A 562,583-nucleotide genomic window follows, 5' to 3' on the forward strand; every position below is an offset into this window, starting at 1 on the left:
TCCCCACGCTCCCCTCCAGGTCCGGCCTCCCGGCTCCACGTGGTCCCCAGCGGCGAACTCGCGCTGCCCAGGCCTTAGGTAGCCCAGTGCCTCTACTGCTTCCTTGGCTTCGGAGCGTCCCCAGAGGCTCAGAGTTCGGAATGGGGCTGTCACTCAAACTGGAGGGCGGGGGGTGGGGTGGGGTGGGGGACAGGCTGGGGTGGGGTGGAGACACCCGGCGCAGATGCCCCGCCCCGCGCCCTCTCCCTCCCTTCCCCCTCCACGGGGCAGTTAAGCGACCAACTTTTAGCGGGCATGGCGCTGGGGGCGGGCGGGTGGCGACCCTGGCACTAACTTTGTTTCAGGAACTGGGCGAGGCCACTGGACGCCGGAGGCCCGGGCAGAGTTAGGGGCGTGCACGGTTTCTCCTCCGAGAAGAGCACGGTCCATGGAGCAGAGCTGAGGGAAGGCACCGGGAGAGGCGCGGTGTGGGAAGAGAAACGCCACCCAGCCCAGAGCAGGCGTCCGGGGTCCGGCGGGCAGGAGCTGCGGGCTCCCTCCAGCCGCCAAGATGAATGGCCTGTCCTTCGATGAGACGGCCTTGGATCCCTCCCTGGCCCTGGGCGACTCCAGTGACATCGACTCGGCTCTGCTCAGTGACATCGAAGGTGGGTGCCGGGGAGGGAGGAGTGGGGTTGCCGGGGAGCTGGACCTGGGCGCGTGGGAGCCCGGCCGGGAGAGGATGCATGGCCGGGGGTGTGGTGAGGAGGGGGACGGGGCTGTCTGCATACCCCTTTCCCCCGCTGGGACTAGAGGCAGCCCTCCCGGATCCTCAGCCTGTCTTGACCGTTCCCGGCGTCGAGGGTGTGTGTGTATTCGTGCTTCTGCGCGTGTCTGTGGCTTGGGACTCCGTGTTTGGCTGTGGACTGTGTTTACGTGTACTTGTGCAGGTCCGCGGGCACCGAGACCCCGGGATGCGCGCACAGCTGGGGACTCGCCGTCTGGGGGTACATTTGGAGACTCACACTCTCCCCGACTCCCCCCCTCCGCCGACCCCTTTCCGAGCAGCAGTGCAGACCCGGGGACTCTTCACTTCCCCGAGAAGCGGTCACGCCTCTTCGGGCAGCTGGGGCGCAAGGGGCTACTAAATTGTGCAGCCCCAAGCCCCGCCCCCTCGAGCGCCCTGGCGCTCGTGACGTCAGCGTCAGCAAGGGAGGTTACTATAGGTCATTCCCTCGGCCCGCCGGAGTTCGCAGAGCTCTGCTGGCAGCCTGCTGCCGGGATGGGGGAGGAAGGGGGAAGGTGGGGGAAGGAGGGCGAGAAGAGAGGAGGAGACGGGACCGGAGGGGTGTGGGTTGAAGGCTTAAGACTGTGCACAGACGCCTTACAGTTCTGCCCTTAGGAAACCGCCCAAGAAACATCCCAGAGTCTAGATTGGGGTTTTCTTAGCAAAAGCTAACCCAGGCACCCTGGCCCATCCACGTGGGACTTATAATAAGCTTGTGGCCGGGAGAAGGAATTGGCCTTGAATTACAGATGCACGTAGCCCTTTTAAACTTTGCAAAGCACATTACTTAAACTTTCTTGTTTGAGCCAGTGAGGTTGGTACTACAGGTATTGTGCTCAAATGGAGAAACTGAGGCTTCAAGAGTGACCAGGACCACGGTAGTGAATGTAGCAAGTGGGAATCCCAAACTCAGGCCTCCTAACTCCAAGTTCAGGGCTCTTACTCTATATCAACATGCTTGTTTTACAAAGTAGACAGTTTTTCTGTGGGCAGTAGGAAGTCCATCTTTCTGCCAGCCCCTTGCTGTGAGGGAGGAGTATTTGTCCCTAGAACCTTTATTGACAGAAACTGCACCTTTTTCCTCCCTCTCGGGGCCAGATTATTTTTCTTTCATAAATTTGGAGACTGAGGCACTGGCACTGATTAGTGCCTCAGTGGCACTATCACAGTGATAGTAAAATGGGAATGGCATAGATTAGGGTATGGTATATTAGTGAGAGATAGCTTTCTTTTCTAGAAGATTTATTCATTCAGCAATAAACTTTTTATTTAAGGCCTACTGCTTGTTGAGTAATATTGTGTACAGAGGATTCTACTAGTGGTAGTAGGTAGGGGATGGAGAGAGATAGAGTTTAGATAAACATTAAACATTAATAGCTGAGTTCAGGAAGACCTGAGTTCAGATCTGGCCTCAGACACATATTAGCTGGCAAGTCACTTAACTCTGTTTGCCTCAGCTTCCTCGTCTGTAAAATGAACTGGAGAAGGAATGGCAAACTACTCCAGTATCTTTGCCAAGAAAACCCATGAAGAGTAGGACACAGCTGAACATTTATATAGGCGTTAAGGTTTGCAAAGTTGTTTACAAATATCTCATTTTATCATAATAACCCAGGGAGATAGGTGCTATTATTGTCATTTTACAAATGAGGAAACTGAGGCAAAGAGGTTTAATGGCTTGCCTATGGTTACCCAGATGATAAGTGTTTGAGGCTGGATTTAAATTCAGGCCTTTCCGACTTGGGTCGAGCAATCTATCCACTATACCCCACCTAGCTGCCTCTTAATTAGATTAGAGTGGACCCCATTCTCTTGGAGTTTATAGCCAAGAAAGGGAATATACTTAGAACAGATACTGACATCCTGTGCCTCCACATTCTGTTATAATAATAATAATAATAATAATAATAATAATAATAACAATAGTGAGTATTTATATAGCACCTCCTATGTACCAGGCACTGTTCAAAGTGCTTTTTACTAATATCTCATTGGATCCTCACAGCAAGCCTTCCAGGGATTTTTATTATACTTATTTTACAGGTGGGGAAACTGAGGCAAACAGGTCAAATGACTTGCCCAAGCTCACACTGTTAAGTGTCTGTGGCTGAATTTGAACTCAGTTCTTCCTGATTCCAGGCTCAGAATTCTATCCATTGTACCACTGAGGTGCCTGTAGTTGTATCCACCTGAAAACTTCTCAGTGGGTCCACCCATCATACTAGAGATCTTCTTGACATTGCATTGATACCAGTGGAACAAGCAGGCTGCCCTTTGGTTATTCAAATAATAATATCCAGTGTTACAATCTAAATAACTTTCCCCAATCCAGTCTATACTCCACACAGCTGCCAAGGTGATGTTCCCAAAGCCTGGGTCTGACTATGTCACTGCTCTATTCTTTAAATCTCAGGGACTCCCTGTTACCTCTAGGATCAAATAAAAACGTTGTCATTTAAAGCTCTTCTCAACCTGGTCCCTCTCTGCCTTTCCAATATTTTTCACATGTTACTCCCCTCCACAAGCTGTATTTTCCAGCTTCCTCACCCATGATCCTGCATCCACCACCTCAGTGCTTTGATTCTGTCTGACCTCCACACCTGGAATGCCCTTCCTTTCTCCCCTTCACCTCTTAGCATCCATTAAGACTTGGCTCAGACATCACCCCAGCCCCTCCCCTAGTGACCTTCCCTCTAAGCCTTCATCTACTCTATGTGTATCTTGGCTCACCATATTTATATACATATTGTTTCCTGCATTCGAATGTGCAAAAGAACAGTCTAGATAAAGTGTCCTTGAAGGACAGTCAGGGGCTCACTTTCACTTCCGAGGAGGGAGTCATCAAAGATTGCTTAGAAGAGTTGGGTTGAACTTTAAAGGAAGAGAGAGGTATTTAAGTCGACAGTTTGGGGTTGGAGAAAAACTGTTCCATGCATGGGGAATAGCTTGAGAGAAGGGGATTTGAGGGTAGGTCGAGAAAGAAGGAAACCAGCACTTACTAAGCGCCTATTATGTGTCTAGCCTTGTGCTAAGCGCTTTACAAATACAAATAGTATCTCGTTTAATCCTCACAACAACTCTGGGAGGTAGGTGTTATTTTTATTAATGAGGAAACTTGAGGCAGACAGATTAAGTGACTTGCCCAGGGTCATACATCTAGTAAGTGTCAGAAGCCACATTTGAACTCAGGTCTTCTTGACTCTAGGCTCAATGCTCTGGACCCACTGTGCCATAGAAAATATCTAGGCTTTTTAAGAACCTAGAGCACGTTAATAGGAATTATATGAGTTGAGGCTGGAAAAGATAGGTTGGATCCAGACTGTCTAGGGCCTTCTATGTCAGGGTCGAGAGTTTAGGCTTCGGGGAGGCAGTGAAGATTTTTGAGTAGAGGTGTAATATAATTATGGTGGGGCAGTGTCGTGTCCAACTCTTCCTGATGTCATTTGGGGTTTTCTTGACAAAGATCCTGCAATGTTTGCCATTTTCTTCTCCAGCTCATTTTACAGATAAGTCAGCTGAGGCAAACAGGATTAAATGACTTGCTGTGCTCACATGCCTAGTAAGTGTCTGAAGCTGGATTTGAAGTAGGGAAGATGAGTCTTCCTGATTCCGAGTCCAGTGCTTTATCCACTGTGCCACCTAGGTGCCCCGAGAATATGAGGGCACTGGTGTGAAGGATAGCTTGGAGAGGGCATAGGCTGAAAACAGGAGTAATTAAGAGGCTGTTACAGTAATCTAGGTGAGAAGAGGTGACAGCTTGGCCTGGGGTGGTGGTTGTGGTATTGAAGAGGTGGAGACAGATGGTGAGAGAGATTTCTAGAAGGCAAAATGGACCAGGCTTGGCAACTGGATCTTAGGAATCTGAGTGATCAGTTGGCCAAGCCCATATTTTACAGAGGAGGAAACTGAGGTCTAGAGGCCTCATGACTTGCCCGAGGTCACACTTTTAGTAAGTTAGCAGAGCCAGGATTTCAACCCAATATTCTTGACTCCAAATACGGTGCTTTTCCTGCTACCCCGAAAGGTTGTAGAGTGAGGGAAAGAGAAGAGTCAATATGACTCTGAAGTTAGGAGCCCAGGTGTCAGGAGGGTGATGCCATCCACAGAACTAGAACGGCTGGGGGAGGAGGAGCTGGTTGGAAGAGAAGGATGAGTTCAGTTTGAGACATGTGGAGGCTCAGGTAATCATGCTAGAAGGTCAGTGACACAGCAAATGTGTAATATTTTTGTACTACTTGCTTACTTGATTGATGTGAGAGTCATCTGCATAGAGTTTAAAGTTGAAACCATGGAGTGTCTGAAAGCATCTAGGGGGACAATCTGGAGAGGGAAGGGCTGAGGGTGGAGGACATTTAAGGAGGAGCTGGCAAAAGGTTCTAAGGAATGGTTAGGGAGGTTTGTTTGGGAAGAACCCGCAGAACCCAGCTTCTCTGGAATCCGAGTGGGAGGAGAGGACATTTAAAAGTAAGGAGTGATCTACCCTGGTCTAGGATTGATAAGGAGGGGGGTAAATACCTTTGGATTTATGGATAAGGAGGATGTTGGATAACCTTGGAGGGAGTAGCTTCAGCAGAATGGTGGGAATGAATCCAGATTGCCCAGGGGCTGAAGTATGAGTGGGTGGAGAGGAAGAGAGGCTAGAGTACAGATAACTCCTTTAGAAGCTTGGTTTTGGAGAATATGGGAACAGAAAAGCCTGAGGCAGTGACACATTTCCAGAAAGGGCCCACTTTCTAGGCCCAGGGTGAACAGAATGGAGGAGAGGTGGGTGTGACTTGGAAATGGGCTCCTAGAAATTGGATGGGTGATGTCATTTCACTGACTAGATAAGATATAAATGGAGCTTTTATAAATCAGACTTTCTTAAATGTACAGAGGACACTTGATATTTGAAGGAGTCGTGGGTGAGAGAGTTTGATACAAGAAAATGAGGAGAAAAGGAAAAAAAAAAAGCGAAGAGCCTAGAGTTCTAGAGGTTCTCTACACCAAGGTTTCTCAGTGACCTCAACTCCCATGGCTTCCATTGCCCCCATACTGGTGACTCCCAATCCCTATATCCAGGCCTAGTCTCTGGTGAGCTCCAGTCCTACATCACTTATGGGACATTTCCCTTTGGATATTCTGGAGACATGTCAGTTCAGCCTGTCCAAAGCAACTCGTTATCTTTCTCCCCCAAATTCCCTATTTCTGTCAAAGCTATCACCATTCTTCTAATCCCCCAGGTTCACAACTGTAGTATTATCATCAATGTCTCAATCTCATTCACCCCACATATCCTAGCAGTTGCTGGATCTTGACTTTTCTACCTCTATGACATATCTCAGATAGACCCTAGTCATGCAGCCAATATCTTATTTCAGGCCCCCGTCCAGTGCTGTGCAAGAGCCAGCTCTGATGGCTGGTGAGAGCTGACTGGTAAGTTTTCAGTGTGAGCATTTACATGTTAGGATGCTATAAATAAATAAGTAAATGCTATAAATAGAATAATAAATATAAGTAAATCCTATAAATATAATAAATTATATATATAAGTAAATTCTATAAACACAATAAACAGTATGCATAGAAATATAACAAATATAAATAAATTATATAAACATAATAAATGAAAAAACCAGGGCATTCTTCCTATTGTACAAAAAATAAGTATAATAATAACATACATTTAAATATAATAAATATAAGTAAATGCTATAAATCAGGGCATGATTGTTTTGACAACTGTCTAAACTGAAGAAAGTGATGGAAAAACATTAATAATGCAGATTAAATTTAAAAATGTGTCATGCATAACATTTATCAGCATATCCCTGATTTCCTGGGCTATTGGAATGACCCCCCTAATGGGTGTCCTAGACAGAGGACCTGGACCTGGACCTGGATTCAGGAAGACCTGAGTTTAGATTACTAGCTGTGTGACACTGGACAAGTCACTTAAACTCTCCTGCCTCCCTTACAATAGGGATAATAATAGCACCTTCCTCCCAAGGTTCTGGTGTGGATTAAATAAGTTAATATTTGTTAAGCATTTTGCAAACTTTAAAGTGCTGTATAAATGCTAGCTATTATTAAAATTAAGTCTCTTCCCTCTCCCCACACAGCTGTCAAAGTGATTGTCCCTCCCCATGTCATTCCTCTACTCAGTAAACTCCAGGGGCTCCCCACTACCTTGAGGATATAATGTGAATAACTCCTTTTGGCTTTTAAAAGCTTTTACAGGCTGGCTCCAGCTTGTCTTTACTGTCCATCACTTCCTTCCTACTCTCTGTGGTCCTGCCGAGCTAGCCTTCTTTCTCTTGCTCACATGGCACTCCATCCCCTGAGCCTTTTCACTGGCCATCCTCTATTCTTGAAATGTCCTCCACTTGTTGGAATTCCTTTCTTTCTTCAAGATATGCCTCAGGTACCATCTTCTAAATGAAGACTTGCCTTCCTTTAATTACCTTGTTGTTTTTTTTTTTCAAATTCTTTTTCTGGGGGTGTGGCACAGTGGATAGAACACCAGCCCTGGAATCAGGAAGACTCATCTTCCTAAATTCAAATCTGGCCTCAGATACTTACTAGCTCTATGATCCTGGGCAAGTCATTTAACCTTGTTTGCCTTATTTTCCTCATCTATAATATGAGCTGGAGAAGGAAATGGCAAATCAGTATTTTTGCCAAGAAAACTCCACAGTAGTCAGTGACTATAGTAATCTACTGTTTGATAAACCCAAAGACCCCAGCTTCTGGGATAAGAACTCGTTATTTGACAAAAATTCCTGGGGAAAATGGAAAAGAGTATGGCAGAAATTAGGCATAGACCAAAATCTTATACCGTATACCAAAATAAAGTCAAAATGAGTACATGATTTAGATGTAAAGGCTGATACTATAAGCAAAATGGGAGAGCAAGGAATAGTTTACCTGTCAGATTTATGAATTATGAAAAGAAGAATTTATGACCAAACAAAAGTTAGAGAACATTATGAAATGCAAAATGGATGATTACATTAAATTGAAAAGTTTTTGCACAAACAAAGCCAATGCAACCAAAATTAGGAGGGAAGCAGAAAACTGGGAAAGAACTTTTACAACCAATGTCTCTGATAAGGGCTTCATTTCTAAAATATATAGAGAACTAAATCAAATTTATGAGAATACAAGTCATTCCCTAATTGATAAATGGTCAAAGGATACGAATAGGCATTTTTAGGATGAAGAAATGAAAGCTATCTGTAATCATATGAAAAAATGCTCTAAATCACTATTGATTAGAGAAATGCAAATCAAAACAACTCTGAGGTACCACATCATACTTATCAGATTGGCTAACATGACAAAACAAGAAAATGATAAATGTTGGAGAAGATGTGGGAAACTTGAAACACTAATGCATTGTTGGTGGAATTGTGAATTGTTCCAACCATTTTGGAGAGCAATTTGGAACTATGCCCAAAGGGCTATAAAAATGTGCACACCCTTTGACCCAGCAGTAGCATTTCTAAGGCTGTATCCCAAAGAGATCATGCAAATGGGAAAAGGACCCACATGTACAAGAATATTTATAGCAGCTCTTTTTGTGGTGGCCAAGAATTGGAAATTGAGGGGATGCCCATCAATTGGGGAATGGCTGAACAAGTTGTCGCATATGAATGTAATGGAATACTGCTGTGCTATAAGAAATGATGAGCAAACGGACTTCAGAAAAACCTGGAAAGACAGATATGGACTGATGCTGAGTGAAGTGAGCAGAACCAGGGGACCAAGTTATACAGTAACAGCCATGTTGTGTGATGACTAACTTTGATGGACAGCTCTTCTCAGCAATTCAAGGATCTAAGATATCTCTAAAAGTCTCATGATGGAAAATGCTGTCCACATCCAGAGAAAGAACTATGGGGTTTGAATGCAGATCAAAGCATATTACTTGCTTTTTTTTTTCTTCTGTTTTGATTTGTTTCTTCTTTCTTATAGTTCCTCCTATTGGTTCTAATTCTTCTTTACAACATGACCAATGTGAAAATATCTTTAATAGGAATGTATATGTAGAGCTATATCAGATTGCATGCCATCTTGGGGGGAGGGGGAGGAAATTTAAAACTCAAAAGCTTATGGAAGTTGATTGTTGAAAACTAAAAATAAATTAATTTTAAAAAAAGAAAAAGAAAGAAACCTCCAAATGGGGTCACAAAGAGTTGGACACAACTGAAAATAACTGAACAACAAATTTTCTTCTTTGTATATTTATATACATACATATTGTTACTCTCACATAAATGCTGGTTGGTTGATTGATAGTTTGATCCCTTGAAAGGACGACCTTAAAGTAAGTCACTGTCCTTCTCTGGGTCTTTTTCATCATATTTGCAGTGAGAGGGGTAGATTAGAAGATCTCTCAGGTCCTTCTAGATCTAACATCGTGTGATTTTAGGAATCCACTGATAAGAAGAATAATTTGATAGATTCAGTCCAACTCTTCATGACCCCATTTGGGGGTTTCTTGGCAGAGATCCTAGAGTGGTTTGCCATTTCCTTCTCCAGCTCATTTTACAGATGAGGAAATGGAGGTAAACAGGGTTAAGTGACTTACCCTGGGTCACACAGCTGGTAAGTGTCTGAGACTGCATTTGAACTCAGGAAGATGAGTCTTCCTAACTCCAGTCTTGGCCCTCTATCTACTGTGCCATCAACTTGCCCCATGAGATTATTATCGCTCTCTAATTTATATTCTTATAAACATATCTAGATTTCAACTGGGTTTACAGAAAACAAGGGACAATTGCAATAGGAGTTTGAAAATTGAGGTTATTACCTGCCTGTGTGCAGAACTTGTGGGATTTGAGCTAGAGAGAAGCAGTGGTGACCTTGAACTATTTCCAATATGAGTCTGAGACACAGAGCTCAGCAACCACCAGAATAAAGAATTGTCCCATTCATACCTGAGTGGGTAGTGAGTGTAATGAGGTGGAGAGAAGGTCTGGCATTAACCTGTTCACCTATTGACAGATTTTGTTTTGTCTTCAATTGCTTGGCTTGGCTGGAACCCGCTGTGGGCAAACAACCCCACAGGTTGACCCAAGGTGAGGGGGAGAATCAATAGCACTTGGAAAGGAATCTAATCTCAGGGTCAGTGATATGGGTGCCCCTGCTGCAGAAGCCTTGCCATCCCACCAGGCCAAAGGGCCATCTGACTGCTGAGAGGTTTTTTTCAGGTCAAAGGATCTTTATATAGTCTCAGGGCAGTCCGGGAAGTTATCTCTTGCCCCTCCCTTTAGCTTTTCTTGGCACTTTCTGGGGTTCAGAGGAGCCTTTGATCATCTCTCTTACCTTTGCTCTCAAGTCAACTGGGTCATCGAGGTCAGGATACTTCCACGTTGTAATCCTGAAGTAACTGCATGGCCACATCAAGGGGCAATGAGGAACTTGGAACTCCTCAGTTGTGCAAACTGGGCTTCCCCCTTGCTCATCACGTGGGTGAGGCTGAGATGATTTTACCATTTATTATACTATATTCAATTGTTAGTCAGAAAACAATCCTGTTGAAGTCTAAGTTATGGCCTCCATCTCTTCTTATAGCCTCAGACTGAGTCCTTGAGCTTGCCTGAGCCATCTGTCTCACAAAAGCAGTCCATGCACCACATACTAGTCACTAAAATATTTTGGTGCTATGACAGTTCCAAAAGACCCATGTAAAAAATGCTATCTACTTCCAGAGAGAGAACTAGTGAATGCAGTTCTCTCTGAATGCAGATCAAAGCATTTTTTCCACTTTATTTTGACTGCCTTTTTTTTTGCAACATAGCTAAATGTGGAGATATGTTTTGCATGAATTCATATGTGTAATGGTTATTATATGTCTTGCCTTCCAAATAGGTGGGAGAGGAAGTGGAGAGAGGGAGAGAATTTGGAACTGAAAATGAAAATAATAAAGTTAAATTAGATTATTTGGTGCTAAACCCAAAAGTAGATCAGTGGGACAAACTAGAGAAGCAACCAAAAGAAGCAGTTGAAAATGGTGATCCAGTGTTTGATAAATCCAAGAATGTAAACTTCGTCTTTAACAAGAACTGCTAGGGGAAACCAGTGTCTTACACCATATACCACAATAAGCTCAAAATGGATACCCAACCTGAATATGAAAGGTTAAGCTATAAAAAAAGTTAATGAGAACAAGATCAGGTCTCTTTCACAACTGTGATATATGGTGAGGTAGTGAGAAGGTTTGGCTGTAATCTTTTACCCGAACAAGGGATAGATGAGATCATAAAAGGTATAAATCATAATCATAAAAGATAAAATTTTGGCTCCATATAGTTAATAAGCTTTTGTATAAATAAAACCAATGAAGATGTAACAAAACAAAAAAAAACAGGGTAGGGAAAATACTTGCATAAAATATCACTAATGAAAGTCTGCTGTCTGGTATATATAGGCTATTGACATACCAAGAGAGCTATTTCCCAACAGAAAACTAATCAAAGGATGTGAACAGTTTTTCTAAAGATTTGCAAACTATAAATGACCGCATGAAAACATGTTCTGAGTTACTAAATAGTAATATAAGAAGTAATTTAAACAAGTATGAAGCCTTGTCTTAACTCCATGCAAGTTGATAGAGATAAAATTTGGGAAAAGTCAATGTTGGAAGGAGCATAAAAAATTGCTACGTGGATGCACTGTTGGAGTTGTGAAGTGATTCAGTCATTCTGTATTTCAGTATGGAATTTCCCAAGAAAAGTGACTAAACTGTTCATATCCTTGGGCTTATCAATCCCACTGTTGAACATGCACCCCTAGGAAGCCAAAGACACAAATAAAGGTCTGGTATATGCCAAAATATCCACAGCAACAGTCTGGAAACAAAGTGAGTATCCATCGACTTGGAAATGTCAGGAAAAACTGATAGGAATGCAGTGGAATATTATTGTGCAGCAAGAATGAGCAAATCAGAGAAATGTGGGAAGATCTGTAAGAACTGATGCGGAATGAAATGAGCAGACCCAAGAGATCGTTGGCTACCCAGTGTACGTGAAAGTTGAAGTTGAAATCTGAGTAATGGAAAAACCAGTGGAGATTCCAGAGATAAGAGAATGAAGCATACTTTTTTCCTTCATGGTAGAGAAGTAGAGAGTGCACTGAATATTCTGTACCTTCTTAGTCACGCTCTCTGGACTTGATGTTTTCATGTCATTGTTTTTCTCTGTTACAAGGGAGAGTTCAGGCTGGGGTGGGGAAAGCCTGTGATGTAAAGACAGAAGGCACCCAGTGCCAGCAAATGTAGTTTATGTTTATGAGGGTAACAAAGTATAGATGGCTAAGGGAAAACCCACCCCTGAGACATGGAAACAGAACTCAAGGCAGAAAGGTATTCTCCAAATAATTTCTCCCCCATTCCTTCCCTAGGCCTTGGAATCAGTTGGGGAAAATGCATTGTGGCCTTGGACCCTTTCCCCCTCTCAGAAACAGTGCTTTAATATGGGAACTCTTCCTGATTATGGACTTGCTTCTTGACGTGTTATTGCTTTATATTAAAGTTTAACTTTTCAAGGCCTGTGTCCAATGAAATAGTAAATTCCTTCTTCATCATTTCTTCCCTATCATATTCCTTTCCCCTTCCTTTTTTTTTAACTCTTAAATAAATCAGCACACAACTGCACCAAGGCCCTAACTTTGTCTTTCTTTGCTCTCTCTTTGACTCTTGAAAACAGTGGGATTTTGAAGGGACAGTGGTCTCTTTCCTTCTGGTCAGACAGAATCTCTTATCATCATTTAGCCCCCTTCAGATCACTCGAATAGTTACTCTTCTAGGCTCCCTTGACTCCTGTGGTTGTTTCAAAGATTCCACCCAGCCCTTATTTTCTCAATAGGAATGCTTTTTTCTACTGAAAATCCATAATTTCCCCCCGTATAGAATTATACACAATTCAGCAACTTAGCTGTTCTGGTGCTTCTCCCAACAATGGTCCTTCTGGACCTGTTCATTTCAGTCAGTCAATAAACCTTTATTTATTTATTTATTTTTAGGCAGTTGGGGTTAAGTGACTTGCCCAGGGTCACACAGCCAGTAAGTGACAAATATTTGGTCTGAGGTCAGATTTGAACTCAGGTCCTCCTGATTTCAGAGCCAGTGCTCTATCCACTACACCACCTAGGTGCCCCTCAATAAACATTTATTAAGCACCTACTATATGCCAAGCACTGTACTTGGGGATACAAGGAAAGGCAAAAAAAACAGTTTCCACTGTTGAGGAGCTCACAGCCTAATTGGGGTAAAGCTACTGATAATATAAATTGAAAATAATCAACAGATGGAAGGCACTAGCATTAAGGGGATCAGGAAAATCTTCTTGTAAAAGATGAGATTTGTGCTTATTAGATGTTTATGGCTACAGTTCTTGGTCCTGGTGTGGCTTGACTTTGGAACATGTTGCTTTCAGGGCATCTATAGGTCTGCAGGTATGCTGAGCTCTGCTTGTTTCCTTGTGCTATCACCTGCCGAGAGGTCCAAACTTCAGGCTTCAACCCCTGATGTCACTGCCTTCTGTCTGGTGTGTCTCCAGATATCTTTGATATGCTGGCCTTGGCCTGGTTTCCATGCTCTCATCCAGCAGGAAGCCTCAGCCTTAAAACTGGCCTTTGCTTTAGGTCCGAGCTCCTTGTGCTGTTCTTTAGGAGATGGGGAAGCTCAGAGCTCTTTTCCTCTGTTTTTTCTCATGGCCTTCTTTTTCAGTGCTAATAGGTGCTCCTCAGGGGGGCTGTGTTTGCCTAGAAGTTTTCATATAACCATTTTAACTGGTAGTCTTCCATTCCCTTTTCTGTTCCTCCCTTCCTACCCATATAGCAGTCCTTGCTCCTGAAATAGCTCAGCTCATACGGAAACTGGGAGGCTATCCTGGCCAGCCACGGCAGAGCTGGGAGTCTGAGGGAAGAAGGAAGTTGGAGTAATGATCTAGCAAAAAGACACAAGGAAGCAAATCAGATCCAATCTTTAGCATCCCACTCTGGAGAAAGCTACTTCTTAGCGCATACTTAGAACTATATAATGATCCAGAAAGGGGTGGGACTTCGGAGAACTATGTAGTCCCATCCTTTCATTTTACAGAGGACACTATGGCCCAGAGAGAAGAAGTATTTTGCCCAGAATGGCACAGTAAGTTGTTTGCAAAGCCAGGATCTGTTCTGCTGGATCTGTGGTTGCCATTTTGGCCACCAGTCCTGGCTGCCTGTAAGCTACACCATACTGGCTCGTAAACTACAGCTGATAGAAGGAAAAGAGACCATGTAGGAAGTCAAATAAAGAGGACAGGAAAAGTAAACAGTGAGCAAAGCTCAGGATGTCAGGCCTGGGGTAGGGACGGTCAGGTTAAAGGTCTCACTTCACAGAGTGGGGTCTTCAGAGAACATTTCTGTCTTTACTGGCATAAGACTTGCAATTCTGGGACCTCCTACTCCAGAATAAGGGTGGGTGCCTTAAGGTATAGTAATAATTCACTTTAAAAATGATTTTTCCTTTCTTCACTACAACTCTGCAGAAATAGGCTCAGAGAGATTAAGCAACTTAGTCAGTCACATTAGGAAGTGTCAAAACCAGGACTCAAATCTATCCCTGTTTTTTTCTTAAAAAAATTTTTTTTTTGCTGCTACTCTTTGTTTTTAACACCACTGTCATTTCCTAATTAATATTCCATGACCCAATAAAAATCTCCCTAATACTGAATGATTATAAGTCAAGCAAAAAAAAAATCCAGCACACTGACCCCATCTGAAAATGTCCACCTGGGGTCCATACCTATTGTCTGTCACCTCCCTGCTTCCCTTGGGTTCTTTCCACTGTGTTACCTGTGGGACATAACTTGGCTTTCTCCCAAAGATAGATAACAGAGAGAGAACAAATTCCTACCAGGCCACAGTCAGCGACTCGATTGAAGAAAAGGGAATGACTGCACGTTTGAGCTCCTTTGCACTGCTGGAAACAGACAGCAGGATGTTCGCCAGAATTTGATGACCACTAAGACCTGGCCAGAAGGGACAGAGAGCCTCAGACTTTACAGATGACTGGGCAGCAAAAAAAGGAAGGCTAAAGCATTCCGTTGTAGCAAAAGAAGGAGGGGCGATTCATTTTTTAAAGATAGGGCATAACTTTGTTAGGCGATGGAACCTTATTAGTTGTTGTCCAAGTTTGTGAGCTTAGAATCATAGGATTTGTGGGTTATAACAGGAAGGGTTAGTGAATTAACTTCTCTGAACCTCAGTTTCCTCAACTGAAAATGGGAATAATAATATTGTAAAACCTACCGTGCTTTACCCAGAAGCTTGTTGTGAACACTTTGCCAGTGGCAAAGTAAATATAAGCTATGACTTTAACGATTTCCTCACATTTGTATCACACCTTGTTCTTTTCCAAGTGTTTTTGCATCTTCCATCTATGTGGTTATAGGGGCAGAGAGCCATAGACTTGGAGCTGAAGTCCCTTAACTCAGTTTCTTTGGTGACAGTGATACTTGACTACTCAAGTATATTGTGAAGATACAAAGACAAAATGTATTTAAAATGTCTCATAACTAAAAAGGGCCATATAAGTGTTTAGTCCTTTAACAGATGGATGAGCATTTTGTTGGGGGTGGGGTAGGGCCGTGCATTCCTTCCTATTTTATTAGACAGTCACAACATCCCTGTACAGAAAGCAGGCCGGAGATGACTGTACCCTTTTGACAGATGACAACACTGAGGCCTAGAGACCTACTCAGTAGTGCCTGTTTTCTGCCACTTGGTGTCTTGAGATATTTTTCATTGTCTTACAGAAGGAGGGAAGAGGGCAGTGTTTCTCAAATGGAGAACATGGAGTTTTACTTTCAGAGAGATATTTTTAAAGCTTTTGTTTTAATAAAGGAGGGGGAAGAGCATCTTCTAGAAAAGGAGGAAGTGGTTTTGCCAATAAAAAAGCCCAAGACTCAGAAGAGTGGGAGGTGGGGGTTGGATAGAAGATGTCTTGTATCAAGATCAAGGACCTAAGGGACGAGGTAAATTCAGCCAAGCCAGAAAGGGCTTCCAAGCCCCTTCCCTAGGGTGCCTACGTAACTTCCAAGATTCCCTTCTAGGCCTGAAATTTAACAATGTTATGAAAGTAAGACTTGGAAAGATATTGGACATTTTAGGAATAGAAAAATAAAATCAATACCTTTTTGCAACTGGTCCCCCATGGGTGGAATATATTCCCTCCTCTCTTGCCAGAGCCCATCAAAGCCTGGCTCAGATGCCACCTCCTACTGGAGCCCTTCCTTGATTGATTTGGTCAGTTATTCTCTCACTTTCTTGAAATTACTTTGTATAACTATTTATATATTTTCTAACTTGCATACACATTCCAGCCACTCATTGGCTACAAATGTAGGTGCCTTTAGGCAGGACTGTTTCATTTTGTCTTTGTATCTCTAGCGCTAAAGTTGGTGACTTTGCACTCAGATTTTTCTGATTACAGGCCTGGCACTCTATCCATTGTGCCACCTAGCAGCCTAGATTAGTAATTGTATGTTGAACCGAATTAAACAATTATATAAACAAGATGAGAGCCACATTGCCCCATCCAGAAACCAAATCAGTAGAAGGCTTAAATTTTTCATGATCCTGGGCAATGCATAAGTGATACTCAGTATGATGAAATTTAAACCCTTTAAGAAACACTTTCTGATGCATCAAAACACTGGTGTCCATCCAAAAACTGTTACATTTCTTAGTTTGTAAGGACCAAAGAGGAGGCGTCAGGAAGGAAGGTTTTGTAAGAAAGGGAATATTTTAGAAACATGGTATTCAGTAACAGCGATACTTTGAATGAATTGGCAGTAAGGACCAAATATTGAATTGAAACCATTCAGGAACAAGAGAAGTGAACTTTCAACTAGAGAAAATGAAAATTAGAAAAACAAAACAAAAAAACATAATACTATATGGTTACAAATCATGAAATACCATGATCTCATTTGAATAAAATATTACTTATGATTTACATACAAGAAATTATGTGAATGACAGCATCACAGATACATATGACCAAAAAAGGAATTGGGGCAGGAAAATTCATCTTCACAGTTTTTAGGTTATGGTGCCACTATAAACTGCATTGTTTTAAAAAAACAAAAACAAAACCAGAAGATAATCCTTTAAAACAGAATAATATTACTGGAAGAAAAATTACAGTTATCCCTTCCACATTTAGGAGGTTAAGGTTGTAGCACTTCCATGATCTGGAAAATCCAAGTAAAATTTTTTGGTTGAAGAGCCCCTGTTATACTTTGTAAATGAGTAGCTGTGTGATTTCAGAGGTCTTGGGATGGCTTCCCTGATTCTCCCAGAGCCCCTTTCCTTTTGCTGATGCTAGATATTTCACTATTAGAAATCTCTACCTTTATCTCAAAATTGCTTCTGTTTTAGGTGAGGTGAAAAGACCGCAGGACTTGGGGTCTTTAAAGAGACTTCAAAGTCATGTGTCTGTGGCCAAGTCACTTTTACCTACTTCTCTTAGTTTCTTTATCCTCGGAAAGGACATGATGATGATGATGATGTCTGTATGCCCTCTGTCAACAGAGTTGTGAAGTTCAGATGAGATAATTGAGAAGGAAGCTTTTTCATTATAAAAAAAGATGATATAGTGTTAATTTTGGGGGGGTCCAGACTTATTTTATTGATATACAGAACTCCTACTGTAGACTCCCTCTCCCAATGCAGATTTTCTCCAGTTTAGTTTTTTTAAATGTCTTTTTAGGCAGTTGGGTTAAATGACTTGTCCAGGGTCACACAGCTAGTAAGTGTCAAGTGTTTGGTCTGAGGCTAGATTTGAACTCAGGTCCTCCTGACTTTAGGGCCGGTGCTCTATCCACTGCGCGACCTAGCTGCCCCTAAAGACATTATTCTAAGAAAAGGTCCACTGACTTCACCAAAGTGCTACTACCCCCCCCCCCACATTTTAAGAAACCCTGGTCTAGATTATCTCTTGAGGTTTATTCCAATGCCCACATTCTGTGATTCTGTGATTGTCGCCCTGATACTGAGGAAAGGAATTTAGTTCCCTGATCAGCCTGAAGATGAGATCTTGGGCTGGGGATATGGGGCAATCTCAACTTAGATCCAGGAAAAGAGTAAGAGCTTCATTTCCAGCAAGGCACAGTAGGAAGAGTTCTGGATTTGAGTCAGGGGACCCAGACCCTGGGTGACTCACACAGGTGACATCCGTAAAATGAAGCGCAATGGACCAGGTGACCTCAGGTCCCTGACAGCTCTAAATCTATAATCCTATTATTCCTTTAATTAACACCATTCCAACCACTCCCCTTTAATCCAGTACTGGTCCTGAAAAACCACACAGACCAGCCACCCTTCTGAACATAGGGAAAACTGCCCAGAAGTCCAAGGGGATGAAAACTTGTTTTTCCTGGAATCTCTTCTGCCATCTGTCGAGTTTCCATGTGGAAAAAGGGGAAGGGCCGGGGGCAGCTAGGTGGTGCAGTGGATAGAGCACTGGCCCTGAAGTCAGGAGGACCTGAGTTCAAATCTAGCCTCAGACCAAACACTTGACACTTACTAGCTGTGTGACCCTGGACGAGTCACTTAACCCCAATTGCCTTAAAAATAAAAAGGATAATGTTTTTAAATAATTCAGGGAAATGCTAGCTGCCAAAGGTTAGTGAAAATAAAAATAGTTTCTACTCAATTCAAGTTGAAGGACCCACTGAAATCTATGGATTTCATGGACCATTTGAGGCTCTGTGCATCCCTCAGGAAGGAAATAAGCATTTTTTTAAATATGTATGCTCTCTAGCTGCCCCTTGGAATAAGCATTTATTAAGTGCCTACTACATGCCAGGCACTGTGCTTAAGTGCTTTACAGATATCTCATTTGATACTCAGAACAGCTCTGTGAGGTAGGTGCCATTTTAAAGTTGAGGAAACCAAGGTAGACAGAGGTTAAGTGACTTGCCCAGCTTTACACAGCTGAAGCTAGATTTGAACCCAGATCTTCCTGACTCTAGGTCCAGGGCTCTCTCTATCCACTGCACCACCATCTGTCTCTAGGCTTCCGCCAGTAACCCCTGGTCTATATCAATCCCTTCATTTTACAAAAAAAGGAAACGGAGTCTCCCAAACTGTCACTCCCCTGCTCAGGCAGCTTCAGTGCCTTCCTTTGGACGTTCAAGTAAATCAGCAACCTCTTCGTTCAGGATTTGAAGCCCTTCCCACGCTGGCCCCAGCCTTTCTGACCAGGTTGATTACACATCACACCCCATCTCAACAACAGTCTACATTCCAGCCAGACTTCTCTACCACTCGACATGCCAGCTCCTAACTTGCAGAATTAGTGCCTTCAAAGCCTTTGAGAAGGCTTCCCCTTCTTTCCCCATGCCAGGAATATTCTCCCTTCTCACTTCCACCTCTCCAAGGCTCAGTCAGATGAGGAGCTAGCTACCTCTTACAAAAGGCCTCTTCTAATTCCTCTGGATCCCACCTCACCCCCAACCCCAAGTTTGGTATTTTTTACTTTTCAACTGCATGAAGCTGTCCCCCCAGTAGAATGTAAATAGCTAGCATTTATATAGTGATTTAAAAGTTTACAAAGGTTTTTACTTATGTTGTCTCAGTTTATCCTCACCACAACCCTGTGTGATAGGTGCTTTAATTATCCCCATTTTACTGTTGGGGAAATGGGGGAGGGGAGAGGGTGGAGTTGAGGAGGGAGTGACTTATCCTGGGGCACTTAATTGGTAAGTGCCTAAAGGCAGGATTCAGATTCTAATCTTCCCAAATTCAACACTCTATCCACTGTGCCACCTAGCTGACCAAATGAAAGTTCCTGGACATCAAGGACTGTTTATTTTTGAGTCTCCAGCACCCAGCACATAGAAAGCCTTAATAAATGCTGCTTGGATTGAAATGCATCGAGGACAGTGACTTGCCCAACGTCTCACACAACTAGGAAGAGCAAAGATTCCTGACCCCCAAAACCTGTGTCCTTGCCCCTGGTAGACACTTAGACTATTTTCTTATAGAATGAGGTGTGAAAGAATGGGGTGAGAGTGGGTGGGTGGGGTAAGGAACTGGTACTGAGGAATGGCCAGCTCCAAAAACATTTCCGACTCTCCCTCCGTGCCCTCAACGTGCTTTCTGATAACTGAAATTCTAACATTATTAGAGCCTTATTCCTTCAGTTTAAACATTTGCTCTCTTGTGGCTGGCCTCTTCTAAAATGTAGACAGTCTCTGGAGACACAAATTCACTGGGAGCCCCTAGCCTTTATTTCATACGTTAATTATCATAGATGTGGAAACCCCTTCCAATTGTACAATTCAATTCAGTTCAGTTCAACAAACATACATGATAGGGCTTATACAAAAACACACAGGCCCTACCCTTAAAAGGCTAACATGCTGGGGTGCTAGGGGGGAGATGTAGTAGATACATATATGTGATATCATAGATGGTATGTACATAGATTAAAAGGTAACTTATGGAAAAGTATTAACCGGAGGGGGCAGGGAGGAATCAAGGAGTCCTTGGAGGAAGAAGTACCTTGAGCTGAATCTTGAAGGACTGTTTGTCCTTCCTTCTGGAAGAGGACCAATCTTGAAAGAGCTGGAAGGGTTCTAAAGGCAGCTAAATAGGCAGTAGTTAAGAGCATGGGGCCTAGAGTCAGGAAGCCTCAGTTTTCTAGCTGTAAAATGGGGATCACAAAAGCACTTATTTGGGAGAATCTAGCACATAGTAAATACTTAATAAATACTTGTTTTCTACCTTCCTGAAAAGCGGAGATGAGAAGAAACATATCCCTAGGGATGGATGAGGGCTTGCCCAGAGGCAGGAGATGGTCAAAAGGTTAGGCAACCCTAAGCATTTATTTGTTTTTTAAATTCTAAAGTTAAAAATCAAGAAAAGAACATTTCCACACAATGTAGCATCACACAAAAAAGAGGATTCTATAGGAAACTGAATTTCCATTTCACTCCACTTGCTTTTTAGGAGTATATAATAAATTCTATTCCTTATTTTAAAAACTGCCCTTCTTGTCTCTGCTTCCTTCTAGGGAAAAGCTAATATTCCACTTTTGCTGGAATATAGGCAATGGTGGGGAATAAAGACTGGGAGAGGTCTGTTGGAGGGATTTAAATGCTAGACTGAAGAATTTAGAGGATAAGGAGCTGGCTAATGAAGGTTTTGGGGAGAAATCATAACGCACCCATCCTTTTAATCCTGTGCAATTCTTGAAAGCATGTGAATGTCCTCCCCTGACCATCTACCCAGCATGCTCGAGGCCATAAGGTCTTTTGACAGTCAGTGGGTATCACTGTAGCCCTCAGTCTGTCGCTTTCCCTTACGATTGCTTCATGATTGGCTCACTTCCTTTCCCATTTTAGTTTTCCTGGATGATGCAATTCATGGGCAATACCATCATTTGAGAGTTTGAATCCTTAAAATAGGTCTTTAAAGGAAACCAACCTTGTCTCCGGTCTCTACCTTCTCTTTGTGCCTTAGTTTACACAGTTGGAAAAGGGGAGAGACTACCACAGAACTTTTTTTTTTAACCTACCTGGTAGTGAGGGTGTTAAGTGCCCAAGTAACCTTGTAAGGTTTGCAAAGCACTTTGCATGCAGTATTTCATTTGAATTCCTAGAAGCAATTCTAAAACGTTAGGCACCTTGGGTGGTGTTTTCCTGGTTTTACCTGTTACAGACACTAGTGGAGGAGGTGGGATTTGAACTCAGATCAGCATTCCTTCCACTATTCTGTGGTACTCCTCCAATTCATTTCAACAATATTTTATTATGTACTTATTCTGGACAAGACACCGTAATGTAGATAACTGTATGTAAAGCTCGTTAAAGCTAAGTATAAATCCCTGCTTTATTATTACCTTAGCTGGTGTGGGAAATTCGAATGAGTAAGTGCCACCTTCTGAGTACCTGGATGTAATCAATCAACATTTATTAAGTGCCTACTATTTGCCAAGCAGTCTGCTAAGTGAAGGGGATACAAAAAGAGGCAAACGATCTCTGTCCTCAAAGAGCTTACAATCCAATGGAGGAAACCAACAGGCAAATAACAACTTACTAAGCAAGCTTCATACTAGATACAGTTACTAAATATAAACAATCAAATAAATATCAACAGGAGATAATTAACAGAGGGAAGGCAGTAGAAGGAAGAGGGGGTTGGAGAAGGTTTTTGGTAGAAGGTGGGCTTTTAGTCAGGACACCAAGGAAGCCAGGGAGGTCAATAGTCAGAGCCGAGGAGGGGGACTGGTCCAGGCGAGGGATGCAGCCGAGAAGATGCCTGGGAGCTGAACTCTGCAGTTCCCACCTGTGTGACTTCAGCTCCCTTGGCCTCATAAACTCCCTTTGGGCTAGTAGGCCCTCATGGAAGAGTTTATTCCCTCCCTCCCAGTAAATGAGTCTTTATTTCTTCATCACCCTAGCGTTCCCTGACACCCGTGATACGCCTGAGAGGCTCTTACATCCCAGACCTCACTTTTCCTCATCTTTAAAATGAAAGAGGTTGAACTGGGTGACCAGTCAGGTCCCTGCCACCTTCAGACCGTGGTGGAGTGGACAGCGTGTTGGACTTGAAGTCTGGAAGATGATGGTTTTAAAAACCGACCCCCCCCATGCACTGCTAGACCCTAGGCCATTCTCTTAAGCTCGTCGAGCCTCAGTTTCCTTATCTGCAAAATGGGGATGTTCCCTGCCCCCGATATCGTATGTAAGGCACTTTGCAGACTTAAAAGAGCTCTCTACGTCAATAATAATAGCGTGTGGTTGTTATTATTCCTCCGGGGGCTCTGCGCTGCGTTGGGCATACAATAAGCAGCTAAGCAGGCATTCAGCACGTGGGAGCGCGGGGCGCTGTCCGCCAGTGACCGAGAGTAACCCGGCCCGCCCCCTCCCGCCTGGGCGGAGGGCGAAGACTGAACGCCCGCGAGTAACCCCGGCCCATTCACCTTTGCCGAGGAAGTAGGGGGGGGAGCTGCGTGGCCGCGGGGCGGGGCGGGGCGGGGCTGGTAGCCAGGAGGACGGTGCGGCCGCTGATTGGCCGAGGAGAATCACCTCATGTTCCAGTCGTGATTCACAATTCCAGGGTTCACTTCCTCCCGGAGGGAGCTAGAGAGCCAGGAGGGGAGGGGGGAGGGGGAGATGAGACGAGGGGCGTGGCCATGCCCCGGGGCGGGGCCGCGGGAGGGGACAGGATGGAGGAGGAGGGGGAAAGTGCCTTAAAAAAACCCGACCCAGATGACAGCTCTACTTTGTGTCCTATGTTTTGGGGGGGGGTGTGCGTGCGCGCGCTCAGCCGGAGCGGGGGACACCGCGGGCGCGCAGCGGGGTGCCGGGGACCCTGCGAGGGACCCGGGGCAGGCGGGAGGCGCGCAGTGTGCGCGCCGGGGTGGGGGGCGCCGTGATGGACTGCACTTTTGAAGGTATCTCTTCTCTCCCTACCTCTCCTCCCTCCCTCCACCCGCTCCCCTCTGCTTGCAAGGGACCGGGCTCTGCATCCTGGGAGCAGGGGACCCCGTGCCCCGTGGAATCCCCATTTTCTCAGGACTTCGTCTTCGCAAGCAGAGGCAGGAAAGGAGGGGGGTAACGGAGCATGCACCTCCTTCACCCACCCATCATTCCCCCCTCCAGTAAAATAAAGCTGGGGATGAGGAGTAGCTGCCCCTTCCTCCCTCCTCCTCTTCCCAAGGAGCAGTTATTTGGGGATAGTGGTCGGTTAAATCACTCTGGAAAGGGCGGTGGTTGGTGATGGGGATCTCATGGCAGGGTCCCCGGGGGCCCCAGGGAGACGGGATTTCCAGGATGGAGTTTGCTTTGCAGATGGAGTCCCCCATTTTTCCTCTGCACCCTGTCTTCTTACCCTTATCACTTCTGTCCTTCAGCTCCATGCAAGTGGGTCTTTTTGGTTATTCCTCTCCTTCCCCCAAGGGAGCACTGCTTTTGGATCCCTTTGGAGTAAGCAGCCACGGGGTGCAAGGGCTGTCCTAAGGAATGCTGCTCTATTCAGTCTTGAGGTTCCCTGTTGAGGAGATGGGGCGGCAGGGCTTCGTTTTCCCAAGGGCACGTCTGCCTCGTGTGTTTTGGGAATTGGGGAACTTGCAGGAGTTATTTCCACTAGTTTTGCAGATGAGGTCCATGAGGAGAGGTGAAGAAAATGGAATCTCTCACCCGTCATGGGGGTGGGGCATCGTTTTGGTGAAACCTTAGGGTTTGCTCCCTGGAATTTCACTCAACACCAGGAGGTGCCTAGAGAGGCCACTGCCCTCCAGAACTGGTCAAGCAAGGGTACCAAGAAGCATTCCCAGGCTTCAGGACTTCTTAACCAACCCTTTCCCCTTACCCCATCTGGGCCGGACTAGGATAAAAAAAAAATCCTTCCTAGCCTCAAGTAAATAAATATTCTATTCAACAGCATTCATTAAATGTCTGTCTCCAAGGCACTGGTGTTTCAGATTGACCTGGGGTGGTGGTATGGGGTGAGCTCTGGGGAGTCAGGATGGGTTGCAGGGAAGAACTGGGTCTGTGTTCTGGGGACATGCAAGTACTTTTTGCCTAGTAAGAGGCTTCTCCGTGGAGAATTAGGGTAGAGCCTTGGCCCAGCTGGCAGAAGCTTGGGCTTCAGACTCAGAGTAGGTAATAGTTTTGCCACAGGCTCCCTGTTGCACAAATAAAGAAGTGCTGTCAGCCAGCTGGGGAGATGTCCTTTCCTTCATCCTAGTCATATACAGGGAGAAAGGAAAAGTAGAGTGGCAAGCAGGCAGTTGGGTCTTGAAGCAGCTAGGGGAAAGAAAGAGCAAATATCATGTTAGGGGAAGGAATAAAGGGGATTTAGGTCTCTCCCAGTTCCTGAGCTGTAAATGCCCTTCAGAAGAACTCTAAGATGCTCCCTAGTGTTAACATTATTTCCTTTTGAGCTGAGAGCCAGAAGACCTGGATTCTAATTATGACACTCATTGATTCTGTGATCTGGAGCAAGTCACTCATCAGTGTCTCAGTTTCCTCATTTGTAAAATGGCAAGAACCATCTCAGGCCCACTTTTCTCACAGAGCTGTTGTGAAATCAGATGAGAATAATGAATGCAAAAATGCATTGGAAAGGATAAGATACAATATAGCTAGCAAAGTGTTATTTGTTTTGAATTTAACTCAAGCTGAAAAGGCTTCCAGATCAGGCTGCAGCTAGAAGACCAGCATAGCTAAGTGTAGAGATGTCCATACCTAGTAGGTTGGTCACCAATTGGGCCTTTAGACATGGCAGCCCATTTGCCATCATGAAAGCTGTAACAGGGTTGGCCCTTCTCTGCCTGACTTAACATTCCCCTTCCTGTTTCGTGTTGGTGTTACTGGACTCTGTTCCCAAAAGAAGCTGTCCTTGGCCTGGGCTGAAAGCTTCAACTGGAAAGACAGGATGTATAAATTTGTTGAGGAAAGAGAAGATGTTGAGGAAGGCCCACAATTGGAGAACAGGGAGCAAATGTGGAGTGACATAGCTTTCTCAGTCTCAGAGGCTATCTCCCTCTTCCCCTCCACCACCCCCAAGTCCTTTGAATAATAAAAATAATACCTTACTCTATGCAGGCTTTGGAAACTAAAGGTGCTTTTACAAACATTTTATCCTTCTTGAAGCAGTTGGAAATTGGTAGGGAAAATACAGCTTTCCCCATTTTATACATGAGGCAGATAAGGATCAGAGAGGTTAAGCATTGTGCCTAAGATCACACAGCAAGGAAATGGCCCAGCTGGGATTTGAAGACCTTCAGTTTTACTACCCACCACACAGAAACAGGGTTGTGATGTTTATTCCCTACTTCTGGGTGTTCTTTGTAACACCCATGGGGGAGGGGTTGAACGACTTGCATCCTAACTGCAGATCCCTGGTCTTTAAGGTTAAGCACAGTGCTTCATGTCTGCAGAGCTTTAGATTAAGTAGTAACTAGGGAAAGACACCCAAGAATCAGAGGATATGTCCTTTCCCCGGGTAGAAGCTGTGTCTGCCCCAGGGAGGCAGCACATATTTATTAAAAGACTCGGAGGCTATTTCAGAGAGATATCCTAGGTAAGGTCAGAATCTCTTCAATGTTGAGGCACATAGAGGCATAGAACCTTGAGACCCCAATAACCTCTGTCTGCACCTGGTGGCCTGAGAGACAAGTTTTCAGCTGGGCCTTTTAGGGGCAGGAGTGAACCCAGATTGAAATCCAGGGAAAGTGTGTTATATACTAAGCAAGCTTTTTTTTTTCTTTTTTTGGCTAGGCAGTGGGGTTAAATGACTTGCCCAGGGTCACACAGCTAGTAAGTGTTATGTGTCTGAGGCCGGATTTGAACTCAGATCCTCCTGACTCCAGGGCTGGTGCTCTACTTTACCACCTTGCTTCTCCCTAAGCAAGCATTTAAAAGCAAGGTCTAAGCTGCACTGCCAAAGGGCATTCAGAGTTACCCAACTGGTTTCTGGGTTGACAATATTCAAATGATTAGAGCATTAAAGGGAGTCGGCAGGAACTTAACTCACTGGATCTCATCCTTGCTCTGCCACCAAGTAAACTATGTAGTCTTGGACAGGCCACCTCATCTCTCTGTGCCTCGGATTTGTCTCCTGTAAAATTGACCTCTTATTCTATGATTCTAAGAGTAAAGGCATGCATGAATCTATACCAGGTATGGGGGGAACAGAAGATAACATTTCTAGAATGGGGAAGACTATCGTTAACCTCTCACCAAAAATGATAGTTACAGGGGTGGAGTTGGAGGATGTTAGAGCTTGGGAGAGAACAAGCACCTACTGTGTGCCAGACAGTGTGTAAATATTATGTCCTTGGATCCTTATAACATCCCTGGGAGACAGGTGCTATTAAGATTTCCCTTGTTACAGTGGGGGAAACTGAGGCAGACAGTAGTCAAGTGACTTGGTCATTATCACACAGCTAGTAAATGAGGCAGGATTTGAACCCAGATCTTCCTGGTTCCAGGCCCAGTGCTACCCAGTTGCCTTGGAGGGGAGGGGGAAAGAGAGAGACTTATGGGGAAATCCTGATGAAGAAATTGTAAATCTTCATTGTGCTCTTCCATTGAAGAGTTGTCTTGGTCATTGAGGGGTTAGTGCGTTGATATCAGTCCTGGGTCACAGAGCCAGCTGTGCCAGAAGTGGAACTTCAACTCAGACCTTCCTGACTCTGAGACCAGCTCTCTGTCCATTATTAAAGACTATCTCTCCCATTAATTAGAAGACCTCAAGAGAAAATATCCATTAGTGCTGTAACAGTTAAAAATTTATGTAGGATCTTAATCAACAAAGTTTCCAGGGGGCAGAGCTTGCAAAGAAAATCTATGCAAATAATGATGTTCATCCAGATAGAGGTTGTTTGTGGGGAATATTGTTCTCAAATTTTCCCTGCAGCTAGGTCACCAGTTGAAACAATGAAGAATATGTTGTCCTTACACAGAAATACCAGGAAACTGTGCTATGTCAGTGAGAAAGAAAGGCTCCCTCATTTCTGGGGAAGGAATAACTTTAGAAAAATACTGAAGTGGCAGAGTTTACTTGGTGCAATTAAGGATTAAACCTGTCAATTTTAACATGACATTGCTGTTACATCTGAAATAAACTTAAGTGATGTTTAAAAAAAAAGACTTTCTGAGGGATGTAAATAGAGTGACTTAAATTGACTTAAAATGAATCCCTGTGTGATGCAGCAGCATACTTATGGCTTGAAGGAGAGAAAAAAGGCTGTCCACGAGATTAGGGTTTGGCTTTGAAGGCGGTGAGATTCAGGCCTGCTTTAGATAAAGGAAGGGCCAGGAGGTGGGGGATCCTTGAAGTGATGGGTCAAGTAGGCCTTGAGTGGGGAGGGGCATGAGAAATGGAGGTTGGTGAGAGCAGGAGTTGTAGTTTTGACCAGAGTCCGTGGGGCTCTCCCTGGGTTCTTTCTCCCCCTGCGAGGTGGAAGAGAAAGTATCCGAATTTTCCTGGGCTCTGCCAGTTGGCAGAACCCGCGAGAGAGCGCCCCACCCCTTTATCTTTCCCTGAGGGAGAAGGAAGCTTATTTAGTACCTCCTAAGGGAGGCAATTGAAGGGAAACAAAATAAAACCTTGAAGGAGAATGGGAAGCCTCAGCTTCTAGTCTCAGTGCTGCCCCTGAGCTTGGCGATTTTGGTCAAGCCAGTCTGGCTCTGTGGGCCTCTCTTAACTCATCTGTAAAATAGGTGGATTGGGCCTGAGTAATTTCTAAGGTCCCTTTTAGACTTTCTCAAATTGTGTTTAGGTTTAGGCAACCACAAAGTGTCTTGGCTCTTTTAACGTTTATCTAGTGGCTTCTCACATACTCTGTAGACCTGTTTATGTTTCTTCTCTTCTTTCTTCTTCCCTTTACTCTGTCTCTCCCCCTCTCAAGTCTCTCTTTCCTCCCCTTGATCTCTCTGTCTCTCTCTTCTCTCTAATTCTGTCCTCAGTCTCCTTTTCTGTCTGTGTCTTTACCTCTCCCTCCCTCTCTCTCTAAATGCCAGCGCTTTGTCTCATTCTGTCTCTCTTTCTTTCTCTGCATATCTATCATTTCTGTCTCTATTTTCTCTCTTCCTCTCTGTTTCTCTCCTGTCTCTTCCTCCCTCTCTCCCTGTATCATTCTCTCCTTTTTTCCCCCTCCCTCCCCTCCCTCTTTCTCTCCCCCTCCCTCCCTCTCTATCTCTCCCTCTCTCCCTCTCTCTTCCTCTTCTATCTTAATTTGTAATAGAAAGTAAGGAGACTTGAGGCCTGTCTCCAGCTCTGTGACAAACTCTATTTGTGACCTTGTTCAAATTACTTCCCCTGTTTCCTCATCAGTCCAAAGGAGAGATTCAGCCAAATCCTTTGTATTGTTTCTTCCTCCTGTGTTTCCCTCAGAGAAAGCCCATCCCTTTCTCTGTCCTGCCTTCCTCTTTCCTTTCTCTCTCACTCTCTCTATCCTTTCCTTCACCCTCTCCATCCTCTTCTCCTCTTTCCCCCATCTACCTCTCTTTTTTTTTCTATTTTGCTTTTCTCTCATTTTCTTTCTTTCCTTTCAAGGCTAACCAGTATCCACTGTAAATGCTGCTTTTCTTGCTGGTAATGCTCCAAGCTGTTGGCTCTTGACCAATTTAGAGCTCTTTCCTTCTCACTTAAGGTCAGTGTTTGAAAAGTGGGCTTTTTGAAGCCTAAATGTTCCTGAAATTGGTCTCATCCTTTCCACTTCTTCCCTCTCCTCCTTGGGAGCCTCACTCCATCCCTGCTCTAGGGACTCTGAGGCTGAGATGAGGGGCACTTTATGAAATATTTATTGCTAGCCAGGTTGCAGAATAAACTGTCTAGGCCAGGCTGCCATGGGAGCTAGGGTCCTGGAAGGCCAGAACAGAACTGACCCAGATGTTTGATGGCCTAAATAGATATAGATTCAGGTGATCTGAATTGCATGTGTGTGTTCATGTGGTTCATTGAATCATCACCTATCTACTAATGCCTTGTTATAAATTAATATCCATTAATCAGATGTCCTCTGTGGTAGGTGTTGCAGGGGTTAGAACTAAGTACAGGGTGTCCAAAAAGTTTAAATTTTAATAGCTTAAAACATCTTGAAGACTTTTAGAACACACCCCATATATGACATTTTCTCTGCCCACAGAAATCTTAGAGTCTAGTTGGTGGATAAGAAAACTTCTAACTCACTTTCTAACTTAAAGTAGAATGTCAAAGTATAATGTAGGGGCAGCTAGGTGGTGTAGTGGATAGAGCACCAGCCCTGGAGTCGGAAGGACCTGAATTCAAATTTGGTCTTAGACCAAACACTTGACACTTACTAGCTGTGTGACCCTGGGCAAGTCACTTAACCCTGATTGCTTCACCAAAAAGGAAAAAAAAATAATGTACATTCAGAGGGAGAAATCCTGTCTTTTTTTCCATTGTGAGTCTTTTGGAGTTGTCTTAGATCAAGCAATTTAAGTTTTACAAAGCACTTTGCAAATATTATGTCATTTTATTCTCACAAACAACCTGGGGAGGTAGGTGCTATTATTATCTGCTTTTTTACAGATGAGGAAACTGAAGGAGATAGGTTAAGTGACTTGCCCAAGGTCACATAGCTAGTCTGAGGCAGGATTAGAACTCAGATCTTCCTAACTCCAGGTCCAGTGCTCTATCCTTTGCACCACTTGGTTGCCTCAAAAGGTCAGTCAACACTAAGGGGGTGGCAGTAGAAGAGGAAGGAAAGGAAAGGTTTGGTTCTCAAAAGAGGCCAGAAGTACTGGTTGTATGTGCAGGGTGTTGAAGAAGGAGTCAAAGGTGATGCGGAAGTTTTGGCTCTGGGGGACTGCAGGATGGGAGGGCCATCAACAGAAATTGGGAAGTCAGGAAGAGGGAGAAGGTTTTTCTGGGGAGAGGATACATCGGGTTGCAGTCATGCCGTCTTTGAGGTGCCCAAGGGCTATCCAGGTGGAGATGTCTAACGAATAAATCCAAACATATGTTGGCTACGTTCTGGCTAGAGATACGTGGTGGTGTGTAACAGTTGTATTTGTATGTTTACACACTTAGGTTGGTACGTGCCAGTACGTATGTATGTGTGAGCATGCCCATGACTGTGTACATGTGTGTGCTTCATGATAATACCTTCTCATGGAAAGTATGGCGGCAGGTGGTTAGATCCCGTTGTTTTTTTTTCCTCCTTTATTCCAGTACAATGTTTCTGAGTGGAGAGGGAGGTGGAAGGGTGGAAATTGGCACTATCTGTGCCTCATCTTTGGCCTTCTCTTTGCTTCCAGATATGCTTCAGCTGATCAACAACCAGGACAGTGACTTCCCTAGTCTCTTTGACTCTAGCTATGGCAGGGCTGCACCCACGTTCCAGGATGTTGGCTCTTCTGGGGGCCTGTCCCCACCCCCCAGCTCTCTCAGCTCCACCCTCGACAACTTCTTGGGGAGCACCAAGGTGCCCACCCACGTAAAGATGTACCAGTCACCACCTCCTCCCCCTCCTGCAATGACCAGCTTCCAGCCCCCACAGCTGATAGCAGGGCCTGACCTGAGCCAGGCCTCGCCGGGCATCAAGGAGGAGTCCATGCAGCTTTCCATCCTGCAGCCTTCTCTTCCTCAGCTGCTCTCCCAGCCTGTGCTGCCAGCTCCGCTGGTACCACCACCACCTCCCCCATCCCAGCCCCAGCTGCAGTCTCAGCTGCCATCCCAGCCCCAGCCCCAGTCCCAGCCCCAGCCCCAGCCTCAGCCTCAGCCTCAGCCTCAGCCTCAGCCCCAATCTCAACTACAGCCACCACAGCCACAGCCACAGCCACAGGAGTTACAGCCACCAGGAGTCATGGTGCCCCAGAGTTTTGCTCCTCCTTCCCAGCCTCAGTTTACCTCTCCAACTCTACTGGACTACCAGGGCCAGGGCAGTTTCCCAGCAGGTGAGTAGGGGGCTGGGAGGGTTTGGGGGCAGGGGTGGGGTGGATCAAAGGGTGGTGTGTGGTCAGTTTACCCCACAATGGAAGTAAAGGAACTCAGGAGTGAGTATAGGGGCATTCTTGATTATGGGAATTTATTTGGGGAGGGGAGCTTGGTTGATGGAGGGTAAGGAAAAAGAAAGGTCGATTGGAAAGGAGGCAGCCCTAACACATAGGCAGAACAGTAGGTGGTCACACTTAGCTGCCCAGAGTATTGGTATGAGTTACTCCTGAGAAGACTCCCCCTTCAGAAATATCTCCTTCACCAGTGTCTAAAATTTCACCATTAGCTCTTCATTCCTTCAGACTAAGCACTGACCTTTCCTGCTCTTCCAGAGTATAAATGCAGCCTGGGGGAGGAATAATGCCTCAGTGAGAATGAGGTCATTAGGTCCTCTCCCCTCAGGGAGAGGTCCTTGAAAAGAAGGGGGTGGATACAGAAGCAAGAAATCGGAGGGGTGGGGGGGTGAGGTATGGGGAGGGGACAGGTAAGTGAGTTACAGTGAGTTAATGTCTGTGATGTTCACAGTTTCCTCTGTCTCCCCATTTCAGCTGCTCCTTCTGGTAATGTCCAGCAGCCCTTGTCCAACCAGCCCCTGTCTCCTCAAGGGTCATTGCCAGTTACCATCCAAGCCCAGGTTCAGAATATCTGCCCACAGCAGTTGCTGACAGCACCTGCCCAGGTTGTGTCCTCCCAGATTCAGCAGGTCCCAGTAAGTTCAGCCCTCTGACTGGGAAGAAGCTGCCCTTATTTCTGCCTGTGGGGGGAAACGAATTTCCTTGAAATGGGAGCTGGGATTCAGGGGAATCAGAACCAAAGATAAACCAGCCGGGCCTGAGGCTAAGGCAGCACTTGGGAACAGTTATTTGAGGAATGAGAAGGGGTTGCTGTGGTCCTGTGCCAGGAAAGCTAGGAGAAACTGACTCTTCTGCTCTTCCAAAATATACTCCTTTGGTCATCTACCTCCTCCTCCTCCTCCTCCTCCTCCTCTGCTGTGAAGCTGCCCCAACCCCTTCCTCTGCCCCTCCCTCTCAACGCTGGCTCTCCCCACCCCTCAATAAATCTGAGAGTGAGAAAGAGTTTAAATGATCATTGTCTTGAGGCCAATATTTAGAATTAGCCCAGAGACTCTCTGAAGGTCACATAAATAGTACCAGGCACTGGGCTAAGGCACGTAGTAGTTGGATTGCTGGATGTGGTTCAAGTTGTGCCTCAGATACTTATTAGCTATATGACCCTTGGCAAGTCACTTCCTGTTCTTGAGCCTCAGTTTCCTTATCGGTAAAATGGGTGTAATAGAGGCTCAAATGAGATTATATAAAGAGCTTTGAAAGCTTAAAGAGCTATAGAAATGTCCGCTATTATTAATACATAGGTGAAGATATGAATTGCTGAATGAGGGCAGTCTCATGTGTGGTCTGTTCACCTGGCAATCTTCTTACAGAAGCACAGAGCTCACAGCTAGCCTTTCTGTTATTATTTCCATTCCCTAAGTTGTCACTGGCTTCCAAAAATCCATAGACCCTTAAGGTTGTCGAGGGCAGAGCTGAGAGAGCTGGGGGTTGGGGACAGGCCCCTTAGAGACTTCATTCAACCAACCCCTTAATTTTACAAAGTAGGAACTGAAATTACATTTCATCTTATTTATCTGCAGATTACTTCTTTTGAATTTCAAGGGGGAGCCTCTTTTAGTGTCTGTTATCATAAGCATCAGCATCATCATTATTATAATAGATATATATATATTTTTTTTACTGAGGTTGTGCCTTTATTTCCCCCTCCAGCAGCATTTTATAGACTAGTGCTAAGGCCTGTCTCATGAAGGTCTTTCTGAACCAAGGCCATTACCCCACTAGGTGTTTGGGGAGTATTGCCTCAAGTTCCCAGCCTTGATTTCATCTGCCCTAGATGGTTAGGGTGTGTTTAGGGAAATGATGAATAGGCTCAGGATTTGGGAGTGTCCTCTGTCATGGGGCCCTTTCCCCTAAGCAGCATGCTTGTGTCACTGTTTTTATCTTCAGACTCCTGCCTGGGACTTTCTTTTGATCCAGAATCCACAGTTCCCCTCCAAAGTGCCCACATCCCCAGTAGGCTGCCTTAGCCATCCATCAACCTCAGGCTAGGCAGGAAAGTAATAAAACAACCAATGATTTGTCACTTGTGGGGCTGATGTGGATTGACAAAGCACAGGCAGTTGATGACATTGATGGGCAAGGGATGGATGGCACCCTTCCCCTCTATTTGGACTCCTCCCTTCCAGATCCAACTCCATGAGTCATCCCTGCCCTTCACTCCCTCTGAGTGCTAATAATCTCTTTCACCACAGCCGAAGACTCCGAGGAGTGAGAGTATCTCCTGCCCGTCATACTGCCGATGCTACCTATCCGCATCTTGTGCCTTCTAATTATTTCCAGGACCCCATTAGTACCAACTATCTATAGACAGTCCTGTTTCAAACTGAGGAGGCCTCCATGTTTTCGTTTGACCCTATATAAACGACTCTTCCATCCACTGTATCGTTTTTTTCACTGAGTCACCTTTCTCTAGGCCCTCTCTAGTTCTTCCCTGGCAGGCAGAGATCCCAGTCACTCAGCAGACATCCATTCAGCTTCCCCAGCCAACAGAGGGAATGTTGAAGCCCAGAACCTAAGAAGTCCTGCATTCTTGTTGTGGGAGAGGAAGGTGCTTATAGGACAAGGTCTTTGCCCTCAGGTGGCACAGCCTAGGATACAGGAGGGTGTTTCTCTTTGAGAGGTGAACAGCATCATTTCTCTGGTCAGTTAGGAAAGATGCCAGGAGCAGATTGCTACCCTTTATCCACATCACTCCCAGGGAGTTTCTTTTCTTTTTGTAAAATTCCAAACTTAAACCAAACCAAAACAAAAAATAACCCCGATGAGAATTTCTATATACACAAAAGAGAATTACACATAGTGAATCTTTCTTTCACACCACCTTCCCTTTTTTAAATGTATTATAATAAATTCCAGTGAGCTTTCTCTCCATAACGTTGGGCTTAGTATAGTGGTTGGCAGGGAGAGGAAGGGAACGAGCATTTATTAAGTACCTGCTGTGTGCTAGGCGCTATACTAAGAGATTTACAATTATTATCTCATTTAATCCTAACAACAATCTTGAGAGGTAGATGCAATTATGATCCCCATTCTACAGCTGAGGAAACTGAGGGAGACCAAAGTTTAAGTGCCTTGCCTAGGGGCACACAGCTAGTAAGTGACTGAAGTTGGATTTGAACCCAGGTTTTCCTGACTTCATGCTTAGCACTATATTCATGTTACCACTTAACTGTTTTCTAGGGATTTGGAATGATAATTTCTTGAGTTCTTTTCAATGCTAACCTTGTGTAAATATTCACTATGACAGAGAAGCCAGATGTGTGAAGACTGAGCAAGAGAGGCTGTTGAGGGAAAAAATATCTCAGAGGCCCCTAGCTGAGGCTTTTCCATGGATGTGTCTAACATCTTTGCCTGGCACTTACCATGAAGAAAAAGAACTTTTCAGGATCCATGGAGCTTGTTTAAACCCTCTTGGAGCAGAAAGTACCTACCTCAGGGACATGGTTTTGGTTCATTGGAGTATTCTAGCTCATTTGGGTTGGATGGTTAACAGTGACAAATATTTTTAAAAATTAAATTTTTTTCAGTTAACAAAAATCTATTTTCTCTCCCTCCACCTCCTCACCATTTAAAAGTAGAAAAACAAAAACAAAATCCTTGACCCAGCAAAACAAATTCCTGTATTGGCCATGCCCAAAAAATGACTCACTCTGTTCTCTGCCTCCGTCACCTCTCTGGCAGGAGGTGGATGGCATGTTTCATCATCCGTCCTCTGGAATTGTGATTTGTCCTTGCATTGATCAGACTTCTTAAGGCTTTCAAAGTTGTTTGTTTTAACAGTGTTGAACAACAAGCATTTATTAAGCACTTTTGGTGTGCCAGGCACTATGGTAAAGGCTGGGGAAACAAAGAGAGGAAAAACAGATGATTTAGAAAATAGGGCTGGGGGAAAAAAAAATCAAAAAGGGGCAGCTAGGTGGCTTAGTGGATAGAGCACCAGCCTGAAGTCAGGAGGGCCTGAGTTCAAAGACCAAACACTTGACACATACTAGCTGTGTGACCCTGGGCAAGTCACTTAACCCCAATAGCCTAAAAAAACAAACAAACAAAAAGAAAATAGGGCTGGGAAGGGAGGGGAAAGGCTTCAGAATGACTTGGGGGACACTGACGCTTCTCCCATCCCTCCTGCTAAGGTCCTACTCCAGCCTCACTTCATCAAGGCTGATTCACTGGTCCTGACAGCTGTGAAGACTGATGTGGGCACGGGAGTGAAGACCTCAGGGGTCAATACGTTGGCCACCACCACAGCGGTGCAGTCCACCCCCCTGCAGGTCCCGGTATGATGGATGGTATAGGTGGGACTCGTGAGGGCAGGATGAGATGAGACTTTGGATGGGGTGGTTGAGTCCCTGGGGGAAGGCCAAGGTTGATCTGTGATCATTTCCTCCCAAACTGTGGAATTCCCACTTATTTCTAATGCAGTGGGTACTTATGTGAATATGTGTGTGTAGATAGATGGATGGATGGGTGGATAGATAGGTATTTCTAATACAACAGGTACCTATGTGAATGTGTGTAGATAGAAAGATGGATAGATATTTCTAATACAACGGGTACCTGTGCAAATATGTGTATGTGTTTCTATCTATCTAAATCCTGGGTGGAAACAACCCTTAAATCTTGGTTTACCTCTCCCCACAAACCATCTGGGCTCCATGATTGCCTTCTTCCCACTCCATTTGGCCTCTCTTAGTCACTTTTCTTTGAATCTTCCCTTCTTTCCACTCTTCCCCAGCTCTGAGATGCTCTGTTCCTCTCCCCCTAACACACTCTGCCCTGGCTGTGAGTTAATTACATGTTGTCTTCCCCTGAACAGACCCTGGTGAGTGGAGGCACCATTTTAGCCACCGTGCCCCTGGTGGTAGATGCTGACAAGCTGCCCATCAATCGCCTTGCCGCCACGGCCAAGACCCCCAGCTCCCAGAGCAAAGGGGAGAAGAGAACAGCTCACAATGCTATTGAGAAACGTTATCGATCCTCTATCAATGACAAGATTGTGGAACTCAAAGACCTGGTGGTGGGGACTGAGGCCAAGGTATGGGATAGAGAAGGGAAGGAGAGGAATAAAGTGGGGCAGAAATCAGAGAGGGAGACTAAGACAGGTGGAGAGGGGAACCCTTTCAGAAATCCAGGGAAGGTGTAAGAGAGCAGGCAAGAGCCAGGAGGGAAGAAGTGTCTTAGACTAGAGCTAGAGATGACCTCAGAGGTCATTTGGTCCAATCTCCAAAGAAGATTAAAACAGTCAAGAGATGAGAGCTCACCTTTCCTCACTTAAGAATCTCAAAGGGGTTCTTAACCTTGTTGTATGTTCTGGACTCCTGGAAGTCTGGTGAAGTCTATACAACCTTTCTTAGAGTAATATTTTTAAGCGCATAAAGTATGTAGGAGTACAAAGGAAAACAGTTATACTGAAGTAGAATTAACAGAGTATTTAAAAGAAAGGAAAAAAAACAAGTTTGTGGGCCCAGGTTAGCAACTCCTGAGCTGCATGTACAATGTTCCGTATTTTCCGTCACCCTCCCTTCACCTGAGGGACAGATCTGGGATTTAACATCTAGAGCCAGCTCCAGGAATCCTTTAGCCCATACTGGTGGAGGATGCTGGAGAGGGGGGTGGTAAGAGCGGCTGGGCCCCAGAATGACAAGGGCCTCCATCATTCCATTCCAGCTGAACAAATCAGCCATCCTGAGAAAGGCCATTGACTACATCCGATTCCTGCAGCAGACCAATCAGAAGCTAAAGCAAGAGAACTTAACTCTCAGGATGGCCATGCAGAAGAACAGTGAGTCTTTCCTAAGGGTCCCTATGCCTATTCTTCAGCCACTGGGACTTGGGGGCAATGTCAAGGGTGGAGAGGAAGCCAAGTTGGCTTATGGTCTCAACTGGGCAATCTATGCTTGTCCCTTCCTTACAAACTTTGACAGCCAAGGTGGGGGATGAAGGAGTCCAAGGCCCAAGGAGCCCAGCAGCCTTGCTATTACTACTATCTCTAAAGGGCTTCTTCCCATCTCCTGCCTTTGGTGCGAGTCCCATAACCAGCCTGAGAGTTGGGTGAGAGGGAGATCCCCAGATTGAGTCGTCAAGCCCTTAATACGTACCAAGCACTATGCTAAGTGCTGGGGATATAAATACAAGCAGAAAAAAAAAGTAGTCTCTCCTTTAGGGAACTTAACATTCTAATGGGGAAAGATAACACAAAAGGAGCTCAAAAGCAAGGGTGGGGGTGGGTAGGGATGGGACATGGTGGCAAAGTCTAGAGTCGGGATGAAAGCCAAGAGAGGAGTGAAGGATGACTTTCCCGGGCTCTTCCTCAAAATGGAGCTCACCAATGGGAGAAGGGGGACCATTGGGGCAGAGGGATATTTCTGGGTAAGAAGTCAGCTGAAGCATGATAGAGAATGCTTCATTTAGGATGGCTGGCCTGGGGCCCTTCTTGTACCCAAGTAGGAACTATTCACCCTTCCCTAACTCTGATCTATGCCTTCTCTCTGTACTCTGCACCAAATCCCAGAGTCCCTGAAAGACCTGGTATCCTCATCATGCAATAGTGGGAGCATGGACATACCAATGGAGATCATCAAGCCAGAGATGGTGGATGCGCTGACCCCGCCACCCTCCGATGCTGGCTCCCCCTCCCACAGCAGCCCTCTGTCCTTGGGTGGTGGGGGCAGTGGCAACAGCAGTGACTCAGAGCCTGACAGCCCCATCTTTGAAGACCGCAAGGTGCCTGATTGGGGCGGGAGAACATGGCTTTGGGGGTCATCTGGGGAACTTCTTTCATTGTCCAACTCCATCACCTCCCCCATGAAGTCTCTCTTCCACTGTCTTACCTAAAGGTGTCAGAATAGGCGCTAGGGTCTCTGACGAAGCACCAAGGTATGCTTTGTGGGAGGTCAGGTCATGGACAAATTACTTCCCTGCCAAAGCTTGAGTATTCTCCTCTGTAGAATGAGTGTGTGGGAATGGATGGTCTTTATGCTCCCTGCTTTCTCTAGTACTCTAAATTTTTGTGATTTTGTGATGTGGACCTCAAAGTTTCAAGGCTTCCCTCCAAATTTTCCTTAGTATTTTAGGGTTTATCTTCTCATCATTTTGAACCCTGTTTGAATCAATATTTCTAGCATGGGGTTCATAGGATCATTGATTTAATGATACGACCTAGCATTTTTATAGCATTTTAAGTCTTGAAAGGCACTTTATATATGTTGTCATTTAATCCTCAAAGATGAGGAAACTGAAGCACAGAGAAGTTAAATGACTTACCCAGAGTCACCCAGCTATCTAGCATCTGAGGCAGGATTCAAATTCAGCTCTTCTTGATTTCAAGTCCTAACACTTACCCACTGGACCACTTGACTGGAGGGGACTTTGGAAACCCTGTAGTCCAGGGCACTTCTCTTATTTTATTTTTCCTTGAAAATTTTAATCTATTGTTTCCAATTAAATATAAAAACAATTTTTAACATTTTTTAAAAAAAATTTTTGAGTTCCAAATTCTTTCCCTCTCCTCTTCTTGAGAAAGCAAGCAATTTTATATAGGTTATGCATGTGCAGTTAGGCAAAACATATTTCTACATTAACAAAAGAAAACACAGACTAAAAAAAAATGAACAAGAAAAATAAAGTTTAAAAAAAAGTATGTTTCGATCTGCATTCAGACTCCAACAGTTCTTTCTCTGGAGGCAGATAATATTTTTCAGCAAAATCCTTCAGAATTGTCTTGGTATTCAGAATTATATTGCTGAGAATAGTTAAGTCATTTACAGTTGATCATCATACAGTATTGCTGTCACTGTGTACAGTTCTACTGGTTCTGCTCATTTCACTTTGTAACTTTTGATCTAAGTCTTCCCAGGGTTTTCCTGAAACCATTCTACTTATCATTTCTTACAGCACAGTCATATACCACAGCTTGTTCAGTCATTCCCCAATTGATGGGTATCCCCTCAATTTTCCAATTCTTTGCTATTGTTAAAAAAGCTGCTATAAATATTTTTATGCAAATAGATCCTTTCCCTTCTTCTTTTTTAAAAAATCTCTTTGGGATACCGATCTAGCAATGGTATTGCTGGATCAAAGGGTATGCACATTTTTATAGCTCTTTGGGCATAGTTCCAAATTGCTCTCCGGAGTAGTTGGATCAGTTCACAACTCCACCAACAGTGCATTAGTGTCCAGGGCCCATATTTTGCAGATGAGAATGAATTCTGTAAAATTAAATTCCATGTGAAGTCATAGCTTTTTATTTGTCCTAAAACTTCCACCTTCCACCTCTTAAGGCTTCTTAGTCCTAATGTCTGGAATTGAGTGATCAGATCCAGCTTCTCCCTTCCTATCCAGTTTGTAAATTTATAGATCTCAGTCATAAAACCCCTTGTGATACCTTATCTTTTAAATAATAGGTTCACAGTGTTGAAGGGACCTTTGAGACCATTCAGTCAACTCCATTTTACAGATGAAGAGATTGAGGCACCAGATTGGAAAGCTGTTTTCCCAAAGGTCACGAAGGGAGAGTTAGTAACTGAGCTGACACTAGAATCTAGGGCTCCAAACTCCCACTCCTATTGATCTTCTCAGTTTATTTGAACACCTGCTTTCTTTTAGGCAACTTCCCCTAGACTTAAGTAAGTCCAACTCCTGGGCCTGGCATATGTGAGGTCATTAAGGAGGTCATTAAGAGCTGTTAGGCTAAGGGCTGATTCCCCAGCCTATGTGTCCTGCTTCCTTCATTGTCCCTTGTCTCCTAGCTATCAGTTTAGAACTGTGTTAAGAAAAATAAAAAATATTCCTTCTGAAAATAAAGAAAGGTTAGATAGAGGTCATTGGTCCAACACCTTCAATTTTTAAAAATTTAATTTAAAAATTTTAAATGTAAAAAATTTTAAAAAAAATTTAAAAATCCTGGCAAGGTTTATTTTTTCTTCTTCCTCCCTCCTTCCCATTGGGGGAAAAAACAGAAAAAACCCTCATTACAAATGTTCATGTTTAAGCAAAATAAATTCCCGTATTGGCCATGTCCAAAAATATGTGTTTCCTTCTGCGTGTCTAGTTCATTGTCCTTGTCAGGAGGTGGGCAACATGTTTCATCACGAGGCTTCTGGAATCAACATTGGTCATTGCATTAATCAGAATGCTTAAGTCTTTCAAGCTAACGCCTTCATTTGACAGAGGAGGAGCCTGAAATCTGGAGATTCCAGTAGGTTACTTATGCAGTAAATGGTAGACCTGGAATTTCCATAACTTCTCCTCCCTAAGTCTGCTCCCCCACATTCATTCCTGAACATTGTATGCAGTCTTCTCTCCTACCTAGAAAGAAGCTGGGGCTTCATCAGGGATTTTCTTGTGTTCCAGGTGAAACAGGAACAGCTCCCCTCCCCCAGCAGCCTGGGCATGCTGGACCGATCACGGTTGGCCCTGTGTGCCTTTGTCTTCCTCTGCCTTTCTTGCAACCCATTGGCCTCCCTTCTGGGCAGAAACAGTGGCCAGAGCCAGGCTGACACCACCACCATCTACCACATGCCCGGACGCAGCATGCTAGGCACGGAGGGCAAAGGTGAGGATTGCTGAGCATGCAAATAGATCTGAATGTGCAGGTCACTCAGGTGGGGGGGATCAGGAAGCTACCCCAGGCTGGTCTGAAAGTCTGTGACGGATCTCAGTTGGTGTTTGGCAGGTGCCAGCAAAAGCTGCGTCAGTTTTCAAAAGCTTAGACCTGTTTTTCAGGACAGCTGGGGAGCAGGATAGATTTATTTAAATTTGACAAATATTCATTGAACTCCTTTGTGCAGACACTGAAGGGTAGACAGTTTAAAAAAGGTACTGTTCTTACCCTCATGGAGCTTAAGGGCATGCCAAGTACAGGCATAAACACAATCTGTAATTAAATAAAAGAGGTGCAGACTGTAAGAATGGCAGCTAGCATTTATAAACCTCTTTAAGGTTTACAAAGTGCTTTACATGTGTTACTTCATTTGATTCTCAAAAAACCTTTGGAGGTGCACACCACTGTTATCCTAATTTTACAGATGAGGAAACAAGGTTGAAAGAGATTTTATGCCTTTCCCAGGGTCACACAGCTAGTAAATGTCTGGGGCATGATTAGAACCCAGGGTTCCTGATTCCAGGTATAACATTATACCTACTGTCTTCCCCCAGTCACTTAGCTAAACAATGTCTAAAAGGAGAAAGGCCTTATTGACTGAGTAGAGCAGGGCAGGCTTCGTGGAGGAGGTGCATTTTAGGGTCACAGACTTAGAGCCAGATAGAACACACAGCCCAATCTCTTGATTTTACAGATGAGGACAGTGAGGTCCTAGAGAGAAGGGTTAAGGGTTTTGCCCAGGATCACCTGGGTAGTGAATAGCATAATTGAGACTTGAACCTAGGTTCTCTGGTTCTAAATCTTTCCATTGCAGCATCATTTGAGTTGTGTTTTAAAGGATGGGTAGGAATCCAGTAGGTTGTGGGGCAAGGTGCCATTCTAGGCCTAGGATGGTGAGAAAATTCAGAGAGAGAGAGAGAGAGAGAGAGAGAGAGAGAGAATGTGTGTGTGTGTGTGTGTGTGTGTGTGTAAAACAGTGAGTGGTACAATTTGGAGATAGGGTACAGTATTAAATCTTAGGTTCATAGATTCAGAGCTTAAAAGAGATTTAGACATCATCTAGTCTGACCCCTTCATTTTACAGATGAGGAAACTGAGACCCAAAGGGGCTAAGTAAGTTGTCCAAGGCCACACAGGTAATTAGTGGTAGCTCACCATCATCTGACTTCAAGGTTAGGTGGTGCCAGTGGGAGAAGAGCCTTGAATGCCCAACAAAAAATAGACTCATGAGGTAATTGGAATCCACTGAAGGGTTTTGAACTGAGAGGGATGGTTTGGAGTGGAGTAGAGGCAGGAAATAGGAGACCACTGCAGTGCTCTGGACACAAGGCCTGTGATAGGATGGGGACAATGGGAAGAGGGAAGAGGGGATGATTGAAAGAAATGTTTTGGTTATAGCACTGACAGGATCCAGCGAGTATGGGCAGAAAGGGTCAGGCCAGAGATACAACCTAAGATTTCAAACGTGAGAGACGAAGCAAGTGATAGTGTCCTAAGGGGAGAAATAATGAAGCCAGAAAGAGGAGCAGGTTTTTGTGGGAAAGGGGACCAGTCTTGTGTACCCACCTATCTTTACATCCTCTTTGACATCAGGGGATGTGTTGGGGGAGGAGTCTATCCTGTGGAGCCATGACCTAGCCCCCCAGCCCCCCAGAAGTTGGCATGTGAGGGCCAGTCTTACGTAGGTGGAGTGGTATGATTTAAGGGAGCTGGAAAGATCTTTCCCATCCTCCAAATTCACTTAACAGGAATAGAACTTTTCACTCCACTGTCAGAGATGAGGATTAAAATGCCCATCTTTCTGAGAGAAGAAGGGCTGTGATGTTTTAAATTCACACTAAAGTGGAAACAACTGATAACAGTTTTCTGAGGGCAGGGAAGGGTGGAGGAGAGGAGAACCATGAAATTGTGGGCATCTCTGGGGCTGGCTGGACCAGGAGTCCGGAACATCTTATTGGCCCCCAACCTTGTCCAACCTTCTCCCCTCACCAGGTAGTCCCAGCTGGTCTCAGTGGCTGCTGCCCACTTTGTTTTTCTGGATGCTTAATCTGTTGGTGATCCTGGCGGCCTTCATCCGCCTTTTCATCTATGGCGAGCCCATCACCAGACCCCCACTCAGGACCCTCGGTCTTGTTTTGGAGACACCGCAAGCAGGCTGATTTGGATCTGGCCCGGGTAAGGGGGTGGGCCAGGGGGAGGTGGGGAAGGAGAAGCAGGAGGGGGGAGGGAAGCATTAGCCTGGGAGGTTGGAGAGTGGCTAGAGATTAAGTTAGCCTTGGTTGACATTCCTCGAACCCCTGACCTCCAATTGGAGGTGTGTGTGTGGAGGGAGAGTGGTCAACTGGGGTTGGGAGGATGATCATCCAGAACCTTAAACCGTCTTTTTCCCGTGGTCTTTTGTAAGTCTTCTTGCTTCTTGACCTGTCTGAGCACTTGGCCCTGGTGACTACTTTCTTCTGAGTATTCTCTTCTCCCTCGGTTTCCTTGACGTTATTTTCTCCTAGTCCTCTCCCTCTCTGTTGGACCGCTCTTTCTCAGACTCCTCATGGTCACTCAGCAAGCTTTTATTAAGCATTTACTAGGAGTCAGAAACTGCTAAGCACTGGAGGATCAAAGAAATAAAACAAGCCAACCATGGTCCCTGCCCGGGGCAGCTCTCCTTCTAATGGGGAAACAAACATGCAGACAGCTAGATGCATACTGCATATAGTTATCCCTTCCACATTGCAGGGGTTAGGGGCGTGGCGCCTCTGTGATCTGGGAAATCTGAGTAAAATTTTTTGGTTCTCCCTTCATACCACAGAAGAAGTCCGAATTTTATTCTTTCATGGGGGTGTTTACAGTACCTTACTGCAAAATTTGGGTTGCTATTATATAATACTATACATATTTTTTGTGCATTTATGAATTTCTAAACTTTTTCTGTGTTTGCAGCTTCTGCAAAACTCCCCCCAAGTTCCCATTTAATTTCTTATGGCAGCCTGTGATATGTTGAAACCACAATAGGAAAAGTTGAGATGTGGAAGGGATAACCATCCAAGTCAATGAAGGGATGAAGGGAGGGCAGTGGGGGCAGGCTGGGAAAGGCCCCATGCAGAAGGTGAGACTTGAGAAGAGGCTGGAGATGGAATGTCATGTGTACAAGGACAGTGTGTTGCTACACTGTAGAGAGAATGTATAGGTGGAAATAAATAAATTATGAAAAGACTAGAAAGGTAGGCAAAGGAGAGGGTAGGGGTGACAGGGAGTCATTGTAGTTTAATAAGTAGGAGTCAGAATGATCAGACTTGGACTTTAGGAAATTGACTTTGGCAGCGGAGTGGAGGATGGTTTGAAGTGAGAAGAGATATGAAGGAAGGAGACCACTTAATTCATGTGGGAGGAGATGAGGTCCCAGAGAGGAAGGAGCTGGAGACGAGGGGTGTTGTCTAGATGGGATAGATGGCGTTGAGAAGCTGAAGATGACATTGAGGTTGCAAACCTTGGAGACTGGGAAGATGGTGCCCTCAACAGTAATAGGAAAGGACTTAGGAGTTCAGGACAGAAACTAGAGCTGGGTCTGCGAGTCATAACTACAGAGATGATCATTGAGCGCATGGAAGCTGATGAGATTAGCCAGTGAGAACTATGGACTCTATATTTTAAAATTGTATTTAAAAATGTAAAAACCATTCTTAACTTGGGGACTGTACAAAAACAGGTGGAGGGTCAGATGTGGCCCTTGGGCCATGGTTTGCTGATGTCTGGTACAGATGAAGAAGAGAATCGAGTCCAGGACTGACACTTGGGGGAAACGCAGGCTCCTGTCCTCCATGTTTCTTCCCCAAGTGCCCCAGAACACTATTCTGCATGTTCTCTCCATCTCTCTCTGTCGCTCCTTCCTCTTTCTGTTTCCCCTCTCTCTTCTCTAATCTCCCCCAGATTCAGCTGTCAATCTCTCTGAAAATGGCTATCAGATCTACATAAGCAATTCTTATCTGGACAGCTAGGTGGCACAGTGAATAGAGTGTTGGGTTTGGAGTCAGGAAAGGTCTGAATTCAAATGCCATTTAAGACCATTATTAGCTGTGTGACGCTAGCCAAGTCTAAAGTCTCTTCCGGTTCTAGATCTGCGGTTCTGTGATCTGTACCTTGAGCCCTAATCTCTCTTTTCCAGTGAGCTACTGGACAGCTTGACCTGCATCCCAATATCAGCTTGTTAATATCTTTCCCCTAAACCTACCCTACCTTCTAAATTGCCGCCATTATTCTGGTCCCTCACATTCATAACCTAGGAGCATCCTCAATTCTTCACTTTCTCATATTCCCCATTGGTAATAGACTGCCAGATCTTGTCAGCTGTCCCATCTGAATATCTTTCCCCTCTCTCCATTTCACTTACACCCCCACCCCATGTTGCAGGCCCTCTTGCCTGGACTATTGTAATGCCTCTTAGGTGGAATCCCGGTGCAGTCTGCAGGGCTGACACATTTCTGAAGCACAGATCAGACTAAGTCTGGTTATGTGTCGCTCTCTGACCCAGCTCAGCTGCCCTGCTTACTCTTTCCAACATAAAACACTTCAATCTCCAGCTTCCATGCCTTTGCACATGCTGTATCCCTTGCCTAGAATGCTAATCCCTTACCTCTGCCCTTTTCCTACGCCCAGCTTCCCTCAAGACTCAGCTCAAATGCTGCCTCTTTAAAGAGGTGTTTCCTGATTCCCCTGTCCTCTCTTTCCCTGACATGAGCTCCTCAACCAAATCATTTTATATATATTTGGTATGCAACCTATTTTTACTAATCTTGAATATTTAGAACATGAGGTCCTTGAAGACAGTTTTTCCTTCATGTCCTTAACACCTAGCTCAGTACTTGGCACATATGTAGGCCTTCCTTTAGTTAATAATATAATAACTAGCATTTACATAGTTCTTTGCATTCTGTACCTCTTCTCATCTCTCCTCTTTCCCTCCTCTCTCTGTATATTTCATTTGATCTTCACAACAGCCTTGAGATAGGTAGTTATTATCCCCATTTTACAGATGAGGAGAGGAAACTTAGGATGAGAGGTTAAGTGAGTCCAGGGTCACATAACTAAGTGTCTTAGGCAGAATTTGAACTCGGCTCTTCCTGACTTCCCTCTGCCTCCTAGCTGCCATCGATTGATTGACTGACTGCTGCAGGTTGTGTGGAAAAAAGGAAATGGAGGCAGATAGTGGGCTTTCCGTAGCTGGTGTGCTGTTTGGAGCGCATGGGCCAGCTGTGGCCAAGGTCACCTTTGACCTCTGAGCACTGATCCCTTTTCTCCTCCCCTCTCAGGGGGACTTTGCACAGGCCTCGCAGAACCTGTGGCTGGCCCTCCGAGCCCTAGGCCGGCCTCTGCCCACCTCCCATTTGGACCTGGCCTGCAGTCTCCTCTGGAATCTCATCCGCCACTTCCTTCAGCGTCTCTGGGTGGGACGCTGGCTGGCCGACCGGGCCGGGGGCCTCCTGCGTGATCGGGAGCTGCAGGCTGATGTCAGAGCTAGCTCCAGGGACGCAGCCCTTGTCTACCATAAGTTACACCAGCTGCATATGACAGGTGGGCCCGATGGGAAGGCCAGGGGAGGGGCAGTGGCTGTCCCTTTCTGTGAGAGCTCTGACCTTTAAGTCCAGCACTGCTCCAGCTCTGCTTGCCCAGCCCTTATCCCCTGGCCCATCCCATCTGACTCAGACACCGGGTCCCCTCAAATGCAGGCGGTGGGCTTGGGGAGGAGGGTGGGTCTGCCTGAGTCAAGGCAAGGACCACTGGTTTCACCTGGCTCCTGTCCATCTGATTCCCACCACCCTCTGGCACAATAGGGAAGTACACCAGCGGTCACTTTGCTGCCATCAACCTGGCATTGAATGCCCTCAACTTGGCTGAATGTGCAGGCAGTTCCATCTCCGTGGCAACCTTAGCCGAGATCTATGTGGCTGTCGCACTCCGGGTCAAGACGAGTTTTCCTCGGGCCCTCCATTTCCTGACGGTAAGGGGGCAGTGCCAGGCAGCAGGGGCTGGTTCCCATCCCCCTCCCCTACCCCTGGCCTGGCCCAGACCCCCAGATGGATTTCAGGACTGGGGAAGTGAGTTAGGGCTCCGTCTGTGAGCCTGGCCTTCCTTGGCTGTATTATCTTCTTACTTCGATAACGCTGACCAGCGTGGGCTGGGCTTTTACAGACCTCTTTTTCAGCTGCTCTTTCACAAATCAGAAAGGGCTTCCTTTGGGGTCAGAACTGGGAGGGTCCCCGCCACTAGTGGGGCCCAGGCCAGTGATCTGACCAACTTCTGTCACTGCTCTCTCCTCCTTGCCCATAGCGCTTCTTCCTGAGTAGTGCCCGCCAGGTGTGCCTTGCCCAGAGTGGCACCATGCCCTCTGCCATGCAGTGGCTTTGCCATCCTGTGGGGCATCGCTTCTTTGTGGACGGGGACTGGGCAGTGAGGAGCACCCCCAGGGAGAGTCTCTACAGCTCCCCCGGGAACTCAGGTAACTCCTCCCCTCTTCTTCCCTCCCAGTTGTCCTGATCTTCTTTCCTCCTCTCCTTTTTTTCATCATCTTTCTCCTCCCCTACTTCCTCTCCTTTCTCATTCTTTCCTTCTTCCCTTCATCTTTCCCCTTTCCCTTCCCTCTTTTTTCTGTTAGCTTAACAATCAACAAACACAAACATTTCAGTAATATAATAACAGCGAGCATTTACAGAGTGCTGTAAAGTTTGCAATGTACAAAGAAAAAGAAATAGAATGTATAAGAAACTGCACTTCTGTTATGTACACATTTTAATTTAATAGTCAATCAATAAACATTTATTAAGCACCTACCATGTCCCAGGCACTAGGGATACAAAAAGAGGCAAGTTAAACAAAATTAAGCAAATTACCCTGTTTGTTTTAAACATCTTTTTTCATATGCATTTTTAAAAAATAATGTTTATGATGCTTTTTTTTGTATTTTTTGTATCTCTGTCATCATCTGTTAACTTCTCCTTCCCTTCCCTGTTCCCAACTCTCTTTGTAACAAATAATTATGATTGAGCAAAACCAGTCAACACACTGGCCATGCTGCAAATGGTGGCCTTCTTATCCCCTCTCTGCCAGGGAGGTGGGCATGGGTGTATGTAGGGATAGATGTGGGCAAGGTGACCTCTTTCCCATTTCTTCCTCAATCACAGAGACCTGGAACCTACTCATGTCCCCAAACCTGAGGCCACAGAGTTCAGACATTTTGTAAAGTTGCTTTTTTTTTTTTAACATTGTGATTATCTTATAAAATGGTCTCTTGATTCTGCTCAGTTCACTCTGTATCTGTTCATACAAACCTCCCCCCCAAGTTTCTCTGAATCTGTCATATTTTTCTTTTCTTACAAAGCAGTAATATTCTATTATATCTACATATCACATTTCCCAGCTGATGGGCACCATTTTGATTTAGCTTTTTGCTACAACAAAGAGGGTTAGGATAAGTATTTTTGTAGATGAGGTCTTTTCCTTCTGTCTGTGACTTCCTTGTGGTATATGCCTACCAGGGGCACCATCGGGTCAAAGGGTACCCATGGTTTAGTGCCTTTTTTGTGGTATAGTTACAAGTTGTTTTCCAGAATGGTTGGACCAGTTCACAGCTCTACAACAGTGCATCAGTTTGCCTGTCTTTCCAAAGCCCCTCCAGCAACTTTCCTCTTTTGTCATCTTTGTCAATCTGATGAATAGGAGATAGAATCTCCAAGTTGCTTTCATTTGTTTAATTTTAAATCTTAATTTAATTTTTTTAATCTTAATTTTAGATGTGCATTCTGAGGTAGACCCACTGCTTTAATTTTTGTTTCTCTCATTAGTGATTCCCTCCTCCCCCTTATTCTTCCTTATCCTTCAGTTCCTTCCCCCCTTTCTCTTAAATTTCTCAAGTTTGTGAAACCTTGGCTTTTCCACCCTACTGTCATCCCAAAGTCCAAAGGATGGGCGGGATAACTGCAGCACCACCCTGCTATGGGTCCTTCCACCTGTCCTCTGTAGGCATGTATTTTCCTCCCTACCCTACTCCTCTCCACCCTGGAGCAGCAGAATTGTCTAAAGGGGATCCTCGCCTTCTCCTGGGGGTGGTTCTTCTGAGCTCTGATGCCTGTTTGGGGTGGGAGGTGGCTCATGCCTCTCTCTTTCTGGAACAGTGGATCCCCTGGCCCAGGTGACACAGCTGTTTCGGGAGCATCTGTTGGAGAAAGCCCTGGGCTGTGTGGCCAAGCCTGAACAGACCCTGGCTTCAGCAGATGGGGACAGGTGAGAGTATAAGCCAAAGGGAGCCTCACCTCTAGCCTTTCACCTATCTGGCTTCCCCATGTTACCTAATCACTCAGCCCCACCCTCCGTTGCTCCAGCCTCCCTATCCCTTCAGGCTCTTTATTCTTCTCCAGCTTTGCCATCCTTCTAGCATGCTCCCCTCCGGTCTCAGCCAACTCCCCCAACCTTTCTATCCACCATCCCTCTCATGCTTCCCCTACCCCGGGCGGAGCCAGTCCATTAATTCTGAGGACTTTCTCAACCTGCCATAGCTTCATTGAGTCTCTACTGTGCAAAGTGCTTCTGGTATTAACAGAAGTATAACAGAAATAATTACATTTGTGTTTCCTACTTTTCAAAGCATATTCCTATCTCAGATGGGGAGGCAGATAGGGCCAGAGTGGTCACAGCCTGACCAAGGGGGAAGAAGTATCTTGGCCCAGATTGCACAGTGAGTTAGTTACAGAACCAACTCTGGGTTCCGGGGAGGAGCGGGGGTGTCTTTTGGTGTTTCCCACTGGGTATACTTCTCCCATTGACATGCAGCTACACTCCTTCATGGGCCTCCCTCCCCTGCTCTACAGGGAGTTCTCTGATGCCCTCGAGTACCTGCAGCTGCTGAATGGCTGCTCTGATGCTGCCGGGGCCCCTGCCCTCAACTTCTCCATCAGTTCAAGCATGGCCACTACCACCGGTAAGCCCTTTGCTCCCCTCCTTATGGCTGAGGTGGAGAATGGGTGCATGGGTCTTTGGGAGCCACATTTTTCTTTTGGTTAAGACAGACCATAAGTTACCTGCACCCAGAGAAAGTCCTCTTCCATATCCTCACATTTCATATTCCATCCTCAGCTGGGAAAGGGAGAGGAGTCACTGAGGACAGTGGAGAACAATGTCTCTCCTCTTCTCTCCTATAGGTACTGACCTTGTGGCCAAGTGGTGGGCGTCCCTCATTACGGTGGTAATTCACTGGCTCCAGCGGGATGATGAGGGGGCAGAGTCTCTCTACCCAATGGTGGAATACATGCCCAAAGTCCTACAGGCTTCTGAGTGAGTGCCCTGGGGCCTTTTATGGGAGAAAGGGGAAAGATGGTTTGCCCTGGGTCAGAGTTTCCATTACATGCTACATGTGAGAATGCAGTGAAGATTTCACCTTCCATAATGGACAGAATTTCTGGGAGTCAGGGATGGGACAACCTTTCCAAGCCAGACTATAAAGCAGGGTGCCCAGAACCCAGGGTGATACAGTCTCCCCAGGGTACCTGAACAAATACTTGGGGGCCTAAGGCATGAAGTGGTGTTCAGAGGCTGACAGGTTCAAGGCCAGAGGCTCAGGGCACAACTTCTATTTCCCCTCCAGGAAGGTTACCCTTGCCCAGGCTGTAGTGCACTCTCCTATCTAGGTCTTTAGATGTAGATCCATTGTCCCCTTATGGGATTCTGCTCCAAGAAGCCTCCCTAGCTTTGAAGTGGGAGGGAGCTCTGTCTGGTAGTATTAAGGGAGTTATTGGAAGGGCTGAGCCCAGCAGGTCGGGAGGCTTGGGCTGCAAGTGACCTTGGAAACCCACACACAGGAAGCCCCTGCCTCGGGCAGCCCTGCACTCCTTCAAGGCAGCAAGGACACTTCTGGGGAGACAGAAGCAGGAGCTTGGTCAGGCCAGCCTGAGTCAATGCGAGAAGGCCAGCAGCTATCTGCGGGACAGCCTGACCACGGGGCCCTCTGCAGCCACTGCTGGCACTTCTATTGACAAGGTAAAGGCACCACCCCCCTCTGCCTCTGATGGGGAACAAGAGAAGGGTGAGATACAGGGGACAGAGCACGGGACCGTGGGAACCAGGAGACCTGACATCTAGACCTGCTTCTGCTCCTGAATGGGGGTCGTGGAGTACATGGTCCCTGAAGAGCTTCTGCCAGCTCTGGTGTTCTCTGGTTCTCCCAGAGGTTGGGAGGCAGGCATGAGAAGCCCCAGCTACTAGGTCTGGGGTGGATTTTGGCTTCTAGGTTTGACCCACTAACAGGTTGGTCAGTGGCCAGGTCCAGCTGGCCCTGCCTGCAGCTCTCTCCTAAGGCCCGAAGGGCACAGGGTTTCTGGGTCTGGCGGCCTGGAGATGAGTGGAGGCTGCCCCTGTGGTGCATTGCAGCTGCATTGTGTGGCTCTGTCTGGTGCAGTGCCCCAGAGCCGGGCCCCTGGCACTGAGGGCACCAGGCCCTGAGGTGTGGGGGGGAAGGGGAGAGAGACACAGAAAGGGAAGCGACCGTGGCCCACTCACCTGGACCCCGTCTGCCACGCAGGCCATCCAGCTCCTCCTGTGTGATCTTCTCCTGGTGACGCGCACTAGTCTGTGGCAGCAGCAGGTGGGCGCTGCTCAGCCCTCCAGCTGTGGCTACCAGGCCTCAGCCCTGGAACTTAGAGGTTTCCAGCAGGACCTCAGCAGTCTTCGGCGTTTGGCACAGTCCTTCCGGCCTGCCATGAGAAGGGTGAGTTGCCCCAGCCCCAGCCCTCCAGCTAAACTCTACAGCGGGCTCCCAAGGACCAGCTTTTCTTCCCGTTCCATCCTCAGCCAAATGAAAATGGGTGACCCGCTCTCTCCATTAAGTTCTGTCTAATCAGTCTGTGACTCCTGTTTGCCTGGCACAGCCAAGCAGAGGAGAGAAGTCATAGGCACTGCCTTTAGGGAATTCAGTCTAGAATGGAAACCTAGCACTCACCCATATGAAAGCGAGTTATACAAGTGGCTTATGATTCCATGATGTATGATACTATCGGCATTAAGTGTAGGGGGAGGTCAGAGAAGGAAGAGGTCAGCAAGGGCAGGAGTATCCCAAGAGGTTCAGAGGAGGAAGAGGCCAGTGTGTGCAGGAGTATCCCAAGAGGGTCAGAGGAGGAAAGAAGGAAACAAGCATTTATTAAGCACCTACAGTATACAACGCTCTGTGCTAAACACTTCACAAATATATCTTTTGATCCTCACAACATCCTAGGAGGTAGGTGCTATTATGATCCCCATTTTACAGTTGAGGAAACTGAGGCAGACAGCGGTGAAGTGCCTTGCCCAGGGTCACACAGCTAGTAAGTGTCTGAGGCTAGATTTGAACCACAGGTCTTCCTGACTTCCAGCCACCTTGGCCGCCTTCGAGGGAGGTCAGTGAGAGCATGAGTATCCCAGGCAGGTCAGAGGAGGCCTTCACGGAGGAGCCTGGGCTAGAGCTGGTTCTGAAGGAGTGAGGGGTGGAGGAAGTGAGTCAACTATTGGTTACCTGGCCCTGGGTACTATAGGGAAGGAGAGGGGAGATAACAGAACTAGGGAACAAGAAGGATCCCTGTCTTCAGGGAATTTATAGTCTTCCTGGGGAGACAGAACATGGCAAAGGCGGAGGAGTGCTTTCAGTGAGTGCTGGGTACCAGCTTTCCAAGTGGGTATGTAAGCGCTAAGTGACTAAGAAAGGCTTTGGGGAAGAGGGGGTGGTACCAAGCATTAGGAAATAACTCATTGTCCTGATAGAAGACTTTCAGGGAGACTGTCCCTCCTCACAGTGCCTTGCTGGCTATTGAGGTTATGTGAGCTATGTGAGCTGTCATGCGCTCACAAGGGCACTGTGGGTATGGGCAGGGGGACCCCTTTCAAGAGCCCCGACTTCTGCTTTTTTTTAGGTCTTCTTGCACGAAGCTACGGCCCGGCTGATGGCTGGAGCCAGCCCCACTCGGACTCACCAACTCCTGGACCGAAGCCTGAGGAGAAGGGCGGCCCCGAGCAACAAAGGATGTGAGTGTGGGAACAGGACTGGACAGAGAACTAGGCCAGGAACCGAGGCCCGAGGTCCCTTCTTTGCCCTGGGGAATAAGCTGTAGTCTTCTAGAAAAGGTGGCTAGATGGCTCAGTGGATAGAGCACTGGGCCTGGAGTCAGGAGACCTGAATTCAAATCCAGCCACGGACATTTGCTAGCTGTGTGGCCCTGGGCAAGTTATGTAACTTCTGTCTGCCTCAGCTTCCTTATCTAAAATGAGGATGACAAAAGCAGCTATTTCCCAAGGTTGTTGTGAGGCTCAAATTGAGATCATATTTGTAGAAGAACATGGCACAGTGCCTGACACATGGTGGGCATTGAATCAATGCTTTTTTTCCTTTCCTATACCCATGTCCTAACTTGGGAATCTCACCTAAACATCCCTTAACACTCTTCTAGTAAAAGTTACCATTCGTGAGACCAGGGTGGCATTGTGGGAATGTTATTTGTTATTGTGGTTGAGCTGTTTCAGTTGTATCTGACTCTGTGATCCCATGTGGGGTCTTCTCGGCAAAGATACTGGAGTGGTTTGCCATTTCCTTCTCCAGCTCATTTTCCAGATGAGGAAACTGAGGCAAACAGGGTGAAGTGACTTGCCCAGGGTCACAGAGTTAGTAAATATCTGAGACCAGATTTGAACTCAGCAATATTATATTTTGTCAGTATTCAGGTCCCATACTCTTTGTGTACAATATGTTTAAAGTACACTGTGAAGCTGAATATGGGAAAACTAGGTTTACATCCGTGGAGGGGGAGGGGGATGTACTCTGCTGGTGACAGGGTAGGATGTTGCATCCTGTGTGCATGTCTGCTGTCTGCCTATCCCTGATCCCCATTCCCAAGCCCTGGCGTCACTGTGGTCCCTCCTCCTTTCACTGCAGCAGGTGAGCTGGAGACGCGGCCCACTCAGAGGGAACATGCAGAGGCCCTGCTGCTTGCCTGCTGCTATCTGCCCCCGACCTTCCTGTCAGCGCCGGGCCAACGAGTGGGAATGCTGGCCGAGGCTGCCCGAACCCTGGAGAAGCTGGGAGACAAGAGGATGCTGCATGACTGCCAGCAGATGATCATCAGGCTGGGCAGCGGGACCACCGTTACCTCCGGGTAGCCTCTCCAGAACCCCAGCCAGATGACTGTCCCAGACCACCCAGTCTCCCTGAAGCTTTCAGCCATCTAGGACCACCCTGGGATCTCTCTGCTTGCTTGGGTCCTAGTCAGGGACTAGGGCTTAGAACCTTGTCATCATGGCAACGTCACCAAGGCCTCCTGGTAACTAGGGTTCCAGAGATACAGCAGGACATGGATGGAGGTGGACAAGGTGACCTCTTTCCCTTCTCTTCCTCAGTCACAGACCTGGAAGCCTCCCCCCCCCCATCCACCAGCCTGATACCAATAGGAGCCAGCATGACACTAGACCCTTTTTCATTCAAAACCGCCTTTCCCCACCCCTGACCTTGAGAAGCCATGGAGTATAATGGGGGAAAAAACCGGATTTAGAGTCAGGATCAAGGTTCAAATCCCAACTCTGACCCTCTGAGCCCCAGTTTTCTTATCTGTAAAATGAAGGGGTTGAACTAGATATAGATAACCTTTCCAATTCTATGCTCCTATCAAAGAAAACAGGTCCTGCACACTTCCCAATGGGGCTTCTTGAGGGGGGCATAGTGTGTGAATTCTGTTCGGGTGATTTACTCCCCCCTCGATGGAAGAGGCTGTAAGCAATATCCTCCCCCCCCCCCATCCAATCACTGGGTAATTTGATGCCTGTGATTTATTGTGTTTAATGGGCCAAGGTTAATGAGAACTTTGCCTTTTCCTTGGTAATCAACCCTCAGATAGGGAGTAAGGACGGGGTGCAGGTGAAAGGCTGGGGAAAGAGAGGAGGTGGTGGTGGTGGTGGTGGTGGTTTTCCCAAAGGACTTACCGGCCTGCCCTCCATCCTATCATGGTAGTCGGCAAGATTGCTGGATGAGATGCTACTGACCTCTGGTGGTCCCTTGGGAGATTGCAAGGGCTATGTAGCTACCCTCTCAGGCAAGGCCCATATTCAGCCCCCCCATTCAAAGTGGAGACAGCACTGGTCTCAAAGCCAGGAAGATTTAGGTTCAAGTCCCACCTTTGATAGATACTGGCTCATTGCTCTAGGCAGTTCTCCACAGCCTCTGGAAGTTTCCTATATCGATGAAATCACAGGTGCCACTCCAAATGGCTGCTTAATCTCCATGGAACCAAATACTGTATTCTTTCCCACACCTTTCCCTTTCTGAATTGACCTTTTAGGGGAGGGGAAATCAGTCGTCCTGGGGCAGATGACCTTGACTCTCAAGAGCAGAGGGATGCTTGAAGAAAAGGCCCTTCATATAGAAGAGCTCCTACTGTCCATAGGTCTATTTGCCCTCTCCAGTGTTCTCTGGGTGTCCTCTCACATGCCAAAATAATGATAGGGCTGGTGGCCCTCTCAGACTCTGACTCTTTCTTCCCACTCCATTCTCTCCATCCCAGGAGCTTACCCCTGTACCCCCTTACAACCAGGGGTTGGGGTTGCCCCATGGGCCACAGGGGGCCTTTACTTCCAGATTTCTCTGGCCTTCTGAGGAGGGCAGGTGGGTCCCTGCTCTCAGGCCACTGTGGGCTCTAGTCAGTGGCCCCCTGAGGGTCACACTACTGGAAGAAGAAGAGGGAGCAGGTCGGAGGCTGTGTGGCTGACCCTGTAGATATGTATATATTGTCACTACATCTCCTTGCCACTGCACTAGCCTCCCTAAAGTCTTGGGAGACACCCGTACTACTTTTTTCCTTCGCAAACTTTTATTTTCATAGTGTGAGAAGAGTTTTGTACAGAAAATTAAAAGGAGAAATTATTTATAATTTGGGTTCAATTTTTGAATAAGACTGTGCCCTGTAGTGGAAAGGGCCCTAGGATGGCAGTCATTAGACCTAACGGGTTCCGTCACTCACTGGCTACACCAGTCTTGGACGTATCACCGTGGGCCTCTGCTTCCTCCTTTGTAACGTGAAGGGGCTGGACTAGGTCATCTCAGTGATCCCTTCTGGTCCTATCATTTTTGGACTCATCTTGACTCCTGTAAGTGGATTAATGTGAGTCAGAGAAGACTCCTGCATCTATTCAACCTTCCCCAGTACTTCAAAGAAACATCCAGACCCCAAGGAAGAGGGATGCATCCCAGGGGACTGCTGAACTTAAGCGTCCTCGGGGTATCTTTATAGGGCAGCCAGGAATCCAACAGCACGGTGCAGAACAGAGGAAGGGAGGGAATAAGCCCGAGGCCTGGGTGAGTGGGAAACTGGGGAATCAGCAGCTTGGTGTCCCCTTCCCTGAGACCCCTACCCCAGCAGTGTGGACTACAGATCCCCTCCTCTACAAAAGGCTAAACCGGCATGGACCTGGAAAGCTAGACTTTTGCCCCTAAACCCTCCCAGTTTCTTCTCTGGTCAGGCAGCAAGAGAACTTCACTGTGTGAGGGAAACTAAGAAAACCTTGGTGGTGGGCTGGGTCTTATCAGAAGCGCTTCCTGTGGTCCATCAATACTGGATGGTAGGAATGGTTCTGGCCTTGAGTGACCAAAGGTTGCTGGGGCTGTGGAGGAAACCCAGGGCAGGGTTGGGGTGGGAGATCACTCTCCTGTCTTAGCACTGGACCCCACACCAGGATGCCAGAAATCTTCCTTGTGCCTGGATGGGTAGGTTTTAGGGGGTAGGGCCTCCAAACCCTGCCAGCTACGCAGGACTTCTTGGGGGGGGGAAGGGTGTCTCTCCATTTCCAAGTACTAGATCTTGATCAACTTCTACCCTCTTCTGGTTCTTTGGGTGAGGGTGAGGCTAGACTTTGTGAACTCTGACTCCATGCCTCCCATGATGGGTACCACATGTTCAGTGGCTACAGAAGCCAGAAGGGACTTGGGATCACAGTGCGACAATATCACACTGGGACAATGGGCCCCCATTAGCTCTACCATGGATACCTTCTAGAAATGGGGAAGAAGAGGCAATGTGGGAGAAGAGCCAGCTCCCACTGCCTTTCTCCCCTACTGCCTGCCAATTGCTTGACATGTAATATCCTTGGTTCTCAACATGCCAGTACTCCTGGTCTCGGCCTTATCAACTGGAAATAACTTTAACCTCCGTTGCCCCTCCCACCCTTCCCCCAACCCTTCCACCATCTTTCTATCAGGAAGAAGGGAGGAGAGAGGTTAGAGGCCACAACTCCATGCCCGAAGACTTCCAAAACAATTGTTGTATCTTTATTGACGGTTTTTTTTAATGCAATGACCTGTTTTTTTTCTTTTTTTTAACTCTTAAGGAAAATAAACATCTTTTAGAAACAGCTCGTTAACACACAATCTTCAGTGTGAAGCAATATACTAATAAGAACACTAGTCTTAACATTTACAGTCTTCATATATATTATATATATATGTATATGTATACATATATATACACTATATAATGAGGCAATATATAATACACACGGTTTACCATTTTACAGTCATATGTACATGATGCCACTAAGACAGTTGGGAGCTAAGTGAGGCGCCCCCCAGTGGCCCTGGAAGGCCATCTCCAGAGTCCAAAGTGAGCTTGTCAGCCAGGTTACCTGGGCAGGCAGGGACCTGACCTAGCTAAGCGGAGGTGATAAACGGAGCAGAGGACCACAGACAGACAGACAGACAGATGCAATAGGCAGGGACTTGCTTGTCTGGGCTTCCTGACTGGGCTATTTTTTTTGGGGGGGTCTCCATTACACTATGCCAGCTTCCCCTTTAAAGGCCCAGCTCCTGTTCGGGGGAGGGCATCCTAGGGAGAGGATTTGGGGGGTGGGGGGTGTTGGACAGGAGACCTAAGGACTGAGGTTGCTGCTTGCAGTGGAACCAATGTGGTGAAACAAAAGCGAGCACGTTTCAAACATATATACATTATATATAACATATATATATAGAACAGTACATATATATTTTATACACATGATATATCTGTTTTTCGGCTGCGTGGTTCGTAGCTGTCTGCCGTCCCACTGGCTCTCCTGAGAATGAGTCCCCATCACACACAGACTCCAGATATACGTTGTCTAGCCAAACACACACACATGCGTATATAGCACTATGAAGGTGAACAGCTATATATAAATGTGTGTTGCATTATCACTAGTGTGTGTGTACATATATATATATACATGTGTATATATATACACAGAAACCCCACCCCACCCCCAGCCTTATTCTGATCAAGCTATTCCAAATAGACCAGCTTCTCTTTGCAGATTCTGCCCACCATCCTTTGGGGGTCTGGGGTGGGGCTGGACCCGGGGTTGATTCTGCCAGCGGAAAGGGTACAACACACAGGAGCAAGGCGGAGAGCTGAGTCAAATAAGCAGAAGACGGGGGATCCATGAAAACCAGATAGCTCAGCATCAAGGGAGCTAAAACGGGGAACAGGCACCTTGGGGAGGGGTCACTAGGACAGCCAACATAGGATAAGCAGCTACACAGGCTCTGCCTGGGCCCGGCCATGTCTCCTGACCCTGGAGTCACTGACTGATGCCATCAGAAGGAGGCAGATGAGTGACAGATTCCGTGGGGAGGGTGGAGGGCCAAAGAATCACAGGGGACTGAGCTGGGAGGGACCTTAGAAAAATCACTTAGCCCAACCCCATCATTTTATAGATGAGGAAACTGAGTCAAAGAGAGGGACTTGCTCAGAGTCACACAGTCAGGGAGCGAGAAGGGTCTCTGATCCAGCCTCACTAGGGAAGACTGACTTAAAAACAGATTCTCTTCCCTAGCTGAAGACCTGGGGATGCTGGGATCCTCCTTCATCAAGCCAGGCTCTGTAGAGACCTGGAAACCAGCCTGCTAGAAACAAGCTGTTCCAGAGGCTTCAATTCATTAATGTCAAAGCTTCAGGCTGCATCTCCAGCTAAAGGTCACCCACCCCTCCAAGCTGAAGGCTAGAGGATTCTCCTCTGCAACAGGTCCTTCCAGTGGCTCCTCACTCCACCTGCTGCCAGGCACGTGTCCCTAGCTAGGGCTCTGCCCCTGGGTTATATTTGGGAGCCCAGGGATTTCCAATGACTTTACATTTCTTCAACTAAACTAACATAACCAGGGTTTGCACTGGGCATGCAAAAAGTTGCCTTCTTCCAACCCTGCTTACACTAAAACACCTTCCTCCAAATAGGAGCAGGCACCTGGGTGGACCAGATCCATTCTACTGTTACCCAAAAAGAATATACTGGGCAGGAAAGGGGAAGTACCATGTGGACAGAATTGATGGGGGACCCCCCCCACCCCTCTGGGATTTAGAAATTACATGTGTCCTAGTCCAACTCACATCAGCCTTGTTTTACTTCCCCTCCTCTTCATCTGCCAGTTGGATGAGGTGACCGAGGGAAAAGCGGACAGTCCCTTTAGGCCACTAGCTCCAAATTCTGCACTGTCCCTCTGGTCACCCCCTCGGCTGGCAATGGTCTTTACTTCTCTAGGACTGAACGTGGATGCAGCTTACCAGGAAAGAAGTGTCCAGGGCTATTTCTCCATCGAGGGCCTGTGGGACCCATACTCAGCAGGGGCTGCAGAGCAGTTGGGCAGAGAGCATGGGCAAAGTCAGACCTGGCCTCTTAGGTATCCAAGTATCAGGCCATACCCATTAGATGCTGGGAGGGTCAGGAGCAGGCAAGAGAGAGTTGGGAAAAGAATCTAAGTTTGACACAAAGTATCCTCACTGCTTCATTCCTAGGCCCTGTCCCCACCTCCCCGTTCCATCACCTGTCCCTGTGCAACCTACACTGTTAACCTGGTAAGAGAGGTCTAAGAATGCTTCCCTACCAAGGTAGGGATAAGGTATAGGGACTGTCTTGTCTGATGGATCCCAAATCCACAAATCCAGGGCCTGGATCCTACTGGTCAGCAAACCTGGGTCAGCTCTGAGGAGCGGTTCTTTGCAGGGAGAAGACCCAAGAGTTGGACGGGACGCTAGCCATAAGCAGATGAGAACATTCAGAAGGAAAGGACCTCTGGTTAGGTCAGCAGATCAAGGGGGAGGAAGGGTCCTGTTCCTCTTTTCCTTGCCGATCTGGGTGTCCTGGTCACAGCTCCAGGTGAGAATTGGGCCCAAGGCTTGGCAGCATCTCCTGTCCAGATGGAGGAGGTAAGACCCAGGAGGGTGGATTACAACAGCTGCCTCTGGAAGAAAAGCCCCACACAGGGTCACAACCAACATCAGCAAGAGCACCAGAGGGGGCTTCCAAAGGGGAATCCCTTCCCCCCTCACTACCACCCTGGACCCAACAATTTGCCTGGCTTGAGAGCTACCTCCCTGAGGGGCTGCCAGCCCCTCCCCAATCCAAGAGCCCCCTTGAATTCTCATATCCTGCTGGGGTCTCCCTCCCTCCCAATCCTATTTCTTGATGAAGTACTCCCTATATTCCATCCTGTCTGACCTTCCACTGGGTTCTTGCAGACAGTTACACATAGCAATCACCCTGTCTTCCTCCCCAGTGCCTGGCGTCCTCCCACTAAGAAGGCCCAGCCCCCCTCCTGCTCTCCAGCCCTTTCTCTTCTGACTCCTTCCCCTTCGATTCGCCTGATTTACAAGGAAATACTCATGATCATCATATGTCAGCCTGCCCTGATCTCTCTGATTAATTGCAAATAATAAGATGTGCACACTGTTGGTGGCTGCAGCAGGGAGATGAGACAGGCAGAGACATCTTTGAGCAATGGTTAAATTAACAGGTCCCCAGGATGAGGTCCTGGACAGGCCTGAGCTGGGAGACAAAGCTGACTTGTGATGGGCTGGGACTCCTTGGGAGGTAGGAACAGGCTCCCCCCAGACAAGGGACACCCCCCTCCCCGACTGCACAAGCGTTGTTGGAGGATTCGAGGACCTGGGAGTGAACAGGAAATTCAAGCAGGATTTTTTCTTTTCTTTCCTTTTTCTAAAGGGTAATAAGCATACGGGATAAGTCGCCAGGGGTGAAGGCCCCTGAGGAAGAGTACAAATAGGGAGGTCAGGATGTATTTCTGAAGCAGGAAGATAAATCTGAGGTCATTTGGGACCAGCTAGCTGGGCTTCCTGGGAACCAGCTCTGGTCCCAGCCAGTGAAACCCTAAGGAGGTCCCCCTGATCTCTAGCCCGGGGGAGCAGTATACCCTCGTCCTCACCCACCCACTTGACAGGGTTCTGGCTGGGAAGGGGCTCGCCAAATGAGGCCCATCTGTCATCGGCAGGAGAGCCCCAGGGAGGGGGAAATAATTTAGAGTGTGTATGAGAGGCAGGAGGGCATGTCCACTGATAAAACTGGGGGTGCTGTGTTCCCTCATCTCCAAGGGGGTGAGAATCAAAAGGAGGAAGCCATTTCACATACCTTATGTTTAGGACATTTCAAAGAAAAGTTCTCTTCAACTAGAATGCAACCTAAGAGCAAAGAGAAGTGTCTATTGTAAGAACAGGGATAGAGAGGGGGGTGGGGTGGAGGGAGAGGGAGAGGGGAGAGGACGGGGCGTCTCTCAGAGCCTTCCAAGTCCATTTGCCATGAACATACTAGCTGGGGGAGCCGGGGCAGAAGGGAAGCTTCAAAACACTGTCAGGAGTCCTCGAGGTTCCTCTAACGCTCGCCAAAAGGAGACCTCCCTAGTGGTGGAAATGGAAGGGGAGCTCAGCAGCTAGGGAACCTCCTCACCCCATCAGAGAGCTAATTGTTAAACCAGGACTGCAAATGACTTCACCATGGGGAGGAAGTCAGGGTTTCCCAGATATAATATTTCCAGTTTCTACCCCTGGATTTTCTCCTATTTCCTATTCATTTAATGTATGGTGTGTGTGTGTGTGTGTGTGTGTGTGTAAATCATCAGAGTGTTTCAGTCTTGTGGTCCAGCTGGATGAGAAGGCACTCATATCTCTCCTCTCCACCCCTACATCCCATCCTCCACTGCCGGCAGATCCTGGGAGAGGAAGTTATGGCTGCTTTCCTTCTTTTTTCTTTCCCCACCAGACAACAGAAGTGGGATCTGGAGACTGGAAACATTAAGTCTCTCTTGCATCAGTGAAGAGCACTAACCACTGGGAAGCCCAGTGGGCCATCTGTTTACAGTCTGTACATGAATTCCAAGCTCACAAAAGACACCCAGCACTTACAGTCAGCCGAGCATGAATCGGGCAAGAATCTAGCTGTACGGCAGGTCCTGCCGTGGGGCCCGACCACTCACAGCTTAACCTCCCCTGGGCCAGGCCTGCCCAGCATGATTCAGGCCAGATGGGGCCTTTTGACTTGTGTGTAGATCAGGATCCAGGAAAGGACCACGCTGAGACTGACTCACTGTCTGGGGGAGGAAGGGACCCCCGGTGGGAAATGGATTTTGGAAAAACCCAGTGGCTTATACCGGCCCCCGCCCACCCTCTGCCTCTTCCAGATTCATACCTGCCTCAACCGACTTTTCCCCTGACTTGAACCAGGGGAGGTCTGCCTGCTGCAGGCTCTCTGCTGCTTGGATAAGAGCTCTGCAGCTATTCCAGGCCTCTCCCGCTCAGAGGGGAGGTTACAAATAGCATTCGCTCTGGAGGTTCACTGGATGGGAACACAGGCTAGAGGGGAGGGGAGGAGGAGGTTACTGGGGTTGCCAGCTCCCTCTGGGATGAGACAAGGAGAAACACCAAAGAGAACGGAAGGTGGAGGAGAATGGAGCACTGGACAATCCTCCTTTCTTCTCTTCCCTGCACCACTGACACACTCTGTGCACGCACCAGTCCCCTGATAAAGTGGCATTAGCATAAGGTTCTTAACCAGTTGTGTGTCATGGACCCCTTTGGCCGTCTGGGGAAGCATCTGGACCCCTTCTCAGAAGAATGTTTTTAAATGGAAAAAAAATACATGAAATCATAGGGGAAAGCAATCATATTGAAAGAGCTATAAATTATTTTTAAAAGCAATTTTATAGACCATCTGAAATCTAAATTCAGGTTCAGAACCTCGGCACTAGAGGTTTTTTCTTTCTTTCTTTTTTTTTTTAGAGGTTTTTTCTTATTTCTCTAAGGGAAGGGTTGTTCTTTTGTACCTTTTACTATGAAGTAGACTGAGGCAGGGCCCAACAAGGAAGGTGCTACCCTTTTCTCTATAAGAAGCCTTCATCCTTGTTGAAGGCACCATACGAACCCTACTTACTCCTTTCCCATCACTAGTTTCTACTCCCCTCTTCCAAGCTTAGCTGGAAGTCCTCCTCTGCCCTGACCATATGTACTCCGGCGTGAAGGCTGGCTGAGTATAAAGGACAGAAAAGCCAAACACACACACACACACACACACACACACACACACACACACACACACACACACACACACACATACACACATTCTCTCTCTCACTCTCTCTCATGAATACACCAGGGCAAGGAGAAACACTGAGGCTGAACTTCTCCCCACACTAGCTCCACCACATTAAGCATTCTTCAAGTCTCCTATTTCACTGCTCAGCTAGTACCACAGTGAGCCACTTTCAGTAGAGAGGAAATGTTTACCAGGATAAATCTGCCACTTGACTATGCTGTCCCCCCAAAGAACCTGCCTTTAATTTCCTGGCTTTTTTTAAAAAGGAAGGAAAAATCCCATTACCCCACTTCTGACACCAACCATTCCACAGAACTGTTTATGATGTTCTTGAGTCCCACAGTGTCAAAGGCAGGGCAGCAAATCAAAAACTGGCTTGCAACTGGCAGTAAGAATGTGCTAAGAGATGATGCAGAAGTCACTTGTGGTCTTATTATTATAATTATTTTTATTTTTACTTCTTTCCCTGCAGCTTTTAGCAGGGTACTATTTGTATTGGATTGTGGTTGGCTCTGAGTTCTGCAAAAACCCAAAAATCTCTCCTCCACCATGATGGAAAGCAAGAAACAGCATTAGGATGGACTTCAAAAGTTTATAGGCCCAATTCTCTGTGTCTCTCCATCTCTCTCTCTCTCTCTCTTTAGTACACATGTACACACACTTATATATACACACATGCTCACAAACACAAGTGCTCCCACTTACACAAATATAGAGAGTATGATATGGTCAGATATAGAAGACTTTGGCTGGCCTTCAGTGATACTCAACCAAAGGGGTTTGATTGACCCGTATCACTTTAGTACTCTAAAACAGGGGGTTCTTAACCTTCAGCCATGTAAACTTACTTTTAAAAATATTTTAATTAACTGTATTTCAATATTATTCAATTTATTTTATGCATTTCACAACAGTCTTCCGAGAAGGGGTCCAAAGCATCATTAGACAGCCAGAGTCCATGACACAGCCAAGGCTAAGAAACCTCATTCAGATGACAAGCCCGAGAGCCAACAGGAAACAGGACAGAGAGAGCAAGTGTGGTAGAATGGAATCCTAAGCCCTAGCTACAGGTACATAACCAGAGCCATAACTAAAGAAAGGGGACTAGGAGTTGGCCTCAAGGCAGGAACGTTTTAGGGTGCCCAAAGTATTATTCTGGGGGCATTACCTCTTCTGCTCCCTCTGGTCTGAGTTACTGTCTCAGGACCCATCACCTCTTGCACCTACTTCCTCACCCCTCCCCCATCCCGGTCCCCCCAGGTGTGAACTCAGGCATGTCACTGGGCTTCTCAGACTCCCAGGTCTTCATCTGTAAAATATCTTGCACTACCTCCTTCACACAGGAATATTGTGAGGAAATATGCTGGGAGCTATAAAACATCATATAAATAGACTATCTCCTCCCAATGAACCAGGGCTAGGCCAGACTGTTTTCTAGATTTGTGATGGTGAAATCTTTGTGGGTCAGGTCCTTTTTGCTCTTCTCAATTTTTTTTCTGTTTCATGAATCTCTGGTTAATTTTATTCATTCAAGGCAAGGTGGGGGTGGGGGTGGCATGTTTTGTCAGAGAAAAAGGTATTTTGCAGGCTCAAGATCATAAAGGTAATCAGTTAGTCCCCTGGTTCACTTATCATCAGGATACCAGAATCCTGCTAACACCTTTGGAATTCCCTCATTGAAACCTTTCCGAAACCCTCCATCAAAGACTTGGCTGGGAAGGCACACACAGGTACAAAGCACTTCCCACAGGAGTTGGGCATATACATACAACAACTGAAAAAAAATCTTCGTTTCAGAGAAACCTGGGAAGACTTGGATGAACTGATGGAGAACAAAATGAGCACAGCCGGGAGAACAACTTATACAAGGCCATCAATAGTGTAAAGACAAACAATTCTGAAAGACTTAGGAACCTTGTACGATCCCATGACCAGCTATAATTCCAGAGGACTCATGATCAAACATGCTACTGACTTCCAGAGAGGAAAGGAAAGAGCTTGGAGTACGGACTGAGTTTTTTTTTTGGGGGGGGTTTGGACACAGACAATGCAGGAATTTGTTTTGCTTGACTGTACATGTATGTAACAAGTGTTTTGTTTTTCTTTCTTACTCAAGAGCAGCTGGGAGGGGCAAAGGGAAGGGGTGTTGATTGGGAGGGAGATAAGGTGGGGTTTTTAATTAAAATTTTTAATTTGAAAAAAGAAAGAGGAAAAAACAAGACACCTTCCTTTTATGTTTGTTTTGTTTTTGTTTTTTTTTTGGCTAGGCAATGGGGTTAAGTGACTTGTCCAGGGTCACACAGCTAGCAAATGTTATGTGTCTGAGGTCAAATTTGAACTCAGGTCCTTCTGAATCCAGGGCCAGTGATCTATCCACTGCGCCATCTAGCTGCCCCAACAAGACACTTTCAACTCCACTGGGTCAATGATTATTTCACCTTTTTAGAATCTGTTTTCTAGATGATGGCTGGCCAATGTTGCTCTGGGGGAAAGAGGGAGTAAGTTCTTTAGGCTGTGGTTCCTAGAAGCTTTCCAAGGAAAGTGTTCTACCCTTTGGAGTCTGGAGGGGGGCACTATGGTATGTGGGTACAACTGTTTCTTTGAATGAATCAAATTAAAATTAACTAGGGACTGATGTAAGTAACCCTGCTTTTGGAGCATCAGTCATGAAGTCAGTTTCAGCAGTTTTCTCTCCTGTCACCTAGACTTCATCCTTAGGGTGAAACAGGGTGATAATGATGCTGGGGAGACCTGAGCCTCTGGGCAGTGATTTAGGGAAGCAGCTGGTAGAGGAAGGAGAGGGAAGAGTCTCCCATTTGTTACTAAAGTGCACCCTGAGGTTTATATAGACGTTCAATTCACACCTCCCACTACCAAGGCAATGCTTAGGGATTGCCCCATACCCTCTTCTATATACACCCATTTCAGGATTCACTTTTGTGACCTCTTTCAAGCCTATCCCTGATGATCAGTGGAAACTCACTTTACTTTGTTTGTATTTTAAAAGTTTGCATGGTGGGGTACAGTGTGCATGTGATGATTTTCTAGCTCATACCCCTCAATCTCCAAAGGATATCCCCTTGCACACACCCTGAAAGACAACCCCATGCTCAGGAACCTAATTCACTCAGTAAGCACTAACATCCAGGGAATGTGCCAGCAAAATGTCAACACTCAAAGCCAGGATCACCAAGGGGAGCTTGTGGGCTGGAAGCCAGTCCAGGACAAAGTAGGAAGAAAGAGAAGAGGCTCTTTCCTGAAGACGGCCAAAACATCCCCAATTGAGCGTACTGCTGACAGTACCCAGAGGCGAATGCCAGATAGAAGAGCCACCCATGAGCTGCCATCAGGGGCTCTCTAGAAGAAGGCCATCTGCGGTTGCCTTGACAGGCCATCAATGGGAAGGTTTCCTCACAGCCAGTGACCACACTGGAACAATGCATATCCATCCAGACAGGCATACTAGATACTTAATAAATGTTGAATTGAATTAACCTTCCTTGTTAATTCACATAGCCCCAAACCAACAGTGCCCTTCCAGAAGGGTGTATGTGTAAGACAGAAACCTAAGTAAGCCACCGGCTGGCTTTACTTGTTACATGGACATTTGGGGGTACTGGACCTTCTACTCTGTGGCCACATCTGGAGCCACTCGCATCAAATCCCTCCCATAATCCCTTAGTAAGAACCTGAAGGTGAGAAGTCTCTGCTGACTTGAGGCCCCAACATTCTATAATAGGAAAGCAATTTCTTGCTACTCTCTGAAGATCCCGCACCTGAGAAGGAATGGAGTTGGAAGTGTGTCAACCTATTTCCTTGTCGACAGATGAATTCCTCATCTGGCAGACTCCAGCAGCGAGGGAGGGGAGAGCCCTGAGGATGGGGGCTGCATACTGACCACTGTGTAAGGATTCCTAGGCTACCGACTGCCAAGATTCAGTAGCTTATGACTCAGGTAATCCCAGACAGGATGTTGTCCAGGATGTAGCAGTCATTGACCCTCTGACATAGTCATAACTCTCTGGTTCTTTGGTGTGTTCTCAGTCTAAGACCTCGAGCAGCTCACAGCCACAGAATAAGGCTTTTCTCAGAGACACAAAACACAAGGGAACACATCACAACAAAGCTGCCCATGTAACTAGGCTATCCAGAGCTGCACTCCTCTGTTACAAAGAGGTTTAACCTGCTTCTCTCTTGGCTCTCCCTTCTTGACTGGTGACCAACTGCTCTGCTTTTTTATTTTATGAGGTAATAAAGAAGACAGGTGCCCCATTGCTGCTGGACTATGGCAGCCTGGAATTGGAATTCTGCTTTTGATTTCTGGTGGCTTTTACTGAGGTTTATATGCTTCATATGGTAGAAAGGGGTAACCTTACATGTAGGCAGAGCAGATTAAAAACATCTATGCTGCTGATGCCTACATTCTACCATTAGCATTCCTTTGGGTAAAATTCTCTTCCCTCTTCAGTCCTAGTCCTTTTAAAATGAAAATTACTGGGGAAGGACTGATGAATTTATCAGATCTACTGTTTTTCCAGGTGACCAGAATGATTATTCAGGATATGATGGGAGCACTGATGGATGCTAAAAGGAGGGAAGATTAACTTTATCTACTCCATGATTTTGCTGAGGCACAACTCTACAGTTGAGGAGCAGCTTCTAATCCCATCAGACAATGGGAGAGGAAGTTGTGGGACTGGGCTAAAGAATGATAAGGATTAGGGTTCTGTTTGGGTTGAACTGAATGGGCTCTGAAGTCCCTTCCAGCTTAGGGGTTCTCTGATTGAAGGCAAGAGGGTCCAGGGAAAGAACAAGGACTACAAGTTGTTTGTGGCGAGGAGCAAGGTCTTGGACATTAAAACAGAAAAAGACATTAAAAAAAATAGGGAAGGAGGCAGGGAAACCAAAGAGTCAAAATAGCTTTGTTAATAGTTCTGAGGGTCTAGGATCAAAACAAGTAAATGTCTGGAAGGAGAGGAAAGCCAATGTGGTATTATAGGGTTAAAGAGGTCAGGGTGGCCCGAGAAGCCACCTGAAATGGTGCCCATTTACCCTTCTCCCTCTCCTCCCACCACACACACACACACACACACACACACACACACACACACACACACACACACTCCCATGGTTCCCAGAGTGCTATGAAGAAGGCCAACAAGAAGTCCTGGCCCCATGGTCCATTACCTGTGTCACTGGCACATGCGTAGTGGTAGGTCTGGGGGCATCCTTTGTGGCAGCAGCCAAGGGTGGCACCTACTTGCTGGCAGCTGGAACATCTCTTTACATCCAAGAAAAAGGGGAAGCAGTAGAGAGGAAAAAAGATAAGCAATTCAGTGGCACTCAGAAATCCAAATTTCCTGGTGGGTCAATCAGCTGTCTATAGTTTGAATCAACCAAACAGACTGCCCTTCTGGATAAGCCATTAGTTTTCCTGGAATATTTTCTTTCTCCAAAATAAACAGAGTGAAACCTGCATTCAAACCCTTCCTCTGACACTTACCCAGATGTATGGCCATCGACAATCTCTTAACTTCTCTGAGCCTCAGTTTCCTCATCTATAAAATGGGAATAATAATGCTTGTGGGCAGCTCCCTCACAGGGTGCTTGTGAAGTTCGAATGAGATAATGAAGGTAAAATACTTTGCAATCGTTAAAGCACCATGTAAATGCCCATTATAATTTTAATAAGCAAACGTGGATAACTCTGGGAGATAACCCTTTCCAAATTATTCAAAAGTTCAGGAGACTAGGCCTCAGGATAAGGTCTCCAAGTGGCTGAGGTCCTTGCTGCTTCCCCTCACCCCTCAGAAGTTCCACCAGTACAAGGCCCTTTGTAGTCAGCCACCAGGCAGCTGTCCTTGGGGAACGGATGGTACTCTCTATGGCCACTGCCTCAGGCCCTATATTGGGCCCAAATCATCAGAGCCTAGGTTTTTGTTTTGTTTTTTTCCCCCATGCCTCACTCCTGAATAAGAGACTTTCTTCTCTGGCCTCTATGCATTTTTCAAAATTGTCCTGGAAGATTCCTAGGAAGGAACCAATTCATCTTAAATCTAACCCATCCTCCAGGACTGTATGGAGAAGCTAGCCCTTCCTTCTCACCCTGAAAATGAACGGGGCCCAGAGCCCTCAGAACAAACCACAGCAAGTCTCAGATGTTTACTGCTGGAATAAGAATGCCTCCCTGAAGGAGCCTTTAGTTATCAAGAGACAGAGAGCTCTTGTGGGTGTCCAGAGGAAGGACAAAGGCCATTTGCCCCCACTCCCTCGTCCCATTCCCTCCCAGGAGAAAGAGCTGGCTAATTGCCAGGGAAGCATCTCCCTATCCTGGGGCTGCTTACTCATACATCTGGATGGCTGTCCACCTGACGTATGTCTCTGGGGCATTAATCTCTCTTGCTTCCCTCTGTGTGCCTTCTCCCATCTCCTGACACTGTCTGGAACACAGCCTGCGTCATTGGGAAGGCATAGGGTATCTAATTGGGAATTAGCTAGAGAGCAGCCACAATCAGTTTTGTTGCCTAGATGGAGCTCTTGTCTGGATTCTGTCTCCTCCTTTGTGATAATGGCCCCAAATCTGAGTGGGCTGATTTCCCCAAGCTGGCCAGACCCATATTCAAGAGGCCAGGCCAGAACGCATCATTCCCAAGGGTCTAAAGCCACTGTTCTTGTATCCAGTGGCAAAATGCCCCCTCTCTAAAAAATGATTTTGAATTAAGGGCTGATTGTGAAGACAAAATGTCTCTGTTAACACTGCAAATATGATGTGTGTGAGGGTTGCCCAGGGCCAACTGAAAGGTGCCTTTATGCCTTTAACATTCAAATGTATACTGGGGGGGGGAATCTCTGAATGAAGACAATGTAATGGGATAAGGTGTACTCTATCCAAGTGAGTGTGTTCGTGGGGAGGGAAAATGACATAGGAACAAGAATAGACCAGACATCCAGGATTCACTATTGCAAAGTACAGTGGACAGGGCCTTACTGTAAAGTACCAGCTGGTGAAGGCGGATGGAAAAACACATATTCATCCATGCGTATATGAGATGGGGTGGTGCCAGTGGGGTACCAACAGACCCTACTGAGGCAAGGGGGCTGACTGTTGGGGCAGCAGTTTGGACCAGAACCCAATGGGGGTAAACCCAGGGCCCAATCATGAAAGGACCTCACTCCCCTATAGACCAAAAGGGGCTGGGGGGAAGAAGGGTGAATCCACCAAGAACTGTAACCTCATTTGTCAGAGCCCAATAGCCTAAAAGATCTTAGGGCTGGATGGGGTTGTCTTTAGTGCTTTACACTTCTGCAAAGGGTAGAGTATCAACGTGAAGCTGCATTTTAGATGGAATTCAACTAGAGACAGTGAAATGTGGAATGGTGGGGAAAGTGCTTGATTGAGAAGTCAGGGATGTGGGTTCTAATCCTAGCTCAGCCACTAATTCACTCTGTGACTCTGGCCAAGTCACTTTACTTCATGTGTCCAGTGAGGGGCTGGGTGGGCCAGTGGAATGAGGGCCAGATCTGGAATGAGTTCAAATCCTGCTTTGCCACTTAGCTACCTGTGTGACCTCAGGCCACTCACTTAATGTCTCTGGGCCTGTCTCTTCATTTTTAAAATGGAAGAGAAGGGCTGGACTAGATCTCTAAGGGTCTTTCCAGCTTAAAATCTACAAACTTGAAATATTCTCCAGTTCTAATACTCTGCAATTCTATTACTACATGTAGAATGAACTTCAAGATTGCCCCCACTTGTGGTAGCAAAACTGCTGTGCACTTGAACTGCTGAGTGCTGGATTGTGGGAAGAGATGCCATCCTGGGGGCATGGGCTTTGACTGAGACCACTCTGGGTTGGTGACGGCCTGTTGTTCATCTGAACTCTACCAGTCACTGGGAAAAAGATGACAATGCCCTATTTTGTGACGTCTTCCTCCTCAGAAAAGCACATAAAAGGCAGAGCGAGCCCCAGGCTGCAAAGCAGATGCCTACCTGCTCAACAGAGTCAGCAAACTTTTCTGGGAACCAATCTTTCAGGCATTTCTAAAAGGCAGATGGTATGCTACTGTCCTTGCATATGTCCCAGGACATGAGAAAGCAAGGGCAGAATTGAGTCCTTTAGCATGGGACAGGCTTGTTCCCAGCTCCTCCTTTCCAAAGAGGAGAAGGGGGAAAGGCAGTGGGTTCAGGATAGTCACTGAAAGGAGCTCCTTGGGAAAGATAATTCATGGAATGAAAATGATGCTGAGGCAAAAACTGGAACTGGGGTATATTCTGCAAACCATTGCCTGCCCATGTTTCTGTCAGCTCTTTCCCCAGGGCATCACCCAGGGAACCCAGCTGAGACTGAACCAGGCTTTGCTGCTCGGCAGGCTCCTTAGATCCTGCCCAAGCCACCTGGAGTGATGACACTGGTTTAGTGGGGGGAGAGCTGGTTCACAGGTAAGCATCCTCTTGGCATCTTAACACAAAAAGTTCCTGCTGAGATGCTGTTCTTAACCTGCTCACTCCCTCCTCCCCGTGCCACCCCAGCTCAGAGTGGGCACCAGGTCTTTCTTTTGGGGGATGAGGGCAAGCCAGAAAATGAGAAGGAAAAGTGCTCATTTGCACCTGTTCTTGACTCCCAGCTCAGCTGGAGTGACAGAAGAGGGGGCAGCATCTGACATTGGGTAGGAAAGCAGCCCAGCTCTGGAACTATGGGGAGACGGGAAAGTCCTCTCATCTTAATTTCCACAGAGGGAAGAAACCAAAGGCAAGATCAAATATGAAAAAGATAGTGGGCAGGAGGCGTAGAAGTAGAAATGAACAGACAAATAAGAAGTGAGGAACACGAGAAGAGGATGAGTTGGGGGACTATCCCTTAAATATGCCTTTGGCTCGCCCACCACCATGCCTCTGCCCATGCCTTCTTTCCCTAATTAGACTGCAAACTCCTTGAAGAGAAAGGCTGAGCCTCATTCAATTTCATATATCTCATAGCTCCTAGAATAGAAATGCACATGGCAGGCATTTGACAAAAATTTTTTTTTCCAAACTGAATAATTGACAAGAGAAGGGAAGGACTGGGTTGGCTACATAAGAATCCAATCACCTCTTTCTTTCTCTCATCATGATTAAGGCAGGGAATGTTTCTTAACTCTATTTGGCCTGAAAACCAAGTTCCTCCCTTCTGCTAACTCGCAGACATGCCCATGCCACCTACAGACCAAAATACAATGGAGACAGTCACGTCAGCCTCTTCCACAAATACACGAGTGCCTGTCCTTCAGCTAAGCAGCTGGCCCAACATTCTCAGGGCACCTCGGGAGGATGTCGGGGTGCTGGATGCTGATCCTGAGAGGTCTCAGTTATACGGAGCAGGACATGTTGCAACAAAACCAAGGTGACTCATATTTTCCCTTTGACCTCATCTTTGGTGCCATGACAGCATTAATTTTGACTGGCCCTTTAAGGGCTATTACAATAAAAGAGTATGACCTCATTTATAAGACGTCCTGTTATATCAATATCTCCGTTGTCTGGATCACGATGGGTAAGAAGGGTTCTCAGACATCACTGTGGCCTACCTAGATTTTCTTATACTCGGTGCTTGATTCCTATCATTTCAGATATAGAAGATTTCCTCAAAGCTACTGGGATGTTGAGTAGAGGTAGGGTGGGGTGGGGGATTAGGGAGTGCAATCTGGTTGTTTTTATTTTAAAGGTGAGGGAAACCAAGGAAGGAGAAAGTATGTGATGTTGCAAGAAGAAAGAAAACTGGGAGAACATAAAGCAACGTGGATTGAACTAGCTGTGTGACGTTGGGCAAGCCATTTCCCTACTTTGAGCCTTGATTTCTTTCTTTGTAAAATGAAGAGATTGGGCTGTACGAGCTACTTCCCTCTAGTTCTAATTAGTCTTTGGTTCTAAGTGAACTGGGATAAGGAAACGCCCAACACAGGTTGAGTCAAAGGCAGAAGAAAAACCCATGGTCTGTGAATGACTCAGTCCCAGGCTCCCACAACAAGGCTGCACCCCAAGTCTGGGCAAAGGGTGTAGTGATGGGAATGGGAGCAGGCTTCCCCCAGCAAGAGAAATGCTTGGGGAATTCTCTTTCAGAGGCCAATGTCACAGTCTGGGTAGGAAATGCTAAGACTCTCTGGAGATGCTTGGAGGGATATGTCCTGAATCTGGTGGGCCTGGACCTACCCTCATACCTCCACTACTCTCAAGGTCTGGCTTCCTTCAGATGCTAACGTCAGATCCTCTTCACTTTCTTCCCTCCCCTTAACAGACATAATTCCCCTATTCCCCAACCCATGTTAAGGAACTAGTTAACCTTGGGTGTTAGGTTTGGTCAGGAGAACAAATGCCCTTTACAGTTTGCCAGGAGAATTTTCTAGTGGTATTTCAGGGCTTCCCAAGGCATCCTTCTGAGTACTAGGGAGGTATCTTCCTATCTTCAAGTGAGATAATATTTGTTCGGTGCCTAGCGGGTAGTAGGTGCTTAAGAAATGTGTATTCCTTCCATTCCCTTCATCCCCGGGCTTCCTATACGTAAGGCAGGTGAGGCACTGAACCAGGGGAAGTGTTTGCTCAGTTGGGTCAGGACCTAAGCTCCCAGCACCCAGTCCCCACAGCTCCTGTCACGATCCATCCCAGGGAGGTGGTCTTACCACATCTGCAGCCGTCTTCATCGCCTCCTGCAGACCAAACAGCTTCCCGGCCACCAGGTAAACGCCAGCAGTCCATATGGCACAACCTTCGTGCACCCAGTGCTCCTGCGTGTCTCCATTCAGCTCGGGCGGCGGCGGCGGAGGCGGCGGCGCCTCGCTCTTGCTGCATTCGTGCTTCCTTGGCTTGTCCGCCGCAGTGGTGGCCATAGAGGCGGCCTCCTCGTCTTCCGTCCTCTGCTCGTCACAGCAGTAGCAGCTCTGGAGCTTCCTGTAGAGGCCTCGGGAGCTTGACCTCAGAGTGCTCTGCTTCGTTGAGTCAGCAGCGACATCCAGCCTGGGTGGCTTCCCAGGGCCGGTGGCAGCCAAGCAGTGGCTCTCCAGGCTTCTGAGTGTTCTCTCCAGGGGGGGTGCCGCCTCCTCCCCTGGCCCCTCTGCCCTAACTTTCTCCTTGAGCCTGGACTTCTTTTTGGGCAGGCAGTCCTCAGGGTAGTAGGGCCCACAGAGGTCCCCTAGGTCTTTGTAGTTGGCAGGGTTTTGGCAGAGACAGCAGACCAGGCAGGCCGCACTCAGGGTTTTGGAAACCACGGGCCCCAGGTGCATTGTGGATGAGAGGGGCAGCACAGCCCGGGCCTGCAGGGAGGCCCCCCCTGGGAGGGTGGTTAGGGCAGAGGAGGAGGTGGTAGGAGAGGCAGCAGAGGAAGAGGAAGAGGAGGAGGAAGAAGAGGAGGAGGAAGAGGAGGAGGAGGAAGAGGAGGACGAGGAAGGCTTCTCCTTTCGGGGCTTGGGCTCTTCCCCAGGGGAGTTGACCACAGTACAGGTGGTAGTGAACTCATCCTTCTTCTCCACCCTCACATAGGGGGAGAAGGGTGGGGCTCTGCTATCAGTCCGAAGCCTTTTGCAGGAAATATACTTGAGTCGGATCTCAGGCTCAGCGGGGTCCAAGGGGGGAGCATGCTGCTGCTGTCTTCGCCTTTTGGCCCGGCTCTTGCACTGGGAAGCCACGTTCTTGGCCTTGCCTCGAGTGAGCCGCTTGCGCTGCCGCTTGGAGTAGCCGCCGTTGTAGCTGGCCTGGCCCGCGGGCTGCTTCTGGGCCCTCGTCTGGGGCTGCGAGGCCCTGCCCTCGGGGGGCTCTGAGCTCAGGCCTTTGTCCTCCAAGCTGGGCTTCTTGCCTCCTCCCCCTTCCCCGTCCTCCCCGCCCTCGGCCAGGGCACCCCCCACAGCCGCCCTCTCCCTGGAGGCCAAGAGCAGGCCTGGCGCCAGATGCGCCCGCTTCTCCAGGGGGAGCTTGGCCAGGCCCAGGGCTGCTGCCTTCCCCTTTCGGCTCCTCTTCTTGGTCACCAGGCCGAGACTTTTCGCAGCGTCCACGCCGCCGCCGCCGCCGCCGTGCTGCTGCTGCTCCTCTTGCTGCTGCGGTGTCTCTGGAGATGAACAGGCCTCACCCTTGAAACAGTCAGAGGACAGTTTCTTACTGTTCATTAGTTTTCCTTTTAAGGATCTGTTGTTGGAATTTCTGCATAATTGCTCTGCTCCGGGGGCCGCGGGAGGCTTTTGAGCCATGCCCGGGTTTAAGGGCCTTGCTTCTCCCCCGGCTGGGCTGGCACCGGCCTTCTTGAGGGCCCTCTCCTTCTCGGGGAGGGAAGGGCTCAGAGGATTACTGTGGGTTGGAGCCACCACCGCTGCGGCGGCCGCCGCTGCCGCTGCCGCTGCCGCTGCCGCCGCCGCTGCCGCCGTGGCTGTTTTGCATGCAAACTTCTTCAGGCTGGGAGAGGTGATCTTCTGCACGATGGCTTCCAACTTTAGGCCTCTGCCCTTGCGGGGAGGCAGGACCTTGGTCTTCATAGCTCCCTGGAAGGCAGCTCGAGAAGTGATTTTGATACAGACGTTGGGGGTCTCCGGAGGAGTGGCTTTCAGGGCGGACTCACAGGTACCCTTGGTGGACTTGGCTTTTTTGGGGCTGGAGATCCTCTTGAAGAGGCTGGGGGAAGTCTCGGCCTTCTCCTCCTTGATGTTCCCAGGGCTACCTCCACTTCGGAGAATCAGATTCCTCTTCTTTGCTGGAATTGGGGACATGAAGGTGGACTTCCTCTTCAGCGAGTGCAGCTGGCGCTCGGGCAGCTTACCTCCCACGGTCGATGCAGGTTTGGGGAGTTTCACCCTCCGGTTTGCTTTCCCCTCTTTCTGGGCACTGCCAGGCATCTTGAAGCTGGGTGGTAGGTGGTTATTAGACATGAGCTTCTTGGCAGTTTTGCAGTTTGGCAGCCTCCCTTCCGTAGGCCTCCTCCGCTTGGGGTGAAAGAGCTCCTGGGCTTTGGTCCGAGACCGGAGGATCATGGACCTCTGGTCCTTTGCTGGGGTATCTGGGGACTCAGTTTCCTTCATCTTGGGCCCCATGGAGCTATTCTCTTGGGCTAGGCTGGGCACTGGCAAAGCTGCAGGGTCACTGGGGCTGGAAGCCACCTTAGGGGACAGTTTTCCCGCTCTCTTCCCAGACTTGAAACTGGCTCTCTGTTTTGTCCCCAGCTTCTCAGGTTGGGAGGATGCCCCGGTTAGGCTCGGTGGGTGGGAGCCAGGGGTTCGGGGCTCATTGAGGGCGGTGAAAGAGCGGGTACACATTCTGGGCAGCCCTTCGGTCACGACCCTCCCGGCAGGACCCAGCTGGCCAGGGGCGCCGGCTCCTTCGGTGTGCCCTTGGGGCTGTCCCGTGCAGGGCTCTGGCAGTGAAAGGTCCTTGGGCAGATCTGGGGCTTTGCAGCCAGACTCCTCTCCCTCTGGTAGCCCTCTCTGCACCCGCCGGCTCCTCAGGCTCTTCCCTCGAGGCAGCGGCCCTTTCTTGGCCAAAGTGTTTTCAGGTAATGCTGGCTTGTTCAGCTTCCCAGGCAGAGGGGCACTGGGGGTTATATTCTCCGGAGGCATGGTCTCATTCTCGGTTGTCCCTTCCTCCGGCTTCATGTGAGACAGAGATGACTCAAACCAGCTCTTCACCTTGGACTCTGTACCCACAGCTGGGCCCAGCAGGATGACTGACTCCCCGGAGAGGCGGCAGGGTGAAACCCAGTTGGCCTTTGGGCTGAGAGACCCGTCGGGCTCCTCCTTGGTGCAGATCAGTGGGGTCTTTGGGGGAGATGGATCCTGCAGAACAGGTCTTTGCTCCGGGCTGGCCAGGAGCTCACAGAGGGAGGAGTACTCTTCTGCCTCCAGGTCTTTCCTCTCTGCGGAGGGCAGCAAGGAGATATCACTGAAGTCACCAGCCGGGCAGCAGTGCCTACTGTCCTCCAGCCATCGATCAGCTTTGCTGGCCTCCTGGCAGCCCAGGATATCGTCCTCCTCCTTCACTTCTCTGACCTCCTCCTGCTTGAAATCTCTTGCCTCCTCCTTCTCGCTTGCTGGCTCTCCCTCGGGGAAGCCCATACAAACTGTATCATTTGTTTTCTCTTTGCCAGTTCCCTCGGGAGGCTTCCCTCGGCCCAGTCCCTTAGGAAGTTCTGTGGGGTGTAGACCCCACCTGGGACAGGCATCCCCCAAGTTCTCCTCTGGCCAAGCAAAGGGGTTTGCGTTGTCACCAGAACCCACGGAGTCAGCGGTCGTATCAGGAAAGCAGCCAAAAGCAGCCGTCCCAGAGTTAGACGGGGCATCTGGGAGATTCGGTTTGGGACCATATGGAAGAGAACAGGGTAATTTCTTGGTTTCAGGCATGGTGAACCCCACAGGGGGATCCTCAAACAGCTCCTCGCTAAAGTCCTTGGTACTGTTGCCTTTATTGATGTGGAGGGGATCAGGTAGGGTTTCTGCCTCGTCTGGGTGGGACCAGGTGTTCTTGCCCACAGGGTCTAGGCAGGTGTTGTGGTTGTCTAAAGAGAAGGAGGACTTGCTGGGGTCCTTAGTCAGGACAGGAGACTCACTCCAGCCTTTATCAGCCTTTTCACTGATGGCCTCCTGTAACACGATGATCTCCGAAGCCAGCTCTTCCTGGGACAGGGCACTGAGCAGCAGGCGGGGACATTCCCGGTCGCTGGCCACAAACTTGGTAAAGGTGTCAAGGGGCAGACTGCTATGGAGGCTCTGGAAGGAGTCGTCAGACTTGGTGGACATATCATCGGGGGAGGTAACCGAGCAGGTGGAGACTGACTCAGGCTTGGCCTTGGAGTTGCTGTTGACCCTGGCAGGGCTATTTCGGGTCTGGTTACAATACAGGAAGGTCCTTTCCAAGTGATCTTCTGACCCGCTCAGGTAGTCTGCCTCCTGGGCTTCTGCATGAATGGACTGCGGGGTGCTGCTGAGAGGCTCCGACAGAGGGGTGCCCACAGGTTCCGCAGAGTAGCTGCCACTCTCTGGACTGCAATGCTGACCTTTGAGCTGCTCCGGGGTCCTGGGAACCAGGTTCTTAATGCCTTTCTTCTGGGGAACAGTAGATTTGGACATCAGAAGTTGCTGCACAGTATTGGAAATATTCTCCACTTGCGAGGTGAGAGCAGTCAGGCTCTGCAAGCTGAGGTCTGAGAGCAGGTTCTCGGGGATTTTCTCCTTCTGTAAATTCTTGCAATTCACCGCCTGGGCGTCCACTGAGCTTGTCCCGTCTGTTGGGGAAGGGTTCAGGAGGGGCATGAAGTGGCTGTGATCTGTGATGCTGGCAGGGAAGGCTCCCGTGCTGAGTGTCTGCTGGCTGTATTGGAAGTTCTCCAGGTTGGGCATCAGTGGGGACGGAGTCGAGCTGTAAGAGGGAGACCGGCCCATGGACCGTGCCGGGGAATGACTGGAGCTAGGACTGAAGGTCTGGTAGTACTGCTCAGGGGTCCTCACTGGGGTATCTGGCTGGCAGTAGCTCTGCCCTTGCTGATTGTAATGTTGGTATTTGGCTATGTTCTGATAATGCAGCGTTTCTTGGGCATGGTGTCTGCCCTGGAGAGCCTGCTGCTGCTGCTGCTGCTGCTGCTGCTGCTGCTGTTGCTGCTGCTGCTGGTCGTAGCTGATCCTGCCTGACTGGTAGCTGTGCAGGCTTTGTACCCTCTGCCCTGGAGTCAGGTTGGCATTGCTAGCCAGGGACCTCTCGTGGGGCTGGCTGGATGGGGCAGTGCAACTCTTAAAGGAGTGAGCTCCTTGATTTCCCCCCTGGACGGCCGAAGAATAGGTGGAGGAGGTAGGGAAGGACTGGGAATGCTGGGGGAAGTGAGAGCCCTGGGGAAAGGACATAGGGGCGATGTCATTTTGGATCTTCTGCCTTTGGAGCTTGGGGTATGTCAGGGGGTTCTGCTGCTGCTGCAGCTGCTGCAGCTGCTGTTGCTGCTGCTGCTGCTGCTGCAGCTGCTGCTGCTGCTGCTGTTGCTGCTGCTGCTGCTGCTGTTGCTGCTGTTGCTGCTGCTGCTGCTGCTGCTGCTGCTGGAGGTGCAGAGAGTGAGTCCGGAAGGGCAGCTGAGTACTCTGCTCCTGGTACTGGCGGCTACCAGAGGGCACGGCTGTCTTTTTCATCAAGTTCTCTTCATACTTGGCTACCCCTCCTGCGAGGGCCTGCTGCTGGGCTCCCCATGTCTGCAGGCTCTCCTCTCCCGAGTACCGAGCTGGGTAGGGACTGTTCTCCTGGACGTTGTAACTGGAAAAGGTCGGTCTCCCCTGGAGTGGCTGCTGGACAGGAATGGGCTTATTCCCTCGGTGGTATTTATCGGCGGCCGCGGAGGCGGTGCTGTCATAAGCCGGGTAAGGCTGCTGACTGTAGTACTCTTTGGCCAGCAGCCTCTGCCTCTCGCAGCTCAGCCCTGCCTGGCTCTGATGCCTGTAATTCTCCAGGCGTGATGAATCTTGTGAAGTCTGCTGGTAGTTCTGCTGCTTGCCATGGAAACCACACCTTTCTCGAAAAGACTGCATGGCTCAGACTGGTTATCTGTGAAAAGAAAAAGAGAGAGAAAGATGGTGGGGGGGGAGGGGGGAAGAGAGAGAGGGAGAGACAAGAAACAGAGAGGATTCAAATGGACCGTGTTCTTTTCCCTCTGAAAGCCGTGCCAGTGTTTGGCGTGTTTAGCTGCTGCTGTTCTCGTGATAAAAGCCCTTTGCTCGCAGAGCAGAAGCGGCAAGCACCCTGGGTCCCCACCTATTTCCCATCCTTTCTATCCCCCTCCTCCACCTTCTAAAATATTCTTTCCCCTTTGCCTTTGATTCCTCACCAGTTGTGCACATATTGGCATTTTCTGTGTCAGTAATGTTGAGCTTGTAACTCCAGCCGGATCATCCCTTCCAGCTCAGCTTTGCCAAGGACCAGGCAACCAATGCAGGTGTCTGAACTGGCTGACTTGTATTATTAGGTCTCTCAATAGCTCACTCTCCTGCTTTTTCCCTTCCTCCCTGCCCTTTTGCCATCTGCCCTCCCTCCTCACTTGTCCCCCAACACTCCCCGCCCTGCGCCCCTCCCCATCATCACTCCCCGTTTTTCCTCTGACAGATCAAAATCCCACAGTAGTGTGATTCCCACTCCTGCTTTCCCTTGGGATTTCTGGATCCTGTAATCTAGTCGCAGCATTTGAAATTTCCAGTTTGACCTAACCGTGCTGGGCACTGAAACCAGCTCATTCAACTGGCAGGTGAAAAGTCATTTTGACTCCCTGCTAATGCATCTCCTCCCCCTACTGAGCACGCGCTGGAGCACAACACACACACACACACACACACACACACACACACACACACACACCCACCAATAACCTCCTCTGTCGATGCGATACCATCTGGAATCTGTCTGTTCCTTAAAGCAGACGTCTATTAGAGCATCAGTGAGCCACAGTAGGCATGAAATGTCCCTTTTTCCTATTCCCAATTGTGTTAGGGATGGGACAGCCGCACCTGCCTCATGTTTTAGATATTATAGGTAGATAAACAGATTATGTGCCCACGAGTGAGGGAGTGAATACTAATGAAGGATAAAAGAGCAGTAGCGCTGGACGCTGAAGAATTCTCTTTATCCACTAGTGAAAATGCTGCAGGCATGTCCCCAGCATGTGTCTAAGGCAGTCAGGCATAAACCTCCCCTTCAAGCTCTCTAAACTTCGAGGTGTGGGGCACACACAGATGTGCCCTTTACCTATCCTGAGCTGGGCTCCCTAACTCCTCTTCAATAGGAGTCTAGGGACAGGTCAAAGTCATGGCAATATACTGTAGACCTATCTGACTTACAAGCTAGTGCTGGGGGGCCTGACCAGCAGCAAGTTCTTTTACCCTTGGAATGAGACCCTTAAATAAGATAAAGTCCCAGGATAGGGAATTAATTTGGGAAGAAGACTTGAATGCCTTTACATTAAGGCTGACCAGAGGTGCCTTTTCTTGAAAAGTGTACTGCCACTCAAACAAGAAGCTCTAAGATAGAGGCCAAAACATTTTTTTTAAATAGCATAACCTGGGAGGTATCTTGGTACATAGAAAGAATTCTGGGTCTTGAGTCAAAGAATCCCTGTTCAAATTCCAGGTCTACCACTTACTACTTATGAGACTGAGCTAGTTACTCAACCTGTCTGGATCTTGTTTTCCTCCTGCAAAATGAGGAGATCATGGTCTCTAACAGGTCCCTTTAGGCTCTAAATCTGCGATCCTCTGATCCATACCAAAACGAAGTGTTTAGTCACTCTAGGCTAGAGGTGGCTGGCTGGAGTGGGAATGGAGGAGAGGAAAGAAGGGTTACAACTGGCCATAGACATGCTTTTAGCATATGTTTCCTCATGGATCACAGGAATGCCTTTTGGCTCTGGAGAAATTGAGTCAAGGTTTTGTCTCCTCCCTTTGGCACTCTGCTCTGATCCTGGGAGATGATCTTTCCCACAGAGCTATGTTCCTTGCCTGGACAACTTCACGTGCCAGCAGACAGGAAAGATTCAGCCTAGATTAACCAAAACCAATCCTAAGGAAGGTACTTTCCCTCTTTCTCATACTCAAATCTAGAAAAGAGGGACACAATGCTTGTTCCTAGAGCTCTTCATGGGAGCACGAGGGCAAAATGTTGAAAAATTGAGAGTGAAGCCATGAGAAGGGGAGTTTTACTGTTCTTCAAATGGACGCTCTTCTCCCATGGAATCACCCTCTTTTACAAACCCATTTTCCAGTTCAGTCATCCATACATTTCCAGAGCATATCCCACTGCAGTGACTAACATGGAGAAAGGAAAAGCAGAGGGTGTGGGAGGTAGCTAGGTTAACCTGAATAGCAAACAGAGAAAACGGATTGCTCTCCAGGACACTCCAGGAACAAGCTTGAAAGAATCCATATGTTCTCTCTAGGTAAACTGAAGTCATTGTCTGCTAGTACCCTGAAGCCAGGACTCTATTGGAGCTGGAGGGAATAGCTTGTTCCTTCTTCACTGATGAAAAGACATCATGCTCTGTGAAGCCAAGGCATGGGTGGAGAGAAAGGGAGGGAGGGAGATAGAGTATGAGCTACCTGGAGATCCCAGAAATTTTTGTGACTGCAAGGACAATCTCTCCAACTAGCCTGTCTCTCCTGTTTTGCCACAAACCCACACACTTTCAAATCATCTCTCATCCGGGCTCTGAATATTAATATTCAACCAGGGGAAGTCCCTTCCCTTTTTCTCTCTCTCTCTCCTCTCACTGAATTTATTACAAAACATTACTCTAACAAGGAAAAGAAGAGCCTTTCGCCCTATTTCCCTACTTCAATTCCATCCCTAGGTGGCTCATATAAAATATTACACAAGGTGTCCACTGAGAAGTGTCAAACCAAAGTTACGCAGAACAGGATTTTGATCTTTCTCTGTCTCCTTACCACACATGAAGCAAAGTCTAAGTTCCATCTAATGTCTCCCCCAGAAAAAAAAAGTTTCTAGTTTGATTTTCTTTAAAAGAAAGAAAATTCAAAACACTGTTCTTTTCAAGAAATTCTTGATTTTCAGGGGAAGAAAGCAGACACATTCTCATACACTGAAATGAACCAAGTACTGCAGCCTAATTTGACTTTCAGGCCCAGTCTCCCTGGACAGCTTGAAATGTCACAATCAATCAATCATTAAATATTTATTAAGCACTTACTGTGTGCCAGGTATTGTGCTTGGTGCTAAAGATACAAAGAAAAAGCAAAAACAGCCCCTGCCCTTGAGGAGCTTACATCCTAACAGGGGAGACAACACATACTTTGATAGGCACATGCATGAAACCTATAGATTGGTCCAAGTATTCTGGAGAGCATTTTGGAATTATGAAAACAGAGAGACCCTTTGACCGAAAGAGTCCCCAAGGAGACTGATGACAAAAAAAGAAGGTTCCATGTCATCAATATATTTATACCAGCATTTTTTGTGGTAGGAAAGAACTAGAAATAAAATAGATATATGTAATCTGTGAAATGGCTCAGCAAACTGTGATGCATAAATGCGATGATATATTACTGTGCTGGTAAGAAATGATGAATATGATAAATACAAAGAAGCATGGGAAAACTTATGTGAACTGATGTAAAAGGAAAAGAGGAGGGCCAGGAAAATCAATATACGCAGTAACACTAGGAAGAACAACTAAAACTGAATGCTTTGAAGTCCTAATGACCAAGCAGCGGCCTAAGGAATTATGAGAAGATACCAGCCCTTCTTTGAGGAGATGGGAACCTCAGACCTTTCTGACATAGGCTCATGGATCTCCAGTTGGAGAAAACCTCAGAAACCATTTAGTTTGGGGGCAGCGAGGTGCCAGCCCTGAAGTCAGGAGGACCTGAGTTCAAATCCGGTCTCAGACCAAACACTTGACACTTACTAGCTGTGTGACCCTGGGCAAGTCACTTAACCCCAATTGCCTTTAAAAAAAAAAAAAGAGAGAAGAAAAGAAAAAAGAAAAAAGAAACCTATTTAGTCCAACCCCATGTTCTATGGATAGGGAAAGCAAGGCCCTGGAAAGTTAAGTGACTTGTCCAAGTAAACAGAGGCAGGATTTAAATACAAACCCTCTGAATCCAGAGCCAAGGTGTTTCCACTGAGCAATACTGCCTTTGGCTAGTTTTGTTGAACTTTTTCCCCTTCTTTTTAAATTCTTTATGATGAGAGATGTCTCTCTGAAAGGGGAAAGGGGAGGAGTGTGTGTGATACAGGGGAAACAGGCAATTACAAAAGTAAATATATCAATGTAATACAACAAAAATTAATTTTTTTAAAGAAACATTCAGATGAGTGGAAGGAAACTAGGGGAAGGCACTAGCATATGGGGGGAACTGGACCCAGGATGATTCTCATTCTTCCCAGAGACAGAGCTACCACTTTCTGTTCACATATCTCACTAACAAGATTCACCCTCCCACACACTTAATTTTTGTCTTTGTGCTTTGGGTCATAAGGGGGCCTTTTTAGTCAGGTAAATCTCCTGCTCTAGGGGACAAAGGTGGTTAGTTTTCCCCAGGTGGGGTGGTAGTGTCTGCCCAGCTTGACTTGGGAAGGTTGGACTGCTCTCATTCTGCTGTATACAGCATATTTTATGAGCCCAGAATGTGTGAAACTCTGGGCTGTTCCAAATGAAACTGCCTGCACCTTTTCCTTTGCCTCGTATATCTGCGCAAATTACATTTCGGTTTTTATTAGTCCCAGATTGCTCTCATTTCCTGCTGAGTGTCCTGTGGATATCATTAACATTTCCACAGCTTTTTTTTTCACATTCTCCAAAATACATTACCAGAAACATTTTTTTTAAGGGTGGGGAAGGGGTGGCAATATTGATCATCTCTCCCCCTCCAAACCTTTCCCCTCCCAGTCCATACTTTCCCCTCCCCGATTCAATCACCGTAGTTACTGCAATGCTGGCTTCTTTTAATTTAGCTCCTCTGTATTATAGTCAGATTTCCCAATACACACAAGCAGCTGGATGCGGTTAAAGCATATATCTCTGAGAAAAGACAGTTCAATTAAAATATGGTAAGCCCAGTGCTTGGTCCCCTGATGAAGAAAGCAGGCAAAACACTTCCCCAACCACCCTCATGCCTTCCGTCTGCCCCCAAAGAAAGGGAGAGAGGAAGAGAGAGGGAGAGAGGGAGGGAGGAGGGGAAGGGGGGAAGGAGAAAGGGAGAGGGAGGGAGAAGAAAAATAGAAATCAAGGAACAAAGGGACAAAACCAAAGAACAGCTTCTGGAAACAAGAAAGGGAAAAAAGGTCCTTCAAAGCTTGCTGAGGAAGTGGGCTTGAGCTTGGGAAAATGCTACCCTGCCCCTTTAAGGGCTGCTTATCGGCTCTGTTGTTATTACTTATTATTATTATGATTACTTTTCAAGACAGCTTGGTTGCTGGGAAAGGACAATGAGGGAGGGAAAGAAAAAAAAAGGGAGGAAGCAGGGAAGGGAAGAAGGGGGGGTGGGGGTGGAGGGGAATTGCTGAAAGGAGGACAAGGCCAGAAAGAGGACACCCTGTGGAAAAATCATGGTTCTTGGGCTGAGGAATGAGGGGGTAGAGCTTGGGGTGTTAGAGTCTTATTTCAGCCCTGTTCAATTTTCCCTTCTTTGACAGAGGAAGCCATAGGGTGTGTCAGAGACCGGGACAACAGCTTTCATCTCCCCTCCTCAGAATGGCCCCTTTCTCTGCCCTCCTCCTATACAGTTAATATAAAACTGAAGAGAACAGAATACATATGAATGTGTATCCAACACAGAGGTACCGTGTGCGTCGTGTGCGTCGTAGGGTGGGCCTAGAGCAGCTGGGAACTGATTACCTGTGAGCTCTAGGTGAAGGGGAAAAGGATGATTACCCTAATGCTGGCAGCTACCTTCTCATAAAAATCCCCTTTTAAATTGCTTTCCTTCCTCTCATTCCCCACCCCCACACCCCCCAACCTGCAAGTGGCCAATGACCTCCTTTGCTTCCCCACTGAGTACCAGGAGCTGTTGTCTGAGTCCTCAGAGCTGTGGGGTGGTTTTCGTGTCAGTCCACATCCATGGCAAATAAGTCCTCCGTTTGATGAGACTGTTTCAACCCCACCTCACCCATGATGCCTGCCTTCCCATATTGTGAATGTTGGCACTTGACCCTAAAAAGGAGCTGTTCTATCTTTCTGAAGTGGATTTGGGTGGGACCAAAGGAAGGGATAGTTTACCCCCTATTTGGTGGAGATGGAGTATAGGAGATAGGAAAGGTAAACTTTTCCAGTTTGTTTTGGCTGCCACAAGGCAAAGTCTCAAGCAAAATCTCCATTGATGGCTGTTGTTCAATGAAAGGGACAGCAGTCTCAGGCTACTGCTGGCCGTGACATCAATATCTGAGGACTGGCAAATCTATAACTGGATGATGAAGAGGCCACAGCAACACTCTGCCTCAAGCACCTTTGGTTTGTAAAATAGCCCAGGGGATGAGACCAGAAACAAACTGGACTTTCTGAGTCAGTCTCTCTCTCATTCTCTCTCTCTCTCTCTCTCTCTCTCTCTCTCTCTCTCTCTCTCTCTCTCTCTCTCTCTCTCTCTCTCTCTCTTTTCTTTCCCTGCTTATCCATTGCCTGGGAGGAGGGAGAATAAGGCCAGTTCCAGGGAAAGTCCCTAGCAAAACTAAAGGCACAGAAGGCAAGGAACCAAGTGCCTTTCTCAATAATTACACATGATACTGACAGATTCTTTACTTTCCCTTTAAATTTTGTGGAGCCAATTTCATGCTTTATATATAGGTGATGGTCCCCAACTCACATTCCTGGGTACTTAGTTTGCCCTTTTCACCCCTCTCACCCCTGTCCTAGAACCCCTGGGCTTCTACCTATGGCTCAATCACCTCTCTCCACCCTTTACTGCATCTTTCAGTCCCAGAGATCTCTGTCACCTCTTCCACCCACCCATCACAAGTTGAAACTGGATTTCCTTTGGAGGGAAAGCATTTCAGATGACCTGCTCAACTCCTTAGAAAGATGCCTCGGCTGAGAAAAAGTCAGTTCTCGTGGGTTTATTTGGAGCCAGGGAGTTGGGAGTCACCCACTGTAGGAGCCTTCCTGCAGGCATTGGGAGTGTCTTGTAGTAATGCTTGAATCTGGGAGTGACTGCACACATGCTGCTAGCGGGGCCTAGCCCAGCCGAACAAAACCTCCTGCTTATCCCCTCCTCCCATCTTTCGGCAGTCAGACATCCCATCTTCCCTCCTAACCCCTCTTCTCTTCCTGTTTTGCTTAGGTAGGGTTGAGGGCAATACTGAAGTGGGGAAATGAGTCTAGAGGAGCCCTGAGGGCTTCCAAAGGCTTTCAGGAAAAGTTGGGCAAGACCACAGAAGAAGGAAAAGAGAAAAAAAGAGACAGTCTTCACAGCCCCCAAGGGCCTTAGATCTTCTCAGCCCATGAGGAATATCTGCCCATAACATTCCTTTTATTTTCTCCCCCCCCAATCCTTCTCCTATGCCCCCCCTTTCCTGACAAGCCTCCTAGGCAGAGAGATCAGCTGCTCCTCAGTGATGTGCAAGGCAGGGAGGAAAAGAGGGAGGGGGGAGGGAGGTAAGGAGAGAGGAAGGCCTTGGCCTGGCTTGCTGTTACCACAGCAACGACCCCTTATCTGTCCAGCGCCAGGAAGAAGGGAAGCATAGCCAGGGACGTGGCTTGTCAAATGCTTAGGTTTCCCTCTACTCGCCCTTCTTCCCACAGTTTAGGGTTGAGGATAATGGCCTGTGAGGGGCTGGGGCCTCCCCAAGTGGGCCAGAGGGGAAGGCAGCTGCTGTGTAAAAATGAGGAGGGGGGTGGGAAGCAAACAATACAGTGTGAGAGGCCAGTAGGAATGTGGTGAAGCTTTCTGTACCGAAAAGGAAGGGCCCGTGAAGGGGATCTCCTCCTCAAAAAGTGGTCATTTCAGAGCTGAGTGGTTGCTGGGTTTAAGGGTGCAATGGGGTTTTGAGGGTGGGAGGTGGTGGAAAGGGTTTTTTTTTTGCTGTCTCTCAGACTAATTTGAAGCGTGAAAGCATTCTCACCCACTTCCTAAAGTGTTTTATGACCATTTCTTGCTTTGGTGGGGAAAAAAAGAAGAAAAAAAATCAACCCACCCTAGACCTGAGGAAAGGGCAGGAGTTCTTTCAGAATACACAAGGAAGGAGAAAGACTTGAGGTCCAGAGGGGACCAAAGGGTCTATTCCTGCCACCTTAGGGCAAGGAAAGTGCTCCTCTCTGGAGGCAAGAAAAAGAAGAGAACCCTAATTGCCTTAAAAAAAAAAAGGAGAGGGCCAAGAGGAGGGATGAAGCTATTATGGGGGCTCCCCCTAATGTTACTGGCAATGAATAATAAATAAATGATTAAAACCTCAATTAAAATGATAAACCATTAGTCACATTTAATTGTTGCCATGTGGGGTCTCATTTAAATTTGAATGAGTTAGGCCAATAAATGATAATGGCAGAGATTATGAGCTGGGGTCCCTATGACCACTTGGGGCCCAGAATATGGCACCCTTCCTCCAGGTCATGCTCCCCCATTCCCCCCTTTAAAAATTTATTTTTTTCAATAAATATCTTTTTTCCCCTTGACTTCCTTCCCCTTATTTGAAAAGAAAAACAAAACTTTTGTAACACATAAGCACAGTCAAGCAAAACCAATTCTAGCATCAGTCATGTCCAAAAAAAAAATCAGTCTCATTCTGTGTCTTAAATCTACCATTTCTCTGTCAAGAGGACCCCCCTCCCCCACGTTTTTAAGCTGGGCATTAAAAGAAGTAATTGGTTTAGTGAGGCCTGGGGAGACCGCAAGGTATGGTGGAAAAGATCACTAAATTTTCACTTAGAGACCTGGCTTGGATGGCCACCTCTGCTGTTTCTCTGATTCCTGGGTTATCTTAGACAAGTTAACTTCTCTGGGCCACAGTTTCTTCATTTATAAAATAAAGTGCCTTTATTTGTCCCTCCTAGTATAAATACCAGAAGCCTAGGATTGTGGGAAGAGTGTGTTGGGAATTTCTTACTTCTACTCTGAGGCTAGTTAAAGTAAATGGTTTGTTGAGGGCAGAAGAAGCAGCACAGATCTCCACGGCTCTGTGGTCAGGTCCTTAGCTTATACATACACACTTCAGTGAAGCCTTTTGGAGTCAGAAATATTAAAGGGGTGACCCTATCTAAGAAGCCCTGGAGGAGAGACTGTCCTTGCTGTATCTGAGAGGAGCAAGAAAAATGAACCAACTATTTTGCCATTATTCTACTCCAAAAAAACAATCCCTAGTGCAGAAACCTGCATTCCCTGAATCCTCACCTTTTTATCCCTCTGCCTCCCTACCTCAAATAGTCACACAGAGGTCTCCACTGAGCTCCATTCTGTATAGACCAGGCTGAACCCTGCAGAAGGGTGCAGCTGCCAGTCCGGGCTGGATGGAGGGCCCTGGGGGGGCTAGGAGTCCAGTCTGGTGCACATGAATATTAAGAGGCAGGCATACAGGCAAGGCCAGCATGACAAGCAGGGAAGGATTCATACATCCTTTCTAAATGTTACTGACCTAGCAAGGAGATTGATTGCACGTGTGTTGGGAGGAGAAAGGGGGGGGGGAGGGGGGAGGGGTTTGACACTCCACTCCCTGGGAGTGGTATGAAGTATTTGGCCAGGTTACTTCAGTACTAAGTAGTGAGGATGATTGGGCTTTTTATTTATTTATATTTTGGGGAAGGGGCAGAATCTTGAGAAGTAGCCGCTTAATAATAGTTAGCATATAATACAGTGCTTTAAAATGTACAAAGCGCATTAATAAATACTATTTTACTTTATTCTCACAACACCCCAGGAGGTAAGTGCTAAAATTTATCAATCAATAAACATTTGTTAAGCATCTACTATGCAGCCAGGCAGTGTGCTAAGTGCCACAGATACAAAAGGGGGCAAAAGATAGTCCCTGCCCTCAAGGAGCTCACAATCTAATACTATCCCCTACTGAGGCAGACAGAAGTGATAACTTGAGAGGGTCACCCAGCTAGAAGGGTCTGAAGCTGGATATGAACTCAGATTTTCCAACTCCAGGTCAAGCAGTCTGTCCATGTGCCGCTTAGCTGCCTAGAGAAGGGGGGCTGTGCCCTTGAGTCTCCCAGATGTACCCCTCCAGCAGATCAAGTTGCTTTCCATCTCCTCAACAAATGTAGGAAATAAGCATTTATTAAGTTTCTTCTGTGTGCTAGGCACTGCTCTAAGTGCTTTACAAATATTATCTCCTTCAGATTCACAACAACCCAGAAAGGTATATGCAATGCTGTCTCCACCCCCATCCCTTTCAGCCAGAGACCAAGAAAGATGGACAACAGCCCCATCATGACAACCAAAGAAGCCTTCATATATGTTTTGCATGATTTCACATGTATAATTGATATCATATTGCTTGCCTTCTCAATGGACAGGGGAAAGACTGAAGGGAGGGAGAGAATTCGGAACTCAAAAATTTTCTTGAAAGAATGTTAAAAATAAATTAAATAATAAATTTATTAAAAACAAAAACAAAACAAAGAAACCTTCATACCAGGGTTCTAGGCCTACCTGCTCCACTCAGCCACTCAAGTCAATACACCTAATCCTTGCTAGACAGTCAGAAAGAGTCTGTTACAAAGAGCTGGGGTTGCAGCACCTGGCTGAAGGCAAACCCATACACACCAGCTCAACTGGAAACACTGTGTGGGGTGGGGAAGAAACCATTTTCCAAGTTCTGTGAGGTCTCAGCTGGAGGGAGGCTGGGGGAGGGGGCTGGGGGCAGAGGTAAGAAGCATGTTAGGATTAAAGATTAGTCTTCTGCAGTGTTAGTGAAGGAGGGAAAGAAAATGTTCACAGCATATATTATCATCTCAGTGCTAATCAGTCTCTCATGTACAATAATTTTTTAAAAATTAATTTTATTCAATGCCAAACCTAAAGCATTCCCCCATTCCCCCCCAAAAAAAAGAAAGAAAAGAAAAGGAAATTGCTGAGATGCAGAGAGATAAACCATAGGGTGCTCAGGAGAGAAAGGCTCACTCTGATAGCCCTCAGTGTGCATGCCTTATTCTCCACCTCTCCCAATAGGTATTTATGGGAGACATTTATGTAGCTAGTAGGCTGACAGATTTCAATGTGTGCTTTTCTCCAGCAGTAGGGCTGAGCCTAGATGGGACGGCCTTCTCACACCAGGTGCATGCAGGCTTTGACACAGCTCCATTCCCCTTACCTCTACCCCTCCTAGCTCTTGGCCTCTGCCTGTGGCCTTGCTGGCTGAGGTAACTTAACAGATGCTCCAGCCCAGGAGCCCAAGTGAAGGCTTGTTTCCCCAGGAATGCTGTAGCAGATTCAAGTGAAGCTGTCTACAGAAGCAAGGCTAACATGCTGTTTTCAGAGGCAGAGAGTGGCCGGGGGGGGGGGGGGGGGCTGGGGCTGGATCCTAGGGGCAAGCCAAATCTAGGGGTTTGGGGATCCCTGCTTGAATTCTCCTTGGGCTGCTGTGTTCTCCAGAATCAGAGCTTTCAGTTTTAAAAAAATGGCCTAGAGAAGTTTCTAGCCTTAGAGATAGCTGTCATAATGGAAATCAATACGCTGCTGCTGCTGTCTTAGTGAGTCTGCAGCCAGCCAGACTGAAACAATGGCAGGGAAAGAAAGGGAGGAGAGAGAGGAGAGGTGAAGGGAGGGAAGGAGAGAAGGGAGGACAGGAGAGGGGAGGAGGGAAGAAGGGAGTAGAGGAGAGGAGAAGAGAAGAGAGGACAGCACAGGACAGGAGAAGGGAGGAGAGGAGAGGAGAAGGAAGGAGAAGAAAGAAGAAGGGAGGGGAGTAGGGGAGGAGAGAAGAATGAAGAGATGAGAGGGGAGGAGAAGAGAAGGGAGAAGGGAAGAGGAGAGAAGAAGGGAGGAAAGGAGAGGAGAGGAGAAGAGAGGAGAGAGAAGGGAATTGGGGGGGAGAGAATTTTTAACTTTCCTCCTTCCTTCCCATTTGCATTCATTCCAACCTTGAAAATGAAGTGGAGACCATTAAAAACAGAAATCCAAGCATGGCCATTTTCAGATACTCTTCCTATTTTCCCTCCTTCTCAAGCAAAAGTTGAGAAATAACCTTGGAACAATAGGAGTTCTTTCCTAGCTCTGGACTATTTTACCCAACAGGAGTTAGGCAGAAGTAAAGCAGTCAACCTGTCAGGGCTGGGGTTGGGGGAGAGGAGGGAGGAGATCACCAGGCATGATCCTGGTGAGAGATGCTGGATGCTGGTTAGACCACGAGGAGGTCTGCTGACTAGATAATGTGAAGACAGTGACCACTCCAAATACTGTTGTTCAAGCCAGAAACAACACAATCTGAAAGGATCCATCTTGGCTTCAATTAAATAGCAGCTTAGGTAAAAGACCCACATATGGTTAAATTAAATCCTCTTCCATTATATCCCGAGAAAAAGCCCATTCAGTGGGTTCCAAAGATCCAGACACGAGTAGATGGGGGAGCACAGGAGTCCTCAAACTGATGGACATCCAAAAAAGTCTAGAGGTAAGCACCCCTGAAGAAAAATTTCTTCAATTTCTCTGTCTTTCTGGGACTCAGAAGATTCACTTTCCCCCTTATGCTAGTCTCTTACAGTCTCTCAATGAATTTGAAGTAAAACTCTTAGGGCCAGGGTATGGGATAATAATCATAGTAGTAGTAGTAGCAGCAGCAGCTAACATTTATATAGCACCTACTATGTGGCAGGCACTGTGGCAAGAGCTTGACAATTATTATGAGAATCTCGTTGATCCTCACAACAATTCTGGGAGATGGGTGCTATTCTTATCCCTATTTTATAAATGAGAAACTGAGACAAACAGAAGTTAAGCAACTTGCCCAGGGTCATAAATCTAGCATAAGTGTTTGAGTCTGGATTTGAATTCAGGTCTTCCTGACTCCAGGCCTAGGCCCTTAGATTAGCAGGGAGTACTGACCACAGTCAGATGGGACCCTCCCCTCCCTCTGTCCCTTCATTCTCTCTCCTTCCTTCCTTCCTTCCTTCCTTCCTTCCTTCCTTCCTTCCTTCCTTCCTTCCTTCCTTCCTTCCTTCCTTCTTTCCTTCCTTCCTTCTCTCTTTCTCTCTCCATTCTTCCTTCTTTCCATCCTTATACTGTACAGGGTACTGAATGCTGAGAAGAAAAGGAGGAGTATGGTTCCTGCCCTACAGCAGCCTCCAGTGTGGTTGGGGAAATAAAATGAGCACACAAAACAGACCAGTAATAGAGCAAGGCCAAAATGAAGAGTACAGTCAGTGCTACAGGGATCTAAATGAGGAAGAGCTCGGTGGGGGTTGGAAGGCTGGGAAAGGCTGAACTGATTGGAGAAGGTAAGATGTGAGCTGGGCATTGAAGGATGGGTAAGATTTGGATGGTTAGAGGACATTTTAAGAAGGGGTGCAGAGGTGCAGAGGCAAGGGATGAAGGAGCTATATTGAGAGAACAGGAAAGAGAGCAGTCTGACTGGGGAGAGGCTTCTGGCTGGGGAGTTGTTTGATATAAGATTTGATATGAAGGATGGTACCAGACTGTAGAGGTCTTAGAGCTCCTGGCTCAGGATTTTGGACCTTATCCTTTCAGCATCATACCAAGTAGGTCCCTTCCAAGAAACCAAGTTACCAACCAGCTATGTTCAGAGGTGGGGAAGTAGGGAAAGATAAAAGGCAGGCAGATGACTGACAGAGCTGCTGCAATACTTTAGAGGAAAGGTGATGAGAAGCTGGATAGTGATAGTCATGGGAACAGAAAAAAAGGGATGAACATGAGGGAGAATTTTGGAAGGAAAAATCAAAAGGACTAGAAGAGGCAAAGCTGAGGAAGGAGTCAACGTTTTTTCCGCTCATTAAGGGTGATGCCTTTTCTGATCATAGGCCAGATTGGGTCAGCCTCTGACAGGGGAAGAAAGCAGTCACTCATAAGATAATTTGGGCAAGTGAGTGTTGATTTTGTAATTTAGGTGAAGGAGAAGGGAAAAAAAAAGCCTGACTTACAAAAATCAAAATAAATGTATCAGAGGTCTAGGGAAGATGGTGAACATAATTTTCAGGCTAATAGGCATTCTGTGCTTCCTGAGACAGATATGACCTTTTCATGAATGGCTCCTTTGGGGTCATCTAGAAGGCTCCCATGGGCCAAATGGATGTTCCCTTGGCAGAGGCTTAAGTTTATATTCCAGCTCTCAAACAATGCTTTGCAGAAGGCCCCTGCAAACCCACTATTTTCAGAGACATCTTTACCATGGACCCCATGATACACGGAGGGGACCTCTCCTGGGGCCCCCAAATTGCAGCTGTTTCAATAATAATTATGCCAATGTCCTGAGGCTTCTCTCATGCTCTTCCTTTCCTTTCCTGCCAATATCCATAATCTTTCAGTCCTTTGCTATGGTTTTTATTACTTCATTCTTTCACCCAATCCCCAGATGACCACTCTTCTTACAGCATCAAATACAGAAGTTACTGCAAACTCAACTCTAATATATGCATTGCTAGTATATAAGAACTGGCTGTGTCTCATCATTTATCTCCTTACTCCAGGCCAGGGCTGCTCTGGGCCTTTCCCAGTACTGCCTCCTGAAGACCATGAAATGGTATCTTCACTCATGGATAGACTCTGAAGTCCAAGAAGTACTGCTCATCCCTCACAGTAGGAAAAAGAAGAGATTGTATGGTATCTATAGACTGTTTGCAACCTCCTTGCTAGAGTAAAGGATCAACTTCATAGGCAAGGCCTCCCTCCTAGATTGATATCCTTTTCTGAAGAACCACATTCATTGTCTGGGCAGGGGTCATACCTTCCTCACATCTTCCTATTTGGACACCCAGTCTTTATCTAGGTCCTCATTTTCCAAGGGTGACATGTCTCCTTTTTCACTGGGGAAAGCAAGATGTCACTATTCATGCCTTCTGATGCTTCTGAATCTGGGGACTGGAGCGACTGGGAGGGAAGAGAGCTCCACAATCCTCCTCCACACCTCCTCCTCCCCCACAACCCCAAGGGAAGGAAGCAGCCTGTCAGTCCCGCCAGTGTGTCAAACCCGCATGCTGCCTAATTGTGAGCCAGCAGAGTTTAAAGAAATGTTTTCTGGCCCAGAGCCACACCGCAAACTGCTTGGTATAATTTTATTATTAAGGGGGGTGATAGAGAAAGAGAGATCGGGAGAGGGGAAAAGAGGCAGAGGGAGGGAAAGCAGGTGAGGGGGAGAGAGAGAGAGAGAGAGGGAGGGAGGGAGGGAGGGAGGGAGGGAGAGAGAGAGAGAGAGAGAGAGAGAGAGAGAGAGAGAGAGAGAGAGAGAGAGAGAGAGAGAGAGAATTGCTTAGTCCAAGTCAGCTGGTGGAATATTTTGCTAAATGTTAGAAATGGGAAGGTTTTTCAGTTGGCAGTATGACTTCCTTAATTGCAAATTCACCCTCTGCTTATCGTAATTAAAGCTGAACCCCAGTTCTGACAATTAGGGTTGTGACTGAGCGATTAACCCTTTCCTTAACCTGTGGGCATACAGGGACAAACAGCCTCCACCAATTATTGCATGGGGGTTGGTCAATTAGGAGTCCCCAAAGAGATCTGGTTAGAGATGGACTGATAGACAGCCGCCTAGATTCTCAGTAACAGTCGCCTAGACACTCTTTGACAGGAGGTGGTAGTGGGTAGGGAGTGGAGAAGAAAAAGACTATGGCAAGTCTATCATCCCAGCATTTTGAGGGTTAAAACAGCACCACGAGTTTCCCAGTCCTGGTTCTTGCCAAACTGACGGGGGGGGGGGGGAGAGTCGGGGGAAGACTGTGTAGGGAGAGAGAGGGGAGAATGGATAATGTGGGAAGGAGATGCTGTTTGCAGAAACATTGCTCCCTTGCAACAGATGTTTTATCCGTGTCAGACAAAAGCAAAGAGAAGAGCCTCGAATTTCTGAGAGAAAATCAACCAGACTGGTAGGATCATACATTTAGAAGAACTGAAAGGGACCTTTGAGATCATCCAGTTCAACTTCATTTACAAATGAGGAAACTGAGGCGCAGTGAAGTTACCCTTGGGGGCAGAAAAAATTTCACCTTTTTATTTATATTCCCCTCATCCTCTCCTCCTCCTCATCCTCCCGGCTTATTTTCTTTTCCCTGCACCAATCCCGGTCTGGGTGATGTGGAGGAGGACGGAATGCAACAAAAGAGCCGTTTCTCCTCCCGCAGCCCAGCCCGATGACCCGAGCAAGGTCACCCCGACCTCACCGGTTCCGCAGCCAGCCAGCCAGCCAGCCCGCCCGGGGGGAGGAAGCCGCGGAGAGGGCTGGTGGTGACACGCTTCCCCAAAGGCCCTCTTCCCCCCTCCTTTCTTCCTTTACTCGCGAGGCTGCGTCCCTTCAGATCGCTGCTAATTAGAGACTCGGGGAGAAAAGATTCCGGAGCTGCGATCGCCACGAAGCAGCGACGGCAGCCCCGGGCGCTCCCCTCCCCACCTCACTAGGGGGACCCCAGAGGGCTGGGTTTAAAGCTCTTCCCCCTTCCCCAACCCCCGCGTGGGGAAAGGAGGAGGAGGCAGAGAGACAGCCGCTCCCCCAGCCCTCATCATTCATTTCTCTGATTCCCTGCTGTACCCTCCCTCGGAAGTCAGCCGAGTGAGGCAGCTGTTCCTTGCACACTTCACTTGACCACAGATGATGATAAATGAGGCTGGGGCTGTGCCGCGGCTGGGAAGAAGAGGGGTGGGGACGGGGCGGGGACCTCCAAGCGGCTGGTTGCCACCCCTTCCCCTCCGCTCTTAGTCCCCTCAGCCGGATTCCGGCCCCAAGTGTGTAGAAAGCCGAGATATCACCGTTTCCACGCAGCCCGTGCCAGTCCCCAGGACAATGTCATTGATGAGGATGAAGATGATGATTGGAGATGAATAGTAATAATCAAATAAGCGAATCCACCACTCCCTTCTCCCCCGCCAGCTTGGGGTACCATTTTCCCCATTCCCACCTCCTGCTTTCTCCCACTCCCAACGAAAAGGAGGTACCATATCCGAGAGCCTGTGAGATCCCTCCCGATTAAAGCCCCCGAGTCCGTATATTGCGCGCACTTGGAAGGAGCGGGACCCCGCGCTCGGTGCCTCCAGCGCGTCGGTAGCTGCTGGCTGAGAACACCGCGGCGGCTCCTCGCCTCCGCCTCCACGAAGCCTCCTTCCCCGCCTCCAGACGGGCTCCGCCTCCCGAGCCTTCCCCCTCCCCCGCCCCTCCCCCCGACAAAAGATGTGGATCCCACCCCCACCCCCTCCCACCCCGAATTGCAAATGCCTCGGTTCCCGCTGAGCCCTTCCTCCCTCCGCTGTGCTTGCCCCCAGCCTATTAAAGATCGTAAATAATGGATCTCTTCCCTCGTAGCCGTGGGGGCCGGGGGGCAGGCGCAGGAGTGGGCGGGCGGCGGTGGCGGCTGCCAGATGCACTAGGCACTCCGCCGGGGCTGGGGCTTAGGCGGGAGGGCCCCCGGGAACCCTTCCGCATTCAGGTATGGCGAAAGGCAAGCCAAGGTGTGTATGTGCATCTAGATGTATAAACACACACACACACACACACACACAGATATAGATCACAATATGAAATCTATATTCCATACATAATGTTGTGATTTATACAAAGGAGGAGAGACGAAGGGAAATCCCGCTCTGCCCGCCTCCCCCAGCGCTCCCTCCTCTGACAGCGAACGCTACGAGAACTTCCCAGCCAGAGAATGTTATTTTTAACCTGCCCCCCTTCTCTATTTTCCTGTGGTTTGCACGATCGCCTGCTCTAGATTTGAGGACGCGGCGCTCCTCACCTCGCTCTACAGCTCCCGGGGCTTTTGTGCGGCACCCCTCCTCCCTCCTCCCAGGCTCGGGAATCTCACAGATAAATCACTGGCTGGGAAGAAGCGATTATGAACAAACGTTTCTTTCTGCAAAATATTGAAACCGTGTGGTCTAAGGAGAGGAGCAGGGGGGCGGGGAACGCGGAGACAAGATCCGCTTTCTTCTTTGCTCCCCCCCCCCTTTCTAAGAGGATCTCGCAGACACGGCTGTGCAGTTTTCTCCTCCCTCTCCTGTCCTTTTCAGGAGCAAAGCAGAGATTGTGGGTTTCAGGCTCCTGGCTGAGACGCTGGAGAAATGGCCTGCGTGTTTTACAATCCCCGCGCTCTCCCTCCCCATTCCCCTCGTCCTCCTTTTGAATTCCTGATTTTTTCTCAAGCTCCCCCTCTCTCCTGGCCCCCCGACACACACAAAGTTTAGCCCTCAGAGAGGTCACGGGTCAAAAGGACAAAGGTCCTCGCTTCCCAAGCTGCCAACAAGAAACCAGGTGCCTCCTGGAATCTGCCTGGGAGCTCCTTTCCTCCCCTGAGTTTTCTTCTGATCCTCCCACAACTCCACTCCATTTCCTGAACATCACCCTTCACCCATCCTCCACTGCTTATCTATCTCCTTTCCTCCAGCTCGCCCTTCTTTATCTCTCCTCTCCTGATCTTCCTCATTCTCCAACCTCTTCCCCTCCATCCCTCTTTCCTTACCCCCTCTTCCATTTCTCTCTTTCTGCTCCTTAACTCCCCACCCCGACTTCTGCTCTATCCTTGTCTCCAAACTCAGGCAGAAGGTGGTCTGTACCCCTGGATGCTTAGCTCTACTGCAAAAGGAAAGTCACTTGACTCACACATGTCCTGTGACATACCAACCTAGCCTAGTGAAAAGAAGGGGGGCGGGGAAGAAAGCCCAGAACCTTCCTGGAAACCAGCTGCTACTCTAGCCAAGGAAAAAAAGCAGAAGAAGGATGCTAGGGGCCTGGTGCAGCTAAGCTTCTGGGGGTTCATTTCTACCCTGTCTCTCCTATTCTGCTTTCTCCTCCATTCACCAAAACAAAAACATCACCTATATCAACAACAATAAAAACCAGCCACACAAACAAACCACCCCAATCCAAACACTGCCATCTTGGGATGGTATGATAGCCATACTCTTATTACTGGGTGTGACTAATGCCATCATGAGGGCGGGGGAAGGGAGAGGGGCTTAGCAGCAAAGCTGTACTGATGAAAAATGCCACCCCTTCCCCAGATCTAATGAACCTCAGGCTAGTCTAAGAGATGGGGAGGATTTTAGGAACACCTGGGTCTCCCTCTAACCCCCCTTCATTTTTGTTCCTCTTTCTCTACCCTCCCTCCCCCTTCCCTCCCACCTTATGGAATGAAAAGCAAGCCTGAACTTTCCGGCCTAGGCCCAGCTCCAAAGCTTAACAATTCTCACAAGTTGGAGGAAAGCTGAGGGGATTATTGAGATAATTGGAGGGGACAGATTCCACTCTGGATTCCAAGCTATGTAAAGTACTGCCCAAGTCTTACATTTTGCCCCTCCCAGGGCTCAGATGAGGAAAGACTCTCTTTCCTTACCATCCTCTTCCAGACACTGTAGTCCAGCTGGAGCTCCTGTCCTGGGTTTACCAAAGGCCATGTGGAATGAAAAGCTGATGATTCTATCCTTCATTCATCTCACTCAGGCTCAAGGATTGCAGCAGAGAGAGGTGAGAAGCTTGGCACTCAGGGTGCTCAGAGCTGCCCCTGGCACACAAGGATGCATGAAGAATACAGATTGGGAGAGCTGTTTTCTACACTGCAGATTAGTGTGCTGATAGGATTCTATACAGCAGCACCTGTCTGTCTGCTTGTCTCAAGAAACCCCTCAGGCCTTGAATAGCTGGGAACAGTGACCAGGAAAAAAACCACTGATTGTTCAACCTTGATTTGGAGGTGGGAGGTGGGAGTGGGGTACAGACAGATGTGAAAAGACTGGAGGCATTGCACATTGTGGGGGAGGTAGAAGTGGGGGGAGGGGACACAGAGAAAGGAGAGAAGAAAGGAGAAAAGAGAGAAAGAGAGAGGAGAGAGAGAGGAGAGACAGAAGAGAGAGGAGAGAGGAGATAGAGGAGAGACAGAGGAGAGAGAGAGAGGAGAGAGAGAAAAAGGAGAGAGAGCAGAGAGAAAAAGGAGAGAAAGAGGAGAGAGAGAGGAGGAGAGAGGAAAGAGAAGAGAGAGAGAGGAGGGAGAGAGGAGATAGAGGAGAGAGAGAAGAGAGAGAAAGAGGAGAGAGAGGAGAGAGAAAAAGGAGAGAAAGAGGAGAGAGAGAGAGAAAGAGAGGGGAAAGAGAAGAGAGAGAGAGAAGGAGAGAGAGAGAGGAGAGAGGAGAGAAGAGAGAGAGAGAGGAGACAGAGAAGAGAGAAGAGAGAGAGAGAGAGAAGAGAGAGGAGAGAGAGAGAGAGAACATCTTAGCTTGTGTTCTTTTCCATCCTTCTGGGATGATATTGCTGGAACATATGGAGTCTACACTGTCCTAAGAATTACAATTACTGAATATTTCTCATATGAGGACTCAGGTCTTACATTTCTCTAGCACTCCTTGCCAGAGACGTCCTCAGAACTAGGTGATGAAGACTCCAAAGAGGTACAGTGCGAAAGGAAACTAGGACTAGTCAGGAGACTTGGATTCTAGTCCTGACTCTGCTTCCATCGGCAGACGACCACCCAAGGTTTGGAGCAGATGACGTCTAAGGTTTTGACACTCTATACATTTGTCTTCCCCATACTATACCTCCCCTTTCTGGGGCAACTGAACCTGATAAAGCATCCCATTATTAGTCTGTAAAATCACTGAATTAGCTTGTAGAAGACCTGGATTCAAATCCAGCACTGAAGCTTACAGCTTTGTGATGGGGGGGGGATCACTCCAGGGCTCTAAGCCTCAGCTTTCTTCTCTGTAAAATGGGGACAATATTTGTACCATTTTTCCCACAGGGTTGTTGTGAGGAAAACACTTTGTAAGCTATAAAGGTTTGTAAAGATATGAATTATTTATTATCATTATTTTTCCTGATCCATTCCCTCTTAGAGGTATTTGCATTTTTAACAGAGTGAGGGGAAACAATACTTAAACAAAAAATTAAACCTATGGTATTAGAATTTCAGGCAATATGGAACTGTGGGGAGGGGGCGGGAGTCTTGGACTTTTTATTGCTCCAATTCTACCACATAGGAAACCACCTACTCAGCTTATTTATAAGAATGAGACTACCTTTTATCAAAGACACCTCAAAGCACTTTACCCGAGTTGGACAGTGAGAACCTACTGGGGTAAATGGTATTACTCCTAGGGATTGAGCTAGTCAGACACAGAAAGGGCAGGAGGGGATGGAGGGTGGAAAGGAGTGAGGAAAGAAGAGTAAGCCTAACTAGGAGGCCTCCTTCTCTAACCATCTGATAACACTTGCTCCTTTGTTCCAGATCTGATTGGCTTCTTAGAGTTTCAAGTAGAAGGCTGCTTTGTTATCTCCCTGTGCCTTTCAGTGAAAAATCCTTCCCTTATACTCTCCCTCCAAATGAAAACCCTGCAGCTCCCTCCCTGCACCCCATCTACCATATATCGTATTACTCACACATCTAAGGATGAATCTCAGCTTGATGTAGTTCAAGGCCCTCCACAAGCTGGCTCCAGCTTTTTTTTTTTTTAGGTTTTACTGATGCCTTTTTCATTCTTCTATTACTTGCCCTTTCCAATAATGAAGCATACCTCCTCCCTCTCCCAACCAAGAATTACAGCTAAGCAAAACAAACCAACACTTTGGCCATATATGACAATGTAGACATCATTTCACAGCTATAGGCCACCACCTCTTTGCCAAGAAAAGGGAGCTTCATTTCACCAGTAAGTCCTCTGGAGTCTAGATTGATCACTGTTTTGCTCAGACAGTCCATGTGTGTCCTCACAGTTTTCCTTTCATTACTGTTCCAAGTATACCTTTCTATCCTCACCTTCCACTAAAAGCCTGGATAAAACCCTGCAAAAACATTCTATACCTTTTGCCCGTACCCACCCCTCTCCACTGAAAGATGAAGAGAGTTCCCTATAAGGTCTGTTTTCCTTCATTGTTCCATCCCCACTACAGTAAGTTACTGTATATGAGAGGTTTTGAGGCTTCCTTGTAATACATGACTGGACTCATCACAAAATAAATAAATGAATACCATAGTGAATAGAATTTTCTAACTTTAAAAAAATTTTCATTTATAAAAAGTGATATATTTCAAATCCCCTTACATGGCTGTCCACTTTGCTTACCCCAGTCCTGACTGTTCCCCTACAAACCCTGGGCTATAGCCAAACTAAACATGTCTTGTCCTTGCCTATCCCTGCGCAATTTCTCAGGCCACTGACAGGATCATGACATCACAGGATTTGGAACTGAAGCAACCTTAGAGGTCATTTGGTTCAACTTCTTCATTTTACAAATGAGGTAAGTCCTACTTCAATCTCTGGGCCTCCGTTTCCACATTTATAAAGCAACTGACCGAGAATTGGGGATTCTTAACCTGGGGCTCGTGACCTTGTTTTTTTTTTTTTTAAATAATTTTACAACTATATTTCAATATAATTGGTTTCTTCTGTATTTTATTTTATATATTTAAAAACATCATTCTGGGAAAGGACCTATAGGTTTCACCAGACTGCCAAAGAAGTCCATGGCACCAAAAATGTTAAGACATTCTGGATCAGATGACCTCAAAGATCTCTTATAGTTGCAAGATTCTCCTCTGAGTTTACAGAATGTTCTCCTTTCTCTCCACCTATCAAAATGTATCCATCAGTCAAGGACCAGCTCAAGCACCACGTCCTCCATGGAGCTTTCCCTGATCACTGAAGCTGGAAGTGCTCTCTTCCTGTAACTAAGCTCTTGTGGTACTTAATTGTCTGTGCTACATGAAAGGAAATGGTTTATTTTTGTGAATTTGGGGAGGGTGGTGTGACCTGCAAATTGGTGGAAATATTACAATTTTTCAATGAAGGGGCTGTCCTATTGGAAAAGCCAAACAAATTGTGGGCCAAGAATACAATGCAAGAGAAGTTAGTTAGTGAAGTGATTGTGTAGTAATATGGGTGGAACTTACCACAACAATAAAAAGTTTCCTGCTTGGCTAAACATGGGATTGAAAAGGTATAGCAATAAACTCAAAGACCTAGTGGGTGAATTACAAAATTAGTGTGGAGGTGAGGGTGCTCTGGGAACAAAAGATACCATTTTCATCTGGGGTCAGGAGAAAGATGGATGGCCTGGTAAGCATCATGAAGGGCGAAGGTGGGCCCAGGGAGCTTTAGGAAGATAGTCTACTTTAGGTCACTACTTTAGGACCACCCAGAATGGGACATTTATTTTAATCACACATCAAATGACCCCATTCCATTATATTATTTTTGGATAATTCTCATTTATTTTGTAAATATAAGCCATAGAAAAGGCTCCTGTAGTCTGGAGTTCGTGGAAGCAGAAGATAAAAGAAAAAGAGGGAAGTGGATGCTACTAGGCAACAAGTCCAAGTGAATTGAACACTGGGCCAGAAGTCTGAAAGACTGAAGTTCAAATGCCCACCTCAGACACTCAGTAGCTGTGTGACCTTGCACAAAATCACAAACACCATCTGCCTCAGTTTCCTCAACTGCAAAATGGGGATAATAACAGCACCTACTTTCTGGAGTTGTTGTGAGGATCAGATGAGATAGTATTTGTAAAACACTTGCCTGGAACATACTAGTCACAATATAAATGATAGCCATTATTATTATTTTTATTATTAGCTACAATTAGGCATCCAGATGTGGTGATAATCAGAAGGGGATCAGGTAAGTAAGGTTTGGGTGCTGCAGTTCTCTGAACTCAGAGCGGAACCAGTTCAGGGACCAGGGAAATCCAGGAGGCACGTTGCCTCAAACAGAAGTTCAGGCATCAGGCAAGTGTAGAAAACAGTGTAAGGTTCACAAACCATGTCTAAGGGGAGAACACACATGGAATAGGGTCAATCACCAAAGAGAAAATAGACAATTTTTATTACATAAAATTTAAAAGCTTTTGCCAAAACAAAACCAATGCAGCTAAAATAAGAATAAAAACTGCTGGGTGGGGAAAAAAATCTTTGCATCAATTATCTCTGATAAGAATTTGTTATTTCAAATGTATAGGGAATTAGCACAAATGTTAGAGACATTCTCCCAAATATGTGTTCAAAGAATGTGAACTCAAAGAACTGCAAATTATTTACAACAATATGAATGATTGTTCCAAATCACTACTAACAAAAGAAACACAAATCAAAATAACTCTAAGGTTTCTCCTTACAACAGCAAATGTACAAAGATGACAAAATATGGGAAGAGTCAAAGTTGGAAGGGCTTTGGAAAGATAGGCACACACTGTTGATGGAGCTGTGAATTAGTCCAGTCACACTGGAAAATAATTTGGAATTATGCTTTTAAAAAAGTGACTAAAATGTCCATACCCTTTGATCCAGAGATGCTAGCTATAGGAATATACCTAAGTAGGTCAAATACAGCAGGCTTTCATCTACACAGTAGCACTTTTTGTGGTACCAAAGAAGTGGAAACAAAATAGACACCCATCCATCGGGGGATGGATAAACGAATTGTGATTTATGAATGTAATGCTACTTCACTTTGAGGAACAATGAACATGAAGAATCCAGAGAAGCAGGGGCAGACTTATATGGATTGATGCAAAGTGAAATATGAAGAACTAGAAAAGAACAATATATACTATGATTACAACAGTGTAAATAGGAAGAAAAACAACAACAAACCCCACTAAACTGAACTCTCTGTGTAATTATATTAACCAATATTGACCCTGGAAAAGTCCAGAAAAATGAACCTTTCCACTTCACACATCATATTGGCAAAGATGACAAAAAGTGAGACAGCAGTTGTTGGAGGGGCTGGGGGAAATCATGACCCACTATTGGTGGAGCTATGAATCTGTCCAGCCATTCTGAAAAGCAATTTGGAGCTAGCTTCAAAAGTCATTAAATGGTGAATACCCTTTGATGACCCAGCAATACCACTACTAGGCCCATACCTTAAATAGATCAAAGAAAGGAAAAGGTCCCATAGGTAAAAAATATTTATAGCAGCTCTTTTTATAGTAGCAAAAAACTGGAAACCAACAGTGTACCTATCAACTGGAGAATGGCTGAACACGTTATTTCCATGTGATGAAATATTATTGCAACTTACGAAATGATGAAAAGGATGTTTCTGGAGAAATTTGTGAAGACATTTATGAACTGATACAGAATGAAGTGAGCAGAACCAGGGGAACAACTTTTACCATAATGATAATATTGTAAAGAAAACCAACTTTTGAAACAGCTACAAACTTTAATCAATGAAATGAAATCTTTAACTCCAGAAGATAGATGACAAAGCATGCTACCCACTTCCTGAAAGTGAGGTAAAGGATTCAAGACGAAGAATGAGATCTACATTTCTGGATATGACCCATGTGGGAATTTGTTTGGCCTGACTATAATTATTTTTATAAGGTTTTTGTTTTTGTTTTGTCTTGTCTTTCAATTGGGAGGTGAGAAGGTGGGAGGGAAAATATGGTTAAAGATAGGGACCTACCTCCAAAAAGAGAAGAGAACAAAAAGTAGGTCAGAAGGACTTACAGACAAGCAGGACAGCTTTGAAAGTCACATGCTGTATTTATTATATGCTTTTTAAAAAAGCAAGTTCTACATAATTGAGATTTGCAATTTCATGTATAATGTTCATTTCATTTGGTGTTTTTAAGGTTCTGAATAAAAATTAAATTAAAAAAAATGTACCTCCTTCCCTTCTTTGAAGAGATGGGGGACTATGCATATAATCCAACGTAGAATACTACATATGCTATCAGACACAGTTGATATATTGCTTAGTTGTGCTGAGCAGGATTTTGTAATTAATTAATTAAATTTTTTTGGTGAGGCAATCAGAGTTAAGGGACTTGCCCAGGGTCACACAGCTAGTTAAGTGTCAAGTGTTTGAGGCCAAATTTGAACTCAGATCCTTCTGACTCCAAGGTGGGGTGGGGGGGGGCCCACGAGGCCTGTGCCACCTACCTGCCCATGAAGATTTTTTTAAAATGGAGAAGAAAGGAATAATGAAAGGTGAAAGCTCCAAGGACAAAGGTGAAGCTTCCTGGAAGAGGAGCTTGTGGTCCAGAGAAGCTCATTATTTAGGCTTAAGGCCCAGAGTAGAATCTTTTACACTGGTTCATTTAGCACTTAACATGTTTTTCTTTATTTTGCAGCTAGTTTTTCATACGTATCAATCCTATTTTCTCTTCCCTAGACTGTAAGCTCCTGAAGAGCAGAGAATTATCAATGCCTTAGTACAGAAGTCTTAATGAGCTGTGTGAAGCAGAGGCTTGGCCAGGCTCACACAGCTAACAAATGTTAGAAGCACTTTTGAACCTGGTTCTTCTTGACTTCTAGCCCTAGATACCACATGCCTTTAGATTGTGCCTTATATTTCTTTATTTTTCCTAACATCTTACATAGTATCTTAAAGACTCATTAAAGCACAGAATCCTAGAATGTCAGAGCTGGAGGAATCTTTATAGATCCTCTAGTTCAATTTCAATCTCAGGGGCAGCTAGGTGGTACAATAGATAAAGTGGTGGGTCTCGAGTCAGGTCTTGAGTTCAAATGTGGCCTTAGACACTTACTACCTGTGTGATCCTGGACAAGTCACTTAATCCTATTTGCCTCAGTTTCCTCAAACCCCGAATGAGATCACGGAGAATCCAATACTACTGAAACAACTGAACAAAGTCCAATCTACTTTTTTGACATGGTAGTAGCTGAGACTCAAAAAGACCTGCCTAAAGTTACAAAATAATCAGTAATGAGCTGCTCTTTTAGAAATCTTTAAGAATTTTCTCTTGGAGGAGGGAGAGAAAAAACAGAGAATTATAAATGATGGTATATGCAATAAACTCATTTACAAGAATTACACAACAGATTTAGGATCTGGATAGCCTGATTTAGTTTTGTTTTCTTTTCCATTGAGGAAGGAGATTCAAACTGTCCAACAACTGTCCCAACTACTAACTTCTGTCTTTCCTCTCTAGCTTTACCACCATTCAGCAAGACTTTGCTCCATATGAGGCTTCAATGGACCTTTGGAGGGAAAGAGAATCCTCATCAGCCCCCTAAAAACATCTTCAGGAGGAGCACAGATCCCAAACTGAAGATGACCCTTTGGGGAAAGATGATTATTCCTCTCTGGAAGGTCAGGTCAGGGTGATCTGTTCATGTTTTGGTAGAAGGAGAAAATATTTACACTTGGTTTGTTGGTTCTTTGCTGTGATGAACAACTGTTCAATTTTTCCTTTCTCTGAAACAGCCATGAAGTTTTTCTTTAAGTGGAAAAGGAGGCATGGGAATCTTGCTTACTCTAAAAACAATGCACGCATACCTCACTCCCATTTTGAATGACGTTCATTTTCTATAGTGGCTGACTGTTTTCTGGTTCAGAATGATTTGTGTGTTATGGGTTGCTTTCCCCAGCCAAGAGGTAAAGGGATATTCTCTTCTTTCTCACCCCTTAAGTTTTACCTTGAACTGTGTTGAAGTTCATGTTTCTTCCAGAACATTCCACTCTCTCTAACTAGTTTTCAACTGCCTCATCACGTGAGAGGAGAAAGTGCTTTTTCTAAAGCAAAGTCATCTGACTTGGTCTGACCCCAAAGATGACTGTTTGGGAAAGTCTAAGGAAAAGACCATATGCCTCACTGTTTCTGAGGCATGACTGCACAAAGAATTATGAGCCTTTTTTTTTTCCTGCTCTGGACAGAAAAGTGAATTTTGAAACAGTCAAGAGCACAACAAAATAAACTAAAAGGACCTAACTTTTAACACAAGATCTGGGAGATGGGCTCAATATGTATAGGGGTGTGGTGGGTTGGGTGGTGGGAAGGTAGGAAAACAGGTTCTATTTACAGCCCTGACATTAGATTGCAAACTCCATATAGAAAAGAATGATGTCTGGGAGAATGGTCTCAGGTTCAGAGGATAAGTGACTTGCCTATGAACTAGTAAAGGTCACAGGAGTCTTCTTGACTTTAGCCTAGCATTGTATTCACTATACTGCACTGCTCTCTGGCACATAAAAGTGCTCAATAATTTGTATAAACATCCTACTGATCCAGAGATTTAACAGAGTAACAATCTGATTGGCTTCCTGGTCTCTGTGTTATTGTTCAGTTATTTCAGTCACGTCTGACTCTTGGTGACCCTGTCTGGGGTTTTCTTGACAAAGGTTCTGGAGTGGTTTGCCATTTCCTTCTCCAGCTCATTTTACAGATGAGGAAACTGTGGCAAACAGGGTCAAGTGACTTGCCCAGGGTCACACAGCTAGTGACTGTCTGAGGCTAGATTTGAACTCAGGGAGATTTGAGTCCCTTACTCCAGGTCTGGCATTCTATCTACCGGGCCACCTTGCTGCCCTATAGATGTACCTTGCTTCTACATCCCTCTAACCTTTGTGCTTACACAGGCTTACACACTGAACCCCCTACTCGCAGGTTCAGTACTACCCCAGACTCTGAAACTAAACCTGGCCGTTCCAGAGGGAGCCGGAAGCTTAAGTCGGCCTTTCAGCCATACCTGTTTCTGTAATTAAGACGTTGTCTTGTCCCTCTGGGTCACAGTCTCTGACATGGTTCCCTGTTCCAGTCTACACTCCATGATTATAACCCTGCTCTCCCCTTCAACCTTCCCTGGGACTGGAGTCCTGGAACTGAACATGAGTTCTCCGTGCTTGGGCCCAGCTCCCTGAAGAGAGGTCCCACCTCTTTTCCCCAACCTGGGCCTTAGCCTATTGCATACTATATGAAACTGACTGCACCATCTGACGAGGCCTCCTCCATTGCCTGCTCTGTCATCTGGCCTCAGTCATCTCCCAGCAGGCCCATCCTACTGTTTACAAGAATCTCAGTTATGACAGTTGGTCAGTCTTGGGAACCATTTTCAATTTTTTCCCGGGGGAAAAAAAATCTTTCCAATTCCTTTGGCATTAGCAGCACAGTGACACTGACCTGGGAGCAGGATCCCTGCCACTGCCATTTACTAGCTATATGACTTTGGGCAAGTTATTTAATCTCTATGAGCCTCAGTTTTCTCATCCATAAAATGGGGAGTTAAAAAAATACTTTCATTGCCTAACTCAGGATGGTCTAGAGAATCAAATGAGTTAATGTAGAAGAACTATATGACTATGAAGGAGGAGCATCAGAATGATAATTGACAGCTAACATTTACGTAGACAGTATTTGGTGTTTTTTGTTTGTTTGTTTGCTTGCTTGTTTTTTCTAGGCAATGGAGTTAAGTGACTTGCCCAGGGTCACTTTCAAGCATCTCGTCTGAGACCAGATTTGAACTCTGGTCCTCCTGACTCCAGGGCCTGTGTTCTATCCCACTTTGTCACCTAGATGTCCCCTCAGTATTTGTAGAGTGCTTAGCACGATGCCTGGCACATAGCAGGTACTTAACAAATGCTTATTCCCTCCCATTCCCCCCCCCCCGCCCCAGAAAAGGGGATAATAATGCCCGTAGTAGTTAAATTACAAAATTGTTGCGAGGTACCAATGTAATGTGGTATGTAAAATGCTATGTAAATGTCAACTTTATTATAATTTTTACATATGTCATTTTACAAATGAGGAAACTGAGGTTCACAGACAGGAAGTTACTTGCTCAGGTCACACAACTGTGAAGTGGTGACATAGGGGCGTGAGTCCAAACTTCCTGGGTCCAAGTTCATCAATTAATCAATGAGCACTTATTAAGCACCTACAATGTATCAGGTAGTGTGCTAGCCAATGAGGTCAACCTGGAAGCCATGTGGACACCATCCTCGGCACAAAACAGTCAGTATACCTCTACGAAGTGAATCTTTGGCATTTGAAGACAGTCTGCACTTGTGAGACATATGAAAGACAAAGTTTAAACATAGAATTTAGAGTTAAAAATTAAAGGTGGCTAGGCAGCACAGTGGTGGAGTGCTGGACTTGAAATCTGGAAGACCCGAGTTCAAGTCCACCCTTGGACTAAGAGACCAAGCTGTGTTACTCCGGCACGTCACTTAACCTCTGCCAGCTTTAGTTCCTCATCTCTAAAATGGGGATCACAACAGCACCTAATTCCTAGGGTCCTTGTCAGGATCAAATGAGATAATATCTGTAAAGTACTTTTTAAACCTTTTAAGGCTATATTTATTCTAGCTCTTAGAAAGGAATTTAGAGATCACATACGTCTTCAGATAAGGAAACTGAGACCTGGAGAAGTGATATAATTTGCTTGGAGTCACATATCAGTAGTGGGAGAGCCCATGTCTCTTGACTTCCTCTCTCAGTGTTCTTTTTGCTCTATCATGCTACTTCCCACAGCAGGAAGTTAGTGTCCTTGGGAATAACACAAAATCCTCATATTGGCAAGGACAGTCTTCTGTAATAGTACTACATCAGTAGAGTTCCTCACCATCTCTGATCATATCACTTCCTTTTGTATACTATTTCAATCCAACTGGCCCGCTAGCTATTCTTCATAATGACATTCCATCTCCTACCTCAGTATCTTTGCCCCAGGCTGTGCCCCATGTCTGGAATGCCTTCCTGATCCCTCCAGTTGTTACTACTGTAACTGTTTATTGAAATTACTTTATATTTGTTTATCTGCTTCCCTGATGCAGCATAGCAAACCTCAAAGCCAGGAAGAGATGGGTTTAAGTCCTGCCTCTGACAATTACTGGTTGCGTGACCCTGGGCAAGTCATTTCACTTCTCAGTGCTCTAGGCCACTCTCTATGGCTATAAGTTGCAGAGAAGGTGCTGACCTGCATTAGTAAAGGGTGTTTCCTGATTTGAGAGTTTGCTACACCCATGAAATCACAGATCTATTCCTTATCTCTGTACACAAGTAGATAGAGACACTTTTCCCCAGACATTCCTGTTTGCAGATGACATCATGTTTGCTGATTGTATCTTGCAAAATCTCTTAAATGAGATTCATAATCCCTCAGAAGAGTTTGCCCAAACTGTCCACATTTAAAAAAAAAAGTAGATGAAAAATGTCTGTCATCTAGACCATGATATACAGTTGGATAACCTATAAAGCTCATTCATCAGTGTGTATATACATACATATAAATGTAAGCATATATTTGACAGCCAATGCAAATGGACAGTGAACTAGGGAAGGGATCTATTAAGCACCTACTGTGACAGGCACTGTGCTAATATATGTGCTTTATAATTAACTCATTTAATCATCTATACCACCTAGTTGCCTCTTTTAAATAATAATAGCTAGCATTCATATAGTACTTAAAGGTTTGCAAAGTACTTTATGAATATTCAAATATCAAATTTTATCCTCACAACAACCCCAAGAGGTAGGTGATATTCCTACTTCCATTTTACACATGAGGAAACTGGGACAAACAGATAGCTTAAGTGATTTGTCCAAGGCCATACAGCTAGTAAGTACCTGAGGATGGATTTGAACTCGAGTCTTCCTGACTCTAAATTCACTACTCTATTCACAATGCCAATTTGTCTTGGAGAAATTGCAAGGCTTTTTTTTTTTTTTATGACTCTGAGCTTTAGCCTGAAACAAAGGCCTATCTTTTTCAGATGACTGCCGAATGGTTTTTGAGTCATGGAATGCTATAATCTCTGAAAAGAGGAAGCTGACACTGACCCAGAAAATAATGAGAAGGAATGGTATGTATGCACAGACTGCAACTTTTGAGTGAAAAAGAAGATGGTTTGGTCATTTGGTAAGAGTGAAGGATAACCCAGAGAGAGTTCTCTGGCTAGTGTCTTCCTGCTGTCCAGAGAAGGTGAAGAAGGCCTCTAACGCACCAAATGAACCCCTTATGGTAAATAGGAGGAAATGGGCAGGAGGCTCACAGGATGGGCAGGCATCAGCAGGCACGGACCGGCTCTGGTCTCTATATTGTTAAAACGGAAGCTCTTTTTGGGTGGGGTTTGTTTCATTTATTGAATTTGTGCCTGGCATTTCGTAGCTATTTAATAAACGCTCATTGATTGACTACTGGGGAAAACACCGACATCAGTGTGATTATAGTCCTGTTGGAGCTTGGGACATTTTAAAGGGGCTAGAACATACTCAAGTTCTGGACAAATGCTCCTCTTAGGTTGCCAGTGCGGAGACAGGAAAAGCAGGAAATGCCGAAGTCAGGGCTCTCATGGCAACAGCAGCCTCCACATACGTTGTGGTCCTGATTACCAAGTAGCCCATCAAAGCCTGGGTCACCATACTGTACTGTATATGTGTAGATACACACGTCATGGAGATAGATTAATGTAAACCAACTTGAATCTCTACATTTCCTGGCTGGCTGCAGGCCTGCTTTTAGCATTTCAGGCTGGGAACATAGTTGGCAAGACTCATCCTGTGGGCTGGCCCCTTTTGCTCCACAAACATTCAGGTATGTGACCTTGAAACGTTCCTGTCTCTTACATTGGTCAAGGGGTTTTTTACTGAAACTGTATGAACAAGGCGTAATTGAGAGAGGGCTGAGATAGGGAAAGTCCCAAACTCACCCTCTAAAGGAAAGCCTGTTTTAGTTGGACCTGAAGCTTTTTTTTTTTAATAAAGTAAACTGGAGGGGATATGGGAAAGGAATAAAAGCAAATCAACTTTTTGGGAAATAAAAAGAGATTAAACTGGGATCTGCTTAGGAATTCCTGCTTTTTTCAACTGCTTCCTTTTGCTTGGACCTAACTGGTATTGAGGGGAGGGCTGTGGACTGTAGGAGAAGGGATTTGTGGTTGGAGGGGGAAGGCTTTCAAGAGGGAGAAAGATCTCTGAGCCTATTTGCTACCCTCCTAGGTGCAGTTAAAGGAACCACACTTGGGAGTGAAGAGCAAATCTGAAGGCTGTTGACCAAAGAGAAGAAAGGTTACACTAAACTTAAATACCTTGGCAAGCTCTGACTTTGTTGCTTCCCTGCCCCAAAGAAAGAACAGTCTCTCTCTCTCTCTCTCTCTCTCTCTCTCTCTCTCTCTCTCTCTCTCTCATTTAAAACTTACTCCCCCAAACAAAAACAACATTTTCACACCTATTTTCTCATTTTTACCTTCAAAATTTCCAAGTCAGTTAAACAAATAATTACCTTTATTCCCTTTGGGCAGATGAAGAAACTGAAGGCCAAAGAAGGACCCTGACTTAGGTCACCCAGCTGTCTAGTGGAAAAATCAGAACAAGGACCCAGATGCTAGGTCTTGTGACTCTAGCAGACCATAGTGACTCTGCTTGAAGATAGAGTCCAAGGAGGTGGAGGTCTCCCCAAACCAATGTGTGTGTGTGTGTGTGTTGTGTGTTGTGTGTCTGTGTGTGTAGGGGGGTTTCATGGGGCATCTACTTATTTCCATTATCCCCTAGCTTCCCACACAGACTCAACCTCCTTGTGCTTTCCCACACATGGTGGTGCTGGCCTAAGTTTCACCTCAGCCTGTGCCCCAGATGTATTCAACAGTTTTTTTTCTTTTGGAAACAGTGATATCTGAAGCCTGTGTTGGCCTTCCTCACAGTGACCTCTCCACCCTGCGGTCTGGTTTCTGGCAGGATTGCAGGCCTCCAGCACAATAGCAGGAGGAGAGGGAGTAGGAAGGGGATTTGGCGAGGAAGGAAATCCACATAGGGAACTTCCCCCCCCCCCACCTCCATGCACCAGACATCTAGAGAAGGACATGGTTTTTATTACGAGGGTTGGTTTTAGAATACCAGTAGACAAAAGCTCCAAGTCCTTCAGCTGCCTTCGAATGAAACAAAGAGGGCATGGGAGAAATGTGGGAATGTCAGAAACAAGGAAAGCCAAAAACAAAATGGCAGAGCAATAGTATCAGTTCCTGCCTCTGTATTCGTTCCACAGCTAAATTAGTCTTCACTGGCAGTAGAAGCTTAGACCCACTGCCTCAATCAAATCTCCACCTCCTGTGGCTCAGCCCCTGTGGGAAGGCCTCTTCATCTCTGCTCCCCTGAACTCGTCCCCTCCCCAACAATAGAGCCACCCCAGGAATTCTTCAATCCTTTGGGGACCCTTGAGCACTGAGCCCCTTATAACTGCACCCCTCCTCTTCCTAGAAGGACTGTTCTCTTAATGCAGAGGAAACCCAATGGTTTTCTCCAGAGAAAATTTTGACAGCAGGAATGGTTTAAGGGAGAAACTTTAAAACCATTAGTGCTGTTAACAGCACCGGTAGTACCTACTGAAATTAAGATTCCAGGACCTATTATCTCTCATACATTGTGAGTATGTGCCCAGGTTGCCTTTTTCCTCATTCCTCAGGCTGCCCTTTCTCATTTGTCTTATCCCAGGCCCAGCTCAGACCTTCCTCTATCCTTTATTTGGCAACCTTTTCATTTATCAATACACCCATTAGAAGGCAAGTGAAGGCACCCAGCCATTCGGCAGAGCAGAAGGAGGACTTTCTTTTCCCTGTTACTGTTCAAAAAAGGTCTCAGCTAGGCATCTTTAGGACCTCAGAGGTCCTCGGTAGAGGGAGTAGTTGAGTGGAAGGAGGGGCATCTCTGGCAGCACAGCCAGATGTGTGGTTGCCTAGGAAGCAAGGACAAAAGCAGAGCTCGCTCCCAGGTGGTGGCATTAGGGTCGTGGATTCTCTCCATCCCTTTGATAACTTCTGTCTTCTTTATACCCCAAGCAGCATTCCCAGGGCAGCCCCCAGCATCTCTTCTTTGGAGCCAAGGTATTTCCCTCTAGCTAATAACTGACAGTCCTGTTTATGTCTCCCCATAATTCTTTGGTTTTATACTCCTCCCCCCCAGGGCCATTAAACTCTGTGCCAAAGGCTGTGAGACTCTCCTCCCCTTCCTCCACCTTTTCTTTGATGTCCTCTAGGCCCCATGGACCCTGCAAGTAGCTTCTTGCCTCTATAGAGACAGGCTCTGAGCTCTCTCTCCCGTCTTTTAGCTGGGAGATCAACTTGCTCAGCCCTAGACACTTTGCCTCCTTCTCTGCTAGTGCTCTCCTCCACAGAGAGGCAGACACCATCCAATCTGCCTTGTCCTCTAGTCCACTCGGCCTCTGCCTTCACTGCTACCCCTAGTGCCCTATGGATATTCCCATAGGGAGCTCTGATCCCACATCTTCACTGACAGCAACGGCATTCCCACTGGTTCCTTAATCCTTTCCAGGGCTGGCCTTCTGAACAGGCTGAGGAGTTGACTCTCCACATGGAATAATTCAAAGGGTGCCCCAAGGGCTTCCTTCCACTGCTCCACAGCACCTCCCCATTGCCTGCTGGGGGAGGAGGAGAGCGGAAATTATTCCCTGGGTTTTAAGGCATTTAAACTTTTCCTAGTAGGGATAGGTAATAGATTACTCATAGAGTTTGAACTGGGAAAGATCTCAGAAGTCAACCTCATTTACAAAGGAGATACATGAGTTCCAGAGAAAGGAAGTCACTTGCCCAAAACCTAGTACAGTGGAAGCAGCATTTGATTTGGAGTTACAGGACCTGAGTTCAAATGCTATTTCTGGTACTACTATTTATGTGACACTAGACTAGTCAACTTCTCTGGGACTTGGTTTCCTTGTGTATAAAATGAGGAGATTGGGCAAGATTATCTCTTATGGCCCCTTCCCATTTTAAATCTATGGCCCTAAGCCCTATGATCCAATGAACCTAGCTCTCCTGACTTGGTGTTCCTTCCCAATAAAGCACTGGACCCGAGGAAGACCTGAGTTCAAATTTAACCTCAAATCCTCTTTAGCTGTATGACCCTGAACAAGTGACTTAACCTCTGTCTGCCTCTGTTCCTCATATGAAAAACGGGCATAGTAATAGCACCTACCTTCCAGGGTTGTTGTGCAGATCAAAGGAGGTGATATTTCTAAGACACTATACACCTGTTAGACATTACCACTAAAGAGCAGGGGATTAGAGAAAGGATAAGTAGGTTTTGGCATCATGGTATAGCGTAAAGAGTGCTGACCTTGAAGTCACAGGATGTGAGTTCAAATCCCAGTTCTGTCATTTATTACCTAAGAAACCTTGGACAGGTCACTAAATCACTCTCTGGATTTCCTCACCTATAAAAAAAATTAAGGATTTGGTTTAGACGGTCTTTAAGGTCCCTTCCATCTGTAAATCTACGATCCTATGTAGAAAAGGTACTACCAGAAGAGTAGGTCTGGGAATACATGAATATTTGGTTGTCTTTACTTTTTTTTTTTTTGGGGGGGGGATTATCAACAGATGCTTTGGGACAAAGGAGTAGAGTTAGCTGGGAGCATAATGGGGATGAGACAGAGACAGCCAAACGAGATATAAGAGGGAAACAGCTCTTCAAGGTGGGTGCTATTAATATCCCAATTTTACAGATGAAGAAACCGAGCCTAAGAGAGGTTACTGCTCCAGTGTCACACAGTTAGCAAGTTTCAGAGGTGGATCTGAACACTGCTTTTCCTAACTACAAGTCCAAGACACTAGTACTCCATGATGTCACTTCTGAAGATAAAATATTCGCATTTCATGAATTTGCCAAGGGCTAGGTCATTTATTTATATTCCACCCTCTGGGCTTCATCTTCCCAGGGTGAGATGGTAGCTTTCCCCAGATCCTCAAGACGATCCATCTATTTCTGTCCTTTGGTTACTCCCCCTAGGATTTCTCCCTTTAACCAACCAGGCAGGAAGAAAGAACAGTGACTTGCTGGGTGATCCTGGGTCAGTCACATCCTCATTCTGGCCCTCAGTTTCCTCTTTTGTAAAATGAGGGGAGTTCAATTAGACGATCTCAAAGTCCTCTTTCAGTTCTACCACTTGATATCAGATGTTGTGACTCTATGGAAAATTCTGGGTTCAGCACCACGACTTCAAGAGATTTAATTCAATATACGTTTTAACTTCTATAAGGCCCTATCTATATAAGATACCAACATAAGTTAAGGTGGGGTTCCTTGCCTGGTACAAAGAGCTAGGTAGAGGCTGGAGGGGGCGGGGTCTGGGAATGGAGAGAGCACAACCAATCAGAAGGCTTGGTCATCGAGGTTTCATGAAGGGAGGTTTCTTTTGAGATGGGCCATGGAAAATGGGGAGGATTTGAATAGGTAGAGACAGAGGAATGTGATGGCCTTCCAGGTGTAGGGAACAGCATGAACAACAGTGAGGAGCAAGTCAGTGTGGGGTATGGTTGCCACGTATCATGGCAAAGTTGCCCCATTTCCATGGAAAGCAGGGTTTCTAATGAAGAGCTGGAAAGGGAGGCTGGGTGGATGCTGAATGAAGGGATCAGGATAAGAGAAGGTACCCAAGGTTTGGGTAGCTAGTCCCATATTCTCCTTTTACAGATGAAAAGGACAGGAGCGGGCCTAGGGGAATAGGGTGTGGTGTGGGAATGTGACCTGCAGGTTACACAGATGGACAGTTAGTAGCAGAGATAGAACTCAAACTGGGGTCCTTTCCCTCCATACTGCAGAGGACAAATTTCAGATCTGATAGGAGAGGCAAAAAGGTGGCATTAAGGGTTTCTGAGCAGGGCAAGGGAGTGCCAGGATCAAAGCTGTGCTTTGGGAAGGATTTGTCTCAAGCAAATCCTCTCACCCAACCCAGTCCCCTTGGGGCATAGTCCTCACTGGCAAACAGACATCTAATGCCCCTGGGGCTATAGAGAAAAAAAAATCTGTTTCCTGGACTTGAGAAAGGAACCTCTGAAGAAAGACTTCCTTCCACTTTCCTTTTCTTCCATTGTCTCTAAATTATTCCTGTTTACCTGGTTGAAGCTGATGCCCTCAGAACATAGCTCACTGCTTCCCTCGCTCCGCCCCTCAACCCCCAAAACACACTTTCCCTGCTTTCGATTCTCATGCAGGATTCAAGGACAACACTGGACAACACGTTTTTCCAGCACTAGGCCCTTGATTCTGGATCACCTATCAGAGTGTGAGTTGTATTCTCCTTTGATATTTCTCCCTCCATCCCCTGGGAAATCTGTCTCTCTCTTGCTGCCATCCATCTTCGACTTCTCTTTTGTGAACACAGAGGCCAAGAATTCAATCCTTTCTGCCCGCCCCCCCATATCTGCCTTCCTTTGTCAGACAGTCCTGTCCCCCCCTCCCCCCCTTCCCTGTCCTGGACACCCCTCCCCAGCCCTGTCTCTACTGCAGACCCCATGTTCTTTATGCAATGGCAAAACATTGTACTATTTATCTTGAGCTTTAGTGCTGGCTGCTTGCTCCCTTACACTGACACCTCTGCTCGCCTTATCATTATTTTTACCCCTTTAATTTCCTCCTGTAATCTTGCCTGGTCTCCCTGGTACCTGGTGATCGCACACATGTCTGACACTTGATTGCTTTCTTGCCCTGCCTGCCTGCCTAGTGCACACCGGGTTGTTTTTTTTCTTTTCCTTTTGAGTGTTTTTACTTCTTTCCTTCTAGCTTTCTCCTCCCCCCTTCTCTCTCTCTCTCTCTCTCTCTCTCTCTCTCTCTCTCTCTCCTCCTCCTCCTCCTTCCCTCTCTCTACCTTTTTCTCTCTCTCCCCTTCAAACTCTTCTGAGGTTTATTTTCCCATTGTCGTGTGGCAGATTTAGGTCCACAATTCCTAATCGAGTTATTAGGAGTTGCGCACATCCACCCCCATGTATCAGAGAACTGACCACCCCTGAGGATATTTATTGCTGACGTTACACCATAACCCTTTGGGCATAAATCCACTTATCTTTGAACACTTTCCATTTCCCCTTGGTGTCCTCTCTCTCTCACTTTATTTCAATCAATTTCAGCTTGAGTCTTCCTGCTTTCTTCCAAAATGGGCCCTGCTGCACTCCAATGGCTTTATTCTCCTTGTCTTCTCCCCTCCTCCTCCCCTCTTTGACATCAAGGTACTTCCCCCTTCTGCCCATCTTCTGTATAGATTTCATCACCCTCAGGCAGCCAGGCCTTACAAGCCAGAACTGTTAAAAGACTTAGATTCTAGAATCCTCGCACTGGAAAGGACCACAGAGCTTTCGGGTCCAACCTACTGGTTCTTCTCTTTCGAGCTCATCTGTCAAATGAGAGCTATAGTGTCCTCATAATACCCTAATGTTCACTCTTTTCTTCCTCACCCCCTACCCTGCCTGCCCCCTCTACCCCCTCCCAATTTCTGAGGCACAACTGCTCACTGGAACAATTGCTTCATTGTGAGGGGAACAAGAAGAGAGACCTCCTCCACCTCATCCCTGACCCTGGAAGCCTCAGAAAACTCAATGCTGACTAGCCTGCCCCTTCTAGCCTGGTGAACCATTCTGAATTGTCCCTGTGGGGTGAAGCTGCCATCTTCTCCTCCTCCTCCTGCTCCACCTCCCCTGTGGCCATGCAAATGATTCTTCAAATTGGTATTATACCTAACTCCCACTTATCTAGAAAACAGAGGAGAAATGAGGAATATAAATACTGGCTAATCGAATATTCTGGTTAATAGAGAAAAGATGATTACCAATTCTCAAAGAATTCTAATACAGTAAGATACATTTCACACTAAAATTAATTTCACCATGACTGCATCTTTCACTGAGGATGCAGAAGGCACCGCAGAATATCTTATATGGTCTCTTGGCTTGCAAAAACAAAACACTACCTCAAGAAAAATACTGCTTATTTGAGCATCTGGATTGTCTGAATTCTGGACAAATGTACATTTTCTGTCTTGTCTTAGTGTTTAAGCTTCTGATTTTCCTACGAAAATAAAGGCGACTCTTTTCTTTCCCTCTCTCCATCCCTCCCCCTCCCCCAGCCTTTTGCCTATCTCCCTGAGTGGTGGTGTCTGCCAGCAGACAGCTCTGGTCTGCCCAAGCTGGGCTCAGCCGTACTGCTGCCAAGACAGACCTCTAAGTCATTTCCCTGAGAGAGGCAGACAGCTCAGTAATGAAGCGCAATGCTGTGACGCTCTCAGGAATGACATTGGCCAGCACCAGCTGAGATGTAGCAGCATATCAAAGCCTCATTTTTCTTTTTCCTGTTAGGCAAAAAAAAAAAAATTAACATGAATCCCCTCTAGAGCCCCTATCTTCTGTTTTATGTGACAATGAAGTGATTCTTTGAATAGGGTTCCCACTTCTACTCTCATCTGAATGTCAGTCCTGCCTGCCTAGAGGCCCTAGCTACTAGGGGCCTCCTTCACCTTGGGTCCAAGGAGCCCCCGATGGAAGGGGAGGGAGGGTCAAGGGATAAATCGAGGTGGGGAAAAGAGAGAAAGGGAATGAAAGGAGATACTCAGTGCTCCTATCTCCGTGGAGCAGGTCGAGATAAGCTTTTAATGATAAAAAGAGAATAGTGGAGCTATCAGCATCTTCCTCTGAGGGGGCCAAAATGAGAATTTCTGGCAGCTTCTCCTCAAGCCCTGAACAATAAACACATTCCAGATGTGAGGTCTTGTGAACATACCGGTGGCTACCAACATGGTATGATTTAAGGGGCAACAGCAAGGCTTCTTGTCCTCACCCCCAACCCCCACAAATATTTCACCCTCACCACTACTCATGTCTAAAATTCCACCATTAGCAATTAATTTCTCTGAGGGAATCGCTGCTCTCCCCAGGCTCTTCTTTCAAATAAATGCAAACTTCCCTTTGGGAATCAAGAGCCCTTATTCAGTCCCTAAAATCTCACTCAGTACCAAGGATTAATTTATTAGAATCTTCCTCATAACTGGAGGGATCCTGATTGACCTGGGGCCCTGGGGTCCTTCAGGGTGGGGGATGGGGTGGGGCAATCCAGGGGAAAGATCTAGAAAGAAGAGACAGACAGAAGGCCACTGAAGAAACTTCAGTTCACAACTATAGATAAAAAGGTGACACAGAAAAATCAAAAGCATAAGAGACCTCACTTAGAGGTCCCAAAGAAGCTTTAAGGGACTTCCTTTCTGGGCCTCAGTTTCCTTCATTTGGAAACTCAAGGGGTTGGCCTGGATGGTCTATGAGGTCCCTTTCAGCTCCAACAGCCTATGAGTCCGTAGCAGGGATTAACCAGTTGGAGGCAAAAGGCTAATTCAGTGAAGTCTTGAGGGTAGGAACTGGAGCAGACTTCCCTCTTCCTCCCAGCCCAGACCCCACACATCCACACTTCCACCTGGGATCCCTGTGAAAAGTCCTAGGAACCTGAGGCTCCAGCTCCCCCTCCCCATGGCCACTGAAGGGGGTGGGGGAGAGGAAGGAAGGAGAGCAGCAATTCAGTTTCTTTATAAGATCAATAGGTTTCTGTCCAACTCTAAAATACTATGATTTCATCAAGGCCTGTGCTGGCCCTTTTGCAAATGTCTTTTATTTTTTAATGGATTGAAAAAAAGCAACCCAACCTACATCTATCTTTCTCTAAGCAGCGCCATCTCCCTGCCCCTCTCCCACGCCTACCCCACCTCTATGATTTTCCCCTTACTCAAGGACCCTCTCCCTGCTTCTCGGAGTAAAAACAAGAAGAGAAAGCTGAGAGCTTCATCTGAGAGCTCAGGGGAAATGTTACCACAAGAGTAACTTAAAAAAAAAAACCAGGACACTGAGCCAGAATCTCAGCGGAAAAAAATAAAATATCTGTTTGATGTTGTATGATAAATGATTTTAGTATTATACATTCTACCTTGGAATCCCAAAGATAAATACTGCTGTATATGAAATCTAAAAGCAGATTTTCAGAAAGGCATCTGACTATGTCAATCTTCCCTGGCTGAGAGCCTAAGCTTTCCCTCCCAGTAATACCTTGGCTGTTCCTTGCCTTTTAGCAGAGGAAAAAAGGGAGGTGGGGGAGGAGGGCAATTTGGAGCAGCGAACTTCCAAAGGGAATGATTAAGGAGTAAATCTGCCTCAGAAAGAAAGAGCATTTATAGTCACTGGTGCTTTTCTGGCCAGCTTTGAGTCCAAGGTGTCTGGAAGGCACTTGAACTGACCCAGTCCATCCCCCTCTGCTGCCAACACACAGGATATCAGAACCGGGAGAGGACCTCAAGAAATCATTTCATTCAACTCCCTAGTTGTCTGGCTGAGGAGTCAGCCGCCCAGAGAAGTGAACGCACATGTCCAGGGTTACACAGCTAGCATAGGAGCAGAACCTGAACCTCTCCAGATTCTTAGGTCCATTCTCTTTCCACCACACCACAGCTGCTTTGCTGTCTGATTTCATTCCTGATCAATTTACTCATCACCTCCTGAGCTTCTTTAGAGAGAAAAGATTACAGCTTCTACCAGAGCAGGGGAGGAGGGAGAGATGATGAATTAAGAGGAACCCTGTGAGGAGAGGAGGGGCACTGCTACGGCTGAGATCCTCATTCTTTGGGGAATGGAAGAATTGGTATTTAAGATTTGAATATGAAAGACCAGCGGGATAGGCAGGGAGAACTCTCCACAAGGCTGAGCCAAATGAGGCCAAGGGTTCATCCCCCATTCCCAGAGACTAACCATTCTGAAGGTCAGACTGAGTGGTTTACCCTTATTTCTTCCCACATCGTGTCTAGGCACACAAGATGTGCTCGCCTTCCTTCTTCTGTCTAGCCAGGTGATCTCCAGTCTAAGAAGGGCAGATAAGGCCCAGGAAGAAAGTGGGAAAGGCTGAGGAGGGAAGAGGGAGATATCAAGGTGTGGGGAATGGGAGCTTCCCAGTATCCTATGAATAACAACTCCCTGAGCCCCAGCCAAGTGTGGAATCCTTGGGTCAGTTAGAGAGAAAACTGAGGCCTGGTGGTTTAATTTTGTCTGCTGTTGGGCAGGGAGCACGGATATTTCATCTTATCAACTCCTTGTGAAAAATGAATTCAATCTAAGAGAGAAGGGGAAAAGCTGCCTCCTTTCATCCCACCTCCTCGCCTCAGTCTGCAGTCTCTGGGGGGCTTTCTTTTGCTGGGTCCTACTCCCAACTCTCCAAGTTCAGCTCAGCAGGACCAATGGGAAAGGTGGGAATGTGGTACAAAACAAGGAGCCTGCTGTGTGTCGTCCTAGGGAAAATCATCAACCCTCTGGGTCTTAAGATTCCTCACCAGCCAAATGAGAACAATAATGTTATTCCTCACCAACTCGGGGGATGCCAAGAATATTGAAAGAAATGCTGGAGGTGAATATGATGTGAGAAATTACTTATGAAATTAAAGGTCAATGACACCAACCAGCAGACCTTCCTTTACTCTTCTCCACCTCCACGATGGTGAAGAAACTGGTTAGTGAATTGGGCAAGGACTAGAGTTTCCCTTCTGGCACTGTAACCATGGGATACACCCTTCAGGTATGCCCAGGAAACTGAAGGAGGTAGAGGCAGATGTGTTATAGTGTACCCCAGAGATAATTCTGGGAGTTTCAGTCATCCCCGAAGAGTCTAAGATAAATCCTTTGGAAGCCTCCCAGGCTGGAAGCTTGTTAGGTGAATGGTAGATGCCCTTATGGTGGCTGTAATAGCCAACAGGTAATAGTAATAATAATGATAGCTAACATTTATATAGTGCTTACTATGTGACAGGCACTGTGCTAAGCATCTGACAATTATTATCTTATTTGATCCTCACAACAACCCCGGGAGGAGGTGGGGGGGATTATTATTATCATTCCCACTTTACAGATGAAAAAAATGAGGCAAACAGGGTTATGTGACTTGCTCAGGGTCACTCACCTAATAAACATATGAAGACGAATCTGACCTCAGAACTTCCTGACTCCAAACTTGCATTCTATCTACTTCACCATCTAACTGTCCCAGGTTTCCCTATCTTCTACCTGCAGTGGAGATCTGTATAATCTAGGACCCAGCAGATATCTGGAGCATTACAGGCTGGACAGGGCAGGAGAGTCTCCTATTGCTACTCCAAGGAGTTTCATGAATGCTGTCATCATGTTGCAGGAAGCATCAAATAGTTCACAGGACCCACTTTGTGTGGCAGGGAGAGAAAGGGCTAGGGTACCCAGTAGTCACACCTGGACTACCAGCAATTCTTTGGGACAGGTTTGGGGTGACAGGGACTACTGATCCCCCAGACTGGCCTAAGAGGCCATTCTGCTCTAGGTCAAGCAGATTATAGATTTAGACCTGGAAGGGCCTCATCCAGTCTAATCCCCTCATTTTACAGATTATGAAACTGAGGCCCAGAAAAATGAAGCATCGAAGTCACACTAGCATTTGAACCTAAGTCCTCTGACTCCCAATCCCAAAACTCCTTCCAACTCCCTGGATCGCAGGTTGCATTTGACTCCATCATATTTGGGAAGGTAAGGCCTCGGTAACCCTGCCACCCACTGCTGAGGTCATTCTTGCCATGAAAACAGAACATTTTTCTGTTCTATAAATTCTTCCCTGATTCTACTTCATCCAATGACATCAGAGCATGCTGATCTATCATCCCTAATGACATCAGTGCATGTTGATCTCCTGTTTCTGACTGCCCAAAGAACATAGATGGGCTCTACCCTACATTTCAACACCAGATTCTATTTAATTTAACCCTTTATCATGGATCAGAGGATTATCAGCTAGGAAGAGGAGGGATGGTTATCAGATGCCATCTTGTCCAACCCCCTCATTTTACAGGTGAGGAAAATGAGGCCCAGAGAGGGGGAGTACCTTGCCCCAGGCCCCAAATGTAGAAGTAGCAGACGTTTCAAATTGGAGGTGCTGGCAGATATTTCAAATTCAACATATACAAAACAGCTCGTTATCTTTTCTTCTCAAATCTGCCCCTCTTCCCAAAATCCAGTCACTGAGGCTAGAAAACACAAGGTCCTCTACCCTTCCTCCTCCTCCCACATAGAACAACAGCTAGCATATATATATATATATATATATATATATATATATATATATATATAAAATCTCACATATAACAACAACAGCTAGCATATATACATATACATATATATGTATATAGCACTTTAAGGTTTGCAAAGCACTTTACACACATTATCTCATTTGATCCTCACAACAAACATTTGACAGATGAGAAAACTGGAATGAACAGGTGTTAAGTGACCCTCTGAGGGTAACATAGCTGGTAATGTCTAAGGCCAGAGCTCTATCCACTCCAGCACCCCTAGCTGCCTCGAATCCATTTAATTGCCACTCTTGTTGCTAATACCTTCCTTCACAACATCTCTCTGGTCCTGTCCAGACCATTCTTTTCATTCCCAGGATCACTGTCCAAGTACTGGTCCTCATCACCTCTTACCTGGACTATTGTAATGGTTTACTAATTGGTCTTCCCAGCTCAAGCCTCTGCCAGCACCAATTCAGCCTCCATACAGGTGTCAAACTGATTTTTCTTAAAGCACAAGTCTGACCTCTTCCTGTATTTCAATGTATTTCAGTGGCTCCCTATTACCTTGATCAAATACAAATGATTTTGTTTGCCATTTAAAGCCCTTTACAACTTGGCTCCAACCTGGCTCTCCAGGCTTATTATATGGAAGGGAAGGAGCTCTCCGCTCCACCTCACTTGACAAAAGGTCCACAATGGAATCACAAAGTAAAAAGGAGGTGTTAAGGAGCTTTCCTACAACCTCACAACAATGTATGAGTAAGTTCCTTAATCAACTTGAGGGGCTTGGTCACTGGATGAAGAAATCTGACACTGTCAGAAAAACCTTGTGACTGGTTAAGACAACCACTCCTCTTGGGTCTATATATATAAAAGAAATAATTCATTCATGGTACAGGCTCTAGTGGGTTTTGGGGAGATATTCTTGTGGTGGGATACCTCTGGGGTGGGATATGATGGGGTGGATCTCTCTTCTCCTTCTCCCATCATCAAAGCTACTGGACCAGTAAGAGACAATGAATCCGGTTAGGAGCAGAGACACATACTCAAGGACAGACATAGATAAGGACAGAGAGTGACCCAATGGCAAAGGTCACAAAGTGAAGAGCCAGATAGGGACTTGAGAAAGGAGAAGAGTGTGAGAGCCCATCTGAGTGGCCCATCCAACAGAGACACCGAACCTAAGCCGTGTAATGTAAGGATTATTCAAGGAGAAAAAAGACTCCCAGGACATGAAATACCATGAGGTATACCCCACATGTACCCTACCTGTGTGACTCATTATCACTGTCCTTTTAAGCTCCAGCCCACTCTTCCCATGGATTAGAATGGAAAGTTAGACCTAAAGTAGAGAGACTAGCCAGTGCCTATCTGTAGAAGAGGGTGCCCCACTTTTTTATGGGGGAAATGTTTTGTACCAACTGGTGTTTAACCAGATGATAGAGTTAAATATCTTGTTAAGAGTTAACTGACTCTACTGGCTGATTGGTAATGACAAGCACACTGGTGGGAGCTATATTGTTAGAAGGGCAGATTCATAGGGTTAGTCCTAGAACCTGAGGTAGCAATCACCCTCTGGGTAACCAACTAGATCATAATAACAACAACAACAATAACAACAACAACAACTAGCCCTTCCAAGCACTTCATGGTTCACAAAGCACTTTACAAATACTATCTCATTTGATCCTCACAACAGTCTTTTGAGGTAGTTGCTATTCTTTTCCTCATTTTATATATGAAGAAACTGAAGCACATGAAGGTTAAGTGAGTTGCCCAGCATCACACAGCTAGTAAGTGTCTGAGGCTGGATTTGAACTCAGGTCTTCCTGACTTCAAGTCTACTGCTCCATCCACTGAGTCGCCAGCTGCCAAGACAAATCTAAGTTGGAATGGTGGCTCATTATCCCTCAGTCTGTATACACACAGACACAGACATGGACACACACACACACACACACACACACACACACACACATTTATTTATTTATTGCCTCCCTTTGTGTACTCTTCAGTCCAGCCAAACTGACCTTCTCGCTGCTGACACTCCATGTTTTCTCTCCATGCCTTTGGCCTGATGCCTGGAGGGCATTCCCTTCTCACTCCCACCTCCTTAAAATCTCTTGTTTCCTTCAAAATTCACCTTCTACACGAAGGCTTTTTTTTTCTTTGCTTTTTGGTGAGGCAATTAGGGTTAAGTGACTTGCCCAGGGTCACACAGCTAGTAAGTGTCATGTGTTTGAGACTGGATTTGAACTCATATCCTCCTGACTCCAAGGCTGGTGCTCTATCCACTGTGCCACCCAGCTGCCCCCCATGAAGCCTTTCTTGATCTCTCCAGATGCTTGTGTCTCTCCCCCACCCCTGTCCACACACAGATAAATCATACTGTGTTTCTTTTGTACGTACTTGTATATGTCCATGTTAATCCCCCCCATTAGAATATACCTACTCCCAGTGCTGTTGTAACGATAAAATGAGATAGTGTTTGTACAGCATTTTGTGAAACCTTAAAGCACTATGTAAATGCTCACTGTTAGTATTATTAGCTGCTAGCTATTATTGTAAAATGTTAGTCTGGGTGCGGAGAGAAGATCTACACACATAAAATAATTGTAGGACAGCGTGTAATGTCAGACCACATCTGGGGTGCTGCTCCCAGCTCTGGGTATCGCTTGGATGCCGACAAGCTGGACTACAATAATATATTCCTTCAGAATATAAACTCTTTGAGGGCAGAGACCATTTCATTGTTCTTTCTATATTCTCAGTACCTGGAACAGTAACAACACGGTTGTTGATTGATTAATTCATCTAGGATTCAGACCTAGGTCTTCTGACTACAAAACCTGTATTGTCCTCAACACCACAAAAATTCTGCCGTCGTATGACCGAGTCATAGCACCTCACAGTGAGAAGAAGCTTTAAAGATGATTTGATCCAACTTCCCTCCCACTGCAGGAATGAATCCAAAGAAGATTCTACAGATTTCCCTTCTATGGGCATCCTTGACGGATAGTCATCCAGCCTTTGCTTGAACATGTCCTGTGATGGGGAGTTCACTACCTTGTGATGCTAAACAGTTTCACTGTTGGATAGTTCTAATTGTTAGAAAACTCCTCCATCTGTTGATCTGAAATCTGCCTCCCTCTAACTCATTAATAATAGCTCACACTTACATAGAGCTTTAAGGGTTATCAAATGCTTTTCCAAAAACAACCCTCTCTGCCAGCCAGGTAGTGCTTATTCTGGCCATTTCATGATGGGGGAAAACTGAGACTCAGAGCAAGGAAATGATTTACTCACCATCACAGTGAAGACAGGATGTCAACTTCAGTTTCCTGACTCCTGGTCAATGGTGCTTTCAATTATACCAGGATGCCTCTCTAATTTTAGGCCACCCAGGGGTTCTACTTCTGTTCTTTGGGGCCCAACAGGACAAGGCTAGCCCCTCTATTGCATTAAAGCCCTTCGGATATTCAATAACAGTGACTGTATCCCCTCTAAGTCTTCCCCTTTCCAGTCCCTCATCACTTTTCTCTGAACACACTCCAGCTTGTCGGCATGCCAGTGGCACCCAGAGCTGAGAGCTGCACCCCAGATGTGGTCTGGCATTACACCCTGTCCTACAATTATTTTATGTGTGTAGATCTTCTCTCCTCAGCTAGACTAGCACTTTGCAATAGCTTTCGTTGACGTTCAGTCATTTTTCAGTTATGTCCAGCTCTTTGTGACCCTATTTGAGATTTTCTTGGCAAAGATACAGGAGTGGTTTGCCATTTCCTTCTCCAACTCTTTTTCCAGATGAGGAAACTGAGGCAAACAAGGTTAATTGACTTGCCTAAGGTCACACAGCTAGTAAGTGTCTGAGGCCAGATTTGAACTCAGGCAGAGTAGTCTTCCTGACTCGAGGCCCTGGACTCTATCCATTGCACCACCTAGTTATCCAAACTAATAGCAAGTATCTAATAGTACTGAACATTTACATAGTGCTTTATGGTTTTGCAAAGCCCTTTACAAACACGTTCTCATTTGATCCTCATAACAATCCTGGGAAAAGGTAGAGGCTGCTATTATCCTCTTTGACAGATGAGGAAACTGAGGCACATAGCGGTTAAGTGACTTGCCCAGGGTCACACAGCTAGTAAGTACATATGCATATAATGATTTAAAGTTTTACAATGTACTTTATATTTTATTTCATTTTATTCTCACAACAGGCCTATGAGGTAGGTATTATTTTTCATGTTTTATAGATAAGGACACCGGGGCAGGCAGAGGTTAAATGACTTGCTTAGAGTCACACAACTAGTGTCTGAAGCAGGATTCAGACCCAGGTCTTCCAGACTCCAAGTTCAATACAATATCGGTTGTGCCACCCATCTGTAAAGTACTTTAGAGAGTAATTTCCTCACAATAACTTTGGGAGGGTAGAAGTACAAGCAGGACTTTTCCCATCTAAAATTAAGGATGGTGAGTCTCATGCACTTTACCCTGTCACAAAGCTGGGATTTGAACCCAGGTCTTCCGATACCTGGTCTATGGCTCTTTCCCCTGGACCACACTGCCTCCTTGAGCTCAGAGACCACATTCTGTACACTCCTGTTGTCTCTCTCACAGTGCTTACCGTGAGGCAGAGGCACAAATTAGAAGATATGTTCAAGAAAGATTTGTTGAATTGTAGTGAATACCACAGACATAACAGGTCCTCCTGGCTCAGAATCCTTTCCTGAGTTCTCATGGGGTGCACGGGGTGAGAAGAGCACCCCTTAGGCAAGGACATCTGAGTTTTTAGCAAAGGGTACACAGTGATCAGAAATCCCTATATGTGTGGCCACACAGAATTATGGAACGGTTTACATTCAGTTTCAATTGTAATTATTAATAGATACAAGATACTAATACATACAATAGATACTAATAGATACAAGCTTGCTAGTATGATACCTATCGCAGTGGGAGACATCATAAGGTTTTATTAAGCTGGGAGTTAGAGAAGGCCTGTTTCAAATCCTAACTTGGAGATGGTCACCAGATTTCCATAGGCAAATCACTTCACCACTCTGAACCTCAGTTTCTTTCTCTGTGAAATAGGTCTATTATCTGAAGTACCTACCTCACAAGGTTGTTGTGGGGATCAACCTGGTCTTCATACAGTCCCTATCTCTCTTTAAGATGCAGCTCAGACACCATCTTCTACACACACACACACACGTACACCCATAGACATACATATGTATGTATGTATATATGTATGTATGTATGTATGTATGTTTATAGGTATATGTAATGTTTTTCTGCTAAAGATCATAGGAAGGCTTTGACTCAAGCTGCTCCTGGTCTGTGGGTCACATGGCTGGATGACAGACTACTGGGCAGAGTCCTGGACTGGAAAAGAATCTGGTTTTGATTCTAACCTTACACACTTACCAACTCTATGAACTTGAGTGAGTTATTTACCTGCTCTGAGCCTCAGTTGTCTCATCTATAAAATGGGAATAATAGTAACGAGTGCCTTTGTTATTGTTCAGTCAGGTCTGACTCTTTGTGACCCCATTTGGGGTTTTCTTGACAGAGATGGAGTGGTTTGCCATTTCCTTCTCTGGCTCATTTTACAGATGAGGAAACTGAGGTAAACAGAGTGAAGTGACTTGCCCAGAGTCTCGTAGCTAGTAAGTGTCTGAGGCCTGATTTGAATTTAGACAGAGTAGTCTCTCTGACTCCAGATCCGGGGCTCTATCCCCTGTGCCACCTCGTTGCCCAAACTAGTTCCTACCTCACAGGTTTGTTTGGGGAACTAAACAAGGTAATTAATGTATGCAAAGGGCTCTGCAAACTTTAAAGTATTGCATAGACATCTGTTGTCGTTGTTATGATGACGATAATGATGACGTTGCTTTCCAGGCCCCTATGTGAATGGAGTGAAATGCAATGTAACAGGAAGGAAATGGGGCCTATTTTCAGGGCTTTCTAGATTCCATTCCTGATTCTACTAGGTTCCACTTAGGTGACTTAGTGTCCTCTCCCGTCCTATGGTAAGGCTTGCAGCCAGAGCAGGAGACAGAGGGAGGATGATGACATCTGTCATGAGCCTCCAGAAAGCCTTGGCAATGTGGCCTTGGTACCCCAGCACTGACTTTCATCTTAGAACATCACTGTTTCCCTTTGCCAAGGCCGAGTGGCCTGAGTAGGTGGAATGAGGCCTTCAGCTCCTGCGGAGTTCAGCCCCACCTCCTGACATCTTTCCTATAGATAATTCATTGGTGCTTCCAAAGAAGGGAGGCTGGGAGCCCATGTGGGGGCCATTTACCCAAGCTTTGATTAGTTCAAGGGATTGGAAAACAATCAACTGAAAATGTTCTGATAATGCCAGCGTGATCGAGGCCACATCCGCCTAGTCATCATCCTTCACTGCTGAAATACAAGGCTGTGATTTAAAGTTGTTGGAACATCAGCTTAAGATGCCGAGTGTCTTGGTAACAGTTGCTATGTAAAACACTCTGAGGTGGGATTTACTGTCACAGTTAATAATAGATGAAGGTTTTAGAATTTCTGACACTTTAAATTTTAAGCTGTTTGATTTATAATGTCTCTAGGAAGGCGTGGGGGGAGGGACAGTGGTAGAGGGGATTGGGGGGAAAGGAAGGAAGAAAATGAGAAATGGAAACTAGAGCAATAAACAAGGGCCTGGGGTACTCGGGGAGGGTCTATTTTGAATTCAGTCACAGAACATGCCAGCTTTAGAAGGAATCTTAGATGTCATCTAGTCTTCATTTTACAGATGGGGAAACTGAGTCACTGACTATCTCATCTGCCCAATAAGGATGCTATGGGGGAACTGACACTGTCATGGAGAAGAGTGAGAGACGTATTGCTATTTCCATGGTCATTTTTGGTTCTCTTTCCAGTCAATCAAGGGAATTTATTAAGTGCTCACTACGTGTCAGGCACCGTACGAGGCAGTGGGGATAAAAGGACTACAAAATGAAATAGTCTCTGTTCTCACAGAGCTGATCTGGGGAGGGGGGAGACAGTATGTGCATACACAACTATCTATGGTATAAATATGAAATAAATGTAAGGAAGTTAGGAAAAGGGGACAATGAGAGTTGTGGGGGAGGGGCCAGGAAGGACTTGGTTGAGAAGGTGAGGTGATGCTTGGGCTGCTTCTTGAAAGAATGAGAGATTCTATCCATAGGTGATGAGGTAGAGGGCACTCCAGACCTGGGGAATATTTGGGGTGAGGGACAATGAGGAGTCAGGGATAACATTAAGGTTCCAAACCTGGGAGACTGGAAAAATGGTGGTGCCTTGGTAGATAGAAATTTGGGAAAAGGGTGGGTTTTTTGGGGAAAGACAATGACGTTTGTTTTGAACATGTTGAGTTACAGCTCTCTCCAGGACATCTGGTTTGAAATGTCCAATAGGCAGCTGGTGATGTGAGATAGAAGCTCAGGGGAGACAGACTGGGGCTAAGTATATCTAGATCTGAGTCACCTTCCCAGAGATAAATAAACTGTTGGGAGCTGATGAGGTTGAGAAGACAGAAAGTAGAGAGAGAATAGACAGGACTACCCAGGACAAAGCCTTGGGGTACTCCGACAGTTAGGGGATAAGATATGGATGATGAACCAGCAAAGGAATCTGGGAAGGAACAGTTAGATAGGAGAACCAGGGGAGAGTAGTGTCATGTAAACTCAGAGAGAAGGGAAGGGGGGAAAGGAATAAGCATTCATTAAGCATCTATTATGTACCAGGCACTGTGCTAAGCATCTTACAACTGTAATCTCATTTGATAACAGAGAAGAGAGTATCCAGGAGAGAAAGGTTGAGAGTATCAAAGGCAACATAGAGGTCAAGATGGATGAGGACTAAGGAATAACACATCTGGCAGTTAAGAGAGGGGGGGTTTTTGGTTAGTTTTGTTTTTGAGGCAATTGGGGTTAAGTGGCTTGCCCAGGGTCACACAGCTAGTAAGTGTCAAGTGTTTGGTCTGAGGCCGGATTTGAACTCAGTTCCTCCTGACTCCAGGGCCAGTGCTCTATCCACTGCGCCACCTAGCTGCCCCTAGTTAAGAAAGTTTTAATAATTTTGGTGAGATCAGTTTGAGCTGAGTGTTGAGACTGGTAGCTAGATTGCAAAGAGTTGGGAATGAGAGGAGATTAAGTGGAGATAGTGAGTGGAGACACCATTTCCCAAGAGTTTGGTTGAGAAGGGGATGAGAGATATATGTTCATCGCCTGAAGGGAAAGAAGAGCTTAAAGTTTGTTTCTTTTTTTAAGATGGGGGAGATCTGGGCATTGAATGCAACTGGGAAGCAACCATTAGATAAAGAGACTGAGACTGGAGAGGTTGGGGATGATTGAGGGGACAATATGCTAGAGAAGATGAAAGGGGATTGGATCAAGGAGACATCTAGAGAGGCTGGCCTTGGCAACGAGAAGGACCACCTCATTATCAGAATCTAGAGGAGAAGAGTGAAGGATGATGTCAAGGGGCTTTGAGATGAAGAGAAGGGGAGAAAAGGGAGCTCATGGTAAATGGCTTCAATTTTCTCAGTAAAAGAGGTCCTTAGCTATGAAAGAGGGAGAATGGGAAAGTGTGGGAGGCTTGAAGAGAGAAGAAAACGTTTGGAATATTTTCATGGGGAGTGGGATAGGGAATCAATTAAAGAGGAGTAAAAGGATTGCCTGTGCAACTTGCCTGTAGCCTGTGCAAGTGTATTTCAAGTAGTATCCTGAAATAGAATTGATCGAGGTACCCGGGGGATGGGGGCAGGGCAGCTGGGTTGCACCGATTAGAAGTGCTTGTACAGAAATAAAATATGAATTCGGACTTCCCTTTGGAGTTCCTACAAGTAGTGGTTGTTAGTAACATGGAAAAAAATCCTCTGGTGCCTCCATGGAGAACATAGGGTCAAAAGTGATCAAGAAGCAGTTGTTTACTTTGGTTTCTGCCTCTTTCCTTGTTCAGATAGGATCCTAACATGGGATTTATTTTATAGGCTTTCTACCCAAAATCTCCCCAAAGTCATAAAGGCCAGGGCTTGTTCTCCCGGTAGTATAATCCATGCATTCTGTCAAAATGGCTGGAAAAAAGGAACTGGAAGTATAATTCCCTTTGTTGTCTCCACTTCAATGAGTAAAAATACTGGGAGACAAAGTTTCCAGACATTAAAAATCAATTCATTAAGCTACACCAATACCACAGACATAATTCCATATATCACAGTACCCCTCTCACACCTTAGTCATTGGAGTCTCTAAAATAACCATCATCCACTTCCAAAAACCCGAGTTACTACTTCCTAACAATGCCACCTCAAAACCAACCAAAATTGAAACCGCTGCCCTTTACTCCTGTGTCATAACATCCCCTCCAACATCAGCTATCACTGCTCCCCACCCCAAATACCACAGCCATCCCTAATCCTGAATGAAATCATAACCTCTCAAATATCTTGGTCATTGTCTATACAACCCCACAACCACTGCCCACACAGAGATATAATGGCAACAGCCACTCCTTGAACACCACAACTCTCATCCCCCCAATATGGTAGAAAGCCCAAAAACATGGCCATCTCCAACTCAACTCATGTTGCCCATCCCTTCCCCCAAAACATACACAATAGCCATCATGCCACCCCTTAGTACCATGACCAACATCCCCCAACACGATGGCAGTTATACCTCCAATGTCAGTCCAGTACTGTGTTAATACTGCACCATTTTGTGGGAATGTTAACTAAGCCCAGGCCAATCCTAAATAGAGACTGTAACAATACAGCTTATTTTGAAGAGGTGTGGAATGTCCTATCTGCAGCCCACACTTACATACTCCCCAGTATTTCCCTTACCAGTCCACCACAGCGCCTGAAATTTCCACCATTAGTCACTCCTTTGTGCTAAGGCAATGAAGGCTTAAAATGCACAAAGGTTACCTGGGCTAGTGGGGGTGTAGGGAGGAACAGTAGTCCATTAGCAGCCATTAGCACCTTAACATGAATTCTCTAACAGAGACCAAGGCTCTGGGAGGGAGGAACATAAACTGGGTAATTAATCAATCAACCAATAAAACTCAGTATGGTGAACAGAGCAGCATTTGCAGTCAGAATCTAACCTGTGTTAGAATCCTGACTCCGACACTTTTCTCACCTATAAAATGGGGAAGGAGAACAGTTTACAGGGTTGCTTTGTAAAACCTTAAAGTGTCATAAGCATTTATTGAGGGTCTACTATTTGCCCAGCACTGTGCTAGGCACTGGGGATACAAAGATAGATATACATGAAAACAGTCTGATTTCAAGGAGCTGGGATCTATAGGAAGAAACATTCACATGTGTAAATACATATACACATAAATTCAAAATACACATACAAAATAAAAACAAATTAGTTTTGGAGATTAGACACAAGCATCTGTAGATACCAGGAAAGGCTTCCTGTAGGAAGCAGTACTTGAGCTAAGTCTTGAAGGGAACCAAGAATCCTACAAGGCAAAGGTGAAGAGAGAGTGCATTCCAGGTATAGGGGCCAGCCCTATGCACGTATATTGAGACCAGAGATAGAATGTCATATGAGGAACACCAACGAGGCCTCTCTGGCTGGACTGTAGAGTGCATGAAGGGAGAAATGTTTATTATATACTGTATTGTAAGTATTACATATTGAGTGCCTACTTTGTGCGAGGTCCTCTAAGCACAGTGCCCGGCACACAGTACATACATAATAAATGCTAGTTGACTGATTCTAGGGGACACAGAGACATTTTTACATAAGACAGTTTCTGCCCTGGAAGAATTCAAAATCTAGTTTAAGAAACAAAATAAACATTTGTATGCAATACATGACAGAGAGTATATAAGAAATCCCAAATGAGGAGCACAGACTATAAACACAAGCAGTGGTTCAAAGCAGGGAGAGATGAGTACAGCCCAGGGAGGTAACCTCAGTCAGCTTCTCCCAAAGTCTGGGATCTCAAAGAGGACGTGTGCTCCCCGGTCCCCAGAGACAGCTCTCTCACCATGATGCCTTAGCCTCAGATAAGCAACTGGCTCTGTGCCATTTAATAATAATGATAAATAACCTCACATATGTATAAGCTCTGTAGCTTCTCAAAGCATTTTCCCATCTGGTGGCTCATTTGTGCCTCACTACAACCTGGCCAGACAGGCTAGATTTAACCATCCTCATATGGGGAATGAGGGAAATTGAGGCTCAAGGGAGACAAATCAAGCCAGCTGTGGATGACAGGTAACTTTCCCTATGACCTCAAGGTCTTGTAACCAGTATAATTTTAATAACAACAACAATAATATTTAATAATAATTTATATAGCATTCTGGGCATGTAGGTGGCACATTGAATAGAGTACTAGGTGTGGGGTCAGGAAGATTCATTCATCTTCCTGAGTTCAAATCTGGCCTCAGACATATATTAACTGGGTGACCCTGGGGAAGTCACTTCAGCCTGTTTGCCTCAATTTCCTCATCTGTAAAATGAGCTGGAGAAGGAAATGGCAAACCACACCAGTATCTTTGCCAAAAAAACCCCAAATGGGGTCACAAAGAGTCAAAGAGCTGGACAAGACTGAAAACAACTGAACAATAACATCTAGCATTTTAAAGGTTTATAAAGCACTTCATATTATCTCATTTGACCTTTCTGCTTCAATTGAATTTGGAGTCAGAGGTCCTGGGTATGAGGGTTTGAACCCTGCTATTTAATTTAATTTAATAAGTGTAAATTAATAACTGTAACTTGTAACTTCAACAAGTTACTAAGCTTTTCTAGGCTTCATCCATACCAGGAAATGAAGGGGCTGGACTTCTATAGGTCCTTCTAGATCTTTGATCCTATGACCTCCATTTTACCAGTGTGGAAGCTGAGGTTCAGAGACTAAATACAGCCACTGCTAGTAAATATAGGAAGCAGAATTCTAATTCAGATCTCTCAATCAATCAATAAACGTTTATTAAGTGCCTGCCACATGCCAGGTACTCTGCTAAGCACTGGATTCTCCTGACTTTAAATATTTAGTGACTTTCCATTATGAGACTCTCTCCATTTTGTCATGCTGTCTCTCAACAGAAGTCAAATGGTCATAACTCTTTTTCTGCCTTCCCCAAGAGCCCAGCTTCCTCTTGAGGGTCTTGACTCTCTCTGGATTCTGGGGGTTGAGGTTAGAAGGGGTGATAAGTTGCCATTTCATCTTTCCTGGTCTATGATATCCCACCTTATGAGCACACACAGAGTATTCCAGTGGGACCCAAATGAAATGGCAGGCCCTTGTTACTATTACTTAATTGCAATATTCTTAACTCCCCTGTGCCCCCAGTCAAAAATAAGGCCTGTGACATCTCACTTATGGAGGGTGGTACAGAATGCATATGATGTCAGGATTACATACACAGACTATTTGGGGCATAGCGCCGTCTCCCCATAAAGCATCTTTGACAGACAAGCTATACTGCCTTAATGAGGAGAATGTGGCACCCAGATCCTGCCTAATGGGCTTCAGTACTGATAGGAAGTGGGAGAATGATGCCTACCGCAAACTATCTGCCCTGACCAACCTGATTACTGCTCTATTCCACCAACCTCTTGATTTCAATTAAGGATGTTGGCACCTTCCCCACTCCATCTTTCATCTTTCACCCTTTGTGGCTGGAGCGGCTTGATGCCTGAGGCACTGGGGGCTGTGCCACCCTCTTTTCCCTCAGCTGGTTGGCCTGCCTTTTCTTTGTCCAAACTGATGACACAGTCATCGCCCTATCCTTTCTGAGTCCAATATCTAAACCTCAGAATTTCACCTTTTACCTTCTCTGTTTCTTGTTCACATGTCAAAGTTCAAAACCTCTTCTTTTCCACCCTCTCCCCTCCTATTCTCTGCTGTTCCCAACATCACCACCATGACACACACGACTTTTGTACTAGCTACTGGACCAGTGAAATTCAGTGTGGTGTAGTGGACAGAGAGCTGTCCTCTGAGCCAAGATGACCTGAGCTAATGTCCCACCTCCAACACATACTAGCTATGTGACCCTCAGCAACTTACTTAACCCCTTACTGTCGTGGGAAGCTCTAGAACAGAAGCTGCAGAGAAAATGTCAAACTGCATTAATAGAGATGGTCTTCTTCATCTAAAAGTTCCCTGTATTACTTATATCACAGGTCCAGTTCCTATCCTTTTGGGATACATAAGAAACTGGTGTTCAAGCTTCTAATGCCTCAGGACAGAGATGGCTCAGAATATAACCCACATTTTCCTTGTTTCTTTCTGTTTGTGGTCAAAACCTACCTGGATACCATGTTGATTTCCCTGGTTCCTTTAAGCTGTGAAATATTGGCTACAGCCCCAAGGACAAGTTTATTTTACTCCAAAGACAGGAGATATTTTGGGTTAAGAGAAGAAACCTGACAGACTTCAGAAAAACCTGGAAAGACTCATATGAACTGAGGCTGAGTGAAATGAGCAGAACCAGGAGAACATTGTTCACAGTAACAGCTACATTGTGCGATGACTGACTTTGACAGACTTGGCTCTTCTCAGCAATGCAAGGATCTAAGACAACTCCAAAAGACTCATGATGGAAAATGCTATCCACATCCAGACAAAAAACTCTGGAGTCTGAATACAGATGGAAGCATACTATTTGCTCTCCTTTTCTTTTGTTGCTTTGTTTTATTGCTTCATTCTTGTGATTCCTCCCATTAGTTCTAATTCTGCTTTACATCATGACTAATGGGAAAATATGCTTAATATGAATATATAAGTAGAGCCTACATCAGATTGCACACCATCTTGGGGAGGGGGAAGGAAAGGGAGAAAATTTAAAACTCAAAATCTTTCAGAAGTGAATGTTGAAAACCAAAAATAAATAAATTAATTATTAAAAAAAAAAAAGAAGGAACCTGAGTAGGATCATTGGCCCTTAGAATTCAGAGTTCAAAGGGCCTTTGAGATCTAGTCCAACTTGGTCAATTCAGTTCAAAGCAACAAACATGTACTAATTGCCTACAGTGTGCTAGGCATTGTGCTATGTCCTGGAGATATAAACATAAAAGTAAGGTATGTGCCAAGGAGATGATATTTTACCATTACTTTAGAGGTATGGAAAATGAGGCCTAGAGCAGGTAAGTGGCAAAATTGGAACTTCAACTCAGATCCTCTGATGTCGGCCCAGCTCAAGGGCCTCCCTTTCCAAGCACCTTCCTCTGATCCCTAGAGCCAGGAATCATCTCTCTTTCTCCTGAACTCTCTTTATTAATCATCACCCATTGCCTTTTTGGGGAGGAAGAGAAAAGTGATTTATACTCATGATTTCATTGGTGTAAGGCTCTCTTGGTGTGCAGTCTTGGAGAATGCCCAGAGTGCTAAGAGGTTCCAACTTGTTCTTAGTTACAAAGTCCATAGGGGTCCAAGAGGGCATTGGATATAGGTCTTCCTGTCACCAAAGCTGCCCCCCCCCATCTGCTATGTTGCCTTGCCACTTCTTTTGACTCGTACTAGGTTATTTGCTTCATCTCTGGAAAGTCACCATGGCAAATCAGGAAGGGCGTTGGATTTCTGAAGAGCTGGCTTCAATTCCTCCTTCTGACAAGCAGCTATTTGACACTGCATCTCAGTGTTTGTCATCTATAAGAGGGAGACACCATCAAATGTAGCCTCTGGATCATTATTCTTAGAAGGGACCTTCAAGATTGGCTAGTCCCACTCTCCCATTTCAGAGATGGGGAAACGGAGGCCCATAGTGGGAAAGTGACTGTTGCAAGTCACACAGCAAGTCAATGGCTGATCCCAGTCCAGCCTGGTCCTCTCCACCACAACTGCCTCTACTGCTTACACAGCCCTCCCTACAGAGTTGTTATGATAATGTACATAAAAGCTAGATATTATGTCATTTTCCTCTACTAGATTGTAACCTCCTTGAGGGCAGGTCTTTCCTTTTCCCCTTCATTCTTTCTTCTTCTCCCTTTCCTTCCTTCTTTCTTTCTCTCCTTCCTTCTTCCTTTCCTTTCTCTCCATCCCCCTAGAACACAGAGACCTGCACGTAATAGTGGCCAATAAATGCTTGTTTAATGAATCAACAAATCAGGATGTGGATCTTGGCCACTGTCCCTGCCTTCCTCTGTACCTCCAGGATGCAGTTTCTCATCAGAACTTTTTGGTCCCTTTCTGGGCTGCAGATGGAGGTGATAGGCAGGTGCTGTTGCCATCAGACTCCACTGAACTTGCTTCCCCTTTCAGATATTTTCGAGGGTATGGCTGCAGAGTATCTCTGTAGAGGAGAAGCCTGGATTCACATCCCACACACTCACTGTGTAATCCTATAAGTCACTTAACTTCCGTAGGCCCTAAGCAATTGCTTTGGGCTTCTCTATCGGTTCACATCCTGACTGGGACTTCTAGTGGTGGAGGAAATTACTGACGCTGGGGAAATCACAGTTCCACAGAGTTGCCTATCAGGCCAAGATGGCTTAGGTTATTCAGAAAACCTTTCTGAGCTAGAGAGCAAGGACACTTAGAGGGTAGATTTGGAGCTGGAAGCCACTTTGCAAGTTATCTACGTGAGGGGTTCTTAAGCTTTTTTGTGTGTGGCGGACCCCTTCAGCAATCTGGTGAAACCTATGGATCCCTTCTCAGAATAATATTTTTCAATAATTAAAAGAAATACTAAATTTCAGTTGGAGGTTGGTGAAAATTATATGAGTCTGTGTATGTGTATATATACACACAGAGACACACACATATATTCACATCCAAGTTCATGGACCCCCTTGAAATCTATTCACAGGTGTCTTGAGGGAGATCCAGTGACCACAGATTGAGAATCCTTGGTCTAAAATCCTTTTATTTACAAAGAAAGAAACTGAGACCTACAGAGTATAAGTGACTTGTCCAAGTAACAAGTGGCAAAGTTGGATTTCAATCCAGGTCCCCAGGTTCCCAAACACTCTTTCCTCTATACCACACTTCTCTATCCTCAGGGCCCCTGGTATAGGACAGCCCCTTGGGTATGCGGTCCCACCTTGGAGGTAGCTTATACATGTATGCTTTGGGGGCAGGGGAGGAACACACACAAATATTCCTGAGTGTTTTCCAGGTGCACCCTGAGGGTCTTCCAGGCACCTGCAGGGGATGGGACAGGTGGAGAAAGAAAAGGGCTGGCTATCAGCTGATGAAAGGCAATTACAAAGCTGAGTGGTTCTATCTCAGCATCCAGAGAAAGATGTTTTTCGTACCAAATGCTGAACTATAACCAGGTCACCAATGCTTCTTTTATCCTCTTGCCTACTGCTGCTGCTGCTGCTGCCCTCCTGAGGTTCCTAACAAGGAGAGGCTGAGCTGGAGCAATCATGAGGCCATCACGGTGGGTGAAGCTGGGTCACAGAGAAGCACTCCAGGTGACAGATGGAGGGGAAGGAGAAAGGGAAACGGGCAGAAATGCTGCCTGCAGCAAGGTTTATTCCTAGGAAATTGCTGTTTCTTCTACAGATGACAAGCCCTTAGCTTCCTAAAAAAAGTCTGTGACCTCTTCCTGTGTCCCTATCCTTCTCCTCCTCATTAATTAAAGGTTCGTAACTCTTTTTTGGTGGCTTGGACCCCTTTGGCAGTCTGGTGAAATCTATGGACCTCCTTTCTCCAAATGTTTTTAAATTCATAAAATGAATACATAGCATTACAAAGGAAACCGATCATATTGAATATTATGGTTATCAAAACATTAAAAATTCCAAGATCCATCCATGGACCTGTTGGGGGTTTGTGGACCTCACATTATGAACCTCTGTCTTACATGGTCAGATGCTTCCTCTCATTTCAGGAATTCTGCCATATGCTCCATAATTCACATAAGAAGATTGCATTCTTGACCTCCACTTACCAGGACTTGCATTCTTAGCAATCAGAATGTATTGCACTGAGCCACCCATAATCTCTCCATTGTGCTCAATGGGTACCCTTGAAAGGCATCTGGCTGGAGTTAGGGGTACAGTCTGTGGTTAGGATTAAAGCCCAGGTCTGGAAGTCAGAACAAAACTAATGGGCCCACATGAGGAGTAAGCCCAAGATCATAGGCCAGGGCTCTTACTAATTGACTCATTGAACCAGTCAGAGACACTACTTCCTACCAACCTCCTACCTTTCTCTGTCTGACTCTTTTTCTGTCTGTCCTCAAGACGCCTAGAGCCCCTCAACTTTTGTGGTTACAGTCACAGCTCTTTCTTCCTCTCCTCTCCCCATCCCCCAGAAGGCAGTCTGTCTGAGACCACAGCTTAAAGAGAAACCAAAGTAGGTACCTCTCATGTTGTAGAGGAAAGAGTACCAGGCAGGAAATGAGGATTCCTGGGGCTGGGAGACTCATCCACTCTTCCACTAATACCTAACCCTTGTAGATAGCGCTATAAGGTTTGCTTCACAAACATGATCACATTTTATCCTCACAACAACCCTGTGAGGTACAATAGGCATTATCTCCACTTTATAGAGGAGGAAACCAAGGCTCATAGTAGTCAAATGGTCTGCCAAATGATGCAGTCAGTAAGTGATGGAGTCAAGATTCAAACTCATAGTTTCCCTGACATTAGGTCCAATGTGTTCCTTCTACAACAGACAGCCTTCCACCCATGTGATCTTAGTTGAGTCATATTCTTTAGGGCTCTGGCTCCTTACCGGCCCAAACTACCATGAATGTTAGAAGTTCTAACACAAGGATGGAAAGCCCTCTCTCATTGGTGCTACTGAGAAGTGGTGGGATAAAACCCATGACTAGAATATGGCTCTGGATAGGTAAGGCTTATTCAAAAGAAACAAGATGGGTGTGAGTGTGGGACAATGGCATTAGGAGTAACTACATTAAGAAAGTGTACTGAGCTGATGAAATCTAAACCTGAATATGGAAGCTTTTGGGTGAACATCAAAGGAGGGAGAAAAAAACAGAAGGGACGTCATCAGTGACATATACTACAAACCACCTGAGCAAAAAGAAGATGCAGAAGAATTTGGAAAGCAGATCATGAGCCCAGCACAGAGGAGGCATGCTATAGTAGTGATATGGAACTTCAATTACCCAGCCATCTGCTGGAACTCTCTCTTTGCCAAAAGCAGAGTGGCTAATAATTTTTTAAGTTGTCTTAATGATAATTTCATCTTTCAAAAGAGGAAGGAAACAACAAGGAAATTTTCCATTGGCTCTGGATTTTTACTAACAGAGAGGAAGAACTGATTGCTGGGGTGTGGAGGTTGGGAATCTTGGGGGAAAGTGACCACTCCCTCCTAGACTTTGTAAATAAAAAGGAAGCTTGGATTCAACTTTTCTTAAGAAGCCTTTCTCAATCCAATGTACTCATAGTATATCTTCCTGCTGCTGATTATCCCATTTTATCCTGTACATATCTTATTTGTACATAGTAGTTTGCAAGTCATTATTATCCTTATTAGATTGTGAGCTTCCTGATAAAGAGGTACCATCTTAAGCTGTTTTTTTTTTTTTTATCCCCAGTGCCTAGCAAAATGCCTGGCATATAGCAGGCTCTTAATAAACATCTATTGACTGGCTCAAACCCTAGATTTTTGGAAAGCAAATTTCAAAAGATTTAGAGGAAGAATAGGCAGAATCTCATTGATGAAAATTCCACCGAAGTAAGAATGAAATGCTGAAGAAACAAAAGGAAAACCAGGAATTGTCTGAAGAGACCTACTATGTGGATGCACCGGGAACTCACCAATCAACTTAGTTTTGTTTTGTTTTTTTAATACATACACAAAATGGAAGCAAGAACAAGTAATGCAACAAAAGGATAAGAGTGTATCACTGTGCTGTGAAAACAGTGACACGTTCTAAAGTTCAAAATGAGTTGCGGCTGGCAAGGACAGCTACGGACAACTAAAAAGGGGTTGTTGGGTTGATGGCTTTTTTGCTATATTAAGGAAAAGAGGAAATTCAGAGAAGAGGCAGGACTACTGCACGAGGGGAAAGAAAAGGAAAGGAGCATGCATTTATACAGTGTCTCCTATGTGCCAGGCACTATGCTAACAGCTTGACAAATACTCTCATCTGATCCTCACAAGAACCCTGCAAGGTGGGTGCTGTTATTACATCCATTTTACAGTTCAGAAAACTGAGGCAGGCTGAGGTTAAGTGATTTGCCCAGAGTTACACAGCTAGTAAGTGTCTGAGGATGGATTCGAACTCAGGTCTTTCTGACTCCAGGTTCAGAGGTGGATCAGAAGATAACAGACAACAGAAAGAAAATAGGGTTGTTCAAATCTGATTTTCCTTCTGTTTACTCTGCCAAGGAAGATGACCTTTGCACTGGAAATAGAACAAAAATAGCTAAGTGAGAGCTGGTAATCCCAAAGAAATAAGGAGATAGGAAGAGTGCACATGGTTGCCCTTGGTGAATTCGAGTCCTCTGGCAGAGATGAGCCAATAGTCTTAGATACTGAAGGAACTGCTAGAAGTCATCAGCATCCACAGGTTAAATTATGATCTCTGTGCAGGTGATTCCCATGTTTATATATCCAGCTCTCATTTTTCTCCTGAGCTCCAGTTCTGCGTTACCAAAAATCTACTTGGCATTACAAACTGGATGTCCTGTAGGTATCCCAAATTCAACATGGACAGAAGAGAATTCATCTTTATAGTCCAAATCCAACTCTCTTCTGAACTTTCCTCTTCCTATTAAGGGCACTGCACTCTCATTCTTCCAGTCACCTTAGTAATAACCTCAGAGTCATCCTCAACTCATCACTCTCCCTCTCCAGACATATCCAACCAGTTGCCAAGTCTTGCCTCCACAACATCTCCCATATCCACTGACTCCTCTCCACTCATTTGGACATCATCCTAGCACCTCTAGTACCCCTCCCCTAGACCTTTGCAATAGCCTTCTCACTGGTTTCCCTTCCTCTAGTCTCTCCCCTCTCCTACCCAACCCCCAACCACAGAGGTGGCAGTGACAGTCTGAATGTGTAAGTCTGATCCCACCATTCCCCAGCTCAAAAAAATCCAGTGGCTCCCTGATACCCCTAGGATGAAATAGAGCTCTCTGCCATTTAAAGCCCTTCATAATCTGGCTCCAGCTTCTCTTTCCAGGCTAATGCATGTTATCCCTGCTCATGTATTCTACCCCCAGCCAAACTAGCCCTACTTCCTATTTCCTGCATATGACATTTCATTTTCTATCACCACACTTTTGCAAAGGCATGGTTCCCCCATGCCTAGAATGTACTCTTTCCTTACCTCTACCTCTTAGAATTCCTAGTTTCCCTCAAAATCATCTCAAATGTCACTAACCCTTTTGTGAGCTCCATGGCTGCCCCACCAAAATAACTTATATCTCTTATATATATGCTATATATACTTGTATATGTACATGTTATCTGCTCCATAGAATATAAACTCCTTGAAGGCAAGGACTGTTTCATTTATCTTTGAATCTCCAGTGACTGGTACACAATAGGTGTTTAATACTGCTCATTGCTTGACTGATGGAATTACTAGCCACAGTCAGGGATGCTTTAAAGATAACAGAAACAAGGGAGAGGTACTGCTAGACTAGGAAAGAGCAAATGTGACAATTTCCAAAAAGATAAAAGAACTGAGTCTATGAACTATATACATTAATAAGCTTGAATTCAATCCCTGGTAAAATTCTAGGTCAGATAATTTCAAAATGGCCACAAAAGGAAGTGGTCATTACAAAAAGTCAGCACGTCTTCATGAAGACCAGTTCAAACCTGTCTAACCGTCTTTCACTTTTTGACAGGCTTATACTAAACTAACATATCAGGACATTGTGATAGACATAGTTTACCTAGATTTTAGCAAGGCTCTAGAGAAAGTATTTCATATTGTGGAAAAGAAGTAGTGGTGTGGATTAGATGATAATACAATTAGATGGATTTAGAACTGGCTGAACAGCCAGACTTAGACGGTAGTCATTAACGGCTCAACGATGACTTGGTGGGTCTTTCCAGTCAGTACTCCAGGGATCTGTGCTTAGCTATTTAACATTTTTACCCCCAGTGACTTGTCTGATGGCACAGAAAGCACACTCATCAAGTTTACAGATGGCATAGAATTTAGAAGGATAGCTAACACACTATCTGACGAAGTAAGGATCTCCAAAGATCTTGATCTGTTGGACCCTGAATCTAATAAGATGAAATTCAATAATGACAAATGTCAAGTCTGACATGGGCTCAAAAAATCAAAACCTCACAAAGACAAGACTAGGCAGGATTAGTTAAAATGGAATTTGTCTGAAAAAGATCTGTAGGTCTTAGTGGGCTGCAAGCATAACATGAATGAGCAGTGTCATGTGGCAGACAAAACAGCTAACATGATCTTGGGATGCATTAAGAGAGGCCAAGCTTCTACATGTAGGGAGGTGACAGTCCTACACTTAGCTCTGTCAGAGAGTCTGTGGAATATCGTGTGCTGCAGCTTAAGGATTAGTTGAAGAATATCCAGCTTGGTTGTCCTCAACCAACATGACGACGGCCTTAAGTTCATGTCACATAAGGATTAGTTGAAGAGGGGCAGCTAGGTGGTACAGTGGATAGAGGACCAGCCCTGAAATCAGGAGGACCTGAGTTCAAATCTGGCCTCAGACCAAACACTTGACTCTTACTAACTGTGTGACCCTGGGCAAATCACTTAACCCCAATTACGAAAAAAAAAAAGGATTAGTTGAAGGAACTGAGGATGATAAGCCTAGAAAAGAATGGGTAAAAGGCTGGAATAAAGAATAGGGATTACACTTGCTCTGTTGGTCCTCAAAGGGAAGAACCAAGAGCAGCGAGTGGGAGTGGTAAAGAGATAAATTCAGGCTTGATCTCAGGGGGAAAAAAATGACAACTTTCTAATCATTAAAGCCATCCCAAAGGGACAGAGGTGACTCAGCCGGGGGTGGGTTATCTCTCTTCACACTGAGGCTGGATGACCACCAGTTGGGTATGTTTTAGTGAGAATTCCTCGTGGGTATGGGTTGGAAGAGATGGTTGCTGAGCTCCTTCCCACTCTGAAAACCTTTGATTCTATAGTACTTTCTATAGCTTCGGGGATGGAAAGAGCCCTAGACCAGGCAAAGATTCATGAACTACAACTCTGCCACAGCTAGGAGGACTTGGATGAATCACTTTCTCTTTTCTGAGATTCAGTGTCCTCCTCTGTAATATAGGGATCAGAAAGTTTGCCTTGATGGCTATTTACAAGGATCTTTTGAGTTGGTAAATGTGAAATGCTTTGAAATGCATATAAAAAGCATTGGCTGGTGTGAGAGATTGTTCAGCAATGAAACAAATAGCATTTTCTGGCTGGATGAAGGGAAGAATTCCTGCAACCTGCTTTAGACTTGTGAGGTAATGTGGCAAATAAAACAATTCACATTAAAGTTTATAAAACACTTTCCTCACCACCCCCCTCAAAAAAAAATGTTAGGTAGGTTGTGTAGACCAATGGAAAGAATTTGGGCCAGAAAACTGCTTTCAAAATCTCAGCTCCTCTACTTACTATGTTACCTCACGCAAGTTTCTCAACCTATCTGAGTCTGTTTCCTCACCTGTAAAATAAGGAAAATAGTAGCTGCAATGCTAACTTACAGGGCTGTTGTGAGGCTCAAATAAGATAATGTACAGAAAATATTTTGCTAGCTTTAAAGCAAATATTTTTATATAAAAATGTCCTAAAACAGGGGTGGGGAACCGTCAGCCTTGAGGCCACACGGGGTCCTCTAGGTCCTCCAGTGCTGCCCTTTGAATCCAAACTGCACAGAATTTGTTTAGATTCAGTCAAAGGGCTACACTTGAGGACCTAGAGGACCACACGTGGCCACAGGTTCCCCACCCCTGTCCTAGGATGTCTAGGCATTTGGGGGAGGGGCACTGAGGAAATACAGCCCCTGCCCTCAATTGGTCCACAGTCTAATTGAGAAGACATGGATCATATAGCAAACAATTAGGAGACAATAAAAGGCATTATAAAATTGGTGTTAGATTGAATATAATCAGGGATCAAAATGTGGGGCAAAATAAAAATCCACATTTCTATAGCACTTTAAGGTTTATAGAGGCTTTAATCACAACAACCCTATAAATTACACAAAGCAGGAATTATGATCCTCATCTTACAGTGAAGCTCAAGGAGGGAAAAGACTTATCTGAGGGTATACAGGAGTCTCTTGACTCTGGTTACGCCGTTCTTTCCTCTATATCACACGATCTGTCTCTAGCAGTTCAGACCAGAGGGACTGGGGCAATGGGTTGGAATGTTCAGAGCCAGTTTCATAGATGACCTCATCCCAGAAGGGTAGGCAGAGGGAGGATGTGTGGGGAGGAGCAGGCAGGACATACCAGTCTGGGGAAGAAGACGGGGATGGGGAGAGCAGGGAGGGGAGGATGTGTAATAAACAGGGAGGAAAGTGGCTTGTGGAGGGGCCCTACTGGGAAGAAAGGGAGGTAAGGTGACCTTTGCCTCATCCCCATCTGCTGAGTTGACAGCTGGCTGGGGTATTCCCTCCTGTGAACTCTCACATCCACCAGTTTTGGGATTGCCAGGGATCTCTAAGTCTGGAAACAGGGTAGCTCTCTGGAAAGATCTCTGTCCTTGGAGAGTGGGGTCAATGAACAGAGGGTTCTAGACCATACCGACTGTCTTACTCATTGTCAGCTTCAGGTATCTAAGATTGTCATCAATTCCATTTGGGGAGGGATCCTATCTTAATTTTCTTTATGTCTCCCTTAGTGTCTAACAAAGTTGTCCACAGAGTAGGTGCTTCATAAATGATCAATGTATTGTACTGTATTTAATTGCATGTGTATAACCTATATCAGATTGCTTATAGTCTCAGGGAGGGATAGATTTGGAACTCAAAACTTTTTTGAAAAGTTAAAATTGCTTTAACATGTAATTGGGGAAAAAAATAAAATGCTATTTTAAAAGATGATCAGTGAATTGAATGTATGCTTTGTAAAGTCCAGAAAGTCCCTATACCTTCCTGTGCAGGGAGAAACTGGGGTGATATTGAAGAGACAAGGACAGACTCAGCCCAGCTGGAAAGGGTTTCCACTCTGGGGAAACCCCTTAAGAAAGCCAGAAAATTCTGTTGCTACAAATAGAATTCTTTTCTGGCCTCAAACTCAGAAAAGTCAAGAACTGTTGGCACTTTCAAACTAGGGCTGCCTAACCTTCATTCAAGGCCTTCCCCATACCCAATCAGCCAGGTTCTCAACTTGGGGAATGTGAATTTGTTTTTAAAAATATTTTGATAATTATTTCAACTAATCCTATGTATTTTAATTCAACATAGTAATCCTACATATTTTAATTTTATGCATTTAAAAACATTATTCTGAGGAAGGGTCCATCAAACAAAGGGGTCATGACACAAAAGAAGGTTAAGGACCCCTGAGCTGGAAGGAACTTCATCCCATACTTCTCTCTATTACTGAAATATCACCATATCTCAGATGGAAAGGGGCAATCACCCAAAGGACAGTGTCCTTTGACAGCAGGGATGGGGGTAGGACAGGAAAGGGAGGTTGCTCTGGATCTTGGCTCATGAAGCTCTCTCTTCCTGGAGTATCCTCTCTTTTCTTCTCAGCCAATCTTCTGAGTTTGGCTCAAGTCTCACCTCCTGCAGGAAGGCTTCCTTGATTTATTGAAGCTAATTCTGACTTCCCATAACCCTTTGATACCTTCATCTCTCCACCCACTCAGCACTTTGCCAGGCCATCACCAGGGCTTTGGCTACACTCTCATCTCTTTCCAATCTCCACATCCTTAGGGGACCAGTTCAATTCTAGACCATCTTCTCTCTACTCTCCATTTCTTTACTCTCTGATTTTATTTTCCTCACTCCTTGACAAACCTCAATATGGATTACTGTCACGTCTTCCCCCCTTGCTCTTACTTACATGCTGCTGAACAGAGCTTGAAGAGGTATCCTAACCACGCTGACTGGTTCTATATAGATTTATGCACTCTAGTCTCACATGGGCCCTTTTACTCCCCATTAATTAATTTTCTATCCCATCCCCCAGAAACTGGTCCAAACCCCCTTTTCTTTCCTCAAGAATCCAACAGCACTCTCTCCCTCTTAGATGAGCCCCAGGCCTCATTCTTCAGTAAAACAGAGGCTATTTATCTCCTTATCTGACAATTTCTCCTTCTCATCTTAGCCCCTTAAAACCATCCTCCACCATTTCCTGTTCTGCTCCCTATCAAAGCTAACACTTCCACTTATACCCTTGATACCATCCTATCCCATTTTCTCCAGAAGACTGACCCTACCATCATCAACTTTCTTTCTAATCTTCAGTCCCTTCCCTGCCTACTGGCTCCTTCTCTACTGCCTACAAAAACACCCAACTGTCCCGAACTTTAAAAAAAAAAAAAAAAACCTCGCTAGATCCCACTATCCCTACTATCATCTCATGTCTTTCTTTTTCTCCACCAAATTCTGAAAAAGCCATCTATGTTGGGTACCTCTACTAGCTTTCTCTAAATCTCATAAACTCTCTGCTATCTAGCTTCCGACCTCATCATTCAGCTGACGCTGTTTACTCCAAAATCACGAATCATCTTTTAATTCCCAAAGCCAATGGCCTCTTCTCTATCCTCAATGTCCTTGACCCTTCTCTGTAACTTTTGATACTGCTGACCACTCTCTCCTCCTGGATACTTTTTTCTCTTTGAGTTTTCATGATCCTGCTTGCTCTCTTCTGTTTTCCTCCTACCTGACTATTCCTTTTTAGTTTCCTTTGGTAATTCACCATCCATATCATGCTACCAAACTGTGGGGCCATCTCCAGTTGCTTGCCAGATGTCTCTGGGGAGAAAGTGAGGCTGGTTGACTTTACACAACCTCCCTCACTTAAATCCAAATTCACTTGCATGTCATGGCATCACCTCCCTGACGTCATGGTCTTCTTCCAGAATGAAGGACAAACAACAACAGCCACCTAACTGTGGAGATGTCCCACAGCTTCATCTTGGGCTCTCCTTTCTTTTCTCTTTTACATTCTCATTTGGTGACCTCATTATAGTTCCAATAGGTTCAATCACCATTTCTAGGCAAATGACTTCAGATCTATAACAGAATGTTCTCAAAATCTTGGTGCTGTATTCAGCCTTAATAGCTTAATAATAAGCTTTAACAGCATTTGGAACACCTTGGATATCCAGTTCCAGTCTCTCTCCTGAGCTCTAGTATCATATCATAACAGCCTAGTAGATATTTCAGACTGGATGTCCTGTGGGCATCTCAAACTTAGCATGTGCAAACAGAACTCATTATCTTTTCCCCAAAACTCACCCTTCTTTTGAATTTCCGTTATCATCAAGAGCACCACACTGGACACCCCAATACCATTCTTGACTCTCACACACATTCTCACACACCCCACATATTCAATCAGGTGCCAAACCTTGATGCTTCTATATCAACAACATTTCTCTAGTATGTCCCCTCCTTTCCACTCACACTCTACCTTGGTTCTGGTGCTCATCCACATCTCTCATGGACTATGGAAATAGTTTCCTGCTTGGCCTCCCTGCCACAAGCCTCTCTTCACTCCCCATTCCCCCTCCCTACAGCTGCCAGAGTGGAAACCTCTCTAAAGTGCAGGCCTGACCAGGTCAACAAACTGAAGATGCTCCCCAACGCCTTGAGGCTCGAATGTAAACTCTGGTATTTAAGTTCTTCACAACCTGACCCTTCCTACTTTCCAGTCTTTCATACATTACTCTCCCTGGATTTTGTGATCCAGCCAAACTAGACAAGTTGGTGTTCCAACGCAAGACACTCCCACCTCCATGCCATTGCACCCCATCCCTAGAATTGTCTGCTGCTCTCTACCTCTTAGAATCTCCGATTTCCTTTTTTAAATTAATTTTTTATTTTTCTCTTGATTTCCTTTAAGACTCAGCTCAAGTGCCTCCTCTTAGACTCTTCCTTAGAAACCTTTTCTGATCCTTCTCTCATGCTAATCTCTCTGTCCCATAACTCCCTTTTATTTATTTTTAATGCATTATGTATATACTTTTATGTATACATGCTATCTCCTCCTCCTCAAAGGAACAGTTTGACTTTTTTCCTTGTATCTCCAGAGCCTCGAATACAATAAGCAATTAATAAATACAGACTGACCAAGTAACTTACTGAAACGTTTTTGTCCTCTATTGCTCTCTTAGAGATGTAAGTCCTACCCTTAATTCATGGAACAACTTATAAAGGCCCACCTCCTCCATGAAGCCTTCCTTTCCTCTCCAGCCACACCATAGAATCCTGACAGAAAAGGGCTGGGTCTTGGGCTGCTCCTCATCCCCCACAGCATGGTCTAAACCAGTTGCACAAAGCTGGCACTCAATATACTCACTGATTGGAAGCAAAGAACCAAACATGCCCTTTCAGTGAGAGTAAACAGAAGGCATCCTGAGACAGGAACTGAATGTGAGTGCAAGGCTTTTGGAGAGCTGGTGTATGTATGCATATATGCATGTGTACAATTATGTGTGTGGGTTTATAGTCTTGTGTGTGTGGTACATGTATGCCATGGAGGCACATGTATGCATGGTACATGTATGCTACTGGGGGACAGGCATGTATGCTACTGAGGTACATGTATATGTGGTATGTGTATGCTACGGAGGTATGTGTGTGTATGGCACATGTATGTATGGTATGTAAGTATGACAGCCAGACACTGCTAGAAGGCTGGGGAACGCATTCTCTCATTGGTGGTCCAGAGACTTGCCCCTGTGCTTTTCTGCTGGTCCCCACCCCATGCAAGGATTAGAGGGGGAATGGCAGGCCCCAAAAGGCAGCAAGGGAGCAGGGCAGCCATCTGGCAGAGACCAGAAGAGGATGGCTGTCCCCTGGGCTGAGCCACACCCCACTAAACAGTTTTTGTCCCAGGGAAAAATATTCCTAGTGGTGCTTCTGATATGGTAGGAAGGTAGATAATAAGCAGAAACCCTGCATTCGGGCTTCCTCATCACGTGGTGCTGAGAGCCATAGAGAATGTCTCAGCCGGGAGAGGTGGGGAAATGATGGCCAGAGGCCCCTCCAAAATAGCCACCCCCACCCCTGCCCCGCTCCGCTGAGAACTCCCAAATACTGCCATTCCCCCTCCCTTCCCCTGCTCCCTCTTCCCCCCTGATAACGTGTCATTAGGGCCTCCACAGCTCCCAGGGCAGTAGCAATGAATGCAGGAACATACCTCCTCGCCTCAGATGGGCGTTTGCTCTTCCCCTCCTCGGCTGTGATTGATTAAAGGATCAGGGACATCTGAGAGCCTGGCCGTGGCGGGAGCCGCCACTGCGACTCCCTTTGGACTTGAAGAGCTTCCTTGCCTGCTGCTTGCTGCTGCCGTGGGCTGTCAGGCAGCTTTTAATCAAGGTTTGCTTATATCTGCAAAGGCCTTTCCCACAGGGAGGGAGAGAGGGGGAAAAAAAAGGTGGGGGAGGGAGAGGGGAGGAAGGAGGAGGAAAGGAGGAGAGGGGGAGAACGCATTAATATTTCAACTACCCTCTGTGCTTATCTCTTCCCCTCCTCCCTCCCTGCTGCCCAACCCTGCTCCTTTATTAGGGAGAGGGTCACCACCCGGGAGCGACGGGATGAAGGGCAGATCGCTGGGTCAACAGGCCTCCCAACCCCCACCATGCCCGTGCCCATCCTCCAAGTTTCCAGCTGGGAAGGCAAAGGGGAGATTATCCAGCCGGGACAGTGAACAGATGGCAGCTAATTCATTTCAGGAAGCATTTATTAAGTACCTACTAAATGCCAGATCCTGTGCTAGCCCTGTCCTCTAGGAGAGCACATTCTACTGAGTCACCATCAAAACAGTGACGGATCTGTCAACAAGAACCACGAGGGAGGGGCAGAGAGGGCTACAGGAAGGAGGAAGAGGGTGATTTGGTGTTGCTTGTTTCTGGAGCGGGGGAAACCATGGGGAAAAAAATAGCGTGGTCAGTGGGGAGAGAACTGAGATTCTGAGGGAAGAATGGGTGAAGGAAGTACCAGTGTTCATCTTTTCCTCAAAATTAGCTTCAGCAACTGCAGCCCTACATGCCACGCACCTCCCATGGGGCTGGCCCCCTGGAATGAGAAGGTGAAGGCAGAGGTGGAAGGAATACATCTAATTCAGGGTCATAGGAGGACTGAGAAAAATAGAGAATGGGCATACAGAGGACAGGTTTAGAAGAAACAGGGGTGTCAGGAGATAGCCTGAAGATTAAATAATCCGGTTTATGGAAAGTGAGAACACTAGCGAGACAGCCTGATCCCCCCTTCTCCCCACTTGGGCCCTCTCTGCTCCAGCAGGCCCATCCCTTTAGCGTCCTCCCTACACTCCAGAGGTGATGTGGCATCGAATGGTGGACTTGGAGCCGAGAACAGTTAAGTCTGAACCTAGTTTAGAACCTCAACAGCAGTGTGATCCCCGACAAGTCATTTAACTTCCCTGAACCTCAATTTCTCATCTGTAAGACAGGAATAATAAAACTACCTCTCTCACATGTTTGTGAGAATCGAATGAGATAATATGTGTAAGCACTTTGTAAACCTTCAGAGCCCTATATAAATGTAAGCTGTTATTATTGTGCCATACTTATTTTCCCACCTCCACACCTTTGCTCCCTCCTGAATGCCCTTCCCTTCAATCTATGCTGCAAATCCAAATCTTTCCCATCATTCGGGGTTTGGCTTCAGCCCCGCTTCTTGTGTGCAGCCTTCCCAATGCACTCTAGCCCACAGAGATCTTTTCCTCCTCTGACTGTATGGACCTGTCCTGCATTGTTCTGAAATTGCTCTATGTCCTTCAGTCTTGTCTCTCTGACCAGGATGAATCCTTCTAAGATCAAGGGCTGTATCTAAGCCAAAAGCTCCTTCAGCTTTCCCTCATTTTTGCTGAGGGTCCCACTATTCTTCCAGTCCCAGAGATGCACAATATAGGAGTCATTCTCCACTCTTCCCTCATTCACCCTCTAAATCCCATCAATCACTTGCAGATTCTTGTCTATGCTACCTCCTCAACATCTCTCATGTCTGTCCTCTTATCTCTGCTTGGATCACAACCACTCCAGTTCAGGCCCTAATCATCTCTTGCCTAGACTATCTAAATCCTGTCCTAATTGGTCTCCCCTACCTCACTTCCTCTCTCCCCTTTCCAAACTAAACTCCCCAAAGCTACCAAACTGACTGTTCTAAGATGAAAGTCTGACCATGCTTCTCCCTTGCTCAAGTTTCAGTAGTTCCCCATGGCCATTAGGATAAAATTCAAATTCCTTGGGTATTTAAAACCCTTCACAATCTGGCTCCAGATTATCTTTCCAAGTTTACTTGCCCATCATTCCTCCTTGAGAGCTCTACTCTGCAGACAAACTGGCTGACTTACTGCTTCCCATACCTGACATTTGATCTCCTAATTCCCCTCTTCATGCTCAGGCTCAGAATGCTCTTCCTCCTTATCTCCTTCTCTTGGAACCCTGTGTCTGCCTTCAAGGCTCAAGTGACACCTTCTTCAAAAGGTCTTTCCTGACTTCCCCAGTTTTTAGTGCCCTGAAATGAGATCACTTTGTATATATTTTGTACACAATCTTTATTTTCTTAGCTGTAAATGCGGTGTTCCCCTCCCACCTCAATAGAATGTTTGCTTTTTGACAGCAGGAACTGGTCAAGCTTTTGAATTTGTGTCCTAGTGGCTAGCACAGTGCTTGGCCCAAAGTAGCAGCTCAATACAGAGACCCTCAATACAGATGCTGCACTAAATTCATTCATTCATCCAAGCCTATGACAGAGTACCACCCTGGGTGCTATGAGAGATACAGAGAAGACATTGGACTCCTCTTAAGGAGTTTATAATCTAACTAACCAATGTAATATAAAGTAGTATACTATAACTGCCAGAGACCTAATGCAAACCTAGGTCTGGGGGCATTCAAAGAAGGGAGATAGCACATCTACTTGAGGAAAACAATAGGAATCACAGATCGAGGAAGGTATTGGGAGGAGGGAGCATTTGAGCTGATAGAAAAGAAATCCAAGAAATTTAATCAGGGTAGGATCTCCAACAGGAAGTGCTAGGGGATTTTCAGTCCCTTCCCCTTGAAGGAGACCAAAGTAAGGACACAAGCAAAGGTGTGCCTAAATGTATGGGGACAAAGCCTGGTGCCATTTCCCCCTTCTTTTTCAAAATATACAAGTAGTAGACTGAATTTGGAAGCAGAATACCGAGGTTTTAAGCCTTGCTCTTCCACCTACTACTGACTAGTCCAGGTATGGGTAGTAACCTGAGGCCTCAAGGCCCTGTGGACTGGGCCAAAGCAAATTCATCTATAAAATCATGGAGATAGACAAGATGACTTTTAAGGTTCTTCCAAATGTAATCTGTAACTTCCATGGCAACATGTATGTGCCCTGTCACCCACATGAGGAGAGGGAGAACTGAGGGTAGAAAAGGGAATAAGCATTTATAAAGCATCAACTGTGTGACAGGCACTGTGCTGAGTGCTTTTTTTTTTTTTAAAACAAATCTTTTTTCATTTAAACCTCAACACAACCCTACAAAATAGGTGCTATCATTATCCACATTTAACATTGAAGGAAACTGAGGCAGAGGATAAGTGACTTGCCCAGGGTCACACAGCTAGGAAGTGTCTGGAGCTGGATTTGAATTTGGGTCCCAACTCCAGGTCCAGTGCTCTATCCACTGAGCTACCAGGTACCTCAAGGGAGGGGAGGGGGTCAAGGGGGTGTTATTTTCCTGGGATTCTGCAGTTTTTGCTAGGGATCTGTCCAAGTCTTGCCTCACACAGCAGAACCATTTTTAATCACCCTAATGCATTTCAGCCTTCGGACAAATCATGGGGCAGGAGTAAGGAGCCTTGGCATGTTGTCAGCTTCCTTTCAGCATCCCACAAGTTTTCCTGCACACTATACCCTCCCCCACCCTCAACCTCTTACACACACACACACACACACACACACAACACACACACACACACACATCCAGGTGCTAAGTGCCCTCAAGTGGTCCAGGGATTTTACAAAGGTCCACCCTGGAGTAATGGCCCCTTCTCCCTATCTTTTTTTATTTCCCTTCTCTGCAAAAAACAAAACACAAATAATCTCTCTATCCTGAGTTCCATGTTTTCAAAGATGCTGCACTTGGCTAGGGCTAATTTGATGAGCTAAGAAAGGCGGAGTTGGGGTTAGGAACCTTAGATTCTACCATTACATCTCGGCCACTAATATACTGTTAAGACAATGGGGTGAATTCTCCTTTTTCTGGATGAACCTCAGAGTTCCCTTTATAAAACAAAAGGGTTAAACTAGATATTTCTAAAGTCTCTATCAGATCTGAAATTCTGTGGTTCTAATTCAAGTAAAGGGTCAACTAGCGACAAAAGGCATGCTAGCAAACATTTCTGTTTTAACAGGGGCCTTCAATGCCCTAACCCAAAGAAGCATCTCTAATGGCAGAATTTCAGGAACTATGTCAGACTGGTACAGTAGCTATCTTTGACTAGGGGGCTTTCATTATCATGCAGGTGGCCAGTAACTACACTGTACTTAATGCTAGCTCTCCCTGGCCACATGTAAAAAGTCCATCCAGAACAGTCTATGTAGTAGGTGACAGCAGAAACTTGGGCCTCTGGGCCCAAGATACCTTATTATTGCCACTGACATCTATTCTTTCATTTCTAAACAGTTGGGCAGGGTAATACTCTGGCACCCAAGCTAACACTTCTCTTCCTCTCCCCTTGCCTGAATTAAGAATCAGTGATCCTGGGTTCTAATCCTTGCTCTGCTACTTACTCTTGGGAGGCAGTTTCCTCATCTGTAAAATGACTGGGCTGGAGTAGATGGCCATTAAGATCCCTTCCAACTCTCATCTATGAGCCTTTGAAATGAATTTGGTTAATAAGGGTTTGCTTTTGGTGTTTCCCAACAGCCCTGGAGATAACTCCAGATGCTCTAGGGTATTGATTAACCAAGACTGTAGGTCAATCATAGTTGGACATCTGCTCTCTTAGGATGGTGACTGTATTCAGCCAGTTCTGTGCCAAACAGGCTATGGGCACCCACTCATTTATTCATTCATTCATTCAACAAACATTTGCTAAACACCTACTACCTACCGGACCTATGAAGAACTCTGTGTTTGGCACTGTGGGGTAGATAGATAAGATAACAAATATACATTACAAAAACCTGTAATACTCAGTCAATAGAGCACAAACTAAGTGGAACTGACTTGTCCAAATGGAGTAAGCAGCAAACACTATTTGGATAAAGCAGGGGATTCAGTTCAACAATTCAATTCAAGAAACATTTATTTAATATCTATGGTATAAATAGGCAAAGAGCTTACAGTCGAATATGATACAGTGAACTATAATATACAGTATTGATATTTTACATGGTAAGAGTATTCGAAAGGTATAAAACAAGGTGCTCTGTGAAGTATGGGGAGGGAATGGGGGAGTGAATCAGGGAAGGCTTCTTGGAGGAAGTGGCATTTGAGTTGGCCTTTAAATGACAGGTAGGAATTCACAGGCATAGGAAATTCGAGTGAAGCCAGGAAAGCTCAGGTCACGTTGAAGAGACAGAGTATAGACCAGGGAAGGTACCTGAGCTGAGCCTTGAAGGAGTAAGGTTTTGACAGGTAGACATGCTGGAGGAACACTTCACAGGCAGAGTCAGTAAAGCATTAGGTAGGTGTAGGGGATGGCTTCTGGCCTGCTTAGTACCCATGAATAGAAATGTGAGATAACGGCTAGCAAGGTAAGAAGGAACTAGACTGAAGTAACAATAGCTACCATTTATGATTTGCAAAGTGTTTTACATCTCCCTTGGTCTTCGCAGCAACCCTGTGAGGTGGGTGCTATTATTATCCTCATTTTACACCTGAAGAAACTGAGGCTGAGAGAAATGGAATGACTTGTTTAGGATCACTCAACTAGTAAGAGTCTGAAGTAGGTTTTGAACTCTGCTCTCCCTGACTCCAAGTCTAGTGCTCTACGTGCTAAAACAGCTAGCTGTGATGGGTCTTAAATGCCAAGACTAAGGAGTCTGGATTATATCTAGTAGGTGGTGGGTGGGGAAGGAATTGCTTTGAAAAAACCTGGAAAGGTTTTGTTGTATTTTATTTTATTTTATTTTATTTTTTGGGGGGGAACACAGCCGCAGGAGGGTGATATTGTCAACTCTTTTCAGTAAGGAAGATTAATCTGGCAGCGGTGTGAGGGATGGTTTAGAGACCAGGAGAGAAGTTAGGCAGTTATTATAGCAGTCAGGTGGAAGGGGATAAATGCCTTGAACCAAGGTATTGCCAGAAGACTGGCTAGAAGGGGATAGATTTGAGAAACGTAAGGGAGGTGGGATCAATCATCGTCAGCCCACAATGATGACTGCACCCCAAATTCAGACCCAGTGGGGAACAAAGGGACGCATAAGATCCTGGGGCCGCCTCCTTCTCCTTCTCCTTCTCCTCCTCCTCCTCCTCCTCTTCTTCTTCTTCTTCTTCTTCTTCTTCTTCTTCTTCTTCTTCTTCTTCTTCTTCTTCTTCTCTCTCTCTCTCTCTCTCTCTCTCTCTCTCTCTCTCTCTCTCTCTCTCTCTCTCTCTCTCTCTCTTTCTCTCTCCCCCCAACCCCAAAGAAGGCTACATTCCTTACTTCCTTCATATAACAAGTTTTTAATAACCATCTACCTTGTTTGAGATACTGCACTAGGTAATGGGGATGCAAGTACAAAAAAGAAACATTTCCTGCCCTCAAGGAGCTTACATTCTATTGGGTAGGAAAGAACACATACACAGAGAAGTAAATACAAAAGAAAGGATAGAGATAGGGATAGGGACTCCTGGGCCTGTGATTTTACTGGTATAGAGAATTCTTGTATGAGGAACATCCCTCTACCAACATAGGCTGGAACTTTAGAGTTTTAGAATTGCTTTCAGCACTAAGGGGATGTTAAGTGCCTTGCCTAGGGTCATAGAGCCAGTATGTGTTAAGGTCAGGACTTGTACCAAGGCCTTTTTAGGCAGCCAACTGGCCCAGAAGATACAGCACTTGACCTGGAGGAAGAAAGACTCCAGTTCATAATCCTTTGTGAGACACGAGTTCTTACCCAGGGCAAGTCATTTAACTTTTGTCTGCCTCAGTTTCCTCACCTGTAAAAATGGGATTGATCATAGCACCTACCTCCTAAGGTTGGCTTGAGGATAAAATAAGACATTTTTAAAGTGCTTTCCAAATCTTAAAGTACTATATAAATAAATGCTAGCTATTATTATCATTTCCTGGTTCTAAGAACAGCTCTCTATCTATCTCCATCTATGAAATAAAAGCAAAATGCTTTTTTTTTGAGGGACACTCAAGAAACACCCCTTGTAAAAAGTGGCAGTTGAGCTGGACTGCAGACATATATTTAGCCACTTAGGCCTGTGGAGATCTGGTGGTGATGGAGGTGGGGAAGAGAGGAAGGATATCGAGGAGGGGAGGGGAAGGATTCTAGGCAACAGGGCCCTGGGATTCTCTGTGGTCCAGATGAGATAGTTTCTGGTTGACTAGTCTCCAGGTCCATTGGGACTGATCTAAATACAATGGTAAATCACCTGGGGAATGGCTGAACTCATTGTGGTGTACGATTAAAATGGAACACTATTGTGCTATAAGAAATGACGTAGGATGGTTTCAAAAAAACCTGGGAAGACTTATATAAATTGATGCAAAATGAAGTGAGCAGAATGAGGAGAACACCGCACATAGTAACAGCAATACTGTACAATGATCAACTGTGAATGACTTAGCTATTCTCAGCAATACAATGATTCAAGACAATTCCAAAGGACTTAGGATGAAAAATGCTATCCATCTCCAGAGAGAGAACTGATGGTGTCTGAGCTCAGATTGAAACATAATTTTTTCACTTACTCTCCCCCCCCCTTTTTCAACATGGCTAATGTGGAAATAAACACATATACAAAAATAAAATAAATACGGTGGTAACTGGTTCCACCTTGAAAGCACAAACCTCCAAATATGAGCCTCATGGACAAGGGGATGTCTAAGGAGGAATAGTGCCTACCGTGAAATATGGTTGGAGAAAGCCTTTCAGCTTTGCAGCCAAAAATTCTGCAATCACTGGCCTGCCTTGGGCCACAGGCCATCAAATTCCACAGTTAGAGAGGCATTCCTCTGAGTTAAAGTTAAACGTCCCTATTAAAATGCAGGGATCCTATCTTAAGTCATTATGAGTCATTAACACCTTAGAGGGGATTAGTTAACAAAAATCTGCCCTAGACAGTGCGTGAGGGGTGGGGATGGGATGAGCAAATCTGCATAGTGAAGAAGAAAGAGGGAAAGGCCTGGAATGTAAGAAGGGACTATAAAGTCTTTATCTCGGGGCCAAAGATGTGGGAAAGTAAAAAAGATAGGTGTTAGGCACCTTCTTTGTGACTTAAAGCATTAGGGAGTTGCTTAGAATCCTCAGAGGTTAAGGGACTTGCCCGAGGTAACACAGCCAATAGTCGTCTAGACCTTAGACTAAGATTTCCCTGACTCTAAGCCAACTGTCTATAACCAATTTCTCAAAGTGTGCTCCAGGAGCTGCAGGGTCTGAGGTTAAAACTATTTTCATAATATTATACAGATGTTTTCATTTCTGATTCAGAAAATATCAATAGATGTAGCTCATATAAGTTCTTTGAGGGTCCTCAATAATTTTTAAGAATACAGAAGAGTTGGGGCAGCTAGGTGGTGCAGTGGATAGAGCACTATCTCTGGAGTCAGGAGGGCCTGAGTTCAAATCCAGCTTCAGACACTTGACACTTACTAGCTGTGTGACCTTGGGCTAGTCACTTAACCCCAACTGCCTCACCAAAAGAAGAAGAAGAAGATAGAAAGGTCCTAAGACCAAAAATGTTTGAGAACCACTGGAATTACACCATTCTTTTTCACCATAAGCTTCCTTACAGAAGGGACTATGTCTCTTCCTGCACACCTTCCTCCTTCCCCCAAACACCTGGCCTGGGACCGAGCACACATTAGGGAAGAGAAGGCCCAGAATGTGGCGGAGGATTCTGGGGTCTCTTTCTGCCTGAGGGCATGAGGTAGGGAAAGTGAAAAGAGCAAGCTAGACTATATTGAAGAGGCATCACCCCAGAATGGAAGGCCTCAGGGAACTTTTCCTAATGTCTTAGGTGCTTCAAGTGAAGCAGATCCATCCCCATCAGGGCTTCCCTCTCTGATTTCTCTCCCTGGCTTTTGCCAGGGTTAGCCAGGAAGTTGACACCAACCTTTCTCCAGCGCTAAAAAAGGACTCCAGTAAGTGTCTTATGGAATGATTCCTTTGCTTGTTCTTAAGCAAATCCCTGGGACAAAGCATTTGTAAGTCTCAGATTAAGTCCTGTTCCTGTGTGTTCAACTGAGATTTTAGGCCTTCACTGTATCTCATGCAAGTTGATTTAGCACAAAATAAATACTTCTCTGCTATGGAGAACAGAATTTTCTGGCATTAAAAACACATGCAATTATAGAAAACCACATGAAAAATTATCCTTTGTTGTGTCCCGCTCCTCTGCCCTAAAGTTCTGGGACCTAGGCAGTTTCTCAGGAGGGAAGCTTATCATCTTCTAAATATCATACCACTAGTCTCACCAGATTATTCAAACTTTAGGCATCTCAGACTCTGGCTCCTACCTAGGTTGAACTCTTAAGAAGACTGTATCTCTTTTCCTGCTCTGCCTTCACCCACTGCCAGGACATTTCCTAGACTGAGCCTTGAGAGAGAACCTATAGTGGTTCCCCATTGCTCACCACAAGGGCTGGCCAAATATGGTCTGCAAGAGATGGTACATGAGCTGGTTACTATACCACCATGAATGAATGGCTGGGTCCCTTTCTCACTTCTCACTTGCCAAAAGGAAAAAAAAAAACAATAATAGCAATAATGATGATAACAATAACAATAACTGATGTGTGTGGAACTTAAAGGTTTATAAAGTGTTTTACATATATTAGCTCCTTTGTTCCTTACAAGAACTCTGTGAGGCAGGTGCTTGAAGTATTATTATCCACATTTTACAGATGAGACTTGGGGAAGAAAAGCCCATGGTTATACAGCTAATAAATATCAGAGACAGGCTTTCAACACAGGCCTTTCAACTAAAAGAAAGTCCAGCACTTCTTTCACTACTAGACGCTCTGGTCCTATGATTTTTAAAACGTTCCTAACCTTGGGCCTAATAGATTAAGGCTAAAGGTTTCTACCTAGTTTGCAAGGTTGTCTATCAATTGCCCCACTGGACTTACCCAGCCTTATTTCCCTCCCCCTTTTCCCTAATACCTACCTACACCATTCTAGTCAAGCTATCCCCTGTGATACTGTCCTCATTCCTTTCTTCTTTACCTTTACTCCTACTGTTTCCCACCCCCTAAAAGGCCCCTGAGTCCTTCAGGGCCTACCTGAAGCCTCAGATTTTGCATGAAGCCCTCCTAGACTAGCCCAGACCAGCCCACAAGGACCTCTCCCTTCTCTGAACTCCCATAGTACCTTTTGCCTTTACCAGACAATCTCACATTTAGAAATCACCTTACAAGAATGGTAGAGCTGTATGGACCTTAGAGATCATCCAATATAAAAGCCACAGAAACATTATGAGACTTGCCATCACCACACAGATAGTTAGTAGCAAGATCTTAATTCCTTTGATGGCTCTTTCTATAGACATGGGCAGCTTCCCTTTGATTATTAACATCCTATAGTTGTTGTTGTTGGTGTGTGTGGTGTGTGTGTGTGTGTGTGTGTGTGTGTGTGTGTGTGTGTGTGTGTGTGTTTGTCTTGTCTCCCCAAACCAGACTAGAAGCTTCTTGAAGGGAAGGGCTGTATCTCCTCTTCTTGTGCAGCATTCTCCCCAGCCCAGTACCTGGCCTGGATCTGAGCACACATTAAGTGCTGCCAGATTGAATGGATGATCCTTTATCGGGCCCAATCTCCCTCCCAGTGGTGTGTGGGATCCGGAGAACTGACCAGGTTGGTCAGCTCCTGAGACCGTGGCTCATTCTGTATTCTACCCACTTGCCCATGGCCCATAACCATCCCTAGAAGTGCTGCTGTGAGTATTATCAGTATTAGCCAAACAATTATCTTTTTAATAGCTGGCCTCAAGAAGACAAGCTCCAGAGTATATATGGCTACTAACCACCCTTCCTAGGCCTCCATTTCCTCCTCTGTAATATGAAGGAGTGGATTCCCTGGCTGTAAATAGTTGGGAGATGGAAGTGAAGTCAAGAGGGCATGCTTGGCCACCCCAGAAACCGAGGAAGTGATTTTTTTTTTTCCTTGAGAGAGGAGCTAGAAGAGGTACAGGGACTGAGTAGCTTTAGCTGAGCAGTCAAAGTATGCACAGTAGCCACTTTAGGAGAGACTGGAAATTCAAGCCCTCGCCTTACCGGATGCTCTTAGACAGCTCCAAGCCGCACACTGAACTCCACTTTCTAAATGGGGGAGGACAGTGCTGAGGCAATGTAGTAGAATGGAAAAAGCACCAGGCTTCCAGTCCTGACTCTGCTACTTACTACCGGTGTGACCTGGTCTAAAGCCCTCTGTTTCTCTGGACCTCAGTTTCCTCATCTATTAAACAAGGGAGTCGAACGAGATGGCCTCCGAGGGCCCTTCCAGATTCACATGCCTATCTCCCCAGGGCTTAGTGACTGACGCGAAGTTAATGACAATGTCGGCAGGGCCTTCTGCAGATTGGAAATGCCACCTCATAAACAACCATCAGCCTTCCAGCTTTCAATGCTGCAAACTCCCAGATGGACATCTCCACACTCCCTGCCTGCTGTGGCTTTCATTCCAGATGAAGCCTCTGGTCCCCATAAGTGCCCCAAATGTTCATGCCCTCCAGTTTTTTGCTCAAAAGCAAGCCCCTCCAGCCTAACCCTCCTGCCACTGTGACAGCCTTCTTGCCTTCTCTGGTCCTTGCATTATCAGCTTCCTCCATTGTGCCTGATGGTGACAGCTGGCAAATCCCTGGACTCAGGTAGCTGGATGCCTGAGAACAAGGAGGCACCACGGTGCTGTCATGGCCAGAGAAAAATATGTCAACATCTATGAAGCTCTCTCTGGCACTCCCTTTCCTGGTCTCTTCCTGCTGGCCCAGCACCTACCTCCTCCAGCAGGGCACACCCACAAGAGACCCAACTCTACTGTGCCTCCTGGGCTAAAGGGAGAAAACTGTAAGAATAGGAGGGCCCAACAGTCCCTCCCATGCTTCCCCTCCCTGCCTCCCTGATCCCTAAGAAACTTAACCCTTTGCTTTTACAGAACAAAGCTGACTCAGAGAGTTCTAGACAGGGAGACTTCCTGTTTTGAATGCTCTGGGATGGTCCAATTAATCAGCATACCTGTATCAAGTACCTAGCATATTTTCAGCCCTGAGGTAGCTACTGAGGCATCTACAAAGCCTATTAGCCTTGTCTCACACTTGTCTACCATTCTTTCCCTATGCATAACCTTTGGTCCAGGCAAACTGGTCTTCCCACTATTCCCAGCATCTAACTCATGCTTTTCCAGCTCATATGTGCTCAGCCTTTTCTCACACTGTTCTTCTCATACCTAGAATGCCTCTTCCCCCTCCCCTTGACAATCCAACTCCTCCTCCTCCTCTGCGGCCTACTTCAAGCCTCACCTCCCTGACCACTCCAGCCCACCTATTTTCTTGCTCTGCAGCCTACAGTATCACCATCAGTACCCACTCACTTGTCCCCTCTTCCTTGCAAAACAAGGAAAACACCATTGTCCTGCCTATGCCTCCTGGAGCTGTCCAACCTGCTACCCCTCATTCCCTTCCCCACCCTTTCATTCTCATCACTATTCTTTTCCCCCCGGCCTCTCTCCCCAGTCTCAAATCATTCACCCCTCCCTTAGGGATGCCTCCTAAGCCGGTGGCCCCAGTCTGACGATGACCCTTGCGCTCAGGTGCTTTGGGTTTTTTTGTTCACTGACAATTTTGCCTGATTTTCTCCAGAATTCTTTCTGGCTCAGCTACTAGCCACTAAGAGCCTAGAGCACACAGAGCTCTTGGTAGCCAACCATTAATTGGTTAGGAGTGAGGAGGTCATGCTTTATGGCTTTAATAACAGAGTTACGAAAGGTCTCATAACTTCATTAATGCCAGCAAAAGCTACAACGGGCAACCGATGTTGAGAAAATGATGGGCTGCTCTTTAGGGGTGTGGAAGGAAGTGGTGGGGTGGTGAGGCTGGTTTATTCACCTCCCCCCAAAAAAAACTGCATCTGGCCTGAAGACAAAATGTTAACCTCTCCAGTGGACATTCCAGGCTTTCCACAGTCTAGCACCAATCTATTTTTTCCACCTCAATTCAATTTAAAGTTTTCATTAATCTCTTACTAGACCGCCAAGCACTTATTCAAAGACCTGGGAATGAAAAGACAAAAAAAACCAAAACAAAACCCCAAAACAATCCCTGACTTCAAGCATCCCACTTTCTATTAGGGAACTAGGGTAGAGGTGGGGAGGACAACACAGACAGTGAAATAAATACAAAATAACTACAAAAATTGAATTCAAAGTAATGGATGGTGAGGAAGGAACACTAATGACTGGAAGAGAGGGGAAGAAAAGAAGGTGAAGAGGGAGATTATGGGCATGGAGGCATGCAAAAGCCCTGAGGTGGGCAAAAGGATGTTGTACAGGGGAACACCAAGTGGCCCAGAATAACTGGCAAAGGGGCAGTTGGGTGTTGTAGTGGATAGAGCATCGACCCTGGAGTCAGGAGGACCTGAGTTCAAATCCGACCTCAGACACATAACACTTACTAGCTGTGTGACCTTGGGCAAGTCACTTAACCCCAACTGCCTCATTAAAAAACAAACAAACAAACCAGAATAACTGGCAAAGAGAGTGTTTATGGGGAGTAATACACAGTCAGCCTGGAGACAGGTGAGAGCCAGACTGTGTGAAAGGTTTTAAAAGTCAAATAGAGGCCCTTACATTTTATCCTAGAGTCCATGGGGAGCTAGTAAAGTTGACTGAGGAGGGGAGTGGATATGGTCAGGGTACACTACTCCCCTCCTTAAATCCTGTACTTTTGGCCACTTTTCTCAGGGTCAAACTTGAAGGCCATGCTTAATCCCATATCTCCATACCTTTTACTCAAGCTTCCCCCAAACATCCTTCCCTTCTTCAATATTCTCACCCTCTTCTTTACCTATCCAAACCCCATCCCCCATACTATAAGGCCCAGAACAAAACCCACCTCCTCATGAAACCTTCCCAATCACTCCAACCAGAAGTGAGTGCTTCCTCCTCCTCTGAGATCTTAAGGATACTTAGTACGAAGAATACTCATTTTAATTGTATACATATACATTACTGCCTGATACTGTTACTGAATTGTTTCCCTCCTGTACTTCTTTCTTCCTCTGCTTGACTTTCAGGGCAGGGCTTGATTATTCTAGAAACATGGAGCCATGGCATGTCTAAGCTGGAAGGGACATCAGCAAATATCTTCTTGAAACCTTTCCTTTTACAGGAAAGGAAAATGAAGCCCAGAAAGGCAGGGGTGACTTACTCAAAGACACACAAGTAGTGGCAAAGGCCAGACAAGATTTCTTGAAACCTAGATGTGTGCCCCTACAGCACAAATCTATTTTAAACAACTATTTTGACCATAGCAATAACAGATTTAGAGGTGGGAGGGACCATCTCCAATCTCCTTTATTTTACAGATGAGGAAAGTGAGACCCAGATAGGTTAAATGACTTGTCCTAGGTCACAAAACTAGTCAGTGACAGAAGCAGGGTTGGATAGGAACTGATTTAAATATTTCCACACACTTCTCTTGTCTCCTCCACAGATTCCAGGCACAGATCTGGGCACACAGCACAAAAAGAGGTGCAACACAAACTTGAGGAAAGAACAGAATCTTCTTTTCTATCTCCCTCCCCCTCCTAATTACTGTGACTGAGGATGTTAGGCATGGATGAGGCCTCTGTCAAATCACAGTGCTGGAATTAGGCCTTTCTGACAACAAACTCCACTTCCTAAACATCCTCCCTCCCTTCCAAATCACCTGGAATAGAGAGGAAGAAATGGTATCTTTAGCACAGCTCTGGCTCAAAACTGGTACTGATGGTTAACACCCCAGGTCCCGAGAGGATTTTCTTGTGATTCGTAGTCTTTTTTTTTTTTTTAGGTAGGGGTGGGGAAGAGGTTGAGGGTATCCGGGAGAGCAGTCAAGTTGTGGATTTGAGGTATTTATCTCTATCTCTTGCCTTAGTGGGTGGGAGTAGGGGAGAGGAAAGGAAGGTAGGGGGTAGGCTGGTATACTCCGGTCCTTCTGGACCAGACTGTTTTCCCGTTTTTTGTTTTTGTTTTTTTTAATTTAGAAACTGTGTCAGACCCTTTCCCTGGCACACCTGAGAGAGTGATAGCCAGCTCTGGGTGCAATCAGCAAACTGGAAATTAGAAGAGCTTTTCAATGGTCCCTGGTCCCTACAAGTCCCTATACAGTCCACATGTATATCCAAGTGCCACCATTGTGCAAGCTCGCTTCCGCTGGGTAGGTATAAACAAGGTCATCTGCAAGTCTAAACCCACCCGCGGTGAGGACCCCTCCTCCCTCCCCCCGTCCCGCAGCCCTCACCCCTGAGCTGAGGCAGGGTGCTCTCGTCTATCCCCCCCGCATAATTCTGCAAATTGTTTTCCCGCGAGCAGAGCCAAGCCAACATGTCCGCTTCCCCGCGTTACACTGCAATCAGCGTTCCGAGCTGCTTAGCGAGCTGTCACTCCCGCGCGGCTGACTGGCACCGCTCTGCCCTCGCTGTGCCGCACACGCGGGGACGCCCGAGCCGCTAACAGATTGGGGCTGGAGGGGCAGGTGCGGCACCCAGGGTGGCCAGGCTCAATCAGGCCCCCGATGCAATGCTCTAAGTGCTAGCTGTCTGACACGGGGCCGCCCCCGCCCTTTGCCCACTACCCCCCCCTTCTCCCCCACCTCCCCGGCTCCTTGTGCGTACAAATGTGCGTATTTATTTTGCAATTAAGCCTCGCAGCAGAAAGTGGAATGAGAAATCCTTTGTTCGGGGGGCCGGGTTTGGAAGAGGAGTGAGGTACACTCGGCGTGGAGTGCGGCCCCTCCCCCTCTTCCTCCCGGAACATTCTCTGAGTCTCCCCCTCCCCCGCACCCCTCCACCTTTCACCAGAGCGGCAGCTTTTTTGCCCACGTCCCGCGCGCTGCTCCTGCGGCACGAACCCCTTGATTGCCCATCAATCAGGGGCAGAGAGACCGCGCTCCGCCCCGAGCCTCCCCCTCCCCACCTCCCCTCTCCCCGTATCTCCAATCCTCGCACCCGGTTCCCAGGGCTCCTGCAAAAGCCAACGAGCCGTGGCATGCTGTGTGCCGCACGACGCTTTCAGCTCCCCCTTCCAGCCCCAGGCTCCTGCCGCCTCTGCTGGTCTAGGGATTGGGGGGGAAAGGGCGAGCCGCAGATACACACAGATATCCCGGCCATTAGGCAGAGGTGGCGGCGGCGGCCTGGGACCGCGTTCCGCGCTGGATTGGCCCGGCTGCCCGACTTGTGCGCCGCCTGGGCGGCTGCTGGAGGATAAGTTCCACCCGTTTCCCTCCCCACCCACTTCCCAGCTCAGGTCATGCAGTGGGGCCACAGGGCATAAGGGAGAGCGAGGGGTGAGCTCCGCCACCCCGCCTGGCTCCTCTCCCTCTCAGCTCCCGGGACTGCCCGGGGCATCAGTTCAGAGCAGTCCCACCCACCCACCCACCTACCCGGGAGCGCGGTACCTGGGTCCCTGGAGCAGTCCCCGCCGCGCTCCTCTTTCCTTTCCCCGGAACTGATGTGAGGGTTGGTGGAGAACATGAGGGGTATGTTCTTACAGGGAGGGGGAGCAAGAGGACTGGGCTCCTGGGGCCTCCCAGGGGGCGCAGAGAAATCTGCCTCGATCCGGGTGGCTTTTCATGTCCCGTGGGCAAATCTGATGACCTTCCTCCCTCCTCAGGGCCCCTCCCACCTTCCCCTGGGCTCTTTCTCTCTCCCCCGTACGAGTCCCCTTCAGTTCCTCCACCCTGCCTCTCTCACCCACACCGTCTTCCTCCCGCTCTTTTGTCCGCCTCCCCGAACCCTGACCCCCTTGGTCTCTGGGTCCCACGCTTGTCCAGTCCTGGGCGCTCGCCTGCACGCCCCTGGCGTTCCTGCTTGTTTGGTCGATCCCTTTCGCGCGGCCCCGAAGTGTGAATGCCAATTAGGGGGCAGGAGGATGTGTATCTGAGATGTGCAAACACAAAAGGCAGGAAATAAAAGTCATCTCCCACCGAAGAGGAGAGGTAACCATGGCTACCTGGGACCTCATTTAAAACGGTGCCGGCCGCGGGCGAAAAGGCACCACTTCCCATTGTCAGAGACGCTTACGCGAGGCTTTGAAAATGCTAAGCCCCTTGGAAACCGTCTGGGGAGTCGGAAAACGAAAATGAGGAAGGGGAAAAATAGAAATGATATTTATTTCTGTTTGTGTGTGAGTCTGGAGAGCCTCCTCCTCTTCCCCCTGATCACCACCCCCCCACCTTTTCCCCCGTCTTCTTCCTCCTTTATTCCCCCCCTCCTCATCCTCCTCTTCCCAGCTATTTCCACTCCATGCAAAGGAAGAAAATATCACCAAATGAAAACAAAAATTGGGAGGGAGGGAGGGAGGAGGTATCAAGAAGTGGCCTGATGGGTTCCAGTTGACCAGACAGACAGAAGGACCACTAGACACAAGGTCAGGTGTCTGGGGAAACCAGCCAGGAAGGGCTGTGGTTGGGTGAGGACTGAGTGGGGGCCATGAGGAGGGGAAGGCTGCAGGAGGAAATGTAGAGGGCAGTAGCTACAAAATCTAGGGATGGAGGCTTTCCCCAAACAGATGCCTTCCCCCTGGAGGGCAATTCTCAAGGGCAAGAAATAGATTCCCTGAACTTGTGCACTTAACCAAACTGGTGAGTGATGAGGTAGGAAAGTGGTGGTGGTGGTGGTGAGTTTTTAGGGCACTGCTTAAGCCCCTTTTTGTCTTTCAACCTAAAATAATAACTGACATTTAGAAAGCAAAGCATTGTACATACATTGTCTCTGAGCCTCATGACAACCCTGTGAGAAACCACAGGAATTGTTTTAAAATGAGGAAACTGAGGCAGAGAGAAGTTACTTGTCTTGCCCACGTTCCCCAACTAGCAAATACCAGAGGCGACATTGAAACCCAGGTCTTTCTGACTTCGAAGCTCATATGCTAGTCACTAAGTCATACTGTTTTTGCAAAATAAGAGCTGTAATCTATTAATACAATATCTTTCTCTTCCCTTCTTCATGGTAAACCAATTTCCTCCAAAAAGTCTCTAACTGAACAGGCCCATTATAGCTCACTCACCAGCTCTCACATTAGGTATACAGCCTTTGTTTATTAACTGCTTATGGACACCACTCTATGTACTTTAATTAACAAGCAACTTTGTATCTCGGTGTGTTTACTTAGTACCTTGCTTCTTTCTCTAGGTTAGAGGTTCCCCAGTGGGTGGGGGTCTTCTTCACTCCCAGCAAGCTTACCAAGCACTACCTGAACTAAGCTATCATACAGGGAGTGCTCAAAAGGCATTAAATGATGATGGAGTGGCTGATCTTCATTACAACTTCATTACTTCATTTTGAGAAATTGAGGTACAAAGAGAATGAAGTGGCTTGGGTACTAAAATGTGAGTTAGAGAGCCAGAGTTATGCCAGATGATTGTCTTATAGCAGTTGGAAAATGTAAAGTCCCAGGGAATTGTTCAGGACAGAATCTGAGACTGAGTTGGGAGAGGTAGGAAAGGGAAAGGGGGAAGAGAAGAGAAAGACTGGGGGGGGTGCTATTTAAGTGCCTGAAACATCCAAAGAGCTGGTTCCCCAGGGAAGCAGTAGGAGACCAATCCCTAGCTAAAGCTAGATGATGTTGAGTGATAATGTATACTGCAGAGATAGGAGTGTTTTTCTCCTAGAAAGTACTAGCATACAATATCAACCTCACTCTAGGCCTGGACACTTGCAGGTGATGGGAAGTAGTTTGGAGGGGGATAGCTCTTGAGTTTAACATTTCATTTCAAGAGAGAAAAAATCCAGGTTGCCTGGAAAGAGCCTTACTCCTGGCTCCAGTGTCTGACCTTAGGGATATGTGAGGTAGGCAGCTTCCTGTGGCAATCTTTCCATTCAGAGAATAAATAATACTTCTAAATTTGGAGAAAGGAAGAGGCAGGGTCCATGAATACATTGGTATATGGGACTCGAATACCTCTACCATTGCGCATGAGCATCATATCATCTTGGACAGCTTCCTGGGACACAGAAATGTTAAGTGACTTGTCTTGGGTCACTGTCAGTATGTGTCAAAGGCATGATTTGAATCCAGACATTTCCAATTTCCAGGCTCCCTCTTTTCATAAATGTGCATCATTTTAGTTCCAGAAACTCCATCCTCCTTGGCTCAGGTGTTAATTTTATGATAGGTCCCTGAATGTTACAATAGAGAATGAGAGCCCCCCAGTAAAACACACAGAGATACTTTGCCTACAATTCACAAATGCCTTGTCCCAGCTGCTCCTGCCTCCCTGGGTTGCTAAAGTCTTTAGCCAGGTAGAATTTGGGTGGAGAGTTGTGTGGCAAATTTTCTTGAATCTGTTAATGTTCTACCATATCCTTTGCCCCAAAACTGTTCCCATCCTTGGTCTTTCAGAGTCACAAGGAAGAAGAAAAAATACCTGTTACTTGAGATCATCAGGCCCTGCCTAGATGGGACAATTGTCCAAACTCCCTCTTACGCTTCTCTCTCTTTTCCTCTTCCTGTTCCATAGACACTGCCAGGAGAAGATGCCATAGTTCATAAGAAACAGAAGTACTCTTTTTTCCCAAGGGCAATCAAGTAGCCTGGGTTTTAGTTGCAACTCAAACACCAATTTTTGTGAGCCTTAGGTGAGTCCATAGGATCGGAGATCTTGCTGGAAGGGATGATTGTTGCCAACTAGTCCCATCTCCTTCTTTTACATCTCAGGTAACTGAGGCCTAGGAAGGTTGTGAATTACCCAAAGTCCCATAGGTGCGTCAGGCCCTTAAACTTAAGAGCTGGTACTCTTTCTCACAGCACTGTGGGCCTAAGTATTCTCATATTTCATAGCAAATCATGTTCTCCGACAGATTTCTCTATATTTGTTCAGGTATCCTAACCTCAGGGTCATCCTTTAACTCTTGTCTCTTCCTGCCCACTGTTGAACATATCCAATCATGTATCCAGGGCAAATCTTGATGATTCTATCTCCACGTTTCTCAAATCTGTGACTGTCCACTTATCACGGCCACCACCCTATTTAGAACACCATCACTTCTTGCCTAGACTACTGTAATAAGGAGACTCCTTATTTCCATATTCTCCTATCTTCCAAACAACTGACAAAATAGTCTTCCTGAGGCACAATTCTGACCTTAGGGTTTTTTAAAATTTTATTTTTAATAGTATTTTATTTTTTCCCAATTACATGTCAAGGCAATTTTTAGCATTAATTTTTACAAGGTTTTGAGTTCCAAATTTTTCTCCCTCCCTTCCCATCCTCTGATAATGGTAGACAATTTGATATAGGCTATACATGTGCTATCATGTAAAACATATTTCCATATTACAGTTGTGAAAGAAGAAACAGATCAAAAGGAAACAACACACAAAAAAGAATAAAGTAAGTGAAAACTGTATGTTTCGATCTGCATTCAGAATCCATCAGTTCTTTATCTGGATGGCATTTTCCTTCACGAGTCCTTTGTACTTGTCTTGGATCATTGTGTTGCTGAGAAGAGCTGAGTCATTCATAGTTGGTCATCACTCTGACCTTATTATATCTCTCTACTTAAACATTTTCAGTGGTTCCCTATTGTCAATAGGATCAAATACCAACTCCTTAGCTTGGGATTTAAGGTCCTCCACAACCTGTCTCTAACCGATCTTTCCAGGTTGATTTCACATTATTTCCTTTCATGAAAATTCTAGCCAACCCGAAATGGCTTTTCTTTAAGCTCTGTATTTCATCTCCTGCCCAGTGGGTCTGCCTTGCCTGGAATTCACTCCCTCTTTGTCTCTCTTTTAGAATACATATCTTTCTTCCTAGGTAAGTTCACATGCCATCTTATTCCATATAGGCTTCCTGAAAACTCACTCCCTTCCTCCCTCTTCTAATTATCTTCTTATTTATAGTGATGCTATGTCTTCCCCCTCCTTCCCATAGGGGAGGGGACTTTGTTGCTTTTGACTTTGTATCTGCAGTGCTTAGTCTAAGTTCTTGAACATAGTGGGTACTTACTAATATATTAAAAATTGACTTGAATCTGATGTAGATGAACAAGTTAGAAATGGGAAAATATTATATAAATGTAATCTGCTACCATCACTCTGTCAACTGGACCGTTGTCATCTTCCTTAAATCCAGCTATGGGGTGAGGTTGGACTCTAAACTCCAGGTTCTTTGCTTTATAGCTGCCATGCCCAATGGAGACCACTACTTCTTCCCTTCCTGCAAGTAAGGAAGATTGGATTTGGCACCTTCCTGTGAATACTCCTTCCTTTATTTACCAGAAGCCATTAATTAGATCACCTCTACAGTAAGAGCCTACTGGGTGGCCAGCCAGGTGCCAGGTGATGGTGGGGCATCATAAGAGCAATGTAAACATGGTCATTATCCTTAAGGAACTCTCAATATTAATTCAGTAGATGTATATTGAATACCTACTATGTGCTTGGCTCTGGGGACAGAGAGAGGGAAATAAGATTAGCTCACAGAAAACAATTAGAAAAAAGTAAGTGATAATTTCAATCTAGCCACACTGGCCTACTTGCTGGACACCATGTCGTATCTCTGTGTCATTGAATAGACTATCCTCTGTGTCTGGAATGCTCTGACTCTTTTACTGTGCCTGGAAGTTTCCCTAGATTCCTTCAAGACATGACCTCCTTCTATAAAAGGCTTTCCACCCATCCCCGGGCCCACTCCTTTGAAATTACCTTATATCAGCTCTGTGTATAACATAGATAGTTATTGTCACATTTGTCTGTTCCATTAGAATGTGAACCCCTTAAGGTAAGGGGGTTTTGTTCTGGTTTTTGTTTTTAACTTTCTTAGTATCCTCCAGTGCTTGACACAATGCTTGGCACATAGTAAGTTCATAATAAATGCTTGTTGACTGACTGGCTAGTGCTTTAGGAATTCACAGGAGGGAAAAACTGTTTTGGACTAAAACAGTCTGTGAAGGCGAATGAAGGCAACAGACCTTAAGTTAGGCTTTTAAGGAAGGAAGAGCTAAGAGGGAGGAGGGAGAGGCCATTTCAGTCAGGAGAACAACAATGTCAAGGCCATAGGGGAATGTTGCATGGAGGAAAGGGAGCTAAAAGATAGGAAAGGGCCAAATTGTGGAGGCTCTTGAAAGGCATCTTGGTTTGTTTGTTTTTTTTTTTTGGTCTGATTTCTTCAAAGTACAGGGGAATATCTTGGCCTTATTTCCTGAACAGCCTTCAGCCATCCCTAGGGTGGGGGTGGGACACAGAGATGTTGGGATATGTATATAGCCCCTTCCCAGTGTACCGGGGTAGCCAAACTGTTCACCTCTTGTTAAAAGCTTTGGCCCCCTTCAGAGAGGAGAGAAACGAACAGATGTTTCCATGAATCAGGAAAACAGTGTTGGCTCCCAGATGGGCTCATCTAGAAAGCCTTGTCTCTTTCTTTCTCTCTGAAGCCTCTTATAACAAGGTCTTTCTTTTTGGAGAGCAGCTGATCTGCAGTTTGCAAGGCGAGCAGAGCTTTGCTGTTCTGGGGGCATCTGTCAAGCCCCCCCACCCATCCGGTTTCCCTGAAAGTCTTTTCATAGCAGGACCTGAAATGGTAACTTGTCATTCCTGGTGACCAAAGCCATTTGATAGCTATAGCCTGATCAGGGGACTCTTCCTAGCTGAGAGAAGGACAGAATCATGTGCCTGGGAAGGAATCTTGACTATGGGTCCTATCTTTCTCTCTATTTTTTTTTAAATATCAACTTGCATTTGTATGGAGAATGTGAGTTCCTTGAGGGCCAGGACTGTTTTTTTTTTATCTCTATCTCTATCACCCAGCACATATTAGGTATTTTATAAATATGTATTTAATTGAGTTAAAAAAATATTTTCCGAAGGGAAATACAGGTACCTCATTTGATAGCAAGGATCTTTCTTAAGGTACCTAGAGATCATTTAATCTTAGGATTTGCCACTAAAGGCTAGAAAACTAAGGATTCCTTGGATCCCAAATCTAAGTACAAAAACTAACCCACTGGAGATATCCTAGAGAGAAAAAACAGGCAATTTATCCATTCAAATAGGAGCTTGGCTGAGAACCATGAGCCATAAATGAATGCTGGAATAGGTAAACAAGGGGTGAGAGAAGGGTTTGGATTTGGGAAAGGTGTCTGGTATAAAGGGAAGTACCCTAAGTCAGAGTGCTTTGGGAGGGACTGGTAAGCAGAGGGTGACTGTGATACCCTGCCTGCCTGCCTCAGGCTCAGGAAGACAGGAACCTGTTTTTTTTTTTCCTCCAGACTGTTAAGATAGAAAATTCCCAGAGAACACATTTCTAGCAAGATGAGTGACCTGATACCCTGTAATTTCCTGGCTCACAAAGACAAAAGGAGGCTTGACTTTGTGCTCTTCATGTCTCACTCCTCTGCAAGTCTGAAACAGTTGGGCGGCACTCCTTAGGTTTCTCTGTGGAAGTCACCTTCTGCCCTTCAGAGGTGGGCAGGCCCCTCTTGGGTATAAGGGAGGTGAGCTGTAAACAGACTTCTTTGTGAGGGTGTATGGTTGGAAGTCCAAATGGGATGTCTCCTCACTTCTAGTTAGTTCCAGAACTGAACATCCACAAAAGCCTTTAAGGGAGTGGTATCAAGCTGCCTGGCTTCCTTCCAAGAGGCATGGAAGCCTCCCCCATCTCATCTGGAGTGATTTGGGGGCCAACCTGGTCAGATGCAAGAAGATGCACCTAAGGGTTGATTATGCTCCTAGAGACAGGGGATTTGGGAATTTTAGATCATGGCGAGACTTCTCCCTTGAACCCATGCTATACTTGTGGTTGTGGCATGTTAGGTACAAATGAACTCTCTGTTCCCTGAAAATACACAGTGATTTAGGGGATCCTGAGAAGGTTTGCAGCAAGAGTGTGTGTGGGTGTGTGTGTGTGTGTGTGTGTGTGTGTGTGTGTGTGTGTTACAAATTTTATAGCAAAGGAGAGAACAAGGGTTGGGAATAGTGATGGCGTCTTAATGAGGATTGGAGTCTGCTCTGCTAGATTTCCTTTTCCCTCCTCCCCACAACCTGTCCCCTTGCCTTTCTGGCTTCTAATACAGGCTTCACCTGGGACCACACAATTTAGTTCCCTCCCATGCAGGCAGGCACCCAAGACAGGAATTATGGTCCCTGCAAAAGACAATGACAGTGAATCTGGTTACTGCCTTTTCAGCAAACGTAATTCCTTTTTATTAGAAAATTAAAGGGTATGAAGAGCTTTCCAAAAGCCAAAGAGCTGAAATGTGCTTTCATAAGATATGCAGGGTCTGATAAAATGGATTTACTTGTCTACCTCCTCCTCTCCTCCCCTGCTTCTCCTCTACTCCACCTTCCTCTCAATCCCCTTCCCACTCTCCCCCAGCTTTAATGATTACTCTAATAAAAAGGCGATGCATTGGCTCAAACATCAATGCTGGCATTTGCCTGGCCAAGGCCGCAGTGTTCCACCCAGGGGAACATGCCCAAGGTTCAGAAAACTAGAGCCTTGAGGAGCATTCTTTTGTTTCTTTGTGGCAGGCTAAATTTGGGGCTCTCAACAGCACAGGCTCCATAATTTCACACTTTCAGAATAACTGCAGGGATCCCCTTTTCTTCCTGCCTGGGCGAGATTGTGAAAGATGGCTCTTAGCCTCAGCTAATCTGAGGGTTTAGGGTTAAAGAAAAAAAAAAGTCAGCCAGCTTGTTCCCACAAAACACCGCCCTCCACCTAGCAACAAATATGCTAGCAATTACAGACAGAAAGACAGGTAAAGAGAAGCAATTATAGGCGGAGAGATATAGATTACCCCCTAGCCGTTCCTCAGAAAGCAACTATTAAAAGCCACCTAGGGAGTCTGTTCCTACTGAGAACTCCTTGATCCCTCCTGTTCTTCGGTAGAATTCATGAACAAGGGTCTCTGTCTTAGAAATAAGGTAATGGAGAGACCTCTGGAGGATCTATATATACCAAAGGTGACTAGGATCCTAAAGCTGAAGTCATTATAGACTGGGTAACTAAGGTAACCAAAATAATCTAATTTCCTTTTCCTTAAAGTGTCTTTTTCCCCCTAATGGTCAGATGCTGCCTTCCTCATTTAGAGGGTACTTGGGAGGTGCGGATTTGGGCATGGAATCTGAGAGGTGATTTTCATAACCTCTCACAAATAACAAAACCATGACAACCGAAATTTCCTGCTGCCCAGAGAAGAAGGGGATGTCCATAGCTCAGAAATGTCCTCTTCCAAGGTGTCACTCCTTTCTCCTCTCTCCTTTCTCCCCTCCCCACTGTTCAGCCTCCCTGTTCAAGGACAATCCATTCCCTTCTCTCCTTCCTTGAGCAACAAAAGCGAAAACTGGGTTTGGTTTACCTTGCTCACAATACAGAGCCTGCTTTTAGCTCTTGCTTTTGCTTTATTCCCAGAGAAAATGCTCACAGGAAGAGTCAAACCTCTTGCCTTGGAGAGCCTGGGAAACTGACGTGTTGGTTGAGGGGTATTCTAGGTGAAAACCAAAGAGGCCCTGAGCCACTTTTAGACCAGGGTTGACCCTATCTAGGCCTTTCCATCTCTGCCTCAGCATCCTGTATCCCAAATTCACTCTTCCCAAGGCTGTGACCCTTTTAATACCCTTAGGTAGTTGTATTCTAGAAATAAAAGCCATCCTAACACTGGAATAATGCTTCAGGATGAGCTCAGATGTTAGAGACTTCCTCAGACAAGAGGGTTTTCCCTCCTCAAAATCAGTTTTCTTATCTGTAAAATGGTGTTGAGGGGTGAGATGGTGCTAGATTAAGATCCTTTCCAACTCTCTCTCACATTGAGTCTATGTCAGAGTTCTCAAAACGAGGAGAGATGTTGACTGAGTCATAAGAAACACAAATTACCAAGGAGATTTACTGGTATGGCCTGAAAGACCATTGAGTCTGGGAATCGGGAGGCCTGGGTTCTGGGAGTAGCTCTGTCATTAGCTAGCTGTATGACCTTTAGCTTCTGTCATTTAGAAGAGGGGAACAAAGCATATAAGCATTTATTAAGCACCCACTACATGCCAGATTGGGGGCAGCTAACTGTGAAGTAGATTGAGAGCCCTGGATAGGGCCTGGAGTCAGGAAGAACTGAGTTCAAATCCAGCCAAAGACATTTACTAGCTCTGTAACCCTGAGCAAGTCACTACACCTTGTTTGCCTCAGTTACCTCATCTGTAAAATGAACTGGAGAAGGAAATGGCAAACCACTCCAGTACCTTTGCCAAGAAAACCCAAAATGGGGTCACAGGGAGTCAGACATGACTGAAATATCTGAGCAAAACATACTAGGCACTGTCCTAAGTACTTTACAAACATTCCATTTGGTCCTCACAACCACCCTATGAAGTAAATGTAATTATTATCCCTATTTTACAGTTGAAGAAACTGAGGCAGAGATGAACTGATCTCAGGCCCAGAGCTCTATCTAACCTTATGTGACCTTGGGCAAATCACAACCTCTCTTGGTCTCAGCTTCCTATAAAATGAGGGAAAGCTTGGACCAGATGGCTTCTAAGGTCCCTTCCAACTCTAAATCTGTAATGCTAGACTGGTTCGTTTCTCTACACCTTAGTTTCCTCATCTGTAAAAATAAGGGGGTTGAACCTGATGAGCTGTAAAATCCCTTCCAGCCCTAAACTTCTATGAATATGGATTTCTGGATTCCAAGTTTTTCTGTTTATGGAGAGAGGCACACTTTGAAAAGGTGTTCACTTCAGCCTGTAATGAGGCTTAGGTGTGCAGAGGATAGAAATCTAAATTGTGTTCCTTCCCATTCTTGCTCCTCTTCTCCAAGGGTCTGACTACATCAGTGAGTCATGTCCTCTAGTCAGATGTGACTTGTATGTGAAAGGGGCTGGGTTGGGAGTGCTTGCTGGGGAGCTGCATGTCCTTCTGTCTGGGCTGAAGGTGAGGAGGTCAGCCTAGACGGCTGGCTGGCTGGCAGTGGCGCCGGTGCAGCCTGAGGAGTGCCTGGGGCTGAGGCTTCCCAAAGATAGTCTCTAGGTCACTGGGAGCTAGTGACAAGCTCACTTGATGCTGACAGGAAATTTTTGTGAATGAACCCCTGGTCTTAGGCTGTAGTATTTACTAGTCACTACCTACCACCTCCCTGCCCCAGGCAAAGCCAGGGCCCTAGGGTATATTGTGGGGGGCATCGGCATGAAGCAAGGACAAAGCTGGGATGAATAACAGAAGTGGTCAGAAGGAGCAGAGAGGTTGTGTGCAGAGGTGGGGGGATGAGGACAAGAGACTAGAGGACAGGAAATAGCAGGCCTTGGGGATATCTGCCTCACTCCAGCCAGGAGAATGCAGAAAGGTGGAAGCACAGGACCAGTACAATAGGCCTAGAATAGTTATTTGTATTTGCTGGAGCAAATTGTCGGTGGAACAGCCTCTGTAGTTGGGGGGGGGGGAAGGAGATTGGGGGGTGTATTTTCCAGGTAAGCATCTATTAGAGGCAGGGAGAGACAGGTTCAACGTCAGTCCCTAAACCCAGAAAAATTCTCTCTTTTCACGAACCTCCCCTTATACTCTCTGTATCCTGTGTATCCTGGGCTACTAAGCAAATGTACTGCAAATGAGATATTGGATTTTCATTTACACCCAACATTCATTTCCCCAGCCCTTCTAGAGCTGACCTGTCCTGTCCTGCCATCTCAGCCTCCCCCCCACCCCTTTTCTCCCTTCTCTTTCCTATTCAATTGCCAGGCAGGAGAGAAACTGCCTTTTTCCTTCTCACTAGAAGAGCCTTGATGCTGGAGCCAGCCACGGTGATCAACCCTGCTACAAATCAGGGGTCAGGCAGCGCTGCTGTTAGACAGAGTCCCACTGCACGTGCTCGGGGTCTTAATGGCTTTTTACAGTGAACAGAGGAGGGGGACCAAGGAAGGGAGCTGGTGGGCGATCGAGGCCTTCAGCTCATTCCAGCTGTTAATCCAGGGGTGATTGCCCTCACTGCTGCCTCTGCGGCCACCATTCCAGACCCGACCCACAGCTTCTCCTGCCGGGAACTGGGCCTTGCCTCTGGGCGGCCGGGCCTTGGCAGAAGATGAAAGGAGGGAGGTCTGGCTGGGAAGGCTGTGTCCACACGCCCCGCTCCCTCTCCGCCCCCCTTTCCCTCCGGCTCTGAGAAGCAGGCGGACGTTTCTTTTGCCCACTGACTTTACCCTAACATCTGCAAATGTGGCAAAAAAAAGTTGGCTGGTCCTATTTTTAGCGCCTCACACCGCGTGCCATCTCTCCGCCCACCACCCGGGAAGAAATGCCGAGAGGTGCTGGGGTTGGGGGTAGGTTAACTCTGCTCCTCCCCTCTGGAGCCGCGCCCCCCCCCCCCGCCGCAGGAATTCGGGCTGCTCACTCTCCGGCGCCCTTTCTCCCAGCCCCTTCCCTCTGGTCCCCTCCTGTGACCTCCCTGCCTCTCCCCAGCCACCCGCCCACTGCCCATCAAGTTTCCAGAAACCCTGCTGAGCTTGCGTGGCGGTTCCTCCAGGCCAGCTCGGGTCCCGCAGACCCTAGGGATCCTCGCCTTCACGCGGCCCCTCCACGCCCCGAGGATCCCTCCAGCTGCCCGGAGGCAGGAAGGGCGGGGACTACCCAATCGCGCACGGGCCCTGCCTGCCCCCGCGGTTTCTCCGAGGGCCAGCCTAGCATAAACTGGAGCTGGGGGCTGGAGCTGGGGACCGGCTGGGGCGGGACACCCAGACCGTGGCCTGGTTGGGAGCCCAGTGAGGGAGGATGGAGGACGCTGGGAAAAGAGGGGAGGCTGGGACAGGGACAGGGCAAGGGAGGGGGGCGGTGTGTATGTGGTGGTGGCGGGGAGAATAAAGGTGGGGGTGGATGAAATTGCACACATACCCTTCTACCAATGGCCATGACCTCAGACACTTGGTAACCACCCCGGGGCTACAAGCCCAACCCAGTCAGCTGTTTTGGGGGTGGAAAACAGATGGCCCTCGAGCTGGGTAGCTGGTCCCTTCCCTAGCTCTGTCGCTGGCCAAAGCTGAAGTCCTGTTAGCAGGAACTGGGGGCCTGGCCTCCACGCCCACACTCCAGCTATTGACTCATACAGCTAGCTTCATGCGGCGCTCGCTGTCTCTCTCTCTCTCTCTCTCTCTCTCTCTCTCTCTCTCTCTCTCTCTCTCTCTCTCTCTCTCTCTCCCTCTCCCTCTCTCCGTCTCTCTCCTCTCTCTCTCTCTCTCTCCCTCTCTCTCTCTCTCTCTCTCTCTCTCTCTCTCTCTCTCTCTCTCTCTCTCTCTCTCCCTCCCTCCCTCCCTCCCTCCCTCCCTCCCTTTCTTTCTCTTTCCTCCCACCTCTCTCCCTCCCTCAGAAGTGAATACAGGATGGCCTTGGGGGCTGTGGTGGAGTGGTCACTGCAAAAAGGACCTTGTATATAATTCATGTATTTTTATTTTAACCCTAAAGCTCACAGACAATTCCCCAGGCTTGTCTCACTCATAATAGGCTTGAGTCTGTTGCCTGCCCCCTGGACTTTTTGGCTAAATCGTAGCTCCCCTTTCCCTCAATGGGGAGAGCTTGACAGGGGAGACTGGTTTAGGTCTTTAAATTGCAGTTTTCTATAATTGGCTCAAACCCAAAAACACTTCTTCCTCTCTTTCTGTCATGGCTTTCCCCTAAGGTCTAACTCACCCACCCCTCATACACTCCCTACACTTTGGAAAGGTTGGGGGGAATCGCCATGGGAGAGCAGTGCAGAAATGATCCTGCATTGAGGTCTCTCCTCTGAATGATAAACTCCCTGTCCCTGTGCTCCCCCCCCTCCCCCAGTTCCTGTTCATTCCCTTCCACCCCCTCACACCCCCTTCTTTTCCTCACAGGTCTGAACATTTCATGGGGGCTGATCCTGCTCAGAGGGGTGATGGTAGGAAGGAGGGGAGGCAGTTATCTCAGGGGTTGCATTGGGACTGGGGATTCATAAAATCCTGTCACCTCTGAGAGCTAGATCCTGAAAGGAATAGTACACCTGTCCCCAGCCCCAAGAAAAGAGAGCTTTCTTCCCTTCCACCCTCCTGTCCCCTTTTCTGTCTCCCATTGCTCCCCTACTTTTCCTTTCTGCCATCAGCCTTCTGGCCTTCCTGTTTCATCTACTGACACTCTATCAGCTCCCTCAGGGTTCCCATCCTCCTGGCTGAAATGAAGCCAAAAATTCCTCTTTCTCCTGGCTTTTTTATTCCTAATTTTTGCACGGCAAAGCGGGTTAATGGGAGAGAAAGATGATGCTGAGAGAAGGGACTGGGAAAATACAGCCTCATCTGGCTTTAACAATATTAAGTTGAATTAAGTTTAACCATTAAAATCCTGACTCATCCACCTCATCCACCCTTAGACTTCTGATGAACATTTATTATTGCCTATTCTGTGCACAGCACTCTGCTAGGCACAGATACTGTGAGACATCCAAATCATCATGAGACTCCTGGCTTCTGCCCTTGAAAAACTTGCATTTTGCTGTAGAAAGGTTTCAGAGGGCTTCCTTTTAGAAGGAAAGATACATTAAAATACTGTGCAGAGATGTCATCTTAATAAATGTTTGTGGAATTGACAATTCAGATATATCCCAGTTCTAGAAATGTTGAATCCAGAAATGCCCATTTCTAGAAATTTCCATCTCCTGCTCTTCTTCACTGCTGCTGCATAGAGATGTTCTTTTAATGAGATTTTGGGGTCAGGGAAAGAACAAGTGACTATCTAATAGTCTCTTCCTAATATTCAATTATTCCCCATCATTCAAACCCACTGAGACATTTGGACTCTTGCAGCCTGCTTCTGCTCTAATCCATGGAAATTAGGATACAGACAGCAGAGAACTAAAGCTGATGGGTCCTGGGGACCAGGAGCTGGAGTCCCAGGGGGTCTGTTGGGCTAACCAAGAGAGCACTATTAGGCTGGCCTCAATAGGGAAGGTCTTTCAGAGTGGGCCTGAGAGGTGATGGCAAGCAGAATAATACAGGAGTGGGAAGGGATACTGTTGGAATCACAGAGCTGTTATGAAGAAGGGCCTAGTAAATATTAGTTCTTATTCTTACCCTTCACTTACTGTTAGTTATGAAAGGCAGCATAATACAGTGAAAATCACACTGTACTTGGACTCAGAGAGACTCCTGGCTCTGTCACTTATTATCCTTGTTTTTATAGTTATTACTATTAATAATAGCTAGCATTTCTATATTGCTTTAAAGTTTGCAAAGTGCTTTACAAATATTATTTTATTTGATTCTCATAACAACTCTGGGAGGTAAGTAAAATTATTATCCCCATTTTATGGATGAGGAAACTGAGGTAGAGGTTAAGTGACTTGCCAAGGGTCATACAGCGAATAAGTTTCTGTGGGTGGGTTTGAGCTCAGGTCTTCCTAACTCCAGGCCCAGTGCTCTACCCCCTGCCCTACATAGAGATCCTGGGCAAATAATTTCCCCCCTCATCTGTAAAATGGGAGGTAAAAAGAATAGTATGGAGCTATGATGTAGCCCAGACAAATGTAGATTATTATTGAAAAAGAGAAGTGGGGGTTGAAACATAGTTCGAGGGTGGAGATAGGTTATTGTTTTAGTCTTAATTGTTCAAAGTCCTTGGATTTTATGAGCAGGATTCCATAGCACTCATTAAAATAAAGGAAATCATGCTGGATTTGAAGTTTCAAGGACCTGGGTTCAAATACACATTGTCACAACTTCTTTAGTTTGGGGACAATCCTATCACTCCTCTTCCCTTATTTATAATATAAGAGGGTAGTGCAGATAACCTTTGAAGTCTCCCTTTCAACTCTGAATCTGTGATTCTATGATAGACACACACACACACACACACACACACAGATAACACATCTCATCATTAACAACATTTATTGAATACTACCTGCTGGTGCCTGGCATTGGAGCATCAGGCAAGAGGTCTCAAGAGGTTCAATCAATCAATAAACACTTATTAAGAGCCTACTATGTGCCAGGCACTATGCTAAGCACTAGGGGAAAAAAAAGAAGCAAAAGACAGCCCTTGCCCCCAAGGAGCTGCCAATCTAAGCTTCACAATGGATAGTGGAGCAAAATTGTGTTCGTTCTGGTAGAAACCCTTAGAGTTCATTCTAATACATTTCTTCATTTTACAGACAAGGAAACTGAGGCCCAGTTTTTTGGGTAAAATGACTTGCCTAGGGTCACAGCAAGTCAACAGGAGAGCCAGGATGGCTGCTTTTCTAGCTGAGGAGGCAGGGACACACACACACACACACACACACACACACACACACACACACACACTTTTTTTCTTCCAAAAGAAGGATGATGTATTCTTTGGACAACATTGCAGGGCCTCCTACCCTGGAGCTGCCAAAGAATAGAGCTGAGTAGCCACTTGTGAAGCTGAGGCAGGGGAGAAACTGATGGGAAGCTCTCCTAAGGTCTTCTAGAGGCAGCAAAACCTGGCCAACTGGAGCAGGAAGAGCTTCAGATGCTACTTATCCCTTCTTTGATCCCAACCTCTTTTGCCCTTGCCACAGAGACGGAAGATTGGGCTTGCAAAGCAAAGTAGTATAAGTCTTAGGGGTGGATGGACAGACAGCGCAAGTGCCCTCCTGAGGCACTTTAGGGCTTCCTGATCATCAGGGGAAGAGATTTGAAGCCAAAAAGCTCACTACCCGTCTCTGAAACTAAAACCTTCCTGGACGTCACATTGATGGCTCAGCTTCCCTGCTCCAGCATCCTCTCTTGCACACTTGAGTGCTTTGAAGTCTCTGTGCTGATGTGTGTCTGCGTACAAAATGCCCTAAGAGGCAACACAGTGTAGTAGAAGAAGCACTGAACTTGGAAACAGGAGATGGCCATTCTAGTTCCAGCTCTTTTCCTAACTACCTTTGTGGCCTTGGGCAAGTCAATAAACTTCCGAGGGCCTCAGCTTCCACTATGAAATGGAAATAATAATAATACCTGGCCTAGAATCACAGAATTTCAGAGCAAGAACCTCAAGGGCTCACCAGTCCAATATTCCTACCTGAACAAGAACTCCTCCCGCTACAACAAGGATAGCAAGCAGGTGACTGACCATACAGTCTCTGCCTGAATAACTCAAAGGATGGGGAATTCTCTGTCTCCCAAGGCAACCTGTTTCAACTTTGAACAGCAAGAATTGTTGGGTAATTTCAAAGAGCCTATCTCAGAGTGGTCTTAGGAGGATCGAATTAAAAAATGGATGTAAAAGTGTCTTTGCAAAGTAGATAGCACCGGCCAAATGTCAGGAGATGCTTCTTAGGCTTCTCCAAAAGACCAATTGGTTCTCAGTAAAGAAAACAACAGATCATAAAGTATCTAACAGGAGGGAAGAAAACAGTTACAGAAGGAGAGGAAAGATTTTTAGTTCAGCAGGATCTGGGTGGCCAGAAGAGAGAGCAGATTGGCACTCAAAAAACCAGACTTCTTGGGCAGCCAGGAGAAGAAAATTCGGCTTTGACTAGATGGAAAAAGAAAGAGGCACTGTGGTCCAATCTAATGGGGGAGGGGGCACCATGTAAATAACTAGGTCCATACAAAATATATACAGAGTAGATGGAAGAAAATCTGTGAGGGGTATGTCCTAGCATCCAGGGGAACAGAAAGAAAGACCTCCTGCAGAAGGCAGTAATCAGCTAAGTCTTGAAAGAAAACAGGGAAACTGGGAGGCATAATAGGGGACAAGGCAGAGCATTCCTGGTGTGAGGGACAGCCATTGCCAGAGCACAGAGATGGGAGACAGAGTGGTGTCATGGCTGAGGACCTGAAAGCAGGGCACTTTGGCAGGATTGTAGATGATGTGGAGCAGATTAAAGTATAAGAAGACTAGAAAGGTAGGAAGGAGACTGGTTAGAATTGATCCCATAGCTGATAGGTACCCACTGGGGCTCACTGAGCTGGGGGGGTGGTGACATAGCCAGAATGACACTTTAGAAAAATCACCCTGAGTGGAAATGGATTGGAATTGGGAAAAAAACTTGAGGCAAAGAGACTAGTTAGAAGGCTAGGGTAACAGTCCGAGTGAGAGGTAATGAGGGCCCAGGCCCAGCAGTTATGGATGTCTGAGTAGAGAGAACAGGACATATAGGAGAGATGTTGTGAAGATAGAAATGACAAAATTTGGCAATAGAGTGAGATGTGGGGTCAGTCTAAGGTGACACTAACGTTTTGAGCTTGGATGACTGGGAGGATGGCGGTGCCTTCGATTAGTAGAGAGAGTGCTGGACCTGGAATTAGCAAAACCTGACTTAAAATCCAGCCTTAGACGCTAGCTGTGTGACCCTGGGCAAGTCACTTAACCTTTGTTTGCCTCAATTTTCTCAACTGTAGAATGAGGATAACAATAGTATCTACTTCCCAGGTTGAGGATTAAATGAGATATGAAAAATGCCACATAAAAGTGTTTAATATATACTTGTTTCCTTCTTTCCTTACTCCATAGTAAGAGAAAAGTTGGGAAGAGGATAGGGTTTGGGAAGAAAGATCAGTTCTGGGTTTAGATGGTTTTATATAAAAATACACAATTAAAGAGGTAAGGGGAAAAACCACTAATCAAAAAAGACAAGCACAATGATTCAAATCTCAGAATCTCCAAAGTAGATAGAGGGATTAGGGGAGTCCAGGGTGTAGCTTTGGGGTTATGGGTATATTTGGCTTAAAGTCAGCTCAGTGTATCTCAGGGTAAAGATCACCCAATAATGGAGATGAGAATAGGAGCTCTTGGTTCAAATAAGAAAGGGTATCCTCTCAAGGTTATGATCACAGCATCCAGAAGGAGGTTTCTTCTTGGCATGAACATCTTTTTTTATATCTTCAAGCTTTTTGACCAAGTTGGAAATTTCATAGTTCACAGCTGTCTCAAGTTTGTGATGCCCACAGATCATCCAATTTGAGATGTCCAGGAGGCAGTTGGGGGATTCAAGACTGTAGCTCAGGAGGATGATTAGGGTTGGATATATAGATCTGGGAATCATCTGCATAGACATGGGAGCTGATGAGATCACCAGTTGAAACAATATAGGTATAAAAAAGGAAGAGAGTCTAAGACAGAGCTGTGGAGGGACAACAATGTTTAGTCAGCTGGTTAAGCTCTCTGGACTTCAGTTTCCCATTTAGAAAATGAGACAGTTGGACTACCTGGTCTCAGAGCTTCCTTCCATCTTTAAATCTGTGATCCTGTGATTATAGACTTCTTGGAGATCAGACCAAAGGAACTCTGGGGCTGCTAAAGGGATGAACTTGGGTGGTTGGTTAGAGGAGAGGATCAGACTAAGGGACCTCACAATAACTTGTCCCCCAAGATGGACTCAGCTCTTTATGTGTCTGAGACTGGCAGATCATATGAAATTTGCCTACTGAATAGTAAAGTAGGTCTCATTGCATTAAAGATGATTGGTGGAAGGGTGAACTATATGTAGTCCCTTTGTTGTTGATGTTGTTATTTCAGTTGTGTCCAACTCTTTGTGATCCCACTTGGGGTTTTCTTGACAAAGTGGTTTGCCATTTCCTTCTCCAGCTTATTTGATGAGAAAACTGAGGTAAACAGGGGTAAGTGACTTGCCCAGCCCTATCCAGGGCTCTCCACCGTGCCACCTAGCTGCCCTAGGATCATTTATCTCCATCGCTGCTGAAAATAGTCCTATGAAAAAAGAAAAAGATGGGGGGCTGTGTTGATTGGAACTGACTCCCACATCTAGCAGAGTACTAAGCAGAGGCACTCTTCTTGGGGAAAACTCAAGGCCATGTTTCTGTTTCAGGGGATGGTCTGGACATTTTCCCATCTGAGTTGTCCCAGCTCCCTCCTATTATTCGCCTATAACCCAGCTGTCACTGGAGGGTCCACTACAACTGTGGCCACAACTGAAGGTGAAAGTCAATGTGTGCGTGATGCCAGATAAGTGTGGGTAGGTCAGCAGACCTGCCCATCAGAAGCTAATTCATTACACATGAGCACAGTTAAGTCTTACAGAAATTGATCCACCAAGGCTAAGGCATTAGATGCCAAATGGCTCCTTCTCAGTCTCTTTTGCTGGATCCTTATCAGAGCCTCCACCTTCCCCCAAGAAGGCACTGCCTTTCTGCCCTGGGGTTCCCCAAACACCAGTACATGCCTATGAAAGAACTGTCTGACTCCCCAAAGAAATGGTTTGTGGCTGACAAGAGCCCAACCACTTGTTATATCACAAGCGCCGCAGAATTGTTGTAACAATCAATATAGTTAGACCTCTGAGGAATTGGCTGCCTTTTGGTTCGTGTAGAGGGTGGAGTCAGGGACCCAACCCCCACCAGTGCCCCAAGCTACCAAGACTTTTTGCCTGGGTGGTTCCCAACCTACTGGAAGTTAGTTGATCAGTAATCTCTGCCCCAGAAGGACTCCCCTACTGACCACACCAAGATGGCCTCTGTAGAATCTTCTTTAGTGGGATATTTCCTGGGCCAACCTCTACCTCACTGAAATAGACCCCTACTGGTCAAAGAAGAGAGGTTTACATTGTCAGTTCCTGCAAGGCCAAGAGAACATGGTAGAAAATACCAACCTCTTCTAGAACAGGGGTTCTAATGTAGACCATAGATTTCAGGGGGATCCATGAACTTAGATGGGAAAAAATACATCTTTATTTTCATTAACCTTGTGGTTTCCTTTCTAATTCTACATATTTTAATTTTATGTGTTTAAAAACATTCTGAATAGAGATCCAAGCGCTTCATCAGATGGTCAGAGGGGTCCATGACACACAAAAAAGTAAACTCCTGTTCTAGCTTGTCAGTCAGGAGGCTCTGAATCAGGAGCAAAACAAGAATAAATCTGGATGTTAGCAGAGGTTTTCACCCAGGTTTCTTTGGAGCACCAAAACCTAAGAATCTGGGATCCGCAGAAAGACTAGTTACAGGAACAGAGATTCAGGTTGCAGAACGTCAGCATCAAATCAGGAAGCAATGTTAATGGGGATATAAAAGTTGACCATGAGTGTGATCAATCAGCCTTCTCAAAGCTTGAGTCCTCTAATAAGTGTGCTAACATCTTAACTCTGCTAGTGTACAGGCATGGTTCTGGGTCAGATCCGCCTTGTTTCTCTTTGTCTCAACTGTGTTGGTAATGCCATGAACTCAGAAGTGACGTGTGGTAGAATATGCAAATAAATACCATGTAGCACCCTCAGAACAACACTCAATTCATAATACACCTCTGGGTTATCACAAAACCCCCAGGTTACCTTGGGGGTATTCTGACTCTTGAAGAAGCCGGTCTTTTATTGAGGTGATACATGACAAGATATACCTTGCTTAGGGAGAATCATGATGGACCAAACTAGGCCTGTAGCTAGACAAAATAGCTTAGAAAACTTAGGGTAGGTACCCTTATTTAATACCTTACCCTGGTACATCGTTTCTGAATGTGTCTACCTCTCCTTCTCTTGTAGCAGATGGAGTTGTGAATTTGGGGCCAGAAGGAATGGGGTTCAAATCCCACTTCAGACACTGATTAGCTGATGAGACCTGAGGCAAGTCCTCAGTTTCCTCGTTTGTAAATGAGGTTTGACCTGGTGACCTCTAAGATCCCTCCCAGTTCTCAATCTATGATCCCTGGAGTTAGGAGAGAGCCATCTCTGGTTCTGTGTCATTGGCCGAAAAACCCAGGTAGGACCATGGGCTAAGTCATTGCCCCACCTCTCAGCTCAGTTTCCTCATCAGTAAAATGGGGATTTCTTCACAGTGCTGTGGACAAAATGAGATGATGTTCCTAATGTCCTTCTTGGATCTGCAAATACATAATCCTAGACTACATATTCTTGTGATCTGGAATGTATGGAGACGGGGATGGAAGGGGAAGAAAGGAAGTGGATGTTGGAAATAGGCACTAAGATACATGGACTGAGGATCTGAATGGAAGCAGCTCTGAACTTGGGATCCAGTGACTCATGGTGGAGAGGAAGGTCTGAAGGCTCCATGGCTCAAGCAGAGGCTCTGGGATGAGAGAAGGTTTGGAAAATAGTGAAAAACAAAAGATGTGGGGCTGAATTCAGAAGTCCCTTGGACAGGTTTCAAGGAGAGGAGCTGCTACCCTGGGAAGCTAATCAAACTCACAGAGGCCAAATACCTAGAACTGGATTTTTCTAATGATCTCCTCTACCCTATCCTCCCTAGTCCCACCAGGAGATATTTTGAAGAAAAACCCTGCTTTGATATGAGGAATGTCATAGAAAGAGCTCTAAAGCAGAAGTCAGAACATGGGCTCTAATCTTAGACCTTCCCCTTACTAGCTGTGTGACTGTGGGCAAGTCACTTAATCTCTCTGGGTCTGTTTCCTCACTGTCACATGGAGATAATAACATTTGCTTTGCTTCTCTCAATATGGTTTGGGGTTTTGGTGTGTTTTTGTTGTTTTGTTTGTTTGGATACCAGATTGGTCACAAATATAGAGTTCTCCTAAGGAAAAAATTCCCTCCACCAATGTGTATCAGAATCTGCTCCTCAGTTTAAGGTCTTAGAGAACCACTGAGAAGTTTATTGACTTGCCCAAGGTCATACAGCCAGTGTGTGTTAAGGCAGAACTTGAATCCAATTCTTTATCCATTATTCCAAGCTGCATCTCATAAAGTTGTTTCAAAGGCCAAATAAAATCATAGATAGGAAAGTATTGTGAAAACCTCATAATACAGTAGAAATACAACAAATATGATTAATAGCAAACATTTACTAAGCACCTGTCTGGTGCAGGGCATTGTGTTAGGTGCTGAGCAAAATCCAAAGTTCATTCATGGAGCCGCAGCTTTTTTAGGAGAATGAGACAGAAACAGATAGCTAAAATGTACACTATTACATAAGTATATCAAAGACAAGCAAAACAATGTTCTAAGTGAAATGCAAGGAGGAAAACTGTTGCTGATGGGGTTAGGAATGTGGATTAGAGAAGACTCCTCAGGGAGTTGGGATTTAAAAGCTGATGAGAGATTCAACCACTGGAGAAGGGGAGAGAAGGTATTCCGGTGACAGGGAACGACACGAGGAAAGGTAAGGAGGCATGGGAGTGCAATGCCTGTTAGGAGGCAGAGAATGGTGCGATTTGAAAGAAGACATTGCATATGAGGACTGTCAGATAGGATCTGAGTATAGTAAATATGAGATGGGGCTAAAAAGATAGGGCAGTGCTGGGCTGTGGATGGCCTAAAATGCCAATCAGAGGGGTTTGATTTTGACTCTGGAGGCACTGTGGAGCACAGGACAGATGACTCAATTCTGGCATGAGAAGATATTTTGGAAGGGGTAGAAAGGGCAGAATGGATGGAGAAGGGAGTAAGGGTGAGAAAACCAGCTAGTAGATGTACAGTAATGAAGGTCCATATGAAGGTGATGGCTGTGGAACTAGAGAGGAAGAGAAATATTGCAGAGGTGGAATCAGTAGGATTCGGCTTGCTAATTGGCATAGTGGACAGAGAACTGGACTTGGAATCAGGAAGACCTAAATTCTATGCCTGCCTCAGACACTTATTAGCTGTGCAATTTTTGGAAAGTCACTTAACCTCTCTCAGTCTCAGTTTTCTCATCTGTAAAATGGGAATAAAGTAACACCAACTTCACAAGGTTGTTGTGAGGCTTAAAATTATATACATATATATATGATATATATATGTGTGTGTGTGTGTATGTAAGCATGTATGTAAAGGGCCTTGTAAACCATAAGGAGCCATATAAATGTTAACTATAATTAGAAACTGATTACATAAGGAAGGTGATTACATATGGAAGAGTAGATTCAGTGACAACCCTAAGGTTACAAACATGGGACATCTGATTGAATTGTGGTGAAACAGATAGAAACAGTGAAGTCAGAAGGAACAGGATTAATGGGAAATATTGGTATTATTATTACTATCTATAATAGATGCAAATCAATTAAAACATTTACTAAGCAGCTACTATGTATACGATCTGTCTGAAGTACCATCATAAGGTCATTATTTTCCTGGAAGCAGACACATCATTCCAGCATCTCTTAGTAGCCCAATCATCTTGGAAATAGCAACTTGCTTTCCTCCCTAAACAAGATAGATGATTATGTTTATTTACTTCCCTCCATAACTCCTCCCTTTGGGCAGGTAGGTGGCGCAGTGGATAGAGCTCTGGCCTTGTAGTCAGGAGGACATGCGTTCAAATCCATTCTCAGACACATGACACTTACTAGCTGTGTGACCCTGGGCAAGTCACTTAACCCTGATTGCCTCACCAAAAAGCAAAATAAAACAAAAAAATACCCCAATATAACTCCTCCCTTCTCTTCATCATTATTAGCATTGACAAAGTTTATTGGATGGTTACTATGTACAGAGCCCTGTGCTAGGAATACAAAGAAGTAGGAGTTAAAGTCTGCCTTCAAAGAGCATTTAGTCTAGAAGAAAAGACTATATATATATATATATATATATGCAGATTAAGAAAAAACCCCACCAACAACCAATAATGAGGCAGGACGCTCTAAGTGCTCAGTAAATGATACAGACCCAGAATACTTCCAGAGTTCAGAGGAAGGCATGATCTCTGTGAAGTGGGCCTGGCAGTACCTATAGTGACAGTCACATGGTAGGCACTTAATAAATGTTTATTGATTGACTGAGCTGGGGGTGCTCATGAGAGGACACAGAGAAGGCAGTAAGATGAAAGCTGGGTTCTGAAGGATAGATAAAATCCAGATAAGTACAGAAGAGATGGGAGGGCAGTCCATCCAGGGGAATAGCCAGGGCCAGAGTGTACATGTTGTGCTCATGGGAGAAAATGTCTCCTTGACTTAATATCTATAATTTAGTTTTGGCAGCTTCTTATAGGGTTGGCAACCCCTACCCTAGCTGACTCTAATGACTACAAATTCTCTATAAGAGCAGCATAGGGAATGCAAAGATGAGCAGAGATACATTAGACACAAGCCTACCCATCCTACAAGGACCCAACTCAAGTCCTATCTACCTCCCTGATACTTTCCTAGATTATTTGATGATTACTGTTTACATTCTTTGCCACTACTTCCCCTCCTTTTATTCTATCCTAAGGTTGCTAACTTCTGATCTCATCATTCAACTGAAATGGTTCTCTCCAAGTTTACCAACAGTCTCTCAATCGACAAATCTAATGACCTCTTCTCAGGCCTCATCTTTCTTGACCAATCTGCCACATCTAACACTGTTAACCATCCTGTCCTCCAGGATATTTTCTTTTCTCTCAGCTTTCTTGATGTTGTTCTCTTGGTTTTCCTCCTCTGTATCTCACCATTCCTCAGTTTCTTTGCCAGGCCATGTTTCACGTCACATCCACTAACTGTGGACATATCCCAAGACTCCATCCTGGACCCTCTTCTCTTTTCTCTCTCAATTCTCTCATTTAGTGACTTCATCAGTTAGGTTCCATTATCATAGGTAAATGTAAATGGCTCCCAGATCTAGCATTAGTTTCTCTCTTGAGCTCCATTCCCATATCACAAACTGCTTTTGGATAGGCATCTTAAACCCAAACTCAAATATTCAAAACAGAACTCATTACCTTCCCCTCCAAGAAAACATCCCTCTTTTGAGATTCTCTATTACTACTATGTGCCCCATTATCCTTCTAGTCACCCAAATTAACAACCTCGATGCCATCTCTGACTCTTCACTCTCCCTCAACCTACATATCCGATCAGTTGTCAAATCCTGTCATTTCTATCTCTATATCTCTTGTATAGCTCCCCTTCTGTGACTCACAGCCACTTCCTTAGGTCAGGCTCCCGTCATTTTTTACTTTTGCAGCAGCCTAATCTTTGGTCTCCCTAAGTATCCCTCCATTTCCAACTCATCCTCTACACAGTTGCTGAAGGGATTTTCCTAAAGCATAGGTCTGATTATCTCTTCCTCTCTACTCAATAAGCTCAGTGGCTCCCTATTACCTTGAAAGTAAAAATGTAAACTCCATTGTTTGGCTTTTATACCTCTTTTCAACTTGGCCCCATCCTACCTTTCCAGCTTTTTCACCTGTTACTTCCCTCCATATAGTCTCTACCTAGGGGCCAATGCCTTCCACTTCGAGGTTATTTTGTATATGCTTTAAAAGTGTTGTGTATATATTGATACCTATATGTATGTTTCCCATTACAATGTAAGTACCATGAGGGCAGGGACATGAAGTCTTCTTATCCCTAGCACCCAGCACAGTTTCTGATACAGAGAAGGTTCGTAGTAAGTGTTTGACTGATGGATGGTTTTTTTCACAATGCCTCTAGAGAGGTAGGTTAATGCGGGCATTATTATCTTTTACAAATAAAGAAAATGGCTGAACAAGCTGCGGTATATGATTATGATGGAATATTATTATGTTATAAAAATGATAAGTAGGATGATTTCAGAAAAACTTGGAAAGACCCCGAGTGAATTGATGCAAAGTGAAGTGAGCAGAACCGGGAGAACATTGTACACAGTAACAGCAACATTGTAGGATGAAGAATTGTGAATGACTTAGCTATTCTGAACAATGCAATGATCCAAGACAAACCCAAAGGATTTATAATGAGGCATGTTATCTGCCTCCAGAGAAAGAACTGATATTGTCTTAATACAGGCTGAAGCATGTTGTTTTTCTCTTTCTCTTCCTTCTTTTCATTTTTTTTTTTACACAAGCCTTCTTGTACACAATTATTATGGAAATGTTTTACATGATTGCACATGTATAACCTATATAAGATTGCTAACTGGGGAGGGGGGGAAGGGGAGGGAGTGATGGAATTTGGAACTCAAAACACTGAAAAAACCCCAAATGTTAAAAATTGTTTTTAACGTGTAATTGGAGAAAAAATTAAAATATTAATTTTTTTTGGCTTTTTGGGGAGGCGATTTGAGGAGGTTAAGTGACTTGCCTAGGGTCACACAGCTAGTTAAGTGTTAAGTATCTGAGACTGGATTTGACCTCCTGACTCCAAGACCAGAGCTCTATTCACTGCAGCTTCCTAGCTGCCCCCTAAAATATTATTTTAAAAAAGATAAAATGAAACTCGGAGAGAAGAGGTAGAATAACATGTCTATGGTCATGGAGTATTGACTTTAACTTAGATCTCCTAACTAAAAGTCCAAGACCCTTTCCTCTGCTAAATTTTAGTTCTACCTTGTTTGAAAAGCATTTGTAGTCTTGCCCCTAAAAATTTAGCAATGAATTATGCTGTCCTGTCTTGTGTCTCTAGTATGCAAACTCTTTGGAGGCAGAGGCTTTACTTTCTTCTAAAGGATAGGGTAAATAGGTGGAGCAGTGGCTAGAATGTGGAGCCTGGAGTCAGGAAGACTCATCTTCCTGAGTTCAAATCTGGCTTCAAATCCAGCTGTGTGGCTCTGGACAAGTCTCTTAACCTTGTTCAGATCAGTTTCCTCAGCTGTAAAAGCAGGTGGAGAAGGAAATGGTAAACCATTCCAGTATCTTTGCCAAAAAACTCCCAGATGAAGTGAAGAAGAGCCCTACATGACTGAACAATGACAAAAAGGATAGTATAATATAATCTAAGAGTTGGAGGGAATCTTATTGATCTAATCTAGTCCAACCCTCTTATTTTACATATGGGGGAAACCAAGGCCCAAGGAGGTGAAGGGACTTATCCAAGACCAAGCCGTTAGTGGCAGAACCAAGCTAGAAACCTAGGTCTCCTGATTCTCAGACTATTTCATCACCTCCTACCGACTTCATGGCAAAGGCTTCATAAAAGCCATGGGTTAGGGGAATCTAGAAAGATCTTTCTCTCCTGTTGAGTTGGAGATCTGAGTCCTTTTATTTAGGATTTAGGTAGGGGGTTTCTTTGGCTAAATAGGTGTCGCCGAAGGCCCCCAAGTCTATGTGCAGCGTCCCCGGAGGGCCCGGGATTAACAAAAAAGGGAGCAAAGAAAAAGATGCAGGGCTAGCTCCCCCAGTTCCCGCAGCCGCGCCCCACTGCAGCTCCGTGCTGCAGTCTTTGGAGGGGGGGGGGATAGAGAAACGACTCAGAATTCTCCCTCCGCCCCCATCCCTTTCCCCAGATATGCCCGCTCTGTGCTTATGATCTGTGATTACGCTTGATTTCCCGCCACCCGCCCATCCCCCGTTCTCAATCACCCACGATCAATAGGAGACTCAGAATCCTTTTAAAGCGCTCTGTCCTCCTTTAAAGCTGCTGGGGGAGAGCTCTAGCTCAGCTCCCGGCGTGGGATGACAGGTGCGGGGCCCTGCGGCCGGCTGGGGGCTGGAAGCTGCACTCAAAAGCCACTGTTCCCCAGCCCGCCCCCTCCGCCCCTGCGTGTTCTCGGCCGGCCAGCACTGGCCAGCACCAGCCTGGGCACCTGGGGATCAATCTCGATCTCTCTTCCACTTACAGCAACGTACTACTTTCCTTCCTTCCTTCCCTCCCTGCGTGGAAGGGCCGGTCACCCAGCGCCAGAACAACGTTCCCCTCCCATGGAAAGGAGAGAAAGAAAATCAGCAGGGCTGAACAGCTGGACTGAGATCTGGAGGAATAGGGGACTGGGGATGGGGGCAGGAGGAGGTCTGTTGGTAGGTTTCTTCTTGTCCTAGGCCCCGGGGCGGGGCTGTTGGAGAGGCCTGCCTATCTCCCTGCTCAAGCTACTGGTTTCAGAAAAGAGCTTACTTTAAGCCCATCAAACTGAACTGCAGCCCGTCTACTGGGAAGATATTGACTCTCTCTGTCCTTTGAATCCCAAATTACAAAGTCTGTATCTCCTGGGATCAGCAAAAGGTTACATGAACATTTAAATTCCTCCCACATACATACTGAGGAAAACTGTCTTAGAAAATAAATGAGACAAATACTTTCATTTAGGCATGCATAGTCTGTATAAACACAAAAACACCACACACACTCCACACTAACATCATACATACATTCTTTACTAAACCCCTACTTGGAGGCCTCACTGTGGTATGCTAGGTTATCTGAGGCTATACCACCTGAAGGTAAGGTCTAGCAGGTCCTACCAAGCTGGAAATGCTTCCAGTTCTGGTCAGCAATGGTCAGTAGGCCAAGGACCTATGTAGCCAAGTTTGGAGAAGCTCATCACACTAGAAGATAGGCCACCAGTTGCTGAGATTTGGGGGCACAGGAACTCTTTAAAACTGCATACATTGTAGTCTGTGTGGGTGGAGGGAGTACCCATATGGATGAAATCTTGGATCTAAGTACTATGTTTAAGCAATATATAGGATATGTTTAACATAAATAATTTATATAATATAGTATTTAATATAAACATTTATATGTACATATGCATACACACTATATATATATATTCATACAGATATACATTATACATACACACATATATGTATATATAGTAGGAAAGTGGGGGGAAGAAAGACCCAGACCCAGACTAGGAGTCAGGAGGCACCAGTCATAATCCTAAATATACCTTTGGGCAAGCTACCTTACTTCTCTGGGCCTGTTTCCTCATCTATAAAATACGGGTAAAAATACCTACTTCTCACAACTTTTACGTGACTCTCAGGACATGATGGATGCATGTGGTTGGTGGAAAGTGTGTTAGATTTGAAGTTAGGAGGCGTGGGTTTGAATCTTGCCTTTCCCACTTGTCACTGTCTGTTGACAGCATCTTTGGACAACTCATATTACCTCTACCTAGAGATTCAATTTTCTTATCTTTCAAATGAAGGGATTGGACTAGATGATCTCCAAGATCCTTTCCAGCTAGAAATCCAATGAAAGAGCCTTGGAAAGCATAACCCCTTACCTAAATATAAGGGTTTCTTATCTTTGTTGAATAGTATAAGGCTTCTCTGAATCTAATAAGCATGGTGAATCAGTGAATGGGGAACTTGTATAGTCAAAGTCAAATGTCTGGGGAATTCTGGCTTTATCCCAATTTGTGCTGCTGATTTTTTTTTAAATATACCTATTTTTCTCCAAGAGAGGCAGGTGGTTTAGTGGATGGAGATCTGGCCTTAATGTCAAGAAAATCTGGCTTCAAGTGTTCCTCTGACAATCCTGGATCTATGACTCTGGGCAAATCACTTCTCAGTACCTTAGACAACTCTCCAAGTTACATATGTCATTGAGAAGGTGCCAGGCTGCATTAGTAATGGGAGCTTATCTGAGAGTGCCCTGTACCCATGAAATTACGGGTCTAATCCCTATCCCAACCTATCTGTTGCCAAAATGTTTTTGCACCTCCTCACTCCATCACATGTCTCTGAGCAGCAGTTTCTGTTAGATCCAAAAAGTGCCAACAAGGTACTTATTGGAAAATTCTTCTCTTCCTGTCTATGAACCTATGAACCCAGAATAGAATGATACCTATTGGTCCAGCTGGGTTTGTCCTTACATAGTATAGTCAGTGAGATAGAGCACTCAGAGCTGAAGCCTGTGTTGCAAGAGATGGCCAATAATTAAAATTCCATCTATTTACTCACCACCCTTCACCTTCCTCATCTGGGAATGGGCTTGAGTGTACATGGCAAACGTTTGAATTGAATCACATAAAAGCCTAGAATGCTAGAGGGGGAGGAGGCTTGAAGATAACCTAGTCCAAAGCCTCCATTTTATAGATAAGGGGCTGAGGCCCAGAGAAGGCCTAATGTGCCCACAGAGTGGCAGATTCGGGAATCAGGTCTTCTGACTACAGGTCCAATGCTTCCCAGACACTGCCTCCCCAAAAGACTCAGTCAGCTTAGGTGTGACAGAAGTGCAAAAGCTATCCTGGCAGTCACCAGTGTCAGAATTAGGTGGGCTTTTTTTTTTCAACATTGGGTGCTAAAATTTAGAGGACAGGGACAGTTCTTTCAGAGAGACCCAAGTGAATTAGCAAGAATAATTAGTTAATATTGTTGTTTGTCCCTCATTCTTGAAGAGGACCATAACATCAAGAAGGAAATGTCATGACTTGCAGGTGAATTGGATTTGAGTGAGGGAGGGCTGTGCAAAGTCACCAGCCTCACTTTGTCCTCCAGAGCCATCTGCATCCAGTGGCAAGATATAGATCAGGACGATCGGAGATGGCTGGCCCTCATAATATAGGAAGCTACCAGCTTGAGGGGTGGAGGATGAGGTTGAATGGAGCCTTTCCCACCCCGTGGATTAGATGAAATAATGCATATAAAAGTGTTTTGGAAAGAATGAAACATAAACATGCCAAATAATAATTTCTTTCTTCCTAGTTTTACTCCCCATTCACCCCCCTAACTACAGAATGTCAGAGATATAAGGGACCTTAGAAATCATCTAGGCAAAGTCCCTCATGTTTGTACAAGTTGAGGCCTACCACAAGGAAATGACTTGTCTAAGAACACAGGACTAACAGCAAAGCCAGAAACAAAGACTGTGTGGGTGAAGGAACACCCACATAGATGAAATCATGGATCTTTTAAATGCTGTATTTAAGCAATATATAGGATATGTTTAACATAAATATATTTATATAATATAGCATTTAGCAAAATCTTTATATAGGTGTGTATATATATATATATATATATATATATACACACATATATATATATATATTCATATATATGTGTGTGTGGATAGATGGATAGATAGACAGAAGAACAGTAGGATAGTGGGGAAAAAAGGCCCAGACTAGGCGTCAGGAGGCACCAGTTATAATCCTAACTAGTTATATGTCTTTGGGCAAGCCACTTTACCTCTCTGGCCTCAATTTCCTCACCCGCAAAATGGAGACAAAAATATCTACCTCTCACAGCTTTTATGAGAATCCCATGACATGATGGATGGATGTGGTAGAATGGAAAGTGTGTTAGATGTGGTCTCTCTTGACTACTTGCCGAGTGGTCATCTTCACTATCTCATGCTTAATCCTGGTGTATCTCACAATTCTCTTTCCACTGCAATATCCTTTCCTTCAGATGAATGTCTATACTTTCCTACACTAAATCCTATTGGATCCTTCCTTTCCACTCATTTTTGGAAGCCCCCTAGACAAATTTTTAGGATTTCTCCATGCTTACAGGGAGGAGACAGCAGCCTATCTCAAGTTAGCGTTGCAGTCACATTTCATTAAAGGGGCATTTACTCCCTCCACAGATCATTAGTAAGAATTCTAAAATAAGACCTAAGAACCAGGGGCGTCAGTGAGACCTCAGCAGACACCAGGGCAGGGAATCTAAGGTCATTCATCACTCAGGGTTCGTTGGGCATATTCAGTGAAGTAATCTCTGGGACCACTTAGAGTAGACTCAACCTACTAGGTATGATGCAAAGAAACAGTCCAGGGGAAAAGGGAAGGGGCTTTTCTTAGCCCCTTCAGTCTTCAGATGTAATCCTAGCTTGGTTATTCACTGCTGGATGTTCCCTTAAGCTGTAAGAGTGATAGCCCCTTCTGTCCTCCCATTTGCTGCTACTACAAGTAAAAGAAAACCCCGGATGGGATTGGATTGGAGTATAGCAGCAAGAACTGGACCCATTTCTACCTAGGATTATTTCTTTAAAAAGGTGCTAGGTATTCATATGGTATATGAATGTAATGGAATGCTATTGTACCATAACAAATGATGAAAGGAGTGGTTTCAGAGAAAGCTAAGAAGACTTGTTTGAAATGGTGCAGACTAGAATGAACAGAACCAGGAGAACAATTTATACAATAACAACATTATAGAGAAAAAACAAATTTGAGAGACTTAAGAACTCTGATCACTATAGTGACTAACCATGATTCCATAGAATGGATAAGGAAGCATGCTACTGATCTCTGGATGGAAAGGCAATGGACTCAAGATGTCGAATGAGATGATGTGGCCAATGAGGGCATTTGTTTTTCTTGACTATGCATATTTCTTACAAGGTTTTTTTTTAATGCTAATTGAAAAACAACACAACACAACACAAAACATCATCTTCTTTCAAGTCCCTTGTCCTTTCAGTCTGTCACCAGTTTTGCTCAGACAAAACTCAGCTTTGGATTACTCTCACCATCTTCAACCTTTGCTCCTACTCACCTACTGCTGAATGAAGCTGGAGAAAATCAGGAAACCATGTTGTGTCCACTACAAATTTATTTTATAATCTCATCTGGGCCTTCACTATAGCAAGACAATCCTTTTACATCTCCCTAACAGAGTCACCATCTCAATCATCCTAGTGACTTTTCCCAAAAATTTTAATCCCTCCTCAAACTTTCCTTGTTTTCTCCTACCCCCACCCTCCCATCTAAGAATCTTGACTTGTATTTACTAAAAAAAAAAAAATGAAGCCAACAGCTCCTTCTTCTCCCTCTTCATCTCACATCACTTAGAAGCCTTCTTCAATTAGCTCCTCCTTCACCTCTTCATATGAAGAGTTGTCCTTTCTTCCTTACCAAGGCTAATTCCTCTACATGTACAAGTGATCCCATTCCATCTCATCTTCTTTAGCAGATTGCCCCTTCTGTCATCCCCACTCTCTCACTAATCTTTAATCTTGCCTTGTCTACTGGATGTTTCCCTCCAAACACATCCACATCTCCTTAAAAAAACCTCACCTCATTTATCCATTCCCTTTAGCAGCTAAAATCCTTGAGAAGGCTGTCAATAATTGGTTGTCTCCATTTCCTTTCCTTACACTCTCTTCTTGATTATCTGCAGCTTGGCTTCCATCTTTAATCATTCAATTGAAATTCCTCTCTCCAAAGTTATTAGTGTTTTATTTTCTCAGTCCTTATCCTTCTTGACCACTCTGTAGCTTTTGACACTGTCAATCACCCTCTTCTCCTTGATACTATTTTCCCTTTATATTTCTGTTATCCTACTCTATCCTCATTCTCTTCCTCATCCTGTCTGATTGCTCCTTCTTAGTCTCCTTTGCTTGGATCTCTATCCATGTCACACCTACAAACTGTGGGGGTCCTTAAGACTCTGCCCTGGGCTCTCTTTTCTTCTTCCTCTACACTATTTCACTAAGTGAATAGATATTTACTATATTTACTTTATTCGGCATATGTAATATACTATTTCATCAACTCTTATGGATCCAATTATCTCTATAATGATTCTCAGATCTACTTATTTAGCCCTAATTTTTTTCCTGATCTCCAGTCTCCTGTTTCCATCTGCCTATTGGACATCTCAACCTGGATAACCTGTAGGCACCTTGAATCCTACGAGTCTGAAATGGAACTCATTGTCTCCTCCCCGCAAAAAACCTTCCCCTCTTCCTACATTTCTTATCACTGTTAAGGGGATAACCATCCTCACAGTTACGCAGGATCATAACTCAGGTGTCATCCTCAATTCCTCACTTTTACCCTGCTCCACTCTGTATCCAATCTGTTGCCAAGTCCTGTTGATTTTGTCTTAATAGCATCTCCAGTATATGTTCTCTGACACTACCACCACACCAATGCAGACTCTCATTACTTCATACCTGAGCTATTGTAATAGCCAGCTGATAGGTCCCCCTACCTCAAGTCTCTCCCCATTCCAGTCCATTTCTCCATTCAGCTGTGAAATAAATCTCCTTAAATCACAGGTCTGACCTTATCACCCCCTATTCAATAAATTCGAGTGTCTCCCTATCACCCTAACTTCCTCATAACCTGCCCCCTCACACCTTTTCAATCTTCTTACACCTGACTCACCCCCACTTTCAGTGGGATCCAGTGATAATTGGTCTCTTTGTTGTTCCTGGCACAAGACACTCCATCTCCATTTTCAGTGGCTATCCCCCATACCTGGAATTTCTCTTCTCTCATCTCTATCTCCTGACTTCCCTGGCTTCCTTCAAGTGTCAGATAAAATATTACCTTCTACAAGAAACCTTTACTAGTCCCAAAGAATGCTTCCCTCTGTTGAATATCTTTAATTTATCTTGTCTGTGTCTTATTTGTACCTATTACTTGTTTGCATGCTGTCTCCTCCATTAGACTGTGAGCTCCTTGAGAGGAGGGACTGTCTTTTGCCTTCTTGATATCCCTATCCCTTAGCATAGTGCCGGACAATATAGTAGATGCTTAATAAATACTTGTTGACTAACTGGCTGACTTGTGGTTGCAAGATGTGGTCCCATTTCTGTCTATGATATTTCTTTAAAAAATGTGCTAGGGAACGGCTGAACTAGGAATGTAATGGAATACTACTCAGCCAATAAGAAATGATAGAAGAGATGCTTTAAGAGAAAATTAAGAAGACTTGTATGACTTGGTGCAAAGCAGAGTGAGCAGAACCAGGAGAACTATTTATATAATAAAAACATTGAAAGACAACACAGCTTTGAAATATGTAAGACCTCTGATCAATGCTATGACCAACCATGGCTCCAGAGTATGGATGAGGAAGCATGCTACTTATCTCCTGTAAGAGGTATGATGGACTCAAGATGAAGAATGAGACATACATTTTGGATGGGGTCAATGAGGGATTTTTTCTTAACTATGAATATTTTTACAAGGGCTTGGTTTTTTTTTTCTTTTTTATGGGGAAGAGATGGGAGGGAAAGAAAATAATGTGCTTGTTAATTGAAAAAAATAAAATAAAAGTTAAATTTAAAAGGCACTAGGAAAGCTCCTTGGGGCAGGTAGGTGGTACAGTGAATAGAGTGCCAGGTCTCAAGTCAGGAAGACCCATCTTCCTATGTTCAAATCTGGCCTCAGATACTTACTAGCTGTGTGACCCTGGGCAAGTCACTTAACCCTATTTGCCTCAATTCCTCATTTGTAAAATGAGCTGGAGAAGGAAATGGCACATCACTCTAGTTAGTATCTTTGCCAAGAAATGGGGTCACAAAATTGGATATAACTGAAATGATTGAACAACAACAAGGAAAGCACCCCTCCCCAGATCCCAAATATTGCCTGGAGGCAATAGGGAGCCACTGAAGTTTATTGAGTAGGAGGGTGTCATGGTTGGACCTGCACATTAGGAAAATCATTTATGCGGCTGAATGGAGGATGAATTGGAGTGAGGAGAGAGTTGAGGCAGGCAGACCCATCTGATGAGGGCCTGTACCAGAGTGGTGGCAGTGTCAGAAAAGAGAATGGAGAGTATTCTAGAGATGTTGAAAAGGTGAAATCGACAACCTTGGCAAGAGCTTAGATATGGTGAGTGAGGAAGCCAGGATGACTCCTTGTTTGTGAGCCTGAGGGACTGGGAGGATGGTGCTGCCCTTTGCAGTAATAGTAAAGTTTGGAGTGGGGGGATGTTTTAGGGGGAAAGATAATGAGTTCTGCTTTAGACATATCAAGTTTAAGATGTCTACTGGACATCTGGTTCAACATGTCTGAAAAATAACTGGAGATGTAAGATTGGAGGTCAGCAGAGAGATTGGGGCAAGAAAGATAGATTGGAGATCCATCAACATAGAAATGGTAATTAAATTCATGGGAGCTGATGAAATCACTAAATGAAGCCATTTAGAGGGAGAAGAAAAGAGAGCCCAGGCCACAACCTATGGTTAGAGAACAGGAGGGTCCAGCAAGAAAGAAGCAGTCAGGAAAACTAGGAGAGAGTGGTGTCCTTAAAATCTAGAGAGAAGAAAGTCTCAAGGAGGGAGAGAGTGATTAGTTGTGTCAGAGAGGTCAAGTAGAATAAGGATTGAGAAAAGGCCATTGGATTTGGAAACTAAGAGATCATTAGTAATTTTGGAGAGAGCAGTTTCGGTAGAAATATACGTTCAGAAGCCAGATTGTAAGGGGTTAAGAAGAGAGTGAGGGGAAGAAAGGGGAGGCAAGTATTGTAGATGGCCTTTTTTAAGGAATTTAGCTACAAATGGCAGAAGAACTGCAGGATGAGAGCAGGGATGGAAGGATCAAGTGAGTGTTTTTTCAGGCTAGAGAAAACATGAGCATATTTGCAGGTAATAGGAAATGAACCAGCAGGGATTGAAAATAAGTGAAAGAGTGGACAGAACAGAGAGGGCAGTATGTTGGAGGAAATGAGAGGGAATGAGATTGCTCTGACAGGTAGAGGGGTTAGCCCTGTTAAGGAGGAAGGCTGTTTTTCATGTGAAACAGGGATGAAGGGAGAGAAAGTGGCAGGAGGCACCTGAGTGATAGGAGATGAGGAAGAGGGGAGAAGAGGGAGCTCACAGTAAATGGCCTATGTAGTCCTCAGGACTTCTATATGAATCAAATCATCAGGTAAGTTTCTCCTGGCAGGAGGGATAAGGGGCTACATTCTAAGGAGCCTGGGGAAGTGGGCTCCAAAAGACAAATTTCACAGACTTTACTGCTTCAGATTGCTCAAGGACTATTCCCAGGCTCATATCCTGGCCCAGATCAATACCCATTGATCGAACCAGGGAATCTGAGTGCTACAACTCTTGTCCCAGTATCTCTACTATCATTTCCTCAATGCTCCTAAGGTTTTTAAGGCTCTGCAGCTACTACGTGCTGAAATCACAGGTCCCTAGCCTTGGGGCCATTTGTCCTTTATCTACCGCCAGGGTTACTGGTCTCTTTGAAACCTTGTAGGTTTTCTTTCACATTCATATCCCTTACCAAGGAAACTTCTCCAGACAACTCCAGAAAAGATGGAGATCCCTATGGATTGCAGTCCAGCCTGATCATATATCCACAGCCCTTCAGCATTTTTATAACCCATGGAAACATTTCTTTTGGCAGAATAAAAAGACAAGACATGGTCAGCCCCTGGGGCTGCTGTCACTTCCTAGATTTCTAAGCACTGTTAGTAAAATTTTAATTAAGCTCACTTCCTAATGTCCTTTGCTAATTCTGGTGGTGAAAGAAAATCTGAAAACCCCTACTAATCATTTCAGCTTGGCTTGGGAATGGACATTCTGCCATTTTCTTCTTGGCATTGGGCTTGTCCTCACATTGATATGAACCTTTATTAATATCAGTTGTTATTATAGCATATACTAGGTAGGTATGTGGGCCCAGAAATTTAAAGGGAAAAGGCAACCTGAAATGGAAAAAAGAAAACCAGACCAAACCATGAGGAATTCATGAAATGGATAAGCCACAAGCAGGTAACTGAGAGTTTGTTGTGCTTTCTTCACAAAAACATAGACTAGTAGAGTTGGAAGGGACCCTAGGAGTCACTTAGTTCAAGCTCCTTATTTGGAAAGAGAAGGAAGAAGGCCCAGAGATTAAATGATTTGCCCTGTGTAACACAGCTAGGTAGAGTCTGAGATGGAACTAAAGTTCAGATATCCTGACTCCACCACACTGTTCATTCTTTCTTTTCCTTTCTTTTTTTTTTTTTTGAAAGACTCACAACCTCCCAAACTCTAAAAGCATAGTTTTTGTTGTTGTTGTTGTGGTTGTTGTTTTCTTCCATAGCCTAGCTCAGCCTTCTGGCTGTTGCACAACCCCCATCCTGCCTCCCCTCCTTTCTAATACTTACTCAGTCCCCTCTAGGGACCGCCAGTCATACATCTATCTTCCCTTCTTCACCTGCTAACCTTTCCTCTTCATTCCCTTTTCCTGCACATACCTTTCTGTCACTTGATCTCCAGTCTCTCATATAGCTTCTCTCTCTGCTTCTTGATCTTTGCACTGGGCTTTTGGGGAGGAAATGTAATCTGCTGGGCTTTAATTATGGCTTCCCTAAGGAACCCACAGCCTCCTTCCACACTCAGAGATTTTAATAATTCTCCCCAAGGCTCAGTACTGCCTAGATTTCTTAATTCTCTAACTTGGAAGGCTTGGAGCAGAATTCTTTAGTGCTTTGGGCCCTGGGAACCCACTTCATCTGCGCTGAGTACATGAAATCCATCAGAATTGATGCTGATTCTCAGCTTCCCCACCTTTCTTATAGCCTTATAGTCAATCAAGAAGGGAAGAGCTCCGTGTTAGTCCCTGAGGGGGGAAATACAAAGGAAATATGCTAATATGCTTGGGGAATTTATAATCTGAATGAGGATATAGGATAGACATTCAATTTAAGAATAGTAATATAAAATAAGAAGACTAAGGTAAACATTGAAAAGCTCTTGCATAAACAAAATCAATGCAGCTATAGTCAAATTAGAAGAGCAGGAATATGGTATAGTGGAAAGGGTATGGCTCTAGAATCAGGAGACCTGAGTTCAAAGCCAGCTTCTGGTACTTTCTGCCTATGTGATTTAAGGTCATGTAGCCACCCTGAGACTCAGTTTTCTCATCTGTAAAATGGGGAGAGGGGATTTGTATTAGATAGCCCATGAGTTTCTGTCCAGCTCTACATCTATGATTCCTTATTTATTTAATTGGGATAAGAGCCTGATATCCAAGACAGAAAAAGAATTGATGCAGATAAGTACAAATAAGAGTCATTCCTCAATAAGTAAGGAGATGAACAGGCAGTTCTCAAACATAGAAATGCAAGTTATCTACGACCATATGAAAGAATACAACAGGCCAAAAATACTAATAAGAGAAATGCAAATTAAAAACAACTTCGAGATTTCACTCATTGTATTGGCAAAGATGACAAAAACAAAACCATGGGAATTAGGTAATGGGAAAGAGGGCACACTAATATACTGTTGTAGCAGCTGTGAATTGGTTCAACCATTCTGGAAAACAATTTTTAATTATATGAAAAAATTCACTAAACTACATATACCCTTTGACCTGTGATACCACTAGTAGGCCTAGAAACCCAGGAGAACAAAGAGGAAAAGATTCATATATACAAAAATATTTATAGCAATACTTTCTGCAATACCAAAGAGCTATAATAATAATAACAATGAGCATTTATATAGTGCTTTTAAGTTTGACAAAGTGATTTACAAATACTCTCTCATTTTATCCTCACAATGAACCTGGGAGGTAGGTGCTATTATTATCCTCATTTTGCAGTTGAGGAGACTAAAGTAGTCAGAAGTTAAGCAACTTGCCCAGGGTCACACAGATAGTTACTGTCTGAAGTAACATTTGAACTCAGGTCTTCCTGACTTTAGGTTCAGTGCTTTATCTATTGAGTCACCTAGCTGCCACTGTCTCGAAGAAAAATGGGTATCCATCAACCAAAGAAGTACGGAACAAATTGTAATATATGAATGTAATGGAGTATGATTGCTCTCTATAAAACTATGAACATGAAAAAAATCAGAAAAATTTGAGAATCAATCCACAAGCATTTATTAGGCTCCAACTATGTGCCAGTCACCATGTTAGGGAGACCAACACAAAGAATGAAACGATCTCTATTTTCAGGGAGCTTATGTTCCAGAATATTGAACTGATGCAGAGCAACATAAGCAAAACCAGGAGAACAATTTCTACTATGACCACAGTAATACAAAGGAAAATGACCTTGAAAGACTTTGGCATTCTGATTGAAGCAGTGATCAATCATGACTTCAGAGCATTGATGGTGAAGTATCATTTCTGCCTCTCTGCAGAGTCGTTCAACTATAGGTGTGGAAGGAGACTTGATTTTTCAGACATGGACAATATATTGATTTGTTTATATTTATTTGTTGCAAGGGAGATGTATGGGAGTGGGGGGGAACTCATCAGAAAATGACTGATATAGCAAAAGAGCATCAGAATATAATAAGAAGATGGACATTCATGTGATATACATGGAAGGCATCTAAAAACTCCTCTGTCTGGTTTTCAAGGCCCTTCCTAATCTGGTGCTTCCCTGTTTCCAGTGATGGAGCTCCCTGTTCTCCCCAATATCTAGTTCTGCTGTTTCAGTCAGGCTCTTCTCTTTAATATTGCCATAATCATCAATCTCCATCCTGCCTCTGAGCCTTAATGGTTCCCTCTCCCTCAAAAAAACAAAAAACAAACAAAACCCCCAAACAAACCCCCTGAAATGTTTTTTCTATTCTTCTTTCATAAATGCCATATTTCAGGGCGCACCTCCTCCATGAGGCTTTCCATGACCACCCAAGCCCATAACAGGCATCATGTTGCCCCTTCATGTCTCAGCTTTAGGAAAAGCCAAGTGGATGTGTGTGATGAGATGATGTGTGGGAAAGGAGTCCAGATCTTTCAGATCCTTCCAACTTTGTGATTCTTTACGTAATGACTTTTGGAGAAGAGGGGGCATTGAAATATCAGGTCATTTTTTTTATTATGCCATATATTGGCTTTAGATTGTAATTTGATTGCAGTCCATTGGATTGTATGCTCCTTGAGGACAGGGACTTTTGGCCTCTTTTTGTATCCCCAGCACTTAGTACAATGCTTGGCACATTGTAGATGCTATAATGAATGTTTATGGATTGATTGATTCATAATAGCAAAGATATTAGAGCTGGAAAGGACACTGTGGATTACAGTGGAGGACTAGATAGGTTAAACGACTTGCTTGGAATCACAGTAAATCAGCATCAGAGCTGAGACTAGAGCTCAGGTCTCCTGACTCCCCTTTTTGTGCTGTAAAACCTCACTGATCTGCAATTTTGTCTCCTCTGAAGTAGATACTGCCGTGAATAAACTCATCTCAGCAGACCAAGGTTTGAAGCATTTACCTTTCTTGGTTCCCAATGATACAGACCTATCTCTTGGCCCATATCATGTCATGAGTAGGCAGGATCATTCTGGGACAATATTGTGAAGTGTCTCTCCAGCCTTCTTTTCTCCAGGTCCTCTTCTCTTGTGGTAATCCCTGACTCATATGCCTAAGGTGCTTCTATGGGTTTGCCTTCCTCAGGGAGCACCACTGCTGCAGACCTTTCCCTATCTCCCTTGTCTGGACACTAGACATTCATTAATGCAGCCTACAATCATGTTGGCCTTTGGGGCAGCCATGTCATATTGCTGGCTCAAACTGAGCTTGTGTTCAACTAAAACCTCAGGCCTTTTTCACGTTAACTGCTGTGGGTTTCTACTACAGTTATAATATGGGTAAGATCCCTGCCCCTAGGAAGCACAGAGCCAGTATGTCTCTTAATATAACATAGGAGATTAATAACAAATTATATTTTTTCCTGTCAACAATGCATTGTATATATAATATTGTATTATTGTATTATATAATACAAATAATATATCATGCTCGTTGTCATTCAGATACTTTTGTTCATCCTTCACCAGGAATGATCTCCCTTCTGACCTTTATAAATCAACTCCTATCTATTCTTTAAGATCCAGTGCAAGTTCTAATAATATCTTATACTTCTGCTGTAACTGCCACAATGTCTAGCACAGAACTTGGGCCCATAGCAAGTGGTCAATAGAGACCTAGTGATTGATTAAATTCATCCGGTAAAGTGTTACCAGATGCTAATGATGCCATTAGCATTTTCTTTCAAGACAACATATTTGCATTTTAACTGGAGCCTTTTGGAAATGAATATTAAGAACTCTTTGCATAGGAGAAGGAAAGCTTTTCTTATTTTTCCCCTGCAGAGCCCCAGATCAGACAGGAAAACCATGTGTCCAAGGGACTGAATCATAAACGGAGACCAGCAGTGTATACTGAGGCCATGGTGTAGAATCAGAGAATAGGCTTCTTCAGTTGTTCACATGTCAGCCTTGAGGACCACAGCCACATCTAGCCATAGTAATAGCTTTAAGAAGTTTCATCTTTTAATATAAGAAGCATAGCCACACATAGATATAATGTCCAGACTGGTAAATGTCAAGATTAATTGACTTTATGTCATACTTTTTGGCTAATGCCCAACCTGAGGTTGGAGTTCATAAGGCAGTATGGCATAATGGAAAGATGAACGGATGGGGTGGCAGGAGACCTAAGTTCTAATCTCAGCCTTCTCAATAATTCACTGCCTGACCTTGAGTATTTCCCTTCATCTCTGTATGTCTCAGTTTCCTCCTTTATGAAATGAGGGGTTAGATTTACCACGACCCCTCTCAGCTCTCATAGTCTAATAATTCAGCCTTGAATAATAATAATAGCTAACTATATATAGTACCTCCTTTATGCCAGGCACTGCCCTAAGTATTATCTCATTGGAATTTGGTGGGTTAACGTGAAGCTCAGGAAAGATCCTTTCTCTATGATGATTTTGCGCTTAGCTATGTGTGGATTCTGGACAGTGCTGACATTATCTAGTTAATAATAAACATAACTAGGCCTCAAGTTTAGCGATATGTGTATATGTGTGTTTGTGCGGGCACACACAAGCATAAGCGTATGCTTATGTGATACAATATATTTGCATATGTATATTACTTGCACATATATGTATTATATTCATTCAATGTATAATGTATGTATGTATACATATATACATGTGATATGTGTATGTTAGGTATGTAAGTGTGTTAGAGAGGGAGAAAAGAGGTCTCACGTTCTGTCTGTGTGTGTGTGTGTATGTGTGTGTGTGTGTGTGGCAAATGGGATTAAGTGACTTGCCCAGAGTCACACAGCTAGTGAGTGTTATGTATCTGAAGCCACATTTGAACTCAGGTCCTCCTGACTCCAGGGCCAGTTCTCTATCCACTGCACCACCTACCTGCCCCCAGGTCTTACATTCTTTAAGCTCATAGAAGAGCATATCTGAGCAACTTACCAGATCACATAGAATCCTATATCCCTTGGCATCTTTTCTCACTGCCAACCCCACTTCCTGCCCACCCAACCCAACTGAAACAAAGAAGGCCTAGGAGATGATGGCTCTTCCCCTTGGGTGGAGCTCTGTAGTTTTACACTAAAGACTGGAAGCCCAAGGACTGTGAGTTCTATTCCCACTTGTTCCTGAACCAAGGTCTTCCTGTGATTTTAATTCTCTCACCTCCTGTTAGTTTGCTCATCTAATACAATAGGTTCAACATACTCCCTGACCCTCTCAGGATGATGCCTAGAGTACTTTTTCAGATAAATGAAACTACAAGTCCTATGTGAGGCACCCTACTCTACATAAATAGGAAACACTGAACTGTAAGCTCTTCTAAGGCAAGGGCCCTTCCTTATAATCCTTTCATGTTTTCTATGACTCCTGGCACAGGGCTGGACATATCACAAGTGCTCACTGACTGATCAAATGAATGACCAGACCTCTGCTGGGCCATAGGCTTGGCATGCTTCATGAATCAAGAAGGACGTGGTTTTTGTAGCAGCAGCAGCAGCAATAACAACATGGCAGTTTCACAGCAGGCTTGGCCTAGGCCAAGAAAGCCTGATGGGTCTAGCTATTCTCCCTCTCCATCTCTGAAACAAAGGTGGTAGTTCAGTTCTGATCTGGAGTGGGTGCTCAAAGTCTTACCACCAAATCCTATATTCCTGAAGGAGAAGATGTCCTACCCCTTTGAGAACCACTCAGAGAATTGTGTGGGCAGTGCCATGGCTCCCAGAGCTCCCAGAAAGGCAATCTGGGGCCACTGGTCTCACCTGGAACAACAAACCAAAGCTATAAAGGGATGGGAAATAGCAGGGCTGTGGACACAGGCAGTTTAATCTCTTCTCTTCTCTTGTCTCTTCTCTCCTCTTCTCTCTTCTCCTCTCCTCTTCTCTCCTCCCCTCTTCGCTCTTCTTTTCTCTTTTTCTTCTGTACTTTGCTTCACTGGATGCTACCATAAACTTCTGTAAAACAGCTCTGCCCATGGGAGGAAGAGGTCAAGAGGAGAACTTCTCCTTCCACATTGCTGCACTCTCCAAAAGATTCATGGGAAAAGGTGAAGATTAAGAACTGAGTTCTTCTTCCAAAGCTTTTTCCAAAGTTCCAAAGCTCTTCTTTCAGAGTGAGGCCAGTTTGCTTTTTATCTATGTTACAAAGGGTATGGCTGGTCCTTTCTGCCAGTCATCAGTTGCCTTCATCTAATGGTCACCACTTTATTACAAAGGTGCAAATGAGGCACTCAAAGTCTGAAATCTTGTAGCTACATCTCATTGTCTCTATTATCTTCCCCTTATACTCTGAAATTTAATTGATCATACTCAGGACTCAATCTGGAATCCCCTGATCAACCCTCCCCCCAAACTCTACCACAAGTTAAATAGTACTGTCCCTCACAAATAAATTTGGGTGATTTGGGCACATTTATCTGTATTCCCAATTGTATATGTCTCTTTAGTACTTTGGGGAGGCTCATGTATCATCCTTTACAATGTTTCAGGATCTTTCACTAGAGACTCAACACAATCCATGTGGCACAGGTTTATGGAAACTGGAGAACTAATAGCATTCTGGGACGGTCCAGGCCTACCATATCTGGTAAGTTAGTTGGGAGATTATACTAACCCCAAAATATCAGATTTTGCAAATTAACAAACAGATAACATTTTTCAAAATTCTCATAAGTTATTGCCTTATCCTGGAGCATCTAAAGATTTGGGTTAACTCAAAGAAAACTGGAACAGCAAAAAAATAAAGAAAATAGATTTAAAAAAAGAGAAAACTACTTTCCTTTCTTAGAGGGAAGGTCTGATGCCACATGGGCTCCCTGAGCACAAAGTGAAGCTTTTCTAACAGGAATCAGGCACCTGAGGTTGACTGGATGTCACTCCCTCACCTTCAGGTGATAAATCAAACTATCCTGGGTGAATATTCTTCTAAGGGTCCCTTTGGCACAAAGACAATATAACACTTTCTCCAATGGATCTCTATAAAACCACAGGGTATTACAAATGGAGGTCAAGAAAAAAAATTTTTCTCCAGTGGAGTCCGGCAGCACATAAAGCATTCCAAATGGAAGTCCAAAATCACCCCAAGCTTGAACAAGTAGACTAGCTTAAAAAAAATAAATCAAGGAAACTGAAAAAGGCCTCAAAGATGTGTGGGGCTACCCAAAAGGGATTAAGGGGCTGGCTTGAAGCTGATTTGAGGTTTTTAGGCCTTCGGGCAAACCTTATGTTATGGACCCACCATTGGTAAGGATCTCAGACAAGTTGTATGAGTTCATGTCACAATAGAGAGAGCATTCTAGATCTGCTCAAAAGTTTTAAAAAAGTGAATGTGCATAATGTCCTGTGAGGGACTCTCAATCAGCTTATCTCTGATGACCCCTCTGTATGGCTCTAAGTTCATTACAAAGCAGCAGAATGCCAGGGATGCAACATCCAGACCCCTTATATCAACTTCCATACTCATAATGGTTGCAGTAATACAACCCATATCAATTCCTGCCATTCCACTTCTCCCTCTGTTTTGCACCCCTAAATCCTGTTCTTCATCCTCACTGTGAACTTTAATGCTTTAACCCTTTAGTTCTTTCCCTGGTCATCACCCATGCACTGGCTGTGTTTTCCCTTTCCCATTTTGATCCTCTGGTGAAGCAATTCAGCTCTATGCTCTCCTGTTTTCTCCAATACCTTACCCCCTTGTGTTATCACTGATCTTGCCCTGCCCAGACTCAGCCTTCAATTACTCCCACTATCCACTGATTTTGCTCACATGCAAAGCAGGAGAAAATCATGAAGCCATGCTGACTGGATCCACTAGGAATTTATGTTACATAATCTCAACCCAGCCCTCACTCACTGCAGCATGGTAATCCGTTTACACTTCCCTAACTGACTCACTATTCCACTTACCAAAGCTGCTCTTCCAAATCTTTTCATCCCTCCTTAAACATTTCCATAGTTTCCCCTACCTCAGCCCTCCCAGCTGGGAACCTTGACTCAGATTTTACTGAAAAAAAAAATTAGGCCATTCACCTAGAGCTCTGTCTTCTCCCTCCTTCTCATCTCACACCACTCATATGCATTTTACAACTAGCTCCTCCTTCCCTGCTGTCTCATGAAGAGGTGGCCTCTCTTCCTTACCAAGGCTATCTCCTCTATACGTTCAAGTGATCCCATTCCATCATATCTTCTCTAGCTGATTGCCCCTACTATCATCCCCATTCTCTCATTAATCCTCTTCTTGTCTATTGGTTGCTTCCCTACTGCCTACAAACATATGTGTCTCCTTAAAAAACCCTCACTTGATCTAGCCATCCCTGCCAGCTATCATCCCCTAACTCTCCTCCTTTTTGTAGCTAATATCTTTGAAAAAGGTTGTCTATATAGTGCCTCCACTTCTTTGCTCTCACTCTCTTCTTAATTCTCTTCAGTCTGGCTTCTAACCTCATCATTCAACTTAAAAAACTTTCAAAGTTACCAATGATCTCTTCATTGCCAAATCTAATGTCCTTTTCCCAATCCTTATCCTTCTTGACCATTTTGCAGCCTTTGACATTGTCAATCACCCTCTTCTCCTTGATACTATCTTTTCTCTAGGTTTCTATGATATTACTGTATCCTGGTTCTCCTACGTGTTGGACCACTCCTTCTCAGTCTCCTTTGCTGGATCTTTATCCAGGTCACACCCACTAACCATAGGATCTCCCAAGGGTCAGCCCTGGGTCCTCATCTTCTCTCTATATACTATTTCATTTGGTGATGTCATCCACTCCCATGGATTCAATTATCGTCTCTATGCTAATGATTCTCAAATCTACTTATTTAGCCTATTAATATTACTTATTATCTATTAATACCTACCTTGAAATGGATGTTCTATAGACATCTTTAACCCAATATGTCCAAAACTGAACTCAGGGTCTTTCCCCCCCAAACTCTCCCCTCTTCATAACTCTCCTATTACTGTTAAGAGTACCATCAACCGGGGCAGCTAGGTGGCACAGTGGATAGAGCACCAGGACTGAAGTCAGGAGGACCTGAGTTCAAATCCAGCCTCAGACCAAACACTTGACACTTACCAGCTGTGTGACCCTGGGCAAGTCACTTAACCCCAATTGCATAAAAATAAATAAGAGTACCATCAACCCCACAGTCATACAGGCTCACAACTTAGGTGTCATCCTCAATTCACACCTTGCCCTCCCCATATCCTATCCAATCTGTTGCCAATCCCTGCTGATGACATCTTGGTAACATCTCTAGTATATGTCCTTTTCTCTCCTCTGACACAGTTACTGCCCTCATGGACTATTGTTATATCACTTCATGACTAAACTACTCCAATAGCCTGCTGGTTGATCTCCCATAAGTCTCTCCCCATTCCAGTCCCATTCTCAATAAAAGCTGTGAAATTGATCTTCCTAAAATGTAGGTCTAACCAGGTTATTCTCCATGTGCCCCCCATTTAATGAATTACAGTGGCTCCCTCTCACCTCTAGGATCAAAATTTAAAACCCATTGGTGTTTGGTATTTAAAGCCCTTTATAACTTGGCCCTCCACTAACTTTCCCCTTTTCTTACTCATACCCACTTTAGAATCCAGTGATACTGACCTCCTTGCTGTTCTTTGTGCAAGACACTCCATCTCCCAACTTTGGGCATTTTCACTGGCTGTCCCCATGCCTAGAATTCTCTCCTTGTTTCTTTCTCCTGGATTCCTTCAAGTCTTAGATAAAATCCCACCTTCTACAAGAAATCTTTCTCCTTCCCCCTTAATGCCTTGCCTGTATTGATGACCTCCATTTTATCCTGTCTATATATTATTTGTACATAGTTGTTATGTCATCTGTCCATTAGACTATATCTCTAACACTTAGCATAGTGCCTGGCACACAGTCAGCGCTTCATAAATGCTTATTGGCTACTGAGTACTTATGTATTCAGCCCTGCAAAAACTCTTTCAAAGCAACTTGCCTGATTTGTAAAGGAAACACATCATAAAACTCTAATTACAGTCTGAAAACAAAAGAAAAATACTAAATAGTAGTGTAGCAGGGGGTTGATCAGAGATTCCTGATTAATTGAGTCCCCCTAGTCCACTTGACAAAATTGCAGGATATGAGGTCTAGGTAGCAGAGAGAACCCTGGTAAAGTCATGCTTGTCAGACTTTGAGTGACTGAATTTATATGGGGCAGGTAACAGAGACAATGAGATGAAAGGATAGGTTCCTTTCAGACTCAGGCCCATTTGTTTCTCATAAAGGGCGTGCCCATTTGGACATTGATTGGCTCATTTACATATGAAACGGCCAGGAAACTAGGTGAGGCTTGGCAGAGATAATGAACTTTCCTCTGGGGAGAGATAGGTTTGGTGAGAGTTTAAAAGAAGAATCCAGCTATGGAGTCAGTCAATACAGAAAGCAGTTAGCTCGGGGAGTGGAGAAGACAGCTGTGGAAGAACTCGGCATTCTTCACCTTTTCCTTTGTGCCTCTTGAAGAGTATAGCAAGGGAGAAGGGATTTCTTTCTCTTCCTCCTCCTCCTCCTCCTCCATCCCACCCCCACTATGAGCAATGGCATTTTGCAGCAGATGTTTGTGGACGTAGGAGACGCTGCACCCAGCACAGTGCAAGCCTGGAGTCCAGCTGTAGCCAGAATGAACAAGTTCTTGAGAGAAGTCAAGAGTCTAGTGTGTGGATTGGGAGATGGTAGGCCACAGAACTAAGGTTCCTGCTAATTCTAGGGAAGGGTTTCTGGATCTTTCTGGGAAAAGACATTGCATTATCTAGGCCAAGATCTCATGAAGTCAGAAGCTAGAGGCAGTGGTGACTACAGCCAAGCACTGAGGCAGCATCCAGCTTAGACTGAGGTCAAGATCAGTGGGAGCAATGCAAGAATGTCAGCTCTGTTGCATCAGATGTGTGAATTGCTTCTTTTCATATTTGTTTTGGTCACATGAGTTGCCTACATGTGTGCCTCTCAATTTTTGAAATTTATGTGTTTACTTTTTCTACCAATGTATATTTGTAGGAAAGTCCACCCTACATTTGTGGGGGACATGTTTTGAATTGCTAGTATTCTTACTATGCTATTTCAATAAGTACTTTAGTCTAGCCCTAATTTCGTCTTCTGACTGACTAGAGTAAAGGTAAATACATCAATGGGGCTCATGAGCTATAGTTTTAAAAGTTCTCTTGAGGGACCCAGCCTTCAAGTGCAAGGTGGAAGGGTAGCTCAAAGTGGGTGCTATGTTTTCTCTCAAGGATCTCTATAATACTAGGGCATCTAAAAATGAGAATCCCAGAGAAGTCTCCAAGATTTTAACAGAGGCTTGGCCTATTCCCAATCCCCTACTAAAAGGTTCTAGCTCTGGACTCATCTAGACTGAGTTTATCCTTGTGGGGTGGGAGTGAGTTAGTTGTCTCTTAATTTTTCTTTTTGGCTGGTTGTTCCTATCCTGGAGTAGAACTCAGAGGGGAAATCTTCAAATCAAAATGTAGCTATAGACGACTTATGTCTTTCCCCAAAGTAGGTAACTGGACCCCTTTAGAAACCGTACTCAACGTACAAAATAGGTATCAAATATGTTAGAAATTTACCTTTATTTCCTTTGCTACTGAAAATATTTAATACAGAAAAGAACTCAAAGGTACACCTTAACAAATACAGAAAAAACATCACACTCATTATCGTACTTTCTTGGGAGGAAAGACAACTTCATGGCACTGCTGAACGGACACTTAGGCTTTTCCCATTCACTTCAGAACGGCTCAGTTTGAACCCCTCACAAGGTCCAGATCTGGCCAGTCAGGGCATGGGTTGGGTTTTCTTAATCCTTTCAGCATTAGCATCCTCCTGATGATGGTGCTTCTCCTCTGACAAATGGTGCTGTTTCAGGAATCACCTCCTGCTGGATAACCAGCACCTGTCTCAGAAACTCTTGACCTCTTGACCTCACAAGGTTACTGTAAAGACTGGAAACATCCATTTCTCAGGATCTCTGGTCACTGCCCTGTGCTCAGGGAAAAAAGGAGAAAGTAGAAGGTGGCCAAGGACTCAGGCTCAGCTAGGCAAGCACGTATGGTCACTGCCATGTGCTTGATGAAATTACAGGCTGTAAGGGGCAGGCATTGTCCCCCTGTAGACACCATTGCCACTGGAGGTAGACAGGAGGAAAGAAGTCCTTTCCACTCCCACCCCCACTAGAAGTCCAAGAGTACTAGAAGAGTCCCAATTCAAGTAATTTCTCCTCACTTCCTTTATAGCCCACCAAGTGGCCAGTTCTTCATCATTCTATGGCCAATCATTTTTGAGGCAACTCCCATCATTGGTAACCAATAAGGATGTGTCATCCGGTGACCAATCAACATGGGACCCATGTGTCATCTCAACAAGGCATACGTCTTTCAGCAAGAAGCCAGAGCACATGTTATATATAAAAGAACCAAGGCATTTGCCCAGCTCCATGGGAGGAATCCCAGTCCAGCAGATCACGCGGGTCTACCTATCTCTATTATACTCTCCTCACAGTTACATATTTGTTGTCCTCAACAAATCAACTGATTTGCCTTTTGACAATTCTAGGTAGCTCTAGGAAGTATGGTGCAGGGAAGCTCAAACATTGTCCTTTCAAGTACCTCACCAAGATATTGTATCAAAGTTTCTCAGCAAAGTCTACATGGCCCAGTTCTTCATAGTCTCCTGAATGTCATGCAAAGAGTCACAGCAGTGCATTTGGAAAGGGGCCAGAGCATATGTCCTAGAGAAAGTGACCAGAGTATATGCCCTTGATATGTACCAGAGTGTATATATATATATAATTCCTCCATAGGAGAATCCCACAGACCATTAAGCACCCCATTATATAAGCATATCCTAAATATAGGTAAAATAAATACATTAACTCAGTGGGGAAGGGACAATCAGCTGGGGGTAATCAGGAAAGGTCTCCTGTAGAGGACAGTACTTCAACTGAGTTTTTAAGGAAATGAGGGGTTTTAAGAGGTGAAGAGAAAGAGGGAAATCATTCCAAGCACGGGAGCAATCAGTGCAAACTCATGGAGATGGGAGATAACATGTGTGACGAATAGTTCAAAGGCCAGTATGGCTAGACTATGGGATGCAAGAAGGGGCATAACATATAACAAGACTGGAGAGGTAGATTGGGGCCAGGTTATGAAGGGCTTTATCAGAAAAGCCAAACAGAAGAGTTTATATTTAATCTTAGAAGAAACTGGGAGACGCTGGAGTTCACTGAGTAAGGGTCAGAAGTGGGCTTTAGGTAAACCACGTTGGCAGTTGAGTGGAAGGTGGATTTGAGAGTTAAGGAACAGTCTGAGATGAGAGATGATGAGGGCCTGAACTGGGGTGGTAGACATGTGAGTGGAGAGAAGGGGGAAGTGTGTGAGAACATGGTGGAGGTAGAATTGACAAGATCTGGCAACTGACTGGCTCCGTGCGGTGGGTGAGAGTGAGGAGTCCAGGAAGACTCTATGGTAGAGGAGCTAGAACACTGGAAAGATAGTAGTGCCTTTGACAGAAATAGGGAAGTTTGAAAAAGGAGTGGGTTTGGGGGGAAACGTAAGTTCTATTTTAGATATGTTGAAGCTACCAAAAAGGACTTTGCCCACCATCTAGAAAGCTGCTGGCCCAGGTTGGCAAGTACTTAGTGAAGGAATCTCAGAGCCTTCCCTGGAAAATCCCTTCATTTGAAAGATGGAATGAGCCCCAGATTGGAAATCTGAGTCCTGGCTATACCATTAACTTGATATATGACCCTGGGTAAGTCTCACTATCTACCTCATTTTCCTCTTATGTGAAATGTTGAGGTGATGGTGGTGAAGGTTGATTAAATAATCCTTAAAGTCCCTCCCAAACCTGACATTCTCTCTCTCTCTCTCTCTCTACTGTCTTCCTCTCTCTCCTCTCTCCCTTTCTCTTTCCTCTCTCTCTTCCCCTCTCATTCTCCTCTGTCCCCCTTTCCTCTCTCTCTCTCCCCTTCTCTTTCTATCTCCTCTCCCCACTCTCTCTTTCCTTTCCCTCTCCTTTCTCTCTGTCTCTCCCTCTCCTCTCTTTCTCTTCTCCCTCCCTCCTTTTCTCTCTGTATCTCTATATCCTTCCCTCCCTCTCTCCCCCTCCTTTTCTCTCCCCCCCCTTCACAAGTGGGATGTGCACAGGAATGGCTCAATCAAGATATAATAATTTTTAATTAACATGTGGATCATTTCACAGGCTGATCTCCTTGGAGACAAAAGAGAAGATGTTCTCTTAAGATTTCCCTTTGCCTCCCCTCTTCTCCCTTCCCTGGCCCCACCAAGGGCTCCCTGATTTCAACCGTGTATCTTCAGCCTTGAAAACCACACAAAAAAAGCAGATTTGTGATCTTTCTCTTTTTCCTTGGGGCACTAACACGCACACATGCATACACACATGTATGTACATACACAATCTCACATACAGACAAATACGTAGACACAGACTTACACAGACTAACAGAGAGACAGGTATATAGACACATACATATGTATACACAAAGATAAACAGATGAAAACGCAGATGTTTTGCAGTGTGCTTGCAGATACACATACACAATATTACACATATTGACATCCACACAGACTAACATGAGACACACAAATGTATGTAATTATACACAGAGACACAGACTAATATACAAAGATAGGTCCATGCTTGTAAAAATGCAGGTATACACATACATATACACAGAGACACAACTGCAGATGTATACAGATGCACACACAAACAGCCACACATATCCATACAAAGATACTCACAGACATGCAAGAGAGATACACGTACAAAAACACAGAGGCAAAAGGAATGGGCTGGAAGGGAAGGAATAGAATGTTCCTATCCTCTTATGGTAAGTCAAGACAATAAACATCTTTCCACCTCCCCTGAAGTTGGCCTGCTGCTCCCCTCCCCAGGAGAACAGGGAACAGAGGGCACTGACATTAATACCTGGCCCAGAGGGAATATGGCAGGGCCTCGGTGCATGAGAATCAGGTGTCTCCTTTCTCCCTCCCCCAAGCCCAGCCAGAGCCTAGGATAAGTCAGCAGTGGTCCCTTGGGCATTCACTCCAGCTATTGATTGCTTGCTGCAAGCTTTCTCATGTCCTTCTGTTGCTTCTCACTTGTTTTCTTCCACGGACTGGCCTTTGGCAACTGCTACTGTAAAAGGGCCAGCCTGACAGAGCCGGGCCACAAGATACACCCACTGCCTCCTGTTCTAATGATTGCTTTGGGGATGAGACAGTGAGGAGGAAGGGTCAGGTTTCAGTGATAAGAGAGCTTGGCTTGTTCCAGAGGAGGGCTTCCTTTTTCTGTTTCCCCCCTCCCTCTCTCTCTCTCTCTCTCTCTCTCTCTCTCTCTCTCTCTCTCTCTCTCTCTCTCTCTCTCCTCTCTCTCTCTCTCCTCTCCTCCTCCTCCTCCTCCTTCCTCTCTTTCTCTCCCTCTCCTTTCTCTATCTTCCTCTCCTCTCTCTCTCCTCTATCTTCCTCTCTCTGTCCCCCTTCTCTCATTTTCCTTCTCTCTCTCCTCTCTCTTGCCCTCTCCTCTCTTCTCTCTCTCTCCCTCTCTTTCTCTCCCTCTCCTCTCCCTATCTTCCCCTCTCTCTCCCCCTTGTTTCTCCTCTCTCTTCTCTCTCCCCTTCTCTCATTCTCCTTCTCTCTCTCCTCTCTCTTGCCCTCTCCTCTCTTCTCTCTCTCCTCTGTTTTTCCTCTTTCTCCTTTTCTTTCTTTCCTTTATATCTCTCTTCCTTCCTCCACTCCTTTTCCTTTCTTCCTTTTGAGTCTCTTCTTTCCACCACCCTTATCCTCCACACATCACTTAGAAAGATTAACCTGTTTGGCCTCACCCTCTCATGCTCAGTGAGTCCCTAGACTGAAGATCACTAAACTCAGAGGAGGAAGGTTAAGAACCCATTGCTTGTCCCAGATGGCCCATCTAGACCGATGCCTTTCTCCAGGTTATGAATGGATAAACTAAGAGGTGATATGAATCATCACAGATGGATTACAGCCATCTATCCCCTTGTGGTCTAAAGTCCCTTGGTCTAATCACTGGATCCCATTCCCCATTCAGTGGGCTTGACTATTTTGGTTCCGACATTCCCCAGTGACGGCAAGCTCCCAAATTTAGATTTCCCCAAACAGAAGCACAAGCGTCAAAGACCCAGGCCCCTGGATGCACCTCAATGGGCAAGACTCTCCTGGCTCTATCACCTTCTCTCCCTGTAAGGCAGATTCTCACTCCACCTCCCAGTCTCTCAGTTTTCTCCTTTGAGAAATGGGAAGATATTCTCCTCCTCTTCCTGGCATAGGGAAAAGGTTGCAGTGAGACTCTAGACCCTCTGCAGTTTGCAGGAGGAAGGAGTGGGATGGGTGTTGGGTGAGTGCCCAGGACTATCATTTGGCCTGAAATCCTTCCCAGTTCTCAAGCTGGGGTGAGAGGAATTTCAGAGGAATTGCTGCAACATGGTCACTGACAGCATACCATTCCTTTTGCAACCGAAGCTCCCTCCACAGCCCTCTGAACTGGTATCCCCCCCCTTTCTTCACTCTTCTCCTTTTGCAATTCTCCAGGCCTGTAGCCTGGCCTGTGCTCTCAGAGAAAATAGGAGAGATCCCGGAGGCAGTTGACATCTGGCCAGATAATCTGCACGCATGTGCGCACACACACATACACACACACACACACACATATTCTCAGAGTATTCTGAGAAGAGCAATGAACTGTCAGTCAGAAGACCTGGATTCTAGTTCTGGCTAGGCCACTTCTAGCTGGATGAACTTGGGAATGTCTTAACCTCAATTTCTTATAAAATGGGAATAAAAAATAACTTCCCTCCCTTGGGCATGGGTGTTAATGGGATCAGATAAGATGTTTGTGAAAGCATTATGCATATATGGGATTACTGCATATACACATACAGATATAGACACATACATCTTTATACATGAACACAGAAACATATATACCTTTGTAACAATAGAGGGAAACATTATGTGTACATGTCAGCATACACACACCCACATACATACATGACCACACATGATAAAACATAAATTTATCCATGCACATTAGCATACACAAAAGTATACACATGTAAACACCTATCACACATATGTTTTTTCTCCGAGGATCTCAGTCTTAGCTGAAAGGCAGCTCTGGGATGATGAGGTCCAAGGGATGATGAGGAGAACCTGGTGAATGGGAAAACAGAGTCCTTTGGGATCAGTGTTTCCAGTCTTAAGGGGGAAAAATGATGGTTCTGGTCTGGAGAGAGCCCAGGGCTGGGAGCCAGAAGGACTAGGCTCCAGGCCCAGGAGACAATAACTCACTCAGTGACCTTGGGAAAAGTCATTGCCCTGTCCTCAGTTTCCCCATATGTGATATGGTAATTCTCCTTTTCTCTCGTCCTTCAGAAAAAAGGTGAGAATGAATGAGGCCAAGTTTCATGACCAAGGGAGCTGGATACAAGCTGGCAGGAGAGGGCAGCTTGTGCCACAACCAGCACATCACCCTTGTCGTGACCATAAGCCCCAGTGAAAACTTTGAGAGTCTGTCCCTGGGGGTGGGGCTCCTACAGATCTGGCCCATTCCTTGGCTGAGAGGGGCCCCCAAGGGTATGGAAATAGTACACTTTTCCTCAACAATTTTCAAGACTGAGCTGAAGATGCAGGTGGGAGAATGAATTAAGAAGGGGTGGTGATCCACAGTCACAGTCAGGGTGGTGGGGGGGAGGAGGGAGCTTATTAGAGAAGCTAAATCCTTCAGGAGAATGCGGTCCCTAAGCAGAAGAATCTACTCTGTGTCTGCAGGGTACTCAAATACACCTTCCAGAGCAAATCAAAATAGCCACCTTCTAATTACAGTTTTTAAAAAAAGTGGTGGTGGGGGGTGTCTTCCCGCCCTGGGTTTAATTGGAGAAACTGCGAATTCACCACCTTTTAGTTCTTCCTTCCTGCCCTCCCCTCCTCTCCCCTCACTCTACCTCCTACCCGCTTCAGCCCTGGCTCTTAAACCTTGTAACAGTGTGTGGGAGAGTGCCCGGGAGTGAGCCAGTCAATGGGTGTTTGTGAGCCTCCGAGTCAGCGCCAGGAGAGCCTTCCAGATTACCCCAGGGACCAAAGTTTGTGAGGGAAGCCAGGCAATAACGTTGGGCTCTTTAGTGACTTCTTTCCTCTCTGAGGCTGTCCATGGCGTTCATGCTCTGTGTGTGTGTGTGTATTGGGGGTTGGAGAGGTTGGGATTTTCCCCGAGTCCCTCTCCAACACTCTGGGGAGGTACTATATGTCAGTGTGTGGGGCCAGTCAGGTCAAACTCTGACTTTGGGGGCCAATTAGCCTCCGTCTGTGTGCGTGTGTGTGTGTGAAAATGAGAGAGAAAAAAAGAATCCAATATATTCCTGCCCCTTCCTCCTCTTCTGGAGACTAGAGGGGAAGAGCTTTTTTGGCTAAGCTCTCATCCTTCCTGTTGGAACCGTTTCTCTCCCTCCCTCCAACACACACACACACACACACACACACACACACACACACACACAACACACACACACACACACACACGTAAAAGGGAGCGCCAACCCGGCCATCCATCCACGGCCAGATCATCTCTTGAAACCTGTGTGCTGCCCGGTGGGGGCGGGGGAGGCGGGAAAGGGAGCGCCGACGTCCAAAGGCTGCTCGGTTCCCGAATCACAAAAGCCTCTCGCACCGAAAAGGCGACCCCTGCTGATTGCGCTTGGGTCTCTTAGGCACTCGCATCACGCGGCGAACTCGGCCTCTGTCTGAAGCCCGGGAACTGCCTGGGGCTCTGGCTCCGGGTTATTCGCCGCCACCGGCTTAAAGGAGCTAGGGGAGGGCTTCGGGCGAGCTGGGGCCGGGCGGTGGGTGGGAGAAGCGGAACGCTTTGCATCTTGAATTCAACCCCGCCGCTCCCTCGGCCGAGTCCAGCTTTGCCTCCCATTTTGACTTTCATCGGAAAGAGCTGCCCTGGGAATCTATTAAGCCCAATTTAAATCGACTCTCCGCCCCCCTGGTTCCTGCGCTCGCCTCCGGTTCTCTCCCAGCCTTCCTCGCCCCCGCCCCTCACTCCCTCCACCAACCGCGGCCGGAGGGCAGGCCGCAGTTAAGCTAGGCTGAGCAGCTCTGAGCTTCAGACCTCCTCCCCTCCTCTCCACAACCCCCACCCTGGATCTCGGACCAAGCAGACTGCGTGTCTTGACTATGGGGGTTCGGGTTTTCTGGGCCACCCTCTTCGGCCTGGGTTAGGGTTCCAGGCTAGCAGCCTTTCAGGTTGCTTTCTATATGGATTGGCAATTCCAGGCGATGGTGATAGCCAGCTAAGGAAGTTCCTTGCGCCTTAGCTCTGGGGCGCACTCTCCACCTTCCTCCTCCCTCCCGCTCCAGTTCCAGGGACGCCAGCCTGAGTCCCCAGTGCCCCTAGGAGCCGAAGTTGTCTTCTCTTCTTTCCCCCAAACCCCTGCCCCTCCATGGGGAGAAGGAAACTCGCTTGAACTGTCTGACCCCCGGCCCCCCAGTCACCGAGGCTTTTCCTGTGCAGTTATGCATTACTGCACTATATAAGTGCTTACACACAGACACATATACCTCCTCTTCCCCAACTCCTTCATACTGCGTATGATTTAGAGGTTTCCAATTATTTCATTCATTTCCACGTTCTAAAAGCACACAAACACGCGTTGCTGACTCTGGATCAACCAACTGGCACCCTGATTCTGTTTTTGACTCAGAGCCAGGAAAAAATTGTGACCATGAGAGCTTGGGGATTTTATTGTCACTTCAGTCTTCGAGCAGAGCTGTGTTGTGTGCGTGTGTGTGTGTGTGTGTGTGTGTGTGTGTGTGTGTGCGCGCGCGCGCGCTCCTGTTTGAGAGCTGGGGGTGTGTGTGTGTGGGGGGCGTATTGGTCCTTGGGGACCAGGGTTAGCAGAAGGAAATTCACCAGGATGAAAGAAGGTGGTGGTGAGGTACGGGGGTGGGGGTGAGGGGAGCGAGGGTTTGAGAAGTGTTTAAAGCCCTGCTCTCTAGCGGGAGTCCAGATTCAGAGATAGCTTGGGAGAGGGAGGAAGACTAGCGCGGAGAGCGGGCACAACCTCAGATGGTTGAAAGGAGGTGGTTAGAGTGGTGCCTTTAGCCCCAAAGCAAAGACGAGAAGCGGGATCCAGTGGCGTGGGCAGCTGGGACATCAGGGTAGGTAGAGTCACAGGTTCACGGTAAGTTTAAGAAGTGCCAACCTGAGTGGGGCAATATATAGTTCAGGGCCACATAGGCTAGAGGCGGGGGTAGGAGAGAATGGACTAGGGGATGACAACAGATCGGCCGCCCACGATAGCAGCGCCCCGGCTGGCGATAAGAACAAGGATCCACAGTGCTCGTCTGACATTCCTTCCATGGGAGCTCCGGGGTCCAGTGCAGGCAGTAGTTGGGCTGAATTTTCAACTTCTACAAAACTACCGTGTTGTTTTTTTTCCCCCCCAGCCTTGGGTTCCCCAGCGACCACATACTTCTTACCTCTTCCCACGACCCCAACACAATCACAAACCTCCTCTTCCAAAGTCTCAGCCCTGCCCCTTCAGTCAGCTTCACTCATTCAGGCCAGTGAGATAGAGGCTCCCAAGACAATTTTTTTTTTAAACAAACTGAAGGGGGGGAGGAGAAGGGGTGATGGTGGTGGTGGTGGTGGTAAAAAGCAACCAGACACCCTCAAGCAAAAGAAATCCCCTAGAATTCCTCTTCATACAGGCGAAGCCAGCAATCACCCAGCTGCTTTATGGAAACCCAAAACACCGAAGAAAGGAAAATACACAACTCCTGCCACCCCTCCCCCAAATAAGCCAGCGTCTGGGAGCTGAAATCTATCAGACAAGAGGGCTGCAAGTTCCAGCAAGAGAACGAGAACGAGAAAATCATAAACTCACCGAGTTCCATAAATTGAGAGGAAAAAAGACACAAAGATAATGCTTGTAACGATACCTGCTCTGGTCTTCCGTGATCTCCGGCGGTGGGTCTGTGTTTTCTCCTCTCTCTCTCTCTTCCCTTCTCCTCTTCCAGAACACAGCTGCCAGATTAGATCCTTGGGAAAAAGATGGGAGAAATGGCACAATATTCTCTCTCTCTCTCTCTCTCTCTCTCTCTCTCTCTCTCTCTCTCTCTCTCTCTCTCTCTCTCTCTCTCTCTCTCTTCCCCCTCCTCCTCTCACACACTCTCCCTCCTTCTCTCGCCCTCTCTCCGCTCTTCCTTCTCAGCAACCGTTGCCAGCTCCTTCAGTAGCCATTACTCATGGGCCACTGGGGGATATAAGGTAATTAGAAACGGTCCTATAGCATCCAGCCTGAACATTTTAATGTCAGGGATAGCAGTGATGTTGGGGTTTGGCTGCAGGCGGCTTACATACACACCAGACAGGAGAGTGGTGGAGCTAGGGAGGGGGTGAGAGGGATGGGGGGTGGGAAAGGGGGAGGGTCTGTGTACGTGTGTGTGTGCGTGTGTGTGTGTGTGTGAAGAGAGAAAGAGAAAAAGAGAGAAAGGGGTTTGTTCTCACTATAGAGACGTCAGGTCATAAGCTGAGAGAAGCTGGAGGAGACTGGTGGTGTTGTGGATTTTATTTTTAATTTATTTTTTCTTTAAAAAAAATCCCCCGAGGAGGTAGCAAGCTTGTCGGTGTGCTTTCTCTCTCTCTCTCTCTCTCTCTCTCTCTCTCTCTCTCTCTCTCTCTCTCTCTCTCTCTCTCTCTCTGTGTGTGTGTGTGTGTGTGTGTGTGTGTGTGTTTGGTCTGGTCTCTGCCAGGAATAGCAATCAGCAGAAGCAGCGCACTGAGCGCAAAAATACTAGCGTGCGGGGTCAAAAGAAAGCTGCAGACATTTTTTGGTAAGGGGGGGGTAGAAGGTGGGTGGGAGGCTTAATCCTAGAAAGGAAAAATGGGACGCAAAGGAGGGGAGGAATATGCCGGATGCTTGGAGTTGTGATCTCCCCTTCCCCCTTTCTTTAAATCACACACACACACAGACACACACACACACACACACCACACACACACACACACACCCCACACACTACAGCCTATATGCACATCTCCTGTCTTAGACCCTAATAATACCCAGGTCCTAAAGGAGGTCTGTTTAAGGGAGACTGCCTAAGGGGGGCGGGTGGGGGGCAGCACTGCTGCTATCCATTTCTGAAAGCAGTGAAAGCATCGGAAGATTGATCCGAAGATTGCTCGCAGGAGCCCCAGGGCGCGGGGGGGGGAAGAGGGGGCGGGGTTGGGTAGGGAAGGGCAGAAGAGGGAGGGAGGGAGGGAGAGAGAATAACACACCTGCAGCTTTCTCGGTTCTGCTTAGCCAGCTGTGTCCGAAGCACTGACTGACAGGAAAAATACAGCATTTCGGACTCCAAGGTTTGTGTATCTTTGGGGATTTAGCTTGGACCGTGACTGGCAAATCAGATCCGACAGCAATAGGTGGCTTCTGGGTATTGGGGGACCGGAGAGGGTGAGAACGTAGCATTTCCCCACTTTTTAAAGAGAGCCTCGGGGGAACCCGAAGGGTCCCCAAGCTCTCAAGCTTCAAAGAGCTTTCACCTTGAGAGATGCTGAAGATAGCGCCCTCCGGCTGGTGTTCCCAACCTCTCAGTGGCTGCTCCTATCTCGGACTCGACCCTCCCACCAGGCGCCACCGAGACGGTGCTCCCCCCCTACCCCGCCTGGCGCATACATCAGGCCCCCAGCCCTTCTACCTCTCTATCCTTCTACCCTCTACTGTACAGCTGGCGGAGAGATGAAACATATCGCATCACAGCTCTGTGTGTGTGTGTGTGTGTGTGTGTGTGTGTCTGTCTGTGTGTCTGTGTCTCCCTCCCTCCTCGCTCCCTTCATCCCTTCCTCCCTTCCTCCCTCCCTCCCTCCACCCTCCCTACAGATGACAGACACCCTTATAATTATTCCCACCAATATCTAATCTCCTGCTTTTTTTTTTTTGGCCTTTCCCCACTTGTCTAGGGCACATCCTGTGTCTGTAAATTCCCCAGGTTAATTACACATCGTGTGTGTGTGTGTGTGTGTGTGTGTGTGTGTGTGTGTGTGCGCGTCTGTCTGTCTGTCGGGGGGGGCATAGCTACCCAATTAGTACTCCTCCTCTGCCTTTTCCTTCCAACCCCTGTAGTTTCTGCGCTCTCCAAACCCGGCCCTTGTTTGTGGACCCGAGCTAAGGATAAGAACCCTGGAGAGTGAGCTTTTATATTTATCTCCTAGCAGCGCGCCTCCGGCGCCCCCACCCCTCTTTCTCTCCACAATGGTGGCTCGGCTCTGGCTAATCACTCTTCCTTTTTCCACCTTTTCTCTCCCCATCCCCCTCCCACCTTCGCCCCCAGCCTCACTGGCTCTGGGCTTGCAGTCTCTGGCCAGCTCTACCACTATTTTCCTACATGACGTTTCCCTGGATGGACCATCTTTATTTTTGCTTTGGGCTGACCAGAACCAGCCCAAGAGGAAGGAGAGCAGGTCATCAATGTATCTCTGCGCGGCGTTATAACATTTTACATTCCCGAACCATGGTTCCAACTCGAGTCACTCTGGGACCTCTTTCCTGAGGAATAGCCACCAAGACAGAATATTTGATAAATTGCCTCCACTCCTTAAAACAATTTGTAGGGACCTTCAAACCCAGCAACCCCTAGGATATGAGGGGCTCAGGAGAAAGAAGGCAGGTAATGAGGTACAAGAGAAAGAGTACTGGAATGGGTATGGAGAAATTTGGCTGGAGGACCTTGGGAAAATCATTTCCCCTTTTTGGGCCTATATATTTTTATCTGTAAATTGAGAAGGTTGCACTAAATTACCTTTAAGGTCCATTCCAGCTATAATATTCTACTCACAAGGAGACAGGGGCACCCAGTCCAAGCTTTCAAACAGATCTACTGTGTGACCTGGGCAAGGCCATTTAATCTTGCTATGCTTCACTGAGCGTGCCTCAGTTTGGCCTACCTTTCCAGCAGTTTTAAGTAGAAATCAAAAGGTGCTTTGTGTTTGCAAGGAGGCAACCCCAATCAGGAGCTCTTCTCTCTTGTCTATTCAGGTGGGTTCTAGGGCAGCTAAGTGCTACAGTGGATAGAGTGCTGGGAATCAGAAAGAATCATTTTTCTGAGTTCAAATCTGGCCTCACACACTAGGCTGTGTGACCCTGGGAAAATCACTTAACCCATTAAATGTGTACCTAAGGATGATTCTCTTTTCTCAGTTAAGTGAAACTTTAGTTCCAGACCTTGGTACAAAGTTGGATGACCAACCTTCTTCAATTAGTTAATCAACAACTATTTATTTGTGTGCCCAGTTCTATGAGAGATACTGGGGAGAAAGATTGGATCTCAAAATACCTAAGGAGGCAAACAGTGTGTGATAAATGCCTTATGTGTAATACAGACACTAGTGAGTTCTGAGGAAGGGACTTCATGGGTGGTTCTTCATGGAGAAGATAGGACCAAAGATGATTATTTGAAAGATGAGTGGGATTTGAATTTGGGGAGTAGGAGGGAATGAGGGGTGACAGCGGAGTTAGCAAATGCACAGGGAAGAGCTGAAAACCTGTACGGGGACTGTGAGGACTCTGGCCTGGTTCCCCACTTTTGATATTGGTACCATGATTATCCAGGGGATTGGGCTATTCTGCACTTCAGTACTCTGCTCTTACCAGATCTCCCCTTCTCTTCTAGTTTGCTTCCTCTTTACCAGACAGAGTCACAAAGTGAACCCAAACCCAATCATAGACCAAATGCTAACACAGACTGCTAGAGATAACAGAGAACTTAGAGATCATGTAGTTCATTTTACAGGTAAGGAAACTAAGAAGCAAATGAGGGACAGTGACTTGTTCAAGGTCATTCAGCCAGTTCGTGGCAGACAGGGCAACAGATTCCATGTTTCCTGACTCTAAGTCTAGTGTTTTCCATTATAACACATTGCCTTTCTCCCAGATCTAAGTGGTTGTGGGCAAGTCACTAAATGTCTCTTCAATATAGTTTACTCCTGGGGAAAATAAAGAAATAATAACACAATCTAACTCACAGGCTTTTTGTGAGACTGAATGAGAGAATGTATAGAAAGCCCTTTACAAACTTTGAAGCATGATGTAAATGTGAATTATTAAGGTATCAGATAAAGATATCTGTGAATAGCTTAGAGCCAGTCTATTTCCGTACAACTCCTAGCACATGTCTTAATGACAGGGATTTGTAACATCAGCCTTGCATCCAAAGGATGATATATATAAAAGTAAACAATGGAAGCAGTGTTGCAATCGAAAGAGATCCAAACTTGGAACCAGGAGACCTGAGTTCAAATACTACCTCCCTTTGACACCTACTAGCTGCATGAACCTAGACAAATCACTTAGCCTCAGTTTCCTCATAAGATTGTTGTAAGGAAAGTGTTTTGTAAGTCTTAAAATTCTAGATGTGCCAGTTATTTATTATCTACTTCATGCCCAATTAACAAGTATTTACTTATTAAGCACCACCTACTGTGTCCCAGACACTTGACAGGTGCTGGCTATGCAAACACAAAGATGAAACAGTCCCTGCCCTCAAGGATCTCAGGTTCTATAGGGAAGACAACATACAGTTATCCCTTCCACATCGAGACTTCCCCACTGAGGTTTCCATCTAATGCCGGTCAACATAAGGAATTAAATGGGAATTTTTTGGAGTTTTGTAGAAGCCACAGATGACATTCGAAGGCCAACAGACACAGAAAATGTTTAGGAACTCAGAAATGCATCAATATATGCATAGTATTGGATATCAACATATTTTATCTTTTAATACTATAATAATTCAGACTTCTTCTCTGGCAGAAAAGAAAGCCAAAAATTTTATACAGATTTTCCAGGTTGTAGTGAGGTGCTGTGCCCAATACCCCCTTGATGTGGAAGGGATAACTGTATATAGATAAAAGTATATTTAAAAGAAATATAAAGTAATTTGGGGGTACTAATAATAATAGTTAATATTTTTATAGGCTTTATAAATAGTAGATCACACTGTCCTCACAACAATCCTGAGAGTTAGATGGCAGTATTACCCTCATTTTACAGAGGGGCAACTGAGATAGAAGCTAAGTGACTTACTCAGGGTTACCCAGCTAGTAAATAGCTAAGGATGCATTTGAATGCCTTTCTGACTCCAGGTTCAGTGCTCTATCCATCTTGCTGATATTTGCTGCTAGGGACTCAAGTAAGAAGTGGCTGACATTTGAGCTAAGCTTTGAAGAAAACGAGGGATTCTAAGAGGTGGAGGTGAGGAGGCAGTGCATTCCAGACATGGAGAGGGAAAGGACAGGCCAAAGGTCATGACTTGTAGAATAAAGCCTGGTGGAGCAGCATCTTCTAAGACAAATGGGCATTCTATGATTCATGGAATGGGCTGAGATTAGAAAGGATGGCACATAGCAGGATGGGAGAAGGGTGCATCCCATCCTGCTGAGTCTATCCTCATGAGGCCAAGGCTACTGAGTAGAGTCTCCAGAAGCTCAGGCACCTACTGTTTCCTGTCTCCACCCTAGAAAAATACAGCTTTCTTTTACCTTCCTTCCCAGTGCTAGGCACATTCTTTAGCTTGGCCTTTAGGGTTTTTTTTTTTAACCTAAACCAGGAATTCTGCTTTAATTCTCAGCTGATTCTATTCAGATGAGGTGGGAAGAAAGACAGGGAGAGGGAGTCAGAAGACCTGAGTTGAAATCCTAGACCTGTGATCTGAATCTTGGCCAAATTACTTAACCCTCATGGATCTTAGTTTCCTGGTCTGTAAAATTAGGAAGTTGTGCTATATCTCTAAGGTGACTTCCTGCTTCTAAATCCTATAGTTAATAGTCGACAAACATTTATTAAGTGCCTACTATGGTACCAGGCACTATGTTAAGAGCCGGGGATACAAATATGAAAAAAGTCCCTGCCCTCAAGGAACTTACAGTCTAATGGGGGAAGACAAAACACAAAAGGAAGCTGAAAAGAGGGAGGTGTGCCAGGGAAAGACCATAACTAGGGGGCATGGTGAAGAAATGTCAGCTGACTTCTGGGCCAGCTAAGTGGTATAGTGGATGGAGTGCTGGGTCTGGAATCGGGAAGATCTGAGTTCAAATTTGGCCTCAGACTCTTACTAGGGGTGTGACCCTGGGCAAGTTACTTAAGCCTATTTGCCTCAATTTCCTCATCTGTAAAATGAGCTGGAGGAAGAAATGGCAAACCACTCCAGTATCTTTTCCAAGAAAATCCCCAATGGGGCCATGAAGAATCAGACATGACTAAAACAACTCATTAACAACCAACCAGGGGGCAGCTAGGTGGAGCAGTGGATAGAGCACCGGCCCTGAAGTCAGGAGGACCTGAGTTCAAATCCAGCCTCAGACCAAACACTTGACACTTACTAGCTGTGTGACCCTGGGCAAGTCACTTAAACCTCAATTGCCCAAAACAACAACAACAACAACAACCAACCAACCAAACAACAACAGAGAAGTCCCAAAGTAGTGCATCCAGGTGAGAAAGGAGATGTCTGAGGAGCTCTCTTCTTCAATGGAGATTTGGAATTCATGGTCCCGGCCTCTTATCAGAGAGGCCGAGGGTAGTGATGAGGTGAAGTGATCCTCATAACAGCCCAGCTTTCCCCCTCTTCATCCTGACCCCTTCAGCAACCCCCCATTCCTTTTGTGTCTTGGAGCCCCTGGAATATTATTAACTAGTCCCCACCAAAGGGATGACCAGGGATGGATGACATTCCTTTTTTCTGATTCCAGGACAATTCTAGGGAGGACACAGCCCCAACTCTAAAGGGTCAGAAGTGAATTCTCCTGGGGAGCAAAGGCACTGGGAGGTATCTGCCCCTTTGTTTGCATTAGTACTACTTGAAAAGCCTCTTTCATGGAAAATCTGTCTCCAGAAGCCTTTCTGGAGTTAAATAACTAAACAGGGGCAGAGGGAGAGAGTTTAGGGAGAAAAGATGTGCTGTCAGCTGGGGCCTAAAAGGAGACCGTATCAACAGGAGGTGATGAGAGGCAGGGTTTCCAGATGTGGGAAGAAGGGGGTTGGGCGATGAGGGATGGAAAAGGGGACCGCTCTGGGGCCAGAAAGAGTGAGAGGGCAAACAGGGGACAGACCAAAGTGGAATCCGAGGTCTGCTGTCTTGAGTATTAACCTGACCTAAATTGTTATTGTTTTCTCAGTGGCTAAGCCTGGTACATTAGAGCTGGACAATCAGAGAGAAAGTCATCACCTAACATGCGATTACTCCCCTACAGCCTCTGCCCTTTCAGGAAGGCCATTCTCAGACTCTTATGCAGACATGCCCGGCAGAGAGCCATGCTAGTGTCACAGACAGGGATATAGAAGGCCCAGGTTCTAGGCATTGCTATTAATTTGGAAATAACCTTCGGCAGCTAGGTGGCATCATGGATAGAGTGCCTGGCCTGGAGTCAGGAAAACCCATCTTCCTGAGTTCAAATCTGGCCTCAGGCACTAACTAGCTGTGTGACCCTGGGCAAGTCACTTAACCCTATTTGCCTCAGTTTCCTCATCTGTAAAATATGCTGGAGAAGGAAATGGCAAACAACTCTAGTATCTCTGCTAAGAGAACCCCAAATGGGGTCATGAATTGTCAGACACGACTGAACAACAAAAACAAGTCATTTATTCTCTCTGGCTTTCCATTTCTCATATTCTACAAGCTAGCAGGGCCTGCTACCATCTTAAAATCATAGATTGTTACCTGTGGAAATGCCCTAGGAGATTAATCCAGTTCAGCCCCCCATTTTACAGATGAAGAAATTGAGGCTTAGAGATGGGAAATAACTCCCTCAGGGTCACATAACTAGTAGTGGCAGAGTTCTGCCCAAGTCTCAGGCTTATGCTCTTTCCATGAAGCCAGCTGTTGCTCCCTCTTACCTTTCCAGACTGATGTCTGTAACTGAGCATTTAATGTATCATTATGAACATTTAAATTCCTAGCCACAAGGCTTAGCTGATTTTGCCCTTTACAAGGTGGTGCAGTTGCAAAGAACCCTGGGCTGGGAGTCAGGAAAGGGGGAGAGAGAGAGAAAAAGCACTTGTTAAGCATTTACTGGGTGTAGGCACCGTGCTAAGCATTTTACGAACATCATCTTATTTTATCCTTGCGACAGCCTTGAGAAATAAGTGTTATTATTATCCTCATTTTATGGTTGAGGAAACTGAGATAGGACTTTCCTGGTGTCAAACAGCTAGTAAGTATCCAAGGTAGGATTTGAACTCAAGTCCTCATGACTCTAGGCCCAGTGTTCCACCTATTATGCCCCCTGGGTGCCTAGGCTAGAATCTCATTTTCTAGTGCCAGTTCTGCACTAAACTAACTGTGTGATTTTGGGCATTCAATAGGACTCCAGGCCCCAGCGTCACCATTTTCTAAATTGGTTTAATCATTTCTGTCCCCTGTCTGGCTCATAAAAGATTGAGACAAAATAATGTATGTGCGGAGTCTTTAAATAGATATATATGTATAGATAAAATAGTATTATTTGTCTAAAGATAAGTCTGCTGATAGTTTTATTCCTTGATGAGTAGGATTGTAACTTGACTTGTTCATAATAGTGACACCATTCACACTTTATTGGGCTCAGGTTGTTTGTTTCTCCTAGATTTTACTAGCATTGGACTATTAACAATGGAAAGGAAGAACCTATACTTTGGACTAGAACTTCAGGCATCTCTAATATCAGTGTTTATGTAACACCCTTCCTAAACTTGCACTCATACCCGACTGGTGGATCCCAGAAGGTGATTGCTATTTCAGGTTCAAGACAGGTACCCTGAGGATACAGACTTCTAATCCCATAGCTCACAAGTACCTCACTGGTGTACTTCCCGTTAACAGTCAGCTAGGAGACATAGTCAGCAAAGGTATTGACCAAGAGGGCATGTTAAAATGGTAGCTACAAAAATCCCCCCCTCCCATAAACCTGGGGGCACACACTGCCATACAGACACACACACACAGTGCTCAGGGGAAGAGTGGGCTCAGTCTTAGAGTACAATGGAAGTGAGTCATATATGCAGGGTGCATATGTGTCAAAGGCAACTCCGAATTCCTATTACTGGTAAGCCTGGAAATCCTTCCTCTTTTTTGTAGAGTTTTCATGAAGCATTCATGGGTTCAGGGTCTCTGCTGGGCAGGTTGCTCAGCGAGGTTCCCAGGGTATGATCTACTCCACAGCCTGATTCTCTTCTCTGCTGCCAAGGCCCATGCTCCTTGAAGCTGCTTCCTCCCTTAAGAGACTGTCTCTTTGTGCTCTTGTGTGTCTCAGCTCCCCAGAGGTAGTATCTCCTACTGATTGAATAGCTTCCCTTCTAAGCTACATGGCTGATGGAGCAGGATGGAGGGGAAGAATTTCCCTCCTCATTCCTTGCAGAGGTCACCTCCTCCTCTTCCTCCTTCTCCTCCTCCTCCTCCTCCTCCATTGCCTCCATAGGTAACTATGGAGGTCAGCTAGATGGGCTTTCTCTGGTTTTGCTGCTAGACAACTTGACTGATGGGGAAAGGAAAGGAAAGGAAAGAAAAATCTCCCCTTGGCCCAGGGGTATCCACATCAGAGCTCCTAAGGCAGACTCTACCAAATGGAAACTCTGTCCCTAGCTATTTAAACTCCTCAGGGACATAACTAATTTGCTTGCTCACTCAGTCTAGGTACTTTCCAGGCTCGAGCAGAGGGTGTTGGGGGCACCTCATAAAGGTATCAACCTGCACGCTTAAGATTATGGAGGGAGAGAAAGTGTGTGGGGGAGTCAAAGATCAACTTCTCTACATTTATGTAGCAATTTAGGGTTTATAAAGTACTTTACACATATTATCTCCCTTTAAAGAGGAGAGAGCTGAGTCACAGGGAGGTTAGGGACTTTCTTGGGGTCTTTCTTGTCTGTGGCCACACAGTTAGTAAATACCAGAGGCAGAGATTCAAACCCAGGTCTTTCCTGACTTCAGGCCCAGAGGTCTTTATACTATATTAAACTGCCCCTGTAGAGTTGAGTCTCCTCCAGTTTGAGATTCAGCCAGAGCTGATGATGCGAGATTGGCTTCCCACTGCCTCCAGTGGCCAGAGACATCACCAAGCTCTTGTCTGACCATAGCCAGCCTTAGGTCTAAACCAAGGCAGCACCACTGGAGACAACTCAAAGAACAGACCTGGGCGCAGGCCTTGCTTTCCAAGAGATCAGTCACGTGTGCTCCCTAGCTCCCTTCTATGGCTGGCTCTAGCTACCTCTAATGGGAATAGCTGTTTGTTGTTGCTTTAAATACTTAGCCAAAAGCAAAGAATTTGGGGGAGGGGGTGGTGACCAACCACCCTACTGGGCATGGATCTCATGTGAGACACATGTCCCCCGTCCACATGTGGCCAGAGGTTACGGGAATAAGCACTGAGCAATGTTGGCACAGCTGTGGCTGGGTGAAGGGAATGCTTTTAGGCCCAATGCTTTTCTTCCTGAAACCATTACTACTGTTTTAGCATGGTGGGAGGTGTCATTAGAAGCCATCTGGGACCTTTTAGCCTGGCCATTTGCAGAGGCAGGGACAGACCTGAGATGGTGAGTGTGCTTTCATCTTTGGGGTGGCTGCATTTGTTCATTTCCAGGCTGATATAAAAAACTTGGCCCCAGCTTACTATTTCTGGAACTCTCCCGGGACTATCACCTTCCTTTCTCAGCACTGGAATCTAAATGATCTTGAAAGATGCTTAAATCCTTCCCGAAACTGAGAGCTAGAGAGGAGCTGTGGGATCTGGGGGTTGCATTTGCACAATATTGAGTCTTCTGTCAGGGGAGAGGCAAGGATTGAAACAGAGGGAGGAAAAGAAGAGACAGAGAAGGAAGAAGGGGGGGGGAAGAGAGTGAATGAACAGAGACAAAAATAGAGATGATGTGGAAGGGAAGAAAGGAGAGAGAGAAACCAAGAAAGATCCATCCCCTAATGGATATGTAGGTAAAGATTATAAACAGGAAATTCCTTTAAGAATTTCTTAAAGGAAGAAACACAAATTATCTATAACCACCTGAAAAATTATCAAATTCTCTGATAATCAGAGAAATATAAATTAAAACAACTGTGAGGAACCCTCCTCACAACCAGTTAATTGGCTGTTGTATTTTTAAATGATACAATTCAATGTTGGTGGCGCTGTGGAGAAGTAGGCTCAATGTAAGACAACCTTTGAGCTGTGAATTAGAGCAATCTGTTTTGGAAGCAATAAGGTATTTTGCAATAAGAGTTACAAAACTGATCATACCCTTTAAATTCATTATATTTCCCCCAAAACTCTTTCTTTCTTTCTTTAAATTTCTCTTTTTTTTAAATTGATTTTTATTGACCGCTATCTTTCATCCCCAGATTTACAACTTCTCTTTCCTTCACTGCCATATCCAATCTTATTGATCCTGCCTCCACAACAGCTCTTGCATCTATCCCTATTCTACTACATGTGTTACCTGGACTACTGTCATAACCTCCTTATTGGCTTCTTTGCCTCTTAATTTCTCCTTTCTACAAGGTATTCCTACATAGGTTCCAACCATACTATCTCACTATTCAAAAGTTTTCAATGGTGCCCTATTGCCTCTAGGATAATATGCCAATTCTCCAGGGACATTTAAAGCCTTTCACAATTCAGCTACCTTTCATCTTCTTTCATATGACTCCCCTTCACACATTCTCCATTACAGTTAAAATGGCCATCTAGTTATTCTCTGTACCCAACATTCCTTCTTTTCCTGTGGTGCTTTTATCCAAAGTGGTTCCCTCAGTCCAAAATGTACTCTTTCCTCCCACTTGCATCCTCCTTCAGAGTAGAGGTCAGTTCCTCTACTCCTACAAAAGAACTTTCCTGATTACTAATACTTTCTCCCTATCAAAATTACTCTGTATATACTATATATTCATATACATGTTGCATATCTCTAGTAGAATATAATATCCTTAAATACAGGGATATTTTGCTTTTGTTCTTATATCCCCAGTGTGTAGCACATAGTAGGGACTTAATAAATATCTATTGAATTGAAGTGGACTCAGAGACCCCTCTATTAGGGCTATATTTAAGAATGTAAGTAAAAGTTTAAAAAAAAAACCCTACCTGTGCAAAAACATACAGAATGGTTTTAGTTGTAATGGCAAAAACTTGAAACAGCCATGTGTCCAGTTATTGGGAAATGGCTGAACAAACAGTGGTATACAAACCTAACAAGATATTATTACACCAGAAGGAATAACAAATATGAGGAATATAAAGATATCAGGGAAGACATAGGAAGCAACGCAAAATGAAGAAAACAAGCAGAATCTGAATATTAAACAGAAAAATTCCAATTAGTGCGAATAATGAATCCCCTGATGTGGTTTAATATATTCAAATTTGAAATATTTGAAGTTATGATTATGGTACATATGTATATGCATAAAATACGGTGATTGGTTCCAGCCCAATGGAACTGGGTAGTGCAAATTTGAACAATTTGACCATTTCAGGAGAATTTATTGTTCGCATTAATCAGGGCCTAGCTGTATACATCGTCTACAGCTATGCATCAGCAGCAACAAAATCTTTTAAAAAAATATGCAGAAGAAAAAGAGATCATAAGGAGATATGGAAGCAAAAACAGAATGCTTCTGTTTTGTTAAATATAAACTTAAATTATAATTTGGATATCATGGTTTTATATACAATTTTTTTTATTCATCATCTTTATAGGAATATAGGAATACTAAGTTTAGGATTAATAATTAAATGAGAGAAAAATAATTAAAACAAGAGAGAAAATAAAAGAGAAAGGAAATGATTTGGGTGGGGAAGATAAAGAGAATGAATGAAAGAGAAAAAAGAAGAAACAATTGAGGGAGAAAAGGGAATGGAAGGTGAGAGAAATGTGGGGGAAATGGAAAGAATGAAAAAGAAGGACAGTGAAGGAGGAAGAAGAAAGACAAGATAGATTAAAGAGAGAATGAGGAGAAAGACAGAGAAAGAGGAAGATGGATGTGGTTGTCTGTTTTTCTCTCAATTGAATGAGGTAGCTTTGCCTGAGGAAACAATCATCGGCTCTGGACCAGTGCTGGCTGCATCTCCCTCAGCTCAGCTCAGTTCCAGGGCCTCTGTCTATCTTGCCACCTTTACCTCCCTTGATGATGCACGGTCCTGATCCTATTCATCCAGGTTGGAGGAGGAGGGAGGTTCTACAGTACTGAAGGGCAAGAGAGCGAGGAGGAAGGCAGAGAGCTAATGAATGGTGACCAAAGCTTCTGACCCCAGAGAGGATCCTTTCCATGCCTCTCAGTTGTCAGTCTCCATTAATGAGGGACATCCCTCACTTCAACCATCCCCTCTTTCTTCCCAGGACTGGCCCGTGTTCTTTGTTAGTGCCATGAAATATTACTGGAGACAGGAGGATTTAAGAGGCTCAGTGTCCTGGGACAGAGCAAATCTGGGTGATTCGGTCAGATGTGGATGTATTTCTTCTATAGCAACACTTGCCAAAGCTTCTGTGGGAACTCTTTCTTCCCTGTCACTTTTCCCTGTGTCCCAGGCACCCAAGGCAAATGTCTCAGAGAGACGGTCCCAGGATCCACGATATGAAGAGGAGTTAGTCTCTCAACGACACAAGGTAAAGCTCGGGCACAAAGTGAGAATCTATCTCCAGGAAAATTACAAACCCAGTTTGGGTTAGGTAATTCAGTTGGTTAATGAGGCCAAGTTCATGGGCTTACTTTGAGGTGCATCAGTTATATTCCACCTATTCCCTAATATAAGACTGACTTTGAACCCTTGGCCACAACACTAAACCCTAACCCTAGACACTGACTGAACCTGCCATCTGTCTCATTAAAGGGAGATGACATGAGTGGAGCTAATTCAGTGAGAACTTTTTCTGTCATGAGAACCATAGTTCAATACAGCCTCCCAATATTCTCTGAAAGCACAGAATAAATTAGTCTTTTATTTTTTTTCTCTAAGCAAAATCTATTAACTGTCCAAGGAGAGTGGGGAAACTGAGGTACCAATAGATTTGTCAGGGAATTGACTTTTAAGAAGGCTATTGGCCTCTAAACACCATTACCCAACTACAATTATCCCTTCCACATGTGGCTTTCCCCATCACAGTTTTGCTATATCATGGGTCGGCATAAGACATTAAATGGAAATTTGGGGGGAGTTTTGCAGAAGCTGCAGATGATGTTTGAAGGCCAGCAGATGACACAGAAAGTTTAGAAACTCAGAAACGCATAAAATATATGGATAGTATTATATACTATCCATACATTTTATCTTTTAATGCCACAATAATTCAGACTTCTCTGGTACTCAGGGAGGGTCCAAATTTTTTTTACATGGAATTTTCCAGATTGTGGATGCATGGTGTCCCTAACCCCTGAGATGTGGAAGGGATAACTGTAGATAACTTAAGGAAAAAACCCTTCAGGACCCTATGAGACAGACTAGCAGGAAGTTATGTCAGACCTAAAAGGAACTTCATAAGGGCTCCACGAAGGAGGAAGAAAGGACTTTTGGCAAAAAGATTTTCAGAATCTGTGAGTTACTGCCTTCCTTTGCCACTTGTACACTAAGCTTGAGCCCACCTGCCCCTGAACTCTACCTACTTGTGGGAGAGTATGCTCTGGATTTGGGGTAAGCTGGGTTGTTTTGTACCAACTGTTACTTTGCCACTTTTGTAAATATTTATTTCAAAAAATTAACTAAGTCTTGCTGGCTAATTTTTATCAACTGATAATCATTGGGAGGAATCACATTGGTTGGGGCTCATGAATCATCGTCCTAGAAAACCACGCTCCTCCAAGCCCTCAATGTCCCCTAGACTCTTTAGGGGTGAAGCAGATGGCAGATATATACTGGGGACCCAATCCACCAGATCAAAATGAAGTTTGGTTGCTTGGTACTGGCTAAGAAATAGAGTGGTAGATCAGTGGAATAGGGTAGGTATGTAAGACACAGTAGTCAATGACTATAGTAATCTATGATTTGATAAACCCAAAGACCCCAGCTTCTGGGATAAGAACTCACTCTTTGACAAAAACTGCTGGGAAAACTGGAAAAGAGTGTGGCAGAAACTAGGCATAGACCAAAATCTCACACCATATACCAAAATAAAGTCAAAATGGGTTCATGATTTAGATATAAAGCCTGATACTGTAAGCGAACTGGGAGAGCAAGGGAGAGCTTACCTATCAGATTTATGGAGAACAGAAGAATTCGTGACCAAACAGAAAATAGAGAACATTACAAAATGCAAAATGGATAACTTTCATTACATTAAATTTGAAAAATTTTGCACAAACAAACCCAATGCAACCAAGATTAGAAGGAAAGTACAAAATTGGGAAAGAATTTTTACAACCAGTCTCTCTGATAAGGGCCTCACTTCTAAAATATATAGAGAATTAAGTCAAATTTATAAGAATACAAGTCATTCCCCAATTGATAAATGGTCAAAGGATATGAACAGGCAGTTCTCAGATTAAGAAATTAAAGCCATCTATAATCACATGAAAAAATGCTCTAAATCACTATTGATTAGAGAAATGCAAATCAGAACAACTCTGAGGTACCACATCACCCCTATCAGATTGGCCAACATGACAAAACAGGAAAATGATAAATGTTGGAGAGGATGTGGGAAAATTGGAACACTAATACATTGTTGGTGGAGTTGTGAAATGATCCAACCATTTTGGAGAACAATTTGGAACTATGACCAAAGGGCTACAAAAATGTGCATAGCCTTTGATCCAGCAATAGCACTTCTAGGGCTATATCCCAAAGAGATCAAACAAATGGGAAGAGGATCCACATGTACAAAAATATTCATAGCAGCTCTTTTTGTGGTGGCAAAGAATTGGAAATTGAGAGGATGCCCATCAATTGGGGAATGGCTGAACAAGTTGTGGTATATGAATGTAATGGAATATTATTGTGCTATAAGAAATGATGAACAGGCTGACTTCAGAAAAACCTGAAAAGACTTAGTGAAATGAGCAGAACCAGGACAATGTTGTACACAGTAACAGCCTCATTATGCGATGACTAATATTGATAGACTTAACCCTTCCCAGCAATACAAGGATCTAAGACATCCCTAAAGGCCTCAGGATGGAAAATGCTATTCACATCCAAAGAACGAACCATGGAGTTTGAATGCAGATTGAAGCATACTATTTGCTATCTCTTTTTCTTCTGTTGTGTTTTGTTTCCTCTTTCTGGTGGTTCCTCCTATTGGTTCTAATTCTTACTTACAACATCACTAATGTGAAAATATGTTTAATAGGAATGTATCTGTATAGCCTATATCAGATTGTGTGCCATCTTGGGGAGGGAGGTGGGGAGGGAAGGGGAAAAAATTTAAAACTCAAAAGCTTATGGAAGTGATTGTTGATAATTCAAAATAAATTAATTTTAAAAAGACAAAAGGAAGTTTGGGCTTTTAGCTCCAGGGCATGTACTATTATTTTATAGTTGAGAAAATATATGCCCAGAGAGATGGATGAGGACCTGCCCAAGGTCACATAGCAAATTATTCATAGAATCACAGCCTGATGGAATGCCTACATTGGAAAGACTCGTAGAGATCATCAAATTCCTGTCCCTTCACCTTGTCCCCTTTCCCAGTTTTATAGAGGAGGACACCTCAGAAACTAAGAAGTTAGAGAAACTAACTCACTTAACAAAAGTTATGGCGATAGACTTGGGATCGAAACCTAGTTCTAATGCCTCTTCATTCCAAGGTTCTTTTTATCACATCACAGAGTCTCGTGATCTGATAAATTTTAGGACCTTCCTGGTACACGGAGATTTCAGGGACACCAGGGATCTTGGGGTAGTCTATCCTATCTGGGAAACACAATCTTTATAACATGTTTCCAGGGTAAAAGAGATTCACATAAAACCTCATCCAGGAATGAAACTCTGGCAACTAGCTCATCCCCAAGTCCCCAGACCCATAGTGTCCTAGTCTCCAGAAAGCCTGAACCAAATGGCTTCCCCATGACCCCTCTTTGCTGCTTTGGGCTCCAGAAGGTACTCGGCCTAGAGGTCTGGCTGGAGGATATGGTCCATCTCCAGGAACTAGAGGGATGGCTACATCTGGGATTCAGACTCATGGTGGCGCTGGGCACGGGTCACTCTGTTGTTTGGGAAGAGGCAATTAGACAGGTGGCCCCGTTCCATTCCTTGCCCTAGGCCCAGTGCCAACTTTCCTGGGCCATCAGCCCTGTGCAGCTGTCTCAGACAAGGAGTAAATATTGGTGGGGTGGTGCCAATGACATCACTGCAGCATCGGTCTGAACATGAGGAACAGGAGCAAATCCTCTGACTGGGAGAGTGGGGAACCTGGATAAAGTATGCTCTGCCCTGCCCAGGGTAGGGGCTCAGGATGCTGGGAGTTCCTTCATGCCCCTCCCCACTTGCCACCCCAAACCTGGCATCACCCAAGGACCATGTAGGATCATGCAGCTCTAACAATTAGCCTGGTGGCCCTGCTCCATTCTCTCACGTCCCCTCCTCAGTGCCCTAACATGTTTTCTACCAGGCTGGCAGGCTCCGCCTGATTCCCTGACACGACCCTTCCCCCTTCTTCTTCCCTCCCTTCAGCCAGGAAATCTTTCTCTGTGTCTCCAGACAGGGAGTTTCACCCACCCTGTCCAACTGGCTTGGAACAATAACGCTTTGTTTGCCAAATGCTTTGTTTGCCATTTTGGTGTGGTGAACCTTTCTCTGGGGAATTTCTATTCTACCCCCCAGGGGGAGTGGCTCCACTGAGCTGCACCCCCAACCACATCCCTAATTTTAAACATGCCATTGGCTTTGTAAAGAGGACAAAAGGGGCCTGGAAGCAATTGCTACTCAGGAGGCAAAGACACACGTGAGGCTGCTCGAATGCTTGGGAGGAAACACATGTGCACAGAGACACATATCTACATCTACACATATGTACCTATATACCACATCTATATGTATATATAACACACATACATATGTATACTGATTTTGTCGAGTTGTTCAGTAATGTCCAACTCTTTATGACCCCATGGACTTGTTCATGGGGTTTTCTTGGCAAAGATACTAGAGTGGTTTTCCATTTCCTTCTCCCATTTTACAGATGAGGAACTGAGGTAAAGAGAGGTTAAGTGACTTGTCCAGGGTCACACAGTTAGTATCTGAGACCACATTTGAACACAGGTCTTTTTGATTTCAGGCCCAGTGCTCTATCCACTGCACGACCTAGCTGCCTCAAAGGCAAACAGAAGTTAAGTGACTTGCCCAGGGTCACACAGTTAGTAAGTATCTGAGGCTGGATTTGAACTCGGATCTTTCTGACCCCAGGCTCTGTGCTCTACCACTGGACCACCTAGCTGCCCCCATGTATACCAATATGCACACCTAAACCCACGTACTCCTTAGAAAGGCAGCATGGCATAGTGAAATGAATGCTAGACTTAGAGTGAGATGAGATAGGTTACAATCCCACCTCTGGCATTTACTAATTACCATAGACAGGTTACTTAAGCCTTTCTGAGCCTTAGTTTCCTAATTTGCAAAATGTGGTTAATAATGCCCACAGTCCCTACCTCGTGGGGTTGTTGTGAGGCTGAAATGAGGTAATGTACGTAAGGCATTTAGCAAACCTTAAAAGGCTACATAAATGTCAGTTATTATTATCACACACTTTTCAGGGCTTGTCATATACCTAATGTCCGAGCACGTACGCACACACACACACAGACACACGCACACACACACACACACACACACACACACACACCTGGACTTCGCCCACACTGACATACTTTCAGACACAGACTCCAGTGCTACTGCTTGTCCCAGAGACCTCAGCCTGTCAGTGTGATGTATGATACGTCCTGGCTATGCGAAGGTTTCTATCTTTGGCCAGGAGACTTTCTGTATTTGGTTAGCTGATAGTCTTCCCACTGGCCCACCACCACCTAAAAATCTTCATGCCTTCCTTGCTTTTTAGTGCTTCCTCCCCCCCTTCTTTCAGGTGATTTCTACTTCTGACCTTAATTGGGGAAAAGCAGTGTTTGGAGAACTGCTGCAGCACACTTCTCCCTTCTGGTAGTCCTAGCCCTGAGGCTGGTTAGCTTGGTGGTTAGAACACAAGAGTGGTGCTAATGAGGTCAAGGTCATAGGTGCAATCCCCAGGTGGACCAGTTAGCTTTGCTCTGTCTAATAGCCATAGCTTGAATTTCTAAACAGGCCAGATGTCCCACACATGTTTGGCATTGGTTGCTGGTTAAATGACATAACAGAGTTTGGATGGCACAATGTGAAGCCATCCATCCCCACTGCTAGAAATGAAAAGTTTGAAAATGGAAAATAGGCTACCCTGTGAGGTCATGAGTCCACTGCTGAAACAGAGGATAAAGATCTCCTATAAAGGGATTTATGCACTGGACAGGGGGTTATACAACACAATGGGGAGAAATTGGTCAAGATGTTTTCTGATCAATTGATTTCCCAGAAGCCTCAACCCTCCAGCTCAGTTGATGTAATCTTGGAAAGCTAGGGGGCAGATAATGAAATGTTAATATATGCCTATATCCTGTTATCCCTTTATGAAGTGTGAAGATGTTCCCCTGATTGAATTGGAAGAGGAGGCTGGCATTATCTAGGTGAAGATTAGCCACACTCCTGGTGGCCCCTAAAAAATGCCAGTTAGCCAGCCTACATACAACAAGACAGGGAGAGGAAGTAGGAAGCTAGAGGGTCAGAGTTGGGAGAATGGAAATGAGGGTGGAAGCAGCCACCCTGAGGAAACAGGCCCGAGGACTCCAGGGAGCAAGGCTGGGCGGGGGGGAAGTAATTAGGCACTAGGTATGTCAGGATTGAGGCCTCCTGAAACCTCCCCGGATTGTAGGCCCTAAGGCAGGTATTATTTATTTCCTTTCTTCTGTTAGTTTCCCTCATGGGACCCAGAAGTCTCTTCTGGGCACAAGAAACATCTGTTTTTTTAAGTTTACCTTTCTTTACTTGAAATGTTTGCTTTACAAGCATTGCTAATGTGTGCACATTTAATGGGAATACAGTTAGGAGGAGCTGATTGATGGGAATGTCACAGGAAAGAGTTTTAAACCTTCAGTGTTTTGCCAGAGTGCTGTCTCTGGCTGGGGGCTCAGAGTTGTTGGGGGAGGTGGAGAAGAGAATTATGGGTTAAATTGTCAGACATTTACTAAATATGTGACCCTCATCAAAGCACTTAACCTCTTGGGGTCTCAGTCTTCTCATCTGTAAAATGAAGATGTTAAAGTAGATGGCTTCTAAGGTATTTTCTCCATCTCAGTCTCTAAAGCCTTCCCAGGGCAGAGAAAGAAAGTTCATAGCAGGAAACCCAGCTAGGCAATGAGTCAGTAATAGAGTTGGTACAAATAAGAGTGGTTGAATGACCCTGATTACCATCCTACCTCACAATGGCTCAATGAAATGCCAGGTAGATAAATACAAGCAGAAACAACCAACATTTGTTAAATGCCTACCACGTACAGAACACTAAGTTGAGAGAAGATATGGTCTCTGCCCTCATTAAGTTTACAGCCTGGGATCATAGAATCATAAATATAGAGTAGAAAGAGACCTTACTGGTTATCTAGTAAAAACCTTTTCATCTCACATATGAGGAAACTGAGACCCAGAGAGATTAAGTCCAAGGTTAAAGAAGTAGGAAGTAGCAGAGTAGGGATTCCAATCCAGGACTCCAAACCTCTCACACTTTCCACTATACCATGATGATGAGATGAAATACTAACACATGCAGCTATAATACACAATATTTTATGATAAGTGAATTAGAAAATTACAAAAGGAAGTGCTGAGAAGTCAGAGAGAGAAGGTCATTACAGACTAGAGAAGCCAGGAAATGTTTCCTAGAGGAGATGATTTAAGTTGGGTATTAAAGGATGGATGAAGAAGGGGAGAAAGGGTCATCTCGATGTAGGTGATAAGGCATAGAGAGAGTACATTACGCATTTGGTGGGTCAGAGAGGTGTTCACTTTGGCTGGCTGTTAGCATTGATGAGAAGTAATGCTAGAGAATGTAGAGGGGGCCAGCTAAGAGAGGGATTTTAATTTTATTTGGTATGGCATGGTATGGTTGCTGTGCTTCGTTCTTGAAGAAGACCAAAATGACATCACCGTTTCGGGGTCAAAGTACAATGTGTATGACTGGCTGATCAGACCAATTAGAGCTTGGAAGGCTCCCCGACAGGTTGAGTAAAAAAAAAAAAGTAATTTTACTTAAAAGTCAATGAAAAGACAATGAAAATTTCTGAGGAGAAAAATTTATTAGCTAGATCTATGTGAAAGAAGAATTATTCTAGCAGAGTATGCAGAACACATTGGAAGGTAGGGGAGAGAGTAAAGCTGGGAAGACCTGTTATTAAGGTCCACGCCTAGCTTGGGCCGGTGCAGTGACTTGGGTTCAGGACTGCAACTCAATGAAACACTCATGGACTATAAAATGCAATAAAAATTATTTTACTTATAATAAAGGATTAAAAAGGTATAATTACTAAAAACAGAAGCTGTTCTACTCTACCTCCACATTCAACAGGGCAACAACAAAAGGAAAGAAAGACATCATATGGGGTAATGGAAAATCTGCCAAACCTCAGGAACACAAACTCCCCAGAGGCTGGGGTTTTTATATCCCTATTCCTCCAAGCCAACCAAATCCCAAGAATGGCCTTCTTTAATCCTTAAAAGGAATCCATCCCAGACTACGTAAAATAAATGCTGTTCCTACTACAATCCACCCCTTGGTGGCAAAGCTTTGACCCTTAGAGGCCTCTATGTAGGGACTGACCCCTTCTTCTACAAGGGCTAGATGAAGATTCTCCTCATCATCTTCATCCAAGGACTCAAGATTGCTACCAAGTCAGATGAAGGCTCCCCTTTCTTCCAGGGGAATATAGTTGGCATGATTATGAAAAATCCATTTCATCTTCCCCATGTTATTAGAAAACAAACCATCCAACAACAATCCTGTCCCTTGTACCCCCAAGCCCTTTCTAGGAAGAAGTTCTCTGAACTCTCCTGGGGAAATCAGACATCCAAATTAAGAGAAACCTGAACCATTTCCCCAAGATGCATAGAACCTTCTGAGGAAGCAAAACCTTAAGACCTGAGAAACTCAAGGTAGAGAATGGAATAAGGAAGGGCTGGGGGTGGGGTGGGGAAAGCATTAACCTGGACTGTATCTAAAAGTAGTCCACCCTTATTAGGTTAGTCTGCCTGGAGGCCAGATCCCAGAAACCACAGGAGTAGAGAGCTCTCCCCTTGCCTAGAGTAGTGGCAATTCATCATGGCTTCTGGGAGGTGGGACATCCAATTCAGAAAATCAGGGTATGATACCAAAGTTGTGGTTTCCTTCTTTTTAACTTTTTTTCAATTAATGAAAATCCATTTTCTCTCCTACCTCTCCACCCCCACCCCCACCCCAATTGAAAAAGAAAGGAAGACAAAACCCTTGTACATATAGTAAAGCAAACAAAATTCTCTCATTGGCCATTTCCAAAAAAACTGCTGTTTCAAAAGCCCATTCCAATTTTCAGCAATAGTACCTGCCTGAGGATCATATGGGAGGTGGAAATTCCAGTGAATGAGAAGATGATGAGCCCAATCGTGGGCCTGATTCATAGTAAAATGGACACCCTGAGCTGAAGCAATGGGCTGGAGGAAGGCATAAGAAAGGAGATTTTCTGGAAGAGCTTTGATAACATAACACTTACTAACTGTGGACCCTGGGCAAGTCTCTTAACCCCATTGCCTAGCCAAAAAAAAAAAAAAAGGAAGAGCTTTGATAATGTTTGCCATGATGGTACACTTAACTGCCTTAGTAATTCCATATCCTGAATAAATGTCAATTACAGGAAGGGTAAACCTCTTGCTCTGAGAAGGGGGAAAAGGGCCAGTGTAATCAATCTGCCAGTCAAAGTCAGATGGACAACTATGCGGGATTATACAATTCTGATAGAAGGAACATTTGTTGAACACAAGTAAGCTGCCGTATCCTTGATTAAGATCATATGGTCCCACAGTCACTAAAATATAGCACCAAGGATGTCATGTCTGCATTGTTGATGGACCCAATATCCAATCTCTGTTCTTAATAAGGCTACACCATGATTATTCAGCTTAGGAGAAGTCATACAATATCTCTGATAAGCACTAATATGCACCACAAACAGGTCAGTATGGTGGGAGGCATCAGCAAAATTTCTCAATTGGTCTTGATTCCAAAGAGAAGACTTTTGATTGTTCAGACCTATTCTTTGCAAAGCCCTGACCATTCAGTCAGACCCATGGCTACCACCCAGAAATCAGTAGAGTTTAAGATCTTATCTGCCTCATCCCTTAAGACTGTCTCACACAGCACTCATGACGGCTCAGCCCGATGGGAGGACTTACCAGGACCCCTGTCCTTCAGGGTACCCTCTGTCACTGCTGCCAAGGTCCTGCAGCACATGTCTCTGACAACAAGCAGAGCTATCAGTGAACCAAACAAAATAGCATTGTTGTGAGGGTCAGGGCCTTGTAAGATAGGCTCATTGGGCTAGTAAAGTAGGCAAAGCCCTAGAGCCAGAATTGGAGGCCTCAGCCTTGGCCAAAACCTGGTCATGATGAGTACTAATACCTGAGGGTCCTGAGTACCATTTGGAATATACCATTACTGCATAATAATAGAAACCTCCTATGCTCTACCCATCTTGTTAGAAGGACCATCTTGGGGGCGCAGTGGATAGAGCACTGGCCCTGAAGTCAGGCGGACCTGAGTTCAAATCCAACCTCAGACCAAACACTTGACACTTACTAGCTGTGTGACCCTGGGCAAGTCACTTAACCTCAATTGCCTAAAAAAAAAAAAAGGGAAAAAAAGGACCATCTTGTATCACCCATCTCATAACAGGTTACTCTGAAGGGTAATGATATGACCCTGTGCAATCCATCCAGTAGCAATTAGGGTCCAGTAATAAGTCAGCAGTTGATTTTCTTTTTTAAATTAAATTTTATTTTTCCAAATGAAGATCCATCTTCTTCCCCTTCTACCTCTTCTCTCCTTCATCCCATACTTCAGAAAACAAGAGAAATAAAACCCCTGTTACAATCAACGTATAACCAAGATTCCCATATTGGTTATGTCCCAAAATATTATATCTCAGGCTATACTCGGAGTCTATCACCTTATCAGGAGGTGGGGGCCTATTTGTTTTATCATGTTTGTTTTATCTGGAATTGTGATGATCAGAGTTCCTAAGACTTTCAAAATTGGTTTTCTGTACAATATTATTGTTATCCTATAAATTATTCTCCTGGTTCTGTTCATTTTACCCTGCATCAATTCATACAAGTCTTCTTGTGTTTCTCTGAAATGGTCCCTTCCATCATTTCTTACAGCACAATAGTATTCCAGTATATTCACATACCAGAAATTGAATCTCAAAAGTGGCATAATGAATAATTTTTTGGGGGAGTTCACAGCTTGGTGCCTGCCAAGGAAACCATTCAGCCTCATCTAGAGAATCATAAGGACCCAGAAGAAGGGACTGCTGTGTGGCTTGCTTAGGTCTTCCAGAGCTATAGTCTGTTCCAGGCTCCACTTAAGAGAGGCAGACTTGCAGGTAATTTGGTAAATGAGGGCCATCAAAATACCCAGCTAGGGAATATGGGTTCTCTAGAACCTTCAATGTCCAACAAATCTGTGAGGCTCTTTTTTAGAGTGTGGGGGAATGAGTATCAGTGTCTAACTGTGATCTATATCCAGAACAATCTGAGTTCACCCTGACCAGTGCATGTCCCAAAACTTAACTGAAGAGGCTAGACACTGAATTTTCTTAGGGTTGATTCCATGTCTCTCAAACGAGCCATCATTTGATCCAAGGCTGTCTGCCATATTGGCCTTATTTGGCCTCGTGTTGGTCAACATTTGATCAACACTATACCAGTGGGCATCAATACTCTAAAGCCCCCTTTTAGATCTCTGGCCTCCAACTTGTCAATAAAGGGAATTTAGGTAATTTTAAGGAAAGATAAAAGTATACTGAAGTCTTTCCTGAGTAAAAGCAAACTGTTCCTCATTAGTCTCACTCCACTTTGCATCTGCTGCCCTGCCTCGTTTCAATTCCATGGAACAAGATGCCTCTCTGAGGATACACTCATTGTTTCTAAACTTACCACCATGCTGCTAATTCAAGCCTTGATGGACTCCACCTCCCTCAGCCTCCTCTCCCTTCTTCTGTTTGAAGGGCTGGAGGATAGAGTACCAAACTCCTCCGAATACCTTCCTTTATAGAAGGCAGAAACTGGACTCTCAGGTCACTCTGCTTTGCATCTGCTACCCTGCCTGGTTTCAACTCCACAGAACAAGATACCCTCACAGATGGTACTCCATGGCATCCCATCCCCCCTTCCCTGGCTCCTTTCCTTTTGCGTGTTTTCTCCCTCTTTAAGAGCTTAAGCTCATTGAGGGAAGGTGCTGTCTTTTAAAAAATTAACTGTATCCTGTGCCTGGCACATTGTAGGTGCTTAATAAATGTTTATTGGATTGGAAATGTTTTATTGGATTGGATGGGAATAGAGAAAAAACCATTGGCACTCACCCAATGTCTAGGCTACTTGGTTCACCACAGTGACAAGGGCAAGAATGGCTGCAGTAATTGGCATAATAACTTTAATCAGTTCTCTAACCTTCAGTCTCCACATAAGGTTATTATAAGGGGAGTTTGCAAAGCAAGGTACTCCAGCCTCCTTTATCTCCATCAAAAGGAAACACCAGGAATGCCCCGGGATTAAATACTGTTTAACTACTCAGTTTAACTACTCCAGGGGTTTCCACTTGGCCCTACCTGTAAGAACTGGCATAAAAGTTTTCATAAGTGCCTATACATTTACTGACTCTTGAGAATTCATAATATCCATGCCTATCATACATTTGCCCTAAGTAGCTACCACAGCTGAGACCCCGAGAGAGGGTTTTCCATCCATCTTCACCTGAGCAAGGATTCCCTTTTGCTTAGTGGTCTTTCCCCAAAGAACCCCGATGGCAACTGGGGTGCTTCTACTGACCCCACTGAGGTTCTCCTTAGCCAGCAGTATCTAGCAGCTTTTTATATATTTGACATCCTTGGTCAAGGGGTGTCCTTTCCAAGCTGCTGTGACTTGGACATTTTGCCTGTAGTCCCTCTTGGTACTACAGTAAGAACAGCCCAGGACTTGGGGGAATTTCAGCCTTTACTCTAAGGGAACTCCAAAAGTCCTTCAAGTATCAGTACAAAGACTTGGGTATTTGGGATGACCAACTGGGGTGGGAGCTTTCAGAGGTATACCAAGTTTGGGTTAGGCAGAAAGACCAGAAGGTAGGATTGAATTGTTCCTAATATAGGCTGGACATAGAGGGTGAGGAGGTATGGCATAAGACACGTCTCTTTTAGGAATTTCACTCTTCCCTTGCTAATCCCCACTGTGGCAGAGGGAAATCATTCTTATGGTACAAAGGCTGTAGAACTCCCCATCTTAGCCACCCAAAGGGGGACAAAGGATAGTCTCCATCCATATGATATCAATGGGACTTGAAACCAAGTGGATTTGAAAGATGAGGGAGAAAAAAGAGTCAAACATGACCTTAAAGTTACAAACACGGGTGACCAAGTGAATGATGACGAGCTGCTAATCTTCATTAATAGAGGGGGTTTACACATCAAAACTTCCCAACATGAATGAAATCCCAGGTCCAGATTCCCTTTTCCCCCACTCCAAATACAACATGTGCCACATTCTACCTTGTATTATATTTCTGAACAGTATCATCTTGGACGTTAATCTCCTTGAGGCCAAGGACTCATTGCCTCTGCCGTGACGTTTACCTGAAAGCATAGGCTCTTACATGCAGTAAATTCTCAATGACTGCATTTAATGAATGAATGGATAAACAGAATGACAACCAGGTGCCCCCAAAGGACAGGAAAGGAGACACCCAATATCTGTGGGAGGTAAGTTGTTTTTTTAAACAACAATCCTCATGAACAAGGAAACCTATGAATACTGTTCTTGCCCAAAATAAAGGGTTTCCCCCTTTTATATATTCTCCCACATTCTCTAACTATTCTATAATTCTCCCATGTTCTATAGCTATTCTTTTCTGAGGGATCATGATTAAGCATATGGACCAGATGATCTCTAAGGTCCCTTCCAGCTCTTAATCCTGTCTTTAGGGTGATTCACCCTGAAACACCAAGTGCAGGATGCATAAGTATCACAAGAACCACTGATGAGGCAACATCATCCCTCTCCCCTACCCCTCTTCCCATGGCTCTATGCCATGCCTGGCAAATATCTCAAATAGTGGATTGTACCAATGTGAGATACTCATTTTTAATTACTCAGAGACTGTTGTGTTCTGTTCTTAGAGCCATACATCACCACCGATGGAATATTGATATTAAAAAGATGGGCCTTTGTTTCAGGGAGAAGTTTGATGGTCATTAAAGGAGCTTTGCAATTTCCCAAAGGCAATCCAGCCTGCTATTTCTTGCAGTTTAATTCTAGGCCCAAATCGTCATCCCTTTGCAGTGCCTGTCCACAATATAGAGAGACACATGGGGTGGGGGGTGGGGAGCATCTGAATAGGCTGCAACATATAGCAAAATACAGAACTAGGAAGAATTGGAATAAAGGATGTTATCAAATAAACACATGATTGAAAAAGGGAATGGATTGCTAGATCAAAGGGATAGCGGATGAACATCTATGTACTCCATATCCTTCTGATGTTTAGAGAAATCACTCCCCCCCCCCCCCCCGCCATCCAGCACAGGGGTGGACCCCCCGGGGTAGACTTAAGGACAAGGACAAGAGTCTCACAGGCTGGGCAAGCGTGGATAGGTTGTTATTGTTGGACACATCAATGGACGCAGGTTCATTTGAGAATTAGAGGGGAAGGAGTAGGGCAGATCATCTCTATAGCAACAGATAATTTAAAAACCCTGAATAATCCTGAAGCCATCTCTGTTTGGTGCTGAGATCCACTAGCCAATTTTTTCTGCCCTAATTTTGTTTTGCGTAGGCTAATATTAAAAGGAGTATGAATGTCCTGAATGCATACTGTTTGACTAGGGAGAAAAAGGAGTGGGGAAGGGGGAGAGGCACTCAGGGATGTACACAGGAAAACAGTCTTGCCTTCAGAAAGTGCCCCAGATAATCCACACCTGGCTGGATAATCCATACCTGCAGGGGTCAACAACTGACCACGGAGGGCCTTGATGACAGAGACAACCTTTCAGGGTTTAGTAAAGCTAGATTCATGTCTCACTGATACCCATTAAAGGCTAATTGCCTCACAGATCTGGTTAGGAAATATGATGCTGCTTAGTTTTCGTGAGACAAAAGGTAAGTTTAAACTACACCCAAACCTGCCCCATTACTTCAATGCACAACATGAGGCTATCCCCCTTGGTCAGACACCAGTATCTTGTAGCAGCTTTCAATTAAAAAAAAAAAAGGTCTTGGGGGTACTGAATTCTCTTCCTCCCCCTATCTGAGATTTCATGATAATAAGTATTCATACAGCTCTTTTCAGTTTACAAAGCACTTTATTCACAGCAGCCCCGGGAGGTAGGTAATGTAAATCTTATCAACCCCATTTTGTAGATGAGGAGACTAAGGCCCCTGAGAGACTAAGTCCACAGGCATACATTCAGTAAGTGGTAGAGCCAGGGCTTGAATCTGGGTCTTCTGATTCCTAATATCATGTTTGATAACCTACCCACGGGTCTCAATGGAATGAATCCCCAAGGATAGTTTAAAAATGGAGGAATTTCTTTCTCAAGCATCAGAAGGGATGGAGGTAAAGGAGATAGGAACTGGGCCAGATTACTTCAGAAGGTAGTTAGATGTTTATCCAGTAGCCTGTGGAGCCATTTTGAAGGGGCAGGGAAGCAGCCAGTAGTAGGCCTACCACCCCCTGGGAACTGCCCAGTGGTCTGGTGCTCAAGGAATTGTCAAAGCCTAATTAATGGTGGCCATCCCATTACTGTCTTTCCTAAGTCCAGTATGGTTCTGACTAGAAGTACAGTTCTGTTAATTATTTTCTTGGGAGGAACTGAGGATACAGGGAGTTCTACTGGGCAGTCTAGCGAAAAAAGAGACAAGAGACCAGGTTGCTAGTAGCAGCTTTAGTACTTAGGGCAACTCAGTTTCCTCATCTGTAAAATAAGAGGAATTAGGGTCTATGATCTCTAAGGGCCTGTCTAGCTCTGAAAATCTGTATTATTCTGTAATTCTTCATTACTTCAATGCTTCATCATCATTAATTTGTGCCTTCACTGCTGTGGGTACACTGTACCATCTACCCCCAGCCCCCTCCCTTAGCCTCCTTAGTAATGCAGATTGCATTCCCTCTAGGACACGGTAGACTGTCTTTGAGAGTTGCTGAATTAAAAAAATTCATCACCAGGCAGCCAACCTTAGCTAGGGCTGGTCCTTGGATGACAGATATGTAGCCTGTGACCAGGCCCCTGTTTCAAGCCTTTCCAGCTTGGTAGGTCCTGCTAGTGCTGGTGCTCCAATAGAATTGCTTTTGAGAACCCAGGGTGACCTCCATACTGTGAGAAGGTATCCAAATAGGATGTCAGTGGAGGAATGCCAACAAATGTTTTATTATGTACACTGACTGTGGGGATCAGTGGTGTCAATAATCCAAAAAGAGTTTTAAAATAATTGACAATCGTTCTTAGGAGGCAGTTGGGTATAGGAGAGCCTGTGATCTCTGCTGGATCATGCCGTTTGGTGTGGGAGGACAAGATGAATATCTAAGTTTCAGGCTTTCAGTGACCTTGCACAAGTCAACTAATGTCACTGGACCTCATCTGTTTCCTCATCTGTCAAATCAGTGGAAATAATAACCCCCAACCCTTCCTTATCACATAGAGCTAGGGAGAGGGACTGTACCTGTAATTTCATGGGTTAATGGGAACTCCCTAGTGAGGAACCTCCTTCCACCAATGCAGGTAAGGTACCTTCTCTGCAATGTAGAGTCTTCAAGAGTTGCCTAGAACATTGAGAGATTAAATACTTGCCCAGGGTCAGACAGCTAGTATGTATCAAAGGAGGACTTAAACTCAGATTTTCCTGGTGGTAAGGTCAGCTCGCCATCTAGTATGCTACCATATTGCCCCTACTTCACAGTGATACTGGAAATAAGCTGGGCCATCTCCAGTCATCCTGATCTATATCTCCAGATGGCTCTGGAGAAGAAAGTGGGGCTGGTGCCCTTCCTCACTTAAATCCAATTCACTTGCAAGTCATGGCATCATCTTCCTGATGCCACAGTCCTCTTCAAGAATGAAGGACAGAGAGGGGGCCGGAGCCAAGATGGCAGAGTGAAAGCAGTGACTTGCTTGAGCTCTCCTCCAAACCTCTCCAAACACTCATAAAAAATGGCTCTAAACAAATTCTGAAGCAGCAGAACCCACAAAAAGACAGAGTGAAACAAATTTCCAGCCCAAGACAACCTGGATGATTGATCAGAAAGGTGTATTGCGCCGGACTGGGAGCTCAGCCTGGCGTGGGCGTGCAGGCCACAGCAAACCTGGAACAGGCCTCAGAGGACTGAATTTGTGGGCAGCTGTGGAGGTTTCCAGACTCCTCAATCCACGAATGCCAAAGACAACTTAAAAGGTCAGTGGGAAAAGTCTGTTTCTGTGGGTGCTGAGACAGAAAGGTGGGTTTCAGCTCCATTCCCAAGATTGTGGCCCTGTGGGGGGGGCAGCTGCTTCCCGAGCTTCTGGCCCACAGACTGAAGGGGAGTCCAGTGGCTGATCAGAGAGGGATTGCAGGGATCTCTTTGCCAGTGCTGAGGCAGGAATCTCTTGCTTCGCCTCTGTTTGGGTCTGGGTCACAGTTCTGGGTGGCGGTACTGAGGTGAGGAGGAATGCTGGCGTGGTAGAGCTTGGAGTGGCTGTGGAGAGGAACCCTTCCTCACAGTTACAGGACAGAAAGGAATACTTGTGGTCACAGGCCAGGAAAGGAGTAAACACCTCGCCCCTTATCATACCACCTTGGAAGAACTGAAAATTTACAGGTCCCTACAAGTATCTCTGAAAACAGCTGCACAAACCCCTGAAGCTTGGGACAGTACATTCTCCACATTGGAAGCAGACTCTTACCTTAACAAAGAGTTTAAAACTCAAGTAATTGGCTGGGATCATGAGCAAGCAGCGCAAAAAGAGTCAGACTATATTATCTTACTTTGGTGAAAAAGAAGATCAAAATATACAACCAGAAGAAGACAACAAAGTCAAAGCTCCTACATCCAAAGCCTCCAAGAAAAATATGAATCAGTCCCAGGCCTTGGAAGAGCTCAAAAGGGATTTTGAGAAGCAAGTAAGGGAAGTAGAGGAAAAACTGAGAAGAGAAATAAGAGTGATGCAAGAAAATCATGAAAAACAAGTCAACAGCTTGCTAAAGGAGACCCAAAAAAATACTGAAGAAAATAACACCTTAAAAAATAGCCTAACCCAAATGGCAAAAGAGGTCCAAAAAGCCAATGAGAGAAAGAATGCCCTAAAAAGCAAAATTGGCCAAATGGAAAAGGAAGTCCAAAAGCTTACTGAAGAAAATACTTCCTTAAAAATTAGAATAGAGCAATTGGAAGCTAGTGACTTTATGAGAAATCAAGACACTGTAAAACAAATCCAAAAGAATGAAAAATTAGAAAACAATGTGAAATATCTCATTGGAAAAACAACTGACCTGGAAAATAGATCCAGGAGAGAGAATTTAAAAATTATTGGACTATCTGAAAGCCATGATCAAAAAAAGAGCCTAGACATCATCTTTCAAGAAATTATCAAGGAAAACTGCCCTGATATAGTAGAACCAGAGGGCAAAATAGAAATTGAAAGAATCCACAGATCTCCTCCTGAAAGAGATCCCCAAAGGAAAACTCCTAGGAATATTGTAGCCAAATTCCAGAGTTCCCAGGTCAAGGAGAAAATATTACAAGCTGCCAGAAGGAAACAGTTCAAGTACTGTGAAAACACAATCAGGATAACACAAGATTTAGCAGCTTCTACATTAAAGGACCACAGGGCATGGAATATAATATTCCGGAGGGCAAAGGAGATAGGATTACAACCAAGAATCACCTACCCAGCAAAACTGAGTATAATCCTTCAGGGGAAAAAATGGTCATTCAGTGAAATAGAGGACTTTCAAGCATTCCTGATGAAAAGACCAGAGCTGAATAGAAAATTTGACTTTCAAATACAGGACTCAAGTGGAACATGAAGAGGTAAACAGGAAAGAGAAATCATAAGAGACTTATTAAGATTGAACTGTTTACATTCCTGCATGGAAAGATGGTATTTATAACTCATGAAACCTTTGTCAGTATTAGGGTAGTTGGAGGAAAAAAATTATATGTATGTATATGTAGATAGATAGAGGGCACAGGGTGAGTTGAAGATTAAGGGGTCATATCTGGAGAATAAAATTAAGGGATGAGAGAGGATTATACTCGGAGAAGAAGAAAGGGAGAGGTAGAATGGGGTAAACTATCTCACAAAAAAAAAACAGAAAAGAAAAGTCTCTTACAGTGGAGGGGAAATGGGGGAAGGTGAGAGAGAACGAGTGAATCTTATTCTCATAGGATTTGGCTTAAGAAGGGAATAACAAACACATTCAATTGGGTATGGAAATCTGTCTTACCCTATGGGAAAATAGGGGGAGAAGGGGACAAGAGAGCAGGGGGATGATAGAGAGAAGGGCAGATTGGGAAAGGGACTAATCAGAAGCAAATACTTCCGAGGAGGGACAGGGTCAAAAGAAAGAATAGAATAAATGGGGGGGCAGGATAGGATTAAGGGAAACAGAGTTAGTTTTTCACAACATGTCTACTATGGACGTGTTTTGCATAACTGCACATGTACAACCTATATTGAGTTGCTTGCCTTTTCAATGAGGGTGGGTGGGGAGGGAGAAGAAGAGAAAATTTGAAACCTAAAGTTTTAAAAACATATGTTTTAAAAAATGTTTTCACATGCTACTGGGAAATAAGAAATACAGGAAATGGGGTACAGAAGTCTATCCTGCCCTGCAGGAAAATAGAAGGGGAAGGGGATAAGAGAAGGGAAGGGGGAGAGATAGAAGAGAGGACAGACTAGGGGAAGGGATATTCAGAATGCATGCCATCTTGGGGTGGGAGGAGGGGGGAGATGGGGTATAAATTTGGAATTCAAAAACGTGTGGGAGTGAATATTGAAAGCTAAAAATAAATAAATTTATATTTAGAGGTAAAAAAAAGAAAAAAGAAAAAAAAGAGAATGAAGGACAAAAAAACTCCACTGGAAATAAAGAAGACACTAGCTACACCAGTATGTGAGGCTTCTTTCTCCCCGTATGGAATTGTTTCAGAGGGCCAGCGAATCCCAGAATCTGAATGGAGAGAGACTTCAGAAGCCAGCTTGTGCCAAACGTACCCGACCACAAACTCCCTTTTCAGGATCCTCAACAAGCAGCCATGCAGCCTTTGATTAAAGACCTTCTGGGAAGGGGAACCAACTCCTTCTGGGTTACTTTTGGATAACTCTAATGGTTGGGAAGTTTCTCTTTAATTTGAGCTAAAATCTACCCCTCTACGACTTCAGCTCGTTGTTTCTAATGCTGCCCTCTGTAGGCAAACAGAACAAGTTGTTTTCTTCTCTTTATGACAGCCCTTCAAAGATTTGACGATAGGCATCATGCCTCAGCACTTTGGTCTTCCATTTTTCAAGCTAAAGGTCACAAGTTCTTTTGATTTGTCTTCGTACGATGCTATCCAGAGGCTCCTTGTCACTCTGCCCACCCACCTCTGGACACTCTTTGGCATATCCATATCCTTCCTAAAATGTAACACCCAGAATGGAGCACAGGGTTCCAGATGGGGTCTGGATAAGGCAGAATACGTTCTCCTCCATCATGCTGAGCTTAGATAATATTGGCTTGTTTTGGTGTCGTTTCACACTGTTGACTCATAACGAGCTTGAAGTCATATTGAAATCCTCAGATCTCTTTCAGATGAGCTGTTTAGTCATGCCTCTCCCATACCAGGTGGGTGGGTTGAGTTTTTGAACACAGAATCACAGAATTTCCGAGTTGGAAGGGACCTCAGTGGCCATCTACTCTAACCCATATGAAAATAAGTGGTTGCTCTGATTCTAATAGAATACCTCTGAGGAGGCAGCACCTACCACCTCCTGAGGCAGCCCACTCCACTTTGGTCCAACTCTAATTGTTAGGACATTTTTCCTGACATTAATCCTAAATTTGGCTCTTTGCAGCTTCTATCCACTTCCTGGTTCTGCCCTCTAGGGCCAAACAGACCCCATTTAATCTCTCCTCAACATGACAGCCCTTCAAATACATGACAGCAGCTATTGTGTCCTCCCTGAGTCTTATCTTCCACAGGATAAACATGACCGATTCTTCCAAGAGATACTCGTATGATGTGGAATCAATACTTTTCATCATCCTGGTTGCCCTCTTCTGAATGGTCTCTAGCTTAACAATGTCTTTCTTAAATTATGGTGCCGAGACTCAAACACAGTACTCCAGATGTGCATCTGATGAGGATGGAATACAGCGGGAATAATATTTCCCTATTTCTGTCTTAATGTAACCCAAAATCAACACTAGATTTTTGACTGTCCATTATATTGCTGACTCACATTGACCTTACAATTTGCTAAAATTCTCAGATTTTTTTTAGAACAACTTGCTAATAACCATGCCTCCCCATCTTGTACTGATGATGTTGGTTTTTTACACCTAAATGCATGTTTTTACATTTATTCCTATTGAATTTCATCTTATTCTTATTAGATTAAGCCAATGTTCTCGCCTATCATAATCTTTTTAGAACCTGACCCAGAGGTGGGGAACCTGCAGCCTCAAGGCCACATGTGGCCCTCTAGGTCCTCAAGTGCTGTCCTCAAACACTTCACAGAACAGATCCCCTTAATAAAAAGATTTGTTCTGTAAAACTTGGACTCAGTCAAAAGGCTGTACCCGAGGACCTAGAAGGCCACATGTGGCCTTGAGGCTGCAGATTCCCTACTCCTGTGACTCTATCATCCAACATGTTACTATTCCTCCAGCTTTGTATTATCTACAAATTTGATGAGCATGCCATCTGTGCCTTTATCCAAGTCATTGACGAAAATGTTGGACAATAACAGAACCACGCACAGATCCCTGGGGTACTCCACTGGAGGCTTCTCACCTTGTTGATATTGAATTATTAACAATCACTCTCAAGTCCATCTGGACAACCATTTCTGAATCCACTGAAATGTCCAGTCATCTAGTTTACATCTTTCCATTTTTCTCCATAACAACAGTATGAGATACTTTATCAAAAGCTTCATTAAAAACCTAGGTAAACTATAGCGATAGCATTCTCTCATCTCCTAGTTTAGTAGTCCTGTCAAAAAAGGAAATGAGGTTAGTCTGGCATAACCTGTTCTTGATGAAGTCATGCTGACACTTTGTAATCACTGCTTCCTTTTCGAGAGTTCACCAACCATCTTTTTAATGATCCTGTCTAGAATTTTCCCCGGTATCAAAGTCAAGCTCACTGACCTAGTATGGTTTGCAGACTCTGTTCTTTTCCCTTTTTTGAAAATCAGGACAACATTTGACCTTCTCCAATTTTGTGGCACCTCTCTCATTTTCTATGATCTCTCAAATATCACTGACAACGGCTCGGCAATCACATCTGCCAGTTCTTTCAGGATGTAGTTCAGCTGGGCCGGAAGATTTTAATTCATCAGGGCAACTATTTACCTTCACTGTGTTCTTATCTTTGGTCAACTCTTTTCATAAAGTCCTTACCACGCGCCAATCTCTTCAAACATTTTACCTCTCACTCTCATCCTCTTTGATTATGTATTATAAGACAGTATTGTGGTGTAGTGTTCTGAATTTGGAGTCAGAGTTCTCCTGTTTAAATGATAACTCTGCTTCTGATTAGTACCTGTATGAACTTAGACAAGTCAATCTCTCTAAGCCTCAGTTACTTCAAATGCAAAATGGGAAGGCTGAGCTGAAAGGTTCCTTCCAGCTCTGTAAACCATGCATAACTTGTTTATTTCTCTCCAGGCTGACTCTCCTTTTGAATTTGCCCTATACTATCCCAGAAATTTCTCCACCCTGGAAGTTTACTCTAGCCCTGGATCTTACATCTTAGAAATACCCTCTGCCTCTGCAGCTTTTCCCTCTGATTGCCTAGGTGCTCCTAGAATCTCTATTTTCAGGAGGAGGCCTAGGCCAATAATATATATGATATAATATGTTCATTCCTCTCTAGGCTTTATACCAGACTGTTCACATGACTTTCTCTCTCATGCCTCAACACTGGGTACTTTTGCCTCTGGCCCTCTCCCCAGACCCCACATCCCCCTTTCAGCTCTGTTTTATGTATTGTCTTCTCCCATTAGAATGTGAGCTTGTTGAGGGCAGGGACTGTCTTTATTTATGCTGGTATTTGTATTTCCAGTACTAAGCACAGCTCCTGGCACGTAGTAATTATTTAACAAATGCTTGTTGACTTGACTGTGTATGTGCCATTTCCCCATGCCTGACTAGGCAGCCAGTGAGCTCAGAGATCATGTCTAATTTGAACTCTGTATCTCTCCCAAGGCTCCATAATGCTCTACACACAGTGGGCACTCAATTAATGCTTGTTGGATTGGACTGGATCGATGGTCCTGGTTAGCTGTATTGTTCTTTTTCTCAATGGTCTCTCACTGTGTGATTCTGGAACATTTAGTTTTCCTGCAGGCATATGAGTTAAAGGGTAAGGCTCAGAAGTATAAAAAAAAAAAGCATTTTGTGTGACCTATATAAGGAAAGAGATGGTCTTTTGTGAACTTTGGGGCTCATTTGCCTGAATTATGATTTTCATGGTGATGGGAATACTGCCTATATAGTTTGAATTCCTTATATTCTTTTGATTAGGGGAGGAGAGAAAAAGAGGAGGGCATCTGTCAAGTTAGGTAAGCCATTATTTTAAAATATGAGTGGAGTACCAAAGAACCCACCTTTCAGTGAGGAGGCTTCCTGATTGATTAAAAGTGAGCCAGGAAAAAAAAATCAGGAGTTGAGTCAACAATTACAATGTTTGGGGCAGCTAGGTGGTGCAGTGGATAGAGCACCAGCCCTGGAGTCAAGAGGACCTGAGTTCAAATGCGGCCTCAGACACATAAGCACTAGCTGTGTGACCCTGGGCAAATCACTTAACCCCAATTGCCCTCACCAAAAAAAAAAAAGTGAGCCAGGGATTATGGACAAGAAGATTCAGTTGGTAAGGTGGATAGAACCAAAATGGGTTGGGGGTGAGTTAGGGTGAAAGATGTCTTTGGAGATCTTGGGCCTAGCAAAATCCTGTTGCACAAACTAGGCATGGAGGAACTCTTTTGTTGTTTCAGTTGTCTGACTCTTCATGACCCCATTTTGGGGTTTTCTTGGCAAAAATATTGGAGTGGTTTGCCATTTCCTTCTCCAGCTCATTTTACAGATGAAGAAACTGAGGCAAACGGGGTAAGTGACTTATCCAGGGTTACACAGCTAGTAAATATCTGAGGCTGAATTTGAACTCATGAAGATGAGTCTTTCTGACTCCAGGCCCAGCACTCTATCCCCTGTGCCACCTAATTGGCCATGGAGAGACTCAAGGTAGGCAAAGAACTGCAAATTAAGGACACTTAGTTTGGTCATTACAGGACCATAGAAGGGATCTCAGAGGTCATTTGGTACAACCACTTCATGTTATAGATGAGAAAAGTGAGGCCAAGAGAAATTGTGATCTGCCAAAATATGGGCAGGAATGGAAGTCTAGTGATGTCAAATTCAGCCCTCTTTCTTCTTTCTTTCTTTCTTTCTTTCTTTCTTTCTTTCTTTCTTTCTTTCTTTCTTTCTTTCTTTCTTTCTTTCTTTCTTTCTTTCTTTTCTTTCTTTCTTTCTTTCTTTCTTTCTTTCTTTCTTTCTTTCTTTCTTTCTTTCTTTCTTTCTTTCTTTCTTTCTTTCTTTTTTCTTTCTTTCTTTCTTTCTTTCTTTCTTTCTTTCTTTCTTTCCTTTTTTTAGGCAATTGGGGTTAAGTGACTTGCCCAGGGTCAGACAGCTACTAAGTGTCAAGTGTTTGGGCTGAAGCCAGATTTGAACGAAGGTCCTCCTGACTTCAGGGCCAGTGCTCTATTCACCGCGTCACCTAGCTGCCCCTCAGCCCTCTTTCTACCATACCCAGCTGATAGTTTTCTTTGATTTGCATCTTACCTGATATGTTATTTCACAAACTATTTATTTCCTTTCCTCTTATAAATAAGCCCTAAAAATGCATTCTTGAATCAAAGAAAAGGGGGAAAGACCTATGTGTACAAAAATATTTATAGCAGCTCTTTTTTTGTGGTGGCAAAGAATTGGAAATTGAGGAGATGCCCATCAATTGGGGAATGGCTGAACAAGTTGTGGTATATTGTTGTGATGAAATGTTATTGTGAAATGACAATCAGGATAGGATGGTTTCAGAAAATCCTGGGAAGACTTACATGAACTGATGCAAACTGAAGTGAACAGAACCAGGAGAACACTGTACACATAATGATGATCAACTGTGAAAGACTTAGCTACTCTGATCAAGATAATGATCCAAGACAATTCCAAAGGACCCATGATGAAAAATGCTGTCCATGTCCTAACAGAGAACTGATGAACTGTGAGTGCAGACTGAAGCATACTTTTTTCACTCTCTTCATATTTCTTTCTTTTTTTTCCATCATGGCTAGTATAGAAATATGTTTTGTATGACTTCATATGTATAATTGATATAGTGCTTGCCTTCTCAATGGGTGGGAGAAGAGTAGGAGGGAGAGAATTTGGAATTAGAAATCTTTTTTAAATGAATGCTAAAAATAAATGAATAAATAAAGAGTTTTTAAAGATGCACTCTTTTAATCTAGAGTGGGCAGCAGCAGTAGGTAGAAGGGAAAGATGGCGCATGTCATAGGAATAATATTATCCTATGTGGGATAGGCTAGCTTTTCCTAAGATGTATTGAAACCATCCTTGAGATTGACTTAGCTTCTTTGTGGACTAAGTACAAAAACTAGCCCAGAAGAAATCAGGAGATCTTCCTTTGAGATGGATGGAAAGGGTATCCCAAATGTTTCAGTGCTTACGCTTTATTAACTTAAAACTGCACCAAGACATTTGGGACAACCTGTATGCTTCTGACTGGAAAGGAGAAACAAGCAGAAACAGAAAGCAAAACCAAGAAACATGTGCCAAGCACATAGTGGGTGCTTTATGAATGTTAGCTATTATTATTATCATGCTAAGCACTATTCTCCCCATTTTACAGTTGAGGAAACTGAGACTGAAAGAGGTTACATGATTTACTCAGGGTCACATAGCTAGTAAATGTCTGATGCCAAATTCGAATTCATATCTTCCTGACTCCAGGGCCATTGCTCTCTCCACTGCACCACTTAGTCACTGACTTGGGCATCAAGGGTGCATCCAAATGAATCAATACTGCATCCTTGCTGAAAATTCTTTTCATTCTATAGGGAAGTAAATTTCCTTTTGTTAATTGTTAGGTCGTTTAGATGGTGAATTGTTAGATGTTAGATTTTGCTGCAATCCCAGACATGAAGAGCCAGGCTAACCTGAGTCCGGCCCGGGCTGTAAGAGATCAGAAGCCAGAATCATGTAGCTAGTGATGGTGGCATCAGGACAAGAGGAATGAGAATTAGGTAACACAGACCCCGAGCTAGAAGGGCCTTAAAGGGCCATCTAGTGCCCCCTCCTTCATTTTATAGATGAGGAAACTGAAGCCCAGAGAGGCTGAGACTTGCAAGGTCACACAGGCCTAAGTTCAAAGTCAACAACTGTGACTCAGTATACAATGCTCTTGCTACCTTACCACGCGGCCTCCTAGCAAAGAGCTGACTCCAAATTGCACCAGGGGCCCAAAAGCTCAGGGGCCCACAGGGTTGAGGTTTAGTGATCAAAGAAGTTTGTCAAGAGATGAATAGTATTATGCCTCATTAATATTGTGCTTTGAGGTTTACAAAACACTTTACATACCTCATTGCACCTTACATATATAATCATCATTTCACAATTCCCATTTTACAAACAAGGAAACAGATTCAGAGAGATTAAATCACTTGTTAGAGGTCAACCTAGGTGGTAAATGTCAGGGGAGGAATTTGAACCCTCGATCTCTCCTGACTCCAAGGCTAGCACGCTTCTTACCATACCACACTGTCTTTGATGAAAGCCTTCCAAAAAAGATCTGATACCTCAGAAATCTGACCCAGTTTATCAAGACATAAGGCCCAAGACAGGGCAGCTAGGTGGTATGGTGGATAGAGTACCAGGCTTGGAGTTAGGAAGATTCATCTTCCTGAGTCCAAGTCCAGCTTCAGACACTTACTAGCTTTGTGACTCTGGGCAAGTCATTTAATTTGGTTTCCTCATCTGTGAAATGACTTGAGAAGGAAATGGCAAACTACTTCAGCATCTTTGCCAAGAAAACCCCAAATGGGGTCATGAAGGGTCAGACACGACTAAACAACAACAAAACGGTCCAAGACTAGATTTGTGATGCAGTGGGAGAAAGCAGTTGATTTGGAGTAGACAGAAAAACTTGGAAGATATAGGTTTGAGTTCTTCCACTGGCTTTGTGGCCTTTGGCAAATGTCTTCACTTTTCTTGATTTTCTTAATTTTTTTGAGGCCATCAGGGTTAAGTGACCTGCCCAGGGTCACACAGCTAGTAAGTGTCTAAGACCACATTTGAATTCAGGTCCTCCTGACTCCAGGGCTGATGCTCTATCTACTCTACCACCTAGCTGCCCTCAGTTTCTTCATTTGTAAAAGCCAGGATAGAAGCACTTGCCCTGCTTACTTTGAGGAGTGATTGTGATGATAAAGTAAGATGAGTATATGTGAAAGCACTCTGTGAGATATCATACGAGTGTCATGTTTCAGAAATCAGACCAAACTTAGAGTCTGATGATTCATCCCAATTTAAAAAGGTACGAAAAACCTGAACCATTGAGCTGAGGCGCTGTTATAAAGGGAAGCTTGGTCTCAGAGTTAGGAATTCTGAGTTCAATTCATGGCTCAGCTACCAACCAGGTAGTAGAGCGGGTAGAGCAGTTGGCCTGGAGTCGGGAAGACCTGAGTCCAAATCTGTCCTCAGATACTTGCTAGATGAGTGACTCTGGGCAAGTTATTTCATCTCTGTCTGCCTCAGTTTTCTCAACTGTGAAATGAGGATAATGATAGCATCAACCTCCCAGGGTTGCTGTGCGGGTCAAATGAGATAATATCTATAAAGTGCTTAGCACACAGTAGGTGCTATATAAATGCCATTGTTGTTGTTAGTACCTCTCTCGGCAGCCTTGGGTAAATCCCTTCTCCTCTGGGCTTCGGTTTTACCATATGTAAAACTAAAGGTTTGGCGAAGACAATCCCTAAGTTTCCTTCCAGCTCTGCCACAGGATTCTAAGTTGCAGCCAAGAGTCCACTTGCCTAACCCTGTGTGGGTTTGTTTTCAGGGGTGTTGCTGGCCTTCTTTCACCATCAATCAAGATTTTGCTGCATTCCTGTGAGTCACACTCTAAACAAACCCTGTCACCCAAGCAAAGGGAGGGAGGAAGAGGAAAGAAGGGAAGGTTCAGAAATAAATCAGGGGAAAAACCCGTAGGGTCATGCATTAGCCTCCATCTCCCAGAGGAGACGCTTTCCTGGCAATCCAGCACACCCTCCTGGGCCCCATCTTCTCTGACCCTTGAGCCTGGGATGTCATCACCTCTCTCCCCAGATAGATGAGGAAACTGAAGAAAGGAAAACCCTTTCAGGCGACCCTGGATCATTTTGTCTCAGACTTGCCTCCTGCAACATTAGCCCTAAAGCAACATGAGGAACCTCGGGAAGCAGATTGATCTAATGGTGTAATGGAGAGCATTCTCTGGACTGGGAAGCAGGGGACCTGGGTTCTCTCCTCAACTTTACTACTAACTCCTGGCATAGCCCTAGGAAAATCCCTTCCCCTTCTGGGTCTCAGCTTCCTTCTTTATAAAATAAGGTGGTTGGAATGGGGTGATGGCCAAGGTTCTTTGCAGCTATAGCAATTTAAGATTCCATACTACTCTATGATTTCTTATTGCAAATGGAGGCAGAGAACACCCAAAGGAGTGTTGACTGAGCCCCCTAGCCACATGTGCTCAATTCTGAAGGACTTGGGCCTTGGGGTGACAAAGCAATCAGCTTATTGGTCATTGGTCCCTGTGTACTGCTTCCTGATCCTTTGATGGGGCCTGGTGTCAAAAAGATTTGGCCACTGAGCCAAGAAGACTGGTCCAGACCCTAAAAGGAATGACTCCACACTTTGGCACTCCTTCTCTTTCCCTCTGCCAGTCAAGGGAGTTTAATGTTTTAAATCTTTGTCAGTATGCATTTATGAGTCTAGGAGGCAGCTAGATAGATGGCTCAGTGGATAGAGCACCAGGCCTGGAGTCAGAAAGGCTTGAATTAATGTAGCCTCAGACACTTAACTATCTGTGTGACCCTAGCCAAGTCACTAAATCTCTGTTTGCTTTAATCTACTGCAGGAGGAAATGGCAAATTACTGCAGTATCTTTGCCAGGAAAACCCCATGAACAGTACAGTCCACGGGGTCATAAAGAGTCAGACATGAGTGAACAAACAACGACAACTTATGAGTCTATGTTTGAAGGATTTCCTTTATGTGAAGGAGATAAATATAAAAACGTACCTGAACATTGCTATACACTTTCAAGGAGACCCCAGACATGAACCATTCCTAAAGTTTTAAGTGGTTTTCCCTTATGTTCTGGGGTGAAGGTGTGAAGAACCAGAGAAAATGAAAAAAGAAATAAAAGGAAGTCAGGCTCCCTGACTAGACCCTGTGCATTTATCAGTCCCCAGTTGAGGGCCCCTTTGTGGGAATGAGCAGCCCCCTCTGCCAACAGCAGTACTTCTGCTGTGACTTTATCTTAGGGCATGTTCTCATTCACAATGGCTCTAACTACCCAAGTTTGGCTGGTAGGGAAACTGGAAAGGAACTCGGAGGTCATCTAGGCCAATTCCTTTCCTTTATAGATGAAGAAACCGAGGACCAGAGATTTGCTCAAGGTTACCAAGGTAATAAGCATGAGAGGAAGGACGTGAGTGAACCCAGGTCTTCTCACAGCAGAGCCTGTCCTCCATGTTCACTGTGCTGCACTGTATCTCCTAGGAAGGCCAGGGCCGATGGGGATGCAGGCTGCCTGAGTTCTATGCCTTGCTTAGCTACTGGCTCCCCCTGTGATCCTCATGAAGCCACTGCCTGATTCTATGCCTTAGTTTCTCCAGCTTGCAAAAAGGCAGGAAGATTCCCAATGTCATGGTGGAAAGGGTGGAGGTGGGGGGTTGATAGGAGATATGATCACAGCTGTCAGGTGCAGTCAGGGGCCTCCTGGAGGAGCAGAGCTTAGCAGCATGATACAAACAACCTCCCCGCTCTGACAAGTTTGCCAGCTCCTTCTGTTTATTCCTCCCACCGGAAGTCATCATCTCCTGCACGTGACAGCCTGCTCATTTCCACAGCAACCAGCTGAAATGTCACAGAGAAAAGAGACGGCTCTCTATTCCCTGACACCCCTTAGCTACCTCTCTTCTTCAGATCCAGACAGTACTAGGCAACCTCTACCTGGTCCCCATGGCAGTAGAAGGCCCTGAGTCATGTACTCCCTCTGTGGGCCCAAAGGTCAAAGCTCTGCCTCAAACTTTCCTATCCTGAGAGGCAAGAGAGGACTGAGAAAATCTAAGAACTGTTGCCTCAGGCTTGGGGATGTCAAGGTTTACCTTTTTACCTTAAACAACACGAGATGCCAACACATCAACAATTTGGGTGTGAACCCAGGGATCTGACTTGAATGTATGTGCATATGTCCCAGTGTGTATTTGTGTGTGTGAATACCTAATGGTGTGTCTGGAATTTCTTTACCTTGAACATGAAACCCCGTCACAAAGGCTCCTTCAGTAGCATCTCCCCACGGGGACTGTGGGGCAATGGGGGTGTCCAGTGGCTTCTCTTCCGAGGTCACAACCCCTGAGTAAGGTTCTTGGGGCTCTGCTTTGGTATTTCGAATTAGGGTTCTAAACAGCTCTGTCCTAGAGGGGGATGGGAGGGGCCTAGGATTTCCCAGGAGGCCAATCCCAGTCTGTGGCTAGGGGGCCAGCTGCTCTGAATGGCTTGTGTGTCCAGAAGCTGAGACTGTGCAGGCAGGAGCCTCAGAGAGGGGGGAGGGAATTGGGAGCTCTTGCCTGCTGGGATTAAGAACACACTGGTTTGGCCTGTATGTCTGACCAGCCATAAAGAGAGTCAGTTTACGGCTGAGATAGGAGGTTGGTAACCTGAGAAGTGGGGGAAGGAGGGTTGGGAGAGGAGTGGAGGAAAGGGGCTGGGCTGCTTCTAGAGATTTGGGTGATAGGAGGGAAATCAGGATGTTGGGGATCCTTGGCCAGGAAAAAAGTGTTTCTGTTTTGCTTTCTGTGTTGTTTCTCCTTCCCCAAGTGATAGAACAGAATTCGGTGTTTCATAACACAGATATCAAGTCTAACCTTCTCCCCCAGCCAGCGAAGCCCCGGGGAATGCAAGGGAACCCTCACTGCCCTCCTCCCTTTCCCTACCCCCACCTACTTAACTGTCAGTTGGGAGGAGCCTAAGCCTGAGAAGTGACTTCAACTATTCTCTTAGGTTGTGTCCAGGATAGCAACGGAGCCAAGGTCCCCTCACCCCCCAGGCCCCACCCCCACCCCATTACTTAGCTAGGCTCCAGCTAGCTAGCAAGCCCAGCCTCGCTACTCCTTTCATTGTTGATGCTTTCTGAAACCCTGCTTAGGGGCAGAAAGGATTGTGTAGAGGAAGTGGATGAGGGAGACTGATAACAGGAGTAGCAGTGAGCCATGCCCTCACGGGTTGGGGGAATCAGAGCCCTTTGGAATCTAGACCTTTCTATGCCTCTGAGTCACTGTGGGATCTGGACATCAGTTTCTTCTACTGTAAAGATAGAATAATACTGTCTGCTCCCTCCCCCTTCTGTAAAGATGAAACAGTTTAGTGGATTTGAAAATGCTTTGAAAGTTATTAAACAGGTGAGTATTTATGAGTTGAAGAAGTTGAAGAGGCCCATCATTTCCCCTAACAGATAGATATACCATCTTTTTTGACACTGCCTGGGCTCTTTAAGATTTTTTTTTTGGAAGGCGGGATACTATTTTGTGATATAATTGGTGCAATGGCAAGAAACTTCCTCTACCAAGGCAGATTTCAGACTGTTCTGAAATTTGTAGTCTTAGAGAGTTGGCTTGGGGTACTGAGAAGTTAAGGTTAAGGAGTTTGACCAGTCACATAACCAAGTCACTCTGAGGCCGTTACATGAACCCAGGTGTTCCTCACTCTGAGGCCAGAGCTCTATTCACTAGGCAATGCTGCCTCTCTGGCCTGAAGAATAAAATCATTTAGTATTCGAATTCTTAACTGTGTTTGAAACACACTCCTGAAGCATACTTCGAGAGAATATACCTCCTTCTATCCTCATCTCTCACAGGACCAACCACCTCAGCTGTGTTCTGGGTTGTTCTCTCTACTCCTCCTCCCCCACCTTGTTCACATTATCTGGTTGGGGCCAGATGTGAGGGGAGTGGCTGGGTTATAAATAATGAAATGGCCAGGTGTTACAAATAGGTGGCTAGGGAAACGCAGATGTGTTCCGTGTCCTGCAGAAGACCTCTGCTCCCTCTGATCATAGGATTTAAGAGCCAGGAGGAATCTTGGAGTGATCTCATTCGGCCCCTTCATTTTACAAGGGAGGAAACAGGTCCAGAGAGAAGTGACTTGCCCAAAGTCACATAGCTAATTAGTGACACTGTAGGAGTTTTTTCTAAAGAGGGGAAATCTTGAAGCAACATAGTGGGCACTCTGGCATGGTTGCTATTACTGAGGGGTAGGTTATAAGCGATGGATAGGACTCTCTGTTGCCAGGGCCTTTCAATTAATCCTAACACTCTGGTAAAATACTCTGAGCAGACATAAAGAGAGCGAATCCCTTCCCCTACATCACCCCATAAAATCACAGCCCTCAGAGGAGCTGTCAGATTCTAGTGCCAGCTCAGCTACCACCACTTTGTATGACCTTGGCCCTGAGTCTCCTTCCCTGTAAAGGAGGGTGTTGGATGAGAAGATCTGTAAGGTCCCTTCCAGCTCTGACAAGTCTATGATTCTGGGAAGGGGGGGAGGGGAGGGCTTCCATCATCAATAATGACGGCTTCTTCCCTGCATTAGGAGAAAGGCTGAAGCTGGCATGACGTTTAATTAATCTGTGCCGATTAGCATTATTAAAGAAAACAAAGGGAGTTATTGGAGATTTAGCTCCCAGAATCTAATCAAGAAGATCTCCCCCTGGGGATGAGACTGCCCCTCAGCATCCATGTCCAATTTGCACTCCCAAGCAGAGGAGCGAGGGAGTTGACAGGAAGCATGTAGATGTCATAGAATTTAGAAATCATTAGCTAGAGATGTAGTAAGAAAGGCAGAGAGCCTAGAAGAGGAGGAATGTTACAGGCTTTTTGCACTGTACTAGCTTCTGGGGCTACAAGGACAGAAACAAAAACAAAGCAGTCACTGCTCTCTGGATCTTATAGTCTAGCCAGGGGAGCAACACTAGTAACTAGGAGGAGGGGGCAGGAATCAAGGAGAGGTCCACCTAGAAGGTAGCTCGTGAGCTGAGCTTTGAAGGTAACTAGAGATTCTGAGCCTGGAGTCAGGAAGACCTGAGCTCAAGTCTAAGACTCAGATAATTACTAGGTGTGTGACCCTGGACAAGTCATTTAACTTCTGTTTGCCTTACTCCACTGGAGAAGGAAATGAAAAACCACCCCAGTATCTTTGCCAAGAAAACCCCCTGGACAATATGTTCCACAGGGTCATGAATAGTTGGACATGACTGAACAACTGAACAACAACAGATTCTGAGAGATGGCACTGAGGAAGGAGTGCATTTCAGGAATGGGGGGAGGGACCGTCATTGTAAAGTCAGGGAAGGGGAGTAGAAGATAGAATGTAATATATGAGAACTAGAAAGAAGGTCAGTTTTGCTGGACTGCAGGATGTATGCATGGACTGGAATGTGCAATAAGGCTGGAGAAAAAGGCACACTGGGGCCAGGTGACAAAGGGATTTAAATTCCAAACAGGACTTCATAGCTGATCCTGGTGATAAAAAGGAGTCACTGGAGGTTATTGAGTAGGGAAGTGACATGGCCAGGTTTGTGCTTAAGGAAAAACAACTAGGAGGCTATTGCAATAAGGCAGAAGAAAGGTGATAAGAGACTGAGCTGTGTGAGTGGGGAGATGGACATGGATGGAAGAGATGTGGTACAGGTAGAATTGACAAGATTTGGCACCTGAGTGGATATATGGGGTAAGTGGGTGTGAGGAGTAGAAGATTACACCAAGGTTTCAAACCTGGGTGATGCCTTATGGGGAGAAAAATGCCCATTTTCCTAGTCTGTAGAGGTGTCAAATTCAAGGCCTGTGTACCCCTCAAAACTCCAGAATATAGCCTGAACTAGATTAAAATATAATTGGGAAATGTTTAACAAAAATAAAAATACAATACAACATAGATAATTTTAATCTGTGGTTTTCTAAGTTAATATGCAACCCATAGGGATCTTTTTCTATTTGAGTTAGATACCACCAATGTAAGGGAGCTGGGTGGCACAATGCGAATCAAGAAGACTGTTCTTCCAGATTTCAAATCTGGCCTCAAACACTTCCTAGTTGTATGACCCTGGGCAAGTTATTTACCCCAGTTTGCCTCAGTTTTCTCATCTGTAAAAAGAGCTGGAGAAGGGAATGGCAAACTGCTCTAGTATTTTTGTCAAGAAAACCCCCAATGGGGTCACAAAGAGTCTGACACAACTGAAAAAACAACTGAACAACAAAAAGTCTAGAGGATCCAGTTATACAAGGACAGTTTGGCTGGGAAATTAAATGTATTCTAGATTATTCTGGCCTGATGTCTGGCTGGGGAACACAGCGTTACCTGGTAAGCATACCTTGACCACCGTGTTGCAATAGTGGGTGCTCTGAGGTTGCCGAAAATTTTTATTTAGTTCTTTTTGTGTGTGTGTGTGTGTGTATGTGTGTGTGTGTGTGTGCAGGTTTAGATTTTACTTTTTGTTGGGGCTGTGCTTATAGGAAAGTTGTGGCACAAATAGCACCATTAACTCCCCAAACCTAACCCTGGAGTTTGGTGGTGCCTTTTCTTTCATTTCATGACAGAATAAGTGAAAACATAGCCCTAAATGTTCTACTCCTTTCCCTTCTCCCCCCAAAATTGGATAACCATGCCTCTATCTGAGATCCTCCTCCCCTCAAAAGGAAACAAGTAAATTACTATCACAAGACACCTTCAGGGCTATTTATTTATCTTAATATCCTTTGAAAGATCCTGGAAATCAGGAAAGGCATAAAATTGGAGAAGGGCAACTGTCCTAGTTTTCAAAATGGGGAAAAGAACAGAATATGCAGACTATAGGCCAGTGAACTTGACTTCAATTCCTGGGAAAATTCTAGACAGAACCATTCAAGAAATGGGTGATGACGTTCTAGAAAAGAAAGTAGTGATTATGAAGAGTCATCCCGGCTTCACCAAGAATAGGTCATGTCACAGTAACCCCATTTCCTTTTTGGATAGGATTACTAAACTAAGAGATAGGGGTAATGTTGTTGATATAGTTTACTTAACTTTTGACAAATTATCTTATACTATTCTTTCTGGTAGAGAAGATGAGGCAATATGATTTAGACAGTCAGATAGATCCAAAACAGGCTAGATGGCAGGGCCCAAAGAATGGCAGGAAGTACTCCCTGAAGTACCTGGGCATCTGTTCTTGGTCCTAGTCTGTCAAACATTTTTTATCAATGACTTGGAAAAACATACAGGCTGCTCATCAGATTTGCAGATGATGCAAAACTGAGTGGGACAGTTAACACCTTGATGACAGAGGATTTTGATGGGTTAGAGCAGGTTCCCCACCCCTGGGTTAGAGCTTTAGGCTGAACCTAAGAAGACGAAATCCAGAGATATAAATGTAAAATCTTGTACTTGATATTAAAAAAAAAAACCCAACACCATTAGTACAAGATTGGGATTGCATGCATAGATAGCAGTTGTTCTGAAGAAGATCTGAGAGTTCTAGTAGACTTCAAATTCACATGCATTAACAGTGTGCTAAAAGGCAAGCATGACCTTGGGCTGCATTAGGAGGAACAGAGCTGCCAGGAATAGGAAGGCAATGGGCCTACTGTACTGTATGTAACCTTGCCTGACTTCATCTGGGGTATTAAGTTCAGTTCTGGGCACCACGGTTTAAGGATATCATCAAGCTGGAAAAGTGTCCAGGAGAGATCAACCAGGATGGTGAAGGGTGAAGAGTGACATATGAGGAGTCACACCAAAGGGAACAGGGAGGGACATTTAGGCTGGAGAAGAGAGGACTCTGAGTGGATAAGATACTGTGCTCAAGTATATCCTGAAGGATGTCATGTGGAAGAGGAATAAGACTTTCTCTGTTTGGCACCAGAGGGCAGAACTGGGAATGATGGATGGGAATTGCAAAGGAGCCAATTTAGGCTTGATGTCAGGAAAAATTTCCTAACAATTAGAGCTGTCCAAATGTGGAATGGGTTGTCTCAAAAGGTGGTGCATTCTCCCTCCTCAGAGGTTGCTAAGCAGAAGCTTGTTAGACAGGTTATAGCAGCGATTCCTTTCATGTATGGACTGAGGTGGACAGCTGATGAGAGGCTTTGCACTCTTAAATTCTGTGATTCTGTGAAGCAGGTTTGTTGTCTTGAACTGAACATGCTGTGCTTATTCCCAGCATCTTCACCTTTTTTGAACTGTTTTTCTGACCTGGAATGCCCTTCTTCCTTTGTGCCTGCCTAATACCTAGCTAGCTATCCTTCAAGGCCTTGCTCAAGGCCACCTCTTCTATGAAGCTTCCCCAAGCCATCATAATGGGAAGTGATCTTATAGAATCATAGAGTTGTTCCATTTTCAAGATATCTTAGGGACCATCTATTCCAACCCCTCATTTTATAGATAGGAAAACAGAGGTTCAGTGAGGTTAAGCCACAAATCCCTGGAATCCTTCTTCAAAACACCTAATTATTATTATTTTTTAATCAATCACTTGGAAGTTTTCAATTCAGTTCAACAAACATTTATTAAGCTCTTCAATAAAGAGTATGTATTTTTATACAAAGACAAAAAGTAACAGTTCCTGCCCTTTGGGAACCTGCATTCTATTGGAGATAACATGTATGTGTGTGTGTGTGTGTGTGTGTGTGTGTGTGTGTGTATAATATATACACTGAGAAGTAAATTCAAGGTACAAACTCTACTCACAGACCTTGCCCTGCCACTAAGCAGAAGGCCTTGTGTTGGAGGTGATGCTTGGGCTGTATCTTGAAGGCCAGGGGTTCCAACAGGCAGAGGTGAGGGGAGAGTGCATTTCATTTCTTTTTTTTTGGCAATTGGGGTTAAGTGACTTGCCCAGATTCACACAGCTAGTAAGTGTCAAGTGTTTGGTCTGAGGCTGGATTTGAACTCAGGTCCTCCTGACTCTAGGGCTGGTGCTCTATCCACTGCGCCACCTGGCTTCCCTGAGAGAGTGCATTTCAGACATGGAGGCTCACCTGTGCAAAGGCAAGGAGAGACAGCAGATGGAATACTGTGTATGAGGAGCAATGAGCAAGCCAGTTTGATTGGAATGGAGACTGTGTGAAGGGGAGTAATAGTAAATAACACGAGGAAGGGAGGTAGAAGCCAGGTTGTAGAAGGCCTTAAATGCCAAGCTTGAAGATTTAGCATTTTATATCAGAGATAATAGGGAGTTGGCAAAGATTTTTGACTAGAGAGGTGGCATGATCAGATTGTGTTTTAGGAACATCTATTCAGCACCTATGTGGAGAATGGATTAGAGACAGAAGAGATTGGAAGCAAGAGGACTGACTGAAATAGTCTGGGTGGGAGATGATGAGGGCATAAACAAGAATATATACTTCCATGATACTCAACTAGATTGTAAGCTACTTGAGGGCAGGGCTTTGTCTTATACTTCTCTCATATCCACCACAACGCCCAGCACAGGGCTTAGTAAAATATTACTTGTGCTTAACTCTTCCCTGTCCCACCCTTGTCCCTTTCCTCTATGCAACATCCATCCTTAAGAAGGCAGAGCAGAGGTGTCAAACACAGACCAGCAGGCTGGCCCCCAACACTCCCAAGTGTGGCTCAAACCAGATTAAGACATAATTAGGAAATATTTAACAAAATAAAGAAAAACAGATAGAACATAGATAATGTTAATATATGTTTTTCTAAGACAATGAGTTGTTTTTCAGTCCTGTCTGACTCTTCATGACCACATCTGGTGTTTTATTGGCAGATACTGGAATGATTTGCTATTTCCTTCTCCAGTTCACTTTTTTCAGATGAGGAAACTGAGGCAAGTAGGTTTCAATGATTTGCCCAGGGTCACACAGCTTATAAGTGTCTGAGGCCAGATTTGAACTCAGGAAGATAAGTCTTCCTGATTCCAGGCCCAGCACTCTATCTACTTTGCCACCTAGCTGCTCTTTCCAGGACAATATGAGGCCCCATTTCTATTTGAATTTGAATACCACTGATCTAGAAGAATGATGGAGTTATAGAATTTTAGACTTGAAAGGGTCATGGCAGAAGCTTCTTTATTCCCTGTTGGCATTACCTTTGTTATGGGCAGGAAGGACACAAAACATATATTTAAAGTTGAAAGGAAACTTCAAAGGTATTAAATTCAATCCCATCATTTTAGAGTTGAGGAAACAAAACAAGTTAAGAAAACTTGTCCAGAATCACCCAGGTAAAAAAGGGAGGCAGGATTTGCACTTAGGCTCTGGACCCTCAACTCTAGCTTCCCACTGCTCCATATCATCTCCCATTATTAGTACCTCTTCCTTCCCGCATCCCATTCTCCCTGAGATTTTTCATTGATGAGGCACAGGGAAGCAGGGATCCTCTGCGTTAGGAGCCTCCTCTCTCTTTCCTCTCTATGTCAGGATCATGCTGTCATGTAGGCAACCTATATAGTCAACTACGTAGTATGATTGAAGGGGAGTATTATGGGAAGATCCCCACACCATCACCTAGGCATCAGAGTACCTAAAATTCCACCATTAGTAGTATGTTCCTTTGGGTTGAGTATTTCTCCCTAGGTTCCTTTGAAACACACACACCCACACACACAAAATTTGAAACTCTTCTCTTCCCAAGCCCCAAGCACTTTAATGTGAATGAAGTTTTCAGATACTTTCTACCTGGTGGGGAAGTAGGAAGGGCCAGGGAGGGAATGAAAACAAACAAACAAAACCCCCCAGAAAAAGTGGGGTTAGGAATGAAAACAAAACTTTAAGGTTTTTCAGGGGACTGGTCCTACTCTGTCCCAGAATAAAACTGAAGAAAGTTCTTCATTGACTCATTAGTCAAATGTTTGAGAAAATTGGAGTCTGTAGAGGAAGGTGGGAAATCTGTATTTGGTTCTCCAGGCTGGAGGAGAGAAGCGAGGGATCTGGCCCATGTGGTTTCACATGATGACTTGGGAAGAACCCTGAATTAGGAGTCAGAAGGCCTCAGTTCTAGTCCTGGCCCTATCATGGTCTTGTGTGCCCTTAAGCAAATTCTGTATCTCTTAATCTTTTCCTCTGTAGAGAGGTACTTGGGTTAGATGATTTCTAATGTCCCTTCTAGGTCCAACATTCTGCAGCAGTACTATGGTCTTTAAGTATGTGTAATACACAACACAAGCAGTTTTGTTACTAAGTGTGATTGGGTTCAGATTGAGAGTTCCTGGTGGGTAGGGACTGTGCCTCTCTCTATGCCTTGGTATAGCATGTAGCTCAACTTGGCACTCCAATAACTACTTTATAAATGCTCTCACTATCTGTAGCACTCTGGTGTCCCAAGCCTATAAAACTTGGAGGCAGATGTAGGTGACTCATGGGACCCTGCAGCCCAGTCTTCCTCAGAGTGGTCACTAGGAATCTTGCCACCTAGAGCAAATTCACTTGTGGAAACAGGAATGGAAGCTGCAAAGTACAGCTATGGGAGTAATTGTGTTGAGAAATTGGGTAGCTTGTCCCCCAGAGAATCTGGTCCTTTCTATAGCAGGGATTGTAGGTAGTGGTGGTAGGGAGATGTGGGCCCCAGGAGAAAAAGGACGCTGGGGATGGTGGCCTGGGGTTAGCTACGTACTAGTGGAGGAGATGAGGTAAAGGGACAGCAGTAACTGGGGAGGAAGATACCCCTCCAGATGTTGGAGCCCTGGAACAAAGCTCCATTCACTCTGGCCTTCACATATCACAGATCTGATTCCTCCTTCCCTGGGCTTCTCTGCTCCCAAGGGTTAACCTTAAGAACCTTCCCCCACGTACATGTGGAATCCCCAAGGTTGTACCATAGCTATAATTAATCCTAGATCCTGGATTGCCCTGGGTAGATCAATGATTAAAACCAACTTGTTCCCTTCAGGACCCACCTACAATTATATAATCTTAGTGTTGGCAAGGATCTCAGAGGTCCTTCAGAAACTAACAGAACATCCCTGCCACTGCTGGTTCATCCAAGACATTGCTTGAAAACCTCCAGCCTAGGGGGCAGCTAGGTGGTGCAGTGTATAGAGCTCTGGCCTTGGAGTCAGGAGGACCTGAGTTCAAATCCAGCCTCAGACACATAACACTTACTAGCTGTGTGACTCTGGGTAAGTCACTTAGCCCCAGTTGCCTCACACACAAAAAAAAAATTAAAAAAAAAAAAGAAAAACCTCCAGCCTAAGGAACTAAATACCTCCTGAAACAGTTAATTCCGTATTTTGATAGCTCTAATTATTAGGATGGGGCAGCTAGGTGGCACAATGGATAGAATGCCAGTGCCAGGCCTGAAGTTAGGAAGGCTCCTCTTCCTGAGTTCAAATTTGGCCTCAGCCACTTATTAGCTGTGTGACCTTGGGCAAGTCACTTAACCCTATTTGCCTCAATTTCCTTATGTATAAAATGATCTGGAGAAGGAAATGGCAAACTACTCCAGTATCTTTGCCCCCAAAAAATCCACAATGGAGTCACGGAAGAGTCTGGCACAACTGAAATGACTAAACAACAACAACAATAAATTAGACTGGAACTTGCCATGACTTTTCCTCCATGTTACTGGTTGAGACTTCTCTAGTCAGAGACCAGTGAAAGACCTTAGCTGAAAATTCCCCACTCAAGAAGGGATGATAAGTGTTGGGTTGTAAGTATAGAGTCAGGGGTCAGTTACCAGTGATTTGGGGAACTGCTAAATGGGGGCCAGAGGCAGGAGGCAATATCTGGCTCAGGATTATGAGTCAGTACTAGGAACAACTGAATTCTAGAAGTAATCAATGTGGTCCGGGGTAAGACAGGCTGGTCCAATACTGGGAGAAGGGTTAGAATTCAGCAGAGTCCAAGAAAACATATCAACAAGCAGCAGAGGGAGCTAGGTGGTACAGTGGATAGAGTACTGGGCCAGGCATCAGGCAGATTGGAATGAGTTCAAACCTAGCTTCAGACACTTACTCAGTCACTTACATGTGACTCGGGCCAAGTCACTTAACCTCTGTTTGCCTCAACTGTAAAATGGGGATCATAGTAGCATTTCCCTTCCAGAGTTGTTGTAATATTTATAAAGTGCTCAGCATAATGCCTGGTACATAGTAAGTGCTTAATACATGTATTCCCTTCCCAGTTGGCTTCTTATAGGTTCTGGTTTTTATGCCCAGGGCCCTGCCTTCCAATTTACCCTTAATTAGATTCTGCTACACCACATGAGGAAGGGGGAAGCAGTACACGTGAAGGAAATTGCCATGTCTAAGTGCAGCCTATTCCTTCTTCCATATGAGAATCCCTACATGTATGAAGGCAGCTGTTCTCCCTAGGCAATCTTCTCCAGATGAAACATCCCTGGTTCCTTCAATGAAGCCTAGTATGGCGTGATTTCCAGTCACCTCACCCTTCTAGACATCCACTCTTAGGCTCTCGACTATCATTGTTGCCTCTAAGTTGTTTCACCCAAAACTGGCAATCTAGTCTCCTCCATGAAACCTCCCTAAAAACTCAAACCCATCATGATCTTTTCTTCTTTTGAATTTTCTACAGTGCTCTTAAACTACTCAGTTTGAGCCCTAGCAACAGATTGGTTCACGTATGCTAGTGTTAGTGTTGTTTAGATTGCAAATGACTCAAAAGTAGCACCTTCTGTATCCCTTAAGGTTCACAGTATAGTAATAGAAACAAAACTTCCAAATTCTACCTGATAGTCCAGACCCAAGCCTACTTCCATCTTCTCCATGAATTTTTATTTTATTGACCACAGATTTAGAGCTAGAAAAGACTTGAGTGGCCTTAGAGTAAAATATGGCTTTATACAATTTTTCCCCTTCCTTTCCTTTCCCTTCCCTTCCCGTCTGTTCCCTTCCTTTCCTTTTTCTTCCTTTCCCTTCCCTTTCTTTTCCTCCCCTTGCCTTCCCTGTCCTCTCCTATCTTATCCTAGATGGCACAGGAAATAGAGTGATGTAACTGGAGATAAGAAGACCTAAGTTAAAATTGTGTCAGAGACTTAATAGTTGTGTGACCCTGGGCAAGCCACTTATTCTGCCTGCCTCAGTTTCCTCTGAGGAATTTTCTTGACTTCAGGCCCAGCACTCTCTCCACTATGCCATCTAACTGCCCCTTCTCTAACTCTACAGCCCACCATAATGTCTCAGTTCTCTGTACTCCTATATGACTTAGAGTCAATTTGGGAACTTAATTATCTCCTGTATTAGAGTGTTCTTTAATTGTTTCATGAGTGTAGGTTAAATGAAACATAATGTCTGTGGAAGATGTTTGTAAATTCTAAAACACCATACAGAGAAGAGGGATAATAACTGACATTTATACGGGGCTTTAGGGATAGCAAAGCACTCTGCAGACAATCTCATTTGATCCTCCCAAGCACTAGAAGTATTACCCCTACTTTGCAGATGAGGAGATTGAAGTTTAGGAAGGATAAATAACTTGTCTATGGTCATATAACCAGTAAGTATCTGAAGCAGGATTTGAACCTAGGTCTTCCTGACATCATGTATTCCTAGATATACCATGGATTGTAGAGGTCTTTCTCATATGCTTCCCAGTGCCAAGTCCAGGGCTGGGCACAGAGCAGGTGCTAAGTACAGACATGCTGGACTAGACTGAAGTGAATGGACATGATCTTATCTGGAGCAGCAGTGCCAGAGGAGAAGGATTATAGAATTTTCGAGCTTGCAGGATGATTGGTAAGAGTCTGTCAATATAGCCTGGACAGGGTCATTGCACATACGCATGGTGATCAGCCATTTCCTATCTCTACTAAGGACAGAACTCCACAGCCGCAAGTTGTATGCTGGCCTTGTAATTAAGAAGATCAAGTTCAAACCCTATCAAAGACACTCACCAGCAGTGTGACCCTGGGCAAGTCATTTAACCTTTATCAGCCTTAATGGAGATAATAATAACTTCTCATTCCTCTTCAGGCCACACCCTGAATCTTCTCCACCATGCCTCGGCTCTTCTTTGGGAACCCTCTCTCCAGCCCTAGAATTAACTCATTGGAAGTACCCTCTGCCTCATGGGACACTCCTTCTAGAGTCTCCATGTAAAGAGAGTGCCCACACCAGCAATCTCATTCCTCTCCAGGCAACACTCTGGACTTCCTCTGTCAGGTTCCAGCTCTGAGGTTTTTTCTCTTCCTTCTCCTCCTCCTCATTTTGGCTTCCTTTGATGCACTGTCTTCCCCTGTTAGAATGTAAATTCCTTAAAGACAGGGACTATCTTTGTTTGTATTCCCAGTACAGTGCCTGCCATCCAATGAGAACTTAATAAATGCTTATTGGCTGATTGACTAGCCTACCTCACACGGTTGTTGTGTGGATCAAATGAGATAACATATATAAAGAGCTTTGCAAATCTTACAGCATTATAAATGTCAGTTCTTTCCTCATCATCGTCCTCTTCCTCCTTCTCCTCCCCTCCTCCTCCTCCTCCTCCTCTTAAACTTCAGTGTCTCCTTATTGACACTAAGATTAAGTAATATTTCATCTTTATCTTCTCCTTAAATATATTTTCTGTATAAGATTTAGAATGTACTTGTTACTTATAAATAAGTAAATAAGTAACTATACATATATTAGGGGTACATGTTCAAACATTTCTTACTGATGAGGTGCACAGTCAAAAAAGTTTTGGAGATCACTGGGCTAGATGATCTCAGTTCCCTTGGAGCTCTAAATGTGATGAGAATATTCTCCCTGAGAACAGGGCTGAACTTTATACTTTTCAGCAGGACTTTTTTCCCCCAGCCAGTAGACCAGGTATGCCCACTGGCAAACAACAGATGCCTACTGGCAAACTTATCAAAAATCACATATCTGCCAGTTGTATTGCATGTTTCAAACTCGAGGCTAAAACCAAGAGACAAGCCCTGGAGGCATGCATGCCTTAAGTTCAGAGGGGGATTCAGTTCAGTTCAAAAATATTTATCAAGTTTATTTAAGAACACTATTCTAGGCACAAGTGGAGATACAAAGTTCAAGTAAGAGATGAATCTTACCTTCATGGAGCTTCTAGTCTAGTAGGAAGATATGATACATATACATCCCACCTCCCAAAATCAAGTCAAGGACCTATAGTTTATGTACACATACATGCATACATACATATACATATATGTGTATATGTATATGTATACATATATGTAGTGTGTGTATCCGTACACACAGCGTATACACACACATACATACACATACATACATACATACATACATATGTTGTTGTTGTTCATTCTTTTCAGTTGTGTCCAACTCTTTGTGACCTGATTTGGGGTTTTCTTGGCAAAGATATTGGAGTGCTTTGCCATTTCCTTCTCCAGCTCATTTTACAGATGAGGAAACTGAGGCAAACAGGGTTAAGTGACTTGCCCAGAGTCGCACAGCTAGTAAGTGTCTAAGACCATATTTGAACTGAGGGTCTTCTTGCACTCTATCCACTACATCACCTAGTTGCCCCATATATACATACATTTTATTTATACATATATATATACATATATACATACACACACACACACACACACATATATATATATATATATATGCACACACATACTCATAATAACTAATAATAGCTAACATTTATATAGACCTCTATGTGCTAAGGTACTGTGCTAAGTGCTTTGCAATCTCATTTGATCCTCACAACAACGCTGGGAGGCAGCTGCTATTACTATCCTTATTTTACCAATGATGAAACTGAGGCAAAAAGAGGTTAAGTGACTTGCTCCAGGTCACACAGCTAGTAATCAACTAAAGCCATGTTTGAACTCTGGTCTTCCTGACTTCAGGCCAGGCACTCTTATCACATATGTCCATGTGTGCATACACACACACACATACATACACATATACACATATGTATGTGTGCCCTGTGCAAAGTACTTTACAACACATTTTTGCCAGTTAAAGTTTTTGAGAGTTGCCTGAGGCTTGCTAAGATTCAGTCACTTGTCCATGGTCACACAGATAGTAAATGTTGGAGAGGGTATATGAACCCAAGTCTTCCTACTTTCAGATTCAGGGCTCCATCTGCATTATGTGTACATAACAGTTGCCATTCCATATAGAGCATGTGTGGAATTGAGCTGAGCTCCGGCCACTTAAGGAGAGACGTGCTCAGTCAGGCGCAACGATAAGGCTTTTCGGTGTGGGCCAGTCCCTGTGGCAGGGCACAGCTGGGGAGGGGAACAAGGCAGAAGCAGCCCACTCAGTCTCCTTTTAAGGAGAATCAACTTATGTTATGACTCTCTCTCTTACTGTCTGTAAAGAGTGTCAGGACTCTTTGAGATCATTCTCAGACTTCCATGGAGGAGGAGGGAGAAGGGAAAGGAGGGGAGAGGAGAGGATTCACTCCCTTGCCCTCCCCCACCCGCTGTCCCTCAGCAACGGAGATATGCAGCCAAGCCTTGTACTGGCCTAGACAAGCCTGAAACAGAACACAGGGCCTCCTGTACTTCTTTCCCTGAGTACAGGTGAATAGCAATCTTGAGATGGGTATTTCTAGTTCTGACAACAGCCTTGTGAGTTCAAAAGGTTGGGAGCTCCTGGGTCCGGATGCTGGCTGCTGAGCAGGAGGTGACCTTTGAAACAACTTCCCCAAGAGGAAGATGACCACACCAGGAGGACGAGGCCAGGCCATGTCCTGGTTTGCCAGAAGATATCTTGAATGGGTTGCCCAGGCAGTTCAGATATGAGGTGAAAGTGAAATACATTTTCAGTAATCCCACAAAGGGTTTCATGTTTTAATATTTAACATATCAACTACCCTGGAGAGTATACTAGGCTTTATTGGTTACTGTTTTAATGTTCTAAGTATTTATCAATGTGTGCTTATGAGTCTTTGGTGTTTTAAGCATTTTGTTTATGGTAGAGGAGATAAATAGGCCCACTAACTGTTTATCAACCTGATCAGCTTTGTACATGGAGTACCTTTCTAGGTGGATCCTGTTAATCCTTTTTAAGGAGACTCTAGATGTGAGTCAAAAGTAAGCTTTAAAAGATTTTTTCCCTACAGGCCAGGGGCAGGGTGCCCTCTCCCACCAAGGGGCCCCATCTCTGGGTTCAAGCCAACTGAGTTCAATCCTAGTGAAGCCTGACCTCAAAGAGGGAAGTCAGGTTCTTCTGGAGCTTTCTGGTTCATTATGCCCTCACCTCAGAGCCCTGGAGGAAATTTTTTAAAGCTTAGCTCTGGCTCATTATAGAGACCTCCCCAAAAGGGATTTAACAGGGTCCCTATAAGTGCATAAGAGAGGGACAAAGTACTATATAAGGTCTGATATGGGGGGAGCTAACTAATGACTGCACGGCTGCATATCTTGCTTATAAAATGTCTCTCTGGCACTCCTCTTCCCATCTCCAATTTACCTTATCAGTGAGCTGGTGCAAAAACCAGTTCTCGTTCAGGGATAAGATTATGAAGTGTGTTGTCCTGTTGAAGCTTCATTGTTAAGTTTTGTATATTTTCAATATTGTGTAGTCAAACATTATGAGTTTTTTCCTCCCATTTTCTTTGCCTCCTAAAGTACTTTTCAAAACTGCTGGTTCTTTCTCTAATCCTGCCCTCATTCCAAACCCAAATATCTGTAATGTGCTTAGTATATTGCCTGGTACATAGTAGGTGCTTAATAAATGCTTGTTTCTTTCCTCCCTCCCTTTCTCCCTCCTTCCCTCCTATTTTCCCTTCCTTCCTTCCTTCTTTCCTTCCTTCCTTCCCTCTCTCCTTCCTGGATCCTATTCCACATGCTGCCCCCTAATTGTGGATTTACTCCAAGACTCTGTCTTGGTCCTTCTCTCCTTTTTCTCTACTCTCACTGTTGATGACCTCATCAGCTCACATGGGTTTAATTGTCACCCCGTTTTATTCTCTCTCCTGAACTCCAGTCTCACATCAACAGCTGCTTATTGGACATTGCAGATTGGATGTCCTGTAGACATTTCCAACTCATTCTGGCCAAGAAGAACCCATTAACTTCCCCCACCCACATTCCAAACTTCCTTATCTCTGTTGAAACTACCATCCTTCTAGTCAGCCAGGGTTCATGGCTAGTTCATCATAGACTGGTTTCATCTTCCACTCCTCAGTTCCACTCACCCTACATATCTAGTCACTTGTCATATATCCTTATTTCTACCATCACATCTCTCCCATCCACCTCTTTCTCTCTCTGCATATGGCCACCAACCTCGTTCAGGCCCTCATCATATTGTAATATTGTAATAGCCTCTTCACTGGTCTTCCTGCCTCAAGTCTCCCCCACCCCCACCCCATCTTCCACACCACTGCCAACACAATTTTCCTAAAGCCTGGCTCTGACCAGGTTACTCCCCTACCCAATACACTCTAGTCCCCATTGTGGCTTTTAAAGCCCTTCACAACCTGACCTCATCCTACTTTTCTAAACTCATCATACATTATTCCCTTTCACATACACTATGTTTTGGCCAAACTGGGCTCTTCCTCACAACTTCTTTTGTGCATTTGCACAGGTTGCCCCTATTTGGCCTTCTATGCCTACAATGCATGCTCTCCTCATCTCTATCTCTCAGAAGGCCTAGTTTCCTTCAAGGCCTCTTCTCAAGCATCAGCTTCTATACGTTGTTTTGTTTTGTTTTGTTTTGTTTAGGCAATGGGGTTAAATGACTTGCCTAGGGTCACACAGCTAGTAAGTATTATGTGTCTGAGGCTGGATTTGAACTCAGGTCCTCCTGAATGCAGGGCCGGTGCTCTATCCTCTGTCAGCTTCTATATGAAGCCTTTCTTGATCTTCCCGCAAGATAATCTTGTATCTATTTTGTATAAGTCTATATGTGTATATGTTGTTTCCTCTGGCTATATTGTAAGCTCTTGGTGGCAGAGAATATTTCAATTTTGTCTTTATATTTTCAGCACCTAGAAAATGCCTAGCATTTGCTATATGAGTACTTACGTAATGTACTGTCTCTTTAAGGTTTGTTGTTGAGATATGTCATACAGAGTTCTAAAAAACAGTTTCCCTAAGAGACCGTTGCTGGGGATTGAGTCTGACTCAGAGATCTATGACAAGCAATTGTTGTTGAGTTTTGAATGTGACAAGCTGTTATATACTAGAAGGGTATGGCCACTAGGACTGTTGTATGATTTTGTAGCAAACGTAATTTGTCTGATTTCAGAAAAAAAAATGAGAAATTGATTACCAACCATAAGCTAAATGTAGTTGTTTACAGAGAGGAGCCAGAATCTGAACCCATAAGAGAATAAAATATAACCCATAAGAGAAATAAGAGAAGAGAGGTGAAAGGACAGATTTTGGAACTGCATCAGGTAAACTTAAAGTTAGAAGTGACAGATACTACAGTTGCTTTTGAGAAGTAAGTCTAGCTCAGCAAAGGAAGAACTTGGAAGCAGACAATCAGAGAAATCACCCAACATGTCAAACACAATGGAGATTAAATTAGCTTAGCAATAGAATCATATATCTTTAGCACAGAAGGTACACTCATCAAAGAACATTTATGGACAGTTCCTGAGACAGAAAAAGGACACTGAAGTTTATAGTTCCAGAGTTGTGGAGCACATGTGTTTTCTTCACTCATGTGCCTCCTTGACAGGTTTCTATAAGTAGGTACCTATTCTCCCCAACAGATACTGAAGATGTTAATGAAATACTGTGACTCAGTGACTATGAGTGAATTGTAATATATTTATTATTTATACATTTACTTTAATACACAAGTCCCTGTGATATTAATCTTTCTTTTGCTTTATTAGTAAGTTAATGGTTACATTTAAGATCTAAAAGTCTTATTGGAAGTGGCTGGTTGTATAAATAGAAACACACTGGTGAGGGCTCCAAAGCTAGAGTGACAAGGAGGGAGAGTGTAGTTTACTACAAGAGGGTTACCTCTAGAACCCTAAGAGAAATTAAATGATACCATATGGTGATTCAAGTCCTTCTCTGGAAACCAAGATTTATCAGTTTGAGGGCAGGTTGAAGTGACTGGGCCAACCAAGAGAGTGAATAAGTGTCTGTGAGATATGTGAGGTGCTACAGTATGGGTAGACATACCTATTACACTTAGTAAATGTTTGTTGATTGATTAATCAGTAAATAATAGTTTAATAGAATTTTCATCTGGCCGAGATAATTAAGTTCTGAAGGCTCAGAAGGGTAGACTAGATTGCCTTAGGAAGTTTTCTATAACTCCCCTGCTGGAATTCTAAGGGGCATATCTGTTCTAAATCTTCCCCACATATCACTTTTATTTCTCTTATTGAGAGGCAGCTAGGTGGCTCAGTGGATAGAGTGCTAGATCTAGAATCAGGAAAACCAGAGTTCAAGGCTCAGTGGATAGAGTGCTAGATCTAGAATCAGGAAAACCAGAGTTCAAGGCACAGTGCTAGGCATCCACATACAAAGACAGAAAAAACGGTAGGATCTCTGCTCTCAAGGAACAAAATGAGGGGACATAATGGACACATATAAGTGTGCTGGCGCAACTTCAAACTGGCTTATAAGAGCTGATTGTTAAATTTCCAGTGTAAGCATTTACATTTTGGAAATCAGCAAAAACTACAAATCAGGCCTTCATCTATTGTTTTGTTGATTATGTAGACCTAAGAAAGTGATGGCAAAACATGACAAAACAGGAAAATGATAAATGTTGGAGAAGATGTGGGAAAATTGGATCACTAATGCATTGTTGGTGGAGTTGTGAAATGATTCAACCATTTTGGAGAACAATTTGAAACTATGCCCAAAGGGCTATAAAAATGTGCCCTTTGACCCAGCAATAGCACTTCTAGGGTTATATCCCAAAGAGATCATACAAATGGGAAAAGGACCCACATGTACAAAAATATTCATAGCAGCTCTTTTTGTGGTGGCCAAGAATTGGAAATTGAGAGGATGCCCATCAATTGGGGAATGGCTGAACAAGTTGTGGTATATGAATATAATGGAATACTGTTGTGCTATAAGAAATAATGAACAGGCTGATTTCAGAAAAACCTGGAAAGACTTGTATGAACTGATGCTGAGTGAAATGAGCAGAACCAAGAGAACATTGTACACAATAACAGTCACATTGTGCAATGACTAATATTGATAAACTTAACCCTTCCCCGCAATACAAGGATCTAAGACATCTCCAGAAGCTTCATGATGGAAAATGCTATCCACATCCAAAGCAAGAACTATGAAAGTTGAATTGCTATTTTTTTCTCTTCTGTTGAGTTTTGTTTCCTCTTTCTGATGATTCCTCCTATTGGTTCTAATTTTCACTTACAACACCACTAATGTGAACATATGTTTAATAAGAATGTAAATGTATAGCCTATATCAGATTGTGCGCTGTCTTGGGGAGGGTGGTGGGGAGGAAGGGGGAGAAAAACTTTTAAACTGAAAAGCATATGGAAGTGATTATTGATAAATCAAAATAAATTAATAAATTTTTAAAAAAAATTTTTTAAAAGAAAATGATGGCAGAAATGTTTATAATAAAGATAATAAATAAACTTAAAGATAAAATAAACTTTAAAATGAATTGTGTGTTTTTTGGAAAGCTGGTTGTTAAACATTTACCAGCACACCTCTGGGAAGAATATAATAGAGGCAAAAAAAAAGAGCCAAACAAAACCTTTGGGAAAATTTGAGCAGGAAGAGATCACTTTAAATTGGGAAAAGGAGTATCAGTTTCAGTGGAGGAAGTAGCATCTGAGCTGGATTTTAAAGGAAAAGAAGGGTTTCAACAGGTAATGAAAGATAAGAAGAAAGATATTCCAGGCACAGGGGAGGGCCTGCACAAATGCAAAAGCAAGGGAAGACTATAGGCCAGTCCAGTTTGGCTGGAACATAGAACATGTGAAGGAAGGAAGGAAACAAAAAATTTTAAGTGCCTACTATGTGCCAGGCACTGTGCCAAGCACTTTACAAATGTTATCTCATTTGATCCTCACAACAGTCCTGGGAGGTGGGTGCTATTAGGATCTCAGCTGAGACTGAGGCAGAGTTTAAGTGACTTGCCCAGGATTACAAAGGTAGTAGGTGTCTGTGGGCAGCTAGGTGGTGAAGTCAGTAGAGCACAAGGGCCTGGAGTCAGGAGGAATCATTTTCTTGAGTTCAAATTTAGCCTCAGACACTTACTAGCTGTGTGACCCTGGGCAAGTCACTTAGCCCTGTTTGCCTCAGTTTCCTCATCTGTAAAATGAGCTGGAGAAGGAAATGGCAAACCCCTCCAGTATCTTTGCCAAGAAAACCCTGAAGGGCATCAGGAAGAGTCAGACATGACTGAAATAACTGAACAGCCACAATGACAACAACAAAAATGTCTGAGGCTGAATTTGAATTCAGGTCTTCCTGCTCCAGGTCCAGCATTTTATTCACTGTACCAACTAGGAGTAATATGAAATAATGTAAGAAAAAGTAGAATTGGAGCCATGTTATGGCTCCTTAAGTGCCAGGCCAAGGTATTTTTATTATATTTATTATATTTTACGGGCAATAGGAAGCCCCAGAACGTTTTGGGTCATTTTGGTAGCTATGTGAAAGATTGACTGTAGAGAGGAAAAGCCTGGAAGTAGAGAGTCCCTTAGGAGCCAATGGTCTGGGCAAGAGGATATAAGGCCCTAAATGAGGGTGGTGGCAATTGGAGGGGACAAAAAGGTAGTACATGTTAGAAGTGAGATAGACAGATGCAAGGGATGTAGAATGTACAGGAGCTGGCAATTAACTAAACATGGGGGATTAGGAAGAAGAAAGAATCAAAGATGATGCTGAGGTTTTGAGCCTGGTGACTGGAGAGGAAAAGCGGCACTTACAACAGAAATAGGAAAGTTTGGGGTACAGGTAGATTTAGGGGGGAAGTGGATGAGTTCAGCCTTGGACACTTTGAATTTGCTGTGCTGGTGAGATGTCAAGGTTGAGATGTCAAGAAGCATTTGGAGATGGAGACTGGATCTCAGGAGAAAGATTGGAGCCAGATATATAAAAATGGGACTCATCTTCGTATAGTGATAACTGAACCCTGGGAGTAGAGGAAACCACTGGGAGTGTAGGCCCAGGGTGGAGCCTGAGGGGACACTCACACTTAGGGAACCAGTGAAAGATTCTGAGTAGTAGTTAAACAGGTAGAAGGTGGATTAAGAAAGAGCTTTGTGATACCAACCAATGGAAGAGGGAGTTTAGAGGAAGGCATGGTGTTTGACAGCATCAGATGGTATAGAAAAGCCAAAATAACATTGGAACCCTTCATATATGAGGATCATGAGATCATACAATTATAGATTTAGGGCTGGAAGGGACTTTAGAGGTCATCTACTCCAGAACTGAGACAGTGCAGGGGGTAGAGCATGGGATCTGGAGTCAGGATCAAATCTAGTTTCAGACACTTCCTATGTGACCCTGGGGAAGTCACTTAACCTCTCTCCGCCTTAGTTTCATCGTCTGTAAAATGGGGATAATAAAAACACCTACCTGTTATGAGGATCAAACGAGATAACATTTGCAAAGCAGTATATAAGTGCTGGCTATTAATAGCAGAGAGGAGAAGGAAAGTCTCCAAGGTTATACAGTGGCAGAACTGGGATTTGAACCCAGGTTCTCTGACTCTGATACTGTGGACACACTACCAGTAGGACGTGTGTTTTGGGATGGAATTTTTGGAGAGTCCTATACACAGTTCCTCATTTACTCCTCATGGAAGAATAGCATGTACCATGCATACTCCTCTACTGGGGAAGGCCAGTCTCTTCTGCCAAGCATGATGCTTTGTCAGAGACACACATGGGACAATGAGGAGAGAAGAGGAAACCTTGCTGGTAGTCATATCAGGTCCATCAACTCTCAATGAACCCTGGTGATTCACAGGTTGCCAAACGTCATAGTTAGATAATGGCTCCCATCCTAAAAATAGATTACACAGCATCACCCACACTCTTGTGCTTGGCTCCTCCCTTCTGACCACTAAGATGGGTCAGTTTTCCTCTTCTGTAGCTTCAGAGCCACTGGACCCTACAGGAACATACTCGTGACCTTCATCCCTTTAATTGGTTCAGATCATGTTGCTATTAATTGTGATTTTAGAATAGTTACCACTGAAAGAGATGTTTAGTTCCTTAAAAGCAGCTTTCATTATCTTTTATGATTCCCACAGTGGGAAAAAGTTGAGAGAAAAGAGAGACAAGAGATACCTCCCCTCTTACTGCATGTCTGTTCTACAAATATTTAATGTGATTACTATGTGTAAAGATCCTGCTATCAGAATAAGTAGAGCTAGAATGTAACTGCTGCCCACCAGGAGATTATAATCTAATTGGGCCATGCACCTAATAGCTTAATAATTACTTGTGAATCACTGAACTGAAGAAATAAGTCATTTAGACAAATAACAAAAATACAAAGCAATATCTAATAAGGGACATATGGATGGGAGGAATTAAGAGGAAGGAGTGTTCTCTTTTGGCAAGGATGATCAGGGATGACTTTGTAGAGAAGGTACTGTTTGAATTGGATCCTACGGGCTAGAAAAGATGTCAGGGTGGGATGGAGGATATTCCAGATGAAAGGAACAGTATAGAATCATAAAATGTTGGTATGAGAAGAGCCCTTAGAGGTCATTGAATCCAATTTCCAGCCCAATCCAATTTTCCAGAGTTCCCCAACAATATTCCAGAATATAGGATCCTTGAGGACTGGAGCTGTTTAAATTCTGATTTAAAAAAAAATCCCCCCATTTAATAGTATTTTATTTTTTCCAATTACATATAAAGAAAGTTTTCAACATTCACTTTTATAAGATTTTGAGTTCCAAATTTTTTTCTCCCTCCCTCCCCACCCCCTCCCCAAGATGGCAAGCAATCTGATGTAGTCTATACATGTATGATAATATTAAATACATTTCCATATTAGTCATCTGCATTCAAACTCCATAATTCTTTCTCTGGATGTGGATGGCATTTTCCATCATGAGTCTTTTGGAATTGTCTTAGATCATTGCATTGCCGAGAAGAGCTAAGTCTATCAAAGTTGGTCATTGCGCAATGTTACTGTTATTGTGTACAATGTTCTCCTGGTTTTGCTCACTTCACTCAGCATCAGTTCATGTAAGTTTTTCCAGGTTTTTCATTTCTGATTTTGTATCTTCAGCACCTACCATAGTACTTGGCACACAGCAGGCACTTAATAAATGCTTATTGAATGTTAATTGATAACCTTACAAGGCAAGCAGTTTAACTTTTGGATATCTCTATTTGTAAGAAGGTTCTTCCTGTAAGTCTAAATATGTTTCAATTTCCACTCACCAGTCTTAGATCAAACTTCTGTGCATACAAACCAGGACTAAATAATCACATTCCACATGATAGCCCTTCATATATTTCAGTCACAGAATTTTAAAGTGGAAGTCAATGGTATGTTAGCCAATATTTAGCTCTCAAAAAAATAAATGTTCACTTGACACACTTTTAAGTTTTATCTGTATCATTAGTACTTTCTCCATCACTTTCTTAAGTATAGACAATCAACAAAGCAATGAATTAAATCCTAATTTGTAGGGTTTTCTGATTTTCTAGGTAGAAATATCCACAATGAAAATTTAACAATCAAGTTTCAAGAAGCCAGAATGAGTTGGCTCCAGCACAGCTTTGGTTGGAAGGGACATCAGTAGCCATGCTGATTTTGAACCCATAGGCAAGAGGAATTCCCCACCATAAAACACCTGCCAAGTGGTCATCCAGCCTTTGCTTGAAGACCTCCAGTGAAGCCAAACTCACCATCCCCAAGGCAGACAATCCCATTTTTGTACAAATCTAATTGTTAGGAAGTTTCACCTGCCATCAAGTCTAAATATTTTCAGCATCCACCCAATACTCTCTTCTGGAGCCAAACAGAACAATTCTCATCCCTTTTCCACATGACATCCCTCAAATACTTGATCACACCTATCATGACACTCCTAAATCTTCTCCTTTTATGTTTAAATATCACAAGTTCTTTCAATTGATCCCCGTATGGCATGCATTTAAGGCCCTTCACCATTCTGATTGCCCTCCTCTGGACACTCTCCAAACTTATCAGTGCCCTTCTTAAATTGTGATACACAGAACTGAACACAATACTCTCTACATGTGGCCTGACAGAGAACAGTGGGATTATCACTTTCTTGTTCTTGAAGGCTATGCCTCTCTTAATGCAGGCCAAGACCGCGTGGGCTTTTTTTAGCTTTGACATCACACTGCTGACTGATGTTGAGCTTGCAGTCCACTAAAAAAGAAACCCAGATCTTTTTCAACAAGCTGATGATGTCCAACCATTTCCCCTATTCTGAACTTGTGAAGTTGATTTTTTGAACCCATGTCAGACTTTACATTTATGCCTAATACATTTTTTATTGTTTGATTTAGCTCAGTGCTCTAGCTTGCCAAGATCTTTTTGGATCCTGACTCTGTCATTTAGTGTATTAGTTGTCCTTTCCAGCTTAGTGTCATTTGCAAATCTGATGACCATGCCATCTATGCTTTTATTCAAGTCTTGACAAAAATGTTAAACAGGACAGGGCTAAAAACAAGTCTTTGATACACTTCATTGGAGACTTCTAGCCAAGTTAACATTGAACCATTAATGACTATTTCTTGAATCCAGCCAATCAACCAGTTCCAAATTAACCTAATTATAATATTATCTATTCCATATCTTTCTATCTTTTCTACAAGAATAAGATATTTTGTCAAATGCTTTGATAAAATCTAAGTAAACTATATCTATAGCATTCTTCTGACCTACTAAGTTTAATAATCTTGTCAAAAAAGGAAATAAGGTTAGTCTGACTGTTCATTATCTCTTTTAATGATCCATTCTAGAATTTTCCCAGGAATTTGCAAGTCAAGCTCAGTGGCCTATAACTTGCAGACTCTGTTCTATTTCCTTTTGTGAAAATTGGGACAGCATTTGCCTTTCTTCAGTTCAGCAAGACCTTTCTCGTTTTTCCACAAGCTTTCAAATATCACTAACAGACTTGTCTCATGTTCCTCTCAACTCTTCTTTTCTCCAGGCTAAATATTCCCAGTTCCTTCAACCAGTTCTCATATGGTGTCACAATCATCATCATGATAATTATGATTATTGCCATTATGTAGTGAGACTATAGATTTTGGGAGTCCTTAAAACCAAAATTCTCTCTGTTCTAGGGTTACTCCTGAGGAGTTTGGATATATTTGTAATGCTACTAGCTCAAGCCCCCATTTCAGTGTGTTCACCCTGCCCCCTCTACCTTCTGTCCCAGTGCAGAGCCATCAATTTGGGTAATTAATTGTGTTTTAGCTTTTGATAAAGGAATAATAAGAGAAAAGATACAGCAAGAATAGAAGTATAAGCACATCCCATTTCTGCTATTCAGGGTACAATCTATTCTCTACCACTTTGTTCCCTAGGGAGAGTGGGCTCAAATTTGAACAGGCTGCTGCAAAGCATTTGGTCCACCAACTTCATAGCTATCAAATTCTTCTTGAGTCTTCTCTTCTCCAAGTTAAATATGTCCAGTATTCCTTCAAGAATCCCCATGTGACATGGACTCAAGACCCTTTACTATCCTGGATAACAATAATAATGATAATAATTTGTATTAGTATCTGTATCATAGACCCCCTTGCCTGATGAAACCTATTGACCCCTTCTCAGGAAATTTTTTTAAAAAAAATTCAAACGCTAAATATCAGAGGTTAATAAAAATATATAAGTTTTTTCCTCATCCAAGTTTATGGACCACCTGAAATCTACCCACAAACCCTTTGGGTTTAAGGACTAGGTTAAGAACCCTTATACTATTTTTTTTTTGGCTGCCACATCACACTGCTGACTCACACTGGACTCTCAGTACACTAAAACCCAGATATTTTTCAGAACAATTGATCTCTAACCATGCTTTCTCCATCTTGTTTGTGAAGTTAATTTTTTTGTCCTTGAGTTCAAGACTTTACATTTATCCCTATTGTATTCATCTTAGATTCAGCTCAGTGTTCAAGCCTGTGAAGATCCCTCTGGATTTTGACTTTTTCATCCAATGTGTTATGTATCCCTCGTAGCTTGGAAACATACAGCACCTATGGCTTAACCCAAGTCATTAAAAAAATATTAAACAGCTTAGGGCTAAGTACAGATCCCTGGGATATGCCACTGAAGACCCTCTGCCACACTGACATTGAACCATCAATAACCACACTTTGATTTCAGCCATCCAACCAGTTCTGAATCCATCTAATAGTATTATTGTCTAATTCATATCTCTCCACCCTTTCCATGAGAATAATATGAAATATTTTATCAAAAGCCTTGCCAAATACAATAGAGAGGCCAGATTAGCCAGTGAGAGCCCAGTACTTGTGAAAATCAGGACAGCACTGACCTTTCTCCAATTTTCCACCTTTACTATTTTCCATGATCTTTCAAATATCATTTGCACTAATAGTCACATCTGCTAGCTCTTTCAGGAGCCAAGGATGTAACTCACCTGGGCCGGGTGACTTATATCCATCAAGGGCAGCCAGGTGCTTTCATCCTAGCTCTTTATTTGTTTAGGGTACCAACTTCCAGTTAGTAATTTTTGTCATCATTTCCAAGGCAAAAGTCATTTTACTTTGCAGAAAACCAGAAACAAATAATCAATTGAACAACCCTAGCTTCTCTCCATTATCAGTTATAATTATCCCACCCATCCCAAGCAAAGGTCCTATACAATGTTTGATCCTCCTTCCCACCCCACCCCCACATACTAAAAAAAAAAACCAAATCAAAACCCCCAAATTAAAAAAAAAGCCATATGCCTTTCGCTTTCCTTTATTTCCCTCATCAACTCTGGTTCATCCTGAATTTAGCATTCCTCAGCCTATTTTTACAGGATCATGCTATGCTCTTATATTCATCTTCTGTTACCTGGCCTTACTTCTATCTTGTATATGATTCTTTTAACAATCTAAACGGTAAGTTTCTTGTATTTCCATATGGGTCTCTCTAGATAAATACCAGTTTTCTTCCTCATAGGAATTGTTCCTCTTTGCGTCTTCACATCTCTCATCCCCCCTGAGCTGTCTTCCCCTGAAGCATTTTAGTCCATGGGATTCTACCTATCTTTTCTCTGAACCCTCTGAAATCTGCTCTCCCCAAATCGAAGGTGAATGTTAGATTATGCTAAGAATTTTCCCTACTTTCTTATCATAAACTCTAGGTTGGACTGGTCATTTCATCTCAATGTTCCCAATATTCCTACCCCAGGAATCAGTTCCTTCTTGTTTATGCGAATCAGATCCTGAATAGGATTTCTCCTTGGTTCCTCCACTTTTTTGCGAAGATAAAATTATCTCTAAGGCAAATAAAGAAGTCATTAGCTGCTCTGATTTGGGAAGAGAGAGCTCCAGCATGTTTCTGGATAACTGAAATCCCTTATCACTATTACATTGTGCTAGATCTGTCTGTTTCTCAAACTCCGCATCTATTTCCTGTTTCTTCCAAATGGTTTTTAGTATACTTCAATGACAAAATCACTTCTGTTCTCCTTCCTTTGATGTTCACCCAAATACTCTGTCATGCTTCCCCACTTTAGTTCCTGGGATTTCCTCATCTGAGTATACTTTCCTAATAAACAGCATTACCCCATGCCCCCACTTACCTATCCTGCTTTTTTGAATCTAGTATACCTATTTAGGACCATAGTTCTGCCATGGGTTTCATGCTACCAAGTCTTAGTGAAATCTATGAGGTCAAATTTGTTCCTCTAGTCCCTGTTTTGTTTTGTTTTTGTTGTTGTTGGTTAAACTTTGGACACTTATGTATAGGTATTTGAAGCCATGGGTTTTACTATGAGCTCCTTTCTTGGGTTTTGTATCCTGTGAATTAATGGGTGTCTCAGCTGTTCTTCCTTCTTTTAGCTACTCTCTATAGTATCTAACTTGGGGTGTATGTATTTGTGTGTGTGTATATATATGTGTGTGTGTGTGTTATATAGAGACAGAGACAGAGAGACAGAAAGTCAGAAACAGAGACACAGAGAGACAGAGGGAGGCAATCCCTCACAAATCCTTTGTTAATTTAAAGCCTTTTTGATTAAATTTGCAAGATACCTTACAAATATATTCTTATCAGTCTTTGTTAGGTAAACCCCATCTCTGGCCAGGAAGCTGTCAACCCCCCATTATAAGCTGTGATCCAGCATTCTGAATCCTATTCTGAGACACCACCTTCCTAGCCAGCTGTTCACTTCCCAAATTACTTTTTCTCTTCTACATCCCTTCCCTTCAATGAGCAGAAATGGGGAAAACACAACCTGTGCCCTTATGGTCTTTGGTTTCTTGCCCAAGACTTCGTAATCATTGGCAATACTTTCTAGATTCCTTCTGGAAGAGCCATTTGTGCCCATGTGAATCACCAAAAGTAGGGAGTCATCATCCATCTTTGGAGGTTCCCTATTATGTCTTGGAGACATGCCCCAGGAAGACAATGGACCTCTCTATGGCTGTTAGGCCAGTAGACAGCTGCCTTGATACATCATCAGCTACCCTACTTTTCTCTTCTTCCTCTGCTCCTTACTGGATAATCTCTTATCTTGCAGTTTCTATGGTTCTCCTGTATCATCCTCGAGAGGACAAGCAGCTTCTTCCTCCACAGAGCATCCAGCTCTCTCCTCTTCAGGAAGAGTCTCAAATATGTTTTTAAGTTCTTTTGTACAGGTGCCCTTCTCATTCCCTTTCTCCTCTGTGTAACACTCACTTTTCCATTCTTCATCATTCTCCATGATTGGGAGGATGCCTGGGTTCTTGGGTTCATTTTGCAGCATAGAACAGTGTTTGGAGTGAAAGGACCTGGGACTAAATCCTTGGCTCTACTACTCACTACCTCACATGACCTTGGATGAGTTACTTAACCTCTCTGAGCGTCAAGCCTCCCCTCTTGCCCCTCAGAACCCATTCCCCTCATTGAAGCCTTGCTTCTGTTTCCTTTAGGAAATTTCATCCTCCCTAACAATCTGGAGAGGAGAAACATCCTTCTAGTACTGATACCTTCTCCTCTAAGAGGGAGATAAGGTTATACTTGAATAATCCTCAGTCTCTCCCCTCACCTTCCTCCTTTACGTTCAACAGTATCAATTCCCTATTAGTCACCCATGTAAATGAGTCACTCATTTGTAGCAGAAATACAAATATCTATACTTGGTCTGAGACAGAGCCTTCTAGAATTTGCACTTGTCTAGCCCAGTTTTTTTGTTTTTATTTTTGGAAATTCACAATCACTTTCACTGCATGAATAATTCATTCCATTTTACAAGTGAGGAAACTGAGGTTCAGAAAGTTAAGTGACTTCCATGGTCACAAAACTAATAAACAGCAAATCTGGGTCTTCTGGCTTCAAGGCTAGTACCTTTCCAGTACACCACGATGCCTTTAAGATATAATTTGACTGTCACATCCCTTGTTCTAGATAGGATGCTAAGACAAGTATCTGTTGATTGTATTAGTATAGCTGAAACTCGAATTCAATTTTTTATCAGTCATTTAACATTGCTGCTCCATGCCAAGTTGATGTTTCACTAAAATGCCTAGGTCTTTTCACTTGAATTGCTACAATTATGTAGGTAACTTTTTAAACCCATGTGAAGAACTTTGCATTTCTCCCTGTTAAATTTCATCTTGTTTAGTCTCACCTCATGTTTCAAACAGTGGATCTCTTTCAGAATCTCAATTTTGTCACCCAATGTATCCCTCCTGGCACTGCCATTGGAAACCTGATTAGCATGCCTCCACGTCCTCATCTAAGTCGCTGGATCAGTATTCAGTAGTGAATAGTCTGAGAACAAGAATAAAATCCCCAGGTACTCCTCTTGAGACATCCCCCTAAGCTGGCATAGATTCATTAATCCACATTTTTTGGACAGTTGTTCAATCAGCAATGAGTCTACCTAACTATACTATCATCTAGTTCACATTGTTCCGCCTTGTCCAGAAGGGGGTCAAACAGAAATTTTCTCAAATGCCTTGATGAAACTGAGATACTGCACATATGGCATACCTCTGATCCAACAGTCCCATCAATCTCATCAAAAAAGAGGAACGGGTCAGCTTTGGATGACCAGCAAACTCAGAATGAGCAGGGGCAAGAAAGGGTAGCCTTAATGTAAGGAAGAAATGGGAGGTGAACTTGGAAAGGGAAATTGGGAATTTTGAAGGTCTCTCATATTAGGTTAAGGAGCTCTTGGATATTATAATTGAATCAGAGATTTAGAATAACAACATGACAGAATTCTGAAATGTTCAAACCAGAGGAAGACTTAGAGGCCATCTAGCCCAGCTACCTTATTTTATAAAGGAGGAACTAAAGCCTTGTTGTTCAGTCATATCTGAATCTCTGTGACCCCATTTGGTGCTTTCTTGGCAAAGATATTAGAGTGGTTTGCCATTTCCTTCTTCAGTTCCTTTTACAGATGAGGAAACTGAGGCAAACAGAGCTAAGTGACTTGCCCAGGGTCACACAGCTAGGAAGTGTCTGAGGCCAGATTTGAACTCAGGAAGATGAGTCTTCCTGACTCCAAGCCTACACTCTATCCACTGCACCACTTAGCCGCCCAAACTAAGGCCTAGAGAGGGCGAAATAACATTCCCAAAGTCACCCAGCTGGATAGCAGCATAGCTTAATTGAAAACCAAGTCTCCTGATTTCCAGGCCTGTGTTTTCCCTGCTACATTATAGAGGTAGGAAAGGTTTTTGATTAAAGGATGATATGATAAGAGCTGTGCTGTAGGGAGATTAATTTGGGAGCACCGTGCAAGGTGAATCAGAGCAGACAGAGATTGGAAACAGGAAGAATGGTTTGGAGACAATTACAATATCAGGGTGATGAGAGCCTGAACCAGGACAGTGGCAATAGGAAAAGAGAATAAAGGGAAGAGTGATTTTGGGCGAGTCCTCTTTTGGCAATAGCGGGTTTTCTCTGTGCCAGGGCAGTTTTGGAAGCAAACTATCTTCTCCACTCTCCTGCTCTTTCCACTAGGACCTCAAGTCCCAGGATCTATGGAATCATCAGGGAAAGCGGAGAACTGGAGAGGAGGCTTCATTCCCAGCCCACTTGGATGATGGAAGGAGAGATGAGGTTTCAGATCCAGCAGCAGGCGATAGCAAAGGAATCCCTGCTCTAGACAACTACCCAAGGCTTAATACAAGTGAATTGGTAGGAATCTGTCGAGATTCCAGGCAGCTTGAAAAACACACACACCATTAGGGTTAGCAGTGCATAGAAAAGAAACATCAATAAGCCTCTTCCTACCTATTGCCCTAGAAAACAATTCAAACAAAATCAAAGTGGGGATAGGGGAAGGTGGGTAAGGAAGGGATAAAGGAGGAAGGGACAGTTTGGGGAGGGGGTGATGAATGGGCTGGATCGAAAGGAAGAGAAGCCCCAAACCAGTTCATTTTGCAAAGCTGTGTTTCCCTCCAACCTTCTTTCCTATTTTTTTTTCTGAGACAGAAGAAAAGGGGAGGGGAGGGAGAGTGAGAGAGACAGAGACAGACACAGATACACAGAGAGAGAGAGAGAGAGAGAGAGAGAGAGAGAGACAGAGGGAGGGAGGGAGGGAGAGAGAGAGAGAAGGGAGAGGGAGAGAGAGAGGGAGAGAGAAGGGGGGAAAGAGGGAGAGAGAGAAGAGAGGGGGAGAAAGAGAGAGAGAGAGAGAGAGAGAGAGAGAGAGAGAGAGAGAGAGAGAGAGAGAGAGAGAGAGAGAGAGAGAATAGAGCCACAAAACAAGAGGAAGGAGCCATTGTTTGTCTACCATTTATGGCTTTCAAGGACAGGTACTCCTGCAGCTGGGCACCCTCCTTAATAATATGAACTAAGGAGACTCCTTGATTCAGCACCTTCCTCTTTCCATCACTACCAGGTACAAAGCAGGCAATGCTTTGGGGTAACAAGGTAATGGAGGCCTGGCCCTGCTTAAGGGAATCCAGCTTCCAGGCAAGGCATTGGGTGCAGAGTCATTAATCTAGGTCAAGTGCCAACAAGGATGGCTTTGCTGACTGGAATTAGTGCAGGGGCCTATTTGAAGCACACACAATCAGCTGGATTCAACCAGGCCCGGATAATACTGCTGCTGCAAAACCCAAGCCAGGGGCCTACACTGAGGCTGGTGACTCTGGGAGAGGATTTGGGGACAGAATCACCTGGCATTAATGGGCCTGTTCAGCATTCAACTGGGCCTCCGGCAGATAATGGCTCTGCAAACGAAGGGCGATAAATTAATTAAATTAATCTTCAATGCCAACCTCATTCCCCACCCAGTACAAAATTTCAAGGATGATCAGGGCTTGGCTCTATCCTTTGTAGTCTTCGAGAGAGCCTGTCTGCTCCCTGTCTTTGAGTTTTTCCGAGGCACTGAATTGCAAAGTACCACCTGCCTCCCTAAAACTAATCAGCAGGCTGGTGGTTTAGATCACATCAGTTTTACATGTAATTAAGACTGTCCAGGAGGGCATGCAGCTGCTTACGAGGTCGTTCCCTCTTATAAGGCAGTGTGCCTCCTGCTCTGAGAGGTGCAATTAAACAAGCCTGTTCACAGTCATTAAGCATTAATGCACCTCATTAGCATAAGAACTGGAAGAAGCTTTGATGCAGGGAACCCCGAAGGGGGAGGGGGGAGGAGGGGGAAAGGAAAGAGAGGAGGGGAAAAGAGGAAGGGGGGTGGAGAGAGGGTGAGAGAGAGAGAGAGAGAGAGAGAGAGAGAGAGAGAGAGAGAGAGAGAGAGAGAAGAGAGACAGAGAGAGACAAAGAGAGAGACACACAGAGAGAGACAGAGAGAGAGACACACACAGAGAGAGACAGAGATGAAAGACAGAGATTTCAAGTGTGTGTGCTAGGAAGAGGGATGAGAAACCCAGCCCCTTGTCTCATCTGGGCTCTAAGGCAAGCCCAATGACTCGAACAATTGAGGTGAGCTAATTTTCTCTCCCAGGTCCCTTCCAGAGAATTGGATCTCTCCTCTTTCTGCCCCTAAGTTTTGAGATGACACTAAGTGAAAAGCAGGGTGGTGGTGGTGAGAAAGGGAGGATTTCACCTTCAACCGGCACATTACTTCAGCAAATCCATGGAAAAAGTGGAATGTAGTCTTATATGGAAATTTTTAAAAGATAGCATCACTCCAGAGGCTGGAGTTATGACCAAGTCCCTGAGGCAAGTGAAATTATAGAGCAGCCCTGGTCAACAGGCCAGCCTAAGTCCTGTGAACATGCCAAGGCAATGAGGGGCCTAGGTACTGGCATGGACCCAATCGGTACAACCTCCCCAGGGAAATTAGGGTGCAGTTCACATTTGGAAGATGTTTTGGTGGGGGGATGATGATGGTAGAATACAGTGCCTCAAATTTTGTAGGGATTTATGCTTTTCAAAGGATGTTCACATCCACTATCCTATTCCAACAGCATAACAATCCTATGAGATAGCAAGGGTAGGTATTATTTTCCTTCTGTGGCCCTGGGCCAAGAAGTTAAATGAGGCATAATAACTTGCTACAGACACAGCAAAATTAGTGGTAAAAGCAGGACTAGAACCCTCATCTTGCTCTCCAGCATGGTTCTTTTTCTATTATACCCCACTGTCAAGACAAAGAGCCAGAGTAGAGGAATGGCTGGGTTCTTGGGTGCCCTTTCCCTCGGTTATTTGCTCATTGTGAACTGGATTTTTAATGAGAGGACCTGGGTCTAAATCCTTGGCTCTTCTATTCACTACTAATGTGTGACCTTGGACAAAATACTCAACCTCTCTGAGCCCCAATAACCAGATCTGTAAACATAGGGGATTAGGCTAGATAACTTCTTAGCAACCTGTTAATCCTACATCCTATGAGCCTATCAAGGTAGCTGTAAAAAACAGTCTAGCCATCCTTTTTCTGAACAATCATTCAGCTCCTTCACCCATAAAACAGGAAGGATGATGGTCTGTTCCTTTCCTGCCTTTCCCTCAAAGGCTGAAGGAGATCACCAAATTTCAAGAGTTGGAAGCAATCAACTCTAGTAGGCTTTCCAGCCAATCGTTAAATTTTCAGTGTGGAAGCATTTATACCTTGGAAATCCGCAAATGCTACAAAACAGGACTTGATTTATTATTTTGTTGACTGCCTAGACTTAAGAAAATGATACAGGATGTGTTAATTATGAAGATTAAAAACGTGTTGTGGGTACAATTTGGCTTTTTTTTTTTGGAGAGCTGGTTGTTAAACATTTACCAGCACATTCCTGACTGGAAGGGATCTTAGAAATAAGATAAGTGGTTTTCAAAATTCAGTTTTGCTCACAGCACACTATTCTTTGCCATAAGGAATCATGGCACAATAACATCTAATTTGGCAATGCTTATAGGAGACTCAGAAGACTTTGAATGTAGTTTCCCTTCAATAAAAGTAGCTACTGGAGTGATCTGTTAAGTTTGAGGTGAGCTGTATGTGTAACAGGCAGGTTTTGTTTACTTTGAGAATATTACAGGGGCAGCTAGGTGGTACAGTAGATAAAGCACCATCCCTGAAGTCAGGAGGACCTGAGTTCAAATCCAGCCTCAGACCAAACACTTGACACTTACTAGCTGTGTGACCCTGGGCAAGTCACTTAACCCCAATTGCCTTAAAAAAAAAGCTGAGAATATTATGCCTCCCATACTGTGTGTGCTAGGTAAGTAAAATTTATATTAACAAAATCATTTCTAAATTTTCTTCGGTCAGCAATAACATCACATCCACAACTTTATAATGCACCAAGTAAAACGGAAGGCACACGAACTAGTATGCACACTTGGACAACTGCTGGAGCAGCTGTTTATGAACCTAACTGCTTCATTTTACAGAAGAGGAAACTAGGGAGGAGAAAGAAGTGACTTGGCCCAAGTCATCCAACAAATAAATGACAGAGCTGGGCCTAGAACCCAGGTCGCCTGACTGCCAGGCCAGTGTGATTACCACAAGCAAGAGCCCATCTGCAAAGTATGTTGTGCTCTCTGGGGAGAAACGCTAGAGATGGATACCAGGTGGCATTATTATCAACCCTTGAAGACAGATGTGCTCCAGCTTCCCATGGGGTTATCTTTGGAGCTCTGTCCAATGCTGCTCCAACGTGGCCCCAAATGGTACAAATTTGGCCATGGGCATACATGATTCCCCAATCTGGTATATTTCACTACAGGTAAATTTTTCAGTGCTTTAGCCAAAACCCCACAGTGACTGCTCTCTAAACAGATTCTCTGGCAACCTAGGCCCTCCAGCTGCAGTCCCATGGCTAGGAGTTTGCAAAAACTAGTAATGGAGAGGAGGGAAAGTAAGAGAGTAGACAACAGAAAGACAAAGGAGAATGGGGCAGCCAGGTGGTGCAGTGGATAGAGTGCCTGGCCTGGAGTCAGGAAGACTCATCTTCCTGAGTTCAAATCTGGGCTCAGCTACTTCTCAGCTGTCACTTCACTCTGTTTGCCTCAGTTTCCTCATCTGTAAAAGGAGCTAGAGACAGAAATGGCAAACCACTCCAGTATCTTTGCCAAGAAAACCCTAAACAGGGTCATGAAGAGTTGGACACAACCAAACAATGAGTGATTGAATACAGAGGATATTTATTTTTACTTTAGTGGTAAAAAATTAATCTGATTTATGTGAGGGGGTAGGACTGTACTAGAAAGAGAATATAAGCCAGAGCTTGGCTCTAGTCTCACATTAACTAGAATCAGAGATGTTAGACTTAGAAGAAACTTAAATCTGACTCCCTTTTATTACAAAGAAAACTTAAGGAGGGCAAGGAATTTTGTCTAGCTAGTAGAAATGGAGGATAAAGGCTGATAGCTCCTCATATTGCTAACTCTCTTCTTGAGTCTTAAATGAAGCTTCAAAATAATTTGCATGATCCAAGTCTTACCTCCTAGGGGCATGATGGGAAATGAAAGTAATTCACTCACCCTAACCTATCAGGACATATTGAAGCCTTCCTGTTGAATGGGTCAGATGACTCTGGAAAAAAAAGTGTCTCCAGAGGCTGCTGAGTGTGCTAGTGGGAGCATGACTGTGGGCCTAATTAGCAAAAAAAGCTGGAAATATGTTGATTAGTCACAAAAGTGGAATAAATCTCCCTTTGAGAGTGAAAAAGTCTCACCACTACATGACAACTCCGGCATTGTTTATGGGAGCCCCTCATACTAGACTGGATTCCAGAGAGGTTCCAAAGTTATATCCTAGTCCCACTAAAGAAATTGAGAACTAGAAAGGTAGAGAGACTGGCCAAAGAAACACAGAACATTGATGGCATAACAAGGACTAGATACAGGAGTGGGGAACCTGTGGCCTCAAGACCACATGTGGCCTTCTAGGTCCTTTAGTGTGGCCTTTGAACTGAGTCCAAGTTTTTATAGAACAAATCTTTTTATTAAGGGGATTTGTTCTGTGAAGTTTGGATTCAGTCAAAAGGCTGCACTTGAGGACCTAGAGGGCCATATGTGGTTGAGGCCGAAGGTTCCCCACCCCTGGAATAGAACCTAAAACTATCAGGCCAGTTCCCCCACTCTCCCTGTTACATCATATTACTATTCTTTACAGACTAGCTATATCATGCTGGGTAAGTCAGAGTTTTTCCACGTATTAGTTTTCCCATTGGTTAAATGGGGATACTAATACTCATCCTGTTTATCCAATAGGTCCGTCTTGAGGTTCAAATCAACTTACACTCAGCCCAGGAGGTTAAATCATGGAAAATGTTGGTGAATCTCTACTGTGTGAAGGATTTTGAATTTTCTAGGCAGTATAATCGCAGGATTTAGCTTTCTAGCTAGAGAATGGAGTTTTCTTGGGCAGCATTTCATTGGTCATCTGAGTTTCAGAATTTGGGGACTGGATCTGCAGGAGGAGAAGGGGATTTCCTAATGTGTTGTGCTCTTTGAAGAGTAAAGAGAATTGTGTAGGATTCTACTTACATAGTAAAACCAGTGAGTTACTTGGATATTGTAGGCCTGATTAGATAGGGGTTGTCTGTTCAACAGCCCCCAAAATATGTTTACTTTTCAGGGGAGTCTAAATGACAGAGTGGTGCTACAAGTCATCAGGGGACTGTGTAGTACTGTGTGGGAAAGAGGGATTCACTAGATTGTCAAATGGTTGCCTTAATAGCAACCCCAAGTTTAGTTCTCTTCCAGTAGGAACTGATGGGCTGAGTGTTTTGTATGGTTATTTTTAAACTCTATTTTGGGGCTTTTGTGAATCCTTTGTGTCATTCTGTGGGGTGAAATAAAGGTTGTCCCTTATCCAACATGCAATTAATACCTTGAATGCTTGTATGGAAGCTGGGAACATTTAGGTAAAATTAGACATGAGCTATATGTCCTAAGTATTTTAGGAGATTTTCTTGGAGCAGTGCCAAGTAGAGGCAATGAGCCAAAGAGAGAAAATGACCCTTTAGGAGTCAATGTCCAGAACTGAATCTGGTCTTTGCAGCTCAGAGTCTTGGGGGAATCCTGGATCATGGATTACAATTACTTTTATTAAGTCTCTTGCCATAAGATTGATGACAGTGGCTAGAGAGGACTTTGCTGAGATAGCTTCTGTTCCTCCCAAGAAGAAGAAGAAAAGAAAGGATTCTCACCCTGAAAGATCATTCCACTCCTGCAATTCCTTCCTCTGATTTGCTTGTCTCCTCCAGGAACCTCCATTTTAAGGAGGGTGTCCCAGCCGCCCAGGTCCATTCCTTCATTCCTCTGTAGGCTCTGTTCCTGACTTTCTCTATTTCTTTCTTCACCATGATCCCACAAAGGGTCTCCTCCCCACCCTTTTGAGTGTTGTCTTCCCTCTTTGGAATATAAGTCCTTGTGATGGGAGGAAATATATTACTTTTGTTTGTACTTGTATTCCCAACAGTGCCTGACATATAGCAAGCACTTATAAATGTTTGTTGACTTATTTATAAAGGACCAAGTGGTGGGCTATAGTCTATACTCCCATATAAGGGATTGGCCTTACAATTTCAAATAAAATAAAATTATATCAAATCAAATGAAAGTAAATATTACTAAAAAAAATTACAATATCAAATCAAATAAAAACAAGCAGATTTGAAAGCTGTAAGAAGTGTAATCAATGCGATGACTGTTCATGATAGGATGGATGATGAAACATACTATTCATGTAAGAGAGGTGATGGATTTAGAGTGCAGAATGAGACATATAGGATATATTTTTGTATACAGCCATTGAGGGAATTTGTTTTGCCTAACTATGAATATTGGATACAAAAAATTTGTTTTCCTATTTTTTTTCCTCAATAGAGGAAGAAGTTAAGAAGGAAAAAATAGATTTCTTTTACCTTTTTTTTAATGGGGAGGTGGAGTTTGCTACTTATGTCTGAATATTGCGTGTACTTTTAGGTAAAATTACTGAATTATTAGTTTTACTTTGTTATAAGAGACCTCTCATGAAGTAGGAGTAATCTGTAGATGTTTGTAATGTAAAAACAAAGCATATTAAAAAAGTATACCTGGGGCATATCTCCTCTCCTTTCAGGTTCACATTACGGCTAAAGAAACTTCAGGTAGAAATCATCATTGTCAACAATTATAGAAAGCCTACTGTGTGCAGTACTCTGGCAATCCAAATATGAATAAGACTTATTCCCTTCCCTCATGAAGCTTATAATCTAATTTCAGGGTCAGAACATATAAATGAAGTGCAAAAGAATACTAGGCAGAGTAAACTATGCTGCCTTATATAATGAATGCTGCAGAAGCTCAGATAGGGGAGAAATACATGAGGACTAAGGTAGTCAAGGCAGGCCTTATAGAGAAGGTACATCTTGAACTGAATCTTAAAGGAAGTGTATGACAAAGAAGCAAAAGAGGAAGGCGAAACAGTGTAAGCCAAGGTGTTGAACACGGAAATGTAATTGGAAGAATAGTGAAGAGATATAATCAGATGGCTGGGTACAGGCATAGCAGGATATAAGGGCCAAAAAGTAAGGGTATAGTGAGATTGTGGAGGACCTTGAATACTGCCCATCAGCAATTTTCTCCTATGGGGAAAGTCAGGACTATCCCCTGAATATCAAATTAAGCAGTTTAGACTTTAACTATAGGCCAGCAGTTCTCAAATTTTTTGAGCTCAAGCCTCAACACTTAAAAATTATTGAGCTCCCCCCAAAGAGCTCTTATTTATGTGGGTTAAATCTACCATTTTAGAAATTATAATATCTTAGTGTTATTATGAAAATAGTTTCGACTTTGAAAGGGTCTTGGGAACTCCCAGGGGTCCACAGGTCACACTTTAAGAACCACTGTTATAGGCAGTGGGGAGCCATTGAAAGTTGTTTAGTAGAGAGATGATGTAAGAAATATGGTTCCCCAGCAATACTGTATAATGATCAGCTGCGAATGACTTAGTTATTCTCAGCAATACAATGTTATCCAAGACAATTCCAAAGGACTCATGATGAAAAATGTTATCCACCTTCAGAGGGAGAACTGATGGAGTCTGAAAGCAGATTGAGGCGTACCAGTTTTCACTTTATTTTTTGTGCTTTTTTTTGGTTTTGTGTCTTCTTCCACAACATGACTAATATGGAAATGTGTTTTGCACGACTGCACATGTATAACCTATATCAAATTGCTTTCTGCCTTAGGGAGGGGGAAGGGGAAAGAAAGAATTTGGAACTCAAAAATTTAAAAAATGAATGTTAAAAATTGTTTTTACATGTAATTGGGAGAAAATATTATGTTATTTTTAAAAAAAGAACTATGGTTTCCCCTCTCCTCACCCACAATGGAAGGGGTAGTATTTGTATTTATCCAACTTGATATGTACTAGGTCTAGCACAGGCCTACTGCAAAGCCAATAACTTGGAATGAAGGTGAAAAATGGGAGTAAGCCTTAAGATGGAAATAATAATAATACCTTATTTGTGTGATCTGTTATGCTTTCCAAGGTACTTCCAAATCCATAATTTTATTACTACTGTTACTTTTGAGAGAAAGGCAGGACAGATGTTATCATCCCCATTTTTTTGATAAGGCAAGGAGGTAAAATATGTTGCCCAAGGTCACACAATGAATTAGTTAGGAGCAGAGCTAAGATTAGAATTCAGGACTTCAGACTCCTACTCTCACGCTTTCCACTTCTATTCCAGATTTCCACATAGAAGACCTGGAGAGGAAAAGTCCTCTTTACCCTGTAGGCTAGTCTGCTATGCATTAGCAATTTGCCATTATGTCAAGATCATAAGGGATAGTGTTAGACTTGGAGTCAGGAACAGCTGAGTTCAAATCCTTCCTCAGGTACTTACTAGCTGTGGAAACCTGGGTAGGTCACTTAACCTCTCTCAGCCTCAGCTTCTTCATCTGTAAAATGGGGATAATAATAGCACCTACTTCACTGAGTTGTTGTGAGGATAATGTGAGAAAACATACGTAAAGTTCTTTGTGAACAACAATAATAATAATAGACTGATCATTATAGAATTTTATTATATAATCATTAGATAACATATGATTATTATATAATATATAATCATGTCATTATACAATTATTATTTAATTGTATATAATCATTATTATATATAATTATTATTATATAATCATTATATAACATATAATGATTATATAATATATAATCATATTATGTTATTATTAATTATTATTATTACCTCTTCGACATCCTGTGCCCCTTTTCATCCTTTGTCCATCTTGCCTATATGCCAGCTCTATCCTTCTGTCCCTTTCCTACCTTCTATAACTACTTTGTTTGGTCAGAGCTTAAGCAGTAACAAAGCAGGCTCTTTTCCTTTCCCCAAGGGCATCAGAATGCCCTTCACCCTCTCCTCTTCTGTCAACCACTATCAAGGCCAGCTGAAATGGGTAGTAGCATAGAGAGGGAAGCCACACCTGAGCTGGTTCCCTCCGTGCTCATTCTCCTCAGCCTCTGCGCAGCCTCTGACACCACTGACTGACCCTTCCTATTGACTGCGCTCTCCTCCCTTGGCCTTTCTGGCCTTTGTCTCACCTGGCACTCTTCTACCTGTCCAACTCCTCCTCAGTATCCTTTGCTGGATCACACAGTGATGTACTGTCAGAATTTGAAGGGACTTCAGAGGCCATATAGCAGGGCCCATGCCTGAAGAGGACTCCTCTGCACAACACTTGACACGCAGCCTTTGCTGGAAGACCTTTAGTGAGGCTGCTTCTGAGGCTGTTTCTCTGTGTGGACAGTTCTCGTGGTTAAGAAGTTTTTCTATTTTGTCTAATGTAAAAAATACCTCCCTACAACTTCCATCCAGTACTCCTACATCTTTTCTGTTCTCTGGGAACAAGCAGAAAAACTCTAATTCTTTTTCTACCTGATAGCCCATCATCAAACAGCCAGGCAGCTAGGTGGTGCTGTGGATAGCGCCCTCTGCCTGTAGTCAGGAAGCCCTGAGTTCAAATCCAAACTCAAATACTAACTGGCTTGTGATCCTGGGCAGGTCACATAATCGTCAGTTTTCCCATCTGTAAAACTGGGAATAATAATTGTACCTACCTCCTAGGGTGGTTGTGAGGATAAAATGAGATAACATTTGTTGAGCACTTTGCAAATCTTCAAGCGCCATATAATAACGTTCCTATTTTTTGTTGTTGAATCATTTCAGTCCTGTCTGACTCTTCATGGCCCCATTTGGGGTTTTCTTGGCAAAGATATTGGAGTAGTTTGTCATTTTTTTTATAGATAAGGAAACTAAGGCAATCAGGGCTAAGTGACTTGCCCAGGGTCACAAGCTGGTGAGTGTCTGAGGCCCTATTTGAACTCATGAAGATGATCCTTCCTTATTCCAAGCCCAGCACTCTAACCACTGTGCCACCCAGCTGTCCCCAGGAGTGATAATGCGGAAGTTGATTTAGGGTGCTTCCTATGGAGATCCTACTGGATCACAAGCCAGTTAGTATATGTGTGACCAGAGGCTCCTGATTGGTTCCTTGGTCCCTGTGATGGGGGGGGGGGTTTAAGAGGGAAAAGGCTGTGCCAAAGAAGACTGTTGGCCAGGAAGATTTGGGCTCTCTGAGAGTCACAAGGGGTGAAGAGAGGCAGCTCCTGGTCTCTTTTTAGATGGCGTTTTGTTGAGATGTACCTCATTCCAGCTATTCCTTGGACTTCTGGCAAAGGATGGAGGGTTTGGGGTGGGTATTTCACTCTCCCCCCTCCCCTCAGCAGCAGTTTTGGAGGTTCAAGCACATGGTAGGCAGAGAGAATATATGCTTGTCTCGCTAAATTTAAGACTACACTTCAAGTCTCTAAATTCCTCTTATGCTTTGTGTTTCTTGAACACAAACACAAATAAAGGTCCTGAGAGACAGTTGTCTTTCTAAGATCATAGGCAGCAGCATCTCATAAGTTTGAGAAGCTGGGAGCTCTTGAGTGCTAACTGAAAATAGAAGTGACTTCTTGGAGGAGTGAATAGGATCATCTTGGAACCTGAAAAACCCAAGCCATGACTTGCCTGGCCAGGGCCCTTGGACCTTGAGTGTCTGCTCAGACAGGGCAATCGGAGGTAAAAATGAAATACTTGTTCAGTGGTCCCCCAAAGACCTAAGCTCTTGGTGACATCTCTTAAATAAAACTTAGGTACGGCTCATGCTCAGGTTCCCCTATCCCCACCATCCCCAAAGGGAGTGACATGATCCCTTCCAGAAAAAATACTCCGTGCTACTGAAAGCACAGGGCACAGGGGTGGCAGTGAGAAATGATGGCCCTTTCTTACAAGGGACCTAGAATCTTGGTTTAAGTGGACCAGGGCCAATTTTGGGAGAACCTGGTCTTAAGGAGAGGAGATGCAGAATTTTTTTCTCACACTTTATGGCTCATTATGCCCTCACTCCAGATTACTGGAGGAAATCACTTATAAATAAAACTTAGGTATGACTTATGTCTAGTGTCTCCCCCAAAGGATCACTTCTGCAAAAAAATTAATTGATGTATAAAGTAGTAGATATTAGGTGTAGGACAGTTACTTCTTTGCTCCACCACTAAAGAAATGCTTAAAAACAGAAAAGACTCATAAGCATGCATTAACAAATACTTAAAAATATGAAACAAGGAAGTCATTATCCATTATACTCTCTTGAAAGGAAAAGACTCCCAAGAGATTTAGGGAACTGTTAGACAAATACCGCCCTTGCACCTCAGTCTGCATTGTCTGAGCAAAAACACAAGGTCCGGGGCTTCTGACCAGTTAGGCCAGAAGGTAACTTGGGTTTCAGGTTCCAAGATGATTCCTTTAGTAGTTATTCCCTCCTTCAGGAAGTAGCAGAGTTAAAGGAAGCATTTCCTGTGGCCATTTAGCACCCAGGAACAGATGCAGATGAAGGAGTCAGGGACTTGAGGTCCAGTGTCAGGCTCACCCAGGAAAGCCCCTGGTTTCACTGCCATGTTGCTGCCAAAGCTGCTGCTGGAGGAAGGAAGGGGAGGGATGTCTTCTCCTGCCCTTACTAGAAATTCAAAGGACAGCTGATGTTAGCTATCTCCCAATAAAAAGGCCTCTCCAGAAGAGATATGGGAAGCCGTCTCTTCTCTCTCTTTAAAGCTCACAGAATGGATTCTTCCTGGCTCATTCAGCAATCTTCTTTAGCACAGCCTTCCCCTCTCCCCAGTCACAGAGAACAAGGGACCAACTAGGAGTCCTTTAGTAAGGGGCCAGAGCACATCTCATTGGAAGAGGCTGGAGTGCATGCTCCTGGTGAAATTCTCCAGTCTCCATCTCCCACCCCAAAACATGGGTTTGCATCTTCATGACAGATCAATCCTAGTTGAACACAATAGGGAAATAGGAAGAAGCTGCTCCCAATTAGGCATTTTTCCTGATTGAAGAGTTGGGGGGAGGGCCCTTTAAGAGCAAATTCCTAGGATTACTGGGTACCCCCAATTAAACCAGGAAGTAGTCACCCTGCATGCTGGAATTAATGTTGGTCTCAATTTGCTAATTGCCTATATTAATGAATTTGGGTTGTTATAAACAATTCTGAGTTGGGAAGAGGCATCGTTTGTTAATGGAGATGTTTAGGAAGGGATTGAGAGTAAAATGATAGATTGATTACTTGGGCATTTGATTCCTGCAACCTTTGCTGCAGTTGACATTGCTATTCAGTTTAGTGCATGGCCATTGGAGAGGAAACAGCAAACTTAGTTCAGGAATATAAGGAAGGAGGAGTTAGAAGGAAGAATTTAGAACTGTTGAAATTAGGAATGTTCTATGACTCTGTGAAGAAAGATGGAGGTCTTTGTGCCTTTTGAACCATGTTCAGGGGCGTGCTGGAGCCAGCTCTAGCAGGCTTAGGAGAGCTGATTGTTCAGTTTTCTGTGTGAGCATTTACACAGCAATCACTACCAATCAATTTTATTGATTTTGATTTAATTGATTTAATCTTAACTTGACTTAATCTTTTGTTCATTGTCTAGACTTAAGAAAGTGCAATTAATGCAAACGTAAACTTAAAAGTGTGTGTGTATACCTAGCCCCACTCTATCCCCACCCCCCCACTGTCCCAATTTCCCAGAGCGCCTAGTTGTTAAACATTTACCAGCACACTGTATTTTGCTCTATAATTTTTGCTTGAGTTCAGCTGCAGTACAGTAGAAGGCTCAGGGAATGAAGTCATCACCAGACTGGAGGCCTGGTGACTGTAAGCTAATCATAATAATGATGATAACTGGCATTTATATTGTATTTTGAGGTGTGCAAAGTGTTTTGTATCCATTATTTCATTTGAGCCTACCAATACTCCTGGCCATGCCTGCTTGTCCTTGCTGATGACCTTGAGATGTCCTCACCGAGGGAAGGACAGGGTGGTAACTTAGAGAGGGAGTCATCTGGCACAGTGGAGTCCAAGATTCTGAGTTTGAATCCTGTCTCTACATTTCCTCTCTCTGGATCTCAGTTTGCTTATTTGTAACCTGAGGGGCTTGAAACAGATGATGGGACTTTAAAAATCGATGGTTCTTCCTCTTTCTCTCCCCTGCATCCAATTCCTGCCACCTCTAGCTTCCTATTCTTTCCCTCTCAGCTGTTATAATGACCATAAGTACCCAACATAAAATCTAGGCACTTTAGTAGTACATTGCATAGTCTCAGCTTAGAAGTGATAACACAAACAGAAAAAAAAAGAATAATTCTAAATTCTATAGCACTTTGAGGTTGACGTTGTGCTTTCTGCATAAAAACCATGAGATAGGGTATGTAAAGATTATTGTTCCCATTTTGCAAATTAAAATACTGAGGTTCAGAGAGGTTTTGGGACTTGTTCATAAACACACAGCTAGTAGGTACCAGTGGAAGTTACAAGAAGCAGATTTCAACTCAGTATAAGGAGACTCTTCCTAATAATTAGAACAATTCCAAAGTAGAATGAATTACACTGAGAGATAGTGGTTTCTCCTTTACTAGAGGCCTTGAACTTAACTGCTTTGTTGGGTTTGTTGTAGAGAAGATTCTTGTTCAGACTGATCCTCTGAGATGGCCTCTGAGGTTTCTTAAAACTCTGACATTCTGTGATTCTGTAATTCTTAATGAAGTCTTTGGCTATTATATCACCTGCTGTCTCACTGAGCTTGTGGTCCACTAGTGCCCAAATATTTTTTTCTGATGAATTGCTTTCTAACCCCATAGCTCCAACCATCTTGTACTTGTGAATTTGATTTTTTGAACTCAGGTATAAAACTCTATTTATTCTTATCAAATTTCATCTTATTAGATCCGGCTCAATATTTAGCCTACCAAAGTTTTTTTTTTGGAGCTGTCATCCAACATGTCAGCTGTCCCTCCTGGCTTTGAATCATCTGCAGATCTGATAAGTGTGCCATCTATTATTTTTTACAAGTCTTTGGACAGTGCAGGACCACCGACAGATGCCTGCAACACTTCACTAGAGATCTGGAGCCAATAGTGATTATTCTTTGAGTCTAGGTATTCAATCAGGTCTGAACCGAAGTTTTTTTCTTATCCATATTTCTCTGCCCTATCCATAAGAATAGCATGAGAGCTACTTGTCAAATCAAAATCGAGTTCATTGGCTTATAGTTAGTAGGCTTCACTTTCTTCCCCTTTTTGAATTACTAGTATCACTCCTGTGGCTTAGCAGTCACATCCACTAATTGTTTCTGTGCCATCCTGCCCTAACAGGGAAATGATTCCTGAGGATTTACATACAGAGGGCTTACATTCTTGAGACAGAATGTACATGTAATACCTCCATCCTAAATGAGTCTGTTGATTCCATGAAGGCCTAGTGATGTCGCATGTAAAGAAATGTTCGAGAAAGACTGGGTGAGAGAGAAGGCCCATGTTTTTTAATGGTTCACAGGAGTGCTTGATGAAGGAGCATTCTACCCGCCTCTTGACAGAGGAGATGTACTCAAGGGGCAGAATCAGACGTACATTTTTGGACATGGAAAATGTATGGATTTATTTTTGCTTGACCATGCTTATCTGTTACAAGGATAGTATTTTTCTTTATTTAGAGGAGGGAGAGGATCCCCAAAAATTTCTTTCTAGGAGAGAGGGAAGCTAATGTTAGGGGTCTCAACAAAAGAAAAAGGAAAAGGAGAAAGAAAGAGAGCCAGTAAAGCATTAAAAAAAAGGCACAAGTTCAGAAGGAAAAAGTAACGAACAGGATAGCTTTTTGAAAGTAGCATGTTAATCAGCTAGGGAATGGCTGAACAAATTGTGGTATCTGAATATGATGGAATACTATTGTGAAATGATGAGCAGGATGCTCTCAGAAAAACCTGGAAAGGCTTACATGAACTGATGCAAAGTGAAGTGAGCAGAACCAGGAGAACATTGTACACTGTAACAAGAACATTATATGATGATTAACAAATGTGAATGACTTAGCTATTCTCAGGAATACAATGATCCAAGACAATCCCAAAGTATTCATGATGAAAAATGCTATCTGACTTCAGAGAAAGCACTGATGGCATCTAAATACAGACCAAAACATACTATTTTCCTTCTTTCCTTCCTTCCTTTCTTTTCTTCCACAAAAATAACTAACATGGAAATGTTTTACATGATTGTACATGTATAACTGTTACCAGATTGCTTGCCATTTCAGTGGAGGGGATGGGGAGGGAAGAAAGGATAGAATTTGAAACCCAAAACTTTTTAAAAAGCATGTTAAAAATTCTTTTTACATGTAATATTATTTTAAAAAAGAAAAGTGATATGTTGAATCTCTTAGAGACTTAAAAAAACAAGCTGTACATAATAAATATTTATGTTTTCACATGTGATCTTTTTTCTATTCTATTTTGTATATAGAAATGTTTCTTTTTTGGTGTTAATTCTGAATAAAAAATTTAAAGAAAGCTGGCTAGGTAAGCTATATCTACAGCAATCCTCTGATTTATTAGTCTAGTAACCCTGCTCAAAAAAGGAAATGATGTTATTCTGGCATGATCTATTCTTGATAAAGCCATTCTGGTTCTTTGTCATCACTGCTTCCTTTTCTTGATGTTCATTAACCATCCCTTTATAATACTTTCTATAATTTTTCCAAGAATCAAAATCAAGTTCATTGGCCTATAGTTAATAGGTTTCACTTTCTTCCCTTTTTTGAATTAGTAGCATCACTCCTGTTCTTCAGGATCTTTCAAAGATCCTGAAGTAGTGGCTTAGCAGTCACATCCACTAATTGTTTCTATGCCATCCTGCCCTAAGTATTGTTATCCCCTAAGGCTCTCTCTTGAGCTCACTTCTCTTCTTTTCCTTCCTTGGTGAGCTCCTCAGTTCCCATGGGTTCATCTTTATGTAGAGTAATCCATCAGTCAACAAGCATTTATTAAGTCCTTACCATGTACTAGGCATGGTGCTAAGCATTGGGATTACAAAGCAAAAACAAAAATGATTCTTCCCCTCAAGGATCTCACATTCTTGAGGCAAAACATACGTGTAATACCTCCATCCTAAATGGGTCAGTTGATTCAGTGAAGGCCTTGTGATGCCACCTATGATGTACTGCATACATGAAAGAGAATGTCAAGAAAGTCTGGGTAAGAGAGAAGGTCTGCCTTTTTTAATGGTTAACAGGAGTGCCTGGAACACAAGGCATGCGGGGAAAGCTACACCCCAACATGACCCCTGAGCCCCAGAGACTACTAAGAGTGGACTTCTCCAGTAAGATCATTTTGTCCTTCATGGAGCTGAGATTTTTTTTCCCACTCACTCCTGAATAGAAGAGCTCACTTACTCTTATGTATTCTATGGTCTACTTTAGTCTGCATGCTTTCCCTGATTTCCGTTTTATGGCTTTCTTGGATAAATATGTTTGTTTACTATTCATAACTGTCTTTTTTATAATATGTATTTGGGGGGACATAGAATTGTTCTAGAATGAAAATAATGGATTTCTCAGTACTCAATTCAGAGGATAGCCCTGGGGATGAAAACAGTAGAACATCCTCACCCATGGTGTTTTAAGCCAGCCATAGTAAGAGGGAGAGGTGAAAAAATACCAGAGAGAAAGATATTAATTATATTTGAACCTGCATTCACTCCTTTTTAAAATAGTATTTTATTTTTTTTCAAATTAAATATAAAGACAACTTTTAACATTCACTTTTTGTAAAATTTTCAGTTCCAAATTTTCCCCTTCCCCTCCTACCTTCCCCCCTCCCTAAGACAGTAAGCAATTTGATATAGGTTATATATGTGCAATCATGTAAAACCTATTTCCATATTAGTCATGTTGTGAAAGAAGAAACAGTTTGCAAAACAATTACAGTTTACAAAAGGAAAAAAACATAAAAATGAAAATAATATGCTTCGATCTACATTTAGACTCCATCAGCTCTTTCTCTAGATGTGGATAGCATTTTTTATCATGAGTCTTTTGGAATTGTCTTGGATCATTGTATTGGTAAGAAGCTAGAAGAGTTAAATCGATCATAGTTGATCATTGCACAATGTTTCTGTTACTGTGTACAATGTCCTCCTGGTTCTGCTCATTTCACTGTGCATCAGTTCATGTAAGCCTTTCCTGTTTTTTCTGAAATCCTGCATTCCCTCTTTGATGCACATGAGCCCAACCTTATAAAATTAGTAGCAAGAATGAAAGAGAGGAAGTCAGTAGAGGGATTACATGGCTTGCCCTTGTCCTGATTCCCTCTAGTCCTGGCACTTGACCTCTATCCACAACATGAAAGCTACTTAAGGCTTCAGTCATATGAAGCGTGCCAAGCTCTATTAGTTACATAAATCGGTACGTTCATTATACCCAAGATGGAAGGTACTCTAAGAAGAGAAGCCTCTAAAAGCTGGGGGGTGGGACTGGGAAAGGGCTCCTACACAAAGTAGTGCTTGAGGGTAGCCAAGGATTCTAAGAAAGGGACCTGAGGGAGATAATTCCAGGCATGGCCTCCAGCCAGTGCAAAGTCACAGAGATGGTAAGTGAAGTATTACGTGTGAAGAATAGCAAGTAAGGCAGTATGGCTGGAGTCCATGGAATGGCACAATGTACTAAGAAGACTGGAAAGATGGGAAGGGGCCAGATTGGGAAGAGCTTTAAATGCCAAAGAGAAGAATTTATATTTCATCCTACAGGTAATAGGGAGCCATTGGAGTTTGTTGAGATGAAGGTAAAGTGGTCAGACCTCTACTTTAGGAAATTCATATTGGTACCTGTGTGGAAGAGATTGGAGTGAGGAGAGATTTGAAGCAGGGAGTCACTCCCAATCTATATATCTAGGCTTAACCTCTCTCCTTACTTCCAGCACTGCAGCTTCAACTGCTTATGGGACATCTCCACCAAAGCATTTTTACCATCTTAAATCAACATGTTCAAAATGAAACTCATCAATTTTCTTCTCTAACCTGATTCTCCTCCAAATTTTCCTATATCTGTTAGGGTACCACCACACTCCTATTCACCCAGCTTAATAATTTCCATTTTATCCTTGACTTTTCCTTCTCCCTCATTTCCCAAATCAAATTAGTTGCCAAGGCTTATTGGTCCTCTTATGACATTTTTCATATCCATCTCTTTTTATCCATCCATACATCCACCACCCTAGGTCTAGTTCTTATTACCTCTAACCTGAATTAGCTTAACTGAGTTCCCTCCAATCTCCCCTTACTCCAATCCATCCTTCCCACAGCTTCCACAATAATCTTCCAAAGATCAGACCCTGTCACTCTCATATTAAAAAAGTGTCAGTGGCTCCCTGTTGCATCTTGAATGAATTGAGCCCCCCTTAGCTTATTATTCAAAGCCTGTAAAATCTGATTCCAATCCACCCTCTTAAAAAATTAAATTTATGCCCCATAAAGGTCTATTGGGTTAGATAGGTGGCACTATGGATAGAGTGCCGGGCCTGGAGTCAGGAAGACACATCTTCCTGAGTTCAAATCTGGCCACATATACTTACTAGCTGTGTGATCCTGGGCAGGTCACTTAACCCTGTTGGCCTCTGTTTCCTCATTTGTAAAATGAGCTGGAGAAGGACAAGGCAAACCACTCCAGTATCTTTGCCAAGAAAACCCCAAATGGGGGAACAAAGTGTAGGACACGACTGAAAAATGACTCAACATCAACAAAAGCTCTATTCTGATGCCTGTTCAGACTCTGGAGGTGACCTTGGGTTCTCAAAGACTGTACTCCTCTGTAAATGCTGATAAGTTCTACCATGAAAGAAGAGCTTTAAGTATGGTCTGCTTTCTGAGGACCAGCCAAGCTAAATATGTATACGTTGATCACCAGTAGGCCAGCTGTTAAGTGGTAAATTCTTTGACCTTAGCGACCAGCATGTGGAGGGAGCAATATCACACCCCACCTCCTGCTGCCATGTGAGTTAGGCTAGTTTTTTCTTAAAAGGATTGAAACTCTCCTTGAGACTTGATTGGCTCAGAGGACTAAAAGCTTGGGCTATTTACATCACTTCTTGGTCACTAGAATACAAAACAACCACAGGGGGCTCTAGCCTTTCTCTAAGGTTTGGCTACCAGAACACATTGGGCAACTGAGAGCCGGGAGAGCTTCTTTAGCTGAACCAACTTGCTGGACTTTAAGTAGGTAATTCTTGCTTAATGTCTTTCCCCTGGTATTGGCTAAGCAAGTCTCCTGAAACAAAAGCCCATCTTTTTAACACCAAGATCTTTTCAGTGATTTTGTATGGCTGTGAACTATGGAATACGGCAAGAATTCTTCTACCAAGGATTAAAGTTGTAAGTTAGTCAAAGGCAATGAAGAAATGCCTAGCGGCCGTGAGGAGTCTTCAGTATATTATCAACAAAGAATTGTGCACCAGAAGCAGCATAGAAGACAGCAATCAGAGATGCATGACTAGAAAAGATGGGATGGTCATGTGTTGAGACCAAGGGATAACAAATGGACAGCAGTGTGCCTCATGGGTATTCTTGTGATGCCATGGAATTTAGAGAGAGGACTTTGGCATACTAGATAGGCCCTTGTAAATGAGTTACATAGGAGGACATAAGATGAGAGGCTGTGGAGGGTTTGGGATCTGCCCCATTGGACAATTACCCTCATTAATAACAGTATAGATGGAACAAAGATTTAAATGTGTTTATTTATTCACTCCAAATTACGTCTGTAGGCTTATTTCACATTACTTCCCTTCATGCATTTTACATTCCAGCCAAACTGAGCTATTAGCCATTCTCCAAACTCACCATGACATCTCTAGCCTTGGTTCATTGGTACAAACTGTCCCTCACCTGGAACCTCCTCCCTTATGAAACTGCCTCCCAGAAACCTTCTTTCAAGGCTGCCACCAAGTGCTATCTCATCTGAGAAGCCTTCCCCAGTGATTCTCTCTACTCAAATTACCTTGTGTTTACTCATCTGCAAACCTGTGGTAGCTGATCTAGTAGAATGTAAACTCCTTGAAGACCAGGACTGTTTGGTTTCTGCCTTCTACCCCCAGTGCCAAGCACAGCGCCTTGCCCCTTAGGGGAGGAATAAATGTTTGGTGGAGTGAATCCAGTTGCAGATAATGGTTTCCCTGTCTTAGCCCCACCCCTTGAGACCAGTCTCTGGTTCATCTGTGCTCTGGAGCAGGGGTCATACAACCACAGAATGCTAAATCTGCTCCAATCGCCTAGTTTTACAGATAAGGAAGCTGAGGCCTAGAGAAGTAACATGTTCATAGACCATAGATATAGGCCTGAAAGGAAGCTGAGGCCTAGAGAAGTAACATATTCAGAGACCATAGATATAGGCCTGAAAAGAATTCAGAGGCCACCTAGATAAACAACCCTTTCCATTTTGCAGGGGAGGAGACTGAGGCCCTGAGCGGGAGAAATGACTTGCCTACGGTCAGAAACACCCGCCCCCTTCCCTAGGACCCAGTTTGTAGTCATGGCACATGACAAACCGTGTCCCTCCACACACACACACACACACACACACACACACACACACACACACACACACACACACACACCCCATGCAAGTTACACAGCTGGCCCTCAGCAGAACTGTGACATAGGAGAGAAGAGAAAGTGATGGGAACGGATACCAACACAGGAGTTTGTTTTTGCATTCACACCTGCCCTTCCAGTACTTCTCTGATTTCATGGAGCTTGCTATATTTCTAGAAGCCTTTGTTCTCTCCCTTCCTTCCCTTTATTAAAGCCGGCTCAATAGAGGGAAGGGGAATTTAATTCAGGTTAAAAGATTTGAGTTTTAATCCTAGTTTTGGACCTCAGTTTTGTTATCCATAAATTAGGAAAATGGGACTAGAAGATTTCCATGGTTCTTTTCCTTCCAAGTCTAAATACTAAAACTAAATAGTTTGGATGAGACTGTCAGGAGGCACAGTGAATAGAGCACTCGATCTGGAGTCAGAAAGACCGAGTTCAAATATAGCATCTACACTCCCTAGCTATGTGATCCTGGGCAAGTCACTTAACCCCTGTCTGCCTCAGTTTCTTTCATCTGTAAAAAATGGAGATAATAAAAGCACCTAAGCATCAAGAGACAATATTTATAAAATCCTAGCTATTATTATATTTTAATTCATACCAACATAACTAAGGACTCACAATAGGCTGATATACTGTATGATCCCTTTCAAAAATATTTGCATTTTAACCAAGTAAATGCCCTAACCCAAAGAAATAAAGCTGTTAACAACAAAATTTCAGAAATTAGAGACAGGCTGAATGGAAGATGTTTTGGGGCAGAAGGATGGCTTTCTAATACAGTTATCCCTTCCATATAGTAACTTTTCCCATTGTGGTTTTGATATATTGAGGGTAGGCATAAGAAATTAAATAGGAATTTTTGGGGAGTTTTATGGAAGCTGCAGACGGCATGCAAAGGCCAGCAGAGGACACAGAAAAAGTTTAAAAACTCGGAAATGCATAAAATATACATATAGTACTGTATAATATCAACATATTTTATCTTTTAATACCATAATAATTCAGACTTCTTCTCTGATATGTAGGGAAGACCAAAAAATCTTACGTGGATTTTCCAGATTGCAGGGGTGCCATGCCCCTAACTTCCCTACCCCCTCGATGTAGAAGGGATACTGTATTTCTCATGTCATACCAGGAGGCAGTTACATACTTTTCCTTATGTAGAAGGCCACCTGCATATATCTGTATTGCAACAGGAGAGACAAAGCTCAGGGCATTTCTCTGGCTTTTTTCCAGGGGATACAGGGATGTTATTAATAAGCAGAACATCACCTTATATTCATAAAATGTTTTTCCTCCTAAGGTCTCAAAGTATTTTCCAAATATATCATCTTTGCTTAGTCCTTAAAATATCCCTGTGAGAAAAGTGAACAAGGCACAGGTACTTTTAATGTGATATTATAGACTGGGATCTGAAGATAAGAGAATTTCATGACTCACCCAGGGTCATCTGGATGTATCGAGTGATCCAAGTCTCCTGATCCTCTGCCCAGTGATAGGGAGACCAGCGCAGAGGTCACTTGAGTGAGGTGGGTGTAGGAGAAAGAGTTGTTAAAGGCAAGGCCAGTGGGTAAATAGACATGAAGTTTGTCAGGGTGGAAAACAGTGAAAGCTTGCTGTATTTTTTTTAAACGGTGCTTATGTTTTCTAATGAATCTCTGTTCTCTATCCTCCTCCGTCCTCTTTACGGCCCATATGTCAGGCCAGCCACCTAGCAGCGGCCTGCAGAACTGAGGCTGACATCTCGCAGGCCCATCTGAAGTCACACTCTTTGCTCATTCCACCTTTGTCATGACTGGCTGCACCTGGGGGGCGGGGAGTGGTGGGGGTGAACCTGGCGGCTCTCCCGGAGCCCTCAGTCCCCTCTTCCTCTCGTCTCCCAACTTGCCTGATCTAGGCTTTCTCCTGGGCCAAACCCTCCTCCCCTGCTTTGAGCTCTCATGCAGAGAAAGGTATCTGTCCCATGGGGGCAGTTGGAATGCTCATTAGGAAAGGAGTGATAGATGCATTAGCTGTTAAAAGGGGGTGGAGGGGAGGAGTAGGAAAAAAGGCTGGCATAGAACTAGGAAAAAAATAAAGGCCTAATGGTTTCAGGGCCATTAGGCTGTGATTTCATATGGTGGGTGGTAAGCTGGCCTTTAAGGATTAGAGGTGACCCTGTACCCTAACATACCATATACATACCCAGAGTTGTCTCTAGCTCCCCCTATTTCTTTGCCCCCGCATCTTTCATTTCTGTTTAGCACTAAAATTGGTAACTTCTATAATTTCTATGACAAGCCCATATCCTGCAGCAGCTAGGTGGTTCAGTGGATAGAATGCTAGGCTTAGAATCAGGAAACTTATCTTCCTGAATTCAAATCCAGCTTCAGCAAGTCACTTAACCTTGTTTGCTCCAGTTTCCTCATCTGTAAAATGGGCTGGAGAAGGAAATGGCAAGCCAGCATCTTTGCCAAGAAAACCCCAAATGGAATCACAAAGAGTCAGACGTGATTGAAATGACTAAATAACAGCCTGTCTCCTTCTCTACCCTCCATGTTCCAGGAGGCCTCTCCAGATTCCAAGGTGGTATGGAGGGAGAGTAGGACAGAACATAAAAAAGGAAGAAGAGCGACTAGGGAGAGGGATGGATCTGAAGCCAGTTACTAGGCTGAATGCATCACCAAAGTATACTCTCTGGTCACATCAGGACAGTCACTTCTCTATGCACATGATTCTCAGATCTGTTTATCCAGACCTAACCTCTCTCCTGACTTCTAGTCTCTCATCAGGCAGCTAGGTGTTTGCAGTGGAGAGTGCTCTGGGCCTGGAGTCAGTAAGACTTGAGTTCCAATCCAGCCTCAGACACTCACTAGCTGTGTGACCTCGGACAAATCACTTAACCTCTGTTCGCCTCAGTTACCTCATCTGTAAGACAGGGGACAAAAATAGCACCTACCTGCCAGGGTTGTTGTGAGAACCAAGTGAGATAATATTTATAAAGCATTCAGCACAGTCCCTGGCACACCGTAGGCTTTTAATAAATGCTTGTTTAGTTCCTTCCTTATTAATACATATGTTGATACCCCTCAGAACGTAAGCTCCTTGAGGGAAGAGGCTATTTCGTTTCTGTCTTTGTGTCTGCAGCACCTGGCATAGTCCCTGGCAGACAGTAAGCATTCAACAAATCCCTGTTGAATTGAAATGAATTCAATAGAAAGTGCATTGGACCTGAGTCTTGGTTCCAGCTGTTACAAGCTCCCTCTATGACTGTAGACAGCTTGTTTCCCTGTCTCTGGGCTTCAGTGTCGTCCTTATAAAACGAAGGAGTTCGGATCTCATGTCGTCCCCCAGCTCTAAAGAGAATTAGTGACTTGGTCCTTCCATGTCTGGAGGAGCCCAAGCCTTATATTCCAACAATAACTTCATTGGAAAGGATATGAGTTTAAAGTGGGGGGAGGGGTTTGACTCATTTCTGTCTTCCCCTCAAAGTTATAGCAATGGCAAAAGCCAAATCTTTTTTTGCAGACCATTGACAGCTAAAGAGAGCTGAGAGGCTTTTTCCTAGCCTTGCCTCACTTTTCTCTGATTAATCTAAAGGTGAAATGCCATTGGCTGAGCAAAAATATAGCCGTGCCCCTTAGGGGATTTAAGCAGGTAAGCGCTGAGAGTCAGGTAGTTCTGGCAGGGGCTAGCAGTCAACTCAACTCTTCACTTCTTGGGCAAAAGGAAGGGATTTTTTTCTCCTTTCCCTCTCCCATTGGCCATGTGTCTAGGCAGCAGAACTACTTGCCCAGAGGGAGACACCCAGATGCTTGCTGATAAATATTAAACGACTAGCATTGAAAAAAAGATGTACAGACAACTTTTTTTTTTTTGGCAATTCGGCTTAAGTGACTTTCCCCGGTGTCACCAAGCTAGTAAGTGTCAAGTTTTTGGTCTAGCGCCAGATTTGAATTCAAGTCCTCCTCATTTCAGGACCGGTACTCTATCCACTGTGCCACCTAGCTGCCCCTACACAACATATTTTTGCATTATTAACTCTCCATTACGTTCTTACATCTGAATAATCAACAAAACAATAAATCAATTCTCAATTCATAAGTTTGTCTTTTGAGGGATAAATACATACGCTGAAAATTTAACAATCAGCTCTCCCAAACCAGTATGAGCTGGCTTCAGCATATTCCTGACTGATATCCCATCCAACAGTTGAAAAGTCAATTTTAAGTAGAGTTGAAGGAATAGAGACATAAAGTCCAGATAGACACAAATGCAGAAAGTCAGTCACTGGGAGGTTAGAAGCAGCTTCGAAGAGGATGATGTTTGGCAGCAAAGTTAAGAAAGCCAACTATAGACTCAAGAGAGCCATAGTGCAGTTGTACACTGACTCAACCACTCTGGAGAGCAAACTGGAACTATGCCCAAAGGGCAATCAAGCTGTACATAACCTTTGATCCAGCAATACCACTACTAGGTCTGTATCCCAAAGACATCATAAAAAAGGGAAAAGGACCCACATGTACAAAAATATTTCTAGCAGCTCTTTATGTGGTGGCAAAGAATTGGAAATTGAGAGGATGCCCATCAACTGGGGAATGGCTGAATAACCTGTGGTATATGAATGTAATGGAATATTATTGTGCTATAAGAAATGACGAACAGACGAGTTTCAGAAAAACTTGGAAAGACTTACACAAACTAATGCAAAGTGAAGTGAGTAGAACCAGGAGAACAGTATACACAGTTATAGCAACATTGTGTGATAATCAATTATGAATGACTTAGCTCTTCTCAGCACTAAAATGAGCAAGACATTTCCATAGGACTCATGATGGAAAATGCTATCCACCTCCAGAGAAAGAACTAATGAAGTCTGAATGCAGATCAAAGCATACCATTTTCACTTTTTTAATTTTTTTTTCCTTTCGGTCTGTTTCTTCCATCACATCATGAGTAATATGAAAATATGTTTTATATGATTGCACATATATAACCTATATCAAATTGCTTACCATTTTAGAAAGGGAGGTAGGGAAGGAGGAATGGAGAAAAATTTCAAACTCATTTAAAAAATTTTTAAATGTTAAAAATTGTTTTTACATGTAATTGGAAAAAGGCAAATACTATTTAGAGAGAGAGAGAGAGAGAGAGAGAGAGAGAGAGAGAGAGAGAGAGAGAGAGAGAGAATCATGGCAATTAAGAGTTATAGAGAGGACTCCATGAAGAGAGAGAGGACTTCAAGGACCTGTAGTTTCACTCTGTAATTTGCCTTAGCCAGATATGCTCCCTACATGGTTACTTCATTATCCTTTTATTTTTAAGTTTGTGGCCATTTTCCCTATAGATCTTGTATGTATTAGTTGTCAAGTGTACTTGGAAGTTGCAGGTGGAAGGATATTTTGTAGCTATTGTTCTTACCATGCTTGGAGCCAATTGTGTCTACTGGCACAATGAAGGGAAAGCACATCAGTGGGAGCTCATGGGCTATATGAATATATGTATGAAGCACGGATCCACAGTTTACCCTAGAACCTGCAGGAGTAACAGCCACCCTCTGGGGACCCAAGCCATCACTGTGAAGTGTCAATTGAGTGCTCTGAGAGAATGCTACCCTTCCATGATTTGGGGGGAAAAAAGATAATTTGGTTAAATACCAGTGATCAGGCCAGTTAGAGAAACCTCAGGTGAATAAATCATATTAAGAGCATCAATCTCTGCCCCAGACCAGGTGTGTCCAAGCAATGGATAAAGAAAAACAAGTCAAACATTTTACAAATGAATAAAACTATTAAGAGAAGAAAATGTACAGTTTGAGGCAGACTCAATATATCGCCCCTCTCCCTTCTTTAAAGTGCAAATAGCAGCAACACCTCTTGACTGGGGTTAGTGCACTGTATATTCTAACAAGAAACCTCCTTATGTTTCCCCCTGCCATCTGCAAATAGCCAGGGATTGAGCTTTATTAATGGGGAAAGGGTGGATTCCTGTTTACTTAAGTCCCTATACCAAATTCAACACACAGAAGAATTTATAAGAGGTGGTGGGAACTCATAAGGAATGTCTGGTTTAAGAAAATGTCCAAACCTGGCATGTCTTTTTTTTTCCTCCAAGTCCTAAATATCTTTTAAAATATCAAACAGTACAATACAGCTTTGTTTCACATGGTCTCTTTCATACAGAGACCAGTTCCCTGAAATCTATTATGACCAAATCATATCGTCATGAAAGTTAAACGATCCCAGAAGGGTGAATGAGGGGGAGAGGGTGCAGTGAGGGCAATGGCGGTGAAGGAAATGAGTAGATGGAAAGGGAAGAAAAAAAACCACATAACTTTAGCTAGGATTGGATATGGAGAGTCCTGGAGGCAGGAATCCTCTCAGAGATCCTTAGCACCCCTATTACCTCTAGGTTAAAAAACAAACCCCTCCTTCAGACCCTTAAAGCCAACTCACACCTCACTTTCCAGACAAATTGACTGTACATCATTCCCCTTCACACACTTTACATTCTAGCCAAAGCAGTCCCTTGACTGTTCCTTGAATGTGATATTCCATCTTGTCATCTCCCACCTCAGTGACTTTGTGTAGGGTTTTCTGCAAAGCCAGCAATGTTCTCCTCCTTCCCCTCATCCCAATGCATTCTTAGCTTCGTTCAAAGCCAGATAAGGTTCTGTGGTCTTTCCTGATCCCTGCCACACTTTAGCTGTCAATGTTCTCCTGTCAAAGTTTAGTTTGTATTTGCTTTGTACATATTTTGAATTTGCTTTGCGGTATATGTTGTTTTCCCCTCCCAGAAGAATGTAAACCCCTTGAAGGCAGGGCCTGTTTTGTTTTTATCCCTATATCTCCGGAGCCTATCATGGGACCTGGCATTCAATAATGCTTATTGAGTTGAATTGAGCAACTTAGGGAAATCTTTCCTGGTGACAGAAATTGTAGATGGTAAGGCTGTCATGACCAAAAGGATAAAAAAGACAGCGTATCCCACTGGAAAACTGATACGAAAGGAGAACTAATTCTCTTTTTTACAGATGAGGAAATTAAAGGTCATCAAAGTTAAGAGACTTGCCCTTAGTAATTCAGCTAGTGAATGTCAAAGCCTGGGATTCAAACACACATCTTCTGATGCCACATTCATTCCTTTTCCCACTCTTCTCCCTCTCCATCTGGGTTGGAGGAAGATTTGGGGAACAATAAAATGCCTTCGAACCAGATCCTATTCCCTTTCAAAGAAAGCCCCTGGGAAGTGGGTATTCATTCATTCATTCATTCAATAAACACTTAAATATTTACTTTATGCCAGTTGTTAGGGAAACAGGGACAAAAATGAAACTATCTCTGCTCTCAAGGACCTTACATTGGGGAAAGCAATACATCCACCTGTCTTACAGTCAGGAAGTAAATACTACATGTATATGTATATGCATACATGTGTGTATACATGTGAACATACACATGTGTATACTATACATGTATAGTATTTACTTCCTAAACATATACTTCAATGTGTACATATACATGTATATGTATGTATGTACATATACATACATATATGTAGTTATAGTTATTTCAGAGTGGAGAGCTAAAACCTGGGGGAATCAGAAAAGGCCTCATGTAGGGGTAAGTTTTGGAGGAAGCTAGAGAGCCTGAGAGGCTGAAGTGAAGAGGAAGACTATCCCTGACATCCTTAAAGGACTGTTCTCCTTCAACACCTCCATTATGGGAATGAAGTCGGATTTAGACAGGTCAGCTCAAAACAGTCTTATTGTTAAATTATTAGTTTCTGGCTATGGAAGCCAAGCCTTCACTCTGCCTATCTAGCAGACATCAATCCAATCATTATCTCTAGGTATTTGTCCAGACAGAGCAGCTGAGTGGCTTCCTTGGGCCCTCTGAAGTTCATCTGCCTCCAGCCTATGTCTAGAGTTTGTTTGTCTCAAGTTAGTGGCAGAAAGAACAGTCCCCTGGGTGGGAATTGTTAGAATTGTAAGAGGCGAAGGGCCAAGGGCTTGGCTCTACTACCAACTACTTACATGTGTAACCTCGGGAAAACTACTTCCTTTGGAGATTGAATTAATCTAGCTGTTCTCAAACTTTTTGCTTTCAGTATACCTTTATAGTCTTAAAAATTATTGAGGAACTCCCAAAGGGCTATTGTTTATATAGTTGTGTCTATCGATATTTACCATATTAGTCAGCAAGTTAATCAATAAACATTTATCAAATACCTGCTATGTGCCAGATACCGTCCTAAGCACTGGGGATACAAAGAAAGGCATTTCCTTGACTTCAAGGAGCTCACAATCTAATTGGGGAGACAAAATGCAAACAACTATGTAGAAACAGAATAAATGAAAGGTAATCAACAGAGGAGACGCACTACCATTAAGGAGGATCAGAATAGATCCTGAAATTAAATTGTCTTAGTATTATTATAAAAATCATTTTGGCCACATGGAACACCTCCCCTCAAAGGGTCTCAGGGACTCCCAGGAGTCCCTAGACTTTACTTTGAAAATCACTAGATTAAATTATCTCTAAGGTCTCTTCCAGCTCTGATTCTAGTCTAGAGGAAAGACAGGGTAGGGGGATCAAAGAGATGTTTTCAAGTATTTGAAGGGCTGTCCTGTGATAGAGAGATTAGACTTATTCCGTTTGATTGCAACAATCGGAGCTATCCACATGTGGAATGGATTGCCTCTCATTGGAGATCTTTAAGCAAGGTCTAGATGGATCCTTTTCAAGGATATTGTAGAGAGGATTGAAAAAAAAAAGACAGATTTTTACTAGATGGTGGCTGTGGTGTCTTCCAACTCTGAAATTCTATGATTCTACGGTCTCAGTTGACTCAGGGATAAGAAAACAATACACAAAAACCACAGGGCAAGAATAAAACTTAAGCTGTCTATGACTCCATCTACTTTTGCTGGGATGTGATGAATTCAAAACATCATAGAATGAGGTTCTAACCTTTTCTTGAACATTTCTTTTTTTAAAATAGTATTTTATTCTTTTCATATTACATGTAAAAAAAGTTTTTAACATTCATTTTTATAAGATTTTGAGTTCCAAACTTTTTTTCTCTCTCCCTTCCCTCCCCCACCCAAGATGGCATACAATCTGATATAGGTTATATGTTCAATCATATTAAACATGTTTCCACATTAGTCATGTTGTGAAAGAAGAATCAGAACAAAAGGGAAAAACCAAGAGAAAGAAAAAAAAAACAAAAAAAGGTGAAAAAATGTGCTTTGATCTGCATTCAGTCTCCACAGTTCTTTCTCTAAATGTGGATAGTATTTTCCATCATGAGTCTTTTTTTCTTGAACATTTCTAAAGAAATTCCCAAACCTCTCCCTAGTAATGCATTGCAATCTTTCAAGAGTAATACAGTCAGGAAGTTCCTTCTGGTATCAAGCATAAGTCCCTCTACCTACAATTATAATGTATTCTCTCTCCTTCTGCTCTTGGTGGGAAGAGATAAAACCTTTAGACAAGATCCCTTCATCAACTTGATGGCTGCATAGAACCCCGCCCCCATCTCCCTTCCCTCCCTAGAGTCTTTTAGGGGATGCTTCCTGGAAGTGCTGGGGGAGGTCAGCGGTCCCTGTGCCACTGGGGAGCATTTGGTGAAGATGAGAGATCTTGGGAAGGAAAGCAGCCAGAGCTGGGACCTGTGAAGCAGGCAGGGGTGGGCTAGGCTCTAGGGGAAGCTGAGAGAGAAGAGAGAATTGTGAGTGTACTACAGGGTTGGGGGTGGGGAGGAGAGGGGGAAGGTGTGGCTGAAATTTGCAGCCAACTGTTAAAAGGGGCTGTTTGAAGGGCAGACAGTCCAGAGCCAGGTAGGAATACGTCCCTAGACCTGGCTGACCAAACAGCTGCCAATTAGCAGAGGCACATTTTCCTGAGCTGAAGAGAGTTTGCTGGGGAGGGGAGAAATGAGAAATACAGAGAAAGCTCCTGCTGATCACAGCAGTGAAATCGGGCAGTTCATCTGCCTCGCTCCCATCCTCTGGTCGGCTCTTTGTTTTCTTGCCCATTCACTATAGTGCTGGAATGTTCGAGTGCGTGTGACCTTGGGCCCCACCCCCACCAGTGACCTTTATGCCTCAGTTCAGCTCTGCTCTGTGATTCCAGCCAAAGAGGGCAAAGAAGGAAGGGGTTGGGGGGGAGAGGGGTTGAGGTGGGGGTGTGGAGCAAGGCTGAGGAAAGAGAGAAGAGCTCTGAGAGAAGCATAGTCTGACTGCCTTCCATCCTGAAGGGGTGTGGACAGCCTGTGGGGCCACAATGAGCTTTGATCTTGCCCTGGATCTACCAGAATAGAATTTCTATGACCTTGGGTAAGTCACTTAATCTCTGTGTCAGTTTCCTCATTAGTAAAATGAGGGAATTGGACTAGATGATCTTCAACGTGCATTGCTGCTCTAAAATCCTGTAATAGATCTGTGACTCTTCCCCAATTCACTAAGTTCTGAGCAGATCCTCAAGTCGGATCCTAGTTCCCTAAACCAGTAGGATCAAACTCAAATGGAAATGGGGGGCCACTAAACCATACTCAAGGATCTTTGTGGGCCACACATATTGACTTAGAAAACCACGTATTGACATTATCTATACTTTATTTTAATTTATTGTTGCATTTTAGTCTGGTTCTTGCCTTCTCTGAGTATAGAGCACAGAGCGTGCAGCCTTATGGTGGTATTTAACACTTCTACCCTAAATCACCAGCTGTGATAAAGATGAAGGTGCTCTCTGGAGCCCTTAATCCCATTCCTCTCTTCAATTCATCCTTAAAGATGCTGAGTAGGATTTCAGAGGATGTAGAACTCCAACAGAACCTGCTACACTGGAGCGTAGGTGAGGGATAGAGAGGGAGCTTTGAGTAGCCAGCAGGTTAAGGGATGGGGCCTGGCTAGATTGGCAGGAGCCCCAGGCTTGGTGTATCCCCTCACCTAGATAGAATGATGGTGATTGTTGCTTCCTCATGGTAAAACTGGTTTTGTGTAATTTCCTTGGAGATATAAAAGGCTTTTATCTAGTGATAGTTAAAAGGCTTTCTAGGGCCCTCAGGCCTTGACCCCCCTTCTCTGCTTCCCACTCCCTGTAGTTAATAACTAATGCCCACTCCCACTTCACTTAAGAAAGGATGAGACTGGATTTCCAGCAAACATGATGATGTGAAAGCTTATGCATAAACTGAGCTCCGTTGAGAAAGAACCAATCAATTAATCTACATTTATTAAGCACCTACTATGTGTTAGGCACTGTGCTAAGTGAAGATGAAAAAGAGTTCCAGATGAAATTTCAATAACACCAAAGAGAAACACTAATAAGCTCCTCCATCCACTCTAGGATTGCACAAGAAGATTCTAAACATCCTGGTAGGGGATGTGCCTGGGGGCCTGAAGCCAGGGTAGAAGGAGCTCCAGTACACTGCAATTGAAATGAACAGGATCTTGGAAACTAGACTGTCCAAGCCATAGCAAGGAACAAAGAATCACCAATGGATGACTACATAAAGAGGCTGAGGAGCTGATGTGCTCTGGCAGCCGACACCCCAAGGTCCTCCGAAAGCCAATACAATCTCTGGCAGAAGGGACCTGAAACCAGCATGATCTTGAGTCGAGGCCTAGGGGATAAGACCAGCAAGAAAACAGAGGATATGAATGAGGTTATTGGCATAACCTCAGAGTCCTCCATGAGGCCATCTCTGTCTTTGTTATCTACTTGAGCCTTTTAGAACACATGAGGAACAAAGCCACTTCTGGTAGATGACAGTGCAAGGAGAGGAGACCATGGCAAGGTTGGTGCCCACATCATATAGGCCCATCTATAGACCGAGGCAGAAAAAGCAAGGGATTGAGGATGAAGACAGGGCCTGGTCTGGGTCTATTTTACCTGCCTCAGGCCAGGGTTACAGAACAAGGTAGGAAAGTAGACCAGGACTCAGCTATCCCATCTAGAACTTTGAGAAGGCTGCAGCAATAGCATCTAAATTCCAGTAGAGATAGGATGTAGACCTACCCATCCTAACCAGGTCAAAGGAAAAATGCTTCAGAGAACCATAGCAAGGATCATAGAATACTATGCTGAAATTATTATAAAGGAAATCTTGGAACATACAAAAAGACAAAAGAAATAGACATAACTACAATAACTTAACCTGAAAAACTAAATATAATCCTACAGGGAAAAAGACAGATTTTTAATAGAGTAGAAGACTTTCTAGCATTCTTATAGAGAAACCCAGAGCTGGTGAGGATTTTTGAAATAGAAACTGGAGCTTTGGTTAAAGATGGCAGCATAAAGGGATGTAGAAGAGCCTGGATTTCCTACATATACTTCAGCAGTGAACTAAAAAGGGCACCAAATCAATAAATGATCAGGAAATACTAAGGGGCCAAGCTTAGCTTTGATGGTCCAGGCCTCCTGTACTCTTGGGTGGGGTGATATTTGGATTAACAGAACAAGATATACAGAGTTTAAATAACTCAATCTCAGAAAAAGAAATTGAATAATCTAAGAATAAGATGGATTTACAAATGAATTCTATCAAACACTCAAAGAACAATTACGTCCAATGTTGTATAAACTATGCAAAAATAGAAAAAGAAGGGATCCAATCAAATTCCTATGATACAAATATAGTCTTGGTACCTAAACAAAGAAAAGACAAAGCAAGAAAAAGAAAATTACAGACTAAAAAGCACATGATTATATGAATGGTTTCAGGAAAAGCTTTTTGATAAAAGGCAACATTGATTTATATTTGAAAAACAACACTAAAGCCTTAGGGAAAAATGCAACTTTCTTTACTATAATAAATAGCATCTATCTAAAACTAAGAACTAGCATTATTTATAATATATAAAATTAATCAGATGACTTATATATACCTATACATAATGTATATAAATTGTCCATTTTATTTCTTTATGGTCCTCTTTATCCTTTGTTTAGTCAACACAATAGTTGTGAAAGTTATCTCTATCCATTATTTTTTAATTTGCTTTTAAGTCATATAACCATTTAGAATATATGGTTATATGTAATCTATGTATAAACATACATACATACGTACATACATCAGAAACATGAGAGGCTTTTCCAGTAAGATCAGGGGTAAAACAAGAGTAGCTATTATGACCGCTATGATTTGATATAGTTCTAGAAATGCTAGCTATAGCAATAAAACAAGCAAAAGATATTGAGAGAATAAGCATTGACATAATGGTCTACTTAGAGAATCCTAGAGATTAAAAATTAAAACAATAATTTCAATCAAGTAGCAAGATACAACATAAATCAACTAAAACATTAGTCTTTTTTTTTTTTAACAAAACCAGATAGGAAGAAATAGAAAGATAAATTACATTAAAAATAACTACAGAATATAAACTATTTGGGAGTCCACTTACCAAGATGCTCATGGTAATTAATTGTATGACTACAACTACAAAACAGTTCTTACATAAATAAAGACAGACCTAAACAATTGGAAAGACATTAATTTCTCATGGTTGGGTCATGCCAATGTAACAAAAAACAATAGTACCTTTACTTATTCAACGCCATACCAATCAAATTACAGAAGGGTTACTTTATAGGGCTGAGAGAAAATAATAACAAAATGCAGGAACAAAAGGGCAAGAATTCCAAAAGAAAAAAAATGTGAAGGAAGAGGACTTAGAAGTGCCAGATCTCAATCTGTAGTACAAAGTAGTCATTAAAACTATTTGGTATGGGCAGCTAAGTGGTGCAGTGGATAGAGCACCAGCCCCGGAGTCAGGAGGACCTGAGTTTGAATCTGGCCTCAGACACTTGACACTTACTAGTTGTGTGATCCTGGGCAAGTCACTTAACCCCATTGCCTAGCAAAAACAAACAAACAAACAAACAAACAAAAACCTATTTGTTTCAGGTTAAAAATGGAAGAGTTGATCAGTGGGACAGATTAAGAATACAAAATACAAAACCAAATGAACATAATTGCAAAGACATTAGACAAAAACTTCCCAGAAAACTGAAAAGTTGTTTAGCAGAAATTAAGTTTAAACCAACATCTCACATCATAAATCACAACAAATTCCAAATGTATATGTGACCTAAAAAGTATAAACAAATTAGAAGAGAATGGAAAGAGATGCCTTTCACAACTATCAGAAGGGTAAGATTCTTGACAAAAAAAAAGATAGAGAGGACCACAGGAAATAAAATGGACAATTTTGACAACAAAATTAAAAAGCTTTTGCACACACAAAAAGATTGATGCATCTAAAATTAGAAGGGTAACGGTTAATGGGGGAAAAAATCTTTGTAACAAGTTTCTATGATAGCCAAGGTCTGATATTCAAGATATGTAGTAAATGATTCAAATATGTAAGAACAAGAGCAATTCTCCAATAAATGGTCAAAGGATAGGAAAAGGCAGTTCTCATAAGAAGTAAAACATCCTATCAACAACCATATGAAAAAAAATACTACCAATCACAAATTATGAGAGAAATATAAATTAAAATAACTCTGAATTTCCATGTCACACCATCTTGGCAATGATGATAAAAAAAGAAAAATGGAAAGTGTTTGAAGGGATGTGGAGGATAGACATACTAATTCACTCCTTCGTGGAGCTGTGAATTGGTACAGTCATTCTGGAAAACAATTTGGAACTATACCCCTTAGAATGCAAATTCCATTCAAGTAGAAACGGTTTCTTTCGTTGTGTTTGTATATACATATACATACATACATACATATATATATATATATATATGTGTGTGTGTGTGTATATATGATATATGTGTATGTGTGTATGTATATATGTATATATGGACTATATGTGGATCAGTTGTGCATGGCTATACTAACTTGTTATAAGGAAGGGTTTTTTGGGGAGAGGAGTATAAAGTCTAGGGGCAGAGGGAAGGTAATAATAGTGGGATGGTAAAAATGGAGAGGAAATGAATAGTCACAAGCACAGCAAACTTTAGCTACTGAGAGGATTAATCATAAAGGAGGGATTAAAAGATAAGAAAGAAAATATAAGAACTAGTGATTGGGATTTAGAATGGTTAAGGAAAAGGAAAGAGGAAAAGGATGGAGTCATTAAAATGATAGATTTTAAGTGTTGCTCCCATTCCCTTTCTTTTTCAAGCCTTTTTCTTTAAACAGAAGATACAGGAAAAGGGAGAAAATGTTGTAATAGGATGTGAAATCTCATTAACAACTATAATCATGAATGTGAAGAAGATGAACTCACCCATAAGAGAGGATGGTACAGTAGAATGGACTAGAAAGAAGACTGCAACCATATGTCGTTTACAAGAAACACACTTCAAATATAAAGATTCACAATGATTTAAGATGATGGCCTGGACAAAATTTATTACACCTCAGGTGAATCCAAAGAAGCAGGAGCGGTGATCGAGGACCGAGACAACAATAAAAGGAAACATGATTAAAAGACAAAAGGGAAAAGCATTATAGATCATGGGATACAGGCACCAAATGGCATCACATCTAAGTACTTAAAGGAAAAGCTAATAATTTAACTACAAGGAGAAAACAGACAATAAAACTATGACAGTGATTTCAATATGCCCTTGTCAGACTTAACCAAGTCTAACAAAAAAATTAAATAACAAAGAAGTTAAAGACCTTAATAGTATTTTATAAGAGTTAGATATGATAGACTTCTGGGGACTGCTGATTGGGAATCAAAGAGTATACATATATTTCAACTTTGCATTTTACCTTTATAGGAATTGAGCATATATTAAAGCATAAAAAACTCACAAAACATAGAAATGTAATACATTCTTTGCCAACCACCACACAATGAAAATTATAATACATAGAAGCATTTAAAGAAAGAATTCAAACTTAAAGTCTAAAGAATATAATCCTAAAGAACACATAGATTGAAGAATGAATCAAAGAAACCATAGATAATTTTATCAAAGAAAATGCCAACAGTGAGACAAAATACTGAAACTTTGGAGATTCAGCTGAAGCAGTTACTCTCACTAACTGCTATCTCCAAATATTTTCCTCAACAAAAAGAGAAATAACAGATCAATAAATTTGATATGCAACTAAAAAAATCTAAACAAGCAACAAATCAAAAAATCCCAACTAAACACAAAAATAGAAATTTTGAAATATCAAAAAGAGAAAGACAATTGAAAATTTTAAAAAATTGATTTGTTTTTAAAAAAACCTAGGATTTGTTTTTTTTTAAATTAATAAAACTGATAAACTTATCAAGTTAGATCAAAATAGAGGAAAATCAAAATTCAAAAAATAAAAAAATGAAAATGAGAATTTGCAACAAATGAAAAGGAAATAATAAGAGAAACAGTTAAAAACCATGTTGCCCAATTACCTGAAAATAAAACTAATAATGTCAAGGAAATGGGAAAATACTTATAAAATACATAAATTAGATCAACAGAACAAGAAACAGAGATTTTAAATAACTCAAATTCAGAAAAAGAAATTGAACAAGCCATAGATGAAAGAAAAAAGATCTAGGCCCAGATTGATAGAATTTGCTTGTAAATCTAACATTGAAAGAAAATTTACTTTGATTTTACAAAATTTACTTGCAAAAATAGAGAAAGAAGACATCCTACCAAACTCCTTATATGACATAAATATGGTCCTTAGACTCAAACTAGAGATAGATAAAACATGTCTAGAAAATTATAGTCTAGCATTTCTAATGCATATTGACGCAATATATTGAATGAAATATTAGCAAGGAAGCTATAGAAACATATTAAAAAGATGACAAACTATATCCAAGATAGGCTTATATCTTGAATGCAAGATTAATTCAACATCAGGAAAGCTATAAACATAATGGACAAACTATATCACAAATAATAAAAACCAGAAGATATCAATTAATGCTGAAAAAGATTTTGACAAAATACAACCTTTTATGTTAAAAATACTAAAAAGCATAGGAATAAACAGACCTTTCTTTCCCATGTTAACAGTACCTATCTAAAACCAAGAGCTATCATTATAATTGAGAAACATCAGAGGCCTTTCCAGAAAGATCAGAGGTAAACCAAAAACATACATGGCTATAACTATTATTTGATATGGTTCTAGAAATGCTAGCTATTGCAATAAAATAAGATAAAGAAATTGAAGGAAAAACATAGGCAAAAAAGAAATTAAAAAATAATTTTCAGTTGACAATTTATTTGGAGGACCTTAGAGAGTCAAATGAAAAATCAATTGAAACAATAATTTCAATAAAGTAGAAAGATACAAAATAAATCCACAAAAAAATCATCAGAGTTCTATTAACACAAAACCCAACAAGAAGAGATAGAAAAAGTCCCTTCAAAATGACTATAAAATGTATAAAATATCTGGGAGTCCACATATAAAGGCCCACTCCTAAGTGGGCTTATATGAAGACAAATAACAAAGCCCTCTTTGTAGAAATAAAGGAAGACAAATAATTGGAAAGATTAATTGCTCATTCTTATGGGCTGTATTAACATAATACAAATAAAAATATTACCTAGGGGCAGCTAGGTGGTCCAGTGGATACAGCACTGGCCCTGGAGTCCCGAGGACTTGAGTTCCAATCTGGCCTCAGACACATCATACTTCCTAGCTGTGTGACTCTGGCCAAGTCACTTAATCCCAATTGCCTCACTAAAAAAAAAAAAACTACTACCTAAATTAATCTATCGATTTAGTGCCATACCAAACTACCAAGGGGTCACTTTATAGAATTAAGAAAATAATAATAATCATGTTCATCTGGAAGAACAAAAGGTCAAGAATTTCAAGAGAAATAATAAAAATAAGTAGGAATGAAGGGGCCTACATAGTACCAGGTCTCAAGCTCTACTAAAAAGTAATAATCATCAAAAAGTATTTGGTACTGGGTTTAAAACAGAGGAAGACTGATCAGTATAACTGATGAAATAAATAAGATCCAGAAGTAATCAAATGTAATAGCATAGTGCTCAAAACCCCTAAGGACACCAACTATTGAGGTAAGAGCTCCCTATTTGGCAAAGCTTCTAGGAAAACTGTAAAATAGTTTTACAGAAATTAGGTTCATACCAACATCTCAAACCACATAACAAATGGATACATGCTTATGTATAAAACATCATATCAGGAAAAAAATTAGAGGAAAAGAGAAGGAAATATCTTTCAATTATGGATGGGAGAGAATTCTTAGCTTCACAATGAATAAAGATGCTCATTAAAGACAAAATGGACAATTTTGATTGTCCATAAAATTGAAAAGGTTTTGCACACAAAAAAAATCAGTGTGCTTAGAATTATAAGGGAAACAGTTACAAGGAAAAATTCTTTACAGCAAATTTCTCTGATATAGGTCTGATATTAGAGATAAATTGAGAATTGATACAAATAGATAAGAACAAAAGTCATTCTCCAATAGGTAAGAGGTCAAAGGATATCAATAGGTAATATGAATTGATATTTTTCAAGAAATGCAAATGGCTAACAACCATATGAAAAAAAAATCCTCCAAATAACTGAAAATGAAAGAAATGTGAATGAAAACAACTCTGAGGCTTTCACATTCAGTGGATTAGCAAAAATGACAAAAGAGGAAAATGGCAATTATCAGACAGGCTTTGGTGGTGCAGTGGATAGAGTGCTAAGTCTGGAGTCAGAAAGACCTGAGTTCAAATCTAGCTTTAGACTTACTGGCCGTGTGACGCTGGGCAAGTTACTTAAGCCTGTTTGCCTCAGTTTCCTCATCTCTAAAATGAACCAGAGAAGGAAATGGCAAACCACTCCAATATCTTTGCCAAGAAAAACCCTAAATGGGGTCGCAAAGAGTTGGACACAACTGAAAAACAACTAAACAACAAAATGGGAGTACAGGCACAGTAGGGTGAATGAACCTGGTGAAACTGTGAAACTGGTGCATGAACCTGTGAAAGCTCAGATTGAATGAAGGTGCAATTGCATGCAGAGTAAAGGTAACACAACCAGGTGACTAATTTATACCATGTCAATCATGTTGTAAAGAGAAGCAATTCTGAAAGACTTAAGACCTCTGATTAATTTAGTGACCAATCAGGCAAGCAGGCAATGTTAGAATATGTGTGTGTGTGTGTGTGTGTGTGTGTGTGTGTGTGTGTGTGTGTGTGTGTGTGTGTGTGTGTACTTAAACATTAAACAAGCTGGGGCAGCTAGGTGGTGCAGTGGATAGAGCACTGGCCCTGAAGTCAGGAGAACCTGAGTTCAAATCTGGTCTCAGACCAAGTCACTTAACCCCAATTGCCTAAAAAAAAAAAAAATTAAACAAGCTGAATGAAATTGTTTTATGATTTCATGTTTTTATACTCGCCTTTTTCTGGCCTTCTCTGAATATGGAAATGCTTGTGTTTTTATGTTTTATCAAGTTAATAATAATAAAAAAAGAATTACTTAAGATGTCTGATCAATTAAGAAAACAATCATGACTTCAGAAGACTGGTGTTGAGCACACTTCCCACTTCTTGGCAGAAAGAAGATGGACTAGAGGTGTAGAATGAGACATGCGTTCTCAGACATGGCCAAAGTGTTCATTTTTGTTGTTGTGCTTGCCTATATTTATTTGTTACAAATAAAGGAGAGGGGGAATTGGAAGGTGGTAATAGGGATGAAAAAAACCCAAAACAAAACAAAACAAAAAGAACGATGAAACAGCAAAAACAAAACCAAACCAACAAACAAAAAAAAAATCAAGAGAGCAGAAGGAATTTCAGAAGGGGGCACAAATAAGCAGGGTAGCTTTAATACTGTCATGTAAAATTTAATAAACACTTAAGAAGAAACTGAACGTGACAGTCCATGGTCTTGCATACAATCCTCATTTCTGTTTTTTAAATATATTGAAATTTTCATGTTAAATTTATAATATATATTTTGCATACATTTTTAAAAACAAGGTGTGCATAGAGACAGGAAGAGTTCAGTTCTGCCATGCCTGGTTTGGGTCCTCATTTTCCCAGATAACCTTTTGCTTAGCCACTAAACTTTCTCTTGGTTTCTTCTTTATCTAAGGGCTTCCCTAGAGTTCTTTTTCTATTGATACTATGGCTGGTATCCTGGCTAAACTTGTCTGACATGGTATCCTACATTGTTAGTGCAACAACAAGCTGGCACTGGGTCCGAGAAAGCTAAGGACATCTTTTCCCATTAAAGGGTCTGAGCTTTGGCCCATGTGGATCAGGTTTGGTCCTGGAGAACCTGGCTCTAAAGAGATTAGTTACGTTCATTCTTCTTAGTTCTGGCTCTTTATGCCCCCAACTTGCACCCTGGTTGAGGGGGGGGAATCATTAAAAGCATAGGTATGGTTCAGGTGTAGGGTCTCCCCAACAGGGATCAGAAAGTTACTCAATGGACATTGTAAATCATGTATAGGTCAGCTATTTATTTTTTTCCACACAAAAGAAATGCTTGGAACAAGAAGGACTCATGAAGGTACATTGACAAAGACTTAAAGTATGTAGCCCATTCCTCTTATAATAGGAGGCTTATATTTAAAACATCAAAACATGAAACCTTTTGTGGAACTGCTGAACAGAACACCTTTACCTCAGCTCTGTACTATTCAAAGAATTCCGCCAAGGTCCAAATCTTCTGGGCATCCAGGGAGGTAAGTTTTTAGATCCATTCTCCTGGTATAATTGCAGAAAACTCCTGCCGCCAGTTAGCTCTACCCAGGAACTCCTGAGCTCCTCAGTTAGCCACTATCCATATCTCAGGTGGTCAGGAAGCCAGGGTCAATGCTCGAGCTCCCCTAGACAGCATGTGTATAAGTAGCCATCATACCTCCCAGGAAGAGAAGCTTTTCTTCCCCTCTCCTTGGCACCCCTCTCTACTTCCCCATCATGGGAAGTCTTGGAGAATTCCACACTACACATTCAGGAGAGGAAGATAAGAGCAAGAACAGAAGCTGACTCTCCTTTTAAAGACTACTGAGTGGGCAGCTCTTCCCGGTTCAGTGGCATATTCTTTGAAGCTTCCACCTCTCCCTTGCTGGTGTCATGGAGAACAAAGAATCTCAAAGTTGAGAGCTTTCACAGAGCTGAGCACATGTCCCTGAAAGTGACCATGAGAGCTCAGCTTAGCTCCTTGGATACTCCACTTCTATTACACTCTCCTCCATGTTAAATATTTGCTATATCCAGAGAATCAGCTGGGGGAATTTGATATATTTGTCCAAATCTTCAATTCTAAAAAGTTATCTGAGGACTTGGGAAATCTCAAACATTATTCTTTTCAGTACCTTCCCAATGCCTCACACTAAAGAGTCTCAACCAAGCCATGTGGCAGAGTACTCAGTGGCCTCTTAAATACCATGTAAAGAGTCCAGCAGTCCATTCTGCACAATCCTTAGAGAATCCCATGATTATCAGCCTTTGCAAGGGTCCAAAAGGGGTCTGAAGATGACAATCTTCCCCAAAGTTCAACAAATAGCTGACATTTTACAAAGTGGATCATGGGTTATTGCCTAGCTAGTATTTATAAGAGTCTGTTCCAATCCCAAAACAAAAAATTGACAAAACTGAAACAACTAGCAAAATTTTTAAAATAGAGAAAAGGAAAAGGAAAAATTACCTTCCTCTCTCAGAAGGAAAGACTAGTCTCAAATGAACTCTTTAAAAGTGTGGAGCTCTCTCATCGGGGATTAGGAACTTTGGGGTCAACTGGAAGTTTGCCCCCTCATTCTCAGGTGAGAAACCAAACTATTCAGGGTGAAAATTTCTCCCATGGGTCCCTGAAGCACCTAAGGTATAAATTTCCCTAGTGGATTCTCAGCCAAGGCATAGGTCAATCCAGATAGAAGTCCAGGTAAAATCTTTCTAGGGCTCTACTGCAACATCTATGACACCCCAAAAGGAAATCTAGACTCATCTGAAGATAGAACAATCAGGCTTAGCTCATAAAGAAAAAAAAATTCAGATGAATCCTAAACATTCACAGGGCTCTGAAGAAGTGACTAGATACTTGGGGTTGATTGGAACCAGCCCCTCAGATCCAGGATGAGGTGTCCAGGGCTTGGGAGCAGAGCATCCTCTTTGCAACAATGAGGCAAAGAAGGAGAAACAACCTAACTCTTCTGTTCAGAGGCTGGGCTCCGCTAAGACTGAACCCAGTCCATATAATGCCAAAGCGAGGGTTTTAGTGGGAGAGTCTTACTGCGAGAGGGTGCCCTTGACTCTCCTGGGCCTAACAGTTGTTTATCCTTAGGAAACTCATCCAGGATCCAAGGTGCAGATTCCAATCATTCTCAAGTGCTTCATACATTTTTAAGATCTTCACATATGCTCAGGAATTACTTGAATATGCTTTCTTTTTCAGCTAAGCTGGCTTGTCTTACCTTTGGGTGAGTTTGGGCCTCCACGTAGATTTCCCTTCATGTTGGTAGGAATCCACTGGAGAAAAATTAAATGACCTAAGAATTTCAGGGACCCCTCCACAGATTTCTGTTAGGGCCACCATTTGGACTACTTTGTGGGTTGACATGGGATCAACTGAAAGAAATGTATGGGTTGCCCGATTTGCTGTGAGAATCCATAGAAGAGGGGCAGCTAGGGGGCGCACTGGATAGAGCACCATCCCTGGATTCAGGAGGACATGAGTTCAAATCCGGCCTCAGACACATAACACGTCCTAGCTGTGTGACCCCATTGCCCAACCAAAAAACAAAACAAAAACAAAAGAGAATCCAAAGAAGAAAATTTCCACCTAGAACAGTTTATTTTCTCTCTCTCTCTCTCTCTCTCTCTCTCTCTCTCCTCTCTCTCTCTCTCTCTCTCTCTCTCTCTCTCTGTCTTTCTCTTTTTTTAAGGCAATTGGGGCTATGTGACTTGCCCAGGGTCACACAGCTAGTAAGTGTCAAGTGTTTGCTCTGAGGCCAGATTTGAACTCAGGTCTTCCTGACTTCAGGGCCAGCATTCTATCCACTGCACCACCTAGCTGCCCCCAACAGTTTATTTTCCCACCAGAAGAAGAGGGGCAACTTTTAGTCAAGCAAAGGTTCTTATTAATCTATGCTGGTAAAACTCCATGTGATGTGGAAGCTCATTTGGGACCAGACTTTCATTCTGAGAAGGAAAGATTGGTTTGTTTGTTTTTTAAAAATATTTTACTTTTTTTTTTCTAGTTGTTTCATTTGGGGCAGACCCCCATAAGTACTAGGTAGGTGGTGACCTATTATAAGGTTTGTAAAATGTTAGTTGGTTGTTGAATTTGCATAATTTCGTATCTGATTAGGTAATTGTAAGCTCCAGACCCATCAGCAATGGTAGGCCTGACCCATGTAAAAGACTGTTAATTGTGGGATTATCTATAAGCTATGCCAAATGGGGGGCAGCAAGGTGGTGCAGTGGATAGAGCACCAGGCCTGTAGGCAGGAAGACTAATCTTCCTACGTTCAAAGCCATCCTCAGACACTTGACTAGCTTTGTGACCCTGGGCAAGTCACTTAACCCTGTTTGTCTCAGCTTCCTCATCTGTAAAATGAGCTGGAGAAGGAAATCAGAAACCATTCCAGTCTTTGCCAAGAAAAGCCCTAAATGGGGTCACGAAGAGTTGGACATGACTAAAATAACTGAACAACAATGCCAAATGGACTTTTGCTTAGATACTGTACATGGCATTTAGAAGACCATTAAAGAGTATTTCCTGTGTGCTCCATGGAAACGTTTTATGGCAAGGCACTTGAAAGAACAGTACTTTAGCCTCTTGGATTCCCAGAGAACTTTCTAGAACTGGGAATGTGCCAAAAGTGCCAAACATCCCAGATAATTCCATGAGGATACCAAATATTTAACTAGTGAGAGTATAATCAGAGGACCTTCCACTGTTCTGGCTAGAGAAAATCCTAGTGTGTGGAGCATGCGTGGGGAGCCAGCCAAGGAAGCATGCATGGAGCTGACCTGAAGCTCCCCGGAACACTTTCAGTGTCAAACCTGGTTCACTGATGAAGAATTTGCCTTTTTGAATGAAGAAATAATTCCCTTATTGGTCCCTTGGTTTCTTTTCTTTCCTATTCTTTTTTGGAGGCAATCAGAGTTAAGTGACTTGCCCAGGGTTGCACAGATAGTAAGTGTCTGAGGTCAAATTTGAACTCAGGTCCTCCTGACTCCAGGGCAAGGGCTCTATCCACTGCACCACCTAGCTGCCATAGTCTTTTGGTTTCCTTGACTGGGGGATTGGGTGGGAAGATGAAGAAAGAGAAAGTCAAAGAAGATTAATTACTGAGCCTGGAAGAGCCCCCTCAGTATACCTCAAAAGGAGTTGGTCTGCCTTCTGGCATTCTCTCCTATCTGTGGAGTGTGTGGACTATGCAAACCTCTCCTTAGACCTCTCCTAAGGAAGCGGGGGGGCTCCTTACCCTATATTTCCAGTAACTATGAAGGCTTCTTGAGCATGGCAATGAGCAGATGTATTGTTTAGGTCATCCTTAAAAACCTCAATTCTCAAAAAAACAAAAACAAAAACCTCAACTCTCTGGCTGCCTCTTCTGCTTTGTATTCTTTTCTCTGAACACAGGTGACCAGACAGTGATCATGAGATAAGCTATTTTCAAGAATGGCTGCCTCTGGAGTGTGGGAACTCCTGGGTTCTTCCATCAGAGTTCACTGATAACAGGAATTTTCTATAATTATGCCCTTTCAGAGAAGATGACCAGAGAAGAGCCCAAGCCATGCCTTCCCTGGCTTGCCAGAAGAAATGGACCTGGAGGGAGTTGCTCAGATAAATGCAGAGCTGAGATGAAGGTGAAATTGCTGTCTGGTGGTTTAATGATTTAAGTATGAACCTCCTGGGGAAGTATAATAAGAGTTATGGGATACTGCTTCATGTTTAAAGTCTTTCTCAATGAGTGCTTATGAGTTTTTCATGTTTTCAGCATTTTTTGTATGTGAAACATACAAACAGCTCTCCTACACCCTATACCTACATGCTGGATCCAGCTCCAGCTGATGGTTAAATTTTTATTGTGAGCATTTATACTTTGGAACACATCAAATACTACAAATCAGGGCTTGATTTATTATTTTGTGAAAGTGATGGAGAAATGTTAATAATGCCGATTAAGCTTAAAAGTGTGTCATGGGTACATTTTTTCTTTTGGAGAGCTAATATTTTTTCAGTACAATTAAACATTTGCCTGCACATCACTGTCCATATGTAATGTACATTGAATACCTTTCTCCTATGTTTTAGGGAGACCCTACATTTGAGCCATACCCAAGCATTAAATGATTTTCCCCAGGACTCCGGGGTAGAGGTATAAAGATACAAAAACAAGAAAGGACCTAACCCTCTCTTTAGCATCCAAGTTCCCCTTTGATTTAAGCCCCTCTGAATGAGCCCACAGTTTGTGGCCCTTAGTGGGAAAGGGTGCTCTAGATCCTCTGGGCCCAATGGATTATCGTTACATTTACAAAGAGAATAGGATTGGAGAAAGTTGCGGGGGGGATGTCCAAAACTAGCATTGGAGCAGGGAAGGGAATGAAATGTCATCCACGAGAGAAAGTCTGGGGCAGGAAATGAGGAGGTTAGGTTCAGGGAGGATATTTTTTCCTTCTCTTCTACATCAAAAATGAGAGCCCAGCTCCTAGAACAAGGAAATGACTTTAGGGGAGGAGATGTGTGAATATGGCTACATCTTCTGCCTGCCTCTCAGGCCTGACTGCTTCTCATAGATGTCTTTCCACTCAGATACCTCAGAGACCCACTTGCAGTCTTTTGGGGTGGGGCAGTGAAGTGGGTTGCACTGGTGCTTTAGGATGGGTAGAGGACGGTATCCTGATAGAAATCATGAGGTTGGCAGGCTGGTGCCTTGTTCAACCTCCAGAATTTAAGTCTTTTCCTTCCCTGAGGACATTTCAATAGCTCCTCTTCCCATTCTTTCACTCCCTCCCCCAACCCAGCCTAGCTGTCCACAGGAAGAGATCATCTGCTCCCTCACTATTTAGCTCCCTGAGCTAGAGCACTACCTGAGGAAGGCTGAAAAGCTCATCAGAGCTGGTTCCTTTCTTCATGTTTATACATCTGACTTAAGTTTCACAACTGAGATCTCTTTCCCCCTTTCAGCTCACCTTGGTTTCTCTTCTGTTTAGAGTCTCAAATCCAGGCATTGCAGCCTCGAGAAATGATCAATCCCAGAGACTCAGCTAAACCCCAAAGCTGCCCAGAAATACTCTAACCTAGGGGCAGTAGCCTGGTTGTTCCAGGACACTGTGAAAACAATTGAGGCCCTAAGAAATGAAGGGTCATGCCCGGTCACTTAGGAAAAGGAGGAAAACTAGAAGCCAAGGGTCTTCGTTGCCTGCCTGACATCCTCTTCGGGGAGTGGTGAGTTCAGGGGAAGGAGGTTTTCAATTGTCTGTCTCCTAGGAGTGACCCTCCCCCCCACTCCTAGAAGGGTGATGGGGCAGATACCTCTGGCCTGAAGGCTCTCAGCGTGTCCACTTGGCACTCAACTGTGTCCTCTCCCATCCTTTTTCTCAGTTCCCTCAGCTTCATCCTAGTAGCCTGTCTGCCTTCCCCTCCCCCACATACATCCCTTACTTCCCTTCTAAGAATCCAATCTGTTACCTCACAAAGCCTTGTTTGTTTGCTTTCTCTGCCGTGCTCCCTCTGGATCCAATGTCTTTCTCTGCTACCTGATGGGCCCCAGCTTCCTCTCCAATGCTGTTTACTGTTCCTACATTGTCCCAGCCTAATATGCAGTCAGCCAGCTGTGGGGGTGAAGGGCTAGGAGGAGGAAGCAGAGAGGAAGGGGAGGAGGGAGGGAACAGGCATGAAGAAGGCAGTAATTCCAAGACGACAGATTTTCCCAAAGCATTCCTCAATACCAGTCTCTGATGTTCCTTAAGGGGCTCACTGCAGCCCTTGTAGTAGCAAAGACAACAGGGCTGACAATGACATTCGCTGCTGAGTGCCTGACATTGAACTCAGCCAGTCAGAACACAGGGTGTCTGGCTGGTAGAATTAAGTGCTGTCAGCACTAGAGAGAGAGATGGGGGAGGGGGTAGAGAATTAGGGAAGGGGGATGAAGCAGAAGCAGCCCCTTCAGTAACAGCAAGCTAGCCAGCTCCCTCCCCTTCCCTCCTTTTGTGCAAAAATGTGGTGGGGGTTTTTTTTTTTGTTTGTCAATCAAGCAGATTGTTTTTTCCTTCCCAGCAATCTGATTGTCGCTGCTGGTATAAGATAAGGGACTGAAATGGGGCCATGTGGTAGGGGTTTGAATTTAGAACCCTGAAATTAGAGGGCAGGCATCAAAGGGGGCAGAGGAAATTGTGTGAATTCATTAACCTCACCCACCTTGGACTATTCCAGGATACTACCTCCCAGCTTCCTGCTTCTCACTATATATTTGATCTTTCTGCCTCAGGACTCAGAAAGCTCAGGATGACTCCCTCTCCTCTGCTGGCAGGAGCTGGCTGTCCATTAAGTAGAAGGTTCCAGGGAAGAGGAGGTAGGATTTCCACCCTCTCACATCTACCAGTCTCTTGTCTGCTTTCCTAAGTAACAAATACATGCTCACCTCTCCTGTCTAACCATGGTAGTGGAAGGGGGTGACGGGGGAGTGGGGGAAGAGTATCAGTGGTGAAGCTACAGAAAAGACCACTTTGCAAGGGTACCATCCAAGGGAAGGAGTACAACAACCATTTGCAAACCAAACTTTTCCTGGGTTAGATCAAAATTGGTTGGCAGTCAATCTGGGCTAAAACTAGAATTTACATAATTTAAAAAAAAATAATTACAAGGCACAGGATTCCATGCCTCATTCTCTACCTGGAGGACTCACTGATCCCTTTTCTCCATGCAAACAAGGAAACAAACAAACAAAAAGCTACCAAAGACAAAACCTCTCATATTACTATCCTTGTAGATAAGATGGAAAACTGTGAATTGGATGACAGTATAGTTGAGTGGATCAAGAATTGGTTGAAAGTCCAGACTCATTAACCTGCGGGGAATGAAGTATTCCAAGGATCTGTCCTTGGTCCTGTGCTAGTCAATACATACATACATACATACATACATACATACATACATACATATATCTATCTATCTATCTATATATCTATATCTATATCTATATATTTTAATAAGTGATTGGAATGAGGACTTAGATGGCATGCTTATCAAATTTGCAGGTGATTCAGAGTTGGAAGGGATGAATCATAGAGTCAGATCCAAAAGGAACTCAATAGGCATAAACAATGGGCTGAATCTAATAAGATGGAATTTAGGAACACAGATTTAGAGCTTAAAGAGGCCTCAGAGGTCATCTACTCCAATTCCTTCATTTTATAGATGAGAAAGCTGAAGAGAAAGGAAGGAAGGAAGGAAGGAAAGAAATAGCTCTTATTAAGCACCTTCAGGCTCTGGGCTAAGTGCTTTACAAACATTATCTCATTTGGTCCCCCAACAACTCTGGGAGGTAGGTACTATTATTATCCTCATTTTACAGAAGAAGAAATTGAGGCATAGGGGTTATATAATTTGCCCAGGGACACACAGCTGGTAAATATCTGAGGCTGGCTTTGAATCCAGGTCTTCCTGGATTCTATCTACTCTGATGCCTATCTGCCTCAGGTTAAGTGTCTGGCCCAAGGTCACACATATATAGGAAGTGACAAAGCTGGGAATCATACCCAGGTCTTCTGACTCCAAATCCATTTTCCCCCACTTCACAACACTACAATGCCTCCTTAAGAAATCTGATGGGAATAAAGTCCCACACTTGGGTTCAAAAAATTAACTGCGAAAGTACAAGATGGGAAAAAGCTTGGGTAGACAACAGTTCATGCAAGAAAATAAAACAAAAAACAAAGACTTGGGGATTTTAGTCAGTCAATAAACATTTATTAAGTACCTACTAAGTGGCAAACACTGCTTAACATTAGGGATACAAATATTAGTTCATAGGATGAGATCAATTAAAAAACAGACAACAGTATAGTGTGGTAGTCACAAAGTGAATGGGATTTTGATGGGACCAGATTTCTGCTCTCATGGGCATAAGGATCTCTCAAGGATGGAATGTCATCTACCAATGCAGATCTGACACCTGATTTGTATCTTATAGTCTTAGAGAATTACCTGGGGCACCGAGAGAGAGGTTAAGTGATACAGCCAGTGTGTGTCAAAAACAGAACTTGAACCCCATTCTTTCTGACTCTAAGGCCAGCTATCCATGCAATGCACCAGCCATTCTTAAAGTATGATCTGAGGTCCTTTTCAGGGGTCCTTTTTTCATATTTTTTAAAATTTCTAGTTCAGTAAATATCAACAGGTAAAATCCATAAAAATAAAAGCTCTATATTTAGGGTCCTCAATAATTTTTAAGACAGTAAAGGAACCCTGAGACCAAAAAGTTTTAGCACTGATGCTGTTTACTATCCTGCTTTTCCCTGTGATCCCAGGCAGAATGAGAGATGATAATCCTCCTGCCTCACTCCGCCTTAGCCAGACCAGATCTAAAGTATTGGGTTTAGTTCTGAGTGCTACATTTTAGGAAGACATGACAAGCTAGAGCTCCTCCAGAAGAGGATGACCAAGATAATGAAGAAACGGGAGACTATTGTGCACGAGGTTTGAAAGCAGGAACTGGAGCTGTTTAATCTGGAGAAGAGAAGACTCGGGGGGGAGGTGGGGGGAGACAGACAAAATAGCCATCCTCAGTATTTGAAGGGCTGTCTTGTAGAAGATGGATTAGATCTATTCTGTTCTGCCCTGGAGGCAGAGCTAGGAACAGTGGGTAAAAAAAAGTTACAGGAAGTCATTTTTCATGCTTGATATAAAGAAGCCTCACCAAGAAGTAGAGCAGTCCTAAAGTGGAATGAGTTGTCTTTGGAAGTAGTTGGATATTCATCCCTAGAGGATGGTTCCTTGTTGATATATTATGGAGGTATAGGTTGGAGTGATGGCCTCTGAGGACCCTTCTATCTCTGAGATTCTAAGATACTACCCTGAAGCCTAAGACCTTCATGGAACTCTTTGGAGGTATAGAAATTCACATAGAAGAAGGACAAAGTTTTCATAAATCCTAGTTTTACCTGGGAATCCAAAGTGACTATTTCTTTTTGCCTCCAACCTTGGGCCTCCTTGGTTTGGGTGGATGCTAACTGTAGGAAGCTGAGACTGAGAGCTCCTTAATTGAGCTAGATGAAGACACTGGGTAGAGGTCACCACTAAAGTGACTGCCTCAGAGCCACTGTTTGTCTTGTTTAATTAGCCTATGTTCAGGGGTAGGGGGCAGGCATCACCCCTGGGGGAACAAAGCCAGAAAGGGGCTAGTCCTGTTCATATTGCACTCATAAGCCTTAGCTCAGAGCTTAGGCTTCAAGAGTGAGATTCACTCAATTAATTTTGCTTTGGCAAAAATTCCATTTTTATTGCTATTTCATGCCTTCAGTATAGATTTTTCTGTGCTCATCTCAAAGAGATAATAAACCCATTCATCTCTTGACCCCTCCTTTTATGGAAAAAAAATGCTTCCCTCTTCCTAAGCCCTGCCTTTCTCCTTCCTGCTTATTTACGCAGGTCAAGAACCAAAGGGGATAGAGTTGGACTCCTGTCTAGGGGTAAGGGTCATGCTTGCCATTCTCATCAATGCTGTAGCAGCCACAGAGGTTGTATCAAATGAACTCCTCTTTCCTTCTGAAATCCAAGGTGCAGGACTAAAGACTGCAAGGCCCAGTATGCTATGCAGTCCAACCTTCTTCACTTTGGACTAGAACACAGCACAGTGGGAACTTCTTGTAGCTTCCTAGAAGTGATCAACAGAATTTCTTTAATTCTTCTTTGCTTGCCCTTTCTCTGGAAGCCTCTTTCTACAATCATATACATAAGATTATTATAATCCCAGTTACTATAATGAAATCATTTCTACCATAGCAATGATGGTTTATATTATAGATTAAATATTAATATAATATATAATATCATATAATCAATACTTAATGAAGAAATAAAATGTGTATGATAAATTATATAATAAACACTTAGTATTTACAAAGCAGGTTCATATATTACCTCATTTGATCCTTACAACAAAGCCAATGAGGTTAGTGCAAATATTATCACCATTTTATAGAAAAGGAAAATGAGACCCAGGAAAATGAGTGACTTCTCTTCCACACACTGAACTGGTCACTGAACTAGGACTAGAACCCAGGTCTTCTGACTCCTGAATCCAATGTCCTTTCTATTTCACCATATTTCTTGCATGACCAGGAAGCGTGAGTTTCCAAAACGGCAAATCCTGGATGCATTAGTAGTCATTATTTCCAAGGTTACATTATTTTAATCTCTCTTATGTCCCCTAACTCTCTAGTTCATAGGATCCCCAGTCAGGTAAGAGTCAATTCAAGCCCTTACTCCCATACCTTTGTGACTTTTATTCTCTATATTCTTTCATGCCATTGGTGACTTTAACTCAACCTCCCACTTCCTAACTGCTGAGACTCTTCTCATCCCAATCACAGAACAGCTTGCCTGCAGGAATCCTCCCTTGATTCAGTGACCATTCAGAAAAGGATGGAATCTTTGAGGTGGAAGAGCCCATCTACTCAGACTTCCTATCTCATGCTGGAATGACTTCTATGACATCTCTGACACATGCTCATCTAACTTCTGCTTGAACATTTCCAGTGATGGAGAACTCATTATTTCAAAGGGCAACTCATTCAACTGTTGGACAGCTTTAATTGTTAGAAAGTTCTTTATTGTGAGGGGAAAATCGCCTCACTTCAATGCCCATTCATTAGTCCTGATCCTATTCCTTTGGAGCTACATACAACATCTACTCCCTCGTCAAATGGCCCCTAAATATACCCTTTACATACAGCATTACAAGCCCCTTTCCCAAGTCTTCCCTTCTTCAGACTAAGTATCCCTGGTTCTTACACTGGCCTGTCACTATCCTAGTTGTCCTCTTTTGTAATTCAAGTATATGCACATTTATTAAGCACCTACTGTGTTCCAGGTACTGTACTAGGTACTGGAGATACAAAGACAAAGCAAAAAGAATCTGCATTCAAAGAGCTTAGATTCTGAGGGTGGAGGGGAATGTGAGAGGATGATATGATACAGAGAAATAAGTACAAGATAATTTGAGAGAAAGAAGAATCAGAGGGATCAGAAAAGGCTTCCTATAGGAGGTCAAGGATGCTAAGAATTCTTGGAGGTGGAGATGAACAGGCAGGGAGTGCATTCCAAGTATGGAACAGAACCCTAGCAAATGTATAAATGAATAGGAAATAGGAGGTTTGATTCAGAGAAAAGCAGACAAGGTTTTTTGGGACAAAGTATATGAAAGGGAGTAATATGAAATATCTGGAAAGGTAGGCTAAAGGCAGACTGGGAATAACTTTATTTATTTATTTTTTGATAGTAATAATGCCTTTCTAACTTTCTTTAAAGATTTAGTTACCTCTTTAGAACCATTGCTACCTATGGGCAAGCCATTTTAAAAAATACATATGTTGTTTATTTTTATTTTTTCTCAATCACATATAAACAAAAAACTTTAATATTTAAAAAAAAATTTGAGTTCCAAATTTTCGCCTTTCCTCCCCCACCCGGAGAAGGCAAACAATTGGATACAGATTATACATGTGTAGTCATGCAAAACATTTCCACATTAGCCATGTTACAAAACACAGATCCAAGAATAAAAGAAGTAAAAAAAAAAAGGTATGCTTCAATCTGCATTTCTCATCATGTCTTTCAGATCATTGTATTTCTGAGAATAAGTAAGTAATGCACAGTTGATCATCGTACAATGTTGCTGTTACTATGCACAATGTTCTCCTGGTTCTTCTCATTTCACTTTGCATCAGTTCATGTATGTCTGTGAAGAACTTTAAATAATAGACAGAGGAATTTGTATTTCATCCTAGAAGCAATAGGAGCCACCCGATTCTTGAATAGGAAAGTGTGGGGCAGCTAGGTCAAGCAGTGGATAGAGCACCAGCCCTGAAGTCAGGAGGACCTGAATTCAAATCCAGCCTCAGACCAAACACTTGACACTTACTAGCTGTGTGACCCTGGGCAAGTCACTTAACCCAATTGCCTAGCCAAAAACAAAAAACAAACAAAAAAAAAAGAAAGATCATTTTGGTATTAAGATGGATAATGGATTAGAGACTAAAGAGACTGGAAGCATGGAGACCAATTAGGAAGCTCTTGTTCAAATGAGGTATTGAGGACCTCTTACAAGCTGTGGTCAAGCTCAAGCTTGTCAATGTCTCTTCTATAATGTGGTACAGGCAAAAGACAACATACTATTATGATCACTACAGAAAGCAATAGGACTCTAGCCTTTCTTAGTTCAGATGCTTTACTTCCATTAATGAAGCCTAAGTTTATATTAGCTTTTTATCAGCCAATGTTAATTCATATTGAGCTTGTAGTCAACTCAAATTTTGAGGTCTTTTTCATTAGACCTGCTGTTAATTCAGGTTTCACCCATCCTGTATTTGCATAACATAGCTGATTTTTAAAAATCAAAGTGCATGACTTTAAATGTATTCCTATTAATTTCATTCTGTTAGTTTCAGTCTATCAGTCTCGCCTGTTGAGATCTTACTGAATCCTGATTCTGCCATCCAATCCATTACCTATTCCTATAAATTTGTGGAATCCTTTATCTAAGCCTTTCTTACTCCCAGGAATAACTGCCCAACAGTCACTTCTATCCTCTCTCAAACAATAAAACATATTGAAAGGGACATCAGTACAATGCAGAATTTAGGGTAGCACCTCACAAATCAAGGGACCTCTAAATCGACTCACAACTGGAGAGGAGGGAACTCAAACCACTGTCACCTAGGTCCTATTTGATATCATCTAGACCTAATTAAGAATTTCCTTCCCCAGAGAACATCTTCTAATCTAAGAATTCTCAAGGGCCCCCCCTTTGAATGGTTTTCTGTTGGAAAAACATCACTTCTCCATTCCAGCAAATAGAATAAGTTGGTTTAACCAGAGCCAGGGAAACATTTCATGGGGTGGTCACCTCTCTGTGAAGTTTTCCTTGACCTAGCCCACACTGAACTCCCTTCCCTGAACTCTGGTGACACTTAGAATCTATGTCACACAATTCCACTCATAATTATATACTGCCATGTACTGTTCTCTAATTGCTTCATATGTGTTACTCATGTCAGGTTGTGTTTTCCTCAAGGACAGTTGCTATATCTTCTCCTATTGTGTCTCTCCCATCCCCCAGCCCTGCCCCTCCACTCACAGCACAGAATGTGGCATTTAGATCCAGTAAATAAATAGGTGTGTATTGACTGGTGGAAGACAAGGAGTTGAGATTCACTCAAACACAGTTTTGCCCTTTAAAATCTAGTTTTTAAGAACCAGATTCTCAGTAAGCAAACCCAATCTACCCCCTTTGACTCCATTAAGTCTCTCACCACCATGCAACACAACTGAGATTCTCCACCAATGAACTTTTCCCTCAGGAACTATCAGCTAATCAACAAAATCAATCAATGAATATTTAATCAACCCTTACCTTCCACTAGATGCTGTAGGAAATACAAAGAAGTATGGATGATATAAACCTGTCCAAAACAGAATTCATTCATTCAACAAACTACTATAAATAAGATACTGGAGGAGCCCCAATCATAATTATGACATGGACCAGTGCCTACCTTCATTGAGATGATAATCTAAGGTGGGAGAGAGACGTAAAGGAAAAAAAAAACCCACATATACCTTACTCATACAAACAGACTATAAGCTCCTTAGGGCAGGGACTACTTTTTATTTTGTCTTTGTTTTTACCCCCAGTACTTGGCACAGTGTTTTGAACATAGTAGGCACTTAATAAAATACTAATTAGATTGTTTGATTAGTCTGACTGTTGAGACTTAGCAAAATTAAAAGTCAAAAGGGGTAAAATGAAAATCAGAAATTTAAAGGGGAAGTCCTTTTAGATGAAGAAGAAACAATCCACACATTAAAAAGGTTTCTAGGCTTAAATAGCTTAGTTGAATATGAAGAGGCTAGCAAGACAACAAGTTTACCTAAAGGGCCACAAAATTAATCAATTTCATCCATAGACATTCTTCTGAATAAGAACCCAAAAGTAATATGGGAAGTGTTATTGGTTGAATCAAGGCTGATGAGCTTAAACATGGAGTCCATTACTGAGGGAACTTGCTCTGAACCAGGAAGCATTGTTGAACAGGGGAATCTATACTTTTCCCCACTCCTGCCTGGAGGTGAAAAACCTCACAGCTGAGATTCTAAGGAAGAAAGGAGATGCTTCTGCCAACCCTAGGCTAAGGGTCATTGCCTTAGCTGAAAGAGCACAATAGCATTCCATCTGAAAAGAACACAGTCCCACCTAACAGAGCCAGGAGTGAAAGACTGTGGCTGCCCATCAAAGAACAAGCCCAGGGAGTCCTGTGGATTGACCTGGCCAGCAGAGATGGAACACCCTGAGAAGAGCTCAGCAGCTGAGTGATCTGCCTGTCATAGCCCATCCAGCAACAGCAGGAGCTGCCCCAAAATAGAGCAACCTACTGGGCCCATTCTGGCAGCAGCCAACCTACTGATGGGCAAAGTAGACAAGCAACCTATTTGACCCAGCCCTGCAGCAAACTGAACTGTCTACCTGAGACACAATTCCCTGTGAGAAATCAGCCCGTTGTCTGGTAATGAACAAGTCTTGAACAATGGCATAACTTATCACCAATACCACACTCTTCAGGCAAACATTATGAAGATTCTCCAGAGAAAGAAAGCACATCAGGACTGCAGTTCTAGAGTTGTGAGTTGCTGTGGCTACATGTGTTCTTTATGTGAATGCCTCACTACCACTATACTCTAAGTTTATATCCACTCCTCAACTCATGGACTCAGTGTGCATTTGGGGGAGAGTGTTCCTTTTTTGGGGAAAAATACTTTGTAACTACCGCTTTTGTTGTAGCATTTGAGTAAATACCTTTGCTAAAGAATTGAGTCTACTGGCTGATTGTCAAGCAGAAACACACTAGTGGGGGCTTATAAGCTAGTGATTAGAAGAGTCACCCTCAAGGTTACCCCTAGCACTCTAGAAATACTAGTAATAACATTCTCTCTGGGGACCCAAACTGCCATCGCCAGTGTGAACTGGGGGTGCTAAATATGCAGCAAATATATTAACAATAGTATTATAGAATAGAATAAACTAAAAGTACAAAAGAGGCATAAAGCGCTATACAAGGTTGGGGGAAGAAAAGATCACTTTCTCCTCGGGGGATCAATGAAAACTAAAGGGAAGGAGGATGATTTGAGCTAGGTTTTAAAGACCAAGAAGGAATGCAAAGCTCACCTTTCTTCCCAAACCGGCTTCTCCCCCTGACTTGTTTCTGTCATCACCATTTTGGCAGTCACTCAAGCTTAAACTACAAAGTCATCTTTTACTCTTCTCTTCCTCTATTTCCAACTACTTTTTACAAGTCACATCACTCATCTGTTCAAAACTTCCTAATCACTTGTCTACCAAATACAATTCAAACTCATTAGTCTAGTATTCAAGGCCTCCGCCGTCTGTTCCTAGCTTATCATTTCAGTCTTCCTCATGTATTCGCCACTCTAGCAAAGCTGGATATGCTCTCTAAACACAATCTTATTGCTCTCTTGCCTCCATACCTTTGCTTGTGCTGTTCCTTCTGTTTAGAATATTTTCCCCCATTTATATCTTCAAAATTCTACCCATACTTGCAAAGCCCACAGCAAATGATACTTTCTTCTTCAAGTCTTTCCTGATATCATCAACTAGATGTGGTCTGTTTCACTCTAACAGACCTCAATAGAATTTTGCATCTCTTATGATTCACACAATATTTTTTAGTTTTATTATATTCATTTGTATATTTGCTTGATTCCTACCAGACTATAAGCTCTTTGATGGCAGGAGCTGTATTGAATTCATTTTTATATTGCTCAAAGTGCCTAGTAGATTGCTTGGCATATGTTTATTAAACATTTAACTAAATTGAGTAAGATAATATAGTCCTTATCTTCAAGAAATTTATAGGTTAGCTGGGCAGGTAGAAGATGCAGTGTATATAGAGTGCTCGGTCTGGAGTCAAGAAGATGCCAGTTCAGATATACTTCTGTGGTTAATAGGTTACTGGACAAGTTATGTAACTTCTATTTTCCTCAGTTTCCTCAACTATAAAGTGAAGATAATAATAGCACCTATTTTGCAGGGTAGTTGTGAGGATCAAATGAGATATTTAAAAAGTGCCTAGCACAGTGCCTGGCACAGAGCAGGCAGTATATAAATGTTTATTCCCTCACCTTCCCCTTAGGGAGAGAAAATATTACGGGAAAGTAACTAAGGCAGTATCTGATGCATAAAAAATGAGTAGGTCAAAAATAAAAGAGTACTATAGGAGTCTGGAGGGGTTCCCTGTGGGCTTCTCAGGGAAGGCTTCGTGATGAAGGGGAGACTACATTTAGGGCCTGTAGGATGGCTAGAGTTCAGTTAAGTAGAAAGGAGAGTGAAAATCATTCTATATGATAAAAATCAATTTGACTGACATGGATAGCTCCTGTAGAGGATAAGTGGATGATCAAGTTGGAAAGGTAGGTTGGAGACAGACTACAAAGGGCATAAATGCCCGATGGAGGAGCCCAATGATCTTCCTGACTCTCCCACAATGACAATATCTCTCTGGCAATCTCCTTTCTTCCCTTCTCCCTTCAAATCTCTTTCCTAGAGCCAACTGTTTTAGAGACAACCTATACCTGGGGACTAGCCAAAATTAGGTAGCATTGAAATTGTATGTAAGCCTCATCTACTGCTTTAAAGGGTACCAGAAGAGACAACGGACTAGCCTACGAGTAAGGATTCAGCCTAGACAACGGTCTAGCCTAGGATTCATGAGTAAGTCCTGACTCTTCCCTTGACCCTGCCATCCATTCAAACTACCATCCTACTTTCAAAATACTGTCCCCTTTTCAAAAAGTATTCTGCCAAACTAGGCATAGACCCAAATCTCACATCATATACCAAAATAAAGTCAAAATGGGTTCATGACTTAGATATAAAGGCTGATACCATAAGTAAACTGGGAGAACAAGGAATAGTTTACCTATCAGATCTATGGAGAACAGAAGAATTCATGACCAAACAGGAGATAGAGAACATTATGAAAAGCAAAATGGATCATTTTGATGACATTAAATTGAAAAGTTTTTGCACAAATAAAGCCAATGCAACTAAGATTAGAAGGAAGGTAGAAAATTGGGAAAGAATTTTTACAACCAGTCTCTCTGATAAAGGCCTCATTTCTAAAATATATAGAGAATTAAGACAAATTTATAAGAACACAAGCCCTTGCCCAATTGATAAATGGTCAAAGGATATGAACAGGCAGTTCTCAGATGAAGAAATTAAAGCCATCTATAGTCATATGAAAAAATGCTCTAAATCATTATTGATTAGAGAAATGCAAATCAAAACAACTCTGAGGTACACATCACACCTATCAGATTGGCCAACATGACAAAACAGGAAAATGATAAATGTTGGAGAAGATGTGGGAAAATTGGAACACTAATACATTGTTGGTGGAGTTGTGAAATGATCCAACCATTTTGGAGAACAATTTGGAACTATGCCCAAAAGGCTACAAAAATGTGCATACCCTTTGATCCAGCAATAGCACTTCTAGGGCTATATCCCAAAGAGATCACACAAATGGGAAAAGGACCCACATGTACAAAAATATTCATAGCAGCTCTTTTTGTGGTGGCAAAGAATTGGAAATTGAGAGAATGCCCATCAATTGGGGAATGGCTGAGCAAGTTGTGGTATATGAATGTAATGGAATACTATTGTGCTATAAGAAATGATGAACAGGCTGACTTCAGAAAAACCTGGAAAGACTTATATGGTCTGATGCTGAGTGAAGTGAGCAGAACCAAGAGGACTTTGTACACAATAACAGCCACGTTATGCAATGACTAATATTATTAAACTGAACCCTTCTCAGCATTACGAGGATCTAAGACATCTCCAGAGGCCTCAGGATGGAAAATGCTGTCCACATCCAAAAAAGGAACTATGGAAGTCGAATCACTATCACTTATTTTACCTTCTGTTGAGTTTTGTTTCATCTTTTTTTGTTTGTTTGTTTTTCTTTTTTAGGCAATTGGGGTTAAGTGACTTGCCCAGAGTCACACAATTAGTAAGTGTGAAGTGTTTGGTCTGAGGTCAGATTTGAACTCAGGTCCTCCTGACTTCAGGGCCGATGCTCTATCCACTGCACCTGCCCGTTTCATCTTTCTGATGGTTCCTCCTATTGGTTTTAATTTTTACTTACAACTTCACTAATGTGAAAATATGTTTAATGGGTATGTAAATGTAAAGCCTATATCAGATTGTGTGCCATCTTGGGGAGCGTGGGGGGGAGGAAGGGGGAGAAAAATTTTCAACTCAAAAGCACATGGAAGTGATTGTTGATAAATCAAAATAAATTAATAAAATTCAAAAAGAAAAAAACAAACAAACAAAAAAAACCCAAAAAGTATTCTGCCCTTAACTGCCTTTGCTTCCTCATCACCCACTTACTCTCCAATTCCTTGACATCAAGCCTCTGCCCCCTACTCTCCAGATACTGCTCCCTCCAAATTCATTGGTGCTCTCCAAATTGTCATATCCAATGTCTTAGTCTTAGCCTTCACACTCCTTGACCTTTGTGTAGTTTTTGACACAGGTGACCACCCCTCCTCTTAAAATTTTCTTTTCCTTTGGTTTCTATGATACTGTATTCTCCAGGTCTTCTTTCTACTGCTACTCCTTTTGTCTCCCGGTCCTTGCCCTGCCCCCTAAATTTGGGAATTCTCCAGTATTCCTTGAATCTTTAAATCAGGTCCTCTTAGGTCAATTGTAAAGGTTTCCCCTAGGTGGTATGTATGCTAGGGACATGAAGGCAATTGTCTGCTGGTGAGGTACATAGGCATGAGATCCTCTGGCTCCCCTCTGCCTAAGTTGTACTTTCCTACTTTTCCAAATGTCCAATTCTTACCTGGCCTTTAAGGTCCAGCTTCAATGCCATCAGAATACCACTTCTCCACAAGCCAGAGTTGATTTATTCATCCTCCAAACTCTGTCCCTCTCTTACTGTACCATAATTGTTTGCGTATGTCTTATCACCTCTATGAAGCTGTAAGCTGCTAGAGGGTAGGGACTTGCTCTATGCTTTGTATTCCCTAAAGCACCTAGCATAGTACTTTGTATGTCATAAATGCCCAATAAAATTCTGATGAATGACTGTATGAGTCTCTCATTGACTCCATGTAACCTTAATTTTCCCTTCTGTAATCCTCAATCTTCTCTGTCCAACAGGGGCACTGGTTTCTGCTGCTTACTGTGCAGATGAACCTTAAGGACTCTTCAGGGAATGGAGCTAAATATGTAAAGTACTGATTTTCCCCTGGAAATATTGCTCTGTCTACCTCCTTCTTGTGATCTACCGGGTTGCCTAATTTGTACCTATAAATCCATCAGGCAAGAAGAATTTTTGGCTGTGGTTATACGCAATAAGAACAGGAGAATATTTGTGTGTGTGTGTGTGTGTGTGTGTGTGTGTGTGTGTGTGTGATTGTGTGTGGTAATATTCAATTGGTCAACAAGCATTTATTAAGTACTTACAATCTGCTAGGAGCTGGGCATATAAATTCAAAAGTGAGACAGTCCCCTGTCCTCAAAGGGCTTACATTCTCCTGAGGGGAGAGAGGAAGGTAGAGAGGAATGTAACACGTTCAGAGATAAGTAAATATAGGAGAGATACAAAATAAAACAAGGTGGTTTCAGAGAAGGAGGAAAAGCTGCTTGAAGGAGGGAGGCCTGAGCTCAGCCTCCAAGGGAGCTGGGAGATGAAGAGATGGAGGTGAGAACGGATAGTGTTCCTGGCATGAAGGATAGACTATAAAAGGGTATGGGGAAATGGAAGAGCAAGCTGGGCAGTTTAAATGGAGTGGTAGTATGTGAAAAAGAGTTATGTGCAAAAAGCCTGAAGAGGTAGGCTGGAACAGAGCTGTGAAAGGCTTTAAATGCCAAATAGAGGAGTTTGCATTTTAACTTCAACACAATGGGGAGCTATAAAAGCTTCTTGAGGCAGGGAATGACACACTCCAGATTAGCTACGGTTAAATCCAGAGAAATAATCGCCTGAGGCCTGGCCTTACCTCACCTATCCAACCAAATCTCCCACTGCTATTCCTACAAGGTCTTCTTTCCCTTATTTCTAGTAAGACCAATATCTCTTCTGTTGAAGGCCAACTTGGAATATCTTTGTCTCCTTTCCTATCTGTTCCTTGAGCTTTCCAATTCCTCCATAAAAATCCTTTCCACTCGACCATAAACTCTCTCTTCCTTGAACTCTTGTAGAACTGAGTCTTCACCCCACAATTTAATTTAGCCCCCAGCATAGCACACCACAGTGGAATGTTGGGTATAAAGGCAGAAGGCCCTGAGTTCAAAGCCCAGATGAGCCATTTACCAAGAGTGAGGATAGTCACTCTACCGCTCTAGAACTAAGTTTCTTCATCTGTAATATGGGAAGATGGGGAAGTAGAACTTAGCTACATGATTTCTAAGGACCTATGAGATGATGATAAATTTATCTCTAATTGTTCTGTTTCGTGTGTGCACTCTAGCGCGCATGTGTCATGTCTTCTCAACCAGATTCTAAGTTCCTTGAGGGCAGGAACTTAATTATATACTTCTCTTGTATCTTTCCTAGTGCCTAGTACAATAATAAAAAGTAAGTACTTTTTTTAATGAACATTGAACCATTGGGGAGTAAACTATAGGATTCTCCATTGAAATTCTACTCCCTCCCGGCCTCAGACAAAACACTTGACACTTACTAGCTGTGTGACCCTGGGCAAGTCACTTAATCCCAATTGCCTAAAAAAAAAAAAGAAATTCTACTCCCTTGTTTCACTTGTGGCATAGAGGTGGTCCTGGGTTCTAGAAGGTTCTGCAAACTCTGGCAGGTTCCTTCAAGTTGGAAAGGCTTTGGTTAAAGGCCTAGTAGTAGACTGTCCATTGTCTGAGGACCAGCCCAAGTTCAGAGAGACTCCTCACCAAAAACAACCCATCTAATTGTTCCCTGAGGCACAGAAGTCATTATAATCTTCACTAGTTTAGGATGTACCCACATTGATGGGTATTCAGTGAAAACTGGCTTTCTGAGTAAAAATAAAGGAGGGGTAAAAGAAAAAAAAAAAGGAGAGTCAGAGCAAATACAACCAAGTCCTTTATCAGCAGGTATCATAATTATTTCACAATCATGGATCTTTTGACATTCTGAAGTGGCATATAGAATGCTTGAGTTGGACCATAGAGATTATCTGGCATACCCCCTTCCACTTATATTCCACCCCCACTTACAAAGGAGTAAACTGAGGTACAAGAGAGAAGTGACTTGGTTGGAGGCTACATGGTTACTAGAACCCAGTCTCCCCACTCTAACTTCAGTGTCTTTTCCCCTGCCTTGTGAAATCTTTATCTCCTGAATGCCCCATGTCCCAGCTCCTAGGAGCTGCAGGCTGATCTGGCTTTAATTTCTAAGTCAGTCCTTTTCTGTGGCAGGAGAAATTATGCTGGTATTAAATGCCCCATCCTCTTACATCCTGTGGGTGCCGCAGGTGACTGCATTTCCAGACTGTCAGTCAGCAGTAATCGTGTCTATTCCCAGAAATTGCTTAGTGAGTTCAGCATGATAGGCCTTTTCTACCCCTGCTTCTCGAAGGTTGTCGCACCCTTTCCACGTTTAGAAAAGCCCACCACAGTCATCCAGCCATCCTCTCTCCAAAGGCAGCAAGAAGAGGAGGTCACTCTGGGACTGGACTTGTTTCCACAAAAACTTGCAAATCTTAATGAAAACAAAGGAGCAAGGGGAGTAAAAAGAGGCAGCAAATACAACCCGTACAGGCCCCTAATTGTTTCCCCCCTTGAAAAGAATACACCAAATTATTTTTAAACGTAATTCTATGACGTCAGAGAGGTCCCAGTAGCTCACTAGCAGCAATGAAAATGTATTGCAAATAGAAGTATAGCCTTGAGATTTCTACACAAGACTGGCAGAAAATAAGAAGGGAAAAAAAAAAAGATCAGGGGAACGTTGTGTATCCTGCACAGGGTACTTAAAAAATCAGACGCTGGAAAGGCTTCCTTCAGATGCTGTTTGTGAAGGATCGGTTTCTGTGTCCAGGGATGTGAATTCGAAGGGGCGTGTGTTTGAGCGCGCCCGCGCGTGCACGTTTGTGTTTTTGACATACGCCTTTGGCTTTAAGGACTCCTGGCAGTGGAGGTCAGGGGTTAGGGGAAAATCTTCCAAAAAGCCCCAGGAAAATGCATGTTGTAACCTGGAAATCCTTCCCATCCTGCTACCCTAAACCTGTCAGTCACTGGATAGGCCTTTCTTGCAGCCCAGCTCACGAACCGCCTGGAATAGCTCCCTAACTTTTCTCCAGAGGATGTCTTATCTCCATTACTAGACTCTAAGAGCCCTGAAGGCAAGAGGCCCCAAGTCTTATTCATCTCCCACCGCCAACAAAGCGCCTCGCGGGGATAACAAGCTCTGCATGAATATTTTATTGATTTTTACCACAGAAATGCAAACGACATCGTAGAAAATACTTGGGAAAGCTCGGATCTCCACACTTTCCTTCCTCCTCTCCCACCCCGCCCCCACCACCCCCAACCACCTCTGCTTCCCGAGGCTTCCAAAAAAGATGCGAAAATTAATTCACTCCGTCGCTTTCTCTCCTTCCCCCTGCGGCCTCGGTTGGAGACGTTGCACTAACGCTCCGGATTGGCGGCGTCCTGGGCGCGGGCCAGGCCCGGGCAGCTTGGAGCGAGGGCCTCTCCCGGCAGCCTGCAAGCCCACAGCGGGTTTTGGATCCCTGGCCTAGGCTATTTCAGGCCCGTTTCACGTCTGTTTGCACGCTCTCCCTTCCTTCCCTAAAGCACAAACCGAGGCTCGGGAAGGAGGCCTCCCTAAGAAGGGGCCGTCGGAATAGCCCGAGGCCGGGCCCTGCCGGGGACTGGGCACAACGCGCTGGGCCCAACCCATCCCCGGAGCGGCGGCGGCGCCTCCGCACGCTCCAGGGCTCAGGCTTTGATGGAGTCGGGAAAGGCTTCTAGAGCCCAGTTCCTCTCCCGCCCCGTGACGTCTGAGGCGCCCTGAACTCGAGCTGGAGCTCGCCCGCCGGCCCGCGCGCAGCCGAGCACTCCAGGGGCCCCCGACCCCTGGCTCCAAATGCTGGAGAGCCCCACGGCCCGCGGCGGGGGGGAGGGGAAGGAGGGGGAAGGGACGACCAGCCGCGAGGTGAAGAGCCCCGGCATCTTAGGCCGGTGCGGAGGACACTTCCTGCACGCCTGGCGCCTGCGCACTACCGTCGGCCCAGCGGCCCGCTCCCTCCACCCCCCTCCCTCCTCCGCCAGCCTCGTTCTCAGTCTACAGTCGAATGAGAGATGGGGGAAAAGCGCTTGTCAGCCCCTGGGTTCTTTAGTGCGCGACAATCTGTGATCTGCTAACGTGAGAACGGGTTTGCAGCCCAGCCACCCCACCTCCCACCCGCTTACCTGTGGCTCCCTCCCCCTACAGAAGCCCTCCCGCATTTTCTGTCCCCCTCCTCGCAATACATTTACAGCAGAGACACCGCGCTTACTCCCCAACTACCTTACACAAACACATACACATACACATATCACTGCATCCCACTAATCACCTCTCCCCACCTTCCACACACACACCCACTGTGCTGATAGCCTCTTGATGAAACACACACACACACACACACACACACACCACCCCTCCTTCCACAACACACCCACCCACACTCCTCCCACAACAGCACACCCACTGCGCGGTCCCCACGACACAACACACAACACACACGCCCACACCACACTCACTCCCCCCGCCTTCAACGGTACACACCCACCCCACTCCTGCTCAGGGCAGCACAGACACACCACACTCAGCCCCTAGCACACGCACCAGTGCTCCCCACTTCCCGCGCTCGCACACATACAAGCACAATCACTCCTACGCACCCCCCCGCGCGCGCGCGCACACACACACACACACACACACACACACACCCCACCAGCAGCTGGCATTCACCTAGCCCGAGCCCCCAGCCCCCTTTTCTACTTGTCTGATCGGGGCGTTCCTTACCTCTCTCTGCGCGTCTCTCTCTGTGTCTCTTTCTCTCCCGGGCTCGTCCTACTGCACCGAGGAGGCACAAAGCCCGGCTGGGCAGGGGTGGGTGTTCCGATGGAAACGGCCCGTCCGTCTCCCATCCATTTAAGAAACGTCAACAGTTCTACCCCCGCCCTCTCCTCCTCCTCCTCCTCCTCCTCCTCCTCCTCCTCCTCCTCCTCCTCCTCCTCCTCTCCTTTCAGCAGGATTTCCTCCGTTCAAAAAAAAAAAAAGAAAGCAACCAACAACTGTGGCCGCCGAGACCACCTCTCAATCCACTCCTACTGGGGTCGCTCAGGAACTCCGAGGGTGGAGAGGGGCGGGTTCGCAGTCAGACTGACAGGTTGAGGACTGTGCCCTGGTCACCCTTCAGCAAAGCCCCTGTTCTGGGGGTGCGGTGAGTGGAAACGAGACACCACTTTACCCAGGGAGAGAGAGAGAGAGTGAGAGAGAGAGAGAGAGAGAGAGAGAGAGAGAGAGAGAGAGAGAGAGAGAGAGAGAGAGAGCTGGAGACAGAGGGCGAGAGAGGAATGGGGGAGGGGAAGAGAGGGAGGGAGGAGGGAGGCAGAGGGAGGGAGGAAGGAGGCAGAGGGGGGAGGGAGAGGGAGGGGGAAAGGAAAGGGGGAAGAGAGATGTGAGAGAGAGACAGAGGAGAGAGAGAGAGAGAGAGAGAGAGAGAAGAGAGAGAGAGAGAGAGAGAGAGAGAGAGAGAGAGAGAGAGAGAAGAGATGAAGGAAGGAAGGAAGGAGAGAAAGTTAGAATTATGACTAGATGCTACAGGGAACGCACTCTCATGTTTCCCTCAGGGGACAACCAGGTGGTCTGCCCATGCCCCAACAGCACCATCTGGTGGCCCCTGCATCCCACTACTCTCCTCTATCCCCCTCAGGCTTGTACCCCTCTCCCCCCCTTCTATGTCCTTCCCATGATCAAGAGGTCTGAAATTCCTTCATCAGATCCCGGTCTCCTTTCCTTCCACTACTTCCTAGGCCTTCCTCCTCCAAAGCCTATTTTTAGTCTCAGACAGGACCAGCCCTTCTTTCCAGCTTCTCAGTACTTTACCCCAGGCCATTTCCCCTGCTCAGGCTATACTCTGCTCCTTTCTACCCCTTAATGAATCAGTTCATCTCTACACTATGCTCTGTTCTTGAACCTTGTCTCCTTTTGGGGAATACACCTTGCCAGATCTTGACCCCTGTATTGCTCCCACCATCAGGCTTTTATGCTCCTATTTATGAGCTGCTGAATGGAGCTGGAAGAACTCAGCCAACAGTGCTGACTGGCTCTACTACAAGTGTACGTTTTCTAATCTCGACTGACTCTTCTTTTGTACCTCTGTAAATTATTTTCTATCCCACTTTACATATGAGCTGTTCTAAACTTCCTCTTTTCTCTCCAAGCCTCCCTCTCCTACTGTCTTAGTTGAGGTCTTCACCTATTTTACTGAAAAAATTAAGTTCATTCATTGGAGGTTCCTTCTTCCCTCCTCACCTTACAAGCTCTTGATATCATCTCCTACCATTTTCCTTTACTCTGATAATGAGGTATTCCTTCACTTCAGCAAGGCCAATCCCTCTACATCTGCCCTTGATTCAAATCCCTCCTGTCCTGTGTTGGAAATTGCTCACTACTATCATCCTTCCTCTCTAATCTTCAGTTTCCTTCAAAATCCATGAAAAAGTCAACATCTACATTGAAGCTACAACTGATATCTCTACTTACATTTGTTTCCTCTTACTTTCCTCTAAACTTCACAAAATCTGAATTCTGACCCCATCATTCAACTGAAATTGCTCTCTCCAAAGTTAGCAATGATCTCTTATTTGCCAAATCCAACAGCTTCTTCTCAATCCTCATCCTTCTTGACTTCACTGAAGCATTTAATGCTGTTGACTACCCTTTCCTTTTTAATACTTTCTTCTTTCTGGGTTTTCATGACCTTGCTTTCTCCTGATTCTCGTACCTGGGTGACTGCACTTTCTTAGTCACTTTTGTTGATCCATTATCTGTGTCATGCCCACTAACTGGGACAGGAATCTAAAGCTCTGTCCTATACCTTCTTTTTTCTCTTTATACTTTCTTACTTGGTGTCCATATCAGCACCTTTTTGTTCAATTATCATATTAATGCTGATGCCTCCCAGATCTATAGACTAGTACTAGTCTTTTTTCCTGAGTGCTAATCCCAAACCACCAGCTGTTTATTGGATATTTCAAAGTGGCTGTCGTATGGGGCTCTCAGATTCTAAGTGACCAAAACAAAATTCATTATCTTTCTTCCCAAATCCACCACTCTTCCAGACTTCTGTTTGATCGCTTGTAGTTTAGACTACAAGCTCCTTGAGGACAAGAGCTAGATCTTATTCATCCTTGAATTGTGCCCCACAGCACCTAGCACAGAGTCTAGCATGTAAGTCATTTGATAAATATTTGTTCAATTAATGAATGACTAACGGTCTCTTTATTTCCCACTACATGAAGCGTATTCATTCTAACCTCTAAGAACTCACTCATTCGATTCCCCCTTTCCTGGAATGCCCTCCCTCTCCAAACCATATCCAGCTAACAGCTTCTCTGTTACTGTCAAGGATGTTGCATTCCTTCAAGTTACCCAGGTTCAAAACCTCTGTGTTCAAAACTCCATCCTCTTACTCCTATTCACTCTACATATCCAATTAAGTGCCAAGTCTTGTCATTTCTATATCTCCATCACTTGCATATGTCCCTTCCTGTCCACTCACACAGCCATTACCATAGTTTAGTTCCTTAATACCTCTCATCTAGACTATTGAAATAGCTTACTATTTGGTCTCCCTACCTCAAGGCTCTTCCCACTCCAATCAATCTCCCATACAGCAACCAAGGAAAATCCACAGTTATTATGATATCACTCTTCTTCTCAATAAACTTCAATGTCTCCTCATTACCATTAGGTTCACATACATAAACCCCTCTACCTGCCACGTGAAGCTTTTCACAATATGATCCCTTCCGCCTTCCATTCTTCTTTCCATTTGTTGTTACTGTTCAGTCATGTCCGACTCTTCAGAACCCCATTTCTTGGCAGAGATACTGGAGTGGTTCGCATTTCCTTTTCCAGCTCATTTCAGAGAGGAGGAACTGAGGCAAACAGGGTTAAATGACTTGCCCAGCTGTAAAGTGTCTGAGGTCAGATTTGAACACAGTAAGACGAATCTTCCTAATTCCAGGCCAGGTACTGTGTACACTATGATGCCACCTAGCTGCCCCCTTTTTTACATTATTCCCTACCACACTCTCTAATCTAACCATACTGACCATTCACAAATAAGATGCTCCTTTTCCTATCTCTGTGTCCTTATACTGGCTATCTCTCATGCCTGGAATGTACTTCCTTCTCTCTGGAAACCCTAGTTTCCTTTATGACTCACCTTGTGTCACTTTCTAAATGAAATTTTTCTTTCCCAGCTCCCCCCAGCTCCCCAGAGGGAGTGCCTTCCTCCCCAAAAAATTCTTCAGTTCATCTTTTAAAAATTTAATTTGCTTTATTAAAATTTTCCTAAGTCTAAACAATCAACAAAAAAGTTAAATCAAGCCCTGTTTTGTGGTAATTGCCAATTTCTGAAGTGTAAATGCACAAAAATTTAACAATCACTTAGCTGGTTAGAGCTGACTATCTAGCACACCCATTCTTTTTTTTTCTTTCAGTTCATTTTTGTATATATTATGCATATGCTTACATTTGTACATATCATCTCCCTCATCAGAATATAAGCTTCTTGAAGTTAAAGACTATTTCATTTTTCACTTTGTAGCCCCAGTAATTATCACAGTGCCTAGCACATCATAAGAATGTGTTTATTTATTTAATAAATGTTTATTGATTGATCTTTCTTTTTCATGCTACTTGAAATCTCTCGGGAGGGTAGTTGATTATGGGTATTGTGAGTTAGGACATAATGGCTGGCACAATAAACTTTCAGGAAGTAGCTGCTGGGTTCTCTGAAGTCCACATGTGGCCACACTTGGCCTTGAGGCTGAAGATTCCCCACTCCTGCTCTAGGCTTAAAAAATTCAATCACTTGACAAGTCTATAGTGAGTACCTACTCAGTCCTGAGCTTGATGAAGGGGGGGACATTGTGGGGTGAGGGATGAAGTAAGGATAACAGAGGAAATATTTCTCAGGTCCTTTCCTTTAGGGATATCACAGAGTGGTTGGAGGGACAAAAGTAGAACATATAAACCAAAAGCAAACAACACAAGATGATAAGTAATTAAGTATTTGGATTGTGCGGTATAGATAGCAAATGCTATAGGAATTTAGAGGACAGGGAAACAAGGGAAGCCAAAATCATTCAGGAAAGCTTCCTAAAGAAGGTAGGATTCTAGCTGGATATGGTTTGGAGAGGGGCATTTTGGGAAAAGGGAAATTGCATGAGTAAATTCTTAGAGGTTAGAATGAGTGTGCTTTGTGTGGGGGTCAATAAAGAGACCAAGCTAATCATTCATTAATTTAGCAAATATTTATTAAATGGCTTATGTGCAAGACCTTGTGCTAGGTGCTGTGGGGCATGATGCAAGGATGAATGAGACCTAGTCCTTGTTCTCAAGGAGTTTGTAGTCTAGACTACAAGAGTTCAAATGTATGCCAATTACTATAATACCAAGGTGGAATTTATTAAGTGCTGTCAAGAGAGGTACAAGGGATCTTAGGAATTCAGAGATAAAAGATCATATCTGGTTGAAGTGATCAAGGAAGGCTTTCTGGAAGAGAAGACATTTGACTAGAATTGAGAATGAATACAGTTTGAACAGGCAGAATGGAAGATAGAAAGAAAAAGCACTAGAACACTGAAGGAGGAAAGAAAACCCTGAGACTTTGCAGCACAATTAGGATTTGGGAAATAAGGCTATATAGGCAGGTAGGTTGCCAAACTCTTTTGAATAGTTGCAGATCTCTTCCAAGAAACTCTGCAGTGTCGAGGAGCTTGATGCAACCAGTATGAAGTTATCTTCAAATAGGCATCTAACAGACCTAACTATCCATAGAGATTCCGTCTTTGGTTTGGACTCTGTGCTGGTTCTCATCTATAACACTGGTGAACACCTTTGGTTAATATATGTGTCCCTGGCCTACGCTTCATTTATGATCATAGGATTGTTGCATAAGATCATTTCTGCTATTGTATCTGTCAGAGAATCTTGAATGATTTTGATGTAGGGATAGATAATACCTTGTTGGAAGAAAGTCTATATTTCCTCTACCAAATTAAATGCTTTTTCAAATCAGCAAAGGAATAGCATGGTGCAATCTTGTCATCTTTACATCTTTCAGTCAGTTGTGGAGTGGTAAAAATGTGTTCCTCTGTGGAATATCACTTGCAAAAATCTGTCTCCTAGAAAATGTCCTTTATACATGTATTGATGATTCTCAAAAAAATTTTATGTAGATGGAAATGTAGGCAGATAAGTTAGTATCTGATGTTAGTTGCCAGTGTTCCCTTGATCACTTAAAAAAAACATTAGTAAAATCTGAGGGTTTTTTTTCACACCTCTGCTATATCCCTATTCTTTAAATACCTTGTGAAGTGATCCTTCAGTGCTACTCAACCACTTAAAAGCATTTGGTCTGACTATCTATATAGGAAAAACCAAGTGGATGAAAAATGTTTATTCCCTAGATTATAACACAAAGATGAATGGACAGCCTGTAGAGCACATCTATCGATATATCTATCTGTAATGGACAGGAAAATGAATTGGAACCATAACTAAAAGGAAAGTAGGAAGGCAGGCTAGACTGCCTTCAGGAAATTTCAAAGCATCTTTAATGATACAAGATTTCCACCAGAAACAAAAGCTCATCTTTTTAATATCAATAGTCTTTTGGCTGTAAGACACGGATTAAAAATGAGTATCACACAGATCAATGGAAAATTGGATATGAGTATCATGCAGAGGACAATGGAGCTAAGCACAGTGAATAGAAGAAGGGTATAGTGGTACGCCATAAATATTTAACAACTAGTTCTAGGGAAAAAAAATTATGCACTTTTAAGTTTAATCTGCATTATTAACATTTTCTTTATTGTTTTCATTCATTCATTCAGTATTCAATAAACATTTATTAAGCACCTACTATATACCAAGCACTGGTACACAACTGGTACAAGTTCTGGGTACACAAAAAAAGAGAAAAGACAACAAAAAAATAAATCAAGCCTGCTCCCATTGGAAATTTAATAGTTGGCTTTCTTGAGCAGTATGAGCTTCCCACAATCTGGGAAGGGTGCAACATGTAACAAATGAGGGACTTAAAAAAAGAATATTGGCTATCATGAGACAAAGGTGTGACTGAAAGAGAAGAAGATGGGCTGGTCATATGAGAGTGAGAAATAACAGATGGAAATTTGGAGTGCTGTCTTGGTACCCTTGGGGTATCAAGAGGAAAGCAAGGAAAGCCTCTGACATGTTGATTGGACCCTCTGGGATGAACTCATAGGAGGCCATGGACAAGAATCTTGTAGAATGGGCAGGTATGGGGTGTCTTGTGATTTGCAGCATTGAAGGTGACATCCAAATGGATGTGATCATAGATACATTTGGGTATTTGAGGCAGGATGAGACATTGTAAAGAGGCTTGAATGCCAGGCTGAGGATTGTAAAATTGCTGAAGTTAGAAATGGGGAGCCACTGAAAGATTTAAGCTTTGAAGTGATTGATAAAGTAGCATTGAAGTAAGATTAGGCTGAGCAAGATGGTTTGGAGACGGGGCAGAAATTGCTAAGGCCAAAGAAGCCCCTTGACTCAAGAAGGCTGATGAACAGCAATCTTGTCTTAGATACCTGATGATGCATAATTTCACTTATTTGCCTGGTAGATTATCCATCAAACTTGGGCATTTTCAGTCTGTGATTGTGGCTGAGAAGAGAATATCTTTTGACTCCCTGACTCTCTAAAATTTTCAGGTCTACTCAGCTCTGAGCCCAGACTCCCTGCTCAGGCCTATGCTTTTTTTTTTTTCTTCTTAAAGCCCCTCAAAGGGGTTGACAGAACCATAAGCACTGGATAAACCATGTGTTGAAAAGGAGCAGAGAAGATTCAGGGATCAGGTTGCTGCCCTGGGGAATTCAGTTTCCTGAGTATGAATCTAGATTATGCCACTGTTTTTCCCAAAGCAAAGTCTATAGGATGCTTACTTAACTACTGGAGGAAGGAGCCCCAGAAAAGACAACGTAAGGATTAAGATCTGAGAGATCTGATATGTGAAACGTCCTCAATCTACATAATCCTTGGTCCTCTCTGGCTGACCTTTTCACCCACTCAGGCCAGGGTTTTAGAGGTGAAAGAAAAATTATTGAATTCCCTAAGACTTGACTCTCTTATGATCATTATAAACAATAACAGATATGACCTAATTTTCTACAGAATAACCTGAACTCCTACCACTTGTAGTCCTTCTATGCCCTTCTAGTCCCCTTCCCCTACTCTCATTTCTAGAGGCCAGACACATTCTGACGTATTATCAGTAGCGTGGTTTACATTTAAAGTATCTCAGGTGGTTGAGTTAGGCCAAGTCCAAGACTAACTGTCTCTGAATGTATATGTCCAATAGAATATGATCTCCTTGAGGACAGGGACAGCTGTGTCTCTAGAACAATGTTTGGCAGCCAGTCAGTTAAGTATTTATCAATTGCCTGCTGTGTTGGAGACACTGCTAAACTCTAGGGATACAATCAGAGGTACAAATAGCCCTTGCACCCAAGGAGTTCACATTCTAATGGGCGAGAAGATAGTAAGCCAGTCATAGCTCTGTAGTTCTTGCAGGTACAGGTTAATCCTCATGGTGGTCATCTCCTCCTTTGAGAAACAGTGTATATGCTGTATAAACCTCTAGCAGCCAAGTCTGGAAATGTCCATCTCTCAGAATAGCTGATTGCCAGTCACAGACCTGTGGTCAGGGAAGAAACAGAAAGACAGAAGGAAGGCAGCCAGGATCTCAGGCTCACCTATGTCAACTTGCTGCCATATTTTGAGCTGTGGGTTATCACTGCTTTTGCCATTAGGGGGAGGGTGGGGAGGGTTCCCTTTTCCCAATGGCTGGAAGTTCAAAGGAGAGACTGACAGATTCCCAAAGAGTAGAAGTGAGAGAGGTAGATTCATTTCTCTTCAAGCTCCTTTTATAGGCTACTTACTAAGTGGGGAAGCTACTCTTGGCTTTGTCACCTTTAATGCAACCCTAGTCCTGGGGCCAGTTAGGAATTTATGTGTCTCATGAGCCCTTTAGCAATAGATACTAGGTTCAGTTGTGGAGCAGTCTAGCCTCTAAATACTGTTAAGGCTTTTTTTTTTCTCTGCTCTTTTCACTTCTACCATAGATTGCCTTCTAGACTGGAAATGTCCATCTAAATATCTCTGTTTGGTCAACTATGTTCAAGGAAAGAAACACAAAGAAGAAAAGGTAGCCAGGGGCTTGAGACCCCAACTTAGGATCACCTAGACTAGCATATGCTCTTGTTACTGTGTGCAAGCAGCTGCCATAAATGCCAGGAGAGAGAGGAACCTCCTTACTCATTATGAGAGAGAGTTCCCCACAACATGTTCTGAAGACAGAAAAAAGAGAACAAGAGTAGAAATTATCTCTACATTTAAAATCTACTGAGTGGGCAAGTCTTCCTGACTTAATGTCCAATCTCTTTTGATGTATTCCCCTTCCTCTGCTGCCATCACAGGGTCTAAAGGATACTTTTGTTAGTCCAAAGCACCACGTCCTTCAGTGCTAAGCATGGGTCCCTAGAAATAGCCAGAGAGGTCCCTCTCATGCTCCATGGGGTAGACACTAAAAGTTTGTTGCCTCATACTCTCAATTCCAAACCCAACTGCATAGGTATATTACTAAATTTCCAGAATCTCTGTCTCTTTCTCTTTCTCTTGCTCTCATTCATGCCCCCAACCTAAGTGCTACTGGGGAAAATCACTTTCCCTTTGTGTTAATTTGTTCTCTCAAATCTCAAACCACTTACTCAGATTTTGAGGGAAAAAAAATCATGGTAAATAACCATTTAGTTTAATAGCTGATTTAAGTTACATAGAAATACAAGTGAACATTAATGAGACTAAAGATTCCAAATGTAGGCTATATGGAATGGCTATAGTCAAAGGGACAAATATCTTTTTTTCCTTCAACACCCCTATTCCCACTGGTCATAGGAGGAACAGGAAGTGAAATGATAAGATGAGTAAAGGGGAGCTGAGGTTTCCCAGGGCAACATTCCAGGGAGGAAAACAAAAAAACACTGGAGTTATAGATTGGATTCTAGGCTTTTCACTGAGCACATCTGGGACTTATCGTGTCCTTTGGCCAGCTCAGGTCTACCTGTATCTGATTTGCATCTGGTCAGCACCTTGTTTTGCCTTCTGATCACCTCAAATCCAGTGTCCTCAACTGAGTAATATTGTTAGGTGATCCCTGTTGATGTGTCCCGACAAACTAGACCTGCAGCTTCCTAATCAACCTGAACACTTCTAGACTTTGGTTCTCCTGTATCTGAGTAATGACATTTCTGGGGAAAGGTAATGGAGTATGGGGCACTGAGGAGATCAGGAAGTACCTAAAGTAGGAGGTGTAATCCAAGCTGAGCTTTGAAAGGAACTAGGGCTTCTAAGAGGCATAAATGAGGAGGGGGTACATTCCAGGCACTAGGAACATGGAACATAATGTGTATGAGGAATAGCAAGGCTATTTTGGCTAGACCAAGGAGTGTGTGAAAGGGAGTGATATAGACTTAGGTTGGAAGGTGGGTTAGAGTCAAGTTGTGAGGGACTAAAATTCATTTTAAAGGGAATTCCCATTCAAAATGATAAAAACATAAAAAGGTTTGGATGCATAAAGCTTTTATTGGTAAAAATATTGTACTAATCAGTAGAAGCCCCATACTTCTAAGGATGTCTCTTCCTTCTAGAGAGCTGGAGCTGTCTTTCTTTTGGCCTTAACTTGCAAATTGCCACTTAGATCCCTGGTCAGCTGCTATTTGAAGGAAATAGGGTAGAAGCTGGGAGTGATTCTTCTCCAAGGTCAGGGAAGATTCCAAAGTAGTTTTACAGGTTCCTACAGAACCCATCTTCTTCCTAGCTTTTGACTTCCAAAGCTGTTCCCTGGGGAGAGATTGAATTTGCACTAGAGATTCAGGGGGGAGATTTCAGATAATTCTATTTAGGTTCACATTTTCTCTGGTGAGATGGGGTAGAGTTGTCTTGTTGAGAGAGAGAGGATGCCCTGCCACCCAGGCCATCAGATGAACAGGAATAAGGGGATGAGCAATCACAAGCGTCTGGCTTTTGCTTCTCTTAAACATGTAGAGCAAGAAACCACTAGCAACAGATGCCTGGGCACAACTGAAGAGGGGAAAAGGGGGAGGGAAGGAGAGAGAGAGAGAGAGAGAGAGAGAGAGAGAGAGAGAGAGAGAGAGAGAGAGAGAGAGAGAGAGAGAGAGAGAGAGATTCAATAAAGCCCAGAAGAGGTCACCATAGTAACAGAAATCAGCTCCACTCTGAGGATCCTGTAGCCAGGGAAGGAGATAAAATGTTTTCTATCGATTGCTGTCGAGAAAGTCATTGGTGATAAGCTCCTCTGAGCCAAGATGGAGCAAATGGGGGGGATCTGGGCTCTATGGAGAAAGAGGCTTTAGACAATCAGCCCCCCTCTGTCTGGGATTGGAGGAGCTGAGAGGATCAATACTTCATCTGCCTCCCATGTAGGTTTCCTTATTCTCACCAGTTCTTGTGTGTGTGTGTGTGTGTGTGTGTGTGTGTATGTGTGTGTGTGTGTGTGTGTGTGTGTGTGTGTGAGAGAGAGAGAGAGAGAGAGAGAGAGAGAGAGAGAGAGAGAGAGAGAGAGAGAGAGCTGGTGTGCATGACTGAGCAGGTGAACTTAGGAATGGGGTTAGGTGGGAGGACAGTCTGTGAGCACGTCAGAATTTCCAGGAGCATAACCTTGAGCATCTGGAATTGTAATATTGGGAAACAAAGGTGATGGTAGAACCTGAGGTATCAGAAGAAATGAATCCAGTTCATGTCTACTGCTGACTCATTAGGGGATGTTTAGCTTATTGGTCTCAATCTTTCCTTTGTGAAATGGGAATAACAGTACCCCTGCAGTGTCTCTACAGCACAGAGCTACTCTGAGAACTCAATGATTAAAGGACAGAAAGAAGGAGGAGAAAAGGGTTGGGGGTGGGGTTCCACAGAGCAGACACTGTGTGTGTGTGTGTAGGCAAAATAGAAGATAAGCAGCTGCTTAAGGCTCAAACTAGAGGCACAAAAAAGGTACACTTTAATAGAAATACATATAATTTTTAATGCCGTAATATTCTGCTTTCCCTGGCTCTTGGGTATTTCTTTTGTGATAAATCTAAGCCACATTTTTCAGAGAAAGGATGAAGCTTCAAGTGGGTAATAGAACATAGGAGGCATAATTTTCAAACACAAGAGGGCAAAATGTTCTAACCTTGCCCACGATGCACAAATACCTTTTCTTAATTCTGAGTTCAATACTTCTTTTAGACAGAGTCTAGCTGTAAATATTTAGCAAAGCTATCTGTACACAGAACCATGGCTAGGTGGGGTGATGAGATCTTTGCCCCAGAGTGCTGAAATCTAGAAGGCACAGACTGAAGGCCTTCAGCAGGTAGAACCAACTCAACTTCGTACTTAGTTGTCAAGGATAATTAGTTAAAATAGGAAGAAATCCTCTCCCAGACCCTGTTCCCAGTGGTGGCCTCTCCTGTTGCTTCTTTGTGTCCTAAAGTTCAGGGTGTCTCCCCAAGGTCCCCCTGGTAACCTCAAATCTGTGGCTTATTTTAATTGATCTTCCTCCCAGAGCTAGAACTGGTAGTTAATCGTTCTGACTGCATGAATGTTATATTTGAAAGTATTTTTTAAAATATAATTAAAGAAAACCAAGGCTGTAAAGCCAGCCTTATGAAATCTTTCTTTTCTCTTTCAGTGACATATCTGTCAGGATTAAGTAAGAAGGAAAACAAGTTGCTGCAGATTCATCAGAGATTGCTATTCGTATTGGGAGGGGGGACCTTGGGAAGGGCTCTAGTCTTATTGGACAGTGGGGTAAGCTAAGTGAAGTAACATTTGCTGATGCAATTGGACCTCTGATTAAACTTTATTTATTGGACCAGGGACTGTTTTGAGCTGTGTGATGGTATATTCGAGTGTATATGTGTGTGTGTGTGCACGCACATCTATGTATATGTGTGTCTTTGTATATGCAAGTCTTTACAGGTGTCTGTGTGTCTAAGCCTCTGTGTGAGAGTGTGTGTGTGTGTGTGTGTGTGTGTGTGTGTGTGTAATACTTTCACCACCAGGTCAGAAGGAATGAGACTAGTATCTGCAGATCCCTTGGGGTCTGAAACCTTTCTCCACAATACGTAGGACATAGAGTCAACCAATCAATCAGTCAATCAATCAGCAAACATTTATTAAGTACCTACTATGTGCCAGTCACTGTGTTAGGTTCTGGGGATACAAAACCAAAAATAAAATGGTTCTTGCCCCCAAGGAGCTTGAATTCTGAGATTTTGGGCCAGAAGGAACATCTAAGATCCCTTTTGGCTTGAAAAGGCCCAAACACCTCTAGCCTATGATCCCATGGTCCTTTGGTCTAATCCAATCTCCTCATTTTATGGACAAGGGAAAGGTTAGGTGACTTGCCCGAGGTTACACAGGTAATAAGTTGCAAAGCTAGGAGAGGCATATGCTTAACAAAGATTTCACCATCAGTTCATTGCAAGAGCCACTTAGTCAGTGAAGAAGCTTTGTCTTTTTCTAGCTGACAGCTGCAGAAGGGCATCTGGTCCCAGTCTCTTACCTTAAAGCTTTGATTTTCACAAAATTTAAAAAAAGGAAAAACACCAAAATGTGTAAATCCCTAGTCCAGATTCTCTCCCTTTTCAGAGTCTTTGTCCTTGCTCCAGGTCTTACCTTAAAGTTCAGTAATTCACTAAATTTCTTTTATTGAGCAGAAAATGGAGAGCCCAAAGAGGGAGTTACTTGCCCAAAGTAGTACAGCAAGTTACTCAGAGCCAGGGATCTTGACTCCCAATCTACTACTCTCTCTGATATAATTAATACTTGAAGTGTGTTGTATCCTCAAGGCATGACTGGGGTCAGATGGGCAGACCTTTTTTGCAGGGTGCCCAAAATTAGAAGGTACAGCGTAGCATAGAATCTTGATGTTTCTTCATTGAATATTTGATGATATTCCTCCAAAACCTCCTCTGCAGAATGGTGTAACCTGCTTTCATTGTTTCTGGAATTGCCAGGCACCCTTTCTGATACAACCCAAATATGTAGTAGCCTGATATCCTGGCACTTTGAGATGGAGCGATACATGGTAGAGTTAGTGAATGCCTAGTGAGCAGGATATGAATATTTTGTAATTTATCTAAGTGTTCTATCTATAGGTCAGGTAATTCCCTCCTTAGGATTCCCCCTGGGCTGCAGTGATTCTGGGCCAGGCCTGAGTGCACCAATCTGGCATTTGTGAAAAGATTTCAGGAAGACGTCCCAGGAGGAGCCATCAGCAACTGTAGTGGATCAAACCAGTCCAGGAGAAAGAAATGCTGTTGAGATCTTGGACTCCCCTGGGGAGGAGACTGACTCTGTATTCCCACTGGGCATCAGCCAAGAGGAACTACGCAGAGTCAGTGGTCTGAAGCCCCTGGAGGGTATTGGAAGAGACAGTCATAGGAACCAAACCTGGTTTGGTTCCCTTCTTACTTCACAGGTGTCTGTGAACCCTTTTACCTCCTAGCAAACCTGCTTGTCTCCTTTCTGGGGTATGTAAACCTGTTTGGTTGTTAGACTTTTGATCTAGATTGTATTTGTCTATCATAAAACCCATTGGCCAGTGATTCTGACCCTGCTTAATTATTATGCCCAGCTTGTGGGGTTAGGGGTGGGTGAAAGAATACAGAAAGACATCTTTTCTAGTAGAGTCAAAGGTGTGTTTGCTCTATGGGAGCTGAGCTGGAGAACATACTTGTGTTTTTTGTTAAGCATTTGTGAACTTGCATAGGACTCACAGTGTGCTCCTAGAAAGTCTCCAACCCAACTCTCAGGAAAAACGTACTGAGAAGAAAAGTCCAGTCATTCCTCTGACAGAGCCTGAACATGTTAACCTGATAACCCTACACAATGAGATGGAGAAAGGCATGGTACTGTCATTACAATCTAGAATGTGTGTGTGTGTGTGTGTGTGTGTGTGTGTGTGTGTGTGCTCATACCCAAGCCTTCTACCAGGGAGAGTGGAAAAGTCCAAAGACAGTGAGAAACTACACAAATTCCAGCACTGACTTGGATTCCAACTCCGTGTAGATATGGATAGCCAAACCAGAGGACGCTAAGCAAACCTATGCAGTTGCCCTAGTGATTCTCATAACCACTAGGGAGAGCTGTTCAGCAAGGTTAGTCACTCGGAGATTTTCTGGGTTGCTATGGAAATGTTACTTAGCCCAATTGCATGTGCTCATGGAGTCCTCCAGTTTGGGAACCACTAGCAAATATTTAACAACAAAAACACAAAACAAACAAACAAACGAAAACTCTAATACTCTTTCTAGTTTCACTACTAGTCCAACGTCCATGCCTTTCTTTGCTGGGAAAGGTGTGTTTCTTTATTCTCCCCCCACACAACCTGTTCATAAGCAGGGTTAGAATCACTGGCTAAACTGAAGGTAACAGGGAGGAAACAAGCAAGCTGGGACATCTGGTTAAGATGGTGGAGCAAACAGTCACAGGTCCACAGAGCTCTCTCTCATAAACTCCAGCAAAGACCTAAAAATAGCATTATACTCAAGAATGTTCAAGAAATCCTATTAGAGTTTATTCAGACCAGGATTGTACAAAAAGACAATCTGGAAGGGGCCCTGTCAGATAAACCAGCATGAGGGAAGGAAACAAGATGGAAACTTGCTGACAGAGACTCATCACAGTCAGGGGACTCTGTTGTACCTGAGAGCGAGAAGACGTGGATACATGGATGAGGAAACTCTAGGTGATCAGAAACTCAGAGTGGTTGGGTGTGTACTGGAAACTGGCAGAAGTGTGTCAGTGAAACTTTAGCCCCAAACTGGGAGCCAGCAAGGATGTATTAATGTAACCTAGGGAAAGGACAAGGAACCAGCAGCAGTATGTCAGTGTAACCTCATGTATCTGATATAAAAGCTGGCAGCAGTCCAGAGAGTTGGGTGGAGAAGGGTAACCCATTTTCCCCACCCTGGCCTTCATTTAGCCATGAGTCCATGGCACCTGGAGTACATGTTCTGCCTAGGCAAGTCTGAACCTGGGCTTTGGCTGCTTCTTTTGTGTCTCCTTTCCTGAGTAGATGATCAAGCAGCAACCTCAAGATGGACACGTCCAATAAGTGACCTTGTGATTTTGATCAAGACTAGGTTTCCCCAAAAAGAATGAGTAAAAGAGGTTTCCAGTTTATGATGTGAATTAGGTATGAGACAGATAATTTATTCCTACACACAAAAAGAAATATTAAACAGTAAAGACTCACAGAGAGCATTAACAGGATTGAGTAACTTAACTTATAACTACTCATGATCTGTTGGAAGGCTAATATTTAAATCTCACAAAACTGAAAGCAATTGTGACCTTAGTTTTCAAGCCTTTGACACAACAAAAAGTGCTGCTATGAATGTTTTTTAACTATGGGTCCTTTCTCTCTTTGAACTATTTGGGGGGATACACTAAAAGAGGTATTGCAGGGTCAAAGAGTATGCACGGTTAATTGACTTTGGAGGTACAGTTCTAAATTGTTTTTCAAAATGACAAGAACAATTCACAGCTCCAACACTGATTTATTAGTATTCTGTCCATCCATAGCCCCTCTGAGAATTGTCATTTTCCTCTTCCATCATCTTTGCCAATATGATGGGTGTGCGGTGGAACCTCAGAGTTGTTTTGACTTATATTTCTCTCATTATTAGTGATTTCAAACATTTTTTCACGTGGTGGTTGACAGCTTGCCTTTATTCTTTTGAGATCTGCCTGTTCATATCCTTTGACCATTTATCTATTGGCCTCTTTTTCTGAAGATCTTGACAGTAAACTCAGGCATCATGCCATCATGTTTCTATCAGAGCTTTTCTGAGCTGAAGCCACAGCTAGCTGTTCTCTCAGGTGAGAGATTTACTGTTTGTGAGTCCCTCATCTTCTCCATCTTCTGAGACTCCAGAGCACAAGTCAATAGGCAAACATGTCTACTGGCCAAACAGCAGGCTTTATGTAAAGCTTGTGGCCTCATTCTTGCTATGTATTTTCTAGAAATGCTGCCTATTCGTTCCACTAAGATTTCTGCTCAGTTTATCAGCATTTTTAATAGCATTGGCTGGAACAGTAAGGTCGTGGTTCTCCTTGAGATATAGGTCCCAATTTCTTGATTCCTGCCAATGGCAACATCTCCTTTAGTAGTTTGCTTTCAAAATCTCTACCTTATGACAAGCAGGACAGTTTCAGAAAAACCTGGGAAGAACTATATGAACTGATGCAGAATGAAGTGAGCAGAACCAGGAGATCATTGTTTATAGTAGTAAGCAATATGGTAATGAAGATCAATTGTAAAAGACTAAGTTACTCTAATTAATACAACAATTCAAGGCAATTTCAAAGGATTCACTATGAAAAATGCTACCCCCCCCCTTCCAAGGGAGAACTGATGAACTCTGAGTGCAAACTGAAGCATAATTTTTTCACTTTTTTCTTTTTCGAGGGGCAACATGGCTAATGTGAAAACACGTTTTGCATGATTTCACATGTTAAAAAAAAGTCTCTACCTTGATCAGAATGGATCTTGCAAGGGAAGTAATAAAGAGAAATACTTTTCCCACAACACCTTAACAGCTCTAGAAGTTTGCTGGTTCCCAGATGGATATATCTGTGCATACCAGATGAAATGATCTGTCCCCATTAAGATGTTGCTCGTGTCCTTCCTATCTCATTCCAGACATAAAAAGTCTATGAATACAGGGAAGACTGGCACCTCCCATATGAGGGCTTACCAATCCCCTTTCAGGGCTACTCATCCACCTTTGGTATCCACCTCTCACCCAACTCTCACCTGTGGTTCCATGCACAGTGGCCACATCCTGGTAAAACTGACTCGGCAGATGAGGTAAACCAAGTTGAAGGTAACTGAAAGGCCTCAAACCTGTCAGTGAGTTAGGAGGATGTCTACTCCAAGCATGTGATGACTTTCTCCTGGCAAAATAGGCAGATGAGAACAATTTGTTCCAACAGCCATGTAGCCAGGTGGCTAAAACAGGCACCGTGGAATGCTCAAAGACCCCAAGGTCATCCACTGCATCCTGGGCCATCACTGGTCGTCTTGATTTTTGTCTTGTCACTGGACTTTGATGATTCTGGGAGAGAGATTGAGGCTGTCAACTCTGTGCAACTCTGCCTCACTTCAATCCAATTCTTGTGCAAGTCAAGACATCGCCTATGATGTCATCGATCCTCTTTGAAAATGAATCACAACGACTTCTTTTCTCTAGGTGTGAGGCATGAGTTAGTAATAGTTTCCTCTGCATCAAACACAATCCTTACATTTTTTAATAATTATCCACCACCATATGGGGCTGATACAAATCCATTTTTTACTAAGTCATGTCCTTTCTTGACCCATGCCAAAAGTCACTGTGCTATGCTTTCGTGGATGAGAGAACAAGATGCATTGACTTCCTAGTACCCTGTGAAGTCTAGAACGAAGTCCAACTTCTGCCATTTCTTCCACAATAAGATGCCCTCCAGAGAATATAGATTGTGCCCTACAGTTTACCTCCTTGCTTCTTGGCTCGTGTCACTTCTAGTATCCTTCCACCTTTTAGTTGCTCCTACCACGGGTCAAATGCAACAAAATTCATACTTATAGCACACTTTCTGTTGGAAATCTTTCCATATTTAGCTAGGTTGGGCCTCCGTGGACACAATCTGTCACTGGGCCTGAACTGGAAGCTTTTCCATCTTAGTAGAAAACCTGCTAGAACTGGCAAAGCCTTTGAGGACCCAGGGAATAAATACTCAGAGAAGGAGAGTAAATGCCTTCCTCTTGGGGTGAAACTGGTAACTGGCAGGGATTATTGACAGCCTTGCATGACTAGAATAATTCCACATAATTTCCCAAAAGACTTGCTTTATTGGCTCCTGAACAGGTGCAAAGTATCCCCTTGAGTGAAACATACCCCTCTCAGTTGTCAGAGGGAGAAAGGACATCAACATTGATAGTTACCATATCTGAAGCTGAAATTGATGACACAGACTCCTGAAGGTGGAAAGCAATAGGAACCTTGATCCCTGGGCTAGTTTTTGTGTGATCAGAGATCAGAAGTGGGAAAAGACCAGATAAGAGGAAGCTCCTGGTATGATACAGAATAACTGAAGCTTCTACATAAGGAAAACTGCCAGACAGGAAAGATTCAAAAGGTTTTCTCTTCTGGGCTAGAAAAGATTTTGCCCAATGGCTAAAATTTTGCCTCAGCAAAAGGCTTTGGCTTTCACCTGGTCAAAAGACAATGTGAAGAGAAACAGAGTCACAACTGGAGATGCTTCTGTAAGGAAAATTTTAAAAGGACAATGAGAGACAGCAAAAACTGATGACACCTGCAGGAAGCCTGGAACTGTCATAATGGAGATGAAGATTGATAGGAGCCATGGGTGTGTGTGTGTGTGTGTGTGTGTGTGTGTGTGTGTGTGTGTGTGCACGCTCACATGCATGTACACATATGTAAGTGAGAGAGACAGACAGGCAGACATAAAGAGACAGAGAGAAAGAGAAAGACAGAGGCAGAGACAGACAGAGACAGCAACTTGAGTTGTAGGGACCTACAGAGGGAGAAGAAAGTACTTGTTTAGGATTTTAAATATCCAGTAATGTACAGTTTGGTGGGAAAATATTCATTAGAAGATTTCAATTTGTTTACCCTAGTTCTATCAATAAAACTTTATTTCTGGGGCAGCTAGATGGCCCTGGATTCAGGAGGACTTGAGTTCAAATGCAGCCTTAGACACATGACACTTACTAGCTGTGTGACCCTGGGCAAGTCACTTAACCCCATTGCCTAACCCCCCTCCAAAAAAAACCCAAAAAAAGTAAAACTTTATTTCTTGGAAAAAAATTATTATAAAGAATCAAATCAGAAGTAAGAGACAGATCCCCTGGTGTGGGTTTTTTTTTTCCAGGGGATAGGTACCCTGGTAGCAGATTTAATAGAAAAGAGTCCGCGTAAAAGCACCAATAATGTTATTTGTTCTTTGTTCTCGAAGAGAACCAATGACATCAGGAGGGCAATGTCTTGACTTGCAAGTGAGTTGGATTTAAGAAATGACTCCAAAGGAGAACTACATATTAAGTATACATGGTAACACAGATCCCCACCTTCCTGGATCTTGTCTTATTTTTGGCTCAAGGGCTTATCTCTACTAGGCCTAAGGGTCAATTTACTCTTATATTATTGATCTCTTTCTATAAATTCTCTTGCTTATGGTAACTTACACTGGCTTAAGAGAATTATCTCAATGCATCTCCATTGCATTTGTGATTTCTGAAGGGATTCACTGTCTACTTTCTTCCCTCTCTGCATCTCAAGATAAAATGGAAATGTTTCTCTCAGTCTCTGTTACTGTCTTTGCCTCTCTTGTTCTTTCTCTCACTCTTTCACTGTCTCTCCATGTCTTGCTGTCTCTGTCCGTCTTTTAATCTATCTCTCTGTCTTTGTGTCTCTATCTCTCTTTCTGTCACCCACTCCCACTCCCACAAGATCTAAGCTTTCACCTTAAATTTCTATCCGAGCTAGCATTAATCACACAGCAGGGATTAGTAGCCATCAGATTTTCTTTAGATATGTATATTTAATATCGGCAGCTAGATTAGGGAGTGAACAATAGCAGGTATATTGGTCACTGGGAAGGGAAAAAAACAGTTCATTTGGAGAGAAAGAAGCCAGTGGCTTGTGCTGCTAGCTATAGAACAGAAATAGGTTTCTGCTGCTTTTGGCTCCTTCTCCTGAGCGTTAAGGAGTAAGAAGCAAAACTCTAAAGAGTTGGGCATTTAATGGGAGTTGTTTCCTTCCCTGATTCGAGGCAACGGAAAAGGAAGATGTCTCCAGGCACTTGAATTATCTCACTAATGATCATTCTCAGTTCTCAGCAGTCTCTCAGGCCTGTTTCCGGTCGGCCCAGCAACAGCATCAGTAGTGGATGTCTGTCAGAGTCTCATAAGGAAAGAGCAGAGAAGCACATGCTGAGAGACCCAGCTCTCTGCTTAACCCTGGCTTGCCTACATGACCCTAAGATGAAGAAGACACTTTGCTTCCTTTCCCCCCCAAATCTCAAAAACAAAACAAAAAAAAAAGCCTTCTCCAAAACACAGTCCCAGAAGTCTAAATTCAAAAAAAATCACCAATTGGCGAACTCTGGGATAGCATCTCTTTGAGTCTCTCTTGTTTCCATAGCAACACAGGCACCACATTATTATGAACTAGACAAACATGAACGTTTCCATGAATGAAAGAAAAAGCATTGGTTAAGTGCTTACTAAGTGCCAAGGACTAAACTGAGCACTGGAGATACAAATAAAAGTGCAAAGACAATCAATGCCCTTCAAGGAACTTGTATTCTAATGGGGAAAACAACACACACAAGGCAGTAGTGACCAGAAAGGTGCTTTGGTCCAGGAAAGTGACAAGAAGAATGAGTGGGTCCATAGGGGAACAGATTGTCATATCTCATCCAGGAACAATGGGAAGAGTTGATTTGATCATGGTTTGTGGCTGCAGAACTGGAGGAAGGGAGAGGAGAGAAGGGTAAGCTCATAGTGAGTCAATTAGCAAGAAAACTGTGGAGGGGAGACTTTAATAAATAAATAATTCTGTAGACTGAATGAGTAATGCCTCACACGTTTATGTATTGCTATTTTTCAAATATACATAGATCCTGTTGTGATTAATAATAAGACACAAAGTCATTTAAAAGATGTTTTTTCAAATTCAGTATAAATTACTGAATTCATAGTAGATTTTTGTCATCATGAATTTTCTCATGTTACAATCTGCATCATTAGAAGGAATAGCCACATTAGTAAGAGCACAGATCCATTGTGATTCCATATTTTCTCAATCAAGAGATAGCCATAGTTTGTGTTGTTCAGTCATTTCAGTTGTGTCTGATTCTTCATGACCCCATTTGGGGTTTTCTTGACAAAGATATTGGAGTGGTCTGCCATTTCCGTCTCCAGCTCATTTTACAGATATGGAAACTAGAGCAAATAGGGTGAAAGTGACTTGTCCAGGGTCACACAGCTAGTAAGTGCCTGAGGCTGAATTTGAACTCAGGAAGATGAGTTTTTCTGGTTTCAAGCCCAGTGTTCTGTCCACTGCACCACCCAGCTGCCCACAGAGGGGGAATATTAGTCTTCCTTACTATAAGATCCATTCATCACCCTATCCATTATGCCAGCAGTTAATGGTTCTGAACCTCAGTTTCCTCACCTATAAAACAAAGGGATTAGATTAGGTGATTTCTAAGGTCTCTTCCAGCTTCAAATACTATGACTGTAAGAACATAATGACTACATGTGACTCTAGGTCAGGGGTTCTTAACCTTGTTTGTGTCATGGACCCCTTTGGCAATCTGATGAAGCCTAAGGACCCTTTTTCAAAAGAATATTTTGGTTTTTTTAAATTCATAACGGAAGGAAATGCTAAATTTCAGTTTTTGTTTAGTTGTTTCAGTCATGTCTGATTCTTTGTAAACCCAGTTGGGGTTTTCTTGACAGAGATACTGGAGTGGTTTGCCATTTCCTTCTCTAGCTCATTTTACAGATGAGGAGACTGAGAAAAACAGGGTAAAGTGACTTGCCTTGGGTCACGCAGCTAGTAACTGTCTGAGGCCAGATTTGAACTTGGAAGACTCATCCACTCTTTCCACTGTACCAACATTTTGTGAGCATCTGAGAAGTATTTCATTAATGAAAAAGCATCTTCCTATTGGAAAAAGCTGGGGACTACTGCTCTTTTGTACCCCTGACAAGTACTCATCTAGCCTCCATTTAAGGACCTACAGTGGTGGGGAGTTTACCAAATATATTCAATAAATGCAGACATATTTATGGGCACACATATTGACAGGCACAAACACAATCTATGCGCACCCCACCATATAGACACAAAGATGCATGTATACAAAGTGGCGTTATAAACTAAGAGTGGAGCTATTGCTCTCACCATGAACAGTCTGGAAGGGGAGTGAAAGCTGAGATACCAAGGCAAAGATGATAACTGGGCTGTGCAGGAGCCACACAGAGCAGACTCAGAATTGCTGGGATCATTCAGCAGCACGAATAATTGCTGCTGCTATTAGAACTGCTGATTTCTCACTTTCCTGTCCTTTGCTTCATTCCCATTCTCTTTATCTCTCAGGAGGGAGATACATCTGTTTGCCAATCTCTGTTTCTTAAGAGTTTGTTTTGCTTTCTCTATATGTGGGTGAGTGTGTATATGAGAGAGAGAGAGAGAGACAGATCCACAGACAGGAAGAGATAGAGGTCATCATGATAGAGTCAAGGAAAATCCTGGCTGGGGGCTCAGTGCAAAAAAACAAAATGGAATCATTAATTTCAGTTCAGTCTTTTTTTCAGTTGTGTTCAATTCTTCGTTACTTCATTTGGAGTTTTCTTGGCAAAGATGCTATAGTGGTTTGCCATTTCCTTTTCCAGGAATTATTAGTATGAATTAAAAAAAAAACTCCCCCAAATCATGAAACATGGATCTGGATTTTCCTATGCAAACAAGTTTAGCAGTTTGGTTAGGGGAGGGCAGAGACTAGCTATAGATTAGTATATTAAATGCTGCCTTGGTCACTTCCTCCTCCCTTTGTTTCTTTACCTCAATCTGGCTTGAAAGGAAAATGAAATCATAGCCAAGGAGCAGAGTGAAAGGAATTGGCCAGAGAGAAAGTCCTGAATTTTTTTTTGTACAGCTAGTTTTTTTTTTCTCCTTTTAATAGTTTTGTTGGGTATAGTCCTAGTACTGGGATCACTAGGGTATGGAAATCTTTGTAATCTTATTATGCAATTTCATATTGCTTTCCTAAAAGGCTGTACCAATTCACAACTATACATGCAGGGAAATGGTATGTTTGTTGCTTCACAGCCCTGCCAACAAAATATTTTCTGGGTATGAATGTATATGTATATTCTATCATAGAATCATAGAATTTAGAGTTGGATGGTATCTTAAATGTCCTTTAGTCAACTCCCTTATTTTTACAAATAAGAAAACTCAGGCCCAGGGAAGGTAAATTATTTGCCCAAGATCACATAGGTAATAAGTTAGAAGAGCCAGGATTCAAACACAGAGCATGGGGAAAATGTTTTATTTTTACTTTTTTTCCTATGCTATTTCATTAGATGCCTTTGCTTTGAATTAATTGTGTTTTTTGGCTCACTAGAAAAACTGAACACTTTGCTGGTGCTCAAGGCCAGGCCTGACTCAGGGTGGTCAAGTGGTTCAGACTCAGATTTAAAAGGAAATGGAACGTGTGTCACCAACTGAACACTTAACGTTTGCTACTAGGGGTGTCGGCAGTGTGTGTTAATTCTGTGGAGTCTTGGATTTCTTGTGCATTGACTGAGATTTTGCACTTGGGTGACCAGGAAGCTACTTCAAAAGGTCAAAGCCTAGTCCTTTGGGCCAATTAAGGTTTGAAAATGATTTTCTTACTTTTTAGGGAAAAATTACCTTACATTGCAGGTACTTTAGTAGCTAGCGCTCCTACGACATTCTACTCCTTAGAGTCAAGGTTCTAAAGATCTTTTTTTTAATTTAATATTTTGTTTTTCACCAATTACATGTAAAAACAATTTTTAACATTCATTTTTTTTTTAATTTTGGGCTCCAAATTCTTTCTCTTCCTCCCTCTCTTCCCCCCTCCTTGGGAAGGCAAACAATTTAATATAGGTTATACATGTGCAGTCATGCAAAATATATTTCCATATTAGACACTTAAAAGAAAACACAAACCAAAAACAAAAGTAGAGAAAAAAGTAGAGTAAAAAAAGAATTTGTTTTAATCTACATTCAGACTCTTTCTGCTCCTTCTCTGGAGGTAGATAGCATTTTTCATCATGAGTCTTTTGAAATTGTCTTGGATCATTGTATTGCTGAGAAGAGCCAAGTTATTTACAGTTGATCATTGGTACAATATTGCTGTTATTGTATATAATGTTCTGGTTCTGCTTATTTTGCTTTGCATCAGTTCATGTAAGTCTTTCCAGATTTTTCTGAGGACATCCTGCTTGTCATTTCTTATAGCACAATAGTATTCCATTACAATCTTATACCACAACTTGTTCAGCCATTCTCCAATTGATGGGCATCCTCTCAATCTCCAGTTCTTTGCCACCACAAAAAGAGCTGCTATAAATATGTCTTTTTCCTTTTTTTTAAACCTCTTTGGGATATAGACCTAGCAGTGGTATTGCTGGGTCAAAGATACACACAGTTTTATAGCCCTTTGAGTATAGTTCCAAATTACTCTCCAGAATGGTTGAATCAGTTCACAACTCCACCAACAGTACATTAGTGTCTCAATTTTCCCACATCCCCTTCAACAGTTGCCATTTTCCTTTTCTGTCATATTTGCCAATCTGATAGGTATGGGATGGTACCTCAGGGTTGTTTTAATTTGTATTTCTCTAATTAATAGTGATTTAGAGCATTTTTTCATATGACTATAAATAGCTTTGATTGCTTTGTCTGAAAACTGCCTGTTCATATCCTTTTTATCATTTATCAATTGGGGAATGACTTATATTCTTATAAATTTGACTCAGTTCTGTAAGAAATGAGAAATTTGAGAAATGAGGCCTTTATCAGAGAAACTTTCTTTTTATTCTTCTTTTAAGTCATGTATTTGGAGCTCAGATTTAAATTTTTTTTTTTAGGCAATTGGGGTTAAGTGACTTGCCTAGGGTCACACAGCTCAAGTGTTTGGTCTGAGGCCAGATTTGAACTCAGGTCCTCCTGACTTCAGGGTGGTGCTCTATCTGCTGTGCCACCTAGCTACCACCAATTCACATTTTTCTTTGAGACTTTGGATATAGCTGTTTGACTTTGTTGTCTTCTGATTTTGTGTTTTGATCTTCCCTGTCAACATAGTAACTTTCTATGGTTAGGTTCTTTTTTTGTTGTTTGTTCATTTTTTCCAACCTGTTTCTTCGTTTTTAACTTTGTGTTAAAGTTGGGCTCTGCTCTCAGGGTGGAGCAGATTTTTTTGTGCAGCTGTTTTCAGAGCTAGTTCTGGGGTTCTGTAAGTTTTCAGTTCTTCCCAGGTGGTGTGATCTAAGGAGAGGTGTGTTTACTCCTCTCCTGGCTTGTGCTTTGGTCTGTGAGTGGCCAAAAGCACTCTTTTCCACCATGGAATTGTAATCAGGGTCCCCTCTCCCCTGCAGCCACAAGCTCTGGTGTGCTAGTGCTCCTCCTAAGCCTGGGACTGAGACCCCGGAGTGTGATGAGGATCCATATATGGACAATGCAGCAGAGTCCTGAACCCAGTGCTAGCAAAGGGACCTCTATAATTTCCCTCTGACTCGTTGTCCAACTCCCTTACTGTCTGTGGGCTGAGAGCTTCAGAAGCCAATTCGGTTGCCCCCAAGGCCTGCTCCTGGCCTATGCCAGACTGTGCTCCACTCTCACCCCGGTGTGACAGACCTTTCACACTCACCTTCTAGGTTGTCTTGGGCTAGAAAATTGTTCCACCTTGTCTTTTCATGGGTTCTGCCACTCCAGAATTCATTTTGAGGCACTATTTTAAAATCATTTGGAGGGAAATTTGGGAGAGCTCAGGTGAGTCCCTGCCTTTTTTTTTTTTTTGCACCACCTTGGCTCCAGCCCGTCCTAAAGATCTTAAAGAGGACCTTTCACTACTTAAATGTTGTTACTATTGCTACAAGGGGCAACTAGGTGGCATGGTAGATAGAGTGCCGGGCCTGGAGTCAGAAAGGCTCATCTTCCTAAGTTCAAATCAGGTCTCAGACACTTACTAGCTGTGTGACCCTGGGCAAGTCACTCAACCCTGTTTGCCTCAGTTCCTCACCTATAAAATGAGCCAGAGAAGGAAATGGCAAGCCACTCTAGTACCTCTGCCAAGAAAACCCCAAATGAGGTCATGAAGAGTCAGACACGACTAAACAGCAACACCAAAGACAACGCTGACCCTTGAAAGTACGGGAAGCTTGGGATAGTCTGTAGGTGCTAAGAACAGGTGGGAAAGAAGAGATGTGTAACAGGACTTTGGCATATGCCCAGATCACCTAAGGTGTAGGTATCCATATGGTAGACACCAGGGACTTGCTTCTGGAAGAAGACATCCTATATTTGTCAGCCACGAGGGCTAGGGCAGCTTCTTTCTGCATAGACAGTCGACTGATAGTATTTTAAAATCTGCTTACTGTTACCTGCCAAGACGTCCTTTCCTGACAAAGCAGAAAAAGGATTTTATTACCATCTCCTGGGAAGGAGTGGTGAAAAGAAGAGTTGAAGATGACTCCCTACATTGAGAAGTATGAGATTTGCTGGAGGATGTCAGGAGAAATGCTTTCTGCCTTCTCCCCCCCTTCTCCCTCCCCCAGTTCTTTCTTTAATGGAGGTGTCAATATACTTCCTCATTGGGAACGTTACTTTGGTATAAAAGACAAATTATCACAATGAGGTTATTAGAAATAGGAAATATAGTAACAAGGTGGGATACCAGGACTAAGATGATTTGTGAGGAATTAACCGCAGGAGTTGAGGGAAGGGTAGGAATTGAGTTGAACCATAGTGACTCCATCTTGTGCTGGAACCAGCTCAGTTCCATTTCTATTCAATTAGGGGTCTAGTCCAATCTCTGTCTTGTGAGAAAACTTTATTCAATTATGGGAACTATGAGAAAACTTTATTGCATTGTTAGAATCTTGTCCTGTGTGTCTGGGAAACTGGATCACCTCCACCTGTTGCTTAGAGACCCTTAACTAGGTTATGCTGAGTCAGATCTGAAGGTTGATGCAAGGAATTTTCTCACAATTCTACATCTCAAGCAACGCATATGTCTTATCTGAAAACTGACCTTGTACTAGTCAATCAGTTATTATTATCTCCACTTTGCCTCAGTTTCCTCAGCTATAAAATGCAGATAAGAATAGCACCTGCCTCTCAGAGTTGTCAAATGAGATATATTTGTAAAGGTGCTTAGCACGGTGCCTGCTACATGGAAGGAACTTAATAGACCCTTGTTCTCTCTCCCTCGCCTCTCCAATAAGCTCATTCTGAATTCTTCATCCCACAAGCAGGAAGCTAGCTCTGTCTACCTGCCTTATTCAGTGCACTGTCCCAGGACACACCACAAAGCTTTTGCAGGTATATGATGGCTATCCCAGCCCCCACTTCTCTCTCAGTCTAGCGACTCTAGTCAAGGTTGTAAAGTGTTTCATCTCTGCCCTAGCAAGGAAGAAGTTGCTTTTGAGACACAGAGGGCCTGTCACATAGTAAGCGCTTAATAAATGTTTATCGACAGACGGACAACTTATGGAATCCTTAGCTAGCCCTTGGTTATCTCTTTTGTCTTGCAGAAGAATGGGTCCTTTCAGAGCCCGACTTATGCATAGGTTTAGTGTGATTTCAGGGGCTTCCAAAGACTCCTTTTACATTAGTCTCCCCTCCAAAATAAAACCACTTTCTAATTAATCTGTATAGACATCTGTGTACGTATTATCCTGACCCCAAAGGCTCAAAGTTCGTTGAGACCAGATGCTGTCTTGCTTTTGTTTTTCTAACCACCGTTCTTAATACTCTGCCTCGCACATTGCTTAATAACTGTTTGTTGAATATGTGAATGAACAGCCCAGAACATGTAGATAAAATTTGGGCAAGTGAATGTATCTGGGTGTGAAGGGAGAGTAAGAAAGGACTAATGGAAGGCTGACCCTGTGGACCAAGTTATTCCTCAGAAGTACCAAAAGGAAATACACCATGTGGGGGTCTGTAACCATTCAACTCAGCCCCAGAGCTTCGTGAAAAAAAAAATGGATCTGGGAGTCCAGGCCAAGAGTTGGGTCTGTGGCTGGGCCCTTGTGAACGTCTGAGGCAGGAAGGGGAGAGGGGAGGGAGGGAGCGCAGGCAGTGAGAAGGGGAGAGGCAGGGATTAGTCACAGGTGGATTTAAGTTTCCTTTGGCCTGGTGTGGATCCAGTCCTTGCCTCCCAATTCCAGCTGGCAATGGCATATTTGTGGCTCTATTTTTAATGAGACATGGATGCCTTATGGAGAAGTTGGAAAAAAACATTCTGTTTAGCTATCGCCCTGTCTATTCATGTGCATGACCACATGCTGGGTGCCAACAATCTGCCAGGCCCTGCTGAGAGCAAAGGGCTTGATGGAGGGCCCACCATGCTTCCCTCTACCTCTTGGCAGGTTTTTGGCCTAGGAAGATAAGGTTATAAAACACTGATGCCAAGAATGGGTGTGAATTTCTAGGGAGTAAAATACCTTATATTTGTAAGGTTTCCAAAGTGTTTTCTTAACCATTTTCTGATTTGATTCCCTGCAACTCCCCTGTGAGGAGACATTCTTTTCCTCAATTAGTAGGTAAGTAAATGCAGTACAGAGAAGCAAAAAGGCTTTTCTAAGGTCACACATCAAGTTTCTGGCAGGGTTGGAACTAAAGCAGGCTTTGTGACTCCTACCCTAGGGTCCTTTCCACTGTCTGCTGCTTAGGAGCCAAAATGGAGACTGTTTGAACAGGCAAGACCAAGCACTTGGATGTCTGGGGAATGAAAGCCATGTCCGTCTTTCCCCTTCAGCCTCTCTAGAACATGATCTCTGTGTGTGTGTGTGTATGTGTGTGTGTGTGTGTGTGTGTGTGTGTGTAAGTGTTTGATTTTGAAAACAGATTTGTTGTTGGGAGTTGGGGGTGATGGCATCTCACCATTCCCCTTTGCTCGGGACTCCTGAGATTCTTTCCCTGCCTCAACTTTTCCTCTTAGAATCCCTAGTTTCCTTCAAAGCTTAGTTCAGACAGGGCAGCTAGGGGGCACAGTGGAGAGAGCTCTGGCCTTGGAGTCAGGAGGACCTGAGTTCAAATCCGGCCTCTGAAACTTATTAGCTGTGTGACCCTGGGCAAGTCACTTAAACCCAGTTGCCTCATCAAAAGGCAAAAAAAAAAAAGCTCAGCTCAAACACTACCTTGAGGTCTTTTCTGATCCCCCTAGAGAAGGAGCCTTCCTTCTATAATAATGCCTTCACCCCTCACCCCAAGTTGCCTTTCATTTATTTTGGATATATTTGTCTGAGTTCAAATCTGACCTCAGGCACTTAGTAGCTGTGTGATCCTGGGCACATCACTTAACCTTGTTTGCCTCAGTTTCCTCATCTGTAAAATGAGCTGGAGAAGGAAATGGCAAACCACTCCAGTGGGAGTCATGAAGCATATGACATAACTGAAAAATTACTAAACAATAACTACGCACACACACATACATAAACACATATATGTTTTGTCTCATTTAAATGTAGGATCCTGGAAGAAAAAAAAATATATATATATAAATTGATTAGCAAAGTGCTAGGTACATAGCAGGCACTTAAGCACAAGGACATCTTAGAAACCATATCTACCCTATATCGTGTAGGCTAGTTCTTTCTTTTTTTTTCTTTCTTTCTTTTTTTTTTTTTTGCTTTTAGGCAATTGGGGTTAAGTGACTTGCCCAGGGTCACACAGATAGTAAGTGTCAAGTGTTTGGTCTGAGGCTGGATTAGAACTCAGGTCCTCCTGAATCCAGGGCCGGTGCTCTATCCACTGCGCTACCTAGCTGCCCCTTATTTTGTCTTTTAATACTATAATAATACAGACTTCTTCTCTAGTGCAAAGGGAGGGCCAAAAATTTTTATACATATTTTCCAGATAGAGAGGGTGTCATGTCCCTAACCCTCAAGATGTGGAAGGGATAACTGTGTCTTAGTTGAATATCTTTTCCATGCTATTGATAAGTAATATTAGATCACCTACAAATGTCTCATTTCAGTTCTAATATTGAACCTGAAACATCAGACCAGCCTAAGTCCCACCTAAACTAGAACATTCGGCACAGCTGGCAGAGAGAGTTAGATTAGAATGAATTGTATTTGAAGTTGAGGAAGGAAAATGAAAACAATAGGAGCTCCCCGTGGTCAGATGCCCTGTTGCCTCACTTCCTCTGGGTTGAGTACTTCTGGCTGTATACCTGGAGGAGGCCCATACTGAACCAGGGGCATTAGAAAGTAAATGATCTGTAGGAATTCAGCACAGAGAGACAGATGTGAATGTGTTCTGGATATTTAGGAACTATGCTTTGAAGATGATAAATTTAATAAACTGTTACTTGTTAAATTTGCATAATTTTTTTTATTTGAGGAATGAAATTGATTTATAAGCACAACACACAGAATACTGTGGCAGTACTGGGTGATTCTTACTATTGACCTTTGCACCAGGATAGGCTATATGCAAGAGGGTAATGACTGCTGAACTACCTTACCCTTGACAACCATGACCCTAGGTAAGGATTGTTAACTTTATCATCTGTGCTGAGGCACTGGTATTACTGGTGCTGCTCTACTTATCATCACCCCTTTACATCAAGATAACTGCTGTATACTGAAAAGATTTATTGTCATCCACCCTCTGGATCGAGGGCAAGTCAGTGCCATAGTGGATAAAGTGCCAGGCCTGAGTCAGGAAGACTCATCTTCCTGAGTTCAGATCTGGCCTGAGACACTTACTAGCTGTGTGACCCTGGACAAGTTACTTAACCCTGTTTGCCTCAGTTTCTTCATCCGTAAAATAAGCTGGAGAAGGAAATGGCAAACCACTCCTGTGTGTTTGCCAAGAAAAACCCAAAAGGGGTCATGAAGAGTTGTACATAACTGAACAACAACCACCTGGATGAAATTATTAACATGTGGAATTTGGTTGTCTTTCTCTCTTTCTCCCTCCCCTCTTTTTTTTTTAACTTTTAAAAAATGTTTCATTGACACTTTAATTTTTATATTTGTGGTTTTCCAATAACCCCTCTCCCCAAGAGGAATATCCCTTGTAACAAAGAAATACATTTAATTAAAACAAACTGATACGTTGATTGTGACTTATTCTATACGTGTGGCCTACCATCTTTTGATGTCTTTCTGTTTTTTGGTTCTGTTTTTTTTTTCTTACCTGTACTGATTTCCTCCTCCAGGGCTGCCTAGTTCAGGCTTCTCGAATCCTTGAAGCCAAGGTTACCCAATAATGGTGATAAAGTCATTTAAGTAGTGAAAGGTCCTCTACAAGACCTTTAAGACCTTGCTACCATGAGGTAGTGTGTTATAGGAGCAATATCTACCCCAAGCAAGTTAAGCTAGTTATTCCTTAAAAGGTTTTGAACCTATCCTTGAGACTTAATTGGTCCATGCCTAAGGATCAGAACATTGCAGTAGCTTCCTGATCAACTAAGTGCAAAATCCAGGGAAAGAAGAGTCAGGACTCTTCCTTACTAGCTGTGTGACCCTGGACAAGTCACTTAACCCCAATTGCCTGAAAAAAAAAAGATCCTGAAGATGGAGAAAAAAATAAGGAAAAAAGAACTACAATCTGTTCTGTGGGAGACCAGACTAAAGGAAAAAGGCGGAAGAAAGACTCCACCAGCTTCCTTAGACAAATGACTAAAGAACAAGAAAAAAGGCTGGGGATGGTGGAGGTAGGGGAAGGGGAGAGAAGAAAGTCTACAATTAGTCCTCTGGGAGACAGACCTGAAGCCTACATGACTGAAGATTTCATCTACATATCGGAGCTATTCCAAGAGACTAAGGCCAGTTTGGCCCATTGGTCTCAAGAACAAAGAATATTATAGCAGTAGGTAGGGTCTGGGCTCAGCTCTGGGACTTGGCAGCTTTGGATACCAGCCCAAAACTATGGAAAGAAAAAGGGTCCTGTCCCTCTAAATTTCCCAACAAGAGATTATAATAGAAGAGTCAGGACCAAGGCTCAGTCACCTGAACCAGAACAAAGACAGGATAGAAATATCTGGACTCTAATAGAAGCAGAACCTAACCTTGATAGGATGTATTCTCAATCTGATATTGCAACAAGAGAAAGGACTTGGGCCTAACCAACTCATATGAGAGTTCATGAAGGGGTCAGAGGCTAAAATTGACACAAAACTTAATTCTAGAGACCATTGGTGAAGATATGAGTAAATAAGCAAAAAGCTCCTCATACAATGAAGAAATAAATGGATTAAAAGAATCCCAACATAAAATCTTAGAAAAAGAAAACAGCTTTATAATAATTTCAAGAATAATCCTAGAAAAAAGAATGCATTATCTACAATGAAAGAATGGAAGGAATAAAGAAGCAATTGAACAAGAGATAAAGAATGACATTAGATTACTTGGAACTTGGGGGGAAAAACCATCTTAGAGCAGAAGGTGGAAAACCTTAGCAATTAATGGACACACGCACACGAAGAATGGAGCTAACAGAACTCAATGATTCAAGAAGACAGCAAGAAATATTAAAACAAAGGCAAAAGAAAAATTAAAAGACCACAGAGTGTCTGCTTGCAAAATAACTGGTCTGGAAAACCTGGAAAGGATGAGACACAAGTTAAGAATCACTGGACTAACTGAAATTCAAAAACAAATGAAAATCCTGAGTATCATCTATCAAGAAGTGATAAAAAAGAAACTGCCTAGAACTCTTGGACCCAGAGGGCACCCCCACCCCCAAACAACAAGAACAAAAACCTAAAAAGAAGCCACTTGAAAGAATATAAAAATAGACCACACCTATAAATGCCATAACTCAAATCAGCCGGGAAGAAAGAGATTAGGTACCAAGGTACAAGAGTCAGAACTACACATGATCATTCAGTGTTGATCAGGTGCTTGCACACTAGAAGGGGAGAAGAGACCACTGCCTTTTCAGAATCCCATTGTCTGCAAGTGGTAAAGAGGGAACAAAGAAGGAAGAACTCAGGGAATGGGTGTGGTTTTATGTTGGTTTGTTTCCTTTAAGAGAGTAAAGAAAAGAGAGGGGAAAGAATGTATTAGGGAAGGAAAAAGAAAGAAGATTGGAATTTACCATATCGCATAATTAGGGCCTGTCAAAAGAAGAATATACAAACTTGAATGCTGGAATAGGGGGAGCTGATATCTCACGAACCTTTCTTCTCTGAACTGGAGAAAAGAAGGTAGAAATCACAGAGAGACGCTTCAGTATTGAAATATTTTATAACCATCAGGGGAACAGACAAGAAAGGTCAGGGGAATGTTAAGGGGACAAATGACTAAAGACATCAAAAGAGATATTACAAGACATGACAGGAGACAAACAAGACACTAAGAGAGAGTATAGAGTTGGAGAAGGAATAAGCACGAGCAAAATAAATTTCAATTAAAGAAGTCAGATTATAAATAAGGAATTAAAAAGGGAGAAAGAAAGAGTAAGGCCCGCTGACGTAGATTTGGGCTGAGTGAAAACAGGAAGTACAGAGGAATGGGATCATATACTCCAATTTTAAGTTATTAATGTTGATCCCATTTCATTTCTTTCCCCATATTCTTTTTCTTTGTAAAGAGTCAGTGTAGAGGGAGAGAAGGAACATAATAATGGAGGATGATAAAGGGGGAAAAAGGCAAACACCTAGCAACCATAATTGTGAATGTTAATGGAAAGTGCTCACTCTTAAAATGAAAAAGAATCCAGGAAGAATTCGAAAGCACAATCCTACAATTTTTTTTTACGATAAAGACACTTAAAACATAAAATTCACACGAAGTTAAAAATGAGGGACTGAAGTAGAAGCTATTATGCCTACTTAAATCTGAAAAAGCAAAAGTAGCAATCATGATCTCAGACAAAGCAACAGTAAAAACATACATGGTTAAGAAAATAAACAGGGAAAAAATAAAAAAGAAAAAGAAAAGAAACAGGGAAACTACATTATGCTTAAAGGTACCATAGATAATAAACAATATCGATGCTACATGTGTACCAAATGCCATAGTATCTAAGTACTTAAAGGAAAAGGTAACTGAGAAGATGGGACATAATAGATAAAAAAAAAATAAACAGCAATTTGAGCCAGTACATGTAAGTCAAAATGCCTTATGTGATGTCAGTCAGTAGTGAAAATTGGGAAAATCAAATTGATTCTATTCTGTAATTGATTTCATTTCTTGTCACCTCCAACTACCTAAATCACTCATTATTTCTGTGTTAACTTTAGAAGCTCAGTTTTCCTGCTAATCACTGTTCTATTCTTGTTTCAAGGAAATCTGTTATCCTTGAAGATGTAGGTGAATGCCAAGGAGTCTGGTCTGTTATCTCTGCAACACTGGTTGTCCTTCAAGAAAGTCTGAAAAAAAATTAAAAAATAATATATATATATATTTTTAAAAGAAAGTCTGGTCTGTTATTGTTGTGACACTAGCCCTGCAGGTGGTCACCACCAATGAGCTTCCTATAGCAACAAGATGGAAGGAGGGGATGTTGTTAGCTTGCATTCCAAATCTTTACACAGTTATATTGTCCTCTGAATCTATGATACTTTTGGCTTTGTGACCACTCATATTGTTTTCCCCATCTCTGATGCTGCCATCTAATTTTTGGAGCTTCTTCCTCTTGTCCCTAAAAATGATCTATCAGTCCTCATTCAGAGTATAGCTGGCGAAGGAGGGTGAAACCCCATCTACTGGCAAATTCTCTCTTTGCTAATAAATTTGTCATACTTGAAACTTTGTGCCTCAGTTTACCTAAATATCAATAGCAACATTAGTCAAGAAATATTTGTTAAGTGCTTGCTATGGGACAAGCACAGTGCTAAGCGCCTGGGATACAAATAAAGGCAAAAGACAGTCTCTACTCTCAAGGAGTTCAGAGTCTAATGGGGGAGACAACATGCAAATAACTATGTACAAAAAAAGCTATATACAAGATAATTAGAGAATAATCAACAGTGGGAAAGCACTAGAATAGGGTGCGGTGGTCAGAGTTCTAAATTTGTTGTAAGGATAACTTGTGTTCAAATCCCACTTTTGACACAAGAGATGTGACCTTGGGTAAATCTCTGAACTGTGGTTTCCTCTTCTGAAAAGGGTAGGTAATCCCTTTAGTATCCACCTCATTGGGCTGTGGTGATATTTAAATGAGATAATGTACATTAAGAATTTTGCAAACTCAAGAGTTCTCTAGAAATTCCTGGAGACAGTGAAAACTTAGTCTGGGTCCAGACTTGGGCAAAAATATGGCAACTGTAACATTTGCATTGGGTGCCTCCTCCTTTTTAAAAAAAATGTCATTGCTGTTCTCCCTTTGCTCCTAAGTTGCTTCCTAGGAATCTCTTGTTTCTCATTTTTTTAATCAGGGTCTTACTCTCAGCTGGCTATCAACTATAGTCTCACCTAGGGTATTAGTTGATAACTGGCTTAACATACGATTCTTTCTAACAATGTTTGCATTTTAATATGAAAACATTAATAATGACATATTGCATTTGCGGCATATTTTGGAGTTTGTAAAAAACTGTTAGGTGTTTTTGTGTGTGTGTGTGTGTACGTGATCTCCTTTGATCCTCACATCATCACTGTGAAAGAGGCAGGATAATTATTATTATCCCAGATTTGCAGAAGGGGAAATTGAGGCACAGCAAGCTGGAGTCATTTGCTTAAGGTAATACAGCAATCTAGGGGTAGATGCAAGGATAGAATTTGAGTAGTCGACTGTTCTCTAATTTAACAAGGGATTTTGGAAACTGGAAAAAACCTTAGGACCTCAAGGAATGAATCTCTAATGATGGATTTTGAGGTTCTGTTAACATGCGAAAAGAAACATTTTGGAGGAAAGGAACTGCCTGGCTTCCCTCTTGTCATACTGCAGATGTCAGATCCATGCCAAGGGGCTCCATAGGCCTGGGAAAGGACTCTGGGGCCAACCTTTATTTTCCCTCAATTTCTATAAGGCTGGAGGGCAAGGAGTTGGGCTGAAAGGGCACTATCAGGTCTGCTCTGGGGCCCCCATCCATGAACAGGACTTAGCTTCCTGGGTCTCTGTGGGCCTCCACTGTCCAAGCTCAGTCCTGACATCCATTTATTTCCTTTACCTCATACTATGTGTAATTTGCCGTGTGTTTTTTTCCTGCCCTTAATCCTCCCTTCTGGTCTAATGCATTAACCACCAGAGACTAGGGAAACTGTCTGTTGTCATGGCAATGTTGCAGCCCAGTACTGTGCTCTGCATCACCTGCCAGTCACCTGAGTCTGCTGTGGTGTTTGTGTCAAAGCTTGTGGCTGCTAAAGTTCTCTGAAGTTGTTCTCTGTCTACAATTCATCACAGGGCCTGGCAGGTGGACAAGTCAGCATGGGACAAAGAGGTGGGGAGAGAGCCCAAGAAGAAAAAATTGTCCCAGAGAAGCACTTGGAAGGGAAAGGGATTGAGGAGACAGTGGGATGGAACTAGGCAGCATCTGTAAGGTGGGGAATAAAGAGAGAGAGAAGATAACTGTGTGGGTTCCCCAGGGTCTTGGAAGCTACTTCATATAGATCCTTTATACGTGAAAGGGGAGAAGGCTTGGCCAGGGTTAAGTCTAATCAGCCAGGGAACTGAGACTTCCTCTTTATCTCCTCCGCATTCTCCATTCTCTCTCCCTTTCCCCCGCTCATGTCTTCACTATTATCAGTCTCTGCCTAGCCCCTGAGATCACAGAATTATAGAATTTGGGAGCTGGAAGACACCTTGGCGGCCTTCTACTCCAACTCGGCCATCAGAGGAATCCTCACTAAAACCTATCTGACAGATGGTCTTCCAGCCTCTGCTTGAAGACTTCCAAAAAGGGAGGACCCACCTTGCCTCTTTGAGGCTTCTCCTCATTGGTTCTAGTTCAGTTTTCTGGGGCCAAAACCAAATTTAATTCCTTCTCCATAGATCTTCCGATACTTGAAAGATGATGATCGTGAACCCCCTGAGTGTCATATGTTCTCAGGCAGAACCAAAATGCCCAATCCCTTCAGCCAATCAGATATTTTTCATATGTGGTGGCAGCAGTGAGATAGGGAGAGAAGTAAGAAGGAGGAAAAGGAGAGAAGGGAGAAACTAGAGAGAAGGATTAAAAGGAACAGGGAGAGGACGCATGCCAAATTACATATACCATGAAGTGAAGGGATTAAGAAGCCAGGTCTGGGCTTGGATAGTGGAGGCCCACAAGCACCCAAGCAAAGAGAGAGGAGAAGAAGGGACAAGGGAGGAGTATAAGGAGAGGGGGGAGAGGAATTCAATTCAGTGAGTCAGTCAACAAGCATTAATTATGAGCCGATTATGTGCCAGGCACTGTGCTAAGGACTGGGAATACAGAGAAAGACAAAAAACAGTCCCTATTCTTAAGGAGCTCACAGTCTAAGCAATCAGCATAGGGCATGATCAATAAACATTTTGAATTAATTTAGTTAAGGGAAAATGAAAGGAGAAATAAGGGAAGAAAAAAAGAGGAGAAAGCAAGGAAACATTATGATTTGATCCTGAGCCAATTCAAATTTGAATTCATACACTCCCAGGGAATAGCTTTAATAAGCAGGCCCTGTTAATTGTAAGTAATCACAGAGATACCTGCCTGAGGGAGAGAAAAGAGGAGGACTAAGGGAAGTGACTTTTTATAACCTTTTCCTCTTCCCTTTCCCCTTCCTCATGGGTTGCTAGACTAGGAATGCCATAAACACAAGGCATTATCTATAAGTCTTTCCTCACTCCAAAACATTATTGGAATCACTGAGGTGATTTTTCTTAAATATTATTCAGGTTACTATTCCCTGGCCTAATAAACTAGAGTGACTCTCTTGCCTCTAGGAGAAAGTATAAACTCCTCTGTTTGGCTTTTAAAGTCATTCACAACCTGAATCCACTTATATTTTTAGCCTTTTCGTGTATTACTGCCCATTCCTTATTCTATGACTCAGCTAAACTGACTTTCTCTTTGTTAGTCATACTTTATTTTCCATCCTATGCCTTATCACTGGCTGTTCCCCGTGACTGAAATATACTCTCTTTTCACTTCAACCTCATGGAATACACCACTTCCTTTAAGACCCAGCTAAAGTACAGCATCCTACATGTATCTGGCAAGCTTGGAGCTTTAGGGGATGATAGCAAAAGCAAAATGAAGAGATAGTTGCTCCTCTGGGTACCTCCTACCTTAAGAATATGAGACAAGCAGATTCTTTCCAGACCACCTCTTTCTTCTTTCGAAGTCTCCATAGGAGGCAAGACCTTCCTTTGAACGCTGCTTCTCTTGGAAACTAGAACTTCCTTGAGAGTCTTCCCTGCACTCTATGCCACATAGATCTGATTCATCGATGCTTCTGTTAGCCTGGGTCACGTAGTTCCTCTATCTCTCTATTTAGAAGCTTTTGAAAGTTTTACATAAAACAAAAAGAATAAAATTCTCTCACAATTGACCCAGTTCTCAATTAGAGAAATCTTTGTGTTCTGGACAGAAGATTAAACCTCTGACCGTTTTAGTTCTGTATATATTCACAGGCATCCTCCAATTGTAATCAATTGACACATGTAAGTCATAGATAATTTATAGCTAGTCACAATTTATATCAGACCAAAAAAAAAATCAAGGAATCAGCTTAAACAAGAGAAAACCATATCCCTGGCAGTGCAGCAGGATGTGAGCAAAACCTTCACTGTCCTCTAGTTGATCCCAAGGAACACTCACCACCAGAGATATACATCCGTTCTAGCCACCCGTATCCAGAATTCTTAGGTTTTAAAAAAAGAGGCTTGGCCAGTGGATATTAGCCTGCAATGCTCTGACTAGGGTCTCTTACCTTACATAGTAAATTGCCTGGGGGGGGGGGTTCCTTTCTTGCCAACTGATATAGACCTACAGTTGCTACAGAAAATTTAAATTCCCGTGAGTAGATAGATACTGCTGTAACTGATGCTCCCACTCCATTGGTTGCCACTATAGTGACTTATGCCCACTGAACTTGATTATCCTGACTAGTCACTCTGGCTCGTTGTCCTCCCCTTTCCCCCACCTCCAGCCCAAGTCACAGAGCTCCCTCTCACAGTCATAATCCCAGAGGTTCCATTTTGAACATGGGACTGCAACTCCTGTCATTCATTTCTCCATGTACCTGAAACAACTGAATTACATGCACAAAACCTTTCCACCTCCTCGTACTCTCTTTCCCTAGCTTTTGTTGTCGGTGAGTCATTTTTCAGTTGTGCCAACTCTTTGTGACCCCATTTGGGTTCTCTTGGCAAAGATACTGGAGTGGTATACCATTTTCTTCTCCAGCTCATTTTACAGATAAGGAAACTGAGACAAACAGAGTTAAGTGACTTGCGAAGGATCACGCAGCTATTAGTGTCTGAGGCCGGATTTGAACTCAGGAAGAGGAGTCTTTCTGACTCCAGGCCCAGTGCTTCCCTAGTTACCTTGTGTTCATTCTGTACATATTTATACATGTAAATGTTGCTTCCCTTGTATGTAATGTATGTAAATGTAATGTATATATGAATGTAAACTTGAAATGTTTTTCTTTATTTCTTGCAAGGTATTTCTAAGTATTTACTTCATCCATTAGTTCAATATGACCTCTTTATTATAGTTAAAAGACTTCAATTTCTATTATTCCTTAATGTACATTGAGAATTTTAAACTTAAGAAATCAAAATGACATTTTTATATCATTGGAGATTAAGTAGTTGTTTAATGTGTTTTTTCAGGAGAGTCATATAAAATGATATACATTTATACAGTATAAAGTAATTAATATGACACATTCACACAAGTCCCTCTTTTACTTTGAAAGCCATACTCAATTCTATTCAGGAATTATGATAATGCATATAAGGTTAGATAGACTCATGGTAGGCTTTAACTGTATTCCTGGGAGATACCAGTATTATATCATTGTATTGGTACTATGTTTTAGATCTAGCACGTGACAAATTTTTGTGAAGGTACCATAAAAAGCTGGGAAATATGTTTATTCCTTTTGATTCCCATTTAGTAGTTGCAAGAGATCTAACTTTTCTAAAATTCTATTCAGGTCCTTAACTTCTTTCTTATTTATCATTTTATTAGATTTGTCTATGTCTTAAAGGATTACATTAAAATCCTTGGTTATCATAATTTTACTTCCTATTTCCTTGACTCTTTGTTTCTAATAGATCTAGATAGTTTCCTTTTATGATCTCTCAAAATATGGTATCCAGGTATTTTACTTGGTCGTGATTTTTAGGGAGTCTAATGATTCTTTAATTATCTCTAACTTTGTCCAGCCTGGTTATTTTTATATCAGTTTGCTTACATGTTCTAATTTTTTTTTCTTTTAACTTTATTCTCATATTTCTTATGGTCTAATAGGGTTATTGAGTTCTATTTATTTCATTCTATTTTTCAGATATTCCACTATTTGGGTCCTGATTTTCATCTTTTATTCAACTATTCTCCATCCAATTTTTCTTTCTGAAGCACTCTAATTTCAATTTTTATCTTTTGCTTCATTTCTTCTATCTACTCTCTGAGTCCTAGTTGCCAAACTATTTTATTTTTTATGAGACTTTATTTTTCCTTATTGTGGAGTTATTCTCTTCTGGGTTCACCTCTTCTTCTTCTTTTTTTTTGGCAATTGGGGTTAAGTGAATTGCCCAGGGTCACACAGCTAGTAAGTGTCAAGTGTTTGGTCTGAGGCTGGATTTGAACTCAGGTCCTCCTGACTCTAGGGCTGGTGCTCTATCCACTGTGCCACCTGGCTTCCCTGAGAGAGTGCATTTCAGACATGGAGGCTCACCTGTGCAAAGGCAAGGAGAGACAGCAGATGGAATACTGTGTATGAGGAGCAATGAGCAAGCCAGTTTGATTGGAATGGAGACTGTGTGAAGGGGAGTAATAGTAAATAACACGAGGAAGGGAGGTAGAAGCCAGGTTGTAGAAGGCCTTAAATGCCAAGCTTGAAGATTTAGCATTTTATATCAGAGATAATAGGGAGTTGGCAAAGATTTTTGACTAGAGAGGTGGCATGATCAGATTGTGTTTTAGGAACATCTATTCAGCACCTATGTGGAGAATGGATTAGAGACAGAAGAGATTGGAAGCAAGAGGACTGACTGAAATAGTCTGGGTGGGAGATGATGAGGGCATAAACAAGAATATATACTTCCATGATACTCAACTAGATTGTAAGCTACTTGAGGGCAGGGCTTTGTCTTATACTTCTCTCATATCCACCACAACGCCCAGCACAGGGCTTAGTAAAATATTACTTGTGCTTAACTCTTCCCTGTCCCACCCTTGTCCCTTTCCTCTATGCAACATCCATCCTTAAGAAGGCAGAGCAGAGGTGTCAAACACAGACCAGCAGGCTGGCCCCCAACACTACCCCAAGTGTGGCTCACTAACCTTTGGCAGCTAGCATTTCCCTGAATTATTTAAAAACATTATCCTTTTTATTTTTAAGGCAATTGGGGTTAAGTGACTTGTCCAGGGTCACACAGCTAGTAAGTGTCAAGTGTTCAGTCTGAGGCCGGATTTGAACTCAGGTACTCCTGACTTCAGGGCCAGTGCCTATCCACTGTGCCACCTACTTGCCCCACTGGGTTCACCTCTTAGGCTTCTTAAACCCCATAGTATTTCTTTATTGTATTTGGAGCTCTCTTCTCTTTATTCATATCTCTATTCTCTCCAACCCATTGGAATTTTGTGCCAGGTCCAGGCTCCACCCCCTCACAACCCCTTGGATGGGGTAGAATTTCCTTGTTAGAGGCAGGACTAATGCCAGCATTCTGTCAGTTCGTGATTGATCTTGGTATGAACTGAGGTATTTGCAAGTCATTGACGTTCTCAAGTTTATAAAAATTTAATTTGCCTAACATAAGAAGGGGATGGCGGCAACTCAACTTCTCTGGACATGCCTCCCCCCTTATCTCCATATGGAAATATTTCTGGTCAGCAGGTAAGTGTACCAGGGCAGGGTACAGTGACTCATGTGGTCCCCAGAGATCCACCAATTTGGAGGGGACTAAACCCCAGACTTATGACTGTAGGTAACCAGGAAGCTGCGTCAGGGAAGTAGGGGCCAATCTGATCCCAGAGACTACTTTATATCTTTTAATAGCAAACTAGTCCCTGTTGCAGAAGAGAAAGAGGAGTCATGGGCCTAAACCATATTGCAGGGGAAAGGTAGGAAGTATAAGCTTAACCCATATTGGTAGATAATATCACACCTTTCTATGGTCTGGATGCTGCTGCTGCTGCAGCTGCAGATGGGGTAGCTGGGACCAAGCTCCATCCTCTCTCATACCCATAGAGTGAGCAGGGCTGGTCTTGTCCTATCTATAGTTTGCTGCTATCCTGTTGCAGTTCTAGATGGGGTGGTTGGTACAACACTCCACCCTCTGCTCCAATCTCTGGTTTTTGCCTCTGTCTCTTGGAGGCCTGATCTAGGTGCTGGCCTCAGTCCCATTTCAAAGTTCTTTACTTTATGCATTGTGCAACCAGATTTTACTTCTATTCCCGGCTATAGCCCTAAAAGGCTCTGTCCAATTGTTAGATACTACATTGGTCTCAAATGTTCTAGAGGCTTCCCAGTGCAGCCCTCCTGAGTGATGTACTATCTCTCTCCCTGGACAATCAAGCACCAGAACCTGGACCCTGTCTCTTCTAGTACCTCTAAGTGGAGTGCTAATTCTAATCCTATTGGAGGGCTGAAGGCTGCATGCACTTCTTGGCTCCATCTCCTTACACAGCAACCTGTCTAGGTCTAGCTTATCCTCATGTTGCAACTCCGATAGGCTGATAACCCATCAATTAGAGGATAGGCTGGTTGAGGCCCCCTCTGAGCACCTGCAGGCTTCAGGTCATATTCTTATGCAATTCTGCACTTGACAGAGGAGTTTATTGGTGTTTCCCTTTGCTCTTATTGATCATTGCTTTTTGATCATGTGCTTTTCTGGAGTGTTTGTCCATGGAGCTGGACACCAGTGGGATCTTTCATGTCACCATCATAGCTCTTGAGGAAAGTAGAAGGAGAATAAATAGCTTAGAAGTAAAAGGTGGTAAGCCTTATTCAAGTAACAGATTGCCTGAAAACTAGAATAGACCGAACAGAAATCAATAACTCCATAAGACAGCACGACATATTGGAACAAAATCAAGAGATTGAATGAATAGAATAAAATGTTTGATATCTGCTATTAAAAAAAGCTAACTAACTAAAGGTTAAGGAGAGAAAATTTAAGAATCATTAGATTTCCTGAAAACCATGATAAAAAGAAAGCCTGGACACTATTTCAAGAAATCACAAATGAAAACAATATTCCAAAAGGGGGGAAAAAAGGGTTTACAATGAAGAATAGCCTACCCTGCAAAGTTGAGTATAATTCTACAGAGGAAAAAAAATGTACATTTAATGGAAGAGAGGACTTTCAACTATTTCTAATGAAAAGACAAGAGTTGAGTAGTAACTTTGAAATGCAAATACGAGAGTCAAGAGAAACCTAGAAAGGTAAAAAATTTTTGAGCAATTGGAAGGTGCCATTGAGATGTATGGAGATCTTAGGGCCAAGATTCTAATAAAGGGAGAATAAGCAAATGTGCCTTTAGAATCCTGATGATTTAAATGTCACTGAGAGAGTTAAATAAGAAAAGCTATAAATTATAAAATTATAAATTTTATATAAATTTATAAATTATAAACTTGTTAAATAAGAAGTGGTTCTGTTTTGAGGGTTTGAAGAGAGAAAAGAAAAGGAAGAGTGAAAGGAAAACGCTAGTACAGAAGAGGAAGAAGAGGGTGCAACTTACTATTTCTCATAATTGGAATGCATGAAAAAAGTAAATAAATATGGAGGAGGAAGAAATGTGGGGAGTGGATGTCAGATGAACCTCATTCCTATCTGAAGTGGAAAAAGTAGGATCGAACACACACAGTTTTGTGTAGACCTCCATTCAACTCAGGGAAATACGGAAGAATGGAAGGTGGGACATTAAAAGAGAGGATAATATGGGAGATTTAATAGCAGCAAGCAAAACAAACTTCTGGATCCTGAAGTGGAGATTAAAAAGGAACATACACCTACACACACAAACTAGGATCTAAGGGTGTGAGTTAGATTGCCTGCTGGACAACTGATAAACAGAAGAATAAATTGTGACATATGAATATGACAAAATGCTATTGCACCATAAGAAATGATTGAAGAGACAATTTCATAGAATTCTGAGTAGTATGAACTGATGCAGAGTGAAATGAGCAGAACCAGGAGAACAATTTATACAAAGGACAGTGACATTGTAAAGAGAAACAGTGCAGAAAGACTTTAAGAGCTCTGATCAATGCAATGATAGATCAAGTCTCCAGAGGATGAAGAGTAAGCATGTTACCCACCTCCTGACAGAGAAATGATGGACACAAAATGTAGAAGAGTCACACCTTTTTGGACATTTTGGCCACTGTGTGATTTGTTTTACTTGATTTTGCTTATTTGTTAAAGGTTTTTTTTTCTTTCTCTCAATTTTTAATTGGAGGTGGGGAGGGACTATTAAAGAGATAGTAATAAAAAAAAAGAGATAGTAATAGCGATGCCAAAAAAAAAAAAGAGGGCAATTAAAGCTTTTTTTTAATGCAATGAAGGGAAGGGAAGGAAGTTCAGAAGGAAGAATAGACAAGCAGGGCAGTTTTGAAAGTAACGTGTGAAATTTATTATATGCTTTTTAAAAAAAAAAGCAAGTGGTATGAAATGGACATTCATGGTCAACTCTTTTGGTGTTTTGTTGTATGTATGGAAATTCTCTCTGTCTCCGTCTCTCTGTTTCACCTAAAGTTCAAAATTTTAAAAATTTTTTCAAAAAAAAAGGAAATAAACAAAAGAATCCAGGGAATCTAAGAGGAAGAGAGGAGGAAATGTATTCCAATAATCGGGAACAGCCTGCACAAAAACATTTTACCCTCATTCTACCTTCAAGTTCATAGGCACCATTTCAGCCAGGACAAAGAGCCTGTAGGAGACTGTGCCTCTATGGGACTGTGCTCCAAACTTTGCTATTCATGTTGAGGGCAGACACTTTTCCAGTTACTCAGTTTCTTAACCTTGGAGTCATCTTCAAACCTTTATTCTTCCTCCCCCTTCACTCCCCCGTATTCAATCAGTTGCTAAGTTTGATCTTTCTTTTACCTCCACAAGTCCTCTTGTATCCATCCTCTCCTTTCCACTTACATGGCCACCACCTTAGTTAAGGCCCTCCTTAAACTATCACAAGAGACTCTTAATTGATTTCCCTGTCTCACGTTTTCCTGCTCTCCAATCTGCCCTCCACAGAGTGGCTTTTTAAAACAAAAATCTGACCATCTCACTACTGCTTAAGAAACCTCCCTATTGCTTCTAAGATAAAATACAAATTCCTCGGCTTGGCATTTCTAGCTCTTCACAATTTAGCTACGGCCTACCTTTCTAGGCTTATTATACATTATTTTCTTTCCCGTACTTTACCTTCCAGTGAAGATGGCTTATTTGCTATTCCTGGAACTCAGTATTCCACCTCCACCTGGAGTGCCCTTGTGTTTTACATGTCTAGAATACATACCTTCCTCATCTATGCCTCTTAGTATCCCTAGCTTCATTCAACACTCTGTGCAGGTGATATACCTGATTTCTTTAGATGTTAGTTCTCTCTCCTTTCTCAAAATTAGCATATATTTACATTCTGTATTACCCAGAAAAGTGTGAGCTCCTAGAGAATACAGACTTTTTTTTTAAAGGCAATTGGGGTTAAGTGACTTGCCCAGGGTCACACAGCTAGTAAGTGTCAAGTGTTTGGTCTGAGGCCAGATTTGAACTCAGGTCCTCCTTACTTCAGGGTGGGTGCTCCATCCACTGCACCATCTAGCTACCCCCAGAATAGGGGCTTTTTTCCTTCTATCTTGGTAGAGGTAGTGCATAGTGAAGCAATTAGAGCAATGGGCCTGGACTCAGGAAGACCTGAGTTTGAATCTAACTGTAGACACTTCCTACTTGTGTGACCCTGGGCAAGTCACTTAACCTCTGTTTGCCTTGATTTTCTGAATTGTAAAGTGGGGCTAACCCCCTAGGGTTGTTGTACAGATCAAATGAGATGCTATTTGTAAAAAAAAAAAAAGTGCTTAGCATAGTACTTGGCACATGTGCTATGTAAATGCTTACTCCCTCCTCCCCCCACCCCCCCCCATCCTCAGTGTTTAGTATACTGCACGTGGTAAATACTTACTAAATGTTCATTGGGTTGGACTACACTGGATCTTTCATGCAGTTTTAGCACTATTCACTTACTCCTATTATCCATTACTGGGTTGGATTTGCCTCTGGTGGCCAGAGGGAATGAGCACAATGGTTGAATGAGTAACAGATTACCCCACTAAGTGTACATAGAGAGTCCTTTGGGTGAAAAGGAGTATTTGCTCCAGCTTGGAGACTAGTTCCTTACATGATCCTTGCTTTTCTTTATGCTCTTTTATATCTTCACATCAAAAATAATCTCTACAGAGACCCTGAACCATAATGGTAAAAATGGATGGACACAGCTCTGTTTTTTTTCCATGATTCTTTGTCTGAAGTTACTGCTGCTGTAGTATTCTCTATCCCCTGCCAGGTGGCAGTGTTTGCCCGTCTTTGGGGCAGAAGTTTGCCATACTTTTTTTTCAGTCTGGAACACCTCAGGAACACAACCCACCCACCTTTCTGTCAGTAGATGAGTAACATTGGCCCAATATTTCTCTGTCAGGAATTGGAACAAGTGGGTGAACATATGAGTCCTGGCCCACATGCAGAAACTCATCCAACTGCCAATTAGAGTATCTCAAAATCGCAAAGTCATAGACAGTTCAGTATAGAAGTGACCCTAGAGGTTCTCCCTTCGTCCCCTTGGCATTCTATCTCCAGCCTTTGCACAAAGCCACAGAATCCTCATGATCCTCCAAGGTTCATTTCAGGTACTTCTTCCTTCATGAAGCCTTCCCTTTTCCCCCAGTGGTCAGTTCTGCCTCCTCAAATTGCCTTCTATTTATTTATCTGCACACATGCTGCATACTTCTGACACAGCTCAAGATCCTGCTTTTGTCGTGCATCCCCTAGGCTTGTTGTAGTGCTTTGCACATAGTAAGCAATTAATAAATATTTGGTGAATTGGATTAATGAGATCTATCTCAACATCTTAATTTTATGAAGGAAAGTGTGGCCCTGAGAATGGCCACATGGGACCTGCCCAAGTTTAGAGAAAACAGATTTTTATAGACTAGGTGGCACAGTGGGTAGACCACTGGGCTTAGAATCAGAAAGATTCATTTTCCTGAGTTCAAATCTGGCTTGGGATCCTTACGAGCTGTGTGACCTTGGGCAAGTCACTTCACCCTGTTTGCCTCAGTTTCCTCATTTGTAAGATGAGCTAGAGAAGGAAATGGCAAACCACTCAAGTATCTTTGCCAAGAAAACCCCAAATAGGATCATGAAGAAAGAGACAGACATGACTGAAAAATGACTGAACAACAAGAAATTTTAGAGACAAACTGGTTTGAGCAAAATCAAATAATAATAATATAATAATAATAATAATAATAATAATAATAATAATAATAATAATAATAATTTGACCAGGATTTAACATTAGACTTTTAGACTACTCAGGATTTTGAGTCGGTAGAATAGAAATACTTAGGAACAAATTAATATGCAACTTTGCAAACAGGTCTGGGGTTTGGAGTTATGGCTTTCTCACCCCAATTCCATAGAAAAATAGATTTTTAGGAACGTATCTTTTTCTTTGAAAGTTTCTTTTTATTGTCCATGTGACAATAATCTACAAACACTGCCATTTCAAGGTATAATCAGAAATAGAAAAGAAGATTGTGTAAAAAGTAGTGAACTTCTGTTATGTTAAATTTGAGATACAGTGGGATATCTAGTTTGAAATGTCCAAAAGGCAATTAATTAGTAATGCAGGATTACAAGTCAGGAGAAAGATTAAGGCTGGGGAAATAGATTAGGGAATCATCTCCATAGAGATGATCATTGAGTCTATGGGAGCTATGGAGATCACCAAATGAGAGAGTATATAGAAAAAAGAGAATAGGACTCTGGGGCACACTCCCAGTTAATAGGCATGACAAGGATGAAGATCTAGCAAAAGAAGACTGAAAGAAGCAGTCAGATAGGTAAAAGGACAAATAAGAGAGAACATATTCATGAAAACCCAGAAGGAGAGAAGATTCAGGAGGAGAAGGGAGTCAAGAATGTCCAGTTCTGAAGAGAGATGAAGAAACATGAGGATTGAGAAGGGACCATTAGATTTGACAGTTAAGAGATGTTTGGTAACTTTTGGGGAAGCAGTTTCAATTAAAAAAATGAAATCAGAAATCAGACTTTTGGGGATTTAGAAGAGAATGAGGTGGAAGTGGAAACTGGGTTATAGATAACTTTTCAAGGAGTTTAGTTTATATGGGGAGGATGATCTAAGACAGGGGCAGCCATTCTGCAGAGAGAGGCAGAACCTAAGAGCCCAGATGAACATCTTGTCCAGAACACAGACACTCTGCCCAGGGGGAAGTTACTAGCTAGGGATTTAAGAGGACTCCCTAGAAGATAAAGGACTTTGAGGTGAGGCATTGTGGTTGTGCTTGTGTGGTTGTGGTTGTGGTTTATCCTTCATTCTCAAAGAGGACCATGACATCAGGGAGCTGATAACATGACTTACAATTGACTTGGATTTGAGTGAGGGAGGGCTGTGCAAGGGCACCAGCCTCACTCTCTCCTCCAGAGCCATCTGGGTCTGGTAGACAAACATTCATCAGGATGACTGAAGATGGCCAAGGATACAATGGGAGACTTTTAAGTTAAGGTCTTTTCAGGTTCTCACTTTGAGTGAGGCAATGTCCGTTCAGTGAATAGGCTTCTTTAAGAAGGAAGTCAAAGGGGCAGCTAGGTGGTGCAGTGGATAGAGCATGGGCCCTGAAGTCAGGAGTACCTGAGTTCAAATCTGGCCTCAGACCAAACACTTGACATACTTACTAGCTGTGTGACCCTGGGCAAGTTACTTAATCCCAATTGCCTAAAAAAAATAAAAAAATTAAAAAAAAGAGAAGTGAGTCAAGGGCTTTACTGACTAGAATTCTTTCTTAAAAACCAAACCTTAAACCCAATTCACTCTGAAGCTCAGTGGACTGGACAACAATAGGTCCCTACCCAAGCAGGTTATTTTTGGGTCCTCCTGGCTCAGAGTGAATGTAAATAGATAACTGTTTCTCTTTTGGCCAGTAACCCTGAGGCTCTTCCCCTCCCAGTTTGGTTTTTTTCCTTAATTAAAGGGGCCACCCCTTGACTCACTTCTTAAAAGTGAGGCATTATTGGAATGGTGAAGGGCCTTGGCCAGTGTGTTCCCATAAGTTATGTCCACTCTCTCCCCATAGGTAAAGTATATTTGCTGGAGAGTATGACGAATATTTCTGGGGAGGAAAGATGTTTTGCAGTTACTGTTTTCACTATCTCAGTAAATACTTTTGCTAAGAGCTAATTGCATCTACTCTTAGTGACAGTTTTGGGAGCTCATAGTTTTAGAAGTGAACCTCTTAAATCTTATCGTTTTCCTCCTTGGGACCCAACCTGTGAGTGAGAGTTCACATTGGGGAATGATTTTTTTTTAAAAAGTGTTTATTGAACCTATTTAGATCAACATATTTTGCCCGATTAATTCTGATATTGCATGTGTAGTCTCAAGATGAAAACATGCTCACATACATCCTAAGTTTTCCCTTTGGAAATACCAACCTTACATGCTTGATTCTTTGGGAATGCAGAACTAATTTGCTGCTTCCTCACCAACAAGCCTTATAAACTAATAAATATAATCTAATGGTCTTATTTAATTTGGGGGAGTAATCTAGATGAGGTGCTACAAATATAATGGGATTTTTATTGTACCATAAGAAATGAGGGATATGATTGATGGAAAGAAATATAGAAAGACTTCTGTGAACTTATGCAGAGTTAGATGACTAGAACCGGGAGAAGAACCTACACAATGACCACAATAATAACATGGTAACTTATTCTAGTTAATTTCAACTAGGCTGTTATTGAAACAAGACAATCCTACTCTTCCTCCCTAATTCATTCTCTGTCTCACTAACTACAGCAACTATTCCAAACTTTTTCTTATATTCTCAAGTCTTTCATGCTATATCTTCTCCCTATCCTCTTTGCTAATGGCCTCAACTCATACTTCATTAAAAAAAAATTGAGGCTATTCACCAAGAACTCTCTTGTCTCCCCTCTTCTTCATCTCACATCATTCAAATGTCTTCCCCCACTATGTCCTTCATTCCAATCCCTGACGATGAAGTGGCCCTTCTGCTCACCAAGGCCAACCTTGATTTCTTGTATCCATAATCCCATCCCCTCCTGTCTTCTCCAACAGATTGCTCTCACCATCATTCCTACCTGCTTTAATCTTCACTCTCTTTCCGTAATACACATATTTAATTTTATTTGCTATATGTCACTGTGATCTTATTGTAATTGAAATTAATTACAGGATTATTTAGTCTGAACTCCACAAAGACAACAATACTGCTGTGGAAGACCAAAGGAGAAAAAGGTTATGTTTGTTTACAATTCTTTATATTGTAAACATTTAATCTACATACTGTTACTAACTTCTAACAAGTATTAAGAGATTTTTTTGCATAAACAATTAAGGAAATGATGTCCTGTATTTTTATTCATATCTAGCAATGGTACATTGTGCTATTGGTTCCTTCCTTTCTGTCTACAAACAAACCCAAGACTCTTCAATCCTTAAAACCCCCAGTAGAGTCTACCATACCCCACAGATATTGTCAGATCTGTTGCTGTTGCTGTTCCGTCATTTCAATCGTGTCTGATTCTCCATGACCCCATTTGGGGTTTTCTTGGCAAAGATACTAGAGTGGTTTGCCATTTCCTTCTCCAGCTCATTTTACAGATGAGGAAACTGAGGCAAACAGGTTAAATGATTTGCCCAGAGTGACATAGCTAGTAAGTGCTAAGGACAGATTTGAACTTAGCAAGATGAGTCTTCCTGGTTTAAAGCCTAATGCTCTATCCATTTTTCTTTTCCACTGCCAGAGGTCCCACTTCTCAAAGCTGCTTCTGGCTTCAAGTGACTGCCTCCCTATGTCCCTGTCAGTCCGTAGTATGTGTTTCTGCTAGACTGCTGGCTCCTACTGGACTCTCTTGAACTGAAGAATTTCAGAATTGCTGGGGGGGGGGTATCTTTTTCTGAGTGAAGATCTCCACTGCTAGAAAACATGGCCAATGGGTTAGGGCTGGGGAGGCAGCAATTGGAGGAGAAGGGTAGAGATGATCATAAACATAAAATGAATAATTTTGATTAGACTAGAGGAAAATAGCAATTGATGGAGGGGCTATGAGAAGATTTAGTGCACTAAATTCATTGTTGGTAAAGTGGTTCAACCTTTCTGGAGAATAATTTGGGACTATACCCAAATTAAACTATGTATTTCTGTTGTCCCAACAATCAGGCTAATATCAAGCCTAATGTGTACCCAAAGGAGGTCTCCACCAGCTACTCCTGCCTTGCACTCCCTCAGACTGCTAAACTCTTCACTATCTCCAGAGTTTAGCAATTTAAAGTTCCCAAGGTTGGGACCATTTCTCAGCCCAGGCAATCCTATTGCTTCTCCTGACTCAGAGAAAGGCACTCACACTCAGTTAACAGATTATCGAATTTTAACACTTTGTTACCATATCATCACTTCGTCATCTGTGATTGTACCAACTAGCCAGGAAGCAAGAAAATAAAATCTCTCCCTTATGTATTCACATGCTACAATTTGTTCAGCCATACCCCACAATTAATGGGCAACTATTTTGTTTCTTGTTCTGTTACATCAAAAAGTGCTACTATAAATATCCTTGTACATATGGGTCCCTTCTTTCTGTCCTTGACTTTTGGATACGTGTTTAGTAGTGGTATTTCTGGTTCAATGGGTATGTACAGTTTAGTGACTTTGTAGATAAAGTTACAAAATTATTCTCTAGAATAGTTGAACCATTGCACAGTTCCATTAAACAACGTAATAGTGTGCTTGTCCTCCCATAGCCCTTCCAACAATTTTGCCATCTTTGCCAATCTGATGGCTGCAAGATTAAACTTGAGGTTTTTTAAAAATTGTATTCCTTTTAGTATTAGGGATATGGAGCAATTTTTTTCTCATGCAGTTGTTGACAGCTTGCATTTCTTCTTTTGGAAATGACTTTTCTTAGCCTTTGACTATTCATCTATTGGGGAATAGCTCTTATTCTTATATATGTTTTATCGATTCTTTATATATCTGGATTTAAACCATTGTTAGAGAAATTTACTGTGAATATTTTTATCCAAGTTAATTATTTCCTTTCTGATTCTAACAGCGTTTGTTTTGTGTATACCACAGTTTTTCAATTTTATCTGAGATTTTCTATTTTATTTTTAACTCTCCTTATTTAAATTAAGAATTCTCTCAATGCTCATAGTTGTGAAAGGTATTTCTTTTCTTTGTCTCCTAATATTGTTGTGATGTGACTTTTTATATCTAGGTCACACGTGCATTTGGAGTTTATTGTGGCATGTGTGGTAAAATGTTGGTTCACACCTAATTTCTGACAGATTGCTTCTAGTTTTTCCAGGAGATTTTCTCAAATAGGGAGACGTTATTCTAGTCCAACTTATTCCAAAGCTGTTGTCCTTTGGGTTATTAAACACTGTGTTACCATGTTTAATTACTTCTGGGCCTTGTTTACTTAGTCTATTCTATTGATCAACTTTATTTTTTAACCAGCATGAGATAGTTTCAACGATTAACCGTCTGTATTGTAGTCTGAGTTCTTGTATTACTAAGCTCCCCTCATTCTTATTTATTTTCATTATTTCCCTTGAGATTCTTGAACTTTTGTTCCTACAGATGAATTTTGTTATTACTTTGCCTAGATCTATAAACCAACCCCTTGGTAGTTTGATTAGTAGGGCAGGGAGTCTATAAATTAATTTAGATATCATCATTTTTATTATATTGGTTTGGCCCAACTATGACCAATTAATATCTTTCCAATTACTCAAGTTTTCCTTTATTTCTGTAAAAAGTATTTTGTTGTTTCATTTATCCTGAGTCCCGAGGGTATCTTGGTAGGTGGACACTGATTTTTTTTATGTTCTGAAGTTATTAAGAATGGAATTTCTTATTCTATCTCTTCCTGCAAGTTAATAAGTTAATAACATGCAGAAAACTAATCATTTTCATGGGTCAATTTTATAACCAGATACTTTAATGAAGTTATTGTTTCAATTTGAAATAAATTGTTAATCTCTAGGATTCTCTAAGTGGACCATCTTATCTGCAAAAAGTGATAAATTTATTTCCTCTCTGTGCTTATTCTTTCAATTTCTTTTTCTTGTCTTGATACTAAGGCTAGCATTTCCAGAACTATTATTAAATAGTCAATTAGCACTTATTAAGTGCCTACTATGTGCCAGGTACTGTGCTAAGTGATGGCAACACAAAGAAAGACAAAAGAGGTCCTTGTTCTCAAGGAGCTGACAGTCTAATGAAGGAGACAACATGCAAAGCATTGGAGATAATCAACAGAGGGAAGGCAAGAGCATTTAGGAGTAGAAGAAAGGGGATTCAGAAGGTAGGAGTTTAGCTGAGACTTGAAGGAAGCTAGGGAAGTTGAAAAGCAGAGATGAGGAGGTAAAGAGTTTCAGGCAGGGGGCACAGCCAGTGAAAATGCCTGGAGTCTGGAAATGGATTATCTTATTAAAGGATTATCAAGGAGGCCAGAGTTACTGCACTTCAGAGTACAGATCAGAGTGTAAGGTGTTAGAAGACTGAATAAGTAAGATGAGGACAGGCTATGGAGAACTTAAAAGCCAAATAGAGGATTTTATATTTGATCCTGGTGCAATAGGGAACTGCTAGAGTTGATTTCATGGCTGGGGGGTGGGGAGGAGGAGGAAGAAGAAGATGAAGAGGAGGAGGAAGAGGATGATGATGATGAGGAGGAGCTAGGTGGTGCAGTGGGTAGAGCACTTGTCTTAGAATCAGAAGATTCATCTTCATGAATTCAAATCTGGCCTCAGACACTAGCTGTGTGACTGTGATCCTGGGCAAGTCACTTCACCCTGCTTGCCTCAGTTTCCTCATCTATAAAATGAGCTGCAGAAGGCAAACCATTCCAGTGTCTTTGCCAAGAAAACCCCAAATGAGGTCACAAAGAGTTGGACATGACTGAAAAGTCTTAACAACAACAATAGTAGTAGTAACATACGAATATTATCTCATGGATAATAATATCCCCATTTTACAATTGAGGAAACTGAAGCAAGCAGAGGTTAAGTAATTTGCCCAAGGTCACATAGCTAGTAAGTAAAGCTGGATTTGAACTCAAGTCTTCCTGAATCCAGACGCAGCACTCTATTTATCTACTATAGACTAGAGTGGTGGCAGTGTCAGAAGAGAGAAGGAAGAATATATGAGAGACGTTACCAATATAGAATCTATAGGGTTTGGTAACTGGCTAGGTAGAGGGGATAAAAGAGAGTTAAGAGTTGAGATAACAGCTAGCTTGTGAGCCTAGGGGACTGAGAGTCTGGTGGTACCTTTGACATTAATAGAGAAGTTACAAAGAGGGGAGTCTGGTGGTGGGGGAAATATAAAAAGTTCAGTTCTGGATATGTTGAGTTTAAGATGTCTAAGGGAGCATCCTGTTAGAGATATTCAATAGGCCATTGGAAATGTGAAACTGGAGGTCAGTCGAGAGGTTAGAGGCAGACAAATAAGTCCAAGAATCATTTGCTTTTATTCATTTGTTTATGAGGTTTCCCTGCTAGTATGTAGTCTTTATAAGGGTATCATGCAAAGCTTAAGAATAGGTTTATGCTTTATGATTCCCATTCCCCAGCAATCCCCAGAGTTCTCCAGTTGTCACCAAATGTCTATCATGTCTAACTTTTCTAAAATTCAATTCAGATCATTTTAATTTCTTTCTTGTTTGCATATTTTGTTAGATTTCTCCAAGTTGAAAAAGGGACATATTAAGGACCCCAGAAATGATTATTTTATGATCTATTTCTCTCTGCAGTTATATTAGGTTTTCCTTTAGGTTATTTAGATGCCAGATCATTCAGAGTACATACTTAGAATTTATATTATTTCATTATATATGGTGTCTTAAAGCACAATGTTGTTATCCTGCTTATTTCTTTTAACCGTATCTATCTTTACAATTGTCTTGCATTGTTTGAGCTACTATTTGCTATTTCTGAAGTCTTTTATTCACCTGAGTCATAATAGGTTTTGCTCCAGGCCCATTTCTTAACTTTGTATGACTCTTGATATTTTAAGTATGTTGGATTATACCTGTGGAAAGCCGAATCTCTGTCCTGGCTGTTGTTGTTTGCCCTTCTCTTTTCAAGAGGACCAATGACATCACAGATGATGTCTTGATGTTTTGATTTACACATGAATTGGATTTAAGTGAGACAGAGTTGAGCAAAGTCATCTGCCTCACTCTCTCTTGCAGAGTCATTGAGGTCCAGTGGCTAGACAAAAGTGAAGGTGACTGGCAATGGCCCAGGATGCAGTGTATGACCTTGGTGACTTCGATGTCTGCCCAAGCTCTAAGTGCCCACAGCACCTGCTTCAGCCAGGCTTCTTTGCAGCTGTTGGAACACACTGTTCTCATCTGCCTATTCCACCTGGCTACTTTGAGGAAAAACAACTCAGAAACAAAGGACTTGGGCACTTTGGGATAATGAAACAGTCCCTTTATCAGCTATTGACTAGGAAGGGCTTCATTCAATAGATATTTAAAAGGGGCTGCCTGTCCTGGGTCTCACTCTTCTCTTCCAGGCTGGAGTCAGGAGGAGTCTTTAAGGATTTTCTCTGATGGTTGGATATAAGACTGGTGCCCTTCCCTTCCCTCCCTCAGAAGAAATGGAAAACTGTGGCTGGAAGCTCCAGCACAAAGAGATGTCTAATGGGTGGGCCTGATTCAGGCTCTGAGGTAGAATGAAATAAGACACTCACAGGTCATTTAACAGTTAACCAAAGGAGGCTTACTTAGCCATAGTATAGAAAAGATATTCAATGGGGCTATTGTAGCCCTTACAGCCACCCTTGACTCCAAATGGAAACATCTGTTCAGCAGGATAAGGTGTGGGGACCTGAGAGGTCTGGGGACATCTGCCAAGTCTAAAGGTCCTTACTTCATGTGGTGGTCCCATTTTAGGCAACCAGGAAGCGATTCCACCAGGAAGGCAAAACTTGAGCCTTATCCCTCTTTGTCAATCCAGCCCCTTGACGGCTTTATCACCTTTCAGGGAAGATACTAGCCTACAACATGGTGGAAGGGAGAGAGAAGGGAGAACCTCCCATGGTAAAGAGTAGCCTCCTTGATTGGCTACTTCAAAAGTCGTGCCACCAAACTGTGTGCTCTCACCTTCTCCCTTTAGCTGTGCTCCTAGCTGCTGCACTCATCATGGAAGCCATGAACTGAACCAGTGAAGTCCCTTTTCCTGTTCTCCCCCTTTTGCCCCAGCTCTGAGAAATGGGCCTGGGGGTGTTTGTTTCTGCTTTGTGTTATTTGTCCTCAGTTTCAGGTGCCAGAGGTGATTCCCCACTGGACTGGGAGGTAGCCATAGAAACTTTGGAGCCAGGATTGCAGGCTGGGTGATGTGGCCAGCCATCTTAGCATGGAAACCATGAGAAGTCAGGGCTCCTGGGACTCCATCCTCAGGGGGAGTTTTGGACTTGTAATCAAGACTGGGCTATATGGGCACCAAGCTAAGCTAAGAAGCTAATCCCCTTCCTTTTGACAGAGACCAAAGTGGTACAAGAGGAAAAGATGATCATGTCTCCCTTGTGCTGGGGGGAGAATGGGTTGTGTACTTGCGATTATTTTTCTGAAGTAAATATTCCTCTATGTAAAAACTCTAGTTTTATCATAAGGTAATAAATGAATTTGATTCAGTGGACATTTAGAAGGGCTATAGGCCCCTGGTTGCTGCTTTTGTTTTATGTCTTTCTTGAGTATACTTGACTGAACAGCAATCCCAAGATGGATATGTCTGGCCTCATAGACAGCCTTGTAAGAATTGTGGAGATCAAATTGGAGCACTAATGCACTGTTAGTGGAGTTGTGAACTGATCCAACCATTACGGAGAGCAATTTGGAACTATGTCCAAAGGGCTATAAAACTGTGCATACTCTTTGATCCAGCAATACCTCTGCTAGGTCCATATCCCAAAGAGATCATAAAAAAGGGGGAAAAAGGGGAGCTAGGTGATGCAAAGGATAGAGCACTGGCCCTGGAGTCAGGGGGACCTGAGTTCAAATCTGGCCTCGGACACATAATATGTACTAACTATGTGACTCTGGGCAAGTCACTTAACCCCCATTGCCTCACCAAAGAAAGGGGGGGGTGGAGAAGACTCACATGTACAAAAATATTTATAGCAGCTCTTTGTGTGGTAGCAAAATATTAGAAATTGAAGGGATGCCCATCATTTGGGGAATGGCTGAATGAGTTGCGGTATATGAATGTAATGGAATACTATTATGCAATAAGTATGAACTGATACAAGTGAAATGAGCAGAACCAGGAAAACATTGTACACAGTAACAGCAACATTGTGTGATAATCAACTGTAATAGACTCAGCTCTTCTCAGCAACACAATGATCCAAGACAATTCCAGAGGAATTCTAGATGGAAAGTGCTAGCCACATCCAGAGAAAGAACTGATGGAGTCTGAATGCAGATTGAAGCATACTTTTTTCACTTACTTTGTTTTTATGTGGTTTTTTTAATCTGTTTCTTCTTTCAAAACTGTGACTAATATGGAAATATATTTTACATGATTGCACATATATAACCTATATCAAATGCTTACCATTTTAGGAAGAGGGGAGTAAGGAAGGGAGAAAAATCTGGAACTCAAAATCTCTTAAAAAATGAATGCTAAAAACTGTCTTTACATATAATTGGGAAAAAATAAAATACTATTAAAAAAAGAGTCATGGAGATCATGGTTCTCTTGATTGGAACTGACTAGTAGCAGCAAGAATTTCTGCCTTGGGGGCAGCTAGGTGGTACAGTGGATAGAGCATCAGCCCTGAAGTCAGGAGGACCTGAGTTCAGATCTGACCTCAGACCAGACACTTAAAATTTACTAGCTGTGTGACCCTTGGTAGGTCGCTTAACCCCAATTGCCTAAAAAAAATAATTAAAAAATAATAATTTCTACTATGGAGAGGATGACCACTAACAGAGGGAGAAGCCAGACCTCTGGCCAGGCTTACCAGAAGACTGAGGACTAGAAGGAATTGCCTATCCATTGCACCACTTAGCTCCCCTCTTTCCCCCTTTTTTATGATCTCTTTGGGATATGGACCTAGCAGTGGTATTGCTGGATCAAAGAGTATGCACAGTTTTATAGCCCTTTGGACGTAGAACGAAGGTGAAATGCAAAAACCTGCAAACTATGTCAAGTCTTGATATTTTAAGTCTCAACCTAACAGAGGATATGAAAGTACTTGTAAAATTACTGTATCCTGTTGCAAGTCTGACAATGTGTACTTATGGGCTTTATATGCATTAAATATTTCTTTTTCTGTAGAAGAAATAGTTTTCCTCTATGCAATGTAATGTACCTAAAGGTACATTGAATACCTTTCTACTCCTCCCTTTGGGGAGACCCTAAACATGACCCAAACCTTGGCTTTAAGTAATTTTCCCTAGGTTAAATTTTTCCTGTCTGACCTGTTTGCCTCAGTTTCCACAATTGTAAAATTGAGATAATAATAGCATCTACTTCACAGTGTAGTTATGAGGATTAAATGATATAATATTGTAAAGTGCTTAGCACAATGCATGGCACATAGTAGGTGCTATATATGTGATCATTTCTTTCCTCTCCTACCCTGTTAATTCTTTTAAGGGCTTTGGAATGAAGGTATAAAAAACCCTATGAGACAAGCAAGACTGACTCCTCTTTTTGGAGTGTCCCTCCCTTTCTTTTGACCCAGTCACTGCTTGTGTGGGTCCAGAATAGAAGGACCCGTTTGTGGAAAGGAAAAGACCACAGTGCCCCAGTTGTGTGGATCCACCCAAGAGCTTTCATTGCTATAATTAGAAGAGATTTCTAATTTAGAACCAGATTGGTCATAGTCTCAGAGATGGCACCTTCACCCCATTGGTTCCTCTGTCAAGTACACCCACCAAAACCTGAACCTATGGATCTGCTCCTTTTGAGCAAGATCACCATGGTGACAAGTGTGTCAAGGGCTGACTTTCAATAGATCAAAATGGTCTGCTTTGCTCGGTTCAAAACACTCAGCTTAAAGCAGGTTGTCTATGAATGATTTAACAACAGTTTCTACATGGATGTGTGGTACACAGTCCAGATGAGAGGCAGCCCTGCCTCATGACCACTCTCTGGGTCCTAAAGGCTTGAAGGACCCTCTTCATTGGGCTCCAGCCTGCAAAACATATTGTTGGGTTCTACTTTCATAATTTAATGCCACACTTGCTTTCCAACCTTATCTCCTACTCCTTTCTGCACAAACTAACCAAAGTCGACTACTCTAAGTCCTTTGACCAATGTCAGTGCCTTTCTATTTCCTCTGCACTGTTCCCTATGCCTAGAATCAGGGGTATGCTGGAGTCAGTTCAAACCAGCTCCTGGGGTGATTGTTAAATTTTCAGTGTGAATATTTTTTGCGTTGTCCAGTCGTTTTGTAGCCATGTCTAACTCTCTGTGGCCCCCTTTGGGGTTTTCGGGGCAAAGATGGAGTGGTTTGCCATTTCCTTCTCCAGCTCATTTTATAGATAAGGATCTGAGGCAAACAGAGTAAAGTGACTTGCCCAGGGTCACACAGCTAGTAAGTATCTGAGGCCAGTTTGAACTCAGAAAGATGAGTCTTCCTGATTCCAAGCCCAATGCTCAATCCACTGCTCAGCCTAGCTGCCCCATGAACATTTACACTTCAGAAATCAACAAATGCTACAAATCAGGGCTTGATATATTGTTTTGTTGATTGCCCTCTAGACTCTAGACTTAAGTGATGGAGGCACAATGCCTGGCATACAGTAGGTGCTTAATAAATGTCTATTGATTGACCTAGTGTGGCGTGTGTATATGTGTGTCAAAAGAGAGGTCTGTAAAACATTTCCTTTCTGTGAGTGTCAGAAGAATCCTGATGGCTTCCACAGGAAATTGAGTCAGCAGGATGGTGAAAGTGCCTGGGTGCCTACTGGGTCAGGAATGAGAAAGCTGTGGGAGAATTCAGGAGACAAGAACAGATTTGTGTACATGAGTGCAAGCTGGCCCTTTCCTTTTTTTGCCTTATGCTGATTTTGCCCTTGTCAGAAGGACTGAGGTGCCTGCTGTTGCATTGAATTCCATGTGCTCAGGAGCAGAGAAGATGGAACATTGCCAGTGGGCCAACCAGCTGTGGGCAGCCACATGCCCCTGGTCGCTGCTGGGGAGGGCTAGAGACCTCTCTTTCTACCCACATACACACATACCATACCAGGTCAGTCAAAAAACATTTATTAAGCACCTACTACATGCCAGGCATTGTGCCTCCATCACTTAAGTCTAGACAATCAATGAATCAATAATTGAAGCCCTACTTTGTATTAATTGTTGATTTCTGAGGTGTTTCCCTTGTTGCTGCAGCAGACTGGGCCAGGGGCTATGAAGGATGAGATAGGACAGATGCTGGAGTGCTGTGATGGCAGAGGTCAAGACCTGGGACGCAGACCAGGACAAGGCAAGCTGATGATCCAAGACTGGCAGCTGGTGTGAAATCGCAGCAGCTGGAGAGAACTGACCAGGAAATTGATCCCAAACTCCAGGACTTCCTTGCTGTTTCTCCATTGTTTATTTTTTAAAAGTCCAACAAACACAAAGTCCCTTTCCTTAATCTTGCTCATTATATACAGGTGTGGAAGGAAGCTTGAGGCGAAGGGCACCACATAAGAGGAGGGCATCCTCTCTAAACTATGTAGCCGCTGAAAAGTCACTTCTCCAAATCTTATGAATGAAGTTGGCTGAGAGAGAGAAGGAAATTTCCCAGATTTAGGATGGGGGAATGAGAGATTTCTGTAACTTTCATCTTGCAGGGCAGTATTCCATTTCTTACCCTTTATACTGAATTTTAAATCTGGCTAGTGAGGGTGATTAAATCCATCCAACCACATGGGTGGGAGAAGGGGATAAATGAATCGTGGAAGCCAGCACTGGAGAGACCCTAATGAGAACCCCTTCTGGCCTCAGTGCCTGGAGAAGAGAGCCACCTTATGGACAAATCCTTTATTGCACTGCCTTGCTAGTTACTAACAGCTGGCTTTTCTGTTAGGCTTGCAAAGGAGGGCTCGAATCAGAGATAGGATAACTCTTGCTATGACAGCAACTCCAGTGTCACCTGGACACCCACCAAGCACATACTGCCTGTACCACTGTCACAGAGTGTGTATGTGTGTGTGTGTGTGTGTGTGTGTGTGTGTGTCCTCTCACACAGTACATATGCACATATATAGATATAGACATGCACACATTCACAATTTGTTTGTTTGTTTATTTATTTATTTAGTCTATGATTCTATAACCAGGCGTTCTTAACCTGGGACTCATGAACTTGGGTTGTTGTTGATTTGGGTTGTTTTTCTAAAAATTTCTTTGTGTAATCTTATGTATTTATTTTGTGTTATTTAAAAGCATTTTTCTGAGAAGAGGCCAGAGGCTTCACCAGGCTGACATGACCCAAAAAAAGGTTAAGGACCCCTGCTGTGAGCCCAAGCAGCGGTCAATAGCTGTGACTGGCTTACCTGGAGACCTGGGTGCAAGCTCGGCCTGGGGGACAAGCTACCCTTGGTTGAACAAGAGGATTAAATGAGAACCCTGATGGAGAGATAGAGGTTTGCTCATTTCTCAGAAGCTGGCTGTAACAAAGCATTGCATGCCTCTATCATGCGAGCCCTAGTGCGCAGAGAGCTGAGCACAAGTTGTTCTAGGCGGAGACAGTCACCTGGCCTGCTCCTAGGTAGTTTAGCTCCTTCTCGGGTCACTGAAAACCAGCTGAGCCCCAGCTCCCAGCTTGGCTATCTAATGTGGTTACCGAAGTCAGCAAGAGAGACTGGGGGAAGCCCCCCAAAATCCCTGAACTGCTTTTCACAGGGCACAAAGTAACAAGGGACCCAGAGTTTTCGTCAGCTCAGCTGGGTCTGTTAGCCTGGTAAACGTCCCCGGGAGATTCTTACCTTATACCACCTACCTCCCTGAGACCTTCACTCCCATCCTAGACTTTCATCTGCCCTTCCTGGACAGGTGCTCAAAAATAATATTATGAAAACCAGAGGACCTGAGTTCAAATTCTGGCTTCTCCCCTTAATCCCTCTGAGCTTCATTGCTTCATCTGTAAAATGATTCCCCTCTAATACTGAATCTATGATTCTATGAATGGATGAAAAGCTTGGAGAAAATTTAGAGGAGGACACAATAGCTCTTTTCAAGGTTTCTCTCATGGAAAACAGCATAACACTTAATACATAACACATCTATTTAATGAGATGGATAGTGGGACCTGGAGCCAGGAAAACCTGAGTTCAAATCCTGTCTCTGATACCCACTGCCTATGTGACCTTAGGCAAGTCACAGCCTCTTGGGGCTCTAAGCAACTCTCAAAGATGATAAATGTCAAGAAGGTGACAACCAGTATTGGCAGAAGGAATGTCATCATGGAAAGAGCAGGGCTTGGAGGCAGGTAGCTGTGAGCTCAAATCCTGCCTCAGACACTGCAGCAAGCCATTTACTCTCTGGGTCTCAGTTTCCCCTAGAAAAGACATTGGGCTGTTGAACTCTAATGTCCCTTCTAGCTCAAAATCTATCATCCTGTACCAGCGGAGTCACAGGCCTATCCCCCCTATTCCTAAAATGGGGCTAATAATAGCATCCATCTCCTAGGTTTGTTATAAGAATAAGGAAGGAAACAAGCATTTATTAATCAACTACTATGTGCCACACAGTGATGCAGCCAATAGAGCACTAGGCCCGGAGTCAGGAAGACTCATCTTCATGAGTTCTAATCTGGCCTAAAACACTTACTTGCTGTGTGACCCTGGGCAAGTCACTTAACCCTGTTTGCCTCAATTTCCTCCTCTGTAAAATGAGCCGGAGAAGGAAATGGCAAACCACTCCAGTATCTTTGCCAAGAAAACCCCAGATGGGGGCACAAAGAGTTGGACAGGACTGAAAATGATTAACAATAACAACAATGTGCCACATATCGTGCGAAGCACTTTTAGAAATATCTCATTGAATCCTCATAACCACTCTGTAAGGTAGGTGTAATTATTATCCCCATTTTATAGATGAGGAAACTGAGGCAGAAAAGTTCAGTGATTCGCCTAGGGTCACACATCTAATAAGTGTATGAGAGTAAATTTGAACGCAGGTCTATCCTGACTCCCAGCCCAGTGCTCTATGCACTTTGCCACCCAGATGTCTCTAAAATGAGATGTCTGTAAAGCATTTTGCAAACCTTAAAGATGCTAATTGTTGCTGCTGCTGCTGCTGCTACTACTACTACTAGAGACTGATGTTTTCCTGCTTGGTCCCAGAGAGTAGAATAGCAAAATCCAGCAGAACCCACAGAGAGGCATTACATTTAGCTTGATATAGGGATAAGCTTCCTAATAATTCGAGAATTCCAAAAGTAGACTAGCTTGCCTCAGTTTACCATCCTTGGAGGGCTTCAAACAGAGGTTAGATCATTACTCATCAGAGATGTTGTAGAGAAGAATCCTGTTTCTGGTATAGGCTGACCTAGATGACCACCGAGCCTGGATGACCACCAAGCTATTCTAGATGACCACCAAGCCCATTGTAGACACCACTAAGCTTATTCTAGATGGCCACTGAGCTCATTCTAGATGACCACAGAGGCCACTGGGCTTATTCTAGATGACCACCAAGCCTATTGTAGGATACCACTGAGCTCATTCTAGATGACCACCAGCCTTATTCTAGATGACACTGACCCTGGAGTCAGAAGGACCTGAGTTCAAATCTGGCCTCAGACACTTGACACTTACTAGCTGTGTGACCCTGAGTAAGCCATTTAACCCCTTTGCCTAGCCAAAAAAAAAAAAGAATGAGGGATTAGACACCACTGAGCTCATTCTAGATGACCACCAAGCCTATTGTAGACACCACTGAGCTAATTCTAGATGACCACCAAGCTTATTCCAGATGGCCCCTGAACTTATTCTCACACTCAGATTCTCTGATCATTTGAGGCATTGGCTACAGGAGACTGATGTAGCCCATCTAGGTTATGGGTTCTTTGAGAGCTTAAGTTGTTCTGTGATAGTATCATGCCACCCTTGAAGAGACAATTAAGGCACATAAGGACCTGGAACATGGTTTAGGGTATTATAACCACTAATACAACTGAGAACCAGGTCTTTGTCTCTTTATCTTCCTTTGTGAGCTATCTGCTACCTCCCGGTGTACCCAGATACCTAAAACTGACCCACCACTGTATGAATGCCCAAAGTTTCCCACTGTGGTCCCTTCCCTGACCAGCTGCCTCTTCTTGTAATTCAAGCTTCAAAATTATTCTTCCTCCTCATCATCAGGAAAACTGGGTCACATATGGGATAGGGAAAGGGAGAGAAGTATAGTCAATGAGATGGTTGGTCACCATGGCAACAAGCAGCTCCCAGGCCAGGCTCCATGGGGTCCAGTAGTGAGGCTGAGGGTAGAAGTCTGTCACTGATGAAAATGTCAGGAAATGAGGATCTATTTCCTGGGGAAATGATCTTATAATCCGCAAACATTTTCTTTAAAACATTATCTCTACTGGTTTAGTATTGCCTGCAGTCAGAGCCATAACTAGGGAGGCATTACTAGGGCAGGACAATTTAGGCGATGAGATAGACTTGGAGTCCAAAAAACATAAGTTCAAATCTTGCCTTACCAGTTGTGTGATCCAGGGCAAGTCACTTAACCTCCCTCTGCCTCAATTTCTTCATCTGCAAAATGGGGATGATAATCACACCTAACTCACAGGGTGGGTATGAAGATCACATGAGATAACATATATAAAGTGCTATATAAATACTAGCTACTATTATTGTTATTTAGAAGGTGCTGGTGGCCCTTTCGGTCCTTTCAGTCATCTTAGAAACAAATTAGCTTAGCCCATGTGACAGGAAAGGAGAGGATATTTGCTGTTGCTCGGGGAAGGTGAAGAATATGAGTTGAATTCAGGTTGTGACATTCCTGCTTTAAAAATTGAGGTAATGGGGCAGCTAGGTGGTGCAGTAGATAGAGCACCGGCCCTGGAGTCAGGAGGACCTAAGTTCAAATCTGGCCTCAGACACATAACACTCACTAGCTGTGTGACTCTGGGCAAGTCACTTAACCCCAATCGCCTCACCAAAAAAAAATAAAAACAAAAACAAAAATTGAGGTAATCAGGTATAGACCACCCTGGGTCCACTAATGACAAAGCATTTTGGTTAAAAAAAAAAAGGTTCTTTAGGAAAGGGAATTGCATATGCCAAGCCATCCTTTCCCTAACACTTACTTCTTCCCTTCATTAGTGTGCTCTCCCAGACTCTGGACTTTTTTACTCCAAACCTGCCTCCCAACTCCTTGGTTGGACTTAGCATTTCCAAAAAACTGAAGTGTGGCCCCACCATCTGATTTACTTTCTTATTAACTCATGACTTGAGCAATGCCCCATTTTCTCAGGGAGAGCTCCTCCCTTGGGCCCTGGTGATGGTCTTTAATCATTGGCACCTATAAATCTCCTTCTCTTAACCCAAGGGTTGGGAATTGGACTACATAAATAAAAATGTAATGTCTCAGAAAAGAGATGTCCTCTGTACTGGTTAGAGCAGGAAGGGGCCTTAGGGACCACTTAGGCAAGGAACTTTCATCTTTTTCCTAAAAAGTGGGCCACATGACCAGAAATCCTTATTATGTGAGTCAAATAAATGTAATTAGAAAGACAGCTACCTTGGAGTCAGGAGGACCTGGGTTCAATTTTTTTCTCTGACACGTGCTAGCTGTGTGTGCAAGGGCTGATTACAACCTCTCAGTGACTCTGAGACAAAAAAATTACAAAGGAGTTTTCGATCTGCATCAATAGAGGGGATTTCCATATTGGAAGTTCCCCACACTGATTAAATTATAGGTCTAGCCCTTCATTAATTAGATTTAGTCTCAATTAGACTTACTCATTGATCTCAGCATGCTTTCATACGTCCTGGCTGAAGTCATTTATAATGGACAGGCACTGGACAGTTATTGGTTTACTAGATTACATGTGCTAGATAATTAGTTATAAATTATTTTGTTGTTGTTAAAAATTTAAGATCAAACACAACCCAGAGATGGTTAGGCAGAGATGGAATCCTGGACTTCAAATCAGAAAGACCTAAATTCAAATTCTGTGACTCTGGGCAAGGCATTTTACCTTTTTCAGCCTTGGTTTCCTCATCCATAAAATGGGAATAAAAGCAAAACCTACTTTACAGGGTTGTTGTGAGGATCAATCAGTAAACATTTATTAAGGTCCTACTATATGCCGGGCCCAGTGCTAAGTGCTGGGATACAAAAGGAGGCAAAAGACAAACCTGCCCTCAAGGAACTTACAGTCCAATGGGGGAGAAAACAAAGAAACAAATATATGCAAGCAAGCTATATACAGTACAGGATAAATAGGGAATAATTCAAAGAGGAAAGTAGCTGGAATTAAGAGGGGTGAGGGAAGGCTTCCTATGAAGGGTAGAATTTTAGTTGAGATCAAATGAGGTAATATATACATAAAGTGTTTTATGTAGCCTTAAAGTGCTAAATAAACATGCAATTGGGGAAAAAATAGAATACATATAAATAAAAAATAAATTGCTATATAAATATTAGCTATTATTGTTATTTTTACTCAGGCAACTGGGCCTCAGTTTTCTCATCTGTAAAACAAAAGGGTTAGACTGGGTGACCTCTATAGTCCCTTCTAATTCTAAACTCACGATCCAGTGATATGCTCCTATCTAACCACTTCACAGTAAGCACAAAAAATAGGCTAGGAGAAGGCCCAAGGTCATATAGCAAATTAGAAGCAAAGCCTGGACTAGAACTTGGGGTATGCTGGGAGAAGAAGGAGGAGAAGGAGAAAGAGGAAGAGGAAGATGAGGAGGAGAAGAAGAAGAAGAAGAAGAAGAAGAAGAAGAAGAAGAAGAAGAAGAAGAAGAAGAAGAAGAAGAAGAAGAAGAAGAAGAAGAAGGAGGAGAGGAGAGGAGGAGGAGGAGGAGGGGAGGAAGGAGAGGAGGAGGAGAAGGAGAAGGAGAAGGAGAAGGAGAAGGAGAAGGAGGAGAAGGAGAAGGAGGAGAAGGAGAAGGAGAAGGAGAAGGAGAAGGAGAAGGAGAAGGAGAAGGAGAAGGAGAAGGAGAAGGAGAAGGAGAAGGAGAAGGAGAAGAAGGAGGAGAAGGAGGAGGAGAAGAAGGAGAAGAATAAGGAGGAGGAGGAGGAGGAGGAAGAGGAGGAGGAGAAGAATAGCATCTACTATTTTTATAGCACTTTAACATCTGAAATGTACTTTACATCCATTATCTCATTTGAGCCTCAAAATAGCAGAAAGAAGGGGCAGCTAGGTGGCACTGTGGATAGAGCACAGGCCCTGGATTCAGGAGGACCTGAGTTCAAATCCGACCTCAGACACAGAACACTTACTAGCTGTGTGACCTCGGGCAAGTCACTTAACCCCATTGCCAAAAACCAAAAACCAAAAACAAAATAGCAGAAAGAAGTAGAACCTGGCTAGAAGCAGGTCTTCTGACTCCCTATCAAATGCTCTTTCTTCCATGTTCGTTCCATGCTGTTTATATACTGAGTTCTTTAAATTTTGTTTTTGATCCATATTTCTGATTTCATTATTGTATGGAAGTCCTAGTGAGAGAACTCCCACCAATTCAGATCAGAACCTGCTCTGCAACTTATAAATTATTATTTTAAAGAGTTACCCAGGAGGCTGACAGGTTAGGAGACTTGTGCAGGGCCAAAGAGTCCATGCGTTGGGGTGTAGAATTTGGATCCAAGATTTTCTAGCTCACCAGTGAGGAGAAAGGGTAGCTGCTGGGCTATCTTGACCTGAGATGGGGAAAAGGCTCTGGTTTTGGAACAAGAATACCTGGATTTGAATGTGTAAGCTCTCAGTTCTTTGAACCTGGATTTCCTCCTAGGTAAAATGAGGGATTGGGAGTGGCAGCTAGGTGTCGCAGTGGATAGAGCTCTGGCCCTGGAATCAGGAGGACCCGAGTTCAAATCTAGCCTCCGACATGTAACACTCACTAGCTGTGTGACCCTGGGCAAGTCACATAACCCCATTGCCTAACCAAAAAAAAAAAAGGAAAACAAATAGGTCAGAATAGAGTTGCCTTAACTGCATGTCTTATGGGGCACTTAACCCCATTGCCTCACCAAAAAGCAATTTTTAAAAAATGAGGGATTAGGACCAGATGAGCACTAGAATTCCTTTCCAACTGTTATACTATTACACTCCTATACTAAGAAGAGATCTGGCCAGTGCTAAGGATAGCATTCCCGGGGATTAATCGATGAAGTATTCTTCTTTTGCCTTGAACAGTTCAGATACCTGCCCACCAGGGGGCAGTAGCACAGCATGCCTCCAAGCCTGGAGGACTCTTACCTTGGTAAAGATCAAGTCAGGGCAGGAACTCAAAGTGGTTTGCCTCTGACAAGCAGAGATTAGAAAGGACAACAAGGCTTGTCATTTGCTGGCCGTATTCCCCTTTGATCACCAAGATCTCTCTTTACCTTTTTAGGGCACTTACCATGTGTACCACAGAGGATTATACTGGCTGAACCCTCCTCCAAAGTGCTGAATTCAAAACCAGAGGCAGTTGGCTCCAGTGAAGAAACAGCTGCCCTGACCTCTTGAATAAACTTTCATACATAAAGTGATACCTATGTGCAAGGCACTGAGTCAAACCAGGTCAGGTCACCAAGCACCTCCTTTGTGCCAGGCACTGCGCCAAGCACCAGGGTTACAAAGTGAGGCAAAAACAATTCCTGCCTCTAAGGAGCTTACAGTCTAATACCATTCAACCAACTGTGTACAAACAAGATATAAACAGGGCACCGGGAAATCAAACACCAGAATGAAGAGGTTTCTGCCCTCAAGGAGGTTACAGTCTATTGAACTCACTCCAGAATGTTAACAATTTAATCACAGCCACAAGATTTGGTACACGGTGAAGAATATAAATAAATCCTGGCTAAGATAATTAGACCAGAGGGTAAAAGGAGTTGAACAGGGCATGTGAAAATTTAACGTTTCTTCTTCCTGCGGACCGTGCGTGTCTGACTCAGAATGTAAAGGGAATCTGCTTTGAGATAATGAAGCCCCAATTCAGAGCCTCCTTATTGGCTGCCGAGTAGGAAGAGCTGATGACTCAGTAGATATTTAAAAGAGAATGACCCCACACAGTGCTCTCTTTCCTTCTGGCTTTGGAGCCTCTGAGTACTATTTCTAACCATTTTTCTTAGGAGGTGGAGGAGAGTTGAATTGCTCTGCCCCCCCATCCCAGTCACTGTGAACCCATAAGCACTTAGCAGATAAAGCATAGGCCCTACTTAAGTGAGCTTGAAACTGGGTTTGGAGTTGACCATTTTGTGTTTGTACTTTTCAGATGTTTGGTGAACAAGCATTGTTCACCTTGGAAATGCTTTGGAAGTGATTGTGTGAGTTTAAGAGGTCCAAAGACTCTGGATCTTTTTGTTTGGAGCTGACTACAGCTCAGGGAGGAGTCTCGTACTCGTGGAAGTACTATAGTGCTCTTGGAGAAAGTAGCCACCAATCAGAGGATGGGTCCAAGCTGTAGGACTGGCTTTCCAGAAGACGTGCATTTTGAGGAAGACAGCATAGAGCCAAGGTGGAGTGTAAAATGCCCAATTCCAGTTTTTTAAAAAATTTTATTAATTTATTTTGATTTATCAACAATCACTTCCATATGCTTTTGAGCTGAAAATTTTTCTCCCCCTTCCTCCCCCCCCACCCTCCCCAAGACAGCGCACAATCTGATATAGGCTTTACATTTACATACCCATTAAACATATTTTCACATTAGTGAAGTTGTAAGTAAAAATTAAAACCAATAGGAGGAACCATCAGGAAAATGAAACAAAACTCAACAGAAGGTAAAAATAAGTGATAGCGATTCGACTTCCATAGTTCTTTCTTTGGATGTGGACAGCATTTTCCATCCCGAGGCCTCTGGAGATGTCTTAGATCCTCATAATGAGAAGGGTTCTGTTTAACAATCTTAGTCATTGCATAATGTGTCTGTTATTGTGTACAAAGTCTTCTTGGTTCTGCTGACTTCACTCAGCATCAGACCATATAAGTCTTTCCAAGTTTTTCTGAAGTCAGCCAGTTCATCATTTCTTATAGCACAATAGTATTCCATTACATTCATATACCACAACTTGCTCAGCCATTCCCTAATTGATGGGCATCCTCTCAATTTCCAATTCTTTGCCACCACAAAAAGAGCTGCTATGAATATTTTTGTACATGTGGGTCCTTTTCCCATTTGTTTGATCTCTTTGGGAAGTGCTATTGCTGGATCAAAGGGTATGCACATTTTTGTAGCCCTTTGGGCATAGTTCCAAATTGTTCTCCAAAATGGTTGGATCATTTCACAACTCCACCAACAATGTATTAGTGTTCCACCCAATTCCAGTTTTTCAGACTATCTTATGTCTTGATGAGGATTAATCTTCAACGTCCCATGAGAGTGGGAGTAATAGTTATAAATAAATTTACTGAGTTCTGTTTTAAGTGTATTATGTGTCCAATGAGCCTTTTGTGTTTCTTTTGCATGGAGGAAATAAATTCCTGTCCTATGCCTAATTCATATTGTAAAGAGTCCCTTTTGACCCCCCCCCATCCAACATCTTTTAGGGAGACCTAAACATAAGCCACAATCTAAGCCTTAAGGATTTTTTCCCTGAGGAACAAGCTGAAGAGTGTGAGGAAAGGAAAGCTAATCTCTCTCACTGGAGAGTAGGCTTTCCAGGACTGAACCTGGTCCAGAATGCATGTGTGAGTCCAGAGCAGAAGAGCCTCTTCTGGGAAAAGTGAGAAGGGCAAGTGCTTCAGCCACTTGGGCTCAGGAGCTATTTCTTTGGGTTAACAATAATGATACTAGATGGAAGGGACCAAGCTCTGAGGCCATTTGGTTCAACCTTCATTTTGAAGATAAGGAAACTAAGCAGTTGAGACTTGCCCAAGTAGGTGGGATCTGAAGTGAGGTTCTGAGGCTAAGCTATGAAAAGTTACTCCCTTCCCTAGTGCCCTCCCCCACCGCCTTTATTGACACGACCCTCCTTCTTACTGGAGTTTGTTTTTCAGCTGAGTTCCTAGGATTCAGAACTGGAAGGACCCTTAGGGATTATCTAGTCTGACCCCCCTCATTTGACAGATGAGGAAACTGAGGTCCAAAGAAGTGAAATGATTTGGCCAAAACCACATATGCAGTGAGTAACAGAGGTGAGAGGTGAGCAGAAGTGGGATTCCAACACTATCATTCAAAATACAATGATCTTTCCTCAATAGCATGCTTCTTCAGCTTGGAGGATCAGCTTGAGGGGTGTAGGGGATCAGAGGCAGATCCTGGAGTGTTGTTCTTTTCACAGGCCTCAGTCCAGACCCAATAATCACTGCTCTTCTTGTCTGTCTCAGACCTTGTAGGCAAGGATCCATTTTTCTCTAGTCAAGCTACTTATTCCCCATCTCATCTTTCAATGCCTCCACCTAACACTCCATCTGCCTTAGTCCACAGCAGAAATGGTACTACTGTTCCCTACCTAAGGTTGGTTGACTTTAGCCCAAGAGACAGGAAGTTAAGAAGGACCAGGCCAGGGGGCGGCTAGACGGCACAGTGAATAGAGCACTGGCCCTGGATTCAGGAGGACCAAGTTCAAATCTGGCCTCAGACACATAACTGTGTGACCCTGGGCAAGTCACTTAACCCCATTGCCTAACCCCTCCCCCGCCCCCCCAAAAGGAAAAAAAAAGGACCAAACCAGTCCCTAGAAACAATGGTGCCTAATGCTCTACTTGGCAGACGGTGTTGGTTTAGGCTAAGGATCTGTTGGTGAATGGATAGACTGCCCAGCCCGGAGGTAGGAAGATGTATCATGGTGAGTTCAAATCTGGCCTCAGACACTTACTAGCTGTGTGACCCTAGGCAAGTCACTTAGCTCTGCTTGCCTGAGTTCCTCACCTGTAAAATGAGCTGGAGAAGGAAATGACAAAACAGTGCAGTATCTTTGCCAAGAAAACCCCAAAAGAGGTCATGAAGAGTTGGACATGACTGAAATGACTGAACAACAAGGATCTAGGGCTCTTTCTATTTAGGAGCAGAGGTTGAAGATGAAAAAATGAATGTAGGAAATGATTTCCCACACAAGTCTACTTCCTTGAAAGAATGAGAGCTTAGACCACAATGCAGAGAAGAGCTCAATGAGAGAGGTTAGAGACTGAGGATATTTTGTTTTTAATGAGTTATCCTCCTGTGAAAGGGGAAATTGATTTGATACATTTATTCCCCCTTGGGTTAATTTCTTGTGTGTGTGTGTGTGTGTGTATGTGTTTGCTAGGCAATGGGATTAAGTGACTTTGCCCAGGGTCACACAGATAGTAAGTGTCAAATGTTTGAGGCTGGATTTGAACTCAGGGTTAATTTCTAGTCTATCTATAAAGACCTTTCCAGCTTTAACATCCTGTGAGGCACTGTGCCATATTCTAAAGAACATTGGGCTTAGAATAAAGAGAGAGACCTCACTTGAAATCCCCAGTTCTACCATGTGTGGTCTACCTGGCCACAGGTAAGTTACTTCAGTTCTAACCTCTCTCCTGACCTCTAAGTTCCCATCTCCAATTGCCCTTAGCCATCTTAAACTCAACATGCCTAAAATGGAACTCTTTATCTTTCTTCCCAAGTCCTCCCCATTCCTAACTTTCCTATTACTGCTAAGGGCACCATCACCCTCCTGGTCATGAAGGTTCATAGCCTAGGTGACATCCTAGACTCCTCCTTCTCTCATTGCCAATCTGTTGCCAAGTATTGTCGATTCTGCCTTGATAACATCTCTCTCTCTCTCTCTCACACCCCCTTTTCTCCTTTAACACTGCCACTCCCCTGATGTGGGCCCTCAGCTGTTGTTGTTCCTTCTTCATTCTCAAAGAGGACCAATGACATCACGAGGAGGACATCTTGACTTTTGAGTGAATTGGACTTAAGTGAGGCAGAGCTGCGCAAAGTTGTCAGCCTCACTCTCTCCTCCAGAGTCACCAGAGTCCAAATGGCAAGACCAACGCTAAGATGACTGACGATGGCCCAGGATGGGAATCTTTATATAAATGGGAATGATGTAAACATCTCATACCTAGATTTTTGCAATAGCATCCTGGCTGGTCTCCTCATCTCCCATCTCTCCCCACTTCAGTCTCTCCTCCACTCAGCTGTCAGACTGGTCTTCCTAAAGTGTAGGACAGACCATTTCACCACCCCTCCCTCATTCCACTGGTTCCCTTTCACCTCTAGAATTAAATATAAAGTCTTCTGGTATTCCAAGCCCTTCATCATCTGGTCTCTTCCTACCTTTTCAATCATCTTACCCTTTACTCTACCCTCACCACTACCCTTGTCCACATATTCTACTACACAGTAACACTGGCCTTTTGTGGGGATAAAAATTACTCAACCTACAATAAGAGAGACTGAGGCAGAGCTCTGATCCAGTAGCACTTTATTAAGGGTTCATGTTCCCCTGTAATGAAGTGGACCTCAGATCTTCCTCACAATCTGAGATGCCCCCTCTTTCCAGGGCCCTATATTTATAAATGTCTAGATATCTAGACATTTAAGAACAGCTATACAAAATATAAAATAATTCCATTGGTTGACATATGATGCATAGACTAAGATAAGCAAAGCAATATATCAGCAGGGTCATAGGTTGGGTGAAGCATGGGGCATCTCCACAGACTCAGTGGTGAGAAGATGGTCATCAGATAGTCACCTGCTTGTGTTAGACAAGAGAGAATGGTCCAGAGACACAAAAATAAATTGGGGGAACTTTCCATGTAGTTGAGTCACCTCCATCACACTGGGCTTGGTCACCATAACAAGGAAAAACAAGGGTAGAGGGCCTCTACTTAACTTCCTATGATTAAGCAAGGATCTTACAATCTGCAGTTCACAGCTTTGGGACCTGATATACAGAACTTATAATCACTGTCTTTATGGAATCATACCAAATTGACTAATACTTATTGGATTAGAGTAGGAATCCTTAATGAATCAACTTTCTCATTCCCTACTTCAATCCACAGAAAGACCCCAGTCTTTCTTTGGATCATTACAATCTAAATGCATGGAGGCTAGTCCTCCAGGGATAAGGCAACACCAGAAGTCCCCTCACTGAGGCACAAAGGTGACATTAGTAAAGAGGGAAATGAGCACAACTTATAACATACTGATTATGTTGCCAAGAGGTTGCTGTAAGGAGAAATGGATTCAGAAGTAGATTCTTTGGTTGTTGACTTCATAGAGGCTAGCTATGCTGATAGGTCCTCTTCCTTCTACAATTCAGTCCCTTAGTAAGAGAAGGCACTACAATCTCATGGATTCAATGAGCGCACAGATGTTAATAACACTCATTGAATCCATGAGACTGTAGTGCCTTTTCTTACTAAGGGACTGAATCTAGTCTTGAGGGAAGGTGACCTCTAAAGAGAAGGATCAGGCAACTTCTCAAACTCTAGGGTTCTGTATACTCCCACCCTAGAGCTCCTGGAAAAATAATTTGAAAGCTTAGATTTGGCTCCAGTCTAGAATCTTCCCAAAAGAGGTCAAAAAGATACTTAATGTATATTGTAGATAAGATAGCACTGCTATTGATTTCCTCCATACAAAAAAAAAAAGCTCATATACCAAATACTACTCATAAGTGCACATTGACAAATACTTAAAAAACATGCTACAATAACCCATAACTCCCATTACATTCTCCCAGAAAGTAATTACTTAAAACATTAAAACATAAAACGCTTTGTGAAATTGGTGAATGGTCATTTCACCTTCACCTTGATTCTGTACTGTCTAACCAACTCCTTCAATGTCTACTTTTTCTGACAAACCTGGGCATGGCTTTGGCTCAACTGCCTATCCTTTGAGAAATATGGAGTTGGAGGAAACTCCTGCTGCTAGCCAACTACAACTAAGATACCCAGGGACTCTTGAACTAGACGGTCTCGGCTGGCATTGGCAAAAATAGATTAGTGGGAGTTCAGAAAACAAAGGAGGGAAGAAACTGTGCTCCCTTGTTCAACAAGGACCAGGGTAGGGAGAATGTGACAAGCTGACAAATATTTGAAAACTATAAAAGAAGAAAGAATATTTTCACTTATACAAACATTTGTTAAAAAAAAAAGTCTGTACTAAATCTAGGTTCACCTACATTTGATGGGGTATGGGCTCTGGGAAACCACCCTCCCCCCCCACCCCAGAACTTTCCTTGAACTTTCCCAGTTGGCCAAGTCTCTGGTGTTCACCTGAGGCATCAACCCACCCCAATTTACCTTTCATTGTGGCCTATGCCCAATCTACTAATTCCTTTACCTCTAATCTAGCCCAGTCCTTCATTGCCTGTTACCTCCAGATAGCACTCCACCCTCCCCTCCCTCCATCCCACTTCCCACCCTTAATTCCATCCTAGACCTCTTCTCTTCACACAGTCTTCAGCATAAAAGATCTATCTTGTCTCCCTTAAAGTGCTCAAATTCTATAAGAATCTGGCCAATGCTTAAGATTTCTTAAGATTTTGCCCACCTCTATAGGTGTTCTAATAAACCTTGTCTTTGGCTGAAAGAAGGCTTGAGTCAAATTCATTCAAGGCAAGGACCTGTATTTCTTGCCCTTGAATTTCAGAGTCCCAGCACCCCAAGACCTCAACATAATTATATAGAACACTGTGTTGGGAATATTAATATTTTTTTCATGCTAGGTCGTTGCCCACAAGGAGTTTAATGGGGGATAAGCAGAAACATAGTGAACTACAATAGACACAACATTGTGTGTTAAACAAAGCAGAGTGTCATAGTGAATACTGAGCTGGCCTCAAAGTCCAGAAGACTTGGGTTCAAGTCCAGTCTCTGACATATCCTGGCTGTGTCACTTAATCTTTCAATGCTGGAGGCAAGACTTTACTAAAAGTATAAATTGAATAGTAAGTAGCTACCTGCATTGGTAGAGGGAGCTTCCTTACCCCTGGAATTCCCTATTCCAGTGAAATCACAGGTCTATTACCTATCCCGATTCTGTGATCAGTGGATCATCACTAACAGGAGGAGTCAGGGAAAGCTTCCTGGAGGAGGTGACATGGGAGTTCAAGTTTAGAAGCAAAGAGAGGGAAGGATGGTGTTCCAAGTATAAGGGAAATTGTGAATGAAGAGCCAGGGTTGGGAAAATGCTGAGTGAGAGTAACAGGTCTCTCCTATCCCTCCAACTCTGAGCATGGGCAGATATTTTCTGACTGGTTGCAGGTGAGGGATCAAGGTAGGAATGTACAATCTTGAGTGTATACAGATATCTTCTGTCTATTTCATACCTGATTCATGTTTGTACATTGGGAACATTTTTACTTTTCATTTTGTCAAAGAGAATGCTTAAACTTCCAGGCCATAAACATTTCTATAATTAGCAACTCTATAGAGCAATTTATCTCCCAGCTGTCAGGATGGGATTGAAGAGCCAATGAATTTGATAATTGGGATAGCCTACTTCCCTCGTTAAGTCAGGCAACCCAAAGCAATGAACTTAGAGCAAACCACTGTGCCAGGTAAAGGATGGAGATTGTTGAAGGTCGCCAGCCCCTGTGGCCTCAGCCCACAGTGGCATCTAGGTAGCCACTGTACTAGCTGTTTTCAGTCTAGATGGAATGCTTATAAAATAGGATGGATAAACAAAAAGACATGAATAAGCAGTTCTCCCAATAACTGCAAGCTATTAACAATCATATGAAAAATGGTTCCACTAAATCACTAGTAATAAGAAAAATGCAGATCAAAAAACTCTGAAGCTTCTCCTCACACCCAGAAAATTGGCAAAGATGAGAAAAAAGATGGGAATGAATGTTAAAAGGGGCTGTGGAAAGATAGGTGCAGCATGGCTGGTGGAGCTGTTAATTAGTTCAACCATTCTGGCAGTTCTGAATTTTGAGAGGAAAGGCCTCTCAGAGCAGCTTCCTCATATCATCAAGTAATTTGTGTGCTATCTCTTCCATTAGAATGTAAGCTCCTTTATCACAGCACTTGCCTGTCTGTTAGGGCTTCTTAATAAATGCTTATTGACTTTTTTGGAAAGAAAGTCCACACCCTTTGACCCAAAGAAGAAAGGCCTCAAATAGATTAAGATATTCGAATTAGCACTTTTTGTGGTATTGAAGAACTGGAAATAATTGGGGCAGCTAGGTGGCGCAGTGGATAGAGCACCAGCCCTGAAGTCAGTAGGACCTGAGCTCTAATCCAGCCTCAGACACTTGACACTTACTAGCTGTGTGACTCTGGGCAAGTCACTTAACCCCATTGCCTAGCCAACAACAACAACGAACCGGAAACAAAATAGATGTGCATCAATAGATATCTACCAAACAAATTGCTATGTGTGAATGTAATGAAATATTACTGTGCTGTAAGAAATTACAATTACAAGCAATTTAGAGAAACACAGGAAGACTTGTATGAACCTGTAGTGTTTGATTCAGTGACACTAAACTCTTCCTGGCTATTCCACAAATAAGGTACCCCACCTCTCATCTCTGGGCATTTTCTCTGGCTGACTGCCATCCCTGGAATACTCTTCCCCTGGAATGAGTAAAATTCAAGGCAAAGTTTTAGTTTCTCTGATGGAGGTGTATCTGAGCTAGGCTAAAAAGTTTGGGAGATCATTGAGTGCTTAATTCCTATCACTATGCCTTAACTCTCTACACTCCATTCCTTTTTATTTATCCAAATCCTATCCAGTCTTCAAGGCTCAGCTTGAATATCAGCTTCTCTGTGACCTCTAACTGTTCTGTGCCAGAAGTAACCCCTGGCATCTACAAGAGTAGGTGGCTGTGACTAGGTCCATAATAGCTCTGCCGTCCTTTTATTCATTCATAAAATATTTACTGAGAATCTTTCCTATGTAGGGCCGTGTGCCAATTTCTAGAGAGGAGACAACAGTGAATAAGATATGGTCCCTGTCCTCAAGGGACCTGACTAATAAGAGGAGACAAAATACCTACATAAATAAATATAAGGCAAGATTTAATCAGGGCTATGAGAGAGTTAAAAACAAATATAAGAATTCAGAGGAAAAAGAACTTTCTTTTGATGTGGAGGATGGGAGAAGCGTCAGAGAAGGCTTCATAGGAAAAGTGGCATCTCAACTAGGCCTTGAAGGATGAGAGCATCCATGCCTTGAGGAGCAAGGAGTGACCTGTGGCATCTAGCTCAGAAGCAGCTGGGATGAGGGCTCATCTGACAACAGTATTATATTTTGGCCTGAAATTTGTAGGACCAATGCTATACTGGAGCTGAGCTAAGATTGTGTCCCTGAGGTGTTAAGGGAAAGTGTTTGTCTGTTTGTTCTTAAAAACATTGAATTAAATATACCTTTATTTAAAAAAAAGGGGGGGGAACAGGATGTCAGTGGGCACAGTTTAGGCATAGGAGGGAGAGGAAGAGGAATTCCAGGTGTAGATAATGTTATTAGCAAATGTGAGAAACCATGGTACATGTTTGGGGAAGAAGAGGGAAGAGTCAGGCATAACTCCAAGGCTTGGTGCCTGGATGAATGATGGGACCATGATCAGAAGCAGAGAATTAGGAGGAAAGATGTTGGGAGGAGAGAAATCATTCTGGCTGGAGCCATTCTATCAATCTACAGGTTCAATTGTATCCATCCAAGTCAAGGTAAGGGTCTGACAGACAGGATTGTGCAGTGGAAAGAACACTGGACTTGGAGTCAGAAGATCTGAGTTTGAATCTCAGTTCTTCCAGAGAGTTCTTACTCTCTGCGTGACCTTGGACAAGTTACAATCTCTCTGTTGCGTTTTCTTGAAAATAAAGATAACAATTGCATAATCTGCCTTATAAGGTGGCTATAAGCAGCTGATGAGAAGGTACTTCATAAATATTAAAGTATTTTATGTACAGGTATAATGACTGGACCTGTGATTTCTTGGGAGTAGGGAATTCCCTTTCCCAATGCACATGGGCACCTTCTCTGCACCTTATAGACCTAAAGCATTGCCTAGATCACTGAGAGGTTGAGAGTTTCAGCCAGGGTCACATAACTAGTGTGCGGTAGAGCCTTGACCCCAGGTCTTCTGGTCCTTGAGGTCAGCCCTCTATCTGCTATGTCACCTTTCCTCTATATGTATGCATGTATGTATATGTGTATATCTATATTAAAAGTCTTTTATCAATTTATCTGCCCCAAACAGGTATAATAGACAATAAAAGGCAAAGGTTTTCTTATAGATCACTTAAGAATTTTTCATATTTGGATTACAAACTCTTTGAAGACAGGGATCATATTTTGCCTCTTTTTGTATCCCCTCTTTTTGTATGTTTATCATAGTGCTGGGCACACAATAGGCCTTTAATAAATGTTTGCTGATTGATTAATTAAAAAAAAGATTCTCTATTGGAGAAAGATAGGACTTCTAAATATAGTATTGTTTTGAAAAATGAAAGATATTTTCTTAGATTAGGGTAGATATACCTCTTTAATGTTAGAAGTATCATCATTACTTAATGCCAATGTGAATGACAATTTTTGCTTTGGCTAGAATGGAGGGAGAGTCCCAGACCCCAAGTGGTCTGAGTCAAGTATGAGAGAACCTGTGTTTGATGTATTATTAACTGGCTTTATAAACTTAGGCGAGCCTCTTTTCTGTCTTTAATTTCACCTTTCAATTTAAGGGGTTAGAAGAGGCAATAAAAATGGACATATACATGCATAAACTTTGAGGTTTGCAAAATGCTTTATAGAAATTAACTCACTGAAGCCTCACAACCACCCAGCTAAGGAGGTACTATCACTTCCATTTCACAGATGAGGAAATTTAGGTTTAGAGAGTTTAAATGACTTTCACATGATGACACAGCCAGTCAGTATCAGAAACAATATTTTAATTCAGGTTTATCGTAACTAGAATGGTACCCACTATAGGTAACATCCAATTTTTAATGATCTCTGATGGCCTAGAATGAATGACTTTAGAAAATACTGTGCTACATATACAGCCAATTTTCTCAGATGAAGAAATTAAAGTTATCTATAGTCATATGAAAAAATGCTCTAAATTACTATTGATTAGAGAAATGTAAATCAAAACAACTGTGAGGTACCACCTATCAGATTGGCCAACATGACAAAACAACAAAATGCTAAATGTTGAAGAATATGTGGAAAAATTGGAACACTAATGCATTGTTGGTGGAGTTGTGAACTGATCCAACCATTCTGGAGAGCAATTTGGAACTATGTTCAAAGGGCTATAAAACTGTGCAAACCCTTTGATCCAGCAATACCACTACTAGAGATAAAACTGATGAGACTTAACAGCTGATTGGATATACTGGATGAGTCAGAATAAGAAGTCAAACATGACACCAAGGTTATGAGCCTGGATGGCCAGAAGAATGATGATACCCACTATAGAAATAAGGAGATTAAAAAGAGGAGTAGTGCATACCCAAAGGGCTATAAAATTGTGCATACCCTGTGACCCAGCAATAGCACTTCTAGAGCTGTATCCCAAAGAGATCATTAAAAAGGGAAAAGGACCCACATATACAAAAATATTTATAGCAGCTCTTTATGTGGCGGCCAAGAATTGGAAATTGAGGGGGTGCCCAGCAATTGGAGAATGGCTGAACAAGTTGTGGTATATGAATGTAATGGAATACTATTGTTCCAGAGGAAATAATGAGCAGGCAGATTTCAGAAAAACCTGGAAAGACTTGTACGAAGTGATACAAAGTGAAATGAGGAGAACCAGGAAAACATTGTACATAGTACAACATTGTGCAATGACCAACTTTGATAGACTTAGCTCTTCTTAACAATACAATGATCTAAGTCAATTCCAAAAGACTCATGATGGAAAATGCTATCCACAGCAAGAGAAAGAACTATGGACTCTGAATGCAAATCGAATACTGCTTTCTTTTTTTCTCTCTCTTTTTTTCCATGGTTTTCCCCTTTGTTCTGGTTTCTCCTTTCGCAACATGACTAATGTGTAAATATGTTTTTAAAAAAAGAAAGAAAACACTGTATTATACAGAGATATGGAGAAAGGATCAGATCTAACCTTTGTACTAGGCATTCTGACTTCCTCCTGAACTAGATTTGACCTTAGTATCCCAGCCACTCTGCCTCTAATCGTTGTTGTTGTTCAGTCATTTCATTTGGAGTTTTCTTGGCAAAGATACTGGATTGGTTCTTCTCCAGTTCATTTTACAGATGAGGAAACTGAGGCCAACAGGGTCAAATGACTTGCCAAGGGTCATATAGCTAGTAAGTGTCTGAGGCCGGATTTGAACTCAGAAAGATGAGTCTTCCTGATTCCCAGCCCAGTGCTCTATACACTGCTTTATCCAGCTGCCTTAATCATTATCTTTGTCTAAACTTTGCCCCACAATGAGATTAGTATGATTTTGATTTCCTCTCCTACCCTCTGTCAAACCCAATCTCCAGTTCCTCCTTTTCTAAGAAGTTTCACAATGAGTCAGGTGGGCCAGGAGAGCATGGTCTTTGGTGTGCTGACCTTGACTGACTACAGGAGATAGGACATTCTGTTACAGGAGACACACATGATTCTAACCCCAGGACCTGACCTTCTGTGGCTTTGTCTAGGTGTCCCTAAGTCGGAAGGAACATTCGGTGCCTTAGATTTACTCTATGGTCTCCCACAAGGCTGGGAGTGGTGACTGTCACTGAGTTAGTGAGTGATTGTCATAGTGCCCTCCAAGTCCAAGTACGGATGAGTCCCTCATCCGTCCTTCCTAAGCCTTTCCTCTCTATTCAACTGGTGACTTTACAGCTTCTTGTTCTAGCCCTGCCCATGAGGGCTCAATACTCCTTTGTTGGTAAAGTATGCTGAGATAAGTAGGGGAAAATCTAATAGGATGGAGACCAAGAGAGGAAAATCTTTTTCTTGTTCTCCTACACAGGGCCAAGTCCAAAGGTTGGTTGTCTTCAACAGTCCTATTAATATGATTGTCAATATCTGGTTCCTTTTCCTTCTGTTTGTGGTCTCCTCTATCATCTCTGGTTGCTTAGGAGAGAATCAAAGAAGCTCAAAAGAATATGAGATGTGCAAATTTGGAGAATCCACTCCAAATGTTCACAGGGACTATTTGTGCCCGATCTGTGGTAGAGCATTCCAAGCTCATATTGGTCTGATCAGCCACAGTCAGACACACTATAACTTGACTAACATAGTGATGTCATTTTGGCCCTCTTCGAGAAGAACAACAAATCCCGTGAGAACCCAGGAGATGAGCTTTGACTTGTCTGCTTCCATTCGTTGCAACCCTAAGTCTGTTTCTTCCCTGACCTCAGACTATTCCTCTTTTCCAGTATCTGAGAACACTGAGGGGAATGCTGCCAGGGTTTCTAGTAGGTCTTCCTTCCCTGGCCCTAGGAGCTTAGAATTCCTTCCTACTTTGGACCAAGGCAACCTTACCAGAAGGACTCATTTAAAATGAATGTATTTTATCTGAAACAGATAACAAAATAACCCATGATTGAAGTATTAGCTTGGGATTAATTTTACTCTGTCTTTTTGTGGGTTCTGCTGCTTCAGAATTTGTTTAGAGCCATTTTTTATGAGTATTTGGAGGGGTTTGGGGGAGAGCTTAAGCAAGTCACTGCTTTCACTCCGCCATCTTGGCTCCGCCCTTGGGATTAATTTTAAAAATTTGTTTTATTTCGCTTGGTTGTGGAGGTAATAGAGTACAGCAGAAAGAGCATCAACATGTAGTACTGAGAAGAAGAAGATGAAGAAGAAGAAGAAGAAGAAGAAGAAGAAGAAGAAGAAGAAGAAAAAGAAGAAGGAGAAGGAGAAGGAGAAGGAGAGGAGGAGGAGGAGGAGGAGGAGGAGGAGGAGGAGAGGAGGAGAAGGAGAAGGAGAAGGAGAAGGAGAAGGAGAAGGAGAAGGAGAAGGAGAAGGAGAAGGAGAAGGAGAAGGAGGAGGAGGAAAAGAAGAAGAAGGCTTCAAGATTTGAAAAGTGCTTTATAAATAATTACCCTCATTTTATCCTCAGAACAATCCTGGGAGGTAGATGTTATTATTGTTCCATTTAACAGATAGGACAATACAGACCCGAGGCAAACAGAAGCTAAATGTTTTGCCTAGTGTCACACAGGTACCGAGTGTCTGAAGCCAGATTTGAACTCAGGTCTTTCTGACTGAAGGTCCGGTGCTGTGTGTACTGCACCATGTCACTTACCTACTCGAGTTTGAATTCTAGCTCCATTTACTAGGTAACTGTGTCTACTTCGGAGAAGTCATTTAATCTTTCTAAGCCTCAGTGGAAATCATAATACTTTCACTGCTGACTTCACAAGGTTGTTAGGGAAGTCAAACAGAAGGACAGAATCTTCGACTTCAAAGGGACCTCAGAAGCCATCTGGTCCCATCTATACCTGAACGAGAATCGTGCTGCAAGACCACCAGTGAGCCAGCCTATTCCTATGTTGGATAAACGGACAGCTCCACTTGTCAGAGTTCTCCCTGACATCAAGCCTAAATATGCCTCTTTTCCCACACCCACCCATTTCTCCTATTTCAGGAAAAGCTCTAATCATTCTCCACTTTAATCATGATTCTCCAGCTATATTTCTTGGGGAGCCCTTCTCTCTCCCCCCAATTCTGAAACTGTGATTCATGAAGTCAACTCTGCAATAGTTCCTACATGGAGTATGTTGACCTATTTCCTGATGGTCCCTCTCACCATCCCTGGTTACTTTTTGGACCAAAGTAACCCTTCTCTGGCCACTACTACCCTTTGTGTGTAATTTCCTCCATTCGAATATAAGCTTCTTGAGGGAAGGGACTGTATTTTCTTTTTGTATTTTGTATTCTCAGCAATTGGCATAGTACTTGACACATTTGTTGTTATTTAGTAATTCAGTGACCCTGTGGGGTTTTCTTGGCAAGGATACAGAGTGATTTGCCATTTCCCTCTCTAGAGGCAAACAGAGGGTTAGTGACTTGCCCAGGGTCACAAAGCTGATAAATGTCTGAAGCCAGATTTAAACTCAGGCGTTTTTAACTCCAGGCCCAGCGCTCTATGCTTGGTACAGAATGTTTATTAAATACTTTTTCATTCATTCATTGATTTTTTTTAACTCAAGTATAAGATTTTACATCAATTGTTATTAAATCTCATCGTATTCAATTTGAACCAACATTCTAGCCTATCAAAACTTTTTAGGGAGATCTGACTATCATTCAGGGGCAGCTAGGTGGATCAGTGGATAAAGCACTGGAGCGTGGAGTCAGGAAGACCTGAGTTCAAATCTGAACTCAGACTCACATCAGCTGTATGACCCTAGCAAATCACTAACCCTGTTTACCTCAGTTTCCTCCTCTATAAAATGAGCTGAGAAGGAAATGGCAAATCACTCCAGTATCTTTGCCAAGAAAACCCCAAATGGAGTCATGAAGAGTTGGACATTACTGAAACGATTGAATAAAGATGACTGTCAGTCAGTGAATTAGTTATCCCTATCAGCTTTTTGTCATCTATGGATTTGATAAGCATGGCACCTATGCTTGTATTCAAGCCATAGATCAAGATGCAGAACAGTGCACAAATTCCTGGAACATTCCATTGGAAACTTGCTTTCTAGTTGATGTTAAGGAAATAAAGATTACTCTTTGCATGAGGTCATTCAATCAGTTCTGAATCTAACTTTACCTGTTTTTAAACTTTTGCTTTTATCTAGTTTAGCCCACATATCGTCACATTTTCTTCCTTCCTTCCATCCTTCCTTCCTTCCTTCCTTCCTTCCTTCCTTCCTTCCTTCCTTCCTACCTTGGCAATTGGGGTTAAGTGACTTGCCCAGGGTCACACAGATAGTAAGAGTCTGAGGCTAGATTTGAACTCAGGTCCTCCTGGCCCCAGGGATAAAGCTCTATCCACTTCATCAGCTAACTGCCTCTGTATCTTCATATTTTCCGCAAGAATAAGGCTAACTTTCGTTGGATAGACCCCCTGTTGTAACAATATGAAAAACTGTCAAATACTTTGTTAAAATTTAAATGAACAATATGTATAGAATTCCTCTGATCTATCAGTTTTGTCAAAAAAATAAAAGGGAAATTGCTTTAGACTGGAATGACCTATTTTTGGTGAAACCGCATTGCATTGCTTTTATCACAGTTTCCTTTTCTAGCTGTTCAGTAACTATTTCTTTAATCTGTATGTCATTGGTTCTTCTCCTGAGCTCCAGTCCTACACTACCACCTCCCTCATGGATATTTTGAACTAGATGTCCTGTAGGCCTCTCAAATTCAACTTGTCCACAAATTAACTCATTATCTTTCCCCTAAATCCCCTCCTCCTCCTCCTCTTCCTCTCTTCTTCTTCTTCTTCTTCTTCTTCTTAAGTGACTTGCCCAGATTCGAATAGTTAGTAAGTTTCTGAGTCTGCATTTGAACTCAGGTTTTCTTGACTCCAGGGCTAGTACACTACTCTTCTTCTTCTTCTTCTTCTTTTTTTAGTAATTAATTAATTAATTTTCATTTTCAACATTGATTTCCATAAGATTTTGAGTTTTAAATTTTCTCTCTCTCCCTCTCCTTCCCCACCCTGAGATGGCATGCAGTCTGATATAGGCTTTACTTATACATTCAAATTAAGCATATTTTCCCCTTAGTTATGCTGTAAAGAACAATTAGAACTAATGGGAGGAACCACAAGAATGAAGCAATAAAACAAAACAACAAAGGAAAAGGAGAGCAAATAGTATCCTTCCATCTGAATTCAGACTCCATGGTTCTTTGGATGTGGATAGCATTTTCTATCATGAGTCTTTTGGAGTTGTCTTAGATCCTAGCCAAGTCTATCAAAGTCAGTCATTGTACACTGTGGCTGTTATTGTGTACAATGTTCTCCTGGTTCTGCTCATTTCACTCAGCATCAATTCATGTAAGTCTTTTCAGGTTTTTCTGAAGTTCGCCAGCTCATCATTTCTTATAGCACAATAGTATTCCATTACATTCATATACCACAACTTGTTCAGCCATTCCCCAATTGATGGGCATCCCCTCGGTTTCCAAGTCTTTGCCACCACAATAAGAGCTGCTATAAATATTTTTGTACATGTGGGTCCTTTTCCCATTTGTATGATCTCTTTGCGATACAGCCCTAGAAGTGCTATTGCTGGGTCACAGGGTATGCACAATTTTATAGCCCTTTGGGTATGCACTACTCCTCTTTTTAATCTCCTATTTCTATAATGGGTACCATCATTCTTCTGGCCATCCAGGCTCATAACCTTGGTGTCATGTTTGACTTCTTATTCTGACTCACCCAGTATATCCAATCAGCTGTTAAGTCTTATCAGTTTTATCTCTGCATGTTTTATGTCTATCCTCTTCTCTTTACTCACACAGGCCTCTACTATCTCTTGCTTGTACTGTGGTAATAGCCTCTTAATTGGTCTCCCTGCCTGGAATCTCTCTAATTCTAATTCATTCTTTACACAGAGATGTCAAAGTGATATTCCTAAACTATAGGTCTGGCCATGTCACTCCTCTATTCAATAAACTCCCATGGCTCCCTATTACCTCCCAGACCAAATATAAAATCCTCTGTTTGACTTCTAATGAATTTCATAACCTGATCCCTTCCTACCTTTCCAGTATTCTTATACCTTATTCCCCTCTTTGTACTTAATGATCTCTCTTCTTCATTTCTGTTTCCTGGTTGAGTTCCAGCTAAAATTCAATCTTCTACAAGGAGGTTTTCCCAATCCCCTATTGCCTCAGAGATAAGATGCACAGGACAACTTACAAACTATAGATTTCCTAGAAGAATATGACAAATAAAAAATACTGGAGTGAGGCCACAACATGGGCGAAGGGCTAGACTTTCTTCTCCTTTTGGCCACCCACCTTTTTCTCCCCTTTCTGAGCTTGTTTTCTCCCCCTTTTCCCCTTCCTCTCTTTCTCTCCCACCCTTTTCTCCTGCCTTCCCTTCTCCCCAGCCTATCCTGCTCCCTCCCCCCAGGGCCTCAGGGGAACCCCCCCCCATGAAGAAGCTGCCCCCAGGAGCTGGTTGCTTGGACAGGCCAGAAAAGGAGCCCGTGTCTACAGATGCTGCTATATTTTGTTGAAGACGTGCAACAGTAACACTACTCAAGTGACCCTGGAAATAATGAAAGAATCAGAAAAACAAAAAGCTGGCAGGAAAGTCTGTAATCAAAAATAAGTTTGCATCCAAGTAACCAAATAAGGAAGAGATTGAGGAGGGTAAAGCTACTAGTGTTCAGTAGAAGACACAGAGATGATCTTGCAAATATGGGCAGAAAAAGTCAAGTCTAACTCTACACTGAAGCTGATGCAGAGCCTGGCAGTTTACAAGGAGTCCTCTGCCCCTTTTATTTATGGGCCACTGGAAACTCAGGATAGACTTCTGTTGCAAATAAGTTGCCCCACTGACAAAGAAGAAGAGACATTCGTGAAAGCTGTCTCTGAAAAGGAAGACAAAGACAAAAATAAAGAAAAGGTACCAAGGAAAATGCTGGAGTCTAGAGACTTCCACTTAAAAACATACAGACTCTACAGGAATAAACCTACACAAAGTTCTGTAAATACACTGGGGGAAAAAACCACAGGACAGAGTGATGCTGCTACAGTTAGAATAAGAGATTCTGGAATTTATTAGTGACAACAATAACTAGTTCAAGAAATTTCCTCGGCTCAGATTCCCTAAGAACCTAGCCAATAGCTCAAGAATGTTCAGATTCCTTAACAGTCTGGCCAATATGGCGGATCTTTACTAAATCTTGTGGAAAAAAAAAGAAATTTCTTCATATGACCTCATATCACCAGATATTATTACACTGGGTTGCTGCGCATTTTGGAATGGACCATAGTGTTGACCAAATTGAGAAAGCTGTCATCATCAACAAAACCAGTAACACAAGGATCCCTAGACAGAGGTTCTCAGAGCATACCCAAGATGAGAAGAATGTAAAATTTTGGCAGAAGATCTTCTTGAAGAGAGATGACACCAGTGTGGACTGGGATGATAACCAGATCAGAGTTCCATTACAGGATGGAAGGAAGAGTAAGGCAATAGAAGAGAGAGAGGAGGAATATCGAAAGTCCTAGGCAGAATATTTGCCTGAGAGACCAGACAGAATGAATATCTAAACGATGTTGGGGGAACTGTGAGGGACTGAGCTGTACTTTGAGCAGTTGCTAGAGCAGCACAGAGAGTGAGATAAAATCCCAGGAACCCTGGCCCTGGAGCAGCATAGATTCAAATGGTTCTGTCGGTAGTATGTGACCACCTGTTACCAAAGCCAGCAACTCAAGTGGAATGACATCACTGAGAGCAATAAAGGAGGCAGTACAGAAAGGATCTCTGTGAGAGCATTTGGAACTATGGCCAAAGGGCTACAAGACTGTGCATACCCCTTGATCCAGTAATACCACTGCTAGGTCTATATCCCAAAGACATCAAAAAAGGAAAAGGACCTATCTGTACAAAAATATTTATAGCAAAAACAAAATATTTATAGCAGCTCTTTTTGTGGTGGCTAAGAATTGGAAATTGAAGGGATGCCCATCAATTGGGGAATGGCTGAACAAGATGTGGTATATGAATATAGTGGAATATACTATTGTGCTAAAGAAATGATGAGCAGGCTGATTTTGGGAAAAACCTAGAAAGACTTACATGAACTGATGCAAAGTGAAATAAGCAGAACTAGGAGCACATTGTACACAGTAACAGCAACATTGTACAATGAAGATTTGCGAATGGACTTAGCTATTCTTAGCAATATAATGATCCAAGACAATCCCAAAGGACTAATAATGACGCATACTATCCACCTCTAGAGAAAGAACTAATATCGTTTGAATATAAACTGAAGCATGCTATTTTTAACTTTCTTTCATTCTTTTTCTTTTGAGTCTTCTTATACAAAATGACTAATATGGAAATGTTTTACATGATTGCACATGTATAATCTATATTATGTTGCTTACTGTCTCAGGGAGAGAAGGGAGGAAAAAGGAGGGGAGGGAGACAGAGTGGGATAGAATGTGGAACTCAAAACGTAAAAAAAATAAAATGTTGAAAAAATGTTTTAACATGTAATGGGGGAAAATAAAAAATATATTTTTTAAATGAACTCATGCAAAAGAAAGAAAGAAAGAAAGAGAGAAAAGAAAGAAAGAAAATCTCCATGCTGGGTTTAGCACCAGGTGCCCCAGAAATGTGCAATCAGATCACCTCATCCCCACCTATCTGGGGCCTTCTCCCCTGCACTGCATAACAGCAGCAGCAGCATCCAGCTCTCCCACCCACATCCCAGCAACAGCCACTCTTGAGTAATCACACAATCTCACAGACAGATGACCCCTTTGGGCAAATGAGTCTTAGCTAATGGCTCCCCTGAAGTAAGCTGGTCCATCTTCAGCCGTGTTCCAGGCCCAACTTCTCTCCCAACACCCTTAACAGCCTGGCTTCATCATGGCCTCCATAGTCTAGCTCCACCTCCAACCACTTCACCTCCAGCCAGCCTCTCCCAGCCCAACAAGTCCCACAACCTCTAGGCTACACAAAACTCCCAAACAGATATAGGTTTCTTACTACTCTCCTGGGCAGTACCCCAAGTCCAACCAAGCAATGCCAACCTCTTTCTCACATGATGGTCTACAGTTCCTCAGCGGGGTCAGTAGCTGCCTCAGCCATCCCAGCATCCTGGGTTACAGCCCATAATGTCCAACCAGCAGCAGGCAGCTTACCAGGGCTTGGTGGGTATCCAGCAGCCACAAAACTAAGGTCTTCTCAGCAGCATGGGGGGCCAGATGCAAGGCCTAGTGGTCCATTATACTCCCTTATCTTCATTCCAAGTACTAGGGGGAAATGAGACCCAAAATGTGATCCAACCTGTGCTGGTCTCTGCTAACCAGTCAGTACAGGGGGACTTACCAGCAAGGAGCATGCCTGTGACACCCCAGCATAGCAGAACCACACAAACCCTTCGGTAGGGTTTCTGCAGCCCTCTAAGTCTGAGCAGTGTCAGAAGCCTCAGTCTCCTTCCCTCTGCAGCCCACCACAGATACCACAACAGTACTCAGGAATCTCACCATAAGGACCAGATGTAGACATCATGCCCCGAATGTTCCTAGTGTTCCCAATGGCTCTCAAGTCACACAAACCACATATATGGGTTGGTGGAGTCACTGTACATACTACAGCATGGACCAACCTGGGCAGAAGCCTGGAGATAGGCACAACCTTGAAAGCAGCCCCCAGGCCAACACATAGATGAATAGCTCTATCACGTCTCCCATTCAGTCACCAACCGGATCTCCTATCACCAGCCTCAGCAGCATATGCGCAGGACTTTCTGTCCTTACATAGTTCCCCCAACCTGTTGGCTCAGCCTAGGGCAATGGGCACTACTTTCTCCTGGGCCAGCCATTACAGTACCATCTGATCATCTGTCCTCCCTTATACAAGGCCAGTTGACTTAGATAGGACACCAAGGACAGACTAGAATGAAGTATGGAAACTGGGGAAGGGGCTGGCACTCCACCCTGCCTCCACAGACCTGGGGACTGAAAATGCTGCCCTGGGGTCAATGTTGTTGGAGGTGACAGCTCTCTCTGAGGGCATCACCAACACAGAGGCCAACAAACTTTTCAAGCAGCTTGCCATGTCTCACCTCAGGGGCTGCCAAGCAAGACTGGGGGCAGTGTTGGGTTGGGGGGGGTGGGGGTGGAAGAAGAGAACAACAGTTGAATGCCCCAGAGTGGCCAACACACAGACTTATTGTTCCCTACACTGTTTTCTGGAGTCTATAAACCTATATTTTAAAAATATATATATATTTTTAATTAACTAATTAATTAATTTTTTGTTTTAAACATTCACTTCCACAAGATTTTGCATTCCAAATTTTCTCCCCATCTCTCCCTCCCCCACCCCAAGACAGCATGCATTCTGAATACCCCTTCCCCCAATCTGCCCTCCCTTCTATCACCACCCCCCTTTCCCCTTCTATTTTCCTGTAGGGTAGGATAGATTTCTATACCCCATTGCCTATATACCTTATTTCCCAGTTGCATGTGAAAACAATTTTTAACATTCGTTTTTGAAACTTTGAGTTCTAAATTCTCTCCCTTCCTCCTTCCCCACCCACCCTCATTGAGAAAGCAAGCAATTTGATATGTTATACATGTGTAGTCATGCAAAATACTTCCATAATACTCATGTTGTGAAAGACCAACAACAGTTCCCTCCATTCTATCCCGCCTCTCATTTATTCTTTTCTCTCTTTTGACCCTGTCCCTCCTCAAAAATGTTTGCTTCTGATTACCCCCTCCTCCAATCTGCCTTCCCCTCTATCACCCCTCCCCCTTATTCCTTTGCTCCCTATTTTCCTGTAGGGTAAGATAGATTTCCATACCAAATTGAGTGTATATGTTATTCCCTCCTTAATCCAAATCTGATGGGAGTAAGATTCACTCATTCCCTCTCACCTCTCCCCTCTTCCCCTCCACTGTAAAAGGTTTTTCTTGTCTCTTTTATGTGAGATAATTTACCCCATTCTACCTCTCCCTTTCTCCTCCTCCCAGTGCAATCCTCTCTCACCCCTCAATTTCATTTTTTAGATATCATCCCTTCATATTCAACTCATCCTATGCTTTTTGTGTATGTGTGTGTATGTCTGTCTGTCTGTATGTCTGTGTGTATTCCTTCCAACTACCTTAATACTGAGAAAGGTCTCATGAATTGCAAATATTATTTTTCCAAGTAGGAATGTAAACAGTTCAACCTTAATAAGTCCCTTATGATTTCTCTTTCCTGTTTACTTCTTCATGCTTCTTCTGAGTCTTGTATTTGAAAGTCAAATTTTCTATTCAGCTTTTCATCAAGAATGTTTGAAAGTCCTCTATTTCATTGAACGTCAATTTTTTACCCCTTAAGGATTATAGTCAGTTTTGCTGGGAAGGTAATTCTTAATTTTAATTTAATTAGGATTAAATTTAATCCTAGCTCCTTTGACCTCAGGAATGTCATATTCCAAAACCTCTGATCCCTTAACGCAGAAGCTAATCAATATTGTGTTATCCTAATTGTGTTTCCACAATACTTGAATTGTTTCTTTCTAGCTGCTTGCAATATTTTCTCCTTGGCCTGGGAGCTTTGGAATTTAGCTATAATATTCCTAGGAATTTTCATTTTGGGATATCTTTCAGGAGGTGATCAGTGGATTCTTTCAATTTCTATTTTACCCTCTGGTTCTAGAATATCAGGGCAGTTTTCCTTGATAATTTCTTGAAAGATGATGTTTAGGCTTTTTTTTTTTATCATGGCTTTCAGGTAGTCTAATAATTTTTAAATTCTCTCTCCTGGATCTATTTTCCAGGTCAGTTGTTTTTTCAATGAGATATTTTACATTGTCTTCTATTTTTTCATTTTTTTGGTTTTGTTTTACAATGTCTTGCTTTCTCATAGTCATTAGCTTCCATTTGTTCCATTCTAATTTTTAAGGAATTATTTTTTTCAGTGAGCTTTTGGACTTCCTTTACCATTTGGCCAATTCTGCTTTTTAAGCCGCTCTTCTCCTCCTTGGCTTTTTGGACCACTTTTGCCATTTGGGTTAGTCTATTTTTTAAGGTGTTATTTTCTTCAGTATTTTTTTTGGTTCTCCTTTAGCAAGCTATTGACTTGTTTTTCATGATTTTCTTGCATCACTCTCATTTCTCTTCCCAATTTTTCCTCTACTTCTCTTACTTAATTTTCAAAATCCTTTTTGAGCTCTTCCATGGCCTGAGACCAATTCATATTTTTCTTGGAGGTTTTGGATATAGGAGCTTTGACTTTGTTGTCTTCTTCTGGTGGTATGTTTTGATCTTCTTTGTCACCAAAGTAAGATTTTGTAGTCTGAGGTTTTTTCTGATGTTTGCTCATATTCCCAGCCAATTACTTGACTTTTAAACTCTTTGTTAAGATAGGGCTCTACTTCCAGTGTGGAGGTGTACTGTCCCAAGCTTCAGGGGTTTTGTGCAACTGTTTTCAGAGATACTTCTAGGGACCTGCAAATTTTCAGTTCTTCCCAAGGTGGTATGATCAAAGGCAAGGTGTTTCATTTTTTCTTGGCCTGTGCTCTGGTCTTGTGGTCTATGAGTGACCACAAGCACTCTTTTCTGCCTTGGAACTGTGCCTCCGCCACCACAAGCTTTGCCACACCAGTGTGCCTCCTTATCCAAGGACCACCACCCAGGACTGCAACCCAGATCCAAGCACAGGCAAAGTAAAAGAATCTTGCCTCAGCACCAGCAAAGAGATCCCTGAAATTCCCCTCTGGTCAGCTGCTTGATCCCTCTATGGTCTGTGGGTGGAGATCTCCAGATGTGCCAAGCCATGGACTTTTTCCTCTCAAGATGGAAAGTGAAGTCTGCCTTGGAGAAGGGTATGTCAGGTTCCAGAGATGTCTATCCATGATGCCTGAAAGTCACTATGTCTATTCATTTAGACAACCCATGTGAGCATATATATCTTACTTCAGCACACATATCCTAACAAAAACCAAAATGGGATGGATAATTTGCTCAAGTGACTTTCTCCAGATTCCAAGTCTTCAAGGGAAATGACTCCAATTTACCAAATCTTTCCACCACAATACTGTTGATTCATTCTACATACAGTTTTCTCTTTAGTCTAGATTCATTTAATCTCTTCCCTGCTTTTGAGGAACTATAATACACTATTAATAAAAATCTCTTTGGTTCCTCTCAAGCCCTCAGCTGGTGAAAACCCCAGCAAATTTTTAAAAAGAATCTCTGGTGGGTGTGTGTGTGTGTGTGTGTGTGTGTGTGTGTGTGTGAGACTGTAACCTCACTCTCAACTATGTATAAGCAGAAGAAATACATACAAACCAGTAATGAATTGGGTTAACCAGCTTTATTCAAAAGCTTTAACAAAGCTTTTAATGACAATAGTAATAATAATTGTTATCCACTCACGTCTGAGTCTCCATGGACTATAGCACATTAATACTGTCAATGGGGTTTTCTTGGCAAAGAGGCTGGAGTGATTTGCCATTTCCTTCTCCAGAGGATTAAGGCAGTTACTTGTCCAGGGTCACACAAGCTAGTAAGTGTCTGAGACTATATTTGAACTCAGGTCTTCCTGACTCCAGGCCCAGTCCTCTATCCACCAGGCCACCTATCTGACTAGTAATAATAATAGCTAGCATTAATATATCACTTTAAGATTTACAAAGCACTTTTCAGATAGTATTAGAGGCTAGGTGGACAGAAATAAAAGAAATTTTCAATAGATGAGGATAAATTTTTGGAACAGATACAGTTCTCCCAGGAGAAGGAGGAGTATCACCATTGATATCCTCAGCAAACAGAACAGTCACCACCATTGACTCTGGAGAGCTACATGGCTCCTGGTTGTTTCACACTGATCAGTCATAGTCCTTTCCCTACCATTTCATCGCAGTCAGGGAAGTGACAGGGGCAAGATCAAGAACAGAAATGACAGGGCTAAGTACTTACCCAACATGCCTCTCATCTGCCCAGTCTTCCAGCTCTTTTGGCCTAAGGTCACTCCCCAAAAGCCATTAGGCAGAAAGCCTGGGTTAATCACCATGGAAGCCACTTGGGGTAAGTCCACTGCTTGCAGGCCTCTTCCTGTAAAATTAGTCTATATAAACCTCAGACCTTTTCAGGTATGAAATCTTTCCTTTGTATCTGAAAGCCCTTCTCTTTATGTTTCAATGTCTCTTCCTCTCAAGACCTTTAAAGAAGCTGAAATCTTGAAACCTAAACAGGGCACACCTTCAAGGCTCTTGCCATGTTGCCAGACACATCTCCATCAGGACCGTATCCCCGGATAGCGGCTGCTAAGTGAAGGCTAGACACAGGGCTGATGGCTTATGGGGTGCTGCTATTCCTGGGGCTCTTGAGTTTTGCTGCCCAGCTCTGGCAGTTAGTGGTGGTGGAGCTGGTAGGAGGTAATGGTCCTCTTCTGCACTGGGGCTGCTTGTCTCTCTTATGGTTGTGGGGGCCAGGCTAAAATTAGGAATAGTCTTGGAATGACATGAGTGAGAGACAGCATGTAAGTTGAATTCATTTCCCCTGGAAAAGGGATGCTGCTGCTCAGAGTTGCTGATGATTAGAGGCAATTAAAGGAATTAGAAGAAAATAGGGCAGCTAGGTGTTGAAGTAGATAGAGTGTCAGGCCTGGAGTCAGGAAGACTCATCTTCCTGAATTCAAATCTGGCCCCAGACACTTACTAGCTGTGTGATCCTGGATAAGTCACTTAACCCTGTTTTCCTCAGTTTCCTCATCTGTAAAGTGAGCTACAGAAGCAAACGGCAAAGCATTCCAGTATCTTTGCCAAGAAAACCCCAAGCTGAACAAAATTAAAAACAACTGGGGGCGGCTAGGTGGCGCAGTGGATAGAGCACCGGCCCTGGAGTCAGGAGGACCTGAGTTCAAATCCGGCCTCAGACCAAACACTTGATACTTACTAGCTGTGTGACCTTGGGCAAGTCACTTAACCCCAATTGCCTAACAAAATACAAAAAAAAAAGACTATAAAAAAAAGACTGAAAAACAACTGAACAAAAAAAAAAAGGAAAAAACCCTTCTGGGATAAGAAGGTATGGTCAAAGTTGTAATTGAAGAATAAATATAAGGGCAGGTAGGTAGTGAGTGGATAGAGCATGGGGCCCTTAAGTCAGAAGGACCTGAGTTCAAATCCAATCTCAGACATTTACTAGCTGTGTGACCCTGGGCAAGTCACTCAGCCCAATTCCTGAGAAAGAGAGAGAGAGAGAGAGAGAGAGAGAGAGAGAGAGAGAGAGAGAGAGAGAGAGAGAGAGAGAGAGAGAGAAAGAGAGAGAGAAGAAAATTTAAAAATTGTTTTTTGGGGTAGGTTCTGCCTCCCAAATACCCTGGAACAGAACCCAAATGTCCAAAACGGAACCCCCATTATTCCCTCCTCTCCCTAACCCTCTCCTTTTCCTAATTTCCCAATTGCTGTTGAAATCACCACCATCCTTCCTGGTGCCCACACTCACCACCTGGATGACTCCTCATTCACCCTTGACTCCTCACTCTTAATTGCCCATAGCCAACTTGTTGCTGTGGCCTGTCAATTTTGCCTTTGGAACATCTCTCCTATATATTCCCCTTTCTTTCCTTTGGTACTGCCACTACCCTGGCATAGGCTCTCATCGCCTCACGTTTGGATCATTGCAATAGATAGTGTGTTGGTTGGTACTGTGAAAGTGGATAAGCTATCTACCTTGATTTGCTTGATTCCCTGCCCCCATTATCCAGGTAACCAAGGAGAGCTGTAAGAGGACTGGCTGTATTAGCAAAGATAAAGAGTGACTTGACATACCAACAATGCTTTGCGGTGACCAAGAGTAAACCCAGCTGGACATAACAGAAAATCAGCAGCTCTGAAGCCAATTAAGCTCATACCAGCCTTGAAGGAGACCCTGAGCCATTTGGTGGTTTATGGACCTTCAAGAGACATCCTTATCTTCAGAGACTCCCCTAACTGTTGGGGCTCTCAGACACAACCTGTTTTATGTTTTTTAGTGACATCCCCTCAACTTTTTGTCAAGACTTGAACTGCGAGGACCACTTATCATCAGGAATGCCTTCTAATTTGAGCCTCAGCTCTGACACCTGGAATTCTTCACTTCTGGATCTGTCCCTCCCCTTGGGAATGGGGCTGCCTGCCTCATTCATTTCTAGGACCTGCCCAATTCCCACTTCCTTTGTTTAAAAAGTATAAATAACTTACCCTTTCCAACTCCACTTCAAACAAATGAGAACACCGTCTCACTATCCCAATTTGCAAGCTGCTTCTCAGGCAATAAATGCATTTATAATCTTTGTAAACTATGATCGGACTCTGGTTCATTCCAGGCCCCTCCTTTTGGACCTGGGGTTTCTTCCATTTTAACAGTTCACAGGGGTTTTTAATTTAACAGCTCTACCCTAAGTCTCTATCCACATAGATAGGCCATCCTTCACTCAGCTGCCAAAGTGATCTTCCTAAAGTGTAGATCAAATCATGTCCCCTCCCCCTACTTGATAAACTCCAGTGGCACCCTTTCATTTCCAGGATCAAATATGAAATCCCTTTTGACATTCAAAATCCTTTATAGCCTGGTCCCTTCCTATCTTTCCAGTCTACTTACACCTTACACTCCCCTCCCTGACCCCTACTCTGTCTCTTTGCTGTTCTTTGAACAGCATTGTTCTGGATTCTGGGTATTTTCACTGGTTGTCCCCCAAAGCTTGGAATGCTCTCCCTTATCTCTGCCTCCCAGCTTTTCCTTGGCTTCCTTCAAATCCCAGCTAAAATCCTACTTTCTACAGGGAGCCTTTAATTCTAGTGAGTTCCCTCTGTAAATATCTCCAATTTATCCTAATTCTACCTTGTTTATAAATAGTTGTTTTGCATGCTGTCTGTCTCTTCAATTAGACTGTAAGCTCCTTGACATCAGGGAATATCTTTTACCTTTCTTCAAATCTCCAGTACTTAACACAGTGCCTGGCACATAGCAAGCACTTAAAAAATGTGATTGACTGACTGAGTTCCCAAGTTCTGCGCTTCAGTGGACTAAAGCTGATTTGAGTATCCACACTAAGTCAGGTCACGCTTTCCCGGTCACCCGGAGTGAAGCAGAGCTGTATGCTTGCTCCCATGCTTTTTAGCATGATGTTTTCAGCCATGTTTGGCTGAACCAAACCACCTTCAATATTCATGTGTTTTCCTTTCCCAGGGCATTTGCATTTTAATATGAGTCTCTGACAGACAAAATTCCTCCTTTCCAAGTGGAACTTTAGGTACAATTCCTTATCCTTTGGGGAAGGTGTGGTGTCATAGCCTTCAAATGATGGTATAGTATATAATTAGCTGCATGTTCTCTATGTACACCAAGATGTAATGAAAAGATTACTGGTTTGTTGTTGTTCAGTCATTTCAATCATGCTTGATCCTTTGTGACCCCACTTGAAGTTTTCTTGACAAAGATACTGTGTGGTTTGACATTTCCTTCGCCATTTTACAGATGTGGAAACTGAGGAAAACAGGGTTAAGTGACTTGCCCAAGGTCACACGGCTAGTAAGTGTCTGAGGCTAGATTTGAACTCAGGAAGATGAGTCTTCTTGACTCCAGGCCCAGCACTCTGTTCACTGTGCCACCTAGCTGCCAAGATCACTAGATTAGGGCTGAAAAAAATGAATTCAAATCCCAATTCAGCCACTTATTGGCTTTAACCTAGTTGAAATCTCCACAAGGAAAACCCCTTTGAATTTCTTTTCTGGGTCTTTAATAGCTATGGCTGCTAGAGCTGTGATTCACTAAGGGAGATATCAGGATACATTTTAAGAAGTAAAACTAAGTCACAGCCTTTCTGGACCTCAGTTATCTCATATGTGAAATAAGGACAATAATCCCTATCCTGCCTACCTCACAGCATCGATGCGAGGACTCAGGAGGTAAACACACTTTGATAATTATAGGGCCCATAATAAATACATGGGACTATTATTGCTCAGAGAACACATAAAGCTAATGCCCCAGGGGAAGGACTATGGGTTCTACACACACAAAAAAAGTCCTTCGTCTATCAGACCCTTATTGCTATCCATTCTCAGAACTTTCTGCACTCTGTATTTGGAGAGGCAGAAACCTTGAGGACGCAGGGAAAAAGCTATCTCTTCCATTTGAGATAATCAGGAAATTCCTCTTCAAAGTATACTTCCCTACTCCCCCACTAGGTCATGCCAGCTCAGATATTTATTTTTCCTGTTTCCTGCCCCAAACCTGTCTGGGTTAGGAAGACCCCACTGAGAGAACACATAGTGTACAAGAGAGAAAATGCTGGGAGCCAGGAGGGTGGGGGTTTCCCTTAGAGAGGACATTGTCTTCACTGAATGTTCCCATTCCAGTCTGAATTAAACCAATGACCCGGTTAAATTGACCTCTCTAAGCAGCCCAGGCTCACTCTTAATCTATGCGAATTGTACTAGCAGAGACAGAGTTTTCATAAATAGAGAAGGGACTAAGAAAACTTAGAAGTGAACTAGCTGGTTAGAGGGAATTTTAGAGATGCGGAAACTGAAGCCCAGAGAGAAGCACTTTCTGGAGATCCCATGGTGAGTTAGTGAAAGCACCAGAGTTAGAACTCAGGGCTCTCTCACTTCCAATCCTCTCCTCTTATTACTATGGTAGGCTGATTCCAGATGAACTGATGTCTAGGAGTTCTACTAGGTGACCTCGATATCTCTAGGCTCCTTGCCCAGAAATGCAATTAGGAATCCCAATACCTGAAAAAAATTCATTTGAAGGAGGAAAGCAGGAAGTTGGCAGCAGAAGAGGAGGAGCAGATGTGTTGTTGCAGTTGCACCGAGAAAAAGGGGAAGCTATCTCCCAGAGGCAGCTAGGTGACTCAGTGGATAGAGCGCTGGGCCTAGAGTCAGGAACCTGAGTTCAAAACCCCCCTTAGACATTTACTAGCTGTGTGAGCCTGGGCAAGTCACTTAACCTTTATTTGCTTTAATCCACTGGAGAAAGGAAATGGCAAACCACTTCAGTCTCTTTGCCAAGAAAACCCCTTGGACAATATTGGCATTCTATGCTCCATGGGGTCATGACGAATCTAACACGACTGAACAACAACAGTTTCCCAGAGAGTATAGTCCATACTTCTACAGGAGTGAAAACAGACCTTTGCATAGGGATGCCATAAGATACCACCAAGGATGACAGTTGGAGACATTTGCAGACCTGCTTACTCTAGCGAAGAAATGGACCTAAGCTGGAAAGGCCTGAGATGGGGTAGTAGCTATGTGAATGACAAGAGGGAGACAAATGAGAGGTATTGTGGAAGTAGAATTAACAAGAAGTGGCAACTGATGACTGAAGTTTTAGACCTTGGTGATTAGAAAAAAAGTAGGGGGGCAGCTAGGTGGTGTAGTGGATAGAGCACCAGCCCTGAAATCAGGAGGACCTGAGTTCAAATCCGGCCTCATACCAACCAAACACTTGACACTAGCTGTGTGACCCTGGGCAAGTCACTTAACCCCAATTGCCTAAGGGGGGGGGGAAGAAGGAAGGTGGTACTCTTTATGGAAATAGGGCACTTATAAAGTCATTCTGCATATTATATATCTCTTAATGGAGCCCAAAATCAAATTTAACTTATTTTGGTTCCCATATCACTGTTGTATTTTGAATGTGTAGATTATTAAAATCCCCGGACCTTTTTCAGATGAGTGGTTTTTTCTAGCTATACCTTTCCCATCTTGTACTTGTGAAGCTGATTTTTTCTAACCTAAGTGTTGATCCCTATTATACTTCCTCTTATTAAATTCAACCCAATGTTTCAGACTTGCAAAGATACTGACACTGCCATCTGGTATGTTAGCTACGCCTCCCAGTTTTATGTCATCTGCAAATTTGATAAGTATGCTTCTGCGCTTTTATTCAAATCTTTGATAAAAATGTGAAAAGGCATAGGGCCAACAGCTCACACCGTTTCATCAGAGCCTATAGTTGAATTTTCAGGGCAAGCATTTACACCTTGGAAATCAAAAAAATACTAAAAATCAGGGCATGATTGATCGTGTTGTTTGTTGGTTTTCTAGACTTAAGAAAGGGATAGGGCCAGCTAGGTGACTCAGTGGATAGAGCACCAGCCCTGGAGTCAGGAGGACCTGAGTTCAAATCTGGCCTCAGACACTTGACACTAACTAGCTATGTTAACTTGGGCAAGTCACTTAACCCCATTGCCTAGCCAAAAAAAAAAGGTGGGAGAATAGAGCAAATCTTAATGCAGATTAAGCTTAAAAACATGTCACCTGTACATTTTCGCCTCAAGAGAGCTGATTGTTAGATGTTTACCATACTACTCCTGGGGCTAAACATAGATCCTTGGTGCACTCCATTAGGGACCGAGGCAACTTTGACCCTTTGATGACTTTGGGTCTAGTTATCTAATCAGTTTGGAATCCACCTGATAATATTATTCTCTGACTTCATCTTTTTCATCCTTTCTTTTTCTTTTTTTGCTAGGCAATGGGGTTAAGTGACTTGCCCAGGGTCACACAGCTAGTGAGTGTTTTGTGTCTGAGGCCAGATTTGAACTCAGGTCCTCCTGAGTCCAGGGCCAGTGCTCTATTCACTGTGCTACCTAGCTTCCCCTTCTCCACTTTTCTTTAGAAAGAGATTGGAAGATTTTGTCAAATGCTTGACTAAAATCTAAGTAAATGATATTTATGCCATCCCCCAAGTCTACCAGCAAAACGGTTAGACTGGTTTGACTAGTTCTTGATGAACCCATGCTTGCTGTGATCACTGCTTCTGTTTCTAGATGTTTACTCCATCTTTAATAATACGCTCTTTCATTTTTCTAGAAGTTAAAGTCAAACTCACCGGCCTATGATTTGCAGACTGTATTCACTTCCCCTTTTTGAAACATTTGTCTTTGTCCGTACCACTCCTATCCTCAATGGTTTTTCAAAGATAACAATAATAAATAGCTAACATTTATATATAGCATGTATTATGTGCCAGTACTATACAAAACACTTTACAAATATTATCTCCTTAGATTCTCACAACAACCTTGGGAAGAGGTGCTATTATTATTATCCTTATTTTACAGTTGGGGAAACTGAGTCAAAAAGTGATTGAGACTTGTCCAGGGTCATACAGTGTCTGAAGCTAAATTTGAACTCAGGTCTTCTTGACTCCAGGGCCAGCCCTCTATCCATTGCGACATCCAGCTGCCAAGCTCATTCTTTTCAGTAGATGGAAATATTAGGATATAGCCACCAGGCGTAATGACTTAAACTCATCAAGAAAGGTAGGAACATTTTTGCTTTCTCAGAACTTATCTTGGGTGTCAATATCCGAACAGCCATTTTTTATTTGCCCAGAATCACAAAAGTGGTAGGGAGTAGAGATGAAATTGCCAAGTAGGTGGCAAGGTGGATAGAGCCCTGGACTTGGAGTCAGGAAGATCCGAATTTGAATTCTGGCTTAAAAATCTACTAGCTGTGTAACTGAGCAAATCTACCTTTCTCAGGCTCATTTTCCTCAGTGTTTAGAAATAATAATAGCACATAGTAAGATTCAAATGAGATAATATAAGTGTAATACTATGTCCTTTTAAGGTTTGTTGCTGATTTAAGTTTACTGAGATTTGTACGAAAAATGTTACTGAAGCAATTATTTCCCGATTGAGAATTCTGAGACAAATTAATGATGATTTTCGAATGTAACAATCTGTATTAAACCAGGGAGATCTAGGCAACAGAACTGTTGCATATTGGGGGCAAATGTGATTTATCATATTGTAGACAGAAATGAGAATTTGATAACAAAGTATAAGTCAAGGTAAGGTCATTCACAGAGATGATTCAGAATCTGAACCCAGAAAGATTAGAGAGAGGGATGAAAGGATGGACTTCAGAATTTCATCAGTTGAATTTGAAGCTGGAAGTGGTGGATACTACTGCTGCTGCCCAAGCAGAGGAATAGATTGGAAGCAGAACTTCAGAGAAGACACTCAGTGCACCAAGAGTTTGATTGAGGCATCATTCCCAGTGAGGTGTTGATCAAGCGCATTATGGATCAACTCCTAGCAATGGAAGTGTCTATCCAACACAGCGTCCATTAGAATGAATGAAAGACATTAATGAAGGACCTGTTTTCAATACTTCCTGGGGCAGTAAGAGAATAATGAAATTTACAATTCTACAATTGAGTTACCCCGAGCCTGTGAGTTTTCCTCACTTACCTTTCTCCTTAGGTTTCTGTCAACATTCTTCCTTGGAAGGTTTCTTTCTGCAAATGCTTGCCCGCTCTTACCTATATATGCTAAGTGCATTAGTGGGGGAACTGGACCTAGGTTTATGTGTGGATTGTGATGTAGCTATTATTTATGCATTTCCTTTAATGCTGATGAGCGTCCCTGTTGCTATTCTTTGTCTTTGTTAAGGAGTTAAGCTTAAGACCTAAAAGTATCTTTACTGTGGTCGTTGTTTGTCCTTTATTCTCCAAGAGGACCATCGCATCAGGAAGGTGATACTATTGTTGAGGTTTAGGGGTTTAGGGATGCTGGGACCCCAAAATAGCGATACGCAGGTTCTGCCGAATGAATTCGACCCAAGCCTTCTTTCAGCCAAAGACAAGGTTTGTTAAAGATCTGCCATATTGGCCAGACTCTTATGGAATCTGAACATTTGTGAAGCTCCTATTGACAAGGGGATTTAGAGTGAATCTCAGCACCTTAATGGCAGTCAAGATGGTTCTTATATACAGAAAGACTGTGGGAGGGATCTAGGAGTGGCCAAATAGTTTGAGGTGACTGGAGGAGTGGTCTAGGGAGGATCTTGAGGAGTGGCTAGTAAGCTAGGATGAGTAGTGGTGGCTAGATAGGATCAAGGGTGGGAAGTGGTGGTGGTAGTGGGGCATCTCTGAGGTAACAGACAATGGAGGTCTGGGCTAGGTTAAGGGTAACCAAGAATTGGGAAATTGAGCACTGGCAATAGGGAAAGGCAGGTTGATAGGATTGTAGCCTCAAGCTAACACTAGAGACTTCCTTGATTAAGTGGTAGAGTTCATGGAGAGTCCCAGGTGGGATTTTCTAGGGTCCATACACAAATGGGACCCAAATTCTTTTTGGGGTAAGGGGCAAAGGTCTCATCTTGGGTCCGTACCCGTCACTATGACATGCAAGCGAACTGGATTTAAGTGAGGGAGGCTGTGCAAAGTCACCAGCCTCACTTTCTCCCCTGGAGCCATCTGTGTCCAGTGGCAAAATATAGATTAGAATGACTGGAGATGGCCACCTTCATTATTGTATGTGGTTGTATACATAGAAACGCATCAATGGGGTTTCAAAAGGTAAAGTAGTGGGTTGGGAGAGTATGGTTCCTCCCAAAGGAGGAATTCCCTTGATAGAATTTGAGAGTAACTGGTTAGTAGTGTTCTTTCTCTGAGAATCTAGTCTTACCAGTGTGAGAGCAGGCTGAGAATAATAGAACTACTCTAGAAAGTGAGTAGGTTTCCATATGCCCATAAGAGAGATACAAGGGACTACATACATAGTGGGAGATGCGCCCCAGTGAGTGTTGTATATGTTTAATGGTCTGCAGACCTTAAAGTGCTAAATAAATGCTTTTATTTTGATTATCACCATCATTATAACCCAGATTCTCTCATTCCAAATCCCACATTTTTTTCACTAATGATATGGCAAATAAATATTTGAAGTTTACCTTGTAGGCAATGGAGAGCAAATGAAGGTGTCTGAGTAGGAGAATAACAGAAAAGAATATTATTTGGGAAAGAAAAGTCTGGAAACTATGCCTAGGATTCAGGAGAAACTGAAAGTTATCAGGCAGGGATTCTCTGGCTCAAACGTACCAAGTGAGCCCAAGGGAGAAAGAAAATCTGTTGAGGGGTAATGGAATATTTTTTTTTCTTATCTTCCCAAGAATGATAAACTAAATGCTGTCCTCACTCCTCACTGCACTCCCCTCAACCTCCTCTCAAAGACTGTTCAGACAAGTGACAGTCTAGAGGGATAATTAGAAAAGGGATTAAGGATTAATCCTTCTGGGGTGAATAAATCTAAGATCCTCAAGTGACTCAATTATCCTCTCCATGAGCAAGGGAGGTCGGAGAGAGGGGCTCTTGGAGCAGCCCTGCTCCCTCCTCCTGATTAGGGCCTGTGAGTAATGCTCTCCAGATTGTATTTCCGGCTGGGAATTTGGGACCACGCAGAACAATTTTTCTTTCCCTTGACAGCCTTTTAAATACTTAGGATCATAGGATTTTAAAGTTTAAAGGAATTGTCGAGGTCATTTAGTCCAATTCTCTTGTTTAGCAGAAGAGAAAATTGAGAAATGAAGTCATTTGCAAGGGTCACAGAGAAAGTGTCGTGAGTAAGACTTGAAGCCCAGCCTCCTGACTTACAAATCCATGGGACTCCTTAGCGTGGGGCTGCTTGAAGGTGGCTTTCTTGTTACTCCAGAGTCTTCTTTGCTAAGCTAACCATCCCCTGTTCTTTTAACTGAGGCTGGTAGCATGGTTAGAGAACTCTCGACATTCTTGCCATCACCTCTGGCTGCTCTTCAGCTTTTCAACATTCTTCTTCAAGTGTGGCACCCAGAATGAACACAAAACTCCTCCTGAGGCTCAAGCAGGGGTACATCTCAGTAGAACTATGATTCCCCACCACCCCGCCTTTATTTCAGGCACTAGCTTCTATCATCACACCTTAAGCTCATGTGATTATTTCATTCTCACCTTTTTCAACTGGGTTCAAATCAAAATAATCCTAGGACAAGTAGCTATCCTATTTCACGTTTTTTTCAAATGCCTGGATAAAATGAATGAATAAATAAATAAAGTATTGGGATGCAATCTCTTCTGTAGGCTCACTTTAAGCATCTTTGAGACAGCTGATAAAATGGTAAGGATGATATAACGATATGGTGTTATTGTTCTTCTTCAGCTGTTTCAGTCATGTCTGACTCTTTGTGACCCTGTTTGAGGTTTTCTTGGCAAAGATATCGGAAGGATTTGCCATTTCCTTCTCCAGCTCATTTTACAAATGAGGAAACTGAGGCAAAGAGGGTTAGATGGCTTGCCCAGGGTCACACAACTAGTAAGTATCTGAGGCCAGATTGGAATTCACAAAGAGGAGTTTTCCTGACTCCAGGCCCACTTTATCCACTGAGCCACCTAGCTGCCCTATAATAATATGTACTTTTGGGGCAGCTAGGTGGTGCAGCAGATAAAGCACCAGCCCTGAAGTCAGGAGGACCTGAGTTCAAATCTGGCCTCAGACCAAACACTTGACACTTACTAGCTGTGTGACCCTGAGCAAGTTACTTAACCACTTGCCTTAAAAAAAAACCAATAATAATATGTACTTTGTCCTATTACCATATGACTTTGATGTATTCTGCTAAAACTCTTTATATTTTGAAATTTTTTCATTCCACATAATTATGAGATTGGGAGTATATGGTATGTTGACATTTGTCAATCAATCAATTAATCAACAAGTATCAATTAAGTGCCTATTACTTGCCTGGTACTGTGCTAGGTGCTATGGATACAAGTTCAAAGAATGAAATAATTTCTATTTGAAAGGAGGTTACATTCTATTGAAGAAGACAACAAGTACATATATAAAAGCATAAATATAGTTAACAAATACAAATGTATACAGAGTGTATATACAAACGATGAAATGCAGGTAGGTGCCGCAGTGTATAGAGCACCAGGCCTGGAATCAGGAAGACTCAAGGTCAAATCCAGCCTCAGACACTTATTAGCTATGTGACCTTGAGCAAGTCACATGATCTCTGACTGCTTCCATTTTCTCATCTGTAAAATGGGAGTAATAATAGCATCCACCTTCCTAAGTTGCTGGGAGGATAAATGAGGTAATAGTCATAAAGTACTTTGTAAACCTTTTGTACAGTATGTTAACACTACCTATAACATGATGATGATGATGATGATGATGATGATGATGATGATGATGATGATGATGATGATGATGTAATTAAACACAAGGTAGTTTAGGAGGGAGGCCACTAGGATTTAGGAAGATGGGGAGAGGCTTTGTGTAGATGGTGCTTGAAGCAGATGTGTCTTAAAGCAAGAGAGGAACTCTATGTGGTTGAAGTAAGAAGCATGACTTTCAGGAATAGGGAGGAAGTGGATTGGGGCCCCGTGCAAAGGTGCAGAGATAGAAGATGGCGTTCTGTGTGTGAGGGACACAGAGAGGGCCAGTTTGTCTGGAAGCATGGAAGGGAAAATAATAATGTCCAGTGTGGCTGGGAAGGTAGGTTGAGGCTGGATTACATAGTGATTTAGAAGAGTTTGTATTTTACCCTTAAGGCAATAGGAAATCCTGGGAATTCATTGAGTAAGGAAGTCATATGGTTTGTATGGGTTTAGGGAAAATTACTTTGGTGTATAGAATGGCCTTGAGAGGAGATAGATGATTCAGGAGACAAATTAGGAAGCTGTTGGAATATTCTAGGCTGGAAATAAGGAGGCCCTGGACTACAATGCTAGCTGTGTGTTGGAGGGTTGGAAGGGAGAAATGTAAAGGAAGAAATGGCAAGATCTGGCAACTGAATATTTGAGGTGAGGGAGAGTGGAGTTAAGGATGACATGGAGGTTGTAAAGCTGCAGGAATGGTGGTGGCTTCCATAAAAATAGGGAAGCATGGAAAGAAGAAAAGATTGGGGGAAGAGATGAGGAGTTCAGTTTTGAATATGTCGTGCTTAAGATGTCTTTGGGACATCCTTTTGAAATGTCCAATGGGCAACAGGTAATGCAGGACTAAAACTTAGGGGAGAAACATTGTGTGTGTGTGTCTGTATACACACACACACACACACACATGTTTATATATACATATACATATATACATGTACACAGTTATTCATGTGTGTGCATGTGTACATATGCATAGACACATGTATATGTATGCACCTATATGTATGCATGCATGCACGCATACATACATATACTTGGCAGTCATCTACAAATTTGCCAAGAAGAAAGTATAAGCAGGAATTCTTAACTTTTTGCATGTGTTATTGACCCCTTTGATGGTCTGGTATAGCTCATGGACACCTTCTTAAAATGATGTTCTTATTTTGATTTCTTTTTCATACTTTTTTGCTTTGGCAATCAGGGTTAAGTGACTTTTCCAGGGTCACATAGCTAGTAAGTATCAAGTGTCTGAGGGCAGATTTGAACTCAGGTCCTCTGGACTCCAAGGCAGGAACTTTATCCACTGCATCACCTAGTTGCCCCCAAAATAACGTTTTTAAATGCATAAAATAAAATATATAGGATTACAAAGGAAAACAATTATATTGAGATATGTACATACATATACATACATATATATATATATATATATATATATATATATATATATATACAATTATATTGAGATATGTACATATATATACATACATATATATATATATATATATATATGATTTTTTAAGTTCATAAATCCTTTGTTAAAAACCCTTAGTAGAGGGAGAAGAGAAGAGGGCCTGTAACAAAATTTTAGAAACACTCACGGTTAGGAGGTATGATATGGATATTATTGTTATTCAGTCATTTCAGTTGTGTCCGACTCTTTGTGACCTTATTTGGGGTTTTCTTGGCAAAAATACTGGAGTAGTTTGCCATTGCCTTCTCCAACTTATTTTATAAACAAGGAAACTGAGGCAAACAGGGTTAAGTGACTTGCCCAGGGTCACATGGCTAGTAAATGTCTGAGGCCAGATTTGAACTCACAAAGAGGAATCTTCCTCACTTCAGGCCCAGAACTCTATCCACTGGCCACCTCACTGCCCGAATGGCAGCTATGGCCATGATATGGCGGTTTCTTTGGTTGAAGACAAAAATGAAGAGGAGGGGCACTCTCCCACCTCTGGGTCCCACTCTTGGAACATGGATATTATGGGTGTTACAGACAGGGTCAAGATTATGCCTTCCCTCAATTCCAGTTACTGTCCTTAATTCCACCTTAATAGACAGATTTTTCTTTGTATAGAGGCGTATCATAAGAACAATATCTAAGAGTCTCTTGCCATGCAGGTTTGGCTAGTTCTTTCCCTAAAAGGCAAGAAAACCATCTGAGTGCCTTTATTGGTCCAGGCTCAAGTTGACTCAGCTTCTTGATTGTCTAAGTGTGTAAAAGAGTTCAGCCTCCAGCGAAGTCAGTGCCCTTAAGACTTGATAGATGTCCAGCAGAAATGAGAATCGCCACACTCCAACCCGCTGACCAGATATGTTTCTGTATGAAGACAAGTCTACACTGGCCAAGTGCTATACCCTTCCTGAGTATGCTTTCCATGGAAATCTCTTTTTGTTCGTTGTTAAATGGCCTACGAGTGTTTCATCTCATTCCAACATAGCACCTGAGTCACCAACCCAGCCTGATTAAGGCCTGGAACATTACGTTTGGGAATATTTGGGCGGTATTTGAACAGAATGGTATTATGGCTCACATCATTATCTCAGGATAATGTAAATACAGAAGATAGATCCATAGGATGGCCAGATATGGCAGCATAGCACCCTGTGTGGCAAGGCTCTTCTGGTGGCATTTTGAGTTTTCTCTACCGATATGAAGCAGTTAGCTAGGTGGGTGTTAATGGACAAGGCAACATAAAGAAAGCACTGGGTTGAGTTCTCACTGGTGTCTGTTAATGGTTCCAGAAGCTAGATTGCCAACATAAAGAAAATAAAACTAAACTGGCTTAGTCCATTCAGCATCTAGAGACAAAGCCCTTGATTTTTATTTATTTATTTTTAAGCATATGTACCAGGTATCTTGCTAAACACTGGGAATGCAAAAAAGAATTAAAGTTTGCACCCTCCTGGAGCCCACATCTTTTTTTTTTTTAATTAATCTTTTATGCTATTTCTTACAAAGAAGTTGTTACCAGTAACATGCTATTTACTCACACCATGAATCTTTTCATTGCCATTCGGGTTATTTGTTATTGTAATTTTTCCCCATTATGACTATTTTCTATGATTCACAGCCATCCATCAATCATTCAGCAAGCATTTATGAATCTCTTGCTATGTGCCAGGTACTGTGCTAGGGATATAAAGACAAAAGCCAAATAGTCTCCAACCTCAAGGAGCTTATATCCATTGGGGGAATAACATGTTCGGAGATAAATAAATTTAGGATATATACAAAATAAATGCAAAGTAATTTCAAGGGGGAGGGAGACTCACTCTGGGGACATCAAGAAAGACCAAGTGAAGGAGATGGCACTTAGCTGAGCCTTGAATAAAGGCAGGTGCTTCCATAGGTGGAAAGAGGGGATGAGGGAGCATTCAAAGAACATGGGAAAGACACTATGAAGGAACATATGAAAGGCTAGAGAGCACAAGGACATAGAGGTGAGAGAATCTCCTCCTGAAACCTTTGACACCTTCCTTGGTGGTGATAAGGTGGAGCTCTTGGTTTTTAAAGACCATGACATGAAAGCCAAGGGTGGCTGATAAAACTAATAACAAGGCGGGATGGTGAAGGCAAAGACTGCCCAGCCCTAAGCAGAAACCTAAAGGCTATGGTCAGGAAGTACCATCTCTGACCCAAAAGTTTAATTGGAAAATGTATTAAATCCTGATGAGATCAAGACTGAAAGAGAAAAGAATAGGATTAGAAGTGAAGATGAGAACTGGGGACTATCACTATTGCTGGAGGTAAGAAAGCCTTGGGCTTATCCCAGGCTGGGTGGACTTTTGTCACCAAGGAAATATGGAGGTTTCCAAAGAAGTTTAAATGGCAACTTCATGAATCCTAGAACAATGGCTGCTTAGGACCTGGGCCAGTGGAGCAAATGTAAGAGTTCCTCCCTCCAGCAGAGTTCTATCAGCTCTCAGCGGGGAGGGGAGCTCTCAGAAGACTTACAAAGCCAGTTAAATAAAGCCAGTGCTCCAGATGGAAACCATTCTTTGTCCTTTGGCCAAGATAAGGAGTTGCACATACCTGGTCCCATAAAGATGAATTTCCAATGCAGTCAGACTTGAGGGACTTCAGGTCATTTGCTGAAGTTATGGTGGTTTAGAAGTGGGGAGGGGTGCTACCAAATATAAAAAGGGTAGCTGAGCACCAACTAGGTTACCATGATACTATTGGGCATACAGGGCACTCCAATTTCCACTGAAGCTTTGAAGAGAGGTCAAACTGAAGAGGTCTAGGGGTTTTGGGGTGCTGGGATCCCAAGATCACAGTACCGGGCCCTGCCTGAAAGAATTCAACTCAAATCTTCTTCAGCCAGAGGAAAAGTTTATTGGTGGTAAAACATATAGTGACGTAAGGCCGAGCGGGCATGAGAGGTTCTCAGCCTTTAGAGCGTGAGATTCTGAGCCTCTGAATGAGGGCCAAGGTGGATCTTAAATACTAAAGTAACTTTGGGTTGCCAGAGAAGGGGGCTGGGCAAAGGGTGTAGGTAACAATTCTAATTGGAGAGGTCTGAGAGATTGAATAGAGTGGGAATAGATAATGGAGGAACAAGGAAGGCAGAAGTTTGAAAGGCATCTGCACAAAATCAAGGTGGGGCTAGGATTTTCAAAAGGAGACAAAGGAAGGCCTTTCTGGGGCCTATAGACAAGAGGGAGCCTAAGGCTTTTAGGGCCTTTAATCTGAATAAGATTAAAAGGTAAAGCTAAGGCTTTCAAAGGGAGATGAGGGCCTGGGTCCTGTGAGTCAGATTCCCTTTGAGGCAAAGGGTGAAGATCTTGGCTTGGGCCCTGCCCCTCATCAAAACCACCAAGAGGAAGTACATCCTTGTTCAGGTGGAAGTGAGTGAAAGACCTTTTTTGAGGTCATAGTTGTGGTGGCTAATCAAGGTGAGTGTATTCTAGGAATGGATTTTATGAACTCTTGGGAGTTGATACCTTTTCAGGCCCTTTTGGCAACCTCCAGGCTGGTTACTATGGGTAGGGCCGATGAAAAATAGTGAAAGCTACTTCCTCTCTAGTAATGAACTTGAAGGAGGCCAGAATACTTCGCCATACCAGCTCCCTTTACAACAACCTTGAATGATCAGTGAAGAAGGTGTATGGTACTTGGCGGTTTATAGGAGACTACAGAGAGGTGGACAAAATTATCATAACCATTACTACAGCTATTCTGGACCTGGTCAGTGTGGTGAACCAAGTAACCAAGGCCCCAGGTGAGTGATATGGGGTATCAACCTTACCAACTCTATTTTCTCTATTCCTGTGGTTGAGATTAGTCAGAAACCATTAGCTTTCATCTTAGAAGTTCAGTATACTGTCACTATTCTTCCCTAGGGCTATCTGAACCCTCCCTCATGCCACCATATTTGAATGGGCAGGGACCTGAAAGAGGCATTGATGTACAGTGCTGATGACGTAATGTTTACCAGACCAAAGTCACAGTGGCTGGAGCCCCAGTGGCCCAAATGAGGAGCAACAGGTAGAAAATCGACCTTAAAAAATCCAGAGTCCAGTCAAGTTTCGGGAATACACTTGACAGGGAGAACCTAGAGATTCCAGATATAGTCCAAAATAAGCTATTGACACTCATTTGTCTACAATGTGAAAAGGGAGCCCAGTGGCTTATTAGATGGAAACTAGGAAAAGAATATGGAAATTAACTACAATAGGAAAACAACCATTCTAACCAACTGAATTCAATATAATTATAATGGTCAAATTTGGCCCCCAAAAAGAGATGGAAAAAAAGTACTTCCCTTTGGTCATTTCAGTTTGGCAGAGGTTACAAGTGGGTAACCTTACCTATGTTGTCAGATTTGGTTTAAAGGGCTCTTTGTTTTCCTGAACTGGTTCCCACCCTCTCTTTTTGAATCTTTACGACAAGGACAGGGGAGAATCAAGGCATACATTCAGAAATGAAAGGAATCCAAAGACAAAATATATTCATACTTATTATAAAATCTACAATTCTACATCCTACCAATAAAGTCCCTCCTTTAAATTAAAGTATGGGGGAAGGTGAGCAAACTTGAGTTGACGTTCCCAACACAGTATATCAAGAAAGAGTAACACATCCATCATGCCAGGCTGATTAAGATCTGGAGCCTCTGATCTCTTGTACATTATGTCATTCCCTTTCCCTTGATTTCAACATCATTTCCTTTCAAAGATGACTGAAGGCTGAATTAATTCTTCTGCAGAAATTAACACACATAAGACACACACACACACACACACACACACACACACTCACTCACTCACTCAGATAAGCAGCTCCAATATGCTGGGCCCAAAGATTCCTTGTGGTTTAAAAGCATTTGATGCTAACATACCCTTCCAGTCAGAAGCTTCCCTAGGGCATTGCAAACCAAGGGAATTCTTCTAGTATGAAAGCATGGTTCCTTCCTATTCTCCTAATAGGAAGCAATTTAATGAAGCAGTCCAAGAGGGAAAAGGAAATAGCTGGTGCTATAAAAGATTTGTTCTTATTATCAAAAAATCAGTTAATAAAGGTCCTAATACTAAGGCAAAGGCGTGAGTCCTCCCTTCTCTCTTCCTGAGACACACACCTGAAGCAGCCCTTTTGAGTAGTTTCCCTTTTGGGACTGTTCTGGGCCTCCAACATAAGCAAATGTATACCATAACCACAACCCATGAATACCAATGTTGGGGATCTACACTGTCTTATTTTTTCCTGGTACCATGTTCTTTGGGAAGAGCTTATGGAATCACAGATTTAGACGTGTAAGGTATCTCAGGGGTCATCTAGTCTAACCCACTCATTTTCCATACAAGGAAACTGAGGTCTAAAGAGATGAAAGAACCCACCAGGTGGTGAGAAGCAAAGTTAGGATTTAAATGAAAGTCCTTTGAATTTAAGTTCAGTGCCCTGAGTTCAATTTATTTAAAATATCAAAATAGGATTGTCCCTATTTTGTTTTTTGGTTTTTTTTTCTTTGCAATAGAGCTACTCAAACAGTAAGAGACGCTGTATCCAGAAGAGAGCAGGGACACATTTTTCAGATTGAAAACCTAAAGAGGTGATGTTCAAGCAGTTTTAAAGGGTGAGAACTCTGGCAGCAAAGGAGAGAGCTAGCTATGAACTCATGAGAAAGTGAGCCTTGGAAATCAAGAACCTAGAGACCAGAGTTGAGCTGAGGAGAGGACCAGACTCTGGGAGTCCAGCTGCACAACTTGCCCAGCAAAGACTCTGGACCCCAAGGAGCCGCAGGAGGACTCCATAAGGAGAGAAAGGATAGGGGCGGCTAGGAGGCACAGTGGATAGAGCACCAGCCCTGGAGTCAGGAGGACCTGAGTTCAAATGTGGCCTCAGACACATAACACTCACTAGCTGTGTGACCCTGGGCAAGTCACTTAATCCCCATTGCCCAACCAAAAAAAAAAAAAGGAGAGAAAGGATATTGAAGCCCTGCAGTATCAGAGGTGTGAATTGTCTTGGTCATATGTATTCCTCACATCTAGATCTCGCTATCTTCTTTTTTTGGGGGGGGCTAGGCAACAGGGTTGCCTATCCTCTACCCACTGTGCCACCTAGCTGCCCCAAGATCTTGCTATCTTTATACGTTAAATTTGTATCTATCCTTCCTCAAGATTTGTGGGAGAGTTCCTCACATTTATGAGGGATATGTCTTATAGCTACTTTTCTTCCTATAAAGTGGTAGTAAATACCTTTACTAAGAACCAATCATTCAAATCTGGCCCAGACCAAACACTTGACACTTACTAGCTGTGTGACCCTGGGCAAGTCACTTAAATCCAATTATCTAAAAAACACAAAAAAGAACCAATCATGTTAAGGGGAAGCATATTGGTGACAGTATATGAGCAATCATTTTAGGAGTACAGACCCACAGAAAAATCCAAGAACTTGGGAGTAGCAGCTAACCCTTGGGAGTCCCAGTCTGTAAGAAGGAGAGAAAACAAGTTGGAGAAATAGCCAAGAGAGGGTGCCACAAAAGGGATAGTTGTGAGGGAAGGAGGGGGAAGAGAAAAAGTCAGAAATAAATTGGATATAAAACAAAAAGCATCAACAAAAATGAGAGGGTTTTTTTGGGGGGGAGGGGGACACGAGGCAATTGAGGCTAAGTGACTTTCCAGGCTAGTAAGTATTAGGTGTCTGAGGTTGGATTTGAACTCATGTTCTACTGACTCTAGGGCCAGTGATCTACCCACAGCGCCACCTAACTGCCCCAAGACAGGTATTTTTGAAGCAAGAGCAGTATCTTATATTTGGTGGAGGAAGTGTGGTACAGATCTGACAGCTTAACATGCTGTAGTTACTCAGAGGTTTGAAAGGATCTTCAACAAATCTCAAAACTGGAGAGTTTGAAAGGCTAATCATGAAATAAAATAGCTGGAAAACAAGCACTTTTCCACCCCCAAATTCCAAAGAGGTCAGCTAGAAGAGGTCCCAGCAGAGAATCAGTGTATTACGTAGAGATTCCATAGTAAATTCATTTCCTTTATGACTGTTTTCCTTTGATAATGTACTGACATTCTGATTCTGGCTGTTTTCCAGGACTCCAGTCAAAGAGATGTTTGGCGTCACTACTATCCATACTCTTCATCCACATCATTGAGAATAAATGTTCATGGCCCTAGAGAAATAGGAGAGTCAGCAGCTGCTGAGCCTCCATTTTCATCATTCTGTTTTCCCAATGACTGGGGATAGGGAGATGGGAGAGAAGGTTAGGCAAAGAAGCAGTTCTGTATAACTGAAAGGCTCTGAGATCAACTAAGAATTAGGGCCCCTGTTTCCATATTTTTATAATAACAGTGCCTGAGCTACTTATGGGGCTGATGTAAGTACTCATAATGGACTTGTAAATTGAAAAGAGCTATACAGATTGAGGTAGCATTATTATTAGTTGTCAGCCTGAGTGATTCAATTTGAAGGGCATAAAGAAATCTATTTTTACTAGAGCTTACTATCATGTCTGAAAGTCCCTCATTAGTGCTTCATTTCTTTAGCTTAAGTCTTGTTTCTCCAAATCCCCTCCCTACTTAAATAAATATTATTGATATCTTTTGTTTTCATATCACCAACATTTCTCTCAGCATTCCTATTCTCTCCCTCCCAGAGAGCCATTCTATATAACAAATATTGTTGCTTGTCCTGTTCTCAAAGAGGACCAAGACATCAAGAAGGTGATGCCATGACTTGCAAGTGAATTAAATTTAAGTGAGGGAGGGCTGTGCAAAATCACCAGCCTCATTTTCTCCTGTGGAGACATCTGGGTCCATTGGCAAGATATAGATCAGGATGACTAAAGATGGCCCCCATTATAACAAATAATAATTTTTAAAGGAAGAAGAGAAAAAATAAGCAAAAATCAATTAATACAGTGAGAAAGCCTAAAAATACATACAATATTCCACATCTGTGAACCTCCCACTTCTGCAAAGTTATGGGGTAGGGAGGTCTCATATGTCTTCCTTGGGGCCAAGCCTATTCTTCATAACTTTTCAACATTCATCTTCCATTGTTCTGTGGTTATTGCTCTATTTCCCAATTCTCCTTTTACCATGTAAAGCTACCTGGGAGGAGAAATAAATTGAACCTAATTAGTCATTAACACCTCAGTGTGAATTAGTCATTGACACCACAACAGGTCTTGCAGACTAAATTTATTTCTTATTGGGTTCTCCTCCACAGGCTGCTAAACTAGTAGATCAGGGAAATGGTGTAGACATGATTCACCTTGATTTGGTATTTTGTACTATTATTGTGGACGAGATGGAGAGATATGGACTAGAGGTCTATACTAATAGATAGATTTGGAGCAAGTTCAATGGCTGAACTAGAAAAGTAGTCATTGATGGTGCAATGTCACAGTCACATCACATCTTAAGCAGGAAAGAACCTGGGAGGGCATCTAGTCCAATCCCCTCCTTTTACAGATGAGGAAACTGAGACCTAGAAAGGTAACTTGCCCAAAGTCACATTTGGCAAAACTGAGATTTGAACCCAGATTCTCTGAATACACACCCAGAACTTTTCCCATTGCATCATGCTGTATCTACTGCTTCATCATGGCAGAAGAGATTTCTAGTGGACTGCCCCAGGGATCTCAGCTTGACCCTATGCTACTTAATATTTTTTTTATTGATAACTTGGATAAAGCCATATATGGCATGCTTATTATGGCAGAAGGTTGGGAGCAATCTCTAGCTCTGTTTCATCATCTTTAAAATGAAGGTGTTGGCCTTTCAAGATGTCTTTCGCCTCTAAATTTATGATCCTAGGCTATGAGTCTATGGATGATAGGGTTGGGGTCCAAGAAGTTCATGACAGGCTAGAGTTACAGGAAACCATATACAATTCAATAGGGATAAATGTAAAGTTTTATACTGCGGTCCAAAAACCTCCCCCAACATTATAAATACAAGCTGTAGGAGGCATGGTTAGATAGCAATTTGTAGAGGAAAGATCTAGGGATTCCAGTGAGCTACACTCTCAGCATGAGTCAGTGGTATGACGCAGTAGCCAAAAGGCAAATGTATTCTTGGGCTGCATTAAGAGATGCACAGCTTCCAGGAATAGGAATATTCTCTCTGTACTCTGTACAATAGTCTCTCTGTACTCTGTTCTGGTCAAACTATCACAAATGGGCTAAACTAGGTTCAGGGTAATTGACAGGTCTCAAACCCATCAGTGAGTTAACTTTAGATGTCTACCCCAAGCATGGGAAGACTTTCCCCTGGTGGAATGGGTAAATGAGGACAATTTGTTCCAATGGCCATGAAGGCAGCTGAAGCAGGTGCTGTGGAGCACTTACAGCTTGGTCAAACATCAAAGACATCAAGGTCATGCACTGCATCCTGGGCCATTGCCAGTCATCTTGACTTTTGTCTTGCCATTGAACTTCGATGATTCATCAAAAGAGAGTGAGGCTGATGACTTTGTGCAACTCTGTCTCACTCAAATCCAATTCATGCATGACTGAAGAACATCTAAATAAGTTGTGGTACATGAATATAATAGAATATTACTGTGCTATATCAGGACTGATGAATATAGAGTATATGTGAAGTTTGTCCCATCAAGCTAGTACTTTTCATTTGTCCTTGAATTTCTGGCAACAGGAATAGATGCAATGTGAAGAACTGGAAGCAGTGAGTGATACTAGAAAAGGTGAGGAGCCAACCCAAGGAGGATTTGTTTCATTCTTTGGAGGGCATCTTAACGTTAAGATAATGGCACAAATTGGAGCTCTATGATGGAATACATTACTGCACTAGTTGCTCCCACACAAAATCCAATTCACTTGCGCATCATGACATTACCTCCCTGATGTCATGGTCCTCTTCAAGAATGAAGGACAAGCATCAGCAGCAAGCCACCAAGAAGCCGTTTACTAATGTGTATATTTCACTAGATAGCCATGAAGGTATCACATGGTAACTTTAGATATTTGGGTGACTGGATAGCCCCTCAACTAGAAAGATAGACTTTGCTGAACAAAATGAGAGCAAATGTCTATGCAAAGCATACAATCTGTGTTCAAAGTCTTCAAAGGAACACGATACCTACTTGTGCATGGGTGTACGTGGATGTATCAGAAACATATCTACTGAGGAGTAGCATCAAGTCTTTGGAGTCTGTATCTGTTGATTTTCTGTCTCTGGAAGAAATAGTAAAAACATAAAGCCATATCCTAGTGGAGATTGGTCATTTCACCTGGTATGCATAGATATACCCAACCAAGAAATCAGAAAGTGACTATAATTGCTAAGGTATCATAGGAAAAATACTCTCATAAAATCATACTCTCAGAGTGTGATATCCTTGCCAGAATCTGCTCTGACTAAGGTAAGGACTTTGAAATAAAATTACTTAGGGAGACATTGACCTTAGCAGGAAAGGCTTCACATAGAAGATGCCACTTGAGCAGAGATTTGAAGGAAACAAAGAATTCCAAGAGACAGAAGTGAGATCAGAGAATATTCCAGGCATAGGGGAGAGCCCAAAGCATGTAGACTGGAAGTAACATCATATGGGAGGATTAGCAAGAAGTTTAGCTGGACTATAGAGTGTGCGAAGGGGAGTGTTGCATATTGAAGACAGAAAAGTAGTTGGAGGTTGGATCATTATTAGTCATTAAGAATGAGAATAAGACAAATCCAAATTTTTAAAAATCTAAAGTATTACCTCATACCCAGAAAATTAACAAAGATAACAAAACATGTGGATATGAGAAGGCTAAACTCTAAACAAAGGAGTTCATTTTTGATCCTAGAAGTAATGGTCAGACCTGTGCTTTAGGAAAATAATTTTGGCAGCTGTTTTTATTGGCAGATGGATTGGAGAAGAGAGAGACTTAAGGTAAGAAGATCAGTCAGGATGTTACTGCAATGAATGGTGAGAACCTGACCTAACGAGGTGGTCTTGTGGGTAAAGGTTAAGGGGATGGATATAAGAGATATTATGAAGGTAGAAATAACAAGAATTGGCACCCAACTGGGTAGGACATTGAGGAAGGGGGAAGGGAAGAGAATAAGCATTTCTTAAGTGCCTATTGTATTGATCCTCACAACAATGATATGAGGCAGCTGCTGTTATTATACACATTTTACAGTTGAGGAAATAGAGGCAGATAGTGGTTAAGTGACTTGCCCAGGGTCATATTGCTAGTAAGTGTCAATAAACATTTATTAAGTGCCTAATATGTGCCAAGCACTCTGCTAAGGGCTGGTGATAAGAAAAAAGACAGTCCCTGACCTCAAGGAGCTCCCAATCTAACTCTAGGCTCGGTATTCTACTCACTGTGCCATCTAGCTGTTTGTGAACCTGAATAACTAGAAGTGTGGAAGTATATTTAAAAAAAACTTCCTTTTTTTTTTAGTTTCTCTAGAAATATTAATTAATTAAAATCCCTTTCCAGAAATCCAAAAGCCTTTTCCAAAAAAATCCTTAGAAAATCTCCTATCTTTTGGCACAAGCCTAGATGAGATTAGATAACACAATCTGTAGCTGACCCAGCTAACTTCATTGAGTGATTTCTCCCTGCTCTGTTCAACAGCGTATGAGAATGAGTAAAAGAAGTGGCTACTGGGATTTGACAATATATAAGCATCAATAGGGCAGGGAAAGAGTTTGGCTATGGAGTTGTTGAGACCCAGGAGAGTTGAATGGGTTATCAAATTATTAAGAAGTGACAATTGGCTATAAAAGTATTAACCAGGAGGTTAGTTAGGGTTGGGGTCGGTTAGAGGCATAAACATTTCCAAGTAGTTAAAAAACAAAAACAAAAAGAGGTTAAACTTTTTGCGGTAGCAAAGAACCTAACAGAAAGTAAGTAAGTGCGCATGGACTGGTAAATGGCTGAACAAAGTACATGTGTACCTTCACGTATGAAGATAATGAAATATTGTGTTCTAAGAAATGACAGTTATGATGAATACAGAGCACATAAGCAATACTTTGGTATTCATTCAGTTGTATTTAGAGAGGATGATAATGGATTTAAGGCTAGGCAATCAAAATGGCAGCCAGGTGACACAGTGGATAGAGTGCTAGGACTGGAGTCAGGAAGACCTGATTTCAAATCCAGCTGTGTCACCCTGTACAAGTCACTTAACCCTGTTTGCCTTAGTTTCTTCATCTGTAAAATGAGCTGGATAAGGAAATGGCAAATCATTCCAGTATCTTTGTTAAGAAAACTCCAAATGGGGTCACAAAAAGTCAGACACTTCAGTTTAACAACTGAACAACAATTTTGGGGGATAGAGCACAGTGGACAGAGTGCTGGACCTGAAGTCAGGAAGACTCATTATTCTGAGTCCAAATCCAGCTTCAGACACTTATTATCTCTGTGAGCCTGAGCAAATCACTTAACCCTGTCTGCCTCAGCTTCCTCATCCATAAAATGATCTGGAGAAGGAAATGGCAAACCACTGCAGTGTCTTTGCCAAGAAAATCCCAAATGGGGTCAACAAATAGTCTGACATGACTGAAAACGTCTGAGCAACAAAAAACAAAAGAATCAAAATGGGTGTAGCTTGGTTCTAACTGGGCTTAGAGATATGTTTCAAGGTGAAAAAAAGGGGCTTTTGATTGGTGGATGGCTAAACAGATGGGGGTATGTGAATATAATGGAATCTTACTGTGCTCTAAGAACCTACAAATATGATCAATACAGAAAAATGTGGAAAGACTTCTACATACGGATGCTAAGTGAATACACAGGGCTGGGAAAACAATATACACATAGTCTCTGCAGTGGAAATGAAAAAAAAATATTAATTTAAAAGTAATCAAAACTGAATTATAAAGAATAAACTTGGTTTCCAAAGAAGGGAAATGAGAAGATAACCTTCTTCCATTCCTTTGCAGAGTCCTGGATCCACAGGTATAGCACAGCGCATAGGAGGTTAAATTATTTTCAATGTTTTGATATATTTTAACCAATTTTTCTTCTTCCTCTTTTTCTTAAAATGTTTTTCCTTGTAATAAGGGATGACTTTCTGTGAGAGAAGAGGAAAGCTGCAGATGGAAATCCAGGTGATATAAAAACAAAAGATATCAATAAATGTCTACGTAAAAACTTAAAAATAAAAATATAAATGCCTAACAAATACCCTGAGCTTTGAAATCCTGACTGGTATGGAGAGTAGGGGAAATTGCATGACTTGTATCAAGCATATTTTATTTGTGTTCCTGCCTAAGCCAAGAGACTGTTATTTGTGTTCTAAGTTGAGAGAAATTATTATTTCTATCTTGTATTAATATCTAATTATTAAATTAGGACTAAGGTTTTTCTCCTTTTCTACTTCTTTATCCAGAAATCTACCAGTGTGGGAAATGTTGGGCAAAGCCTCACCCAACCAGGCTGAGAGAACTGGTGAATTCCTGTTCATTATGTTCGGTCAGACACATTGGGTAGAAGTGGATTCCCTCTTTGACATGTATATTGATAAATCTCTTTGACCAAGCCTTCAGTTATTCAAGTCAGTACCCCCCAAGACCCTCATTAGAATGATCCCATGTCTCATTATAATATCCATTTTCTCATTAATTGTTAACCAATCAGATTGCTACCCTCAGGAATACCCATTCTTCTAAAGGCATATAAACTGTAAGCCCACCATCATAAGCAGTCTTTGGCATTTGAGTGGGCCATTGACTGGTTTTTACCTTGTTAATAAAATGATTAAATTATCTAGAAAGTATGTATCTTGAACTTTTTAAATGTCACAAAGCATAGGTTGATCTACCTCCTGGAAAAGGTGAAGGAACTTGAAGAACTCACCTCTCATACTCCAGATTATTAGGAAGATTTAAGTGTTCTGAAAATAGGCAAATACAAGGCTTCAATGGGGAAAAGAAAAAAGTAAGCTGAGGGGAGATGACTCTTATCAGAATGTCAGAGAATATAATAATATTATTATATAATTATTAATTATTATTATATTAGCTAGCATTTAAATAGCTCTTTAAGATTTGCAAAACAGGTTATACATGTTAACTTATTTGATGCTAACAGCTACCCTGAGAAGTAGATGCTATTATTATAGCATTTACTACCAATAGTGTTTTATAGATAAGAAAACAGACTGAGAGAAGATTAAGTGACTCACCCAGGGCCATAGGGCTAAGTGTCTGAGGCAATATTTGAACTCAGGTCTTCCTGATTCCCAAGTCCAAAACTTTATCCACTATATCACCTGCCAGCACAGAGGAGAAAAGGAAAGAAAAGGACAGTTGTATAATTAGAGCTTAAAAAACATTTTGGAGGCTCTTATTGAAGAGGAAGGAGCTAGTTGCAAAGAAGAAGAAGGAGGAGGAGGAAGAGAAGAAGAAGGAGGAAGAGAAGGAGGAAAAGGAAGAGAAGAAAGAGAAGAAGAAGAAGAAGTAGAAGACAGCCAGAGAATGGCATAGTAGAGCCAAAGAAGCTACCAGGTAAGATCATTCATTATTGGGCAAAGGAAAAATTAAATAGTAGTATTTGGTGATTTGATGCTGAAGGACATGGAAGCAGCTATTTGTTGAACTGATAACAAAGATGTCTGTTGTCTTCCTGAGGCATGTATCCAAGAAATAAGAGAGAACCTCTCAAGGCTTTCCAAAACAGATAACATCTTCCCACTCATACTGATTCATGTGGGCACAAATGATACTGCCAGAAGCAACCTAAAAAATGTTGCCAATGATTATGAAATCTAAGTAAGAAATTAAAGGCCATAGGGAAACAGGTTGTGTTTACCTCACTGTTGTCATCTGAAGGCAAGGGATGAAGAAGAGAAAAATTAATTTAGGAAGTGGATACACTGGCTGAGAAGTGCCTAAGAATTAGATTTGAACTTCTGAATCAAGGCTAAAAACATAGGCATGACAGATTTCTGGCCAGAGACAGAGCACACCTAACAAAGGCTAGTGAGGATATCTTTACTGGTTGTCTTGCAAATCTAACCAAAGGGGCTTAAGGAAAAAAAAAAGGCAGGGCATGAAGGAAGGAAAAGACTGTCTATTTAGTGCTACTAAAATAGATACCATAAAGAATAGCTATAATGATGGAAGAAGAATGAGATACCTAGAAGTTCATAGGAAATAAAATCCAAGAATGGAACCAGTAGTAAAAACCATGGCCTCAAATATAAAGGGAAAATGTTATAGGAGTGATCCTCACACACAGAGAGGAACTGATTTCTGGGGGTGGAAAGACAGGACTCCTAGAGTTCATGAGAGAGAAGAGGAAATCTGGCCATAGTCTGATATGCACTCCAGATTTTGGCAAACAGATTTCAAATTTAGGAAATTGATGTCAAATTTAGGAGCAATATCTATTAGTCATCTATGGCAATAAAACTGGAAGGTCCCTTTCACAGTCTAGTTTTTCTCTAAAAAAGATGATGAAACCATCCTCAAGATTTAATTGATGCAAGAGACCAGGGCTGGAACCATTGCTAGAGATTTCCAGTCACCCAAGGCATAAAAGCGCAGGGCATAAGTGGGAAGCCCTCCATAAGCTTGATGGACTTCCCACTGTCATTTAAGCAAAGTCAATACTGTACACTCTTCTGAGCCAACATATTATCAGAGCAGACTAGGAGTTCAACTTTGCTCAACTAAACCAATGCTATATCTTTGTTGAATATCCTTTCCAGGCTATTTTTGAATGATTTTCCTTTTGTTAAAAGTTATATGGGAGCAGCTAGGTGGTGCAGTGGATAGAGCTCTGGCCTTGGAGTCAGGAGGATCTGAGTTCAAACCCAGCCTCAGACACTCAACACTTACTAGCTGTGTAACTCTGGGCAAGTCACTTAACCCCAATTGTCTCTCCAAAAAAAAAAAAGTCAGAAAAAAGTTATATAGTCTATATTGAACATATCCACAATGTGGGAATTCTATTTGTTTCACCAGTATGTTTGTTACAAGAGTTTTATTTTTGTTTTTCTTTTCCAGAGGAGGGGGAGGTAGGAAGAAAAGAAAATATGTTTAATTAAAAAAATAAAATAAATATGTGTGGTAAAAAAAAGAAATTCTATGGGTGTTTCATTTCTTTCCAATCCTTGAGTCTGAATCAGTAAACCAGCCTGAGTTAGGCCTGGCCCAAAACAAAATGAATCAGAGGAAATATATGGTAGGTTCCCATGGACAAAAACCCTATAAAGGAAGTCAGCCCAGGAGGAATGAAAGATATTCAGGAATAAAATTCTGACCATGTAAAGGGAAATAGTTATAATGAGAAAGAAAAATTAAGTATTTCTGAAGATTGGTTGTAGATACACAGGGAATTCATCAACAAACAGCTTTAAAAATGAAATGCACAGAAGACAGTAGCAAGGCCAGGTAGCATTTAATTTAAGTGCATGGCACACACTTCTAGAAAAATAGCAGCAGGAGTGTAAAAGCTCAGAATGAGTTAGGGTTTGCAAGGGAAATAACAGACAACAAAAGGATTTATTTGTTTGCGGACTGTTGTTTTTTAAAGCTATGTAAGGGGCAGAGGAGAATCAAAGAAGAGATAATACCTTGGCTTGAGGTGGATGGGACAATAATAATAATGGACAAGGGAGCAAAAGCAGAATTGTTCAATCCTCATTTTACTTGCAATTAACCTTTATGCTGATAGAAGGAAGATGACCAAGATGAGGTTAGTTGATTCCCAAGAAACATAAGGAGATAGTAAGAGAACACTTGTTTGCCCTTGATGAAGGCAAACCACACAGTCCCGATGAACTATATTTCCAGCCCTGAAACTGCCAGATGTGATTATTGAACCACAGACAGTAATATTTGAAAGACTGTGGGAAATGGGAGAGTTGCCACAAGGCTGAAGAAAGGGAAATGTCCTAATTTTCAAAAAGTGAAAGGAACAGTCTACAAACAATATAGGCCAATGAGTTTGCCTTCCATTCCTAGGAGAATTCTAGAACAGATCATTAAAGGGATGGTTAGTAGACACCTGGAAAAAGGAATGGTGATTACAATAAGCCAGCATTGCTTCATCAAGAACAGGTCATACCAAAGTAACCTCATTTTCTTTTTTTTTTCTCCTTTTTTTTGGAGGGGGGGCAGGACTACCAAATTTGGAGGTTAGGGAAGAATGCTACAGCTGCAATTCAAACAGATTTTAGCAAAGATTGTGATAAAGCATCTCACACTATTCTTTGGAGAAAGTGGAGAAATGAAGACGTGATGATAAGATAATTAAATAGATTCATAACTGGGTAGATGGTTGGACTCCAAGTATTTGTTAACGCTACGATGTTAACATGGCAGGAGGTCTCCAGTGCAGTATCCCAAGGACAAATACTTTGCTATTTAATATTTTGTCAGTGACTTGAATGAAGGCGTGATCATAAAATTTGCATGTGACCACAAAGATGGGAGAGATGGCTAACACAATGGATTATAGAGGCAGAATTTAAAAAATGAGGTCATCTGTAAAATGATAGAAGTGGATTTAGATGGCCTCTGAGGTCTCATAACAACAATAACAACATTTGTATGGTATTTACTATGTGGCAGACACTGTGCTAAGTGCTTTACAATTATTAGGTCATTTGATCCTTACAACAGCCCAGGGAGGTAGGTGCTATTATTATCTTTGCCATTTTACAGAGGAGGAAACTGAGGCAAACAGGGATTGAGTGACTTGCCCAGGATCACACAGTAAGTGTCTGAGGCTAGATTTAAACTCATGGCTTCCTGACTTCAGACCCAGCACTCCTTTGGAGGGGATGGGATGGAGTTTAAGTCCCTGTTACTGTCTTCTACTGTCAGTACCTCTGTCCATACCTCAGTCCAGTGTGACCTCCTCACAAGTCCCAAAGTAATTTCCTTAAACATAGATCTGATCATGTACTTAATAAACTCTACTGGCTTCTCAATGGTTCTGGGACAAAACAGAAACTCTTCTGTTTAGCTTTTAAAGCCCTTTGCAGCCAGGTCCCAATCTATCTCATTATACATGACTCAGTTTCCCAATCTAGCTAAAGACTGGCTTTTCTTTTTTTCTTCACACAGAACACCTTATCTCCAATCCTTTCTTCTTTCCTCCTCAGAGAATCCTCCACTTTGTTCCAGACCTACATATGTACATACTGTCTACGCTGGTAGAATATAAGCATTTTGAGAGAAGGGATTGTTTCATTTTGTGGCTTTGTATCCATATCATCTAGCCCAGCACCTAACCCATATCAGGCAGTTAATAAATGTTTGTCAATTGATTATCTCTGCTGCTAACTGGCTCTGTGACTTTGAACAACATGGTTGCTTCATTTTCCTCATCTGTAGAATGAATTGAACAATACCTGCCTTGTGGTCCTCAAACTGGGATGCAGAGTGAGATAATGGATACAGATGTATTTTGGAAACTGTAAATACAAATGAAGTGTAAAGTTGGGTCAGCTTAGAAATGGAGTAAAGATACTAAAGAATAATTTTTCTACCTCATTAGCTCTCCTACCCATTCCATTTTTAGTGGACCAGACCCCTGAACTCAGCCTTGCAATCCACTAATAAGCCACCAAAGCCTTCAGTTTCCTGGACAGATGGTCAACTACCTGGTAGATAGCAATGGGCCTGGGGTCAGAGTGACCCACCAGGTGACTCTGCTTCAAAGCACTGTATTGCTGTCCCAAACACCTGCCCTTGCTCTTTGAATAGTCCCTAGGACTGATACAATCAGCTTTCCTAGCAACAGATTGAGCCTAGCAACCAGAGTTGGTATATGTATGTCTACATGTATGTGGTTGTGAAGCTGTTTGTGAAGCTGTTTTCTTCCTTTGGCAAGGGCCAAAAGGAAGGACTGAGGCTCTTTCCTTCCTTCCTTCATCTGCCATGTAGAAGAGGAAGCAGGTGCTCTCTTTTCCCACAGGGAAGACAACCTGAGTATCAATAGACAAATATTTATTAAGGCTCTTTGCTAGCTGCCGTGGGGATAAAGAACATAAGACTAAGTCCCTGCAGTCTACCTAGAAATGCAAGGCACCCACATGTGGAAAGGTAACTGACTATGCCAGGCAATATGACCCAAAGGCTAAATGATCTCCATGTATCAGGAATCAAAATCTCAAAACTGGGAGGTATCATGGAGACCATCTAGCCCAACCAACAACTGAACAAGAATACTGTCTTTAATATCAATTAATCAATTAATCTACAAGTATTTGTTACATATCTACCATGTGCCAGGCACTGAATGCTAGGTTTTGGAAATATAAATACAGTACAATGAATAACACAATTCCTGCTTGCAAGGGACTTACATTCTGATGGAGGAGATCATGAATACATATGTAAGTATCTACAGAATAAGTATGACGAGAATAAACACCAATAAATCTGGTGGTGGCTATTGTTGTTCAGTCATTTCAAGAGTTCTTTGTGACTTTGATACACAAAGCACATCAAAGTAAATACAAAGTATTTATGCTGAAAGGCAATGTAGGATAATGGATAAACAGCTGGTCTTGGGGTCAGGAAGACTGGATTCAAGTTCTATCTCACACATATTGGTCATGTGACCCTGTGACCCTGCATATACACATATACATACATACATACATACATACATACACAAGAGGAGGGAAGGGAAGTGCATTTAACTAAACAAAGCAGGAAAGGCTTCATGTAGAAGGTGGTGTTTGAGTTCAACTTTGAAGGAAGTTAGAGATTTTAAGAGGCAAAGGTAGGAAGGGAATCCATTCCAGACATGAAGGACAGACTATGTAATCAATCAATCAATCAATCAATCAACCAATCAGTAAACATTTATTAAGGGTCTACTATGTGCCAGGCACTGTGCTAAGCACTGGGGATACAAAAAGAGGCAAAAGACAGTCCCCTGCCTTCAAGGACCTTGCAATCTAATGCAAGCACATACAGATGGGAGTTGTTTGTGAAGAACAGCAAGACCTATGATGGACCATAGAGTGTGTGATGGATGTAATAACCCTGGAAAAGGTCAACTGGAGCCAAGTTACAAAGAACTTTACGTGCCAAACAGAGGAATTTATACTTCATCTTAGCAAAATTAGGAAGTTGCTAATTCTTATTGAAGGGTAGGAAAGTGTGACATGGTCAGAGCTGTGGTTTTGAATGATCACTTTGGCAGCTATGTAGGGGATGAATTAGAGAGGAAAGAAATCTGTAGCATTGAGACCAATCAGGAAGGTATTGAAATAACATAGGTCAGAGGTAATGAGGGCCTGATATAAAGTAGTGGTCATGTAAGAAGAGGGAAAATTTGACACGCTTCAGCGATACAATCAACATTGTCATACTAAAATGAGAAAGGGTGAGGAGTTGAGGAAAGGGAAATTTGGGATGAGGAGGTGATGCCTGGATTGATACCCTGGGCCAACTCTGGAGCAGACCTTAGAGGGATCAGAGGTGCCTACAATTTGGTCTTGTGGTGTTCTGGCACCCAACAATACTGTGAAGGAGATCAAAAGCGGTTTCAGTAGCTTTCCATCAACATCTTCCTGTGGGCATGTCCTCACTTATATACCCTCTTGCTAACTCTCCCCTGCCTATGCCTTTTCCCACACCGTGTCTCAGTCCTTTACCCCTCATACTCCTAAAATTCTCTTCAAAAACCAAATAGGAAAAAGCACACACAAATACAGTAAACAAAACCCCTGACCTCTCTAATCTCCTCAGCATACTCCTGTTGAGGTAGAATCTCTATTGGTAGAAATCTTTCCCCATCTTCCCACTCTCCCACTTCCCCATGATATCATCAGTGAAGGAAGCTTCCAGGTGTGGAACTTCCTTCTACTGATGAAGATTTACATCTATTCTATTACTTATAATCTTAGATTCCACCTAGAATCAGCTAGGAAGACCTGAGGCCAAATCCCACCTCAGATACTTACTAGCTGTGTGACCCTGGGCAAATTACAGGGTTGTTGTGGGAATCAAATGAAAAACCAAAAAAAACCCAAGAATGATATAGTTGAAAAATGTATTTAGTGAATATTTATTAAGCACCTGTGGGAATGGAAGAGGATACAGATTTAAATTAGATATGGTTCTTTCCCTCTTGGAGCACAGAGTATGTACTAGGGGAGATAAGAACAGAAATACTTAACAGGATCTCACATGTATGTGGTGTTTTAAGGTTGGCAAAGTACTTTTTAATATGTTCCCTCATTTGTTTTTTTTCTTCTCCTTAGGCAATTGGGGTTAAGTGAGACTCTCTTTTAATGATTTAATGATTCTCTCATTTAATCATCATAATCATACCCCAGTGAGGTTTAAAGGGGATATGAAACTGGCCCATGGTCATTCAGCCAGTACGTATCTGAAGTAGGATTTGAACCTAAATCTTTACTCTATAATCCACGCACCATGCTAAGCGTCGGTTATGTGCTGAAACAGTTTTACTGTGGTGTGGCCACTGTGCCTGCTACAGCTTCTTGGAGCTCCAGGTGACCAAAGGTGAAGGAACAGCCCTGAAAAGGGTTTGGCCATCCTTCATACCAGAGGCGCTAATCCTCCCTGGACATGCCACTTGCCTAAAATACATAGGATTACAAAGGAAACCGAATATACTGAAATAGTTATCAAAATATTTTTTAAATATAGGTTTATAGATTCCAGGTTATGGAACAGAGAACCATGTAGGGAACAAGATTAAAGATATCAGAATTCAGTTTAACCCATTAACCAATATGAATTTGAGACAATTGATGATAAAGTGTTCCAATGGCCCATTTTTCAGCTTTACTGGCTTAAAACTGCACTAAGATTTTTGGAACACCTTGTGTATTTCCCTTTTCTCCTTGGAGAGGGGGTAGATTATTGATGTAGAATGGTGCCCATATTTGTTTGCTTTATACTTTCTCTTTCTTTAGAAGGAGTATTTAATGGAGGAAGGGAGAATACATTAGGAAGTAACAGTGATATAAAGATAAAAAGAACCAATAGACTTTTTTGAAAAAACAGTTGCACCCATGTTCGCTCCATTTCCAGGTAATACCACAGACCTCTGCCCTGGGCCCTCTTGAATGAATACTGCCTCAAAGTGAGACCTCTTAAAGACCTTAGCTTAAAAAGGCCAAGGTCCCCCACTGCATCCACAGCCCTCTCCAGTCCTCCTGCTCTATATCTTACCACTAGACCCAGCTGGCTCTGGAGGAGAAAGTGAGGCTGGTGACTTTGCACAGCCCTGCCTCACTTAAGTCCAATTCACTTTCATGTCATGGCATCACTTCCCTCTTGTCACGGTCCTGTTTGAGGACAAAGGACAAACAACAACAACCACAACAAATTGACTGACTAGTCCACAAAAGTCTGCTCATTGCAATCATCAGTCTTGGTCTCCTAGAACAGAGGATAAATGCATTCCCCTAGTGTGGAGATGAGGGAAGCACAGTTTGTGTTGGGCCACTGGAAAATGACAAAGAGCTTAGTTCATTTGCTTTACAGGATAAATCCTCTTTTGTTCCCCTGCCTCTCTTACCATAAATCTCTTTCCTCTTTTCTCTCTTATGTGAATTTCAGGATATGTGACTGTAAATAGTTTAGTTTTGTTTCCTTGGTTTTTACTTTCTGGGACAAGGTCATCCCTCTGTTGGGCTCAAGGCATGAGTCATTCAAGGCTGGAAGGGGGGGTGCACCCCGCTCCTGAGGTCATCACCACTGCTATCTACAACCAAGCAGGGTGACTCCTTAGCAGCCCTGGGCACAGTGACTCTCATAGACAGCTGGTGACAAAATACATGGGTGAAGAAAGTGAGAAAACAGGTGGGGATTCATTTGATTCAACATAAAAACACATTCAGGTGCATGCCATCATCTCAAATATAGAATGTAGTCGTAGTTTTTTTTTTAATGATCTTTGTAGGCAATATATAGGGATTAGGAGTTGATATACTTAGCTAAGTTTTTTGTAGTAAAGGCTGCAGTTAACTTATAAAGGATCAGTATCTTAAAGAATGGCACTTGAATTCTTGTAATCCTAGAATTAGGGTGCTCTAGGTGGATAGAGTACCAGACCTGGAGTCAGAAAGACTCATCTTCCTGAGTTCAAATCTGGCCTCAGACACTTACTAGCTATGTGACCCTGGGAAAGTCACTTAATCCTATTTTCCTCAGTTTCCTCATCTGTAAAAATGACCTGAAAAAGGAAATGGTGAACCATGCATGCTAGTGTCTCTGCCAAGAAAATCTCAGATGGAGTCATGAAGAGTGGGATGACTGAAACAAATGAACAATAAATAGATCATATAGCCCATCTTCACCACAGCAAGGCTCTAAGTAATTTGGAGCCATTTCAATTGGAGATTTGCCCAGTTTTGAGCCTCATCTCTTTAATTGTGGAGGTAAAGGTCATGTCTCTAGAATTTCAAATATCAAAGTCAACCAGGAAGATAGTTGAGAGGTCAGGACGGTCTTCCTGGCACTCATGAAATCATATCCAAAGGATCCCTGAGAGCAGAAACCATTTCTTTTTCTTGGTATACTCAGGGGCCGGCACAGTCCTTGCATTGAATAGCTGCTTAATAAAAGTTTTCTGATTTTACTGCTGCCACGCTGCTGCCTTTGCGTGACCAAGAGTCAGGAAACATGGGTTGTAGTCCTGGTTCCACCATTTACTAACTCTGTGACTTTGGGCAAATTCTTTGAGCCTTAGTTCAATTATCTGCAAAAAAAAAAAAGGAGGAGTGAGATAATTTCTGTCTTATCTTTGTTATGAGGTTGAAAGTATCAAGTGAAGGGACTTTGGAAACTGGAAAGCGCTATCAAAGTGTAAAGGAAGATGGTGATGTGACAAATGATGATTATTATGGAAGCAACATATTACAGTAGCAGCTAGGTGGCATAAGTGGATAGGGTACAGGGCCTGGAGTCAGGAAGACCTGAGTTCAAATTTGACCTCAGACACATACTTAGCTGTGTGATCCTGAGTAGGTCACTTAACCTCTGTTTACCTTAATCCACCTGAGAAGTAAATGGCAAACCACTCCAGCATCTTTGCCAAAAAACCCGCATGGACAATCTGGTCCGTGGGGGTCAAAAGAGTCAGATATGACTAAACAGCATCAAATAGTACAGTGGACAGAGTCCTAACTCTGGAGTCTGAGAACGGGCATTCAAATTTCTCTAGTGCTTATTACTTAGGGGAAAGGAATAAGCATCTATTAAGTATATACTATGTATCAGGCACTGTTCCCAAGTGCTTTACAAATATAATCTCATTTGGTCTTCACAAAAACGCTGGGAAGGAAGTGTTATTTACGATCACCATTTTACAGTCGAGGAAACTGAGGCAAACAGAAGGTAAGTGTCTTGTCCAGGGTCATACAGCTAGTAAATATCTGGGTCCAGATTTGAACTCAGGCCTTTCTGGCTCCTGGGCTGCCATTATAACTACTTCAACAAGGCCTTTTGACCTTGGACCAGTCACTTGAGCTGATCCTCAGATTCCTTACATGTGAAATAAAGGAGTCAGACCAGATTTGCTTTGAGTTCCCCTCCAGGTCCATGTCTCTATGATTCTGTGGTGATGATGAATCTTCATGGTATGTGAGGTCACAAAGTCAATCTAGAAAAGCCCCCGGATTACAGAGAAAGGCCTAATCTTACAGCAACCCCCCACTTCTGCCAGGCTTTCTGATAGCCTCTGACCTCTTGTCCGATGTTTCCTTGCTAATACTGTCATTTCTTGCCTCATACCTAGCAATGATTATGTAGAAGGGGGAAAGGAGGATAAGAAAGGGGGTGCAGTCTCTGAAATGGGGATGACTAAAGCATTAATGAATTAATGAAGGCCCTAAACAACAAAAAGAAGAGCTGAATTTATGGAAAAGTCAAGGAGATCATCCTGAGATAGAGCCATCTGATTAGTGTCAGAATGAGGGCATAGTCCTGTGCAGACTCAGTGAACGGCACCAAATGCAAATCTCCCCGGAATCAGGTTCAATTTGACCTCAGAGTATCCAAGGTTCACTTGAAGGCCATCCTAGACCCACAGACTATCAGAACAGCAAGGACACTTAGAGTTCATCTGTTCTCTCTCCCTCGTTTCATTGCATAGAGAGCAAAGGCACAGAATACTGAGTCTCTGAGCTGAGATATCTCTTAGGCCAAACCATATTAATAGGAACTCCTACACAATACCCTATCCAAGATTTCACAGAGAGAACTCTTTGACTCAGGGTGTGTGTGTATGTGTGTGTGTCTGTTTGTGTATGTGTGTGTGTGTGTACCTTTGTATAAATGCACTTAAGCAGTGTCATAGAAGATAAATAGCAGTTCCAAGAAGGGATGTAGTTTTTTTTAAAATATTATTTGTATACACATATAACATACTTTATAGATAACAAAATGATTGTACATGCCTTTAAATAAAGGAGGCTAGATAACATGTTTCCCTGTGAGTGTTTAAGAAAATTCTTTTTTTTTTAAGAATAACTTTTTTTTAAAAAATTATGGAATAAAACAAGCATTTCCATAACATAGTACAATTAAAAAAAGATGATTACACATGAAACTGCAAATCTACTATGCACAACTTGCTATTCTTTTAAATATACAACAAAATTATGTAAGTTTCTTTTTTTTTTCTTGAGTCCCTCCCTCCCCCCATGGCTACCGTTAGACACAAATAGGCATATATTTGTAAAATTATTCTATACATAGTTCTATTTCTCTGGCTGCAGATAGTATTTTTCTTCATATGTCCTTTATAGTTTGAGTGTTTATGGTAGTAAAAATAACTTATTTACTCAAAAATAACTTACTAAGATTGTAGTTCTTAAGAAACACACTATGGGGGCAGCTAGATGGTGAAGAGGATAGAGCATTGGTTCTGGAAGTCAGAAGGACCTGAGTTTAAATCTAGCCTCAGGCACCTGATACTAGCTATGTTACCCTGTGCAAATCACTTAAGCCTAATTGCCTTGCAAAAGAAAAAAAAGAAAAAAGAAATGAAACATGCTATGTTTGTGTTTCTCAGCTAATATGGAAATATGTTTTGCATGACTGCACACGTATAATCTATATCAAATTGCTTGCCTTCTCAGAGTGGGGAGGGAGAGAATTTGGAACTCAAAAAATTTTGTTAAAGAATGTTAAAAATTGTTTTTACATGTAATTGGAAAAAAATATATAAAAATTTTAAAAAGAAGAAACATACAATGTTTGTGTTTCTCCATAACTCTCAAAGGCATAGTGGGGGAGGTGAGGGAGGGGTCACTTTTGAGCAGGTGAACTGAGTAAAACAAATGTAAACCAAAGCCTGATGTGGTAATGCTGAGTGTTGCATACACAGAAGGAGAAATTATGTCTGATTGGTGGAGAGGTCTCTGACGTGGGAATACTGTGTAAGTGTGGAGAGACCTCAGAGAGGGGGGACACACAAAGACAGGAAAGGAGGGGGGAAAGGGAGGGAGGGAGAGAGAGAGGAGGGGGAGAGAGGAGAAGAAGAGAGGGATAAGGAGAGAGAGACAAGAGGCGGAGGAAGAGAAGAGGGAGAGGGAGAAGAGAGATGGAGAAGAGAAGGAAAGAGAGGAGAGAGAAAGAATGAGAGGGAGAGAGAGAAAATCTATTTTTAGTTCAATCCCCTCATTTTACAGATAAAGAAACTGAGGTCAAAGTGGGGGAAGTCACTATTCCAAGGTTACTAGTCAGCCTGATTGTAGTACATGATAAAAGACAGATTTCGTCCTCGTCCATGAGGAACTTGCATCCTTGACCAGGAGTCAAGACTCACACATGAGATTCACAAATGAAGCAAAGAACAATGCTAGGCATTATATGATTGCGTGGTGCTGAAAGAAATGCCATAGCATTTCAGAGAAGAGGCAGATCAGTGTGGGCTAGAGCCATCAGAGGACAGTTATGTAGGACTTAAGCCAAGCCTGAAGGATGAGAAAGAAACAGAGTTGTGTGGGAGGGGGAAAAAAGCAGACATCAGACAGATGAAGACCTCTGAGCAAAAGTGGTTGGGCAAAGGGGGAGGGGGTGGCTCATCCCTTTGACAGTGGCAGATGGGGCTGGATCAGGACCTGTGATTTCATTGGGAAATGATGAGATTCTCTCTAGCGATGCAGACCAGCACTTTCTCTGCACCCCGTAATCTTGGAGTTCTCTGGGGGCACTGAGACTTGTGCAGGGTCACAAACCAATATGTGTCAGAGATAAGACTCAAACCCAAGTCTTACTGACATTGAAGACAACTCTATGCACTTCCTCTCTTTTTTTAATTGATTAAAATACTAAAAAGCCTCCCCTAAGCACCAAAGGAAAGAATAGACCCAACTCTTTCTCCCTCTTTCCCCCCATATATATTTTTCCTGCCTTTGATTTTGTTTTCCCCGACCCTAAATGCAATAGTCCCACCAGGCTGTTTAGGGGCTTCAGGTACTCATATAGGGATGTACTGGAGTCATCTCAAACCAGCTCTGGAGATTTGTTCTTTTCAGAGAAATCTTTGGAGAGAGAAAGATTCTGGGAAGAAGTCGCCATGTAGGGAAGCCGAGCCAAGATCATTTACCACACTGGAGACTTTGGGAAATTCCCCCTTGGGTAAGATCAGAGCTTCTCTCAGTTGAGCAGGCGTATTCCCGGCGGTCTGCTGGATGCAGCTCCTGCGGGTTCGACAGTGTCTGGCTATTGAGTTTTTAGTGTGAGCATTTATATTTGGGAAATAAGCAAGTGCTTATGATCAGGGCTTGATTTATTGTTCTGTTGATTGTCTAGAGACACCAGGAGTGAGGAACCTGCAGATACACGTGGCCTTTTAGGTCCTCGGATATGGCCTTTTGATGGAGTCCAAGTTTTACCGAACCAATCCTTTTACTAAGGGCATGTGTTCTGTGAAGTTTGGATTCAGTCAAAGGGCTGCACTTGAGGACCTAGAGGGACACATGTGGCCTGGAGGCTGAAGGTTCCTCACCCCTGATTGTGATGGAGGAAATGGTAATAATTAATATTAAACTTTAAAATATTTCTTATTTTTTTTTCCCCTGGAGTGCCAGTTTACCAGCATATCCCTACTGGGATTTCTCTCAACAGTCACGGATGTGAAAGTAGCATCTACTCTGTCTTCCGAGAGCCCAAATGTCACTATAGCTAACCAGTGGTATAACACATAGAGCATGGGACTAGAAGAGAATTCTAATATTGCCTCTGCTACTTATTGAGTGCCCATGTTGATAGGAGGTTCAGATGAGATAATGTATGTAAAGGGCTAGCTAAATGTCAACTGTCAACATCATAATTATTGTTATTTTTTTAATTGTTATTGTTAGGTGTTATAACTACCTGTATGACATTGGCCAAGTCAAATCTCTTCTCTGAGCTTCCATTTCCTCACCATAAGATTAAGGGCTAGGCTAAAGGAGCTCATAGGTGCCAGCCTTAGGCAGCTTGGGGTTGCACTGGAAAGACCTCTGGGCCTGGAGTAAGGAAGATCTCAGTTCAAATCCAGCCTCAGACACTTACTAGCTGTGTGACCCTAGACAAGTCATTCAATCTCCGTTTTCCCAGTTTCCTCAACTGTAAAATGAAGATAATAACCTCATCTACTTAGCTTAGCACAGTGCCTGGCACATAGTAGGAGTGGGCATATATAGGCACATAGTAGGGGGGGTATATCTTATGAGTATAAATGCTTATTTCTTTTCCTTCCCTTTCAACTCTAAATCGTATGTTCTTATGACACAGCTGTTTCCTGTTGCCATAGCAACAGCAGCAGTGCTGATGATGACAATCCAGTCTGCATTTAGAAGGAAGGAGTGGTAGCAGCTACCATTTCATAACCCTGGCCCCAAGTTGGTCATTCTAGGTTTCCAGGGAAATGTTTCCAGTAACTCAGTAAAAAATCTACAAAGTGGAAAGAGGAACAGCCTAGGATTTAGGGGATCTGGGTTCTAGTACCAGCTGGCACTAATTCTCTGTGGGTTGCTGGGTGAGTCACTTCTGCCTCCATTTCTTGCTCTGTCAAAGAATAGGGTTAGATGATATCTCTAAAGTCTCTTCAAGCTCTGATAGTCTGTGGTTCTAATCAGTAATGGGTATGTTCTACTAGTATGATCTACTAGATTCTATAACCAATAGAATCCATAAAACAACTAGAATCAACAAAATAAAAATATAGTCCTTCAGCCAGAGCACAGAACTTCCTGAATAGCATGCTTCCAACATGAAATATGGAAAGATATTGGGAAGACAATAGTAAAGTAAAGTAGGCAAGATCAGGACAGTTTGATGGTTGCCCAAGTAATTATGAATGGTTTAATAGCAGCTTGGAAAGTGGTCAGCACCCAAGTGCCATAGGGTTTTGTGTTGAGCCCTTGTCCTCTTGAGGTAATATATGTAAAGCACTCTGTAAATTTTAAAGCAGCATATATATGTAATCTCTTGTTATTAAAGGCATGCACGGTATACATTTTTTAAAAATGTTGTTCAGTTGTGTCCATCTCTCCTTGACCCCATTTTGAGCTTTTCTTGGCAAAGATAATGGAGTGGTTGGCCATTTCCTTCTCTAGCTCATTTTACAGATGAGGAACAGGTGTTTAAGCCAAGTGGGAACTTGGGGAAAGGTTCCCTATCCAAGGGAAGGCAATCCAGTTGGGATCCTCAAGGGGCAGCTTGTTTAGTGGAGGAAGAAAAGAAACACACTGTCATTTTCATTTCTGGAATACTACCTCCCTCCCTCTCCAGAGCCTACCAGTCTTTCAAGGCCCAGATCAAATCTTGCCTCCACTATGACCACCCCACCCACAGAGATCTCTTCCTCTTCATTGCTTACTATCTGTACCACTCATTGACCACATAGTAGTTACTTGTTTTTGTGTATTAGTATCTTACTTCACAATGAGACTATAAGCTCCTTGAAGTGGGATGGGGGGCATATCTCATACTTCTCTCTACCCTTTTGGGGCCTCATACACATGGTGTGCTCAATACATTTCTATTGATTGAGTTGAATGAAATAATAATAACTCTTTTTTATATAACAGCTTACAATTTACTAATTGGTTTCTCCACAACCCAGCAGAGTAGGAAGAATAAGCACTTTGTGGTTGTTGAGTCATGTCCAGCTCTTTGTGACCCCATTTGGGGTTTTCTTGGCAAGGACAGCAAAGTGATTTATCATTTCCTTTTCTACCTTATTTTTACAGATGAGGAACTGAGGCAAACAGGGTTAAGTGACTTGGCCAGGGTCACACAGCTAGTAAGTGTCTGAGGCCAGATTTGAACTCAGGAAGATGAATCTACCTGACTTCAGATCTGACATTCTAACTACTATGCCACCTAGCTGCCCCCAATTTAATAGTTATTCCTATTTAATAATTAATAATACTAATTATCATTTAAACGACACTTTAAGGTTTGCAAAGTGATTTACATGTATAATCTCATTTGATCCTCACAACTATCCTGGGAGGTGTGTCTAAGGCAGAATTTGAACTCAAGTCTTCTTTACTCCAAACCCAATATGCTTATATACTGAGCCACCTAGTTGTCTATATGAGGAGACTGAGGCCCCAAGAAATTAAGTGACTTTCACAAGAACAGTTAAATTGAATGTTCTTTCTCTTATACCACATCACAAAAGGATATTCTGAAATCCAAGGGAGAGGAATCACAAAGAGACACCAGACCACTTAATCCTCCTCCAGCCTCCAGCTCCAGAGAGCACTTGTCAGTTTTCCATTCAGCTAGGGGAAGGTGCCCTGACTTGCTGAACTCCACGTATACTCGGAATTTCAAGTGGAAGAGTGGCTCACCACAACCACAGAAGTATCATCTAAGCTCACTGGGACTCAAGTCTGGGACTCACCATCAGCCTTTTGGGTGGAATGTATTTTCCCAAGGGGTTTCCCCAGCTGGGAAGAAAATGTATTCAGCTGTCTATCTTTTGCCTTTTTCTATCTCTCCTTGTACTGACAAGGGAAGAATACTAGAATGGATTCAAGAGATGTAGGTTTCTGGCCAAGTTCTCTCTCTGACAAGCTGAATGGTCTTTGGTAAATAGCTTGATTGCTCTGTGCCTCAGTTTCCTCCTCTGTAAAACTGGAGAGATGGATTAGATGATCTTTTCAGACTCTTTTCCGCATTATATCCCATGATCCTTGTTGTAGAAAAAAAATGAGACTCAAACATTTAAGTGACATGATAATGAGGATGATGGTGGTAGTGGTAGTGATGAGAGCTAACATTTTAATGACACTTTAAGCTGGTCAAAGGGCTTCCTATATATATATATATATATATATATATATATATATATATATATATATATATATATATATATATATATATACATATACATATAAAATCTCATTTGATTCTCATGACAGTCCTCTGAGGCAGATGCTATTATTATCTTCATTTTATAGATGAGTAACTTGCTTGAGGTCATGTATTTACTAAATTGTCAGAGCTGGAACTTAAATCTAGGTCTCCTGATCTCAATATTCTTTCCACTAGACTCCCTTCTGGCTATATCATTTTATGAAATGAATGAGCTGGCATTCTGGCTTTCAGATCTGACTATGCATTTGGCTCAAGTCCCTTAGGAGGTTTAAGGAAAGAGAGACAGAACAAGGAGAAGAAAAGGAGCCCTGTCAAGACAGGAAGAGATGAGAGAGAAGAGAGGAGAGAGGAAAAGAAAGAGGGAGGAGAGAGAAAGTGAGAGAGAAGGAGGAGGAGAAAGAAGAGAGAGGGAGGGAGAGAGGAGAGGAGAGAAAAAGAGGAGAGGAGAGGGGAGAAAGAGAGGAGAGGAGAGGAGAACAGAGAGGGAGAGGGAGAAAGGGGAGAGAGACAGAGAGAGACAGACTGACAGAGAGACAGAGACAGGCCATGGATGGCTTTTTTTTTCTTTGCCTAGCTCCTCACACTAGCCAAAATATAGGTGAATTCTGAATCAAAAGGCCTGAAAACAAGGGTAAGGGTGTGAAAACATCAGACTACTTACAATGAGTCACTTCCTGAGTCCCCCAATCTAGCTGATGCTTTGTTTAATCATTTCTGTTAAGTCTGACTTTCCATGACCCCATTTAAGGCTTTCTAGGGAAAGATACTAGAGTGGTTTGCCATTTACTTCTCCAGCTCATTATACAGGTGAGGAAACTGAGGTAAACAGAATGAAGTGACTTATACCAGGTAGTCCAGCTAATAAGTGTTTCAGGTCAGATTTGAACTTAAGAAGATGAGTCTTCTTGACAAAGGTATAACTAACCATTTTGGGGCTCAGGACAAAATATTCTCACAATTCAGTTGGAGGAGGATGTTGCATAGGTTATAGAGACCTTGAAACACCCTGGCTGGAGTGGATGCCGGGGTGAGGGTAGCTGGGGCAGGTACTCACCTAGGGGGCACACCATGAAGGGAGGAGAGAAGAAGCATTCAACATCTACTCCAGTTAGTTTAATTGCTAACTCAGTTGTTTCTAAAGAACCATGAGTGTTATCAGTCAGCCCTCTTTCAGTTTTGGCTTCTGTTTGACCAGGATTCACTACAACTATCCTTCCAGCTTACGAGGCTATTTCTGACATGGACAAGTTGTAAAGGTGGGGTCCTTGTCCTAATTGCCAACCTCATTGGTTGGAAGGGAGTTTGGGGGGGGGGAGTATTAATATGAATACTATATTCTGGTTTAGTCTTGCTTACCTGAAACAGTTTAATGTATTTTATTATTACTGAGTCCAAGTCATTTCTGAGAGAGAGAGAGAGAGAGAGAGAGAGAGAGAGAGAGAGAGAGAGAGAGAGAGAGAGAGAGGAGAGGAGAAGAGAAAGGTAAGGAGAGAGAGAGAGAGTAGAGATGTCCAAAACAGCAGAATTTCACCATGCTGTCTGATATCTCTCTGCACTAAAACAACATTAGGTTAAAAAAAAAAAGGAAAAGATCATTATATATTATAATACAATTTTGGGTTAACATTTCAGAATAGTCACTACCCTGTTCCTTCCTAGACCATTTCAAGGATGGAAATGGGTGTCCTTGAGGGCCATGGTGTCACATGCTTGTAACCCCTATCACTATGGAGACAGAAGCCGATAGATTTCTAGGACTTGGGAGAGTTGAACTGCAGTAGAGTTAAAGACAAAACATGGTGAGCCCCCAGGAGCAGGAGCCCACGAACTTATTCTTAAAATCATTTTGATAACTGCATTTCAATATAATTGATTTCCTTTGTGTCAGTCATATGTGACTTCAAGACCTCATTTGGGGTTTTCTTAGCAAAGATAGTGAAGTGGTTTGCTGTTTCCTTCTTCAGTTCATTTTACAGATGAGGAAACTGAGGCAAACAGGATTAAGTGACTTGCCCAGGGTCACACAGCTAGTAAATGTCTGAAGCCAGATTGGAATTCATAAAGATGAGTCTTCCTGACTCTAGGCCCAGCACTCTATCCACTTCACCACCTAGATGCCTTTCCTGCCTTTGTTAGCCTATGTATTTTATTTTATGCAGGTGATACCACAAGACTGCCAAAGAGGGCCATGACACAAAGAGGGTCCACCCATTGATCTAACCAGTTTTTTGAAACTGCATACTTTTAACTAGTAACCAATCTAGAGGTAAGGAATTCTCACCTTTTAAGCTTTGTTTTCAGAAGTTACATTTCTATTTATTGACTTATAAGCACCATTTTGACCTTCAATAATAATAGCTAACACTTACATGTACTTTAGGATTAACAAAGTACTATATATATATATATAATCTTAGATAATCCTCATAGCAATCCTGTGAGGCAGGTCCTATTATTTCCACCATTTTACAGATGAGGAAATTTAGCCTGAGAAAAGTTAAGTGATTTGCTCTCCGTCATCATGCAGGCTAGTAAATAACAGAGATGAGTTTGAACCCCACTCCTTGGGATTTAAGGGGTGGGGGTGAGGTTGAGAATAAGGTGGGGGAATCCCACTTCTGGAATTTGAAACTGTAACTATTCCCTTCATGATTTTGGATCTGTCCCTGCTCAGCCAGAGTCTTTCCAGGCAAAAAAGAACTCATGGGAACTGTGAACTGATCCAACCATTTTGGAGAGCTATCTAGAATTATGCTCCAAGAGTTATAAAACTGTGTATACACTTTGACCCAGCACTACCACTGTTAGGTCTATTTCCCAAGGTGATCAGAGAAAAAGGAAAAGGACCCATATGTTCTACAATATTTAGAAAAGCTCTCTTTGTGTTGGCAAGAAACTGGAAATTGAAGGGATGCTCATCATTTGGGGAATAGCTGAACAAGTTGTGGTATATGCCTGTGATGGAATATTTCTTCACTGTAAGAAATCATGAGCTGGATGGGAAAAGGATCCACATGTACAAAGATATTCATAGCAGCTCTTTTCATGGTAGCAAAGAATTGGAAATGGAGAGGATGTCCATCAATTGGGGAATGACTGAGCAAGTTGTGGTATATGTAATGGAATACTATTGTGCTATAAGAAATGATGAACAGGCTGACTTCAGAAAAACCTGGAAAGACCTGTATGGTCTGATGCTGAGTGAAATGAGCAGAACCAAGAGAACATTGTACACAATAACAGCCATGTTGGGAGATGACTAATATTGATAAACTTAACCCTTCCTAGCAATACAAGGATCTAAGACATCTCCAGAGGCCTCGTGATGGAAAATGCTATCCACATCCAAAGAAAGAACTATGGAAGTTGAATTGCTATTTTTTTTCTCTTCTGTTGAGTTTTGTTTCCTCTTTCTGATGGCTCCTCCTATTGGTTTTAATTTTTACTTACATCACTAATGTGAAAATATGTTTAATACGAATGTAAATGTATAGCCTTTATCAGATTGTGTGCTGTCTTGGGGAGGGTGGTGGGGAGGAAGGGGGAGAAAAATTTTAAACTCAAAAGCATATGGAAGTGATTATTGATAAATCAAAATAAATTAATAAAATTTTAAAAAATAAAATGCTTTTCAAAAAAAAGAAATGACACGCTGGTTGATTTTTAGAAAAACATGGAAAGAGTTGCAAGAAATAATGAAAAGGGAAGTGAGCAGAATCAAGAGAATATTGTATACAGTAACAGCAATATTGTTCAAAGAACAATTGTGAACAACCAAGTTATTCTGCATACTATATGTACTCTAATCAACTATAAAGGACCTATGAAGGAAGATGTTATATACTTCCAGAGAAAAAACTGATAAACAGAAGTACACATATGATGGTTTTACATCTATTTATAAATCTACGTCAAATGGTGGCCTTCTCTAGTTTGAAGGGGGGAAGAAGGGAGACAGTTTGGAACTTAAAATGTAGCAAAATAAATATATAAGAGAAAAACCAACAAAAAACCTCATCCTGTGGATGACTGATTCCTGAAATAGTCTAGAGAACGTTTCAGGGATCAAATGCTCACTGGAGTAAGGAGTCATTTCCTAAGGATGCCACAGTCCTTAGAATAGGGCTTCTCAACCTTTCTCTCATCATGGACTACTTTGGCAATCCAGTGAAACCTATGGACCCCTTCTCAGAATAATGTTGTATAAGATAAAATACACAGTATTACAAAGGAAAACAATTACGTTGAAATATATTCATCAAAATACTTTAAAAAAAAAAACCCAACACATTCATGGATCACAGGCTAAGAACCCCTGCAAAGGTGTTCAGGCCTTATCTTTTTTTTTATATATCAAGCTCTGACTACAAGAAAAAGCCCTATTTTAAGTAACTCATGTACTATGAATCCTGTGCTCAGCTTCAGGGAGACCTTTATGGAGCAGTCATGGCAGAAAAAACTGACAGAGACAGATTCCTGGTGACTAAGTCAGAGTCCTGAAGGTTAACCTTGGGCACCAATGAGGCATGTCAATTTAGGTTGTTTCCATCAATACAGGTAGGCAAATAGTATCTCTTCCATCTTTCCATACATCTGGACAAATTCAATTAAGGATTATTGGCCTAGACATTTTTCAGGTACCCTGAGATTGCCCACCCCTCCCACACATATCTTCCTAAGGATGAGAAGCAATGAGTTATCTTACCTATCTGGAACTCAGCATCCTTTCATACCCACATAGTTAAGAATTTCAGTTCATTAAAACAAATATTTATTAAGTCCCTACTATATGTATAAGGGGGCAGCTAAGTGGTGCAATGGATAGAGCGGAGACCTTGGAGTCAGGAGGACCTGAGTTCAAATCTGACTTCAGACACTTATTAGCTGTGTGACTGGGCAAGTCACTTAACCTTGTTTGCCCCAATTTCCTCACCTGTAAAATAAGCTGGAGAGGGAAATGGCAAATCACTGCAGTATCTTTGCCAAGAAAACCCTAAATGGGGTCACAGAGAGTTGGGCCAATTGAAATGACTCAACAACAACAAAATATGTATAATGACTGATTCCAGAGGGTCATAAACCTATAGCTGAAAAGAACCCCAGAATCCACCTAGTTCAAGCTTTTCATTTTACAGAAACTGAGAACTGAGGAGGTTAAGTGACTTGTGAAGGTGTCACAGGTAGTAAGTATCGGAGGTGGAATATGAACCCAGGTCCTCTAATCCCAGGCCAAAGCTCTTTCCTCTGTACTACACTGACTTCCCAAAAGTCTTGCTTTCCTTGTGTATAAAATGGCAGTGGGGAAAGGTTGTACTAGATAATGTATAAGGTCTCTTCAAGGTCTGATGTTCTGTGATTCTTTTATTCTAAATATACTATGCTAGGCATTAGAGAGAGAGAAGGATACAGGGAGAAATTGCAGTGATTTGCAAACAAAAGATAATAATAGCTAAATTTTATATAGCACCTACTATGTGCTAAGCACTATGCTGACAGCTCTGGCAGGTAGGTGCTATTGCTGGTTTTCAGTCATGTCTGAATCTTTGTGACCCCATTTGGGGTTTACTTGGCAAAGTTACCAGAGTGGTTTGCCATTTCCTTCTCCAGCTCATTTTACAAATGAGGAAACTGAGGAACCAGCATTAAGTGACTTGCCCAGGGTCACACAGCTAGTAAGTGTCTATGGTCACATTTGAACTCAGGAAGATGAGTCTTCCCAACTCTAAGCCCTACACTCCAACACCTGAGCCACCTAGCTGCCCTTAGGTGCTATTATCCCTATTTTACAGATGAGGAAACTGAGGCAAACAGAGGTTAAGTGCCTTACCCAGAGTTATATAGCTAGTAAGTGTCCTAGGCTATTTTTGAACTCAGATCTTTCTGACTCCAAGCCAGTGGTCTATCCACTATACCATCTAGCTTTCTCTGACAAAATTCCCCTGAAAACTTTATAGGAATATTATATGTGTGCATTTAGTATACATTTGGTGATGAATGAAAAAGAAAAAGAAAAAGAGAAGTCAGATTTTTGAAGGTGATTTTCTACCACAGACTAGATGGATGATTTTTGGTCAGTACCTATGATCCTCTGGAATTAGTTATTATACATATATTGTTATTGAGTCATTTCAGTCGGCCTGACTCTCCATGACTTCATTTGGAGTTTTCTTGGCAAAGATGCTTCAGTGGTTTGCCATTTCCTTCTCCTGCTCATGTACTCATCTTTACTTAATATTGGTATATGGTGTAAGGTGTTGGTCTATACCTAGTTTGGGCCCTATTGTTTTCCAGTTTTCCCAGCACTTTTTGTCAAATAGTGAGTTCTATCTGCCTCCATTTTATGGGAGAGTTCATCCCATTCATATTCAGTTATGATTACAAACAGTGTATTTCTCTCTATCCTGTTTTTCTTCTCTCTCCTTTCACCCTTTCCCTCCTTGACAACGTTTTGCTTCTTTCTACCACCTTCTCTGTCTGCCCTCTTTTCTGTCAGTTCTCACTTCCCCTTTACTTAATTTCCTCCCCTCCTATTTTCCTATATTCAAGTGATCGTATATATTATTCTCTCTGAGCCAATACTGATTAACAGTAAGGTTCAATCGATGCCCATCGCCCACACTCCCATCTTTCCTTCCACTGTAATAGGTTTTTCAAGCCTCTTCATGTGAAATAATTTACCCCATTCTACCTCTCCCTTCTTCCTGCACCTAGTATACTCCTTTTTCTCATCCCTTAATTATTTTTTTATGTCATTCCTTCAAATCTACCCTTATATCCATGCCCTCTGTATACATATATTCCTTCTAGCTGTACTATTAGTGATACAATTTTTAAGAACTACAAGTATCATCTTCCCATGTAGGAATGTAACAGTTCAGCTCCATTGAATCCCTTATGTTTTCTTTTCCTTTTCCCCCTTTTTAGGTTTCTCTTGGGTCTTGGTATTGGAGATTACATTTTTTGTTCAATTCTCCTCTTTTCCTTATGAAAGCTTGAAATCCTCCTATTTCATTGGATAACCTTTTTTTCCCCTTGAAGGGAAATCCTTAATTTCATTGAATAGGTGATTCTTAGTTGTAGTCCTAGCTCCTTTGCTTTCTGGAATATAATATTCCATGACCTCCAATCTTTTAATGTCACAGTTACTAAGTCCTGTGTGATCCTCATAGTGGCTCTCTGAAACTTGCCTTTCTGTCCACTTGCAGTATTTTCCCTTGTCCTGAGAGTTCTGAAATTTGGCCATGATGTTCCTTAGAGTTTTTATTTTGGGATCTCCTCCCTGAGGTGATCAATGGATTCTTTCAATGACTATTTTGCCCTCTGTTTCCAGGATAACAGGGCAGTGTTCTTTGATAACTTTTTGAAAGAAGCTGTCCAGGTCTTCCTTTTGATTCTGGCTTGCACATAGTCCAATGATTCTGACACCATCTCTGCTGGATCTATTTTCCAAGTTGGTTGTTTTTCCAATGAGGTATTTTACATTTTTTTCCTATTTTTTCATTCTTTTGAATTTGTTTGATTGATTCTTGATGTCTCATAGAGTTATTAACTTCCACTTGCCCAATTCTAGCTTTTTTTTTTTGGTTAGGCAATGGGGTTAAGTGACTTGCCCAGGGTCACACAGCTAGTAAGTGTTTTGTGTCTGAGGCTGATTTGAACTCAGATCCTCCTGAATCCAGGGCCAGTGCTCTATCCACTGTGCCACCTAGCTGCCCCCCAATTCTAACTCTTTAAAAGTTTTGTACTTGCTTTTCCATTTGGCCAATTGTACTTTTTAAGAAGTTGTTTTCTTTCTTTCTTTCTTTCTTTTTTAAGTTTTTAAAATTAATTTATTTTGATTTATCAACAATCACTTCCATAAGCTTTTGAGTTTTATATTTTTCTCCCCTTTCCTCCCTCCTTCCCTCCTTTCCCAAGATGGCACGCAATCTAATATAGGCTATACATATACATTCTTATTAAACGTATTTTGACATTAGTGATGTTGTAAGTAAGAATTAGAACTAATAGGAGGAACCACCAGAAAGAGGAAACAAAACATAACAGAAGAAAAAAAATAGCAAATAGTATGCTTTGATCTGCATTCAGACTCCATAGTTCTTTCTTTGGATATGAATAGCATTCTCCATCATGAGGCTTTTGGAGATGTTCTAGATCCTTGTATTGCTGAGAGGGGTTAAGTCTATCAAAGTCAGTCATCACTCAATGTGGCTGTTACTGTGTACAATTTTCTCCTGGTTCTGCTCACTTCACTCACCATCAAACCATACAAGTCTTTCCAGGTTTATCTGAAGTCTGCCTGTTCATCATTTCTTATAGCACAATAGTAGTCATTCATATATCACATTCACAATTATGATAACTGTCTGTGTCTTTCTCTTCATCCTTTTCCCCCCACCCTGTTTATGCTTTTCTTTCTCCTTTCTCCTTTTCCCTCCTCATTAATGTTTTGCTTCTGACCACCACCTCCCTCAGTTCCCCCTCCCTTCTATTAGCCCCCTCCCTTTTCTTTCCCCTTTTCCCTCCTACTGCCTATAGGGCATGTTAGATTTCTATACCTAACTGATTATGTTATTCCCTTCTTAAGCCAAATCTGATGAGAGTAAGGTTCAAACAATGCTCATCTCCCTCCTTTCTTTCCTTCTGCTATAATAGGTTTTTGTGCCTCTTCCTGTGATGTAATTTACCCTTGTCTGATTCCTTCTTTCCTTTTCTCTCAGTACATTTTCTTAGATCAGATCAATTCACTTACTTGGATCCATTTAACCCACTTGATTAGATTTTTTTCATCATTACATCAAAGTCAATTTATACCTATCCCTTTTATGTATGCCCCTTTAACATGGTGTAATAACAATACAGTTCTCAAGAGTTACAAGTCATCTTCCCTTGCAGTGATGTAAAGAGTTTGCCCTTATTAATAACATGTTGTTACTTTCTGTCCCGTTCGCCTTTTTTACATCTCTCTTGAGTCTTGTATTTGAAGATCAAATTTTCTGTTGAGCTCTGGTCTTTTTCTCAGAAGGATATGAAAGGCCCCTATTTTGTTGAATATTCATCTCCTCCCCTGAAAGATCATGCTCATTTTCACTGGGTAGTTGATCCTTGGTTTTAATCCAAGTTCCTTTGCCTTATGGAATATGATATTCCACCCTACGGTCTTTTAATGTAGAAGCTGCAAGGTGCTGTGTAATCCTGACTGTGGTTCCATGATATTTAAATTATTTCTTTCTGGCTGCTTGCAGTATTTTCTCTTTGACCTGGTAATTTTGAAATTTGGCTACTGCATTCCTTAGTGTTTTCAATTTGGGATCTCTTTCAGGAGGTGATCAGTGGATTCTTTCTATGATTATTTTACCCTTTGGTTCTAGGACCTCAAGGCAGTTTTCCTTTATGATTTCCTAAAAGATACTGTCCAGGCTCTTTTTCATCATGATTTTCAGGTAGACCAAAAATTTTTAAATTGTCTCTCCCAGATCTATTTTCTAGGTCAGTTGTTTTACCAATGAGATATTTTACATTTTCATCTATTTTTTCATTCTTTTGTTTCTGTTTGACTGATTCTTACTCTCTCATAAAGTCATTAGCTTCCATTTGCTCAATTCTAAGTTTTAACAAATTGTTTTCTTCTATTAGATTTTGTACTTTCTTCCCCATTTGGCCAATTGTATTTTTTAGGTACTTATTTTCTTCAGAGTACTTTTTTTCCAGTTGGCCAATTGTATTTTTTAGGACTTGTTTTCTTCAGTGTACTTTTTTTCCAGTTGGCCAATTGTATTTTTTAGGACTTGTTTTCTTCAGTGTACTTTTTTTCCAGTTGGCCAATTGTATTTTTTTAGGCACTTGTTTTCTTCAGTGTACTTTTTTTTCCAGTTGGCCAATTGTATTTTTTAAGAACTTGTTTTCTACAGTTAATTTTTGTCCTTCCTTTCCCAAGCTATTGACTCTCTCTTGCATACCTCTCATTTCTTTTCCCATTTTTTCTTTCACCTCTCTCATTTGACTTTTAAAATCCTTCTTGAGCTCTTCTAAGAAGGCTTATTGGGCTTCAGACCAGTTCATATTCCCTTTTGAGGTTCTAGATGTAGGTTTGTTGACGTTGTCCTCTTCAGAATTTCTGCCTTGATCTTCACCCTTCCCATAATAATAATAATCTATCGTATGTTTCTTTTTGCTTATGGTGTTTGCTTATTTCCTGGACTTTAAAGAGATTGGGCTCTCCTGCTGGGGAGCAGGGGGCACTGACCCAAGCTTCTTGTGTTGGGAGCTTAAGGCCTGGTCGATGGCTTTGTGTGCTGGGGCCTCCAATGTTGGCAGTTGGAGGCTGTAGGATTCTGGCAGCTTACCTGGTGCTGGGCTGGAAACAGCAATACTGGAACTCTAAGAGTAGGATTAGGTAGTGTGGCACCTGGAGATTTCCTGCTCTCTAGGGCCTTTCCTTCCTTTTGCTTTCTTCAGCTTTTTTCAGATGGATGTTGTAAGGTGTTTATCTGCCTGAGGCCCCTTGGAGTGTTGCTTCCCTTAGTTTTGCTGAGGCACTGGGAGAGTTGGTTGCTATAGAATGCTGAGGCACCTGGTGGTTTTCCAAGGTTCCCTAGCCCTCACTGAGGCACTTGGATGTCCAGGTGTTGGTGTTTGCTGCTCCACCACCTGGGCTTCAGGATCTCCTCCTGGTATACTGAGGTGGGGCTTTCCACTAGTTTGTTGGGATGCCTCCCATTCTGTACTGCTCCCCTACCCCCAGGGTAAGAGGGGCCTTTCAAGTTAATCCTTCAGGCTACCTGGGCTACTGGACTGCTGCACCCCATCTTTCTTCTGGTTCAGCTGTTTCAGGGTTTTCCCTGGGGTGATATTTTCTGTGCTTTCAGGGGTTAATAAGGGAGAGTAAGAGAGACTCACCTTTTACTCCGCCATCTTGGCTCCCAGAAGTGGAAGCTAAGGACTTGTTTTCTTAAGTGGATTTTTGTATCTTCTTTTCCATTTGGCCAATTCTACTTTTTCCAGGCTGTTGATTCTTTTTCATAATTCCCTTACATCACTCTCATTTCTGTACTGAATTTTTCTTTTACCTCTCTTATATGATTTTTAAATTCCTTTTTGAGCTCTTTAATGAGTTCTTTCTGGGCTTGAGACCACTTCCCATTTTTCTTTGGGGCTTTACTCATAGGTGTTTTGACATTGCTGTCCTCTTCTGAGTTTGTGTCTTGATCTTCCCTGTCACTGTAATAACTTTCTATGGTCAGATTCTTTTTTTTTTTTAATTGTTGTTGGTTTTTTTTCCTCATCTCTTTTGGTCTTTTTCTTTTCTTTTAAATTTGAGCTCTGCTCCCAGGGTGGAAGGGACACTCAGGCTTCTTATGCCAGGGGCTGCAGGCCCTGGCTGTTTATCTGGTGTTGCACTGATGTTGCTCTGAAGCCCACGGGGGACCCTCATGTCTGGTGCAATGCTGAGGGGGTGGGGGTGGGGGTGGCCGGCACTGCTGACAACCACAGGGGCCTGGCAGCTTACCTGATACTGAACCAGGGTCCTAGTGCTGGAGCCTAGCACGTGCTGAGGCCAGTGGGGTGTTTCTGTGTTTCCCTGGAGCTACACTGAAGCATGTGGTGGTCTGGCCACTGGAGGCTGCCTATTTGCCCCAGGGCTATGCTGAAGTACATGGTGGGGGATGGGTAGGTGGCCTGCACTGGAGGCTGTCTGTTTGCTTATGCACTCATAGGATTGGTGTCTACTTGTTTGCCCAGGGTTATGCTGAAGCACGTGGCAGTTTTTACAGCTGGATTCTGCCCACTGCTCTGGCTATGTTGAGACATGCAGAGGGGAGAGGAGGTGTCCTGATGTGGGCCTTTGCCTGCTCCACTGAACTGGGGCTCAGGATCTCCTGCTTGTTTGCTGAGGTGGGGCTGTAGGCTAAGCATTTCGGTCTCCATCCTGATTTGTAAAGACTGATTATCACAGTCATACATTTTATTGCAAGAAAATGTGTTACTTGGATGCTAAAGCTCCATATGAGTGGGGAAGACCAACTCCAGAAACATAGAAAAGTGTTGAAGGGATTTTGGAAGCCTTCTAATACAACCTGAACTTGACCAAAATGCCTTTTATAGCATCCCCAGAGATAGATCATGTGCACTTTGCTTGAACACTTCGAATGAGGGGGATTTCCTGAGGGTCCTCTTCTACTCTTGGATAGCGTTCTGTGTTAGGAAGATTTTCCCTACATAGAGTATAGTGATCTGCCACTTTTGCATCTTCCACCTTGGCAGAAGAAACCTAGCCGCTCTTCCAGAAGGCAGTCTTCCCAATCTTTGAAGCTAGTTATCATCTTTTTATGTTAAGCCTTCTCTTCTCCATGCTAAACAGTCTCATTATTTTTAATTGATCCTCATATGGCATGATTTTAAATAATATCTAGCATCTATATAGAGCCTTAATGTTTGTAAAACACTGTACACATGTCATCTGATTTGATCCTCAAAACAACCCTTGGAGTTAGGTGCTATTATCACTCCTATTTTATAGATGAGAAAACTGAGGCTAGAGTTAAATGGCTTGCCTAAGATTGCAGAGAAAGTGTTTGAGGCTAGACTTGAACTCAGTTCTTCCTGACCCCAACTCCAGCACTCTTAGCCACTGAGCCACCTAGCTGCCTCAAAACTTCAACCTTTAAAAAAAAATGTGGTATACAGAACTCAAATAAACTATATATACTTTAGCTATAGTCTGACTAGGGGAGAGTACAACAAGCCTATAGCCTCCTGTCTTCTGAACATTGTGTCTCTTGAATGGAGTCTTAAGATTGCATTAGTTTTGTTGACAGCTATGTTACGGGAGGTCTTGGCCATGGAGGCTTGCTTAACTTTCCTCTAAAAGGTGACGAAACTATCCTTGAGATGTAATTGGCCCAGGACACAAGATTCAAATCACTAACACACTTTGCTAGTTGCCCAATTACAAAATAATAAGTGAATAAGAAGTTAGAAGCTCTGTAAGTTTGACCTGACACGTGATGCTGATGGGTGCGTGTAACCATTACAAATATGGCAGCAGGGGAGTTGTGCCCAACTGAATCAGCACAGAACCTTCATTCAATAATCTTTCCATAGTATTGTTAGGCAAGCCACTGAGGAAACTTGTGCTTTAGGTGGCTAAAGCCTAGCACCCTGTTGTCCTTGGGGATGGGGGATGAATTCATCCACAGCAGGGTTTGGAGCACAAATAGGATTTCATTCTTGAGGATCTTGGGAGTCTTTAGAAATGTAATCAACAATTTGATGAATCAATAGAGCAATGGTTGCTGAGGGCACAGTCAATTAGGGCCAATATAAAACTTCTTGGACACAGAGTTCTGTCAGCTTAAGGGCCCTATAGAAGATGACTGATACAAAGTCAGTTAGAAGTCCTAGATGGGACTGTCCTTGTCTCTTTTTAGGTGACTGACATAGGAAGTTGTGTATACTTGAATGCATTTTAGGCAAGAGCTGACTCTAAGCTAGTATCTTGCTAGTTTAGGTCTGATATTGGAACAAACTGAGACATTCAAAGGTCACTGAACAATCAATAAAAAGAGATTTACCTAGACATAGCATACTCAATAGGGATAAAGCATTTAGCTTGGGTAAAATGCCTTTTGTGGTGACTTGTGACTTGCCCTGTCCTTGGGATATCTGCAAGGACCCAACTCTGTATAGGAGGGAATCTTTTATACCATTAGGTGACCAGGAAGCTGATTAAACTAGCAGAGTTCCCATCACAGGGTATCTGGGTAGATAATATTGCTCCTACCATCTCTCTCCTCTTTCTCTCTCTCTCACTTTCTCTCTCTCTCCCTCTCTCAGTCTGAGTTAAGTGACTTGCCCAGGGTCATACAGCTAGTAAGTGTTTGAGCCCAGATTTGAATTCAGGTCCTCCTGACTCCAAGACCAGTGCTATAGCCACTGTACCACTTAGCTGCCCCCTATCATATCTCTTAAAGATAATTTCCCTTCTACATCCAGTTTTCCTATGGTCAGCAGAGGAAAGGGTACAATTCCCAAAATAGGTGGGTTTTGGTGGACTTTGTCTATGCCACTGTATTCCTCACCCTGTAAACACATGGCCTTACCACCCTCCATCACCCTCCATCCTATGACCAGCTAGCATTGGGAACAATTAAATTTTAGCTTCTGAGTGGAAATCCTCAGGCTTTAGCAATGGGCCTCCCATACCACATCAACATACAGTCCTAGGCAGACCAACTGGTGAAATTTGAGTGGGAGATCCAGAAACCCTCAGGGCTGAATGGGCATATAGCTGTTCTGGGGATAGCTGGGAAAGGCAAGGTGCTCACTGCCCCACTTGGTGGGTGGACAGTGATGACACCTCTCTTAAGGAGCCTTGGGCATTTCACCTGAAATATGAGATTAATAAGGAAAAGACTAATGGCCAGTCATAGTACTAGTAAAAGAGTCTCATGCTATCCAGTGGGCCCATTACCCCACCCACACCTAACATATCCTCTAAAGTCCCCAACTTACATACTATGTTAAGTACCAGTGAACCCCCAGCAACTCCATTTTGACATTTTATCTTTCATGGGTGGTGAAGGGGGAGAAACCTACAAGGGGCATCAAGACTTCTTGGGGTTTCTCCCATACCCCCCCAGAGAAGGCTGTGGCTGCATCCCAGTACCAGAATGAATGGAGATCAGAAATCAGTTTTTAAAGGAAAAAAAAAAGAAATCATTTTTTGCCCAAGAGAAACAAAACTCTTTGTGCAGCATTTCTCCCAGATTGTAAAGAACCTGACCGAAGATGGGATGGGGCATCTTGAAGTAAGAGATGCCATAGCCAGGCTCAAGGAGGTCCTAGAGTACAATGCCCTTGGGGGAAAATACAACTGAGGCTTGTCAGTGGTCATGGTATTCCAGGAGCTGGTAGAACCCTGGAAGCAGTATGCCTTCAGCCTGCAGAGAGTACTAGCAGTGGGCTGGTGTGTGGAGCTGTTCCAGGCTTTCTTCCTAGTGGTAGAAGACATCAAACATGCTTCTCTTACCCACTGGGGACAGTCATGCTGGTGTAAGAAGCCTGGTATTGGCTTGGATGCCATCAATGATAGCATGTTGTTGGAAGCCTGTATCTACCACATTACTGCCATAGGCAGCCCTATTACCTGAACCTCACTGAACTCTTCCTACAGAGCACTTACCAGACTGAGATTGGCCAAACCTTTTATCTTATCACAGCCCCTCAGGGCAAGGTCAATCTTACCAGATTCACTGAGCAGAGATATGAGAGCATTGTCAGATACAAGAGGGCTTTCTATTCTTTTTACTTACCATTTGTTGCTGCTATGTTCATGGCAGGCATACATGTGGAGAAAGAACACGCCAACGCCAAGAGCATTCTTCTGGAGATGGGAGAATTTTTGCAAATTCAGGATGACTACCTTAACCTTTTTGGTGACCCCAGTGTGACTGGCAAAATTGGTACTGATATCCAGGACAACAAATGCAGCAGAATGGTGGTGAAGTGCCTTCCGCTGGCATCATCTGGGCAAAGAAAGACGTTGGAGGAGAGTTATGGACAGAAAGATCCAGAAAAAGTTGCCAAAGGGAAGGAACTGTATGAGAAACTTGAATTGCCTGCTCATTTCACCAAGTGTGAAGGAAAAAGTTACAGTAGACAGATGGGGCTCATTGAGAGGCATTCATCCGGCTTCCCCCATCTATCTTCTTGGAAATGGCAAAGAAGATCTACAAACGTCAGAAGTAACGCAGGACTTGGACATGAGGAGAGGGGCTGGGAGGGCAGGGCACCATATGTTGAGTTGGGACAGGATGTACTCTCAATAAATTATGGCTCTTTAAAAAAAAAGAGCCCTTGGGAATTGGTACTCGTGCAGATCCTTATGGTAACCTCTGTGTCCACTATTGTGGTTAGAGCTAAATGCAAACCACATTAGGTGGCTAACAGGAAACCATACTGGTCCTGGGAGAGCTGAAAAATAAATATTCTCCTTAGTGCTAGAGATAAATGAACCCAGCGTCCTTGGATGTACCAGCTCCTCTTACAAATCCCGTGTGACCTCTGAGGAAGGCAGATGGCATTTGGCAGCTGAATGGGATGCTGAACCAAGTTGTCATTGCAACCATTTCTGAATTGGTCAGTGTGGTAAGCCAGATAGCCCAAGCCCCTCATGGAGTGGTATGTGATTGCCAGTCTTGCTAAAGTCTTTTTCTCTATTACCATGATGGACGTTAATTAAGAAAAGTTTGCTTTCACTTGGGGAGGAGTCCAGTATATCTTTGTTTTTACTGTCCTTCCCCAGAACTATCTAGGTTCTCTTTCATATTACCATAGAGGTGCTCAGGGACCTTAAAAAGGCTTCCCTTCCGGGGCAGCTAGGTTGTGCAGTGGATAGAACACTAGTCCTGGAGTCAGGAGGACCTGAGTTCAAATCTGGGCTCAAACACTTACTAGCTGTATGACCCTGGGCAAGTCACTTAACCCCAATTGCCTCACCAAAAAAAGAAAAAAAAAATTAAAAAGCTACCCTTCCTGAAGGCATTGAGGTCTCTCACTACACTGATAACATAATGATAACTGGGCCACATGAGGTCATGGTGGCAGAGGCCTCAGATAAGGCAGTAGTCCATTTGAGGAATAAGGTATGGGAGACCAATCCTAAGAAAATCCAGAGTGTATCCTGATTAATCAATTGTGGGGAAATGCAATGGATAGGAAAAGCCCAGATATTCTGAATCCGGTCTAGAACAAGTTATTGACCTCTGTCAGGGCATTGGGCATGGCAACAGACTGCAGGGTAGGCCCCAGCAGAGTGGGCCAAGTCATGGAAACCAGCAGCAGCAGTGGCAATGTTATTTCCATCCCAGCAGGAAATGAGGTAGCTACCTATAATCAATAGTGTTCTTCACGTTCATCAGAGTGCCAGCGTAGCATAACTTTGAAATAAAACCTTTATCATCATGCTGCTGACTACCAGGGTTAGGCATCCCATCTCCCAGAAGCCAGGTGTGTGAAGAATCAGTACCACCCTAGGAAGAGAGAGGGCTCTCTGGTTCCTCTGTTCTCCAGAGAGACCTAATAAACACGGGCTGCTTTCGAATTTAGGTATTTTGAGCCCCTCAGGCTCTTCCCCATTCCATCTCTTGTGCAGAGTTGCCCAGGGCCTTATGGGCCCTGCCTCCTCAGAGGGCCCCATCCTATCCTTTCCTCCTTAGATTCTTCAGAAAACTCCCAGAAAGGTCTGAGCAGAGGAGAGAGAACAAAGGATGACATTGTTAGGACATACTTTGCTTTCTAATGACATAAGGGAAATGAAACTCTTTCTGCATAACTAAAGTGAATGTGAATTTATCTGGAAGAAAGGACATTCCTTAGCCAACTTGGTGGTAATTCTGAGCCCCCGATGAAAGTGAGGGAGTATCCTTGCCTAGTCCCCATGAGAGAAAAGGAGCAGCCACTCAACAGGGGTCTCTAAAAGAGCAAAAATTTCTTATTAACCCTCTTCCAAGAACGGAGACGGGCCTGGCTGGTGATTTGGGGAAACACGGCTGGGTGGCAGTCAGTATTGACTCTGACATCAGGACAGACTGAATTGGACAGGCTAATGATCTCTTAGCTGCCTTATTACAAATGAGTGATCTGTGATGAGGTTTGGCAACAGCACAGGAAGTATCATCTTGTGCTGTGGCCCTGTTGTTCTTGGTGCTGCTCCTGCTCACGGTAACCACTCTAGCTCAGGAGACCCACAGTGAATGGCAAATATTTGTTGTTACCCACCACTTGAACCAGATCATCGAGTTCCAGAACTCAGTCCTTGTGAGGACAGGAAACAAAGCCTAGAATCTCTAGTCTTCATTCTCTTCTATAATTGTTCATTCCTTCAAGGGGCCAATTACTTTATCATTCTTTTTTTCTGGTGTTTTTTTTCCCTGTTTTTTGTTTCTGTATTAAGTTCCTCCAGGAGTGCCAACTATGCTAGACTTCCAATCCCTAAGGTTGTTGTTACACAAGCAAGACCCTTCATCTCTCAGGGGTAGGCATTTTCTTTGGCTGTCCCCCATGCCTGGAACACTTTTCCTCCTCATCTCTGCCACTTGGCTTTCTTCAAATCCCAACTAAAATTCTACCTTCTACAGGAAACCTTTCCCAACCCTTCTTAATTTTAGTGCCTTCCCTGTGTTCTATATATGACTTTTTTGTTCATATTTGTTTGCTTGTTGCCTCCCCCATTAGACTGTAAGCCCGTTGAGAGCAACGACTGTATTTTACCTTTCTTTGTATCCCCATTCTCAGAACAGTGCCAAGCTCGTAGCAGGCACTTAATAAATGATTATTGATTGGCTGACTGAAGTCAGGGTTGTCCAGTAGTGAACCTAAGACCATTTGAGTGGTGGAAGATCCTTTATAAGATCAATAGGACCATTCCATTAAGGGGTAGGATGTGGAAAGAGCAACGTCTACTAAAGTCCTTGTCCTTGCCAGGTAGATTAGACTAGTTTTTGCCTAAAGGGTAATGAAATTGGCAGGGGATTAGGGCTCAAACTGTTGAGGGTGGGATCTAGACCCCAGAAAGGAAAAAGCCTGGACTTTCCCAGGTGGCTAAATCTCTGGCATTCACCTGAGGCTATAATCCCTTCAACTGGCCTTTCATTGTGGCTATACCCAACCTCCAAAGTTTTACCTCCCTATGGCCCCTGGCCATTTCCATTGTCCAGGTCCCAGGAGTTCTATTCACCCCAGCTTACTGGCCACTCCCATTCAGATCTCCTTAGGCCCCTCCTCCAGTCACCCCAAACTACTTGGCCACTGTTAAAATCTAGCCACTGGTCAGATTCTTATAATCTAGCTAATAGTTTACTAATGTTCAGACTCCTTAAGAGTCTGCCCAATATGACAGATGTTCTAATAAACCCTGTCTTTGGCTGAAAGAAGGCTTGGGTCAAATTCTTTCAGCCAGGACCCGTATGTTGTGATATTGAGGTCCCAGCATCCCTGAACCTCCAAACTGCATCACAGGCACTGAATGGTAGGGCTACCAATATGTGTAGCAAGTGTGGTGTGTGTGTGTGTGTGTGTGTGTGTGTGTGTGTGTGTGTGTGTGTGTGTGCGATGGAATCCATTTTCTTGGCAGTTAGGGCTAGAGGAAAGATACAAGATGTCTAGAAATAAAGAGAAAGTGCTGGAAGGGATTAGGCAGCACAGAAAGAGAATTAAGAAATCTAGAAGACAAAACTCAGCCTATTCTGAAATTCTTTCCTGATGCTAATGAATCAAAGGAGGGTTGCAATGAAAACGGAAACTGAAAGGAGCCCTGGATAATGAACAGATTGAATAATCAACCCCTGAATAATTGAGAATAATCTGCTATTATGATGTGACCCTGAGATGGAGGCCTTGAAAGCCAACCACAGCTTTTGCACGTGGGGAGGATCTAGTATTCAGTTCTGTACCTAGCAAAAAATAGTAATGCCTTTATTATTGTTGAGATGTAGGCAGGAAGTATGGATGTGGAAATAGGGTTCTCTGTTATGATTCTGTGTTGCTGACTTATTTTCTCTGTTCAGTAGGGGAGAAGCTGGGGCGGATGTGAACTCCAGGCTCCTCTGAATGATTGTTGAAGTTATTGAGAAACATATTGAGAAGTCCTTAAAATAGAATAGGTAATGACAAGCTGTATGAGAACATGGTTATAGAGTCTGCCACTCAGTTCTTGAAAGCTGTTTTTCTCCCAAAGGGCTTCAATCTATATTGCTTTCATCTGTATTTGACAGTTGGTACATTCTCCTAAGGGGGCCCTGGGACAAAGCATAGAAGGCAGAGTCCCAGCTGCAGGGTAGGTGGACAGAGCCCCAATGGATGGAGTGGATGATAATTACTTCCGTATTGTCCTCCAGACCTCCTCAGTGGGAAGGAGCTATTTCCCTCAACAACCTCCCATGCTCTCGCAATACAGAAAAACGAACCTGACTTTTAACAACCAAGTCAGGTTTATGGGCCTAGGGAAAGATATCTGCTGTACTCTTCCAAGCGTGGAAGCTGGTTAGTCAACTACTTCATCAATGATTAGGAATGGCTCTAGCAGAAGTTTTCAGCTAATCAGGGAGGAAAGGCAGAGGAATTTTTATGTTGTCACTGTATTCATGTTCCCTTTTCCTCTATCCTTCCTCCTCTTTCCTTCTTCCCTCTTTACAAATTACTTTGAGGCCTACTGAGCAAATCACTATGAGCAACTCCATCTAGGACTACTGGGCAACTGTCTTTGTCTTCATTCATTCCATCTTTATTGGTTCCAGTTCCTGAGGAAGAGATAGACCTCCATTCTACCACGGGGTAAATAACCCTCCAGCTGTACCCTTCACTCCATCTCCTCCCATTTCTTCAGGGATATTTTCTCCAGTCAGTATTGCCTCTCCTTTTCATCTCTAATCTCCCTATCCCCTCCCCATTTCATCTCCACTGGAGGCTACCTTTCTAACTACAAACATGCCAGCATCTTTCTTAACTTTTAAGAACAAAACAAAATAAAACAAACAACTGAAGAGGTTGGGAGCTAAATTCGGAAAAAGGAAATTCCCACATGGCCAAATCTCTGGCTTTTGCCTGAGGCTATGATCCCTTCAACTGGCCTTTCAATCCATTGTTTTACCTCCCTATGGCCCCCAGTCATTTCCCACACTTAATCCTAGGTAGGCTCTCAGTAATTCTCTCAAATGGCCTTTCATTGTGGCAACCCCTAATCTCCCAATTCTGTTACCTGTGACCCAGCCCAACCCTCACTGTGTGACCCTATTTGGGATTTTCTTGACAAAGATACTGGAGTGGTTTGCCATTTCCTTATCCAGCTCATCTTACAGATAAGGAAACTGAGGAAACAGTATTAAGTGACTTGCCCAAGGTCACACAGCTACTAAGGGTCTGAGGCTGGATTTGAACTCAGGAAGGTGAGTCTTCCTGACTCCAGGCCTGTTACTCTATCTATTGCACCATCTCGCTGCCCAGTTGGCAAATAGTAGGCATTAATTAATGCTCATTAATGACTGCCATTTGCCTGAAATTACTTTGTATGAAATCATCAATGACCTGCTATGGCTTTTCCCTCTTCAACTTTCCATGTCCTGCACTATCGCCTCTAAGGGAATGAAACCTAAATCTTTTATCTGAAGCCCTGACCTCTCTCTTCACCTCTAGGACTTTCTTTTTTTTTTTTTAATTTTTTTTCCACATGCTTTTGAGTTGAAAATTTTTTCTCCCTTTTTCTTCCCCCCCACCCTCCCCAAGACAGCGCACAATCTGACATAGGCTTTACATTTACATACCCATTAAACATATTTTCGCATTAGTGAAGTTGTAAGTAAAAATTAAAACCAATAGGAGGAACCATCAGAAAGATGAAACAAAACTCAACTGAAGGTAAAAATAAGTGAGAGCGATTCGGCTTCCATAGTTCTTTCTTTGGATGTGGACAGCATTTTCCATCCTGAGGCCTCTGGAGATGTCTTAGATCCTCATAATGCTGAGAAGGGTTCAGTTTTACATTCTTAGTCATTGCATAACATGGCTGCTATTGTATACAAATAGGACTTTATTTCTTTATCACCTGTTATCTAGAGCTGATAAAGAATTTTGTAGACTATCTAGTCCTATATCTCCATTTCACCAATGAAGAAATTATACCCAAGAGAAGTTAAGTGAGTTGCCCAAAGTCGCATAGATAGTTAAGTGGCAGAGTCAGAATTTAAATTAAGATCCTTTGTTTTTAATCACTCTTTCTACTGCCTCTTATAGTCTTTAAAAAAAAAATCAGTCAGTCAGTCAACTAGCATTTGTTGACTGGGTATACAACCAGGCCTGGAGTCAGGAAAATCTGAGTTCCAGTCCAGCCTCAGACATTTACTAGCTGTGTGATGCTGGGAAAGTCACTTAATCCTATTTACCTTAGTTTCCTCACTTGTAAAATGAGCTGGAGAAGGAAATGGCAAACCACTCCAGTATCTTTGCCAAGAAAAGCTCAGATGGGGTCACCACTGAACAACAACAATAACAACGACGAAGATTAAACAGGCTTTTGTGATTTAGCCTGGGAACTTAACCACCATTTATAACCGTATATTTATAGGAGTTCTGAATGACTTTGAAGGAGCATCGGACAGGGGAAAAAGCACTAGCTCTCAAGTTTGAGGATCTGGGTCCAAGTCCTTCTTTCCAGACCTACTACCTGTATGACCTTGCACAAGCCACAGAATCCTACCTGGGTCTCAGCTTCCTACTCTGTAAAATGAAGGGCTTGAGAGGCAGCTAGGTGGTAAGGTGGATAGAGCATGGGCCCTGGAGTCAGTGAAACCTGAGTTCAAATCCAGCCTCAGACACTAGCTGTGTGAACCTGGGCAAGTCACTTAACCCTGATTGCCTCCAAAAAAGAAACAACAACAAAATGAAGGATTTGGACTAGATGGTTTCTGAAGTCTTTTCAAGATTTAGATCTATAATCCTATCATTTACAAATGGGCTTCTAGAACACAGTCATTTATATTATTGCAAACCACCAGCTCAGGAATCAGGAAACCCGCTTCTACCATTTAAGGCACCTCAGGCAAGGCAAGGACCTATCCAATCCAATAAACATTTATTAAGCACTTACTATGTGCCAGGCACTGTGCTAAGGGCTGGGGATATAATTAAAACAATATGGGGCCTGCATTTTCTCATCTGTAAAATGACAAGAGTTGATGACTTCTTAGGATATTTCCAACTCTGACATGGGGCAAATTAGTTCCTTTATATGTGTCGTGTCTCAACTGGACAGCAAGCTTCTTGAGGGGGGAGAATGCAGGATAAAAATAACACTTCAATACTCCAAGGAGCTGTGATGTCATCAGCATGGGTACAGTGTACCAAGTCAAACAGTATACCAATTTATCACTTGTCCAGCCATTCTTAGTTGTTTCCAACTCTTTGTGACCCATTTGGGGTTTCTTGGCCAAAATACTGGAATAGCTTGCCATTTCCTTCTCCAGCTCATTTGTGAGGGAACTGAGGTAAATAGAGTTAAGTGACTTTCCCAGGGTCACATAGCTAGTGTCTGAGGCTGGATTTGAGCTTAGGTCCTCTGGACTGCAGAGCCAATGCTCTATCTACTTTACCACCCAGCTGCCTCTCAACAGATTAGGAAACTGAGACCCAGGCAGGATTTTGTGGCTTGTGCAAGGTCACACAAGTAGTAGGCCTGGTAAGAAGGACTTGAACTCAGATCCTCAAACTTGAAAGCTAGTGCTTTTTCCCTTGTCCCATGATCCTTCAAAGTTAAGACACCAAAAAGGACTAAAGTCCCTGGACTGAATGTACTTTAAGGTATCTTCTGACTAAATCTAAGAACCTTTGGAATGGAACTGAAAGGAGGCTTTCGTAGGTGATGCCTATTTATCCTACTCCATGCCTTCAATTATCTATGCTGCTTCCCAGACCACCTTTTCCCTCCTATAAAACTCAGATTCATAGAGGCAGCTAGGTGGCACAGTGCATAGAGCACCGGCCCTGGATTCAGGAGGAACTGAGTTCAAATGTGACCTCAGACATGTAACACTCACTAGCTGTGTGACCCTGGGCAAGTCACTTAACCCCATTGCCTAAAAAAAAAAACCAAAACAAACCCCTCAGATTCTTTCTTCTTTCTCTTTGTCTGTCTGGTTCACAGCTGGAGCTTTCTTATTCCCATCCCTCTCCCAGCCCCGTTCACATCTTGACAGGTGTTTTTCTGGTCAGAATTGCTGGGACCTGCAATCTTTGGCTATGTAGAGGTGGGGTGGGGTAGGCAGCACAATAAAATCCAATTCTATGGCCATTAAATAGATCCCACCCTACTAAGCCTGTTTAAATTACAAGAAAAATCACTGTGCACCAAAAACCAGCCCAGGCAGGCCATGGGAGGACGATGGATGGATACAACAGGCATGGTCCTGATGGGGGGAAGACAACTGCGTCTCACCCTCACGGCTGGTTAACTGCTAAGGGACTAAACTCCCAGAAGGAAAGGACTGCCTGATGGGAGATGATTTCGATTGTCCAAAGGTGGGTGATGGGTATGTGCAAAAAGCACATTGGAAGAGAGAGATTGGGATGTATGTTGGGCGAGAGGGGAAGAGGGAGAGAGGAAAGCAATAGGTTAGTGCTTTTTCCCCCTTTAAGTTAGGCAGTGTGGGGAAGATGTTGGTAAACCTTATACCTACCTCCTCACTTTTCAGCCCTGGCACAAGGAGAAGTTAATGACACATTACCTCAGCATTACCAACCATTGTTCTCAACAAAAAAAGTGCCCCATTTTCTCCCTCCACCCCATGTGATCCTCCATCATCCTTTCTCCCCCTAACCAATGCCCTGTCCTGAGCTTTGGAACTCAGTTTTTCCAGCAAGGCCAGGGAGGTGGGGTTCATTCATTTGGTCTGAACCAGTGATTTCACTGGTGAAGGTAGTCTTCAGTGAGGAAGCCCTTTATACCAAAGCAGAACTTTTGCAATTCATCATCTTGAGAGTTAGTTGTCTATGTTACACTAGCAAATTAGGTAATTACTCTGGGTCCCACATTTAGTATGTGCCAGAGGCAGAACTTAAAAATAGGTCTTCCCAATTCTGAGGCAAGCTCTTTATACATTATACTATATTACTTCTCACTGAGAATACAAAGATAAAACCAAAACAGTTCCTGAAGTCAAGGGGCTTTCATCTACACTGAGGGTAGGTTGGGTAGGTCTACAGTGAGGTATCACTGTAACACTGTCTTTGCAGCTCCAGAAAGAGCATGGTTATTAGTGTCCTTAGTGGGAGAGGAGGGCTAGTAGAATGGCAGAGCCAGGTGGGGACCCTGAGAGACCAAAGGAAGAACCTAACAGCAAAAAGCTTTTGGAAACCAGCTGAGGATGGGTAGTATGGGTTAAAGGGTGGTTTTCCCATATAATGCTTCCAGGGTCCCCAGCCCTGGTTTGAGATTTGAAAGCTCGAAGTATCAAGAAAATATATTTATTTTTAATTTAATTTGAAAGACATTTTTTAAAAATCACAGAAGAAAAAAAGGAGGCTTTTTCTCAGTTACCCTCCTAGATCATCAGATTTTGACATTGCTAATTAGCCCCTTCCTTTAGGATAGTCTTACTTTCCTTGACCTTCTACTCTCTCCTGGTTCTTCAATTCTTGGCTTATTTCATTTGTTCATCATCTTACCTTCTGCCTTTCCTTCATCATCACTTCAAGTGTGAGTGTCTCTTATGGAGATGTCCTAGGCCCTCTTTTCTTTCCTCTCTGAAGGGTTAATGTATAAGATCTCCCTACCCACAGCCCAAGCCAAGGGACAAGGACCTTCCCTAACAAATTGTTCTGGGATTTGTTTCAACCCAGACCCATCTTGGGGAACTATTCCTTAAAAGCAGGTCTTCAGGTAAACATCCAGGGACTTAGTCAGTTCCTGGGTATTGACCCAAGACATTTTTGACATGACAAAGATTGTTCTTGAGGTCTGAGAGTTTCAGACAAAACTCTCAGGTCCTTAAGATTAATCACCTATTCCTTGGCTCTCTGCCTTCTTTGTGTAAGGATGATAAAAAGGGTCTTTCTTGGGAAAGTGACTTTGGGAGTCTCCTTCGGAGAGGACACTCTGCCATAGGGACTTTCCCAACCGAGACCCTGATGGCTGTGATACAGGACTCCCCAGCCAGATGTTCAGAAGTTGGTGCTTCCTCAGATTGGTGATGTATTTTTTCTTCTTTATCTCTCTATCTTTCTGTTAATAGTCTTTGCTTCTAAGATTGTATAATCATATGTAATCACATTTCTATGCATGTATGTTTATGACTATTGTCATTATTAAATCATTTATAAGTTAGGAAAAGTGTGAACATGTCTTTGAGGGTACGGATCCAAACCTGTGAAACAAATTATAAGTGCTGCTCAGCCTGTAACATCTTACTGTTATACTCTCTAGTCTTCCTTCCTTGGTGATCTCATCTACTTCCCATTCCATTGTAGAGTAATAGGGTAATAGCTTTAGAGCTGGAAGAGATTTTAGAAGTCATTCAGAACAATCCCCTCATTACAGATGAGGAAACTAGAGAAATTGAGTATCAAGGAAGTTTCAAACTTGAATGGCTGAGAGTCCTGCATTTGGAGTCAGGAGGACTTGATTGCAAATCCTGCCTTAGACACTCATTAGCTATGTGAACTTGGGCAAGTCCCAGTTCCTCATTTGTAAAATAAAATAATAATAGTGCCTATCTTGCAGTATGGTTATGAGAATGAAAAGAAATAACATATGTAAAGTGTTTTGGAAACTTTAAAGTGCTATCTAAATTCTGGCTATTTATTTAATTGGAAGATTTTTATTTATTTTTGGGGGGCATTCTTTAAAAAATTTTTTTAGTTCCAAATTCTCTCCTTCTGCCTCCCTCTACCACTGAGAAGGCAAAATAACATTAATTATACAAGTGAAATATTATGTTTGAAAACTAAGGTAAACTGAGAGATAATATTCTGAGCATGATCAATCTATAAGTTAGGCTAGCAGGAACTAATAAATTGGGTCAATGGCCTCAATGACCAAAGACCCCAAGTGAGAGCCAACAGCATCTTTTGAACTTAAATGTGTCTCCCTTCTGATTGGCATGACAGTACATCATTTGGAGGGGGTGTATGGAATATTTAGGAAGGACTAGTACCTCTGGCATAAGGGCTTGCTGAGCCCTTTTCAGGGCTGCTCATCAACCTTTGGTGTCCATCTGTTACCAGGCTCCCACCTGTGGCTCCAAGAAACTGTGGCATGTGTAGTGGCCACATCCCAGTAAAAACCATCTGGCAGGTGGGCTAAACTGACAGGCCTCCAACCTGTTAGTGAGTAAGGGGATGTCAACCCCAAGCATGTGAAGACTTGTCCTAGGGGGATGGGAAGATGAGAACAATTTATTTCAATGGCCATGAAGGTGGTGGAAGTAAGTGCTAAGGAGAGCTTAGAGTTTGGTCAGACATTGAAGATGCTGGGCCATTGCTAGTCTTCCTAACTTTTGTCTTGCCACTGAACATCAATGACTCTGGAAGAGAGAGTGAGGCTGACAATTTTGTGCAACTCTGCCTCATTTAAACCCAATTTATACACAAGTCAAGACATCAGCCACTGACATCATTGGTCTTCTTGGAAAAAAAGCACAACATCATTTGGACTTCACCTGACAGAGGTAAGATGATCCTGATTGGTAGATGTTTTAGTGAGGAGGTGGGTTAAGAGTCACCTCAGCTCTTCCACCATTACTTCCTCATTGGGAGGTGGGAGTAATCTTCAGGTGATAGATGTCTACAGACATGGGTATAGTCTGCCAAGGCTTTGATTGAATCTACTTGGATTTGGGTTGAGTGGTTGGTGGCTGAGGTTATAAAAGTGGACAATACTAGGATTCAAATATGAACTAAAATAATAGACAAGGCTCAAAAGACAGAGGAAAGGGTGGAGGTGATTGGTGGTGGTTGTCCTTTGTTCTCCCAGAGGACCTAAATGACACCACTATGTTGGGGTCAAGGCACAGTGTGTAGGACTGTGGCTAATCAGACCAATAGTAGCTCGTGGCTTAGAAGGCTCTACCACAGGCTGGGCACAAATAGTCTATATGAACATTTGGAGTAGAGACGTCTCTAAATTTTTACATCTCATGTTTCTTTTGAACTACTGCAATTCTGCTTTACTCATAGACTACATTGCCTTTTTTGATACAGGCATGGCATCAGGTCAGTGTATTCCATGTCTCATAACTGACAGAAAAGTTATTCAGAGAGACCTCGAGAAGAATATCCTTATATTGCTTCTTCTGACCTCCACATGACTATTTGATTTGTGTGAATTCTCTGCAAAATAGTCTTTTACATTTTTTTTTAATTCTTCAGTCTGTATTCAGCCACCGTCAGTTCTTTCTCTGTGGATGGATAGCATTTTTCATCATAAGTCCTTCAGAGTTGTCTTGGAAATATTCCATCATAGTTACATACCACAATGTGTTCAGCCATTCCCCAACTGATAGGCACTCCCTCAATTTCTAATTCTTTGCCCTCAGAAATGAGCTGCTATAACTGGTTTTTTCATTTGTTTGTTTTTTTAGGCAAATGGGGTTAAATAACTTGCCCGGGGTCAAACAGCTAGTAAGTATCTGAGGCCACATTTGATCTCAGGTCCTACTGACTCCAGGGCTGGTGCTCTATCCAATATGCCATCTAGCTGCTCCTGCTATAACTGTTTTTCTACATATAGGTCCTTTACCTTCTTTGTGGTTTTTTTTTAAAATTCATTTGAGATACAGACCTAATCGTGGTATTGCTAAGTCAAAGGGTATGCATGATTTTTTAACCCTTTGGGCATAATTCCAAAGTGCTCTACAGAATGGTTGAATCAGTTCACACCACCACCAACAATGTGTTAATGTCTCATTTTCCCACATCCCCTCCAACATTTGCCATTTACCTTTTCTGTCCTATTAGCCAATCTAATAGGTATGAGGTAGTACCTCAGAATTGTTTTAATTTGCATTTCTCCAATCAGTAGTGAGAGTATTTTTTTCATATGGCTATAGATATATCACCCAAAAAATCATCATAATTTTTGATTATTTATCAGTTAGGGAATGGCTCTTATTTTTATAAATTTGACTCATTTCTCTATATGTTTGATAAATGAGGCCTTTATCAGAGAAACTTTCTTCAATATTTTTTTCACAGTTACTATTATTACCTGTATTTCCCTTCATCCTATCTACCTTCCCCCATTTATTCTATTCCCTCTCTCTCTCCTTTCACCCTGTCCTTCCTCAAGTGTTTCTCTTTGACTACTCCCTCCCCCAATTTTCCCTGCCTATCACCTTCCCCCCTTCTCTTATCCCTTTCCCCTCCTACTGTCTTGTAAGGTAAGATAAATTTCTATACCCAATTGTGTGTATGTGTTATTCCCTCTTTGAGCCAATTTTGATGAGAATAAGACTCACTCCCTCCCTCTCACCTCCCTTTTCTGCCCTTCCACTGTAAAAGTTTTTTCTTGCCTCTTCTATGTGAGATAATTTACTCCATTCTACCTTGTCCTTTCTCTTTCTCCCAGTACATTCCTCTCTCACCCCTTAATTTTATTTCAAAATAGTCTTCACCAAACGTACTTTTGACATTTTCACAGCATGGCCAGCCCATTGGAGTTGTGCTCTCTGCAGTAGAGTTAGAATACTTGGCAGTTCAGCTTGAGAAAGAACCTTAGTGTCCAGTGCTTTATCCTGCCAGGTGATCTTCAGACTCTTTCTGAGACAATTCAAATGGAAGTGATTCAGTTTCCTGGCATGATGCTGGCATATTGTCCAGGTTTCTCAGACATACAACGATGAGGTCAGCACAACAGCTCTGTAGACCTTTAGTTTGGCAGGCAACCTAATACCTCTTCTCTCCTGATGAGGTCTAGAGGTTAAGGGATGCTGGGGACCCTGAGATCATAACAAGAAGGCCTTGCCTGAATGAATTTAACTCAAATCTTCTTTCAGCCAGAGAAAAAGTTTATCAGAGATAAACCATACAGGCCAGACTCTTAAGGAATCTGAACAGTAGTGATGTCCTTAGGGATGAAGGGGCATGAGAAAGTCTCATCATTTAAATGGGGGCCAGGGTGGATCAAGTAATTTTGGGTGACCAGAGGAGGGGCTGGGAAAAGGGTCGATTTAGGGAGAATTCCAGTTGAAACACCTGAGAGATTGAATAGACAATGGGAATAAATAATGAAGGGAACTAGAAGGAAGAAGTTTGAAAGGCATTTGAATAAGATCAAAAGGTGGGGCTAGGACTTTCAAAGGGAGATAAGGAGAGATAAGGGAAAGCTATAGAGTGGAATATAGGTAACAGTTTGAGACCAGAGTAAGGTCAAAAAAAAGTTTTAGGGTTTTCCTGAGCCAATAGACAAATGGGAGCCAAATTCTTTTTGGGGCCAGGGACAAAGGTCTCAGGCTTGGGCCCATACCATCACTCCCACACTATCTTTTGGAGCCTCCCAAACACTGAGCTACCTCTGGAAATGTATGTGTTAACCTCATCATCCATGTGTACATCCATAGAGTATACTGCTAAGGCAAGTGAACTTATCTACAGCGTTCAAAATATCTCCCTTTTCTGTAACTGATAGTTCTATGTATGGGGGTGTGGTGCGGGCTGGTGCAGAGCCTGTTTTCTTGGTTTGTGAGGCCAAAATTAGCACAAGCAGTAAAGAATTCATCCATACTCCATTGCATCTCAGCCTCAAAGGCTGCATTAAGTGCACAATCATCTGCCAACAGAAAGTTGCACACCAACTCTCCTTTCACTTTAGTTTTGACTTATAGCCTTTTCAAGTTAAATAATTTACCATCAATGCAATAGCAGACCCTGATGCCATTTTCATCCTCACTGAAGGGCAATGTTTAACTCCAACAAAAATGCAAATGAAGCTTAGAGAGATGCAGTACTCTTGGCTCAGTAAAAGGGCAGGTGAAATTCAGTTTTATGCTGATAATAACAATCCAAAGTGCTTTTATGATGCCCTGAAGGCTACTTATGGGCCAAAGACCTATAGTGTATCTGAACTATGCATTGCAGATGGCACCACATTGATTAACAAAAAAGACTTGTACCTAGAGAGAAGGGATGAACACTTCTATAGTGTTCTCAACAGATCATTATCAATCAATGCTGAAGCCACTGACCATGTAGCTAAAGTTGAAATCTGTAACCAAACTTTCAAGTGAAGAAGAGGTTTTGAATGCTATTAGGCTTCTCTCTTGTGACAAAGCCTGGTGCTGATTCTATTCCAGAAGAGATTTACAAGGCAGGGGGCTCCATTGCTTACACAAATGATTGTGAGAGATGAACTCTCAGAGGTGAAGCCTCCTCAAAAGGTCAATAATTTTTAATTATTATTTTCAAAATCCTCCCCCGCTCAGACCCTGTTTTTAAGCACATAACAGAAAGAATAAGCCCTGCCACACCCCCAACCTGAGCTGTTTGCCCTTGGCTTCCCACCTCTTTCCTTGTCTTTGAATTTTGGGCCTGGAATGTAAGTCCCACCTCCCAGTTAAGGGGGATAGGAAGAAACTTTTGAGCTTAGAATGTAAGCCCCACTTCCCAGTTAAGGGGATAGGAAGAAACTTTCAAGCTTAGAATGTAAGCCCACCCCCAGTTAAGGGGGTAAGGGATAGTGGTGGGTGGAGATTTGCTTTTATAAGGCAGCCCCTCTTATGAGGTCTCTCTCTCTCTCTCTCTCCACGTGTATGAAGGAGCAGACAGCCATCTCGAGAGACTGTAATAAAGGTAACCTTTGCTTTCCACCTTGAGAAGTCTCTGAGTTTAATTTGGGCTAGGGCAGCTGTCCCACACAGCTTTGGAGATCCCACCGAGATTTTGCCCATCTGTGAGGCATACTACCGTTTAGACCCTGGGGGTCAGGGCACCCTCGGAGATTTCTCCAGCAACCCTCAGACCAGACTTAGGGAGTCTCCCTCTGTTTGGGTAAGGTCTCGAAGAGAGATGCTCAAGGGGGAAAACAAAGGCAGGGCAGCTATGAGACTGTGTGAAAAGCCAGCCGGCCAAGGTGAATAGAGTGAAATAGAGTGAAGAATCGGATCAGTCACGTGAATTGTATGCATACAGCCCGACAAACTCGGCTTTCAAATGTCCCCTTTATTTGTAAGGTCCCTGACCTGGAGGGAAGGCGATGACCCTCAGCTAAATTAACTAATTGCTAAGTCTCTGACTTGGGGCTGAGGGTGACCCCGCCCAACTAAATTCCAGGGACACTGAGAGAGCATTCGAGTGACTGTAAGGGGGGAGGACGACCTCTCCTGTTAGTTAATTGCTGAGTCACTAACTCGTAGAGAAGAGCAATCTCTCTCAGCCAAATTCATTTGTGTAATTGCATATAGGTAAGAAAATTATGGGCAAACCGCAGTCTAAAGTAGTAAACCAGAAGCTGCCATTTGATATTCCAGAAGACAGTCTTTTAGGGAGTAGACTCCAAGATTGGAATGAACTACCAAAATAAAAAGAGAAAAATAAGAAAAAAAATTTTTTTTTGATTAAATATGATGTGAGGACTCTGCAGCAATTTGTTATATCTATTTTGTGTTCCTGTTTGTGTCTGTGGTGTGAATGAGAGTGAATAGAGGGTTTGAGAGTAAAAGGTTTGGAAATTTTTGGAATAAAAAAAAATGAACTTTTTTTTTTGTAAGACCAGTGAATTGTTCAGAATGCATAGTAAGTTGTAAAAGTGGTTCAGGAAGAGAGAGGGAGGGCCCTATTCAACTATCTATAGAGGGTTACCTCCTGTTCAAATTGCTGAAGCCTGAGATTTTCTGGAGGAAGTTTCCATCTGATAAGCCTCCAAGAAGCAGGGGGGACCTTTTTCTTAGTTCCCTTAAGGAAATAGGAAAGAAAAGGAGGATTTAGAGCAGGAATTGTCACTACATGTCTTTTCAAGGGAATATATAAATTTGTGGAGGATATTTCCTTTTAAAGGGACAAGAGTATTGGATTTTAAAACAAAAATGTTTTTAATTGTTTATTATTAATGATTATAAATTCAGATCTGATTGGATTTAAGTTTACTGTTAAAAAAAATGGTTGTTATAAGATGTGGCATTATTAATGTAATTGTTAAAAGTACTAAGAATAATAAGATTGATACTTTCTACTTGTGATAATCCAGAAATACAACTGATGTTATCTGAAGTTTATTGTTTAATACTATGTTTCTAAATTGTACTGTATTTCTAAAACTCTTAGATTGTAAAATTTGAGGGACCACTGAGGTAGAAATGGTGTTCAGGTAACTCTTGAATGGGTCTTTTAGTGATAAAGATGAGATAATTTGAAACTGTTAAATACCTAGTGAGGTATATTTGATTATGAGACTATGATAGGAGATTTTCGTTTAAAATCTTGACTATTATAAAAAAATATGGTGGTTTAAAGTTATAGTTTCAACATATTAATGATGAGATGACTTATTCTCTGGTCAAAGTGATTGGGAGTGCATTCATCTAAATTGATAATGGGTTATTTCAAACTTTATTACAATTTTGGGGATAATTTTATAATGCATGCCCTGTGATACAAACATTTTATTGTAAAAAAACTTATTGATATGTATTTGGAATTAATGAGGTATTCTCTCATATTTGGGCCTCAATTAGAAATTGGAAAAACATATGTGTATACATATATGGTTTTCAACCCAGGCCTTTTTTGGGCTAACTATTGGGTTTGTTGGGGGATGGGCCATGTGGGCCAGACTCTTAAGGCAGGGACTAGTGGGCCTGGGGGAAATCCAGGCTGCCAGTCCCCAAATTCCTGATTGGGAGTGTTATTGAGGTTGAATCAGGATGCGGCCCGAGGATGTTGGACCAGTAAAAAGACAATGATGGGCTAGCGTAGATAATAAAGAAAAGCCAGTCTAGTGGGATGGGAGTGGCCCCAGGAGACTGAACCTGGTGAAAGAATTCAGAAAGAAAGAAAGATCTTTATTGGGGCTGTTTTAAGTTTTTAATATACTGCTTACATATTTCTGAATGTGATGTAATCTAGTAAGCAATTGTATTAGTTACGTTGTTGGAAGGGCAATTTATTTTATAACCCAGAATGTTAAATTAAGAATTGTACCTTCGGGGGGCAGATAGGTGGCACAGTGGATAGAGCACCGGCCCTGAAGTCAGGAGGACCTGAGTTCAAATCCAGCCTCAGACCAAACACTTGACACTTACTAGCTGTGTGACCCTGGGCAAGTCACTTAACCCCAATTGCCTAAAAGCAAAAAAACAACAAAAAAAAAGAATTATGCCTTCAGAGAAGAGATAAAAAGGAATGAATTGAGGCTGTTGGGACATTCTATATGTTCCTGTTTTGTAACATTTCCTTTTAAGTATTGTAATTTAGGAAATGAGAACTTCCAAGTTTTGTCTCTGTTTAAAGGGAAGTTTTAGTTGGGATTATCTGGCTTTCACTTATGAAGCTTAAAATTGTTAACTAAGCTATTTGGAGTTATTGTTTAAGCCAAGCACTGGTAAAAGTATTTTGTGTGTGTGAAGAGAAACTTGATAATTATGCAAAAAACAAAAACAAAAAAACTCGATTTTGTAAAATCTCGTAATTCTCATACCTTTTGACTAGAGAATTTAGGTAACTAGGAATTTTATGGTAATTAGAAAATTGTAAGCTGTTTTCGAGAAAGGGAGATACTATTATATAAAAAAAGTTTTGAAATCTTTGATACTCTTTTTAGAGAGCCTACTAAATTTCTACTTGCAAGAAAATTATGTCCAAACTTACTATGAACTTAGAGTTTTGTCCTGGGTTTGTTGTGTCCTTGGATTGGACCTAAGTGGGTGCTTTTAGAGAAACAGTCTCAATGGAAGCAGCATCAGATCTAAGGCTAGTGATTAATACTAAAGCATCTAAATTTCTGTAATAAACTGTAAGTAGGAAAGATCTTACTGTTTTGATCTGAATTCATTCCATGGCCTAGAAAGAGCTAAAATTACTATTTGAACTTATATGTATAAGATTCGAGTCCTGAAAGTATCTCATTCTTTCAGATTAAGGATGGTTAGAGAGGGATAGATAAGTTTGAGAAACAGAAAGGCAAATCTATTTAGAGTAGCAACTTAAGATCTTAATGGAAATTTGATTTTACTTCGGATGTTATTAGGAACCATAACACATGTAGGAAGTTATGCAAGCTACTTAGAGCTCACTTTGGAGATGTTCCCTAATTAATGTGAGACTATAGTCACACCTGAAACTCTGATGAGGGGAATTTGCTATCTAAGACCTTGGAATCTGTTAATGAACTATTATTTTGAGTCTAACTCCAGGTATGGTTAACAAAGAACTGATTGAGCTACTGACCCATGACGTCAGCTACCTGCAAAGAGGTTTGTGAGCTTCACCTATGAGCTGCAAGAAAGTGTTCTCATGGGAAGGTCAGGGGAACAACTTTTCTGCATGGCTGAGGTAGGATTCTCCTGACTCAATTTCTCCACTTTGACACCTGGCAGACTTTAAACCTGGCTCAATGCAGTTGGTTATTATATAACTTCTGCCTGGAGTTGACATGAATCTAGGGAAGCATTGCTCCCTTTAGTTATGTTCTTTCATGGCAAATTCCTATATTCATAAGTTTGTAAGCATAAATATCAAATTTATTAAGCAATAGATTGATGCAGGAACATCTGAGGTTATTATAGTAAGATACAAAAGATTGAGTTATTTGGCCTAGAATTTCAGAATTAAGCATATTCCTGTATAAGTCAGGATCCTTTAATTTCTCATAATGGTTATGATGAGGTCTGGAGGTTTGGGGGTGCTGGGACTCCAAGGTCACAGCACAAGGGTCCCTTCTAAAGAAATTCAGCCCAGGTCTTTTCAGCCAGGGGGGGAAGTTTGTTAGAAATAAACATATAGGCCAGGTGATGCCCACAAGGAAGAGCGGGCATGAGAAAGTCTCTGGATCTTACATATACCAAAGTAACTTTGACCAGAGGAGGGGCTGAGAAAGGGGTCTAGGAGAGAATTCTGATTGGAATGTCTGATTGGAATAGACAATGGGAATATATAATGAAGGGAGAAGTTTGAAAGGCATCTGAATAAGATCAAAAAGTGGGGCCAGGGCTTTCAAAGGAAGATGGAGAGCTGGGGCCCTTAGACAAATGAGAGCCACATTCTTTCTGGGGCAAAGGGCAGGGGTCTACTTGGACCTTACCCCATCATTAGGGGATAATTAGGCCAGGAGATTGTGAAACGAGGATATTATTCTGTTACTTAGTTAATACTACTTAGTTAGTTAATGTTAAAGTTATCTCAGTTCATTACAATTAATGTTAAAAGGAATAGCTTATGGCTTATCTTGTAAATGCCTTGAAAGAAGCATCTATTTTAATTAAGGAATATTTATTTGTACATGACTAGAAGTTGACATTGTTTTGTTATTTGATATGTACTGGTTTTAAATTAACTACTATGTATTGGAGTGTGTTATTAATTCCTTAGTGGCATCTCATCCTCCTGATAGGGAATATGAATAAGAATGAATAAAGGTAAAAAACCAGAAGTAATGCACAGTGTAGGACTAGGTTCTGATTTTTTTTAATTTGAGCATCCTGAAACATGACAATTGGACAAAGTTCCAATTTTGATCTGGTAATGGTAAAGACATAGGGGTTGAGTTAATTTTCATTATTTGCCCTAGTTATTGGCAAGGTAATTTAAAATTGTGTTGAGATCAATCTTGTAGGAGAGTGGATACAAGGAGAATCTCTTCAGGAGGAAAGTGAGAGTCTGCTGGACACTGCTTGAACAGCACTTAGACAAGAAGACTTCACCAGATGATGCCCAGAGGGTCAGTCAGTGGTATGAGAAGAGACTTCTGAAGCTTTAAATGGACAGTTTATCATTATTTTTGGGCCTCCGTATCTGTAAGGTGTAATATTTGTGAGGAGGCTTCAAATTGTAAGAAATGAGAAGCAGAAATTGTGAGAGATGAACTCTCAGAGGTTAAGCCTCCTCAAAAGGTCAATAATTTTTAATTATTATTTTCAAAATCCTCCTCCTCTCAGACCCTGTATTTAAGCATGTAACAGAAAGAATAAGCCCTGCCCCACCCCCAACCTGAGCTGTTTGCCCTTGGCTTCCTGCCTCTTTCCTTGTCTTTGAATTTTGGGCCTGGAATGTAAGCCCCACCTCCCAATCAGAATGTAAGCCCACCCCCAGTTAAGGGGGTGAGGGATAGTGGTGGGTGGAAACTTGTTTGCATAGCAGGCGGAGATTTGCTTTTATAAGGTAGCCTCTGTTACTCGGTCTCTCTCTCCATGTGTATTGAAGGAGCAGACAGCCATCTCGAGAGATTGTAATAAAGGTAACCTTTACTTTCCACCCTGAGAAGTCTCTGAGTTTAATTTGGGTTAGGGTCGCTGTCCCACACACGTTGAAGAAAATGTTCTGGGTTATAAGGTAAGAGGAGGTTATGCCCCAGGAGGTCAAGGATGCCTCCATTTGTCATCTCTATAAAGGAAAGGGAAATAGGTCCTGTGACAATCACAGGGGAGTCTCTCTCTTAGTAATTACAGGCAAGATTCTTGCTGGAGTATTCCTTAAAAGGGTAGAAGTAATTACAAGACAAAAGCTTGACCTTTAGGCAAGTTACTCCAGAATGTAGGTGAAGGGTGAAGTTACAAGGGGAAGGATTTGGATTTAAGTGCATGGGAGAGTATTAAAACCTGTGCCAGCTAGACTAAGTCTTAAAAATAGAATTAAAATCAATTTTCAATTTTACAGAAATCGTGCAAAACGTATTTGCATATCAGTCATATCACCAAAAAAAAAGCAAGAAAACTTAAGAAACTGAGAAAATCATACTTGAACTCAGTTAATCAGTTCTCTCTCTGGAGATGGATATCTTTTCATCATGAATCCTTTGGAATTGTCTTGAATTATTTTGTTGATCAGAGCAGCTAAGTCTTTCACAGTTGAGCATCATTACAATATTGTTGTTACTGTATACAATGATCTCCTGGTTCTTCTTGAAGAGGTCTAGGACTTTTGGGGTGCTGCTGGAACCCCAAGATCACAGTACCAGGGCCTGCCTGAAAGAACTGAACTCAAATCTTCAGACAGAGGAAAAATTTATTAGTGATAAAACACCTAGGCCAGGTGACACCGGTAAGGATGAGTGGCCATGAGAAAGTCTCAGCCTTTTGGGTGTGAGATTCTCAGCCCTGAATGAGGGCCAGGGTAGATCTTATATACTAAAGTGACTTTGGGTGACCAGAGGAGGGTCTGGGAAAAGGGTGTGGGTGAGAATTCTGATTGGAATGTCTGAGAGATTGAATAGACAATGAGAATAGATAATGAAGGAACAGAAAGGTATCTGATTGAGATTAAAAGGTAGGCTAAGGCTTTCAAAGGGAGATGAGGGGCTGGGGCCTGTAGACAAAGGGGAGCCAGATTCCCTTTGGTGCAAGGGGCGAAGACCTCAGCTTGGGCCACACCCCATCATTCTCACTTGCCTTCATATAAATCTCTCCAGGATTTTCTAAAACTATCCCCAACCATTTCTTATAGCACAATAATACTCCATCACAATCACATGCCACAACTTATTCAGCCATCCCCCAACTGATAAGCGTTCCTCAATTTCCAATTCTATGCCACCACAAAAAGAGCTACTATGTTTTTGTAATATAGGTTCTTTTCCTTTTTATTTGATCTCTTTGGGGTACAGACCTAGTAGTTGGGTCAAAGAGTATGCTCAGTTTTACAATCCTTTGGGAATAGTTCCAAATTTTCTCTAGAATGGCTGGTTTAATTCACAACTCCACCAACAGTTCATTAGTATGCCTATTTTCCCTCATCCCCTCTAGCATTTATCATTTCTGATAGATGTGAGGTAGTAGCTCAAAATTGTTTTAATTTGTATTTCTCTAAAAATAAGTGGTTTACAGCATTTTTTCAGGACTCTAGATTGCTTTGATTTCTTCTGAAAACTGCCTGGTCATATGCTTTGTTGTTGTTCACTTGTTTTTCAGACACGTCCAACTCTTCATGATCCCATTTGGGGTTATCTTTGAGTGGTTTGCCATTTCCTTCTCCAGTTCATTTTACAGCTGAGGAAACTGAGGCAAATAGGGTGAAGTGACTTCCCCAGGGTCACATAGCTGGTGTTTGAGGCCAGATTTGAACTCAGGAAGATGAATCTTCCTGACTTCCAGGGCTGGTACTCTTATCATTTGACCATTTATGAATTGGAGAATGATTTTTATTTTTTCTAAATTTGATTTGGTTCCCTACCTATTGGAGAAATTAGGCTGTTATCAAAGAAACTTGCTATAAATTTTTTGATAGTATTCCATTGTCTATAGTATGTTTTAGCAAAATGTAGCTTCCCTGGTTCTTTTTTAACTAGGTCAATTTTTGCTTTTGCTTGGTCTGAGTTCATGCTTGCTGCCACTGCCTTTTTTACTTCAGCTGAAGCATGATAGATCCTGCTCCAGCCCCTTATTTTAACTCTGTGTGTGTCTTTCTGCTTCAAGTCTGTTTCTTGTAAACAACATATTGTTGGATTTTGATTTCTAATCCATTTTGCTATCTGCTTCTATTTTATGGATGAGCTCATCCCACTCACAGTCACAATTATGATTACTGTGTATTTCCTTCTCTCCCATTTTCTTCTGTTCATCCTTCTCTCTCTTTTTTTTATCCTATTCCTCCTCAAAAGTCTGTTTTGCTTTTGGCTTCTACCTCCCTTAACCTGCCCTCCTTTTTATCCTCCCCCCACCCCCTGCATTCCCTTCTCCTCCTGTTTCCCTATTGGAAAATAGATTTCTATATCCAACTGAATGTTCATATGTATTTTCCCCTTTTTGAATCAATTCTAATGACCATGAGGTACAAACAATGCCTCCCCTACTGATTTTCCCCTGTACTATAAAAGCTCTTCTTGCACACCTTTTATGAGAGAAAATTTTCTCCATGTTACCTCTCCCTTTCCTTTCTCTCTTTCCATCTCTTTCATCTCTTAACCTCACACCCATGCCTTCTATGTAGACTTTCATTGTAGTATTAGTAATAGTAGTAATACTACTACTAACAATAAAGTTTTTAGGAGTTACAGGTAAATTTTCCCATATAGGAATGTAATTTAACTGTGTTTAAGCCCCTTGTGATTTCTCTTTTGTATTTACCTTTTTATGCTTCTCTTGAATCTTGTGTTTGAATATTAAATTTCCTATTTAGCTCTAATCTTTTCATTAGGAATATTTGAAAGTCCTTTATTTCATTAAATAATAATTTTCCCCCAGAAGGATTTTACTCAGTTTTGCTGGGTAGGCTATTCTTGGTTGTATCCCTAGTTTCTTTGCCTTCTGGAATATCATATTCCAAACCCTCAGCTCCTTTAATGTGGAAACTGTTACATTTTGTGTAATCCTGATTGTAACCACAATATTTGAATTCTTTCTTTCTGGCTGCTTGCAATATTTTCCCCCTGAACTGAGAGCTCTGGAATTTGGCTATAATATTCCTGAAAGTTCTCATTTTGGGATCTCTTTCAGGAGGTGATCAGTGAATTATTTTAATTTCTAGTTTACGCATTGGACCTAAGATATGAGGGCAGTTTTCCTTTATAATTTCTTTAAACGTGATGGGGTATAGAAATCTATCCTGCCCTACAGGAAAACAGAAGGGGAAAGGGATAAGAGAAGGGAGGGAAGATAGAAGGAAGGCAGATTAGGGGAAGGGGTATTCAGAATGCATGCCATCTTGGGGTGGGGGGAGGGATGAAATGAGATGAAAATGTGGAACTCAAAATCTTGCAGAAGTGAATGTTGAAAACTGAAAATAACTAAATTAATAAAATTGAAAAAAAATTTCTTTAAATGTGATATCTATAATCTTTTTTTTTTTATCATGGCTTTCAGGTAGTCCAATCTTTTTTTTTTTTTGGCAAGGCAATCAGGGTTAAGTGAGTTGCCCAAGGTTTTGGTTGGTTGTTGGCCTTCATTCTTGAAGAGGACCAAAATGGCATCACTATGCCAGAGTCAAGTTACAGAATGTCCGACTGTGGCTGATCAGACCAATACAAGCTTGGAATGTTCTACCACAGGTCGGGCACAAATAGTCTATGTGAACATTTGGGGAGGATTCTCTAAATTTGTGCATCTAGAGTTTCTCTTGAGCTACTTCAATTCCGCTTTGCTCATAGAGCACAGCACCTTTTCTGATGTGGGCACACCATGTTGAGCAGTGCTGTGCAGGTGTCTCCCATGTCACATAATTCCAAAGTTCTTAAGAGAAACTTTGAGAGTGTCCTTGTATCACTTCTAACCACCATGTGAACACTTGCCCTGTGTGAGTTCTCCATAAAATAGTCTTTTTGGCAAGCATCCATTTTGCATTCGAACAATATGGCCAGCCCATCAGAGTTGTACTCTCTGAAGCAGAATTTGAAAGCTTAACAGTTTAGTTCTAGAAAGAATCTCAGTGTCTGGTATCTTCTTCTGCCAGGTGATCTTCAGAATCTTCCTAAGACAATTTAAATTCAGTTTCATGGCATGGTGCTGATATGCTGTCCAGGTTTCACAGGCATACAACAATGAGGCCAACACAACAGCTCTGCAGACCTTCAGTTTGGTAGTCAGTCTAATACCTCTTCTCTCCCATACTTTTCTTTGGAACCTCCTGAACACTGAGCTAGCTCTGGCAATGCGTGCGTCAACCTCATTATCAATGTGTTCATCCCTGGAAAGTACACTATCAAGGTAAGTGAACTTATCCACAGCATTCAAAACTTCTCCATTTGCTGATGGCTCCATGTATAGGTGGTGTGATGCTGGCTGATGGAACACCTGGGTTTTCTTCATGTTAATTGTTAGGTCAAAATTAGCACAAGCAGCAGAGAACTTATCCATACTTTGTTGCATCTCAGCTTCAGAGGCTGCATTGAATACACAATCAACTGCAAACAGAAAATCCTACACCAACACTCCCTCCACTTTGGCCTTGGCTTGTAGCCTTTTCAAGTTGAAGAATTTACCACCAGGATGGCAGCTGACCTTGATGCCTCATTTGTTCTCATTGAAGGCATTTGACAAGACGGCTGGAAACGTTATGCTAAAAAGCGAGGGAGCAAGCACACAACCTTGTTTCATTCCATCGGTGACTGGGAAAGCACAAGAGCATTGCCCATTATCTAGAACCCAGTCAAGCATGCTGTCACAAAATTGACATACAATGCTAGTGAACTTCTTCAGGCAACCAAATTTTGACATAACTTTCCATAAGCCCTCACAACTGATGGTATCAAAGGCCTTGGTCACACAGCTAGTAAGTTGTCAAGTGTCTGAGGCTAGATTTAAATTTAGGTCCTCCTGACTCCAAAGCCAGTACTCTATCCATTGTGCCATCTAGCTGCCCCTAGTCCAATAATTCTTTTTTTTAAATTTTCTTTTGGTGAGGCAATCAGGGTTAATGTGACTTGCCCATGGTCACGCAGCTAGTAAGCATCAAGTGTCTGAGGCCAGATTTGAACTCAGGTCCTCCTGAATCCAAGGCCAGAGCTCTATCTACTGCACTACCTAGCTGGCCCTCCCATTTGAGAAGTTCTTTTCTTCAGTGAATTTTTGTGCCTCTTTTACCATTAGCCACTTCTGTTTTTTAAGGTGTTACTTTCTTCAGTATTTTTTGTGCTTCTTTTATTAAGTTGTTAATTCTCCTTTCATAATTTTCTGCATCACTCTTATTTCCCCTCCCCCAATTTTTTCTCTATTACTCTTCTTTCTTTAACTCTTCCAGGAATTCTTGTTAGGTTTGGGTCCAATTAGCAGTTTTCTTTGAAGCTCTTTTTTTTTTTTGTAGCTGTGTTCACATTGTTGTTGTCTTTTTATGTCTTCCTCTTTGCTGTCACCTTGGTAACTTTTTACAATCAATTTTTGTTTGTTTGTTTGCTTATTTTTCTAGCCTATTTCTTGACTTTGAACTTTATGTTAAAGTTGGGCTTTGCTTACCTTGGGGTGGGAAGACATTGTCCCAAGCTTCAGACTTTTTCATGTCACTGTTTTCAGAGCTAGTTCTGGGGGCGCTCTGCAAGTTTTTAGTGCTTCCAAGTTGTGATCTGGGGAGATGTGTGGTCACTGTTCTCCTAGTTTGTGCTTAGGTCTTTACCCAAGAAGGGCTCCTACTTCCTTGCAGCTGTAAGCACTGGTACTCCTCTCTGCCTTGAAATTGTGACCAAAGCTCTTGCTCCCTTGTGACCAACCACAAGCATTCTTCTTCACCCTGGAACTGTGGCCCAAAATTGCATATAGGCAATAGAGTTGCTAATCAGCACCAGCTGCATCCAGTGCCAGCAATGGGTTCTCTTTAATCTCTTTCTGACCGGTAGTCTGAACCCTCTACCATCCCTGGGCTGAGAGCTCCTGAAGCTGCTGCTGCTGCTCTCTAAGCTGCCTCCAAGGCCTGCTTGTGCTGCCATAGTCTACTCTTCAGGCTGTGCCCCACCTCAGTGTCACAGACCTCTTTGGCTGACCTCCTAAGTTTTCTTAGGCTGAATAAACGTCTCTCCCTGACCTTTTGTTGGCTCTGCTGCTCCAAAATGTAATTTGAAGTGTTATTTTAAAGTTGTTTGGAGGGGATGAGTAAAATTATTGGGAAAGTCCAGCTGGTTGTTGTGTCTCCTCCACCATTTTGGCTCTAAGGTTCTCACTTTATTAAGTGACTGTCCTAAGGTCACACAAGTAGTAGATACAGAATGGGGATTTGAACCTGGCAGCTGAGTGGCACAGTGTATAGACAGGGTGCCAGCCCTGAAGTCAAGAATTCAAATATGGCCTCAGACACTTATTAGCTGTGTGTCCCTGGGCAAGTCACTTACATTTGCCTCAGTTTCCTCATCTGTAAAATGAGCTGGAGAAGGAAATGGTAAACCACTCCAATATCTTTGCTAAGAAAACCCCAGTCCCAAACAGATCATAAAAATGGGGAAAGGACCCCCATGTACAAAAATATTCATAGCAGGTCTTTTTGTGGTAGCAAAGAATTGGAAATTGAGGGGATGTCCATCAATTGGGGAATGGCTGAGCAAGTTGTGGTATATGAATGTAATGGAATACTATTGTGCTATAAGAAATGATGAACAGGCTGACTTCAGAAAAACCTGGAAAGACTTGTATGGTCTGATGCTGAGTGAAGTGAGCAGAACCAAGAGAACATTGTACATAGTAACAGCCACGTTGTGTGATGACTAATATTGATAGACTTAACCCTTCCTAAGACATCTCCAGAGGCTTCATGATGCTATCCACATCCAAAGAAAGAACTATGGAAGTTGAATTGCTATTTTTTTTCTCTTCTGTTGAGTTTTGTTTCCTCTTTCTGATGGTTCCTCCTATTGGTTTAAATTTTATTTACAATACCACTAATGTGAAAATATGTTTAATAGAAATGTAAATGTATAGCCTATATCAGATTGTGTGCCATCTTGGGGAGGGTGGTAGGAAGGAAGGGGGAGAAAAATTTTGAACTCAAAAGTATATGCAAGTGATTATTGATAAATCAAATAAATAAAAAATAAATAAAAAATGAACCCCCCCAAAAAAGGGGGGAGGGAAAGAAAACCCCAAATAGGGTCACGAAGAGTCAGACTGAACAACAACTCTGATTCCAGTGTTCTTTCCACTTCGTGAACTCAAAATGTAAGTATCTAGCATCAGACTCTCCCCTGAGGTCCAATACCACACCTTCACTGGGACAGTCTGCGGCCAACACCAACTCAATAAGACAACGGGCACTCCTTCCTTTCCTCTTAAAGCTGCCCACCCTCCCAACTTTCCTGTTACTGTTTAGGAAACTGCCACCCTTTGGGCCACTCACATTTGAACCCTATTATCTTGAATCTTTTCCTTCTCCATTTGCTCACAATGAGCCAGTTGGCAAGTCCCGTTGATCATCCAACTGCATTTCTTCTCTCCTTTTCATTCATGCTGCCATTGTCCTCAATTCAGCTTCCAGTCACTTCTTGTCTGGACTGTGGCAATAGCTTCCCAACTGCTCTCCTTATTTCTAGTCCCTCTCTTCTATTCCATCTTGCCAAAATAATCTTCCTAAGGCTTAGGCCTAAGTATGCTCAGAAACTTTTAGTGGTGGTCTGTTACAGCTAGAATAAAATGAAAATCTCTTAATGTGGCATTTAAGGCCCTCCATAATCTAACTCCAACCTATCTTCCTTCCTCATGAACACTTGAGTTCTAACCAGACTGGACTATTAGCTGATCCCAGAATTCAACATACTAATCTTATGACTCTGTGAGTCTGTGAAGACTTCATCTATTCCTCTATGAATGGAATTCAGTTCCTCAAAGCCAGTTTTTAGAATCCTTATCTTTAAAACTGACCTCCAGTGCTACTTCCTCTGTATAGCTTTTTTTCTGATCCTCCCAGGTAAATATGTTCAGTCCCTTCTCAGATTTTCCTAGAATATTTTGTTTGGATTTCTCCTTTGCCCTCACCATTGCTTACTTTTTATCAAGCATAATTTGTATAAACTTCTTATCTTTCCTGAGAATATAAATGTGTCCTTACATTCTGTACCTGAGCACAAGGATGATATCATTTATTTTATGTTTGTATTACTAACATCTAACACTGGGCCTTTCTCAAACAGTAGTTGCTTAATAAATGTTAATTCAACTGAATCGAAGAGAAAATATTAAAAGGGTTCCCTAGTGAAATGGAAAGGAAACTGGTTTTGAGTAGCTTCAGAAGGAAGAACTAAGAAAAAGAAGAGTGAAAGTTATAGAGGGGCAGATTTCAGGCCTGATAAAAGAGAACTTTGTAAGAACTACAGCTGTTCAACTCAGGCAGGGGAGGCCACAGGGAGGCTCACTGGTCCAAGGAGTGCCCCTCCAGGGCGCCCCCTTGGAGGAACCCCCCAAGACGGATACCTCCAGGACCTTGCCCAAGATGTGACCAGAAGGGACATTGGAAGAAGGATTGTCCCCGAGGTAGGAGAAGTGGTACAGCAGCCCCCCAGTACCCTGTCCTCCAGACTTCTCAAGACTGGGGAGGACAAGGGAGCCTGGGTCCGGGTAACACTCCCACTTTCTCCATCTGTCTCGCCAAGCCCTGGGCAGAAATCAAGGCTGAAGATAAGGCTACCCACTTTATCATGGCTATGTTCTTTGCTTTAACCACTTAACTCTGGCCCTATTCGCCCCTTGACCCATCTGGTCATGGGCATTCAGGGGATAACTGAAGGATGTTTCCAGACATACCCCTCCCCCTGCCTATTTGAGAATCTGTTGTTTAAGCACTCCTCCCTTATGTTCTCCTCTTGCCCTGCCCCCTCATTGGGAAGGGAACCTAATGGTGAAGTTGGGGGGCCAATTTTCTCTAGTTAAGGCTCCCATCTCCCTTTTCCCTCTGTGTGCCAGACCTCCCCATGTTCCCCTGGAAGTGCGGGAGACAATTTGGGATATTTTTGCCACCCCAGCTATTGTTCACCTCCAAGACCCTAAAGTATTTTCCCTTCCCCATATTTTTAGCCCCACCCAAGAGGCTTCTTTGTACTCTGCCTCAGGAGTGCTTAATTTCTTGGGAACTCAAGGCTATAGGGTCTCTTTGAACAAAGTCCAGAGAGCATGCCAGTCTGTAAAGTTTCTGGGCCAAGTCCCAGTCACTAAGAAACAATTTCTAACTTTTCTAGGCATGGCTAGATTTTGTAGACTCTGGATCCCTAATAATAGTTTGATTGTTAAGCTCTTTTATGATGCTCCTCTGGGCCCTGACTCCCTCAAGAGTGGGGCCCAGACCAGGCTAAAGCTTTTGTAATTTTACTGCTAATTCGGTCCTTAGAAGTCGCTGGAAAGCCTTCGAGCTTGCTGGCAGTGGCTGCTACAGTCATTCTAATTAAGGAAGCCTTTAAATTTACATTTGGCATGTAAAAGTGGGGAAATATTTCCGTGGTTAAACCGGAAAGCTCTTTAGACTACTCACACCCACACAGTAACTCTCATCTCCATAAAGCTCCCCTCCCCCATACGACTTTCTTAGAAGTTTATGCCACCTCATTTATGCTTGCCACTTTTCTATGGGCCACTCTTTCTGTATCCACTCCTTGCTTCTCCACAGGGTAATATTCCATCACTTGGGAGACAAGCTGCATGGCCACTAGACAAGTTAATACCCCTATGGAGGGAGGGATTTCTACTGATCTTTTGACAACACATGGCAAGACCCCAGAACTACTGTCTTGGCCACCCAATGTTTGACACCCTACAAAGACTTTGGGGTATGTGCCCTTGGATTTTTAGCACCCCCCTTCTCCATTTTCAATGCCAAACAGCCCACAGTCTCTAATTTAAGGGTAAAACATGGATATTGGGGAAATGTCCTCTGGTCTCTTAAAAAGGGAGCACACTACCTTATGCCCTGGCATAACTTACAGCACGAACATATTGTCTCTAACCTTACAGAGACTATTTACCAGTAGGCGAATGTGACAGCTTATAGTCTCCAGTAAATCTAGCAATCTTTAGATTTCTTAGCAAAAATAGTTCTAGATAATAGAATAGCCCTAAACTACTTGCTTGCCTCCAGTGGGAGTGTACGTGCTTTAGCAAATACATCTTGTTGCATGTACATCAACACCTCTGGACAGATAGAACTCCGCACTGAATGTATTTTGGAAAAGGCTAGTTGCATGCAAGAAATTCACAATTACTTTAGTGGGACTCATAGGAGTCCTGGCTTCTTTCTATACTATTTCCTATTCTCATTCCACTACTGATCATATTTCTCTTGTGTTTGTTTGGTCCATGTTTAATAAATATTCTTGCCAGATTCCTTTCTTCCAGGGTTGAAGCCGAAAGCAGCAGAACCCACAAAAAGACAGAATAAAACAAATTTCCAGCCCAAGACAGCCTGGATGGTTGATCAGAAAGGTATATCTCTCAGGGCTGGGAGTGGAGCGCACTGTGGGTGGGCTTGCAGGCCACAGCCAACCTAGAGCAGGCCTCAGAGGACTGAATCACGGGCAGCTGTGGTGGCTTCCAGACTCCTCAATCCACGAACTCCAAAGGCAACTTAGAAGGTCAGTGGGAAAAGTCTGTTTTTGCGGTGAGAGAAGAGCTAGGTCAGAGCCAGTTTCAGAGCACAGAGTGCAGAGCCGGGTGCTGGGACGCTGGCTGTGTCCTGAGTTTCAGGCCCACAGACTGAGGGGGAATCAAGTGGCTGATCAGAGGGGGACTGCAGGGATCTCTTTGCCAGTGCTGAGACAGGAATCTCTTGCTTTGCCCGTGCTTGGATCTGGGTCACAGTTCTGGGTGGCGGTTCTGGGGTGAGGAGGAACTCTGGTGGGGTAGAGCTCGTAGTGGCTGTGGTGAGGAAACCCTCCTCACAGTTCTAAGAGAGAAAAGACTGCTTGTGGCCAGTCACTCAAAGACCAGAGCTCAGGCCAGGAAAAGAGTAAACACCTCGACTCTTATCATACCACCTTGGAAGAACTGAAAATTTACAGGTCCCTACAAGTATCTCTGACAACAGCTGTACAAACCCCTGGAGCTTGGGACAGTACATTCTCCACATTGGAAACAGTCACTCACCTTAACAAAGAGTTTAAAACTCAAGTAATTGGCCAGGATCATGAGTAAGTAGCGCAAAAAGAGTCAGACTATATTATCTTACTTTGATGACAAAGGAAATCAAAATATACAACCAGAAGTCAAAGCTCCTACATCCAAAGCCTCCAAGAAAAATATGAATCAGTCTCAGGCCTTGGAAGAGCTCAAAAGGGATTTTGAGAAGCAAGTAAGAGACGTAGAGGAAAAACTGGGAAGAGAAATGAAAGTGATGCAAGAAAATCATGAAAAAACAAGTCAACAGCTTGCTAAAGGAGACCCCAAAAAATACTGAAGAAAATAACACCTTAAATATTAGCCTAACCCAAATGGCAAAAGAGGTCCAAAAAGCCAATGAGGAGAAGAATGCCCTAAAAAGAAAAATTGGCCAAATGGAAAAGGAAGTCCAAAAGATTACTGAAGAAAATACTTCCTTAAAAATTAGAATAGAGCAATTGGAAGATAGCAACTTTATGAGAAATCACAACACAGTAGAATAAATCCAAAAGAATGACAACTAGAAAACAATGTGAACTATCTCATTGGAAAAACACAACTGACCTGGAAAATAGATCCAGGAGACAGAATTTAAAAATTATTGGACTATCTGAAATCCATGATCAAAAAAAGAGCATAGACATCATCTTTCAAGAAATTATCAAGAAAAACTGTCTTGATATTTTAGAACCAGAGGGCAAAACAAAATTGAAAGAATCCAGGGTTGGAGCCATTAACTTCCAAATGACTGCTCAGGCTGTATACCAACCTGAGGATTCTAGCCTGCTGAACCTGGCATCAGCCAGGTTCTGACATTTGACCCCTCTAATGGGACCCAGAGAGGCAGGGACAGCTCTATGCCCCTTGCCAGCAGGAAGCAGTTTCAGAAGCTGAGACCTTCGCCCCTTTTCACCAAAAGAATTTGGTTCCAATTGGTTTGAGGGGGGAATGATGGGGTGTGGCCCAAGCCCCAAAGGGAATTTGATTCCTATTTGTCTACAGGCCCCAGCCCCTTATCTCCCTTTGAAAGCCCTAGCCCCACCTTTTTGATCTCATCATCTATTCCCATTGTCTATTCAATCTCTCAGACCTTCCAATCAGAATTCTCACCCACATCCTTTTCCCAGACCTCCCCTGGTCACCCAAAGTCACTTTAGTAAATAAGATCTACCCTGGCCCTCATTCTGGGCTGAGAATCTCATGCCCAAAATGCTGAGACTTTCTCATGCCCACTCATCCTTATGGGTGTCACCTGGCCTATGTGTTTTATCACTAATAAAACTTTTCCTCTGGCTGAAGGAAAAAAAACAAAACAAAACACATTTGTTTAGCAACCCAAAGGGCTGCTTTGTGAGGTAGGGAGCTCTGAGTCTGGAAGCTTTAGGCAGAGGCTAAATGATCCGGTCAATTGGGCTCTCCAACAGGGTTTCTGTACTGGACTGGTTGGACTAAGGAAGCTCTCAGGTCAAGTACAAGTCTAAGATTCAATGTTTTTATGATAAAAACAAAGGTTCCTGCTGGGCAGTGATCTAAGAAGACTTTTTCACTTGAATGACTTGGATCACAATCCAATTTATACACTAAATTTCTGAGGAAGAATGATAGAAATTTTAACAAAGGGAAAGAGTGGGTGGGTGGGAGGAGTGTGGATCCACCTGGTTCCATCAGTTACAGTTTGATCTCTAATGTTGACCTTTCCCTGTTTGGAGATAAAAATCAAACTCAAAAGAAAAACTTTGCTCAGACCTTGGGGAATGAGGGGCAAGGGTTGGGACTTTGGGAGAGGAAAGTTAGGTAAAGAGTGACCACAGGCCTCCAATGATATGGACACATTAGGATATAGGGGTGTTATAAGTTTTTTTATTTCTTTTTCTCCATCACGAATTGCCCCCAGCAGGACTTTAATTCTGAGAAAAGTCACTTAGCTGCTGAGATTTTCTTGATTTCCAATTATTTTGATTGCGATAAGAGTATAAGAGACTTTAACTAGTAAAAGAATTTGTGATATGCATGGTGATTGTAAAAAGATTTTTTGTAAACTAGATGGGATATGATTTTATTCATCTGCTTTCTTTGAAATGTAAACCTCACAAACATATCTTTGTAATGCAAGTCAGTAGTTGTAAATTTCCACATCTATAATCCAAAAATTGTATTATTTTTCTTCATCTGTTTAATTGGAGACTATACAAACTTTAAGAACTCTCTGTTTGGGGATCCAGAATTATTTGAAAATTCTGGGCCTTTGCTGAAGCGTATATAATAAACCTTTGTTTTGCCTCCCAGGTCTCTGCCTATTGGGAAGTATGATTGGTAGCAATGCCTAAGAATCATAGGATATTTCCTAAACAGTGGTTATTTTTCCCTCCTCTCCCTTCTCTTCAAGGGAATCAAGTCAGGCTGACATTACTCTGATGTTCAATGTCATATTCAATGATTGACAATGGGCAATGACTGAGAAAGAAGTCTTGAAGCTTCCAGGACTTTACCTATAGCATATAGTCTGTCAGGTAACAAATTTATTTGTCCACCTGCTACAGAACTGCAAACAGTCCTGTGTAGGATCAGAAAAACCATCTCTACAACCAGTGCCTTTCCTTGGTGTTTGAAATGGGAACTGGCCAGGAGGAAGAGATAAGGAAGGAGGGCAAACAATTGATCAATTAATTAAGTCTTTATCAAACGGATTACTTTGTAATCAGCGAGTTCTAGGACCAGTACGGGAGACAAAAAAAATTAAGATAATAAAGGCCACAGGTTTCAAGGAGCTCAGGGACTAGTTGGAGGGGGAGTCCTATTCCAGAATTCAACAATTCAATTCAATTTGCACCTACAATGTGCCAGGCACTTCTCTAGGTCATAAGGATTCCAAGACCTAAACGAAAAGTCCCTGCACTCAAGCAACTTATTTTCTCCTGACAAGAAGGAGGAAGTGAAAGGCCACGCAGAGCTACGGACAGGACAGTCCTAGCAGTATCACAGTCCAGGTAAGATCTCCCACCTCCCGAACCAGTCTTTCTCAACCTTTTTCTCTTGCAATTCCTCTGTTAGTTTCCTCCTCTCCTTTCAAACTCTCCTCTCCAAGAAGCCTTTCTTAGTCTGCCTCCATGCATTCAATCGCTCCAGCAACCCACTTCGAAAGACTGTGTGAAATAAAGTGTTTTCTAAATGCCTTTGCTGCCTTCTACTAGCCCAAAGAAATTGATCGACGGTCACCCCCGGAGATTCTGGCATTACTTCAGAAGGACTGAGGGGTGGGGGTGGGAATGGCACACCCTGCGAGTTTGGCTCTAGGTGTCCCAGAGTGAAGGGGAAGACCCTGGATGAGTCTAAGGCCGAGCTGGAGGTGGGTAGGCGGAGAAGCAAGCTTCTTGATGCCGAGGGTGCGTGTCATCAGTTTTGGGTCTAACTAGGACAGTTTGTACTAGGCGTGCACTGCCCCAGGCCAAGCACTTGCTGGAGGGGAGGGGGGGAGGAGATGTAGAGGCTGGGGGAGGGGGGTCTTTCCAGGACAAAGTCCACCTCCTGGATTCCCGCAGGGGAAGTTATTTATATCTACTCCCCCCCAATCCAAACCTTCCAATCCCATCACCAGCAGAGGAGAGGGACGACAGGTCAGTAACCCCAGGTAGGATAAGAAAGG

General features: G+C 43.1%; 2 protein-coding genes and 2 pseudogenes across 10 annotated transcripts; 3 read left to right on the forward strand and 1 right to left on the reverse strand.

Annotated features, from left to right (window-relative positions):
* The first annotated feature begins 225 nt into the window (after nucleotides 1-225).
* SREBF1 (sterol regulatory element binding transcription factor 1) lies at nucleotides 226-57,346 on the forward strand. Its single transcript, XM_078152977.1, is given in 20 exon segments — nucleotides 226-647; nucleotides 30,541-31,179; nucleotides 31,768-31,928; nucleotides 35,484-35,627; nucleotides 36,167-36,385; nucleotides 37,018-37,132; nucleotides 37,862-38,073; nucleotides 40,702-40,903; nucleotides 42,944-43,059; nucleotides 43,061-43,126; nucleotides 46,252-46,513; nucleotides 46,774-46,940; nucleotides 47,270-47,438; nucleotides 49,111-49,219; nucleotides 49,804-49,913; nucleotides 50,134-50,266; nucleotides 50,791-50,968; nucleotides 51,510-51,695; nucleotides 52,870-52,981; nucleotides 53,886-57,346. Coding segments are annotated over 20 exon segments (3,621 nt in total). The 5' UTR covers nucleotides 226-550; the 3' UTR covers nucleotides 54,110-57,346.
* Nucleotides 57,242-371,018, reverse strand: RAI1 (retinoic acid induced 1). Of its 9 annotated transcripts, XM_078152975.1 has the most exons (8): nucleotides 352,074-352,200; nucleotides 333,845-333,921; nucleotides 228,322-228,421; nucleotides 152,710-152,900; nucleotides 73,991-79,862; nucleotides 68,528-68,621; nucleotides 61,385-61,434; nucleotides 57,242-60,200 (listed from the first exon to the last, which is right to left on the reverse strand). In XM_078152975.1, the coding sequence occupies exons 5-8, from the start codon at nucleotides 79,844-79,846 to the stop codon at nucleotides 60,186-60,188; spliced, it is 6,015 nt and encodes a 2,004-aa protein (XP_078009101.1). In that variant the 5' UTR covers nucleotides 79,847-79,862; nucleotides 152,710-152,900; nucleotides 228,322-228,421; nucleotides 333,845-333,921; nucleotides 352,074-352,200; the 3' UTR covers nucleotides 57,242-60,185. The 9 variants fall into 9 exon arrangements, with proteins under 9 accessions (XP_078009101.1, XP_020822987.1, XP_020822988.1 ...); XM_020967328.2 differs by lacking the exons at nucleotides 333,845-333,921; nucleotides 352,074-352,200 and adding an exon at nucleotides 370,862-371,018; XM_020967329.2 differs by lacking the exons at nucleotides 333,845-333,921; nucleotides 352,074-352,200 and adding an exon at nucleotides 370,862-371,018 and having other exon boundaries at nucleotides 152,710-152,910.
* Nucleotides 371,019-377,372: 6,354 nt separating this feature from the next.
* LOC110194818 (R3H domain-containing protein 2-like) lies at nucleotides 377,373-462,873 on the forward strand (annotated as a pseudogene).
* A 62,563-nt stretch (nucleotides 462,874-525,436) lies between these two features.
* LOC144456527 (farnesyl pyrophosphate synthase pseudogene) lies at nucleotides 525,437-526,514 on the forward strand (annotated as a pseudogene).
* Nucleotides 526,515-562,583: the final 36,069 nt, after the last annotated feature.

This window comes from Phascolarctos cinereus, unplaced genomic scaffold, assembly GCF_003287225.1.
Source record: "Phascolarctos cinereus isolate Bilbo 61053 unplaced genomic scaffold, phaCin_HiC Scaffold_4;HRSCAF=312, whole genome shotgun sequence".
NCBI classification, from domain to species: Eukaryota; Metazoa; Chordata; class Mammalia; order Diprotodontia; family Phascolarctidae; genus Phascolarctos; species Phascolarctos cinereus.

Excerpts from the sequence above, each read along its gene's own strand:
- RAI1 (XM_020967339.2), bottom strand. The coding sequence starts at position 79,846 with ATGCAGTCTTTTCGAGAAAGGTGTGGTTTCCATGGCAAGCAGCAGAAC. Across the intron at positions 68,622-73,990 it reads TGAAGACGGCTGCAGATGTG|AGATGTTCCAGCTGCCAGCA; the intron begins GTAAGACCACCT and ends TTGGATGTAAAG. Across the intron at positions 61,435-68,527 it reads CGCATGTGCCAGTGACACAG|GTTGCATTCTAGTTGAAGAG; the intron begins GTAATGGACCAT and ends CTTTGCTCTTAG.